Raw genomic sequence first — 576,716 nt, forward strand, 5'->3', positions numbered from 1 at the left:
CAGGGAAATGTTAACGATGCCGGAGTCCACGGCCGTTACAGATTCCACTCTCATCGGCATGGGAGTGGAACATAGACAAACTTAGAAGTCCTGATGGAAAACCTGCTCCTGGTCATTTTCTAGGACAAATAAATGAAGCATGTAAAGGTTTTAACTTAGAGGCATTTCTAAGCAATTTCCTCAGAATAATTTATAGTCTTTCAGCCATTTCACGTGTCGTTGCCAGTGCCAATCTACCCTGGAGAAAGAAAGATTGAAACAATAACGGCAGCTAGTCACTTTTTGTCAACAAGCTTTTCATAATGAAAGAAAAGGCTATTGTAATATCAGGAAGCTGCTCAAAAACCTGAGGTTATACCCAAATTGAGGATTTGCATAAATCACATGATACGATGTAGTCGGGTCCTTATTTTTACTTTCAGTGTGCAATGAGAGCATGCATGTTTTGGAAGATGATTTTATTACAAGACCTCAAAATATTGTATTTAGAAGGATTTTTCGCCAGATTCCTTTTTTTCATGACTTTTACTTCAAAGATTAAGTTGTAATGTTATTGTGAGTATGGTAATAATACCTACTTTGGAAATGATACGACTTGGTCGTTAGTTTGGTAATACATATAATACATTACACATCAATGTTACTGGTTTTAGTTGTGTGTGCAGTAGTTATTTGCCAAAAGTCTAGTACATTGTTTAATGAAGCTCATCTAAAGAAGAAAAAAAAACGTCTTGCTTTCGCACCCTCAAATTGTTCAAGAACTTGCAGTGTTGTTAATTTATGGCATAATATTAAAACAGTTAGAACAATGGTCATTTTGTTGACCTCTTTCCTTAGTTTCAGTGGTAGAATTGGCATAGTTACGATACAGTACGAGGTCTTCTTAAAAACAGTTCATTGGTTGACCAAAAATGGTTTATCTAGCATCATCAATGAGTTATAGCACATCTTCCGTACCGCTTAACCTCGAAAGGCAGGGGTGCTGTAGCCTACCCCATGGACACCAGGCGGGGGACACACTTTGTTTTCCAGCCAATCACAGGGCACAGAGTGAAACAAATAACCAGTCATGCTCACAATCACATCGCTTACTTAGTGGGAGTCAAAACCAGACTTCCCGCACCGAAGTCAGGCAGAAGAACCACTGCACCAGTGAGTGGACAACTTGTTATTTTTTTTTAGTGTGCTCTATTTAAATGTGCTTTTCTGGAGTTCTCTTTTTAAAGATACTTTAAATCCTTAATTTTCATAATGGTTTTAGACATTAAACCTTTAACAGGAGTAGCTAAGTCCAAAATTGAAACCACTGTGGTTAGCTCCTGATGATCCACCAGCAGTGTGTTCCAGCAGCACAAAAAGAAACCACATAAAGGTCGGTGTGGCTTGATCCCCCCCAAAAATGCCACCTCCTTTGATATTACATTCCCTGTGCAATCACTGACATGCTAATTATACTGTGAACACTGTTTTTCCCAAAACAGGATCGGGACCATGCCAGGTTGCTCAGGGGTGTAATATGTAAGCCTCTGTGAGATTTGGTTATGTTCCCTGTTGGAGTTATGATTGTCAAAACATGCTCACTTTTGGAAGAGGTGGGTAAAGTTATATTAAGCCATAAGTTCCTGCTGGGTGTTTATTTCATCCTTGCTCAATATTTCAAACACACCCTGAAAATTTCCTGACTTTACCAAGATGCATTTGTGATCTGAATTAATCCATTCACTCCCACTGACCACGATAAACCTTAAGTCTATTTGAACTGGGAAGATAGGGATTGAATAATCATTTTTGGGTGCCATTGCTAACCAATTTTGTTCCTTTTCCCCCACACCAATGTTGACTACTACTTATATTACTTATTTATCATATTATTTATCTATTACTATTTATTGATTATTTATTTATAATTACTATATATTGATTATCTATGTGTTTGTTTGTTTGTTGAGTCCATAGACTCAACAAGTGGTGCGCTCTCAAGAGGTTGGCGTTGAACGTCCCCATAACCTTGAAAACAATCCTGGACTTCAAACGGAACAAGCCCGCTCCACTCAGCTGATCTCACTTGGAATACTTTATTTATTATTTATTTGTCTGTTTGTTTGTTATTAATATTTGTGCAATACGTGGTGAGGATTTAAATCTCCCTATACTTGTATAATGAAAATAAAAGCATTCAATTAATCTCATCTCATTTTCTGAACCACTCTATCCTCATTTTGGTCGCGGGGAGTGCTGGAGACTATCCCAGGTGACTTTGAGCCAGAGGCGAAGGACACCCTGAATCAGTGGTCAGCCGATCACAGGGCACAAGGAGACGGACAACCATGCACACACATACACACACACACACACATATCTAGGGGCAATTTAGAGTGTCCAATCCGCTTACCCTGCATGTTCTTGGACTGTGGGAGGAGATTGGAGTACCCGGAGGAAACACTCGAAGGCCCGGGAAGAACATGCAAACTCCACAGAGGTGGACGTGACCTGGATGTCTCCTGTTTAACTCAATCATGGCATCGATTTCCGCTCAGTGGTGATATGATTGAGTAGTAATTACACATTATCAGAGTCAGTGGTGGGACGTCAGGGCCTTCAATGCCCTCTCTGCTGGCCTAAGAAATATCTGAATCATATATTATATTTTGTCCATCAATACTTATTCACTAAGTCCAAATTGTCTGTTACCTTCCATTCATTGCTTTAGCCGCTGGTTGCACTGCTTCCAGATGTGTTTTCATTTTCAAGCATTTAACCAATCACATTTCATCCATTATTTGTTGGCAGGGTCCGAAATCTGCCTCAAGGCGTTCAAAATCAGTTCTGCGGCCTCTGCTGCATTAAACAAGCGTCGATAATACTGTTGCTTTGACCAATCAGATTTCGAGTTGGCAACACCATAATGCATTGTCGTAGGCGTAGGGTTACGTCATTGCCTTGTCGCAGGCGTAGGGATACATCATTGCTTTCACCAACTATGATTGGACGTATATGGACGTATCGACGTTCATCGGTCTTTTTCCCGGGGAAATTCTACTCCGGGCCGGGTTCTGATGTTTAAAAAGCTCCAGTATCTGTATTTAATCAATAAATTCTGTTCTCGGCTGGACTTTACCCCATTTTCGGGCAATCTTTGCCGGTACGCCATTGTCGTTCATTGCTGTCTTTTCCCGGAAAAAACACACCCTGGCCCGGTTGTAATATCTGAAAAGCTCCAGTATTTGTATTTAATCATTAAATGCTGCTAGGAAGTGGATTTTACCCGTTGAAGGCGCTACGAGAAAATGCACAGACTGCCACTGATTAGAGTAAGGGTGTTCCTTTTAATGTAGTATGCCTAAAATAGAAAAGTGCAATCGGAACCCTAAAAAGTAGATTGATAAAATTCACTTTTGGAAGATGGTGTTGGACTGGACACATGATTCTGACCTTTGTTGGGGAAAATGATCATGTTTTAAAAATATTAATTGTCTAATGATGGTCAATGATGAAAACTACAATCGAAAGGGTTAAGCTGTGTCGGAAGATTAATGTTTTATATTCATCCATTCATACCAAGGCAAAATGGATTGGATAGCTATTACTGTAAATGCCAGCCATGGAGCCAATTCATTATATAACATTTTACCAGTTAAAAGAGACAGCAGGTTATTGATACGTTTCTTTAGTGTCAGTTTTGTTACAAAGATCCCAAACTGACTATGTAGTTAATATAAAAAATATAAAATTTTCAGGCCAAATCTTAGTATTAATCTCTCTCTCAATGACAATCCATCATTGCTCAACTTCAACAAGCAGAGGACATTAAAAACAACCATTTGAAGGAGGTGAAGGCAGTGTGAGAAACTGTGTGCTCCCATTCCTCTCTCCACTTCGCTCTCTCTGGCTATAAATCCAGTAACACATGATTATGTCAGTCATACTTTTGTCTTGCCTCTGGTTGAGACATGCACAAGCACCTGAGCACGGTGCAGAAAATTGCAGAGCACAACGTTGTCTTTATGTGATTCCAAAGATACTGTGAGGAGCTGCAGGAGCTCATTCATGCACTCTCTTAACAGCACGGTGTTTGAGGCTCGGAGATGGTAACCAGAGATAGTCCACAATCAGCACTCCCAACAAGAGAGATGTACAAGGCCATGCAAGGTCTATCTGACTTCCCATGCTCTATCTGATTTTCACATGTAAACACAGTGGTCAAATAGCTTCAAGGTATTGTCAGTGGCATTAAGGCAACTACAAAGAGCTCTGTGGGGGATTTTGCAGGAGCTTTTCCTAATGATTTGAAGCAACATACCAGTTCTCAAACACCGTATTTAATGACCTTTCCTGAAATGAGAAAGGTTTGGTTACAGTTCCCTCAATTGGTGAAAAAGAACAGTTTGAAGAAGAACAGGTTGAATAAGAACGGCCCAACCTGTACTCCCTCTCCACAGGACGTTACGTGAGCTAAGCTTACTGTAATCTTCCCATGTCTCCGGCGTCACGGCGCGGTATGTTTGGGATAAAAACAAGAAACTCACGTCAACCTCTGCATATGCTTAGGCAACATGACTGACCGCCATCGGGCATTGTAGCATTAAGCCACCTGCATTTCTATGCTTACTAGGCCAGTTTCCATTGATTTCTACATAATTACTCCTAAACTAGGTTTCTTGAGAAGTAAGGTCAGGAGAGCTTCTCAGTAAGTGCAAATCAAAATTATGTGTATACAAATACTGAAGCAGAACTTCCAAAGTTAAACATAATATGATGCAAGGGGATGTTGAATAACAATTTATCAAATTATCAAACATTTTGTACGCCCAGGAAGCCACAGTCAATAACGGAAAGCAAAATAAACACGTTATTGGGATGTAAACACATACTATTTGTATACTATTTTCCTGATGGCACGTAGCTTTCAGGCAGCAATTCAGAGGGAGTTGCAATGAATTTTCTCTTCTAGTATTTTATAACCTGTTCGGACATGCTCCAAATGTATCATTGCAGAAACCCATGAAACAATTTGAGCTGGTGCTCCCAGTTTAAATAACTAAACCATGTGGTCAGAGCTATTACATCATTAATCTTCTGTCTTTTCCCCACTCATGCCTTGCCAAGATGTGGGAACACCCTCACTTTCAACCCGAACATGTAAAAAGATACCTGAAAGTGCTTCTTTTGATATGTATCCCGTAATGCTGGCGACGACCAAAGTGTTTTGAAGTCACCACTAGAAACCTTTTCAAGCGTGTTATCACCCTATCATTTTCTGCCCCTGTATTGAGGTGCAACAATTTCTCTGTCTAGGAACTTGAGGACATCGGATGCATCAAATGTGGATGATGCAAATTTACACTGAAATTGTGACTGGAATTCTGCGGTCAGTGTTGTCTGTAAAGGAATACGTCTGGCAGGTAATATCTAAGGTCATGATTTGTTTCTCATAGGAATTGAATTAAGTGCCCTGAATGGCCTCAAGTCACTGAGGTCATCTGGTGACAGTTTCAGATGAAGCAGTGACAGTGCTAGATGGTTCTGAGGTTCAGCACCAGGGCAAAGGTTTGTCTGTAGGGCAGGGGCGCACAGCTGGATTCTCTGCTCCGAGGTCAGCTTCAGTGATGGTAATGCGTTAAACAATAGCACAAAAGGGAAATAGCATAAAGAAAGCGACACAGTCCAGAGACGCTCACTTTCACTCATCCTTTCATGATTTGAAATAGCCTCTATACCTAGAGTATGTTGATTTATGGTTATTGTTTGTTATTGTTATATTGCTGTCTCCCAGTCCTTCTACAATACCTTAGCATTAATGTAATGTGTGAGTACTGTAGACCGAAGACTGAGAGTGTTTTATTTATGTTTTAAACATAGCACTGGGTTAACCCCCTATAGGGGGCTCATTTAACTCATTAGTTGTCATTGATGACACTAGATGCCCATCCATTTAGCCCGGGAGATGAGTGCTGCCAATCCTGGACGTCTATAGCACTGAGATACAAACTAATATAAAAATTATTTTTAAATAATACGAAACATACTATTCGTAGTATATAGCCATTATGTAGAAATCCAAGGAAACTGGCCAGCGTGTGGTTACCTGGTTGGCCTCACAGCTATGGGGTTCTGGGTTCAAGTCCAGGTCGGTCCACCTGTGTGGAGTTTGCATACTTTCCCCCGGGACAGTGTGGGTTTCCTCTGGGTACTCTGGTTTCCTGCCATATTCCAAAAACATGCATTGTAGGTTGATTGGACATTCTAAATTGCCCATAGGTTTGGGTGTGAGTGTGCATGGTTGTCTGTCTGGCCCGGAGTCAGCTGGGATAGGCTCCAGCACCCTCCGCGACCCTAATAAGGATAAAGTGGTTGAGAAAATGAGATGAGATTAGTGTTACTTGCTCTAGGAAGGGTTAATAAAAGAATGATACGCATGCGACGACAAAAGTTAATTACATTTTAAGCATTTGCAAGTAACTCCTTCCTCTGGTGTTCGTTTAAAAATATTCTATACTCATAAAAAACGGCAGCAGACGTCAAACAATATATATAGAGAGAAAGTTTGATCTACTCTAAAACACCTCTAAAACACCTCATATTACTAAAAGGTAAAAGGTAATTTGCATTTTTTTAAATTAACATTTAGTAATATAATCGGTGGCCAGTCAATCACAGGGCACAAGAAGACAGACAATCATTCACGTTCATACTCATACCTAGGGGCATTTTAGATTGTTCAATCCGGATACCCTGCATGTTTTTAGGATGTGGAGAAAACCCACACAAACCTGGAGAAAACATACAACTCCACAAAGTGAGGGCCGGCCTGGGATTGAATCCTCGACACCAGAACTGTGAGGCTGACGTGTCAACCACTATCTGGTAACAAATCATTTTAAATTCAGAGCAGAAGCATGAAAAAAGCTACTACGTCTCCTGGATCTTGTGTCTCAAATTACAGGCCGCATATTGGACATTGATTATAGTCCCTTGCACTGAAAAGTTAACATGGGTTACGTGAGTTGCTCAATGATGAATAAAATGGAAAACTGTGTGAGAATGTGACAGGATTGTTGGTAGCCTAATGACAGGTTTATCTTGAAGGGTGAAAGAGACAAACATTACCTCAGAGCTGCTGCAGACTTGCTGTACACCCCAGAGACAGTGTCGGTTCACCAAGTCTGTACTGATCTGTCCTCGGGGAAATTCCTTTCTACTAATGTCCCTCTCTTAACAGGCTCTAGTTGTCAGTGTTGGGTCATTCCTTCATTATTTGTATTTGTGTGCTCTAATAATGGAAAGATTTTTGCACAAGATTATGGAGACATACACAAGGAAAAAAAGTGACTGAAAGTGACACGTGGTCACAATTGTACTGTACATTATAGAAAACTTGCCCCTCCTTACATTTGGTGTTTAGAGCCAGTCAGGCAGGTTTTTATTTTTTTATTTTTTTTACAGTTACCTGAAAAATGGCTTCAGCCGTTTAGGGGTTTAAGCCACATTTGTGTTTATGAGTGTGCAATGAAGGAAAGGCAGAACGAGTATTCTTCCTGTGGTATTGGGAAACTGCTAACAATTACCAGATAATTAACTCTTTTTTGAGTGTCAACATACTGAATTAGAGCTAGTATCCAGCTATTTCTATGGCATCTTTTCCATCACCATTGAGCAGCGTGGCGGCACGTTACAGTCCTTATGATGTCTTAAATTTTACGAGATTCCACCCTAAATCCTTTTGATCAATCAAAGGCTTTCAAAAATAAGCCCAAGGCGACACGCTTAGTAAAAACCCTGCTATTTTCACACTAAAGAGCAGATGTTCTATAGTCACCAATCCCTTTTCCCGAGATCCAAGTTTAGTCAACAACATCAATGGGTTGCCCGACACATCCAACAAACTAATTGGATACCGGAATATGCACAAAAATGGCATAGCAAGGCCTTGGCTGATGCAGTCGGGCCTTTGATAGACTCAGGTGAGTGTGGAATCTGTCGAGATCCCAGAGGCGTGCCAAATGCGGCTATATCAACACCTCTTTTATCACCTGAAAAGAGTCATCAAGGAAGCTATGACAGTAATTCAATCTAAGAGGGCCACATTGATTTAGAGGTATCATCCCAGCGTGGATTACTGTGAGGGAATCCACTCCAACCTCTCACAATTGTGCAGTTTTTTACCATTTTTTTTTTAGGTCTCCTCAATTGAAAGGCAAGCAGGACATTCCTTTATCAGTGTGTGCAACCTACGTAATTGTATTTGCACACAAAAGATTTGCGAGTTAGGTAAATAGCATTAAAGAGACTGCCGCAGTCCATGACGCTACCTGCTAACGCCCAGGCAGGTGATGATTTTACGTCAGAACTGCAGATGTGCACTCTCTGGCTGGCTTGGGTAAATAATAGTTCACTCTGATTAAACATGTCAAGAACAGTCAAGGGAATTTAATGATGTAATCATCTAATCAAGTGTGAACAGTCACAATGCCTGACATTCATGCCTAAATACAGCTTCTATAATTAAATAGTCTTATGGTGACTGTTAACTTTTGTATGGGGTATGGCGCTCATAATTTGCTAGACCAGACAAAAGCTTTTTATAAGAGCCTACTAATTAAATCTAGGTTTATCTATTTCTTATTGATTTTATAGGGTTACCTGTTATAATGTTCAAATCTAAGCACCACCACTTTTGTTTTCTATGACCAGTTAAAACGTGTGAAATTTTTTTTTCCACATGGTTACCATTCCAGATAAAAAAAGTTGTGTGATTTATACTTATAAGAAAAAAATAACAGCTAGAATTTCTTAGCGTGATCCTTCGGTTTATATTGCTGCAGATACATTCATGTATTAAATACCAGCGGCAGTCCGTGCATTTTCTAGCTACTCCTTCAGCGAATCAATCCAACCCTCAAAAACTATTTTATGGCTATAAAACCTCTACTGCAGCTACAGCTGCGACAAATAACAAATAATCAATAATAACCTCACACAATTGAAATATTATTTAGGAATATAGCTACTGGCACTGGCTTCCGTGTGACGGCGCCATCTTGTTTTTTCTCCCTGAGCTTAGGTGGCCTTTCTCTGGGTGCTTTGGTTTCCTCCCAAATCCCCTAAAGATGCATGGTAAGCTGGTTGGACACTAAATTGCCCATAGGCAAGAGTGTAAGCATGAATATAAAGCACAAATAGGACGCACAAAAGTTACTTTAAAATCAGTACGACAGTTAAAAACAAATACGATGAAAACAAGAATTAGAAATAAAACCATAAATGAGAGAGTTAAGGCAAAAGTCATACCAATGGATATTTTATACGGGCAGTTTTTACCAATAGCACTTTTAGCTGCGATTTAATGCCAGTTTGCATTTGAGCACACCTCAGGTCCTCAGGTAAATTCTTTTAGAGGTGAGGAGTATAACAGTTGAATGCTGCCTCACCCTGCTTGGTCCTTATTTTTCGAATACACGACAAACTGGTTCCAGATGACCTAGGTGGTCTAGACGCTTGGTAGGTGTCAAGCAAATCAAGCATGTATTTTGATCCAAGGCAATTTAGTGTTATGTAGACGAGCACAGAGATTTGATGGTCTGTCCTTGGACTCACAGGAGGTATTTATGTAAGGCCTCTGGGAGCATTATTCTCTATTAGCCGAATGTTTTTTTTTTGTTATGACTCGTCAACACGCCTTTGCAATAATCCAATCCAACATATAGTATTTAAAAATTACAATTAGGATTGACAAGTAGAAAATAAGTCTTTCAGAAATGTATTAACACATTGGAAACTTTAAACCAAGTTTGCCTTGTGCAACATGTTATCATTAATCTGATGTACGCATATATAGATTGATCATAAAGTTCCATTCACGTACACTTGCTCTATTTTAGGATTTTGTGCTTCTGGAAGCCTGGCAGCCTTTTGGGAATCCCTAGACAAATCCCAAACATGCCACAGCAGAGTCCGAAACCATTTCATGATCACACCGTGAAGAGGAAAAATGTGTTTTGAAATAACAAACACTTGAAGCCAACTCATTACTTGGATGACATTGTTTCTTCCATAGCAAGCCCCGACTCCTCATCCTGCAACTTATTGCTCACCCACAGAAGATTTATCACCCTAACTTACAAATACCTACTTTATGTAGACCGTAAGCATTATATCCCTGTTTAGTAGTAGTAGAATTCATGTTCTGAGGAAATAAAATTTAGAAAAATACTCGTAAGCATTTCAATACAATGTCATTATAGTACATTACGTACCATGATAACAATAGCCAAAGAGCTGTACTTACATCTGTTTTTACCAATCACTGTGCCGCGGCACACTGTTGTGCCTTGTTAAATGACCTAGCTAGAAGTCAAACATTGTAGTATTGAGTAAAATATGAATAATTCGAGATTAAAATTGATATATGACTAAAATGTAACCCCATATTATTCCATTACAAAATTTGTATCATAATATTATAAGATTAAAGAAGTTATTCTATTTATAATGAAAAATGAATCTTTTGTTGTTTGGTTTTGCGGGTGGCAACGTAAATTCTGTGTACCCACAAAACTGCATTTCGTGGAAGTAATGTTGGGAGAAAAAGTCATAAAATTACGAGAATATAATCGGTACATTAGCTTTTTTAGGCGGCTCGGAAGATTAGTGGTTTGCGCGTCGGACTCAGTGGGGGACCTGGGTTCAAATCCAGGTCGGTCCACCTGTGTGGAGTTTGGATGTTCTCCCCGGGCCTGCGTGGATTTGGTTTTCTCCAGGTACTATGATTTCCTCCCACATTTCAAAGACATGCATGGTAGGCTGATTGGACACTCTAAATTGCCCCCAGGCATGAGTGTGAGCGTGAATGGTTGTTTGTCTGTTTGTGCCCTACGATTGGCTGGACACCAATTCAGGGTGTCCCTACCTCTGGCAGGGATAGGATCCAGCACCCCCCATGACCCTAGTGAGGATAAAGCGGTTCAGAAAATGAGATGAGAGAGGTGACCTATTTGCACATAATGTGAACCACACTGAACCAAGGATAAGCAGTGAGTAAACAAAGGACCATTAAATACAAACAAAACTCCCATACCCTGAAAACATGGAATTTACACCACGAGAAGCTATTTCTTACTACCTAGCAATGAGTCGTCAAACAAGGAAGAAGCACACGTCAAGTAATAATACTACAATACACAGTAGTTAAAAGAGATACTAATTACTACATTTGACTGTCGAAGTGGTGTATTAATCATGCAAAATACACTGCCCTAAAAATGTTCTATCCTTAGTTTCCCTACTCATCATCAAACTTGAGTTACCTTTGTTTAATATTAGAATAACCATTTCGAACTTAGAATACAATGTTTTTAAATGAAGACTTATTGGGCGGCCCGGTGAATGAGTGGTTAGCATGCTGGCCTCTTTAGCTCTGGTGTGGTGGGTTCAAATCCAGTTCGGTCCACCTGTGTAGAGTGTGTAGAGTTTGCATGTTCTCCTTGGGCCTGTGTGGGTTTTGTCCAGGTCCTCCAGTTTTCTCCCACATTACAAAAATATGCATAGTGGGCTGATTGGACGCTCTCAATTGCCCCTAGGTATGGTTGTGAGTGGGCATGGTTGTCCGTCTCCTCGTGCCCTGCGTTCGGCCTCTGGTAGCTCGGACGCAGTTTATTTTGTGATATTGCACATTTTTTGTCCTAATTAAAAATAATTAATAGATGAAAACTCAATGGAACTACCTCCTAACTTCCACATACCAATAATTCTTACATATAAATATCACATGCACATTTTGCCGTAGAATATAGATCAACAAATGCCTCCTGCTCATCTCAGATCAACCAAATGCATGAAGAAAAAAGATGAGACCTTTTGATTAGACTCTTTTAAATCAGGCAGAAAGGAATGCACATTGACGATCAGCTCGCCTTGGGGCTTTGGCTCGCACCAAACATGTTTTTTAGAATGGTGAACAGAAACGCAACCCTCCTTGAGGTTCCAATGGTTCACTATAAACACCATTATGACATAATTCAAATTCTATATGAGGGTGTTTTTACTTTTTACAAAGACAGAGACACATTATCAACGGATTAATTAATTTGGTTTCTCGTATATAATAATAGTCTCAAATATTTTTGCCTACTTTTATGTTAAAAATGAAACGGCTTGTTGCGAATTAGGCTGCTTTTAGGTCCCGTTTGATCTTTGCACAATGAAGATCCTCTTATACCACATTTTAATTCCAAAATCTCATAAAAGAACCACAATCTCCATTTTGAAAAAAAACTACTGTCTCCCTTGTTGAGTTAATGAGAATACATGCTTGCAGGTGGAGGCATGAGTGTGTGTCTGCACACGTCCACAAACATATGAGTGAAAATCCAGCCACAATCATCATCTACGGAGAAGATAAAATAATATAGAATTTGTCCAACTTTTGTCCAAAATTTTATGAATCTATTGATTAAAAAATGTAAAACAGTTGTATGACTTAAAACCAAGAGAGTCACACACAAGGAGTGTGAGCACTTGGACCAAATTTAAACAAACAAACGAAAAACTAAAGACAAAATGAGTTTCCCACTTTAGCACATTGAGTGTCATCGATGGTGATTGATGGACGAAACATTTCTGCTGTGAAAATGAACTGTGTTTACATTGACCACAGTTTGTAAATATTACCACTCTACCATATTATATTGTATCTAAGTTTTATAATATCAAGAAAACAACTGCGATTGGCTAGAAACCAGTTGCCCATAATTAGCTGGGATGTCAGACTCCTGCAACCCCCATGAAGATAAGCAGTATAGAAGATGGTTGAATGGATAATGAAACTAGGAAAACAGATGAATAATCTTCCCACTTGTGTATGTTTTCATCGATAGCATGCCACCAGAAATAATCTTATTTTGCATTTTAAAAACAACAAACTGAATTTCATTTTTATGATGAATGGTGGAGAAAATTCCAATAAAAGTAAATATTTCCATGACACAGGCAACATTAAGGGAAGTGAGACATTTTTTATGCTACTACCAAGTTAGCTAATCAAATATGAGTATTTCAGATTGTTCTGTCAACTGATCACATATTGGCTGCCCACTGCAATTCCATGTTTCTATTGGAGAAACAAGTTTTAATAGCTTTTTTTATGGTATTCTTCATTATAGTTCTCAAAAAATTCATTATTGGCACATTGTGATTCTTTGATCGACTATATTTTATATGAAGGTAATGAATAGTTATTGAATTAAAGCCTAAGGATTCAAAGCCTGCTCAGTCCACCTGTGTGCAGTTTGCATGTTCTCCCCGGGCCTGCATGGGTTTTCTCTGGGTATTCCGGTTTATTCCGTCATTCCAAAGACATGCATAGTAAACTGGTTGGCCGCTCTAATTTGCCCCTAGGTTTGAGTGTGAGAAAGAATAGTTGTCTGTCTCCTCGTGCCCTGCCGGCCACCAAACAGGGTGTCTGACACCTTGTGCTGGAAGTCAGTCTATAATTATCCACGATATTCGAGGGATTAGTGTACTATGTGTTTTGCTAGAGCTACACCAATGACCTAAACGAGCCCAGTAGTTTCTGGACACTCGGGTTATACAAGCTTTTTTTTTCTTTTTAATTTTTAACAAAAATGTATTCGGAGAAAACAAACAACTTTACTTTTTCTTTAAAAGAGTTCCCTTCTCCAAAAAGAAAGCACAGTATTAAATACACATTAAAGCCAGTAATAATTGATATAAAACCATGCCAAATTAACAAAAAGGCCATTACAAATCAATTTAGAAATGGATCAATAATATCCTGTACTTACATCATAATATACTCGAATTATCATCTTCTCACTTTTATATATGCACTACCATGTCAATTGGGAAAGATTGGGAAACTTTGTTTTGTTAAGCTAAGAATTGATATTCTATAAAGTAACTAATGCTAGAATGAATAATCTAAGTGATGCTGGAAATTCAGGGTGCATTCCACAATCATTTATTATAATTTTTTTACTGTTGGTGGAGGGGCAGCCAGGTGAGTGGTTAGCAAATTGGCCTAACAGTGCTAGAATCCTGGGTTCAAATCCAGGTCGGCCCACCTGAGTGAAGTTTGTATTCTTTCCCCAGGCTTGTGTGTTATTTTATGAAACAGATATTTGGGTGATTCTTCCTGACATCACGGCTTCAACTTTTGTAACTTCACTACATCGAAGATTTTTTGTTCGTAAAAATGTGAAAATCCTCGCTGAAACTTGCAAGCTGAAGCCACTCCCCTGTCCTCCGCTTACCACTAGGAAAATGGTGAAAAGGGCTTCACACGGATCGCATGTGTGGGGATTCTGCCGGCTCCTTTCATGGAAAAGCCAAGCTTAATCAACAAGTTTCTAAAACAAGTAATTAAAACAATAACAAAGCTCATGTTTTAACAGATTCGTTTATAACAGGCATTGGTGTTTGTTTCAGTCGTTTGGTTACCTGACATGTTTAGTCAGGCAAGTACAGTAATTCCTCAAATATCGTTGACAATGAACCCATCCATGACCCACGAGAGGACAGAGAACATACTAAAACTCCCATTCACCTGTTTTTTTTATTTATTTATAACAAGCGTAGAGGAACTATTTTCACTGAGTACAATATTTAAAGTAGTTCCATTTTTAAACATATGTTATATTTAGATATGAATATATTAGAGTCTTTTGACATCAAAAATCAATCAAATCAAAAAATCTAAATCAAAAGCCTTTATTGTCATCATATACAGCTGCGTATAATGAAATTTGTGGTGCTACTCCAAGCTTTTCAAAGTGCGTTTTCCCATAAAAAAAAAAAGAAACATAAATAGTAGTTTAAAAATATAAAAAGTCACATCCCGGCTAGATGAATTCTAAAATATTGCACAGGCTAAGTAATTGCACATTGTTATTGCACGCCCCGAAGTTATTGCACCGCCATCTCGGACATGCTAATAGCTGTAATATTTAATAAATATTCACCTTTTGATAATTGTGCTTGTGTACTTGTATTTCTGTATAGGCACGAAAAGTAGCGAGGTAGTTATAATAGGGGTCGTCCTACATCCTGGTTTTTCGTTTATCGTGGCAATGTCTGGTCTACATTCACCGCAAAATTTGAGGGATTACTGTGTTCTGGGTTTGGTTTAAAAAAGGTGGATTTCTTTATAATCATTACTTTTTTGATGTGACCAAATGATGGTCAATGATACAGGATATCAAGGTTCTTAAAGTTATAAACCTAGTGGACACCTAACATGCAATTAAGGAAACATGTCTACAAATCTAACTAGTGTATGTGAAGGAGGTACTAGGCAGGCTTTGTTTTTAAACTGCACCAGGTGCCTTGAGGATACAGCACTTCTTTTCATATGGGCATCTGTTCGATCAAACACAAACTTAGAATAGCTGTAGGTCTGATCTCAAAGTTCTGGGTTGACTCAAAGGAGACAACCCACTCTGGGCTCTTTCCACAATCGCTTTTGAATGACTCCTTTGAGCTCAATTTTGAGCATTTTTTTTTTGAAAGCTTAACAAATGCTACTTTTGTTTTGCCTGTTTTGTATTTCTCACAGTCACGACTATTTTTGAGCTTGGTGTGAAATGTAACCGTGAAGATGTCTGATAATGTGTTCGCACATTGATTGTAACTGATAGTATTCAGTGTGTGCATTGTAGAGCAACCAGAAGGAGCGTATTCAGTGAAAGGAAATGTAGCCTTTGCACAGTTTTGTTGTGTGTTAAACCTCAATAGATAAACGATAATCGAGATGTGTTGTTTTGCATGTGTATGTGTGCGATCTGAATGACTGCACAAGAAAAAAGACGAATGAATTTCTTAGTTGAGGCTCAAATGGCGATGACGCTGCATTCCAGGAGCTTTATGATGTGAAACACCAAAGGAAAGGAAACAATGATGGCATTCATGGGATGTCATTTTCTTCAACTTTTATCTGAGGAATTTGTTGAGTATTACTCCTGTTTCTTTAACGTAATGTGTTCTTCTTGCCCAAAGTAGGCCTTGAAAGCTCGATGACCAGGTCAGCTGGCCGTCACATCTACACACATCATTAACCCAGAAGAAAAATACAGCATAATACGATAAGCTGTGAGTTTTGGCATCTGCTCAAAAATTATTTTGACTCAGAATGGGAAGGCCATAATGCGTGGAAAACACCTAAAGAGATTTACTCATTGATTGCTTCCAACTTTCCCAGTGGAATGCATTCAACGGCTATCACAGTCAAGGTCACCAAATGACTATATTTTCCACACTTTTTTTTATCGGAAGCCAGCCAATCGTAGGGCACGAGGAGATGGACAACCATTCACTCTCACACTCATACCTAGGGGCAATTTAGAGTGTCCAATCAGCCTACCATGCATCTCTTTGGAATGTGGGAGAAAACCGGAGTACTTAAAGAAAACCCACATAGGCCCGGGGAGAACATGGAAATTCCACACAGGTGGACCGACCTAGCTTTAAACGCAAGACCCCAGAGCTGTGAGGCCGACGTGCTAATCACTCAAGCCGCTGGGCCGCCTTATGTTAAAAGTTTTTTTTGTGTGTGTAATACCCCACTTTTGAGCTGGTCTTCTTTATCTGTGAAAAAAATTTGTACTGAAACTGAATACGCCGGAAATATTTTCTTTCTGAATATCATATCACCTGACCTCAGATCTGACAGAACTCACTGTCAAAACTTTCCAATGCCACTGTTCCAACATGATGAAAATTTCCCCCGGTGCCTTGACGCTTCATTCTGTGTCAGCCAGAAAAATGACTCCCGTGTCAGGTGCAGATGTTTTTCAAGAATGGATAAGGAAATTCCTTTGCACTGCCTTGAGTGCAAACGGTCATCCGTACACTTCTCAGGGCTACTTGTGAGTTATTGTGAAGAGCTGGGGAAAATTCCCGCTGGTTCGCTACACCATTATCTGATTAACTGGGCGTGTTGCTTGTGAGTCATAAGTGTGTGCATCAATGAGACATGAGAAAATTAGACAGAAAACAAATAAACGTGTTGTTAAAAATATCTTTACAACCTTATAAAGGCCTTTGGAATGACACAATGAATGCTGATTGCCCATTGTGTTTTAGGATAGGGATATTGAGCAGACAGATACACTTACTCATGTAACCAAGATGAGCCAACGAAACTCAACCAGCAGACCACAATATGCACATTACGTGGTATTCTCTGAATAATTCAAAGCATTATACCATGCCCTTCATAAACTTTCTTTGGGGATGCTCTAACTTTGCAAGGTGGGGCAAAGTCTTTGCTTTAGGGAATAACACAAATAAATGTATATATTCTGACAAGTTTTTCTATAGTAGGGATTTTTCCCTTTTTTTTGGATGGAGAACAGAGCATGTTTTAAACTGGTGCCGCAGGGTCCAAAGATAAAGAGACTAATAGTTAGACTGCGGTCACAATGGTATGCAAACAGTCATGAAAGCAAAGCAATACCTGTTCCATCTTGCAAATTCATTTGATGAATATTGTGAAATTTCACAGGTTAAATTGAGAAACCATTTTTTTTCATCACAGCTTCAGGGATTAGAAGCAAATGTATGAAGGAATCAACAAACAGGAAAGCATTTTAAACTGCAAAATTGACTGGATCTTTAAAGTGACATCAATGAGACTTTTTGTGACAAATCCTTGTTTTATCAAAAAAGCACACTATTACACCGTTTCTATTTTACAAAAACATTATTTGGGTGTGATGTGATAATCATTTGTATCCAATAAAAATGTAATTTAGAGCACTGTACTGTACTTGATGCCCTTCTAAATATATCAATGACTCTTGCACCTTGATGACCATCTTTTAATCACTGTGGTATATTGCAAGTTTCCTCTAACTACTAGTCATGATTTATCCATTCTCAATCTTGCTTGTTCTTGCAAACCTTTTCATTTGCAAAGTATGAGCTTTTTTTCACCCTTACAGGGCAATAAGTGAACTCACTGGCTGCCATTAACGAGACTTGACGCCCCAATGAATTTAGTCCAAGAGAGCTATTTAAACAAACAATTATTCCAGTCAAAATGGATTGGACATCAAGTGCAGTGGCACTAAAAGATATCGTTCATGGTGAGTCTTTCTTGTTTGAATTAAACGTCGTGGATTGCCTTCATGCTATCAATTAAAAAAAAACTCAATTTTATCTATGGCTGTAACAAGTGTGTATCTGTTTTTATTCTTTATATTTTCATGAAATTGGCGTTTGTTATAATTGTACTAATTTATAATGTTTTTATGAGTATATACAAAATATATAACTGGTGACTCATCACCTTATCGTGGTGGTGGGGTTTGTGTTTCCCAATGATTGTAGGAGCTATGTTGTCTGGGCCATATGCCCCTGGTCGGGTCACCATTGGCAAATGGGCTGAGGCATGATGGTAAGTGCCTTGTGGCTGGGTGTGCTCCTGTGGGGTCCAGTCGGGCACAGCCTGAAGAGACTATGTGGGTTCGCCTTCCCGTGGGCTCAGCACCTGTGGGGGAGACCAAATAGGTCAGGTGCGATGACAATTGAGGGCTCAGGTTTAGTGGCCTCAGCATTGCATAACTGCTTTTTGTAGATGTGATTCTGCTGGCTTCATCAGGCTACAATCTCCAACTCCCACTTGAACGATTCACAACTGAGTGTGAAAAGGTCGGGATGAGAATCAGCACCTCCAAATCTGAGATCATGGTCCCCAGTTGAAAAAGGTAGCATGCCCTCTCTGGGTCAGTGGGGGAGTTTAAGTATCCTGAGGCCTTGTTAATGAGTGAGGTGAAAAATTGATCGGGAGATCGACAGGCAGATAAGTTTGTGTCTGCAGTTATGCAGACTCTTCATTAGTCCATTGTGTTGAAGAAGGAGCTGACCCAATAGACAGAGCGCTTTATTTATCGGTTGATCTACTTTCCTACTCTCATTTATTATGTGACCTATGCGTCATCACCGAAAAGAAGTTTCCTCCGTCGGATGTCCGGACTCTCCCTTAAAGTTAAGCTGAGAATCTCGGCCCCAGACCTAAACCCAATAGAAAATCTTTGGAGGTTAGCTCAAACTCTGTTTCTTAGCAACAGCCCAGAAACCTGACTGGTCTAGAGAAGATTTATGTGGAGGAGTGGACCAAAATCCCACCTGCAGTATGTTCAAACAAGGTGAAAAAGTACAGGAAAAGTTTGACCTCTCAAATTCCAAACAAAGGCCAAATATTTACATGGTTTTCTCAAGTGTTAAAATACCACGGAAAATGTAGCCATCATGATTTCTAAGTGGGAGAACATGCAAAATAGCAGGGTGTTCAGATTTGTATACTACTACTTATCACTTACACTGATACTGAAACACACACACACACACACACACACACACACACACACACACACACACACACACACACACACACACACAATAGTCATTCAAACCTATAAAAACTTTGATCTTTGAGGTTTGTGGAGGAAGTCGTAGAATCAGTTTATCAATCTCTCAATACATTATCAGATTCAGACCAAAAGCAAAATTAGCAAAAACCTGAGCTGTTAGCATTTTTCATTTGAAAGAAATGCAATGAAATCACCAAGAATTGCTAGATCCTATATAGAGAAATGAAATTTGAATTGACCGCATTTTAGTGTGGATTAAACGACGACAACTCACTTTTGGCGAAATGAATACATCAAAATTGATTATAAAATCAAAAGTGCCTACCTCAGGCTGGTTGCAAAACACTTAAAGATCGAAACTATTAAAATTGTAACAGGTGGAACTCCAGTTAATCATTTTGTCTTCAATATTTAACATTATAAAAGGCATAACATACTGAGAATTTTGAATCCATTGATCAAATAAACCTTGCTGAATAATTTCAAGTGTCTGTTGGTGGCCCTGGGGGAAGATCAAGAGGTTAGCAACACCTCTGGGATGCAACTTCTTAACGCTACATGTCTTCACCAAACGGACAATCCATTATCTCCTTGTCAATGATATCCATAATCTGTCTCTGCACAATGAAATGACATCTACATGGATGGTAATAATATGGATTGTAAAATTCCAAAGTCATTGCTCTCAATTTGAATTCCTAATGAGAAACCTTCATTCTCAATAATATTTATTCCTTGTTGTCATGTTACAAAAGCATAAAATTCTACTGCCTTTTTTTCATTTAGAAATGCAAGCTCTTTTAATAACAATAATTTGACATCCTGATTAAGAAATAAAAGTCTGTTTAACTATAGAACTGGTCAAACATCAAAAATGAATTTGCTAATCCAATTTAATCCTAATGCAAATCACTGAACATTAATTTGAAAAAATCTCAACACTGTAAAAGTAAAATGTCTTTCATCAATTTGTTCTTGATTGTCTGTTTGTTTTTCCCTGACAAAGCACTCATTTCTTACGATTAAAATATGAGAGAAATTGTTTGTTTAATATTATTATTATGTTTTTGCAATATTTATGATATATCTAGTGTGCCTGTACTAAGAACATAGTTTCTTGATGTTATAGAGAAAAAAATACAATCAATTTTGTATAACGTACCCAAATACAAATTTAAAAACAGCTATCAGACCTACAACACCAGAACTACTCTTTTTCATTTGAGTTTTTATTTGAGTCAATACAATTTATTTAAATTTGAGCTGAGGTGGGGTGTCAGGGCCTTCTCTGCTGGCGTGAGAAATATCTGAATCACAGACTGATGTTAATTATATTTTTCCCATGAATATTTATGAAATAATTCCAAATTGTCTGTCAGCTTTCTTTCATTGCTTCCCTCCTGATTGCACTGCTTCCAGATGTGTGTTTTCATTTTGAAGCATTTAACCAATCACATTTTAGCTATTTTTTGTCAGAAATCTGCCTCAAGGCCTTCACAATCAGTTCTGCAGGCTCTGCTGCATAAAACAAGCGTCGATAAAACTGTTGCTTTAACCACTCAGACTTTGATTTATCGACACCAGGGTCTTCACGTAGGGATACGGTGTTCCCTCGCTTATCGCGGTTAATGGGGACCGGGACCACCCGCGATAAGTGCATTTCCGTGAAGTAGGGATTCCCTTTCAAAAATGCTTAATTTGAATTTACTCCCAATATTTTGTTTTTGTTTTTACCCCCTTGTATACAGTACACCATATAGAATACGGGTAGAGAGAGTGAAATTATAACAAAAAAAGCTGTAAAATATGTTGTTTCAATGTAATATTTGTATTATTATTTTTTTTCCTAAAAAAAATCTGCAAAGCTCTGAGTCCGCGATAGCTGAACCGCGAAGTAGCGGGGGAACACTGTACATCATTGCCTTCTCGCAGGCGTAGGGATACGTCATCGCTTTCACCAACTATGATTGACTAGTGATAGAGTAGGTGGTCCAAAGCCAGAGTGAGCCAGCCAGAGATCGCAAACTTCACCCACAGTGGCCGACGGAGGAAAACAAATGGATTTGGTTGCAGATTCGCTGACAAAGCCATTTTCCAGACTGACTTTTCCAGAAAAAAATGGACATCATTGGTCAAATCTGAAGCTTGCAAGGCTGTTACAACCGGGAAAAGGGTTTGTCCGGCACTTTCAGTTCGCTAACTACGAGCCCTACCCCTGGCTCACGGGATCCGAGGAACACAAATTGTATTGCTGGGAGTGCTTGTTATTTGCCACCGATCGACATGGTGTTTGGAGCAACACTCGATTTGCAAATTGGACTTGTTTACCCAAAGCTAGCAATGGTTCTCTCCAAAACTTTCGGGGAAACCCGAGTGAAGTTACAGTTCAGCAAGCAAGTGCGCAGGGAAACGGAGCGCCACAACAAATAAGGATAAGAAAAACAGGGAATTCTTAAAAAATGGATAGACCTTCATTTTGGGGGACACAATATGTCCCCAAATGTCATTGTTGAAAGAAACACGGATTTACATTACCAGCTGTCCACTAATAAAGTGTTTAGTGGCACGTCGGGCAAAATACAAAACAATCTGATCACTGCTATTGCTGAAGTAATGGAGGGAGAGATCAGAAGGGAAATAAAAGTACTCTTTGTCTTTGTAATAATGAATGAGTCTGATGGATTTATAGCACATCTGGATGATTTTAAATTTTGTTTTTTTGCTTCACATTTAATGGCACTTTTGATCATTCAGACATGCCTTTTTCAACACTACCCAACAATAGACTGGATGTACAGTTTTGTCTTGCAAGAGTAAAAGAGTTTTGTGACACAGTTGAGCGCGAGGGGAGCCGATATGAGAAAATCTTTGAGGCCACTGAACGCCATGTGGGTCCCCCAAGCGCACGGAGAGGTCAAGCGCAAGATTATCGCACGCACTACTACCAACTCTACGACAGGATTCTGGACAATATTATTTGCCAGACGCGGACCAGATTTTAAGAACACGAAAGGCTGATGTTTCTGAGAACACGAAAGACTGATGTTTCTTTCCCTCCTCGACCCGCAGAAGTTTCGGGAATCCTAGAAAACTCCCAAATGCAGCCTTCTCCATCTTAACGAAGCGCCACGGTACACTTTTGTGTACATGTATGCCACGGATTATTTTGCAGAAAATCTCCCACTGATATCCTCGACTTCCTTCAGCAGAAAAATGTGAGTGAGAGCATGAGGAGGCTGTAGACATTAGTGGGTTTGACAATGACCATGAGAATGACCATCTTCGTGTCCACTGCTTCTGTCGAACGGACATTTTCAGCCCGAATCAGAATCAAAAATAATGACAGAAATACAACAGGACAGACTCGACTGTCAGCATTAGCTTTGATGGTGATAGAAAAGAACTTCTTGATGGACCTGAACGCACGTGTATACTGTACAACAGAGTAATTGAAATCTTCTTGAGGAAAGAAAGGAAAATGGATTTTGTGTATAAATAAAAATAATTTTTGGTGAGTAAAATATGTCTATTTTCCTAAATAATATTTTTTTTTTTTTTAGGTTATTGGATTGGATAACTTTATTCATCCCGTATTCAGGAAATTTCATTGTGGCAGTAGCAAGAGGGTTATTAGTAAAAGAACAACAAAGCAAAAGCACAAAGTACAAATCAAAGTAAATGGGATGATTAAGAATCACCAAATCAAATCATTAGGACATAAAAGCAGCAATAACACAAAACGAGCAAGGGTGGATGGAGCTACTGCCGCCGGCTGCCACTTGAAAATGAACTGGAACCACACACAGGAAGTCTTCCACAAGATGGGGAACTTCTGCAGACTGTGACCGAGGTAGAGAATATGCAGAGGTTTCCATTGGTCAGCAAACAACCAGTCAAGGTGTCAACCAGTGATTAGGATTTCAGTAAATCTTGCCACCAATGCAGCCTTGGAGAGGTTCTTCTCCCTAGGTCACTGCACTAGTGCTGGGACGCGCTCCTCCCTTTCCTCCCAGTCTGTTCTTGGGGATAAATCTCATTCTTTGACCTGGATCTTGTCCACCTGTTTTCTTTGCAGGTCATGCCACAAGCAAAAAGTTTATTAAACATTCTCCATGACTTTCAAATATTCAAAACATGATATCATTTTCAAAAATTGGATAGAAGGAATAGTATATCGCAAATCATGGTGAAATGAGATTAATAAATGTAATAAGTTACAGACAAACCTGCTTACCTTTTTTTTTATTTTTCTCTCAGGCAAATTCCTCACTCACTATCTCACTTTCTGCGCTTGTTCTCTTTTTTTCCATTCATGCCAATCATTCTTATTAGTAAATAGGTTTCAAGTCAAATTTTTACAGATTGCAACCTTCTATTACTAGACATTAAAACAGTTTTTTAATAGTTGTGAAGTTGGAATCTTTAACACATTTTAACCCAAATTAACAATCTTTAGAAAATTTTAACTTTTTCAGAACATTTGCATGAAATGGGAAAACTCCTTTAGATCAAGTAAGAAAACAATTATAGGCCGTACTCAAATGAGGACAGTGGGTTAAAATTGATTAAGTTGCTATGAAATACTGTAGCAAGTGAACTTCTAATGATAGCAGGCAATGATTTGGAAAGAAATCCATCCCTACAAAAATGACAGAAATTGCTTAGAAATGAAATAAAATGCAAATTAGTCTTCCTTTCTCCACTGAAAAATATCCTAACAAAAGATGATGTCACACTCAGCATGAGCGAGAGATTTTTCTTGACATTGTATTGTGTTGCTGCTGTGTGGCAGTTCTCTTATTTTGTCGGCGTGTACAAGCTAGCACCACACTACAAAGCTAGTTATGATGATGATCCATGCTGGTTTTCATTGTTATTATAATAGTGGCCTTTCCCTAATGCATTGTATAAAAACAGCCAAGTTTTTAGTGCGAAATGTATTTATTTATTCATTTTTACATGTAAAATTACATCAGTGCAGTCTCGTTCTTTTTTTGACTTGGTGCCTATTGCATAGCAGTTTTAAAAATAAATGTTTCACAATCGAATTGTTCCAAAACTTCACTTGTCAAACTTGATGAAATCTGCTTTACGAAGAAGGCTGGTATAATAATGTTTGCTCTGGCCACCTCCATGTCAGTCAAAACACAGTTTTCCAAAAGGTGGGCATTACTATGGATAATGAATGTTCATTCCTTTCTTTATTTTCCGGACCGCTTATCCTCACAAGGGTCCTTGGAGCCTATCCCAGCTAACTAAGTGCACCAGGCAGAGGTCACCTTGAATCGGTGATCAGCCAATCAGAAGGCACAAGGGGGCGGACAATCATTCATGCTCACACTCATACCTAGGAGCAATTTAGAATGCTTAAACAGCCAACACTGCTTTGGGATGTGGGAGGAAACCAGAGTACCCGAAGAAAATCCACGCATACCCAGGGAGAACATGCAAACTCCACACAGGAATATCCGGACCTGGGATCCAACCCTCGGTCTCAGACTTGTGAGGCTGACGCGCTAACCACTTGACCGGTGGGCTGCTATAAATAAAAAATGTGTAAAGTTTCTATGTCTTGGAATAACTTAAAAACCAAAAATGGCCATTTCTACACAGTAGGGGATGTAGTGAATTGTTGGATTCAGTCAAACATTTGCAGAGGGTAACAGACCCTATGATGTTACTACTTGGACCCGGCCCAATGTACTCATACATACTTGCCACTGCAAAATGCAGACAAGGCTCTAGCCTGTGCTTGTCTGCTGCTCAGAATGCCCATTAACAGTCTCTTCCCCCCTCAGGTGATGACCACCTGAGCTATCAAAGACAAGCGTGCCTGTGATGATACCTCCTCGACACTCTCATCACAACATTTTATCCTCAAACCACCTCCACCTGCCGGCTGTTGGCCATTTTTTAGAGTTTTCTTTGCAGCTTTTTGCCATGTTCTATAAGTATCCTGACACCTTCCATGTGTCAAGAATACTTCTTAATCTCTGCGGGTTCATTTCCACTCTTCCTGTATGTGTCTTCAAGCATTTATGGATGGATGTATCGTCCTGACTAAGATGTACATTTCACTGTCCCTGGATCACAGCTCAACCTAATCCAGAAGACCAGATAAAGCTAATTAGGGGAAAGAGATGTCAGTCATCACAAGTGAGACTGGATATACATTCTACATACCAACAATAGAATCCCAGTTACTCAAAGCTACACTCAGTGGAGCACACATAGCTATTAGTGTGAGTTATGCCACGAAGAACATGTCAAAGACAAGAGCTGCATTGATTGCCTCTCAGCTACCAGTGAAACATAGCAGCTGTTACGCTTACCCAAACTAAAATTACTGCCAAAATGACAAAAATCTGTATTTTTTTGTAGGAATGACCTTCGTCATCATAATTCATCTGTGATAGCACAAAACTGGCAAGCAGATCTGTGCGGATGTGTTGTGTGCATCAATATTACTGTCACTGAGACATTCACACCCTTTCCGATGATTAGATGAGGTCCTCTGTGTTCAGTGACCCCATTGAGTGCACTTTAACCCTTTCGAGAGCAATTAAATGGTTTGGCTACTAAATTGAAAAATGCTCAACCTTATGAAGACCTGGTATCCCCAAACATGGAGATCACATTTTGGGTCATGTAGGGCATAATAATAACAGGCATAAAAGTGTGATCTACATGAACTAAAATTATAATTTAGACCTAGACACAAGTTACTTGGGATGGGCTCCATCACCCTCTTTACTTTCATAAAGATAAGCAATACAAAGAATAATGCTAAACTTTCATGATTTACTGTCATTAAGAAATATTATCTTGTATTTCGAATTGAATGTTTATTGTTATTATATGGTATAATGAGATTTAAATTGAATTTGATTTAATTCATTTAAATTGATTAAAAATGAATAACATTTCATTGTGACATGTCTTTTTTTATTTGATACAAAGAACATTCACATCAGAAAGGGACATTTTTTTAAAACTGAAATTACCGACACACATCTATTTCTGATTAATATTGGACTGTTAGATGCAAAATGTAGTGGTAGGTGATTTTAAGGGGTAAATGTCAGGTATTTCTTTATTTCATTTTACTATCTTTTTCTAGGCATAAGCGGTATGTATAATGGGTTGTGTTCCGGGTTTAAACGAGGCAGAGTTGGACTCAAATGCAGCGAAAAAGGAAGACACATGGGAGTGCGGGTGCACTAACGTAAAAGTTGATGACAAAGGGAGCTTACAAAATAATGCCTTAAATACAAAAAAACTGGGAAAAAATAAAGCAAAATACAAAATCATCACGCACCGGTCAGAAAAAGACGAAGAACACAAAGTGCCGAAATGATAAAACAAAATAGACCCATAAGAACAAAAAAGGGAGCAAAACATAAAAATCAATGCTCTGACAGGCATCCGATTGTGGCAGTTGTCCTTAAGTACTTTGTGTACAAATTCACTGCAGGTGTGATGCACCGCCCTCAACTTCATCAGCTTCTGGGAAGACGCCAGGTCATCGCAGACAACAGACTGTGACCGAATGAATGCTTTATATTTCATCTCATTTTCTGAACCACTTTATCCTAATTAGGGTCGCGGGGGACACTTTGAATCGGTCGCCAGCCAATCGCAGGACACAAGGAGAGGGACAACCATGCACACTCACACCCATATCTTGGGGCAATTTAGAGTGTCCAATCAGTGAATGCATTATATATTGTTAAATAATTATAAAAGTATCTGAAAATCATTAATGCTCTTGGTCCACTCACATTATTTTAAGGGATTATAACATACTGGTGGTTGTATTAATAGTGACGTAGAACTGCACTGATCTGTTATGAAAGCAGTGACTCTTACTCATTTGCCTTGTGTAGTGATGAAATTTGGTTACACATTCCTCACAAAAACAAACACATACTATTTACAAAACTATTTTATGGCTATAAAACCTCTATATCAGCCACAGCTGCAACATAAAAAAAATCATCAATAATAACCTCATACAATTGAAATATTATTTAGGAATATAGCCATATTTTACTCACCAAAATGCCTTTTTATCTGTACTCAAAATCCATCCTCCTTTCTTTCCTCCTTCTTTTCTATCGCCATTGAAGCTAATGCTGAAAGGCGAGCCTGTCCTGTCGTATTTCTGGCATACGTTTTTATTCGATTTAGTGCCGAAAATTTTTGTTCCCGGTTGTGATAGGCCTGCTTGCTTTGGAGTTGTCCGACCTTTCTTAAAGATGTCCAGATTTTTTTCTTGAAAAGTCCGTCTTAAAAATGGCTTCTTCTCCTCATTCAGCCATTGCGGGTTGATAAAACCGCTATTCAATCAACACAAAAATATATTTGCTTGTGCAGCTTGCTCCAGAGACAGATAGCTCTAGTTAGTCCACTCTATCACTGGCCAATCATAATTGGTGAAAGCGATGACGTAGCTCTACACCTAAGAGAAGGCAATGACGTATGCCTATGCTTGCAACAAGGCATTGTGGTGATGCCAACACAAAATCTGATTGGTTAAAGTAACAGTCATATCAGCAGAGGGCGCATAACTGATTGTGAAGGCCTTGAGGCAGATTTCTGACCCTGGCAACAAATAATACCTGAAATGTGATTGGTTAAATGCTTCAACAAGAAAACACACATCTGGAATCAGCGCAACCAGGGGTAAAAGCAATTAAAAGAAGCTAACAGACAATTTGGAATCATTTAATAAGTATTGATGGACAAAATATAATATATGATTCAGATATTTCTTAGGCCAGCAGAGAAGGCCTCGAAAGCCCTAATGGCCCGCCACTGAAACGTACTGTATATCATCACTTTCTAGTGCAAAAAGAAACAGAAAGGACCTCAGAGGCAGTGGGACACGACTTAAACCACATTCAAATAGCAAGAAAAATACAACACAGCGTTGTAATGCTTTGTCGTGAGCGGCATGCTGAATTTTCTCCATTTTTCAGAGCATTTCTTGGACGTCTTTTACAGTGGTGTCGGCTGCCTCAACTTGTCCCAGTTCCTGCCCCTGGGGGCTAATTCCACAGCATCAGTTTGTACTCAGGTAGGACGCAGGATTGCCTTTTATCCGCCCCCTAGCCCCCAACAGCAGCCCCTCTGATCTCCTGCCTGTGTGGCATTTAACCCCTGTGTCCCTGCCGTCTGCAACTCATTCACCGGAGCAACACACCATGCCGTCATCAATGGCTCGGAATCACCTGCCCGGAAACATTTTGGCCAAGATTTCACTAATTCAGAGCTGCCAACCTCTGTCGACGACCTTATTTCAGGAATACCCTTGTCCCACATAAGCGTAGGACAATTTAAATCAAACTTTTATTATCATGTTTTTACATTAATTGAAATATTGCGTTTTTGCGAACTATTGAAAAAAGTACAGCATCATGAAAATAAGTTTATTTTTGTGTTTGGTCCTTATACGTGCATTTCACAGTCAGTAATTCCAACATGCGTAACGCTGAAGTCACACTTGCATGTTGTGCAATGTGCAAATGTCGGTCCTATTGGAAGATGGGATATTTTATCAAAAACAATGCAATAAACTACTATGAGTGTCTGGATTTCTTAAAAGTTTCATCCAAATTGCAATCCATTTTGCGCTGATTCCGAGGAGGTATCTTGATAAGACATACCAGTGCTATGTAGTACTTTGACAACCTTTAGAACAACCCCGGAAATGATACGACTTGCTACAAAACAAAAGACTGGTGATTTAATCCTTAATAATTTTTACTTCCCTTGTGAAAAAAAATGAAAAGCAATATGCCATATTGACGTCGCACAAGACAAATCATTTGTCGGAACTTGTAACCTGGATTATTCACATTGCACTCGTGTTATCAAATTCTTGCAGTTTACAGTGCAGTTGAATCAAGATGGCGGAATCAGTAGCGATGGTGTAAATTTCGAGGGATTTAAATGGAAAATTTGGTACTGTTCCGAAATGGTTGCATAAAAATAAATTTAAGTGAAAATGTTGGCGGATTTACGGAGTCCAGGAGTTTGCGTTGCATTTCCGGAGAAACTCCAAAAATTCCAGAGTCGTTGGCAACCCTGCTAATTTGACTCATTTACATTTGACTTATCGTAATATCCTTCAATCCAAACTCCTAAATTTTGAGAATTTCACCCTTAGTGTGTTTTTTTGTTTTTGTACAACGCAGAAACCACATTTACAGATTAATTTTAGCTACAAAGTCATTTTGGAGCCTGAATTATAATTTTAAACTGGATATTTCACCATATATTAAACATAGTCATGCTGACACTGACCCAGCTTGCTTGAGAGGAAAATGGCCAGCATTCTAAAATACATTTGATCATTCTGCTCTGCACAGACACGTAAAATTAATCTGTGTTTAAAGCTTAACATGAAAAATAATCAATAATAAAAGATCTCTTCAACATCAAATTATTTATGTAACAATGGACTCATTGACTAATTCATTCATTTATTTCTGAACCGCTTTATCCTCATTAGGGTCACGGGGGGTGCTGGAGCTAATCCCAGCCGAATCCGAGCCTGAGGTGTTGGTCAGCCAATCGCAGGTCACAAGGAGACGGACAGCCATTCACTCTCACATTCACACCTGGACTTTAACCCAGGACCCAAGAGCTGTGAGGTCGACAGCCAAACGACTCAATCTCTGCGTCGCCACCAAAGTACTCAATTGACCCAAAAATAAAATCAATATTAATTCGGAAAACTCTTAAGAATATTTTTTCGGGAGTATCAAAAGGCACATAGGCACAATAAATCTGTATGATTATTAAAATATGCATTATTTTCGTGTGAAAATATTTTGGTTACTGTTGTTAAAACGTGTATTGGCGCATAAGACCACAAGATGGCAATATGGTTTTATGGTAGCGTTTATGTCTCATGTTAGGTAAGTTTTTCACCGCTGTTAAATTTTGAAAACTGAAAGATAATTGTACATTTAAAACTATTTTAAAAAATCCCCGATGACTAAATAAATGGTGCATTTTCATTTTAGCAATGAAAAGAAATCGCATTCCTCATGTCAACGCTGCATTGACAAAACTAGTATGAATTATTTCATTTTAATTGGAATGAATTCGCTTTTCCCCAGGAAATCGAAAGCGAATGCAAGAACATAACATTCAATTTAACCATCTGAAATGTTCAAGCACCCTCAAAGAAAATAATAATAATAATAATAAAATAAAATAAAACATTTTTGATCACGTGACACTCCCGTTTTCTATTTTTGTGGACTACATGCATCATGTCGCTAACAAGTGATCGGCCAATTATTTGCTAGGTAGTTGTATTTCTTCATTTATGGAATGAAAACACTTGATTGATATTTGAATTTCCAATAAATTAAAGAGTGGGTCAATTGTTTAGTTGATTAGTAGCAGAAATATCGGCTTGGATCAAATGAAATTATATATATTTTAACTCGTTTTATTCACAACCGTTGCCTACCATTGAGGTGAATACGTAATTTTCTTACTAGTGAGATCATACGTACGTAATGAATTCGACCTGGCCCACGTAGTCCATATGATGGATGCGCGTGATGACGTTTTGTGTCTTTACACGCGCCTAGTGTTCAAACAGTGTTCAAACTCACCGCTATGTCGATGCCTTTTTTCTTTTAAAGTTGAAGATGTTGCTTTTCTTCGTCTTTTTGTGGCAAAATATACCTATTTTTTCTTTCTTCCCCCAGGACCACCTTGATGTGTCTGACTCTTTTCAGAATGGAACTCATCAAAGAGTCAAAGATGGCGTTGTAGTCTTTGATGCATCTCTGGCTGTTGTTGAGGATGATGTTGAGGTTTGTCCAGCCTTTTAAAGATCAATATCATTGAAATGACAGCAAGATCAAACAGTGTCCCTGACCAGAATAACCAGTGTTGAAAATGAATGAATGCGTTTTTTTTCTTCATGCCATATGTATTAAAACCCCTTAATGGAATAGTATAGCATGTTATGAATCATAATGTGTATGGTTATGTTTGCACACTGCCTTTATATGAGTGTTTGAGCAATAACTAGAGATTTAGGAACACAAAAAAAGCTTTTCATGATGAACATTTTCAGCTTTGGTTTTCATGTAATTGATAAGTAAATTCTCATTAGAAATGTCTTGTTGCTGTGCAAATAAGAAATTATTTCATATTTCTAAAAAATACAAATGTTTCTTTTAGGTTTCATTTACCAAATTTAATCAAAAGTAAGGTTTTTTTTGTACAGTAAGGGTATGCATTTTGTGATAACCAATCACGTGTATCCATCTCATTTACATGGTAACCACACACAATAAATTACAATATATATATATATATATATATATATATATATATATATATATATATATATATATATATATATATATATATATATATATATATATATATATATATATATATATATATATAATATATATATATATATATATATATATATATATATATATATATATATATATATATATATATATATATATATATATATATATATATATATATATATATATATATATATATATATATATATATATATATATATATATATATATATATATATCATATTACACTTTATAAGCTGAGATCTGATGTTTTACTAGAGTTTAATGAATTGACAGTGGAAAAAATTGATTTTGTCATTTCCTTTAATCTTGTTTTATCATTTACTTAATGTGGTAGATTGGATTGATTCATGAGTCATTTCCTCTGTCTTCTGTTCTTTTTTAGAAAGGTGTGGTTCACTCACCTACCAACCCAGTTCAAAATGAACAGAATGTTGCAGGCCGTAACCTTATTTTACTTACACCTAGTATTCTCACGTTCCCATGGCAACCCAGGGTTGGCGCATATCAGTACACAATTAAGGTATAATTCATTAGTTTCATTGTGCTGATGACTGAGTTTTTCATCCTATTCTTTTACTTTTTTTATTATCAACGGGAGTTGTCACACTGACAGTTTGACCACAATGCTTTGGATAGGCAACAGGTGGCAGTGGAAAATATAAATGGACTTCCTCTAACACTCATGTGGCCACAGTGACTGTAAAAGGTGTTTTAATAACAGCCAGTGATATTGGTGTGAGCAAAATTTATGCTTATGATAAGCGTAACCCACTCAACGTCGGTGAAATGAAGGTATAGTAACTCACATTTCCATAATGAGAAAATTCAATGTATGACATGAAAATGTATCCAGGATTTGAAAAGAGTATATTCTATAGGTATATGTTCTTGAACCTGTGAAAATGGTCTTTGCTCCCTGCCCAGTGGAGGCACGAGTGGGCACAACTTTAGAAATACCGCTCCGGATGTTTGGACAACTGGAGGAAAAGATGCAGCGTGTCATGTTTATTGACTGCTCTCACTTTGACTTGCAGATTGATGAAGAACTCAAAGGCGAGTTTGCAAATATATATTTTGCCTTATAAATATATTCCTTTACTCACATAACATTTGCCATCAAGTGGATTTTTATTCATGAATTCTGCCAATTTACTAGTACAGAGGTTTGCCCGGAGGCGCGAGTGGTTAGCGCGTAGGTCTCACAGCTCTTGGATCCTGGGTTCAAATCCAGTTCATGTCCACCTGTGTGGAGTTCACATGCTCTCCCCTGTGTGAGTTTCCTCCAAGTACTCCAGTTTGCTCCCACGTTCCAAAAACATGCGTGAGAGTTGGCATCACGGCCTGATGGAGACAAACAGAAGCACATCATCTTCTCAGAAGATATATGCAATCCTGAGGTCACCAACTCGAACCCCCTCCAATGCCACAGCTGTGCCTAGATATTTTGTCCATAAAAGTTAGAAACAGAATCGGTCAAACAGGTTAGCCCTGGCAGAGTCCAACCTCCACTGGAAATGGATCCGACTATCTACGCGGACAAGACTCTGACATGGGACACCGCGTATTAAGATTCCCTGGGGTACATTGTCCAACGCCTTCTCCAAGTCCTCAGAGTACATGTAAACTGGTAGGGCGAACTACCATGCCATCCCTGATGAGGGTGTAGAGCTGATTCACTGTTTCACGGCCAGGATGAAAACCACATTGCTCCTCCTTTGGGTCTCTCAAACGGCACGGGCATCCGCCCCCATCATCGGAGCCAACTCACCACCAGGTGGTGATGAATTGAAAGCTCCACCCCTCCCTTTACCCGAGCGTCTAACTCAAAGACATGCGGCCGCAGGTCCGACGACACAACCACAAAGTCGATCATCGAACTACGGCCTAGGGCAGGCATAGGGAACCTATGGCTTGGGAGCCGTATGTGGCTCTTTTGGTCGTAGTATATGGCTCGGAAGCCATATGTGACTCACCTTTGAGTTGAAAATATGGTGATAGATGAGTCCCGAATGCACCAATAGGAGCGTTACGCCGGCACTGTGGTTTTGACACTACATCTAGCATTGCTAACCCTCTTCAGCATGCATACTCTCATTGATACTCATTGGGTGGGTACCCTGATCTCTTGTTTGGTGTAGTATATGCACAAAGAACTGTCTGGTCCCATCCCCCACTCGAAGATAGAGGGATGCTACCCTCTCGTCTACCGGGGTAAACCCCAACATAGGGCTAGGGAATACGTCATTCAAAGGTGTTTCTCATCATAAGAGGTCTTCTGAGCCATCCTTTGTCTGGTCCCTCACCTCAGACCAGTTTGCCATGGGTGATCCAACCGGGGGCACGAGACCGCAGACAACATAGCTCCAAGGATCACTGAGACACACAAATACCATCACCATGATAAGGTGATGGGGGTGACTTATAGTGCGAAAAATACAATAATACAATACATGATCATATTTATGATTTTGGAAGTATACATTTTGTGGGGCTTGTTTGACATTAAACCTATGCAAGTAGTTTTTATTTTTATTTTGTGTCAATTTTCATTTTTAGCATGTCTCACTATTGACTGAAGACCCGAGTACTTGCAGTAAAGAGCAGATGACTGTTCGTACTATTTTACCACTTTTGCATGTCCCTAACACTTGTCTTTCTGCATTGCAGATCGACTGGCTCCAGGCCAGGGATACTGCAGTGGAGTGAGAGCCAAAGCCTTGGCTCCAGGTCACGCCACACTCTCAGTCAGCTACAAGCAAGGAAATTTTCACCTCACAGCAAATACCACTATAGCAGCTTATCCTCCACTCATTGTGAGTCCTACAAATAATGTAACTTCAATGGCCTCAAATCGAATCATTTTCTGGTGGCCAGTTTTTGTTTATCAGCAATCCAGACCCATTCCTACTAAATGCTGCAAAGCACCCACATGGTCTAGAATATTCATTCATTCATTCATTTTCTGAACCACTTTTCCTTACATGGGTCGCGGAGGGTGCTGGAGCCAAACCCAGCTGACTTCAGCCCGGAGGCACCTGAATCGGTGGCCGTCTGATGACATTGCACAAATAGACGGAAAACCATTCACACTCACACTCATACCTAGGGTCTATTTTGAGTGTCCAATCAGCCTACCTTACATATTTTTAGGGTGAATGTGGGAGGAGAAAACCCATGCAGGAGAACATGCAAACTCCATAAAGTTGGAACAAAAGTTGAAATGAATACAGCAATGCACTGCAACATGCTGAAGGGTGTTTGGGAAAAAGTTTAATGTTGGCGTTTTGTGTTCTGTGCCCATGGTTATGGCCGCATTTGACCATGTGTAAAACAGAAAATAAAACTTTAAAACCATTTTTAAAACACCAGAAGTGTTTCACTTGCTTGACTTCATAGCTGGCAGGCGTGGGCTCGATTACTGGTGGTGGCGATATGATTGTGAGCACGAATGGCCGTCTGTCTCTCTGTGTGCCCTGCGGCTGACTGGCGACCAGTCTAAGATGTACTATGCCTTTTGGCCAGAGGCAGCTCAGATACCCCCTCATCCTTACGAGGATTTGCAGTACGGAAGATGAAGGAAAATTAATTTCAACACGTGCAAAGAATAGTTTTATAATGTTTTAATTGTATTAAAAATGACCTGTTCATTGTGGCAAGTTTGAATTATCTTAAATATTCTAACATGCAATCTCAGACTTTCGAGTAATCCTTTTCTCATCAGTGTGGTCATACATTTCAGGACACATCTTCAAATAAATACATGTTAAATTGTTTATTTAAAATAATGGCAGTACTGTAATTTTCTTTATTGTGTCAATTGACAGGCAATTGATCCCGTGTCTGTGGCTGTAGTGACTCTGGGTTCCTCTAAAAATATGCTGTTTGGAGGTGGCCCTCAACCTTGGGTTCGGGATCCCTCTAAATTTTTCTGTGACTTGAAAGCAGAGAATGAAAAAAACATGAGCTTCACACGGACCAGCCCATTATCCCAAAACTATAACCAGCATTTTGTCAGAGCAACTTGCAGGGAATTGGGAGAGCAGGTAATGTCTCACCCCTATTCACTAAATATTTTCTATTAAATTGCCACTTCATAGCCATAACTCCTATTTTTGGAAATACTCCTAACAAGTAGAGAAAAAATGTGCACTAGGAGAATGTCATTGTTTTATTGAGAAGACTCTCAAACTAACAAACATTCGTTGCAGGAGAGACTTCTATCCCTCAGTGATTGTGACCCTAGATTTGTGTTATCCATCCACCAATGTCATGACTCATTGCAATGATTTTTCTGTAGATGCTGGAGTTGATAGTGAGTAACAAGGACTGTGTGACCAACCCTTACCCCGCTGTGGAGCGTGTATCTGTAAAGTTTGTCTGCACTCCTCCGTCACGCCTCAAACTGGTTCCACTGAACACCATCCCAGAGCTGGAAAAACCTTGCCCCTTGATGCAGCCAAACAAAACTGTGGTAAATGTTACTTTTATTCTATTCTTCTAATGGTTTTTAAGTCACCTCCGTATAGTCTTCAAGGCATTGTAAAATGGTAATGTCTCAATCTTTTTTTTTGTTTTTTGTTTTGTTTACAAGGTGCCGGTTTCAAATTACCGCAACTCAATCTTGGACCTTGAAGCTTTTGATCAACAAGGGCGGAGATTTGACAACTTCAGCTCTTTGAACATTGTGTGGCTATCAAGCAAAGTGGAATTAGCTAGTTTTGACCCTATTCTACCGATGACACTTCAGCTTTTCGAGGATGAAAACAAACAAATGAAACTACACGGTAAACATTCTGGTTTAAAAATGGTTTGCTATATTTCAATTAATTCAGAACAAATTGTAAAGTTGGCGATTTATTCATTCATTTTCCATACTGCTTTTCCTCATCGGGGGTTTGGGAGGTCTATCTTTGCCTTGGTTGTCACGCAGAAGAACATTTTTGTAATAGTAAGATTAAAATAGTTTAATGTAAGATTAAAACTTATTTACAAGAGTGTGTATAGTAATCTCGGTTCATTCACGTCAAATTTAAAGTGTTATGTTACAAGCTCGTTGCCGTCCATCACGTCTCTTTCCGGTCCTTTCTCTTTCTCTCTGTCTCTCTCTTTCTCTCTCTCTCTCTCTTTATCTCTTTCAATGGGAAAATTTGATTTGAGAGTAAATTGACATACAAGCTCGGTCCGAACATATAAATTTCAGATCTCAAGATACTACTGTACTCCTATATTTATTTGTCAGAAAGCCCAGTAAATTACCTGGTAATGTTAGAGTATTATATTTTCTGACAGCCTCTTAACAGTATTGATATCTCTATTGAGCAATTCATTTTCTTTTTTTATCTGTAACAGGGTGGCAGACTGTTGTTGTACATCGTCAGTCAGGAATTGCACTCGTCACAGCAACTGTGCAGAATTACCATCTTCCGCATATGAAAGCAGCCAGTATATATGCTGGTGTAAGTGTCACATTTTACTTCTTATCAATGATGATATTTTCTTCACTCCTTGATGGTGGAGTGGGGGGCGGCAGCTTCAGCTGGTAAGCCCAGACTTCGATCTCCCCGACCATTCAGTTCTATTCAGTTCTTTGGACAACTTTGGATAACTTTATTCTTTATTCATCCCGTATTCGGGAAATTAAATTGTGGCAGTAGCAAGAGGGTGATTAGACAGAACAGCAAAGCAAAAGCACAAAGCAAATCAAAGTAAATGGAATCATCAAATCATTAAGACATAAAAGCGGCAAAAACACCAAACGAGCAAGAGTGGACGGAGCTACTGCGGCCGCTGGCTGCCGCTTAAACAGCTCCATTTTGGTTGCGGTAGCTAAAACGGACTCAAAAAGACGTTGTAAAGTTGGACAAAAACTGGAACCACACACAGGAAGTCTTCCACGAGATTGGGAACTTCTGCAGACTGTGACCAAGGTAGAGAATATTCAGAGTCGCTCCTCCAAGCTTATCCGCACAGTTCCTCAGTAGTTTAAAGCTGAAGAAAACAGCAGCAGGGCAGAACTCCTAGACTCCATTGTTGGTAAGTGCCGACAGCTCTTCCATCCTATCCCACGACGGAATGGTTGGTCAGAGGCGTTGCCTCTTCTATCGGCACTTTTGTCCGGCTCGGAAACTCCGGCGGCACCGAGGTGTTGCTCTTTCTGCTGCCTATTGCAAAAGCTAGTCCCATGTGTGTGACAGCGTAGGCATGGCTGAGTAGTTCCAAAAAAGAATTAGTCGAAAGAAGCCAGGCTAAGAGAACAAGGAAAGTTGTAAAAACATTAAAGTATAAAGTACAAAGTATAGTAAAAAAGAATGTATTAAGGAATATTAAAATGTAATTTAAAAAAATATAGCAGGGCTTTAAAACATGAAAAACATAAGAGTGTACAGAGCTACTGCCACTGGCTCCCGCTTGAACGGCACCTTCTTGGAAAAAAACTTCCAGGAGGATCCAATGGATTCCTGGGGCAGCCGGGAGAGATTGCCTTATCTGAGATGTGTCTGGAACACTTCACAAATTAGCTGTCCAGAAGGCGTCTTAATCAGATGCCCGAGCAAACTCATCTGGGTTCTCAATATGGAGGAGCAGCTCTACTTCGAGCCCCTCCTAGTGGAGCGAACTTCTCACCTTACCTCTACTGCAGTGTTTCCCAACCACTGTGCTGAGAGCAATGGTCAGGTGTGCCGCGAGAGAATTGCAAGAAGTCATTCAATGTTATATTCAGAGAAAAAATAACATGAATATAACGAGATTAAAATTGATCAATTACGAGGTTAAAATCAAAACATGATGAACGTTAAATTATAGATTATACTATTACGAGATTGAAATTGTGCATTGCAGATCTAGACTCTTCAATTTTTTTCTGTAGTTTTCCCTGCAATTCTATTTTACATACGATGTCAACTTTCTGGACTCTGGATAGATTATTCAAAAGACAAACGTATTAGGTCATTTTTGTTATACTTTTCTACAAACAGTTCTATCCTTTGTCTTGTGGCAATATGTACATAATTGCCTTATTCTGTTCTAACTCTTTTGGCTAGAATGAAGTGTTCGCTCCTGTTTCAGCGAGATTGGAGCTTATAATAATTGAGGAGGTGACTGTTTTTCCTGACACATTAACCCTGTTCAACCACCCAGATGTGCGGGTAAGAGATTAGTTTTCATTTATGCCAGATTCATATGACACAGTTTTAAGCCCGACACAGCGTGCAGACTCATTAACTGTCTTGGCTGACATTTTGAAACGAGGTGGGACAACGATGCCACGTAGTATGACATATCAACTGACTACAGTAATCCCTCGAATATTACGGCTTCAACTTTTGCGGAATCACTACATTGCAGCCTTTTTCTGGAAAAACATTTGAAACTTTGCGAGCTGAAATCACGCCCCTGTCTTCACCTTACAACTTGCAAAATGACGGAAGACAGAGGACTCAACACTGAAGAAAAACATTTTGTGCAATGGGCAGTAGCCATCATTTTCATCCAAAAATGGAGCTTTCTGAGAGGCTGGGCGCTGCTGTGAGGATTGATTTTTTATCAGAAATGTGCTACCTTACGCTGTGGCACTTATTTGAAAATAAAACTTGCTTGGCGAATTGGACGGCAGAGAGCATCAACGAAGGATGATTATTTTAGAAATGCGAGCCCCGTGTGACGGTGGACGCTATGAAAGAAGTTTAATTTACCGGCCAATCGGCCGACTATTCGACACTCCATACCCGCGGCGTCGGCGGCCCCTTACCCACGCCGTCGGGCGGGGCTTTGGCGGCCCGTGCCTGTGACATCGCCCGGTGATCCGGCGGCGACTGATGTCTGCCCCCTAACAGACAGCGACACGTTTTTTGGAAAAGGATGCCGGACATTTTTACTTAAAAAAAACTAACTGAAAATGCCAGGCTCACATGGTTCGCATGTATGCTGCTGGCTGGTTTCATGGAAAAGCCTGCCTTAATCAACAAGTGCGACTGTCTTCATGATTTAAAAAACAAGGACAAAGCCTGTGTTTTGACAGATTTGTTTATAAAAGACAATGGTGTTTTTTAAGTCATTTTGTTACCCGTCATGTGATAGATTCTCCAATAAGTAAGTTCAACTTTCAATAATGGAGGCATCTGAGATCATAGCTATTTATTCTTGCAAGAAGAGAATTCATCCACACGCGCCTCCGGTCAGATGATTCTGAAGACCCCAGTGTGTCTTTTGCTAATATATTTATCAGTGTTAAGTAACATACATAACAGAAGTCTAAACAGTACTTAGTGTTTCATAACAATTTGTCTCAGTTCTCAAAACTATTGTCGGTCTGTCGAATCTTCCCGAGAGAATGTCGTTGCGGACCATCTTAAGAAGCCACGTTTCCCAAAACAAGTCCACAGTTCCCAAGAGCTTGTTGTTGAACCATAGTCTCGAGAAGCGCAGGTGTGAAGGCCAAGTGACCTCCAAAGGTGTTTTGGTTAACTCTGGAGCGAGCATTTTCTTTTGCAAGAGATGTATTAAAACTCCATTGTATTAATGTCACCTTTATATATATATATATATATATATATATATATATATATATATATATATATATATATATATATATATATATATATATATATATATATATATATATATATATATATATATATATATATATATATATATATATATATATATATATATATATATATATATATATATATATATATATATATATATATATATATATATATATATATATATATATATATATATGTATATATATATGTATATATATATGTATATATATATATATATATATATATATATATATATATATATATATATATATATATATATATATATGTATATATGTATATATATATATATATATATATATATATATATGTATATATATATATATATATATATATATATATATGTATATATATATATATATATATATATATATATATATATATATATATATATATATATATATATATATATATATATATATATATATATATATATATATATATATATATATATATATATATATATATATATATATATATATATATATATATATATATATATATATATATATATATATATATATATATATATATATATATATATATATATATATATAGATATATATAGATATAGATATAGATATAGATATAGATATAGATATAGATATAGATATATATAGATATAGATATAGATATATATATAGATATATATATAGATATATATATAGATATATATATAGATATATATATAGATATATATATATATATATATATATATATATATATATATAGATATATATATAGATATATATATATATATATATATATATATATATATATATATATATATATATATATATATATATATATATATATATATATATATATATATATATATATATATATATATATATATATATATATATATATATATATATATATATATATATATATATATATATATATATATATATATATATATATATATATATATATATATATATATATATATATATATATATATATATATATATATATATATATATATATATATATATATATATATATATATATATATATATATATATATATGTGTGTGTGTGTGTGTGTGTGTGTGTGTGTGTGTGTGTGTGTGCTTGCAATGAAGAACGCTTTGCTTATTAGGAGTGTATATATAATGATTATATTACAAGCAAATATATTATAATGATAAACCTAACATAATGTTTAATCAGACGAGTATATAATCTCATGTACATCGCAGACAATGGACTCATGGCCACAAGAAGACAAATGACTTGGACTAAAACTCCCATTCACCTGTTTTGTTTTTATTTAAATGAAGCAGAGAGGACTAAAACTCCCATTTCCCTGTTTTATTAATTCATATCAAGCGGAGAGGAACTATTTTCACTGAGTTCAGCATTTGAAGTCAAATGTTTAAATATATAATATTATATTTAGATTTTAATGCATTACAGTCTTTTGACATGCTTAATAGACACAATATTTAATAAATATAAAGCTTTTGATAATTGCACTTGTGTACCTGTATTTCTGTAAAGGCGCAAATACATGTATTGTGGTAGTTATAATGGGGCGATCCTACTTCGCAATTTTTGTTTATCGTGGCCATCTCTATCTGCATTGACCAAGATATTTGAGGGATTACCACTGATCTGATACAAAGAAGTATCTGTTCCAATCACTATATCAGAGAAAAATCAGAGTTGTAGAAATAACTGGAAACTCAAGAGAACTATGACATTATCTTGTTAATGAGTGTATGTAAACTTTTGACCACAACTGTCCCAAACTATGTTACTACACCCCACACAGACAAAATGAACAATGAATCCCATTTTCTGTTTTGCTTATAGTGAATGTGTTTATCAAAACAGAGCAGAGAACAATTGCTATTATGATAGGAAGTGCGTCCTTTACTATTAACAGTTGACAGCAACATCACCTGTCATTTTAGAGCAGCGGTCACAAACTCTAGTCCTCGAGGGCACCTATCCAATTTTTCATATCTCGCTTCCCCAACTCAACTGAAGCAAATGACCAGTATCATTTTCTGTCATGCAAATATATTGCTGAGGAGTTGATTCGATTCAGGTGAGTTTGAGGAGGGAGAAATGGAAAACAAACTGGAAGGATGACCATGAGGGTCAAAATGTGTGACCCCTGATGTAATATTTTTGGTTTTACATGCAGGTCAACCTTACCCTGCGAGAAGGTTCAGGACACTTTTTTCTCAATACCAGCATCAAGGACATTGCAGATGTGGTATTAGAGGACACACAAAGAGCAGCTCAGGTATATGGGGGCATGTGGAATGTTATTGGAGTGACCGATATAAAAAATCATGATATACAAGAACTACCTGGTTGATGCCACTGCTAACTTGAATATATCCTCCGAATTCCCAGATTACCCCCATTCAGGCAGGTGTGGTGCAAGTGATGGTCAATGATCTGTGTTTGGCATTGCCGTCTACAGCCAAAGCCACAGTGCATGTTTCCGACATCCTGGCAGTGAATTTGAGCATGGCTGAAAAGGTCAGTTTAAAAAATAACTGATTTACTTCATTGTCAGTGGCAGCTGCTCGTTCAGAGCATGTTTTGTTCCATGTGTAAATTTGTCTATGTTGCAAACACATGTAATAAGAGCACTTCAAATGAACTAACTCACTTTGCAATACCATTCCTTCATTCATTTACTGAACTGTTTATCTTCACAATGGTTGTTGGGGTGCTGTAGTCTATCCCAGCTAACTACGGGCACCAGGCGGGGGACACCCTGAATGGGTGACCAGCCAATCCCAGATCCCAAGGAGACAGACAATTAATGACATAATACACAATAAAGTTGTCCAATCCACTTATACCTAGGGGCAATGTTAATAGTTTAACGAGCCTACCCTGCATGTTTTTGGGATATGGGAGGAAATCAGGGTACCCCAAAAACCAATGCAAGCCCGGGGTGAATGTGCAAACTCTACACAGTGAGGGCCGATCTTGGATCGAACCCTCGACAGCTGAAAAAAAATCCTAGATTTACCCACCTTTTGTACTAAATCAATTATGGGACTTCACTGATTCGGTCATGTTAACCATCGTCCAATCAGTCCACAGAAGTCGAGTATCTGGGCCTGCCCACTGTTGTATAGATACACAGTGAAACAGACTACATCTATGTATCTATAGAATTAATGTGTACTGCATGTTGTGAGGTAATTATGACTTTATACGTAACTTGTCAATCATTTTGTGTCAGTGTCATTCAATAAACAACAATGAAGTTATTGGAAACTTATATTGAAGTAGTTGTAAATTGCTCAATTTTGAACTGATTTTCAAATTGTTCTGGTTGTCATAAACGGCAGGGATGCAGAGCTGCTCATTATGTTTAATGCTGTGGAACCGCTCAAATTGATTTTCCTTATTAGAATAATGTTTTTTTTTACTGTTTAGGTGGTTATCTTCAAAGATTCATGGGCCTTCATCTTAACATATGTTGATTTACCTCTCCTGTGAACTGAACTGTTCATTTCCGTTCTGACCCAATTTGTCTCATTTACAGGTAGAAATGGGTAATTCTATAAAATTCTATGTCAGTGTGCTGGATGATAACAACAAGCCATTTCCGGCCAGCTATTTCCAATTCATGAAGTTGAAAGTGACAGCGACATCTTCAATAGTCTATATCATGTAAGCGATATGAAACTTCAAATATTTTTTTGTTGAAAAAAAACCCTCAATGTATAAATATCCATTTTTCTAGAGCACTTGCAAATTCCACAGAAAACGGCAGTGCAGTTTACCTGCTAAAAGGGGTTTCCAATGGCCAGACAACATTGTCTGCCTCTGTGGTGGATAGAAATGAGAAAATAATTTTATCTGCCCCTCATCCAATTGAGGTATTTTGTTGGTTAAGTCATTGTCTCCAACGCTAACACATTCAAACTATTTGTTGTCGGTTTCTTCATAGGTATTTCAACTCTTCAAACTCATCCCGAGGAAAATTACTTTGCTGGTTGGAGCAATGATGCAGGTGTGTGTGGACGTGCAGTGCTGATGTTAAGATAACAACAGGCAGCCACTGTCCAAACGCTGTAACTTCTCTTAACTACTTTGACCATTGTGTTCTCATTTCATCACATTTTCTGAACGGCTTTATCCTCATCAGGGTTGCGGGGGTGCTGGGACCAATCCCAGCTGTCTCCGGGCCACAGGCGGGGCACACCCTGAACCGGTGGCCAGCCGATCGCAGGGCACAAGGAGAGGGACAACCATGCACACTCACACCCATACCTAGGGGCAATTTAAGAGTCCAATCAGCCAAATATGCATGTTATTGGAATGTGGGAGAAAACCGGAGTACCCGGAGGAAACCCACACAGGCCCAAGAAGAACAAGCAAACTCCACACAGGTAGACGTGACCTGCATTTGAACCCAGGACCCCAGAGCTGTGAGGCCGACGCGCTAACCACGCGCCCCACTGGGCCCCCCGACCACAGTGTTACACTCTCTAATTAATGTTCAGTGGTACCTCCACATTCGAGCACCCTGACATACGAGCATTTGGAGATACGTGCAAAATGTCGATCAAATAATCATCTCTAGATACGAGAAAAAATTCGGGATACAAGAAAGCCAGGTTGCCAAGACATTGGAGGCTGTTTATCATTGTTAGCCCATTGTATTTTTTGCCGCATCTCATTGGTGTTAAACAGATATCTATGAGCACTGGGCGGAGCGTTGCATTTTTTTCAGTGTTTTTTTTCAGTCAGTCAGCGCGAATGGCGGACGCTGAGTATATATAACTTCTCGTTGGCTGCTCATAAGAACATCAAGGGCACTGTCTCGCAACTCCCTCGAGTAATGTCTCTGGTCGCAACTCCCTCATTGGAATGTCTCTGGTCACAACGAGCACTGGGCGGAGCGTTGCATTTTTTTCCCCCTGAGTTCCCGTTGTCGGAACGATCGCTAATTCAAGACTACTTTCCGTTCGCAAATGGTCGTGCGTTATTCTATTGTGAGGACATTTGTGTGCATCATTTTCGGAATATTTTGAAGGGAATACAAACTCAAACAACCCTCGATATTGACTGAAAGTCAGTGTGGAGGTGGGGCAAACAAGGTAAAACAAAATTAGAATTAAGTTTAGTGTAAGGTTTGATATATAGTTATTTTTTAGTGTGTCTGCATCTTAATCCAAGTTCATTTAAATTAGTTTGTTATTTTACGATTGACCTGTGCAAAATGGCTCCCCTAAGAGCCCCTCCCCCTCCCTTTCCTCTATGTCCCTCTCTACCCTCCACGAAATCCATCTAATATTAGTTCTATTAAACACATTTCAGCAATATTAAACCACTGGTTATGTGTTACTTTGATAATAGATGGCGAATTAGAAGAAATAAAACTTTTTTTTCCAATCCAATATCCGGTTTTAGTGTTTTTTTCAGAGGTTTGGAACAAATAAATTTGATCTTAGTTCACTTCAATGGGAAACGTTTGTTCGAGTTATGGGAATATCGACGTACAAGCTCAGTCCCGGAAACGAATTAGGCTTGTATCTCGAGGTACACTGTACATTATTAAATGACTTTGGGGAAAATCACATTTTAATTCAAATTTTGTTTTCCAGATAACATTTGATGGTGAGCCTCAGCCTCAGTCCAACATTATTTTTTCTGTCTCCAATGAAGCCATTGCTTCTATAAATGGCCTTGGGCACATTAAGGGTGTGGCCATCGGTAACGTCACAGTGACAGGACTCATCCAAAGTGTGGATGTAGAAAATGGACAGACAGTCAATGTGTGGAAGGTAACCTGTGTTCCATGTGAGTTTTCTTTAAACAGAGGCATGTGCAATTACAATTATTTTGTGTCTTTAGGACCAAATAGAAGTTGAAGTTGTGTGTTTGACTGCTCTTCAGATTAAGGCACCCATTACATGTATAAAGAAGGGAGCACAGGTATGGCAATGAGCTGGATTAATTCATTATGTGGTTGGTTTTTAATTTCTTAATTTCATCTCCTTGCTGCCTGAAGATGCCTGTGTATGTGATGGGTTTGACAAACAGTCAAACCCCTTTCAGCTTTGCTAATGCTGTGCCTGAACTTAGCTTCCATTGGTCCACCAACAAAAGAGACGTCATCGATGTTCAGTCAAGACACTCAGTGGTATATTTAATATCTTCTTCAACTTGGTTCATTTGTTTGGCTCTTATGGTCAGATTTTTTGCATCTGTTGTCTTTGCAAATCTAGCACTGGGCTAGCTACCCATCATCACTTTTATTTTTGCCTTTTCTTTTTTAAATGTTTAGGCTAATGTGGAGCTCAAGTCAGAACACAATTTTGGCATGAGTGTGACTGGTCGGACAAGAGGGCTGACTCGGCTCAAAGTTGTCATCAAGGTTGTCAACCCCAATAGGGGTCAATTTGCTGGTAATCTTCTAGAGCTCAAAGACGAGATCCAAATCGAGGTAAAACTTTACAATTCCATACATTATGAGCTAATACGTGGGACAAAACGTAACAGGCGATTTGTGCTTTAATTTGCAAAGATTGCTCATAATGTTATTTTCAAAATATGTATTTGATCAAGGTCTATGATAACCAATACATGATTAATCCTAATGTGGAAAGTGGAGAGATACTCATGGCTCCAAATTCAGTCCTAAAACTCCAAACAAGCAGGTGAGGTATACCTGTTTTTTTAACTAAGTACTGAAACAAACACACCTGTAACTTTATTTTATTTTTTTGTGAACTAGGGATGGCGTGGGTGTTTTTTCTTACCAGATACTGAATGGCACTAACCAGACTTCTGTTGCACAAGTTAACGATAAGGGCCACCTCTTTTCTGGCCCGCTCCCTGGCATTTCATCACTGCTTGTCACCTCGAAAGAGTCCTTTGGTGTTAACCAAACTCTCATCATTGCAGTAAAGGTCAGGAATTGTCTGCAATGTGTTTTTTTCATCAGATATTGTGAAATTTAGTTTTAAAAGAACGGAATTACAACATGCATTAAATAGGAGCAGTATAGGATTCGTAGATATATACCTGAATACAGACATCGAATATAACTTCAGTGCAATCTAGCTTTCATTAAATGTCTGTTTCTGTACTTAAGACTATTTTGGAGCTGGTGTGCTTAAATACTGTGTGTAAGTCCATATTTACAGTGCCATGAAAAAGTATTTGCCCCCTTTCCCGATTTCTGTGTTTTTTTGATATTTTAAGTTTCAGATCAGTAAACCAAATTGAGTATGACACAGTGACAACTCAAGGGAAATAGAACAGGCCGTTTCTACATGATTTTATTTACCAAGGCAGAAAAAAAAATCAAACTTGTCTGGCCCTCTGTGAAAAAGTACTTCACCCTGAACCTAATAACGGGTTGTGCGAACTTTGGCAGCAATAACTGAAATCAAGCGTTTACAATAATGTTTCTATCAGTACGCCTTGGAGGAATTTTGGCTCACCCCTCTGTGCAGAATTGCTTCAATTCTACAACATTATAGTTTTTTAGCATAAACAGGCCGTTTCAGATCGCATCAAAGCATTTCAATAGGATTTAAATCCGGACTTTTACTTGGCCACTCCAAAAATGTCCTGCTTTTCTTTCTCTTTGAGCCATTCAGAGTTGGACCTGGTCGTGTGCTTTAGATTGTTGTCATGCTGCATGCTCTAAGAGCCCTGGAGTTTGAGTGTACCTACTGAGTGCCGGATGTTCTCCTTCAAAATTTACTGTGAGACAGCAGAATTCATTCTGCCATCAATTACAGCAAGTCGTCCTGGTTATGAGGTAGCGAAGCAGCCCCAGACCATCACACTGCTACCAGCATGCTCCACTGTTAGTATAGTGTTCTTTTGATGGAACTATGTGCCAATTTTTTGCCAAATGTAACTGGCCCCTCATCTTCCAATATGTTCAATTTTTGACTCATCAGTCCACACAATGTTCTTCCAAAGGTGTGGAGGATCATGTTTTTGGGCAAACGTAAGACAAGCCTTTATGATTCTTTTTAGACAGCAATGGTTTTCGCCTTGGAACTCTGCCACGGACGCCAGTTTTAGTCAGTCTTTTTGTGATAGTAAAGTCATGAACATTGACCTTAACTGACTGAGGCCAGTGAGTCCTGCAGTTTTTTGTTATGTTTTTCTATGGTCTTTTGTGACCTCCTGGATGAGTTGTCATTGAACTCCTGGAGTAATTTTAGCTGGCCGATTACTCCGGGGAATGTTTACCACTGTTCCCAGTTCTCTCCGTTTGTGGATAATGGCTCTGACATTGGTTTGCTGGAGCCCCATAGCCTTGGCAATGCCTTTATAACCTTTTCCTCACTCATATAAGTGCATCACTTTTTTTCCCATTTCTTCTTGAATTTATTTGGATCGTGGCATGATGCTTGATCTTGTAGCCTACTTCACTTTGTCTGACACATTCTATTTAAGTGTTTTGTTTATTCAACACTTGTGGTGCTAATCAGGTGTGGGTTTGGCCTGTGAAATTGAACTCAGCTTTCCTTTGTGATTTAACAAAGGGGGCAATTACTTTTTCACAGAGGGCTGGAAAAGTTTGTAATTTTTTTCTGCCTTGGTGAATAAAACCATCATTTAGCAACTGCATTTTGTCTTTTCTTTGGGTTGACTCTGTGCCATATGAAAATTGATTTGATGGTCTGAAACCTGTGTGATGAATATGCAAAAAAACTGAAATCAGGAAGGGGGAAGATACTTTTTCACGGAACTGTAAGTTGACATAGGTGAATCTTTTTTGCCCATACACTCTCCATTCTAACTGAGATACTACATTCCCTACTGCCTGCTGTATCATGAATTGTCCCTGAATGCAACACTCCTCTTATCTTATCCTCAGGTGGTGCCTGTGTGTTATGTGCGCTTCAGTGCAAGTCCAGTGTTGCATACGTTCTCCATGGAGAGCCTGAAAGCCTTCCCTTTGGGCTTAGTGCTCACCTTGACAGTTCATTTTCACACAATGACTGGAGAGGCCCTGCACAGCACCAACAACCGGCTCACCGTCTCTACTAACAGGTCAGTCCATTCCACTTTCAGATCCTATTAAACACCCCAGTGGTAATCACTAAAAGTGATGCACCAAAGCAAAGACTAAAGATTCTTTAGTCCCTTTGAGACACGCAAAAATGTAGGATCAGTACTGGCATGCTCTTGGTAAAAAAGCAATTAGCTTGCTCAACTGACGTAAAAATTAGCTAGATGTTTACCAGCCACTACCTAGTCAGAAGGGCTATGGGTAAACACAAGTAGATTTTGTGACTTTGCCAGGACATTGTTACATTTCCTCTTTTTTCCTTCTTAAAAAAAATATTTGACAAGCAATGGACAACTTTTTAATTAAATAAAACTATTTCCGACTAGCGGTCCGGCGGCTTGAGTGGTTGGCACGTCGACTTCACGGCTCTGGGGTCCTGGGTTCAAATCGAGGTCGGTCCACCTGTGTGGAGTTTGCATGTTCTCCCCAAGGGGGTTTTCTCCGGGTACTCTGGTTTCCTCCCACATTCCAAATGCTGATTGGACACTCTAAATTGCCCCTAGGTATGAGTGTGAACCTGAATGGTATTTTGTCACCTTGTATGTATAAAAATAATAATAATAACCAGCTTTTTGCGTTTTACAAAATTTTAATATGTTCCTACATCATAATATATGCAAGCCATGTTTACGGACAGGGTTTTAAACTCATGGAGGTTTTAACCTCACTGCCAGTTATGGTGCTTTTTTTTTTGCTTAGTTTTAAAAGTCATAGGACAGTTGTTGTCTTTGCCATTCCGTGTCCGAATCCAAATTTTATTAAGATTTTATTTTGTTTGGGAAATTACAATAATAAGAATCAGTGGGAGCAGGCAGGTTTGGGAACTCATAAATGGATGATGATTTTCACCTTTGTTAAACAAGGACTGTAGTATCCATTTTTAGAGTTTGGTTTTCGTGGGCCAAAGTTTATTTAGACTTCCGTTGGCAGGTCAAAAGAATTACACATTCCTCATGGACACAAAATGGCAAACGGAGAAGTGAATGAGATATTAGCATAAAGAGAGCGCTATACATGAAACTGTGCAATAATGACCCGCCAGTGAAACTGGAGCAACTATTTGGAAGGTCACAGTTATTTGAAAATAGAACGATTGTGGAACGTGACGGTGCCACTACTTCAAACTTAGCATGTATATTATAATATTATCACCAATTTCTTTGCACTAGTTCTTATTAAAATGCAAAATTTTGGGGTTTATTATTCCAATCAATGCGTCCTGCAACCAATGATTCTTCTAGTTTCATTTACTTTCATGTATTCCAAACGGCTACAGGTTGTATTAAGCAGCTTGCCCGTTCTAAGAAAATTAGAATAAAAGTAAATGAGATTTTTGTTTCGGGTCTGTGTTTGAAAGGGATTATGGCAACAGTCAACATATTTCCAATTTTATAAATCTACAGATTATCATTTCACAATTGATGGTGTCAATTTGATTTTAAACTGGCTATAACATGGTAATCTATAACGCCAATGACTTTCCTAATTATCAATTTAAAAGGTGTAATTCAAAGAAAAAACTGTAGTGGTAGTAATTTGGACTGGGATCGGTAGTTATTCTACAGGAGTGGGGCTGGATGGCATTTACTTTTTGACTCAAACCTATAACGGGGATGGAATGAGAAATGTTCTCTGGGAATGAGTGTAAAAGAGAGTGAAAATCAACTCCCAATTCATGTTGTAGTATATTAGTCTTTGAAATTCACACTATTTTAAAACAAAAACACACCCAACCACCAAACCCCAACAGTCTCTGGAGGGGCAACAGCGATTTTGCAGGCCGCCTCACCACAGACGGCCTCTGGAAGGGATATGGCAATGGCGCAAACCTGGCCCAAAAACCACAATGGGTCGCAAGCCGCCTTGTGCGGGAATCACGATGGGCCGCCGACTGTCGGCAGGGGCCCTGTCGGCAGAGTCCCCGGCGCTCGTGCAGTCACCGATGGCCTCCTGTCAACTCCCTGGGAGGAGACCATTGGGGGATCCCACACTGGAACCAGTGAGATGATGCTAGTGTGCCAGTGTGGTGTGATTATTATGTTATGGTTCGCCTCGGTTGCGGAGCAAAGAGAGCCAAGCGCAGAAAAGCAGGCAGACAAAAGAAAATGCTATAAACATAAAGTTTAATACAAAAACGCTAACAGAATAAACCTTCCAAACAAAGAAACTAAGTGAACGGGGAAGCACACAGACGGGGAGATGCAACATAACCAGAGAAAGAAAATAATCGCACGACCGATAGATGAAGACACGCAAGGGCAAGACAGCCAGAAAGGACACAGCGAGTGACACTCATGGACAATCACGTGGATATGACACACAAGGAAAAAAACACTTAAAAGTGAAGTCACTCAGGGTTTTGACAATAAATTAATTGTATTTATGTTCGGTCTAGTTGCCCAAACCCAATTTATCGATTAATCGATCAAAAACGGAGTTAGACAGACCTATAGAAAATGGCTGTGCTTAAATTCTTCTAACAAGAAGATTTGACAGGTAAATTTTCTAGCTGTACTTTGTTCTGTATCGATGCAGGCAGAAAGTTAAATCCTCTAAGCGGAAGAATATGCACAAAATGCGCTACTGCTACTCTTTTGAGATCTTCTTTGGAAATACATGTCGAATGCTGTCCGGGTAAAAATGTATTTTTTTCAGGCATTTTAGCTGCTGAGGTGTTATTTTTCAAAGGTGCTAGTTTGTCTTGTCAGACAATGAAAGACAACAGCTGGTGTAAGCACAAAGCTGTAGCAGTTTATGATTAATGTTAAAATGAATTAAACTAATATTCAAAGATTTGCTTGTGGAGATCAAATTTTAAAAATGGTTTGCTTGTGCCTGTCAGGCAAGATCTGGTGCAGGTCAGCTCTGGCCCTGATCACCATACCTGGACAGTGAAGACAGTCAATATAGGCCTTACCCTGCTGTCTGTGCATGACAATGAAAACACAGTTGTGGCAGATTACATTCCACTTCCTGTGGAGTATGCCATCCAGCCAGAAGAAATTCAGACACTGGTGGTGGGCTTCGTCATTTGTTTTACGACTCAACTGGCCACTCAGCAAGGTGAGAGACTTGTGATAGCTGCTGAAATTGTATTAATCATCATCAAGTTTAGTCTAAGGTTTTGGTTAGTACATGATGTTTTAACAGAAACCTGGTTAAGTCAGGATAACATTATGGCAGTTATGAGTCTACCACCAAAAAACATTAGTTGCTTTAGTGCAACAAGATATGATTGGATTTCAATGCATGAATGTCATGTGACCAGTTTGACTCTTTGAATATATTGCCTTACGGCTAAAACTACTTATAGACCACCCAAATATGATGGGAGGTTTATAAATATAGTATATACCACAATTCTGGTTACCATAATGTCAATTCTATACGATGCTGGGTTTGGACAAAAGTAGCGTGAGCATGTTAAAATTAAACATCCACCCTTCCATAAATCACGCTTTATCTATTCCTTCCCCCTGAAACACTTTTTTTCTGTGTCGTGACGGAAAGACTCGGCGAGACACGATGATGCTGGACGTGATGACCCAAGACACCTTTCCACGTCATTTGCAAACGTAATATTATGAAAAACTTCCGCCAGCGATTTTCCAGGGGTGCACACACATCTATCCGTACATCACGCTTTATAAGGATTAGAGAATAGATAAAGCGTAATTCATGAATGGGTGGAGGTGAGAGAATCTTAACATACACACACTTACCCATAAATCACGCCTTATAAGGAGTATAGATTACAATTATACACATGAAAAAACTATATATTCCTATTGGTACGTGCTCTTTTCTTGAACCCCCTTTTACATCATGCCTTTTCTATGTACAAATAGCATGTTAGGAATTAATGTACCCTGACAGTCACGCTTTCAGGGTCATACACCGACATCTACAAAATTTTGAATTGAGTGCATACAAGAGGTGCACCAATTGATTGGGCGCCCGTTCATTGAGAGAATATTTTAGACTTTTAAGTGTGCCCTATAGAGGCAAAAATATGTTATGTCTATTGTTACACTAACTTCCTGTGATTCAAAAGACTATAAAATACTACTGGTGGTCAACAAAATACATAATGCCATTGGACCAAAATACATGCTTGATTTGTTTGACTCATATGGCTCAAACGAGTCTTCTGGTTGTCCCAAGAATAATGCGGATGAACAGAGCTATATGCCTTTTTTCTGCCTTTTTCTCCTCTTCTCTTTTTCATGTGTTATAATATCTGTGTGTGGGGATTTTTATGTGATATTTGAATTACCTTCGTTAGGTATGGGTTCTTTGGTGGTTTAGTTTGGTGTTTGTGCTACGTTAAGTGTGGAGTTAGGGGACGCAGTTGGACCCAAATGCAGGGAAGCAATTAAGGGACGAGGGCGTGGACTATATAACGAAATAAAACCTGACGTGGAAAGACATTGGGAACAAGGAACGAAGAACATGGCATGAAACCAAAAAAAAGGTAGACGATCCCATAGAGACTAATGAACACACTGGGTATAAATAGACATGAGGTAAGGGAAACCATGAGGGTCACAATTTGCAAAAAGTAAACAAACCAACCAAAACCACAACTAACCCCAACAGTTTGTTATTATTGGCGCTTTTCTTTTGTGACTTGCGCTTGTCATTACCTATTGATTACACCTGTTGTTTCCCGCTCCTGGTGCCTTTTCTGGTGTCATCCTGGTGTTTCTGATTGTTTTATCAATCCCAGCCACCAGTGCACAAGGCAGAGGTCACTCAGAATTGGTGGCCAGCCAATCGCAGGGCTAGTAGAGATAAACAACAATTCATGCTCACACTCATACCCTGGTGCAATTTAGAGTTTTCAACCAGGATACCAAGCATGGTTTTGGGATGTCAGAGAAAATTAAAGAATGTTAATTAAAGAAAACCTTCGATTACTTAACTCCACCTCTTTCCATGCATACGTCCTCACAACTTATTTTTGTTAATTTGTTCTAAATAAATTTGCCTTGCCTTGGTAGGAGACCATGGAACTTGGAGCTCCTCAGCTAATGCCACGCTCCAGGTAGATGCCAAAACTGGTGCAGCTGTAGCCAGAGACTATGGGACTGCTACCGTGTACTATGAGATACCTGGTGTTGTAAAATCATACAGAGAGGTACAGTATAATGTCAGAATTTAGCTACTAATGTAATTTATTATAATTTAGTAATTATAATTTTACCTAAAATTTAGTTTTTTATTCTACCTCTGACAGTCATGGTTTTGTTGAACAAGTGCAAACCACTGATTTTGAGCTGCTTTTCAATATTAACTTCTGGTTGCATTTCAGTATATCTTGATGTTGTATACTAATTTTGCTTGTAATTTCAAATCCAATAAAGTAATGTTTTGTACAAAAAAGGATAAGAATCAATGTCCCAATAATTTGAACCTTGGGTTTTACTTGTTTGTATCTCGTATGTGGAATAAGTTTTCATTGAGCGGGCCGGCGGCCAAGTGGTTACCGCGTCAGTCTTCATTGTGTGGAGTTGGCATTTTCTCGCGGGCTTGTGTGTGTTTTCTCTGTGTACTCAATTTTCCTCCCACATCCCCAAAAACATGCAAAGTAGGTTGGTTGAACATTCTAAATTGCCCCTAGGTATGAGTGTGAGCGCAATTTATTTACTGTCTCCTTGTGCCTTTCGATTGCGTGGTCACCGATTTAGGGTGTGCCCTGCCTGGTGCTATCTGGGATAAGATCTAGCATGCCCTATGACCCTTGTGAGGATAAGCGGTTCAGAAAATGGCCGAATGAGTTGTCATTCAGTTAGCTTCTGGTAGCACATGAATAGGGTTAGGGTTTTCTTTAATTGAATGTGTTTTTTTTCTTCTGTTGATTAGGTCAAAGTGGAATCATCTACAAAAACAGCTGCAATCGCAGAAGCCTTGCCAGTCAGAATTGGAAAGCAGACTAGAGTACTACTCATAACCAAAGGAGAAGGAACAAATCTAATCGGTGTGAAGCAGCTCATCACATGTTTATGTAAAAACTTGAACATTACCCTACCTCCCACTCCCTTGTTTGAACCTCATACCACTCAAAACTAATTGAAAAAGATTTCTCTCAGTTTAGCATGGCATTTGAATTCAGAATGTATCAATAGTGAGGAGTTTTGAATAACTCACTGAAATGCTTTCTGCATAGCTCATTTCACATTTCCATTCTATACATGTAATTTTGTAAAAAAAAAAAGTTTTTTTAACCCAATGCTCATACCAACAAATGATACCCTACAGGAATGTGCACCTCTACTCAGAAAGAAGCCATAGAACAACTGCAACCAGAAACTTCTGTCATCTGTCAACTCAGTTTTACCAGCCATGCTGTTAATTTCCCTGCTCGCAGCATCTTTAAAACACATACCAGCTTTGATCCAAACATTGGTATGTCTCGATGGATTTTCATTCCCGTGAGCAGTACGAATTTGATTAGGCCATGTAACCTTGCGTTTTTAGAAATATATACAAATCTGAGGATTTGTCTCCTTAGTCATTCTGTGTTTTGATATCTGTGACATAGATCTGTGGAACAAGGTTGTCTCAAAACTAACACGGGCACTGTAGTCATGGTCCATGACAAGAGGCTGGTGTATACTGTTTACAGGCTATAATCAATATCTGCACAGCCAGAGGAATGTACTTAACACCCCCCATAAAGAGTGGTCAGTAGATGAATTGAGCTGCTAAGGCAACCTAATGCCAAAAGCTTCTTGTGTTTAGGACTCATCTGAGGGATTTCACAACACAGTCAAGAATACTCCTAGTGAGGTTTTGATGGGGAAAATAGGAATTTGACAGAAATTCAGATATTAGAACGTTTGTTTGAGACACACTTGCTAAAATATTAGTTAAAACCAATGTTCCCACAATTAACTATCATCATCATCATCAATCTTCTTTTTGACTTGCCACAGGGTTTTACACATGTTCCATGACCTTACAGCCAATGGCAGACCAGCTGACCAGATTTATGAGCATGCCCATGCCCAACCTGGTAGTCAAAGCAGGCCTGAAGGATGGCTCCTTTTCGGGAGAGCAGATCAGCATCAGACTGCCTATTGAACTCGGCCTCTATTGTGACCTGCCTGAGCTAATCCTCTCCACCCTTCAGCCATCGGCAGAGCTTACAGTTTTTGGTCCTGCTGCTGCCCTAGCTGGCATGGAAGTCAGTGGCAATAGCCTTTCTCTCCTGTATAATAATACCTTGTTTTGTGTAAGGAAAACAAGTATAGAAAAGCAACCCTCTGTATTTTAGGTGGTCTCCAGTTCTCCTGACATTGGTATTCAAACAATCGAGACAAACAGCAGCCCTGCACCTCACTCAAAGTTAAGCATCCAGGCCTTGCATCTCCGAGCAACTGGCTCTGCTTCCGTCACCATTAACAGCACCTTCTTGGGCCAGAGTCTCATGATCCCAATCACCTTGATACACGTTGCTCAATTGAGAGCCTACACGCAAGGTCAGTGGTCCTCTTTGGGTTAATAGCTAGTCACAATGAGGCCGTCTCCTAAAAATGATTCAATCGGAGTAGTTCTTGAACACCTCACGTAGGCTAATTCTTCAACGCACTGTTTCGACGACATGGCTGTGCGCTAATGGCCGTTCATTAGGCTGGCTCTGACTGAATAAACAAAGTAATCCATTACAGTTTTCCGTACACACCACTGCGCTCTCCGTTCGGTCGATGCCAGAATTACACGTGAATGCATCATGCCCTACAGTTTTACCATTCCACACACATTTTTCTTAAAACATCTTAGCTCAGGTGGTGTGTACATGCAAATGTTTTACAACATTTCTGACCGCCAATTAGAAAATGCAGCCTGGCGGGTTTCTGAATGGATGGATGGTAAAATGGGACAAATGTGAAAATAAATACTTCCCGTACAAGGAAATATTAACGTAACGTCGACTGGGAGCCATGCTAATCTCACTCCACATAAGTGGTGTGAGGTTCATGTTTGGAGAGGCGGACAGATTTTCCTGGTCTCACAGTTGCCCCCTATGATGAGGCAAGAGGACTGCGTGCCTCATTATACATCTGTGCAAAGCAGTTAAATGATATTTAGCACAAGAATACATTAAACACTAATTATATTAATACAAAACAACGCAGACCAATGATGCAGGAGTAAAAGAGGGAGCTGATATTGACATTATGATGTCATTGGAACACGACAGTCTGCTGCCTTTATCATTCCGGCGGTGGCCTCGCTTTGCGTTTTTCTTTCTGTTTTCCACAATACAGTAAGAACGTGAGGCTTTCCTCAACACAATTGTTGTATTTTGGTGTCTAGGCATTAACGTGTAAATGGGGCCTGAGTGACAATTTGCTATTGTTGATGACTTTTGTAGTATCAGTATCATGTCAGATTATTTTTTTGTAATTGGATTGCTACTGCTTGCAGAATACCGGTTTAATTACATTACTGAAGCACTATACTGTGCTGTAGTTAATAAATTCTACTTTGCTGTTGGTATTCCCACCCATTTGAATAGAAAAGCCTTTAAAAAAATTGGCTTTGATTAAACCTGAACTCTTCTACAGCAACTGCCGCACCACTCGTAAACAAAAACAGGGAAATCCCACTAGATGACTCCTACCATCTGATGCTGATCACTTTGTTCACCACGGTAGCATGTGCCTCCATCATCTACATCGGTAGGGTGCCACTTACTATTATTATATATTTGTTTAATATAATAGATAAAGTTTCTAACTCATGTTAACACTATTTGAGATAAGATTTTTTCTTGAATTTGGGAGAATTTATTTTGCCCAGAACACAAAACAAAGAGCAAGTTGTAAAAATACAAATGTGTCATGTGGAGCGGCATAGGTCAGTTGTGCAGTGTTTCTCCTGATGCGAAATTATCAGTAGGAGGATAGGGAAATAATGTAAAGTGTTTTGAAATACCTTGAAGTTAGAAAAGTATAAACCACTTTACAATGATGCTCCAACTTAACCACTCACCTTCTTTTCCTCCCGCAGTCCTCCACTCATTGTTCCTTCGCACGCAGCAAACATACCCTCTAACCTTTGTCCTCAGGACACCTCTACCTGTTGCTGGTAGGACACCATTTTAGAGTTCTCAACTCATCTCATTTTCTGAACCCCTTTATTCTTACTAAGGTCATGGGGGGTGCTGGAGCCTATCCCAGCTGACTCTGGGCGAGAAGCAGGGGACACCCTGAATTGGTGGCCAGCCAGTCGCAGGGCACAAGGAGAAAAACAACCATGACAAGGGGCAATTTAGAATGTCCAATCAACATACCATGCATGTCTTCGGAATGTGGGAGGAAACCAGAGTACACAGAGAAAACCCATGCAAAACCAGGACTTTGAGGCCGATGCACTAACCACTTAAATTAAATCCAACCTTCTGTGGTTTTACATTTACAGTGTTCCCTCGCTTATCGCGGTTAATGGGGACCGGGACCCCCCGCAATAAGTGCATTTCCGCGAAGTAGGCGGGCCCCTTCAAAAATGCTTAAAGAAACGTGTAACACGTGCACAAAAGCACCACCAAGCAAAAACAGTAGTTCGTGTGGAGGATCTTCTGCAGTTTTTTGCACATAAGAAACATCGTTATTGGGAGTTGTGAACATTGTTTTTTTGGGCGGTGAAGATGCGCAATGACGTCATCACTGCGATTCCTGAACTCTCACCATGTTATTGACCATTTCTTTGATGCAATTACTAATTCTTATTGAATATTTTGTTTCCACCTCTTGTAAGATGATGTAATTTATAATTTTAACTTAATATCTTTACATTTTTTATTTTATTTTTTTCCTGAAAAAAATCCGCGAAGCTCTGAGTCCGCGATAGCTGAAGCGCGAAGTAGCGAGGGAACACTGTAGTAAATATTTCATATTTCAAGTTTGCCACGCATCACATTATACAATGTTAATAAATAATGACACCAACGTTCTACTCCAATAAAAATCATTTGATTTAGAGCAGGGGGGTTGTCGCATGCATTTTTTTCTGGGCGCCCCGGCGTATGAGTGGTTAGCGCATAGGCCTCACCGTAGGTACCCTGGGTTCAAATCCAGGTCGGTCCACCTGTGTGGAATTTGAATGTTCTCCCCCGGCCTGCGTGGGATTTCTCCCGGTATTCCGGTTTCCTCCCAAATTCCAAAGAAAAGCATGGCAGGCTGATTGGACACTCTAAATTGCACCTCAGTATGAGCGTGAATGGTTGTTTGTCTCCTTGTGCCCTGCGATTGGCTGCCCACCAAATCGGGGTGACCCCGCCTCTGGCCCGAAGTCAGCTGAGATAGGCTCCAGCACCTCCTGCGACCCTAGTGAGGATAAGCGGCTCAATGAGACATGACATGACTTTTTTTTCTTTGAGTTTCTCATCAATGGTCTCATTTGCATTTGAAAACCGTAGTCAGTGTATTGAAACATAGTTTTCTGGATTTTAGATCAAGATTCTATGAAAATTTTGATTTTTTTTTTCCAGCATCCGTAACATCTCTTTGTTAACAACATTTAAAAATAGTCTTAAGAAGAAGGCTTGAAATGGTTTCAAAAAACAATGCAATTATAGTTTCTTTCATAACCTGGTGTGAAGGTCTGATCGCATTTCATCATTAATGCACATAGGCATGTCGGTCATTCCAAATGTGCATGTTTTTTCGCAGTGTAGATTTTCTCAGCCAATGTTATAGGCTTGAATTGAACCAAACAGGTGTCTGTCAACAATCAGTCTAAGAAAATGTTCTGTTGAATTCAGAGCTTTCAATTATAAAAAGCAAAGTGTGCTGTGCAACTTTGACATAATAGCTGACTCTCCCTCTGTCTCTTCCTCACCCCCAGATTCCTCGGTGATTCCAGACAGAAGTCACAGGGTCCGCCTTTGGTCTGTGAACTACTAGTGTTGACCACTCCTTTTTTATGGTCTTTTCTGTCCCCCAGCGGGTTAATATTGAAACTACCTACACTTCCCCTCTGGGGCCTATCCCAGCTGATTTCGGGCCAGAGGCGGGGAACACCTAGAATTGGTGGCCAGCCAATCGTGGGGCACAAGAAGACAAACAACCAGAAATGCCCACACTCATACCTAAGGGCAATTTAGAGTGTCCAATCAGCCTACCATGCATGTCTTTGGAATGTGGAATGAAACAGGAGTATCCAGATAAAACCCACGCAGGCCTGAACTTACAAACTCCACACTGACCTGGATATGAATCCAGGACCCCAGAGGTGTGAGGCCGACACGCTAACCACTCAAGCCGCCGGGCCGCCACTATAAATTGTATTTTATTATTTATAAATAATGTGTATCTTGACTAACTTTCTTAATTTGTTCGACATATACTTGAAAGGTTTTAAAATCTTAACTCATTTACTGCCACTGCAAGTGATCGGCATTCACATTCTGTCCCATTCTGTCTGTTTCTTTTATTGTCATTCAATAAAAATTATGAAAGGTACTCATGCAATCATTTTTAATTTAATAGTAGCAGAGAATTAGATTTAAAAAAATAACCATAATAACGATGATAATGATAATAACGATAATGATAATAATGATGATGATGATGATGCATATATAGTACCTTGTTAGTTATTGTCTTACATTATTATATATTTGCTCGCAATGAAAAACACTGCTTTACTTAGCATATTAACATTAGAAAAGTCCTTTTAGCACATCTGCTTCCAACCATGTAAATGCTCGCTCCTGAGTTAGTAATGTGAAGGTCACTCTTGGACAGCTGGAATATGGAGAAGATCCAGCGGGCCTTCATCCGTTTTGAGAACTAAACATTCTATTGTAACTTGGGTCCTTGACTATCGACTTCTCACACTGCCATCACACCCCTCCCTTGAGAAGATCCGGTAGACCTTTAATTGTTTTGAGAACTGAGATGCCTTTTGTATATCTGATGTAATAAGCAACAAAAGAGATGCGTCTAACGGCAGGATGAACTTTGGCCGAAGACGCGTCAGGTTTGGATTTTCTCTTGCAAGAACACCTCAGATGAGTCTCCTGTCTCTATTATTTGTGCGTGCATTTGGGAATACCTATTTGTGAACCTATCATACCTCTTCATGCGTACTTGGTGTCCTCTAGTAATGAAGTCCGATAGTTCTCAAGTATGTAAAGTACAATATATTGGCAGTAACATTCAGCTGAAGATACAGATAAATATGCTATCCTTCTTTAAGTTTATAACTAGGTTCGCAAATGTGGAACAGAGACACATACTTCTTTTGGTTTATAACTTCTACAGTTCAAGGCCACACAAGGCAATGAAAAAGTGGATAAATGACTCATCTTGTAAAGGTCTTAAAAACTTTTAACTAGGGATACAATATAGACTCGGATTTCATGCAACCTTGTCATCCCAAGATGGGAAGACTTGGTCTCAACTCATATTTTGCACTTCAATTTTTCATTAAATAGCCATAATGGTTGATAAGACATTAATGAAGCACATATATTTTTTAAATAGTTCTAACAAAGCTCTAAATGTCAATGGTTAAGATGATTTTTTTTCATTTCAAAACTCCATTGTCGGCCTTTAAAGTTGATATCGTTTAGATTTTGTGCTTACAATGGATGTCTCTCTCTCCACCAATAAGACAGTTCCGAGATGAGTTTTTCTATTCCAGGCTGTCCCAGCCCTTTAGACTTTAAAATATAAGTTTGCATAAACACATATGCAGTAGTGTTAAGAAGAATAGAAATTCAATCTGACAAACCAGATTCACATTTTCAGTATATTATTGCAACATGCCAAACAACTTACCAGTAGGGGCAGTAGAAAACTAAATGGGCAATTTATGTTGAGCAGTATCAATAGCAATGTGGCATTAAATTAGCGAGGTCATCATTCTTTTGTAAAAAGGTAATTCAGATGACAACTATTTAAGGACCAGCACCTCTTTAACATGGACCTCTCCTTGAATGCATGCGGAATATGGGTTGTTCAACACATTGTTCAGAAAAAGTATTTTGATTAAAAGGTGAGGGAGGAAACTTACAAAGAGCTGCTAAAAGTTAGGCTTTTATTTTTATTGAGTTGAGTCTATCCCAGCCAACTATGAGCAAAAAGCGGGGGAGACACTGAGCACCAGCAGATGGCAGGGACAATTATTACCATGCGTGTTTATGGGAAGTGGGAGGAAACCATATTACCTGGCGAAAACCCACGCAGGCTTGGGGACAACATGCAAAATGCACATGGGAAGGTCCGAACCCACCGGGGATTCAACATCTCAGAACTGTGAGGCGAACGTGGTACCCACTTCGATAATCTTAATCTAATTTTGCATTAACATGCAAAACTTTAAACTTTGTAACCTAAGCAGCATCAGGCTGAACATGATAAATGTACTGAAACTATTCCATTTTTAAGTGTTTTGGCTCGAAATATGAACTTCACAAGGACAAAATGCATAAGACACCCAAAACAGTACACAAGCGAACTAAACTGAAAACGCAAAACAGTTCATTACATACATCCACACGTCGATTATTCGCCTGCTCATGCTGCCCGTGTTGAAGAGGAATAGTCTTCAGATGGGGGAAGTGCAACAGCAACCAGGCAAATTATTGAATCTCTGATCTCATCCCTCATTTTCTGAACTGCTTTATCCTCATTAGAGCCGCAGAGGGCGCTGGAGCCAATCACAGCTGTCTCCTGGCCAGAGGCGGGGGACACGCTGAATTAGTGACCAGGGTTGTTATCGCTGTCCGCTGTCACTCACTAATTTTCTTGAAAATTGGCTCTTTAGTCTGCCATCCCAAACACTCTTTCCATGCACTTTTTTTAGATTTATTATTTGTCACACTATGGTCTTAATATCGTTATATTATTATTTACTTAAGCATAGCAAGCCTGTCCACGTGTGTTTATTGATTAGCATGTTTGCAAAAATGCTATTTCCCTTTCACTACTACCTTCCCTGGCCTGCCTGCTTAAGTGCTTGGATCTCCTTGTTCCTTGCCTGCTTTGATACCTGACACAATTGTATCATTATAATGGACCTTAACTCCCCCAGTTTTCATTCTGAGGGGGATGAGGTACATTAAATGATGATCCACTGAGTGACAGGAGGGATCATAATTAGGGTTTTCTTAGCACTAGTAGTCCACAGACCAAAGATGCACCTTGCGACCTCTGTCTGGAATCATCCTGGAATCTAGGGTTGAGGAAGAGACAGAATCAGTGTCAGTATTGTTTTTATTTGTACAGGAATAATCATTAACATAGTCTCCTACCAATAAAAGGTGGATGTTTCCAGAGGCTGAAAGTTGATGGGTGGCTTGGTTCCAGGGGTGGGAACACCAAGCGAACCACTGTAAGAAATAAACCAGAGAATTAGAATCAGGACACCATCATACAGAGAATAACAGACAGACATGATTCCTACAATTGCTGGTTTCTTTGTGATATGCCTTCACTGATGAAAGGGCTTTTTTTCTTTGCACAAGAAGGGTGGTTCTTGACCAGGTGCAATTTAATACAAGATAATACCTTGGAATTTATTTGCTGTTTTCATTATGGTTGCTACGTTGGCACTTCCACATACGGGCACGTTGACAACATTTTCATTCCCGCCCCTTTAACCAGCAACTCCTGTGCTCTCTCACTGATGAAACTACTGTAGAGTGGTACCTCTACATACAAGCTTAATTCGTTCCGGGACTGAGCTCTAATAAAAAAAGTAACACATAACTAGTCGTTTAATAGTAATAAAATGTGTTCAATAGAACTAAAATTAGATGGATTTTGCATAGGGGAGAGAAAGGTACGCGCAGAGAGTGGAATGGGGGGTCGTTTACTTTCCACCGCAATGCATTCGTAACCGAACTAACATCTAAATTAACTTGGATTAATATATACGGACACATTCAAACATAATTTAACTTTACACAAAACTTAATTCTACTTTTGTTTTATTTTTTTACCTTTTTTCTCCGGGTTAGCTGTTTGCCACCCCTCCACCCTCACGTTCGCTATCGGGCTGTTTGTTCTAGTATTCCCTTCAAAATATTCCGAAAATGAGGCACACAAATGTCCTCACAATAAGATAACGCATGACCACTTGCCAACGAGAAGTAGTCTTGAATGAGCGATCGCTCCGCTACTGGGAGCTAACAGGCAAGGGTGGGGTGCGATGAGGGGAACCCTGAAAAAATGCAACAGCTCAGCCTTCCCATGTATATGATTGTGGGTAATGAAGTCTCATTCTGAGAAAGGGTGCCATTGGCTAACGAATGTTGTGTGCACGAGTACTTCATTGCCCAGAAAGCCCTCTTTTTGCCCGCGCATGCGCAATGTGCGTTTTCTGGTCCATGTTTAGGAGAATCGTGTGCTCATAGATATCTGTTATACATGAAAGAGATGCGGCAGTGAGCTACTATAATAAACTGCCTCTCATGTCATGGCCACCTGGCTTTCTATCATCTCAAATTTTTTCTCGTATCTAGAGAAAATTATTTGCTCAAAAATTTCCTCGTATCTCGAGCTGCTCGTAGGTAGCGCTGCTCGTATGTAGAGGTACCACTGTATTGTTGGTTGACAGACCCAGATTACCTCTTTAGGAATTTAAGTGTCCCCTTACATTTTTCCACTATGGATGCCACAACTTGTGTCCAATAAATATATTCTAATGGTATTAGTTAAAGGAGACTGGTTTTGTAGTATTGTGATGAGTTAGCTGAAGATTTCACTACATTCTTATATACCATTCATTCATAAAACCTGAACTTTTTACAAGTATAATAATTTTTGTCCTACCAGCATTGGGTGGAAGTGTCCTGAGGTTTGGTTGAATGGGAGGGAACACCAAACTAACAACTTCAGAAAACAAAGCAAAACAGTAAAATTATGACACCTGTATAGTGTTGTTTTTAACAATCAACAACAAGAAATAGTCGCATAAAACTAATATAATACTAATTAGAAAGCAGACTACCAATGTAGATGATGGATGTAAATGCTAGTATAGCAAACAGTATGAACTGCATCTTCAGGTTGATGTCAACGTGGGCGGGATCCTCCCCTGTATTAAGTGGCGCAGCAGGTACTAGGGAACAGAGTGAAATCATAGCCGATGAAAATGTCTTAAGCGCTAAGAATAGTGGTTCAACAAGGGGATGACGTTTGAATTCTGTTAGTTAAACATATCCATTTGGGAAAATCCTCAAATAGCAACATGTCACTCATAGGAATAACCATGTCTTCGATACAATGTGTTTTAAAATTATTGGATGTCAGGTGAGTAGGGATCAAAGCAAACTGAAGAAATGCTCTGCTTGAATTATTTTCAGAATACAAGCTTACTGTGACACACCATTAAACCAAAGAGAAGAACTGACCTTGTCTGCTTGCACCCGGCTCAGCCAGGTGTCTAAAAGTGACTGGGATGATAAAACTTTGACTCAAGGAGGCACTGCTAATGGTAATGGAAGTAGAGACAGCTGCCCGGAGGTCCAAAGACTTGATGGTGTACTTTGAGTGAGGCGCAAAGCCACTGACTGCCTCAATTATTTGAATATCAATGTCAGGAGAAGTGGAGACAACCTATCATAGAGACAGATGTTCTTCTATATTCTTTTTCTCATCTGGAGCAATGTCACATTCATTTTCCAAACTGCTCATTGTCATGGATTAGGGGTTAGGATTACTTGTTTGAGACTATCCTAGCTAACTTTGAGCACCGGGCAGGGGACACCCTGAATTGGTGGCCTGCACACTCATACCTAGGGGCAATTTAGAGTGTTTAATCAGCCTACCAAGCATGTTATTGGGATCTCAGAGTAAACTGCAGTACTAGGAGATAACCAACGCAAGTCCAAAGTGAGGACGCACCTGGAATTGAACCCTCAATACACGGAACTGTGAGGCTGCTGCATTAACCACTCGCTCATCGGGTTCCCCATGTTCACATTATATATGCAAATTGATATTGCCTCTGACCTCCATATCAGCTAGACCAGCAGCTGGACCAAAGACTGTAAACTCTGCCGATGGGTGTAGATTGGTGAGCATCAGTTCAGTCAGGTCGGAGTAAAGGCCGGGCTCTATGGGCAGTCTGGCGCTAACCTGCTCTCCAAAGAAGGCACTGCCATCCAGGTTGGCAGTCACTAGTAGGTTGGTCATAGACAGACTCAGAACTCTGGTAATCTGGTCTGCCATTGGTTGCAAGGTCATGTAACATGTGTACAAGCCTGGTGGTTAAGAGAAAAACAATATTGATGACAGAGCACGGCATTACAGTGTAAATCTAAATAATGAACGCTGGTTGCAAAATTATTCTTTAAAGGGCAACGTCATGTCTTGTTAGGGTTTTCGGTAGAGTTGTGTGTGTGTGTGTGTGTGTGTGTGCTTTTCGCCTCGTGTCCCTCCGGGCTTTCCTCTTGTAGCCAGCTGCGTGTGATTGATAATCAGCCCGTGTCTGTCTATATAAACCCTGTGTGTTTCTTAGTTATTGTCAAATTGTCTGCCTTGTTTGATTCATTCAGTTTCCATGCCAAGTTCCTCGTTACCCTATGTCTTTCCACATCAGGTTTGATTTTGTTATTTGATGCTAAGTCCTTGTTATTTTCGTGATACCTTTGCCACATTTTCCTAAAAGTTTTGTAAGAGCACTCCATTCCATGTCTCTTATTGCTTCCCTGTGTTTGGGTCCTACACTACGCCCCACGGCGTCGCCACACTTAACATAACGGGGAATCTCCAAAGTAGGAACATTGGCTTTGGCTAAGACTTAAGCTATTGCACGAAAAGTCATATTCAGTTCTAATCTGTTTCTCGTTCAGACTTTGCTTAGCACAATGTGCCTATTGTCGAGTTTATCAGGGTCCCAAATAAAATTTAACAAGCTTTCAGGCATTAATGAGCCTCTGCAGCTTGATTCACCAACCTGTCTCCTTTATGGGAGTGGTTAAATACACTATTCTGGCTGCAAAGGCATTGACTATAGCCTGTAAACAGTATACACCTGCCCCTTTTCATTGTCAGCCTTGTTTGATTGGTGCCCAAGTTTGGTTTTGAGACAACCTTGTTCTAAAATTACATGACATAAAAACTTTGAAAACACAGATTGACTAACAGAGGAATAAATCATCAGATTTATATATTTCTTAAAACAGAATGTTACATGGCCTAAGCAAATTCCTTTGTGCTCACAAGAATGAAAATCTATCAAGACATACCAATGTTAGGATCAAAGCTGGTGTGTGTTTTAAAGACGCTGCTCGCAGGGAAATTAACAGCATGGCTGGTAAAACTGAGTTGGCAGATGACAGAGGTTTCTGGTTGCATTTGTGCAATGGTTTCTTTCTGGATAGAAGAGCACACTCCTGTAGGGTACAGTACACAAATATACGCAACGTCACACATCTAAATAACACGGAACATTTAAATGAGCAAAGGTCTAGGCAGAAAGCATGTCAATGATTTATTGAAAATCCTTTCACTATTGATGTATTTCAAATGTAAAATTTTACACTACTGAGCAGTCTGTCAAATGCTTCAATTAATGTAGGAGTAATGAGGGTCTAAGTGCGGAGTAATGTTTCGCTGTTTTCACTGCAACATGTGATAATAGAACAGAAAAGTCTCTTTGTACCAATGAGATTGGTTCCTTGTTTTCTGGTTGTGAGTTGGACTTTAGTCTGCTTCCCAAATCTAACTGGTAAGGACTCTGCAATTGCACTTGTTTTTGTAGCTGATTCCACATTGACCTAATCAATGGAAAAAATTTATTCAATTAGCATTCTGAAAACAAAATTACTTCGATGAGCATGCTTTGAAAATAAATGCATCACATATTCATTCCTTTGTTGTCAGAAGAAATATTATTTTTATTATTCTAATTATTATAATATATTCATTCATTTCTGAACCGCTTATCCTCACAAGGGCTGCTGGGGGTGCAGCTAACTACGGGCACCAGGCAGGGGACACAGTGAACAGACAATCGCAGGGCACAATGACACGGACAACCATTCATGCCCAAACTCATACCTAGGGGCAATTTAAAGTGTTATTCCAGCCTACTCTGCCTGTTTTGGGATGTGGGAGTAAACCGGACTACCTGGTGAAAACCCAAGCAAACCCTGCAAGAACATGAAGCGGCACTCAGTGATGACCGACCTGGGATCGAACCCCAAACCCAGAACTGAGGCCAATGCGCTAGCCACTCGGCTCTATTATTCTATAATATTATTTACTTTGATTTATGTACAAATACATAAAAGTTCATGAATATTGAAACAATAACCCATGTCTCATCATTCTTTTTCTCGACAGTTCATCTTCGCAAGGGTCACAAGCTTTGCTGGAGTCGATCCCAGCCACCTATGGGCAGCAGGCCGGAGACACCCTGAATTGGTTGCCAGCCAATCACAGGCCACAAGGAGAGGCACAACCACTCACGCTTGCACTTATACCTAGGGGAAATTTAGAGTGACAGATAAAACACTAATCAAAATGTATTTTGACGTCTATGAATGAAATTCAAGAAAAATCTTGCATAAAACGTGAAAAAACTCACTTATGCCTGCCCTTGCTCACTCAGGGCACCGCCATTTTACCATACTTAGACGTGCTCTGATTAGCTAAATGCGAGAAGCTTGGATAAATGTGTTCATAGTGTATACCATGTCAACACATCCCAATAGTTGTTAAAGCTGGGTTTTGCAGTCAATCATTAAAATATCAGCCTTGATGCTATTATCGTAACCAGAGACTTGGTGAAAGCTAGACCGCTAAGGACACACTTCCTGGTTCTAATAGTCAAGTGATTTCCTTTTTTAACCTTTTGGAAATCCAGAAGACGATTATTTCGATTCATAAAGTATCTCAGAAATAACACGTGATGATTTTTCTTAAAATGTTCCCTTCAAAGTAACACATTTGTACTCCCTATTAAATCCATGAATATGGAGGTGAAAATTGTGAATCAGTGGGCATCTTAGACGGGAGAAATTTTAAAATTCAACGATTTTAAGGCAATTTTAAAGACTTATAAAATAGGCACATGGTCGATTTGCCTAAAAAAGTTTAGCCGACTGACATTCTGGGCGAGGGCCAACTCGCCGAGGGGACATCGGGCCAAACGTAAGGTTAGCCGAAAGACTAGTTAGCCGACCGGATAGCCAGCCGAAGAACATTGCGCCGATGCGTTCGCCCCACTCCGGTCGTGTGTGTGTGTGTACATGTTTTCCAACCTCCGCCTGGGGGCCATATACGGCCCGTTACATATAACAACATTCATTTAGAATAACAAAGGCATTTATTCGCAGCCAAACACCTAGAACAGTACGTGACAGAAGAAAAAAAGTAGTTATAACAGTAAGTACTATAATGACAGAAGAAAAAAAGTAGTTATAACAGTAAGTACTATAATGACAGAAGAAAAAAAGTAGTTATAATAGTAAGTACTATAATGACAGAAGAAAAAAGTAGTTATAACAGTAGGTACTGTAATGTAAATCCAGGAATCCTACTCCAAAAAATTTACACCAGCATAGAAAACACTGAGATCAATCTTTGAATATACTGGTGGCAGTATGATTGTGAGTGCAAATGTTATGTCTTTGAATATACTGGTGGCAGTATGATTGTGAGTGCAAATGGTCGTCTGTCTGTAGGCCCTATGGATGACTGGGGACCAAACAAGGGCGTAATCGACCTTTTGCCCTAAGTTGGCTGTGATTGGGTCCAGCAACTCTTAAGAGGATGCGTGGTACGAAGATGAATGAATGAATAGCAAGATAGATTATCTGAATTCAGATATTGTACTGTACCTCTCTGTATGTTTTCAAAACACCAGGTATCTCATAGTACACAGTGGCAGTCCCATAGTCTCTGGCTACAGCTGCACCCGTTTTTGAGTCTACCTGGAGCACGTTATTGGCTGAGGAGGTCCAAGAACCATGGCCTCGTACCAAGAAAAATAGGGAGAAAAACATGGCCAAGGTGTTAGTCTGAAATTGTTGGAGTTTATGCATGTCTATACTTTGGATCAGGGGTCTGCAAACTGTAACTGCTTTTTGTTCCAATATCAATACAGATTGTTGGACCTATACTGTTATTGAATTTTTTTTTAAAGCAACACCTGACTGATATTATCTGGTTACAGTTTTAAGAGACCAGATTGGCGTCTGCTGCGGCACTTTGTGGAATAGTTTAGAGACCCCTGCTCTAAATCCCTCACCATCTTGAGCAGCCAGTTGAGCAGTAAAGCAAATGACATCACCCACCACCAGCTTCTTGGGTTCTTCTGGCTGGATGGTATGCTCAACTGGCAGTGGAATGTAGTCTGCCACTTCAGTGTTTTCCCTGTCATGCACGGACAGCAGGGTGAGGCCTGCCTTGACTGTCCTTACTGTCAAGACATGGTTTTCTGGCCCAAATTCGATCTGAACCAGATCATTCCTGTCATTCACGAGCAAAACAAAAAATTGTCTCAACAAAAAGACATTTAAAACATCTAATCTAATTTTCTGAACATCTGTATCCTCATTAGGGTCCCAGGTGTCCTGGAGCCTATCCCAGCTGACTCCGGGCCAGAGGCGGGGGACACCCTGAATCGGTGGCCAGCCGATCGCAGGGCACAACCATGCACACCTATACCTATGGGCAATTTAGAGTGTCCAATAAGCTTACCATGCATGTTTTTGGAATGTGGCAGAGAACATGCAAACTCCACACAGATTGACATGACCCGGATTTGAACCCAGGACCCAAGAGCTGTGAGGCCAATGTGGCAACCACTCGCCCCACCCGGCCACACTTTAAAACATTTACTTGCAAATTTGTTGCTTTGCCATGGCATTTTATTTCAACATAATTGAGACAGCCATGGGATTAAAATAGATGTTGTGTTTGGTCTGATTTGAGAAAATAATTCATCTGTGAAACATAAAATGCCTGAAAAAAAATAAGATCCAACTTTGGTCAAAATACATCAGACATACAGTATATCCACAGTATAATTCATTTTGGCTTGACTTTGGGACTGGAGGTCCGAGTTTTAAAGCCTAGTGCATAATGAAATACCCAGAACCGCAAACCCCACCCATTTTTTTCATTTATCAAAAAATAAATTATTAGCGGGATCGGGAACTGGAGTGGACACTGACCTGTTAGTGGAGAAGTTGAGATGGTTGTTGGAACTGTGCAGGGCCTCTCCAGTAATGGCGTGGAAATGAATAGTGAAAGTGAGCACTATTCCTAAGGGAAGGGCTTTCAGGCTCTCCTTGGAGAATGTATGCAACACTGTACTGGTAGTGAAACGCACATAGTACACGGGCAACACCTGAGGGATAAAGATGTTAGATGTGAGAAAAAAAAATTATGGTGGTGATCGTTCAGGGAAAAAAATGACCCACAGGTCAACACAAATATGAAAGAAATCACACAGAACCAAGTATTTAGAAAAGCTAGATTTCTTGGAAATTCTATTCTCAAGTATTGTTGAGTAGAGGTACTATTTTTCCAATCATCTTAGTGCACTTTTGCATGTCTATCAAGTTTTATTGTTGAATGCATGTTTACTTTCTTTTAACCAAAGAGTAGTTAAGTGAGTGTGTGATGACGACACTAATACAATTAATTGATTAATAGCGGAGAAGAGGGACCTCAAAGTAAGTAACCACAAAAAAAGACTAAATCAATGGCGAAGTCACAGGCCAGCAAACCCACAAGAACCACTATAGTACATAAATGTCAACTTGACAGTCTGACCTTTATTGTAATGATGAGAGTTTGATTGACACCAATGAACTCTTGTGAGTGGACAAGCAATGATGAAATGCCAGTGTGTGGGCCAGAGAAGACAAGACCATTCTGATCAACTTGCACGACAGCAGCCTGGTCAATACCATCCATTATCTTGTATGAAAATACACTGGTGCCATCCCTTATTCACACAAAAAAATAGGTTTCCAGGTATCTTTCAGTATTTAAATAGAAAACAAAACTGATCCTGAAAATAAAACTCACCTCCTCGTTTGCAGTTGTAGGACTGAGTTTGGAGCCATGAGTATCTCTCCGGTTTCAAGGGTGGGACTAAGTATGTGTAAGTTATCAAAAACCTTTATCAAAATAGACATTTTGTAAATATTATTAACCAACTTTATCCTTTCAAATGTTTGCACAGGTCATCCATTGCCTTTCTTTCACAAAGCGTATTTCAGATATTCCGATATTTTATAAAGATGTTACATTACTGTTATGCAGCCATTCATTTTTGTTTTAATTCACAGATTTGCGGCAATTCGCTCACAGTGCAGTGAGTAACATTTCCAAGTTTCAAGTTTTAAAATTTTACCTCGATTTGGATCTCATCTTTAAGCTCTGTAAGATGACCAGCAAGTTGACCGGCATTGGCATCATCAACTTTGACAACGACAGTCAGCCCAGTCCGCCCTCTATTCTGACCAATCACTCTCATGCTGAAATTGTGTTCTGAGTTGAGCTCCACATTAGCCTTAATATCAGTTTAAAAAAGCAAAATGAAAAGGTGAATGATGAATAGGTAGATACTGTACAGCCACATAGATAAGCGCCGCAGCATGTCAAAAAACCTTTGCTAGAATGGAAATACTCGGTGTAAATATATTTTGCAGAGGCATACCATTGAGTGTCTTGACTGAACATCGACTATGTCCGTTTTAGTGGTGGACCAATGGAAACTAAGTTGAGGAACAGCATTGGCAAAAGTGAAAGGCGTCTGACTGTTGGTCAAACCCATAACATACACAGGCATCTACAGAAAGTAATCAGATCAAATTAAGATTAAATTTATATATAATATAATATGTATATAGGCATTGCAGTGGAAAGATGTTTTATAATTAGCATTCCCGTTGTACCTGCGCTCCCTTCTTTATACATGTAATGGGTCCCCTGATTCGAATTGCTGTCAAACGTACAACTTCAACTTCTATTTGATCCTGAAGACACAGACCAATTATAATTTGAAGTTGCATCTGTTCAAAGAAAAACTCACCTGCAACTCTTAATTGTGTTATTTACCTCCCACACAACAACTAGCTTTCCAGTTTCTGTATCCACAGCTTGAATGAATCCCGTTACTCTCACATTACCAATGCTCAGAGCCTTTACCTGACCAATGCCATTTACAGAAGCAATGGCTTCATTGGCTATAGAAAAGAGAATATTGGAATGAGGCTGAGGGGCACCATCAACTGTTATCTGGAAAATAAAAGATTGACCAAAAAATAAGTTCTTTCTATTTTATAATATATTTTAGAAGTTAACTGCTGTTAAAGCAGGTAAGTTACCATCATAGTATAATTTGAAACACAAATCAAGAGATTAAGCTTCCCATAAACCTGAGACAGGTCCTTTTCCAAATATTTTATTTGAGCTGATTTTTAGCCACTAATGGGGGATATAGGGCTTCACTCACCTGACTTCGGTGCGGGCAAGCGTAGGATCGATTCCGGCTTTGTGGTGGTATGGTTGGGTGTGCAAATGGCTGGCTGTCTCCTATGGATTATCATTATTAATTATGCTATTATTATTACCAATTAGCAATATTATTATTATTATCAATTAAAATTATTATTATTATTAATTAACATTATTATTATTTATTAACATTATTATTATTATTATTATTATTCAACATCATTATTATTATTATTCAACATCATTATTATTATTTATTAACATTATTATTACTATTATTTATTAACATTATTATTATTTATTAACATTATTATTATTATTGCTGTTTTTATTATTATTATCATTGTTATTATTATTAGTAGTAGTGGTGGTGGCAATAGTATAATTATTAGTAGTAGTGGTAGTAGTATTAATATTTTATTAATATTAATACTTGGTTTTGTAAATAATTTTCTTTCTAGCATATGAGCGACAATTGCAACAAAAAAATTACGTAAATATTTTAATATGTGCGACTTATATGTGTCTATGAATGAAAATACAAGAAGAAAAAAACGTACGTCAGTCACTTGTGCCTGCCATTGGTGACTCAGGGCGCCACCATTTTACTTTTTACCGGTAGTTAAACGTGCCCTGACTAACCAGACGCGAGTAGCCTTAATACATGTGTTCAAGGTGTTTACTATGTCAACACATCCCAATAGTTGTTAAGGCTGATTGAAGGTCTTGCGGTCTATCTTTTAAATGTTGGCTTTGGTACCTGCCTGATGTGGATCTCATGCTATTATTGCATCCAGAGACTAGGGATGGTGTATCAAAACTGGACCGCTTACGGACACTTCCTGGTTGTACTGGTCACGTAACTTTTGTAATTCGTTCTTATGCAGGCAACACCCTTTCAGAAAAACGATCATTTTGATTCATACAGTTTCAGAAAATACCACTTGGGATGATTTTTGGAAAGATTTTACCTTCAAAGTAACACATTTGTACTCCCTATTAAAACCATGAATATGGAGGTGAAAATTGTGAATCAGGTGGGTCTTTTACGAAAAGAATCGGAAAATTCAGCAATTTTTAAACGCAATTCATGCGGAGGTGGTAAATATGCAAAAAATATGGTAATTGTTTATTTTGCCAAGATTCCAATGGATATTTTTTTTAATATTTTTAAAGAAACAGGATTTGCAAAGGACTACAATTTGGCCATTGCTGTTTGCATAAGAAAGTCTGGCAGAACTCCCTTTTCGAAACCAGCCAGTAAAAATAATTGCACTCTTTTGGCAGGTTGACCATAGGCTTTCTGATAAGGTGACCATAATTATCAATAAACACACACCTGCATCATTGCTCCAATTAGCAAAGTCATTTTCCTGGGCATGAGTTGGAAGGGTAGGAATACCTGTGAAGGAACAATTTGAATGGTTTAGTTGTGGTGATCAAGATTAACGTCACAAACAAACAAACCTCAATTTGTTGAGGGGCAGATGAAAATGTTCTCCCCTTTTTATCCACCACAACAGCTGACAAAGTTGTCTGGCCAACAGAAACACCTTTTATTTTAAAAACTGCACTATGTTCAGTCTGATCTGGTATTGGCCTGAAAATTGAGTATGCAAACTGTTAAGGGATGAATATATTCAACAACAGCATATTCAGTTTCAAATCACTTACATTATAGAGACTATTGAAGATGCTGCCTTCAACTTCAACTTCATGAATTGGAAATAGCTGACTGGGAAGGGCTTCTTGTTATCAGCCAACACGCTGGCATAACATATTACATATTTATCAATTTCCAGCTAAAAATGAAACAAATTAACTCGGTCATTTGAGAATTCAACACTTCAGTACACAGTAAGGGAAAACCTTAGAAACCGTAAAAATGCTAAGACCAAATTCCATGAATAGTAGAAGATAAGCACCAAGACAGAAAATTAAGGTGCCTGTCCTGGTGTCCTTAGAGCTTTACTTTTCCTCTCCCGTGTCAAAATGTTGGCTCTTCGTGTCTAACTTGCTCACCACCCCTGCCAAATGCCAATGTCTGATTTTCATTTTCAAAAGACAGTCATTGGGCTCACTTTAACTTTTACACCAGATCAACAACTCTAATCAGTGTTTGTAAAACCAACCAATTTTCCACATATTGCTCAACACTGCTTTACCAAGGTCACTATTCTATTTTGTTCTCCAGATTCTTCAATGTGTGCCTGCCTGTCTGCCTGCCTTCCCACTGGTGATATTATTTGTCTGCTTGTTTGCTTCTATGCCAACCCTTTTGTTGGCATGTTACTTTGACTCTCTGAGCAATTCACTCCTGATCAGAACACCAGGTTGTAAACTTGTGGTGACAACTGCTAATCTCACTCCCATCTTGCATTTGCACCCCATTGCACATCTCAGAACTTCTTAACTTGATTTTAAGCCTGATAATGGACTTAGACAGAGTACAGATATTACAGTGATAAAGGTTCATGGATTCACGGAAATCCTTGCCAGTCGCCAGGGTAAGTTTTCCTTTCTTTAGGCCTACAAGCGCACTCCAACTGCCCTTTAGCCGTTTGTTTTTCAAGAGAATATTCCTCTTCCTGGAGCTCCCATTTTGCATTGTCCAAAGAGTAAGCACATAACATAGTGCAAAGCGCTTCCTCAGGTTTGTCCCCCTTCAAATCCCCCTCGTTTCCATCACAGAAAAACAAATGTCTTGACTCGTCAGCCCTAGAGGATTTGGATGACATCTCGCACACAAGCAAATGCCAATCATCTTCTTATCCAGTTGGGTAGAAAGTCTTGCACAATATTCAAAACCTTCCCTTCAAAACAGCTCTTGCCATGTTTCGTCGGTTCATTCAAGTGGCTACTTTTTACGCCCTCTTTTCGTGTCCACCCTACCCTCCATGAGTCAAAAATCAAAGCTGTCTAATCAGTTCTAATCAGCACTAATCAAAATGACTACAGTGATTATCAGATTTGTAAACTGACCTTGTCGACCACTCTCAAATTAACCTCCAAGATGTCAGAAATATGTACTGTTGCTTTGGCTATAGATGGTAATGCCAAACACAACTCATGAACCATCACTTGTACCACCCCTGCCTGAACAGGGACAATCTAGAGTTTCAGAAAAGATATTCAAATTAGCAGGGGAATCATAATTAAATTTATCTTGTATTTCAACCACAAATTTCTATCACAGCCACTCAAATGTATTCCTCAGTACCTGGGCTTCTCTTTTTGTGTCCTCCAGTACTACATTTACAATGTCTTTGACACTGGTATTGACAAAAAAGAAGCCTGAACCTTCTTTCAGAGAGAGGGTAACCTGCAAGGAAAACAAGTTAAAAATGTTTTTCAGATCAACTACTACAAATTATAATTTGTTAAACAATACACTTTCACTTGTATGATTAAGCATGTTGTGCTGAGCACTTCAAAGGGCTGACCACAATAGCATGCTAAAATCATTTTACGAACTTTAATGCTGTTATTTATTATGCACTAGATGTCAGAAATATCTTGGTCATGAACAAGAATTCGGGAAGTTGATTCTCACTTATAAAGTGAGCATTAAAATGTAAACTAATCTCTTACCCTCACGTCTGGGTGGTTGTATATTGTTAATGTGTCAGGAAGAATATTCACATCTTCAATTAATATGAGCTCCAATGTCACTGAGACAGGAGAGAATTCTTCATTCTAGCGGAAAGAACAGTTAGAAAAGTAAAACGGACAGGACCGCACATATCGTTGGTTCCGGTCCCCTACAATCCTGGAGCTCCCCACAAAGGGCTTCGACACCGTTAACAGCTTCCTCAAGTCCACAAAAGAAGTACAGTAGTTGGGCTAATTTTCATGACCTTTTCATGACCCCAGAAGTAAATAAAGTTGATCCACTGGCTCATGGCCATGACAAAAATGACACCATTCCTCGTGGATCAAACACACATACACACACACACACACACACACACACACACACACACACACACTTTCAGAATCATGGAATAAACCTTACCAGGGAGGTTAAGAAATGTGATCTCTCTACTTGGAATACACCCTTCGCTCCCCCTGTTCAAAAAGTTCTGCCAATCCATAGGTACTGACCCAATGTCGGCGCAATGTTGAAGAGATATATCAACCAAAATCACAACATCTGGAGCCTATAAAAGTTAGTTTTAATTTACTTGTCAGCTTTTGCCATCAGTTAGCTTATTAACCACTTCACCTGGCTTGTACTCCAGTGATCAAAAAATGGCCTCAGAGTCCACAGATTCTGCTTCCTCATAGGAAGGTGTAACAGTGGAGTTAAGGGTGTCTTTAAATTAAACGACCCACTGAGTGACAACATCCCAAGTCAAGGTCAGCAGCCTTCCATCTCCACTATTGACAGTATTGGCAGTGCACTCCTTTCCCCCTTAAAACGCTGGATGGTGGAACAAAATTTCCCTAAATTTTCTGGAAGTCGTTCTCCAATAACTAACCGACCTGACAATGTCAGAGTCGCATGTTGGATGGCCAGCCTCCCGTGTCCCTCACTCCCAACGAAGGTGTTTTGTCACAAAAATATCAAATATGTAATTTAACCGGCTCCAGCACACCACACGACCCTAATGAGCATAAAGTGGAACAGAAAAATGAATGAATGAAGAAACGTGACTTTTATTTTCCATCTGGTGATTAGCTTGCATTAAATGGGGGCTTGATAATAAAAGTCTAGTTTAAAATGGAAATACAACCGCTATAAATTTTACATATAGTAGATATGAAATGAAAAGAGTTATATGATCCTTCACTACCCCACAGACCAATGAGTTCCCGTCACAATAAGGAGTGAAAAATATCATACATTTTCAGACAGAAGGTAAATGTATGTGTCACTTACACGACGAATAACTTTGGCTGCTTTGATACGTGAAAACTGGTTATCCTGCACTGTTGCGGTAATGAGTGCATTCCCACTTTGTTGATGCACAACAATGGTCTTCTGACCTGTCAGAGAAGACAAAGACAACAAATTGTTTGTCAAAAAATGATTGCGTCTCAGCTTCTTCTACATACCCAGTTGGATTGTAGGAGGCAGCAGCTAAGGCAGGGAAACCCAGACTTTCCTCTCCCCAGCCACAACATTCAGCTCTTCTGGGAGGATCCCAAAGCCTTCCCGGCCAGCTGGGAGGCCTAGTCTACCCAGCACAGTCTGGATCGGACCCATGACCTCCCCCTGGTGGATTGTGCCAGGAATACCTCATCAGAGCCCGAGCCAACTCATCTGGCTCTTCTCTTCGGAGGTGTATCAGCTTTACTCCAAGCTCCTACCGAATGACCGAGCTTCTCACCTTATCTCTAATGGAGATTCCGGGTACCCTGCTGAGCTAACTGATTTCAGCCGCTTGTATCCGGGATCAAGTTCTTTCGATCATAACTCATAACTTGACCATAGATGAGGGTGGGAATTTAATTTCACCAATAAGTAGAGAGCTTCGCCATTCGCCTTAGCTCCTTTTTCACAATGACAGACCGATGCAGAGTCCACATCACTGCACCAATCCATCTGTCTATCTCCTGCTCCTCACTAGTGAACAAGACCCCAAGATACCTAAACTCCTCCACTTGGCAAAGGACTTCCTCTCAGAACCGGAGCGGGCATGCCACCTTTTTCCAACTGAGGAACATGGTCTCAGATGTGGAGGTGTTGATTCTCATCCCAACTGTTTCTCACACGGTTGCAAATTTTTCCAGTGAGATTTGGAGATCACAGCCTGGTGGAGCCAGCAGAACCATATCATGTGCAAAAAGCAGGGACGCAACACTGGGGCCACCAAACTGGACTGTCTTAACGCCATGGACGTGTCTAGATATTCTGTCCATAAAAGTTATGAACAGGATGGGTGATATAGGGCAGCCTTGGCGGAGTTCAAACCCCACTGGAAGCGGATCCGACATGCTGCCGGCTACGGTGACCAGATTCTGACACCGGTCATACAGGGAACCGATCCCATATATCAGGGATTCCACGTGCTGCTAGGCCACCCGGTATCCATCAGCTGCCTCCAAGTCCTGTGGGCCAAAAGTGACTCCTTTTTCAGTCTGACAGCAACCTTTGCCGCAGATGTCCACCAGCGAGTTCTGGGATTCCCGCCATGACAGGCACCAACCACCTAGCGGCCAAAGCTTTGGTGTGCCGCTTGAGCAATAGAGGGTCCACATGGACTAGAGTCCCCCACCTCTCCCTGGACATGAGAGAAGCTCTGTTGAAGGTGGGAGTTGACAATTCTTCTGCCGTTTGAGTCTGCCAGACCACACCGACATCCTCCCCCACCAACAGAGCGAACTCCGCACCAAGTGGTGATCGGTTGACAGCTCATCCCCTCTCTTTACCCGAGTGTCCAAGACACGCAGCACAAGTTCAATGACACGACCACAAAGTCAATCTTCAAAGCCTATGGGTGTCTTGGTGCCAAGTGCACATATAGACACCCTTATGCTGGAACATGGTATTCATTATTGTCAAACATTAGAACACCACTCGGGTTCTGGTCCGGAGAGCCGTATTTCCCAATCACCCCGCTCCAAGTCTCACTATCATTACCCAAGTATGTATTGAAGTGCCCCAGCTGAACGAAGGGAGCCCCCCGAAAGAGCACCCTCCCGCACCGCTGCTAGGGACTCCAAAAAGGGAGGTTACTCCGAGTGTAAACACAAAGAACACTCAGGTCCTGGATAGATGCTAATTTGTTGTCTGCCGGGGTGAACCCCAATGTACACCTGCTCGGTGACTCTCACTGAGAGTGACTCCAGAGTGGAAGAATGCCCAACCACTCTTGAGAGGAGTGGTACCAGAACCTGTGCATAGCGGTGCACCTGACTACATTGAGCCAGGACTTCTCAACCTCACGCACTAGCTAAGGCTCTTTTCCAACCACATGTACCAAGAGCTACTTTCTGCAGCCAGGGATTGGTCTGCCAAGGATCCCTCCTTTGGCTGCTGCCCAACTGTAATTCCCCCTCCCGGGCCCCATGGGTGCAGGGCCAGCCACCAGGTGCTCGCTATCGTGGCCCTCCTCCAGGCCTAACTCCAGAGTGGGCCCCCAGTGACCCGTCAAAGATATAAAGAAATGATCTTCAAATTGGACAAAGTAGTAAAATACTGGAGAAAGAAGTTTTCTCTTTTAAGTCTTTTGCTGCATTTGTTAGGACATTAAATATAATCTAGTTTAAATGTAAACTTAAACCTTTCCAGGGGGAATGACTAAAAATAGAATAAATGCCACATTTAAACCATGTTTACCATGTACTTTCATCTGTTTGTTTTCATCCTCAAAAAGTTGAAGGGTCATTGGTAGAGTAGGCTCAAAACTGGCCAAGGAAACATTAGATGATTTCCACAATATGCTCAGAGAGCTGAAATTGTCAAACTTTCGCCCTTGTTGATCAAAAGCTGCAAGGACCAAGACTGAATTCCGGTGATTTGAAACTGGCATCTTAAAAACAAAAGGAAAAGATCATCAAAACATGAATACTTTTGCATTACATTATAATCGTAGTGAGCTTATGTCAAACTAACTGAAAAGGCAATAATATACTCACTACATTCCTTTTTGGCTGCAGAAAGGGGCATGGTAGATTCAGCTTTGGGATGGTGTACAGTGGAACCAGGGTAAGGCGTCTTGGAGGAGTGCAAACAAACTTTACAGATACACGCTCCACGGCGGGATAAAGGTTGCTCACACTGGCTTTGTTACTCACTATCACTTCGAGCATCTGCAAAACAATGATGGATAACTGCAAAGCTCATAATTCCTTAGCATGGCATGGATTATTTGTATATATATTTTTTTAAAGACCAGAATTGCGCTACTAAGATGTAATTTAATATATGATTTATTCTAAGTGGCTCGGCGGATGAGTGGTTCACGCGTCGGCCTCACAGCTGAGGGGTCCTGAGTTAAAATCCAGGTTGGTCCACTTGTGTGGAGTTTGCATGTTTTTCGTAGTTCTTCGTGGGATTTGTCTGTCTACTCCGATTTCCTCCCACATTTCAAAGACATGCATGGTAGGCTGATTTGACACTCTAAATTGCCCCCTGGTATGATTGTGGGAGAGAATGGCTGTCCCTCTCCAATTCAGGGTGTTGTCCCCCACCTCTGGCCCAGAATCAGCTGGGATAGGCTCCAGCACCCCTCACGACCCTAATGAAGATAAACCGGTTCAGAAAACGAATTAATGTATAATGATTTATCACAAAAATCCATTGTCCTGAATTGTACAGTGCTGACACTTCACAAATTAATGATGCAGAAGGGCTATTAAAGGTGCCTGTACATGCAAACCATGGGGTTGACATATCACCACACAACATAAAACAAGATGGTGCATAAATACATCAAATAGTTATACAGAATATAGATGGAAATATTACCTGCTCTCCCAATGTCCTGCATGCTGCTCTCACAAAGTGCTGGTCATAATTACGGGATGATGGGCTGATCAGAGTAAGACTTATGCTTTCTTCATTTTCCGCTTTGAAGTCCCATAAAGTTTTTGAGGGTTCTGCAACCCAAGGCAGAGGCCCCCCCTCAAACAGCATGTCTTTTGAGGAACCCAAAGTCACTACAGCCACAGATACAGGGTCAATTGCCTGCCAAATAAGACAACTACTGAACTACTTATCTTTGGTTGTTGTTTTTTTAGTGATATACAGACAATGCATACTAGGGAGTTAAACAAAACAAAAAATGTTCCTGACATATATGGTCGCATCGAGTTGGGATAATATCTGCAGAACTGATCAGAGCAGAATCACTCGAAAATCTCTGATAGTTTAAAGAAACAAATGCTACTGGAGCCAGTCCCAGTTAATGTTGGTCAGAAGGTGGATATCCCTTCAAGTGGTTGCCAGCCAATTGCAGTGAGTAGAATATTGTAATAGATTGTAGGATGTGTGATACAGTTGAATTTTCTCTACCACTAATACTGTTTGAGCCCGTCTCATTGATATGTACCAGTAGAGAAATGTACTTCTGTAGATCAAGCGTATAATACTTAATTATAATGCATAGAGTTTGAAAGAAACCCAAGAATTGAGCATCAGAAATGTTATTCTATTTTTGAATTAATTGTAAGGATAAGGCTCTGTGTCTGAATGCTCAAGTAGATCTACAAATGGCTTTGCCAGTTGGGAGGGAAAAGGCTAATTGGCCTTTGGGGCTAAAATAAGAGTGAATCAAAACAAAACCTCCAGTTAATGTTTACAATATAACTTTTCTAGCCCCTGTACACACAGATGTCCTGCAGCACTCAGCATTGCTAGTAATTAACATAAAGTGGCCACAAGAAATTTATCAGATTTGAGGCCATTGAACATGGATTAATTATAAAACTCACAATAAGTGGAGGATAAGCTGCAATAATGATCTTTGCACTCAGGTGAATACTGCCTTGGATGTAGCTGACTGAGAGTGTGGTGTAACCTGGAGCCAAGGCTTTGGCTCTCACTCCACTGCAGTACCCGTGGCCTGGAGCAAGTCTATCTGTAACAAAGAAACATAAGTGTTATAGAACACGCAGAAGTGATAAAACAGTACAAAAGAATTGCAATTGATCAGACAGATGAATTATTCTATCCCCTATTGATAAAAGTGCTAATTCTCCCAATTGTTATTAAAACAAACAGGAAAATTGAATGTAAAAAAATTAAAAGACCACTTTAAAATATTCAATGTCAAAAAAGTGTCAAAAACCACAAATATAATGAAGATGGACTGCTCTTTGGATTTGGTAATATTAAAAATGTATCCTGAAAGACACTTAAAAGCAAATTAAATTGCACTTAGATAAAGTGGTTGATCCCAAGTGCTAATTCTCCCAATTGTTATTAAAACAAACAGGAAAATTGAATGTAAAAAAATTAAAAGACCACTTTAAAATATTCAATGTCAAAAAAGTGTCAAAAACCACAAATATAATGAAGATGGACTGCTCTTTGGATTTGGTAATATTAAAAATTTATCCTGAAAGACACTTAAAAGCAAATTAAATTGCACTTAGATAAAGTGGTTGTCAGCCTACCAGTTCTGAGATCAAGGTTTAAATGATCTACGACCTTCCTGTGTGGAATTTGTATGTTCTTACTGCACCTGTGGGGGGGTTTCACGTTTCTTCCCACATCCAAAAATCGTGTATGGTAGGCTGACTGAACTGTCCATAGGTATGAGTGTGTGTGTGTGAATGGTTGTCACATTGTGCTGTGCAATTGCGTGTCAATCAATACAGGATAGGCTACAGCTACACAGTGACCCTCGTAAGGATAAGAGAAACAGAAGATGCATTTATGAATGAAATAGCATCTGTACCCTAAAATCAATCTGCTAAGGACCCCTGTCTAATGGAGATTTAAAGCTTTTTCCAAGTTTAGCTCACACTGGCGTTTTGTACTAAATGATATGATCCACTCCATAAGATTTGTTCGTGACCGTCACCTTATGGAACATTTCATGTGACCGAAGGAATTGAGAACATAAGAATACATTTGCACACTTGCCTTCAAGTAATTCATTAACCTGCAAGTCAAAGTGGGAGCAGTCACTCAACAGGACTTGCTCCATTCTGTTTCCCAATCGTCCAAACATCCTTAGCGGTAGTTCTAGAGTCGTGCCCACTCGTGCTTCCACTTGGCAGGGAGCAAAGACCATAGCCACAGGTTCAACAACGTAGACCTGAAGAATATGTTCATTTAAACTACTTGATTTTGCTACATTGAAATGTCATACAGTGGTTCTTAACGGAAATATTAGAAGCAGCGTCATGATACCATCATCTCTCCGAAGTAGAGTGGGCTATGCATATCATGGGCATGAATTATGCTGACACCAATGTCACTGGCTGTCGTCATTACACCTTTGTCAGTCACTGTGGCCACACTAGTGTTGGAGGAAGACCAGCTGAAATTCCCACTGCCGCCTGAGGCCTATTCAAAACATTTGAGGACAAGATGTCAGATACAGAGGAGAGTGATACCTCTTGATGATACTAAAAATACATGTAAAAGGATGGAAAGAGAGCTTAATGCCAAACTTGGTCAATTGCTAATGACACTAGTGAATCATACCTTAATTATGTACTCATGTGGCTCGACCTTGGGTTGCCATGGAAATGTGAGATTACTAGGAGTAAGTACAATAGGGCTAAAGCTTTCGATATCCTGCTCATCGTAGACTGGGTTGGTGAGAGGTTCCCCATTGTTCTACAAAACAAAATACAGGAAACAGCAAATGACTAATGAATCGATATTACCTAGCAAATTTGATGCGGCACTGCAAAAACAACGTTGCAATTGACAAGGTCACTTAATTGGCTGTAGTATGTAAGATAAAACATGTATAAGAAAATGAGTAGAGAGCTCAGCAATACAACATAATGTACATTGCAATGCATGTTACCGTAATAACTTGAGACACGGGTCACCCAAAAGTTCAGTTTTTGTTCATATTGTTGGATAAAATTAAAAAGAAACAAACACTATATTATAGTAAATGTAAGGTTACTTCTTGTATCCATGGCAACCAGGTGTCAATAACTTGACAACGAAAACTCATGGTTTCAAATAGCGGAAATTAATTAGCATGTCCTTTATATGTTTAAGTGAAATGTATTTCAGTACTCTGATCTTATAGCAGAAATTGTAAAATAAAACGTAAAAAATAGTAGTGTTAAAAACGTAAGCATAAACACAGTACTGCATAATACATTATTACAATTAAGATATACCAAAGTAAAATGGGATTTTAATAAATGGGTAAAAAATGAAATTATTGTGTCCCATATGGATGCACAAAACTTACGTCATCCTCAAAAGCGGCTAGGGTAGCATAAAAAACAATAGAGTCATTTCTTTTAGCTTTGACTATATTATGACTCTTAATTAGGGAAGAGTTCAAGACTTCAACGTATTCCTCTGGGAAAACAGAATCGATATAGATAGTCTGACTAAAAAAGAGGAGGTAAAGCCACAGCATCAGCTTTTCTTTAGGAGGCATCGCAAGACAGGACAAAAGCAAAGCGGGGATTTTCAATAATAATATAACATTGAGTAATTAGAATTGTGACGTTCACAAACGACTTGGACTCTCCCTCTCTCGTGAACGGAGAAATACTAGGCAACGGTTGTCAATAAAACACGTCAGTGCACTTAAAATATATTTTACTCGCACATTAATAATAAAAAAAAACATACGGGGAAACTTCCCAAGACTTGAGAGTTGCCATCCTACATTTATACATGCAGCGCTCCTTTGCCGGGCCGTCTTCAAATCTGTCACGTTTCTTTCTAGGTGGCCGATATCATCCGACCAGTAGACAGCTATTGAAACCACTTTTAGTATTTAGACTATTGAAAATAGATGGAAATGTTGGTCAATGCATTTAGTATCGTTAAGGAGGGTCCCTCATCTCATTTTCTGAACCGCTTTTTAATCATTTGGGTCGCGGGGGGTGCTGGATCCTATCGCAGCTGACTCCAGGCGACAGGTGGCCAGCCGATCACAACGCACAAGGAGACGGACAACCATGCACACCCACACCCATACATACACATATAGGGGCAATTTAGAGTGACCAATCAGCCTACCATGCATGTCTTTGGCATGTGGGAGGACACCAGCGCATACCTGTCAACTTGTACATTTTATACGTATTTTATACGTTATTTTTTTACCATTTCAAATCGTGTACGTCGTACACCGACTTTTGTACGGGAAAAAAACAATTAAAAAAATCGCCAATATTTATGAAAACCGATCTCAACAAGACCGTTTTGGCTAAAATCCAGATAGTCTCATAGGCTGGTAGCCAACGACGCTACTGTCATGGATCGTTACTATTGTCACGGTATACCAGCAAAAATTATCCTCAATCATATGTATTTTTTTTAGCGGTGCGTACGGCAATATCGATAAAGGATGACATGCGCATGCGTAGATATACATAGAGTAAATATCGTGGAAGCAAGCATGGAGGAGGCACCTAGTAAGAAACGAGTTACCGCGAGTAAACATGCATCATACGATGTTTGTACGTTTTTTTTTTTTTTTGGGGGGGTTCCGGGGAATCATAATCATTGATAAGGGCAATTATTGGCAGAGGTTGACAGGCATGCCAGAGTACAAGGAGGAAAACCAAACCACACAGGCCCGGACAACATGCGAACACATGGACATGATCAGGGTTTGATCGCAAGACCCCATAGTTGAGAGGCCGATGCACTAACCACTGACCTGCTGTGTCACCCTCATGGAAAAATATTTCAATCATTTCCATCCAATCCAATTATTTACTGCCGAGCGCTAGTGAGTATTGCTGCAATGGCAACGTGTACAGCTTGCGAATGGAGAACAGCTGCCCGGAGAAGCGCTACCCCCGGCACCTGGCGAACTGCATTTGTTCATGGCCATCTAGGTAGGCACTTGGACAAAAAAAAACTGGTACTCATTGTTTTCAGATTTTTTTTAAACCATTGATACCACCTTCCTTTGTTTCATTTATATCAACAATTCCAAATAGAACAGAAATTAAAGGGGGAATATATGAACGATTACCATTACACCATCGACAAAATGAAGCCCATTGATTTTTGTGCTTCAAATTAGGATCAATTATATTCTATTCTAAATGCTTTATATCACATCTCAGTCATTTTGATTTATTTATTGATTTTCTGGACCGCTAATCCTCACAAGGGTCATGGTAGGTCCGGGAGCCTATCCCAGCTGATTTTGGGCATCAGGCAGTGGACACCCTGAATCTGTGGCCAGCCAATTACAGGGCAAAAGGAGACAGACAATCATTTATGCTCAAACACATACCTAGGAGTAACTTAAAGAGTTCCACCAGCCTACCCTGCTTGTTTTGGGGATGTGGGGGGAAATCAGAGTACCCAGAGAGAGAGCATGCAAAATCCACAGAATGGGGCTCAACCTGGCATTGAGCCAATAAGGTTTACTCCTGGTGCTAAAATGGCAGCGTGTGTGCTTGTTAGGCATGTTTTAAGCTTGGCATGTCGAAATGTATCTCATCTAGATTGGTACCATTAGGTTTCTCAGCTGGTAAAGTAAAACAAAACAAAATGAAAGAGATGGATTTTTTTCCCTCAAAAAATGTAAATCACAAACAACTTAATTAAAAATGCCAAAATAAGAACCACAGTTAACTTGATATTTAGATTTTTTTTAGAAAGACAAAAACATTTTTCATTCATTTTCTGAACCGCTTTTCCTCACAAAGGTGGCAAGGGGTACTTTAATTTTTGTTTATGCATTTCGAGGGCGGCTCGGCGGCTGAATGATTAGCGCGTCAGCCTCGCCAGTTCTGGTGTCTTGGGTTCGAATCCAGGTCAGTGCACCTGTGTGGAGTTTGCATGTTTTTACCAGGCCAGCGCAGGTTTTCCCCGGGTTCCTCCCACATTCCAAACACATGCATGGTAGGCTGAATGGACACTTTAAATTGCCCCTAAATATGAGTGAGAGTGTCAATGTTTGTCTGTTGTCTTGTGGCCTGCGATTGGGTGAAAAATTCAGGGTGCCAGCCTAGAGAGGGTCCAGCACCCCCCGCGACCCATGTGTGGTTAAGCAGTTTAGAAAATGAATGAATGAATCACGTGTAAAATTATAATACATCCATTGTTATACATAAAATCTAATTAAAAGATACAAAAAATCCATTTGGGGTCAAGAAAAACAAACAAATGCATAAAAAATTAGTCATGGGTGTTCGTTATGGCATGGAAACACTAATGTTACTATCGATATACTGTTATTGATCAAACAAAACATTAATTTGATAAATTGGTAACATAGGGGAAAATATCTGGATGAATCAATTGTTATGATAATTGAAGCACTGACAAAGTTTTTCATTTTAATGGCTTTGTGCATACTTTGGTTTGAAATGTAATATTCCAGCCTAGGTGGGTGTTGAGCATTCTCGATGAAGCTACATGATTTGATAGTAGAAAATATTACATGTTATGTGATAAAATAGTCTGATATTAATTGAAAAATTCTCTTTAGTAATTTGAGGTAAAGAATATTATTCCTAGATAGTAACTTGTTTTGGAAATTACATTGATGTATTCGAGGTCCTTGTTAGCCTGCAAAAAATCTCCAGCTGTTACAGTGAGTTGGCTGTGATGAACACATAAATCCTGGCGTGGAAGGTGGTGAAAGTACCCTGTCTCCAAAGCTTCATCTCCACATTAACGAGGAAATCTCTGGGTCCCTCGACGTGTTGGTGTAAGTATAGGGCGCCCGTGTAGGCGTTAAGCTTTCTGGTACTAAAGTATCCTTCCTCGTTTCCCTTTGTGATGCTGACAATGACGTTGTCTCCAGAGTAGGCCGGTGACGGTCCGATGCGAAAGATCTGAGCTGGGACGACGATATTGGATTGGAAACTGAGGTAGTAGTAGGTGATTCTAAGGGGGGAGTTCTGGCACTCCAGGTAGTTGGGACAGCTGATTCGCTCACAGCGTCTAAAAAGGATTACAAAGTCCAAGAGTCACACAAAATGGTTAAAAAAAAGCCCTAGCTTTTTAATTCAATCGCCACCTAGACGTGATAAATAAAGAAACCAGATCTGCTCTGAAAATGAACTGTTTTGACATTTAATACACACTAACTTTGGAATATTATCACTTATGACAGTAAAACTAAGGAAACAGATCAAGAAACATCCTATCGTTTACTATTATTGCCTAATTAGCACACATTAAGATGGCGGCGCGCTCGGGCGCAGCGGCTCATTGCTCTCCAGTTAGTTCGTTGAAAGGCAATACACCCAATTTCACAACTTACTACGGACTGACTGTTGATATCCCCAAGAACATCCGGAGACCTCCGGGATCTCCCAGGATATCCAACCCACCCAAAGTACGCCGTAGACAGCGAAGAGAAAGGAGGCAGGGGAGCGGATGTCGGGCGGCCATTGCGGTCGGGCTACGACAACAACCACTCCGAGCCCCGCTTCCTAGTATCTTTTTGACAAACGCCCGATCCATTACCCACAATTTTTGGCGTGGATCTGCCTTCTACAGGCGAACTGAGGGAGGGTAAGTAAGAAGACAGTGAGAGGTAAGTGATACATTTTACTCTTGTTAGCATCGGTGAGGCAACAAGAGGTGATGCGATGTTTCCATCGTGGCGGAGTGCTAACAAGTCTTAATATGTCAGTTAAGGGGTCTTGCCTGGGATGGCGGACCAGTGGAGAAGCACTATACAATTTTGTCACACGCAGCTGAGGGTATGATGACTACTAGGCTTTTTGTCAAGTCAATGATGACGACAATGCCTATGTCTGATATTTACTTTTTTTTTTTTAATTTTACTCATTAGCTGCAACTGATAACGATCACTGTCTATGAGGGGTACAGAAACATGATCAAAAATAAAAGTTACTTAAATATTGTAATGCCAGTCACCCCATTTCAAATGCTTTTGGCCTATATTGCTCTACATAACAGTAAATAATTCGAAGAATTAATAAGATTGGTATATCATCATCTTATATGATTACATTTTTTATGGCTACTGACCAGCCACGTAAGAACCGCTTGCAAAATGTTAAAAGAAAATAGATACGTTGTGATAATACATGATCAGAAAGCTCATTCTCTATTGAGATAAGACAAAGTATTGCCTTATTGATTTTATCTTCAACCTGTACAAGAAATTAAGGATCGAAATTAGACTGGCTATAATCATACATATGTACATATACAGTAATACCTTGACATACGAGTGTCCCAACATACGAGAAAGTTGAGATACGATGAAAATTCAGAGCAAAGTTTTGCCTTGAGATACGAGTATACGAAATGGTTCCCGATGCGGCCGCCCGGGTAGCCGAGTATGCGAGAGGCTGCAAATGAGAATAGCATTTTTACATTGAGATTTCAATGTAAAAAAATATCGTCTTATACGGTATTTTCTGGACTATAAGTCACTTTTCTCATACTTTGGCTGAGCCTGCAATTTACACTCAGGTATGACTTAGTAAAGAATAGAATTTTACATCTTTTAAATTGACTGTCTGACTGGATGGAGTAAGTGTGACATGAGCGGGTTGCTTAAATGCAGGTTATAACATAAACAATACTCTGCCATCAGCCATCACTTAGAAACCATGAAAGTTACTGCACTTATTGTATTGATTACATTTATATCTAATAAATGAGTGTAATAATGTCTACAAACAGGATTATTGATTTTGATTTGATTCAATTTCCAGTTGCCAGGCTGGCTCTAGTGTCTGGCTACAGCATGCTGTTCTCGGTACCAGGATCATAGAAACACAGCTTCCCTCTAGTTAATGGGAGGCCAGCAAGATGTTGGGAGTTAGCCAATGTGAAAGCATCTCTACCACTGGAATACAAAAAAAGTACCAGATACATACCTGTCAACTGGTACGTTCTCGCCGTAATTGGTACAACTGAAAGCCCATTTTTATATTGGTACGCTGTACACATGAAAATGGTACGCTAAACGGTGATTTTGAGAAAAAAAAATAAATTAAGGCACTTTCTAGCCATTTTTCACCATCCGCCATTGTTTCTTCCCGGAAACGCATGTCTGCCAAGTGATATATGTACCGGCGCCTCTGATTGGCTAAAAAAAAAAGATCATGATAAACATTTCGTTTTGTAACACTTTCACCATGTGATTTCCGTTTCCTGTTCCCTTGTTTATGTTTACTTTCATTTGATCAGCTGTTTCTGGTCTGTTTACAAGTCAAGAATACACTCTTACACGTGGTACAAGTTGATTTATCTGACAATGGCTTCAATGAAAAGGACTTTGAAATTGGCTGAACCAGCACCAAAGAAAAAGAGAGAACAGCATGGAAGACACAGAAAAGAGTGGGAAACAAGAACAGATGAATTTGCAGGTTTGATTCAATCTTCAAAAAAAGGACCTGAATTTTCATACTGTGTGGCTTGTAAGACTGATATCAAGGTTGCTGCCTCTGGATTTTATGATGTCCGGAGGCACTTTAGCACAGATGGCCACATAACATACATTTTCTACTTGTTGTTCGTGATTTTTTACAAAAAAGTAAAGTGGTAAGATTTTCCATGTATTTATACATATATGTAAGGGCGAAAACAAAATTTGGTAAGATCACAAATGGTTCGAGGTTGACAGGTATGCAGATACAGGAAGTGTATATATGTTTTTTTGAGGATGTTTCAATTTTATTTGATGTTTCATAACTAGGATTGTTTTCATAACTTGGAACAAAAGGTTTCCCCATTGAGACTTTTCATAACCTGAATTTTTCTGTAGAGGTGCCACTATATATTTAAGTGGTCATAATCTTGTAGATTCCCTGTGTATATTGACCCCATTTATTATTCATTTACCAACATTCACTTGCTATTGTATTCCACAATTAAGCATTCTGCATGTTAGTCACATCATTGTTAAAAACTGTATTGGACTTGTTTGAGCCTAATGTTTAGCATACTTACGTGTCAGACACTTTGCGGTAGTTTGGCGGGCAGTTCAACGAAAGGCAGCGGAAGCTTCCTTGAATGTTGTAGCAGTTGTCAGCTAGAGAGCAGTTATGAGCCCCTGTGGTGCACTCATCAACATCTACAAAACATGGGTGGTTGAAAGTACAGAAAATGGGACATAAATGTTAATCAAGAAAGGGGAAAAAACACACATAAAGTGATACATTTAAGCTCAATGTTTCATTCTCTATTTTATTTGCATTGCATGTTCTTTCACCTCTGCAGGAACGTCCATTTGGAGACAAAGTGTATCCAGACTCCGGACAAGCGCACTTGTAACTGCCAGGAACGTTGACACACTTGTAAGTGCAAAGATGGCTGAGGCTTTGAGAACACTCATCGATATCTAACAGGATGTAGATGAAATCCAAATCATAAAATTAAATATATTACACTGACATGGTAGAATTATGCGACTTGTGAAGATGAGCTTAGTGCACCTTCACACGTGTGTCCATCCTCCTGCAGAAAGTAGCCTTTCCTGCAGTAGCACTGATAAGAGCCGTAGATGTTGGCACACTCCTGACTGCAAGGACTAGACAAACACTCGTTCATATCTGAAAATGAAAGTAACAGCTAATTATTGTCAGAATCCATGTGACCAACGCCAGTATCACTAACCTCAAGGTAAAATTACCAAGGCAATTATGCTTTCATTCGCACACGCTTGAAGGCATTAACCCTTACGGTCAACTCTAACACAGTTGTCAATAATGCACTAATCATTGGACTTAGAGTAGGAATATGAAAGATCCAGCCCACAAACACAGACATGTTGGTGCACTTTAAACCAATAACAAAAAAATAGTGATATGCACCAAATTGCACAAATGAATGCACACATTCCCTGTGATTATCTGGAAATCGGTTCAGGGTGCACTCCTGCTTCCAGCCCATAATTAGCTGGGATAGCCTCCAGCAACCCTCGTGAGGACATACAGTACAGAAAATGAATGAATAATACACACACACCTTCACAGTTGTTGCCATCGCTGGAAAGGCGAAAGCCAGTGGTGCACGAGCACAGATAGGACCCCGGTGTATTCTCGCAAGTCTGAGCACACACACGGCTTGGGTAGTGCCTGCACTCATTTACATCTAAAAAGAAGAAGTTAGGGGAATCATGTTTTTGAATTTACAATCATTTTATGCATCCATCTATTTATAAATACATTTTATTCCAATAAAACCAACAGTGATTTTCGATATTTTTTAATTGATTGAAACAAGATCGACGGCTTAATGGTTAGCGCGTCAGCCTCAAAGTTTCGGGGTCAAGGGTTTTGCTAGGTCGGTTCGTACTCTGGAGTTTGCATGTTCTCCCCGGGTTTTCTCCAGTTTCCTCCCTTATCCCAAAACCTTGTAGGGTAGGCTAATTAAACATTGTAAATTTCCACTAGATATGCGTATGAGCGTAAAGGGTTGTTCGTCTCCTTGTGCTGTGCAATTGGCTGGCCACCAAATCATGGTGTCCCCCACCTGGTGCCTGTAGTTAGCTGGGATAAGCTCCAGCACCCGCCGTGACCCTTGTGAAGACAAGTGGTTCAGAAAATTAATTAATGAAACGGTGCCACCCATTTAAATATGTCTCCAGTCACCAGCCTATTGGTGACTAAGGGACTACAGCATACCCATACTTGGGGGCAATTTAGAGTGTCCAATATGCCTACCATGCATCATTCTGGAATGTGGGAGAAAACCAGTGTACCGAAAGGAAACCCACGCAGGCCCGGGGAGAACATGCAAATTCCCCACAGGTGGATGTGACCTGGATTTGGACCCAAGACCCCAAAGCTTTGAGGCCGATGCACTAACCAATTGCTCCACCGTCTCCTCAATCACTCATTTGGTTTTATTCCGTTGGAAAAAAAATACAAAGGGTAAATTACCAATATATAATAGAGATATAGTACAGTAAGCAAGAAAGAGGAGTGTGACATAAAGTACACCAAAAAAGTTATTAATTGAAAAGATCTCCAGATTGATTACAGCATTACATTTTTAAGCATTATGTTACTACGCATTAAGTTTTAATACAGCACTCCTTTCCAAGTCTTTGACTGCTTCCCTACATTTGGGTCCAACCACGTTCTACGACCAAGCTACGCTTAACATCCAGACTGTTGCTGCTCTTAACCACTCAGAGCAATGTGTCCATAGGTTACTGGAAACACATTTATCATGCCCCAACAATTTTGTCCTTAACAAGAACGGACGAGCTACTCATTACTGATTCCTATTCTCAAGAGTCCTAGTTTGAAGAGGTTTTTGTTTGTTTTTGTTTTCCTGAACGATGGTTTTAAACCTTAGATCAGCTGATATACAGACAATTACAAATTCATTGTTATTTTCAAAAAATTTAAATTTTTAAGTGTTTTTTGTCACATTCCCCCTTCTTGCTTTTGATGGCTTTACTCAACAATTCATGAAGATCCAAATGTACAAGATGTAAATTCTAGCTGATCAGATCAATCGTGTGTAGGTTTGTGTGTGTGTATGTGTTTGTCTGTGTGTGTGCATGTGCATGTGTGTGTGAGACAAACCTACCAACACACGTGCGACCGAATGAGTCATACCGATAACCATTCTGACACCTGCAGCGATAAGACCCTGGAAGGTTGAGGCACAGCTGGCCATCTCCACATCGATGGGCGCCATTTTGGCACTCATCTGAATCTACAAGACAACAGGGATGTTCAAGGAAGGGACTCATAACCTGAAAATTCCCCACATAGAGGCATTCGTGAGTAGTGACATGACTGAAATTTAATGAATGAAGGGATAAGAAAATCCTGGATATACATGGTTAAGTTATTTCAGTCCTGTTCCCAAAAAGGGCTTGTTTTCACCATATGGCTTCATAAGGGTGTACAAAATTTAATATGTCTACTTTAAATCTTACCAATACATCTGGTCCCATCAGTACTGACGTGATAGCCACGGCCGCATAGCAGCCTCTTTTGGCACGTGTAGGATCCCACTGTGTTGATACAATCATAGCCAGAACTACACCGTGCAGTTTGACACTCATTAGTGTCTTGTGGAAGAAAAATAGGTGAGCAGTTAGGAACAGAGTGTGACATGATTTGAAGTACAAACAGATATCAAGAAAAACACTTCACAGTTTTAATGCTTTGAAGACAGCAGTGTTGTATTATCTCAATTTTTCAGAGCATTTCTTGAACCTTTTTTACAATGGAATGACAGCCTCAACTTGTCCCATTTCTTGCACCTGAGAACTAAATCCGCTGCATCAGTTTGTACTCGGGCAGGACGCAGGATTTCTTTATCCGCCACCTGATGCCCTCAACGATAGCCTCTCTGAAATCCTGCCTGCCTCTATTGCATTTAACCCCTGTGTACTGAGTTTCAGAACTGTTAATGTTGAGGCGCTAACCTCTTCACTAGCAGCTAGTGCAATGCAAAATATGAATAAATCAAAGTTACGAAACAACTTCTTCTTGAAACAATTCATTTCTTAAGTAGGGGTACAACTGTACTTGTATTTACGCTACTGAAAATATTCTATATTTGTTTCAACATGTTGCTAGGTTTTGACTATGCAGCTAATGGATAGGTTTTTTTAACTAACTAATCACATCTCATTTTCTGAACCGCTTTATCCTCACTGGGATCACGGGGGGTGCTGGAGCCCATCTCAGCTGACTTTGGGCCACTGAATTGGTGGCCAGCCAATCGCAGTGCACAAGGAGACAAAGAACGATTCACGCTCACACTCATACCTAGGGGGTAAAAAGTGTTTCATCAGCCTACCATGCATGTTTTTGGATTGTGGGAAGAGACCAGAGTACCCAGAGACAACTCAAGTAGACCCGGGGAGAACATGCAAGTTCCACTGACTTGGATTTGAACCCAGTTCCCCGACTGTGAGGCCACGCACTAACCACTCAGCAAATCAACTATCCACTTTCTGTCTGTCTCGGTAGCATTATTTTGAATTATTCCTTACACTAAAATCCACAACCAAAAAGGGTCACTGGAAAAAAAGAATCCTACCTATACAGTTGCCATGCGCATCCCGTTCAAATCCAAGAGGGCAGCTTGATTTAAGGTTGCACATGAACGAGCCTTCAGTATTCACACACTCATATCCGTACATACAGTCATGGCTTCCTTCAGTGCACTCATTAATATCTGTGGGAAAAGCATGGGAAAAAAGAGTCACAATGATTTCCTGTAAATAGAAAATCGGTTAATAACGCATTTCAGTCAAGTCATGAGTAATCATCTAGTAGGCCGTTCTACTCCATCAATATGAAAATCCGTACTTTCACCAAAAAAATAATAATAATTGGTTGTTTTAATGTGAATGAAAGTTTGGAAAAATATGAAAATCTATTTTTTTGGTGTGAATGCTATTAGGACATTCGGACCTGTAACACCGCCTCAAACCACCAGACGACACTATGGTAAAATTGTAGTATAAACCCGTGTTCGGCACACTCATCGTTCATGTTATATGCTCAAAACTGGGAGATAATTACAGTTATTTTGGGAACCTCGTGCTCATCATCCATATTTTGCGAAAATATTGTGAATTTAATGAGTGAAATTATCCACAAGTTGGATGCCCTCTGTAAAGTCTTTTAATGCACTCCTATCGACTGGAGCAGAAATAGGTGTTATTCTTCAATTTTCTCAACACCTGCTTTCTCAGGGATTTCCCTCATGTCATTCAAACAGCATCTGTTGACACAGTGAGACCCAATGCACAAGGAGAAATACTATCTCAAAGAATGATCAATCGTGGTGCATATGCGCAGGAGTGAATAATGCATCGGTGGCGAATAGTTGCAGGCAACGACAGATGGAGTTTGTAGCTTTAATTGCATCACTGAGACTAAAGCGGCTCTGGCAGGCCGCCTTGTGGATATAGAGTTAGTTGGAATGTCTTTATAGTCCATAGTACACAAAAAACTTGGAATCTGATGCTGACTGAAACCGGGTAGAAATAAGAGCATAAGTATGTGAGAGTGGCAAAAACCTAAAAAAAAAATGGCTTCAGGATTTTCTTAATTAAATTCCACTTAATTACTTTAAGTCTTGAGCTTTTGGGACTTAATGCAGATGACTATTGTGTCATTTATCTTTAGCAAACCATTCCAAACAATACTTGAGAGTGAGGTTACATCTGTCTAGCCTGTAACCATGCATGTTTTTGGAATGTGGAGGAAACTGCGAAATCCGTCTAAATTTTGAACTATTAAACATCATAACCATTAGTTAATTGTTACGCTATTAATAGAGGGCGAATTTCAACAAATATTTTTTTTACAATCCAATATCCTGTTTTTGGTGTTTTTTCAGAGGGTTCGAACAAATTTATTAGTTTTTAAATCATTTCTATGGAAAACGTTCATTTGAGATACAAGTATATCAACATACGACTTCAGATCCGGAACGCATTAAGCTCGTATCTCGAGGTGCCATTGTACTTGGAGAAAGCTCTTGCGAGTCCAGGAAGAACATGCAAACTCCATACAGGACGTTGCGAAACTGGGATTGAACCTTTGATTTCAGAACTATGAGATCAGCGCTAATCACTCGACCATATTTCAATATATTTGGAATGGAATAATAAGGCTTGATTTAGTTGGTGTTTTTAGTTCCTACGTTAAAAAACAATAGATGCAATTCTCTAGGGTACTACAAGAGCAAGTACCAATACCAATCTTAAACACGCGATTGTATGTTATTATGCGAGAGTTACACTTCCTTTCTATTAACATTGTTATTTGTGTGCCAGGAAATCAAATTATCTCTTCAATTACATTTTGTTGGCAAGCTATCAACATGAAGCATCAACAGAGTTAATGGACTACTCTATGGTGTGGCTGTGTTGAGCCTCAGTATTTAATTTAGTTTATTTTTAAATGATTAGTGCTTGATTGAACATTCTTTTCATTAACAAGGGGCAGCATATTAGAAGAGTATTTTACAGAATACACAGAAAACCTGCAGAGACAAGCAGGACTTCCACCACATATAATAATCAAATCTACCAAAGTAATGTAGCTGCTTTATAAATGAGACCTCTGCACAGGACAAATTTATGCTGCATGGAACTAATGAGACATATTGCTCCCGCTAACAATTGGGCACATCCCCACGAAAAATGTGGACCGTGATCTTTACGCTGAGATGTAACTGCTAGTGAATTCTATAAAAGTTGGAATCATGCACTTTTTATTTCAATTTAGGTCTCTAAGGCAGCAGAATTAGTGGTAACCTCACAAATGTTGCGGGAGTTGCTGGAGCCTCTCAGCTGACGATGGACACCAGTAAGGGGAAATGTTGACGTGGTGGCCACTCAATCACAGAGCACAAAGAGATGGACAATCAGTCACACTCACACTCATAACTAGGGGCAATTTAGATTGTCCAATCAGCCTACCATTCCTGTCTTAAAGAAGGGGGAAGAAAGTGGAGTACCCGGAGAAAACCCACGCAAGCCTGGGGAGAATATGCAAAATCGAGACAGGAAGATCCAAACCTGGGATTGAAACCTCAATCTCAAAACTTTAAAGTCAGCGCTAAACCACAGGTGTCAAAGTGGCGGCCCGGGGGCCAAATCTGGCCCTCCGCATCATTTTGTGCAGCCCGATTAAGTAAATCTTGAGTGCCGACTTTCTGTTTTAGAAGAAATGAAACAATTCTTTTATCCATTTTTTTTCTTTTTTACAATCCAATATCCTGTTTTTGGTGTTTTTTCAGAGGGTTGGAAAAAATTAATATGTTTTCAATTCATTTCAATGGGAAACGTCCACTTGAGTTACGAAAAGCTTGTCATACGATCCCATTCTCGGAACGGATTACGATCGTATGTCAAGGTACCACTGTATAAAAAAAAATATTCAGGGCTTTTTATCCAGTTCTTTTAATCCATTTATTAAAAAAAATCTAAATATTATATCTAAAATGGTACGGCCCACATTCGAAACCAAGTTTATGTTAATGCGGCCCACGAACCAAGCCGAGTCTGACACCCTTGCGCTAAACAATCGCCCAACAAGGCACCTAGTAGTCGATAATGTATAATTTAAATACACAATATAATTTTAATCTGTATTAGTTCATTTCACACTGTTGCAGAGAGTGAAGGTAACACACAGCACATCCTGAGGTGCTGATGAGATAAAGAGATAAATCAGCGAGAGGCATCCTAAGAATCTCACCTTAACTGGAACCAAACTGCTCCTAAATTGAGAGGTGAAATTGCACACCACATTGTGTTGTGATTGTATCCAACATTGATACTCCACCCTGGTAAAATGTCCCTAAATATTTCCAGTGTTATATGTGGCTTACCTTGACAGGAATGTTTATCGGCCATGAGGGAGAAGCCTGAGAAACAAGAGCAATGTGGCCTACCACCCTCTGAGATGCATGTTTGGTCGCAAGGGCCGTTTCCTGCAAGATCACATGAAATCTGGAATGAAACATGATAAAACCCTTCAGCAGATAGAGGCCTCCTGTAGCTAACAGCAGGGCTAACCTCAAACACATTTTCACATTAATATGAAACAAATTTCCTCCTCATCATGTGGCAAAGTTAGAATCAAACAATAATCCACCTAGGGCTTGGAAATCTACCATAAAATATTTGATGTCATACAAATCAGGATTCCAAATCCATATTTTTAAATTCTTATCTGAAGACTAATTTTTACTGATCAAATGTATTGTAGTTGCATGAGGCATAGTTAGTCATTCAATAAAGGCAACTATATACACATATCGACATACACCCATACATATACATATCTATACATATGTGTATATAGATATGTATGTGTGTGTGTATACACACACACACATATATATATATATATATATATATATATATATATATATATATATATATATATATATATATATATATATATATATATATATATATATATATATATATATATATATATATATATATATATATATATATATATATTCATTCACAATTCTGTCTAACCTTCACAGGGGTTGAGTGGCAGCAAAGCGGGGGGTGTAATTAATACGGTGGGCTCCATCTTCTGTGTGTCATCCTCCTTCAGTATGTTCTCTTCATCCACAGTCTCTGCGGAAACATATACAATTTTATCACAGGCACAAGGGATTACACTATAATCAAGAAGTCTGCCTTGCCTAGCTATGCCTTAGTTGAATGCTTACACCAATTTCTGCTTTTACATTTGAAGCCATTTTAAAATATGTAATAGCAGTGAAGGTGCGGCACGAAAAAGCATTGCCTACAGACAAACATTTGAATGTGTTTCCCCGACTGTAATTTTGCATCCTGTTGAGACAGGTATGTGTTGGTGAAAGTGTTTGTTGATGAATTCTGGTATGCTAAGGTGAAGCCACGCAGTGTTATCTACAAATAACTTTCTTAGTGGACATGAGAGTAGGACTCCTATTTACAGAGTATGCATGACTTTGCAACAAGTGAAAATATTTTTTCATCTGAGACTGTAAAGCTTTTCGTCAGCCAGAGAATCATGTGAAGGACTCTCCATGCAGGAAAGGGATGTTAGCATGTGATTTGACTAGATATTATTAGGTGCTATGGGGGCTTAGAGACAGGAAGGAACTCAAGCCCCCACGAAAATAATATACTGTAAACGAAAGGATATATTTCAGCAAATGACCGTAAATCAGACAAAAGAATGCTATTTGTGCACATTTTCTTGACTGGAAATGTCTGCTAGCGTCACATAAAGTTTTACCACGTGCACAAGTGGAAGTGTCTTCTTGCAGCACGTATCCTGGGAAACACTCGCAGCGGAAAGAGCCTGGTGTGTTTACGCATCTGTGGTGGCAGATGTTGCCCTCATGAATCCGGCACTCGTCCATGTCCTCCACTTCAACTGGCCCCTCTGCCGCATTTTCCCCGAGTCGCTCTTCTCCAATGGAGAAGGCCTCGTTTGGGTAGAAGCTTTCAGAAACTGTGGCACAAGGTTTTTATTCACAAATAGCGGCATTAAAGCAAATTTACATTACATTACATAAATTAGCTGCCAAGACACCCACTTCAAAATGTAGTGGACGTCTATAGTCATACTCATTTATATGAAAAGAGCCACATAATTTGATGGCTATAATCACCAATCGTGCTGAAATAGTTCACAATCCTTTACAGCTATGTAAATTAAGTTTTAAAACTCAAAGCAATAAAAAACATGAGGGCTAAACATTTGCATAGCAAAGTAGTGAACCAAGGCTGTACAATCCAGTACTCAATCTTTTCAAAATAACCAAACACACAGAACATGACCCTTACACTTCGTTCTTGGAGGCTATAACACAATTTTTTTACTTGCTTCTTTTAAATGCCAAGAAAACACATTACCGTTGGTTTGAAGTACTAGTATATATTCCCGGGAGTGAATCGGTTGAATGCTTCCACCTCTTGGCAAATACAATTCGACATTAATTTGTGTATGATTGTTTTTGCCTGCATTTTCAATTCATACCTTTTTTGGGGGGAGAAGTGGCATTGAGAGCAGGCTTCTCTTTGACGGCATGTGAGCTCTCTAGACCCTCGTCCCATGTCTCCATCCCCTCACAGCATAAAAAGAATGCGTGACTGCAGTGAAGGCCCATGTGTCGGTAGGCTTTGCATTCCTGACCCTGACTCCGGAACGTCAGACCCAGGGAACAGCAGTCACAGCACTCCTGAAGATCACAATAGATTTGTATATTGAAATATGCTTGTAAAATTGTTCACCTTATTGATCTTTTTACCCAATTCATCAAATACAGTGGTACTTCCACTTAGAAATCCTTTTAAATACGAAATTTTCAGGTTACGAAAACACATAGATGTGCAAATTACTCTTCCAAGATATGGAAATCCCCCCAATGAGTCATGATTTTATCATGGTGGTGAGGTTTGGTTGTCCCAATGATCCTTGGAGCTATGTTATCTGAGGTCTTGTGTCCCTGTTAGGGTCACCCATGGCAAACTTGTCTGACCAGATAAGGAATGGCTCAAAAGACCTCTTATGATGAGAAACACCGTTGAACTACGTAGTCCCGCGCCCAGATGCGGGTCACTGGGGCCCCAGTTTGGCAGTAGCCAAAGGATGAATCCTTGGCGGTTCGATCCTTGTCTGGAAATACTTGGGAGTGAAATGTCACTTCTCTGGTTGGGAAAGAGCCTGAGCTAGTGCGCAAGGTTGAGAAGTTCCGGCTCCATGTAATTGGGCTCACTTCTACGCACAGCTTGGTTTTAGGTATCACTCCTCTTGAAGGGGGCTGGACACTTCCATTCTGTAGTTGCTAACGGTGAGAGACGCCCAGCTGGTGTCGGCATACTTATTGCCCCCCGGCTCAGCGCTTGTACGTTGGGGTTTACCCCAATAGACGAGGGGATAGCATCCTTCCCTCTTTGGGTGGGGGCACGGGACCTAACTGTTGTTTATGCGTATGCACAAAACAACAGTCCAGAGTTCCCACACTTTTTGGAGCCCTTGGAAGGGGTACTGGAGAGTGTTTCTCCAGGGGACACCCTCGTTCTGCAAGGGGGACTTCAACTCTCACGTAAGCAATGACAGTGAGACATAGAGAGGAGTGATTGGGAAGAACGTCCCCCCCTGATTGGAACCAGAGTGGTTTTCTATTGTTGGATTTCTGCGCTTGTTGTGGATAGGCAATAATGAACACCATGTTCAAGCATAAGGGTGTCCATATGTGCAGTTCAAGCAGAAGGGTGACCATATGTGCACTTGCATAAAATGTGAAAAATCTCCCTGACTTGTGCCTGCCATCTCTCGCTCAGGGCGCTACCATCTTCGTGATGACAAACCAGACCACTACGCACACAGTTCCTGGTTGTACTGCTTACGTGTCTTCCTTTTTGAATGTGTCTACGTGCAGGCATCACCCTTTAGGAATGTGCAATCCAGGAATCGATTCATACAGTATCTCAGAAATACCACGTGCAATGATTTTCCGGAGATTTTCCCTTCGAAGTAACACATTTGTACTCCCTACTAAAACCATTAATCTGGAGGTGATAATTGTGAATCAAGGGGGTTTTATATGAGAGAAATTATGAAATGCAACCATTTAAGGCAATTTTAAGGATACGGCTAATACGCAGAGGCGGCTAAAATGTAAAAAAATCTTGGGGTCTTGTTCAAGAGTGAGGGAAGAATGGGGCGGGAGATCGACAGGTGGGTCCTCACAATAAGATAACACACGACCACTTGCCAACGAGAAGTAATATATACTCCTAGTCTTGGCGATCACTCTGCCATTCGCGCTGAGTGATGGAAAAAAACACTGAAAAAAATGCAAGCTCCGCCCAGTGCTCGTAGATATCTGTTATACACGAAAGAGATGTGGCAAAAAAGACAGTGTGCTAAAATCATAAATAGTTTCTCATGTCTCGGCCACCTGGCTTTCTCGTATCTCGAAATGTGTCTCGTATCTAGAGATAATTATTTGCTCAAAATTTTACTCGTATCTCAAAATGCTCGTATGTCGAGGAACCGCTGTATACCTTTATCATTTTTAAAAGGATGCATAGCGTCCAGCAGTCTCTGGGCCAGAGGCGGGGGACACCCTGAATCGCAGGGCTCAACGAGATGGACACTCACACACATACCTAGGGGCAATTTAGAGGTTCCATTCAGCCAACCATGCATCTTCTTTTGGAATGTGGGAGCGAACCGGAACACTCGGAGGAAACCCACGCAAGCCCGGGGAGAAGACAGATGGACATGACCTGGAATTGAACCCTGAACCTCACTCGTGCCACCGGGCTGCCCTTACTGATGAATCAATTGTTAGTTATTTATTCGTTGCGGAAACCACTCAATTTATGATAATAATTTGGAAATACGGTCTTTACCGATATTACATATTTTGCAACAACCTTATTCAATCCGATTCAAAGATTGTTGATAAATTTACCCATTTATCACAATTAGTTCAATTTCACCCAGAGCAAAAATAACACAAGGAAAATTTGGTATTTTGGACAATTTCTTTGCTGAGATATTTGACTCCTTTCAGTGAAAATAATGTATTTACTAACAAAACAAAGAACACAATAACTAAAGTTTGATGTTTTGCGTTTTGATCTTCAAGTGTGCTTAGCAGATCAAAATATCGATCAGATTAATTTATTGTTTCGCCCCTTGTGACACCAACAATTGTTTTTGGTAAGGAAAATACTGTAATTTATGTGATTGGGCATAATGTATGTACAAACAATGGGTGTATGTCAATCTAATGAAACTGTCAGGAGTGGCTGGATTGCCCCTCCTGGCATGACGTCACGATTATTATCAGCTGTGGCTAATCACGTGATTAGATTATTTTTGGTATTTAAGCATTATGGTTTTCTGTGGACGCCGTCGGATCGTCTGGTTCATTTCATGTTTTTCCTCATAGTCATTGCCGTTCCCATTGACGCCACGCCACACTGCATGTTCTTTTCGTTTGTAATGAGTGATCAAGCTAAGTTGTTTATGTTATGTTACCCCGTTTATTAAATCTAGCTACAAGAGCAACAGATCTGCCTCTCCTTTTCCATTTACTTCGGCGACTCTGCATCTGGGTTCACTTTCCCCACCGATCGCGTCACACTAAGCGGCGCGATCATAACAGAAACTCTTTTTCTATTAAGAGTTTGTGTGAAAGAGGTGAAACTGTTTGCAAACGAACAATAACGCAGAGCTAAACATTTCACTGAAGAAGTTCTTGACCCGATTCAAGCATTACACCAAGACATGAGAATGTAGTTACTTCCCTACAGATATGATGTTGAATTAAACAGTAATAAAAAGTAACATCAAGCCTAAATGTTAAATGTTCTCGGAGTCGTCCATGTATTACTTCAACCATTTCTTCAGAAGTCAAGCAATTATTTCAAAGTGTCATTTGAAGATAGCTAAGCTCACAGGGCAGAGAAAATCTTCAGCTGTAATTGACTCTCCATCATTTGTCTATCTAAATTAAATAAAGCAATTAACCAAGAACTCTCTCTGATGGCGCAATCATCAGAGGAGACATTGACTTTTAACTATGGCTTCAACTCTTTCTTCTGTTACTAATACAATTGTCAATTTCTAATTTGGACAGAATTGACCCCGACTTGTATATATATTTTGACTTTGAACCCAATGAACTGTGTTTGCCCTTTGCTGCCACATCTGGACACTGCTACTTGCCTTGTAGGAATTAAGACCGCACGTATCACTGGCATCCACCTGGCACTGCTTGCTGCCTCTAGCTGAGATGATTCCAGCCAGACATTGTCTTTCCCTCGTGGAACCAAGGCAGCACAGTTGTTGAGACCTCCTGGAAAAGACAAAAAAAGGACAGGAGAAAAGACGTTCTCAGACATACAGTGTAAGACAGGCCCTCTGGCAATTGAGCTAGATTTATTTAATAAAGGGACAATACACATTAATGAACATATATGTAAGATTATATATAGCCAAAGGCTAATTTCCATCTTAAGTCCCTTGTTAGGTTGAAGATAAAATCAACAAGACAATACAATACAATAGACTAAAAAGCAGCATAGAAAGGATAAGACATACACAAGTATTCTTTTCACAGGCACTGAAAAAATAGAGTTGAGTGAGGGGATTTATAAGATTTCTTAAGGGAAAATTGGAACCCTAGACGTAAAAAGGGGTGCAAATCACAATTTTGATCAAAAACACAAAGTAACTAAATCACTTATTTATTGCTTCAAGGGTCATAATCAAGCATCACTTAATTTGAGTTGTGAGGTAATGTTTTGCTGTTTAAAAACAATTCTAAATATGCAACAAATAGCATACAAATTGGGAATTGTAAGCATGGGAGTTGGCACAGCTGAAGTTCAAATTAAGTAAAAACAATTGGGGTTTCTAACACTAAAATAGACTCACCAGCAAATGGAACTTGTGTCTTTAGTGGGTGGCTCCATGTTATTACAGTGACCATTAATTGCCCATTTTGCCCCAGTCTCACAACAGGCTTCCACAAGCTCCAACACGGACACTACAAAAAATAAACATGCAGTTCAATATATTTTTGAAACAGTGCTTCAAATCTTATCCCATATACAATTCAGCTGAAACAAGGTATATTGCACAATAAATGGCATGCTTAAATTCATCAGGTAGCTTTGATGGCAGCAAATATCATGTTTGCCAAAAAAATTAGAGTCAGGAGTATCGTATTTGGCAAAGATAGACTGAGAGAAGCAGGCACATTTTGTTCTCACATTTCCCAAACCTCACCTTCACTTGGCAGGAAGAAACTTGAAAGCCGGTGAAATTACTTTCAAAGTAAAATTGGACTTATTTTACAACATCTGGGCTAATCAGCACAGGAGCAGAATAAAGAGTAACACATTACACTTCCTTTTGAACTGGGTCAAGGAGCATACAGAGCAAAAACACATCTAGTAAAATATGTTTTCAATTTTCAGTGCATTCCAACTTAGAGCCAAACCTATATAAAATAAAAAAAAAATAAAAAAAAAAATAATAATAAAAAAAAAAAAATATATATATATATATATATATATATATATATATATATATATATATATATATATATATATATATATATATATATATATATATATATATATATATATATATATATATATATATATATATATATATATATATATATATATATATATATATATATATATATATATATATATATATATATATATATATATATATATATATATATATATATATATATATATATATATATATATGTTCCCTCGCTACTTCGCGGTTCAGCTGTCGGATTTTTTTGGAAAACCCTTGTATTGCAATTGGAGTTATCATTTACAAACACACCTTGTGTGATAAAATGAGAAATTGTAAAATTCAACAATTTTAAAGCTATTTTAATGGGGCGGCTCGTACGCGGGGCAGCTTAAATGCGACTAAATACTGGGAAATATATTACAATCATTTTCTACCAATGAGTTTTTTTGTATCCTTGTGCCCTGCGATTGGCTGGCTACCAATTCAGGGTGTCCCTTGCCTCTGGCCTGAAGTCAGCTGGGATAGGCTTCAGAAACCCCCACGACCCTGGTGAGGATAAAGCGGTTCAGAAAATGAAATTAAACGAAATAAATGACCGAATCATCCACATTATCTCACGTAATGGCGTTCTGCCTTTGGCACTTTGCAGTTTCGTGCATGACGTCTTATGCAGTACCCTCGATTCAGTCAGAATTTTTTTGAGCAACAAATACGGCTTTAATGCGAGAAAACACGTTAAGCTTTTGCAATATCAATATATTTATTTTTCTGCTGAAAAATAAAACAAATATTGGTCATCGGTTCTTATTTCAGCATAAACCTCATTGGTTAAACTCTGTCTTGGATCGGTTGGAACAAAAACCTGCACCCACAGTGGCCCTCTAGGAACAGTTTGGCTACCTCAGTGGTACGGGAATCATTTAATGGTAAATAGGTAGACTATGGCTTATAATCTGATGTGGATTTTTCTAAATTTTCACCGATTGTAAATGATGCAAAAGGAGCTTACACGTGCATCTTATTACAAAAAGACTTTTTAATAGCGGGAGTTGAAATATGGACAAAATGAAATAATTTTCATTAATTATTTTTTATGGCCAGAATTTATAACATTTTTGTGGCCATAATTAAAATTGATTTACTTGGTAAGACAAATTAATTTTTGGCGCATTTTTTTTCCAAGCCCTGCTAGCAGTCGTGGGAAGCGGCGCACCAGTGGCTCATGATCTCCATACTGGAGTGTTGATGGTGCTTTGAGTATGAGATTTAAAACTGTAATATTTATTTCTTTTATGATTTGAGGGTTTGATCAAATGTGGGTCGCCACGGTGTGGAGTTTACATGCTTGCGTGGATTTTCTCAAGGTACTTTTTCCTCCCGCATCCCAAAAACATGTTTGGTAGGCTTTTTGTATACTCTATATTCGTCCGAGGTATGGGTGAGAGCATGAATTATAGTCCGTCTACTTGTGCCATGCGTTGTGGCCATGAATTCAGTGTGTCGCGCACTCGGTGTCAAAAGTTAGACTGATAGGCTCCAGCCACCCACCATTTCTATGAGGATCAGCGGTTTGTAAAATGACTGAAAACAAAACAAATCTATCACTTGAGAAAATAATTCTGTCACTGATAAGTCTAGTACATGAAGTAACTGAGCCTTCTGATTTTTTCCACATTGTGGCCAGAGTTTTCCTTTCTTGTTTAAAATAAATATTGGTATTTGTTCATAATGAAAGACAAAATCACAACACTAACAAGATTTTAGCTTGCCAAGAGGCACTTCAGCTTTCATCAGTGAGTCATTTCAGTGGTTAGGGTTAGGTTTTTTTCATTCTTTAACAGAGCGGTGAGTGAAGTGCATCTTTCTTGTCCAGTACTGTCATCATGTTTGTCTATTAGTGAAAAGAACACCACATACTTGTCTCTTTTCCAAATTCAAACAAATGACATCAGCCTCGTGGAAAATATGTAGGGATAAAACCAAGCAATAGGTACAGCTCTCAACATGTCAGGGGTATCATAAACCCAGCCACATGTTGCTACTAATAAAGGCTTGTGTTTTACGGACCTGATGGTAATTTATCATCCAGTTGGATTGGGCAGCTCAAATACAGCATTTTAAGAAACGAGAAAAAACAACATAGCATCTCCCAGGTGGATATTTGTGAAATGCAAAAAGTCCTTTTGCATTGTCTAACTAAATAGCACCGTATGTGTATAGGTTAAAAGGGTGACAACAAATTCTTCTCACCTTCAACATTTGTATCTAGAGATATTTTGCCTTCTGTTAGCGCTGACATAACATGGAGGATTCCTCTGTCGTCAAATGACTTCATTTTCACTAAAGCCACTTTGGGTTTTGTTCGACAGGGTCAAAGTAAGTTGATGCTACCTGTCAGGAGTTGCCTTAGGCACTGACGGTTACACACAGTAACCCCAAATCCAATTATACCTCCTTGCGGTACGTTACCTTTCACCCAACTACAGCCTAAAGAAAAAAAAACAACACTGGGTTTTTATGATTTTTTTTCAACTGGCAAAAACCCGTGTAACAATAGTACTGTCAACTGACAATCACTGAAACCGCTGTAAAATGAATTACCGTATTATGCTGTCTATTATACCCGGGTATATTAAATGATTTTTGCTTTTTTGAGCCTCCTGTTTGTGCGCCATTTAATATACCCCTGCCGTTTAATATATCTGGGTATATTAAACCACAAATCAGCTTTTTTGGCAAAATTTGTATGGTGTTCATGGGGGCATAATGATAGATACTTAGGTTCATTAAAATTCCAAGTCAGACTTTATTCACTTTATTCAGCAGTGATTAGTTACTAGTCGGACAAAGACTCCGAATCGCTGTCAGCAACACACTTCTCTTCAATGACGACTTCATCTTCATCCTAATTTTCAGCTTCCTCCTCGAGTCCAAAATTTGGCAAGGGATCTTTGGTTTTCTTTTTCAGCTCCAGTTAGGCGCCTTCAATTGTGATGAGTGGACGATTGAATCAGGTTTTGCTCTTGCTTTACGCAATTTCGGATCTTTCGGATTCTTTACTAATGACACCGATTAAGGCTAATCCTGTTACATTACCTACTTAAATCTTCAAGGCCTTCTCTGCTGGCCTAATAAATATCTGAATAATATATTATATTTTGTCCATCAATACTTATTAAATAATTCCAAAGTGTCTGTGAGCTTCCTTTCATTGCATTGCTTCCAGGTGTGTGTTTTCATATTGAAGCATTTACGAATCACATTTCAGCCATTATTTGTTGCCAGGATCAGACCCCTGCCTCAAGGCCTTCACAATAAGTTCTGCAGGCCCTGCTGCATTAAACAAGCGTCGATAAGACTGTTGCATTAACCAGTCAAAATTTGACACCAAGGCCTTCTTGCAGGCATAGGGATACATCATTTCCTTCTCGCAGGCATAGGGATACGTCATTACCTTCTTGCAGGCGTAGGGAAACGTTATCACTTTCACCAACTATGATTGGCTAGTGATAGAGTAGGTGGACCAAAGCCAAAGTGAGGCAGCCAGAGTTCGCAAACTCCACCCACAATGGCCAACGGGGGAAAACAAACAGATATGAGGAAATCTACGAGGCCACTGAATGCAGTGTAGGTGCTCCAAACGCACAAAGAGGCCGAGCGCAAGATTCTTGCGCGCATTACCACCAACTCCATGACATGATTCTGGACAATATCACTTGCCAGACACGGACCAGATTTCAAGAACACGAAAAACTGAAGTTTCTCTCCCTCCTCGTCCCGCAGAAGTTTTGGGAATACCAGAAAACTTTCCCACATGCAGCCTTCTCCATCTTAACGCAGAGCCACGGTACACTTTTTCGATCTGCCTCGGCTAAGAACAGAACTGAGTGTAATGTATGACATGGATGATTTTACAGATCTCCCACTGTGAGGCCGACATACTAACCACTCATTCACTAGGCTGTCAAAATACATATTAACACAATATGTTTAAAATTCTTAAAACACTCACCACAATGCTGATTCAGGCTGTTTTTTACCCATTTCATACGCAACGATTGGAGACAACATTTCCTCACCTATCATTCCTGCTTGCTAATGCGAAGTTGGTGCAATTAAAGCACTTTGCTGTCATCCAATTTTTTACAAATGTTGTCATAAGAATGAAATGACATTGCCACATGTAAAACTGGTTTTCGAATGTTGCCAGATTGAATCCATATACTCAGTTATTACACTTGTGGATTCAGAGTTTTTACATTCCTTATAAAGCACCATACTGTTGAGCACAAATCCATTAACAGTTACGGTAACTCTGGGTCTGAAGGTAAAGTGAATTTTCCGAGTATAGGATGAAAGAAGTTTTCTCTACTCTATTCTAATTTAAATCAACTGGTAGCCAATACACCCATACAGCTAAATTATAGATCTTTCCATTTTCAACATCACTTATACTTGTCAGGATCTTGGGGAGCTGTAGCCTATTCCAGCTGACTTCAGGCAAAAGGAAAGCTACACAGTAGACTGATCAATAGTCAATTGTATGGCACACAGAGACAAACAACGATTCACACTCAAAATCATAACACCACCGAGTGGGAATCGATGCAACGCTGTCTTTTCAGGACAAACACATTCACCTTACAGAAATTCTCGAATGAGCCAAAATGTCTTATTAGGGGTGGACTCTAAAACAATACTGAACGTTTTCAGGAAAAGGGAATAAACATTCCAAATACCCAAAAATGCTAACACATTGACACCAGTACAATTGCAACTGTTATACGGTTCAGAAAAAGGCGAACAAATTGCAAACAGATGTTAGTGCATTGCTACGAGATGCTTAAATTGCCAGGAACCAACATTCTAACACAAAAGCTAGATGAAAACCTGTTCCACAGTGTCAGAAAGGATGGTGTGTTGAATACTTCTCGCTTGTTCTTTGATACATTTCTCATAAATGCAGCTCAACATCTGCTTAGAAAATGAATTCTTGATTGGATCAAGATTTTCCAACAAAAAAAAAAATCTTGTAGTTATTTTCTAGTTTCGCTTCATACTTGATCCAAGACCAAGGTCAGTTTCAAAACCTTAAGGAAGGAAAGGCTCATTTAAAACTGCAGATGTCTCAATTTTAGTTTGTGGACCCTAGTTAAACTGGGTTCAGGATTATTTTATTCATGTAACAAATACTATATGAGTATCATGAGTCTTCTAAGAAGTACATATGCGTAGTCGCTGCCCTAGCATTGTGTCTACTTTATGAATGGTTTTCTATGTCTGGCTGATGTAATTTTCCTTAGCAGTATCATGCAGCACATGACAAGAGCATAGGGCTTCCTTTCACTGAAGACATTTTGTGGATGGGAGATTCAGTGGAATTCTTGTAAACTATCTGGTGGAAGATACTCTCGCTCAAACTAAGATTGACCTCATAGATATTCCTGGCAATGACACATTGGCAAAGGTCGACTCTGGAATTCACTTTGCGTTTCAGAAAATACATCTGTTGAGGTCACTCTCACATGCTGCATGTTGTGACAATGCTAACAACTTATTATTTTTTTTCCACCTGATACTTACACTTAAACAACAGTTAAGTGGTGGGTTGGTGTAGCAGAGTGATCTGGTCTAATTTAAGGTGATGGTTGGTACCTGCATGAAAATGAAATCAGCATATGTGGAGGTATTTCAGATGAACTGATTAAGGACAAGATTGGGAACTTAGTAGCCTCACGGGAAACAAGTAATCACGGCATCTCTGGGGGAACAGTGAGTTGCGTCTAGCAATCAATTGACAACATTAGCTTTATTCATAACACCAGTCTTATAACACTTGCAGGTACAAGCCCCAAGAAACCCTACACTTAAAGTAGAGCTAGGCGATAAAACCATCACAATAATTTCCATAAAACATTTTTTGTCAACGACAATAATAAAACTATTGATAAAAAATTGATAATTTTAAAACTGTAATTACACTACCCAACTACCGTGGAGAACATGGACACTGTTGCGAGACGAATGCTAGTTCCAGACCGACGCACAGGAGAAGAAGAGGATGACGTGTTTTAGCACGTAGGCAATAGAGGCAAATTTGAATGCATGGACGCACAAGGACAATAAGCAATTCCGAGTTTCACTGCAACACCGAGCCGACCCACTGAAAGTGAATTCTTCCTAGCGTTTTCTTTTCATTCATAGATGTCAAAATACATTTTGTTAGGTGTTTTATCTGTTTATCTTTTCTCTATTTTGAAGTATCACCCACCATCGCTTGTGTCATGACTTCACGGCGCCATTTTGTCATGACGTCAATGTGCCACGGTGGCATCAACTTGCAGTTTCGTGAATGCCATGTTTATATGCGCATATAAGCTGTACCCTCAATTCAGTCATCATTTTTTTGTCTGACAAATGCGGCTTATATGCGAGTGAATATGGTAAATGTTCTGTAAACATTACAAAGATCTAAAACTTGTTATCTTGGGTTAAAATGGGTTAAGTTCATCCCATCTCATCTCATTTTATGAACATCTTTATCCTCACTAGGGTCATGAGGGTTGGTGCTGGAGCCTATCCCAGCTGTCTCAGGGCCAGAGGCGGGGGACACCCTGAATTGGTGGCCAGCCAATCGCAGGGCACAATGAGACAAACAACCATTGACGCTCACACTCATATCTAGAGGCAATTTAGAGTGTCCAATCAGCCTACAACGTCTTTGGAATGTGGGAGGAAACCAGACTACCCCGGAGAAAAACCCTGCAGGCCCGGGGAGAACATGCAAACTGCACACAGGTGGACCGAGCTCGATTTGAGCCCAGGTCCCCCTGTGAGGCCGACGCGCTAACCAATCAGCCGCCCCGTTAAGTTCGTCCAACTATTTTATTTCATTTTTTTATAAATGGCCAGATGTGAGGTACATTTACTGTTTCTTTTTGTGAGGCTGAAAATAGTCCGCTTACCAATGGTGTTGGTGTCTTCAGTTGATTATTCTATTTATTTCATATTGCACAGCATCTTTTGGTTTGAAGGAAAATTATATAAAAACCAAAATTCAAAAGTCAAAATTTCTACCGATTTTATTCTTTACTTTTCATAGTTGTTAGGAGAGACTTATCTTTATCAACAAAAAATCCTATTTCATATTCTATAATGTTATAAAGTAAGGTAACAGAGTTACTTTCATATTCGAATACAAAAGAAAGTAATTTATTTACTTATTCACAGAATTTTCAAATTTGAAACAAAAAAGATTTGATAGTTATCATGATAATTAACAATATCGAATGATAATTTTTTTCTAATCGTAACAATTTTGTCATATCGCCCAGCTCTAACTTAAAGGTTAGCCAAGTAAAAGAAGACATGAACAATCTCAACCCACTCACCTCTTGAGCACAAGCTGAATCTGTTTGGACAGAGAGAAAAAAATGGGCTGGATTCCCTAGCTGAAATATTAACATTTATTTAATAGTAAAGGTAGGCAAATAAGAAAAAAAGGTGGCCTAACAATGCTGATCATTAATTGCAGCTAAAGTCCCTAAATGAACTGTTCCATGCTTGCCAATCTACACTTTAAATAAGCTAAATATAAAGAACTGAAATACCATGATTCTCCTCTCAACAGACATGAAAGCCTTTAAAGTTCTTTAATTAATCGTTAACCCACATCCTTTTCAAAAGCCGAATTCCTTCCTGCACTCGTTTAATATGGAAAGATCAAATTTGAGTCAGTCGTGACACGGCCTGTAAAAATTCCCTAAGAGAGCTTAAATTAAATTGAACATTTTTGACTCTGTCCCTCACTTCATTTTTCTTGTATATAAATCTTTTCATGACTACTATGGTCAAGCTTTAAATCTCATTGTACCTGTATAGTAACAATAAAAACATTCAATTTAATTCAATCAGGTTAATAACTCAGGACCAACTTGACATAGCTTGTTCATAGACATAGTATATAGTTTACACTCATATAACTCATAAGACACATATACACATATAGTGCTGTGAAAAAGTATTTGCCCCCTTCCTGATTTCTGTGTTTTTTGCGTATTTATCACACAAAGACCATCAAACTAATTTTAGTATTACAAAGAGACAACCCAGGGAAATAGAAAACGCAGTTTCGAAATGATGATTTTACTTACCAAGGCAGAACAAAAAATCACAATTTTTTCTGGCCCGCCGTGAAAAAGTAGGTTCTAAACGTTTTGAGTTATTTAGGGTGTATGTAAAAATGCAAGGTAAAACGAGCGTTCATGTTTCGTTGAAGTTTTTGCACGCTGCAACTTATTTACATGGCAATATTTTCATCCATTAAAATTGTGAAGACTGGCCAACAATGCTCTTCTGTGTCATCATTAGTATTTAAGTTCTATACAAAAATGCGGGCTCCTTGTGTAACCAGGAACTATTATATTGCACTAAAAATGAAATCTAAGAAAAATACACACTGTGTACGATTGCATTGATTTTTACTGGACCATTGTGAGTTTGAATAGTGTCATGTAGAGTTACTTTTCAAAAGACCGAATGTGGAACAGCACTGTTTTATGTGAATATGACACAATAGTTGCACAGCCTCTTTGTCCCTGCGGGGCTACAAATGAGTGCAGTGAATAAGTGGTAAATCATAAACAAGTCAAATTTTGTAACAGATAAAGACAAGAAAAAACACTAACCTTCTAGTTCTCTCTCAACTTTCTGGGGCGGATAGTTGTCTTGAGGTTTTTTTTGGAGCAGCTCTCCATCCTCCCTTATCCTGACAGTGGGCTCTGAGTCCGAATCCATCACATTGGGAGTTGGCATGGGCACAACTGAGACTCGTTGACCATTTTGCCTGTCAGAGGTGGTTAAGTCACGATTCCTGTCATGATTATCAGGAGTCTGACTATGCTGGTATAAGTGCCCCACATCTCTGGTAGTACTGCTTTCATCACTTTTCGGCTGCTGTGTGTGATTTTCAAAAGTCATTGTATGTGCAGTTGTTGCTGAATGAGTTGATGGTTCATTTTCAGTTGTTGTGTGTGTTGGTTCTTTATTGCGCAAGTCCACATTCTCAGAGTGCTTCTCTGCCTCACCTTTTTGGGGAAAATCCCTCAGTCCGCTTCTTCTCTCATCAATTAAGATGGAGCTTGACTCTGTATAAGCTGGAGGAAATGTAGTTAGTTGGGGAAGATTTTGAACTGAGGAAGATGTTGGCTCAGCCTGTGTGTAGTCATTATCTTCTGTGCCAAAACTGGGTGGATCTGACGTATACAGTGGGAGAGTGTTTCGTTGAAATACCCAGTTTTCAGAGGGAAGGGTGACAGTGTCTTTCGGAAATTTGGTTTGCTCAGTGGTAGCATTCTGTTTGGTTCTATCAATACTATGGAGAACACAATCAGGGATAGGAGAGCACATTAGCTTGCCTCCATCATTTGGACAGTGGCAAATTTGACACTGATCTATCTGAAACGTGTGCCCTGCCTCAAATTTCTGGTTGCCATGGGTGCAACCAATTTGCCCACATTGTGGGCATCCCTCAGGAGATGGCAAAATATCTATGCAGTTTGGGGAAATTTCAGGGCACTCAATATAATGGCAACTTATCTTCCCTCCACCTTCAGGACAAGAACATTCAGTGCTTCCAAAATCCACAAAATAAGATTTTTTCTCTGGAACTTTCCCTTTGCGGAAGCCTTCTTGGACACAGTCGTAGAACTGGTAACCTTCACAAGAGCAGCCTTTTTGTGTACAGGTGGGACAGCAGGTACCTGTGTCCAGGACGGATTCAATACAGTTCTGCAAAACTGGGCAGTCTACACCTGTGCAGTCCTTCTGGCTCAGGCACATGTGCATGAAGAGCACCACCCAACAACAACACAAAACAACTTTCTGTGCATTCATTTTGCACGTAGAGGTCGAAGAGCAAGTTGGTTTTCCAGTTGTATTAGTGAAAAAAGATTTCCCTGTGGAAATATAAAAGGAACATAGTCATAGTTCAAAAGATATTTTTACATAATCATCATTAATTCTGACAGCCTGCCAAGTATTGCTTTCTTTTAGTCTGTTTTTTTATATACCTTGGGGGTTATAACACATGGTTCATATTTAATTCTGAGTCCTATTGATACAAATGGGAAGTATGTACAACAATAACAGATAAAATACGTCAGTTGCTTTTGAAACAGTACAAAAACAGAAAAATATGATATAACAAATTATTAGACTTGACTCTCACAGAAACCACTCACATCTTGAACGCAATAAACGTTCAAATGAGCAACCTGAGTGTTTAGCGCTTCGGCCTCACAGTTCTGGGGTCTTGGGTTCGAAACCAGGTCAATCATCCTGTGTGGAGTTTGCATGTTATCCCCAGGCATGAATGGGTTTTCTCCAGGTACTCTGGTTTCCTCCCACATTTAAAAAAAAACATGTCTGGTAGGCAGGTTGGACACTCTAAATTGCCCCTAGGTATGGGTGTGAGCGTGCACGGTTGTCCCTAATGAGGATAAAGCGGTTCAGAAAATGCTCCCCTCCTCCGACCCAAGTCACCTGGGATAGGCTCCAGCACCCCCCGCGACCCAAGTGAGGATAAAGCCATTCAAAAAATGAATGAATGCTCAGCATGCATACAGGTTGACCTCTTGTAGCAAAAGACAAAAATAATGGAGGCCTTTGTTGTTTTTAGATGGGAAATGTCTGCAGGTAGGCATGTGGTAAAATGTTTAGAATGTGAGACTTAGGCCATGTGCACATGGAGTGGAGCCTCTAAAATAATAGTACTATTTTCCCCCTGCTATAAAGAAAACAAATCAATAATATATAGACGGGCTGATTTGGAAAATATCATCCACACTCAATTGCATAAATCTGGGATTATAGCTATTCACAAATGTGCCAGAGCTTTTAGAATGTTTAGCTTATTATATACCTTGGGTTTTGAGAGGTGCCCACCAAATTTGGTGATTATGCTGTTGAAGTACCAGTAGTGAAAAAGTGTAACAATTGACTTCTTATATTCGAGCAATGGTTATGATTTGTTTCAGCCGATCGGAAATAGCAGGCAAACAGCTGTGATTCACATCTGTATTAAAAACGTCAACAAACAGTAGAGCATAGGGCATTGTAAAAGAATCTGCAGAGAGAGGTAATATGCCATGGGAGAACTTAAGTTGGGCGTGGGCTTGCAATGATAATATGATCAGCCTTCACGTCGCCCTCTATCTGTGTGCTAGAATACAGAGCACTATCTGGAATTTTAAAAGCAACCAAGAAAAAAAGCACCTTACGTAGATGCAGTGTCAATGCTTTTGAGCATTAAAGCACTGTCTCTGATTTTATGCATTGGGCATATATAATTTATGCCCTTAGTTTGTTGCAGGCAGAAACATTTCAATTGTGAAAAAAAACGTATTGTATAAATGTTGGCGCATAAAGCATGAAACGCATAATTTGCTAATTGTCACTTTCTTTGGTCAGTGTATTTCAAAACTTTTATTTCTTAAAGTTTAATTGGGGGTGGGGCGGAGTGTGTGTGTGTGTGTGTGTGGGGGGGGGGGGGGGGGGGGGGGTGTTGTAGACCGAAATTCCCTGGTATGCTGACAAGCCCGTGGTGACATGACAACAATTCAGAATGCCATCTGAAGACCAGGTGTTGTATATTTTGCTTTTTCTGTTGGCGCTTTTTAAGTAGGATTTCATCTGCATTGTTGTGGCAAAATAAAATGAATACTATATTAGTGTGACCAAGAAGCTGTTGATAACCATTCCTTAAATATTTCAAGCAGTTTTATTTCACAGGTCGGCGGCCGGGCGGAGTGGTTAGCATGTCGAAATCACAAGTGGGGAGGGGGACCTGAGTTAAAATCCAGTCGGTCCGCCTGTATGGAGTTTGCATGTTCTCCCTGGGGCTACTTGGGTTTTCTATGGGTAAACTGGTTTCCTCCCACATTCCAAAGACATGCATGGTAGGCAGGTTGGACAGTCTAAAATCTCTAAATTGCCCCTAGATATGGGTGTGAGTGTGCATAGTTGTCCGTCTACCTGTGCCATGCGATTGGCTGGCCACCGATTCAGGGCGTCCCCTGCCTTAGGCCCGAAGTCAGCTGGGATAGGCTCCAGCACCCCCCACGACCCTAGTGAGGATGAAACAGGTTCAGAAAATAAGATATTTAACAGGTTCTTTGTTCTCATTGAAACCAGGGCTGTATCCGAGGTAGCAGATAGTTGTGACAAAGGTTAGAAACAGCTTTGTCTATTGATCTTGGAAACACGGAGAGAGGGACTCAAGTTTTAAAAGCGTGGACACACACTAAAGTGTGTTTCCTGATTATTGAAAAGTGAGGGCTGGGGCAACAACAGATGTGGTTGATTTGATTTTCACATCAAATGTCAAGGTGAATTACTGCGTTTGACCATTTTTAAAGATTAATATGCGGTCACCGAACTAATTTTCATGTCAGAAAAGTCTATGAAACATCTGCCACACCGCGTTTAGCCACTGTGCAACACAAAAGGCACAACTGCAGAACTATTTTGGGAGAATCAATGACGTCTTTGTGTGCAGTGGGTACAAAATCATTTTACCAGATCTGCAGCCTTTAAAAATATTATGACTCTTTGCCGTGGCGCCTATTTTGAAACATCTAAATGTAAAAGAAAATATCCAAACAATTGTTAAAACAATTAAATGTAATTAACTTTTTCGGTACCATTGGCGACAAATGACGTCCAATTATGTGTCTTTTTTTTTCATTCTTACGCTGCTAATTTGAATTAGTTTGTCACATGTAGACGTCCAATCTATTTGAATTGGGATAAACTCCCAATTAAATTGATTGAACGACTATCGCCGCCCGCGGTTTTATGCGAGTAAAATTCTTCATAAAATGCAGAACATGTATGTTTGGGCACGCATGTAGAACGACACGTGCAAGCTTTGTTTTGGCGTTTCAATCGATGAATTTTTTTTACGAAGTCCTTTCTAAAAAGGCTGGCAAACAATTATCTACAGCAGATAATGACAAAACTATCATTTCAACACAACTGTAAAAATGAAGTTGAGTTCAACCACATACACTGTGAAGAGAACCCGTTACATCGTGAGTTAATTGGGCGACATCAAAGCGTGCAAAAACAACAAAAAAACAGTAGGAAAACATAATTCAACGTTTTGCTTACAAGACGGTGTTCTGGAGAGTTGAACGTGTTTCGTCCTATCTTGATCGCGATGCTGCAGAAGTGTTGGCTTTCCAGAAGAAACTTGTGCGCAAGATCGTGAGCGAGCTCCACTTCCGAATGGGGTCGGAGCGCTTTTGCTATTTTCCTCCTTTTTAAGGGCGGGGAGGGAGGTACACAGTTCGAGAACCAGTATTGCCACTCGCAACCCTCTGCTTTGATTTATGACACCCCTCTCCACGAAACACAAAATAGACCAGGTTTGATTCAAATAAGGCATCCAAGTGAGACAGCTCTTTTAACCCTATTGATGGTCAGATGTGCCAAGAAGCAATAGATTGTGAATTACAGTCTTAAAATTCAAATATGACAAACAATAGGTTCTTGTTGGGGGCCCAGGCGGATGAGTGGTTAGCGGGTCGGCCTCACACTGGGTGACCTGGGTTCAAGTCCAGGTCAGTTTACCTGTGTGGAGTTAGCATGTTATCCCTGGGCCTGTGTGCATTTTCTCCGGGTAGTCTGGTTTTCTCCCACATTCCAAAGACATGCATGGTATGCTGATTGGACACTCCAAATTGCCCCTAGGTATGAGTGTGGGCGTGAATGGTTGTTTGTCTCCTTATGCCATGTGATTGGCTGGCCACCAATTCATGGTGTCCCCCGCCTCTGGCCCGAAGTCAGCTGGGATAGGATAGCGTGGATTGGTGGCCAGCCAATCGCAGGGAATAAGGAAACAAACAACCATGCACACTCACACTCATACATAGATACCTAGGGGCGATTCAGAGTGTCCAATCAGCCTACCATGCATGTCTTTGGAGGAAACCGGAGTAGCCGAAGAAAACCCACGCAGGACCAGGGAGAACATGCAAAATCCACACACGTGGACCGGCTTGGATTTGAACCCAAGATCCCCACACTGAGGCCAACGTGCTAACAACTCACCCGCCGGGACGCCCCGCTGTAACATTGCACGATTCAAATCGTAATATTATAAGATTATAATCATTTGGATGCTTATTTATAATTTACTGTGAACCAGATGTTGTTTGGTTTTACTGGTATAATTTCTTGGTAACGTAAAGTGTGCATCACCATAAAACTGCTTTTTGCGTAATATTAGAAGATTTAAGTAAACCTGGGAGAAAATTCATAAATTCACGAGAATAAAATGTTACGTTAATTATTTTTACATCCCTCATTTTTACATCAGAACCAAAAATTGTTTGCGGTCTGCAGTGTGAAAAATTGGATACAGTTGGACTAAAGCTCCCATTTTTTTAGTTAAAGTATTTACAATGTTTTATTTATAGATTATATTTAAATATGAATATGCTTGTAGCTATTATATTGAATAAATACACTTTTTGATAATTGCACTTTTGTACTTGTATTTTTGTGTAGGCACGAAAACATGTAGTATGGTAGTAATAATAGCAGTGATCTTATTTCAGAGTTTTTCAATTATCATAGCCATGTCAGGTCTACATTATCCACGATATTTGAGGGATGTATAAGAGTCCTGGTTGCAACCTCCAACTGACTTTTTACGGTGTTGTCATGGCAAAATGTTAGCTAAATTCAGCAGATGGCACTATATTTATGGATTAGTGATGCAACTAATGTGCGTTTTATGTATTCATAAAAGTCAAAATTCTCAGTGGAGTTTGACTTGATTGGGATTTTGGTGGGCATAAGATATTTTAAAATGTTTATAACATTTATAATAAGCTTTAAAATGTGTTTTTTTCTAGAAAGACACCTTTATGCAACGTAAGGACAAAAACAAGAACACCGATATTTAAAGCTATTTTTAAAATAAGAAGATGGAAAACCAATTTCAGCTATTGAACTAACTCCGTCCATAGCAAATGCAACCATTTGGAATGCAGTAAAATACGCAAACTACTTATGGACTCAGACAGTCGTCAAAAAAAAAAACAACAGCTGTTTAAACCTGAAACACAGAGCGTTCAGAAAAAAAGCACAACGCACAATTGTTGGAAAAAATAGTAAAAAACCTTAGAATGCATCATTGAAAGTCATGGACAAGACCAAAAGTACACTAGAGCAGCAGATGGAAAACCCATAATCCGCAAGAAAAATAGACAGAGCTGATGGGAAACTGGAATGTTCAAAAACATCTTCAAACAGAGCAAATTACTTGAAATCGATTAAATGCACAGAATATGTATAGACCTTCCTACAATCACTCCAATTATCTTTTCTGTATAAAATACCACAGATTTTCACACAATTGGAGGCAGATGTATGACGTAGATCTGTTCACATGCTCTACCGATTTGTACAATTACTGGTAATAAGTCCCAAGAAGCTCTGGAGGTGGCTAATCCCTGGGGAAAACTGTTATTGTGAAATGTAACTAGTCGAAAAAAAATAGATAGATGATCTCAAAAGAGAGAAAAAAAGTTTTTAAAAAAATCAACATATGAAATGAAAAGAATGAAAAAGACTGAAGAGTAAAGGGATACTTGAAGTGAAGGTTAAGACCATTTGTGACGGGGAAATGAAACTAATCACCCTCCTACAGCTGTTGACCTCACATTTGTGTTTTGGAGTGAGAAAACCTTTATTGCTGTAGCAGCTCTGATTCCATGAGACAACATCATCTGACACAGATCTAATTCCACACTGATCTTTGATAATTTCTCTCACATGCATGCTTGAATAGTTACCCGAACTGATTCTTGAATAATTCTTCCTTGTAATAATTATGCTAATAGATTCTGCTTCTAATTTGTATATTGAAATCAATTGTACATTCAAGCCACTCAGTGTATTATTGTCATTTTGTTTTGTTGGGGTTTTTGTGGTTGGGTGTGTTTCCTTGTGTGCACTATTTGCCTGTTGTATATGAGTTTCACCTGCTGTGACAGTCTTTTCTGGCTTTCCTTCCCTTGTGTGACCTAGATGTTCGTTATTTTCATCAACCGCTGTCTGTGTATTTAAAACCTGTGTTTGTAGGCGTCGATGTGGAAGTATTTTCTGTCTTTCGTGATGTCGCCCTTTGTTGGTGTGCATCTCCCGTATTTTGGTCCTTCTCAGTTATACTTTGTTTTTTTTGTCAAGTTTTCCCCCCCCAGTTTTATTGTTTGTAAGATTATTTTGTAGTTATTGTTTCCATTAAAAAACATTAAGTTGTGCGCCAACTCTTATTACTTCCTAGTAACCTGGGTTCCCCAGCTGCTCGCTAGCCGAGGTGAACATAACAATTGTTTAAAATGTCACCAAAAGGAAACTTGCCTCAAGTCCTCAGGGAAAAAAAGTTTTAAAAGTTGCAGGGTTTTCATTAAAGCTGATGTCATTGGTGCTGACATCATTGTCTATTAACCCCAACAAGCCCAACCCACCTCTCCAAAAATGTAGCAGGCGTGGTTGATGTTATCTTTTCATTTTAAGGCTCATTGTTCTGATCTTCTGTATTTCTTTAAAATGGTGTACGGTATTATTTATATTTGCTTTGGGACAAATTGGAGGATGTGAGTTAATCAAAACGTGCTACTTGATTTTTTGAACGCACTTCTGAGCCAAATTACATTGTTACTGTAAAAAAAAAAATACTGCTGCCATGGTGTGAACCCTTTACTAATTAATATATAGATTGGGGAGATGGGATAGATAACAAAGGTTTCATTTCAGATGGAGCATGTCCAAGTATAATTTTGTCAGGGATTGATAAATATGCAATATTAGTGAACACATCAAATTTATTTCCATTTTAATACAAATATTACTTTATTTTTATTTATTGTTGTTTCTGAGCTCTGGATCATGACGGAAATTACAAGACCCCCGATAAATCACCGGAATTGGTTTTCCCCACATGGTTTCCATACTTAAAATTTTCTCCTCCTCTTATCCGTCAGATTAGGTTGTGTGAGTATCTTATCAGGATGCATCCATGGTGAGGTGTCAGGTGAGTTGATGAGGCACAACCCTGAACATATGATATTGACCCTATGACTCAAGGCAAGCCTGGTGCTCCTCCACAACTACTGTTCACAGATGGTGAAAGGGCACATTATGCACGTTCAATATTGTTGTTCTTTTATCGAATCCTCAAAATAAAAATGACATCAAAAATCTGATTTCTTTTTATTGCATTTGTTTATGGCCATCTGATGCTGCAGTGGTTCCTCCACCTGACTTTGGCATGGGCAGTCTGGGTTCGATTCCCACTCGGTAGCAGTGTGAGTGGTCTCCAGTCTAGGGTGTAGTCTGCCTTTCCCGAAATACAGTTGGGTTAAGCTCCAGCAACCCCAGCATACCCTTTTGAGGATGGGCCGTATGGAAGATAGATAAATCACCCAGAATGAATGAAATAACGATGAATGAATGCATTTCTTTACTTTCATCAAAGCAATGAAACATCATTTAATAATTTGATGGCCTGACAGATGAGTGATTAGCACATTGGCCTCATAGCCTCAGGTGGTCCTCCTGTGGGGGGTTTGCATGGTCTCCTCGCGCTTGTGTGGGTTTTCTCTGGGTTTCCTCCCACATTCCAAAAACATGCATGGTGGACTGGTTGACCATTCTAAATTGGTCCTAGGCATGAATGTGAGCATGAATGGTTGTCCGTTTCTTCGTGCCCTGCGATTGGCTGGCTACCAATCCAGGTTGTCCCCCAGCTTTTGCCCGAAGTCAGCCGGGATAGGCTCCAGCACCCTCACGACCCTCATGAGGATATGCAGTTCAGAAAATGAATGAATTCATTAATATTGTAATCTATCAATAGAGCAGTCACATGGTGCATCATTCTCTACAGTATACACTGCATATGCTTATGATGTATTTGTACCCAACTGAGTCATTTTAATAGCAGTCTAATGTAGATACACACATATAGCATGAGTTGCCTTCAGTAAAAAGCTTTTATTTTTTTGCAGGTCCAGACATATTTGTTTTTTTCCGTCCAAATGGATCTTTCAACATTTTGGGTTGCCGATCCCTGGGCTCGGGAATTGGAATGTATGCATTTTTCTCCTGCCTCCGCGCCCTGATCTTGGATAAGCAGAGGAAGATAGATAAGTTGATATTGTTTTGGTGAGCTTATTTTGTAACCTTTTGCTTCTGTCAATATATTTTCACAGCTTGTGTTTTATCTGTAACATAATAACCAGTAATACATTTGCATCTTGTATTATTCAGAAGACATGATGACGACTGCAGAAGGCAACTAAGGCTGAGCGCAGTTTTAAAGGGGTGAGTGTCACCACAACAAATTAGCCAACATATGCTTTTGGTAAAAATGGCTCTCCAGCCCTGTCTATTTTTTCAGGTTGCGATTAAATGTCAGGCCTGACAAATCACTATGAAATACCATTCACGCAATAACCACTCGTGCCACCGAGCCACCTAAACTCGAGATGTTGAATTAAAATTTGGCAACACAATAATGTTTCATTTACGGCCAACATTGAATGCCATAGAAAATGATGTGTACTTTGCCTTCAGCTTCACATTTTTTGCAATGATATAAATCTGCAACCCTCCTATTTCTGATACAGGTATACTTGCTCACTAGAGACTGTCATGACACTTGGCAATGCAACACTGTTGAGAAAAAGAGAGTACCATGTTAAATACATTCATAATAATCTCGTCAAGACTGTTTCAGTTTACATAGCTTCTGTGGTAAATATATTTGACCATATATGTATTACTTCACTGGTCATATGTTCTTCCCCCTAGTGGGAAAACTAATTCAAAAACAAAGTTTCACTGCTTCCTTCACAAGTATTCATTCACTCATTTTCCCTAGTTTATCCTCACAATGGTCGTGGGGTGTGCTGGAGCCTATCCCAGCCAACTACAGCAAGGGACACCCCGAATTGGTCGCCAGCCAATCACAGGGCACAAGGATACAAACAACCACTGATACTTAGGGGCAATTCATAGTGTTTTACCAGCCTACCCTGCAAGTTTTGAGGACATTGGAGGAAAAGATAGTACCCAGAGAAAACCCACACAAGCCTGCGGAGAATATCTAAACACCACAAAGGAAGGTCCGAACCGGGGATTGAACCCTTGATCTCTCATTCAGATCAACCTCTGAAACTGTTCTTTACTCACACTTTAATCCGGGTTTGGGAATTTATGATCCACGTAAAATCACTTCAGTAATTAAACCCGCCGCACCATTTTGAAAACAAAACAAAACACAGCCTACTTCCCTACTGGTCAGCCTGGTAATCAATTTCCTTATCCAAAAAATCCAAATCAAAAGCCTTTATTGTCATCATAGACAGCTGCGGATAACGATATATTTTTTTTCATTTTCTGAACTGCTTTATCCTCATCAGGGTTGCAGGGATGAGGGGTGCCTACCACAGCTGACTTCGGGCAAGAGGGGCGCGGGGTGTTTGTGGGGGGCAGACTGAATTAGTGTCCAGCCGATCACAGGGCACAAGGAGAGGGACAGCCATTCACTCTCACACTCATACCTAGGGTCAATTTAGAGTGTCCAATCAGCTTACCATGCACATCTTTGGAATGTGGGAGGAAATCGTAGTACCTTGAGAAAACCCATGCAGGACCGAAGAGAAAACGCAAACTCCACACAGTTTGACCGACGTGGATTTGAACCCAGGACTCCTAGTGTGAGGCCGCTCTCCATTTCATTCTATTTTGGATTATTTTATTTTAACTTTAACCAGATATGTAAATTAAAAAATCAAATTAAGTTGACTTGTTTTGTATATTTTAGAGTAATTTTAAAAATATGTGATTTTTTTAGTCGTTGGAATCAATTTAAGAATAGATTCCTCTATTAATTAAACCGCGTTGTTAAATGCAACGGAAATATTACTGTTACTGTACCTTTAAGAAAGGTCTACATTGTTGGATAGTGACGTCGACCTCCTTCCGCCATGCTCTCAAGTCCAATAGTTGATAATGGCCGGTTCTCGGCTTATAATACGGCACGTTTGCATTTTATGTTTTCGAGTTGACAAACAGTAAAAAAATATATATATTTTAATGTGGTTGAAGGAGTTTTTTTGCGATTTCTATTAATTCTATTGTAGATACCACGAAGTCTCATTGAGCGGAAATGCATACAGTGAAAGAGTTCGTGTTAGTTTTGCTCTCATTCATTGGGATTCTTCACATCAGTAACTGCTCCAAGCTAAATATGCCCAAAGTCCTGCTGCCGCTTGCAAGAGGTACACGAATTAACTTCACACTGGAAACCACTGAGGGTTGTTACAGATGGTAAGTACAGAGACAAGGGTGACCATACCCGCAGAAGTGTCATTTTACCCTCTGCCTGCACGTGGCCTCAGCATCCGTGGGGTGTTACCTTATTTGTGAGTGCATGCATGCTTTTAAGTCAGGGAGACTGTGTGACCGATATAGATCGAAAAACTTTTTGTCCTGTCGTCGGCATAGTTTTCTTTTTACACCTGAAGGTACGGTTTGTCACTTTTTTCTTCTTCTGTACTTTAGTTACAAGCTGCTGCTGCATCCTCCTTGAGAAATGCTCATGAGGACTGCATTTTTTTCAAATATATCTATAAGACGAATGTTTGATTACAGAAGCGTATCGCACTCATTTAAAAAAACGGACCATTTTTCAAATGAATTTTTTTTTAAATTAAAATAATAACAACAACAACAATAATAATAATAATAATATCAATAATAATAATACCAATAATTATTAAAGTAGAAATAATAATAATGATAATATTGATAAAATTGATAATATTGATGATGCTGCTGCTGATGATGCTGCTGATGATGATGCTGCTGATGATGATGCTGCTGATGATGAAGATGATGATGATGATGATGACAATGTTGTGATATGATAATAATGATGAGAATGACAATGATAACGATAATCATTGCTATTATTAATGTTTTTCTGATTAATTTATTTAAAAGTTTTTTTTAACGTTTTTCATTTTTCATTTTTTTTACCCTGAGTTTTCCTGCCAGTGGAAAAAAGATTACCGTATTTTCTCGCATGTAAGGCCATATTTGTAACAAAAAAATCGACTGAATCACGGGTACAGCTTATCTGCGCACTAGTCTTTTAAGCTTTTTCCTTCAAAGTAACACATTTGTACTACCGCGGGCGGCTTATTCGTGAGAAATTGTAAAATTCAACGATTTTGCGCAATTTTAATAATAACAATCGGACATAGACTTTGTCATCATCATTGACTCGACAAAAGCCTAATTGTCATCATACCCAGAAACTGCGTATGACAAAATTGGTAGTGCTTCTCCATAAGGTGCGTTTTCCTGACAAAAGACCCAAATAAGTGATAATTTCAGACTCATAATTTAGCATTCTGCCGTGATGGACACATCGCATTACCCCCTGAGCCGATGGATCACTTACCTCTCACTGTCTTCCAGTTACCTTCAGTCAGCCAGTAGGACGCAGATCACCGCCCAACGTCTTTTCATGTTACCTCACCCCAAAGTTATTACACAGAAAAGATTGTGTGTCGTGCTACCACAAGTTTAGAGTCCTGATGGATGTGGGGATAAAACAGTCCTTAAGACTATTTGTCCGTACTTTGTGAGACCTATAGCGTCTGCCAGAGGGCAGCAGCTGGAACAGATTGTGACCAGGGTATTATGGGTCCCCGATGGTGTTCCTGGCTCTGCTGAGGTAACGATGGCTGGCAATGTCTTCCAGTGAGGGCAGAGAGCAGTCGACGATCTTCCGGGCAGTGTTAATCACTTTCTGCATGGCATTTTTGTCGGCTGCTGTGCTTTCAGCCTGTATGCCAGGATGCTCTCCACAGCGGCTCTATAAGGGTATATATAAGGGTGCAGTTGATACACAGGGTGACTTATATGCAAGTAAATACGGTAATTCAAAGAACAAGCCAAGCAGCAGTTATTGAGAAACTTGGAAGTTTCGCAGGAACTCTATTCTGAATACAGTTATCCCTCGCTACTTCGCGTTCCACTTATTGCGCCTGCAGAGCTTCACGGATTTTTTTCAGGATTTTTTTTTTTTTTTTTAAGATATTAAATTAAAATTATAAATTACATCGTCCTACAGGGTGTGGAAACAAAATATTCAATTAGAATTAGTAATTTGATCATTTTATAAATTTTAAAACACAAAAAATGCACGTATGCGCAAAGCATCATGGGGGATCACGGCCGCGTCACGGCCGCGTCACTTCCGCATCACGGGCATAAACGCAAGCTGATTGGCCAGCTGAATGCTCACTGAATATACTCGACTCCCCATTGGCCCATTCACCACGGATGCCCATTCTCAGTCCACGCCTATCTCGTGCTATACTTTACGCTTCTCGCCAAGTTAAGCGTAAAAGTTTTGTGAAGCCCTTCGTGATGCCTCCCAAACACTCTCCATGCACTGGTTATATGGATCCGTGATTGTATGGCGAAGCAAATCAGCCTGGACGGAAACTTAATCCGAAGTAAGGGCTGGCTCGAGAGGTTTAAGCGGCGAGTCGGACTAAGGAATGTGTCGCTGCATGGAGATGCAGCCTCTGCAGACGGAGCAGCAGCGAGGCGCTATGTTGAGGATGTGTTTCCGGGAATGATAGAAGAAAATGGCTATGTCCCGGAGCAAGTTTTCAACATGGATGAAACTGGACTCTACTGGAAGAGGATGCCGTCCCGAACATTTCTTTTCAAGGACGAACTTCAGAAGACAGGTTTCAAAGCCCACAAGGATTGAGTGACTCTGCTATGATGCAAGGATCGAGTGACTCTGCTATGATGTTTTTGAATTTCTGAGTTTTCTGAATAAAAGTTTACATTTATTACATTTGCAGTTTTTAACTCTATATATATATACTATATTTGATTTGTTTGTATGCACCAACATAACACCTGCATTCTAATGTGGAATAAAACACCTGAATGAACAGCATATTAGCCTGGTGGTGGTTTTGGTCATGTGTTATACGTTTCTACAAGCGTTTTTTAATGGCGCCCGGCTACTTCGCGGTTTCACCCTTCTGCGGGGGTGTCCCGGTCCCCATTAACGGCGATAAGCGAGGGTTCACTCTATTCTAGACCAGGGCTGGCGAACACACTGCTGAACAATTGCATACGATTCACAGCCAAAATGAATGTGGCTCTTTCCTTGTCCTATATTGTATATACTTTTGCCCTTTACCTTGTTTCATGTTTCTCTTATTTTTATTCTTGCATAAAAGAACCCCAAATTCTTCAAGACCCATTAAAGAAAAATAATAAATTACATTTTAAAAATAGGTTGGCAAATTGGATTTTTTTATACTGCTTCTGACGTATGGGACCGCCATTCATATCCGCGTCGTGTGGCTCTTTGACTCTCATAGTTTTGAATGTTTGCTCTTTGTGTCTAACTTGTTAGCCACCCCTGTTCTGGAATTTTCGTCCCTGAAAATAAATTACTCAGAAAAAAACAAAGTTAAAAAAAATATTCCGAAAACAACTCTTAAAATAAATTAATCATAAAATGGAGTTGGGGAAAAGATAATTTAAAAAAACAACAAAAAATGCCACAGAACATTAATCTTATACTGAGACAAAGTTTTTGTTGTTGATACTTAATAAGAAATTAATGTATCTGTTGTGTCATTTTGTATGGTGATTCTGTAATCATATAATTGGGGTAGGTTGATTGCCACCTTGGAGGGTTCAGATAGATACCTGCTCGATGGAGAGGTGGCTTAAAAAGTTCATGTAAAACCCTGAAATAATTGCCTGAATATTTTTTACTGAAATGTTCAAAATTGTAATTTTTGAGTGTGTGTCTGTTGTGTTATTTTTGGTAGAAATATTGAGAGCTACAGAGAAGTCACATCCTTCATGTTTGAAATGTTTATTTTAAGTGTGACAAGAAAAGCTGCTTAATTTAATTCCTGCATCCTTGAATATTACACTGATTATAGTCATGTTCTTCTTCCAGGACGTCAACACGGCCAGAAGTAGCCAGTGTTCAGCCCATAAATGAAGAGGTTGGTCGTGGGTGCTCAAGGAAAGCAGTTCTTCAAGCCCTCTCCACGCAGGCCTCCAGATTGACCAGCATCATTCTTGCTGAAGATGTTGGTAAATATCTTGGGGGGAAAAAGAGAAGTATTTGTGCTGCACACGGCAGAGAAATTATACACTGTCATCAAATTAGTCTTGAATTGCACAAAGCACCAGTCCTTCTCTCTTTAGGATTGTGAAATTATGTTTGCATTTTTTTCCACTCAGAACCAGACATTTCTCTCAGTGTAATGCCAGCTATTTTTCTCGCATACTTGTGTGTGCACTTGAGTTTCAAAGGTCTTTTTGAAAAACATACCATATTTTCCGGACTATAAGTCTCACCAGCCAAAGAGTACGCAATAAATATGTCGTATTGGAGAGTAATTTTTTGGGGGGGGATCAGAACCAAAGAACAAACAAATATGAAAGTAACAGTACTAAAATGAATAACATTCATTAATTCATTTTCCCAACCACTTATCCTCACAAGAGATGTGGGGGTTCTGGAACCTATCCCAGCTGACTTTGGGCACCAGACAGGGGACACCATGAATTGGTGGCCTGCCAATCGCAGGGCACGAGAAGACAATAATTCATGCTCACACTCATACTCAGGGGCAATTTAGAGTTTTCAACCAGCCTACCTCGTTTTTGTAATTTGGTAGGAAACCGGAGTCGCCGGAGAACCCCCACGGAAGCTCTGGGAGATCACTCAAACTCCACACAGAAGGACCGACCTGGGATCGAACCCAGGACCCCGTAACTGTGAGGCTGACACACTAACCCCAGCTGGGGGGGGCAAACTTTTAAAATTTGACAGACTGGCCGGGTCAGCACAAAATACGATACATATTAAAAAAACGTGTACGTTAACAGTACATATGCAACATAAACAGAAAAAAAGCATTAAAGTATTAACAAACCCTATAATAAGAACAGTGTTGTTGATCACTCATTTTAGCCAGTGCATCAAAGTCTGGATCAGAACAGATCTGAGGCGTTCATCACTCATCTGGAATCTGTGAGATGCTGTTGGTGTTCATCACACTAAAAGTCTGTTTTCACACACATGTAGAGCTCAATAACAGCAGAATCTTCTGTGCCATCTTCTGCGATGTCCTTTATATCATTGCTTTCGTACAGTGCCGAGAACATCATGATTCCACTTTTTTGTGTAGCTTACTAGTTAAGTGTTCGTCAATTAGTTCAATACAATGAGTCACTGACCTGCGGGATAAGCAAATGTTTTCAAATTTGTTCTTGCTCTCAGGACATGAAATACTTGCTGTCCCTTCCATGCACTCTTTAAGAAACTCCCTTTCGGAGAAAGGCTTGCTGGCTTTTGCTAGTTTGAATGCCAGTAAATAACTTGTCTTTGGCATGCTCTTTAGATGGAAGTTGCTCGAATAAAGATGTTTTGTTGAGACTGCAAGCCAGCAACCAACTTGTCTGAGGTAGCCACTAATTCTTGTGTTGAAAGGTTGCTGTTGTAATTAGAATGATTGGTGGAAAGATAATGGCTGATGTTGTATTCTTTTAAAACCGCAACGGTATCTTTGCAAATAAGACAAACAGCCCCGGACCAGATTTCAGTAAAAAAATGTATTTTGGCGTCTATTCTTTGGTAAACACTCACTGTCAACTTTTCTTTTCTGTGACATTGCCCCGGATAGGTTCTGATCTGACCAATAAAAGAAGAGCGGTAATTGGAAATTATGCTCTCAAGTCAGTGAACATACGTTCCACCTGGTATTGAAATGCCATCATTACAATTCAAAATGAAATGAATGCAATCATTTACATCAAATCATAAATATGTATCAATCTTCCGCGGGACAGATTTAAAAGAGAACGGTCCGCATATAGCCCGCGGACAATAGTTTTCCCACCTTTGCACTAACCACTCAACTGCTGGGCCACCGAAATGGAGAATAGGCATCTGTTAACATACGTTTTTCAGATAATTATAGCCTAAAGAAATAACATAATTGGCGGTGTGGGGTCGGAGAGCAAAACAAATTTCAGTTGAGTATTAGGCACAGATCCGTCCAAAACTATGGAGAAAAAAATGGGAGACTTGTAGTCCGTAAAATACGGCACATTTCTAGCTTTTGATCAAATTACAGCCACACTGTATGCAATATGCGCTTTTATTCTTGAACTGTGTATACAAAATGTGTTGCCCTCCTCCTATTACAGTGACCGGACAGGTACTTCGCTGTGATGCAATCGTTGACGTGATCTCTGGCGTCACCATTGTGTCCACCACCAGAGAGCTGCATCTGGAGGATTCTCCCCTTGCGCTCGAAATTAATGCACTGGATTCCGAAGGTACATATGAGATAAGATGACTTTCATTATTGCCTGCTAGTGCTTTGTCAAATAATCCGATAATTAAGCAAATCCAGCCTGGCCCTGAAGAACCTTTATATACAGTTCTCATCCGTGTGTTCATTAAACTTGTAATTGCCCTTTTGCAACTTTAACGATTTATCAAAACACTATTGGATCCCATTTGGTGTTTTTGACCCACCCCCCGCCAAACCCACACAAACACGTATTTCTTGGCTGTTTAAATTTAAGAAAACAAATATGCCCTGAATGACCTCTGGCTACAGTCTGGTGCTTCCTGATTAAGTCTCTAGTGCATCATGTTTTATGTTGGCTGACTGGGCTTCAGATTCATTATTTTGAGTTGGTTAGATGAATATAGCCGATCCTGTTTTGGTTTCAAAACAGCTAATTGAGCTCTAACGAGCTTTCAGCCAGATGTGCACAACATCCATTATATTTAGCCATATGTTGATCCAAGCAAGATTTATATGCAAATATTTTTAATTATAATGGTTTCATACTTATGCAACTTGTTTAAAACTCAGTTACTTGTTTGAGAACAAGATATAACAATAATTCTCTAATTTGTTCTATGGTTCTCACACAACTACCAACTAAACCATTTAAAATTGGTCAGTGTCCCAATTTTGTATGAAAGATGTGAGGAAACACAAAAATGATAGAAAATGATAAAGAGATTATTTATTAATGTCTTAAAATACAGAGAAGGTGAAAATGTGCCCTGCACCGCTGAAATACTTCCGTCTGCGGCCATTTTAATGGGACGTGATACCCGCGTTTGTTCGCCAAATAGCAGCAAGAGGCCGTTCTATCATGGCCCAAAGCCGTCCACTTTGTAGTACTACCTTTTCGATTTTTACGTGTGCCCTAAGTGTGCATGTGAGTACGTGAAATATGTGCCGCCTAGCATTTGTTCGGCGTTTTAATTGCTTAATGAGCGCAATTGCAATCATTAGTAAGGGGTGCATTTAGCTGAGGCGGACAGGTATGTAAGAGAGAATCTTGAAACATGGATAGTGGTTGTTGTGACACAGCCAATTGAATTGAATGCTTTTATTGTTATAGTATGAGATATAACAAGAACAATGAAATGAGAGCCCAGTAAAGGGTAGCGGTGTTCTCAAGTGAGAATCAATGCATCCACGACAATATTTTCAAAATAAAATAACGAATGAGGAAATGCATTTACTTTTTGGGGGATTTCGTAACTTGGATCTTTTTCGTATCTCTAGTCACTCATTTGCATATACAGTGTTCCCTCGGTTATCGCGGTTAACGGGGACCGGGACCACCCGCAATAAGTGAATTTCCACAAAGTAGGGATGCTCCTTCAAAAATGCTTAATTTGAATTTAATTTTTTTTTTAATTTAAAAAACAAATGTTTATACCCCCCCCCCCCGTATACAGTACGCCACATACAATACGGATAGAAAGAGTGAAATTCATGTTATAACAAAAAACTAAAATATTTTGTCTCAATGTAATATTTGTATTTTTTATTTTTTCCCCCCCAAAAAACGCAAAGCTCTGAATCCGCGGTGGCCGAACACTGTAAAACATTTCAGAACCTGAAAATTTCGTACCTAGAGCCATTCGTAAGTAGATGTCTGACTCTAATCAAGCTTGACTCTAGCATTTTCTCTCCCTTCACAGGAAACACCTTCAGCACTCTTGCAGGTCTGGTTTTTGACTGGAGTTTAGTGAAAGATGTGGATGTAAACGGATTCCCTGATTCATATAATTCATTACGGTAGATCTTCCTTTTCTATCTGAATCATCTCAAAAGCAAAGCACCCACACAATTTAACCATTTATTTTAGTTTAATACCTATATACATAATCTAGTGATGCCTTGAGAATTTTATGTGCAATATATTTTGAAATATGAGATGTCTCTTGACCGATATATAAAACAACATTTGACGTTAAAATGTGTAAGTTTGCGGAAAGAAAGGAAAAGAGCAATACAGTTGTTTTGTGCTCATGGTTTCTCATTTTTGCGAAATATTGGGATAACACCAATTATGACTTTGTGTACTATTCTATTTTTTTAAATGGAAAAAAATCTACAAATAAATGAGGTATTTGTTGCAGTGAGGCTGCAACAGAATCTTTTTCATTCATTTCCAAACAGAAAGTTAATTTGGATTCAAGCACTAGTACAATTAAACTCGTATCTCAAAGCGCCACTGATGCTTTCAATTTTACGTTTTACTTCGATGCGTGAAATGGAGACGACCATAAAATTAACATTGCCCTTTCCTCTGTCTTCAAGGTTTCTGAAGTTTTCTGAGTCCACATACACACCTCCTGAATATATATCCGAAATGGAGCGTGTTGGCAAACAGGGCAATATCATTTTGGTATCAGGCCTGAAAACAGGACACGCTACAATAAAGGCCAAAATCCAGGAATCACTGTATCATGTAAGCTAAAAATACTTTCCCAGCACAAATATTAAAATTGCCTGACAAACAGGCTTCATGATTCCCTGCTATTAGAAGACGAGCAGAATTTAAATTGTGGATTCTGTGTGACCACAAACCTTCAGTGATGTAGGGATCTTTAAAAAGCAAGGTGGCATAATCGTTTATCCTTGCACAAATTGTACTTTCAGAAGTTCATTGCCACTATAAAACAATCACAAGAGTTAACTGGAACTTGCAAATTCACTTCTCCACAATTTTTTCCCTGCTGTTATTTATTTATTTTTTATTATCATATTTCATTTCATATAAATGTAAAAATTCATGCTGAAACTTGCAAGTGGTAGTCACTCTTGCTAATAGGATTCTGCACTGAAGGAAAAAAAAGGTAGTTATAGTAGGGGGGACCCTACTTAGCGATTTTTCAATTATCACGTCCATAGCCGGTCTACATTAACCACAATATTTGAGGAATTACTGTAAATTTGACATAGTAAGACAGATTGATAGTGTGGAAATTCACACATTTTAGAAAGTAGTATTTTTTGTCAATTACATTAAATATTAAAGGCTCATAGTACATGTTGTTTTGATTTGCCTGCTTGAATGTCAAATAGTGGTCATGACATTCATGTTTTTATATTGTCAGCAAGCCATATTCATGATATCTTTAAAAAATACTGTTTTTTGACATTGAGTCCCAAAGCATAAAATAAATAAGTGTACATATTTCTCATCCTCTTAGAACAAAAATAAATTCAAAGTCAAAAGTACAACACACATTAATGACTTACCTTGATGCTTTGGTGATCCTCCTTTTCACTATTTTACATACTACATAAATAATTGAATAGGTCATTTTTGCAATGTCACCCACAACTGGAATTGCAAAGCAAAAGTTAGACAACACTTGAATAAAACAAAAATACATTTAAATATCAACAATTTTATCAGTCCCCCAGGCGCCAGTGGAAGAAAAATGAACTCGCCCGGAGTTATGTTTTAAGGACAGATTGCTCCCATTTGGGCAGTCTGGATGGAGCTTTGGCTTTCGGCGAACAATCGTGTTTGTTTTGCTCCTGAAAATGAGGCAGTTACTTAACTGTGATATCTGCTTCAGGGAGTCGATGCAGCTGAGGTGAAACTGCTGATTTTAGAGAACATTTTGTTGAGCCCTGCTTATGATATCTACCTGTTGGCCGGAACATCAATCCGATACCAAGTCCTGAAGATAAGACAGGGCTCAATAACTGGTAAGACTGTTGAATGGAGCTTCTTTTTGATTGTCAGGTGAATTTCCACAGTTTTTGTCACTTTTACTTAATCTTTTTCAAGAGCTTGCAATGCCATGTGATCATTACGAACTACACCTTCAGAATGGCGAGGTCGACCCAAACGGAGATCCAGACGTGGCGGTCGCACGTCTGGATCAAAAAACCTCCACGGTCACAGCTATTCAACTGGGACACATCAATGTCGTGCTCGACCATAAAAGTATCCTTTTAAAATGCTCTGGCCTCCAATCAGCTTTAATCCTAATAATGCCCAGAACTATAGAGGCCTCTTCTGTTTAGCCTCACTTGTGTTATTGCAATGCATGGTTTAAGCTGCTATAACACCAGTAGCCTGAGGTAGCTGCTAGTAGAGTTGTAATAGTGTGTAGGAGGTCAAAAATAAATTAGGTTTTGCATTGTGGAGCAGGGAAGTGAAGTAGGGTTGTCATTGGATGCTGGAGCACGTATCCATTTCCCCCTTGATGCTTGGAGTGACCTTCTGTCAATTTGTATTGATTTTTCAAGCAAACGTGTCATTGTGGACAATAGAATTTGAAGTTACTTAGTTCTAAAAATTGGAAGTAATGAGTAAAACTTTAAGCGCCTGAATTGATAAGTCTTGAAAGAGAATGGGAAGGAGCTATGGCAACAGGATGATGTCAAGTCTGCCTGCGTTCTTCCAAGAGGTGTGCTTCTAGGCGTACCATTTGATTTGAGTCTACACTTAATTAGAAACTCGGACATAAATATTGAAAAAGTTGTTTAATGTCTGAAAATGTTTGTTCAACTAAAGTGACGGACAGCAAGGGGTATAATACCTATGGGTGTTCATTCTGGATTGGTAAACTGACGCATTTGTGTCTTTTGCTGTTGTTATAAATTTGCACAGACTAATGATAAAAGGAGACTTATTTTGTTGATTTCGTATTGAATGTTTCTGTAAAATATTTTTAATTAAGAACAAAAAATGGTCAGGTAACCATAAAATTCATCCTCGTGCTACTCTGAAATTGCATGCGTTGAAATGAACGTTAATTAAGAATAAAATGAGTGAAAACTAAATTAACTAACATGGATTGGTGAAATCCCTCGACCCATGTAAGCGGTTTGAAAAATGAATGAATGTAAGGATTGGTGAAATATTCCTCATACTGAAAATGTAATAACACACTAAGGAAATCCCAAAGGCCAAGCACAAAGAACCAGGTCTTCTGTCCCCCTCCGGATCAGCTCCTGCTATCTATTTCAAGTAGTTTTATGACACATTGCATTACTATGCTATACAACTGAAGCAGTTCATCATGAAATAGGTTTATTCTTTTTGAACATCAGCGCATAGCAATGCTTTTCAAATAGTGGGTCGCAACCCCCTAGTGCAGGGGTGGCCAACCAGTCAGAGACCAAGAGCCACATTTTTTACTGTTTTACCGCAAAGAGCCACATTTTTTACTGTGTTACCGCAAAGAGCCACATCACACACATACCTTTGCTCAGCCAGATTTATTGTAAATGTCGCACACCAGCATAGTAATGACATAAATTGACTCCTACAGTACTAACAGCACAGGCCAGTCATTATCAACAATGAACATTGTGTGCACTGTCTCACACAGACAAACTCTCAGTTCAACCAAGTCCACAAACAAAAATATAATAATTTACAATAGCGTTTTTCTTTTACTATGCATGTTACTTAGTGGGACTTCTGGCATAAAATCAGAGCCTATTTTTGCGCAACATTTGCTCCTTGTGAGCTGTCATTTATTATGAATGGCTTTTAACTAGCGCGCCCACCACGTGGGTGTACACCTCGCTCTCCTATTGGCTGCTCCCGGCTGAGCACTCTCGCCTTGGTCTGCCTCGCAGGGGGTGTGGCTTTTTCAGCCGACGCTCGATCTTTGGGATACTTTTTGTGTGCGCGACGCCGTTCATTGTCGCTTCTGGTTCACGGGAGCTCTCCCACTCTGTTAAAAACGTTTACTCAAAAGACCTTGCTCCTGCTGGGAAACTTTGAGGTATTTTCATCACAAGCACATGCGCATTGGACGAAAATACCGTATTGAACTCAAGCGAAGCGCACACGCAAATAAAAATAAAACACAATTACAAACTTTGATATGGACGTAAGAGCCGCATGAAACCGGGCAAAGAGCCGCATGCGGCTCGGGAGCCGCGGGTTGGCCACCCCTGCCCTAGTGGGCACGCAAAGCGATGCCCAGGAGGATCTGGCTATTGCTGTCAGCGACATTGAGTGACTAACTTTTGGCTTTTACACTCAGGAATCGCCACAGGATAACACCATAGAAAAGTATTTGACTGGAATAGAAAAAGCCAGAGAGCAACACAGATTAAGTCAAACATAAGTCCCCTGAAAGCCAAGAGGAGGAAATATGACAGAGCACATGAAGCACCAAATCACTCGTACCTCTATTTACGAAATTAACTGTATTCAGAACTTTTTTCTTAAATTCGATTTTTCGTAAGTAGAGCTAAATTTTATATGTAAATTCTCAAATTCATTTTACGATCCTCTAAAAAACTTCCACTAAACCCTTTAAAAATGATCAGAGGGTCCCAATTTTGTATGAAAGATGTGAGAAAACCACAAATATGAGAGAAAATGAAACTATTAATGTCTTAAAATGAACAAGCATTCAAAAACTTCTATTCATGGAGGAGTACAGTGCAGTATAAAGAGCAATCTACCGTTACCACAGGAACCCATGCACATAAACACATTTAAACTTCAAACCATGAATTCACTACCATTAAATAGTAACAGTCTCTGCATCTTGTCATTCAGTACAGAGAGGTCATGCCAAGGAGTCGTTGCTTTTAATGCCTCCTGCTTCATTGGTGTAACTATGCTAGTAGGTGTGTCACGGCCGGCCTGTATTGCCTTGCAATATCATTCACCCGCACACCCTTTTCTTATCTTCTGTTTTTTCTGACGGGTTATAGGGGCTGCTTATTCATTAAATGAGGAACTCTGTGGCAACAAATGGCGGTCAAAAGAGAGTTGCTGTTGTGAGGCAGTAGGAAGTCACTGGAATGTGAAAGAGGACCCAGGACAATTTCAAAATAATATATTGGACACGGGAAATGTAAATGTATGTATAAATGTAGATACTAATTGAAAAGACATCAAGTATACTAAAGTATTCGTAAGTTGTTTCAGACACTTTTATGCAGTTCCTTTTTCATTGCCTTCTATGAGAGTCTCGGACTGTCTTGGTCCAAGTATAGCATCAGGTATACTTTTCCTTACATGTATTATTTAGGTCTTCGAATGCAAGGAGTGTTTCGCCTTCCCAACAGCACTCTCTTTGTGGTGGAAGCTGGCTACCTAGGTTTGTTTTGGAACCCCCCTTTACATTTTACAAAGACAATATATTTTTTGTGTAATTTTTTTCATTTCATTTTTGAACATTTGTATTTGGTTCAGGTTTTAAAATTCACCCAGGAGACAGTTGGGTTCTGGAAACGGGTCGAGAATATGATATCCTGATTGAAATATTTGATAAATCTGGCCACAAACTTTTCCTGTCTGATGTAAGTAAATCCTACTAAAATGATCACTTTCATCACATGGTTACATTTTTGTAATGCAAGATAAGCATGTCACAAAAAAATAAATGGTGGTAATGGAGTACGTGCAAGAGGTCACGCCATTGATTTGTTGCTGAGTAACCATTAACCATTGTGAAAATGTATCAAATGAAAAATAGATATTTTAAGTTCCAATCCATAAAAGAAGTTGTTGAGTAGAAATGTGACACTTTGCACCTTCCCTTACGTGAATCAGAAAAAAATTAGGTGATTCGTAGCAGGTGTATCGGCATGGATACAATCATTTCTCTCCAGACCAGTTTTATTGACGACTGTTAACGTAACATCGAAGCGCTCAAGTTTAAGTACATCTGTTTAATTTCATTCCTACTAGCAATATAATAAATACATGGCTTCGACCTAGTGCACGTACTCTATAAAATGGATGCCTTCACAAAAGCCCATGTGATGATGGGTTCTTCTACAAACCAAGTATTGAAACACTTCTTTGCTGTTGTTCTGTTGTCATTAGTGCTTACGAAAGCAATGCTGATTCTGTTGCTCTTCATCTTTTTGGGGCAGAATATCCGTATTGATACAATTTTCCCTCTGGAATACTTTGACGTTTTGAACTCTTCGCTCAATGGAACTCATCATAGAGTCAGAGCGATAAAAGCTGGCCTCAGTGGTATTCATGCTACCCTACCTGCTGTTGCAGATGATGTGAGTATACAACCTGTCCTCATTCCCTTCCCGCCCCCACACACATCCCTCTGTCCGTCTAGAGCACAGGTATCAAAGTGGAGCCCCTGGGGCCAAATCTGGCCTGCCATATCATTTTTTTTGCGGCCTGAGAAAGTAAATCATGAGTGCTGATGTTCTGTTTGTGGATCACATTCAAATGAAGATAATCGATAAATCTTTTTAAATAAATAGTTGCCTTTTATCAATCCACATTTTTTACTCTTTTTTTTGTTTGTTAATAAAGCATTTTTTAATATCTAACAATAAATATATAGAAATATTTTCTATTTTCCACTTTATTAATTTAAAAATATTTTGTTTCCTTTTGAAATGGAAAAACAAATGATTTAAGGATGATTTTTCTTACTAAGAAAAAAGAGAGCTCTTCACAAGTGTATGTAAACTTTTGACCACAACTGTACGTCAATAACCATATAACTTTCCTCAACAGTGTAAAACTAATGTAAAATAATATAATGGTACTGTGATCCTCCTTCACTTCACACTTGTTAAAGCAACAACAACAATTTCTTTATTTTTTCAAAATATGGATCTGGTGTACATGCTAACCAAACATTACAATGTTTATACTACTATCTTTGGAATCTTAGGGTTTTATGAATTGTTCATGAAAGTATTGTGATATTGTCGTTTTCCAGTGCTCTTGTTTTAGTGCCCTCTTAAATTCAGTAGATTTGATTGATTCATTAGTCATTTCTTGTGTCCAATGTTCTGTTTTTAGAAAGGTAGGGTCCACCCACTCACCATCCCAGTCCACAATGAACAAGATGCCGAAATCTATAACCCCATTGTACTTACTCCAAGTATTCTCACATTTCCATGGCAACCCAAGGTCGGCGCATATCAGTACACAATTAAGGTATAGTTAACTAATTTAAGCAGGTTGATGATTGAGCATTTATCTTTCATCAGAGCTGCCACTCTGTACGTGACACTTTGTTTAATGCATTGGATAGGCAAGGGGCGGCAGTGGAAATTTCAGCTGGTCTTCCTCTACAAGTGGTGTGGCCACAGTGACTGTCAAAGGCGTTATGACAACAGCCAGTGACATTGGTGTCAGCATAATTTTTGCTCATGATATGCGTAATGCACTCCACGTCGGCGAGATGAAGGTATGGAAAGATTTTGTGTTTCACGTGTGAATGCACCCAGTCATGATTTTAATGAATATATTCTGTAGGTGTATTTAGTTGAACCTGTGGCAATGGACTTTGCTCCCTGTCAAGTGGAGGCACGAGTGGGCACGACTCTAGAACTACCACTCAGAATATTTGGACTACTGGAGAATGAGATGAAGCAAGTCATGTTGAGTGACTGCTCCCATTTTGACCTGCAGGTTGAAGAGGAAAGCCAAGGCATCTTTGAGCAGCTTCAGGGTAAGTTTGCAAATGCTTTCCGATTATGGTTATCGCCGCACTCACACAAAACCTGCCATCAAGTAACATTAACTAACAGATGTCTTCATCCATTGATCATCCAATTTCTTATGGATTGCTAGTTCAAGCTAGACTGGGCAAAATTTTTCCATCTGGATCAGGACTAGGTCCTTAATAAATTACATTTTTAAGGATATAGGCACCATTTTGGTTTAGAATTTTTATTGTTGTGTTAATGTGTTAATATTGTAAGTACGATAACAAAAGATACATTAAATACATCATATTTATCGACTCCTGCTTATAATAATCACTAGTCGTCTTTCTTTCTCCGTATTTCTGATATGAAAAAGTAACCATTTGAGGATTTTTCTGCACTTACGAACACCCTTTTGTTTATGGACTTCACTCATTTATTTATTTTTTGTTATTTATTTCTCTGCATTTATTTTTTAGTTTCAGCATACATTTATTTACATTTTTTACCCCCCTTACCCCAATTTCTGATATTGGCTACGCCAATTTTCTTTGTAGAAGTAGAAGTATATCTGTCTGGGTGTCTCCTCTAACACTTGTTTTTTAACCATTTTGCAGGTCGACTGGCTCCAGGCCAGGGCTACTGCAGTGGAGTGAGAGTCAAAGCCTTGGCTCCAGGTTACACCACACTTTCAGTCAGCTACACCCACGTAAATGTTCACCTTAGTGCAAAGATCACTATTGCAGCTTATCTTCCGCTCATTGTGAGTATTATAATTAATTTATTTTCAATGCCCTGAATCTTTCCATTACTTGTGGCCAGTTTTTGTACTTAAGAAATTTTGACTCTTTCTACTTGAAAGCTGCAAGGCATCTATCTACAGGTGCTAAATTAGGTGGGTAGGAATCATTCCCTCAAGCCATTGTTTTGAGTGTCTTTTTTATCCTCAAAGGCCAATTAGCCTTTGTCCTCCACAGCAGCAAAGCTACTTGTGTACTCACATGCACATTCATACACAGTCTGCCCTTGCAATCAAGGAAGAAATGCGATGATCAGTGACTGTTCAAATGCCCCACACTTGGGCTTCACCCAGGCTCTATGCCAGGGGTGGCCAACCAGTCAGAGACCAAGAGCCACATTTTTTACTGTGTTGCCGCAAAGAGCCACATTTTTTACTGTGTTACCGCAAAGAGCCACATCACACACATACCTTTGCTCAGCCAGATTTATTGTAAATGTCACACACCAGCATAGTAATGAAATAAATTGACTCCTACAGTACTAACTGCACAGGCCAGTCATTATCAACAATGAACATTGTGTGCACTGTCTCACAGACAAAATCTCAGTTCAACCAAGTCCACAAACAAAAATATAATAATTTAAAATAGTGTTTTTCTTTTACTATGCATGTTACTTAGTGGGACTTCTGTCATAAAATCAGAGCCTATTTTTGCGCAACATTCGCTCCTTGTGAGCTGTCATTTATTATGAATGGCTTTTATAGCGCGCCCACCACGTGGGTGTACACCTCGCTCTCCTATTGGCTGCTCCCGGCTGAGCACTCTCGCCTTGGTTTGCCTCGCAGGGGGTGTGGCTTTTTCAGCCGACGCTCGATCTTTGGGATACTTTTTGTGTGCGCGACGCTGTTCATTGTTGCTTCTGGTTCACGGGAGCTCTCCCACTCTGTTAAAAACGTTTACTCAAATGACCTTGCTCCTACTGGGAAACTTTGAGGTATTTTCATCCCAAGCACATGCGCATTGGACGAAAATACCGTATTAAACTCAAGCGAAGCGCACACGCAAATAAAAATAAAACACAAATACAAACTTTGATATGGACGTAAGAGCCGCATGAAACCGGGCAAAGAGCCGCATGCGGCTCGCGAGCCGCGGGTTGGCCACCCCTGCTCTATGCAATTTAATTATGCATTATATCCTTGCTCGTCTGTTTTACTCTTCCCAGCTGCGTAGGAATGAGACCAGTTCAAACTGTTGTAGTGGAATATAAAATTTAATAGTATGACATGTTGTGACAAGGTGGGAAATGTTAAATTTTAATTTTTTAATTTTAAAAATGACTGAAATACTTTTTTTATAGCCCGTTCACAAGATATTTGATTTGACACACGTGTTGCATTTTTGTTTAACTTTGCTTGGTTTAATAACTAATATTTTTTTTGTATAATGTCATAACCCATTTGATCCCAAGTTTTCCCCCAGACATTTCAAGATCCAAATGAGGTGTAATTGGTTGCCTCCTTTATGGTGATCAATAATAACAGTATTTAAAAACATAAATAGATGTTTTAAAATGGATTAAGAAAAACAACCAAAGAGATATAATTTATTAGAAGAATTGTCTTATGTGATTTGGCAGGCAATTGACCCTGTAGCCGTGGCTGTAGTGACTCTGGGTTCCTCCAAAGAGATGCTGTTTGAAGGGGGACCCCGGCCTTGGGTTGTGGAGCCCTCTAAATTTTTCTGGGACTTGAACGCAGAAAATAATGAATATGTGAGCCTTACTCTGACCAGCCCATTGTCCCGTAATTACGACCAGCACTTTGTCAGAGCAACCTGCAGGGCATTGGGAGAGCAGGTAATGTTTTCACCCATATTCACAAAATAAAGTACCGTGCAATGTAATTTTTTTTCTTCCTTTGTTTGTTCATTTTTATTATCTTTTTCATTGCACCTTGTTTATGTTGTTTGGTTATATTTTATATCACTTTCCTGATTTGCTGGTTTAAGCATAATAATGGCTGTTCAGTATCTTTAATTTATGTCGTATTAGCTTTGCAGAGTGGAGTACAATGTATTTTTAAAATATAATGGTATTATTAGAATTTAGTATAGTAGGAATATTTGACAATGTATAATTTATCGTTTTGCGAGATATATTTTCATATCTCCCATCACTAACATGCTGAAATTCATTAGCAGTATTGTGTTTATAATATTGTGCCTATTTCATTTGAAAGAGCTGGCTGAACCATTCTCCTAACGTATGAGCTTAATAATGAGTTATCATTGTTCTGCAGATCCTTGAGTTGGTGGTCAGTAACAGGGCCAGTGTGACCAACCCTTACCCTGCTGTGGAGCGTGTCTCTCTAGAATTTGTTTGTGCTGCTCCATCTCGTCTCACCCTGGTTCCTGTGTACACCATCCCAGAGCTGGAAATGCCATGCCCCTTGCTGCAGTTGAACAAAAATGTGGTACGCATTATTTCCTCCTCATTTATTTTAAATGACCTAAGTATTGCTATGATGCTAGAGCTGGGCAATAAAACGATAACGATAGTTTTTGTCAACGATAACAATAATAATGAAAACTTTTGAATAAAACAGATCATTTTAAAAACTAAAACAACCAAAATGAGCAATGATGAAATACAACACCGAGCCGACTGACTAAAAGATCCAAGTGAATTCTTCCTGACGTTTTCTTTCTTCCTTTCTATCTTTTTTTTTTTTAAATGCCCTGTAAATACCGATGCATAAAGAGTAGCCTTATTGAAAATTTCCTGAACCCACTGTCCTCATTTGTGGGCAGCCTGTAATATTTGTCTTATTTGATATCACGGTGTTTCCCCATTTTATGTAAATGTTTTGAAAATTTTGCAATAATCAAAAACTTGTTAACTTGGGTTAAAATTAATAAGTTCATCCAACTTTTTTTACTTAATTTAAATTTGCACTATTTCTATTTGTAAGGCTGAATATAGTCTGCTTACCAATGGGGATGTCTTCAGTTGATTATCTTATTTGATATTGTTTGAATGCAAATTTATGAAAAAAGACGCCAGTCAAAGTTTCTGCAGCTTTTATTCTTTAATTTTCATAATGTAAGGAGGGAGTTGTCTTATCTTTATTGCACAACAGAACAACAAAATACTTTTCAAAAAATAATCATATTTTACATTCTCTTTACTTATCACGATAACTATCACATCTTTTTTCTTTCAATTTTCATTTCAAACTTCTGTGAATACTTAAATAAATTGCATTCCTCATTATTCAATCATGAAATGTTATGTTAACTACCTTTAAAATTATCGATATTGACTGAAGTTTTTTATCGTGATAACAATTTTTGTCCTATCACCCAGGTCTACATGATGATATTGTGAAATTGTTATGTTCTGATTCTTTCTTTTTTATATATGTTTTTGTAAGGTACCAGTTTCAAATTACCGCAACTCAGTCTTGGACCTTGCAGCTTTTGATCAACAAGGGCGGAAGTTTGACAATTTCAGCTCTCTGAGCATATTGTGGGAATCAACCAAAGTGGAGTTGGCTAGTTTCGAGCCTATTTTCCCCATGACCCTTCAACTTTTTGAGGATGAAAACAAACAGATGAAACTACATGGTAAACATTGTACATTAAATAGATAGATACGTAAATCTGCTCTTTTCCAATAAGTATGAGGATCCAAAAGAGGTTCAATATGATTACAGGTCAATCGGACCATAACCTCATCATATTCTCCAGAAAGCTTTTTAAAAATAGATATACATGCACCCAAAAAAATATCAGAGACGAGAGCACCAAAAGGTGAGATCCCAAATCTGACACGGGTGTTAAACTAAATCAATTGGGACAATTATCTCTACCATAACCATAATGACATCAGCAACACTTTCATGGACATTATCCAAGGCACAGTCTACATTCATAAGAAAAATTAAAAGAAAACCATCTAAAAAGAATCACGTCCCATCGTTCAATGAAGACATACAGGCATTGATGAAAAAATGAGACCATGCTCTCAAAACATCACTTAAAACAAAAAAAGGATTAATGACAGACATTTACTTCCATAAGAAACAAAGTAATAAAAGAAATTCAAACTGAAAAATCAAATTTCTTTATAAAGAAAATTAACACCGCAAAAGGGAACACAAAAGAGATCTGGAAAAATATTTAAAAACTGGCAGGAAACACTTCAAAGCACAAACAAACTAAGGAGCTAAAATTGAAAGAGAAAACAATCCGTGATCCAAAGGACATGGCCACTACTGTAAATGATTAATTTATACACTCCATTAAAAACACCTAGCACCCCTCAAATAGAATATCACCCACCACAACCACTAAATACCAATGAACCAATTCCAAATCTTAAACACTTTCACTGTCAAGTTAAAAAAGCAATATCTGGCCTAGAAAGCTCCAAAACAAAAGAGTCGTTTAACATGGATGTAACATTTCTGAAATACCACAAAGAATCTCTCATAGCTCCAATAACCAATTTTGTAAACAAATCCATAAACAAGTCTCTTTTCTGAACCCTGGAAGTGCTCAATTATCACACCAGTCCTCGAATCAGGGAACCACAAATTAAAAAAAAAAAACTACAGACCAATAAACATCCTTCTGGTCGTCTCAAAAGTCTTGGAAGCTATAAAAGCGGAGCAAATTGTGGATAACATTAACAGCAGTCCATACACCCTGAACAAGCTGCAAAACATTCTAACAAAATGGCGGTTTGTTTCTTTCTAGAAAACATCTAATCAAAACTAGATAAATAAATCATTGGTGCGGTCTTTATTGATTTTTAAAGGCATTTGACACAATCAACCACGAGATACTGCTGACTAAACTGTCTACTTTTAATTAATCTAATCTAAATTGGAGTGAATCATACTTATCTTTAAGATCACAGTGCGTCAGGATACAAAACACAAAATCTACTTTGCGGCATAACAGTCTTGGGGTACAGTAGGGATCAGCGCTAGGCCCACTGCTCTTCAGTCTACATAAATCATTCTGCTGTCCTTCAACTTTCCCGTCAAATGTATGCCGATAATACCGTCCTATATGTTCATGGTAAAGACAAAAAACATGCTGCACGGGAACTCACATATGCAATGACTAGTCAATAACTGTCTTGAAAAATCTCAACAACATTTAAACATATTGAAGACTGTCTGTATGTACTTCTCAAAAAGAGCGACAGACTACAGCACCCTGAGATTTTTGTCCAAGGAAAAACAATCAGTGTAGTCCAAGAATTTAAATACCTAGGAATCACTCTAGACTCTCAACTAGCCTTCAAACGACACATAAAAAACACAGGATACAGTTTTATTCAATTTGTCTGATTTTAGGTTCTTTAGAAACAATCTAACACCTGAGTAGGCAAAATTATATTTTGATACAATGGTCATATCACACGAGTTACTGCCTAACAAGTTGGTCATCGGCCTGCAAAACAACACTAAAACCAATTGAAACCATTTTATAAGCAGACTCTGAAAGTATTGGACAGAAAGACAAAAACATACCACCACTGTCAGATATTAAAGAATCACCAACCCCTGAACTGGAACAATACTGTTAAATATGCAGATGGCACCTTAGTTTACAAAATCTTCCAACACAAAGCCCCTCCTCCGCTGTAAGATTTTGTACAAAACAAATTTAACGCATCAACAAGGGCTGGTTCTAGAGGTGACTGTGTATTTCCCTTCAAAGCACCTTGTACCAATGTACCTGGAACTTAACAGCCTGGCGACTAGGCGAACAAAATTGCGATCGCGATGCTGTCTAAAATTGTGCTACGTGTATTGATCTAGTGTGTGTGTTATTGTTTATCTTGTATCACCCACTTAAGGGAGTAAAAATGGAAATTAGCCGGTGGCTACAATCTTTTATATATACATATTTACCAATTTTGTTATACACTGCTGTGTATAATGACAATAAAGGCTTTTTTTAACTTTGATATATATATTAACATGAATATAAATATGTTCATTAATATGTGCTGTCCCTTATCCAATCAATCAATAAATGTGGTTTTTCCTATATATTTAGTCATTAACCTAGTTTAGGCCAGCAGTTGGCATTTAAAATGGATTTGACATCTATCACCGGCAAATGCAGTGGACATGTTGATAGACTGAAATCTGGTTTCTCCAGTTGTTCGTAGTTGAATGCTATAATTTCATTTCTCTCACTACATGATTAGCTGTATTGATTGCTTTTATGTAGCAATCTCTTTGTCATCTGTGACAGGACGGCAGACTGTTGTTGTGCATCGTCAGTCAGGGATTGCTGTCATCACTGTGACAGTGCAGGATTACCAGCTTTCACATATCAAAGCAGCCAAAATTATTCGTCAAGTAAGTTAAACATTTTTCTTTAAATCTGATAGATGATGTTATTTTTTCCACTATATTTTTACATACAGTCACACACCTACTTACGAAATTAAATGGTTCCAGAACTTTGTTCGTAACTTGATAATTTTGTAAGTAGTGCCATACTTTAAATGTAAATTCTCTAATTCGTTCCATGGTCCTCACACAACTTCCAACTAAACCCTTTAAAATTGGTCAAAGTGTCCCAATTTTGAATGAAAGATGTGAGGCAACACACAAAATGATAGAAAATTGAAGGAAAATGATTTATTAATGTCTTAAAATTAATAAAGCATATGAATATGTGCCCCGCATTTCGTCAAAGGCAATCGTCTAGGTATAGAGATATTGATGCCCGATACGACAATTTTGGGAGTATAGGACATTTTTGGATTTTGTCACAATATCGTGCAAATCCAGTAGTAGTATGTGTTTTTAGTACCATCGAGCTTTTCGACTGGCAAAATCCTTTAAACCAATGATGGTAAAGGCGCATTTTGTAAAAAGAGCATTTCTTGGGGAGAATTCACCAGGGCTTCACTTACTAAAAATATTGTTTATCACTTAATTGTTGCAATAATTTTTCTAGATAATACATTCTGGTATCAGTATCGGCAAACCATATTTTTAAAAAATCAGGTCAGATCGGAAGGCAAAAAACATCAACCTCAAGCGATAGTGAATAAAATCTTAGCGACATCTTGGCTCCTGGCTGAAATACGCCTCTTTGTCCAAGTGTGCTCGGCACTCCGCTGAAGCGGGAGTGTGAAGTTGTTGGGTTAAATTTAAAGGTCATCATTCAAAAATTATTGTAGTCTGCATCTCTATGAAGTCTTAGTCATTTCAGTAATTCCTTGAATATCGCGGTTAATGTAGAGATAATCCAAAAATCCCTAAGTAGGGTCACCCCGATTACAAGTTTCAGCGTGGATTTTCACATTTTTCTGAACTTAAAATATTAAATGTAATAATTAATAGCGGAAAACAATCGTAAAGGGGTGAATTCGCGATAAGTGAAGACGCGATAATTGAGGGAAAACTACATGCTTTACCAATTTCCACCACCTTCCCACGATAAATCTACTTCACGAATGGCCAATCAGAGCAAAGATTATTTAAATCAGATTCAGTCACCCGCATATTGATGAGATACCCAACATGTGCAGTAGATCCCCCAAGGACCAACTATAGTAACTTGAAAAATAACATTCTGGGCACTTTCAATGCAAATGATTGTGTGATCCTGGCAAAGTGTAATTAAAGGTAATAAATAAACTACGCGCTCTTTAATTTCTTTGCATTAATTTATTTTTCATTAATTTTCCATAACGATTGTCCTTACAAAGGTTAGAGGGGTGCTGGAGCCTATTCCAGTCATCTATGGGTACCAGGTTGGTGGACACTGAATTGGTGGCCAGGCAATCATAGGGCACAAGGAAACAGAAAACCATTCACACTCATGCTTAGAGGGAATTTAGACTGTACAACCAGGCTATAATGGATGTTTTGGGAATGTGGGAAACTGGAGCACCCAGAGAAACCCTGGAAGCTCTGAACCTGTGATTAAATACTTGAAAAACTTTTGCAATAATATAAATTATTTTTGTTTTTGCTTTTCTGCATTTGGCCTACTGCCCGCAGTTGGCTGGGATAGGTTCATACACCCAAAACAACCCCAACCCAACCCCCTGAGGCCCTTGTGAGGAGGATAGGCTGTACAAAAAATGAATCTTTTTTTTTTTATATTCATGTTTTATTATTTATGTTTGATATACTGTATTAGCATGAATCAGTTGAGATATTTAAATGTCTGCTGTATATGTATCCTATTGTTGCTGTTTGTTTTGGCTAGGACGACCTGTTCACCCCTGTTTCAGCGACTTTGGAACTCATATTAGTAGAAGATGTGAATGTTTTTCCTGATGTATTAACCATATACAACCACCCAGACGTGCGGGTAAGTAAATTAATTTTCACTTTAGAGCCCTTTGCTGGGTTATTGATACTTTGCGGGAAACATTGTTTCATCCTAACTTGTTTAACCCAGCTCACTCTTCTCTTTGAGGACCCCTTTGCTTCATCCTTGCTCATGATGGAGATGTTGTTCACACATCGAGTGGATATATCACAACTAATTTACTACATGAAATATGTTTTATGTGTTTATTGTGGTATGGTTTGGATTAAGTGAAAGTGTTTGGAATAAATCTGTTTTAAACCACATTAATTTGAAGCTGAGCTGTAAAACTTTACTTGTGGTTTCTTTTTCCAGGTTAACATTGCCGTGCAAGATGGGTCAGGCCACTTTTTTGTCAACACCAGTGTCAAAGACATTGCGAATGTGGTATTGCAGGACGCTCAAGGAGCAGCTCAGGTATGTAGGGACACGTGAAATGTTATTTGAGTGCCTGATGAAAAGAAAATAGAAATTTTGTGCGTAGAAGGCACAAGGGATTAAAGAAGGATTCCCCTGCCAAGTTGAATATCTCTCCCGAATTCCCAGATTAACCCGATCCAGGCAGGTGTGGTGAAAGTGATTGTTCATGATCTCTGTTTGGCGTTACCATCCACTGCCAATGCCATGGTCCATGTTTCAGACATCCTGGAGGTGAATTTAAGGGTTGTCGACAAGGTCAGTTTTGAGTCTAATAATAATTATTGTACTCATCGTGGTTATTACTGGAACCACTGTATTTAATGATCCTTATGGAAGTTTGAATAACACATTCGATTTGTACCACGGTCACACTTTATCACCTAAGTAAGAAACACAAAAACGGAAGTATTGTTGAACATTTGGTATTTACTTATATAATAAATCATTTTTATAAAACTCAGGCATTTCATGATGGTGATATGTTTATTCTGTCTTAACGGGTAATATTTATGGATTTGGTCTTATGATACAGGGTGTCCATAAAATCCCTTAACCATTTCAAAAAATGTATTAAAAATGAAATTGATTAGACTTTTTAATTCAGATGTGTTCAATTGTATTCGGTGTTTATTAAAGTTTTAATCACACTGCATATGTGTGTTTCAGGGATTCAGTTTGTGAAAGAGGTGATGAACACCTCCAAAATGGCTTCCTCGCAAGAGAAGGCACAATCTGTCACATGGTTCATTGAAACAAAATTGGATAGGCAGACTCAACAAAACTACAGGACTAAATATGGAAGAGATCCACTATCACGTCTGTCAATTTGTGTATGGCAGAAGAAATTTATGGAGAAAGGGACAGTGTTAAATAAAGAAAGACGGCCAAGAACATTGTCTTTACCAGATCGATGTTCTTGGTCGCCCACTCCTTCCTTTATCTAACACTTTCCCAGTCTACATAAATTTCTTTTCATGCTCAAATTGACGGATGTGATGGTGGATCTCTTCCATACATTGTTCAGTAGTTTCGTTGAGTCTGCCTATCCGATTTTGTTTCAATAAACCATGGGACAGATTGTTCTACTGTGGGGTAGCCATTTTGTAGGGGTTCATTCAACATCACCTCTTTCACTAACAGATTTCCTTAAACACACACATGCAGTGTGATTTAAAAATAATAATAATCATTAAAGATAATAGAAAAAATCTGAATGAAATATCTCATCAATTGCACTTTAAATTAATTTTCGATGTGGTAAAGACACTTTATGGACCCCCTGTGTAACATCATATAACATCCTTTGGTTTGCCCCTCTTGGCAGTTGAATCAGTGATTTCCTGAATTTGTTTCATTATTAGGTAGAGATTGGTAAATCCGTAAAATGTTATGTCAGAGTGTTGGATGATAACAAGAAGCCATTCCCAGTCAGCTATTTTCAATTCATGAAGTTAAAAGTGAAGGCAGCATCTTCAATTGTCTACTTAATGTAAGTACTATGAAATTGATATTTTGTTGTTGAAAATATGAAAAGCTTCAGTCTAGATATCCTTTTTTTCAGACCACTCGCAGATTCCACAGAACAGGACAGTGCAGTTTTCCTAGTGAAAGGGGTATCTATTGGACAGACGACGTTGTCAGCTGTGATAATGGATAAAAATGAGAGAACATTTTCATCAGTCCCTCAACAAATTGAGGTATTTTTTTGTCTTGTAATTCATCATCACCACTCCCAATTCAGCAATACCTTGAGATACGAGCTTAATGCGTTCCGGGACTGAGCTCATATCTCAAGTTACTCGTATCTCAAATCAAGTTTTCACATAGAAATTAACTAAATACAGTGGTACCTTGAGATACAAACTTAATTAGTTCCGGGACTAAGCTCGTATGTCGATTTTCTCATAACCCAAACGAACGTTTCCCCATTGAAATTAACTAAAAACGAATTAATTTGTTCCTACCCTCTGAAAAAATACCAATAACAGGATATTAGATTAAATTTTTTTTAATCTTACGTTTCACTAAATTTAAACCTTCTTGTGCAATAACCGAGGCAAAGATGTTAATGTATTCCACCAAGGCTTTCGGGGCAGAACTTCCTGTTCCTCCATGCCTCAGAACCGAGTGATTGTTACGTCCAGTTAGTTTTTTAAAATTATTGAACCACCCACAACTTGCTGTGAAGGGTTTTGCCGGTGTCATTTTCAGATGCTTGTTTAACTTTCAAGTCCATCTAGATTCCACTGGATTTTTCGCATATTATTGACTCGATCTCGCTATCTCCCGCTATCTCTCTATCCTTTATCCATATTAAAATAAGGCTCTTCATTTCGTTATGAATATCACTGTTCAGCTTGGAAATTATGGTTAGTCCTTTAGAAGGCTTGATATGCTTTATACCACTGGTAGTCAACTCCTTGAGAGCCGCTTTCCGGTCTGCTTTCCATAACACCCTCCACCAACACACCTGAATCAAATAATCGAGATCGGTATCAAGATTCTGGAAAGCTTGATGATGAACTGATTATTTGATTCAGGTATGGTAAAGGCTGAAGCTATAGAAAACTGACCGGAAATGTCTCTCGAGGACCAGAGTTGCCCAACCCTGCTTTATACTATCTTTCTGCTTAAGCATGGTACATATTGTCGAAGTACTCCTCTTGTATTGGGAAGCCAGCTCAGCCACGCGTCCACCACTCATGTTTTTCAATGATTTTGTGCTTAATATCGATTGTCATCATACACTTTTACATTTCACTACCCTTCATTGCACCGGCTTGCTTAAGGTCCATTGTTTTTCCCTTAATTTTCATTATCGGACATAGGCTTTGTCATCATCATCGACAAAAGCCTAATTGTCATCATACCCAGCTGCGTATGACGACTTTGGTAGTGCTTCTCCATAAAGTATGTTTTCCCGGCATAGACGCAAACATGATAATTTCAGACTCGCTGGCATTCTGCCATGATGGATACATCGCATCACCCCGTGAGCGGATCTCCCCTTACCTTCAGTCAGCCAGTAGGAGGCAGATCACCACCCAACATCTTTTCATGTTACCTCACCCCGAAGTTCTTACACGGAAAGAATTAGGTGTCGTGTTACGGCAAATTTAGAGTCCTGGAGGATGTGGGGAAAAAACTGTCCTTAAGCCTATGGGGTAGCAGCTGGAACAGGTTGTGACCAGGGTGGTATGGGTCCCCGATAATGTTCCCGGCCGGCTCTGCTGAGGTAACGAGGGCTGGCAATGTCTTCCAGTGAGGGCAGAGAGCAGCCGGTGATCTTCTGGGCAGTGTTAATCACTCTCTGCATGGCCTTTTTGTCTGCTGTGCTTACAGCGTACCACACTGTGATGCAGTATTCCAGGATGCTCTCCACAGGGGCTCTATAGAATGTTACCAGAAACTTAGTGTCCAGGAAGGAAGAGAGGTGGGGACCGAGTATAACAGTTTGTGGTCAGTTGGTTGAGAAGTTCTTTATCCAGCAGCAATTGGAAAAGGATAGTCCAAGGAGGGAGAGCTTGTCAGTCAGAATGTCTGGTATTATAGTGTTAAAGGCTGAGCCATACTCGAAGAAAAGCATCTTCACGTAATTCCCATGGTGCTCCAGGTGAGAGAGAGTTTAATATCTAAATATCTACTGTTCATTCATGAGTGAGAGGTTAATATCTAAGTACTTTAGATGGTCATTTTTATCAAACAACTAAAAGTCTTAGTATATATATATATATATATATATATATATATATATATATATATATATATATATATATATATATATATATATATATACATATATATATATATATATATATATATATATATATATATATATATATATATATATATATATATATATATATATATATATATATATATATATATATATATATATATATATATATATATATATATATATATATATATAGTATATTTTGATAAAGATTGCCATCTAAAGTATTAGTAGTAGATATTTAGATATTAAACTCTTGCGAATATAACTTTGAGAGCTGGTTTCAACAGTACTTAGATATTAACGTCTCCTTTCATGAATCACCAGTAGATAATTAGATATCAAACTCTTGTGAATATAGGTTTGAGAGCTGGTTTCTACAGGACTTAGATATTAAACTGTACTTAGATATTAAACTCTCTCTCATGAATTAACAGTAGATATTTAGATATTTAACTCTTATGAATATAATTTTGGGAGCTGGTTTCAACAGTCCTTAGGTATTTACCTCTCTCTAATGAAGCAACAGTAGATATTTAGATATTAAACTCTTGTTGACAGCTGTTTTCAACAGTACTTACTCTCTGTCACCATTTGACTGGTGACCAAAAGACCGGGGACCAACAGGGACCAAACGTCAGGCTACCAAAAGACCGGGCGACCAAATGTCCGGGCAACCAAATGTCCGGGGGACCAAACGTCCAGCGATCAAATGTCCGAGTACCCTCCGTCGGGGCCAGTAGCCTTCCCGGTGTTCACAGACCGCATTATCAATCTCACTTCATGTTCCTGAAACTTCAGTGTACTGCTGCAGGGTGGTGGTGGGGGTGTTGAGAAGGGGTCTGATTTTTCAGTCTCAGAGCGGGCAAAGAAACGGTTCAGTTCCTCAGCTAGAGTCAACTGTGTTAACAGACATATTATTGTCCTTGTAATTGGTAATATGTTGTATTTGCTGCCACTTTTGGTTATTTCCTGTGAATTGCTCCTCAATTTTCTTTGTATATGCTGCCTTGGCCTTTTTAATGCCTCTCTAGCTCTGCTCTGGCAGCGCTGTATTGTACCTTGTCTCCTGAACTAAGGCGGTGTTACGGCATTTGATGAGTGCCTGTGTTTGGGTAGGGAAAACCTGTATCCGTTTATTAGCAGTGACGTTGTCCGTGCAGTTTTTGATGTAGGAAAGTGTCCGTGTAGTCCTAGAGGTTGTAGTGTTTGAAAAGTGCCCAGTTGGTGCGGGAAAAACAGTCTTGCTCCTGAGAAAGGACGTCCTCGGGCCAAGTTTTTATTATATATTTGTGGCGTCTTTAGCCTCCAGAGTGGAGTGTATGCAGGGGTTAGGGACAGGCAGAGATGATCTAATCCCGCCAGGTGAGGGAGGGAAGTGGCTTTATAAGCATGTTTGATATTAGAATAAACATGGTTTAGAGTTTTATCTTTTCTGGTGTGACACTTCACGTACTGAATAAACTTTGGCAGAAGTGTCTTTAAACACGCTTTGTTGGAAGTCACCAGCGAAAATAAAGACTCCATCTGGGTGGTCAAGCTGCTGTTGGTTTACAGCCGTTAGCAGGAGGTTAACTGCCATGCTAATGTAAGCATCCTGTGGAATATAGATGGCCAGTACAACGATAACCGTTAGCTCTCCAGGTAGATAGAATGGCCTGCACCGTATCGCCAATATCTAAATCCGGGGAGCAGTGAGTGTTAATGATCATACTATCGCAACACCATTCATTGTGTTGGAACACGCAAAGTCCCCCTCCTTTGATTTTCCCCGTTAATTATATTCAACGATCGCTTCAAAAAAGCGTTTGGCTAGCTAGCGATACCGCGGCGTTGAGGATTTGCGGGTGTAGCCACGTCTCCGTGATAAGAATAATGTTGCAGTTCCTAACAAAGCTGTTGTTAGCAATCTGAAGTTCCAACTCATCCATTTTGTGGGTGATGGATCTGGCGTTGGTCAAAAAGATACTCGGAAGCGGTGCCCGGTGTGGTTGCTACCTTAGTTTATCAGGTAGGCCCGCCCGGCATCCGCGCATTTGCTTTCTTTCTCCTCGCCGCCTCTGTCGTACTCCGGGTGGGCTGACTATCTACGGAGATCCCGGAGGTCTCAAGATGTCCTCGGGGATATCGTAGGTCCGTTGGTAGTCTGTTGTGATGGATATATCGCATCTCCTTCTGAGAGTAATTAAATGCTGGCGACTGTAGAAAAAGTTTGCCTTGCAGATGTTAGTAAATAATGAACAACACCAAACTGGAAAGCATTGAGTCGCTGCACCCGTGCGCGCCGCCATCTTTTCCCTGCACTGAGTAACGCAAAAAAAACACGTAAAAAATTCAACCTGTACGCCCAGTGCTTGTGGATATCTTTCGCGAGGGAGATATGGTGAGAAAAACAGTGCGCTGTAATCATAAGCAGCCTTTCGCGGACTCCAGGTTGTCTCTTATGCTTGTTTCTCAAATTCGTCTCTTAAGGCAAATATTTGTTCAGAATTTCCTTCGTATCTCAAATTTCTTGTATGATCGGGCACTCGTATGTCTAGGTGTGAAGTATAGAATGTATTCTTTATACTTTTATGCTGTATAGTCACTTGGATAGAATTTTGCGGAGCCTAGTGGTAAGTTTCCTTCATAACACCTATGAGTTAGGGGCATGTAATTTACTAAGACACGCCCATTTCTTTGTGTCACTTCGTCCCGCCTTAAATTTGTACCTAGGTCACATGACCCTTTGTTAATAAAAGGGGCTACTCTGTTGGAGGTCGGTAGGGATTGGAACTGGTCAGGCAAGGAGATGGACTCATCTCCAAGCGCTGGCACCTCCCGACCCCTCCCTCAGCTGATGTCTTTGAAAATCTCATCAAGCCGACTCTGCGTGTGCTACCTCTGATCCGAATTATTGAATGTATATGGTTCTAAACCTGACACTAGGTATTACTGTACATTAAAACTGTAAACTTTTTGTTGATAGGTATTTCCACCCTTCAAACTCCTCCCCAGGAAAATGACTCTGCTAATTGGAGCAATGATGCAGGTGCGTTTGTGTGTGTGTATGTGTGTGTGCGTGTGTGTGTGCGTGCGTGCGTGCGCGCGTGTCTCAATGTGCAGTACTAGTGCTTTTTTAGTAATTAATCCTCTACTAATGTTTGAAGTGACAACAGGAATTTATTTCGTTCACTGTTCATCATCCAAATGGAAGCATTGCTAGGCTTTCTCTTTAAAACAACATTGCCCTCATTGACGTCCACCCAGGTCGTCTTTCAGTGCACTGTTATGCTCATTAAAAAGCATTTCTACCTAATCGTGGTGCCATCTAATTACCCAATATTACATAGTGTGCTAAAGTGATGTACAACTTCAGAAAGTTTAGGACGAAATCTATTGATTTTCGGTTCCAATTATATCATTTAAAGTTACCAGCCTTAATATCTCAGAATATCTTTGCCACACCATTACGCTTTTATTATTCTTACATAACAAAATGTCTATAGAGTTAAACTAATTTTTCTGTCCAAACCTTTTTTTCTAGATCACATCTGAGGGTGGCCCTCAGCCTCAGTCCAATATTCTATTTTCAATTTCTAGTGAGGCCATTGCTTCTGTAAATGGGATTGGCCATGTCAAGGGTATGACCATTGGTAATGTAACTGTGATAGGATTCATACAAGCTGTCGATGCAGAAACTGGAAAGATGGTTGTTGTGTCGAAGGTAAATAACATGCTCTGAGTTTTCTTTGAAAAGATACAATTTCTAATTACAAATCTACTGTCTTTAGGACCAAGTAGAAGTTGAGGTTGTGCGTTTGACTGGCATTCGAATTCGGGCACCCATTACACGAATGAAGACAGGAGCGCAGGTACAATATTTGCTTTTTTTGTTTAAAATATTTTTTTTATTTACATTTTTAAGTAATCCTAGTTTCACTGAAAAAAACATTTTACAATATAGTTGGTTTTGACCTTAAATTATATCTTGTTACCTCCTGTAGATGCCTGTGTATGTAATGGGTTTGACAAACAGTCGAACTCCCTTCACCTTTGCTAATGCTGTGCCTGAACTTAGCTTCCATTGGTCCACCACCAAAAGGGACATCATCGATGTTCAGTCGAGACACTCAATGGTATGTAAATTACATTGAGTTGTAAATTGTTTGGGAATCTTTGAGTACTTGAAATGCTTTGCTGCATGCTGTGTTACAAGAAATCATACATCGTAATAATCCAAGAGAGTTAGGATTAGGTTCATATTGTTATTTCCTCCGTGCCTGCTTATGTTTGGTTCCCTACTCTTGTTTGTCCCTCCTGTCTTGCCGTTTCCTAATGTGCAGGTGCGCAAGAGGAACGGCAAGACAGGAGGGACAAAAAAGAGTAGGGAAACGAACATCAGCAGACACGGAGGAAACTTAAATAATAATGTGAACTCAATCCTAACAGAGAGAAATCTCAATAGTAAGATATTAAAATTGAACTATTACGAGGTTAAAATTGAAATATGAAATCATAGATTGTACCTTGACAAGATTCAAATCGTAATATTATGAATTTGAAGTTTTGTTGTCTATTTATATGTAAAGTAAACTGGAAATGCTTTGGTTTTCCAGGCATCAACTTTTGTCGACGTTAAATCAGTGTGAGCTCTTCTCGTACTGTTAGATGGTCAAAGTAATATTGGGAGGAAAAAAGTTGTAATATTACGTACGACATTTAAGTCGTTTTCCTGTTTTCACAGTACGTGAACCGGAAGTTGTTTGGTTTCAGGGGCATTAACTTTTGCCGACGTAAAGTCTCTGAGTTGATGACTTTTGCGTAATATTGGAAGGAAAAAGTAAAATATTCAAAAAAGATTTAAAAAGGTTGCATTCATTATTTTAATATCAGTCAAACTGAAAGCTGTTAGGGGTTTGCAGACATCAACTTTGATGACGTTAGATCGGTGTGAAATTTTTTTATTTGGGAGTAATTTGGGTGGGATTATTTAATTCCTGATAATATTTTTTTTAATGAGAACAAGTTTATAATGTTAATATAGGTGACATTGTTTTAAATTTTATAAATAATAATAAACAAAATTAAAAAAATATATAAATAATATATTAAAGAGAAATAAATTTTAAAAAATAATATAAAGAAGATTTTCTGGAGTGGCTTTCCTTGATATTTTTTCAATGCAAAAAGGGTGCCGCAGTTAAAAAAAGGTTGAGAAACACTGGTCTAGATATATATTTGGTCACGATGAAGCTTTTTTTTAATTTTGCCTTTTGGAACTCTTAGGCTAATGTGGAGCTCAACTCGGAACACAATTTCGGCATGAGTGTGACTGGTCGGACAAGAGGGCGGACTGGGCTCAAAGTTGTGCTCAAAGTTGTTGAATCTGCCGCTGGTCAACTTGCTGGTAATCTTCTAGAACTCAAAGATGAAATCCAAATCCAGGTAAATCTGGTTTTAGATGTATTATTCAATACCATCTGAGCTCATTATTATGAAGACAAGATTTAAACCTGAGAGGCTGCCTAGCTGTAACAATATTATTCTTTGCAGAATAGCTGAAGTTAGCTTTGTGAGAAAAAGGAAAATGCACCAAGCTTGCATGACACACATGTGATGTGCTAACCATTACATAATGCTAATCATAGAGCATTGCTAATAATTTGTATTTCAATCAAGGTCTACGACAAGCTTCACATGCTTAATCCCTTAGTCGAGGCTGGAGATATACTCATGGCTCCAAACTCAGCCCTAAAACTCGAAACAAGCAGGTGATTCCTTATTCAGATTTTATCTTATTTCTTAATCACATACTGAAATAAAAAAAATGCTCTAAATTTTTCAATTTTTTATGTGAACAAGGGATGGCGTGGGTGTGCTATCATACAAGATCCTGGATGCCGCTAACCGAGTTGCTGTAGCTCAAGTTGACAATAAGGGCCTCCTCTCCTCTGGTCCACTCACAGGCATTTCGTCATTGCTTGTCACCTCACAAGAGTCCTTTGGTGTCAATCAAACTCTCATCATTGCAGTGAAGGTCAGTCATCTTTTTTATACTTCATGGGGGAGGGCTCCAGAGCTCATTCACTTTGTTTTCAGTGATTTTTTTTCACTAGAATTACTACTGTGACCAAATTTGGTAGGTGTATTCAGGGGATGTGTACCTCATCAAAGCCCAATTTTTATTTTCTTATGATGGCTGATTAATCCGATTAATTGAAGAATTGAAATGAAATTAAATCTAAAATACTCCTGGATTTAATACAATAAAGGTTGGTAGGTATACTATAGAAATATGTACTCCTTGATTGTCAGACTGATTGAATTATTTTCTTTCAGAAAAATTATTTTGATTCATCCATTGCGGATTTATTGTTGCCTGTATGTTCCGAGTTAGTCATCTAGTCATGCTTATTCGTCTCTTGTGCTTATCATTTCTCTGGGATGATGAGACATTTAAGGACTAAACCGGGTGGCCGTGATTCATTTTGAACTTGAGTTTTCCAATGCCAGCAATTAGTGTCATCATGAAATATCCTGTTCATCTACTTTTTTTTATTCCAAAAGAACTGTATTATAAGATGCATTTAATCATACTAGTGATGGATTGGTACATACATACATGCGTGCGTACGTACGTACGTACAAACGCACGCACGCACGCACTCACTCATTCACTCATTCATTTATTCATTTATTTTGGCTTATCAACTTGCTGAAAACATTAGGAACAGTCATACAAGGTCTTATGGTGGCAATGTCCCTGAGCTTAACACCTACCCTTCATCCCTCAGGTGGTGCCTGTGTTTTATGTACGCTTCAGTACCAGCCCAGAGCTGCATACGTACTCCAGGGAGAGCCTGAAAGCCTTTCCTTTAGGCATAGTGCTCACCTTCATTGTTCATTTTCATGCTAGCACTGGAGAGGCCTTGCACAGCTACAACAGCCATCTCACATTTTCCACTAACAGGTCAGTCGCCACTCCACATCCCAATTCTTTTAAGTATCTTGGTGGTATTCACAGAGGAGGTTTGTGCCAAACCCATTGATGCATTTTTAAATGAAGAGTATTACTAGGCGCCAACTCCGAACAACCATGGACAATAAAAATAATAGGGTCATGTTGACTGTCATTGATTCATTCATTCATCTACCATACCTCGCATCCTCGAAAGGAACGTTGTTTTGACATACAAAATGGTGTACTGTATAAAGGGGGGTAAAAAAAAAAAATATATATATATATATATATATATATATATATATATATATATTGATATATTTTAAATTAAATTCAAATTAAGCATTTTTGAAGGGGAATCCCTACTTCGCGGAAATTCACGTATCGCGGGTGGTCCCGGTCCCCATTAACCGCGATGACCAAGGGAACACTGTACTCGTTGCCAAGTGGTCGTGCGTGATCCTATTGTGAGGACACGTGTCATTTTGGGAATATTTTGAAGGGAATACAAACTCAAACAACCCTCGATATTGACTGAAAGTCAGTGTGAAGGCGGGGCGAAAAGAGTGAACCCGGGAAAAGAAAGATATCAAAATGTCAAACAAAATTAGAGTTAAGTTTTGTGTTTGGTTTGATTAAACTTATTTTTGAGTGTGTCTCCATCGTAATGCAAGTTCATTTTACCAGCGCATAGCCGTGCGACTCATTCACAACACGAAATAACAATTGTTCCCGATTTTTTTGCTCGGAGAAAAAAAATGAAACGCTGGCAAACTACTTGGATGAAAAAGCTTCTCATTTCAAACATCACTTTGTTTCCTTACACTGGCATTATGGCTAACCGTGGAAGATTTCAATTGGGATACGTTTTTGTTTCTTCGGTTTAACAATAGAAGTACTATGGGTTGTGGGCCAGTGCAGTCCAATCTATCAAAATACTCGAGATACTTTTAATGCCTTTTTCTGCTTTATCAAACCCTGCACATGCAGGTAATGGAGAGATAATGAAAGGAAAATAGCACCCCTCAACTGGTTTTATTTTTGCAGCAGGTTTTATACCCTGTGAGGGAAGTACTAATGAATTGAGCTGCTCTTACCTCACTTGAGAAAAAGTTAAAATATACATTCTAATTTAATAAAATTCTTTTGGCATATTGAGTTTGTGTCGCCGTGTGGTGGCGCTTTGCTACCTATTATAATTGAGTACAAATGGATAGAAATGAGAGCCCAAGCATCTAACAGCCAGTTGAAAGCATTTAATCAAAACACTATAAGCTGGAACAAGCTAGTGGTTTGGCGTGACTTCGTGGTAGAGCTGTTTTTCCCCAACCTAGTGGTTGTAGATGCATTTACCCACCCTGGCTGCCTTCCCTAAGTATTTTTGAACAAGATACTGAACCCAACGTTGCTCCTGATGCTGCATTTTGAGTAGGTAAATGAGTACAGTGTTCCCTCGCTACTTCGCGCTTCAGCTATCGCGGACTCAAAGCTTCGCAGATTTTTTTCTTGAAAAAATATATAAAAAATTTAAAGATATTAAGTTAAAATTATAAATTACATCATTTTACAAGAGGTGGGAACAAAATATTCAATAAGAATTAGTAATTGCATCAAAAAAAGGCCAAAGAAATGGTCAATAACATGGTGAGAGTTCAGGAATTGCATTGATGACGTCATGGCTGTTTACAGGCGCATCTTCACCGCCCAAAAAAACAATGCTCACAACTCCCAATAAGGATGTTTCTTACGTGCAAAAAAACTGCAGAAGATCTTCCATCCGGACTACTATGATATTTTTGCTTGGTGGTGCTTTTGTGCACGTGTTATACATTTCTTTAAGCATTTTTGAAGGGGCACGCCTACTTCGCTGAAATGCACCTATTGCGGGGGGTCCGGTCCCCATTAACACCGATAACCGAGGGAACACTGTATATCATATTAATGCACTTTGAGATGCCTTCATAGTAGAAGAGCCAATGTTTCATAACGTGGTATTCACTTAATATTGCATTTGACAGAATTAAAAAAAATGTTCTACAAGAGCTACTTTGTAGTGTTACATTTTACACTATGGTTTTTGAGGTCGGCACGCCACTATTTTAACCCTACAATGGTACAACCTTGACAGACACTCCATATAATACAGTCAATTTACTTGGGTTTTTCTGCAACATGGATTCACTAAGAGTGGTTTCCACCTCAGTTACAGATTGAGTGACTTGAATGAATAGAAGTATTTGGTAGGGAAGTGAAGTCTGTGACGGCATCTTCTTCACACTTCACCATAATTTGATTCTATTTCAATGCACTCAGGGTGCTGACATTCACTTTTAGGAGAAAACAATCAAAATCAGAGTAAAACAAGGTGGATACTCGAGAGACTAAATAAAAACATACCCTCTGATTAAATTCTTTCAAAATCCGCTACGAGACAATAGCATTTGACAGGTATTTAATCTGGTTGTAGTTATAGCTAGACACTTTTAGCAGAAGAGCTGCAAAATTGATACAATTGATTGTTTTTTTTCTTTTTTGACCACAGCATTTGCCACCTGACTGAATTTATTTGTTTCAGGCAATAGTACATACAATCTATATTGTATGTCTGAAGTGAGTTATTGTTTTTAGTCAGACGATCAATGACAACACCTCGTGCAATCATACACCTATATCAATAAATGATTCATATGTTAAAATGAATCTCCCGGGCACTGCAACACATTTGCAACAAGTGTACTTATGTTTTAAATATTTATTTATTGAAGTAAATTCATCATTTTGCTTGTGTTTGTCAGGGATGATGTGGTGCAGGTTGGATCTGGCCATGATAACAATACCTTGACAGTAAGAACAGTCAATGCAGGCCTCACGTTGCTGTCTGTGCATGACAGTGAAAACACTGTTGTGGCGGACTACATTCCGCTTCCCGTTGAGCATGCCATCCAGCCAGGAGAGCCCCAGACGCTGGTAGTAGGTGACGTCATTTGCTTTACTGCTCAGCTGGCCACTCAAGATGGTAAGAGACTTAAATTATATTTAATTAATTGTAGAAGCTCAAATTCAGTCTGACATCTTGGCAATGTTTTTCCATTAACTACTCTTTTCGGTAGGAGGCCATGGTACTTGGAGTTCCTCAGCCAATGGCATCCTTCAGATTGACTCTAAAACTGGTGCAGCCGTAGCCAGAGATGATGGGACTGCTACTGTGTACTATGAGATACCTGGTGTTTTAAAAACATACAGAGAGGTACAGAATAATATTGTGACGTTACCTACTAACTTAGGTTGTTAAAATTCACAGAGATATGTATTTCTTAATTATTTTTATTAACCCCTGGCTCTCATGGTTTTCCTGATTTGGTTCTAATCATCCTTCTTAAAATTCTAGTTAGATTATTCTTGTAATCTCTCCTTCCGTCTCCAGAAATTTGAATCACGTGTTATTATTTTCCCTTAGAATCAACTACAAGCTATATGGCACTGTGAGATAAAAATATGAATAAACCAGTGTGCCTATCATGACCTACCAGAAATAGATTGTGTAAATGCCTGACAGGTTGCTCACACGAAAAAAGATTACTTCCTGCTTTCAGTGCAGGCAGCAGACAAAAAATGATGAGGCTACGGCTTAAATGCGCATAAAAGCACGACTTGCAAAAAAACTGCAATTTGACGGCGTCGTGACACGCTGACGTGAATTCTAAATGGCCTCCATGTGTGCGCTGTGACGTCACGGCGTAAGTGAATGCCGTTACGGTCATTTATTACCAAATAGAGAAAATATAAACAGAAGAAATGCTAAACAAAATTTATTTTTTTACGTTTATGAATGAAATTCAGGAAAAAAAATTTGATCTTGCATAAAACGTAAAATGTTCCCATCACTGCTTGCTTGGGGCACGGGCCTTTTAGTGAGGTCGGGCGCACCCATCTTAGAGAGATCTGGGACATGTCCATCTTAGGGAGGTTCGGAGCACGGCCATCTTAGGGTGGTCGGGGTGCAGCCATCTTAGTGAGGTGGGGCACTGCCGTCTAATTTTTTTCGCTAAGCGCGATCTGCCTTGATTTTGACCTTAAATCAAAAGCCTTTATTGTCATCATACACAGCTGCGTAGAACAAAATTGGTGGTTCGACACCACAAAGTGCGTTTTCCCGGTTAAAAAAAAATCAAGTAATATAAAGATATAAAAAGTCACTTCCCGGCTAGGTAAATTCTAAAATATTGCACAATCTAAGATATTGTACATTGATATTGCACAGAAGGGATTGTGTGTCGTGCTAATGCAAGTTCAGAGTCCTAATGGCTGTGGGAAAAAAATTGTCCATTAGTCTATTTGTCCGTGCTTTGTGAGACCTGTAGCATCTGCTAGAGGGCAGCAGCTGGAACAGTTTGTGACCAGGGTGGTATTGGTCCCTGACAATGTTCCTGGCTCTGCTGCTGTAGCGAGGGCTGGCAAAGTCATCCAGTGAGGGCAGAGAGCAGCCAATGATCTTTTGGGTAGTGTATATCACTCCTGCATGGCCTTTCTGTCTGCTGCCATGCTTCCAGCGAACCATGTACACTGTAATACAATATGCCTGGATACTCTCCACAGTGGCTCTATAGAAGGTTACCAGAAGCTTAGTGTCCAAGTTGTTCCTTCTGAGTACCCTCAGGAAATGGAGTCGTTTCTGGGCTTTCTTCACCACTGCGGTGGTGTTGGTAGACCAGGAGAGCTTGTCCGTGACGTGGACAACCAAGGAATTACGCATACTCCATTTATGAGCAATGGGGGCAGATCTGTACTGCGTTTGTGAAAGTCCAGGGTTAGTTCTTTAGTTTTCGTGGTGTTTAGTGTGAGATTCTTCACCAAACACCACAAAGACAGTTTGTTGACCTCACCTCTGTAAGCAAACTCATCCCCCCTGAGATGAGTCCGACCACAGTGGTGTCATCGGCAAATTTGATGATGGAGTTAGACTGGTATGTCGGTGTACAGTTGTATGTGTACAGGGAGTACAGAAGAGGACTCCGTACACAGCCTTGAGGGGAGCCACTGCTCAGTGTAATGGAGGAAAAGAGGTGGGGACCAAGTCTAACAGTTTGTGGATGGTTGGTTAAGAAGTTCTTAATCCAGTAGCAGATGGAAGAAGATAGTCCAAGGTGGGAGAGTTAGTCAGCTAGAATATCCGGTATTATAGTGTTGAAGGCTGAGCTATAGTCAATGAAAAGCATCCTCACGTAATACCCAAAGTGCTCCAGGTGGGTCAGTGCTGTGTGTAGAGCTATGGCGTCCTCAGTTTGCTCTATAGGGAAACTGGTGAGGGTCACTGAGTGAAGGATTGTATCCCTGATATGGCGGGCGACCAACTTTTCAAAGCACTTCATGATCACAGGTGTGAGTGCAACAGGCCTATAATCATTCAGGCTGTCAATGGTTGGATTTTTAGGGACAGGGATAATGGTGGCAGATTTCAGGCAGGGTGGGATGATGGATTGTTGCTGGGAACAATTGAAAGTCTTTGTGAAAACACCAGTCAGCTGGTCAGCTCAGGCTTTGAGCACCTCCCCAGGTACTCTGTCAGGGCCAGCAGCCTTCCTGGTGTTCACAGTCCGTACCTGTATCACTTCATGTTCCTGAAGCTCCAGCGTACTGCTGCAGGGTGGTGGTGGAAATGTTGAGACTGGGTCTGATTTTTCAGTCTCAAAGCGGGCAAAGAAACAATTCAGTTCCTCTGCTAGTGAGGCATCTGCATTAACAGATACATTATTGTCATTGTAACTGGTAATATGTCATATTCGTTGCCACATCTTCGTTTGTTTTTTTCCTGTGAAGTGCTCCTCAATTTTCCTTGGATATGCTGCCTTGGCCTTATTAATGCCTCTCTTTCGCTCTGCTCACGCAGTGCTGTATTGTACCTTGTCCCCTGACCTGAAGGCGGTGTTACAGCATTTGATGTGTGCCTGTGTCTCACTGGTCATCCAGGGTATTTGGTTAGGAAAGACCTGTATCCGTTTATTAACAGTGACGTTGTCCGTGCAGTTTTTGATGTAGGAAAGTACAGTGTCCGTGTAGTCCTGGAGGTAGTGGTGTTCGAAAAGTTCCCAAATGGTGCGGGGAAAAACAGTCCTGCAGCTGAGAAAGGGCGTCCTCGGACCATGTTTTTATTATCTTTATTTGTGGCCTTGTTAGCCTCCGGAGTGGGGTGTATGTGGGGGTGAGGGACAGGGGAGCATTTAGTGTTAATGTTACTACTGTTGCAGCACCATTGGTTTTGTATGTACACGCGAAGTCCCCCCTCCCCTTGCTTTCCCTGGTAATTCTTTTGAACGATCATTTCGGAATAGCGTCCGGCTAGCTAGCGATACTGTGGCGTCGGGGATTTGTGGGTGTAGCCACGTTTCCGTGATGAAAATAATGTTGCAGTTCCTGACAAAGCTGTTGGTAGCAAGCTGAAGTTCCAAATCGTCCAATTTGTGGGTGATGGATCTGGCGTTGGTCAGAAGATACTCTGAAGCGGTGCTCGGTGTGATTGCTTCCTTAGCTTAGCAGTTAGACACGCCCCACTTTTGCTTTCTTTCCCTTCGCTGCCTCCATTGTACTCCGAGTGGGCTGACCATCCACAGAGATTCCAGTAGTCTGGAGATGTCCTCGGGGATATTGTAGGTCCGTTGGTAATCTGTTGTGATGGATATATCGCATTTCCTCCCGAGAGTAATTAAATTCTGGCGACTCTAGAAAAGGTTTACCTCGCAGATGTTGTAAACAACGATAAGATTGAGAAAACAAAACACCAAACTGGAGAGCAAAGAGCCGCTGCACCCGTGCGCGCCGCCATCTTGTATTTCTGAAAGAAACAGTTGCAAAATTCCACCTTGATTTTTGTATTTGTTTTATTTCTTGTTAGAAAGTGACCCATTGGAGTAATAATACATGCGAGAAATTGTAAAATTAAAACATTTCAAGGCAGCTTTCAGGGTGCCTATATGAGAAGCTAATTGTCACAATATTTATGGTTTCCAAAACAAACGACAGCTTTTAACTGTTGTCATTCCTACATTGTTTGGCTGGCTTACTAAATGGAAGTATTGTAAAAGAATGCTGTCCCAATAATCATGGACCTTTTTGTATATCTGCATGTTTCTATCGCTTATTTGGGATTAATCTTCTAAATTGTCATTTAATTGGTTTCTGGAAGAACTAAAATGGAAATGTTCTTATTTTATGTTTTCCTGCATGTTACTGGAATTTTCTTTGTTTCCTGAATCTTAGGTTAAAGTGGAATTTTCTACAAAAACAGCTGCAATTGCGCAGTCCTTACCAGTTCGAATTGGAAAAGAGACTGAGGTCCTACTCACTACCAGAGAACAAGGAACCAATCTCATTGGTATAAAGTTACTCATAAGCATGGCTAACTATTGACATGGACACCTAGACAATGTTACTCCTTGCTTTGACCCTTGTGGCACTCACTAATTGAAGTCAATAACCGAATTTGCTAATTTCTCTGCGACATTTTGAATTCAGAATACATTAATCGTAACCTATTTAAAATAACTCGCCTATTTACGCTTTTTGCATTGCTCCTACCACCTTTCCATTTTTTCTGTAATTTAGTTAACACAGCATCTACATGTGTTCTATATCCTGTAGGAACCTGCTCATCTATCCAGACAGAAGCCATTACACAGTTGCAACCAGAAACCTCTGTCACCTGCGACCTCAGCTTTACCAGTGACGTTGTTGATTTCCCTGCTAGCAGCGTCTTCAAAACACATACAAGCTTTGATCCCAACATAGGTATGTCTTGATAGATTTTCATTCCTATGAGCACTAGGGAATTGGGCTTTAAACATGCTTTTTTGAAGTCACCAGCGACAATAAAGACCCCATCAGGGTGGTCAAACTGCAGTTTGTTTACAGTCGCTAGGAGGAGGCTACGTGCCGTGCTACCGTTTACATCCGCGAATTTGGCTAGGCCATGTATCATAATTCTATTCTTAGAAGTATGTATATCTGTCTTTTCACTGCATCTCAGATATTGGATTGGATTGGATAACTGTAATCATCATGTACTCAGGAAATTTCATTGTGACAGTAGCAAAAGGGTGAGAATGCAGATACAGGAAAGGCATTGTTTCAAATAGTTACAAGTTAGACAATACACAAAGTCACAAAGGCTGCAGAACTACAAGGCAAAATCACAAAGTACAAAGCAAAGCAAAGTATATGAGATCCTTAAGAATCACCAAATTAAATCATTAAGACAGAAAAGCAGCAAAAACACAAAACGAGCAAGAGCGGACAGAGCTACCGCCACTGGCTGCCAATTTAGCGCCGCCATCTTGGTTGCGGTAGCAAAAACGGATACGGACTAGAGAAAAAGACGTTGTAGAGTTGGATAAAGCTGGAACCACATACAGGAAGTCTCAAGATGGGGAACTTCTGCCGGCTGTAACCGAGGTAGAGAATATGCAGAGTCACTCTTCCAAGCTTTTCCGCACAGTTCCCCAGTAGAGCTGAAGAATCAACAGTAGCAGAGTAGAACCCCCTCAACTGCGTTTCCGGCCCGGTAAGCGCTGACAGCTCTACCATGATGGATAGTTTTATCCCATGATGCAATGGTTGTTCTTCTTCTCCCGGCCCTTTTGTCCGGCTCCAAATTTCCAGCGGCATTGAGGTGTTGCTCCTTCTGCTGCGTATAGCAAAAACAAGTCCCATGTGAAGGACCGTGTAGGTATGGCTGAATGGTTCCCAAAAACAAGTAGCAGAAAGAAACCAGGCTAACAGAACAAAGAAAGTTGTAAAAACATTCAAGTCAAACGTATAAAGTACAAACTAAAGTAAAAAAGAATGTATTAAGAAATATTAAAATGTAATTTAAAAAAAGATAGAAAGGCTATAAAACACAAAAATCAAATAGGAGTGGACACTGGCTGCCGTGTGACGGCGTCATCTTGGGAAAAAGATTTATAATGTGTTTTGATAGATTTAATATCATTAATTTGCAGAACAAGATTGTTTTAAAACTAAACTTGGACGCCGTGGTCATTTGCCATGACAAGGGGCAGGTGTATACTGTTTACAGCTTATAATCAATATCTGCGTGGCCACAGGAGTGTATTAAACAGCTCCCATAAAACGGTGCCAGGTTGATGAATTGAGCTGCAGAGGCTCCCTAATGCTAAAAAACTTGTCCGTGTTTGGGACTCCTTTGAGGGAATCCACAACATAGTCAAGTTGCACACATTCTACTAATTCCAACTGAGGTCTTACCAAGAATGTGTAACAGAAATGACTTTTCACCTACAATTTCAGAGATTAGAGCTGAGTTCGATTTGACACTCACTTGCTAATGTATGGGTAAAAACAATGATCTCTCTTTGAAGATGATACTTTCGCTTTTTGATTACCAACTCATCTCATCACATTTTCGGAACCGCTATATCCTCATTAGGGTCGCGGTGGGTGCTGAAGCCTATCCCAGTTGACTCCGGGCCAGAGGCGAGAGTGTGAGCCTACCATTAATGTTTTTGGAATGTGGGAGGAAACCGGAGTACCCGGAGGAAACCGGAGTACCCGGAGGAAACCTACGCAGAAAAACATGCAAACTCCACACAGATGGACATGTCTTGGATTTGAACCCAGGACCCCAGAGCTGTGAGGCCGACGTGCTAACCACTCGCCCCACAATCATTTTTTTTATTTGAAGAGCAGTATTTTTGACCCAAATGAGTTGGTTCTCATCAGTCTGTCATGGTCAACGTATTGTTTACATTTTGTCTTTTGCACAGGCCTGTACACGTGTTCCATGACCTTGGAGCCAATGGCAGACCATCTGACCCGAGTTTTGAGTATGTCCATGACCAAACTGCTAGTGAAGGCCGGCCTGCAGGGCAGCGTCTTCTCTGGGGCACAGGTCAATGCCACACTGCCCATAGAGCCCGGCCTCTTCTCCGACTTGACTGAGCTGATGCTTTCCAACCTGCACCCATCTGCAGAGCTCACAATCTTTGGTCCAGCTGCTGCCCTAGCTGACATGGAGGTCAGAGCCTTTTCTATATATTTATAACTTCCTCTGTATAAAAAAAAAAGAATATAGAAACACATACAGTATTTCTGTGTGCCAGGTGGTCTGTAGTTCTCCCAACATTGGTATTCAACGAATTGAGGCATACAGTGCCTTCCCACCTCACTCGAAGTACACCATACAGGCTTTGGACCTTGGAGCAGCTGGCTCTACTTCAATTACTATCAGGAGCGCATCCTCGAGTCAGAATCTCATCATCCCAATCACTTTGATACACGACGCTGAGCCTGGTGCAATCATGCAAGGTCAGTTCTCCTCTAAGGGTTAATGGCAAGTTACAACGAGGCCTTCTGAAAATGATACAAGTTATTCCATAATTTTTTAGAATTTATAAACCTAGTATACTAATTGTGAAACGCATTGTAAAGATGACTTAGCTGTGAATCTGAGTGACACAGTTAAAGCCTCTTGTAGCAGCAGAATAATGTCAGATCAAATTCTATATCTATTTAGGGAGGATTTTACCAAATTGGTGGGTACAGCAGGCAGAATTCCAGTTTCATGGCCTTATTGATGCACTACATTGTTCTGTTATTGATCAGTAGTATTTTGTTGTTGATATTCCCAGCTAGCGTGTGTAAAGATCTAAACTGACGGCGTTGGTTTTCCCGTGGGCTCTGACAGAGTTAATCCGTCACACTTTGAAAGACATTTTGATAGGCTGCGGTTTCACCCAGTTCTCTTCCATAGCAGCTGCTGCACCGCTCGGGAACTCAGAGGGAGGCCTTCCGCTAAACGACTTTAAAAACTCCTACCATATGATGCTGTTCACCCTGTTCGCAATGTTAGCTGGCACATCCATCGTCGTCATCGGTAGGTTGTCTCTTACTTTAGTTTTATGTGACATTTTCTGTATTCTTGTTGTGTAACACCTGTACGTACAGGTGTACACATTTCTTTATGGAGTCTAGTTTAGTTCACACACATTAACAATTCTTGACATCTCAACTTTTTCTTCAATTTGGGTGTGCAACAAGTTGTTATGAATTTCCATAACTGCCTAGAAAACAAAACAGACAGCCAATTGTGAGAATCATGTCAGTCTGGTTGCCTCTGTTCATGATGGTGTGATGTTGCCATTCTATTACCTGCCTTCCTGCTCTGTCTCCCCCAGTCCTTCACTCTGTGTTCTCCCCCAAGCAACAAACATACCCTCCATCTCTGGTCCTCAGGACACCTCCACCCGTTGCCGGTAAGACCCTATTACAATAATGATTCCTGTACAAAGGAAAAAAAAAACACAAACCGTTGCAAGAAAAAGTAAAGCAATTGGAATTGCCTTTATTTCTATGGGAATTGGTCATAAAATTTGGTGTATTCGTCATCCAACAGCCTCCTTGACATTTTTTTTCTTCGTGATATCGCAATATTTACATGAAATGAAATAAAATGAAAATATTTTTCATCAGATTACTTAAACAGTTTAATTTGGAAGGATTTCAGTTTACTCCCAATCACCCTATTGTATTCATATAGTACAGTTTCATCCAGGCAAAGGTCTAGAAGTGGGCAATATGGCAAAATGGTCACATAACTATTTTTATTTTAAATCAAATCACATTCTTGATTTTATCACAATTCTTCTCTTTGAATGTTTATTTAAGTCCTTCCCAACCCCTGTGAGAGATGATCTGGTGTGCAGGAAATTATCTCTCTAGATACCATAATATTTCCAGAATTTTTTTTTTAAGTCAAAACATTACAAGAATTACGTCATTGTAAAATTACTGTGCTGCGTTTGTATGTTCTTGACTGGGGTTTCTCTGGGTACTCCAATTTCTTTCCACATTCCAAATTCATGCTTGGCAGGTTGGTTGAACCCTCTAAATTGCCCCTAGTTGTGAAAGGTTGTCCATGTTCTCGTGCCTTGTGATTGGCTGGCCAATTCAGGATGTTTCCCGCCTTGTGCCCGACGTCAGCTGGGATAGGCTCCAGCATCCCCCAAAATCCTTGTGAAGATTCAGAAAATGAATGAATGAATTTATTTCCTGTTGATAGAGCTTAATTGAGAATAGCTTTATATTGTTATGACTTTTTAAGGTTCAAACTTTTAAGATTTTCAGATTGTGGTGTGCCTTGAGGTTTTTTATGCTGAGGGATACTAGAAAAGGGTTGGGACACACTTCTTCATTTAGACTATTTTAGCCTAAATGTTTGTCATAAAACCATTAAACATCTGACATGAGTAGCCTTGATACATGTGTTTGTAATGTTTACCATGTCAGCACATCCCAATAGATGTTTAGACTGATCAAAGGTGTTGCGATCAATCTTTAAAATATCAGCATTGATACCTGCATAACGTGTATCTCATGCTATTATTGCACCCAGAGACTTCATGAAAACTAGGCAGCTACGGACACACTTCCCGGCTGTAATGATCACTTGACTTCCTTTTTGATTTTGTCTACGTGCAGGCAAAATCCATTCGGAATGTGCAATCCAGCAGATGGTCCTTTCGATTCATACTGTATCTCAGAAATACCATGTGCGATGATTTTTCTTAAGGTTTTTTTCTTCCAAGTAACACAATTTGTACTCCCTACTAAACCCATGAATACGGAGGTGAACATTGTGAACCAGGGGGCGTCTTATACAGGAGAAATTGTACAATTCAACAATTTTAAGGCATTCGTAAGGGTACGCTTATATGCGGGAAAATACGGTAACTGGTTCCCTTCAAAGTACAACAATTGAAAACAATTATCTAACTTACTGTTTGAAGGTTTTATCTTTTAAAGAAATACAGTGTCTTAATATTGTTAAATTGAAGCATATTTTACAGCACAGTTTGAAGTGTCAAAGATCAATCTACTTCCACTTAAACATTTTTCATGTCAGGCAAGGCAACCATAATTGCAGAGAGCCTGATACACATTAAAAGAGCCAGATTTGTCTCACGAATAATGACCTCTAATAATAAAAGTATCGCACATCCTGCGATATGCATATTACCTATCTGCACATCACAATGTTGCGGTACAAAGGAGGCATCTTTCAAGGCCTCACTCAGCATGAAAAAAAGTGGTTTCATGTTTTTTTTTATTGGACACTTGAGTTGCTCAATAAAGGAGTGCACATATATGGAAGTGCTGGTGTAGCAAAGTACCAGGAGGTAAACAGCAAGTTTTTTTTGTAGAAGTAGACTGCACCTGGACAAGATGCACTTTTTCTTTGTTGCACAAAAAAGCCATTTAAGCACTAAGAGGAGATAACACCAGCATGGAATAACTGCCCTGCTAGGTTCAGTGGGAACTTGGAGAAGTTAATCTCATTTGCAAGATGCAATTTCACCAAAACTGCTTCCAGATATAATTTAGGCAGAGCAGGGATTCATTTGATAGCCAACTCTCATGTCACAAAGCTTGGGAAACAGAGACAAGGCATTTATCAAGGCTTCCTTCAGTGTAATAATGCTGTTACTTGAAATTTTAGTGGCATGAAAAAAAATTGTCCTTACCCAGGGTGCCCGTTTTGCTTAATTTGCACACCTAAACATGTGCTAACCACTCTCCCATGGGGCCGCCATTATTAACTTGTATATGTATCACAAAACAGGCAGCAAGGGCGGGGAAACGACAAGTGAACTCAATGGGCAATCACATGGAAATGTCACACAGAAAAAAACATAACAAAACTCATCCTTAACACTTATACAGTCATACGTCTATTTACAAAATGAATTGGTTCCAGAACTTATTTTGTAAGTTGACATTTTCGTAAGTAACACAGGACTTAATGTAAATTCTCTAATTCGTTCCACAATCCTCACAATTACCAACTAAACCCTTTTAAATTGGTCAAAATGTCCAAATTTTGTAAGAAAGATGTGAGAGACACACACGGAAAAAAATGATCATAAAATTCTTTATTATTGTCTTAAAATGAGTAACAACGATATACAAAATCTACCTGTGTTGAAATGCAGGGAAACAAGAGGAAGCTAATGGTAGGCAACAGTAGAGAGACCACACAAACACATGAACACACATCTAATAAACACCACATTAAGAATTCAAACATCAATATTAACAACATTATTCATTCATTCATCTTCCATACCTTTCATCCGCGAAAAGGGTCGCGGGGAGCCTAACCCAGCTGACTTTGGGCGAAAGGTAAACTACATCCTAGACTGGGCCCCAGTCAGCTGTAAGGCACACTGATGGACAAACTACCATATGCATTCACAACCATACCGCCACCAGAGGGGATCGAACCCACGCCTGCCCACACCAAAGTCAGGGGAGTGAACCAACACAAACATTAATGTTTTATGATTTTTTTGGAATGTAATTTTATTAAGCATTACTGGTTCTTATCTGCTTGGATTTAATTTCCCCTTCTGCAATCCTGGTTGGCGGACATTTTGGGCAAAAAAAACTATCCAAAGACGATGACTTTTAAGAATGTTTCTATAGTGCAACAAAGAAACCTTGTCAAAATTGTCGATCGCACAGCCCGTGAAGACTTTCGAGATGTTTTTTTTTTTTGACAAAAATAGAAAGTTCTGTAAATTTCTCCACCATTTCTTTTTTTTTTTGTCGTTGGATGCTCGCTTCTCCCTCCTCGTCTGCCTTCTCGTTATATTGCTCCTGAATTGCAGAGTTCGATTTTATGCTCCTCGCTGACCACTTCTTTTCATTCGTGCTGGTAATTTTCTTGGGAGACATCATGATAAAAACATAGGCATCTTCTTTATCCACACTTGGAAAAACTCAACAAAAAAACATGTCAGTCAAAAGTACAGAATAGAATCTTGAAACATGGAGAGTGATTGTTGTGAGACAGTCACTGAGAGCCTAGTAGAGTGTAGCGAGGTTATAAAGTGGGAATCAATGCATCCGCAACAATTTCAAATTAAAATAACGGATACAGGAAATTCGTTTAATTTTGGGGGGATTTCTTAACTTGGATCTCTTTTTTTATCTCGAGGGACTCATTTGCTTTTGTAACCTGAAAATGTCATACCTAGAGACATTTGTAAATAGAGGTATGACTGTACTACTTATAATGCTTAAGTATCTCCTTACAAAAAGCCACAGTTTTAACAAGCAAACAAAAATACAATACATGTCAGTACAATGATAGAGCTAGAGATAATATAAAAATCGCAGCACGTCAGGTTTATAAGACTGGGCAAAACTCTGGAACTTTTAAAACAACTTAATGAAGATCAATGTTTATGATCAATGTATGTAGGAACCTGGATCACTCCAAATTGTCATACTTTTCATGCAAGGGTGCTAATGAGTGAACAGAACATGAGCCTTTCATCAAGGAGTGTGACAAAATGTGTTTAAGAAATGTGCACTCTATTTACCTAAACCCGAAGCACTATGCAACTATTTGTCATATGATAATTAAAAGTGAATGACTGACATTCCTTCTGGTTCTTCCTCAGCCCAAGAGTCCTTCAACCACTCTATACCCAATGTGCATCCAAACAGCAGCCCCAGGTTGCGTCTCTATTCTGTGGGCTACCAGTCCTGACAAAACACTTATTATGGTCCCTCCTGTCCCACAGTAGAGTATCATTGAATGTATTTCATCCATCTCAGAATGAAAGCTGTGGGACTCAAGTACAAAACCATCGCATTTTGATATTGTACAAAGGCCTTGAAATGTTCTGTGTATTTGTGCGCATGTTTGCGCCCGCATTAGTGTGAAACAAGGTAAATTTCCTTGTGCTTTTGTTTGCTGTGTTCTGTTTTTTAAAAAAATCACTTGTTAAAAGAATATTGTAGCATGCTCTTTGCTGTGATTCTTGTTTGTGCTCTTTACGTTTATGCTATAATTGTTTTTATTTTATAATTTCCTTGTAATTTTGCAGAAACCACATTATTTTTTGACAAAAATCAGACTTGAATATCAGAGGGAGGATTATACTTTGTTGTTGTAGATTAAGCACGTTACTGTATTTTGAACTGCCCACACTGAAAACAAACCAACCTGTGACAAATCCTTCAAATGTGCATCATCAGTTCCTTTTTAGTGTTTTGGCATTTTGGGTATCTGAGTCATGATGCGTGCAGCTTCTCCTTGATTCATTAATGTGAAATGGTTAATGGATGTCAAGCATCCTTGAGTTTCTTTGATACAAGAGAACAAAATGTGACAGTCTTTATTTTTTGGTACTGGAGATTTAAGACTTTCTTTTTGAACGCTGATAATATACTGACTTGACTGAAAGTGTTTTGACTTTGTGGGCAAAACTTTGCCCCTGAATTACTCTTAGTTCAATTTCAATTTTGCCATAGCCAGACGACTGTATTTACGATGCCTAAGGACCTCCTACAAAAGAAGAATGCCTTTTCCCCTCTGCATCACTTGTTTGCTTGTGTCAATATGCCTCTTCAAAAAAAAAGGGAAAAAAAGAATGTTTAGCTTTTGATTTATCGAGGCACATCCACCATTAAGCAGAAATATGTGGGGCAAATTCAGTATGTTATACTACAGTACAAGTTGTATTCTATTGACAGGTCATTCACACATTTGGGGAATTGATGACCTGAATGAGCATTCTTTCAATAAAGATACAGAAAAAGGGGAGCCTGACATTTCCTATTTATTAAAGGCAAGCTGAGTTCCTTTGTTAAATCTCGAAAGCACCACCACAGTACATTTGAATCAAATCCTGTTGTTACTGTTCATTTTTAAAAACAGATCCACATCAAAAGCATCAAAGTCCACTAATCACGCTTCAGTGTTTACTGCATGAGACATTTGATGTTTATTTTTGCAATTTTTTCTTGTCAACATGCATGCATGCATGCATGCATGCATGCATGCATGCATGCATGCATGCACAGCCGGCATAACATATATGTGACTCCGCAAAATAATTCCCTCTTCCCCAGGGAAGGTGCATCAACTCATGCATGAGATGGCCATTTATATGAAAGTTCACCATGTATTGTTTGTATTTGTATAGCCATAACAGAGACCCAAGTGTATTCATGGTGGAGTATTATTACGTAATCTGACTGACACATATAAAGCCCCACCACCCCTAAGGAGTTACATGCATGATAGTATTGGTTATGATTGAAAAGTTTAGAGAAAATTAGAAAAACAACAATGTGGGAGTGACTATTTCACAGCGTACAATAAAGCTAGGATTTATGATGGAGGTCATCTCAGGAATACTAAAATGACATTCAGTTTACTCAATTATTTCCGTTTGCATAAAACCTACCTAGGTGGCCCAGGGATCCTGGGTTTGAATCCAGGTCGATTCACAGGTCAGAGAAGTGTTTTTGACTCCAGAGTTGACTAAATATGTATCTTAAATAATCACGAGAACATGTTTCTTCGGACTAGAACCAAATGAAGTGAAGACAACCTAAGATTCCAAATCGTATGTTCCTCTTCTGATTTTTGATTGAGAAATTGATTCAATTTTGGGGCCAGATAACATCAACAAGAGGAATTGAAAATGGTGAAAGGAGATACTACACAGTTTGAGAAACGAGTTGCTATTTTCTGAGCTACTCTGTAGTTGATTTGAGGGTCACAAAAATGGATTGCTGTTATACGGTCTCTTTTTCAGTTTAAACATATTCTCTTCTCACAATAAAATCATTTGCATATTCAGAGTCTTTGAGCAGCTATCTTTTGCAGGAAGGCCAATTATATGTATTTTAATTCTCCACAGGTTTAGTCAGATGTGGAACATTTAACCCTAATATTTGAATATTTTTGGTCATTTTGGAAACCCATTGAGGAAAAAAGCCTTTGCTTTGCTAAGTCGGCCTAAAAAAAAAAGAATGACTGTTGTCCAGATTTGTGATTCTATCTCCTTCAACTTTGTCTGCCTTGCTCTCTCTTTATAAGGTTGCTTAATTCGCCCCATTTTCTAAAGTACAGTTTACTGACAATGTGGACATCCGCCAAGGGATTAAGGTAACAATTTTGGTGGTTTTCTGACGCTTGAGAAAATGTCCCATGCAGACACTTTATGACAACTGTTGATCTTGGAGAATGTGAGGAAAAATAATTTATACAGATCTTTGAAACATTTCTATTCACAGAACTTTGAATTTCATGCTACCTTGTCATCACAAAAAGTTCTGCGTCTCCTCTGTCAATGAGATGTTTTACTGTAGTTGAAAGGACAATATTTTCCCTTTATGTTCATTACTCAAATGTCATACTTGAAAACTTCAAAACTCCAGGCATTACTAGTACACATTACTAATTCGGTTCTATCCTATAAAGAAGGGTTCGCCAACCTTTTTGACAGAGACAGCCAAAAACAATAACATTGTCAAATGTTATTCCTTGAGAGCCATATTCAGAATTTAAAAGAAAAAGTATACATGAAAATATGTGCCCTTATAGTAATTTCACCTCTTTTAAAGCACACAAAGTTACTGAATTCTTTTGACAACATTGTTATGGTGTTGCTAATCAATGACGATCAATGAGAGTATGCACAAAGAAGGGTAATGTAAAAAGATGATTACAGTGGCGTGAGAGGTGGCGTCGGCGCTACATTGCTCCTATTGGTGCGTTCAGAATTCGGCTCTCTCACCAGCAGGTTCCTTATTTTAGCATACAAGGATTTAGATGCATCCATCTAAAGAGCCACATGTGTTTCCAAAACCATTGCTTCCCTACTCCTGCTACATAGGATCTTGCTATCTAGTGTCCACAGCCTTTCCTCCTTGAGGCGCCCTTGCATTGCTTTATGTGTCCACTCTTTAGAGTCAGTCGTCTTAATAGATCTGATACAAAAAATAGAACCTGTAAATAATTGCATGCACTGGATAGCATATTAAACAGAATGCCATATATGCAAATCCTGTGTTTATTTCAATTATCTCAGAAATCTCATTATCACTTGTCAATTACTATTTATTTTAAAACCAAATCACAAACCTATAATCCCAGGGTGCAGACGTTGAGATTAAAATGTTGACCTATGAAATTTGGCTGTTTATATCCCTTACTATGCAGCTGTTTGCTATCAACAATCTCAGTGAGAGATTGAGAGACTGCAGGCTTTGGCCTTACACGTGCTGACAAACGTCAAATTTCTCAAGTCGTTATTTTCTGTGTTAGTGTTGAACTGTACAAGGCCCAAACTTAGTTTTTATTGGACGTTTTATGGTCTTTTACGCCTTTGGAGAAGCACTAAGCAATATTCCGGTCCATCAGAAAAAGTATTAAACATAAAACTTAAATTATGACATTAAAATGTCAATTTTATAATAATAAGGAATTTTCTTCATGATACTTTTCATAATAAAATCCAAAAGATAAAAACAAGAATAACAGAAGTGTAAATCAAGGCCATAAAACATTTACTCTAACAGTTAAAAGCCTTTTTAAATAAAGACGTTTTAAGGTCTGCTTAAAAAGAGCCCTAAAGTTTTTTCCAGCCCTCAGCTGGGAAATGAGACGCCTAATACAGCTCAGCTAAAGGTTCGGTAACCCGTGGATGAACGTTTGGTCCTTGGAAGAGGACAGATCTGAGTGAGCGGCTAGATAGAATCCTATTTCTCTAGATATGCTGGTCGTTGTTCGGTTATGCCTTTTTGAATAAATAGGAGGCCTTCGTCGTGAATCAGACTGAGTATGGAAGCCCTCGTACTTCTTGGCCCTCATCAAGACCCTACCAACGATTATCTGGACATGCTGAAGCTTCTAGATCAAGGGTGTCAGACTCGGGTTGGCTCGCGGGCCGCAGTATCGTCAACTCGATTTGATGTGAGCCGGACCATTTTAGATATAATATTTAGATTTATTTTATTTTTGTAAATGGATCAAAAGAACTGGATCAAAAGCCCTAACTATTTCATTTTTATAGATCTAAAACAATGTTTATTTGAGCTTTTTTTTCTTAGTAAAGGAAAATCTCTTTTAATCATTATGTTCCATATTATAGTGAAAAACAGAAATATTTTTATATATTTTTCGATTTTACGAAATGATTTTTGAACTAAAAACACAAAAAAATGATTAAAAATTTATAATTATTGAAATCTTGAACTATAATGTACATCTCCGATCGTCATTTTAATTTGATCCTATAGCAGAACTTCGACACTCATGATTTACTTTCTCCGGCTGCACAAAATGATGCGGCAGGCCAGATTTGGCCCGCGGGCCACCATTTTGACACTGTTGTTCTATATGCTCTTGCCGAGAATCCCGAAAACTATCTGTTGTTGTGGTCCAGACTTGATGTGAATAAAGGCATGGCCTGGCACAGGGCTCGGCAACCAATAATGTTGAAAGAACCATATTGGATGGAAAATATATATATATATATATATTTATATATGTCTGTAGCCACAAAAAAATAATAGCTTTATAAGGAAGCAAAACACATGCTGTAGGTATCTTTATTAGATTACCATCAAAATGACTAAATTGGCTTCAAATACATCATGAGCATTCATGGTTAAATGTTTAGTTTCCCTGCAGTGGATTCTGTAAAGAATGACGCACCACGTGTCTTGTACGATGCATCTCAAGTTTATCTTCATTACAATATTAATAAATTATTTTATGGGTTTGATGAAATGCCATGAAGAAAACTGATGATCGCTGTCATTTTGATTTTGAAGATTTGACAAAACATCAACAAAATGGAATGTGCATATAGTGCCTTTTCACCAGTTGTGATCGGTTGTGTTAGAATTTGGAGATGCAATTAACTTTTAATATAAATGTTGGCGGTTTTCTCTTTTCTCCAGAATTAATGCAATCAAACTCCTTTTTTTCCCAAATGGTAGTCAGTAGCAATGCCTTATGTCTTTCCAGATGAGTCTTTTTGTTATTTGACAACTTCTCGCTACAAAGCAAACATTCCGGCAATCCTTCCCCATTGGCAATGAATGCAAATGATTCAGTCCAAGAAACATTGAATTCTCTATTTTCCTCAGTTATTTTTCTATTTTCCTCTTGGGATCCATTGCCCATCACACAATCGCTGGTTTGTTTACAACAGCGACTAAGACATTTTCTTATAGTGTTGTAAAAGTTTAAGAATGTTTGTGTCATATTTGTCCTCCTACAGAAACCACATTCAAACAAAAAATAAATTTTTCTCCCCCATTTTCTAGAATTTTTGAAAAAGCTCCAGGGAGCCTCTCGGTAAGTGCTAAAGGGCCCCGAGAACCTAAAATCTGGCAAAACGTGAACATTTTCTTAAGGGGTTTGAATGATATTTTGCATTTCAATACTGTTTGTCACTTTTGGTTTTAATGGTTAAAATTGGGTACTTTAAGGAAGCTAGAACCCACCTGGCCACACAGTGTGATCCATTATGGTCATTTTGCAGGATTTTTGGATTAAATACACACCCGGGCCTTCAGATAATACACCCCAATCTTGTGGCCACGGTCGAGCGGGTGATCAGTTTCAAATCCGGTTCTCCGGGGTTATGATCCTCTCGATGTCACGCTCTGAGGCCAAAATGTAGCTCTTTCAGGAAGATTGACTGGCGCGAAGACCCTTGAGTGCTTGGCATGGCCTAATCGTGATATTGATTGCCATTTATCTTGCTAAAATATACTTATAAACTACAACTCAACAAGTCATTCGAGTCTTCTTCAATTTCATCTTATAAATCTAAATAAATTTTATAACCCTCATCTCATGAGTGGGGAATGAGAGAGAGAGAGAGAGAGAGAGAGAGAGAGAGAGAGAGAGAGAGAGAGAGAGAGAGAGAGAGAGAGAGAGAGAGAGAGAGAGAGAGAGAGAGAGAGAGAGAGAGAGAGAGAGAGAGAGAGAAAGAGAGAGAGAGAGAGAGAGAGAGACAGAGCATGAGAGAGAGACAGAGAGAGAAAGAGAGAGAAAGACAGAGAAAGAGAGAGAGAAATAGAGAGAGAGAGAAATAGAGAGAAAAAGAGAGAGAGAAATAGAGAGAAAAAGAGAGAGAGAAATAGAGAGAAATAGAGAGAAATAGAGAGAGAGAAATAGAGAGAAATAGAGAGAGAGAAATAGAGAGAGAGAAATAGAGAGAAATAGAGAGAGAGAAATAGAGAGAGAGAAATAGAGAGAAATAGAGAGAGAGAAATAGAGAGAAATAGAGAGAGAGAGAGAAATAGAGAGAGATAACATTGGCGGGTTGCATGTATGATAAAGAGGGCTAAATGTGGGTCACCGTGTAGTAATCTGTTTTGAGCCATAATGCGCTCAACGCGACCTGCTGTCAAATTCATAAAACTTGTAAACTCCGCCCACTTGACAGCCGGCGTCTGTTTACAGAAAGTCGCGGCGGCGGTGGCGTCGGCGGCGTGGTGGACATGTCAGCCTCGGGGAGCTAGATCATCGTGTCCATGTTAAAGCTGTCACATGTGGCCGCGCGTTTAATGTGACGTCGAGGCTTCCTCCGTGACCGACACCCGAGCGTAGCGTCCGGGCAAGCTGAGGAGAACGCCTTTCTTCGGGTTTCCGCTTGTCACACGCAATGGCGAGGCGTAAAAGGCGCAACAATCCGCTCGAGCATTGTGCTTGAATCCCCAGCCGGGGGAGCGAGCCGCTTCCTGCGCCACGACGCCACGACGCGACGACATGGACAGCCCGGCCACCGAGAACCCAGGGAGGGCTGCGGAGTATTTACAAGAGCTCAACAAGATCATCGAGACTCAGCAAGAGTTGCTGGAGAGGCAGCGGGCGCGAATCGAGGAGCTGGAACGGCAAGTGTGCGACTTGTGTACGGAGAACGGCTGCCTGAAGGAGCGCTACCAGCGGCACCTGGTGAGCTGCAGGCTGCTGCAGGGCGCCGACAGCCCGCACTCACTCGGGGCCATCCAGGAGCATATCACCCACGACAAGTAAGCCCTAAGCCTCTTTGCTTCCTGGCTCAACATTCACCGCAGCCAATGAAGTTTGGTCTCGGTGTTAAAATGGGAGCGTTTGTGTGCGTGTTAGTGTGTGTTAAAGTGTACGTGTGTGCGTGTGTGTGCGCGTGTGGCCGCCCGTTAGTGGACATTTGTGGTTTTAGGCTTGGCACGGACAAACTTTTTCGTTTGCTTTTCTATTTGGATTGGTCCAGGTTGGAGCGCCTCTAAGATATATTTTAATGGTCCACAATAGAGCCATATCTTAATTATAATATGCTATCTGATAAAATGATTAAAACCCCATATGACCTGGAATCCATATGTGTGGACATTATATTTTTGGTTGTCAGACTACAGGTACTACTAAGTTTTGGACTACAAAGGCCTGGCGTCCACTTATTATGTGGACATCATTTTTCTTAGGAATTACATCATGTAAAAAGATAATTCTTTGTTTTGAGGTCCCAATTAGCCTAAATATCAAAGAGAAAATAAAAATGAATGACTTGCAAGAATTTGGGTCTTAGGATGTTAAATCTGAAAAGTCCAAACTTGCCTAAAACAGTCAAAGTAAAACATGGATGTCGATAAATTAACAAGTTCCAACACCTGTTACATATCTTCATTGCATTTTCAATTGATCTCTCAATTGCAGATTTTCACTTTTGCAAATAGTATAGCCCAGGGGTGGCTAAACTTCCACAGAGGTGGGTCCGGGTTTTCATTCCAACCCATAAAGAGGACACCTTTCCACCAATATGGTGTCTAACAAGTGCAATCAGTGTCAGTACTGGATCGGTTGGAACAGCAACCTGCACCCACAGCAGCCCTCAAGGACCGGTTTGCCCACCCCTATTATAGCCACTATGGCTATGTCCAAGGACATTCAGACATATCTTGTGATGAATATCAGTGGAGCTATGGTTAGCCTCTCCTGGCCCAAGTCCTGTCATTGTTCTATCTTCAGTCGAATTACCAATTGTTTCGTTAATCCTCCAATATATTGGCCATTTCTAGGGCCCCCATACTTACTGCTCGCAAGCAACAGTTAGTAAGGAGTCCTGTTCACATTCTCATTGTGGTGTCCAAAACAATGGCACAGATATATCAGCTTTTTTCCAGTGGTGTGCCATCAGGGCCTTGAATGCCTTCTCTGCTGGCCTAAAAAATATCTGAATCACAGACTGATGTTAATTATATTTTGTCCATGAATCCTTATTAAATAATTCCAAATTGTCTTTCAGCTTCCTTTCATTGTTTTCCCCCTGGTTGCACTGCTTCCAGATGTGTTTTCATATTGAAGTATTTAAACAATCACATTTCAGCCATTATTTGTTGCCAGGGTCAGAAATCTGCCTCATGGTCTTCACAATCAGTTCGGAAGGCTCTCCTGCATTAAACAAGCGTCGATAAGACTGTTGCTTTAACCATTCAGACGTTGGGTTATGTCATTGCTTTCCCCATGAAATCCTCGTATGTTAGGTGCTCTTATGTAGAGGTACCACCGTATTTTCCGAAATAATATTTAATTTTTTTAGGTTGTTATTGATTATTTTTGTGTAACAGCTGTAGCTACAATAAAGGTTTTATAGCCATAAAATACTGAGGGTTGGATTGATTCACACAGCACTACTGAAGGTCTAAGTGTGAAATGCACGGCCCGCCACTGGCTTTTTCTTAAGGGGTCTGTTATCTTAGGGGCAGCTTTACAATTGCACACACATCTGGTTATAGTAGATACTGTTAGAAAAAAATCGGATTGTCCAATTGTTCTCAGACATTCTGAACCCTAAAAAGTGCTATTTGTTCTGTAATTATTAAAATAATAAATAATAAATCCCATTCATCAGGTTTCCCAGCCTAACAGAAGGAAATCAAAGTCATGAAGCAAAGAGTTTCTCATACTCCAATTTACATGCATGGTCAGTCACATTAATCCATGATATATGGAATGCAAAGGCTGCAACCTCAGGGGAAAAAGGCACATTCTCAGTGAAGATTTGTTACGTAACCAGCAGGGCATTAGAAGAGTGCAAATCTCTCTGCCAAGGTCCATGTAATAGTCTGACAAACACTAATGAAATTGTCCTGAATTGACCACAAAACACAACAATAAAGGATAAATAAAAGTGTTCAACAGATTCAGTAGTTTTCAATGTTTTGAATGTTGTTATAATCGGCAAACCATGTGTTATCTGTACCGTTTGCCTCATCAGCCTCTTCCAGCTGACTTTGGGTGGGCTATCGAAGGAAATGCTTCTTCAGAGTTTGAATAATTCTTTCTGATACTCAGGATAAGGCATGTGTTTGTAGCAACGAGCTAGAGATGCCCATATATTCTTTGTTGTTAGATTTACACGTACTCTGAGACTAGGAAAAGCCTTTTGGTCATCTAATATTCCTTGCAAATGTCTTACCACAAATTTTATATATATATCTGGAACATTATCTTATTGATTGCTAGTTTGAGAATAGTTTTAAGTGCATGACTATTTAAGTTATCTATATGGTGGTGGTTTTGCAACATCATCAGTTCAATTTGTGTTCCTTGTTTAAACGGTGGATTATATAACATGAAAAAAATAAAATTTACATTAAAATTGTTTTATATGTTATGTTTTATAAACTAGGACTTCACTAAAAGAGACTGCATTGCTTTTTACTTTTGAAGTAGTATATAATGCCTGATGAAGTTGAATATTTACAGGGACAGAGGAAGAGCTTGGAATGTAAATCATGCTCGGTGATATAAATGATAGAAAATATTTATAATATATTCTAATGTTTTCTTTGGTGTGGCCTAGCCTAGGACAACTGTTGGTTAGATATGTGGTGTATTTTTTGTCTACATATCTATCAATCCCTTGAAACTTGCTGGTTTACAGCTTGCTCACCCTGGAATTGTAGGACATTTTGTTACATTAGTTGAATTGCTTTCAATCCAATATCGAAATGAATCAATATGACTATCATGTCTGTAACCTAATTATCGAGACTGCCGATGGGAGATGGATAGCTTTGCTTAAAATTGAGGCTCTCCAGCATTAATGGTAGTCAGATCTACTTCCACCTTTAAATCCTTTTAATTAAAAAATGTATATCACATTTCTCCTTCTTAGAATGGGTTTATGAATGTTCCCCTCTTTGTAGATCCTGAAGGGAAATTAGAAATTATGCATTTTGCTTTGAGGGATCAAAATGTTAAGCTCAAGCAGGTTGTTTTATTTGATAAGCAGTGGCTTTAGTACAGTCATACCTCTACTTACGAATGCCTCTAGGTACGGAGCTTTCAGATTACTATTTTTTAGATATGCAAATGAGTGACTCGAGATAAGAACAAGATCCAAATTACGAAATCTCCCAAAAAGTAAATGCATTTCCTTATTCGTTATTTTATTTAGAATTCCCCTTATTTAGCAACAAGCAAGGAGCCCGGCTTTGCTGGCTCCACCTGCTTGTTTAAAACGGAAGGACAGTTGTTGCGCTATAAAAAAATGCACTTTTGAAAAAGGAACATTTTAGTTGCATACATAGCACAGTAAATTTCTATACAATTATGTACTGGTATCTTGAGCTGGAACCATTGCGTGTCCAAGCATAATTGCTACCTCGGACCATTTTTCAAAAAATCTGTTTTTTTTTTTATTATCGGTTTTGATACTTATTGGAAGACTTTCGATACCAAATACTCACTGATGTTTAAAGTACAACCATGTGAATTTTTAGGAAAATTGGTACAGCCATTCCGGAGAACGGAGTGTACGGACAATCCTACACTGACACACACAAACTTAGATTTATATACAGTGGTACCTTGACATACAAGCACCCTGACATCCGAGCAATTCGAAATATGAGTAACATTTTGAGCAAATAATTATCCCTAGATGCGAGACAAATTTCGATATACGAGAAAGCCAGGTCGCCAAGACATGAGAGGCTGTTTATGATTTTCCTTTTTCTTCTTTGCCGCATCTCTTTCATGTATGACAGATATCTATAAGCACTGGGCGGAGCATTGCATTTTTTTCCAGTATTTTTTTCCCCGTTACTCAACGCGAATGGCGGTGCGATCGTTAATACGTATATATTACTTCTGGTTGGCAAGTGGCCGTGCGTTATTCTATTGTGAGGACATTTATGTGCATCATTTTCGGAATATTTTGAAGGGAATATAAAAGCAAACACCCCAGCCATAGTGAAAGTCCGGGTGGAGGCGGGGCAAACAGCCAACCCGCCCGGGAGAAGAAAGGTATAAAAATGTAAAACAAAATTAGAATTAAGGTTAAAATTATTTTTGAGTGTGTCTGCATCGTAATCTAAATTCATTTAAATTTGTTTGTTAGATTACAATTCACCGATGCAAAAAGTCTCCCCCGCTCGCCTCTATGTCCCTCTTCCTCTACCTTGTGCGAAATCCATCTTATTTTAGTTCTATTAAACACATTTTAGTAATATTAAACAAGTAGTTATGTGTTACTTTGTTAATAGATGGCAAATTAGAAGAAATAAAACATTTTTTCCAATCCAATATCCTGTTTTTGGTGTTTTTTCAGAGGGTTGGAATGAATTAATTAGTTTTTAGTTCATTTCAATGGGAAACTTCATTCGATTTACGAGAATATCAACATACGAGCTCAGTCCCGGAACGATTTAAACTCGTATCTCGAGGTACCACTGTATAAGTTTAGATTACATTTTACAAATACAACCTGGCACATATTTTCACTCGCAGACATAGGGCAGACATAAACGTAAAAGTTTAAAATGTACGACAAAGTGGACGGCTTTCAGTCATCTGGCGGACAAACACGGGTATTACAATGGTTGCGGTGGGGGGGGGGGGCTATTTCAGTGACGCTGGGCATATTTTTCCATGCTTTATTTTTTTCAAGACATTAATAAATAATTTCCTTATAATTTTTTATTTTTTTTTGTTTCCTCACATTTTGCATATACAATTGGAACACTTTGACCAATTTTAAAGAGTTTACCTGGTAGTTGTGTGTGGACCGTGGAACAATCTAGAGTATTTACATATAAAGTACATCTCTATTTACGAAATTTTGAAGAAATCTGGATTACCAAATCATTGGAATAATAAATTGTACACTGTTCGCAGATATTCTTGCATTGGAGTAGTGTTAAGTGGAAAATGCTGCTTTTAAGACTTCTAAATAAAGCACATGTAAACAGTACGTTGGTCATATACACAGGGAAGGGTTTGAGTTCCCACACCTACCTGGTTTGCTTACAGTTGAGTGCTTTGATCATCAGCTCTAGCGTGAACGAATTAATGCTGACCCTATGCAGGTTTCACTTATAATGGTGTTTACTTTATCAGCCTGCTACTGTTTGTTGCCTTACCAGCACTCGCATGGAATTAGCTGACAGGCACAACGAGATAGGCCCCCACATTCCTGCTCTTAACTTTGGTGATAAATGGCATTTTGTTGCAGCCTGCCACCTCCACATGGGGTCTTTTCTATTGTAGCCACTGTAAAGTGATCATAGGTCAAAATTGAATTGGTGGATGAAGCATTTGTTTTGATAAATTTGTTATTTTGTATTATTCTGATGAGAAAGTTGCATTAATCAGAGTAGCACCAAAGCTATCCTTTGGGATTTGGAGCAGAATAATGTCTGTTTATTATGCATGTTTCACATTCAAACCTTATCACAGGTATGGGAAGGCAGCAATGGGAAACTATTTGGAATGTGAAGGTGCTGACTACACCACTAATAATGACAAGAGATGTGACAATTTCCACTTTGCTCTCATTTACTAACTTATTGTAAGATATAAAACTCTATTACATCCTAATGACTAAGAACTAGGTCTGATACATTGCTGAACTTAAATAGTTACAAAGTCAAACACAGGCACATTTCTGAGTATGATCCCATGTAGGGAGGAGCCAGCTCAATTCATGCCCCAACCTTTAGTTTATATAGATTACTAGATTTATATCTTTATCAAGAACCTTAGCAACATTTGCCCTCAATAGCTGACAAATCCAGACCATCCAACTGAGCTTGGGGGGTTGACAGTGAAAGTGATCCTGTGGTTCAATAATCTAGACTTTGTAGCAATGTCTGCATTAGCCTTGGTGAAACTCCAGTTGGCAAGTTGGGTGCGATTCAAGGCAAAGCAAAGGAAGGCCTCGGCATATTTTGGTTCCTTGTGGCAATGAAGGGAAAGACTGTTTATTGTGTCCAGTTGAACCCACTTATTTTGCCTATAATCTGCTGAACAATCAGTGCGTCAACCCATTTTTACGAGCCCATTAACTGCTTCTTGCCACAGTTGCGCCCTTTAATGAAATATCCCTTCTAGATTAATGTCTACGCTGGGATAATTTGCATTCGTGCCCAACCAATAAATCTCAAGCAATGGACAAAGACAATTTTTAACCTGCATTTCAAAACATACGACCTGCCTCTGTACTGCAAATGTCCTCCTGACCTCTTCCTATTTTAATCAAGCCTATTATGAGGCCTTCTGGTGGGTCTTCATTAATGTGGCCGGTTGTCCCCCCGAAGAGGATAGTCAGGATTTTAATGAGGACTGTTAACCCTCTATAATGGCTCTACTTGTAAAGAGCACAACACTGAGGGAGGTTGGACCCGGGAAGCGTACGCCACTGACCTCACATTAGTTCATGTCACTTTACTCAAGGTAGAGACATTGTCTTTGCTTTAATTATAATAAATGGGAGGGGAAGAAGAGTACTGTCAGTATTAACAGTCTCTTGGAAACCATAAGCTTTACAATTTGTCTTCAGTCCACCAAAGTGTATTTTGGTGGGCTACGACCATTCGCTCTGTCAATGTGCTGAACATGCCCGTTGGTAGAATTTATGTCAGGCAACTATGGGAAAATGATCCAGATTGTAATGAATAGGTTGTCTTTTTTCATTGTACTTATGGGAATATCAGTCACAAATTTCATGACAATACAATACGAAATAAATTCTTTGGAAAATGTTACTTACGTTCCCGTCACTGCTCGCTCGGGGCACGGGCATTTTACTGTAGTCAAACGCGCTCAGACTGGCCAGACGCGAGTACACCTCCTTGTGTCTGCTGTTGCTCGCTCGGGGCGCCTCCATCTTACCGTGGGTATGTGCTCTGACCATAGCGTTTACCATGTTAGCACACTACAATAGTTAAGGCCGATGGAATGCCCTGCGGTCGATCGTTAAAATATATACCTTGATAATTACGTAGTGTATGCTATTATTTTAGAGACTTGGTGCACACTACTTATTGCGCTACAGGCATGTTTCCTGGTTGTGCTTACGTTGCTTACTTTTTGAATTTGTCTACGTGCAAACACCGCCTTGGAACACAGAAAGGAAACAATTGTACGTCTGTACGTCTGGATGTCTGATTATGAAATAAAACGAAAATTCAGCTTAGATTTTTTTTCTTTTTATTTCTTGTTCAAAAGTGACAACTATTGCATTAAGATGAAACAATAAAAAAAAATGGACATTTTATTATTATAAGCAATTTGGCCGCCACATCTTAAACTTCTGGTAAGAAAATTATAATTTATGTCATTAAAAAGCATTAGGTTCTCATCAAGATGGACATTTCTTTTTTCAAATTGAGTAATATGATGTTTCGCATTTACAAAGACAGGCAAATTAACTTATGATATTGACCCTAATACTATGCTTTTGATTCTTATCTCAGAAATACCACCACATGTGATGATTTTTCTTAAGATTTTCCCTTCAAAGTAAATTTGTGCTCCTATTAAAACCATAAATATGGAGGTGAAAATTGATCATCAGGGGGCAGCTTATACAGGAGATAGGCAATTTTTGGGGTGTGGCTCGTAAGCGCCGGCGGCTTATATGCGAGTAAATACGGTAAATGGATGAGGGCGCTGTGCGCAAAAAAATCCTGCCTTTGTTCATTCACCACTTCCTTTTACTGTCCAATATTTCAACTTGCATCCAACAAACTGAGCTGATGGTCTATTTAAGTTAGACACAACCTGTCAGGCGCTACCTACGGAAACGCTTGAGAAGCGGTCACTTGTTGACTGCCAGGTGGGAGTGGAGTGTGTTTATGTGGACTGCTGATGATGAGCCGGAGGCAGTCGACAGCTGAACACACAAACACAGATGTGGTCACACATCTTGGTCAGCAGAGACGGATGTCCAACAAACCTCCCCTTGAGACAGTGTGGCTTGTGACAACCAATATTTGGTGGCTTTGGCATTTCTGAGATGCAGATTAACTGTGGGCTGTAGTTTGCTGAGTAAACATTTCACATAAGTGACTCGCATGAACGGCTGGTGGTTTCTTTTTCATATTCACTATGAGCCAGAAATGGGAAGTGGAACTGCAGTAAAATGTGCAGTTTGAGTTAGAAGATATTTTTGCAAGCTGTGTAGATGAGCAAGGGCTGAGTTGAGCATATGTTGATGAAACTAGATCAAGATGTTGAATAAAAAACGTGTTGCCAATGTGGAAATCTATTGGTATTCTTTTAAGTAATACTCTTGATCACATATTGACCACGTATATATATCATTTCTATTATTATAATAAAATGCCCCCAACTTTGTCACATCTTTTAGTTCAGCTCGTCGTTTAGCTGTGTCATGGATCTATGGTGACTCCATAGTGTTGTTTTGGTTTTGCAGTAGGAAGCAGGTGCTGTAAGTGACCTGCTGCTGAACACTTCACTTTTCAACAGGAAATAGCAATGTGAACTAAAAACAACAATAATCATGTACTGTAGTTGAGATAAAGAGAACACAATTTCATTGCTTTCAGCCAAATTAATGGGCATCCTTTTTTTCTTAAGATATGTTTAATTTTTTTAACCATAAACCTAAAATGTGTCAATGTTTGTTACATTGGCATTTAACATTATTTATGAGAAAGCATACACAGTTTACATTTTTTTCTTTTTAGCACTAAGTGATTATTGCAGAAACAGCGTGTGACTTTTATGCTGCCAGCCCAAAGTGTTTCAACAAATGGTTGTCATTCAGAACATACCCTATTACTGTTTGGCAAGTAGTCCTGGCCTTTGTCTGCCTTTCGTCCTAAATTAGTTGAAGTCAGCTGTGGTTATTGTGCCCCAAACTGTAACAGAGAACTTGACTAAATCATTTGAGCTCCTTATGCATCTATCCTTCAAACTAGTTAAAATTCATTAATAAAGATCATGTTCATATCTGGAAGCCTTTTTTCATAATGGATCTACTCTAGTGATGTACAGTGGTACCTTGAAATACGAGCTTAATTCGTTCCGGAACTGAGCTCGTATGTCGAAATCCTCGTAACTTGGACGAACGCTCCCCATTGAATAGAACTAAAAACAAATTAATTTGTTCTGACCCTCTGAAAAAACACCAAAAACAGGATACTGGATTGGAAAAATGTTTTATTTCTTCTAATTCGCCATCTATTAACAAAGTAACACATAACTAGTATTTAATATTACTAAAATTAACTTAATTTTAGTTCTAATTTTGAATTTAAGTTTGACACCTTTCTTCTCCAGAGTCCACTCTGACTTTCACTATCGATGGGCTGTTTGCTTTTGTATTCCCTTCAAAATATTCTGAAAATGATGCAAACAAATGTCATCACAATAGACCACTCGCCAGCGAGAGTAATAGATACTCCTCGTATTAAGGATCGCTCCGCCATTCGCGCTGAGTAACGGGGAAAAAATACTGAAAAAAATGCAACGCTCCGCCGAGTGCTCGTAGATATCTGTCATACACAAAAGAGATGCGGCAAAGAAGACAGTGAGCTAAAATCATCAACCGCCTCTCATGTCTTGGCCACCTGGCTTTCTTGTCTCTCAAAATTTGTCTCATATCTAGAGATAATCATTTGCTCAAAATGTTACTCGTATCTTGAAATGCTCGTATGTCGGCGTGCTCATATGTCGAGGTACCACTGTAATGTATCAGGGTGTACAGAACAAGTTGAGAAGAATTTATGTTTCTCTTTGTGGAGTGGGGTTTAGTAATATGTTAGATGTGGGGCTCAAGGAATGTCCAAGCTTGGCCTAGTATGGGAAGCGGTATCATCACATGACATTCCCAGGATAGAGGGAAGAACAAAGCTTTTAACACGGGTTCATAAATGATCAAGCTTTCTCGCATCTTGAAATTTGTCTCGTATCTAGAGATAATTATTTGCTTGAAAATTTTACTCATCTCGAATGATTTGTATGTTGGAGTGCTCGTATGTCGAGGTACCACTGTATTGGGCTGAGAAACGCATACGGAAGCACACATGCATATCCCTCATCAAAAGGCAAGGGTCGAAATTACATACTGAAGTGTTTTATCCTGTCCGCAGCCCTCTGGTTCCTATTAAATACTGACAATAAACATGAAGTATGCCTCCAGAATGTTGAGCTTCACACTCCTCCTAAATGATGCTGTCAGTGTGAGTGAGCTGTTATAGCTGACCAGAGCTTCAAGTCATTGATTGTTTAGTGACACTCTTGTGGTGGCAGGACCGAATGAGGCACCGAAGTTTTGGCTCAGATTTATTCATTCCCATCACAGTTTAAATCTTAAAGCATTTCATAGCTGTCACTCACACGGAACAAATGTTTTCTTGCTCGGGTAAGTTGGAAAACCATGCATGGGGCTGAAGTGTTTGGTGAGGACCAAAGTCTTGTTGTATTTATTTATCTTAATTGTAATAAATTAAGACCTCACATATCATTATATTTTAAATAGATATTGCACATGTTCATTGATTTTGCAAGACAGTATTTAGCTAATGGTTTTTAAGTATGTAAAACCTGTGTTATGTGGAGAGACTTTTAGTCCCAGTTTCAACAACCAGGCCGCCTCCTTCCATCCCTCGTATTAAAGATATATTTCTTTTGATAAAACTGTAATGGGGTCATTGGATTGGATTGGATTGGATAACTTTATTCATTCCGTATTCGAGACATTTCGTTGTCACAGTAGCAAGAGGGTGAGGATGCAGTAATACCATCATTTATGTATTTGCATTCACATTTTCTTGTTCCATATGTATTGTAATTAAAGATTATCTTTGATATTTGAGACACAGATGATAAATTGAACATTTCTCATAATGTCACAGCCTGTGTAGTGTAAGTGCTGTAAATCACAATGGACTCATTGTTTAAAGATTTGTATTTAAAAAAAAAGTCACTCTAGTGTTTTGTAACTGAATCTATTTTTGTTTTTGTTCAATTTCTCCTGCTTTTGAGAAGACGTGTTCTGAAAGCACAGAAAATGCTGGTATGCATAGGAACTGGTTCACTAATGAAAATGTACGTTTACTATGTAGGTCCACCATCTTTGATTGCAATATTCACCAAGGAATGAACACGCCAATAACTCGATGCCTGTTTTGCGTCTCCATCAACTTGATAGATGTGTTTCTTTATAAACACTTTGGCATGTGACTGCTTTGTTCCAGCATTGGTCACCTGGCTATCTTAAAGCGGTACGCGTACCGACATTGGGTTTGCCGAAGGAGCTTGATGTACGCATCGGAACATTTGTGTCGCTGGAGCCATCACTACTACATCCATATTCATACTATGTATCAGTGGCTGTCCGTGCAGTTTCTAGCCACGCCTAACAATCGAACACTTAAACTATTTTATAGCTATAAAACCTCTACTGCATCTACAGCTGCGACACATAAAAATAATCAATAATAACCTTATACTATTAAAATATGATTTAGGAATAAAGCCATATTTTACTCACCAAAAATCCTTTTTTACTGTACACAATATCCATCCTCCTTTCTTTCTTCCTTCTTTTCTATCGCCATCGAAGCCCATGCTGAAAGTCGAGCCTGTCCTTTTGTATTTCTGGCATACGCTTTTATTCGATTTAGTGCTAAAAATGTCCGTTTCCCGTTGTGACAGATTTGCTTGCTTTGGAGTTGTCCGACCTTTCTTAATGATGTCCAGCTTTTTTCTCTTGAAAAGTCCGTCTTGAAAATTACTTTAAATCAACACATTAATATATTTGTTTGTGCAGCTCGCTCCAGATACAGTTTGGTAGCTTCGGCCCACCTACACCATCACCAGCCAATCAAAGTTGGTGAAAGCGATGACTTATCCATATGCTACTGAGAAGGCCATGACGTATTCCGACGCTTGCGACAAGGCATTGTGGTGTTGCAAACTCGAAATTTGATTGGTTAAAGCAACAGTCTTATCAACGCTTGTTTAATGCAGCTGATTCTGAAGACCTTGAGGCAGATTCCTGATCCTGGCAACAAATAATGTCTGAAATGTAATTGGTTAAATGCTTTAATATGAAAACACACATCTGGAAGCAGTGGAACCAGGGGGAAAAGCAATTAAAGGAAGCTAACAGACAATTTGGAATTATTTAATAAGTATTGATGGACAAAATATAATATATGATTCAGATATTTCTTAGGCCAACAGAAAAGTTCTTGAAGGCCCTGACGGCCCACCACTGCTATGTATATTGTACTTTGTACAACGAGATGCATTTCCGGTACAACCCAGCAGGACAGTAAAGACATACAGTTGTGGTCAAAAGTTTACATACACTTGTGAAGAAGACAATGTCGTGGCTCTCTTGAGTTTCCAGTTATTTCTACAACTATGATTTTCTCTGATAGTGATTGGAACAGATACCTCTTTGTCACAAAAAACATTAATGAAGTTTGGTTCTTTTTTGACTTTATTATGGGTGAACAGAAAATGTGATCAAATCTGCTGGGTCAAAAACATACATACAGCAACACGAATTAGCAATTTTGGTGACTTAGAAAGTTGTCAGTGAAATGAGCTTCATAGCATGGCCTCTTATCTTCTTCTGAGTGATAATGAGGGACTATGGCTGGTGAGTTCTCTGAGGCCATTTAAATAGGGCTCATTGGATGCAAACGCCCACAAATGCTACAATGGGAAAGTCAAAGGAGCTCAGCATGGATCTGTAAAGGCGAATCCTTGACTTAAACAAGTCAGGAAAGTTACTTGAAGCCGTTTCAAAGCATCTGCAGGTCCCAAGAGCAACAGTGCAAACAATTGTTTGTAAGTATTAAGTGCATGGCACCATTTTGTCACTGCCACGACCAGAAAGAAAACACAATCTATCACCTGCTGCTGAGCAATGTTCCCTCTAATTTTTTGTTTGTCTGGGCAGAAAGACAACCTCCCTTAGCACACTGAGTACCAGTGTGAGCAACATCATCATTGCTCGCTATGAGTTTAAAGCGTCAAATTTGAAACAAAAAAGTTATCGTGATAATTATCTATCGACTGATCAGTTTTTTTTTTGTTATCGTGATAACAATTTTTGGCATATCGGCCAGTTCTACATAAAAGGTATAAACAGGGTTAGATGTGGGGATCCCTCCCCAAAGATAAAGCCAGTCGTGGCAACATGGGTCATTCACTCCTGGGAGATTTCGCCAAGACTGCTGGAAGAGCATCCAGTTTCTTTTTCTTGACAACTTTGAAATGAATGGAACTACATTTTATTTGAATAGGGATACCACACCAGCCTCTTAACCTAGTTCAAGTCGTCATAACACCAGACTATGCCTGCTATTCAACTTTGAAAGTTGTGACTATTGTTATCTTTGAGATATTGCAAGTACAGGACACTCCTGGGTCCAGGTTCGCAAAAATTGCACCCACGCTCCTCTAAGTGCATCATTTTTTTGGGAATCCATATGTTGATGTTCCTGTATCTTTGTTTCAAAAATTCCTGCATCCATCGACAGCGTATTAGGTTGGTATTTTGTGGTTGAAAGTTCAAACTGCGTTTCACTTACGAGATGGCAGTTTCAACATGCGCCCCCTGAAACATAAATAAATCTTCGAGTACCTGAATCCGGCAATTGATTTTTTTTTCATTGGTTGCTGGCGACCCGTGAGACTGATTAAAAAACAACAAAAAAAGCCTATTAAACACAATGCCACTGATTTATTCCATAACCGGTTTGAATAGAGAAAAATGGTTTTGTATATTTTTAATATCTGGGTGTTGTTTCCTCTTCACAAGTGCTTTATCAGTAAAAAAAAAAACAGTGTATTGTTATAAGAATTTCCTCTTGGGTCAACAAAGCAAAGAGTAGCACATGCATTTAATTTAATGTCTGGGCTTTCTTCTTTTCTCTCTGTACTATTAAGATGGAAAGTGACTCCTCAAGGCCCACCATTGCTCATAAACAGTGGGTGTATACTTACTACCATGAACCAGGCCTTCCCTGGTGATAAACACACTTGAGGGGAAAACGCCTGCGCCTTGGGCATTGAATTGTTGCACAATAAGTGTGGTTCTAGTTCATTTGAAACAAGGTAGGCTGGTATGATTAAATGAACAGTCTTGTGCGTTAAGGCAATTGTGTCCAGTTGCACTTACTCTTGCAGAAATGCAGATTGATAAACTCTGAGTCAGCATCTTTCAGGATTTTGCGTGTTCCCTTTCCGTTTCCTCCCCCCTCAACAGGAAACAGACAGTCATCCCGGTAATGTACTCGAGGCGGGCAGTTCCATCAAATATCCAACAAAATTGAGCTTGACATGTCGCTGAAAAATTTCTTTTTAGGAAGCAACTGAGATGCAAATGTGGCATAAAAATGCTGTCTTTTAAACTGGGCCTTCCTGTGGAGTGATACCTCCCTGGGATTTGGCATTTGCTGTATTATTAAAAACTTTTTGGGAATGTGATAGATTTGAACTCTGTAGCCAGTACTTCTTTCTAAAAAAAAATTAAAAAGTTGTTCGTACAAATCCATTATCTTTGAGATTCTGCTTTGATAAATCTGTGAAATAAGGGAATCATTTATTTTATGGCTGGACAAATGAGCTTTATCCTCTCCACGAGAATGCTTTACAAATATGTGATTAACCTTTAGGAAGAACTTTTCTATCTTCGTGACCATTCATAGAAAATTACTGACTTGGTCAGGCAGCTATATTGATTCAGTTTCATGTATAAATTCTATTTCAAGACTTAGTACTTTTGCGTGTAGTTAACGGCGTATCCCGATGACCTATGACATTTTGGCTAACATGAGGCTAAGCTTGCAAGGTCGTAAAAGGGATACAGACAACATTAGCATAAAGAATCTATACAATTAATCTTTTTTTTAAATGTAATGATAGAGAAAACTCTAAAATAACTCGTATTTCCATATCAGCGGCCCGGCGGGTTGAGTGGTTGGCGCGTCAACCTCACAGTTCTGGGGTCCCGGGTCTGTCCACCTGTGTGGAGTTTGCATGTTCTCCCAGGGCCTGGATCTGTTTTCTCTGGGTATGCTGGTTTCCTCCCACATTCCAAAAGACATGCATGGTAGGCTGGTTGGACACTCAAAATCCACCGATTCAGGGATCATCTTGAATTTATCAGTTTGTGTGTGTGTGTAGCCCTTCTATCTTTTTTAATTACATTTTAATATTTCTTAATATATTTCATTTTACTTTACTTTGTACTTTACTGTCTAACTTATAACTATGCCTTTTCTTACTACTGTCACAATGAAATTTCCCGAATACGGGATGAAAAAAGTTATCCAATCCAATCCAATAACAGATATAGGCGCAGACTGGTCAAAGGAAGCGTGTGGAGAATTGGGCAAATAATTGGCTCACTTTCAAAGAAAAACAATGGCCATTTGCTTTATTAAAGGCGCTATATCTAAAATTGGTGGCCAAACCAGTGGTGAGGCAATGGATAGAAGAGTTAAGTCAAGACCTCGAAGTTGGAGGTGGTAGCTTAGTTAGGGAACTGTGAAACCACTCACTCCTTTTATCCTAGTTTTTGAAAATGTGTCAAACATATCTGGACCAACTTCTGTGTGTGTTTTTTTTTTGTTCTGAAGGGTTGCCATCCTTTGTTGCCGAATATATAGATTATATATAGAGAAAATTATTTTTACCAACCTTCTTTCACATGATCATTTATCATACATCATAGATAAGTCATTCCCTGCCATTGAAGACGATAGGACATTCAATTAAATTGGTAGGACTGGCTCTGAACGCAGAACTGTTTTAACTGTGTGGGGCAAATGAATGAATGTTCATTCGCCCCTCCCATTTTAAATGGATTGGACATCTTGCATCGTCAACGACAGCCAATGCGTTAAATGTAAATATAGATGGGTTAACCCTAACCCTGTCCTAGCATAACAAAAAATTGTGTTGTGGATTACCAAGGCTTAAATTCTACTTAACCATTTCAACATTGGTGAGCAGTAAACATTCCAAATGATGGACATGTGTCATTAGGGAAAAAACAGGAAAGATTTGATCTGGCCATTCATTCATTACAGTGATGCATTGTATACACAGCAATCGATAGCTTCAGTAATTGGCATTGGCTCTGGATTCTCTGGCTTGTATGTCAATGAATCTCATTGCATTCTATTGACCTAGCTCCAGTTTTCAGCATCAGCTTGACTGCGCACTAGTAATGGGACGCGCTCTGATGAGACTGCCAAAGTGTGATCTCCGTCTTTATGTTATAATTAGGACATCTTTGTTCATATTTGCTGGACCGACAGTCACGGGGGGATCATTTGCCGCTGTGAAGTTCCGTGTCGGTAGGAGGGTCACAAAGGCAGGCATAGCATGTAGTAATATAACAAAGGCAAAAATCTTTAAGCCAACAGAAAGAGGCGGTGCTTTATTAAGTGGAGAAAACGAGGAGCAGCTGCCCGCGCTAAAGGCAAACAGAGAATATCTTTATGTTTCTTAGATGTATAGTGTCCCACATGCTTTCACTTGTCTTTTAAACGTACTGAAATGTTTGGGTCAGAAAAAATTCTGTGCACCTTCAATATGTTGTTTATGCCTTTGAGCTACCTTACTCATAGCAAGCATGGAGCACAGCCATGTTGGCAGTGGCGCCTTTGTTTCACTCTATCGCTTAATGGTCTCCCATGTTAAATGCTGCTGCTGGGCGACTGAAGCCTGTGAGCCTTGTCAGCAGTTGCCATGGAGAAGAAGCAGGTCATTCGATGATTGCACACATCCAGTACGTTGTATGCAGGGTTATTCTGGAATATCTCCAGTTATGATTATGTTGTGGGCTTTTTAATGCCCAGTATTTAGTCCTTATTTTTATATATTATTAATGTAATGAGTAATGATTTTCATCTAGATTTGTGGGGCTCATTGTTATGAAATAAGTTGGTATTTCAGTGATAACATGAAATAGAGAGAGGATGACATCCGAAGGTAGAAATGGCTTTTTGTTTTGTAGGGTTGACTTCAAAAACCAAATCTAACATTCATTTGGCACCTTAAAGGTCATTTTAAACAGCAATCTATCTTTTGTTGTATCAACAGAAGCCATTTAGTCTTAAAACTAAAGGTCTTCACATTGAGCAGTGCTCTGTGTCAATAGCTTTGGCCCCTGAGTGCTACATTTGCCTGTATGTGTGCCAGTAGAGCGACACATTATAGAAGTAGTAACTCTGATTCTGGATTGATTTCCCCCATAGTGCTGTCTTCCACCAATCAGCTAAACCTGGCTGCTTTTGTGCAGCAGATTCAAATGATGTGGTTATATAAGGCATTTTATGATACTAGGCGTAGTTGGCTCTGGTTGTTTTGCTGTGTCATCTTGATTTCCACATACAAGACAAAATCCCTTAATCCTATATTTTGTTCCTATCTTTCAGGTCCGACAGTGACACATCCAAGATAGTCAGGTACGTTCAGTAGATTCGACATTACATACATTAACCTTTTGATGAATAAGAATTTTCTTTTGTTTGTTTTTATTAAGTTCATATTTAACTATGGATTCAGAAAGTTGGCCGTCTAGGAGAATCATTTGCGGCACCACCTGACAGCCAATTGTAGTACTTGTGTTGACACAGAAATTTTTAATAAACGGAATGAAAAATATTGAATTAGAACATGTAAAGCATGATTAAAAATAGTAAGAGTAAAAAGTAAATTTAATATTCCTTTTAAAAATGAAGAAAAAATACACAAACTATTTTTAATATATCAAAAAAACAAAACAAGACATTCAAATAAGTTTTGCATCAGTGTATTTTGCTGTGGTATTTTTTTTTCTGTCTTGTGACATTAACACCCTCAATTCTTTGAAGGAAACTCATGTGCAATCTGTTTTAACTGCCAATCGAATTCTCGTGTCCAGCCCCTCCCACTTGGGATTTTACATGAATTCTGTGTTTCGGACATTTCCAGGGGGGAGAAATATAAATGTTGAAAAAGCCATTTAAAAGAAAAAAGACAAAAACAATGAGACACTTACCAAAACAACAACGCTCCAAGACAAACATAATAACAGAATTTACTCTGGATGTTCAGATAGTGGTAGGATGAAGCATAATGTTATTTAACCCTTCCACTACTCCGTTCACTATCAGCCTGTAATGTTGCTAGTCCCTTATTGAGAATAAAAGTAGAAGAAAAGTAGATAACCATATACTTAAGTCAAATTGAAAGATGGACTCAAAATAAAAAGAAATTGGCGAATACACAGATCATTTAAGAACCAGCATTGAAGGCTTTGTGCTTCCCGCTATCCTGTGAATGCCCTGTGATGATACTGCTTCACATACTAGGCCATGCTTGGACATTGCTTGATCCCCACATCTAACATATTACTAAACCTCACTCCATAAAGAGAAACATAAATTCTTCTCAACCTGTTCTGTACACCCTGATACATTAAAGTGGTACCTTGACATATGAGCACCCCGACTTATGAGCATTTGAAGATACGTGTAAAATTTCGAGCAAATAATTATCTCTAGATACGAGAAAACTTTGAGGTATGAGAAAGACAGGTGGCCAAGACATGAGAGGCTATTTATCATTGTAGCACACTGTCTTTTTTGCCCCATCTCTTTCGTGTATAACAGATATCTACGACCACTTGGTGCAGTGTTGCATTTTTTTCAGTGTTTTTTTTCTGTCACTCAGCGCAAATGGCATAGCTATCGCTAGTAAGAGTATATATTACTTCTCGTTGGCAAGTGGCATTTGCGTGCATCATTTTGGGAATATTTTGAAGGGAATACAAAAGCAAACAGCCCAGCGATAGTAAAAGTCAGGGTAGAGGCGGGGCAAACAGCCAACCCGGCCGGGAGAAGAAAGGTATAAAAATGTAAAACTAAATTAGAATTAAGGTTAGATTAAAATAATTTGAGTGTGTCTGCATCGTAATCCGAGTTCATTTTAATTTGTTTATGCTATATTACAATTCACCGGTGCAAAAAGTCTCCCCTGATCTCCTCCATGTCCCTCTTCCTCTACCCTGCGCAAAATCCGTCTACTTTTAGTTCTATTAAACACATTTTAGTAATATTAAACCACTAGTTATGTGATACTTTGTTAATGCTGTTTGAAAATAATCCAGTTCAGTGAGTTTTAATGTTTTGGATTTTAAAAATTATGTATGTGTGATTCCTATAGCCAGTCCATTATATGGACTGACTTCGTTCTATGTATTTACAAGTATGGTATCCAAGAACTCTGTACAGTCATTTAGATATGGCAGGATTAGAAAATGTTTGCTTTATTTAGGACTGAAACCCTTGTTGATAATTTACGTATAACACATTTTATGAGCGTTACAATTCACCATTCATCATAATCACCCCAAGAAACTTACCATAGATTCATGCACCTCATCCATCAGTATTTGTGCCTGACTAATTCTTACTTTATTCTTACTTAATATCAGGAATTTGCCAGATGTTTAATGCTCATTTGGTTCTATCAAAACACGATTTTCAATTACAATTTTAATCATAGACCATTCCCTTTTTGTTTTTTATGTAAATCCCTTCCAAAGGGAAAAAATGCTCTGGAAACAAAGCACATTTTACATTCATGAAATTTTGTATATGTCATTTATATAAAGAATAAATAGATTTGGACATACCACTGACTCCTGTGGGATGCCAGAAGCAAGCATAAAGATGAATGGTCTGCCAACACAAATTATTTTCTGTTACTGAAATACCTCTCATAATACAGTTCTACCTCTTGATCCGACACCATTCAAATGTATTCAAATTATTTGGCATTAAAATGTCATGATTGAGAGTGTTGAATGCTTTTTTTGTAGTATCTGAATATTCCAACTGAATGTAGTTTGTGATCAATTACTGCTCCCCTCAAGTGATCCTAAGAAATATTTATTAATGAACTATTATTATTCTGTTGATGAATACTTTTTCTAGAATTTTGGAGAAGTGTAGAATTAAAGAAACTGGCCTGTAATTTGACATGGATGGGACATCTATTGCTGTCATGAGGGTGTTTTTAATGTTAAGTTCCGTCTTTTACGAGCCACCACAACACAGTCTGTGACCTGGCGTGGCACCGGATGACTCAAAAGATCATTTTACTATCACTTTGAGGGTTTCTTGCAGCCACTATTAACAATTTTCTCGATATATTTACATTCCATATTCCTCAGCCTTAGTCGCAATATTAATTTCCAACAGTATTAATTGCGATATCAAAGTTAGGCTTAGTTTTTGAAAGAGGTTTGACCAGTATGGATTTGAGAAGTGAAATGTCTCTCTTTTCCTTACTGGCTGGGTCCTTTTGGATTGTATTAAGTAGTTTTGACGGGTTTAACTTTAAAAAATGACTTTCATGCCATTTATCTGGAACTGATGTGGCAGGCTCCAAGCAGAAAATGCATTTATAATACAGAAAGGAAAAACTGTAAATCCTTACCTCCAATTCCAACTAGAAATGTCAACTAAATTCAGTATCCTTTCAATAATTGTTTGTCTGTTCGTTGAATAGGTTATTGTTTGGGGAAGGTTCCCTCAAGCAGTATCCCACAAGAAGAACTCCCATGCAAACTATATTAGTATTTTATCTAAAAGCTCTACAATGAGAATAGATACAAATGGTGTGTAGTTTCTGTAAAGCACGTTGGAATTGCATTGTATTCAAATGTTGCTAGACAAAAAAAAAACTTCCAATATGTTTGTCAATCTTAACTGAAACAGATGTGGTTTTATGATCAAAACCTCCTGCTTTCTTTTCATATTCTTCTGACTGTCAGGTGTTTTCTGTTTAATGACTTTAATATCCAAGTTGCTTGGGGAAACCACTTTGATATATCATGCGGGTTGTGTTTTGTTCCAGGGCTGAACTCTCAATTATATTCAGAGTAGGTATACCAATTTTGCAACCAGTGATGAAAACTGGCCAAACCTGTAATCACTGCTATGGGAGTTGAACCAAAGGTGCAGTGCAAGAAAGGGACAAAAAAAAAACCCAAAGAGAATTGGCTCTGATTTTCATGGACTCTCATTTAACTTTGTTTCCTTTCATGACATACTGCCTTGATTAAAAGGGAGGAAATTACTGACCTATTTTATGATGCTCTTGTTATTAATGGGTAAGAGATTTTTTTTCAATGGAATAAAATGAAAATATTATTGGGTTGAAACAAGTTTTTTATCATCATATTCATGTCCAATTCCTTGTTGGTTTTAATACTACTTTGGTACTAATGAATGAACAAATAGAACAAGAAAACATGGAAGACCTAAAAGCGCTTTGGGCAGTACAGTAACAGTCATTTATATATATAAAAAAATTAGTAGGGGTATAAATAAAAACCTCAGGGTGTCCAATTGGCATATTTTTTTCACGAGTTGAGTTCAAGTCACCTTATTTGGTGGATTTGCCTATTCTGAGTCCTGATCTGATACTTTGGAAATGTCTTAGGGCAGGGAAAAAGCCCATCAAATCATCCGTTCATCATTTCTTCCAATTTGAACAAAATTATCCAACATTAAAGCAATGTAAGGGCGTTATTATAGCGAATATCATTTTTTAAATTATTATTATTATTTTCTATCTTTGCAACTTAGTTGCACAGCACAAATTATGATTGTGAACAAATTACCCTTTAAAGATACTGTAGGGTGATTTTGATAATTTTTCTCCTAAATACATGAAATCTGTTTAAAATCAAGTGTTGAGTGAGTTTTGAATCTCTGAGTTATAGGCAGAAACTATTTTGGTCAATTTTTTTTTCATTTTTGTTTTAGCTGTATTTAAAACATTCATTGTTGTGATCACAATGCTTAAGCTGAGTGTTGTCACTGCTTCTCACGATACAAGTCAGTGACTGCTGGGATATATAGTTATTTTGTCAATACATCCAGTATGACGGCGAGCACACTAATCAATCAATGGCTTAATAAAGTAGAACCAAATTCAGTTTTGCTTTTGTTGCCTTTTCAAAAACGTGTTTTTAGCGTGTTGGTGTAGCGTGTATGTTTAAGCTAATGTATATTTTCCCATGCCTGGCTGTGTCCTTTGTGTGTGTCAAATACAGAAATAGCAATCGTTACTGACACCGGCTTAAAATGTGATGTGTCGTATTTTCGTGAAATTACGGTAGTATAGCACTATGTATTTTTCTGTATAGCTCTGGATTAGTTTGTTTAGGGCCTTTAAGTCTTTTACTGCCATTGACAATTATAGACTTCAAATCCATTTCAATTTTAACGGCTCACCTTGAGTGATAATGTCGATGGCTATCAGCTCATCCAGTCAAAATGGGCTAGATGTATATCGCTGTCGATGGTAGCATACATTTTAAAATCCCATTCTTCTCTACCCAATTCCGATCCCGTGATCAGGCATGATTTCTGAGAACATGATTGGATCTGGACCATTGCTGATAAAACCGGTTTCAAATTGACCAGAAGTCAGTTTCAAATCACTGCAAAGTTAATTTCTTATTTCAGGCCTTTTGTCCTCGTTATCTTTCAACAGAGCTCACCAGCTATGTACCTTTCTACCACCTTGCACACCTGTTGTCATGACATCCATCAACCTGCCACAGTGTGACACAAGTCAGACTGCCTGGTTTAACATTTTGTGTGTTACATGCCTCGCCAGCTTTCATTTTCCTGAATAATGAAAAAGCCACTGAACTTGGCACAGACGCCATAATTAAATAAACTTGCTCCCTTAAGTGTAGTTGTGCACTGGTTTCGTTGGAGTGCGTCTGTGGGGAGAGCATGGAATTCACGTAAATGGTGGATTGTTCTTATTTTCACACTGTGCCTAATGATAGAGGAATAACAACAAGACAGTGTTTAATTGGTGTGCTGTTCTGTAATTAGGAAGGATGGCTTCATTTAGATGTGATTAGAACCTAGGCGAGGGCGGGAGGCAGGCTCTCAACATCGACACCCTCCCTAGCTGACTCGGCTGTATTGGATTGTTCTTCACAGAACATCAGGCAATAAAGATGCTCTCTCTCATCTGTTTTTCAGTGGTTTTATCTTAAAGTCAGAAGGGAAAACTGATCACAAAGTAACCTATTGGAATTGACACCTTTTTAGCAGTTATACCTCTTGCTTGTTTGTCTTTCATTTCTGCCTTAGTCTTGTGTGGCAGCTTCATTCATTTGTGGCAGCAAAAACTAAAATTTTCCGACAGATTTGTCCATTATTTAGTTTTTTCCAAATCTGAGTAGTGTAAACTATGTCATTAAGATCTCACACTAGATTGAATATTACCTAAAATATCGCACAAAAAAATGTCTACTTTTTTTATTCTTCTGCCTCAAAACGTATTCTCTAGTTTGGAAAAAGCCTAATTGCCATGCTCAGAAAGTAAAGGCAACATGTTATTTAATTGAAACAATGACAGGGCAATATGCATCTTTGTCGACGTTTTGCTCTTTTTTTTCTTGAAAACGATTGACTGGACAATGCCGTTTTTTTAAACTACCTGAAAGCAGAAACCAGGTGTCTATGGCTTCATTGTTGTCCTTATTAATTTCAGCCGTTATTTGGTGGCCGTGTCTACATGAACCACAAGTGGCAATGGCCAATGTTAAAATTCTAAATGTCTAAAATTCTGAAGCTGAATTGCTTATTATGAATAGCTGATGGGGAACAAAATTTGAATTACCGGTATATCATTTGAAATTCTATTTTATAGCTAGAGATCTGAGTTAGTGGTCTTCTCTGATCACTGCTCGGTAGCATTTCCTGCTGCTCCTATTTTGTTGGAAGAAACTGGTTTTCCTTCACACATTGCTTGCCATTGACAACAATAGACATTTAATTTATTCAGATTGGGAAGACTGGCTGTGAATGCTCATGTTTCAATTCCAATGACTGCTCAAGATGTCCAGTCCATTTTGACCGAGAGACGTGGGAGTGAATGACGATCAATGAGTTTAGTACCCTGGCGTGTGTCAGTGGAAAAATAAAATAGAATTCAGCCATCTGCATTATACTGATGAGAAATTTAATTTTCAAATGACACAATTTGGATTCAGTTACACAATGCAATGATTCAAATAACATAACAAAATTGATTTTAACTGAGTTTTCCAATGTAATGCCTTGTCTGTATCTAGTGGCACAGATTTCAGTCCGATTTATATATATTTAAATAGCGGTTCTGTGTTGTTTCTCTCAGTTCTCTTGGTTGCCATAGAGAGCAATGCTCTTCCTAACTATGGTACCAGACCTGTCTTCCTTTGGTTCCCTTTGACCCACTGAAATGGAATTCTGGTCTCTCTAATCAGGCAGCTGTCTGCAGACGCAGACAGATTAAACAGCACATCACATGAGCCTGAAACAAATGAATGAACAATAGAAACGACTGGTGCTTGGGTGTCATTGTTAATTGAAAACAACGATTGAGTGTTTCTCTCTGCTGGCCTTGGTTGACGTCAGAGTGATTTAGTTATTGAGATCCTGGTCCTTAGTGTGATTCAACCATATGGAATGAATCTAAGCATGTAGCAGTGTATGAACTCCCCCTCATTTATTAAAGTTAGATGGAAGAGTGTACTATTTAGTCGTGGCACTTATTAGAACAAAAACACTACAAGAAATGGATGGGTGAATTAAGCAAGGGAGTCCAGAAGGGTTTTACTGCTGTAGACTTTATAAAGAATTTGTCATTCATATAAAATGTCATACGCAGTTTCTGGGTATGATGACAATTAGGCATTTGTCGAGTCAATGATGATGACAAACCCTATGTCCGATTATTATTAGGAATCATTTGCAAGAGTTATAATATTTGGCTAGAAAATACCATAAGTGCCTTTTATTCTAGCCGAGAGGGTCATTAGCAGTTGTGAAATGAAAAATTAATTTGGTCGTAACAATACCTAATAGCAGCAGCTGTAAATTTGGTTTAGCATTCATGAAATAGCAAAAGATTGCAATACAGTAATACCTCGACATACGAGTGCCCCCGACATATGAGTCAAATTTTGAGCAAATATTTTTCTTGAGATACGAGAGAAATTTTGATACATAAGCAGACAGCGGACGCGAGAGGCTGCTCAAAAGAACATCATGAGCACTGTCTCTCTGATCGCAACTCCCTCCCTACGAGCACTGGGCGGAGCAATGCATTTTTTCAGTTAGTCAGTGCGAATGGCAGAGCCTGTTCGCTATTACGAGAGGAGTACTACTTCCCGGGCAAGTTGGCAGTGGCCGTGCATTATCCTATTGTGAGGACATTTGTATGCATCATTTTCGGAATATTTTGAAGGGAATACAAAAGCAAACAGCCCATCGATTGTGAAAGTGAGAGTGGAGGCGGGGCAAATACAGCCAACCTGGTACAAGAAAGGTATAAAAATGTAACACAAAAATAGAATTAAGTTTAGTGTAAGGTCTAGAAACACCTCTTGATTACTCATTGGCTGGCAATCAGTCTCAAGGTGTAACTCACTCTCAACGCTTTGCGATAACCTTAAGGTCACCTGCAACCATGATTATGACAACTTGTACTGTAGTTTGATTGATTGGATGGTTATTTGATTTATAAATCCAGATGATGCAATCTTTTAGTTTTGGAAAGAAAGACCCCGATATGCGACTGCATGTAATTGTGATGTGTGTGTATATGATTGCATGTTGCCAGTTTGAGAAACATCCCTAGTTTGTGTCTGATTGGGAGCACAACTCAGTGCTGTCTCAGTGGGAGAGTTGTCCTGTGAAACAAGATGAAAAATGTCACAGCTACCAATAGGAGGGGACAGAACTGCTAATGTTGCATCACACTAAAAATAAACTGTATTACTAAAAAAAAAATAGATTAGTTTGTTTGACAGCACTGTCCCTTCTGTCACATAATTCGGATTGAATTGGAATTGAATTTGTCACACTATTAGACATAAGTAAATTGAAATTAATTGATCAGCTGAGAAAAAAAACATGGGTTTCAATCACTGATGTGTGTACAACCCATAAATATTGATCAGTAGCAATTTTAGTTAGTCTTGGATAAAAGAGTAAACCCGATGTGAGCAGTCTAAAAAGGTAGCAAACACCAAATGAAACAAGGTGGAAATAATTAGCCAAATAATTGAATTAATAGAACAAATAAAAACAACAGACTCATCAATACATTCTTTAGTGGTATTTTAAAATGAGAAAATCTCAAAGTATTGACAATGTTAGAATTTTTCCCACAAATGTTTTTTTTTAAATGTCTGATAAAAATGTAGGGCCGTTTAATCAATAATTAGAGTGCAAATCTTACATAATGCTCCATTCAAACAGTTTTATAGTTCCTTTAAATGTTCCTTGTTGTTCTATGTTGCCTTATTTAAAATTAAATTTTCCTCAAATATGTATTTTTAAATACATCAATTATTTTTACAAGTAAATGATGTTTATATGCTATGTATTTTGCACAAATATTATTTATGCTATCTCAACACAAAATATTGTATTAACTCCCATAGAAGCTGCATTTGTCGGACAAATTCGGGGTTCGGAGGGACTTTCCTCGAGAACGCACTCGTAACGCAACAAACAAATTTTTTATTAACTTGTATTAATATATACAGACACGCTCAAACATATGTGACTTTACACAAAACTGAATTCTAATTTTATTTTAATCTGTTTTTTCGTTCTGGCCGGGTTAGCTGTTTGCCACGCCTCTACCCTGACGCTCGCTATCGATGGACTTGTTGCTGCTGTATTCCCTTCAAAATATTCCGAAAATTATGCACACAAATAGTAGTCTTGAAAGAGTGATCGCGGCAGCTAAAAGGCTAAGGAAGGAATAACAGAAAATGCAACAGCTGAGCGTACCCACGTATTAATTGTGGGTAATGTAGTTTTATTCTGAGAAAGGGTGCCGTTGGCTATCAGTGTTGTGTGCACGAGTATACTTCATTACCCAGAAAGTCCTCTTTTTGCCCATGCATGCGCGTTGTGCGTTTTCTGGTTGATGCGTAGGAGAAACAAGTCTGAATAAATCGTTGCGTGCTTGTAGATATCTGTTATAGACAAAAGAGATGCAGCAAAAAAAAAAGACTACAATGATAAAAAGCCTCATGTCATGGCCACCTGGCTTGCTCGCATCACGAAATTTTGATCGTATCTCGGCGAATTATTCGATCGAAATTTGCATCGTACGTCGAGCATGTCGAAGATAGAGCTGATCGAGTTATCACTGTATTTAAGAATGATAGCAGGTCTTGCGGTCGATCGTTAAAATATCAGCTTTGATACCTGCGCAATGTTTATCTTATGCCTTTATTGCACTCAGAGACTAGGTGAACACAACACGGACACACTACCTGGTTACGTTACGTCCTTTTTGAAAGTAAATTGTACATTTGTGATTATGAAATTAAAAAAAAATCCCACTTTGATGTTTTTTTTGTTTCTTTTTCCAAAGTGACATCTATTGCAGTAATATAAAAAATCTAGATATTTCAACATTAGAAGCAATTTGACTTAAACTTCTAGTAAGAAAATTGTAATTCATGCCATTAAAAGCATCGGGTTCTCATCAAGATAGACTTATTTATTTTTTCAAATTGAATAATTTGATATTTTGCATTTGCAAAGACCGGCATATTAACTTTCTTATGACATTGAGCCTAATAATGTGCTTTTGATTCATACAGTATCAGAGATACCACGTGATTATTCTTCTTCAGATTCTTCCTTTAAAGTAACACATTTGTACTCCCTATTAGAACCACCAATATGGGTGTGAAAATGTTTAATCAGGGAGCAGGTTATACACAAGAAATTATAAAATTCAACAATTTTAATCATGTGGCTTATACCTGGAGGAGGCTTATGTGCGAGTAAATACAGTATTTTTTTCAGACTTCAGGAAAATCGGATTGGCACAGTAAATGACACAATTTAAAAAAACATGTTTTTGCAACTTGATTTATTTTCATTTATTGCATTTTTATAATAGTTACCCTAACCCAGCAGTGGGCAAACCGGTCCTGCAGGTGGCTGCAGGTTTTTGTTCTAACCGATCTGACAGTTTAAACAAAGGGGTTTCTACTGAAATAAGAATCACCTGACTGCAATCCACTGATTGCACTTGCAGGACTTCAGATTGGGTAAAAGGTGTCCTCTTTATCAATTGGAATGAAAACCTCCGCCCACTGCGGCTCTCTGAGAAATAGTTTGTCCACACCTGCCCTAACCCTACTGTTTTTTTGTTTATTTTTCCTACCCGTGTTATGTTTGTCTATGGCGTTTAAATGTTCAGCTGTCTAAAACAAGCTTTACAACAGCATCACAACCATTGTTATTCAGCCCACTGGGCACAGGTGTGCAACAAACCCTCCCTTGAGGGAAATGCATCGAATTAAGTTTTCCAAATTTAAAATGACAGTTTTTTTAAAGTTGTCAATTTGTTTATTAATGTGCTCAGTAAACAGTGTTGACTTTTTTATAGGCCTGTCAAATGCTCTCATGGTTAAAAAATCTGAATTCCAACTATAGACTTCAGACTTATTTTCCCTTTATTAATGAAATAAATCAAAGGATAGGACATCTTGTGCCCTAAACAGCCTCAATAAAACGTTAATGCTGCACTGTCCTATAAGAAATGGTGTCTCTGTCGTTACCATGGCTACCCCAGATCAAATATTTCAATAACTTAAATATTGGTGGAAAACATTCAGTAAGCATTACTGATTAGTAGTGTATGCAAGTCTTTTAAAAAAAAAATCAAGATTCAAAGAATCTTTGATATCAAATTTCGCGTATGTTGGGACACTCGTATGTAAAATTTTTACTGTATGTATAAAATTCATTTAATATGGGTGGGTATGGAATGGATTAACCACCAGAATCAAGGGAATATTACGATGTTAGCTTTAAAAGGAACATTGATTGTGTAGGTGAGGCAGTAATTGAAGGGTTTTTCTGGTTGCCTTTACTTGCTGACTGTTTAGCAGTTTCGTTGGCTTTAATGCTATATCCTTCTGCAGGAGACATGCCTCCTTGCCTGTCCAAGTCACTGTCCAAGAGACTCCTGGGAGCATTGTGTCCTCTGGCAGCATCCCATGTCGCAGGTGGAAGTCTGCTTCTTTCGGGTAATGTGATATTTTACCTAAACTTTTACTTAAACTGATTTCTAAAGAAAATATGCATAATTGCTGAAATACATTTGTGCATTAATGTTAATTACTGGGGGATAGTGTTGAATGAACTGGAACAATTTTAAATTATAATGAATGACTTTGAATAAGACAAATAGATATTGATTGTTGTGGAATATGGCATTTTGTTGGGTAAGTGAATGCAATATTTAGTGGTTTGAATGTCTTTTACAGTGATTTTTTTGGTGGGTCTGATCTAAAAATCAAATGAGTAAACGGGGAGTATTTTTGTGGTTTCAGGCTGAACGCGAATGGGGGTGAATGTGCATTTTTGTAGACGCAAGTTTAAAGTGAATCTTAAATTCTTAGTGATTTGGTGGTTTTAGTGGATCTGACTTGAGTCTTAAGGCTGGAGTGTGGATTTTTTTTGTAGGTCTGAATTTTTGAAATGTAATATTTCTGATGGGTGTACATTTTTTACGTGAAAAATTTCCAGCAATGTGTATTAAATGTGCTGAACAATTAAAATTTAGAATCGTGATGATGCGAAACTGGAAGTTTAAGAATTTTAGAAATACTAGAACTACTGTAATATTTGTTATTGTTGGAAAAAAAAACTAATTTATCATTTTGTGTACCTGGGCTTATTGAATTTTATCTCAGATACAAATATACTGCTTTGATCTACTGTATATGCTTTGGTTCACTTCCTTCTTTTTCCCCAAGCTGAGCTGAGTTGTTAGCAATGCACCGAGTGCTGAGAGGAAGGTGCTAAGTGGAGGCGGCAACATTAGCAGGACAGACTTAGGGGGCTTCAAAAGGCTGGAGATGGTTTTCAAAGACGCGTCTCAAGGCTGTGTGCTTCGTCATCAAACAGCCAGCGACTAATCCATAACCCACTTTTGGCTCATGCACAGTGCACAAATAAATCCCAGTGTATAATAGAAGATTGTTCTATTTTTAACTAGCAGTGTTCAGAAGTTTCTGACATGTAAGATCATGGGTGGCTTGTTTTTGGTAACAGCTGCAGCAATGAGGGCTGCTATTTTTGGAATTTACCTCACTCATACGCCTTACTTCAATTTTTATAGCTTTTTATTTGTGACTATTTATAAGTATTCAATTTATGTGTATATTGTTCGACTGTATTGGTCCCCCTCTTCCTTTGAAGTTGACAAAAACCTACATATATATTTCATTCATTCATTTTCTAAACTGCATTATCGTCACTATAGTTGCGGGGGTACTGGAGCCTATCCCAGCTGACTTGGGGCTAGAGGCCATCTGATCACAGGGCACAAGCAGATGGACAAGAATTCACACTCACCCATACTTATGGGCAATTTATAGTGTCCAATCAGCCTACCATGCATGTATTTGGAATGTGGGAGGAAACTGGAGTACCTGGAGAAAACCCATGCATGCCCTGTAAGAACTCCACCTAGGTACACCGATCTGGATTTAAACCCAGGACTCCAGAGCTGTGAGGCCGACATGCTAACCATTCAAGTTGCCCCGCCGCCCCCGCTATGTACAGTGGTACGACATTGGAGCACCCCGACATACGAGCAATTTAAAACACGAGTACAATTTTGAGCAAATAATTATCTCTAGATACGAGACAAATTTCGAGATACGAGAAAGCCAGGTGGCCAAGACATGAGGCTGTTTATGATTTTAGGACACTTTTTTGCCGCATCTCTTTCCAGTATAACAGATATCTACGAGCACTGGGCGGAGCGTTGCATTTTTTTCCCAGTGATTCTCGTGGTACCACTGTTTATAACATTTTGGATTTTTTTTTTTTTAATCCTGCAAAATATTTAAATAAAATAAGCAATAGGTTTTGTTTCACAAACAGTGTCTGAAGTTGTTTTAATAGTAGTGCAAAAATGGTAATGAAACCATAAACTACAGATCGTTACTCATTTATCATTTTAACCTCTGAAAGGCAAAGCCCCTAACCAAAACAATAAACCACATAATTAATAACGTCTTGCAAAAAGCCACCGCTAGGCATATTGGGAATTCCATTGTCCATTCCATCATATCCCATCTGTCAATACCCCTCTCATCTAGTGAGGGATACATCCAAAACAACTGGAAATACATAGTTGTGTTAAAAAAAAAACACCAGAACATGTAAACCCGCAGAGAATACAAGCAACCCAATTTGTTAATTTTATTGATATTAAGTTTAAAAATTATACTATATTTTGCGTCAAATATACAGGAGTAACTTAATGTACAAAAAACAGTCCCCTGTTATGTAATCTTGCAGCAGAAGGGAACATATTACAAATAGAAGTTTCTGCTGACAAGTCCAATAGACCCCCCCCCCCCCCTTTACATTCAGGATTGATTTCAGATGCCTGTTTTATCATTATAGCCCATGGATATTTTCTCCAATACAGAATTCTCTTGGGATTCAATAGAAACCAAAGTTAAATCAATTTGTGCTATGTCAGTAATTTTTATCTAAAACTTGTGTGACATGTGGCAAAGGGCCTGTGCCATATTTAACCTTTTCATGTGTTTCATGAAATGCTGCTAAGCAAAAGGAAGATGTGGAGTAAAGAAAATGTGTTTTTTAACCTGCGTTAGATGCCACCAGGCAGTTTCTCACAACATAAAGCATAAGGTTGCCTCATTGAAAACTACTGGGAACCTTAAGGAACAAAATGTTTTCTGGTGTGTATGTTTTCATGTTGTTATTGGATTGGATTGGATAACTTTATTCATCCCATATTCGGGAAATTTCGTTGTCACAGTAGCAAGAGGGTGAGGATGTAGAAATAGGAAATCCATATATATATATATATTCATACACATACATACACATACATATATAAGCACATATTGCAAGCTACAAACATATTTAAAGTAGCGTTGATTAGATCCGATAGATTCTACCGTCTAATACAGCGGTGACAAACTCATTTTTTTCACGGGCCACGTCGTAGCTTATTGTTCTGTAGTATTGAAAAAAGCACGTCTGAATGCTCAAAAATGCCATTAAATATGTGAAGCAAAAAAAACAAAATTCAAAATCCTCCAGATGTGCTTTAAATACATCAGCACACCGCAGAGAATCATTCACCATTACAGAGACATACAGTACTTTTATTTCCTTTCTCATCAGGTTGTTTTGTATTTTGCCCGACGTGCCACTAAACACTTTATTAGTGGACAGGTGGTAATGTAAATCTGTGTTTCTCTCAGCGATGAGAGAAAGAAGTTCCACATAATTTCCTTAGTTCGGGGATGCAGCGCTTTCATCATGTCTCCGATATGAAAGTTTACAGTTTATCAAACTTTTTAAGATTTCCCTATTTTTCTTTACCTTTTTGTTGTTTTCCTGCGCTCGCTGAACTGTAACTTCACTCGGGTTTCGCATTTTTTTTTAGAGAGCACCGTTTTTTTGTAAGTGTCCGGCAGTGCGTTGGTTTCTTGTTACTGCTTTGGTTTAACAAGTCAAATTTGCCAATCCAGTGTTGCTCCAAACACCATGTCGATCGGTGGCAAATAACAAGCACTCCCAGCAATACAATTTGCAGTGTTCCTCTGAGCCTGTGAGCCAACAGTAACACTCGTAGTTAGCGAACTGAAAATGGCGGGCACACGCTTTTAACAGGCTTGCTAGCTTCGAAGTTGACCACCCTTAATTAATGATGTCCATCTATTTCTGGAAAATGGCTTTGTCAACAAATCTGCAACCAAATCTATTTGTTTTCCTCCGTCGGCCATCGTGGGTGGGGGTTGCGATCTCTGGCTGGCTCACTATGGCTTTGGTCTGCCTACTCTATCACTAGCCAACTATAGTTGGTGAACGCGATGACGTTTCCCTTCGCCTGCGAGAAGGCAATGATGTATCTCTACGCCTGCGAGAAGTCCTTAGTGTCACCGAATCAAATTCTGATTGGTTAAAGCAACAGCCATATTGACGCTTGTTTAATGCAGCAGAGCCTGCAGAACTGATTGTGAAGGCCTTGAGGCAGATTTCTGACCCTGGCAACAAATAATGGCTTAAATCTAATTGGTTAAATGCTTCAAAATAAAAACACACATCTGGAAGCAGTGCAATCAGGGGGAAAGCAATGAAAGGAAGCTAGCAGACAATTTGGAATTATTTAATAAGTATTGACCGACAAAATATGATATATAATTCAGATATTTCTTAGGCCACCAAAGAAGGCCTTGAAGGCCCTGACGGCACACCACTGCTACCAGTTATGCTCTCACACCTGCTTAGTGGCAATTAAGAGTGTTCAAGTAGCGTAGCATGCATACTGTTGCGATGTGTGAAGGAACCAGAGTACTGGGGGAAATTCTACACTGGCTATGCAAACTCCACCGAGGAAGATTGGAATACACCTAGGATTGAACTCTCGGTCTCAAAAGTGTAAGGATGAAGGACTAACCCCTCGGTGGCTAGGCTGCCTTAATTTTCATAACGTCATAAAAGAAAAAAAATCTATTCTCAACAAATACTTGGTTTCTTTCTTGGTCCCTTGAAGTTCAGAGAAATTGGCATTTTTTTTGCTATTATATAACTTTTTTCTGAATGTATCATAATAAGTAATGTGCAGGATCACAGAGGGACCAAACCACAAATTTCTTCCACAAGCTTCTCCTGTACTCTATCTTTCTGTACAGAAAGACAATTTGGAGGAAATGCATTAAAATGATCGCCTCTAAAGGGGATGTAAAGTGTCTGATACTGTATGCGGGATGGATGCAGACATTGTTTACTAGTTCTAAACAGCCCCCTGCAGTCTCTGTTACTCTGAAAGGCTTGGTTGCAAAGTGCTAAAATGAATTACAACCTAGAGTTGCAGCATTGCTGTGTTGATTGTAGTTGATGCAATCTCAAGGGGCCAGCTATCACATTCATAGGTAGCAGTGCAGCTGCAAAACTGAAATAGTAGAACATTTCCCACAGGGCTGAATGACATCGTTCTGTTTTTTTCTTCCATTTCACCCACGCTGTTTCACTTACTTGTTCCTCTTTTTTCATTTCTGTTCTCCTGTATCATAATAGTTGCATTTGATACACGATTGAACTACTTAAACACTGTAGTAGCTGTAGAATGCCGGCTCATTTTTGGTGCCTGAATGTGAATTGAAGTTTGCTAAAAAACATCTCAATCCACTGATCCTCTCCGGTGTTGAACCCAGTGATACATTTAAATTCTTTCATAACCTGAAGTTTGATCAATGCCCTCATCTGAAGCTCTTAAGAGTCTGGATTTATCCAGAAGCAATTAGTATGCTTAACCCCATCTGCTTGAGCCATCTATCATTTTAACATAGCAAACAGCCTTTACACATGTTTTCTATTTCACTACCGTTTGCTCATGTAAGAACATAATTTTTGCATTCTCGCACTTCTCTCCAAAGAAAAATGTAAGTGAACGTCGATGCAAGTGTAATGTATTTAGCTGAGGTTGTTTTGTTGACCCAGTAGTGCTAGAGGTGAAACCGCTGCAAGATAAATGTCAAAGACAATTACCTGGTAATCCAGTATGGATGGGCATTGTTCCAATGTGGATTGGAGACCAGCTATAGTACTTTTCAAGGATTATTTCCGTACAAGTACCTAGATATGTTTAATGAAATGATTTTTTTTTTTAATTTCTTAGTTCACTACCCCAATATGCTATTAGAATCTTTTTATCCTTAAAGCTTGGAAAATCTAAAACACCAAAACTGTTTTTTTGCCAAAATTAAAATCATCTTCCAGATTCGAGAGTTTTTCGTAGTAACCATATTCTAACTGGGTTGGATTTTTTTTTGGCCTTCAACAGAGCTATTCTATGTTACTTCAAAGTTCCGTCTCACAGAGTTCCAAATGGACTATATAAGTGCATAGTTAATGATTAGACAATTTAACAAAGTTTGCTGATCTAAAAATGAACTGCATTTTTGTTTTTATTCCTAATTACCTCAAAACCCCAGACATGAAGTACACGTTGCATCAAACTGTCGTGTGGAAGAGTTCAAAAGGAAAATCTAAGCCTTTTGGTTCAATTCTTGCCTTTTTTGGTGCTGTTCGTATTGTTTTGACTCCTGATAGGAACTTCCAAAGGGGTTTAGAGGGCAGTAAAAGAGGATCACTGCCATAATGTGTTGAAGTCTTTTCAAAAGACTTCAGTTGCTGTGTCTGTTTCATCATTTTCTCTGAGTTGATTATAAGACCCGCTGAAACAGTTTTGATTGCAATGTAGAAATAGTAATGTGAAAACTTGCTTTGGCTCAGTAAACAAGATGAATTAGATTCTCTCTGCCATTTCCTTTTCTGAGTTTTGCTGCTGAGCCTTTCCTTTGGCCAAGGGACAAAGGCAGGGATGTGCTTCCTGTCTGCCCTTCCTGTGCCTCCATTGTTTTGCATACAGAAAGCTACTGCACACATTAATAGTTTTTAAAGACTTGTGATATCACTATGTAAAGTGCCTTGCTTAGGGCTGGATTTAGTGCAATTTCTGCCTTCACTTTTTTTTTATCCGTAGCTAAACTGCGATGTTTTTTTATTGAAATTGTGAATATGTTGAAAGTATGCTAAGAAAATTAAAATTTGATTGATCACTAATTTATCGAGGTATTTTTTTCTCCTCTCTTTTCATTATAATAATAGTTTCTAAAGTATTTTTAATTATCCATCTAACAATCCCTATTCTATAACTGCAGTTTGACTACACCTTATCAAATCACAGGGCAGATATACATTCAGACAACCATTCACACTCAGTTTCACACGGTCATTGAGAGGGAACTGATTCTAAACTGCCTGCATGCACAGAGGTTAGGCGAGTCAAACACTACACCAGCAATGATGTAATGACCTATATTCTCGTTTTCTATTCAAAGAAATCTGCCACCCTTTCGTTTCATTGTATGTGTAAGTTTGGATTTGCTAAACATTTTTAATTTGTGAAGTAAACTTCGAGTGGGGAGTTTACAAATGGATAAATGACCGGATATGTCTGAGTAACAGAAGAAGATGATATCCTCCTCTTAGTCATGTCTACCCATCAAACATCAAAATAAAAACATTAACTTTTGCAGGCATCATCGACTTTTTAAATGAGAAAATCTACAGCAGTATTTTCCAATGGAAATCACTTTAAAGATAGTTGCAAATAATGTTTTTCAATGCCTATTAAATTACTATTTGGGCCATTAATTCCTTTGTTTTCTGTTCTGGAGCTAACTCCACTAACTCTGGGCAGTAGACATGGTTCACCCTGAATTGCTTGAAAGTTAATAGTAGGGCAAAAGGAGTGTGACAATCAATTATGCACACACTCATACCTGGGGGACAAAAAGTGCTCAATCTGCTTACCATGCATGATTTTGAGAAGTGGGAGGAATTGGATTAGATTGGATAACTTTATTCATCCCGTATTCGGGAAATTTCATTGTGACAGTAGCAAGAGGGTGATTAGACAGAACAACAAAGCAAAAGCTCAAAGTACAAAGCAAGTCAAAGTAAATGGGATCATTAAGAATCACCAAATAAAATAATTAAGACAGAAAAGCAGCAGACCGGAGTAGACAGAGTTAATGCCACCGACTGCCACGTGAACGGTGCCATCTTGGTTGCGGTAGCAAAAAACGGATACAGATTCAAAAAGACGGAAGTTGTAAAGTTGGACAAAAACTGGAACCACACATGGGAAGTCTTCCACGAGATGGGGAAATTCTGCGGACTGTGAACAAGGTAGAGAATATGCATAGTCACTCTTCCAAGCGTAATCGCACAGTTCCTCAGTAGTCTGGAGATGAAGAAAACAGTCGCAGAGTAGAACTCCTCAACTCCGGCCCAGTAAGCACCGACAGCTCTTCCATCTTATCCCATGATGGAATGGTTGGTCGGAAGCGTTGCTTCTTCTCCCGGAACTTTTGTCCAGCTCTGAATTTTCAGCGGCATTCAGGTGTTGCTCCTTCTGCTGCGTATTGTAACAGCTAGTCCAATGTGTATGACTGCATAGGCTTGGCTCAATGGTTCCAAAAAAGAAGTAGCAGAAATAAGCCAGTCTAACAGAACAAGGAAAGTTGTAAAAACATTAAAGTAAAAAGTATAAAGTACAAAGTAAAGTAAAAAGAAATGCTAGTACCTACAGAAAACCCAGATAGGCAGAGGGGAGAACATGCAAACTGCACACAAGAAGGCTCAAGGCCGGAATTAAACCATTGTTCTCAGAACTGTGAGGCAGAAATGACAACACCTAATACGAGTGCCACATACGATGTCCATGATAAGAATTTCATAGGAATTTTAATATGATCTATTAATGGTTGATTATTCAATCCCATTAGATAAAAATAGATAACAACAAATGTGAAATTAGATTATGTATTTAATCCGGCTGCAATACTCATCTCATTATTTCCCACAATCGAACTGCAATGAATATTCTTACAACAAACAGTACACCAGGGTTGCAAAATGTATCAGTCAATAGGCATTTCAGATTATATGGTCAAGATTTGCAGCTTCCCAATCCTCAGTTTGCGGTCACCAAAGAGCTCTTTGCCAAGGTTGAAGTCTCCGTTTGTTTCTGTCACGGTTGGACAAGTGCAATTTAGCCTTAGTACATTTTGGCCGCCGACAGTAATGTAAGACACGCAGATGCCTGGCAGCCGAGCACAGGTGTTATATATCCACACAAAATCGGGTATGACATCAGTGTTTCTTGAGCCTTCAGGGAATGCATACATACAGTAACCATCCATCAGAAACATGTCAAAGTATTTCTTTCTCCGCTTGGTCTTGTTTTCACTCCACTGTGCCGTAATACTTTCCCGGGTAAATTAGATAATAGTGAGAGATTAGTGATGTTGCGTGACTTTCACATATCTTTTGCTTTCATCAGCTCTCTGACCCAGTATTATCAGGCAACCAGGCCTTGAGCGCTTCAAATCTATCCCCCTGTCTGATGGGGGTACATTTGCAATTCCATAGCTATGCATCAGGCCTCGGATCAAATCAAGGGGGATTGATGGGGGCTGCTTTTCCAGGAGCTGGGAGGTGATGGAGCAAGGATTTCTGCTCATTTCTCCTGTAGGAAAAAAAGATTAGAGTTGTTTTTTTCTTTTCCACAGCTCATTTGTACAACTCAAGTGGAGGGTTTTGGCCACGTTTGACCACAAGATCCACTGATCCACTTCTTTGTAGAGGTGAACTGAACAAATCTGTAATGATCTAGTCAGATAAGTGAATGTTAACGGAATGGGGCCTAATGTAGGCAGTAAGGTACAGGCAAACATTTATTTCCGGGCATACATACTTAAGTGACCCAGTGCTCTTGTTTTTGCCTGCTTCCCCTGTGCATGATTTTAGGCGCATATTTTCAAACCAACATGGATGGGTCCATCGAACGCAAGGGTTTTTTTTCCAAATCAAATATTTATCGTCTATATAGATTTGACAACTGTGTCTGCCATTGTTGTTTTGATCTCGCAGGTCTCGTGATCTTGTCGTCTGCACAAACTCGTCTCTTACGGCATTTTATGAGTGTTGTCCTAAGTAGAGAACAATGAACTTGAAAGAAAATGCCTCCCAAAAAATGCTTGTGTTAGGTTTGAAATAACATCAAATCATTTTTTATCATCTGTGACAAGTCAGATAATACGTGTTTCATCATGTCATGATGAGCAAGGAAGTCAATAGCGATAATGCCACCTTTCGTAAGATCGGGAAGTTAAACAACAAAAAAAGCATATTGTATCGAATTGAATGACTCTATTGTTTATCATCATAAAATTTAACACTTTTCACAATCTGATTGATCATCATCAAATTCACCAAACAATTGATTCCATTCTTCTTGAGCAAGGATAGCAGGTAAACGACCAGAGAATCCCAATTAAAAGGGCTTTTATGCCAAACTGGATGGAATATATATCTGATATAAACATAAAGAATGGAATGCAGACATCTGCAAATTCTTTCTTTGTTTCACTAAAATGTGCTGCAACATTTTTCTTTTTTCTGATGATGATACTTATTTTTCATTGTCTTTTAAATGTAGTTTGACCCTTCAAATTGTTTATCATCATAAAATTTAACATTTTTCAAAATCGGATTGATCATCATCAGATTCACCAAACAATTGATTCCATTCTTCTTGAGCAAGGATAGCAGGTAAACGACCAGAAAATCCCAATTAAAAGGGCTTTTATGCCAAACTGGATGGAATATATATCTGATATAAACATAAAGAATGGAATGCAGACATCTGCAAATTCTTTCTTTGTTTCACTAAAATGTGCTGCAACATTTTTCTTTTTTCTGATGATGATACTTATTTTTCATTGTCTTTTAAATGTAGTTTGACCCTTCAACTCACATTGTCCTTGCATAATCTTGGGGACTCTTTTCTGTTGGGACCTATACCTTTTCAATATTGTAGTCCTGGGGATTTAACAGTTTTCATAGGTAAAATGATGACCGCGAGATACTTAATCCACAATTCCATAACGTCTAGTAAAGCAGAGATGGAGAAGAAAGTTGATGCTGTTTTCCTGCTGACAATGTTTTTCAATAATCTGCTGCTGTAATTTTCATTAGTTTGCTTCATATTTTCTTACAAAGTTGAATTTGAACGATTTTAGTCCATAACAAAAAAAGCTTCCATCTACGTTTATTTGCTTTTATGACTTCCATTTCAGGCGGCTGTTCTACTTGAATGCCCTAATTTCCCTCATCCTAATGCCAGAGTGGCAGTTAAGGGAAGAAAGTAAAACAGTGTAAATCCACTTTAGATTATCCTTTAAGTACTATGCTAACAAGAAGAAGCCAATGAATGGTTTGACAGTGTCGATGATCACTGGTAAGATGATGAACATTGCAACCATTAATGGTGACAAATGACACACACGCATGATTTGACCTTTGAGCTTGGATTCTTGAACCCCAATGGTCAGATTTCTTTTTAATCCTGCATGGATCTTTTAAAAATTCTGCCAAGATGTCTTTCTCTCTCTAGCAGTTCAGGAGTTTTGAGACAGCTCGTAGTTTAGCTTCCTTTGAATGACTAGTGTTACCTACTGAACTGTATAAACTCACTAGCCTATGGCCGTTTTGGCTCACGTTGATCTAGTGTCTTGTTTGTATTGTCACTCAAATGGCATAGGAATTCACACTCATGCCCTACTTCCTTACTTAGTCCTTGTGTTTGTTTATCAAAATAAATTTCCCTTTTTTCTGCAAGTTGTAATAGACATTTCAAACTCTTGTCTGTCTTTATATTGCTACACAATTTTCTAGTTTATTAAAATAAAAATATTTTGATCAAATCATGGGTGGTAAATGGTCTACTCCAGCCATTTTGATAAATTAGGATTTTTAATTTGGTAATTTACCCTTCAAAAATTAATGATATGTAATGATATTTGTATTCAATTTACACCCACCAAACTCATGAATATTGGCAACGTTCAGTACATTGCCAATGATTCTGCAGAGGTATGCACTGCCACCTTGTGGTCAGTTTCAATTCGAACTCGAACCCTAGGAACCCGTTTTACCTTAGAATATCTTAATTGTACACATTCTTAGCAACAAACGTTCCAGACACTTTGGCTTATTCTGTTTACTACAAGTAGATGCGTAGGTTTATTGTACCATCTGCCATCTTATGTAAGAGTATTTACTTGTTCTGGCATTCTCAAGAAATGTGAGAATACAATTATTAAATCCTATTTGGGGAAAAAAAGTGAAAAGGTACAACTGAATATTCTCTCATTGCACTGATCTGTATTGTGGGTGCAGCAGCACTACACTTGGGAATTACATCTCGAGTCTCTCAAGTGTCAGCCAGCCCCCTGTAAAGCATCCAAAGCGAGGCTATGATGTGTGAATCAACTTATTCCGGCAGGACTCTTCATTTACATTGAGGATAGAAGTGAACGCCATTCTGCAGTGTTTGTCTCAGCTTGATGAAAGTATTCTTGTGGTCTGGACTAGCCTTAAAAACGACAGTTGTTCTATTTTGAGGTATACATTGTAAATAACTATGATTCAAGTCAAGCTGTAGCATGTTCTTTGTGAATATTGACAGAATCTGGAACACCACATGGACAGTCTAGCAATCAATCACAGGAAATTTAACAGTAAATAATGCACTCGGTGGGAATTTATCCTATACAAGCTACACAAATGGGAATTATGTGAACCATTTAACTGCTAAAATTTTTCTCATCTTTTTATTTTATCAGAAGCTTTTATAAGCATTCACAAATTTGTTCTTGGTTTTTAGCCCATCACAGCTCAGTCGACAATGAAGCAGCCAGCAACTATAGTGTGACAGGGTTTTTAAAACAGTATCTATGACCCTACCACATGTATATTGAGTTGAAAACATATTAGTACTCCATCAGTGAAGTGTGCATCTGTTTGGGTGGGGTGGGTGGGGGGGGGGGGGGGGAGTTTGTGTGTGTGTGTGTGGGGGGGGGGGGGGGGTATGTGATATTTCCATTTTCACCCAAATCCCTCCAAACCCTAATGTGCAGATGGACAATGAAATGCTGTATAGAAGAATAGCAAACAACAGCAAAGTGGTAGGATGTAGTGGCCAATCACTGTGTCAATTATCTGACCTAAATCCAATTGAGCATACATTTTTCTAAAGGAAAACTCAAGTAGAAATGCTGAAAGAAAAAGCAAAATGTGTAGACGGTTGTAGTCTTCTGCTTGGTAACTCCTCACTAAGGAGTCAATATCGTGTCATATAATCTCTATGTATTATATTGACTGCAAAGAACTATTAAAATGTAATACTTTGATGTACAATTGTTAATTTATCCCATTACTTTTAGATGGGTTGAATACATACTGCCTTAAGAATTCGCACTGCAGTATAAGTCGCATTTTTGGGAAGACATTTTTTTTTATTTCATCAGAAACCAAGAACTAACATATTTTAAAGTAACATGAGTAAAATTGAGAATAACAGGCTAAAAAGGCAACTGTTAACATAAGCTTATCAGGTAACTATTGCCTAAAAAAAACAACATAACAGGATGGTGAGAGAGAAAAATAAACATATAAAAGTCACACATGAGTATTAGTCACAGACCCAGCAAAACTATTTAAAAAAAAAAAAAGTGTAACTATTAATCAGGGCTCAGTTAGGCACTTCCCAGTTAAAATAACACTCACCCCAATTGGTCAACCGCATTAAAAAATACATATTCTGAGTTGCCCACTCAAATTATTCTAATATGCATAGTAATAAGAGTAATTTAACCACCACAATACTTATTATTATTATTATTCTTTTATTTAATAGTTTCTTTAGATATTTTTTCCAAATACTTATCTAAGTTTTCAGTTCTTTGCATAATTTAATAAATTTTTCTACCATTATCTCATCATAGTTGACTAAGTTTCACATAACGAGCAACTATCTGCAATTGTATAACTGTTACTTTGTGGCTATATTATAAGTACTAGTTGTACACCAACTATACTCCAAAACTCTCTCTGCAATATTTGTGTCTTGCACAATTAAAACAAAAATATAGTTCGTTGAAAACAAAAATGAAATAAAGAGATAAAAATGGCAGATTTGGAATGAACACTAAAGTTAAAACCAATAAGTGATTGGTATCAATGTAACATTTTTCTCTGCTATGTAAAAAAAAAAAATGGTGCACTTGGCCAAAGGAAGCAAACCTCAAGGTTTGCCACGGATAAATAAGGAAACAAAGTTCATTTTTAGCCTTGTGCAATACCTTTACAGGTCGCCTGAATTGAACATTTATAGTACTATCAAACTGAAGCTGAAAGTCTGCAGTTAAAGCTTGTCTTATTTATAACGGTTCAATACTATTCTGGTGTTGTTTAGACCTACAAACAATGAAAATTGGGTCGATTTCTCAATATTTATTAACTTGACTGTTTGTCACTGAACAAGAGAAATGTGTGTAAATAATACATTAACTGCTGTTACATTATATAGTTTATTTTAACCTTCAAGGGAGAGAAAGTGCTCTTTCGCTGTTGTCTCATGCACACAATAACATGGATAAGTCGCAATTGGAGATTTTACTTTAAAGGATTAAGGGGTTAGTGATTATCACTCATGTTAGATTTATATCACCCGTTGAGACTCCATAGCGTGGTGTGGTGCAGTCAGGCTTTTTCAACTTTTAAGTATTGTCTCTATAATTTATACCCCAAATTATGTTTGTATGACTTTTACGGCTAGTTATTGTCCACACATATCAGACTGACTTCATCAATATATAGATACATTCACCCTCAGTTTTCCCAAGCAAAGTTACATTCTATCACTCTGTAGCATTGTAATTGTGGCAACACATTGGAGTTTTTGCTAAGTAAACGCTGAAATGATTCAATTATTTCAATGCATTTTTATTTTAAATTTGGTACGCGTGTACGTTTCATGTCAAGATATTTACGAGGGATATTCTCGATTAGTTTGCGAAGTGGGAAATAGTGTTATTTAATGGACTCGCATCAGTGTTTAATTTTGTAGGGCTACAAAATAATTAATCAAGATGTAAAAGCATAACGTGGGAAAAGCAAACAAGAAAATAGGTTTTGTCAGCAACATAGCAGAATCGGAAATTAAAATGGCCTGTAGGAGAATGTTTTTCTAAATGTCCTAGGAGGCTAACGGTGAGATAGCATTATTCACGAGTGATAATGGCTGTAATAGGGTTAAGAAACTACATTACCCCCAGACACACACACACACACACACACACTTAAGGAATACCCGAGGTATCAGATCGATACTCCATATCAGCAGACCATGAAAAATCAGGTGACTCCCAAGTCGACTTCAGGTGCAAAAATATGTTATCAGGATGGACTACAGTAGGTAAATCCTAATTTATTCATATACTGCACACAGCTGTATGGCATAACATTAGGCGGATGGCCTTCATGTTAGGTGGGCAATGGAATTTAAGTAAACATATGGTGGCAGGGGAAAGTGAGGGAGGGCGCTGCACATGAGGCCAGTGTCTGTGAGACTTGTATGGAAAGTCGATACTTCTTCAGGTGTATAATCCCGGGAAATGTGAGGACATGATGAATTGCGCGCCTCTAAGTGTCTTCTGTAAGTGTGTACCCAGCTGTGGATGCCTCAAAGCCTGAGATTTTGTGTTGAATGGTGTGTGATTTAAACCATAAATGTATGGTTCTTTGTGGATTCGAAACAGCATCTTAGCTCCTTGCTCTTCTGTGAGTGCCTTGACTGCTAAGTCATCCAGCTCACGATGTCCTGAGTGAGCCCCTCCTCTATAGGACCATCGACCAATGCAATATATATGTGTGTGAGTGTGTGTGTGTATATATTTACACATATATACACACGGTTGTGGTCAAAAGTTTACATAGATCGTATGTCGAGGTACCGCTGTACATAGACGTGTAAGCAAAGCAAGCATCTGAAAAAGACACCACCCTTCAAAGTAAGTCGTGGCTGGTTTGATAAATTTAAAAAACGAACTGGGATACACTCCGGTCTGAGGCATGGGCAAGCAGCAAATTCCGACTTGAAAGCCGCAGTGGAATACATTATCATCTTTGCCTCGGTTATCGCACAAGAAGGTTTAAGTTTAGTGTAACCTTAGATTAAAACATTTTAAGTGTGTGTATAGTCATATAAATTCATTTAGGTTAAATTTAAAGTAAACCGCTACCGTCTGTCTCAAGAGAAATGTCACATTTTAGTATTGAAGATCATAACCACTTGATAGGTGTTTGTTACTTTGTGAGTAGGTGGTGAATTAGAACAATTAAATCGTTTTCCAAATAATTTTACCTTTGTAATATCCTGTTTTTGGGTTTGGGAATGGGTGCACACAAATGGATTAATTTGGGAGGGTGGGAATGGATTAATTTGTATTTATTTTCTTTGGGAAAATTTGATTTGAGATATGAGTAAATTGACCTACGATCTTGGTGCCGGAACGCATTAAGCTCTTATGTTAAGGTATTACTGGATAAATTGCCATATAATAAATGCATTTAGACGGTTAGGGATGGACTAATTGGTCTAATTTACTTGACTGTTATTATTTAAAAATAAGAAAAAGAAAAAGATGAAAGACGCTCTGCCTGGCTGATGTGAATTTCTTTTTTCATGCCAGTCTTTTATTGATCACAGTGCTGCTTGAGTATTTGCCATTGTGTGAATGAAGTTCAACTTTCTCATGCTATTTGAGATTGAATTTAAAGCACAATTCTTGGCTTCAGTCACTGTTGCCCTAGATTTTTGCCTCCATTGCTCCCAATCTAAATGCTCATCAATTCCACACGATGAACAGAATTGTGAACGATCACTCATTTGATTATCGTGCAGGCAACACTGACGGATAACACCATTTCAGCTGACTTTGTGTGAATGTGATCGAGCGGCTGTTATTTTATTTAGGATCCAAAGTGACTGCGCTTTCAATGACATTAACTTGATTTATTCTTGTAGGTATATCTCAAAAGGCATGTTTATACAAAAAAAGAAAGCATCGTTTAATATTAATATATTTAATGTTTATGTATTCAGCCCTTTGCCAAATGTACTGATAGGTTGAAAATGGGGTTTTCATCTCAACATAATCTGCCAACTATCAGCCCAGAGATGAACGAATGGGGAATGAGGTAAATAGTGTCGGTAATAAGGTTTAAATGTAGTCTTGTTGTCAAACAGGTGTGAAAGATAAGCGAACAGCATGTAGCACACTTTCCAATGTGCACACACAGCTCATCCGAGAATGTCAAACCTGGCCGGATCAGCAGTCTTTCTTGATAATTATATGGAGTGCATGCAGTGCAATTGCGCTCTGGTGACGTACATGTACAATTAGCCACTGCACAGGTTCATTAAGAAAACAGCAAAGGTCTGACAATGTGAGTCGTTGCCTTGCCTTCAACCCACTAAAATACTGACAGGGCAAACTGACTCTAAACCCGCCATTAATGAAATCTATAAATATATGAATGCATTTTTTATATATATGTGTAATTACTTTCTCTGTAGAAACATTGGGGTCTTAAATAGGCATTGTCTGTCCCTTCAAGTATCTAAAACTTCCATCCATTCATTCATATTCCGTACCAGTTGAGGGGGCTGGAGCTTATCCCAAGGCAGCCGGCAGGGGAAACCCTGAATTGGTTTGCAGCTAATCACAGTACATAAAATTTTTAATTTTGCAATCTCTTCCATTATCGGTGTTATATTGCCTGCCTTCATAAAATTCATATTTACGGTGATTAATTTGTCTTTTCTTTTTATGTTTTAAATTATTGTTATGTGTTGTGGATATCATTAATTGCATCTGCAAAGAATTTCACATCTGATCGTAATTGTGTGGACAGCACCTGTGTGCTTTGGATGACACTCCAGAGAAAATGCACCGAGAACTGACAAGAATGGATTAGGAAAATAGGAAAATTGGACGTGGAGGGATATGATAAGACGAAAAATGGGGAAAGTGGCAGAAATAAGGAGAACACAGAAGAGTGAAAACAAAATGGTATTGCGGAGAGAGAAGGCAGGATAATGAGCCCTACCTCTGACACATCCTCCTGTTTCTATGGAAACCAAGGAACCAATCCGGTGGCCTTGAGGAGGACTGTACTACTGAGAGTACGCAAGAGGGTGGAGAGGGGCGTACGATGATGCGTAAAGAGGTAATACATCTTCCTGTAGCTCTCCCGCAGATTTTCAAGAGGCAGCCTCCCTTGGTCTTGTCTGGCATCACCCAGTATGCTTTAAAGTCGTTCATTAGACCATGTCGGTCCACCGCGCCCCACTCCACTAGCATCACTAGATCCTTAGCAGCCCGCCCCCCAGCCGTCTCTTGGATGCTTCTTGTTACATCACACACACCCCTTGCACCCTGTGTTTGTAAGCGGACGAGTGAGAGTGAACGTGAGTGAGCACCGTGCACGCACGCCGTTCCGCCGTAAAGTCCCGTTGACCAGCATTAAGGCAGGATGGACAAACCAAGCGTGTGGCGTGCAGTGGTTAGCAGCACGGACCCCCGGCGAATTCGAGACCCGGGGTCCCATCCCAGCAGACCAGGCTCCGCCATCGGATATCGGCTGTATGATATGTGAGTAGTGTATTTAGCGGTCTGCGCGGCTAGACATTTCTCATTCATGGGGCCACCAGGCAAATCTAAGGAAGTGGAAGCTGTCCTCTGAGTGTAATGTCAGTGCTGAGTCACGTATGGCATCCAGACCTTCCACTGTCCTCTCACGTTCCCTCTTGGTGCCTGGTAAACAATGTTGGTCTTCCTGGGGAGGGGCTGTAAAATAGAACATTTGCTTTGGGAAACGGAGATTGAAGATTAAATTACCCCCACACATGCCGATTCTAGTGTTGTCCTGAAGTCTGTTTTGAGAGTCCTGCGGACGATTGTTTTTTGAGTGTCTCATTCTTGCGGAATATTGGTCATTTGTGATTTGACGTCTGTTCTGTGCGCATCGGTTCTTTGCGCCTATAATATATATGTATATACATGATATATATATATATATATATATATATATATATATATATATATATATATATATATATATATATATATATATATATATATATATATATATATATATATATATATATATATATATATATATATATATATATATATATATATATATATATATATATATATATATATATATATATATATATATATATATATATATATATATATATATATATATATATATATATATATATTTTATATATATATTTTATATATATATATATATATATATATATATATATATATATATATATATATATATATATATATATATATATATATATATTCTTTGCACCTAAAAAAAATATATATATATATTTTTTTTTTTAGGTGCAAAGAATGTATATCTGTATCTATGTATATATATATATATATATATATATATATATATCTATGTTTGTGTGTGTGTGCCTCTGTGATTTTGTTTTCTGTTGCTTATTGGCCAACGTGTTATCGAAGTGAAATCCCTGTATCACAAAAATCTTATGGCCTCAATTGGATGGTTTTAAACAAAGTGAAAAGATCTGACTCTTATCCATATATAACCGCCATTTGCTTTTTTTTATGTGAAAAGGGAAGAAAATGCTTGACATGCAGGGTTCACTTACATCTATGTAAACATGTGGTCCCTCAACAATCATGTAACATGGACCGGGGTATGAGTGTTTGTAAATGTTCACACTCTTGCTTTCCATCTTGTGCATAATGTTAAGCTAAATTACCCGCTCATGTCGCAATATAACAGCATAGATCAGTCATCTAAATAAAATTGGGACCTTCATGGGTCTCCACCAAGTCCTTCACAGTTAATGTCATTTGCAGTTTTTTTTTCATGCGTGCAGTCGTTCAAGTTCCCTCTGTTTGCTTAATAAGCACTACCATTCCACTTTTTTTCTCATCCACAAACTGTTATGAGTTTTATTTCTTTCATTTATTAGCTATTATTTTTCACCATAGGTTATGGGAGGACTAGGGCATGTCCATTAGTGATTTTTTTAAATTTTATTACATAATTAGTTTCGGTCTGCAACTGCAATCAATTCATTACACTTGTACGACACAAGATTGGTAAAAAGTGTGCTTGTTTGGTTGGAAAGAAATCCTGCGGCCCCTTGTGGAATAGTTTGGAGACCCTTGTTTCAAGGGCTTGAACCCTGTTTTATTACCAAAAATGTAATGTGCTGAGGCAAAGTTTCGAGGACACAGAACATGGTAACGTGTTGGCTTTGCTTCCAGTGAAATAGATTGAGGCTCTGTGTCTTGCAAGAAGGAGTCTTTTAATCAAGGACAGAAGCAAGAAGAGCCTCTTCTATTGGAAATGTCATTTCATATTCTCTGGCCGACTCCTGTGGAATTCTAATGTCGAGCCTCAAACACTGGGAGGCTAAGAGCACAAGTCTAGGGCTTAGTAGTTGGTTATCTCAACCTTAAAGCATGCTTCACTAGTCCATCCTAATGAGAGACCAACATTTTCCTGGCTTAAAAATATCTGAGTGTTTGTATATAATTGGCCAGATATCATGGAACCAGGCAAGCAAGATGGAAAAAAAAACCCTCACCAGTACGTTTGGATGTACTATTTCAGTCTACTCTTATCAACTTGGCAAATTGTGATTACCATCCTGATGAGCATGACGATGCTGAAGGAGAAATTAGGAAAAATATTGTTTGTTCTCTGAGGCCTTAATGCAAAATGTATTGGAATTTAATGTAATCCTGGTTGGAAATTGCAAATGTGTTTTTGTATTGCAATTGCAAAAACATGCATGTCCATCCATCATGCCATGATCCATTGCAGGAGGTTCTCCGTACAAATACGAACGGTGGTCCACACCATACAAATAGTTTTGAACATCCTAATCTAAGATCAAATTCTATTATCTAGCCCTTGACAACAAGAAGTTTGGATTTAATTGTACGATAAACTTGACTGAGCTTGATATTCTTATTCATTTTTTAGCAATCGGAAAAGGTTCAATTAGTACATTTAATCTTTTGGAACCATTATTAAAAGGAGATTCCAAATTCCTGGTATTTGAATTGTCTTTCTGTAACTAACATTCCAAAATCGAAACGTAATAAATTGAATAAGGAACACAATTATCCTGTGATTGGGACTATTTTACTAGTGTTGGTCATTGCAGAGTCTCCACTTTAATAGGACATCATAGGTATCTCTCCGCAATTATAAAGTGTTTGTCTTTATGTATACAGTGATTCATATTCAATCCAGTTCAAAGTGCAGCCACCTCTGTCTTGCTTAATGTGTGAAATCATTGTGATGACAATCGATCACTGTCAATGGGAGTTAATGAGTTAATAATGGAAATGTAATATGAGGATTTGACTGTCATTGTTGTGACATTGCTGGCAAGGTTTAATTTTCATCCCTGATTGCTAAACTCAAATGAATATAATAATTTAGTACATGATGCGGTTTTTGAACATTTGTGAGCTTCAATTACATTCTCCGAGTGTGTTCATGTCAAGAGAATCCAGCGATCGGAATGCTGATTTTCTATGATTGGCTGAGAGCGACATAATTCATTGCTTCTGTTCAAATGACGCCAGCGCTGATGAAAATGCGTGCGTCACCACACCTAACAGACATTCTCCCTTTTTTTATCCAAGAGCCTTAATGTAGCAAATACTAAGCAGAATCGGTACAAATATGCTCCAAATAAACCTCCCTAATACTGAGTACCCTTGTATAAGGCAGCGGCTGCATTGCGCTGCACCGCATTGCTTTCCCAGCACATGGGCGGCACAGAGCCCGCTCTCAACACACATGGCATCAGTGCATGTGGGCAAAATGCTGCAGAGCTGGAAATGAATCATTTGTGGAAACACGTAACATGCTGTGTGTATGTACGGCTCTGTCATCATTATAACCCTTTGATTCCCCCGCCCCTCCTCATCTGGCAGTTGCTCGGAGTGCTGGCTGCCAAACGTGACTACAGCTGACATGTCTGCTGACATATAGTCATTATTAGAACAACTCGCCATAATCATTATTCATTCAAAATTTACATTGTTGAATGAATATTTGTGAGGATATGTCACTCAATTCAGAATTGACTAATACAGTCTTGTAAATTCAGCTCATTCCTTTAAACCAATGGAATTCCCCAAGACAAGTTTTTGTTAATTTTCCTGAAACTCAAACATGGCACGTATTACTAGCACTCTTTTTTTTTTTTTGCTCATTTTAATCTACTTCTGATTGCTAGGAAATAGTGCAACGTGAATTTAAGGCTTCAGGGATTTCACTGGATGTTTTCACATCTCCATTAATTACGTTCATTCATTTTCGATTCTACATTCAATTAATTCATCACAATTACCACAGCTCCTTTATATTATTATAACATAGAACTAATTTGTTTTTATTGATTGTAAAATGAGTGTCCATTTAACAACAATATTTTAAGTGAAAAACTTGCGGTGAACAAAGAATGGGCAAAAAAAAACTTTAAGTATAATCTATTTTTTCCTTCTCTTAACTGCTTTGAAGGATGCAAGGAAAGCGTCTCCTGCAGATGATTGATATTCATGCATTCATTTTCTGAACCGCTTTATCCTCATTAGGGTCGTGGGGGGTGCTGGAGCCTATCCCAGCTGACTCCAGTCCAGAAGCGGGGGACAACACCCTGAGTCGGCGGCCAGCCGATCGCAGGACAGACAACCCCCTATACCTAGGGGCAATTTAGAGTGTTCAATCAGCCTACCATGCATGTTTTTGGAACGTGGGAGGAAACCGGAGTAACCGGAGAAAACCCACATAGGTCTGGGGAGCGCATGTAAACTCCACACAGGTGGACTGAGATGGATTTGAACCCAGGACCCCAGAGCAGTGAGGCGGCCGTACTAACCACTCAAGCCGCTGGGTCACCTTTTTTCCTAATATCCAGGTTAAATCTTTGTGCAAATTAGTTTGTATTTTTTAAATCACTACCGTCTATAGCAGGGGTCGGGAACCTTCTGACAGAGAGAGCCATGAACAATTAACATTTTGCCTCAGAGCCATAATCAGAATTTAAATGGATAAAATACAGGAAAATGTGTCCATTAAGAAAAAGTCTCTGAATTATTTTGAGAGCATTGGTATGTTGTTGCTAATCAATGGGTATCAATGAGTAAATGCATGCAGAAGAATCTAATGAAAAGTTGAATAATGATTTAATAATAATAATGTTTAAGCGGCGCTAGCGTTATATTCAGCACCTCAGTGCTCACGCTCCTATTGGTGCATATGGAACTCTGCTCTCTAACCAATGGTTTCCATATTTTAGCTCACAGGTTAGTGGAGAGCCATATGCACCCATCAAAAAGCCATATACAGCTCCCCAACCATAGGTTCCCTACCCCTGGTTAAGAGTGTTGTGTCAGGTACGAACAGTTCATTAAAAGAAATGTTTTCAGAATGAGATCGAACCTTTCACTTAATGCCTTAAATGGCTCCTGGGGAAGTGGTAATGTGGGTAGGAGAGCGTTGGGATGTAACTGCTGTTGCGTCTGACATCGCACACGACCAATCAGATGCCTGTTTATTTACAAACAAATTGATCCTTTGTCAATGACTCTGTGATTTATTTTGAGAAGTCACTTCCCATTCACCCACAGAACGAACGAAGAAACAAAAGAATAATCAATTGAATTAATCTTTTTACTCAACTGTTTCTAATGATTCAGTACACTCAAGTGAACTAGTCAATCGTGAGTAGAGAAAAAACTTGCATCGTTCAAGCTATCATTTAGAAGTTTGGATAATTTGTACTTTTAATATTTGAAACATAGTTTGTAGAAAATTTGATGTGTCCCACACTCTTATCTCATGCGGCCCCTTGTATACATTTGAATTTGTGATCCCTGATTTGGGGCAATCGGCAGATGACACCCATAAACACTGGTTACACACCAGATTGAGTAGGAAAACATGAAAAGGCAAAACCTAACAACCACCAGGCCACTGTAAGCAGGTTAGAGAGGATCAAGAGGCTTTTTACTTAGAAGTAAAGCTAGTGTCATCAAGTCGACCTAAACAGAGGACCACCCCCACACCCCATACTAACATGACAGTGCCTTTTTGACATTTGCTGAAATAGCTGGGGCTCTGGCTAATGCTTTACTCAGTTAGTTCACTCGGCGTGTCGTCTGCACACTGAAACATCAACAGCTGGGATTTTGTGGCGTTTCCCTTAGTGAAATTTTCAGCCATGTTCAAAGATGATCAAGCAGACTGGATGTGCTGCGCTCTCGGGTGCACGTCTCAGTGAGTTAAATTTACCTCGGGGGACCTGCTAGTGCTGATGCATCAGAGGCTTGAAACAGACCATAATAAGGCGCTCGCTGCCTTTGCCAACAGCAGATGCAAAGAGGAAAGCTTCAGAAGCAGATGCAGCTCCAGAACATTCTGTTCCCCCAGCAGAAGAAGCCGATACACTGTATTTATCAGGAGGCTGTGCATTATCTAGTGCAATGATACATCATTGAATTATCCCCTGTCTTGAGTGCAACACTATTTTAGAGGTCGTTCGGTCTGCATGTGCGGAATTTGTTCAGTCCACGCTAGACATACTAATTTACCCCATACTGCAATATGAAGAAAAATATACTGATTGAGTGGTAAAATAGTGTTACAAGTGGTCTTTGACAGAGAACACATTACTCTCCCACAGTTGTCATGGTCAGCCTCAGGGTGTGAAAGTTCTTCAAACAAATATTTTGCAGAAACTCCACAGCCGGGTGCCCACTTCCACCCTGTGAGATGTGTTTTTTTTTCAAGCTTAAATCTGATTTTTTTTTTTTATATCCTGGACAAAATTCACCTTAACATCTTAATTTCACATTGCTATTTTCTTTCCCTTCACTTACCATCTGCATGGCTGCTTTTATGCTAGCGGCCAAACAGCTGTACTACCATGTGGAGGATGTATTAGTATGTAAATTGGAGCACTAGCTTCAGTGCTGGATTATATCCTAAAAAATAAATCAGTTTCTCTCTATATATGATAACATTCTAATCTGGGTATCCTTTTTAACAACCTCATTCACATGGCAAAAACAAATATATAAATGTTAGATAGAAGTAACATAATATAATCCCTATATTAACTTTTAATCATATGCTCTATGGTTTACAGAGGTGAGTGTCATTCGTTAAATAGAACTTAAAAATAAGATTCAGTTGTTTGTACTGATATGTGCCACCAGGGGGAGAACATTTTCCAAGCATGCCTGGTTGTCTTTCATCTAGTTCATGGTTGAATGACTATTTAAGGATTTGTTACGTCGTTTAATTTTTTTTAATATTATTATTGCATTTGTGCATTTTTTAAATGATATATTCATATTTGTTTATGCAATACTTTATACTCTACCTTCATGCACACACAAATATGAATGACTGGGATCTTTGGTCTGGTACTACATTTTATGAGTACATTGACTTAAGAACCCTTTGTAATCTGCTGGTAACGCTAGAAAAAAAATATAGCACACTTGGTCTGACCCATGTTGCCCTATCATCTCTTTGGTGTACAAGCTGAGTGCTCCTAAAACCTTGCAATGACAAGATGATCTTCTGCAGCTGGCCATTTTCTACTGAAATGTTTATGGACTGCGCATCACTCGGCAAAGGTCACGGCAAGATCTTTTAGGGCACGTTATCTGTGATTGACTGGGTCAATCCTGGAGAGGATTGGGGTCCTGCTGCTGCAATGCTCAATATCAGCCAGCCCATGTTAGAATGCTGCAGTTTAATGCATCAGCGGTAGCATTAGTCTGTCAAGAGGTTCTTCACTTGAGGTCATTCACTAGGAATTACTGAAGGGCCAAAGCCCTTTTATGGCCCATAAATTGATGGTACCTTTAGGACAATATATATTAACACCACATTAAGCAGGAGTGATTGTTATTATTTACCTTTTAGAGGTTTAGCATGAACAACAAATACAATGACTTTCAATGACTTACAAACTCACATTCCAAAGATGGGAAGCATTAATTAAAAACATCATCAGGCCAACATTCTGAAGTCCGCATTTCTAAATCTTGCATTTTCAATGGGAGACCGGCTGACAGGCGAGGCTAATACTTGCACGGAAGCCGCACTATAGTAACATGCAAAATATGGCATGGGTAAAATGGGTTGGACAAGAGTCTAAAGCAGTGGTCTCAAACCGGTTCCACATAGGGCCGCAGTGGGTCCTGGTTTTTGTTCCAACCGATCCAATGCCGACATTTTAACCAATCAGGTGTCTTTAAAATAAGTAGCACCTGACTCCAATTAACTGATTGCACTTGCAAAAGGTATCCTTGTTAAGTTGGAATGAAAACCTGCACCCACTGCGGCCCTTTGAGGACCGGTTTGAGACCACTGGTCTAAAGTATTTTATATTCATTGTGACTCATATACTGAACCTGGATATAGTCATTTGCTTTTTGAGAATGAGAAAAGACTGAGTATGTCAAGTACTGCTCGGATACTAGTGGCAATTGGAAAGAGTGTAGTAGGATGTTGTCATTGTTACAAGAGAATTTTTGCCAACTCACCGTTAGAATGGACCTGCATGATATTGAGTAAATTACATCCTTTCTGTTTCTGTCCTTCTGCCTCATCTTTATGAAGACCTAATAAAAACATGTTAGTTATGTTTGAGGGCCATTTGCATTTCATCCCACCTAATGCTGCACTAATCGCTCTTTCTGACAGGCTCTTTTATTTCCCAAACAAGAACAGAACTGCTGCCACCCACACTTACCACTTAATGCTATTTTACATTCATTAAAAACAAACAAAAGTTTTTTATTTTATTTTAATGTGGTGGTTTCTTTTGTCATTTAAAAAAATGCATACAGGATACCACAATCCCATAACAAGCTCCTTTGAACTAAGGCTCATTTAAATTAGGATGTGTGAATGGTGTGTTGATTAATTTATTCCTTTGTGTCCCCCCCCTACTGCCATTCAGTCTTTCTGCGCCGCCTTTGTGACAGCCAAGCTCCTTCTATATTTTGCGTGTGGCCAAATCGGAACCAGGGGTCAGGGACAAGTCCCGTGGAGAGCTATTGACACAAAACTGATCCATCCACAATTAGTGTGTTAATATTTACATCGTCATGTTTATTTTCATTTGGTGACTGGAGTATTATGCTACGCTTGCTTGCAGAACTGCATTATTGTCATTTGCTTTCCTTGCCGCGACTGGGGGATGAATATTGATGAGAGTTCTGAAATCACCTCTTTTCCATATTGGCAGTGGGCTGAACTGCAGCCAAGAAAGAACAACGCTGCATTTGTGTTCAATGGAAAACAATTTGCTCAGGATGTGTTTTGGTGGTATTCTGTTGCGATGGCTCTTTTGAGCACGGCAGCACACAGATGGAAGCCTTGTGGAAGATACATTAACATTGTTCCCAGTCTAATTAGGCCTCAACAATTCATCAATTTTATATTGAAATTGTGAATTTAAATGTTCTAATTTGGGAAATCACCAAGATACGACTTATTTATTGTGCACTTGACTAACCCATAATCTTATGCTTTGAATTGTTTATTTCTTTAAAAGCATCTATTTACATTTTGTATTTTAAACAAATCATGCAGATTTAAAAATATATATATAACCATGAACATTATCACAAATATTAAGAGGTGTTTGATTAAAAATCTACTTTTCATACCATATACATTAACATTTATGGCAGCAAGAATCACTGTAAAACTTAGACTGCATATCACTTTAGTATCCTAGCAATATTAGTTATAGCTATAATGTTTTGATATTATGATGCAATTATTTGTGGTCATTGTAAATATGAGTTTTTATACTGAAGCTTAATTTGAAGAAAAATGTGAATTTTATCAAAATTGCAGTTTCGGCCAAAAAACTTTAAATTGTATGTTTATTTTTTTTATTTCAGCCCAATGGTTAATGATATTCCTCCCATCTTTACTCTCTACATTCATGTCATTTCTCTATTGCCACTTCATCGCAACAACTGACTGGCAACCAATCTAGAGGGTAGTCCACCTTTTGCCCTGACAAGGACAAGAAGTGTTGAAAATGAATACAATTTCTGGACCACTTGCTTGTTGTAGCAAAGCTACCATTCTTTATGAATAGGTTCCAAAGAGGTTGCCTGCTTGACACATCCATGAACACATGTGGATCACATAACATTGCCGCAGATCCACCCATCTGTTATCCAGCCAATCAAATGCGCTCTCGCTCTGCTTCCTTTTGAAGCTTCACTAGTACGCTAGTGTTGCCCAGCAACCGCGATCGGCACATTTCTGGGAGGTCCTGAGCGAATGGCAGTGCCTGTCAGAAAGAAACTGATCGAGCAAGGGCGAGAGGATAAAGAGAAGGCATTCAGAATTTAGCAGGACAAGACAGAACAGTGAAAAGTTTGACCCAGACACTGATTATTAAGACTCTTCCGTCTCACATTTTCTGGATGAAATCACGTTGGGCTGGAGCCGTGGAGTCTCAAAGGAACCTGTGCTGATGCACAGTGTGGAGCCACAATCAGAGGACACGCTGACTGACCTGGATTTCTGCTAAATGCTGTCAAAAACAGCCAATACTAAGCTTCTTTTAGAGTCTGGCACCCGGATGTAAACACTGGGTTCAAATAAGTCCGTAAGGGGTCCCAGTGTGCTCGTTGTTAAAGGTTTTTTTTTGTCCAGGAGTGGTGCAGTCGTTCCTGGCAGGTGAAAACTGCCACGGCTATCATCTAGTAGCTGAGGTTGAGTCCCGGTAGGAGGATACATCTACGATTTCCACACTAGGATTTCATTGGCTCAAGAAATGAGCAAGATCCTGTTTATTTGCTTCCATGTTGTCTGTTAATGTTGTCGGGATACGCTGCCGACTTGCCTCTGTCTAAGTCCGGGATGTGGAAGTTTAAAGCGTTTTGCCTGGATTACTGGCATGTGCTGTGCTTGAACCCCCACAACAACTTTTATAAAAGGTATGTTTTAAAACAAACAGATTTGGATATCATATTTGTAAGACGCTTATCAAGACTGGCTTGTGCGAGAACATGCTGCGTCAATATAGTTTGGTGAAATGCTAACCGGATTAACAATTGTGGCTTTTCTTGAGTAATGTGTATTTGTCATTTTACAGAATTTATAATTTTATTGATTTATTAGAAACTTATTCAGTGCTGCGTGGAAAGCAAAAATATGGATAGATTTTACCCCCATCTCAGTCCCACTTGGTAACTTCTCTATACCGCTCACCTTTTGCATAATCTTTGCCTCATCTGTTTGTTTTTGCTGCTTATGTCTATCATTTTACAGGATTCCACTTTCTTTTTTAATGTGTCTTCAGTGCATTTTAGGATTCTCATGCCTTTCACCGCAACATAACTAATGGCAGCATAAAATGTAGGGAACAAACTCAATATTGTTGTTTACCACATTTGAGATTATTTTAACTAGTGCTCTTTATGTGTGTGGGTTTTTGCATATTTGCAATGAAGGGCAAGTTCCGACTTTGTAAAAATGGTTGACTATTGCCCTGTAATGCTCTGTAAATGAGACATCCCATCCCCCTGCTGGTGTTTGGGGACTATAAACAAGCCCTAATGTCATCCTATAATGACAGAGGCCTCAGATGCTCTTTTTATCTAACAATCAAACTCCAGCAGCTGAAACTGAAATGCAGCTGAGACAATTAGTGAAAGTCAATCCTTTTCTGTCACTCCTGATTAATACCTCTTCACCCACTGTCTTGTTTTGTGACACAGGGGTCAGAAAGGAACTACCAATCTTATTGCTTCATGTATTTATGAACTGAGATCAGGCCATCTTTGTTGGCCTCAGCTCGGTTAATAAATATTTAAAATTGAATAAATTAAACGATTAAATTTGCCAATTAGTATTAAAAAGAATGGGTTGGGGCAACTTTAACTATGTGATAATGTGTTCATAAAAAATATTTGACCCATGCTAGTTAATAATTCATCACAGATTTGAATAGCACCATCTTTGAATGAAGGCTGAGATATTCCCAAAGCAGGTTCAAAAGGAGTCACTGTAGTCCTTTGTTTGATTTTGGCATAACTATCATCCGACCAGGCAACACTTGATTAGCATAACCACCTTATGGTTTTGAGGTTGGGGAGTTGAATCCCACCTCTGGCATCACATGCACTCTGGCTTCCTCGCACATTCTTAAAATATGCACATTTGGTTCATGTTAGATGAAGACTCTTAATATTTCCTCAGATCTGAATGTGAGTATGAATGTGATTGTTTGTAAGTGCCCTGCTATTGTCCAAACAAGCAGCCTTAATGAGGATAAGTGGTTCTGAAAATGAATGGATAGCACTTGGGCCATCCATGATGCCCTTTAAATGTTGCAGTGTTGTCAACAATTCAGATTTTCTCCATCTACAATATATGTACCGTTGATGTATAATTGTGGACGTATCCACACTTTTCACCTGTATAGTTGTGCTAATGTTCACATCCACTTATACGAACCTGGTGGTTTATATAGAGTTTCAATTTGTAATTTTTGGTGGTAGTTTGTTGACATTATTAATTTGATTTGTGATGTGAAGTATTCTTATTGACTAACAATGTGGAGAGCGACTTGTTTTATTTGTTCATTTATCCCATCTCAAATATTTTTAGGTGTACCTTTATAATTATTTTTAGCAATTCCGACACCTTGACGTACCAATACAACTTTTTTTTATATAAATGTATACATTTTCCCCCTTTGCTTTTTATACTAAATCACTACATACTCATGCAAAGTAATTGCTATTAAGGACTGGTCTGCCATTGATGGTGCAACAATGATGGTAATTGGAAACTGCATTTCGAAGAGTCCATATCGCACAGCAGTGACGCGATAGTACTGATGACACCTTTTAAGTGCTATTTTGGTACCGATACTACTACTGGTATCGTTGCGACACTAAGGTTTTTTTTGTTTGTTAATTATTTAACATCTAACAAATGTAAAATATCCTCCAGCACAAAATGATAATTTAAATAAACATAAAATTAAAAGCTACCTGGTCTTGTGTGGAAAAGCAATTGCCTCCCTTGTTAAATCATAAATTAAGTGTTGCTAATGATGTTTTTTGGGATAGATAATTCATTTTCGCTGACCCTGATTTCCTCCAAACATGTTCAATGATTTATCAACTCTACTTTGATTTGTCACATCAACTAACTTATTGATAGCAAGAGACATCAATCCATTTGAAGTAGAAGGGCTTACTTTAAATGCTCATCATTCAATGCCATTGACAAAGCTAGACGTTCAATCCAGTTTTCCCTGAAGGGGCGAATGAACATTCATTCAACCCTACATGCCAAAACGGATTGGCCATGGTGTGCCCACATGGCAGGCAAAGAGTTAAGAGCGGAATATTCCGTAAAATACTCTTGTGGACGTCATAATGTAATGTGCCCTTACCATATTTCCCTAAGGAATATGTAATATAAAAAGGATGTTTTCTGTTAGCCATGTGACCGGTCATTAGTCAGGAGTGTACCCCACCCAAAGTTGACAGAATTTGAGGATGGTTGGACGGACGGATGGAAAGGCAGATGGATGGACTTAAAGACATCTATTCACAGTTGGACAGACTACATGTGTCCATAAAGTATACCCCCCCCCCCCCCCCCTGTCATTCCAGAAATATCTCGTATCACAAATTCATCGGAATAATCCTATCATGGGCGTAGAACTCATTACCGCTCTCAAACCTTGTATGTCGTCATAGTATATTGCAGAGTGTTTGGATAAAATCTGTATTTTTACTGAAAACAGCCTCTCCCAGCTGCTGAACTGGCATTCAACCTCCCCTGAGCATGGCCTTCCCATTGCAAACTGTGTTTTTCTTGGACATAAGCCCACCTATTACTAAGGCCGTATCTCTAACACAACCCCCTTTTTTGTTTTGTTTTGTTCTAGTTTAAGCTCACAGCACAGACCCTGCCCTTGACTGTCAGGCAGCACACATGCATGCTTGGAGAAATGTTGCTCCCCATAGGTTTAGAAGGAACTAAACTGGGTTTCTGAAAACTAAGAGTTATGGTGGGTGGAGAGTTTTTGTCTCCAGCTATACATACTAGTTATTTACTTTACTTGCTCATCTGTAATCAGCTGGTAAGGACAGCAAGTTAAAGTTGGGATTCGGCTTTGTGACTTTAAGCAGGGTAAGAATATGTAGAAATTTGCATGGAAAGGGAAGAATGAGGGCTGCAATTTGCGGTGGAAGGGAGTCAACGCAGAATTTATTTCCGTCGGTCAGTTCTTTACCAGATAGGCTTTTGAAACTCCTGGCTTTGCACATTTTTTTCGGGCATGTCTGAGGTCTACAGTGATGTCACTACTGTGTGGAATGCCATGTGGAAGTACTGCATTTCCAGCCGAACTATAAGGTAAGACACCATCTGATGTGTGGGCCCATGTGGATTGACAGTGGTACCAGTTCTGTTTTTTTTCTGACTGACTGCAGCAATCTGTAAGCTTTTGCTGAAGTCAAAGATAAAATGACACATCCTGTTTGTGCAACACACTATTATGTGTTCCTATGGGATATCTCATATCATGTCTTATAAGGAAACAGGAACAGTTTGTCTTTGGAACAGTTTATCTAATTAGAGCCTCTTGGAATACTTATTTTGCATCAGCCTGAATTTGTTTTATCTTGAACGTATCATCACACTGTTTAATCAGCTAAATGTTTATATTTGAAAAAAAGGTCAGACGTTACTCTAAATCATTGACCAATTTATCTGATGTATTATGTACAATGTTGTTTTTCAAGGTACATTTAATAAATTCACTGCAATTGACAGTGAGCACATCCAAGAGCAAATAGAGGAAAGATTTGGGTATGACTTGGCAAGGGCTGTGCGCCGTTTCAATTTATTGGCTAGGAGGGCTGACAGCGATCATTTGCTGCAAAGAAGACAAAAAGGATGGGATGTCAGGGCAGTGGTTCTTAACCTTGGTATGATCAAACCCTAGGGGTTCGGTGGAGCCTCTTCCGGGGACATCGAGACACATTGACTCCTCATGTCTATACATGATAACATGCCCTGCTTGACCATCACTGGCTGCAGATGATCACATGACATTGCTTGGCCGATCAGTGCTGCGAGGAATTTATATATCTAGAATTTCAAACAAAATTATATATCATTTTACACTAAAGTAGGGTTCGGTGAATGCACATATGAAGCAGGTTGGGTTCGCTAGCTCCAACAAGGTTAAGGATTAAGGACTACTGATGTAGGGTTATCAAAGGCAGTGAATAAGGAACATTTCTTATTTGTTTTTACAGGGATTGTCATCATTTTTTTAATTAATATACTTATGGCACTTCTCTTTTGCTCCATATGAAGTGTGACCGACGCACGAACCACTCATCCGCCGGGCCGCCCCTTTTTAGCAAGTGTCGAGCAATAAAAAATACACAAGTATTAATGGTGCACTGTCACATGGGTTAGGGGGGCAATGGTCATAATCTACCATAAATGATGACAGGTGAGGGGGATAATTCTGCAGTAATATACCCTTTAAAGCTTCAATACAGAGCAATGATTATTGTTCTATGGTTGTGTAGTGTTAGCTAAGTAACTTTCTAATACAGGTTGACCCAAAAAGATGCGTAGCAATGGAAACGTTTTCAAAACTGATGGGTACGCATCTTTTTGGGTCACCCTGTATATGTTTTAATACTGAAATTTAGCTATTTTGTGTTGCACTACAATCAACAATGGCTTATGTCGGTGTTGCCCCATAGGATTGTTGGTAGTATAGTGCTTTTCTTCGACACTATAATCAGCATATTTACCTTGTCGTAGCAAAACAGTCCAATGTTGTTTCTGCTGTAAATATTGGTACCACATTTTTATTCATTTATTTTTTAAATGGCTTGGTAACATAATTAAAATATTTTTGTCTTTTCCTAAATTATTTAAGAAAGCATCAATACGGACTAAGAGGAGTTAAGTCATGAATAAAACTGCTGCCTTTATTCTACTTTGGGTGGAGTATTAGTTGAAAAGAAGGAATATAATAGCAAAGGAATGCTGTCTCGGGTATTTAGCCATCAGGACAGGGATTTTGCTCTTTCGTTAAAAACAAGCAAGTGTCACTTTTGACCTGGACATAACTCCATAGAAACGGCACAACATCTGATAGGTGTCTTATTCTAGTTTCTCAGAGAACATTATTTATTTATTGTGTAGGGACACCAATGCTACCTTACCCCACTGCAAGCATATCAGAGGACGAGTGAATACTCAGTGTGTTAAGTAAATTCTCCTTCGAAGGATTAAACTGACCTGTCAACACTGCTTCATAGGTAAATGGCTTACAAGAGAGAGCTCTAGGGACTCTAATACTGGGGGAGTAGTTCATCAATGAGAGCTAGCGGCAATGTTGTAGATCTTTTGCTTAGTTACTCTGACTCGAATAGACTTTTGGGAAGAAGCAAGGGAGGGGGCCATGAAGAGGAACTACTTGTAATGGAAATGCAGTGATCTGCCAAAGCGAGCCTGCAGTTCCACTGTGGTGAGTGAAAAATACTCTCCGTGGTGGAAAAGATTAGACATGTCCCGGATGCCAGCCGTATTCTGTTCAGAAATGTCCGATCAACTCTGACATGGAGCGTTCGTAATGGTGTTTCTTACGTACGCCATTTTTGCAAGTTCTTAGATTTTTTAGTGTATTTTTCTTTATAATTATATAGTATTTATGTTTTGAGGTAACCACAGCAGGAAACCACCATTGGTATTTCGAAAAGAGTTTTTGTTACTTTTTTTATAAACTTTTAATCAAATCCTTACCTTGTGTAAAACAGATCCAATTAAAAATCATCTAGTCATTACTGAATGCTTTCAACTGCCGATTGCATGCATTAATGCCAATGTCTACAATTATTTGTGTTAGTAATAAGCGTAACCAAATGTAACCACTATAGCTTAATCATACAGTCCATGCCAAGAGCCCTCTTCATTTTTGCACTCTGTATATAAAGTGATAATGACCAATTTTGGCCACCTTGAAACCCAGCGGTCAGTTTTCTACTGATGCAGTCTTGCTGTCTTAAGGATCCCTACTGCAGTATCTGTAGCGTTCTCATTAGGCTGAAAACTTTGAAATGTTAATCAACTGAGTTTGTCAGTTTGTTTACTCTAATGTTCAATAATAATACCACAAGAGACATTACTTTTTATGTCACCTTTATTTATGGTGGGAAATAATTTACACTAGGTCAGCAACTGATAATTATTCTAGTAATTGTTGAATCGGTGGATCACTAAGAGATTTTTTTTCAAGTTGACTGTATAAAATGCACAAAACATGAATTATGCTGAAGTTAGTGTTTTGCGTTATATAAAATGTAAATATATAATGCAGGACAACATTTAGCATTGAATCCCAAAGTAAACACAGATGTTTGATAGTCTTATTCCAATTTAATACAAAGTTAAAAGAAGCCACATATTGGAAAATTATTTACTACATGGCTCTTATTGATTATCAAAAATAATGGTTGTAATGTTAATCTAATTCATCGATTACTTGGCAAATTAATCACCATATTTTCTTGCATTTATGCCGTATTTGTTACTCTAAAAACGATGACTGAATCAAGAGTACGGCTTCAAATTAGAATTAACATGCACAAAATTGCAAGGAGGCAAAAAAGAAACACCATAACGCAAGACAATTCAGCCGATACGGTCATTTATTTCAAATTAGAAAAAAGATAAACAGATCAAATGCTAAACAACATTTATTTAGATTTTTAGGAGTGAAATTCGAGAAAAAAACTATCTTGCATAAAACGAGGAAAAACTCACTTATACCTGCCACTGCTTGCTCAGGGGCCCGTCATCTTACCGTAGTGTGAGTGCCGACTGGATTATTATTATTAGAGTTGACCATCTTTCGGCTGGTACACTACTTGTGTTCGTAGTCTTTACCATGTCAGCACATCGCAATAGTTGTTAAGGCTGATCGAAGGTCTTACAATCGATCATTAAAATATTGGCCTTGATACCTGCACAATGTGTATCTCATGCGATTATTGCACTCAGAGACTTGGTGAAAACTACACTGCTACAGACACACTTCCTGGTTGTACTGCTCATGAATTTTTGAATTCGTCCACTTGCAGGCACCACCCTCGCGGAATGCGCAATCCAGCAGACGATCCTTCCGATTTCTACAGTATTTTAGAAATATCATGATTTTCCCTTCAAAGTAACACATTTGTACTCTCTATTAAAACCAGGAATATGAAGGTGAAAATTGTGAATCAGGGTGCATCTTACATGAGAGAAATTGTAAAAATCAAACAATTTTAAGACAATTTTAAGGGCTTATACACGTAGGTGGTCAATATGCGATTAAATCAGGCTTCTTACAATGCTGAATCTATCAAATGGCAGTGGCAGGTCGTCAGGGCCTTTGAGGCCTTCTCTGCTGGCCTAAGAAATATCTGAGTCGTATATTATATTTTGTCCATCAATGTTTATTATATAACTCCAAATTGTCTGTTAGCTTCATTTCATTGCTTTTCCCCCTGGTTGCACTGCTTCCAGATGTGTGTTTTCATATTGAAGCATTTAACCAATCACATTTCAACCATTATTTGTTGCCAGGGTCAGAAATCTGCCTCAAGGCTTTCACTGTCAGTTCTGTGGGCTCTGCAGCATTAAACAAGTGTCAATAAGAATGTTGCTTTAACCAATCAGATTTTTAGTTGGCAACACCACAATGCATTGTCGCAGGCATAGGGATACGTCATTCCCTTGTCACAGGCCAAGGGATACGTCATCGCTTTCACCAACTATGATGGGTTAGTGATTAGCCAGAGCTACCAAACTGTATTTGGAGCGAGCTGTGTTTGGCTCGACTTTCAGCACCCCTGGGCCCAGTTGTAATGTCTGAAAAGCTCTAATATTTGTATTTAATCAATAAATGCTGCTAGGAAGTGGATTTTACCCCATTTTAGTGCAATTTTTGCCATTTCGCATATTGACGTATCGACGTTCATTGCTGTCTTTTTCCCGGGGAAATGATGCTCTGGGCCCGGTTCTGATGTCTAAAAAGCTCCAGTATTTGTATTTCATCAATAAATGCTGTTTCTTGGCTGGATTTTACCCCATTTTCAGGCTATGTTTGCTAGTACACCATTGACGTTCATCACTGTCTTTTACTGGGAAAATCACCCCCCGGCCCGGTTGTAGAGTCTGAAAAGCTCCAGTATTTGTATTTAATCATTAAATGCTGCTAGGAACTGGATTATACCCGTTGAAGGAGCTATGAGAGAATGCACGGACCGCCACTGTCAAATAGAATTGATATATCGATTACCAGTAATGGTACTTTCCTACTGCTTATCCTGATGGAAAGAAACTTTTTCTATCTGATGTTTATATAAAAAGCTTATTTAACCCCAAATGTAGTAAAAAGTGTTGCACCAAGATAAGGTCTAAAGTTTTTTCGCCTCAAATGAAAAATAATGTATTGGGACATAAGAAAGTCTTAATTTTTCATTTGATAGTCTCCATATTTACATTGACTAGCACCCCAAAGATAAAAAGTATTAATAACACATAAAGTAATACTCATGTCACATTTGCAGCATTTCTAAATGTTTTCTTTTTTGCTATTGGTGGTCAGAACCTGACTTCAGAAACAGTATGAACCATAATGCGCTAGCTGTTTGTGTGAACCTTTTGGCTTTCATTTGACTTGATGGCATACTGTATTTCTTTGCTTCTCCCCATAGTGGCTGCTCGCGGAATAATGAGGGTGTGTGCTGCATTATCTTATGTAATGGAGGATGAGGGGGTTAGTGAGATGGTGAGGGGCGGTTTGGGGATTACAGAGGGAGGAGTGAGAGAGAAGAGTGATGAGCTCATGCTGGTGCACTGCAGCTCTTATGTGCATTGCTGCCCCCCGTGGTCTTGTTGTCACAATGCAGCACTGAGCACTGATTCATGAATCATTAACTCTTGGCTGTGCTTTTTCCAATTTATCGCTTTGGCACGTGTGTTCATTGCGCGTGTGTTAAGACGGGACAACAATACAATACTGTTGTGTCATGCAAGTATTGAGTATCATAATCACCTGCTTAATAAGAAACCAAAGTTCCAAGAAGCATTTCTTATGACAGCAATATGGATTTTAAATTATTTTGGATGAACAATTGCAGACAAAGTCTCATATTGGGAATTATCACACACATAACTGAAAACATTTGAAGTAGAGAGGGATTCCCATAAGCTCTGTCATTATACTACTCACTGTTATGACTACTTTGTTTGGCCGTGAATAAATGTCCTTGTTATTCTAAGTGAATTTTGTTATCAGTAAGGGCCGTATATGGCCCGCGGGCTGAGGTTGAAAAACTTGTACACACACATGATCGGGGGCGGGGCGAGCGCATCGGCGAAATGTTCTTTGGCTAGATAGTCGGTCGGCCAAATAGTCGTTCAGCCTTCATGGTCTTTCGGCGAGTTGGCTGTCGGCCAGATGTCAGTCGGCTAAAAAAATTTTCGGCAAGTAGACTGGCCACGACAGAATACGGTCACTTTCTGCTGCAGATGCGTAGTCTTTTTCAGAATTGCATAGTGGCTTGGATGGATCAAATATGCACCATTGTGTTCACATGGTACTTGTTAACTAAAATCGCATCAACGTGAGTAAGTGCCAGTAGTATTATGCACAGTCAGTTGGCACAGACGCACTTACAGATTCCTAGCAGTATCAGGGCAAGCCATTTTCTCCCTTTTTAAAATTCTTATTACATGTACTCATGTCATTCAAATTTGACTGGGTTGTAATCAACATGATTTATTTCAGCCCAAAACAACATTTTTTCTTGTTAATATTTGTTTTTACATAAAGTTTACAGCACCTTTACTTAAACCGATGGCCTTTAGTAAGCTTAAGATTCTGTACGCTATCACCATCTATTGGTGGGTTGTGGGCAAAGTGCAGCCACATAGTGTTAAAAATCTTCTGAGCTTGCCTCAACATCCGCGGGTTAGGTCTTTTTCCACAGTGATACGAATCTGACTTTCTTTTAAAAGAGTTTGTAAAGTTTGTCATCAAACTTGCGTTGACTGCTAATCACGACCAAGTCAATGGATATCAAGGGTTACATTGTGAGGAAGTCAAGGGCGGAGAGCTAAGAAATTAAACAGTCCCATAAATGAGAAGACTGAGAGTAAGCAAATTGATGCTGATTGGAGTTGTGTTAGAGGAAGCTCAGAAACTCATGAAGCCTTCTAAAAGCCATTTTAAAGATTTGAAATCTCACCATGATTCCAACACAGCACTTAAACTTGGGATGGACCTCATTTTAACCATTTAAAAAAAAAAAGTCGTACTCAATAAGATTCTTAGAACAAGTTATCCAGATTATATAAGAGGAATTGACATTATTAAAGTCAGATATGTTGAGTGCAGCTGACTAGACCTCTCTGGTGGGAGCCAGTCAAAAAGGAAAGGATTTAGTATCAAGGATCAGAATTTCATCCACATTATTTTGATAGCATTCTAAAGCTTTGATGTTATTTGACCACGTCAAGTGCTCTTTTTTTGTCTGCTGTTGGAGATGGATTGTGGTTGAGAGCTCAGATTTCTGCCCCCTGGCACCATGTGTCCTGAAGAGCGTGGAAAAATAACACAAAATTGTTGACCTTGCAGTGCTGTTGCTGCATGGCGCCTCTGTGTGGATGTGTCCAACACTGAAGCAAATAAATCAAGGCAGCAGCTGAATAAATGAGCAGGAAGTTTTAAAGAATGGAAACTAATTTCCGAGAGACACAGCTGAGCCATAACGGCGAGTGAGGACACTGTATGACGGGTGTGTTTGGGAGGTTGGTTGGGTGCACTCCTCTTTTCATTGACGTTTAGGAGAATGTGCTGATTAGCACATTACAAATCAGTCAAACGCGGCTGCTTGCGGGTGCACACTTTGTGTAGCTCTTCAGTAGCAACGGTCACCTTGGTTTATTCTTCGACGGGTGGCAATTTGTCATCGTAGCTTGGATCAGGTTGCATGTACTTTATGGTTCCACCAAGAGACGGAATACAGGTAGGATGTGTGTGTGTGTGTGTTCTTTGCAAGGGGTGGGGACTTCTGAAGCAGTTCATTATATTGTCTCACTGCTGTGCATGCATAATTGGCAAGTTCGTTTGTCTCTTGATATTAGCGTGATAATGTATATAAATAAAAAAAACTTTCCTACAGAATATACTAAGATTTTTTTTAAAAGAGGTGCAATTGAAAATGTGGCTTATATGCAGGAAAATACTGTAATATAAATTGTGAATGTGAATCCATTTGGAATATGAAAAAAAAGAAAACTAATTTAATTCATCTTTAAATGCAAGATTATGTTTGAACTACCGTATTTACTCGCATAAAAAACGAAGGTCAAGGGTACGGCATTTATGCACATAAAAAACAAGACATGGACGAAATAAAGAAACTATAAACTGATAAAACGCTAAACAAAATGTATTTCAACGTCTATGAATATAATTCAAGGAAAAAATACACCGTATGTTGCATAGAATTTGAAAAAGCTAATTTTCCCGTCACTCGTCGCTCGGGGCACGGCCATCTTACTATAGTTAAACGTGCTCAGACTGGCCAGACGTGAGTACGGTTACTTGTGTCTGCTGTTGTCCGCTCGGGGCGCCTCCATCTTACCGTAGGTACATGCTCTGACCACAGCATTTACCTTGACAGTACATCACAATACTAGTTAAGGCTGATCGAAGGTCTTACGGTCGATCGTTAAAATATAAACCTTGATACCTGCGTAATGTGCATGCTATTCGTGCACCCAGAGACATGGTGAACATTACGTACAGCCCTATGGGCATATTTCCTGTTTGTGCTTACATTACTTCCTTTTTTAATTTGTCGACATTAGAAGTAATTTGGCCGCCACATCTTAAACTTATGGTAAGAAAATTGTAATTTATGTCACTAAAAAGCATCGGGTTCTCATCAAGATAGACTTATTTCTTTTTTCCAATTGAATAATTAGATATTTTGCATTTAAAAAGACAGGCATATTAACTTATGATATTGACCTTTGTAATATGCTTTTGATTCATAAGGTATCTAAGAGATACCACATGTGATTATTTTTCTTAAGATTTTCCCATCAAAGTAACACATTTGTACTCTCTGTTAAAACATTGAACATGGAAGGGGAAATTGAGAATCAGGGGGCAGCTTATACGTGAGAAATTATAAAATTCAACAATTTTAGGAGTGCGGTTTATACGCGCATGTGGCTTATATGCGAGTAAATACGGTAAATACAAAGGTTTATCCTTTAACACAAATAACATTTAACATGCTTTGAGTGACGTCTTCTTAGTCCTTTGTCTATGAACTGTCCTCATTTGCCACAGCACATTCCTGCTGATTGTCCTCCTCCTGCGAAGCATCCTGTCAATGTATTTATAATGATAACTTTAGCATGACCTATGATGACCACAGATCTCTTTGCACTGATTGTTTACCAGTCTTGGTCCAACTGGACGTGTTCTCATTAGACCTGTTAAAAGAATGGAGGGCCCAGCAAGGCAGTCATTAGAGCCAATTAGATGTATAAAGCGTGAGACTGACTGTGTGCTGTGTGCATGCGTGCGTACCAGCCTGACCGACCCTCCTTTGGCTCTTCTCTGCTCTATGTTGACACCACATTCAACTCAGTTTTTTAACTTTCCTGATTACCAAAATGTAGGTAATGTGGAGAGATTCAACAAAGGTAGTGGTCTTTAGATCTTCCATTTATTTGACATTGAATTTCTCAGAACTCAGTGAAATCTCATCTGCATTGGTAGTGGAGAATTACCCTCTTTAAATCTTCCATTTATTTGACATTGAATTTCTCAGAACTCATTGAAATCTCATCTGAATTGGTTGTGTGCAACAATTGAGCTATCTCTGTACGATCAAGTGGGCACATTCTACAAGAACAAATAATGCATCTTACCTAGTCAGGATGATGAAAAATTTCTGAAAAAAACATAAGCAGTATGAATACGGGTCAATTTTATTTATTGGGAAACTTGTGAAGGAACATCACTTGAATTGCTTACAATGACTCTTCAGTTGCCTGAAAAGTGAATTGTTCTAACTCAGCACATTTTTGGTCCAGCTACTCATTTTTCTATACTATCTTAACTCATACACTGCCATTCACAGCGTTAAAGGTCCAATCAAATTTGACTGCTGGGTTGGCAGCGATCGTTCAATCCCGACAGTGAAACATGATCACTCAATGGCAAGCTATCCCCGTTGAAATGGATTTGATGATTATCAATAGAAGTGAATTAGTTAAGCCTTTCACGCTCAATTATGACTATTTTTCACCCTTACAGGTCACTCATTTAACTCATTAGCTCGCATTGATGGCCGTTTTGGTTGCCAGTGAATCGCAAGGCACAATGAGACAAACACACTCATACCTAATGACAATACGGAGTGCGCAACCACCAAAGGATGTTTGTTTTCGAGTGTTCTGGCGTATCCTCGGACGTATCGGGCAATACACACGAAGCTGAAAATGAAAAACAGAAAAGGTTTCCTGGCCATGTCTCATTGGTTGTTTTTTGGACATTGTTTTAGTTAGTCCAATGAAATATCTCAGTGCTGGGCTCGGACAAATGAGATGGAAATGAATGCTGTAGTGTACAAAAAATAAAATGAGTAGAAACTGTTTGAAAGAAAGGTAGCCTGTGCGACAAGCAGCTGAAAAGCCTGGTAGATGTGGGGAAATGTAGCATAATAACTGGCATGTTCAACACAAAAATCGAAAGATTATGAGCAAGACTGGGTACATTGCAGGCGGTGTCACCGTGTTTCTTCTATTCAGAATAGACAGAAAATCAGGAGGAGGGGTGCGAATGGCGGCAATCAGAAATCTGATTTTGAATAGCTGTCTGCTATAGAGACCCCTCTCAACAAAAGGATTAGTATAAATGTGTGACATCTCGGAATTATGTCTGAAACAGTTCATGAATATGCAATTTGTTTCTCATTTATGAACATACGGTACAAGAGATTTAAGCTGCCACTTGTGAAAACGGGAGCGTTAGAGAAAAATAGAAAACACTTACCGTATTTATGTGATAAATGGTGACATGGGTGCGAAAGATAGTGTCCAACCTTTTGACTGGCAGCTGCTGAGTTTTGGCATGACAGTTTAAGGCCAATCGTCTCCCAGGTTGCTCTCCTTGTCGAGTGTGAGTGATTCATTCTTCATCTCTGAGAATGAGCACACATTTTCTTCCACTTGTAATATTTGTTACATTGTTGGAATTGAACTTAAAATATGTTTCTATCATAAAAAGAGCTTTCCTTTAGAAACTCTTGGGGATGGTGACAGGACAGGCACTATAATAAGTAACTGAAGTTTCTACTAGTCGATGGGACAGAAGGTGCTTGGACTCCACTTCCAGTCAATAATACAGAAAGTTTTGTTGAGGCAAGCAAAGGGACCCCTTATCTACAGGAGTCTGAAATCTCTGTCATTCGGTAAAATCTATCCTAACATCCTTCCTTTTTATATATGTTGAACTATAAGAGTTGCTGACTTGCACATACCAGGTATTGGGGAAATGTGGTATGAAAGGAACTTGCACACTCAGGGTGTGTCACTGAACTGGAATATGTGTCTAAATCAATTTCTCAGTGCTTAGCTCATGACATGCACTAAAGAAGGAGTTCTGCCTTTTCCTGCTTTGTTTCTATTCAAGAAGATGAAGTAGGATGAATGCCCTCTGGCCCCATTCAAATGGGTAGGGTTGGGACTTATTATCTCTTCTTTTTAGTATTTTTTTAACCTTCACTTTTTATGATTGTAATTCAAGATGTAACATTTTTTTAGGAAAGAATCCAGTTCACTTACCACTGCTGACGTCCCCTCAACAATTGTTTCCCTAACATACAGTTGCACAGGCGCCACATACAGGAGCGAATATACCTCATCTTACATGAATTACAGAGACCAAACTTCTATTTTGTCAATACATAAACTGGAGCTCCACATCATTTATAATTTCCTCATCAACTGCTTCTTTGTGAAGTTACTGTCAGGCATGCCATGTCTTTCAAATCCAATTATTAAATATAGCTGATTGAGTCTCTAGTTCAGCAGTTGATATAAAATGTCAACTGATCTTCTGTTGATATTTGGCTGCTTGTTAAGTGAAAAAATCCTGACACAACAAATTAAATTGACAACCAATAACTGTGTTTTCCCGAGACCCCCATGAGCACAAGCGCTACAGATAATGAATGAATGAATAATTGTATTGCACCAGCGAAATCCCAACGGGTACGTTTGAATTCACAGTTAATTGTCCATCCACGGACAATCACATTATTTTTTGTGACAGCACCAGTCATGGTTAAAATACAGTGACATATTTACCTTGAACTTTCATTGTATCGATATGTATATACTAACTGAGGTCTATTTATCTTCTAATTTCTTATTGCATTTACTACAAATTATAGCCCAGTATAAAACATCTAATGTTCTTTTGTTTATGTGTGCCATTTGGCTTCGCAATGTTTTCTGCTTTTCCAGAAAAGAAAAGAAAAATGGAAAAAAAAAAGATTTTCATCTGAGGCCAGCGACAGAGCATGTACTAAATAAATGGATGTGTCCAGTGGCCATTTATATGGTACATAACAGTGATTTATACATATTTTATATGGGGGTTTCAGGCCACAAATATTTTGTGTGGGTCTATCTTGCCTTACTTGTACAATTATACCAGAAAAATACTGGCCATAGCAGCTTAACAGGGGGAAAAAAGAAAAAAAACTGGACGAGATGTTGTGAGGAGGAAGGAATAGATGGATTGCATATAATGGAAATAGATATATTTTGAATTCTAAACATCCTTTTACAAAAAATACCTCCCATCACTTGCCTTACATTTAAAAAACAAGTTCACAGCAGCATCATGCCATATCCCCCAGTTTTTCCATGATTTAAAGGAGAAAAATAAATTACTAAGGGCCATCTAATGTGGGATTTGATGGCAATCACAGACATGTCACTCCATTCCTCCACTAAAATTTGACCTTACAGCCTTAACATATTTTTATTTTGACTGACATGTAATTCCTGTCATTTTAACAAGGCAATTGGGTGTCATTCAGAAACTATGACACATAAAGAGCAATAGCTCTTTAGCAGATCGTAATTCAAACAGGTTGTTAGAAACCTCCACTAACGTGCATGTTTTGCTGATCAGAGTAGAGATGTGATGGTACAGTTGTGAGAAAGGCTGCCTTTATTTGCCGTGCCCATCGAAACAATGACTTCTGCCAGTGTAGAGAAACAAGGCCACAGGGTTCTGCCCTGAGCTCAACGGACCTACTGTTTTCCTTGTGGACTTAGGATGCCAGGGAAAGAAGCACAATTGGAGGAAAAGTTGAAAGCAGCTGGTATTATATTGAAAAAACAACAAACCGTTTAAAGCCAGAGCTGTCCAATTTATTCCACAAAAGGCAACAGTGAGTGCAGGTTTTTGCTCCAACTGATTCAAAGCAGACAGCTGAATCAATGGGGTTTCTTCTGAAACCAGACGCACCTAACGGCAATCAACTGATTACACTTTTAAGACACCAGATTGGTAAAAATGGATCCTCTTCATCAGTTTGAAAGAAAACCTGCACCCACTCCGCCCTTGATGACCATTTTGGACACCGTTGATTTAAGCAGAGGGGACTGACTACATCAAGGTTATGATGGCTAATTGGCCACAGCGGTGCTATTAGTTTTGGAGAGCTGATGGTGTTTTTTTCTGCCTGTGGAGCATCACAGTGCTTTACACCTAATGTAAAAAGATCATTATATTATATTTTGTCAAACATTGTGGATATCACTATTCTATTGTGCAGACCTCTTTCGATGTTTGCGTTACCCTGGCCAGTTGTGCAGGAAAAAGCATGATACTTTCTGTATATTAATAAAGTACTAAATTGTGCAGTAAATGTAATACTGTAATACCTTGAAATGTGATTGCCCCAACATGCGAGAAAATTTGAGATACGAGTACAATTACGAGCAAATATTTTAGATTAAATTTCAAGATACGAGCATACGAGACAGCCAAGTGGCCGAGAAGCGAGAAACTGCTTGTGATTACAGCGCACTGTCTATCTCGCTGCATCTCCCTCGTCTAAATATATCTACGAATAGTGGGCGGAATGTCGCATTTTTTCTGTGTTTTTATGCTATATTACTCGGTTAAGCTCGTATCTCAAGGTATTACTGTTGTTTCATAGTTTCACATATCCTCATTTACAGTTATCCCAGAAGAAGGATTTTCCATTTGTCCATTTTGTTAATATTTTCCATAAAATCGCTGCTAATCTGATTAGCATGTCAAGGCAGCTCCCTCTGCTACTTTCTTATTCACTTACAGTTGATTCATTTCATATCAATACACTAGGTCCCTGTGATTTGTCTATAAACAATGTGTGTGTGTAGTGCAGCTGTAGTATGTCACTGTAAATCAGCAAGTTCCCATAAAGATGAGATGTTTTTTTATTATTATTTAAGTTGATAAACCCAATGGATCCAGCTGTGATTAGAATTGATTTTTTTTCCATCTTTTAAAGGGTTCTTCCTGAACTGGACTTTGTGTAGTGAGTGTGTTGTCAATGCCTTTGTGTTGTGGCACATAGCAAATGTGGGTTTTTTGTAGAGCTGCACCGGTCACAATTTTCTGACGAACTCATTTATTTTTGAAAACTTTGACCTGCCATGCAAGATTTTCTTCCCTGCTAAATAATAGGAAACACAATTTAAATCATTACACATCTTGTTTTATTGTTATTGTGTATATATTTTTAACCAAAATTATTTTTTGATTGCGCATGGAGTTCTCCTAAAAATTTTTTTAAAAAGAAACAATCTCCACACGAGTGACTGACTATATGGAAAGTCAATACAAATTCCACTCCTTCACGCATTAAAGTACCACATATCAGTGGACTTTACAATTATAAACATTATGTTGATGCCAGAAAGAAAATACCCAGCAAGTGCATTTGCAATAATTCATATTAACCCATTTTGTCCCAATGACAGCAATTGTCATTATTATTGTATTTTTTTACTTTAAAAATTCTAAAACAAATGTAACTTTCTCCAACAACATAGTAGAAAACAACTTCGAGAACATTTTTACTTGAAAAAAAAACAAAATTCCAATATGGATAAAATGATTACTTGGAATATGATATAAAATGATACAAATGAAAAGAATTTGGATTCAAACAGCTGACCATGAATGTGTGCATGCAAATGGCAGTGGGCTAATTAGGCAAACTGACTCGGCGGACAAGAGGACTTATCAACTGAAACCTGATCCTGCCAAATTTATATAAAAAAAACTCAAGATGCAACTTTATTTTTTGTCCTGTTCTAGGGTTCTCCCAAGCACCATATCCTAATTCACCTATGGTAATTGACTGGTCGCAGGCTTTATTGACTGACAGACTGAGCTATTACTAATTTATGATCACAAATAGCAAACTGCGTGAACAGTATTTCTCTTTGAGGGCATGCTACAACTATAGCTTTTGTGACTGAAATTGACTCCTTAATTATGGTAAGGACGTACCAAGAGATGTGGTTCCTCTCTTAGTTTGAGTGTGCATTATGGTAAATGGGCTTTTACAAATGTTATGTTGTGGTGTAGTATATTTTTGAGATGGCATTCATTTCTCCTTGTGCTTTCAGTCACTGCTCATTCACTTGATTTCTTTCATGGTCTTATGACCCACTTTTCTCGCTGTGCATGCTGAATAAAATCAACGGATCTCTGCTCAACCATTTTCCTTGACCAATATCGTTGATATCACTTTTAGACTGCTGCTAGCTTTCTGTGCACACACACCCTGCACACAACAGCACACATTTTTTGGTGTCTTTTCACTGTCAAACCAAATCAAATATGCAATCATTGCATTGTGAGTGGTGTACAGACACCATTGGTGAGCTTGTCTGTTGCCTTTGGAGGGGGAGGGGGGGTAGGGCCTTTTTGAAAATGATAGGGGTGGGCGGGGCTTGTGTATCATATCACTATGTTGGCAGCAAGCACTATTGTTAAAGGAATTTCTCACTTCTGTTGCTGTCAATGTCATTTGAGATTTTTAATATGAAACGGCCGGCCCCAAACCCAAGTGTTGCTTTAAGAAAGTGACGAAAGAAGATGGAGGAAAAACAAGTCCAGGGTAGAGATATGTCGATCAGTCTCAAATAAGAGTTAAACATGAAAATAGCATTGGCTTCATTCATAAACAGTGATTGATTAACAATTTGTGAAAATATTGTGATATTCTCAAGTTACTAGAATTGAATTAAATAAAGGTCATTTTGTGGGGAGGAGCTCCTAGGTTACTCTTTCGCATTGGGCATGTAGTCACCCAGGGCCGGCCTGGCTGCACTCCCTTACTTGCATAAGAGTTTCCATGTACATGTTGGTTATGGGGCAGTGAACTCCCAGAATAGCCATACAACTGAATAAATAGGCTTAAAAATGAACCATTACTGTGCTGTATATTCTATACATATGATTGAAAAATCTGAGTAAAACAGGTAGAAGTATTGCAAGGCAACAAATAAATCTTTGTACCCAACTTGTTGTTTTCTATTCTGCTTCTTTGACTAACCCAGCCACCCTCTGAGTCTGCAGATATTATAAACATCCCTGACCTCAGTGCAACCAGATGACAGCATTGCACATTTTTTCACCGCCCGTGTCTACCTAGAGCTTGTTGTGTAATTTTCTGACCAATGCGTAGCATTGTGACTCCGAAAAGAACCCATATGACTGCTAGTCATGGTCTGTTTTGTGAGCTAGCAGTGCCAGTGCCATACTCTTATAACCACCTCAGTTATTTATACCTACTGCGGTCTTTATCACATTTACAGACAAGGCTGCTCTGACCAAAAACCACAGTAGATTCTTGTATTGTTACTGTAGAAGCAACTCGGTAATATGCTGATTTACTATAATTTCAGACTCAAGATTTTTTAATGCTGTCTTTTGTTCCTCGCTGCATTGTTAATCTCACTCTGTGTTTACCAGTGTGGGTCACCTCACATGGGTATATTTTTAGATCAGACAATTGTGCTGTAGTGTGTGTCTGTGTCAGAGCAAGGCTTTGGGTAATAAGCTTCAGATTAATTTGCTCGCTCTCCAGTAAACAAACTCAGAGGAAATTGATGCAAAAAGACAAACAGCCCCAGCTCCTAATAATGGTAAAAGTACACCATATATGACCTCTGTGTGTATTTTATAGAATGAGATATATCACATATGCATGCAATCAAGAGCACCGCTTTGCCAGAGTTCCATAAAATAAATTTTAACAGATTTCGGAAACAAGAACACAAACGTGTTTACCTGTCCCACACAGGACAGGTCAATGGATGTCTGGGTGCATATTCTGAACAGTTAACTATTCTTCAGCCCACTTGGCAGGCATCTGGTTTTGGAATGTGAGAAAAGCCCAGAACAAACCCACACCATCTTTCACTGAACATTAATGTTTGGTTGGATGAAATCATGCGTGTGTAAAGTTAGATGTTGAACCGAAGTCGCACTCTGTACAGTACATCGATTTAAAGAAACATTAGCACACTAGAAATGTGGAAAATAGAAGTATGCACATTAAAAGTGTTCATGAGTTGCTTCTGACGTGTCCTGGAAACAATTTTACAGTTCATCAATGAGGTTTGAAGTGTCCCTTAGAAAGGTTAGGAGAGTCAATGTGAACGTCAATATGTACTTTATCTGTTGTGTTGCTTTTATAGCAAACTTAGGTGCTAGGTGCTTTTAGGAAGAAAAAAAACAGTCCAAAGGAATAGAATGATCTTTTCTTCTCTCTTTTATACTAAGTCGCTCATAAACTGTATGCTTTTGTCAATACTTAACTTCCGGCTGATGTAATTGTTTCCAGGATAGGCAAGGTTTGGCTTTTCCTTTCATATTTTCTTTCTCTCAAAAGAACATGCAGATAATGTAAATGCCACATAGGCAGTAGGTGTACTAGGCTACATACCAAAATCTCGTGACCCAAGTTTCCAGGAAGCTGGCCATTTCCCTTGTCATTTCATGTCTTTTTTTCCTCTACCGTCCTTTTTAATGCATGTATGGCAAAATCTTTATTTTTCTTTCTTTCTCTTGATAATGCAACATCTCTTTGTTTATAGCTGACCTCCATGTGCTTCTTTGACCTTGTACCAAAGGTAATGCATCTAACTCAGAAGAGAAATGGCTTGTAGTGGGTGATGGAATAGAAGCAGAAAAGTAGGACGACCAGATGTATAGAGTTGAAGAAATTGCATTTTATGAGTGGTGAGAGGGCCTCTGCACGGAATTTTCAATGACATCATTCCAGAGCGGATAAGTATTCAGACTGAACCTAGGAGTTGGAGTGGGCTATGACTTAGGGGCAACATAACACAAGAGATGCAGCAGAAGCTAGACAGCAAATTCCACTGGATTGAGTAGTCATTTTTTGTTAGCCATTCATTACACCAATTTTCCCCTTGTTTTTTTCGGCCATGTTCTTTTTTATTTTATTTAATTGGATCATTTTGTCCGGGCTCTCCAGAGAGAATTTTGCTAATCTCACTCGTATGCTTTGTTGAAACATTTAACGAAGGCTTATAAATCTCAAAATGAGGCTGTGATAGTTCTTATCTTTTTCCCCAACAAATAAACGTTACGGCAGCTCTGTTGCCAGCGGTCTTTCCGGAAAGTAACAACCCTAATCACACACATATTTGGAAATTGTTACTGAAAAGCCTATTCTCATGAAGCATCTTACAAACTGTGGCTACCCATTTGTTCAGTTTTGTGTACTGGCACTCAGCAGAGAAGACGTTTTTCTTGTGAGAGTTGAAGAGTTGCGTGATAAGTGAGATCTGTAAGTTGACGCTTAGGGGCTTTAGTGTTAGCAGCTGTAAAGAGCAATGAGCATGGCTGAGATCCTAAGCCAAAATAGATTTGGTCATCCAGTAGTGCACATCACTGTTCTGCATGGCTTGCAAGTTCAGGATTGCAGTACCTTGCAAAAGTAATTTTCCCCTTCTCCATTCATTTTTATAAAATGTGTTTTGCATTGTCAAATGTCCAAAAGTCATTCAGATTTTGTTTTGTCTGTTCACAATTAAAAATGTGATTTGTGTGTTATCCTTTTCTGTTATTTAAATTGTTTTTATGAACAATAACTTTATAGTGAGGATACGAATATAAAAAAAGGAAACAATGTTAGAAGAAGGCAATTTTTTTTAAACAACCTCTATGTGTCAAGCTTGCCTGTCTCTAATTAAGGAACACTGGAATCTTTCAGTTTAGACTGTTCCTATAAAAGTCTCCTTCCAGTTTCCTGTGTCTGTTGTCATTAGAGAGAAAATACCTTTAACGGAGGATAGTTTACCCTGCCCCCCACCCCCGCCTCAGATGGGTGATTAATCTTCATCTTTCTCCAAAACAGACTCTGTTTAGGGGTCAGCCGCAAGTGTGAATGTGGATGGAAATTATTGGGATCTGCAGGGATGCCTCAGTTTGTTTGCCGGGTAATGTAATCTGCAAAATTGGTGAACGAATGATCAAAGAAAGTGATATGTTGGAGATGCTATTATATTTATTGCTTTACAGATGAAAGACATCGAATACACTCCAGTTCTTTTCTTAGTTCATGTCACTCCACAGTCTTGAGAGTGTCTATTTATAGAACTTCTCTCTTCAATCTAGACTGACTAAAAGAGCAGCTAACAGAACATTTGTCGCAGTATCTCTTCATACTATTTCCTGTCTATCTGCTGCACTCATCAGTGTATTTTCCTTTTTCGGTTTTCGATCCTCTGATAACATGCCGGAAAAAAGTGATTTTCTGACATCCTCTGCCTAGGGGTCATTTGTGTATCCCTTCCCTACAGGATGAGCGTCTCACAAGGGTTTTTTTTTTGTTTTTTTTCCATCCTCTACTTTTCTTGCTTAAGCCTGCTGTAATAACTACTCCACTCCCCGCCCGCCGCCCCCTTGTTCCCCTCGCCACGCTCCACCCTCTTTCATAGCGCGTAGGGTCTGGCAAAAACCCACACTCCCCCGTATCCAAGCCTCCGCCCCCCTCACACTCTTTGCTGCCGGCACAACTACGAGACAAGAGGAAGAACAAGCTAACAAAAAAGCTCAGCTTGTCTGTCAGAGAATATAGAAGCTGCCACTTAGAGTTGACCATGTTCGCCTGCTTTTCACTGGAAGTATTTTTTGCCAGACCAAGTGATGGCTCTGACTCCACGCACTGTGGCGATAAAACTAACAACAGCAGATGGACCTCTGGAATTGAGATTGTCCATTAGGAAACGCTTCTAGGTGTCAGTGAGGACACATGAGACCAGGGGAACCGCTGATGTTCGATGGTGCGCCTTTCTAGAGTTTGTCAGCATGTGGTGCTTGCAGTGTAACTCTGAGAAAACTCAGTCCCTCCTGGAGCTGGAGCTTAATGGCTGGTAAGAGAAATAGGAGTTTCAAATGGGAGTGTTTGTTTTTAGTGCCTCTCTCACGAGTGTTTGTGCATGTGTGTCTAAGGGGAGGATAAAATGTATGAGTGTTTTGTCATTGGATGAGGTTGAGCTCACAAGCTGTTTATTAAACAGTATTGAAACGGCCTCTGTGTGTCCACTCATACTAAGCAGTCATTTCCCGCAAATCCTCGTTTCAGGTTTAGCAGTCTGCGGATTTTGTTCGAATGGAACGCTCTGCACTTTATTTTAAATGGTCCCTCTGCGTCACTTGGTGTCATCTGGGTGTTTCTTCTCACTGTACTGACTCCATCTGTGAGTTTTGGATTGTTCTCCCTGCTTGAAGGGCATTCCTGTGGTGTGGCGCGGCCTCCCTGCTTCCTGGACATGACGGAGTGTTTTTTTCTTTTGGTAGGTTTTGTCTTAAAAGATGGATGAAGGATATTTTTGCAGTGCACGCTGGAGGATGGTTAGCTCATTTCACATGGGAAAATAACATTGTACAATCTGCTTTGTTGTTGCTGATGCTGAGATTTGACATGAGGGATGATGTGAGGGATGCCTTGATTCAGACAAAATTAGGTCTGGAAATTAACAAGGGAGAAATACTGATTTGTGCTGAGTTTCAGCACTGAGCATAAGGAGTGCAATGCACACTGTCGCAAGCATATTTGCTTCAAGCCACCTTGAAATGCCCTAAAAACTAAAACAATTCTCTGTCAGTTTTGTCAACATGTCCAATGGCCACAATTGCAGTTCATCCTTCAAAACCTCACTTGCTTATTAACAATGATGATTTTCATATTCCGTCATGTGTTGTTACCACAAAAACCTTCCACTCAGCATCCTGGTTTTAATTGAGCAGAAATTTTGGCACTGTCGGATTGTCTAGGATGATACAGCTGCAAGAAGCTGCTGTAAAAACATGTTCTGAAGAGGGATTACAATTGCAGTGATAAAGGGCAGTAAGTGTTGTTTCAGCAGCCAGCCAATTTAGCTTTAGTCTTGCAAGAGCTATTCATGGGTGTCTAGAAGGTTAACAGCAAGATATACAATGCTGTTATTTTAAATTAATTTAAAGTTCCTACAGCTTTTCCGGTGTCCAAATTAAAACATGCTTTACTATCGTATGTTATTTTTCTATGTGTAATGTAGTGCCACTTTCACTAGCTACAGAATATTTTAAACTTATATAGAGTTGTGTTACGACGTGGAATAAAAGTCAGTGCTGGATTTTACTCCTTCACATTGAATGCGACTGTAAGCATGATTTTATAATTTAGAGACATGGTTGACTGAAAAAGAAAATCTAATAATCTCCCTAGCCTAAACCTTTTTCATTTATTTATTCATTCATTTAAATATTTATACATTTAAAAACTAACAAAAATATAGCAAATATTCAAATGTATTCATTTAATTTTTCATTTCTATTGAAAACTATCTACGTTCGATTTTAAATAAAGAGCAAAAGAGGGAATACATATCTTTAAATATTCTGTTTTTCAATTTTTAAATTGGTATTTGAATTTTTTTACACAAAAGAACAATAAAGAAAAAGTAAATATTCTCTCATTTCTGGAGTCCTGCTTATCTTGCTAATGGATCAATATAATAAATATAATACAATATTAGCAAACATCTGCTCTTGGAAAGCAGTGATACAATTACATAGTTAGATGATAATTATTATACTTTTCTTAGTGCATAGTTTTACGTTCCAATTCAATTTATAGCTCAACTGCATAGACTATCGTAATATGAGTTAATATATGTGATTTATATCTGAGCCAATTACTAGGCTCATCCAAAAATTAAGCTTCAATTAATCTAGTATATAAACCCCCTTTTGAACTGTTATAGAGCAAGAACAGTCTACAGTAATCCATCAAATATTGCGACTTCAACTTTCGCAGATTCACTACATTGCGGTAAGTATAAAAAAAAGTTGATCAAAATGATAAAATCCACGCTGAAACTCGCAAGTGGAAGCCACTCCCGTGTCTTCCACTTGCAACTAGGAAATTTGCAGAAGACAGACGACTCAGTCCCTTTCCATTGCCAATAGCTGCGATACAATGCAGTTTTTCCAATTACATTGCTGAACTAGGTCTTTGGCTTTAACAGTATTGAGGTTTAGCAGCATATTTGTCTTCTGTATATTTGGAGCTTCAGTACCTGTTTTGTGGGAGATTAACAGAGAGGGGTAAGTTTAAAAGTTATATTTTTTCAAATTTGAGGCATCCACTGTAGTTCTGTTAATTACAGGAAAGGCCTAAGCAAAGTTCTGACCATATGCCAATGGAAAAGGCATCTTATTTGGGGCAGATTGCTTAGAGAAGTGATTTTGGGGACTCAAAGACTTGCCACCTGAGGAATCCATTTCCCTCAATGTGTGCTTTTGATGGCTGCTGTTTGCATCTGTGTTCATGAGCTCCTCGCAGAGCAAAAACATCTGCTTTTGTTGTTTTTGGACGAGTACCCGTCGTCTGCGTGTGTGCTTCGAGAATTGTGAAACGGGGGTGTTGCCAAAACTCATGGAAAAAATGTCTCGGGTGACTAGACAGATGAGGGCAGGGGAGACTGGAATATATTTGTATACTGCGTGCTCCTTTTGGGGTATTACTCATACGCTACTTTAAAGTAGAGCCATTTGTACTCACTCCAGGAAACCATGATGCACTTCCTTAGCAAGACATATGCCATTGAAAATGGTTCTTTTTGCCTACGTCATTAGAGGAGGAAGAAATGGTGAAACTAATTGCTGATACTGATTACTTAAACAGCTTATTTGTATATTTTTTCATTCTAGATTTCCTTTCACAAAACTGTTCCTAGAGAAGTTCAATTAAAACAGCTTACTGCTTCTTCATTTGAGAGGCAGCAAGTCACACTTTCTCTATGCCGGCAGCCTGCTCTTCATTAACCTTCCTCTATTCCCAGACCTCCTGTAGATGTGACTGCTTTTCCGGCCGGGATGGTGGAATGTTTCCCCCTCAGGTCCGGCTGAGGGAATGGGCTGAGGCCTGGGCAGTTTTTTTCGGACTGGGAGAAAAAAAATGCCCTCCCTCAGTCCCGTGGATGCAAATCACTGCCAGCTGAGCTCCTTATCCATGCCGACATTGGAGCTGGAGCTCCTATTAGACAATAGCCAGCAGAGAGACCGGCCACTGTGTGGCTATTTGTTGCCTCAGCTTAGTAGAAGAAGACTGCCCATTTCTTCATATTTATATCTTGTTTACTGTGATCCAGTTTTTCCCCAAACACAGAGGGGATAGGGGTTTCTAGAATAACTCCATTACTGCTAGTTCAAATGTTTTCATTTTTTCCCCCTCTCAGTTTTTCACCAAACTGACTTTTTCGGCTCGGCTGCGACTGCCGAGCCCCCAAATGGCCATACACAAAATGGAAGGACAGTTGCTCGGTTTGGTGTCACCAACGGAATACAAACTATCAAAATGAACAAATTAATTTCAATTTTATCCATCTTTAATGTCATAAAAATGAAAATAATTACCCATAGCCCTCTGGTCACACAGCCCAGGCTAGCCAATTATTAAAATTGAAAACCAAAACATGTAAGTTGACCTTGAAAATAGCACCTACTTAATAGTGTCTAAACCACAAATGACCTGTGTTATGTTGTATTAAGTTGTAAATTACAAGTTTATTGCTAATTGACTTTTATCATTTCTGATTATGTTTTGATACATCATCTCTGCCTGATTATTTAACATTATATGTTAGACATTGGCTGCCTGGTGGAAGAGTGGTTAGCACCTCACAGCTTTGGGGTCCCGGGTTCAAATCCAGCTTGGTCCACCTGTGTGGAGTTTGCATGTTCTCCCTGGGCTTCTGTGGGTTTCCTCCAGCTACTCCAGTTTCCTCCCACATTACAAAAACATACATGGCAGGCTGATTGGACACTAAATTGCCCCTAAGTATGGGTGTCAGTGTGCATGGTTGTCCATCTCATTGTGCCCTGCAAACGGCCACCGATTCAGGGTGTACCCCCGCCTCTGTCCCTCTAACCCTAACCCAATTATATCAGCAGCCACAGCAAACAGAGCGCTTCCCCCTGAAGTCGGCGCATTATTTGGCAGGTCTAGAGTATTATAAAAAAAACGCAGGTTGGCAACCGTGCAAAAAATTTAATTGGCCGTTTAGATTTTTTTTCATCTTTTAACCACCATATTCCCGCTAACGGACGGGATCAAAGCCAGGCCAAGCTGCAATAGGTCATCTCGAAGCAAAGTTGCGAGCGGCAAGGAAACAATGGATGATAGGTGGCAGGCAGCGCCAGGCTAGTTACGCGACTATTTGCGAATGGATAATAATAATTAATAATAATTTCTGTGTAGCCACATGGCAATGTGAGTGACTCCAACAACAAAGAGAGGGAACCGGCATTTTTGATGAATCATTTGAACAATTGTTCAATTCGGACAAGGAAAATGAGGGCTTTGATTTTTGAATTTGTGGGTGATTGATTGATCAAAAAACGTGAGTACATTGTAAAATTGCTAAATAACATACAACCGAACTCAATTTTGCTTCCATTGTCTTTTTAAAAACGTGTTTTTAGCGTGTACCCGTATGTTTAAGCTGGTGTATGTTTTGCCGTGCCTGGCTTTGTGTATTGGTGCAGTGTGTCTTGTGTGTGTGTTAAATACAGAAATAGCACTCGTTACTGAGACTGCGCCTTTAAATGCGGTGCACCATATAGTTGTGAAATCACGGGAAATAGTTAGTATTTTGAGTTGCCCGACAGCTGTGCATGGTGCGAGCAATAGAAGGTTGCTCAGAAGATGAGCACGTCATTGTGAGGATTTATATTGGGATAAGGGTTAGAAGCCTTACTAGTTTGCCAATTTTAGAATAACTTTTCTTTTCTTTACATTAATCACGCAAATAAATTGAAGGGAATGTGGAGTCATAATCATCGAAAGCACCCAAGATTCCTGAAGGCAACAACATTTGGGGACGCATTGGCAGGCTGTCTTTCACAAACCCATGGTCACGTCTCCCATGCCAAAGCAGGGCCAAAAAATTTAAAGTGGAAAAAAAGATTTGTAAGCGAAAAAAAAATGGTTGAAAAAAATTGAATTAAAAAAAGAGACTGAAACCAGAAATACATTTTAAAAAAAACTAAAAGCATAAAAAAATTGAATGTTGGGAAAAAATAAATTGGAAAAAATAAGATTAGAAACTCATATTTTTTCGTGGTGCAATTTTTTTTTAATTTAATTAATTTATTTTTTAAATCAAGAACAACCATCCCGTTTCCTTGATTCAGCTTTGTAGCTTTTACTACTAGAAATTGTGGCATTTCTATAAATCTAATATTGTGTCTGTAAATTTTGTGATTTACTTTGCCACACTATTGTTCAATGGTGTAGTATTTCTTATTCTAGCATAGTGGTTGTTTGATAGCAGGCTCTTGCTTGTGGTGGTATTTTGAAGTCAGGCCGACTAAGAAAGTGGATTGAGTACACTTTGTGGGTGTGTCAAGTCGCAGCTCTAACACATCATCCTACCAATGAACAGGGGCCTTTCTGTGCCATACAGGAAAAGAAATGCAAAGTGTCACTGTTCAGGACACACTTTCTTTCAGTGTCTTTAAGACCGCGCAGAAGTCATATTTACTCGGCTGTTTTATACAAAAGTGGACTTTGAAACAAGTACCTAAACAGTGTGACGTTGCTCCAGCAAACATCACGCAACTCCCCGTGGTTACTGATTGGTCCTTTGGGTGGCATAAAGGGAAGTTTCCTGGAGGAGTCTGTACTCTGAACCCAAGTATGCTGAAAGAATGGTGATCAAAATATGGAGGCAAAGAAAATAGGTCCTTTGCATTAATCTTTTAGCCTGTTATTCAGATGTGTGAAAGAGTCAGTGAGTAATTACCTAATTTTCTTCATTACCTGTAAATACATTAAATGAGCAAGTCAGCTGGCTCTAATGTAAATGCTGTATTTGATTGTTTTTTGTATATTGGTGCAGATATTAAGCAGTTGTCCTATTCCTGCCTTACAAAGAAAAAAAATGCAACCAGAATTGTGCCTCACCATTTAAAATTAGAATTATACTTGCAAATGTGTTCATGCAAAGTAAAAGGAAGTTAAATGCTGTTCCTTCTTTTCTAGCATAACACTTGTATATGATTTGTAACCATCTACAGTACACTTGTTTGAATTCTGTTGATTAAAGTCCCACCATTCTTTTTTGCAGTGTGGAAGGAGATGGACGGTCCAACGAGAGTGGCCCTTCTCTAGATGAAGGAGCAGGTTATGGACCGGGTCCGGTGACTCACGGGTCAGTCATCAGCCCGGATCGCTTTGATAGCGCCCTCTACAGCCACGGCATTCAGCCTGGGCCTCAGAGACCTCGGCGACCGAAGCTCCAACACTCCCAGTCCATCCTTCGCAAACAAGCTGAGGAGGAGGCCATCAAGCGCTCCCGCTCGCTATCAGAGAGCTATGAGCTCTCTGCTGATCTGCAGGATAAGCAGGTATTTATTAAATCACCTTGGACTTTAAAGAGCATCCATCACTAAGACGTAATAAATCCTCCTTTCCCCAATTTAACCATGTTTTCAGGTGGAAATGCTGGAGCGCAAATATGGAGGACGATTCATAACTCGCCATGCGGCTCGTACGATCCAAACTGCCTTTCGCCAGTATCAAATGAACAAGAATTTTGAACGTCTCAGGAGCTCTATGTCCGAGAATCGCATGTCCAGACGCATCGTTCTCTCCAACATGAGGATGCAGCTGTCATTTGAGGGTGCCGAGAAAGTGCACAGCTCCTACTTTGAAGGAAGACAGGTGTCCATGACGGAGGATGGCACTCCATTGTCCATGTTGCAGACTGAATGTGGGGATATTCAGGTCCATCAGGCTAATATGGCCTCTCATGCACCCACACAGGGTGATTTGACGGATGCCATCACGGAACTAGAGGACGCTTTCTCCAGGCAGGTCAAATCCCTGGCCGAGTCCATCGATGATGCACTGAACTGCCGCAGCCTTCAGGGAGATGATGGTCCAGACCCTGAGGTGGGAAGGGAGGTCCCATATCAAGTGAAGCCTCATCGAAGGTCAGCTGGACACCATCAAGATGACTCCATGGCATCTTATAGCGACGTCACACTCTTCATCGACGAGGATGACATGTCACCTCCCATTGCACTGTCGAGGTCGGGAGAACACCCCCCTGGTATTGAATCAGACATGCGCTTGCGATCATTCAACTCCTCCCAAGACTACTGGCCTATTGACCCTAAAGATGAAGGTCGCGATACAGATACAAGCTGCCGCAGCACTCCTTCTCTTGAGTGCCAAGAGCAACGTCTGAGAATGGACCATCTTCCTTTGCTGACTATAGAACCTCCTAGCGACAGTTCTGCGGATCTAAGCGATCGTTCTGAGCGGGGCTCGGTCAAAAGACCACCTGTTTATGAAACGCATGGCCACATTGTAACATCCTCCCAAGCAAGCCCCAAACATATATCCCACGGACCCCCGCCGCGAGCACAGTCCCGCGACGAAGACGCCCCGCTACGTCACCGACACCGCCAGCTGGAGAGCCACCTAGCTATCAATGGCTCGGCTAACCGTCAGAGCAAGTCGGAGTCTGACTTTTCTGATGGTGACAACGACAGCGTCAACAGCACATCAAATTCAAATGACACTATCAACTGTAGTTCTGAGTCCTCGTCAAGGGACAGCCTACGAGAGCAGACGCTGAGCAAGCAAACTTACCACAAAGAGACACGAAACAGCTGGGATTCGCCCATCTTTAGCAACGACGTGATTCGTAAGAGACATTACCGCATCGGCTTGAATCTCTTCAACAAGTAAGCGCTAATAAGCAATATCTGATATTTTAGAATCAGTGCATACACATTTGAACTGATTGGAAGAATTATATTTCTCTCTTGAATTCTTGGGGAATTGCCAGGAAGCCAGAGAAGGGCATCCAGTACTTGACTGAGAGGGGCTTCATTCCTGACACACCAGTTGGTGTTGCTCACTTCTTGCTGCAAAGGAAAGGCCTGAGCCGGCAGATGATTGGAGAATTCCTAGGAAATCGACAGAAACAGTTCAACAGGGATGTTTTGGAGTGAGTATGACAAATGACAAACTTGGAGAGACAACCCCATAGAATTTAACTGAAGTAGATATACAGCTATGACCCGAGGGTGGTGCCATTGTGTTGGCCCTACATGGGAATCCAACTGGAAATTGTATGGTTTTGTCATGGTGACCCCTGGCAGGATAAGCTTAAAGTCTACCACTACCACCAGACATACTTCTATGATGCTGTGTACTTGGTTGTTGAGTATAGTTGGTATGGGTGAAGCTGTTTTGCCCATGAAGAAACAATGCAACCCTAGTTAATAGAAGGCTGGAAGATGACCTGGAAACAAACGCTAAATGCAATGCATACCATGTTCCTTGGTCTTTGGTTTGCTTACTGTTGCAAACTACAGGAACCCACCAGAGGCCAGTGTAAGCTTCTACTTCAAGTTTTTGGCCCATTAGATTGTAGTTTCCTATATATAATAGTTATCTTTGCAACTAAGGGTTTTAAGATTGCACCTCTCTGATACACAACTAGCACTGGCAAGGCAAAAATGACACCTTCTGATTATATAATGATATAAAAATAAGACAATGGTGTGGAAATGGGATTCAAAAATATGTTCACATGTTCAAGTGCGAGTCTCCAAAATTATGTGACCTCTGTGACTAATTAATAGTGATATCAATTGACCTAGGACTCCAGCCAGGCCAACTTAAAAGGCTCTTTAACAAGCACCAAAATATATACACATGAGCCTAATAGAGTACATTTGAATGTAGTATGCATAAGCAAGCATATTTTTGTTTATCATTCTCTGTTTGTCTACATGTGTAGCTGTGTGGTAGATGAAATGGACTTCCAGAGCATGGAGTTGGATGAAGCCCTCAGAAAATTTCAAAACCACATCCGTGTCCAGGGAGAAGCCCAGAAGGTGGAGCGTCTCATTGAAGCTTTCAGGTGCACTTCCTCACTGACTGACACGCACACATTGATGCCGTACAGCACTCTGAATGTGCACACGGGGCCAAACGGACTATATAAAAGAGACACAAAATCTACCTGCGAATTATTTTAATCTAGATGTGAAATCGCATGTTTCAAAGAACGTTCGTTTTCATAAATGTGTCCCAATTGCTTATTAATACTTTTCTCACTTGTTCCTCCTTTGGATGAAAATATTGCAGCAAAAAAGGAACCATTTGTACTTCCCATTTTATTGAAGCAATAATAGGCACATTTACTCCCTATCCCCCCAAATGTACCGTAATCTCATACTGTGCTATTTCTTCTATCCAGCCAGCGTTACTGCATCTGCAACCCTACTGTGGTGCGGCAATTTCGAAATCCTGACACGATCTTTATCCTGGCTTTCGCCATTATCCTCCTCAACACAGACATGTACAGCCCGAACGTCAAACCTGAGAGAAAGATGAAGCTGGAAGACTTCATCAAGAATTTAAGAGGTTAAAAAACACAAAATTGCATATTTCTATACTGAACTTAGATGTCAATTAATTATCTCCACCCTACTTTCCCGAATTTTTCAGAGATATTTTCCTGCATTTGAAAGCATCACTTTTACTGTATCAATGATATGCAAAACGCAGTGGCTGACTTAGCTGGGGTGAAATTCAAATCACCACATATTCATATAGATTTCTTGCTTATTACATGCTCATCAAACAATACCTTTGTTGAACTTGGCTCGTGAGCTTTTCTTAATGAGTGGCACATACAATGGGAAGGTCAAGATTCAATTTGGAAGTACAGTGGGTCCTCGACATACGAGATTAATTTGTTCCGGGACTGAACTCGTATGTCGATATTCTCGTAACTCGAACAAACGTTTCCCATTGAAATGAATTAATTCTTTCTTACCCCCTTAAAAAACACCAAAAAAAGGGATATTGGTTGGTAAAAAAATAAAAAAAGACTGAAAAAATGCAACGTTCCACCCAGTGCTCGCAGACACATTACAAAAAGGAAGTTTGGACTAGAGACATTACACGAGAGAGTTTCGGGAAAGAGACTGTGCCCCTGATGTTCTAATGAACAGCCAACGAGAAGTGATATATACTCCTCGTATTAGCGATCGCTCCGTATTTCGCGCTGTGACGGAAAAAAACACTGAAAAAAAAACGCTCCGCTCCGTGCTTGTAGATATCTGTTATACACGAAAGAGATGCGGCAAAAAATACGCTAAAATCCTAATTAGCCTCCCATGTCTTGGCCACCTGACTTCCTCATATCTCAAAATTTGTCTCTTGTCTAGAGATAATTATTTTCTTGAAATTTTACTAATACAGTGGTACCTCGACTTAGGATCGTAGTGGGGAGCCAATTCCACCTGTCTCCTGCCTCTGGCCCGGAGACAGGTGGAATTGGCTCCAGCACCTCCCACGAGCCTAATGAGGATAAAGCGGTTCAAAAAATGAGATGCAATGCGTGTTATTTAATTTAACACAATCATTCCTCGATTTTATAACTCTGGGGTTTTTGTGGCAGGTGTGGATGATGGTGAGGATATTCCCAGGGAGACTCTTGTTGGCATCTATGAGAGGATCCGTAAGCGGGAGCTGAAGACCAACGAAGACCATGTGTCGCAGGTCCAGAAGGTTGAGAAGCTCATTGTTGGAAAGAAGCCAGTGAGTAGCATCTTCATCAGTTCAACAGTTTACATTTAAAATAAGTCCCACAACTTTTTTGTGGCCAATTCTTTTTGTCCCAAAAATTAAAGAATATTTTTCATCACAAGGGGATATGTAAAAGTATGTGATGGTGCCACTTCCAGAGCAAATTCCTTCCGATGTGTCACCTAGTGCTTTTTTAAAATTAAATATTCTTTAACCCCGGCAAAGAATGGCTGTAAAAAGTAAAAGTGCTATCCCGGCAGTAAATAACTGACTCACCAGCCATTTGTCATCTCATTTTGCTGTATTAATTATCACAGCTCTAGGCCTTGGGTTGCATTGACTGTGCAGACGATGGCATTTCTGGCATGCATCAAAATTAACAGTGTGAATAAATAATGCACCCTCCGGGAGTCTTTTGTCTTTTAGTGAGTATGTAGTTTGTTTCCAGTAGGATCAAATCAGCTGCACCAGTAACAACTGGATGAGCAGAAACTAATCATTCATCGCACTTATGACGTAGTCGTCCCACAAGGACAATAGCATACAAATCTCTTTTGGAATGTTTTGCAATTATATAATTTTACTATTGGGAGAAGATTTCTGTGGGTTTTTTTTTGTATCCAACCTTATGGTCTGCCTTGTGCTGCTACAAATGATGTTAACAAAAAATAATGAGTTACACATTGGCCCATAGCGAAGCAAAGTAGCAGGTTTTAGAAATGAGCATGCAAGTGGATTTTGCTTTGATGATATTAAAATTTGAATCTGCTTTGCTTTTAGATCGGATCACTCCATCATGGCCTTGGATGTGTAAGTTGACCAAATTAAATCTACACAAACTAATGCAGGGGTAGCCTAACCGGTCCTCAAGGGATGCTGTGGTTGCAGGTTTTTGTTCCAACCGATCCAGCATAGTTTAACCAATGGGGTTTCTGCTGAAACAAGAAGCACCTGACTGCAATCCACTGATTATACTTCTAAAATTCCAGATTGGTGGAGCTTTGCTCTTTAGAGTTTGGAACGAAATCCCGGACCCACGGCCCTTTGTGGAATAGTATGACCACCCCTGATCTAAACAATCATATACCTCACTTCCATCGTTCAACTAAATTCTAACAGAAACATTAAACCATTTTATCAGATTGGTTCTACAGTGCTCTTCGAGTATAATTTGATTTTATATCATATTACAAGATGTTTTTTTCCTTTTCCTTTTAAAACTCATTCACAACCAATCATCATGTCACAAGACATCCCCCTTTCAAGTACCACAGAATATTGTATTCTATCTACTTGTTAGACCTCTTTGGTGGTAAATGAGTTAATATTCTTTTCTCCTCTCCAAGGGCAAAAAATAATTGACAACTAATCATCAAACTGATATAGAACAATTTTCTCATCTCATTTCCTGAACTGCTTTATCCACATTAGTGTCGCGGGGGGTGCTGGAGCCAATCCCAGTGGTCTCCGGGCCAGTGGTGGGGACACCCTGAGTCGGTGGCGAGCCGATCGCATGGCAAACACATTTTGATCATTGATAATTAATTAATGCCTGACTCTGACTACGCGATTTTGGCCCAGTTTTAGCCCGATAGAAACACAGTGGAGAATTACTCACTGGCTGTCAAAGTCAACATTTTGAAGTGCCCGTGACTCCTCATGGAGGGTGCCAATCCTTCAGACGCCTCACGACCACGTCGCATGAACTCTGGCATGTGTGAATTAGGCCTGCCGTGCCACATACACGTCCTACGTCTTCCTACCATTTGTTGATGTATATTGACTAATAGTGTAATAATGCCATCGGTGTGTGCTTTCACTTGTGCACACTCTCACTTTTGGTTATTTTTTTGCCTGAAATTGAGGACACAAATTTTATGTCGATTTGGGCTCCCTTGTCGAAGTAAGCTCTCCACGTAACACAAGTGATCAGGCGGGCTGTGACAACTCGGCATTTCTAGGATACACTACAGTATCATGTCACACACACTGCCACATAATCTGACACTGCTATCGTCGGTAGCAAATAAATAGTGTTTTCTGAGTCAGGCATTACAGTGACCAGCGATGTATTGATTTATGTTTTTTTTACCGGAAGGTTCTATCGCTGCCCCATCGCCGTTTGGTGTGTTACTGCCGCCTCTTTGAAGTGCCAGATCCAAACAAGCTTCAAAAACTGGGCCTGCATCAGAGGGAGATCTTCCTGTTCAATGACCTCCTTGTGGTAAATGTCTCCAACATCTGTTTCCTAATTACCCTTTCATACCTTCTTTCCTGGTGATGAATTATCATCTGATTGATTCTTTGTATGCTAAGGTCACGAAGATATTCCAGAAAAAGAAGAATTCGGTGACTTACAGCTTCAGACAGTCCTTCTCTCTCTATGGAATGCAAGTAATGCTGTTTGAAAACCAGTGTAAGTCCTTTTCATTAGGAGTCCCCCCCCCCCCCCCCCCCCCCCCAAGGTTTTTACATATTAGGGACACAACTTGCAAGGAAATAAAATAATCACTGAAAGGCCAAGCATTTTCAATACCTTCGGAATGTAAGTATAGAAAATGCATAACTCTAATTTGACATTCAATCCTAAAATGTATTGATATTTATTTGTTTTTCCACTACCAAAGGTCAGCAAAACAATATTGAAAAGGGGTTAAAATGATTTTTCACTACTCATCATACTAATGTTAATGGAATAAGGTTAAAAATAATATAGTTCCGTGTATCAGAGGCTTACTTGGAAGTTCTGATACGGTATTGATATTGTATACAATTAAAATGAATAAAAACACTCGAGGGTTGATTCTTTTTCATACCAATTATCTCATGCTTGTCATGACAGTGTTAGACCCCTAATTCAAACTGGGAAGACTGGCTTTTTCAGGATTTAGAGAATGAAGGTTCATCTGCACCTCAGTCAACATGAATCGGACGTCTACCGCCATCAATGGTAACTGATGGGTTAAATGAGTGCGCTCTATAAGGGTTTAAAATAATATAATTCAGTGTGTTTGATGGTTGGATTGATTCAAACATAGCTGAAGGCGTCGCTAGAAAATTCACTGACCGCCACTGATATTTACTAGTGACAAACTTATTTCAGTTTATAGCAGATGGAAGTTTGGATGCCAGATGATTGCATATTTATCATTGTCAAAGACTAAAAGATGTCATTAGAGCATTTAATTTGGGTTTTTATTTTCTAAAATAGTGTTGAATAATTTTTGAGTATCAATAGAGTGCCAAAGGTGAGCATTTGGAAAACAATCAATTTGTCTATAGTTTCTCAAAAGTGATCTTCCATTATTTTTATAATATTCGATGCCAGGTTTCCTAGACACTTTGGATTGAAAATGTCCAGATATGTATACAAACAAAAAAAACACACATTCCAAACTTCTGTGAACTTGGAGTAAACTCAGTTTCAATGGTGTTCATGAGTCTCTCTCTCTGTAGATTACCCAAATGGAATCAGACTTACGTCAGCCATCCCAGGTGCGGACATCAAAGTCCTTATCAACTTTAATGCGCCCAACCCCCAGGACCGCAAGAAGTTCACAGATGACCTGCGAGAGTCTATCGCTGAGGTTCAGGAAATGGAAAAATACAGGATAGAGTGTGAGTTTTCTCCCACTACTTTCTTTTGTCTTGCCTGGCATGCTCCTCATTATTCATCTGAGCTTGTGATAACAAGCACCAGCTGCTTCAATATGGCGAGCAGGTTTCTTCTTTGGACATTAAGTCAGCTCACGTGTTCCATGGATTCTTTTCACAGCTGAGCTTGAGAAGCAGAAAGGGGTTGTAAGACCCAGCATGTCGCAGAGCTCCGGCCTGAAAAAAGAGGCTGGTAATGGTAGCATGAACCGTGCTAGTCTGGATGACACTTATGCCATGGGTGAAGGTCTGAAGAGGAGTGCCCTCAGCAGCTCTCTGCGGGATCTCTCCGAAGCAGGTACCACCACAGTAGCACTATCTTCTCGTTATTTTTTATTTATTTATTTATTTTAGTAAAAGAGCTCCTCTGTCGTCCACTTATTCGTGATTGCAAAATGTTCTTTCACTGCACGCTACACTAACTTTAGACCGCCTTCGCCCACTCTTCCTTCCATTAGATGTTTTTGTTTCCAAAGTGTATTGTGTGACCTATGTGGCCACAAACTATTCTTTACATAGTGAATTCAAAATCCGGTATGTTTTTAAGGTTGAAAATAGCATCACTAGACATTAAAGAAAGACCATTCATCCAATGCCATACGTGAATTTTTGAGCTTGAATACAATGTATATAGTATAGATAGATAGTACTTTAGAATTTAATATTTCAGTACATAAACTCAAGAAAGAATATTATGAGTTCCTCATTGTACGCCACAAGCTAGTTTGCATAGGTATTGATATAAAATCAATCCATATCAAATTTATTTTGAAGAGAAGCAGGTGTTACCCACCTCACACTCACCCACACATGGTTTTCAATGACTGTGCTTTTCTTTTTTTTTCTCTTTTTTTTCTTTTACGCATATTTGTCTTTTTTTGCCAAAATTTAAGTCTGGTCTTTGCAGTGTTGATTTTGGAGTTGAAGTTCATTTAACTGCACCAGAGATTGCATGCAACTAACTTGGTCTGCTTGTTTGGTGTGGATGAGCCTTGGAGCATACCAAACGGACAACACTAGTAGAGAAAGTCTACTCAGATATTTAATACAATACATGTTATCATTGTTAATACACTTCAATAGTTTATCTACAAAGGTTTGAACTCGGCAAACTGTCTTTTTTAGGCCCGCTGCACACCGAGTGACATAGAAAAAAATTTATATTTTGAAAAAATGCATTTGTTATCGCTACGGATATGGTGTCATCGGTGTCGAGGAGTACTAACAAAACAACAAACCGATTATGTACTTTTTAAATCTAGATACCAACCAGGATGATTGTAAATTTCAATATGTTTTTACTAATAGAGATTCAATCCATATGAAATGGGAAGGTATCAGCAATTGAACGTTCATTTATCCACAGACACCCTTTTCACTCCTAATGGATCGGATGCCTAGCCCCATCAGTGGCAGCCAATGAGTTAAAAAAATTGTGTACGTATTCCTCTTGTGACCATGGTGCACCCTCCCACCAATTAGTTAATGACCAGTAGAAGTGGGACTGTGGCGGCGAATGCTAAACCCTCCTTCTTCAAATGGATTGGACATCTAGCGCCATCAATGACAGACAATGACTTAAGCAGTGTCTGACGACATTATGATAACAATTATTTCAACATTCAAGGGAGTATGCAGTAATGGCTACACTGATTCCACTGATCCATTTCTTGACTTGTTCCCCCAAAAGTCATAAAGGTGCAATATTCAGCCCAAATGAATGAAGTGTGAATGAGATCAAATAAACTATACTAGCTTAGAAGTCCAAGCCCATGGACAATAGTTTTCATCTTCAATTCTTCAATAGATGTTCATGGCCTAGGATAGTGTTACTTTGTTCCAAACCACCGTTACTAGTTACTTTGATCCCTCCCTTGTGGTCCTGTTAGTGAATTTTGTGTTTCTGGCTTTCATATTAAACCTTAACATAATCTTTATTGCTTCCTAAGACAGTCCGAGCAGGGCCGCTCATACTGCAGGTTGCATCTAATTTCGTCAGTGCTTTCCTTTTTACTGTAAGCATACTTTACATTTTGATGATGCGCTGCAATTGCCAAACACAGGCATTTATCTACCCATAAATTAAAATATATTCACGGTGTGTGTGAGGTGGGATTGGAGTCTAAACGAAGCCTTGCACTCTTCATACAAAATGAACTGCCTTTCAAAATCTGTTCAATGGTGCCACAAAGACAAAACATTCTAAGCTGAGTGCACATTCCCTGCTACAACACTGGGTATATTTGATGCAGAGCCTCAAAATCAAATACAGGGTCACAGATTTTCAGTCTTTGCACACAAGCAGTCTTTAAATGCTTTGTGTGCAGTGAATCATTTTTTGGGGCAATTGTCCACTTCACTTGGTATCAATCGCTTCCCTTGGCGTGCGGCAGGCTTTAGAAATACTTTGATCGAAAGCTTAAACCAGGCAATCGGTTCTGCAGTGAAATTTTCATAGTGGCAGCAAACAGCCATATTTTTTGTAGTTCATCTCTTTTTTCAGAAACTTGTCAAGAATGACATTAGAAGAGCTTAAAATATGTGAAAATAGGGTAATGTTATATGGTAAATGTTTTCTCATTTTTTTAAATCTGTTCTCTGGCAAAGAATGAAGTTGACAGCAGAGGATTGACCATGAAATGAGGAGCAAGTCCATTCATGTTTGCTTTTAATTTTTCCTTATTTGCATCCCTACATTTCCATCATCTAAGCACACAGTCGTGATAGTTTTGTTAGCAAATGTGTCCCATTTTCTCTCATGAGTATTTCTCACACAAACAAAACATTCCTGAGGGCTACTGATCTAACACAGTAACATAATCTAGTCAAGGCTTGTTACTTGAATATGATTAACGGTAATTGTTGACCACTGTATAAGGCATTTAAAGTTATCAGGGGACTCTCGTGATAACCAAATGAAATTCAATCAAGGGTCTGGCTCACTTTTGCTTAGTTGTACTGGAAAATGACAGATAGTTCAGTCAATATGTCTGTCCGTTTGTTACATTTGCACTTATTTTTCATGCAGGATGTTGCTTCTTGGGGGTTTATTTTCTTTTTCTAACATATTCCATTCCATGTGTATTTACCGTTCCATACACATCAGGTATTTTCCTGTTTATGTGTAATTACTGGTCATGTATCATTTGGCTGAGTGTGCCTCACAACAGCCCTCAGACCTGTTTATATGCTTGTACATCCCATGGGCAACAGCCACTGTACTGCTTTTGATGTGTCCCCTCCTTTTAGACTATCACTGAGGCTCTTTTGGTCTTTCACGAGTGAAAGATTGTCAAAATGTAATCGATAGACTAGGGGGGAGGATTTTGCTAACCTGCAAAAAACTCTTATTTTTGGGTGGGCGTATTTGACTTGATTTGTTGGGGCTGGAATTCAAATTGTTTGCCGTTAGGAAATCGCTTTAATTTCTTTCTCGTGCAAGGGAACAAGCGGCTCAGGATGTGGTGGTTATGGCTGTTTCTCAATAGTTAAAAAAGTTGAAAAGTACTCGTAGGCTAGAAGGATTATCTCAGGGAACCGCAAAGACAAGGAGAAACATAATAAAGCTTGGGATAGCTAGCAAGCTGAAGTCACCCCTGCAGGAATCAGCGGAAAAAGCATCTTAAATCGATTGACATAGATTTCAAAATGGAACTTTATGTCGTTTTTGGTCCAAAGTTTCTCAAGTACACAAGATTACATATTGAGAAACAGCCAGTGTAACAACTATCCAGCCAATTCCCACCCATATTTGGGTTTGAACTGCAGTCACAATACATTGCGCTACCCCGCTTTGGAGCGGCGGGCATCTTAAAAGTCTGTAGTTGCTGCAGCAGTTGCTGTCGATCTCTAATCTGTGGTATTGCATGTCTCGGGCAGGCAAGCGGGGGCGTCGCAGCAGTGCAGGATCACTAGACAGCAATATGGAAGTAAGTTGGAAGCGGCTGGTCTCCAAGCTACTCTTCATGTGATGATGTGCACTGTGAAAACACACCATTTATTTTTGGTCTGACACCTTATTTTCTTTATAGACTCAGTCTATATGTTGGATCATGTATTTTTTCCTTCCTGGGATGCCTCATATTGACCTGCTTGCCTCCATTTAGTGTGCATGCATGGGTTGCCTGCCTCTGATCCCGGCCCCCCCTTTTGTTTTTTTTGTTTTGTTTTTGGAAGCCAAACAGTTCCTGTTTTGGTCAAGCCCTTTGACCAAAATGAATATCCTAAAAAAAAAAAAAGCATGACTAATTCCTTCCTCGTCGCTTGTCTCGTCTTTCATTCATTCCCATCCAAGCTGTTTTTATTTGGTCACTCTTTTCTCGGGCAGTAGCTAAGTAAGACCCCAACTCTTATTTGGTAGACTCTCTCTCTCTCTCTGTCCACAACTCTTTTTACCCCTTCTCAAAACACGAGGAAGGTTGGAATAATGAGTCTTGCCGTAGACAGACTGATAATGACGTGGATTTCATTCACTGATCTCTCACTCATGCCATTTACCCACCAGTTAATGTGTCGCTTTCAAGTCTGGGACCTTGAAAAAAAATGTCATTCTGCTTTCAAAGGCATCATACGGTCTCCTCGAGTTTGAGCCTAAGCATGAGTCAGGGGGGTGAGAGTTCATGCGCGCGTATTAACAATAGGGTTGGCCTCGGAACAGAAGTCAATATCACAACGTTTATTATCCAAATGCTAAACTGTGGATGACGTGTTCGCCTTTCACATCCTCTGCATGTGTACGAGCGATGACCTCTGTTTTACTTGAACAACTTGCATGTGTGCCTTTGCCACACGCCTTCTCCACCCACTCAAGTCTGCTTTGACATACTTATCCAAGATTCCTGCCAGTTTTACAGCTGCAAACTCAGGACATTTTAGTTCTCATTTGCATGCTCGAAAACATTTTGCTACTTGAAATAAGAAAAATATATATATCCGGAAGAGCAAATAATGTCCGTTATGTCTAACAGTTCTAAAAGTTCCTTTTTTCTTCCACAGGGGTCCATCATTAACAGCCCGCACACACGCCGAAGAGCTGCCACGCCGCGTGAGGGCGCATCCCGCGAGCATCCCTCCCTTCCCAACTCTGCATCCACTTCGATCCTCGGGTCACTGTTTGGCAGCAAGAAAGGCAAACCGTCCACACAGAGCCACAGTCCTTACCCCTCGCCGGGCCAGCCCACACTCATATCCCACAAGCCCCACCCAACCAACCTGCACCACACAGCGCAGGTGGTGCACAGCGGGCAGACGCCGCATCACGCCCACCACCCACAGTACTGTCAGGTCCCTCAGAACCCGCCACCGTACCACCACCATCACCACTACCACCCGCCGCCCCACACGCAGTACCACAAGCACCCCGCCTACTCCTCACACGCGCATCAGCACAGCCATTACAGCCAGCATTCCCACCACGCCCAGCACACTTCGCATCCCCATAGTAGCCAGCAAGCAGGCACGGCGCCCGGAGGGCCGAAAAGTAAACACAGTGGCATCAGCACCGTAGTGTGATGACGTGATGGTGAGGAGGGACTCTATCTGACACCAAAGGGACTGACTGACTGACTTACAGCGGGACTCTATGGCCTGTCCACTGTGTTTTACTGCTGCCGTCATGGAATCCAAATCCGGCTAATAAGCAGGATGGACATTTGGACCACAATTTCCCACCAGGGGCCTTTAATCACGCGCTTGTTGAAATCCGGGTCTGAGCCCTCTTCCCTCCCCCTCAGTGGTGGCGGGTGGATTTGTACAGGAAGACACATTCTTGTTCCCAGTCCACAAACAAGGCCAGGCTCTTCCGTATATAATCAGGAGGACGAAACACCTCGGCACGTCAACGACAGATGTTGTCGTGCGCCACTTCTTGGTTTTGCAAGCCCCGCCGATGCTATTTGTCCTTCGCCTCCCTGACAGCTCACATGTAGTAATTAAAATATAATCATTTGAATTCAAACCGGAGGACAGGTGAGAAACGTTGTTAGTCCTATTAGTTCTAGTGCTGTATTTACTGTAGATGACAGCTGTATGTGTTGTCTCCTAGCACTCATACATAAATGTGCCAATTATTGATGCATATTCTATTTAGTGAAGACTTCCTGTACAGTATAATGTTGTGCGTCATTTGTAAGATTATACTTACAATTATTATTATCAGCTAAACTATCAGTATTATACTGACTCTCTGGTAGCGGAAGCAGTGAAATCAGCCTATAATCTTGGAAGTTTGGCCTTTCCAAAGGAAGAGAATGAGCTTTGAGGTGGCAGCTGTTGCATGTGTTACAAAATCAACTCTTCTTGTCGACAGCCACTTTGAAGAGTGAATTTGTCACTGCAAATGGCAAAATTGTATTTTAACGCTCACATTTACGCAACAGCTGCCCTCTCCACTCGTAACATCCAGCTAGAAACACTTACTAGAATATTTTGTTTAGCTTATGCTTTTTTTTTCCAAAACATGTTATAGTGAGTAACTTTTTTTAAACTATTATTTCATGTGCAATATCTTTGTACTGATTAGGAACAAGCAATGTGTTCCTAAGATTTGTTCAGTTTGTTTGTTTGTTTTGCCTCATTATTTATTTCTGTTTTTCTGCCCCTCTCGATCTAAATTAATACTCGCTGCAGGCTCGGAGCCCGGTGATATGTCTAGTGATTTTTGCATGTACTGTTATTGATGTGAGGCTGTTCTGCACATTTTATAACGAATCAGTGTTACCTTTGCAAGTTAAGTGCAATCATGGTTTCAAATGCAGACTTGTACTGAGAGTGGAAGTCTTCTGTTGTCCAGGATGAGATTCAGGTGATAAGCTCCCCCCTCATTTAGGTATCTATAAATAACTACAAGGGAAAGAAAGCGAGGGAGGAATGTGTGTATATATTTTATTAAGGGAATTTACTTCTTGGTCTGAGCAGATATATTTTGCTGGATAAGCACATATGATAACTTTTGTTTCAACAAATGCAGTTCTACCGCAGAAATGTAAACTGAAAAAAAGTAAACTTGGAGTATGTAAAGAATAAATTTATACATTCAACAAATAAGTCTATTCTAGTGTACACATTGGTAACAGTAGACAATGTGTTCTAATATATTCAGGTTTTACATGTGCGTATTTCAAAGATTCACAAAGAAATCCATGGCCATCGATCAGGCTTCCACCTTCCAGGTTCTTGCATATCGAGCAGGAGCGATCAGCTGAATGTGCCCTTCTATTATGAGTTATGTTTTGCTACGATTTGGACCTTTTGAGTCCCCTTCATATTTGGTGCGTTTTTTTTCTACAGTCGACCCAAATAATGCACTGCATAGATCTGACGCATCACAATCTCATTGACTGTGAGCTGAGAGGGGAGTAAAAAAAATCATCTTATTGTAGAATCTGTTTTTTTCAGTTTTTTTCTGTTTCGTTTTTTTTTTTTTTTAATTGTTTGAAGTTTGCCGATGTTGGTGTGTTCTTGCTGTTTTTGGTGTTCGGCTGATGATTAATAATGAACCTCGGCATGCATTTCATCAACAAAGCCATTCTGTACATTATAAACATGAAGTACATTGCACTTCCTTCACTGAGGGCTTTCATTGTGTAAATATGAGATTGGGATGTGCAAACAGGTAGGAGGAGTTATCTTGATGAAGGTGTAAAGGGACCAAGTTAGTGGTTATATGATACTGTACATAGTGTGTATATGATCCATACCATATTCTGATATCCGCAGTTTGATCAGGATGTACAAACATCACCTCATGAGTGACAGCTGAACATATCGATTGTCTCGGGAAAGGACATTTGCTGTAAAAATCCAACGCAGACCGCTAAAAGAGTTCGCTGCCATTGACATTGACCTCCTTCTGTATAAACACACACTTGTACACACGCACCAAACAAACTTGCAAAGGTGTTTAGTCTGCTGTGAGACTCATTAAAAGAAAAAAATACAAAGGAAAACACAAGAATGGCCTCATTTGTGTGCATTCTGTTTGTACAGTGAGTAGTGAGTCAGTAAGACCCCAGTTATTGTAAAACTTCAACTGTGACAATGTTGAGAACTCAAAATAAACAAATATATGAATTATGGTCTGGGTTTTGTCATTTTGTTCCTGCCTCCCATGACTGATTCCATTTTATTTTATCAGTTCAACAGTTTTGAAGGAATGCAGTGCAGCACTTTTACTCTAGCGGTGTCAGTACGCCACCTATTGATGAAGTATACAGCTATACACATGAATGTAATTGAACTTTAACATGAAATACTACTACTTCTCTTGTATTTTTTACATGTTACTTCTGTGTTTTGTAGTTCGGCTTGTAGTATGTCAATTTGAAACCCACATAAAAATGTGCTGTAATTCCAGAATTGGAGTACATGTACATTTTGGTATATATCACTGACCAATAATAATTATCTTTATCAAGGAAAAAAAATCCACCAGTTACCAGAGAGAAAAACACACGTACACGCGTGCACACGCACACAAACTTTAACGGTTTAATTTGAAATTTAATTTGGTCTCTATGCAAACTGCATTTTAGGGGTACCACAAACATTTATCTTCCCAACTATTTTCAAGCATTATATTTTTTTCCAACTTATCCTCAATTACATTTCCCCAGAAATGCAGGGTTTTTTGTTTTTGGCATGTGGATTATTTTAAAACCCAATAGAGTGGATTTAACATTTCATCTAATTCTAAAATAACCCAGTAGTGAATATTGTTAGTGCTCCCACAACAAGTATAGTTAGGTTAGCACTGTAGTAGTAAACTGTGTGGGAGCGCATCATTACTTTCTCTCTTTTGGAGATAAAGGTTATCTTTTGTAAACAGGAGGTTTTACTGAATAGTTCAACGCTGCTGCACCAGTCATTACAACACTTCTTCAGTAAATAACATGCATCGGAATGGAAAACTGCACATCTCAATAGAACACAGAACTAGTAAATGCAACTAGAATAGTAAATGTTTTTAGTTTCTTTTTTTAAATCAAGGATGACAACAGAGAAAAGAAGTAACTTCGCTGGGGGTTTGACCGCAAAAGGTTGGTTTTCAAAATGTGTGTGTGTTTGTTTTACTTTTGATTTTAACAATGAAGATTTCAGACATCCTCCAACAAAACCTCTCAATTTGTAATTTCAACATGATGGATACCCAAAATATTTCAATTTTAAAATGGACTGCCATGAGGTAGTAGTGCTTTAAAACTCTCTGGACCAAAAATTCTAACCCTAACCCAAAAGCACTCATACATTAATAAAAAAAAATATGAAACATGATTATACAATGCAAGCCATTCGAGTTGAAATTGATTAGATATCAATGGTAGTGAATAAGTTAAGGGCGACCAGCAACAAAATAACACTTAGATGGAAGGATATTGCAATAAATTTAATCATATTTGCATGTTAAAGATAAAAGACTCAATTAATCATGAGTTATCTGTTAACTTTTCAGACTAGAGAGTTGTCAAACAACCACAGAAATAAAAATAAAAAATCTCAACCAAGATAGCTCAATTTTTCACATTACATTTATTTTTAACACATAAATTCTATTTTTGTTGTTTTTCTATTTTTATTTCCTCGTTTTTTTTTCCTTCGGTTTTTTTTTCTTCGTTTTTCATTTTTCTTTTTTATTTCTGTGCCTAGAAACCAGGGGGGAAAAAAAGTTCAAAACACAGCGCCAGAAATAAATTATTCCGAAAAATTTAGTTTTCTAAAATAATTAAATAAAACAACAACCCCGAAAACAAATTACTGTCTCTTCTTGCATATACGCCATATTTGACACCCAAAAAAGTTGACTGAAACAAGGATACGGCTTATATGCGCACAAATTGGACTTGATAGGCACAAAACTGCAAGGTGACAAAGACGAAACGCTATAATGCAAGACAAAACAGCAGAAATGGTAATAGATTTAAAAATAGAGAAAAGAGATAAAACGCTAAACTACATTTATTTTGACGTCTATGAATGAAATTCAAGAAAAAAAAATTATCTTGCATAAAATGTGAAAAAATTCACTTGTCCCTGCCATTGCTTGCTCAGGGCGCCGCCATCTTTCCATAGTTAAACGTGCTCTGACTGGCCAGATGCTATATATATATATATATATATATATATATATATATATATATATATATATATATATATATATATATATATATATATATATATATATATATATATATATATATATATATATATATATATATATATATATATATATATATATATATATATATATATATATATATATATATATATATATATATATATATATATATATATATATATATATATATATATATATATATATATATATATATATATATATATATATATATATATATATAATATATATATATATATATATATATATATATATATATATATATATATATATATATATATATATATATATATATATATATATATATATATATATATATATATATATATATATATATATATATATATATATATATATATATATATATATATATATATATATATATATATATATATATATATATATATATATATATATATATATATATATATATATATATATATATATATATATATATATATATATATATATATATATATATATATATATATATATATATATATATATATATATATATATATATATATATATATATATATATATATATATATATATATATATATATATATATATATATATATATATATATATATATATATATATATATATATATATATATATATATATATATATATATATATATATATATATATATATATATATATATATATATATATATATATATATATATATATATATATATATATATATATATATATTCATATATATATATATATATATATATATATATTCATATTCATTTGTGGCTTAGAGGTTTGTTCCCCAGACTCCCATGTGGGAGACTGGGGTTCAAATCCTGGTTGGGAAACATTTTGCCTTAGTTATTTCTATGTATTTGTAGTCAAGACCTTCCAATGATAACAAAGGAGAATGTAGCCAAGTTGTGGTGTAGTGGTTAACTCACCTGTCTCTTGTCTGGGAGACCTGGGTTCAATTCCCGGTTGGGACACTTTTTCACTTAGTTGTTTCTGTGTAGTTCTTGTGAAGACACTCAAATGATTACAAAAGTAGTTGTAGACACTTGGTGGGGTAGTGGTTAACTCACCTGTCTCTTGTCCAGGAGACCTGGGTTCAAGTCCCGGTTGGGACACTTTTTCAGTTAGTTGTTTCTGTGTACTTCTTGTCAAGACACTCAAATGATTACAAAGGAAATTGTAACCACTTGGTGGCGTAGTGGTTAACTCACCTGTCTCTTGTCCGGGAGACCTGGATTCAAGTCCCAATGGGGGCACTTTTTCACTTAGTTGTTTCTGTGTACTTCTTATCAAGACACCCAAATGTTGACAAAGGAAAGTGTAGTCACTTGGTGACGTAGTGGGTAACTCACCTATCTCTCGTATGGGAGACCTGGCTTCAATTCCCGGTTGTGACACTTTTTCACTTAATTGTTTCTGTGGACTTCTTCTCAAGACACTCAAATGATTACAAAGAAAAGTGTAGCAAAATTGTGGCCTAGTGGTTAACTCACTTGTCCCTTGTCGGGGAGACCTGGGTTTGAATCCCGGTTGTGACACATTTTCACTTAGTTCTTTCTGTGTACTTCTTGGAAAGACACTCAAATGATTACTAAGGAGAGTGTAGTCACTTGGTTGGCGCAGCGGTTAGATCACTGGACTCCCGTCTCGGAGACCTGGGTTTGATTCCCGCTGTTGTCGTTTGGCTGATCACTACACCATGTAGTCTGGAAAATGGAACAAGACAAAAAACTTTTTAATTTATATTAAACACTTAGTCATATTTTTCAGTAAAACAATTTATTCCGAAATGCCTTTGGCAGTTCGGAAGACAGTTGGAGGGGCCACTTTATGTCGCGTTCTCGAGTCGGCCTTCGGCCGACTCTCGACCGCTTGTCAGTAGTCAACCGGCGACACCGGGGATGGATCCCAGGTCTCCCTGGCTGAAGGCGAGTGAGCAACCCACTACACCAACTCGTGCCCCGCTTATACATGGGTGTTGAAATGTTTTATCCAAGGAAATGGGTGAAACACTTAGTCATTTTTTTCACAAAATGCTTCATCCACCACTTAAGACTTAGACACTTAGGCATTAGAACTTATTCTTTTAACTGAATAATATTGGGAAAATCTTTGCTTGCACTTGGATTTGAACCCAGGACCACAGAGGTGAGAGACTGATGATTTATCCACTGGGCCACCACCCTGTGAGAGATAGCAGTAGTACTTGTAAATTTATCTCATTTATTTACCTGAGTAATATTGGGAAAATTTTTGCAGGTGCTTGGATTTGAACCCAAGACCAAAGAAGCAGGAAACTAATGACTTATCCACTCCACCACTCTCCAATATTAGACAGTAGTATTTGTTATTTTGTCTCTTTTCACACCAAGATCATACTTAGTCCTTTATTGTACCTTCAAGTGGGAAAAGTTAGGTCAAATTACAAAAATTAAAAAAATAATAATAATAAAAATACAAAATATATATATTTTTTAAATTAAATTCAAATTAAGCATTTTTGAAGGGGAATCCCTACTTTGCGGGAGTTCACTTATCGCGGGTGGTCCCGGTCCCCATTAACCGCGATGACCGAGGGAACACTGTATCTCAGAAATACCACATCCGATGATTTTTCTTAAGATTTTCCCTTCAAAGTAACACACGTACTCCCTATTAAAACCATGAATATGGAGGTGAAAATTATGAATCACGGAGGCAGCTAATATGCGAGAAAATACGGTAATTTCAAAACCATCAAGGTATAAGCAAATCTTCCATAGGAGGAACTGTTTAAGTGACTAACAACAGTTAAATCAGATAAATGCATCAGAGCGAAGCCTAAATTTAACATTATTTTTCTTAGTATTCAATGATATTTTCATCATTTGCCAATAAGAACTAAGGTGACCCCCGCCTTGTACCCAAAACTCAGTTGGGATGCACATCCTGCAACCCTTGTGAGGATAAAGGGGTAAAGAAAATGAATGAAAAATGCCAATCAAAACTCGGTACCGGGCCATAGGTTACCTTCATGTCCTAATTTGGACACCCCTGCCGTATAAGGAGTAAGTTTTTGACAACAAATCGATCTTTAATGGTCATAACACCCACATTTATCAACTGTGTGACCTGTTTCATAATTTAAAAACATCTAAATTCCATTGAGTTACATCTTTCTCCTTACTATTGTGCATTCACAGCAAATTGCTTTTCTCACTCTCATTTTGAATGTACTCAACCCACTTTAAATTGTTGAAGAGCGCACTCCAGCTGGTCTGATTGGGTTGAACAAACTGCAATTTGCATTCACCTGCTGCACTTTCACGATTTCTGCCATCCTTCACAAAAATGAGTTCCCTCAAAAGCTCTGCTTCTGCATAAGATTGTGCAGCTGTGACTGACTGACTGTCACGTTCCATTTAATAGCTGGAATAGATTCAAACATCACTGCTTATGTTGGAGTGATGTATCATCCATGACATACTGTGTGACAATGCAAAAATGTAGAAACAATTCTGGATGAAATTCAAGCAGTGGAAAGCAGTAAATAAAAGTAGAGCTGTTTATGAAAATTATTCAAAATAGCATTGAAATTACCTTGACAAGTTAAAAAAAACAAAACAAAAAAAACAAAGAGCATCCAACTTGATATTTAAAAAGTTAAAGGCATTGTCCAAAGTACAGTGGTACCTCTATTTAGGAATACTTTTACATACATTTTCAGGTTTACAAAATCCATTAATGAATTATTGTTCCAATGTACAAAAACAAGGTTAAAGTTATGACATCTCCAAAATGTAAATGCAGCACTTGTTTTATAGCTTGGATTTTCCTAAAAGAAAGCAAATTCTCATTTGTTCCACAGTCCTCCCAAAAAACAATAAACCCTTGAAGATTAAAAAAATGTCCCAATTTTGTATTTAAGATGTGATAAACAGACAACAGAGATTAAATGATTTGAATTTATTGAAATGAATAATAAGCATGCAAAAACATGTTCTATTAGTACAAGTGCATAAGTGTAAGGAGGAAGCTAACGTTAGGCAACAGACACAGAAACATGCACATACACATTTAAACAAGTTCAAAATATGAATTCAAAACAGGTTAGCATTAAATAGCATCTTTTTTGCAGAAAAAAACGACTGTCACTGAATGTCATGCAATTCCTTCCTCTATCCAAAGAAGTAACAGTCTCTCGATCTCATTGTTCAGTGACGACTTCCTTTTGAAATAACAGAGGCCATGCCAAGGAGTAGTCACTTTTACTGCTTTCTTCTGCTTCACTATCATTGTAATAGAAGATGGGTTACGACAGTATTGCCTTGTTATGTCAGTCATGGATGGATAACAGGGCCCGCTTCATTTCATTCTCACCAGTAATTGTAAATAAAGGACAAAGTTGCTTCCACTACTCTCGAAGGACAAAAACAACAACAAATAATACATAAAAACAGACAGTTGTTGTTGGCTGAACCGTAGGTCAGCCGAGTGTAGGAATATTGTCAAGCAGGGCCCAATGCTACCGCGACAATTTAAAAATGATATAATTGGATAACTAGGATCTTGTTTTTGTATATGGGAACAATAATTTGCATATCAAAGGGTTTCGTAACCTTAAAACTTTGTATGTGGAAGCATTCTTAAGTAGAGGCATCACTGTACACAGTCAGTTCAATAAGTACATGAACACCCTCCTATATTGCAAGTTCCCCAAATTATAAATCATGGCGGGATCTGAAATATTCATCATAGCTGCATGTCTTTTAGAGATATCATCTAAAAAGAAAACTCAAGAAATTACAATCTATGTTATTTAATGATTTATTTTGTGTGATACAGGTGCAAATGAGTATTTGAACACCCGTCTATAAGCTACAATTATGATCAATCAAAGAGGTGTTAGTCTGCCTTTAAAGGTCCAATCAGTAAGCCTCAAACTTGTCATATGGCTAAGATCAAAGAGCTGTCCAAAGACCCCAGAGACAAAATCGTACACCCCACAAGGTTGGCAAGGACTAGGGAGAAATTTTCAAACAGTTTGGTTAAAAAAGATCCACTGTTGGACTGGCTCCATACAAGGCATATCTAGGTTCTGGCATGGCCTGGTCAGCCTCTAGACCCAAACCCAATTGAAAATCTTTGAGATCTCAAACTCTTATTTTCTCAGAGACAGCCCAGAGACCTGACTGATCTAGAGAAAATCTGTGTAAAGTGGGACAAAATCTCTCCTTCAGTGTGTGAAAACCTGGTGAAAAACTACAGAAAATGTTTGACCTGTGTTGTAAACATAGGCTACTGTACCAAACATTAACAATGGTTTTCTCAGGTGTTTGAATGCCTAGTTGCAGCTGTATAACACAAATAAACCATTTTAAAAAAAATATTCATTATGATTTCTGGAATTTTCTTTCTAAATTATCTCTAGATAGGCATAATTTATAGTTGCTTGTATTATTTAGTGGTCAAAAGGCACTATAAAATCAATACACTTTCCAAATATTTCTAATGAGTATGTCAGTGGTGAAACTGAGTTGGACCAAGATGGAGGAAAATAGAAGTGCACAAATGTAAGGTTTTAATGACAAAAAGGCACTACAAAATAAAACCTTCAACACAAAAAGCAGGGAATAAGTAACAAACCAAAACTTATGAGGTGAAAAACCACAGTGAGAACTTAAACAAGACATAGACAGGGATTTGAAAAGACAATTAGACACCTGGGACACACGAGGGAAGACAAGCAGGAAAGACATAGAAAGGTGAAACTAATGGGTAATCACATGGACACTAAAAAGGTAAATGCCCAACCCACCAAAAATACAATATTACTCACTAGCACCAACGACAAGAGCAACGATGTTGATGTCAAAATGAAAGTTCATATTTTTTCAAAAGAAATCATCTGAATGAATAATCAGTATGTAGAGTAAGAGTAGCAATCACTTCTTCCTAATACATGATATCGTTCACTCTCGCCACTAATAATTAAAATGTCTGAATGATATCTTCACTAAATTGAAAAAATGTTGTCAATGTTTTTTTTGTCATCTTCCAGGATGCTCTCTGGTCCAAGACTAGTACTCCCTCTGCTCTGGGCCACTCTGGACACAGCATCCTCTCTTGGGCAGGCATGCCTGTGCACCATCCTTCAGCCTGCTGGTCTGCTAGTCAACTGCACCTCTAATGACCTTTTGGAGTTGCCTCCTCTTCCATCAGACACCACTGAGCTCCTAGTGCAGGGCAATGGCATCACCACTATCCCTTCTGGTCTATTTGACAATCTACTAAGCCTTCACAGTATCTCCCTTGCTGGTAATCCTTTCCACTGTGATTGCAGCATTGAATACCTCAGGAACTGGCTGGTGAGAAACAGGGCGGCAGTCTCCCAGGAGCCCACCTGCTTTAGTCCCAGCTCTGTGACTCAGAAGCCCATCACAGAACTCACCAATGATTACTTTATTCAGTGTGGCCCAAGAGGCTTCAGTAGTAGCACCTCTGTTATTGTGATGATTCTAATCCTCTGCTGCATCATTATTCTGCTTCTGTGGAGCCTGAGTCTGGCCAAAAATTGTAGCTTCACTCTTAAAATTGAAGAAAAACACATGGGACTCAAGGCCAACTCTCTAAGCCCATTGAGAAGGAGACATAGAACAAGACTTACTTCTCTCAATGACAATTTTTATCTTCACACAGAGGGACAAAATAGGCATTCTGCCAACTTGGCAGAAAAGAAACAATACTAAGATCAAGGCTACCCGAGAAGCTGAGCTGGACACATTTCAAGAAAACACTACAAAGGTCAACAAGAAAAGTCTTGACTGAGGATATGTATATTAAAAACACATCTATTGCTTCGGGTGCCAGTACAGTGTTATATGGAACTACAACTATCAGTTATTGAAGTAATAGATGGATCTAGCCATGAATTATTTTGTTGTTGTGTTGCAGAATAACCTAAATGAACTGAATGATCAAAAACTAATTTGACATTCTGTATTAATGAACAAATTACATTGACTATTCCCAATTTCATACAAATTTTAACCTTTTTTCACTGATGCATATGGAAGTGTTTCGTACAAACTCAATCAATGTAATGTACCGTAGGTACATTTAGCATTCGCAATGTATACCGACATTAAGTAGTACTTGAACTATATCGGCTAATATAGCGATTAGCCACCCGTAAATAGCCTCGTGCTGATTGCTATTTAGGATATTTACACTCAAACAATAGTGTAACCGCTATAATAATATTCAACTTCCAGGACTATATTTCTTCAGAATTCTCCAATCAGACATGGTTTAGTAAAATAATATCTTAGAGGGGCGGCTTGGCAGGTGAATGGTTAGCGCTCTGGGGTCCTGGGTTTGAATCCAGGTCCGTCCACCTGTGTGGAGTTTACATGTTTTGCCTAGGTCTGCATGGGTTTTCTCTGGGTACTGCGGTTTACTCCCACATTACAAAAGCCATGCGTAGTAGGCTGGTTGGGCACTCTAAACTAGGGCTAAGGAACCTATGGCTCTAGAGCAGGGGTGGGCAAACTTTTCGGCCTGGGGGCCACATTGACTTTAAAAATTACCATAAAGATACCATACATATAAAAAAACTGCATCCGTTAACAGTACATATGAAACATAAACAGAAAAAAAGGACTAAAGTATTAACATACTCGTCACTCATCATTAAAGTAAAAAGTATAAAGTACAAAGTAAAGTAAAAAGGAATGTATTAAGAAATATTAAAATGTGATTTAAAAAAGGTAGAGGTGCTGTAAAACATATAAAACAAATAAGAGTGGACAGAGCTACTGCCACTGGCTTCTGGGTAACGGCACCATGTTGGGGGAAAAATAAATCATTATTTGGACGTCAGCGGGCCGGATTAAAAGGCCTAGCGGGCCGGATGTGGCCCGCCGGCCGTATTTTGCCTATGTCTGCCCTAGAGCAGTTTACTTTTGTTTAATTTTTTTTTTTTTTTCAAATTCAAGATATATAAATTCCTTGCAGCTTTGATTGGCCAAGCAATGTCCTGTGATAATATGCAACCAGTGATGGTCAAGCGGGGTATTTTATCGTGAATGGACATGAGTCGGTCTCTTGACCTCTGTGCCAGAGCCTCCACCGAACCCGACTCATCGAACCCAGGTAAAGAACCACTGCCTTAGAGCCGAATATGGCGCTCTATCCTCAAAGGGTCGCAGGAGGTACTGGAGCCTATCCCCTGCTGACTTTCGGGCAGGAGGCGGGGGACATCCTGAATTGATGTCCAGGCAATTGCAGGGCACGGGGAGAAAGACAACCATTCAGTCACACTCATACCTCGGGGCAATTTAGTGTGTCCAACCAGCTTACCATGCATGTTTTTAGAATGCGGGAAAAAAAACCCACACAGGCTTGAGAGAACATGCAAACTCCACACAAGTGGACCGACCTGGATTTTGAACCCAGGACCCCAGAACTGTGACGTGCTAACCACTCATCCACCGGGCTACTGTCTTATGATTTTTGTATAATATTTTGTGTTAGAAGCCTGCTATGCTTGTTCACAATGTTCACGGGAGGAGTTTCAATGTGGCCATGGTAGACGAGAATTGTCACATTCACTCTTATCATCTGAGGTGGTTCTATGGTCATAAATCAATAAAACTAAACATTAAAACCCACTGTTATTATGCAGCTCTAATTTAACAAATGATAGAAACAGCAAAATTGTAATGCAAAGCTTATTTCGAATCATTACTTGAGTTAATGTAGTAATCGTTTCAGCACTGATATTTTGTTTAATAGGCATTCCAGTGGAAGGAATACATAATTGTAAATGCCAACTTGACCCAATATTATAATCTCCATTCCTGTTGAAAACTAATGTCTGAAAAGGTTACATTGATTTTGTTATCCAGTATCACAAAATGATTATATAATGAAACATACAAAATAAATAATGAGAGCTTCATATGATTGCTGTTTAAAAACAAGAGTAGACAGGCTTGCAGTGATTCAGTCTATTTTCTGGAGTTGACAGTATTTATAATGGATGAAACACGACAAAAGGTGAAATAAGGACTACAAGAAAATATTTTTGAGAATAGCTTGTTATATGTAACTGAACAGATTTAGATAATAAGATGAAAACACTGGCCAAATCTCTCACAACTATGCACGATGCAGAACTACTCAGGGAGAATATTGCACATACAACAGTTTGTTCTTTCAGAACAGGTTTCTCAGTCATGCATAGATTTTTAAGGGCTACAATATGTAAACGATTGAAACCCTAAAAGGTGGCTTCAACAAAAAAAAAACGTCCTTCATGTGGTACTCAGTAAAATTTTCAAATAAATAATGTGGTTATCTTGTGTTATGTAATCATGAAGTTGAAACAAATATTTAGCAGTCTAAAACAATGCTGTAGTAAAATTTTCAAATAAATAATGTGGTTATCTTGTGTTATGTAATCATGAAGTTGAAACAAATATTTAGCAGTCTAAAACAATGCTGTTCCACAAAAAAGAACAGGGCAGTCTAAAACAAGGCAATTTCACACACAAAAAAAAAAGAACAAGGCAGTCTAAAACATGGCAATTTCACAAAAAAAACAACAGGGCAGTAAATGTAACCCCCGCTCGTTCCCCCACAAAAAAAGAACAGGCAACTAGCCTTAGCTTACCCCAACAGAAGATTACCTTTTTCTAATATCTGTCCTACTACTGAGTGTGTGACAAATATTTCAAAGACCTGTGTGATTGTTAAACAACGTACACTGTAACAGGTAGGAGTCCACAAACCATCATTCCTTACTTGGGTACAAACTTTTCTTTCTCAAAAATGAGCTCAACAGCTTCGGCCACATCCTGCACAATGTAACCTGGCTCAACCAGTGCTGGGTCAAAGCGAAAGTCTCGGTGACCGTGAAACACAGTCTCTTTGATACAGCGACTCGCGTCAGATGGCACCTCTGCTGTAGGGTTGTAGACACCAGTGCAGACCAAGACAGACTTGCAGGAAGTGGCGGCAGGTATTGCAAACTCACTCTCCCACATGTTGTCAACAAAATCCTCCGTGGGCACCGTGGTGGCAGAGCCTGTGGCAGTAGCCATCTTGGAAATCGCTTTTGGGCCCTTCCTTGAAACTCCTACTTCCAGGGAGCGGTTGTACAAATTAGCGCCATAGATGTCAGTCATTAGATTATCCCTATAAATAACAGGGGATTATTCAGTACCTTTGGAAGTGGTAAATCATTTGTTAGTTTTGATATGCAAGAACAAGGAGAAAGTAATCATTATTACTTAATACCGTATATATTCGAGAATAACGGCACCATAATTTGTGACCAAAAAATGGTATAACATTTTAGTTTTTTGTTTTTTTCAAATCACACCAAGGATTGCACCAGTACTGGTAACTGGCAAATGGTGAACACGTGTCACCATGACAAAACATTTATTCACAACCAATGTTCACTCTAAGCTGCACGCATGCGCAATTGCGTACTACTCTCGCGTTCTCTGCGAAATTAATTCGATAACTGTTTATTAAAAAATGACATCAAAGGGAAATTGCAATGTTGACGTTATTGTCGTGCAGTGTTGTAACTAGACATAATTAGGGGTCACACCGGCCCCCAACTCTGAAAAGGGGGGAGTAAGAGTTGGAGGGGCGGATTTCGTAATTTGCTATAAACTGGTGTAGTAAACTATATATATAAATGCATGAATAATTGTAAACAAAAAAAGATTTTCAGCACCATTGGTTTCAAATTGATGTTATTTCGTTCAATGAATATTTTGTTTTTATAAAATTAAATAATGACAATAAGAATAACAAATGGCTCCTTATTTACTTCAAAGTGACATTAAGTCTTGTGAACATTCACTCCATGTTTTGAGGAGGAAGACTTCCCATACATAACAAATGGCTCCTTATTTACTTCAAAGTGACATTAAGTCTTGTGAACATTCACTCCATGTTTTGAGGAGGAAGACTTCCCATACATAAATGCCTCAGAGAGGATTCCACCTTCTTTAAATTGTGAGATTAGTGAGCTCCAATGTATTGCTTGAAGTCGTTATCAACCATAACAATTTTCATTCCAGGGCGGCCATCTAGTGCCTTTGTCACTTTTTATTAGGGGAAAAGGTGACATTTTTAGATTTCTCTCTATAAAATGGTGGCCACTTCCGTAAGTAATACTGTGGTGTGTTTTTTTTTCTTTTAATATTACACTTTTTTGTATGTCTTACCCTATAGCATAGAGGGACGTGATGGGATGCTTCCACTGCCTCTGCATAGCCAGCCCTCGGATAAGAAACTCTGCAAAATGGTAGGTCAGCTCACTTGGTTTCCCCATCAGAGCCTCATACTTGAGGTCTTTGCCTGTGATCTTCTTATATATATTCTCTAAGCACACGAGAAATGTGCCATGGCCAAATCTTGATCCAGAATAAGGGGAGAAAAACAGATTAACATTCTTTGAAACAATTAATCCTAATCGATGAAATTTGCTGAACGGAGACATTTATTTACCTTGGAGACTGTGCCTCGGCCATCCACATCAAATCCATGTTGCAAGCCAACAGCGGCAGGTGAGGTATATTTTGGGCTTGATGAAGGCTGCCGAGATTGCCGTTAGTGAGCAAAACATCAATGATGAGCTGTAGATTGGTCTCCCATCGAATTGGCTCCCCAAATAGAACCACCGCTGCATGGAAGGAATTAGATCAACAAAAGAAATCTTGACAACCTGGTATGATGAATAAATTATGAAAATGTGACATCAAAATTCCGTAGGATGATCTTTTTAGGCCTTTTAGAGAAAAAACACTCACCCTCAACCTTAGGTAGGTTACCTACAGGATTAGACTGCAAAGAAAGAAAATTGACTCAATGAACATCATTCAATTTTTTTTCTAGATACCCATTTAATGACTAGGATTCTGAAACGAACAACAAAAACAAAGTGCTGTATGTCATGCACACCACCCGTCTTAAAATATTATTAGAATAACAAATTAAAACATTTAAAGCCTATTTTACTGTACTTTACCGTTTTGTCAATATAATGACGCATAGAAAACAGTACTTTTTAGGTGATTGCTCTCAAAGGTTTGAGAACCACTTTTATAGAATAAACTAATAATACAAGTGATAGAGGGTCACCAAGGCAACAATTGATAAGGGCCTATCTTACTGTCAAAGACCTCACAGAAACTGCCACAGTTGATCAGTGTTTGTGACCGCAGGAGGAATTCAGGAGACCAAAATGTAGGTTTTGCTCTTATCAGGGTTTTGCAAAGAGCAATTTACACAGAAGTCACTGTTATGTCTTCATGGTGCACAGGGTCTGCCATACAGTCCCTCAGTTATCTAAAATAGTGGGTCAAATGCTGTTATGCAATCATTGTGATCATCTCACCGGTAGTTTCGGTCTCCTGTTGTGGTCCACCATGTCTAAAAGTGGGAATGATTCTCTCAGCATGTCAATACTGACGACGTTATTGAAACCAAGACTGGGGAAAGAATAATCAGGGTACACAGCAATAAAGCTACCCTTATTTAAACACTTTAAAAGCCCACAAATATATGATTGTTACTTTTTTGCAATTTCCAGAACAGGTCCTTGACCGGAAACCAGCACACACTTGTCATGGAATTTCTTGAACATCCTCAATGGACTGTGAGACATAATGACTTGATCTTGTGTGATCTGTGCCATGGATAAAGATTCAAAGGTTAATTGTGTGGGCAATAATAAATTACACAATTATCACAGCACCATGTTTGGATGAACAATCAACATACTTGTACTCCAAGAATGTGTGAAAGCTGGTCTGCTTTTGTTTGCCTTAGACAATTCCCTGCATTTGTCACGAAAACCAGTGGCACCACAAACTGTCCTCGTGAATCCACCAACTTCTCAAATGCATTTTTAGCAGCAGGGATCAGCCTTCTTCCCCGAAGCAGCACGCCATCAATGTCAAACAATACACCAAAGCTTGGCTGCGGCTATGAAAAAAATAACATACTAAGAATCACATTGTATGAAGTCGTGAAAACAATTGCCCTTTATTCAAAATACATCACATTATCTTTATTAAGAAATGAAGTGTGATCTATAACAAATTGCTGACAAATATTGGTAGGCTTTTTCAGTATTTTGAGATGACCAAAAAATTATATGTACACTTCATTTATGAAAAGTATTTAATATATATAGTATAGCATGTAAGTTATTCTTATAATGAACTTGTATACACAGTGACAAAATTGTGCAGTTGGTTGTAAAGAGAAACTAGTGTGATAACAGTACAGATCTGAGTCCTAGATTCACCACCTGCTATTACTACTAGGCTGATGTCCCATTTTCCACGCAACAGGTCATGTGTTAAGTATTTTAATCAGGCACGGGAAATTCAGATGCTGGCTTGCAATTTTTGTAATATGGTCCCATTTCGTGTCACAGTACTATGGAACTGCTTTTATGCATTATAACAGCACCCTTGCCTTAAAAATTTGTGCTTCACTGATGGTAAACAAATGGAAATATAAGTGAAGCAAACATACTGCTTCCAGAATTACGTTTTTCCCGCGCAATCTCTTGACTTCTTCATGGCACTACTCTGAGAAAGGAGGAACAATGTGGCCCGGCGGACGGCCCAGCGGATGATTGGTTAGCGCGTGGCCTCACAGAGGGGGGGACATGAGTTCAAATCCAGTTCGTTCCAGCTGTGTGGAGTTTGCATGTTCTCCCCGGGCCTGCGTGGGTTTTCTTCAGGTACTCCAGTTTCCTCCTACATTCCAAGGACATGCACGGTGGGCTGATTGGACACTCGTGACCGGACGTTTGGTCGCTGGTCTTTTGGGCGCCGGTCAAATGTACTTGGATATTAAACAGTACTTAGATATTAAACTCTCAATCATGAATATAATTTTGAGAGCTGGCTTCAACAGTTAACTCTCCGTCACCATTTTACCGGCGACCAAAAGACCAGCAACCAAACGTCCGAGCACCGGACACTCGAAATTGCCTCTAGGTATGAGTGTGAATGGTTGTTTGTCTCCTTGTGCCCTGCGGTTGATTGGCTCGCCACCAATTCAGGGTGTCCCCTGCCTCTGGCCCAAAGTCAGCTGGCATAGGCTCCAGCACCCCCCATTACTCTAGTGATGATAACGCGGTTCAGAAAATGAGATGAGAACTAATCAGTGCATTCTGCATCCCAAGCAGGTTGATATATTGATAGACCTAACAGCCTACAGCATATTAGATATACATCTCTTCAATTTAGCACCGAATATTAAGTGAAAATAAAATAAGGGTGTAAAAATGTGTCAATACGGTAATGCATCACAATACTTTGACTCGCAGGACGATATCGATATGCTCCCGCCAATAATCGATAGTTTAAAAATATATGTAAAGGAATCAACCTACAATCTATATCACCATTACGAACAATGATTGGCTGTTTGTATTGCAAATGTGTAATACTGGTTGTAGGAAGCAACAGAATCCGCATCCTTAGACTGAAACGCTTGAGTGACATGATGGAACACATTGCTGCGCTGCGCCAAAATAACTTTGCCGTCAGTGTCGCTTGTTTTGGGGTAGAGTGACATGTCCTCTAATTCTGGTCCCCGCCAGGGAACATGCCAAAATGTTTAAGCGTAAATTTAAACGAAACATCGGCTAAATACGGACGAAAATTGAATGGGCATTTGAACAAACCCAGAATCGCCTTGTCAAAAGCGTATTGTTATTAGGCAGAGACCGAACTCAGTAACGGCTCCAACCGTACCTTGTTGCTATTGGTTCCGCAAAACCCGCAGCGAGAACCGACAACCGCAGCAATTGGTCTCGCGTGACGGCTGCCCCGGGAGCACAGGCCCCGGTACAACGGCAGGAGTGCCCTCATTGTACTATCGTCTAGCTGACCTAGAAGAACGACTGAGCGTGGAAGAGACAGCTAGCTCCAGTCGCTTGTTTTCGCATCTGACGTTCTCTCCTCTGATGCGACTCGGCGAGGCCCTGTACTGTCACGTGACGTCGAGTGATCCAACCAGAAGGGGGGGCGGAACCCATGCTAGCCCCAACCCTGGTTTGAACAAACAGCTCATATGTAGAGCTCTGCAGCCATTTTAGAGATAGGACAATACACACAGGTCTTCGTGATATAATGTGTGTTAATCTTAATGTGTTGTTTAATCATCAGACGTGACCAAAAGGCTACCTTTGTGTCGAATCACTCCCTCCACTCGGGTTCTTCATTTTGGTGCATGGAATGTGCTGCTTGCTTCTCGTTTGTGGCAGTGGAAAGAATTTGACTAGGAAACCTGAGAAGTCTTAATGTCTATAACATGTCCGAATGTCTTAACGCTATGAGGTTCATTAACAAGTTCTATTGAGCAATGTGTGTGAAAATGTTTTGGCCAATAGCACAGACCAACCAACACCCGCCCGAAATTATTTATAGTTTTTGGAAAGAAAATGGCGACTCATCTGGCTTCCTAATGCACTGATGCAGCTGATAACAGGCTAACCATCGAGTCTGTCATAGTGCTGCTAGTGAACCACTATATTCACACTATACAAGTAAAGGTGAACTTATTTTACTAATTTAAGTTTCCTCCAACTTCATTAGAAAACTACTGGGCATTTATTTCTAGTCTAAAAAATGCCCACTACTTGAGTATTTAACAAGCTCCAAAAATTAACTAGCTGGTCCTTATGTTCATTGCACTAGTAAACAAGTGGAATTAAAAAGTTCAACTAGGGTGCACGTTGCAGCTTGCTTAGAAACTAGTGTACTAGTAGTCATGATACTAGTGAACTAATCCAGAGATTACCAACCGCTGTGCCGGTGATGAGTGATGGTCAAGTGTGCCTCAAGAATTTACAAGGATTGTAATATTCCGAGAGAAAAATCTTAATATTACCTGATTTAAATCAAACTATGAGGAGATTCAAATAAAAAAGGACAAACATTAAATCACATATTGTATGATTACAAGATTCAAATCGTAAAATGTTGAAATTTAAGTGTATTTTGTTGCTTATTTCTACATAACGTGAAATGGAACTTTCAGAGTCCCACTTTTGTTGACATTGTACGACCACAAAACTTCTCTTTGCTTAATGTTAGGAGATTGAAGTAATATTGGGAGTAAAAGAAGTCGTAATGTTATGAGATTAAAGTTGTTCTCGTCTTTACATAACTTGAATCGGAAGTTGTTTGGTTTCAAGGCATCAACTTTTGGCAAAGTAAAGTCAGTGGTAGCACAACATTCTTTTTCACACCGTATTAGATAATTTAAGAAATATTGGGAGTAAATCAATAACTTGTGAAATAAAATATGATACATTACCTATTTTTACATTGGGTTGTGTAAAAATGTTGGAAGTTTTTGGGATTCATATAATTCCCGTTGATAAAACTTTGATGAGAACAAGTTTATATTAGGCGATAGTTTTAAATGAGAAGATTCTCAGACAGTGGTGTGCCTTGAGATTTTTTCAATGCAAAGTGGACTGCAGCCCAAAAAAGGTTGGGAAACTCTGAAGTAATTGACGCTTTTAAGATTGCTAACAAGTGGAGTGTAAATCTACTGGTAAACAAGAAGGTATTTTGTATGTGTAGTGTCTACTAGTTGGACTGTTTAAAGCCAGCATTGACATCAACGTGGGATAATAGGTCAGAGGTTTTACCATTGACTAATAACTTATTGGCATCTATCAAGAGAAGTTGCTCTGTCGTGTTTGACAGTGAAAGGACACTATGAGCTCAAATTGAATACAATTCAGACAGGTATCTCCGTGCTCCTCCAGCTTTATTGATAGTTTAAAATTACATTGCTATTTTCTAGGACTTCAGTTGCACTTTCCTTCCGACTTAAAAACTGAGTACAAGCAAATGGTCTTTATACAGTAGTCTAAGTGATATTGTACAAAAATAACATTTTTGATTTCTGTGAAAACATCCCACTCCGAAATAACTCCAAATTACCTTTTCTGTCAACTGCTCATTGTGTTTCAAATTTACTTTGATAAAAAGAACATAATTCCGAGGCCATTTTAAAAGAAATATCTACCTTGGCCTTGCAAGTTGTTTTTAAATTGTAAACAGATTTCTGTAATAGAACTTGCTCCTTTGATACCTTCAAAATGCTTTTTTCCTTTGGAAGAAAATATTGTCAGTGCCTACTTAGCTGCGTGTAGTGCTGAAATGCATCATGATATGAAATGTTTCCATGTCATTCTCCCTTGGCCAACTCAACCCACTAAAACAAACCAAAATATAGCCATACATTGGAAGTTCAGTTTCCATTTACTCCCTTTTATCTCGACATGTTCTTCACTCCAACGAGCTCAGAGGTCCTACAGATTCCCATGTTTAGTCCCATTGATTCATCTCTGATCGCCAGTGGCTTGGAAAGGGGAGGGGATCCTTTAAGAAAGCATTAGACATAACACCGCTACCAAACTAAAACATTTTTGTGTTGAATGCAGAAAGATTTTGTTTTACCCCTTTCATTACATATCGAGAGGCTCACTGGCCTGGGACTAGCCTCTATTGGCCAACCTTTTGGCCAGTGAAGAGGATTCAGAGAAAAATAATACAACCAACCATCAATCTGAAAAAAAGGAGGGGCAACAGAGGGCACTGATTACGCGGTGTCTTCGCAGGTGCACTCTTTTGCCAGGTGGCCCGCCTTTCCACATTTGTAGCAGTTGGTCTCGCTGGATTTAGTGCAATGCACTGCGACGTGACCAATTTCTCCACACCTGCAAGAGACAAACAGCTTAGTTAGAATCGAGTACAAGACCAGTGGTCCACAACAATCCCTCGCAGGACACATGCGCCTCGCTCTTACTTGCTACCTGTGGATATCGAGTTCAATTCAATCATATTTGGCTAGTGGCCCTTTGCATGTCCATTTGTCAATGAATGACACTGGAAATTGCATTGAGCCAGGCAATATTTACCTATAGAATTTAAGGCAATTTTCCACTGACCCGGCCGGGCCAGTTTATACACAATTTCCAGAAACATCTGAACACGATGGAAAGGTGATTGAGCATGCCCGCCTCAGAGTTCTAAGAGCGTGGCTTCAATCCCTGGTGGGTTTTGGCTTTCCTATGTGGAGTTATCGTGTTGTCCCCATGCCTGTGTGTTTTATCTTTGAGTACTCCAGTTTACCCGCAGATCCCGAAAACATGAATGGTCGGCTGGATGAACATTCTACATTGTTCCTAGCTTTGAGTGTGAACGTGCATGCTTTTTTTATCTCTCATTGTGCCCTACGATTGGCAAGAAAGCCCACGACCCTCGTGTTGATAAGTGATACCGAAAAGGAATGTAAAGAATTTCAGAAGAGGGGGAGATCAAAGATGTGCAGCATCTTGCAACTGGCACTGTCTATTTACTTGCCAATGACAGGGAGATAGACAAAGATACTCCGATACAAAATGAACATGGGATTGAAAATTAATCTGGAATTAGTCCATTCAATTCTCAACAGATTTGCAGATTTAAATTTTTGGAACGCCAAAAGTGTGTATCATCAATTGTAGTGTAAATGTATGTTTTGTCAAATGTAAACTCTTAAGAAAGCATGCTGTTTACTTGGGGAAAAAAAATATTTAGTCTGGAAGGGGGAAAAAAATATCATGGTCAATAGTATTATATAGACACATACAAACATACTTAAATTTGTCCCAGCAAGATTTTTTTTTGTTATGCCAAAACTAATGCGCGATAGGGAAGAATTGTTAACACTCACCTGTAACATTTCACTTTGTCACAAAGCTTTTGGATGTGGCCAAAACCTCCGCAGGAGTAGCACTTCTGTTCGTTAGCGTCGCAGTCACGGGCCATGTGACCAGACTTTCCGCAGGTGTAGCAGAGTTGCTCCCTCTCCTTTTTGGGCTCCTTGCAATCGCGAGAAATGTGGCCAGTCCTATGGCAGTTGTAGCACGCTAGGAAAGCAAGGAGGGAGGGAGTGAAAGTGTCAACATATTACAGGCACAAACTGATGTATTCCACTTTTATGGTGTAATAGAAATGCCAGTTGCCATCTCAACTAAGCAGAGTGCATTGCTCACCATCTTCAGTATGGTCACAGTCCCTTGCTATGTGGCCTAAGTCACCACACCGATAGCAGGTCATATCTGTTGACATCCAAAGGCAGTTTAGATGTTAAAACAGTCGAAACTTCAAAGAGTAAACCGTTAACTTCTTGCATGTAAAGCATAAAAACAGTTTTTTTCAATGTATTGCTGGTCTGGCCTAAATAAAATAGTACCCTTGCATCTTCCCCTGCCCCTTCCACGTCCTCGTGAACCGCTACCGCACACATTGGGGCAATGTTTGATCCAGTGCCCTGAGCGGCCACATCCAAAACACTCGCTGCTGCAGTTCATCTCCATAGCCTAAGCAGAAAAACATGTGAATACGAGCCCCGGCATTCACAAAGATGCCACTTGGAAAACAATTGCATTTAACTGCTGGGAATCCACCTTATGGCTTAAGCTTTTGAATTTGGTAGAAAAAAAAAAAAGATTGATGCGTCTGGGATGGAAACAAAACATCTAGGATTCTACATCCTAGTATTGGGTTTTCTAATCTACAGCCACCAAGGGTGTTTATTCAAGTGAGGATTTTGCCTTGATCTACAGCTATCCAACTAACTTACAGGATGGAATCATGTTGTGATTGCCATTTGACGACCTTCGCTTTGCTGATGGTGCTGAAGACATGATGTCAGGAAAGCACGAGGGTTAATCTGTCAATCAAGCACCCCATTTTAAGTAACTAGACTTCTTCAAAGTGAACGTAAAAAATGCTATTTTTGGCAGGCATCTTTTTGACCTTTGTCGCAAACAAAAAACGTGTTGCGTCAAACTCAGGTTAAAGTATGCTTGCATACCAAGTGAGTAGAGCCCCTAAAACTGTTTAGATACAATACACACGCGTTTTACACTCAGCGCGTTCAACTGAAAGCATCATTCTAGGCTGAGAGCACGTAGTGTTATTTTAATATGCGGCAAACTATTGATTAGAACTTTGATTACAACTAATATAACAGGAGTAGTTCGATTTTAAGAATTGTTAGAGCATGAATTCTAGAAATAAGGGTCTTCGACGATGCTGGAAAACAATGCTAATGGGTGAAGCTATGCTAAAGTGGGCCTGGTCACGCTGATGTTGCTGCGTAGCAGCGAGACACCAGAGCATCCTGCTAACAAGGCTAGCAGTCAGCGCAGTATCATGACCAAAGAGCCACGCTTTAGTCGACGATATAGGTTCCGTCTTGAACAAGTAAAATGTATAAACGCCATGAAGCCAAGCACGTGACTTCCACGCTTGATTTCTGTTTAGTTATATCGGTAATATACCTATAAAAAGCAAAATTTCCCGCGCAGAAAAAGCACGCCAAAGTCGTTGTGATGGCCTGCTATTAGCAGGTTCAACTAAGGTCCCGATGTTCCGCAAATGAGCTCAAACCGAAAAAGAAAGCACACAAGTGCAACATTCCCTAGGCAAATTACATCATGCTCGTTATAACTTTAATATCGATATATAATAAAACATATCCAGTCGGCTGTTTGGGTGTATTTTCTTACCTCGCTAGCTGTAAAGCTCTGTCAGTGTTTACGCCACCTTCTTTGCACTACATGCGGTGTGAGCATGAGCAGGAGTTCCTGAATTGTCATTCACGGAAACCAGTGAAAATCTACGCAATGATTGGTGGAGCGCTGTCTAAACAGCCAATCAAACACGAGGATGACTGGACACCGCCTCTATGAACGAACCAATCGTTTAGTCAGAACTACCCTTTCTTCCCTAAATTGCGAGACTCGTATGTAAATTTACTGACCTGAATAATAACCATTTTCACTTTAACAGTTAAAACCGTTCATGAACTAATTGTATTCTTTTGAAAGAGGGCCACATCACAGTGGAAATACTTTTAACCTTACGTGACTACAAACAATGCTTTACATTGTTTAATCGAAGCATAAATAAACTGGATCATGCGATTTGTATCAAAAGTCATCACAAGAGACAAAAGCCATTTATTTTCAGTTTTAAATCATTTCCACAAAGACAAATATTTACATGTTTATTGTGGAGTTGCTTTGCTGTTCACCTTTAAAGCACAAAGCACGGGATTACAAACATGTGAACAAGAGTTTTGACCTGTTCTCGATAATCCAACTTCATTCATTTCATTGGCAATAAAATCAAATTCAGACATGCAAAAAACAGCAAATCAAGAATACACAAGTTTAGTACATTTGTTTTTCTAAAAACAGTAATCACTGTGTGGGTGGCCCAGTAGAGCGAGTGGTTAGTGCCTTGGCCTCACAGCTCTGGGGTCCTGGGTTCAAATCCAGGTCACGTCCACCTGTGTGGAGTATGCACTTCTCCCTGAGTCTGCATGGGTTTCCCCTGGGTGCTCCGGTTTCCTCCCACATTCTCAAGACATGCATGTAGGCGGGTTGAACTAACTTGACCCTAGATATGAGTGTGAGCATGAATGGTTTTCCATCTCCTTGTGCCCTGCGATCGCCTGGCCACCGATTCAGTGTCCCCTGCCTCTGACCGGAAATCAGCCGGGATAGGCTCCAGCACTCCCTACGACCCTCGTGAGGATAACGCGGTTCAGAGAATGAATGAAGTTAGTTGGGATTGGCCCCAGCACCCCCCGTGACACTTGTGAGGATAAACGATTCTGAAAATTAATGAATGATTGAATTAATTATTTTTTAACATCCAAAAATAGTCAATTGCACTATATAGGGTTATAGGTCACCAGTTTAGTTGAATAGACTAAATAGATAAAGCTCTTAAGTGTCTACTTTTGAATAGCTCTCCACTGTAGTGAGCACTGTGACTTAAAAGGGGCAAGTAATGATTTCCCTTGAAAAAAATAAACCATAATTCTATATAAGACATAGGTTGCATATCCACCAGCATCCACACGGAGGCGCACCTACGCTATTAAGGCTATCGCAGTTCTCCAAACCGCTAGTTGGTTGGTTGATCATTGTTGATGTGTAAAATACACCATACCGTATTATTTAAACTGTTTATAATTAGTGTAATATACAACAGATTGTAAATAAAACGCCACCTCCCAAGTCTGGCACGCAATTCCTTATAATATTTAGTTCTATTATGATAGCACGATCAAGTTGTGTTTCCATCGTCTCAAGTGGAAAGACATCATGGGTGTCGTGGGAGGGCTTACAGAAGTGGGACTGATGCTAGTCTCTCGTTGTGTTTGCGAGATCCTGTTTCAATCGCTCTCGTCGGACGGGCGCACGACCCCGCGAGTCCCATCTTTTACTCTGCATTAAATTATTGATAGTCGTTCGAAAGTAGGAATTAAAATTTAAGCGACCGAGCAGACCAACAAAATAACTATTCGTGTCGCTTTTCAATCCCGTGCAAACGGGGGCAATCAAATTGATCATAGCTTTTGAAGCGATCAGCCCGTGACCTTCACGTCGGCTACTATCGCGACGTTTTACGGGATATGCGTTTTTTTTGTCAAGTGACAAAGTCACTTGGCTGTTTTCCTTGACTGCTTTGCAAATATGATGATGTCACCGTCGCCACTTTTTCCTGAAGTTATGGCGGAGCACAACTTTCCCAAGTTCTCTTGGTAAGTAAGCTCTCTCCTTCTTTCTCGCGCATGTAAGTACAACACCGCTTGCTACATGACGAGCAGCCCTCTTGTAGCTACGTGGAACGAGCTAACCACAAAATGTTTTACGTGTGTCTCCAGAAGAAGAAAAAAAACATTCCGAAACGTGGGAAAGAAGCTTTTTTTACTTGTTGGGGGGCCTACATTTGCTCATACGGTGGAAGCGTCATTTTAGTTACGATTCATTTCACTTAAGTAGTAGCCCTTCCTCCTTTTGTTGTAATGTAATGTTACACGATGGAACACAATGGTGACGAATGTCATTGATTTTTCGGATTTCTGACTTGGCAGTTTGCGTGGTGTGAATAGCTGTAAAGTGAATAAGCGCTAAAGGAGAAAGAAAAATCTCGTTAAAGTCCAGTGAACACAGTAACAAAAACGTCGGTCTTTTATTTTATAGTAGTAGTAGTCGTAGAAGTAATATGTATCTGTTTATACGACGAATCCTCCTTTTGGAAACATCCCGAGAGAAGTTTTAATGATAGGCATCTGGCTGTCTGTAATTTTAAGTTTCTTTTTGAGTAATCTAGTTATTCCCGTAAAGAGTAGTTAAACAATTATGAGGGCCAGTCACTATTTTTGGCCAATAATAATAATAGTCATTCATTCCTTTTCTGAACCGCTTTAGCCTCACTAGGGTTGCGGGGGGTGCTGGAGCCTATCCCAGCTGACTCTGGGTCAGAGGCGGCGGTTGGGGGGCGTGGTCTTGGTGGCCAGCCCGGAGGGCACAAGGAGACAGATAACCATGTACCCGCAGACTCATACCAAGGGGCAATTTAGAGCGTTCAACCTCCCTACCTTGCATGTTTTTGGGATCTGGGAGGAAACCAGAGTGCCCGGAGAAAACCCACGCAAGCCCGGGGAGAACAGGCAAACTCCACACCGCTGGACTGACCTGAATTTGAACCCAGGACCCTCACTGTGAGGCTGAGGCGTGAACCACACATTCGCCAAGCCGCTTGGTAACATTAATAATCAAATAAAAAAACATTTAAAGACATGGTTTATGCATATGAAGACAATGTTTTAGCTCATGTAGACTACAATATTTAGATTTGGTATGTAAGTGTGCCCTTACATGATCTAAAATGTAATGTCCTATTTACACATGGATGCCACCTCCCAATTTTGTATTATTTTAATATTAATTCATTATTTGTTGTTGTTTTTAATTAACAGATGGATGTATAAACCAATATAATAATAATCGAAATGACAATGATTAAACCTTTTTTAAATATTATTTTATTCATTGGCTGCAATTGACAGTGATAAACGTCCAATTCCTTTAAACTGGAAAGACAATTATTGAATATTCATGTTCCTATGCAGTTGACAGAGCAAGACATCCAATCAATTTGGACTGGGAGGCCTCTACTGGTCTCAATGGGTTACATTCCAGTACATTCACAGGCAGCTAATAACTCACTATTGTGGACTTTTTTTTTCAAAGAAAATCACATGCAACAATTTCTTTGCAGAAATGCTGAAAAGTGCACCGTAATAATCCAATTCCACACCCCTTAACACTTACAAAAAAGATCAAGTTAGCATGGGGCACACCCCTTGCGTCACTTACTGTGGTCAGCCGCAGCAAGAGCTTTTAGTCTGCTCACTCACAGCAACCTACACGTTAGCAAAATATTTGGTTTCTTTGAGACAGGTCACGTTACATACATGCAAACACAGCACTTTTTATTACAGCATAACTGCATACATGATTTTTTTCCGTGCTAAGCAGACATTTTAAGTCACTTGAAAGATATGCAGGTAGATAAAAGATAAGCAGTTTGCTGTTATGTTACACGTGGATGTAATCATTTGTCAATAAGGTACTAATTTGTGGCTGAAAAACCTTTATTGTGGGCGCCCCGGTCTAGCGAGTGGTTAGCGCATCGGCCTCACAGCTCTGGGGTCCTGGGTTTAAATCCAGGTCATGTCCATCTGTATAGAGTTTGCATTTTGTTGGTGGGCCTGCGTGTGTTTACTTCGGGTACTCCGGTTTCCTCCCACATTCCAAAAACATGCATGGTAGGCTAATTGGACACTCAAAATTGTTCATAGGCATGGGTGTGAGTGTACATGGTTGTCCGTCTCCCTGCGATCGGCTGGCCACCGATTCAGGGTGTCCCCCACCTCTGGCCCGGAGTCAGCTGGGATATGCTCCAGCACCCTGCGCGGCTGAGGGTAAAGCAGTTCAGAAAATGAGATGAGAAAACCTTTATTATATTACATACATCACTTGTCTGTACTTTAATCCATTGATGTGAGTAGCATAAAGTCATAAGTACAGACAGTGGCTTGATTGATCAATTGTGCTTATTGCATTTTGTTTCCCTGGCACACACAAGGAAATGTTTTTGCATGTGACATCTTAGGGGTTATATCAAGACAAATATTGCTCCTTTTCCCATTAGAAACAGTACTATAACCATTGAGACATAATCGGTGATGTGTTGTCATCTTATTGTTTACATATTGAATAGGGTAATGTGATGAATCAACAATTTTGAAAAAAAATCAACATTAAATAATGAATGTGCTTATCTCTATTTTGGCACTGTCATCAGTCTAACCAATGAGTTTTATATTTATATAAATTTAATATTTAAACAAAAGATAAAAATATATTATTGGTGCTGATTTTTTATGCTTTTTGAATGTTGTTTTGCTATCTGGGAAACGTTTTAAAATATTTGGTAATGGTCTTAAGGGCTCGTAACACAGTCAACATTGAAGTGGTGTGTTTAGCATTAGTAAAAAAAACTGAAATAAAAAAAGAATGAATTGACAAGGTTTTTATCACTGCACATGCATTTTACTAGTTCTTTTGGGAAATTTGACCCTGCGAACCTCATCCACAGCTGCTAACCTCCGTCGACCCCAATTCAGGAGTACCCTTGTCCCTTTTGCAGAGTTTTCCGATATGAATGCGATTCACGCAAAATTGATAAGAATTGTTTACGCAAAATTGATAAGAATTGTTTAAAAAAAACAATTGGACAATTTTAATCAAACTGTTATTGTCATGGTTTTACATTAATTGAAATACTGTGTTTTTGCAAACTATTGAAAAAGTACAGCATAATGAAAATAAATGTATCTTTGTGTTTGGGTCCTTCTGCGTGCATTTTACAGTCAGTAATTCCAACATGCGTCACGCTGAAGTCGCACTTGCATGTTGTGCAATGTGCAAATGTCAGTCCTTTTGGAGACGACTTCAACATGTTTTGTGGAATACAAACCAATAAACATTTGAGAGTGTCCAGGTTTCTTTTAGAAGTTTCTTCCAAATGGTCATTTATTTTGCGTTTCTCTGGAGCAGGCATATTGCTAAGACATACCAGTGCTGTGTACTCCACTTCGTTTAGAAAAAAACCCGAAATTACATCAAAACGAAAGACTGGTGGTTTAGTCAGCCTTAATAATACTTCCCATATGAAAAAAAAAAAAAAACCATAAATGTTATAGCGATAGGGGCTACTTATACAATGGATTCCAAATCGATTGCCACTCTAGTCGCACAAGACGAATCACTTGTCAGAACCTGTAACTCGGATGATTCACAATGCACTCGTGTTACCGAATTCGTCCAGTTTACAGTGCAGTTGAATCAAATACAGGAGTAAAATGCGTAATCCGTAGAGATGATGTGAATTTTGAAGCATTTAAATTGGAAATGTACTTTTCTTAAATTATTGCTTCAAAAAAAGTGTAAGTGAACATTTACTTGGATTTCAGGAGTTTAGGAAGGTTTTCACGGGTCCTGAAGTTGCCGTTACTTGTCCGGGTAAACTCCGGAAATTCCGGGGAAGTTGACAGCTCTGCTTATCCATGAGCAGACAGTTTAGCACATGTTAGAAAAATACCAACCAGCCAACTATTTAATTAGCATTAGCCAATGCACTGTTTCAGAGACCGAATATCAGCACCACTACTCGTCTAAACCAGACCTTGGAACTTTCCTCCAACTGTCATGTCTTTGCTTTTTTCCTTAATTTACAATGCTCTCCAGAATGGCCTGGGAAATCTTCAAGCAAAATAGATACCTTGTTTCAGGGTTGCTGCCAGTTACTTTCACTCAATTTGACATTGTCTCCACACTGCTCCCTTCTCATTTAGAAAGCTGGCGACTAATGCACTATTGATTTTGTCAGCTGATGATGTAAGCTTTTAAGACATTTATAGTTTGCGCATGGTTCATTTTTCCAGACCATTGAAAGCACTTGGCTTTACTGATGGAGCACTTGCAGGGAGCATGGAAGACCCTGAGCAATGGCTTTGGAATGAAGGACTCTGCCTTTGAGGGCCCGTGCCTATCACCAACTATGGTCCAGGGATTTCCCTGTCAGCGTCGGTCCTCAGATGACATCAAGATACCTGACTCAAAGACTAGCAGCACCATCCGTGTCTACCTCCCAAACCAGCAACGCACTGTGGTGAGCGAATTTTTCATTTATTATTGGTGAAATACAGCCACCCAAAACTTTTGAAGGCATAATTAGTCGTGCTTACAGATTATGTCAGTTATATTGTAATGTGTTGTCTCCCTTAGGTAAATGTACGGCCAGGTATGACATTGCAGAGTTGCCTGATTAAAGCCTTAATGGTGCGAGGCCTACAGCCTCAGTGTTGTGCTGTTTTCAGGCTCCATCCGGGGCAACGAAGGCGAGCATTTTATTTCTGGGTTTAAAAACGTCCAATTAGTTGATTATTACCTTTGCATTCTTTAAAGTTAATTAAGTCTTCTTGTATTCTATAATAGTAAAAAACTGCGGATGGACTGGAATACAGACTCAACCTCGCTGATTGGTGAAGAGTTGCTGGTGGAAGTTTTAGATCATGTTCCTCTTACCACACATAATTTTGTAAGTGCATGATGTGTCCTATAGCTAACACACATTTGCTTCTCTGTCTAGAAAATTAATGTTTTGTCATGTTTTAGGTCCGGAAAACATATCTGAAGCTAGCGTTCTGTGACATTTGCCAGAAGTTTCTATTGAATGGCTTTCGTTGCCAAACATGTGGTTACAAGTTCCATGAGCATTGCAGTACCAAAGTACCCACAATGTGTGTAGATTGGAGCAATATTCGACAACTCTTGTAAGTCTCTTCACTAAATAAAGTCATTAGAGTACAATACTTTTACACATGGAAGCAAGTTCAGGATTTTTAGGTTGACGTCTCCTTTTTATTTTTTTTCATTTTTTTTTAGATTGTGTCCAAATCCTGGTGAGAGTGGTGCCCCGTCCCTCCCCCCGTTAACATCTCGGCGAATGAGAGAATCATTAACTCGCTTTCCGAGGTATATCTTGATAGCCCTACGTATGGCATTCTTAAAAACAGCTTGAAATTATGATTTTGCAGTTTCCTAGATTGTTTCCAGTCTTTGCATCAATTTTACTGTTTTGTGGGCTCTCAGCTTGACATAAGTCTACAGGAATTTAAAACTGGCAGTGACAAACTGTTTTTGAAATGTGGGAGGAAACTGGAGTACCCAGAGAAAGCCCACGCCGACATTAGGAGAACCTGCAAACTCTTAAAAGCCAGCCCAAATTTTCAAAATCAACCGTGAGCTCGGTATGGTATACATTTGTGCACCATGTTGCCTATACAGTATGTTTATATGTTTTCACTGCAAGCTGAACTATATGTACAGTATTCGAAGAATATATGTTGTGGCATTTGGTAAAAGAAAAAAAAATGTATATCAATGACACTCATTGGCAGCAAGGAGTAGGTGTCCATGCCTTTTTAACTGGATTTTAACTTGCAGTTAAAATCAATGAATTGGACGTCATTGGCAGCAAAAGAGTAAATAACAGTGATTGGAAATTTTAGCGATGCAAGTGAATGACCCAAGAAGTAATAAAGGGCATCTTTTAACCCGCATGTCAAATATCGTGAGACTGCAAAACCGAGCGGTAAAAACATGCAGTCGCGCAGGTTCGACCAGATTGAATTTCTACTCGTGCTGAGAAAGTACTCCCATTATGTAAACAATTTACTTGCAGCCTCAAACCCCATAAAGTCATAGTCAGTCCATTTGTCGGTAGAAGGTCAGAAGTTGCTTTTCACTTCTCAGTATTTAGCTTTTTCCATTTCTTTTTCTTTTAGGTGTTAATGTATCATTGACGTTTTTGAAGTATTTAGTTTTATACATTTCATGGCTTCGGAGTATCTCACTATTGATGCGTCAGTTCAGCACCAGTATGCTCAAATGGTTATGTTTTCGTCACAGTTAAGAGTTGTGTTGTAATTTACAAAGAGCCTAAGTAGGAATTTTGAATGGCGTGCTCAGCTTTGCAAGGTTTTACTAGTCCAAAGGCTTTATGGCATGAGATGTGAAAAGAGCTTGTTGTTTCAGTAACACTCTAAACTCTTCAAAATCACCGTGAGCTGCCAAATTAGCAGACTCACAGCTCATGGTGTTCTGTGTAGATTCAGGGGACAAATACACTCTCAAAATAATGCATGGCACTGCTGCATTGCTCTGTATTGTTCAAAATAAGCACCACTGCAGTACCAATGCTTAAATGTCAACTTCTCTACACTGCTCTTTTTTTCTTCATTCAACTGTATTTATTTTTTGGTTGCGATGAATGGCATTTATTAATTTCACTGGTACATTCTATTTAACATACAAAGAAATTGAGTCATAATGTCCATCGTCATAATGTATTTCGTTCACTTTTTTACTAAGCGAACCGATTTGAACTATTCATCAAGATAAATTGCTTAGATAGTATAAACTAACGTGCCATTTAATAATCAAAGATTTTCCAGTCACCTATGATTATCTCAAGAAAAACTTACTGCCAGTAACCCATCTAAAATGGTAAAGTCCAGATGCGGCACACAAAATACCGCTAAAAACAGTGCGTTCCCACACTGGAGTGGCACAGAGTCAAGACTGCCTTACAAAATAAATCTGATACCAGAACATGCAACAACCTCTGAATCTTACTATTGCATTCTCTTGTCCTCATAGCTCTGCCCACCGATATTCAACGCCACATGCCTTCAACTATGCCGCACCCTACTCACCCACAGGCGGTGGTCTGTCCCAGAGACAACGCTCCACTTCTACACCAAACGTCCACATGGTTAGCACAGCCCTGCCTGTAGACGGAAATATAATTGAGGTAATGATAAAACATGAGCCTCTTGATGTACCTCGACAGCAGGGGGTCGGCAACCTTAGATTCTTGAGCCACATGCAACTCTTTATTGTTTGAAAATGGCAAATGAGGGAGAGAAATATATTTTTTGTTTTAATATTTGTCTTGGAGGACAAGCATTCTTAATGTTTTCCAACGCTGTAAGTAGAGCTGGGCGATATGACAAAAATATGATGAAAAAATTATCAGTCTATTGATAATTATCACGATTACTACCACAACTTTGTTCTTTCAAATTTGAAACTTCTGTGAATATATTCATTAATTTCCTCCTTATTCAATTATGAGTTTAGGAGAGCACATATTAATGAACATATTCATCTTAATGAACATATGTAAATAAGTAAGATCGTAGCCGAGGGCTAATTTCCATCTTTAGTACCTTGTGCAGGTTCAAGGTAAATGATGATACATACATACTACCCACACCCTTACTTTATAAGAGAAGAGAATATAAAATGATGATTTTAGAATTTTTTTTTATTGTTCGGTTAATATAAGACATCTCCTTACACTATGAAAAGTAATTAATAAAACCTGCAGAAATTTTGATAGGCATCTTTGGGGTGAACTTAACTCATTTTTACCAATTATAATTTCTTTAGATTTTTGCAACGTTTTCATTTACATACAATGTGGAAAATATTGCAGACTGTCCCCAAATGAGGACAGTGGGTTAAGGACATTTTCAATAATGCTTCTCTTTGCACATTTATGAGGCATTTAAAAAAAAGTAACAAAACGCCAGAGAAAATTCACATGGATCAGATCTGTGGTGTCCTGCATATCATAATCGCTCATTTCGGCCGCGTTATTGTCCTTTCGCATCTATGCTCTGTTTTAGTCTCTATTGCTAACATGCAAAAAACGCATTTCCTCATCTTGCAACCGCGCTCCCGCTCTTTGTTGTGGCCGGGTATTGTAATTGCGGTTTAAAATGATCACATTTTTATCGTTTTTTAATCTTATTGACAAAAATTATTTAACTATAATTAGCGGTATTGTGTTATCACCCAGGTCTAGCTGTGATAATGTGTAGAATAAATATCTCATTTTCTGAACCACTTTATCCTCATTAGGGTCGTGGGGGGTGCTGGAGCCTATCCCACCCCGAATCGGTGGCCAGCCGACCTTAGGGCACAAGGAGATGGACAACCATGCTCACTCACACGCATACCTTGGGGCAATTTAGAGTGTCCAATCAGCCTTGCAGGTTTTTGGAATGTGGGAGGAAACCGGAGTACCCGGAGAAAATCCACGCGGGCCTGGATAGAACATGCAAACTCCATACAGATGGACATGACCTGGATTTGAACCCAGGAACCCAGAGCTGTGAGGCTGACGTGCTAAGCACTCGCTCCACCGGGCTAGAATAAAAATCAAATTTCAATATTTTTCTGTTATTGTAGAATTGGTTCTGGCAGGGTGGGATGCTAGGCAGGACGCTGTTGTAAAAAAAACGGCGACTGTGTGATGGGCCATGAAGCCTAATTGGAAAAACGAAAAATAACTAGGGAAAACAGATGATTCACCGTTTCCTGTTCCAATTCATTTGCTTTTATTGCCATTGGATCGCCTGATCGTGTAGAGCCGGGGTGGTCGAGATCCTCGAGATTCCGTATCCAGTCTGTTATCCATGTCTCCCTTCACTAACAGACCTGAATCAAATAACTGGGACCGTTATGAAACTTCTGGACGACTTGCTGAGGAGTTGATCATTTTATTCAGGTGTGTAGAGGAGGAAGTTATGGAAAACAGACTGGATAGGGTCTGGACTTGCCCACCTATGGTATAGCCCAGGGGCCACATTGACTTTAAGAATTTGACGGATGGGCCGGGTCACTGCCACAAAAACATTATTTGGACAAAGTTGGCGGGCCGGATAAAAACGCCTCGCGGGCCGTAGTTTGCCCATGTCTGGTATAGGGGTTCACGCGCCTGACTTTGGTGTGAGCAAGCACAGGCTCGATGATTTATGAGTGCGTATGGTCGTTTGTCTCTGTGTACCCTACAGCTGACAGGCGACCAGTCTAGGGTGTAGTCTGCCTTTTACCCGAAATTAGCCGGGATACGGCAACCTTTACAAGGATGTGTGTCATGGAAGCTCATTGCCAATGCGGAATGATTGCCTGAATGTTCACTTTGTTGTGAGAAGTTGTCAAATAACAACAAAACTCATGTGGAAAGACATTTCCATGTAAGGCATGCTACATTTGCAGCCGTGTACCAAGTTGGGAATGAGAGAAAAAAGTGCGATTGCATTTTTCTTCTTTTACATACCTTCGGTGAGGTGAACGTAGTTGGCCTCAAATGCAGGTACACAAGAGTGTGCGGGATGATAGTTTCACAAAAAATGTCTTAGATACATTAGGCAGAGAATAAGTAATAAAACAAAAGTTACTGGGGAAAACAGGACGGAACACAAAACACACTAACATGACACCAGGTAAATGCAAACAATGCTTCGACACAGGTTGACGAAGATACAGGGTTTAAATACACCGACGGGTTGACGAGACAATCCGAGACACCTGGATCAAACAAGGGAAGGTTGATAGTTTTTTTTTTATTGTCTCTTTCAACATTTTGGCTTGCCGACCCCTGCTCTAGGGAAAGTCCAGGGTCTTGAAAAATATCTCCTAGCCCTATACATGTCCGGTTTTCTTATGAATCTCATGTGCTATATCTTTTCTACAAATTCCGCTTCAGTGTTTAAAAAAACAAAACAACAACTGAATGAGAAAAATCCACAATTCCCCTTTAGGCCGTCTTTGTTTACACACCCTTGTTCCTGCAAATATTTAACTATTCTCTTCAATCACATCTGGCATTCATTCCTGTTGTCTATTCCGCTTCATTTTCCTACCTTTTGTTTCTTTTCATTTTCTCTCCCACCCTCACTTTTGTTGTCATACCCTGCTGGGGAGTAGCTAGACTGCCTGAATACCTTCCCCACTTCCTGGTGCCATAGATTCTGGCTGAAGAGGAAAGTAGGTATTGTCCACTTCTCCCAGTCTTTTGTTGAGACCTCATCCGAGAGTCCAGAAAAGGTTAGAAAGCAGAGCATTGTGTGCTGTGCTGGTCTGTATGACCTGAATTCCTAACATGTTACCTGCCTTTACATCTGGGTTGTTAAGGTGAACCTTGTGTGACGGGATCTCTTTTTGTTGTCTCTCCAGGATGCAATGCGAGATCATGACTCTGGTAAGGGTATTTTTTTTCCTTCGTCATGAGATTGTCCGTATTTTTGTTGTCTTTGGATTGATGTGGGACTTCGGACCGCGTTAAAAAACCTGCACACCTAATTTACCTCAATCCTTTGTTCAGCTATGAGTTCACCCAGCCAGAGTCCAACAGGCTGGACCCAATTGCAAGCCAAACCTCCTGCACCTGCCCACCGAGAGAGAGCCACATCTCTCAATAATCAGGAGAAGCATAAAATTGTAATTTCTTCGACCTTTTTTGTGCATGTTTTGTCAATGGCTTTAAGTAACATTTGCTCTAAAATTTTGTAAACATACAGAGACCCCGGGAGAAGCGAGATTCTAGTTACTATTGGGAGATTGAAGCCAGTGAGGTTTACCTTCATTCTCGCATTGGTTCAGGCTCCTTTGGAACTGTTTACAAAGGGAAATGGCATGGTAGGAATGATGGGGGCAGAAAAGGCCTGACACAAATGATCCCATTTTCCCCAGTCACTATATATGTCAGAGCATGTGCAAATATATATATTTTGTTTTTTTGTTTGTTTGTTTTCAAACAGGAGATGTAGCAGTAAAGATTTTAAAGGTAACCAACCCAACTCCAGAGCAGTTACAGGCATTTAGAAATGAAGTAGCTGTTCTACGGTAAGAGAAATCGAGCACTATTTAGAGCCTTTAACTCATTCGTTCCCATTGACACTAATAAATGTTTGTCAATACACATTATACTAACTACTACACCTAGTTTGTGAATACCACACGTATACTGGCGCTGGCAATACAAGAATTAGAATTAAACTGAAATTTTGGTTCAGATAATTGTGACTAAACTCTTTAAGCTTATCTTTTTCTAATTTTGCTTACAGAAAAACAAGACATGTCAACATCTTATTGTTTATGGGCTATATGACAAAGGAGAAACTGGCCATTGTGGCGCAGTGGTGTGAAGGCAGCAGCCTCTACAAACACATTCACGTTCTGGAGACCAACTTCAAGATGATCCAGCTTATAGACATCTCCAGACAGACGGCACAGGGCATGGAGTAGGTCATAAAAAAATTGCTTTTGTCTGATTCGAGCTCAAAATGGTTGATTTCATTGGACTTCATCCTTTTCAGCTATCTACATGCAAAGAACATCATTCATCGTGACATGAAGTCCAACAGTATCCTTATGACCAGCTCTGCCCGTGTACCAATAGAATTAACTACTGCTCAAGATGTGCATTTTCTCATTAGTCATGAATCCTTGATGGAAGGGAAGACATTTTTTTGCATGAAGGGCTGACGGTGAAAATTGGCGACTTTGGTCTCGCAACGGTAAAGGCCAGGTGGAGCGGCTCGCATCAGGTGGAGCAACCTTCTGGGTCTATTCTGTGGATGGTCAGTAAATAAGATCATTTTTAAAGAAATGCATGATATTAACTACATATTTCTTACAAGAAATGTGTTGTCTCTTGAAAGGCTCCTGAAGTCATACGGATGCAGGATAATAACCCCTACAGTTTCCAGTCTGATGTCTATTCCTATGGAATTGTACTTTTCGAGCTCATGACAGGAGAGCTTCCTTACTCCCAGACAGCTAATAGAGATCAGGTAACATTAGACATAGGCACATGCTGTTTGTAATTGTATTTTGTTCTAATCCTTTTGGAAGTACAGTGGTACTTTGAGATATGAGCTTAATGCGTTCCGGGACTGTGCAAGTATGTCGATTTTCTCGTACCTCAAACGAACGTTTCCAATAGAAATAAACTGAAAACAAATTATTTCGACAGAGAAAGAGGCAGGCGGGTGGCAGCGCTCGTAACATAATAATAAACAAATTTAAATGAACTTGGATTACGATGCACACACAAATGCGAATAATTGGACAGAACAGACCTCGACTTGGTTTTTCTCTTGATGCTTTTTGAACTTGTCCAAGAATGTTTGATGTGGTATTTACATAGATAATTTAATCTGGAAAATGCTGTAGTCTTCTCCTGACTTTATCCAGGTGTCATGGGGAAGGAAAATCATGGGGGAAACTTGCATGCTGTCCAAAAAGGTCTTGTTTCTGGCTTTGCGCTCTGTAGCCATTGACCTAACTTTAGAATCAGTAATACAACTCCAGGCGCGTGTGGGTTTATATCCCTTCTCACTCTTGTCTGGCTGCTTGTTTTTGCTTGGTGGTGCTTTTGTGCACGTGTTACACGTTTTTATGAAGCATTTTTGAAGTGGCACCCCTACTTTGCGGAAATGCACTTATTGCGGGTGTTCCCGGTCCCCATTAACCGCGATAACCGAGGGAACACTGTATATTTATTGGGCCTTTTTTACTTAATTTAAATGCGCACTCATGCGAGATTGATGCCCAAATCTGTGATTCATAAATATTGAATGTCTAATTTGCTACCAAAATATAGAATTCTACAGTCAGACCATTTTAGATTTGTTTTTGTAATATTTACCAAATTCACATCTTTCACAACATTGAAATCTAGGCAATTTATAAAATTACATTTAATTTTAATGACTCATTTTTTTCTTTTTGCGAATGCAGCAGTAAGCCACAATTAATCATCTAGTCTAGTTTGTCATGTTTGGGTTCATAATTGAGTTATGTTATAACATCCTTCATGTTTAATATTAGGTTTGCCAAGTTGCATTTTGGGATTATAAGCATTAAACCAGTTTTGTTATGGATTTTAACATAAACCTTAGTGTTGTGACTTCGTCAGTGTTTACTTTTTTCACCTTTTCAGATCATCTTCATGGTGGGGCGGGGCTACCTGTCCCCTGACCTCAGTAAACTTTACAAGAACTGCCCCAAAGCCATGAAAAGGTTGGTCGCTGACTGCATCAAGAAGTTAAAGGATGAAAGGCCGCTCTTCCCGCAGGTGAGTTAAGCTTCTTTCTTTTTTTCCCCTCTCCAAATACTTGCGAATAACTTGTTAAAACTTTTTTTGGTCATGTATATGTACATAAGATCCTGTCCTCGATTGAGCTTCTTCAGCACGCCTTGCCTAAGATAAACCACAGTGCCTCAGAACCTTCTCTGCACAGAGCCTCTCACACTGAAGATATCAACGTGTGTACTCTGACCTCCACCAGACTGCCTTTTTTTTAAAAACAAAAACAAAGCTAAAACAGTTCTATAGATCCCCGTCCGTTACTGTCTCCTCAATACCCTTCTCTTTGGAACCCAGAATTCCAATGATCACTACGCTTAATACCACAACATGGACAATTCAACATTGTTAGTCAGTATCATGGGATAGCAATGCAGGAGAATTTCCAAAGGAAAAGTGTAGAAGCACAGCCTACATACTCTTTTGCTGCACATTAGATGTATGCAAGTGCCTCTTTGTAAATATGCACGCAAATATATGCATAAAATAACAAATGGAATTTGAAGGAATCTCAAGATCATTGCATTGTCACCTGCTATATATTTTTTTTTTGTAATTTGTTTTTTTGTGTTCAAATTGTGTTTAAAAGATAGTGGAGCAGTTATGAGAGGTCTTTTTGTCATATTTTGTTTGCATTCTTTCTGCTTTTAAGTCACATTGGTGCAACTAAAGCAATGAGCACAGGTAAATGGACGGTGTTAAATTTGCACATTATGGCAAAAGCAGCAGCTTCCTTTGACAAGCCCCATAACAGTATCTGATCTGTCCATCTCTCGCTTGAAGAGTTGGGCATTTTAGTTGTTTTGAAGATTTGAAGTAATTTTGGAAACTAATTTGTATTGTTAATTGTCTCATTCAGCAGGTCAAATGTTTTAATGTCAACTTGGAGATAAACATGTCTTCACTACCTTAATAAAATTAATTTAAATTCTTAACCAATTTTTATTTTTTTCAATCACTAAAGTTTTCGATCTCAAAAGGTAATGTATTCAGGAGTTTTATTGTTCACCAAAGTTAAGATCCCACATGCTCTCGTTAAGTCTTAGAGGGTCATGGTTATGTTTACTCTGGCACTAGCAAAGTGGTATAACCTACGTGGAATCCAATTCAGACACAAGGGATTCAACATGATGGAACAACATTAAACCCACCAGAGAGACTCGTGGTGGAAAAAAATAGTTTTGTTTTAATGTAAACATCCAATGCTAGACACCTCATTGATTGCTACTTTTACTGTCATTAAGTAACTACATTAATTGTCTGGAATGTGAATGGATAACCACTTGAAAAGAAGGATTTGAACCTTCAGTATAACTGGTGGCATTATTAAACGTCAAGAAAATAAACTTTAAGATCTGATTGGCTCCAGTTGATCAAAATTTTATAAAGCACCTGATAAATCAATTTGTGGTGACATACTGATGACAGTGCTGTTGAGTAACCATTAAGGTGTGAATCTATCCTTTTTGATGGTAGGGTTATTGTATTTTTGGAAATAGATGTCATCCTCTGACTTAAACTGTTTTTAGCTCAAATCTAATGGTGATCTAATTTGAACCTTGTTTACTTAAAGGCACTGCCTGATGTCATTCTAGTTTGTGTGGTCTAACTAACTGGCCCACAGCCACACCGTCTGCCGTTTTAGTTATGTTCAATTTCTTCACATTGACGAGCCACGTTTAATAGCCATAAAGAAAAATGTTAGACTTGGTGTGGCTTTCATAACTCACTAATGCAACACGATCAGAGATTGCAGATGCTCATGGCTTATGGTAAGTATATCTGTGATTGTATCCTGGACATTTCAGTGTCTTTACTTTTGACAATCTTTACACACCATACTTAAAAAATAGCTTTGTGTAGCAAATATTGTTGCTGTACAGTGATTGAATACAAATGCACATAAAAAAAAACTACTCTAGTGCTGTAGAAAAACTAGAATGCTATTTAGATGATTTGGTGACACCCAATATTTCTGTTTGCTATTTTCACTGTTCAAGCTCTAGGGGGATTACTTGACCACCAGGCCGATTGGTCATCAGATTCTTGGGAACTTCAACATGATGTGATTTTAAAGATTTGACAGTACCTTATTGAACGGTAGAACGACTATTATACAGCCATTTTATTGAGCTTCACTATGTAAGCAGGCTGATAAAGTTCATTTTGTTTGTCTTTTACCAGCAGGTGGCAGCAAGTTTCTATATTTTTCCAAAGGCTGCTGAATGTATTTAAGTCACTAATACACGACTCCCTAACACAGGAAGTGCTTGCTGCCAATTTCAATTAATGGTCAGACCAATTTAACGTGTTATTGGATCATTCGCAGTGATTGACAGCTGGTCCATGTGATCTGCAATAAACTAGACTGTAGTTAGAACACTTTTGAGCCTTTTCATTGAGAAAAGTGCATTGCCGTGTTTAAAATCGTTTCTTTCGTCTGAAAAACATGACACAAATTATAATTACCCAGGGGGATTCCAGTACAAGAAAAATAAAATAATTGTTGGTTTAAAATGTCAACTCTAGAATGTATTGCTAGATGATTAATGCGGATCATAATCTAATTATTGCCTGTGTTTTATTGAGAATATATAGTGTGAAAATAATCCACCATCACAAACTATTAAGGTATATAATATACCGCGTTCTGTGCAAAGGTTTGGGTGCTATGCGAAGCATTAATCATGTGTTAAAGATAACATTCCATTTTCTAAACATATTTCATACCTTTTGATTTAAGTCTCAGCTGTTTTTTTTTTACTATTCTATTCTGTTTCTAGGGCTGCCCGAGTGGTGAGTGGTTAGTGCGTTGGGCTCACAATGGGATATCTGGGTTCAAATCCAGGTCGGTCCACCTTTGCAGTGTTCTCCCTGGGCCTGTGTGGATTTTCTCTGGGTACTCTGGTTTCCTCTCACATTGCAAATACATGTATGGTAGGCTGATTGGACACTCTAAAAATGCCACTATTAGTCGGAGCACAAATGGTTGGATGTCTACTTGTGCCCTGCGATTGGCTAGCCACCAATTCAAGGTGTCCCCCGCCTCTGGCCCAGAGTCAGCAGGGATATGCTCCAGCACCCCTGTGACCCTAGTGAGGATAAAGCGGTTCAGAAAAAGATTTTTTCCCCCTCCAAACAGCTCAATTGTCAATAATACTGTACATGGCTGACAGGATCTTTTTTTTAATGTAAACTCTTCAGGCTATACTTTACCTTATAGGAAGAATAAGACCTTACGTTATCATTTTCCTACTACCCTGTTATGGACTGGTACTCAATCAATAGTATTACACACTTTTCCCCTAAAGAAAACACTGGCTCCAAGTCTAATTTCAGTCATGTGGACAAGTGTATAAATTATAATCAATTTAGGTTTTCCTATTATGCCGTTTCACATCAGCCAAGGACACTAAGGCCAAGTGTATATTGCAAAGGAAGCTTTATTGCCATTGACAGAGGGCATTGACCTTCATTGATCTTTCCACGACATACTGTATTCTATTCAAGGTTTAAACAGTCGTACATAAATTCACCTACTAGTGTGACCATTAATAATTATAGCGCAGAACAGGTTGTATCAGAACATCCAAGGCAAAAATATCTACGCTTAACACTCTTGTTACAGTAGTGTGAACTTCCTTAGAAATTAATGTCATGGCATATTTCCTAGTAAACAGTACGGCACATCCATAAAGCCTCAGGCATGGCTTGTACAAGGATACACTAACAGATACACTTGATACAACTTGGAAAACAACTGCACATGGAGTTTGCAAAGTAGATTTCCTTTACACATTGTATTGTGTGCAAATAATTTTTTACAGATGTTTTGGTTTGCTATTTTGGTGGTATGACCATTTAGCGTCAAACAGAATGGGTCACGGGTAAAGATGCATGTTGCAATTTGAATCACAATGGAAGAGCTGATTTCAAATGAATTATGTAGTGATAAAAAATAACACCTTTCTATCCACTCTTCGGAAGTACCGTGCCAGACTGAGCTGGAACAAGTTGATGCTAACGCTGAGCACTTGCACTGTTGTCATAGCAACACCATTCATTGGTCCCCATAGTCTAGTCAAAGATGGGATATATTTTCCTTTGGATGTAGTCTACTAAGATAGGCAACATGTATTCAATATAGCATTAGTTCCCTGACCGGTGATTTGGTACAAACGTTGTTATTATCAGGAGTGTTGTTGTTATGAACTTCAGGATTAAATGGAAGATTGTAGATATATTTATGGCATGGGTCATATAAATTAGGATTCTAATATCTGTATCTTTGGTTAAAATCATAAAAATATATTTAAAATGTGGTCAACAATGGCTGCACAGCATCTTTCATAAAATATTCTGATGTTAGACTTTTAATTACACATTTGGACTAAATCAGTATTTCCGACAAGAAAAAAACCATGCAAGTGTCAATATACAGTATATGACGGAGATCACTCTCTGGATCATTAGTAATGAACACGTATGTTTTGGTTATGACAAATTTTCAATGCATGTATTACAGGAAACATTTACATCCCTCTTCAGTGTCAGTCATGCAAAACAAAAATAAATATATAATATATATATCATATGTATGAAAATAATCACCGAAGCATACACACCCAGGTACAGTAGACATATTAAGGACTGCACTCCACAGTTTGAACACTATTGAAAAATACACAGCCAAGTATAAAACAGAAAAGGTGGAAGTAAAAAGGCTCACAGCTGGTCAAACAAGTCGCACAGAGCGGCACTAAACTCAGAATAGGCACAATCTGCTTCTTACGTCATCCACAGCAGCTCTAAAGAAAATCCACAGCTACTGAACATGTGACTGATACAAGCACACAAATCAACAAGAAGACAGTACATGGCACTCTGCATAGAGTTAAATTTTTACACAGTCCAGGGCGTAGTCAGCTTCAGTAAACTGAGCACCTGGTCTTTCAATTGAAATCCTAGCTATCGTCATTTCCACACACTTGTGTTCATCTTTAGGTACACCATTGAGTCTGAGACCTGTTTCTTTCTTCTTCAGTTAGCCTGGACAGGTTTCGGTCCCACAGCCACGCCGTTGCAGTCAAGGATGTACTGAAGACAACCTTGAGGAGGGTGGCCGCTACCATTTTTCCCATTCTCGCCTATCTTTTCCCCTTTCTGGCCCATACCCTGATAAGAACAAAAACATGGTGTCATTACAGGAAATTATACTGCATATAACTGGTGTTTACCTGCAATGGTTGCACGGTTGTGGGTTTTTGGGGTGTGTTTGCTTCCTTCTCTGCAATCAGATTAATTTTAGCCAGCACCATGTCAGAAATGAGCTGCCTGTCCTCGGCTTGGTGCTCCCCAACCAATGGCATGGATGAGCCTACCACCTGCATCACATTGATATGAAAGAGAAGAGAGTGCAGTTTGTGCACACAACAGGTATTACATCATGCAGATTGGTCAGTATAATTCAGGGCTAGGAAACCTATGGCCCGGGAGCCATATTTATATGTATATATCTATGAGTGCATATGGCTCTCCACCAACCTGTGAGGTAAAATATGTAAATCACCGGGGAGAGAGCTGAGTCCCAAACGCACTAATAGTAGCGTCACTGTGGCCTTGGCACTACTTCTACCACCACTTCAATCATAATGTGTTTTAATTACTCTTCTGCATGCATGATATCATTGCTCCTGATTTATTAACAACAGCATAACAATTATCAAAATAATTCAGTACTTTTTGTACTTTAAAAATTGTGAAATGACAAAAAAATACTGTCATATATATTTTTAGTTTTTAATTCTGAGAATGGCTCTCAAGAAATAACATTAGAAAATATGAATTCTTTATCTTTCATTCTGTCAAAAAGGTTCCCGGCGCACTGAATTGCATTAGTTATCAAATCTAGAAAGTTCTGCTTCATTATTCTTACGAAACGGCTTCTAGGACCTGGTGGTGGGGTGTTTACCCGATTTGTCTCACGGTACTAAGTCTGGGTAGGCTCCAGCACCCCTGAGACCCGATTGAGGATAAACGGTGTCAAATTTTTGGGTGTAACAATTGATTTGAAACAGTATATGAATTTGTTAGGCACAAATGAATTGAAATTGAAATGCTATTTGGTGAAATAACGCTTTTAATTTTAATGTTTGAAATGTTTCATCAACTAAATTCTCCAAACTTTTTTATTGTGTTAGTTGAAATGTAACTTAAATATATACATATTGTTGTATACTATTGTAATCAATCAAAGGCGCTTGATTCAAATCATGGTTGACAAATAATTGTTTAAAGAATCAATTTCGTGTCCTATGACAATGACATTAGTGATGAAACTGTTTTAAATATCTTGATAGACAATATGCTTCCTCATTGCCAGTTTGGAGTTGGTTCATTTTTAAAGATAGCCAATTAAATGTGTTGTGTAATTTGGGTGTGGTACCCCATGTTTGAAATGAATGTTTTTGTGTTCAGTGGTTGATGAATGTGTTAATTTGTTTTCTATACCCATAATTTGTTGTCAAGTGTGAGATTCCTACCTCTGTGATGTAATCTTTCCCATCTTTCCCATGAATGGCCTTGACAGCGCAAATATCCAGACCTCCAAAAATCTCTGAGCAAGTGTCAACCCACAGCTTGTATCTGAAAAGAGTGAAGAAGATGCCACTGAAGACTTCACAACATTTGAAGGCAGGGCTATTGATCATACTTTAGCTTCATTTTCTCATCTCATCTCATCTCATCACATTTGCTGAACCACTTTATCCTAACTAGGGTCACGATGGATGATGGAGCCTATCCCAGCTGACTTTGGGACAGAGGCGGGGGACACTGAATTTGTGGCCAGCCAAACGCAGGGCACAAGGAGACATACAACCATTCACGCCCACACTCATACTTAAGGGCAATTTAAAGTGTCCAATCACCTTACCATGCATGACTTCAGAATACGGGAGGAAACCGGAGTACCTGGAGAAAACCCACGCAGCCCTGGGGATTACATGCAAACTCCACACCACAGGTGAAGCGTCCTGGATTTGAACCCAGGTCCCCCACTGTCAGGCCGATTCACTAACCACTCATCTGCCGGGCCGCCCGCTTCATTTTTTTATGAGTTAGAAAATATATTATCATTATAAAAGTTTGCATAATTTCCCAATCACCTACCTTTCAGTCATAGCCACTTGTTCCAGCATTGCCGAGCCAGTGTTGGTTTTCCAGTTGCCTGACATAGATGTTCTCCTAGGATGTAAAGGCCTAAACATTAGAACAATTCCTGTACCCTTCATTTAATTTCAGCCATAGATGAATGTAATCAAACTGACATGTAGGCTTTGTAGTCTACTCCAATCTTCTGGATTCTGATATCATACTTGGACTCAATGAGAGGCTCAGTGGTGGTGTATGTCTGGGTGAGTGCCACAACACTGGCTATGTCCTGGAACTTACTGTGTGTTTCAACCTTCACCTAAAAAAACCAAATGCAACTTTATTTAGTGGTTCCTTAAAATAAAAGCAAAAGTAAGGTAACATCTTAAAATTATGACCCCCAAACCTTTCCGATGCCAGAGTGCGCATGTCCAATCTTGACAACTACAGGAAAGGATGGCATGCTGGCCTAGAAGGTATGAAAGTTGCAAAATCACATAAGAAAATGTCACTGTTACATCTTAATTATAGAAAAGAAAATTGAATGCCCATTTCACCATCTCCTTGTAGTTTGGATAAAACGTTTGCTCAATCAGTGGAAACTTATCAGCGCCCAGCTTCCTGAATGTGTTGATAAGTTGGGCGAACTAGATACAGAGAAGTACATAGAATGGATATTTAAAATGAAACAAATGACTGCCAAGTACAGTAATCCCTAGATTATCGCGGCTTCACTACATTGCGTTTTTTTTCTTGGGGGAAATTTTTTTTGTTGATATTTTTTTTTCTAAATTCATAAAAATGTATAATCCACGCTGAAATTCGCGAGCGGAACCCATTTCCCTGTCCAAAATATATTTTTCAAATAGGGGTGACCCTGCTTTGCGTTTTTTCGTTTATTGCAACCATGTCTGGTCTACATTGACTGTTATAATCGAGGGATTGCTGTACATCATGATTTTACTGCTGCTCTTATATGATAATATCATGCTTTTGTGCTGTTGGCCTTACCGCCCAGGGCTTGTCACATAGGTTGTAGATGGACTCCAATGAGTTAATGCTTGGAACACCCCCGTACTGCAGACCAATTATGAGGTTGCGGAAATCTTCATTCTGGATCATGCTGAAAGCATGCTGGCGAATAAGCACAAAGTCTGGCTTAAAAGACCTAAAATAAAAAATGAGAAAGATGTTTGTGATGACAAGTTGTAAACACTAACAAAATAAAGTAATCGCAGTGTATTTCGGCACCTAAATCAGTTACCTGACAAGCTTAGTGCCATTTCTGTAAACCTGCATCGTAACACTGCATGTTCCATTGGCTTGGGCCATGACGTTGATCTCACTAAACTCCGCCTGAAGAATAAATACGATTGCATTGATAATTGAAGACCACTTCTCAACAACAGGAACCCTTAAAATTGATATACATAACCTGACCTGCTCCACTTTGATTTCATAATCTCCATGTATTTTCTTCCCTCGGAATAACTTTGTCCTGAGTGGCAAAGAATGAGGAAAAACAGCAATTTACTTCGAGTGAATTGAGTATTATGACTTTTTTTTTTACGTCTCATGTCGGTATACGTATGTAGAAGCTGTTCATCATTTTCTAGAAAGCTATACATGTTCTCTAGCCATATTCCTACTGTGGACTGTTATGTAACTTCAACAAGTGCTTTATCTTTCAGAATTTGTGTGTTGGATGACTGTATTTAGTTAAAAAATCTTTAGGAATTTGGGTGTACATACAGATCAGAATACATCAATATATGAAGACTCATGAGGAAAGAATGTATCTTTGGCTTTTATGTGGCATTGATCCGCTGACAATACAAGAGGCTCTTGTCTTACAATGTACAGTACATTGACATGACTAAAAGAAAATATTCGTATTTAATGCACTTCTGATGTGGGTGAGATTTTCCCGAATTGTCTATCTTAATGAATAGGATGAAATTCTGATCCATTGCATGCATTAGAAAACCTTTTCTGGCAACGTTCACTATCTCCTGCAATGCGCCTTGCTTTCCTGAAAATGTATTGTGACAGTAGTGCTCAATAAGTAACTGAAAAACTAATTGCAGATGGATTTTCTAGACAGTGAGTGAAAACGTATTTTAAAAAAGGATACATTCTGGGTGAATTCAAAGCTTTGGGATATAGGGAATGAAATGAATGAGACAGTCAGTGTTTCCAAAACACAAAATCATAGGGCGAATGCATCATGGAGCCAAAGGGGTTATTCAAGAGGGCATATTGGGTGATATTCATTTTAAAGAGGTTAAAGCCACAAGTTTTGAGCACACTTGCAATCCAGTTATTTTGAATGAGAATACAATCAATCTTATGGCTTGTTCATAGTTGACTCCATTCACATACAGTCAAAGTGGTTCCTATCATTCTCTTTATTGTGGCAGACTCACACCTCACATCTAGACATCTCTGGTTGACACACAATACATGTATGACTGCAGCATTGCAACTACTCTGGAAACAACAGTGAATCCAATTAGTGAAGAAAAAAACAATGATTGTAAATCAAAATGGCAAATGTTAGATTTACTTCTTACTTTCTTCAGCTTACCAACGGACCTACAATATCCCGAGGACATCTCGAGCCCACCGGGATCTCCATGGATAGTCAGCCCACTCAGAGAAAGACGGAGGCGGCAAAGGGAGAGAAAGCAAAAGCGCGGATGGCGGGCGGGCCTAACTGCTAGGCTAAGGAAGCAACCACACCGAGCACCGCTTCCGGGTATCTTTTTGACCAACGCCAGATCCATCACCCACAAAATGGATGATTTGGAACTTCAGATTGCTACCAACAGCTTTGTCAGGATCTGCAACATTATTCTCAATATGGCTACACCCGTAAATCCCTGACGCCGCGGTATCGCTAGCTAACCGGACGCTATTCCGAAATGATTGTTCGGAAGAATTAACAGGGAAAAGCAAAATAGGGGGATTTTGCGTGTTCACACACAATGAATGGTGTTGCAACAGTAGGATCATTAAAACTCACTGCTCCCCGGATTTAGAGGGCGGTACGGTGCAGGTCCTTCTATCTACCTAAGAAGGTAACGGTTGTCATTATAATGGCTGTCTACATACCACCAGATGCTAACATTAGCACGGCACATAGCCTCCTTACCCTGACTTCAAGAAAGCGTGTTTAAAGACTGTTCTGCCTAAGTTTATCAAGTATGTGAAGTGTCAGACCAGAGGAGAAACCTCATGTTTATTCTAATATCAAACATGCTTATGGAGCCACATCCCTCTGTCACCTGGCTGTCCCTCACCCTCGCATACACTCCACTCCGGAGGCTAACAAGGTCACAAATAAAGATAATAAAAACTTGGCCCGAGGACGCCCTTTTTCAGCTGCAGGACTGTTTTTCCCCCACCAACTGGGAACTTTTTGAACACCACAACCTCCAGGACGACACGGACACTGTACTTTCCTACATCAAAAACTGCACGGACAACGTCACTGTTAATGAACGGATACAGGTTTTTCCTAACCAAAAACCCTGGATGACCAATGAGACAAAGGCACTCATCAAATGCCGTAACACCGCCTTCAGGTCAGGGGACAAGGTACACTACAGCGCTGCCAGAGCAGAACTGGAGAGTGGCATTAAAAAGGCCAAGGCAGCATATACAAGGAAAATTGAGGAGCACTTCACGGGAAATAACCCAAAGAATATGTGCTAGGGAAAACGACATATTACCAATTACAATAATGTGTCTGTTAACGCAGATGCTTCAATAGCTGAGGAACTGAACCGTTTCTTTGCCCGCTTTGAGACTGACAAATCAGACCCAGTCTCAACACCCCCAGCATCATCCTGCAGCAGTACACTGAAATTTCAGGAACATGAAGTGAGACTTGTAATGCGGTCTGTGAACACCAGGAAGGCTGCTGGACCCGTCGGAGTACCTGCGAAGGTGCTCAAAGCCTGTGCTGACCAGCTGGCTGGTGTTTTCACAAAAATTCTCAATTGTTCCCTGCAACAATCCATCATTCCATTCTGCCTGAAATCTTCCACCATTATCTCTGTCCTTAAAAAGCCAACCATTGACGGCCTGAATGACTATAGGCCTGTTGCACTCACGCCTGTGATCATGAGGTGCTTTGAAAAGTTAGTCGCCCGCCATATCAGGAATACAATCCCTCCCTCAGTTGACCCTCACCAGTTTGCTTATAGAGCAAACAGGTCCACTGAGGACGCTATCGCCATAGCTCTACACACAGCACTGAGCCACCTGGAACACTATGGGAATTACGCGAGGATGCTTTTCATTGACTATACCTCAGCCTTCAACAGTATAATACCGGATATGCTGGCTGACAAACTCTATGAAGATATAGAACTTCATAACCAACCGACCACAAAATGTTAGACTTGGTCCCCACCTCTCTTCCTCCATTAGACTGAGCACTGGCTACCCTCAAAGCTGTGCACTGAGCCATCTTCTGTACTCCCTGTACACATACGTCTGTACACCAACCCACCAGTCTAACTCCATCTGTTACGGTCGCGTCGTGTTAGCGTGGCGCAACCGGGGGAAGTTAAACCCATTCGCGGGAACGTAGGAAGAAACGGGAAGGGCTGATCTTATGCTGGTAGCTTTTAATAACTCAAACAAAGTTTACAAAACAACAAGGGCTTGAATATCCCAAAAGTAACAGAACCGAAGAAAGGAGAATTATACAATGTAACGCCGTATGCTATGTCACGGCGTGACGCGCAGGAGGTTACGTCATGGACGTGCGCAGTCGATCCGACAGTGACTAACACTTCTGTCGCACTTAAATATTTCATCAGTGACATAATCAAGGAATTGACCACTGCTGCTATGAAATGAAGTCAGGCCAGGAGGGACAAACGAGCCGCTCCTGACACCATCATCAAATTTGCCGATGACACCACTGTGGTTGGACTCATCTCAGGAGGGCATGAGTCGGCCTACAAAGATGAGGTCAACAAACTCTTCGTGGTGCTCGGTGAACAACCTGACACTGAACACCTCAAAAACTAAAGAAATAATCGTGGACTTTCGCAAACACGGCACAGATCTGGCCCCACACCTCATAAATGGAGTATGTGTAAACAGGGTCCAGTCCTTTAAATTCCTGAGTGTCCACGTCACGGATGAGCTCTCCTGGTCTACAAACACCACGTCAGTAGTGAAGAAGGCCCAGACACGACCATTTCTTCAGGGTACTAAGGAGGAACAACTTAGACACTAAGATTCTGGTTCCTTCTATAGAGCCACTGTGTAGAGCATCTTGGCATACTGCATTACAGTGTGGTACACTTGAAACACGGCAGCAGACAAAAAGGCCATGCAGAGAGTGATTAACACTGCCCAGAAGATCGCCGGCTGCTCTCTGCCCTCACTGGAAGACATTGCCAGCCTTCGTTACCTCAGCAGAGCCGGGAACATTGTCGGGGACTCATACCACCTTGGTCACAACCCTGTTCCAGCTGAAGCCTTCTGGCAGACGCTACAGGTCTCACAAATTACGGAAAAAATAGGCTTACGTATATTTTTTTCCCGACGACACACAATCCCTTCTGTATAATAACTTTGGGGTGAGGTAACATGAAGGATGTTGAGCGGTGATCTGCCTCTTACTGGCTTACTGAAGGTAAGTGAGGAGACAGTGAGAGGTAAGTAATCCGTTTTTTTTTCTTTGTTGGCATCAGCGAGGCAAACTTTTTCTGCAATCACCGGGATTTGGTTGCGCTCGGGGCGTGATGCCATGTATCCATCATGGAAGAATGCCAATGTGTCTGAAATTTTCACTTATTTGAGCCTTTTGCTGGGAAAGCGCACCTTGTGGAGGACTACCAATTTCGTCATACGCAGTTATCTGGGTATGATGTCAATTAGGCTTTGTCGAGTCAATGATGATGACAAAGCCTATGTCCGATCATTATTATTGAAACTTTGGAAAAGATGTATTAAACCTCTTCTTAAACTAAACTAAATCTTTGGTCGAAAGGCAGACAACACCCTAGACTGGTCGCCAGTCAGTTGTAGGACACACAGAGAGAAACGGCGATCCGCACTCCCAATCCTACTGCCACCAGTGGTAATTGAGCCCGTACCTGCCCACAACAAAGCCATCATTAAAAATAATAATAACATATTGTTGTGATTTAATGAGTATGTTTAATATTACAGAGAATCAAATGAAGGGATTTGTTTAAAGGCTAGTATTCATTCATTTGTTCCTGAACCGCTTTATCCTCACTAGGGTTGTGCGAGGTGCTGGAACCTATCCCAGTTGACTTCAGGCCACAGGCGGGGGACACCCTGTATCAGTGACCGGCCAGGTGGACCAAACTGCATTTGAACCCATGACCTCAGAGCCGTGAGGCAGACGTGCTAACCATTTAATTTCAAAAAAACATGCATTGTAGGCTGATTGAACACTAAATTGCCTTTAGGTATGGGTGTGAGTGTGCATGGTTGTCCGTCTCCTTGTGACCTGCGATTGGCTTGCCACCAATTCAGGGTGTCCCCCGCCTCTGACCCACTGGGATAGGCTCCAGCACCCGCCGCAGCCCTAGTGAGGATAAAGCGTTTTAGAAAACGAATGAATGAATGAATGACTTGCAGAATATTCTGAGCTAATGATTGGATCAACAATTGATCTGGTAACCAAAAGTAATAGTTATGTACTTTTCCGAACAATGTGACTAGCTCCAAAACAGCAAATATTGAATCGCCTGTTAATATTTACAATTACTATACTGTGGCATAATGTATAATTTATAGCATTTTCAATTAAACATACTTAATTTCATAAAACCTTTTGAAAACCCTGATCTAGCTGAAAGGAATCTTAGGGTTGATCCTGCTGCTTTATTCGATTCTAGTCTGAGCAGGTCTTATTTTATGCCACTACAATGACTCTGCACAAGTGTGCCAACATTACTGAGGACACAAGCCACTCAGTAATAAAAATAGATTTCATCTTCCTAATGCATTTAGCAGCAGCTGTATGTTCTGCCTTTCCATCTTGTTGCTATATGACCAGAATACAAAGTACATTTTTTTTCAAATTCCTTATTAGGCCAGTTCACATACTTTTTTTCTTCTTTTTTTTCTTTCTCAAAAGCAATGCATGCTCAATCATATTGAGGTCAGGGGATTGACTTGGTTATTGCATAATGTTTATTTGCCTTTAAAACGTTTTTGGTAGCTAAAGTATGTATTCTTTGGGCCATGGTCCAGTTGCACTTTGAAGAGCTGTTCAATTAGTGTTGAACTATTTGACTACACAGGCGGCCCGGCGGATGAGTGGTTAGCACAGACGCGGGAAAACTACGGCCCGCGGTCCACATCCGGCCCACCGACGATGTTCAAATAATGTTTTTTTTTTCCCAAGATGGCGCCGTCACGCGGAAACAAGTGACAGTAGCTCTGTCCACTTTTATTGGTTTTTCGTGTTTTACAGCCCCTCTATCTTTTTTAAATTACATTTTAATATTTCTTAATACATTCCTTTTTACTTGACTTTGTACTTTATAATTTTCACTTTAATGATGAGTGATGAGTATCTTAATACTTTAGTCCTTTTTTGTTTATGTTTCATATGTACTGTTAACAGATGCAGTTTTGTGTATGTATCGTATCTTGTGCTGACCTGGCCCATCTGTCAAATTTTTGAAGTCAATGTGGCCCCCGGGCCGAAAAGTTTGCCCACCCCTGGGTTAGCATGTCGGCCTCACAGTTCTATGGTCTGGGATTTGAATCCAGGTTAGTCCACCTGTGTGGATTTTGCATGTTCTCCCTGAGCCTGCGCGGCATTTCTTTGGGTACTTCGATTTTCTGCCCCGTAACAAAGACATGCATGATTGGCTGATTAGACGCTCTAAATTGCCCCTAAGTATGAGTGTGAGCATGAATGGTTGTCTGTCCCCTTGTGCCCTGCAATTGGCTGGCCACTGATTCAGGGTGTCCCCCGCCTCCGGCCCAAATTCAGTTGGGATAGGCTCCAGAACCCCCTTGCCACCTAAGTGAGGATAAAGAGGTTCAGAAAATGGTTGAATTAATTAATTTGGGAACACATTCTCATGATGTTAAGTAGAATCAATATAAACGTACTCATATTGCATCTCAATTAAAGCACATTTTCCTTGTTTTGTTTTTAACACCATAGCAGTGGTCATAGAGCCAAAAATATGACAATTATGTTGATGTCTCAATATTTATAGTCCTGATTGTAGTTTACAAATGTACAAGGTTGACATCCCTCTTGATGTTATTAACATTGATCCAGCTATACTCGAGACAAATGGTCATCCTGCATAGCGGACACTGCACACACGACTTAAACCAAACTGATATCCTATCATCTTAACATATATGAAATAGATGATTCCCATTACTTAACGTGTTAATTCATATTCAACAATACAGGGAACATCTTATGAGATATGGTATGATGTGGACTTATATGTGTTCCATTTGGGCTTTTAAAAAATAAAAAGACAGACATAAGAATCCAAAAAGGAACCTCGTGCTCTTAGTGCTGCATTGTAGTCAGTGAATTGTGTATGTTAATGCAGAGTAGGTCATGTGATTTGTATGGAGGGAAATCCCATTTTTGCGTGTGAAGGGGTATGTGGGGAGGGGGGTACCAGTCAGTACTGCAGTGTTTCGTCTTTGCAAGCTCTGATGCAACCTGTGGAGCATCCATTTTAAAAAGACAACTATGAAATTAACCCGAATGCTAAAAACAAAAAGTACCTCAATCTTGATGTCATTTGTGGTGAGATGAGAATTCAATGTGTATTAGTTTTAGCACCTAATAAAGCAGGAAAGCATCTGCAGTCTGCAGAGACCGTAGAAATATTCCAGAATTTTGAAAAATCAAGAAAGCTCACAGAGACCCATAATAAATCCCATCTCAATGGAGGAATGCAATTGTCTCACCACTCTTGCTGCTGTTCATCGATGATCAAGAGAATCTTGAACTTCTTGGGTGTCGTGACTGAGGTTTGCTCTACTAGCCCTGCTGAGGCAGCTGTCTGCTTGACGACGTTGGTGATTGAGCTGAAAAAACCTGCTCCGGTGGATTGAGCTGGTTGGGGTTTTTTCTCTGGAACAGGGGAAGTGGCTAAAGGCGTCGGCCCGGCTGTAGGCGACTTGGCTGGAGTGGTGCTGGCAGCTGGGGGAGGCTGAGCAGTGTCAGGCCGCTGAAGGTCTGTTATGTAGCCATTTGGTAGGTTGGAGATAAAGGTACTGTCTGAAAGACGACGTCGCAAATAATTCATGGCTAGAGCTGGCGGTGAGCGTAGCGGAGGGTTGTGGAAAAGCTCTCAGCTGAGGACTCCCTGTTCTTAGCACACGGATGACGACTCCTGAGCTCTGAGCATAAATTCCAAGTCAACGTACTCTCTCCGAGCTTCTGGAGCATCCTCAGAGCTCCCCCTCACTGGTGATGACGTCTCACCCTCCCTCAGCCAATCCCCTCACGCTAAGCTCTCTCATCCATTGCAAAGGATACTGAGGCTGTGCCACTCATCTTCCACTCCTCCTCTTACTTACTGCAAGCTATTCTTCTTTGCTACCCCTCCCCCCAACACTGCTGCCTAATAGGCATGTTTTTTTTTAATTTGACACCGCTGTGGTGAATGGTTTTCCAGAGGAAGTGTGCAGGGTTTTGTATAATGTGCCGTTTCATGTCTCATACATCTTTGTGTTATTGTGTGACATATGTGTATCTGTGGAAATCTCAGCCAGAAAATCTAAAATGGCTGGCAGGACAATTGGTCACTGCCACGTGCCGTAGCAGTCCACTGAGACACCAATGCAATAACTGTTCATTCTAAGCTATTTACATTTACATTCTCATGTAGTTTTCATCATTTTCAAATGGAATATGTTTTAACCTCCTTGATCTACTTTTTGCTGTTTTAGTGTGTTTACAATGTCTTTATTTTCTTAAACAGAAATTCTTCAGGGAAAAACAACAGCAAATTAAATTATGCAACTGTTTTTTTCCACACAGCCATCAGGACTCCGAACATGCATTAGCACGACACACAATCCCTTCTGTGCAATAACTTTGGGGTGTGCAATAACAATGTGCAATATCTTAGATTGTACAATATTTTATAATTTACCTTGCGAGGATGTGACTTGTCATATTTTTATATTACTTATTTATTTTTATTTTTTTACTGGGAAAATGCACTTTGTGGCGTAGCACCACCAATTTTGTTATACACAGCTGTGTATGATGACAATCAAGGCTTTTGATTGATTTGACGTTCTCCTCCTCTTGTTAGAACTTTTTAATGATTTTACGCTGTTGTTATATGATTTTGAATAATTTTATACAACATATGCCCCAACAAGCATTTACACATTTTTCTTTAGACTTTTTCTTTTATTAAACAGCTATCCGAATTAAACATTTGCTCCCCATGTTAAAACAAAGACCATTAATAGACTTTAACCCTCACAAATAATTAGAAAAATTAAAAACAGGTGAAGTGATGATAGTGATGATGATTTATGATGCATGATAATGTTATGATTTATCATTTCAATGTAAGGGTTTGGGTCAACCACTCAAATAAATTATCCTAAAATGTGATCTAAAAGAGCGACCTGGTAATGTTATGAGTTACTTTATTTGAATATTTAAAAAAAAAAACAATAGACTGTAACTCTCATGTCTGGTTACATTTTGAACCAATTAAATACACTTCCTGACTCCAACCACACTTCACTCATAGAAAAAAGCCACATATGGCTCCCGAGCCATAGGTTTACCACCCCTATGCCAAGCATTGCACTGGATTGATGATGGTAGAGCCAGGTCACTGCGCAAAGGATACCTATCAACTCATACGTTTTCCTCGTATTTTATACGGTTTTTTGCTCATTTAAAATTGTGTACGCCGCATAACAACTTTTAGATGGGATATTTTTTTTAAACTTAAAAAAAAAAAAAAAAAAAAAAAAAAAAAAAACTCTCGTTTTACACATTCAGGCTGTAATTCGGATTGTCTCCTTCACTGGTAGCAGACTTTTAAGTGTACCCTTTCGGATTGTCTCCTTCACTGGTAGCAGACTTTTAAGTGTACCCTACGTGATTTATACGGTTTATTATCACTTAATAAGGGGAAATAAAGGGAGCAATTGGCCGAGGTTGCCGTCTGCCGGTGAAAAAGTCCCCTTCGCAGCCGTTATGTATATAAGGAGACCTCAAACCTGTCTTTGTCCGCCAGAGGGCAATAATATACCTTCTTTTACAAAAGCCAGCCCTCTCCAAATAGCCTTCGGCAAGTTTACAGGGTAAGTCTCATCTCTCACTTTCTCATCTCATTTTCTGAACCGCTTTATCCTCATTGGAGTCGCGGGGGGTGCTGGAGCACATCCCAGCTGTTTCTGGGCCTGAATTGGTGGCCAGCTGATCGCAGGGTACAAGGAGACGGACAACCATGCTGTCACACCCATACCTAGGGACAATTTAGAGTGTCCAATCAGCCTACCATGCATGTTTTTAGAATGTGGGAGGAAACCAGAGTACCCAGAGAAAACCCACACAGATCCAGAGAGAACTTGCATATTCCACACAGATGGACATGGCCTGGATTTGAACCCAGGACCCCAAAGCTGTGAGGCCGACGCGCTAACCACTCGCATCACCGGGCCGACCCAGGACAATAGTGATAAAAACTTTTAAAAGTTGCCAGGGAAATGAGTTCTTTCAGGGAGTGCTGTTCTTGGAACCAATTGTTTGGTGAATTTGATGATGATCAATCAGCCTTTGAACATTTTTAAATATTATGATGATGAATTAGACTGTAAGGATTTAAAATAGGAAATTTCATTTGAGAATGGTGTTCATATTGGTAGTAGTTTGTTTAACCAGGTTTCCGTAACATATGTTGTGGATAAATGTTTTGTCATTGTGACAATCCTATGTGTGAGCTCAGAAAATACCAATTTTTAGTCACAAATTATGGGTGCGGTGTGGATTATACACGGGTGCGCGTTATACTTAAATAAATATACTAATGCACACTCAGACCCATACCGAGGGGTAATTTTAGAGTGTCCAATCAGCCTACAATGGATCTTTTTGGGATGTAGGAGGATAACAGAGTACTCAGAGAAAACCCACGCATGCCCAGAGAGAATATGCAAATTTAACACAGGTGGACCGACCTGGATTTGAACGCAGGACCCCAGAGCAGTGAGGCCCACGCACAAACCACTCATCTACCGAGCAGCCCATTCATATGTATTAATCATTACATTTTTTTTATTACTAAATAATTTATCTGTAGTAGACATGCACCTGCTTATGGCAGGTGTGATACTGGTGTGTGCCCATAGCGAGCAATGAAAAAAAAATTGAGGGAACATTGGTGAGCCGTTAGCGCGTCGGCGTCACAGTGGGGGATCTGGGTTCAAATCCAGGTTGGTCCACCTGTGTAGAATTTGCATGTTCTCCCCAGGCCTGTGTGGGTTTTCTCAATGTAGTCTAGTTTCCTCCTACATTCCAAAGAAATACAGCTGGTTGGACACTACATTGCCCTTGGGTATGAGTTCGAGCATCAATGGTTGTTTGTTTCCTCGTGCCCTGCGATTGGCTGGCTGTCCCCCGTCTCTGGGATAGGCTCCAGCGCCCCCTGCGACCCTAGTGAGGATAAAGTGGTTCAGCAAATTAGATGAGTAGTATTTTACGGAAGAGGATTAAAGGCAGTGAAAAAGAAAAAAAAGTCACTTTAAATTCCGAATTTTGTAGTTACATCATAAATACGATAGTACTAATTTTGATTTGTGTACGCATGTAGTACATAAACACACACAAAAAAAATGCGAGGAAACTGGTGCGTTTCCTCTCCAGTAGGGCGCCATCGAGCTCTTTGTCCACATATTAAGTCTGAGACGAGACAAGACAGCGTACGCAAGTTTGGCTAATGTTGTTGTTGTGCCTGGGAACCAGGAGGCTTTTGTAAAAGACGGCCGACGCTACTACTGCTGGATACAGTGAGCACAACGCAGTTTTCATGTAAGTCGTCGTCTGTATTTCGAGAGAATAACCAAGACAATGACAAAGTTGGCGACGAGTTTGCGGCTAATTGGTGCGTTTGCTAAAGTTAGCTACCAAGTTTCCCAACTCTGCAAGCTTGATCGTCATCCACCATCTGTAAAATAATGTCCAACTCCTAAAATGGCATCGAGTGTAATACCAAGTTGACCTAATTTTACAAGTTAAACTCGCGAGCCACTGTTTATTAGTTGTTAGCTTATGGCTGTTTAGTCGGATGCCTTGTAAAACATGTATAGAATCTTAATAGTGATCAGTATGAACAAACCACCGACACTGAGAGTGCTTCAAATGTAATTCCAACAATATTCACCACTAACTCATTTGTAAAACTTCAATTCCTCAGGAAACAAGTTTATCGTGTTCGCCGGTGTTGTCTGCTAGCGTCGATGTTAGCAGCTAGCCAGTTCGCGTAAATGCTGTTGCCTGGAATGGACCTGTTGAACCTTCAGTACCTGGACAAGATGAATAACAACATCGGGAGACTGCACTACGGAGGTGACTTTCTCGTCCTGCTTTAGGGGGGTCTCGCCACAACTCGCCCTAATAACACGGCTAAATGGACTGTTGACATTTTTGCAACGTTGGTTTCATGTACTACTCTCGAGCATTATGCGATATAGTTATGTATTTGCAGAAATTTTAACACACACACACAGCGTGCTTGTCTCTACAAGTTTCCATCATATTTCCGTATGACTTTGCCACTGTGTATTCTAATCGTCCGATTGTGCTATTAATATGTTGTCATAATATTCACAATAATTTATTGTTCTACCCTTTTCTGATTGTGCAGTGATAACAGACATTTTTAGGCCCATTTTTTTAAACTTCCAAAAGACTCTTCAGCTCTGCACGAGTGGGCAAACTGGCCAAGGGCCGCTGCGGGTGCAGGCTATTGTTCCAAACCGTTCTATCATAGGCACTTTAACCAATGAGGTTTATGTGGAAACAGGAAGCACCTGACTGCAATTCACTTGTAGGGCAGCAGATTGGTATTTTTTTTACTCTTGATGGGTTAGAATGGGGGTGTTAATCTGCCACGATTTACCTTTTCTCCAGGCCACCGACTAGGCTCAACAATTATTTATGTTGAAATACTTCGCATTAGACTATCAACATGTATGGGAGTGGTAGAGAACGGGGATAAAAATCCACTCTCGATTCATGCTAAACCTTACAGCGGACGGCAAATTCATTGGAGCCTAGCTAAGGAAACCGACAGAGGGAAGGGATCAAAACTGAATTGAATTGAATGCTTTTTATTGTCATATACAAGTATCATGAAAATTAATGCTCTCACCACAAGTGCACAAATAACAACAACAAACAGACAACTAAATAATAAATAAATAAGTAGTCCAAATGTGATCAGCAGAGCGAGCGGAGGTCTTGTTCCGTCTGAAGTCGAGAATGAGTTCCATTGTCTCGGAGACATACAGCACCAAGTTGTTGAGAGCGCACCACTAACAAACACAATCAGTATATAGTAATGATAAATAAATAGTAGATCAATAGTTATAGATAAATAAGTGGTAATCATAATAAATAAGTAGTATAAGTAGTAGTAATAGGTCTTGATTATGTCCAGAAGTGCAGAACTCAGGTTGAGTATGGTGACAGCCTTTGGAAAAAAACTTTCTTTGAGTCTGTTTGTCTTTGTGTTTATGGCTCTGTAGCACCTTCCAGAGGGCAGCAGGTTGAAGTGGTATTGTTATTATCGTGCAATCTACCAATAGTACCATCTAGGTAATGGGCACCCCTGGGTTAGAATAAAAAACTGCACCCTTTGTGGAATCGTTTGCCCACCTCTTCATCTATTGCATACAGTCCGATTCACCACTGAACTAATTGGCTACCATTCTAGCTGGGAATGCTTGCTGTTAATGCCTGTGAATAATTGAAAGATTAAAATCAGACATCTGACAATCCTGCTCATGATGTAATGATATTGTTTTGCTAGGCAGAAATGTTACGTGAGCATATGTAATAAGGATAAGACGCAGAAGTGTTGTTGAACGGTGATGTCATAAATACAAATTTGCTTTGGAAAATGTCTCAATAGCTGAGGAATCAACTTACACATCACATATGGGACATACAGTTGTGGCAAAGGTTTACATACACTTATGAAGAACATAGTATCATGGCTCTCGAGTTCCCATTTATTACTGCAACTCAGATTTTTCTCTGATGGAGTGTTTGGAACAGATATTTCTTTGTCACAAAAAACATTCAAGAAGTTTGTCTCTTTTATGACTTTATTATGGGTTAACAGAAAAAAATATCAAATCTGCTGGGTCAAAAATATACATACAGCTGCACAAATTAGCAATTTTGGTGACTTAGAAAGTTGTGTCAGTGAAATGAGCTTCATAGCATGGCCTCTTAACTTCTTGTGAGTGATTACGAGTTAGTACAGCTGATGACTTCTCGAAGCCCATATAGATAGGACTAATTGGATGCAAACGCTACAATGGTAAAGTCAAAGGAGCACAGCTTGGATCTGAAAAAGTGAATCCTTGACTTGAACAAGTCAGGAAAGTCACTTGGAGCCATTTCAAAGCAGCTGCAGGTCCCTAGAGCAACAGTGCAAACAATTGTTTATAAGTATAAAGTGCTTGGCACTGTTTTGTCACTGCCACGATCAGGAAGAAAACGCAAGCTATCACCTGCTGCTGAGAGAAAATTGGTCGGGAGGGTGAAGATTCAACCGAGAATCACCAAAAAGCACATCTGCCAAGAATTAGAAGCTGCTGGAACACAGGTGTCAGTGTCCACAGTCTAGTGTGTTTTGCATCTCCATGGACCGAGAGGTTGCAGTGCAAGAAGGAAGCCCTTGCTCCAAAAGCGGCACCTTAAGGCTCGACTGAGGCTTGCTGCTGATCACATTGACAAAGATAAGACATGGAGGAAAGTTCTGTGGTCAGACGAAACAAAAATTGAGCTGTTTGGCCACAATGCCCAGCAATATGTTTGGAGGAGAAAAGTTGAGGGCTTTAACCCACACCATGCCTACCGTCAAGCACGGTGGTGGTAGTATTATGCTGTGGGGCTGTTTCGCTACCAATGGAACTGGTGCTTTACAAAGAGTAAATAGGAGCATGGAGGATTACCTTAAAATTCTTCAAGATAACCTAAAGTCATCAGCCCGAATATCGAGTCTCGGGGCAGTTGGGTGTTCCAACAGCACAATGTCCCCAAACACACATCAAAAGTGGTAATGAAATGGCTAAATCAGGCTAGAATTAAGTTTTTCCAATACTTTTCCCAAAGTACTGACTTAAACCCCATTGAGAAATTGTGGACAACGCTGAAGAAACAAGTTAATGTCAGAAAGCCATCAAATTGAACTGAACTGCACCAATTCTGTTAAGAGGAGTGGTCAAAGATTCAACCAGAGACTTGCCAGAAGGTTGTGGATGGCTATCAAAAGTGCCTAATTGGAGAGAAATTGGCCAAGAGACATGTTACCAAATATTAGATTATGTAATAGAGATCTGGTTTTCCTCACACGCCTAAAAATATTTGGTTGGGAATATTGAACATAATATTTATCCCCAAATATTATTATTTAAAAAAAACCAATGTCATTATATTTGTGTGTTCAAGGCCCCAGTGCCACATTGCGTAATATACTATTTGTTAATTGCGTTGTGGGGTAGACCTGTCCTTAGTAGACTTACCTAGTTAAGCTTTTTTTTTTTAAATGCAACAATACCTTACTGTTTTAAACTTCAACAGATGAAACCAGGACACCCTCGCTGCCTTCTGCTATATTATCAAACATAACTGGTCCACCTCCACTCTGCCCAAGCAAAAGGAAGTATGACGATGAACAGAAGGACCAAATGAATTGGGAGGAGGACCCCATGACCAAAATGAGCCGATTGTTTGCAACTCACCTGTAAGTTCCTTTTGTGAAAATGCTGAACCCTCTGCTTGCTTATCTCTACTGGCCACCACCAATTTGAAGCTTTTGTTCTTTCCCATTACAAAAATATGCTTGACAGGTCATTTGAGTAAGCTAATCTGTCCTGAGATTTGATTGTGCATGTGAATGGCTGTGCGCCTATCTCAATTATACAGTCGTACCTCTACTTATGAAATTAATTGGTTTCAGAATTCTTTTCATTACTTGAAAATTTCACAAGTAGATGTGTTATAACAAGAGCCTGTTGTACCAGGGCCGAAAGCCGTCCACTGTGTACTACATTTTAGACTTGACATGTGCCCATGTGTGTGTGTGTAAAAATATGTATTTATATGTTTGTATGGTTTTTAGTCGCTTAATAAGGAAAATTGCAATCATAAATAAGGAGAGCATTTAGGCGAGGTGAATAGGTACGTAAGAGAATCTTGAACCTGAACATTTCTTACCTAGAGGCATACGTTACTAGAGGTATGACTATACTTTTTGCATCTTAGGGCTACTAGTTACATTGACATCTCTTGTAATTAATATTTCTTGTCTTGGCAAGGGCTCGTAACTCTCCTGGAGACAATCACAATGAACACTGGAGCCACAGCCCTATGGAGCACATCAGCTCTTCCTCCAATGGTCTCCATGGGAACCATCTGTATGCTTCCATTTCTGGCTTTGCTGTGGAAGAGCCGCTGGCTCTGACCAAAAGTAGCCTTGACAACGCTGTCGGGGGCAAGGAGATGTCTGTAATCAGTACAGCAGTTGAGCGGCAGCAGGTACGATGTTCAAAACAGTTCTGCTTGTTCCCAAGGGCATAAACACCTGATTTAGAGTGGTTTGCAAAAGTGGTAGAGCATTACTCATTTATTATACCCGATTTGAATTTTTCTAGGCCAGATACTACCAATGTTTCCTCTAATTTTTCATATGTCTGGGCATGCAGACAACATACCTGAGCACACTGAGGACGAGTGTGAGCAACATAAATGCTCACTGTGGGCACTCACCAGTATCACACCTGGCATTAGCAGGTGCATGTCTACTACCCATAAATGATCTAGTCATAATTAAATGTAATGATTAATATCTATGTTTAAAACATCTGAATAAATGACACTAGAATATGTACATATCTGACTTAATTTTACCTTATTTCTCATGTTGGCACTTCTCATTCTCGTTCAAATGGCTTTTCTGCTGAATCTGTCACTTGAGAAAATCGATCTTCCATTTATATGCAATATTTTTCTGTCGGAAAACTTAACCTTCGCTAAATGTTTATCAGAGGAGACTTTTCTCACCCAATATCACCAATTGTTCTTGTTTTTGCACACACTCCAATAGCCATTCCATCTCAACAGAACCACACTTATTTTTCACTTTGGCTTGTTTCGCATTAAAGGTTGGCAGGAGCTTCACCGAACAGTTAGCTATATGCTAACCTGCAAAACAGGCACCTGTGCATAATGCGTAACTAATGCAGCCAATCAATGTCGTTAACATTTACTCATGCCGTGGAAGTAAACACGTGTCGTGAACCGCATGATATCATTGGCTGCACACAGTGTTAGTCATACTTTTATCCGTAATTACCATTTCTTGTCGTTTGTCCGTCACAGGGTGCCACTCTCTGAGTTGTGTTACAAAATGACTCAGAAAAAACTGTAATGTGTTTATTTTTTTTTACAATTCAAATTGGATTTTATTTTGTGCGCTGGCTGCATATGTTTGCTGTCCACGGAGAAACCGCGAGTAGTGCGCGGTTGCGCGCGCACGCATCTTAGAGGGAACATTGGATACTATCCTAACTGTTTCCAAAAGAAATCAATAATACTGTCCTGTATTTAAATGACTTTGAATACAATAGTGTGACAGAAATACAAAAAAAGAGCAATTATGAATAGGATAAACACATTCATTTCCTAAACATATTTATATGCTCACCCACAGAATCGCCCCTCTGTTATTACCTGTGCTCCTGCAAGCAATCGCAATTGTAAACTCTCTCACTGTCACATGAACGGCTGCTCTCCGAGTTCAAACTCTGAAGAGAGGAAGATCAATGGTAAGCGCTTTCCTTCGTTACTATTATTTATCAATACAATATCATTTTTCGTGTAACGGAAACATGGGTGTTGTTGGTTTAACCTGAAGACGCGCTATACCTTGAAGTGAAACTATCTTCAATTTGTATGTTATAGTAATGCAATGCAACAAAGTGCAAATCAAACTATGGATTATAATTTCATTGGCCGCTTTTCAAGTTATTTATTGTGCTGCCAGTGAATTGGTTTGATTTGGATGAAGTAAAGAGTGCCATTTTACCACCAGGTGTCACACATGTCCTGGCTTAGTTCTTCAACTGTCAACTCTGTTGGCAATTATCTTTAGCCACAGCCAAAATTATATTAATGATTTTTTTGCCCATATAATCTACTCTCTCTATGTATGTGTGTTCAATTTATGCATATATAGAGTGCCACTAAAATCACATTTTTTAAACATAGTTTTCCCATTTGTGTTTACGCTCCAAAATATTAGAAAAATAATTGAACTAAACATTGTTACTTTTTAATTGTAATATTAGTAAAGGAAAAAAAATAGACAATTATTACTTTTGCCCTGTGTATATACAATTGAGATAGCCAGATAGATATGAGAAAACCAGGTGGCCAAGACATGAGAGGCTGTTTATGATTTTAGCACACTGTCTTTTTTGCCGCATCTCTTTCATGTATAACAGATATCTACGAGCACTGGGCGGAGCGTTGCATTTTCCCATGTTTTCCCCGTTAGTCAATGCATAATACAAAGTGAACAACAATGGATCCTAAGCAAACAGGTGGAATGGAGAGTTGTGCAAAGAAAAGGCGAACGTTGACAATCAATATTAAGAGGGAAATAATTGAAAAATATGAGAGTGGTGCGTGGTACGTGTCACGGAGCTTGATCGGCAATACGAGAGGTATATTTCAAAGATATGCACCATCTGAAGCAGGAGAATGCAATTAAGGATAAGAGACCTTCCAAAGGACTAACTATAATTTTTTTGCCCCCGGTGCATTCACATTCATGACGAGCTGGAGAGCCTTCTTTTATTATGGATGAAAGATAAACAGTTAGCAGGGAATAGCGTGATCGAGTCAACTATATGTGAAAAAAGCCAGCAGAATTTACATGGATTTAATAACCCAAAAAAATGATCTGAAAATGGGGAGCCTTCAACACCCTCAGAATCCTTCAAATTAAGACATGGCTGGTTCGAATACACTCGGTTATTAGACACGGGGAAGCAGTAAATTCCAATTCGAAAGCCCCGGTGGAATTCAGGGTGGAGCCAGCCTGGAGAAGAAAGGTAAAAAAATTAAAACAAAATTAGAATTCAGTTTTGTGTAAAGTTAGATTAAACGTATGTTTGAGTGTGTCTGTTTATATTAATCCAAGTTAATTTAAATTTGTTTGTTCTGTTACGAGTGCGTTGCCGTGGAAAGTCCCCTCCGTGAAATCCATCCAATTTTAATATACTATTAAACACATTTTACTTTGTTAAAAGATGGCAAGCTAGAAGAAAAAAAACCATTCAAATCCAATGTCCTGTTTTTGGTGTTTTTTCAGAGGGTTGGAACAAATTAATTTGTATTTAGTTCATTTCAATGGGAAACATTCGTTCGAGTTACGGGAAAATCAACGTACGAGCTCAGTCCTGGAACGAATTAAACTCGTATCTCGAGGTACCACTGTACAGTTGTATATTTTAACACTCACATTTTTGTTTCAGCTAACACAATTTGCGATCCTGTGATTGAGGAACACTTCCGCCGTAGCCTGGGGAAAAACTACAAAGAAGCAGAACTGGCAACCAACTCGGCGTCCAACTCTGTCTCTATCACTGGCTCTGTGGATGACCACTTTGCCAAAGCACTTGGAGATGCTTGGATCCAAATCAAGGCCAAAGGTGGGGGTCATCAGGCCCCACAAGCAGATTCATGAATAGGTTAAAAAAGGCTTCCAATCAAAAGGTCAGCTTCACTATCATATCTTGCTCAGTATCAAATCCTTGAAGCCACGAACAATGGAAGACACGTTTATTTCGTCTTAATGAATTTAAGGTCCACTGTTTATTTTACTTCTTGCCTTAAAAACGGAAAAATTAACCAGAAAAGAAATGTCTGAATTTGTTCCTGTTTTACCTATAAAACTCATAAATGGGAGGATTTTTGTAGCGCTAATGAGAAAAGCAGAAGAAACAAATGTCACTTTTTTCATTGCTAATGCTCTTTGTTTATTCATTTTCTGATCCGCTCGTACTAACGAAAGTTGGGGGGGGGGGTGCTGGAGCCTATCCCAGCTGACTTTGGGACGGAGGCGAGGGACACCCTGAATCGGTGGCTAGCCAATTGTTTACTTGTAGCCAAAGAAATTTCTTCCTGCCTACAAGGCTTCATGATTATAGGATAGAATCTTTAATCTACATTGTTTCATATTCAATTCTACACTTTCACATTTTTTATCGTGTAAGATTTAGCAGCTTCTCATTGGTTGTTTTATTTTAAGCTTTTCTTTTCCTACTCTTCTTTTTATTATTCAATTGACAATTCTTTCCCTAGCTTTCTTAATATATTATATCAGTGTTTCCCAACCCGTTTGGAGCTGTGGCAAACTTTTTGCATTGAAAAAAATCTCAACATACACCATCTGAAAATCTTCAAATCTAAAACTATCTCACCTAGTATATTAACAATATAAAGTCGTTCTCATCAAGGTTAATCACCAGGAATCAAAAAAGCTCCAAAAACTATTCCAAAATCAAAAATATTTTTCCACACTGACCTAATGTCACCAAAAGTTAATCTCAGCAGACTCAGAACAACTTTCGTCCGACTGATGTAAAAAAAAAAAAAAGTGATGTAACATTTTTAAATCTCATAATTTCATGACTTTGCATCCAATATTAGTTAAATCTCCTAATATTAGGTGAAAAGCAATGTTTACTATCACACCAAAAGCTAATGCCCTTGAAATCAAACGACCTCCGGTTCACATCAAGTAAAACCTAGAAAATGACTTAAATCTCCTAAAATTACAACTTTTTACCCAATTATTACTTAATTCTCCTAACATTACGCGAAGAGCAGTTTTGTGCTCACATTGACTCAACATCGACAAAAGTTGAAGCCCCTGAAACCAAACAACTTCCGGTTCACATTACATAGAAATAAACAACAAAATGACTTTAATCTCATAATAACACAATTTGAATCTTGTAATAGTACAATCTCTGATTTAACGCTCGTCATATTTCAATTTTGATCTCGTAATATTTAGTTTTTCTCTTGGTCTATTACAATTTATGACTTTCCACACCACACCTGACCATCGCTCAAGCCACACCACTGTATTAGATCAATTGAATCTCTTTCCCTGAAAAGGACTTCAACAACCCCCACCCTCACCCCATTGTGGTCTATGATGTAGTAATCTAATCCTAATAGATTTTTATAATTCAAAAGCATGTTTCAAATAGCTGGATTCTATCACAAACCTTGGTAAATATTTACTCAGAATTTATTTTTTAATCTAACATTTTAGAAAATACTTACTGCTGGTACAGTTGTACTCAATATATATATTTTTTTGTATCTATTTCACATGGCAAGGAGGTGTGTGCATCTTTGAATCAATTCACAGCCTCTGGAAAGGTTGTCTGAATGCAGTTTGCTAGACAACATTTTGTCATGACTCTGTGTAGCTGGATGCTACACCTTCGTATGAGACTGAACGTAAATAGGGGCTTCTGTTAGCTTTGAGTATTTATTCTGAGCACATTGGTTCCTTGGACATTAGTTAAACTAAATTCTTCTCAATGTTTGTGTTCACATGGAGGCATAAATGCATTTATTGTGTGGTGGGTTTAACTCACTATTTGGCATCAGAACTGACAGAATTGTCACCCCTTGCTCTCAGTGACTAATCATAATTTTTGGGTGTTTTGTGGGACTAAACTGACTAAAACAGTCCTTGTGTGACTAGTAAAAATGTATCTTACATGTAGATTTAGCTTGTTTAGTCAAACAATTTTCTTTTGGACATGATCACAGACTCGATGTGCTTTCCAACACTGATTGACTGGGGATTGTAATAAATAAATAAATAAATTCTATAGATGAAACAAATATATATGTATATTTTATATATATATATATATATATATATATATATATATATATATATATATATATATATATATATATATATATATATATATATATATATATATATATATATATATATATATATATATATATATATATATATATATATATATATATATATATATATATATATATATATATATATATATATATATATATATATATATATATATATATATATATATATATATATATATATATATATATATATATATATATATATATATATATATATATATATATATATATATATATATATTATATTATATTATATTATTAATGGTAGTTGAATCCCCATGCATTTGTATTATCAAAATTTTTGTGGCTGTTACATGCTTCCTTATTGATAATATTTGACCATCATTGCGCAGTGCGGAATGATCTTGTATATTTTATTTGTGTGAGGCATATTCTTATGTTACTTGGAAGTTCCCTATTCACTTGCCATGCATTTCATCTTTTGTATCACTTTTCCCTCAGTTATGAAATGTTGAACGTGCAGGAACACATAATATTGCTCGAGGAGCTCAGCAAAGTGTCAGATGTCTGCGAGAACAGTGGATTGGAGGAAGGGATAATCACCAATTTGACTTGATTGACACAAGTAGATTTTTTTAGTCTGATGTTTAGGGTATCCACCTATTGTTTAACTTTATTTAGACAAACCAACACAAAGACTTTTTTTTTTTGCAAAATGCACCTGTGTCATGTCTCTAGTACAGAGGTCGGGAACCTTTGGGACAGAGAGAGCCTAAAATCATTCAAATGTTATTCATTGAGAGCCATAATCAAAATTGAAAAGAAAACACTTAAAAAAATGGGGTCATTTTGCCCCATTTTAAAGTACAAAAAGTCTTAATTCCTTTGACAACATTGTTATACTGTTGCTAATCAATGTGGATCAATGTATGCATGACTAAGAGGGTAATGAAAACAAAAAATGATTACAGTGGCGCTAGACATAGTGTCATGCTACAATGCTGACGTGATGCTTCCTATTGGTACTTTTGGGACTCAGCGCTCTCACCAGTGATTTCCATATTTTACATCACAGATTGGCAGAGAGCCTTATGCACCCATCAAAAGAGCCACATGTGGCTCTCGAGCCATAGGTTCCCTACCCCTGCTCTAGTACATGTAGTAGATAGAGGGAGGGGTAATCGATGCATTTAGGGGCTTGGTTCCATATTTCTCTGGAAGAAAATACCACTGTTTTGTAATTAATGTCTTCCAAATAAAAAGTGTAAAAAAAAAGGAACTTTGTGTTTTTCTTATTTCTTTAATGCACCTGTTCTGAGTATTGTAAAACATTCACTTCTCATTCAAGGTCAAACTATTTTTGCCCTTTTACATGCTTCTGATGAAGAGCAGGCTTTTACTTTTGTGCCACAGCAATTTAGCACAGGAAATATGTCCGGTCATTTATTTTGATGTTTCTGCTTATTGAGGTAAAACACAAACAACTGGACTGTTAAAAGCACTTGTCAAACCCAGTTAGGTTTGTTCTCGGGCAAAGCTATTGCTCTTTTAGAGTCTATAAAGTTGTTCTATGAATTTGACTCTACGTCACCTTGATTAGTATTTTTTTTTGTGTTGTGGGATTATACCCGTTGTAGCGAAATTGTTGACGTTAACGACGTTCTTTTTGCTACCAGCAGAGGGCAGCGTCCAATCACTATCCAAGGGTCTCTGGCAATTGGCTCTATAACAAAGATTAGCGTGATCTTTAAGGTGATATAGGCATGGATGCAGTATATTTTAACTGTGCCTGCTAATTATGAGTAAAGTGCTTGTTGCATGCCAACTAATGAAGTAAAAGTAACCAAGACAGACCTATCAGGGCTCAGAAAAAATGTATTGTTCCGGTTTATGTGAACAAGGTTTGGGGAATTTTGTTTGCATACAAATATACAAAATTTAAGGAGAAATTGAGATGTCTATTTCTCAACCGCTATAATCCGATTTAAATTGTTCAGCAACCTTTGTTATTATTCACAGCAAAAAAACATCAAATGAAAAATCAATCTTTTCAACCTTTTGACACACAAACCCTTCCAAGGAGACCTACGGCGAGTTTTTGGATTATCGATGCAACATCCACATTTTGCTGTATATGTGAACCCATCCCTTTAACAAACCTACAAAGACATCAGATTTTATTGGCAGTCTGGCATGAAAATAGTGTCTAAATCAAGGTGACACATCAGAGTCAAGCCAATTTCATCTTGGCCTCTTTCAGTGCACAGCGGCCACCAAGAGCGTGACATCTTGAGGACGGGTGGGCTAGTCGCCCTTTCCTGTTGTAACAGGGTTGACCGTGCCACATTGAAACACGATCACGGCACGGGTCTCTCGATTTTCTCTTCACTGTTATATAAAAGGCAAGGCCTAGGCTCCTTGCAGCACATTGTCACTTTGCATGTGCTACTAAGTTCTAATTTATCCAATTGGATGAATGTGTGATTTTACAATAGGCGAAGAAGAAAATCGTGGCCCATGTTGCATCATACATGTTAGTTTGAATAATAGTCACAAGCGTCTGATGGAATGTGGCTGTTCCTATAATTCCACATTCGTTGTGCCTGAGTAGAACGCACCCCCATCTGCAAGCATCCGTGAGCGCTCAACGACTGGGGAGTTTGCATGATTGCCTGTAGATTACTGGAACATTATCTGTTCCTCCTCTTCACCATCTTATTTCAGTCGTTTCTCTGCTGATGATAGGATGCGTACACATCCTTCGGCCAGAGAATCTAAAATAGATTATACAAGCAACTGGAGTAGATGCACAGGGGGAGGAAGTGGCTCACGGGCAGATTTGAGTCATGCTGGCAAGATCATGCACCCTGAGATGACAGCCTAACACACAAGATCAGAGTACGCCATTTGTAAAATGCTGCCTCAGCCTCTCAATAGCTTACATACATACATACAGATCGACATTTATATTTATCCACACATTCTTCTTTAATATAGCTTGATGTATAGACCAGATGAACGTGTTGATCTTGAACCATTGTAGATTTGTTATGTCACCTGGACTGCTGGCAATGACATAACCTTTGTGAAGGGAAGGCAAGATGCGGTCACAGTGGATCACAGTCTTCCAATGAACAGAAACAGACCCTGTCAAGCCATCTTAACATCAGCTTTCAGCAGCACACCACAACCATCGCACGACTAGTCATCGCTTTTTCCCCTCACATCCTTCCTCCAATAGCTCAGACAGCTCCTACTTGACGGATCTTTTTGTACACGTTAGGTGAATGCGGCAGTACATTTTTCCTAATTGTTCAATAATGTTTCGCCTGCCACTTTGACCTCTTTAGTTGTGCTCATTTGGATCAAGTTTTGGTCGTATGGCACTGTACTGTATTTCATTCCAATGTGTATTGGTTATGAGTCCATTATTCATTATTGACTAATTTGTCAATAATTGATTTGCAAGCCATCTGCTACTCGGTAACATTGCAGCCAATAACCCCAAGCTATGCTGTGTCTTTGGGTCAGAACACACAGCAAATAAATGCTGATTTTCAGGAATTTTATTCTGCCAACAATCACATAAACTCATAATTTTACAGCTAGTCGTCCTGAGCAATAAGCACTACTCTCGTGTTCTCTGCGCACCGCAAACTAAAATGCACAAAATAAAACTCAACCTGAATTGTAAAAAAAATAAGCACATTACAAAGCCGCCTCGTGGAGTAGAGGTTCACCCGCCTGACTTTGATGTGGGCAAGGGTGGGCTCAATTCCCACTGGTGGTGGTATGATTGGGAGTGTGGATGGTCATTTGTCTCTCTGTGCCATATGACTGGCTGGCAACCAATTTAGGGTATTGTCTGCCTTTCGCCCAAAGACAGCTGGTTTAGGTTCCGGCAACCCCCGCAACCCGTTCGAGCATGGGCGGTATGGAAGATGACTGAATAAATGAATAAATATATAACATTTTTTTTTTCTGTGCCATTTTTGCAACGCAACTCAGAGAGGCGGAGCCCGTCACTTATAAACGACAACAAACGATAGTTACGGATTAAAGTTTGACTAACACTATGTCCAACCAATGTTATAATGTGGTTCACATCATGTGTGTTTACTTACGCGGCATGAGTAAATGTTAACGAGATTGATTGGCTGTTAATATGTGATGCCTAGGTAAAAATAAGGTAAACTTTATGTCGATTTTGTGCATATTTTAGTGACAGTTACTATGATGATTTAGTCAGATTGTGTTCTCTTTGCAAAAGCTAATGCTGGATCATTGACAACATTTTACATCTAACATTGTACTTATACTTGAATCACAAACGAATTTACAGTCAATAGCTGTAGCATGTAACTGATGCTAACGGCACAAATTCTATTAGCTGTGAGCTTGTATGGGCAAATACTATATCAACACTGCACTTATATTTTCTTACATATCTCTTCAACGGGCGGCGCAGCGAAGGAGTGGTTAGCGCTTCGGCCTCACAGTTCTGGGGTCTTGGGTTCGATTCTAGGGTGCAAATGGTTACCTGTCTGCTTGTGCCTTGCGATTGGCTGGCGACCGATTCAGGGTGTCCCTCGCTACTTGCCCAAAGTCAGCAGAGATAGGCTCTAGCACCCCCAGTCACCCTAGTGAGAATAAATCGGTTCAAAAAATGAGATAATAGGAGAGATGAGAAAATTGATATTGGCAGTTTAGAAAAAAAAGGGCAAAAATTATTGTATTAGTACTTAATAGTTTCCAACTTATCATTTTTTAAGTTTTTTGCCTCGAAATTTTGAGCACACCCAACTCTTTTTTATTAGTGTACATCAGAGGGATCTTTATTTTGTACTCCCTGTTTTGCAAATGAATCAATGTACTTAATAATAAAGTAACAATAAGTAAAAATAAAGTAAATTTCACACATGACAATCCATTTGATAGATCTGGCGGGCCACTGCCCCACTTGCCCCTATACTGCTAAATATCCAATGATGGGCATGAACATGCACTAAATGTCGGCATCGGTGCTCAAGGGCATTTTCATGTCTCATTATGTGGTCTGTTAAGGCCGATGTTATTGCTGCTTCACTGAACTGCTTTAATAAGGAAAGTGAGCCAACACCAATTTGAGCATCAATATTTTCCTCTCCTACTTTCAATACGCTACTACTTCTGTCCACGCTCACATTTTCTTCCCCCTTGCCAATCTTGCCTTAAAGCCCTGCTCTCATTTCCCATTTAACCATAGCACCCCCTAACTACAACTCCCCACCCCCTTCTGGGTGTTTGGCAGTCACACAGTCAGCCATGTGTACGCCCAAGACCTTACATAATGCTCGCTTTCCTGCACTATGGATCAAAGAGAACAATCTTGCACAGGATTGCTCCTTGCGAGCTTTCCTTACACAGCCCCCCCCCCCCCCCCAACACCACCACCACCATCCCCACCACCACCATCATCCCATTGTTATATCTCATCTTCTTGTTCAGAGCTGTTAAAGTCTAAGGCAACCTTCAAATCTGCTTGGCGTTTCTACTTCAATTTGGAAGCCTAATGCAAATAATCACAGGTTCAGTGGAAACTATTTGATGCCTCAAGTGCAGCGATTTTAGCCTTCACTTTTGATGTGCTCTGCTTCTTTTATTTGTGTCAAAACATCAAATATATGACAAGCCAGTCTTGTGAGGAATGGAGCAGGTGGTGGGCAGAAGCTGATTTTAATAAATGAATATCATTTTCTCCCCCCTGAGTAAAACGACAATCTTAACTTTGATTTTTCATCTTTGATGTGCTCTCTGTCTTGAAACCGCTATTGAAAAAAACTGACGCAACTATGACAAAATATTTCATTTTTCTCCACAGGGTTTCTGCGCAGCATTTTTTTGGCCAAAAGATTGCGTGAAAACATTAGAACTGAAAGCTTTTTTTTTCTTTAGGCCAAGACAAAGTCTCCATAAGTGGGAGAATAGTGACATAGAGATAGAAGGAAGGGTTTATAAAAAGAGAGGTAGAGCATAAAATGCTGTCAGAGGGGCAGGGCCTGTCGACTGCAGAGTGAGGATTGAAATAACGAGTTTGTGCTGGAGGAAAATGTACCTTCAATGTCAAACGCACAGCAGAGGACCAAAGGGTATGGATGACAAAATAAAGAGCAGGAAATTATTCAATCCTCTCGTGTGCAAATGTGTACAACAGCTAGGGAAAGAATAAAAACATTTGTGGTATTGTGAAGTTACCATTCAATGTGCCATTGCCTATTTTATATATGGCGCACTTAAGGCTAAGCACCACAATGCCTTGGTCTGTAAAATTGCACTCGCAGGGGGAGATGTCTTTGATTCTCTTGAACAAGCAGTTCTTTTGTCTCTGTTCACTGCTCAATGATAATGATCACTTCACTGCTCCAAGGTAACAAGTGGCTGTGGTATCAGTACTGCCCAGTTTGGGTGAGTGCAGGTAAACCAGAAGGAAAACACAGCTCACGTCAATGGTGCACAACCAAAGTGAAACTGTGGGATCAGAGTCATTGTTTACTTTAGTGCAGTGTTTCTCACCATTTTTCGAGCTGCGGCACACTTTTTGCATTGAAAAAAATCTCACATCAGCTGGAAATTTGTTTTTATGTATTGACAATACATACAATAATGTCGTCTATATTAACAATATAAAGTTATTGCCATCTAGCTTCATCACCAGGAATCAAATAAACTCCCAAAATTATTCCAAAAGCTAATGTTTCACACCGATCTAAAGAAACCAAAATTTAATGTCTGCGGACTCAGAAAAACTTTCATCCAAGTGATGTAGAAATAAGTGATGTAACATTTTTAAATCTTTTTTTAAATAATTTTATGACTTTTTCTCCCAATATTTATCTCCCAATATCTCCCAATATCATTGTTTACTTTAGTTCAGTGTTTCTCACCATTTTTCGAGCTGCGGCACACTTTTTGCATTGAAAAAAATCTCATCAGCAAATTTGTCTTTATGTATTGACAATACATACAATAATGTCGTCTATATTAACAATATAAAGTCATTGCCATCAAGATTCATCACCAGGAATCAAATAAACTCCCAAAATTATTCCAAAAGCTAATGTTTCACACCGATCTAAAGAAACCAAAAATTAATGTCTGCGGACTTAGAAAAACTTTCGTCCAAGTGATGTAGAAATTAGTGATGTATCATATTTATATATATATATATATATATATATATATATATATATATATATATATATATATATATATATATATATATATATATATATATATATATATATATATATATATATATATATATATATATATATATATATTTTTTTTTTTTTTAAATAATTGTATGACTTTTTCTCCCAATATTACTCCAATCACATAATAGGTGAAATGTTGCACACCTGTCAACCTCGGCCAAGTTCTCCCCTTATTAATGATCGCAATTCTCCTTATCAAGCGAAAATAATCCACGCAAATGCATCGTGGCACATATTTACTCACATAGGGCTCAGCGATTCAGAAAATGTATTCGGGTGAGATAAGATGAGATCTTTTTTCATTTTAAAATAAGCGCCAGGAAGTGTATATACATATTTCAGGAACACGCTTATTTATTTATATATTTATTGATGTATTTATTGCATTTATTAACTTACTTATTACCTATCTATATATGTCTAAAATGCCTTTCCTATGTAACTGCATTCTCACCCTCTTGCTACTGTAACAACAAAATTTCCCGAATACGGGATGAATAAAGTTCTCCAATCCAATCCAAATGTATATTTTGTTTCTGTGAGCATCTAGCTATGTGCCCAGTGTCAGAACCCATTGAGTCTCTCACCTGTAAGCCATGGTTAATGGGGGCAGTTTGTAGTGCCTGTTGTGGTCCTAATTAGCCCTGCTCACTCATAAGTGAAAACCGAATCCAGTTCCCAAACTTCCCTGACAGATCCGAATAGAAAGCATGCACCACATCACAACCATGATTCACAGCAGCCTGGAGTCGAAGTTTTCCCCAGGGGCTTTTATACATCTTAATCATCATATGCATGTTTTTGCGCCGTTCAAGGAAGAGTGAGCCAGACGCAGAAATGAATGGGCTTGTTTGCATATGACAGTCTCTAACTGTGTGCGTACCATGTGTCAGACAGTGTAAACTCTATGTTGTAAGAGATTCTGAATATTTTCCAGAGTGCAGTGCTACATCACGGAATGCTTCAATGTCGACCCCCTCCCCTTCTGTGTTTGTGCCATAATATATCAACAAAATGATTTATTAGTAATGAAAGTACTACACAGTTGGAAATTCCAACTTACAAATTCTCACGATTGCCAAGGAATTCATTGGTAGATGTTGCTTTATAGTCAAGTTAAAGTACATTTGTTTACACCCACTACATTTCTTCTTGTTTTTTTTCTATCTGATAGAACATAGAGATTTGAGACACTTGGGCAGCGTATACCATAGGAGGACATTAAAAGAGGGCCACTACAGACTTTAGTTCTGCTTACGGACTTGATGAAAAACACACTGTGCTTGACATTGATCCTGAATTTTTAAGCTGAGACAGACAATTTGGCCCTGATTTACCTACTCGATCAAAAGGGGTTGCGAATCTGCTACGTGGGCACACCAAGGCTTATGTCTGCCAAACACGTACAATTGTATAGCATGTTCTAAGAAGACTATGTGACAAGGTTTTTTAGAATACCCAATTTACTAGACCAAGGGTGTCAGACTCGGGTTGGTTCGCAGGCCGCATTAACGTCAACTCGATTTCATGTGGGTTGGGCCATTTAAGATATAATTTAGATTTTTCTTTTAGAACTGGATCAAAAGTCCTGAATATTCTGTTTTTTTTTTATAGATATAAAACGGTGGTTATTTTAGCTTTTTTACCCTGATGAAGTGACAAAAATGACCAATCATCAATGAAAGATTTGTGTCATAATTAGTCATGGTGCTAAAAAACACAAAAAAACGTTTTCCTTCTGAGAGGCTGTCTTGATACTTAAGTTCATCACACAATGTAAAATTTAATACAATAGCACCTGTAACACAATTCCAACCAGTTCTGCATTCGATGTGTTTTTCTTTTTGATTCCAGGTGACAATTGGTGCTGACCAAAGCAGATTTTGAAATTGGGTGACAATATGTAAACGCAATCCTTTGCTGGTTTGAGTCATAAATCCAATTTCCATGCATTTAGGACAACTTATAACAAACAAGAGCAATACTTTTTTTCCACCAGAAAATGTACTTTTCTCACATCAAACCTTTGTGCTTGGAATTTTTCTCCCAAATATACAGTGAAAGAAAAACCTCTGTGCTACTTAAAGTGTAAAGCCCTCCAAGCAAGTAGCCCAATGTTGGAGCTTACACTGTAACATTTGTTACGTCACATAACCAAACCTTTATGACATAACTTCTAATGCAGAGGTGGGCAATCCGGTCCTTGCAACAAAAACCTGCACCCACTGCGGTCATTTGTGGAATTAATTGCCCACATCTGTTCTGATGTAATGCCTTATATTTTCTCTATCTGTAACAGTCTCATTGTTACTGTACGACCGTTACTTATGTTATAAGTTCTCCCTGTGGTGTACTTAATCTGTACTTTTGAATGCACATGAGACACACACTGAGCAAACATGATTGACTTTTATTCAACGGTGCCTCGGTGGCGCTCTCACTTCACACAACTCATCATTCCCAAACTTCATTGGTCCCAATTCCCTAGCCTGCAGGTAATGTTCAAGATCACAGGAATAAAGTGAACCTGTTGCCATTTTACGGATGTCCCAGCTACTCTCTGTATCCGAGGTGTTCTCCGTTGACAGCTTTGTGTTCTTAAACTTGAGTCCACATGCACAGAAGTTGACAGGTAAAGTCTGCAGAGGGTGATCAACACAGTCCAAAAGACCGTCAATTGCCCTCTACCTCCCATGTCCACCACAGAGCTGCCAACCTTCGTCAACCCAATTTCAGGATAACCCTTGTCCCATTTCCAGAGTTTTGTGTTGTCATCAGGAGTCAATCCGATTCAACTATTGGGACGCATTAACAGGGTAAACACTACGAAAACATCTATCAAGGCTACTCACATCTGGACAGTCAATGGCAGGCACAAGGAAGTTTTTTCACATTTTATGCAACATCTTTTTCTTGGATTTCATTCATAGACGTCAAAATTAATTCTGTCTAGCGTTTTATCTGTTTATCTTTTCTGTATTTTGAAATAAAGGACCATTTTGTCTTTGTCACTTTGCAGTTATGTGCATGTCAAGTCTAATTTCTGCACATATAAGCCATACCCTGTACTCATTTCTCATCTCATTTATTGAACCACTTTGTCCTCATTAGGGTCGTGGGGGGTGTGGGGGGGGGGGGGGGGGCGTACAGGAGCCAATCCCAGCTGTCTCTAGGTCAAAGAACGGGGACACCCTGAATCGTTGGCCAGCCGAACGCATAGCACAAGGAGACGGACAACCATGTACTCTCACGCGAATACCTAGGGGCAATTTAGAGTGTCCAATCAGCCTACCATGCATGGTTTTGAAATGTGGGAGGAAAACAGAATACTCGGAGAAAACCCACACGGCCCTGGGAGAACATGCAAACTCCACCCTGGATTCAGTCATAATTTTTTTAGTGGCAAATTCGGTTTATATGCGAGAAAATATGTTATTTGACCACGTATTAATGTTGACTACTTATCTATGTTCATTACGACTTATTTATTATGTTGACAACTATTTATTTACTATGTTGACAACAATTTATTTATTATGCTAACATATCTATTTATTATGCTAACATGTCTATTTATTATGCTAACATATCTATTTATTATGCTAACATATCTACAATAACTCCCCATACCAGAGCTTTTGGGAGATGTAAGAAGAAGTGACATAAGTCAAACAATTCATATTTAACTCAAGTTTTAGGGGGCAACCTCCCGATCTTATATTTGTTGGGCCTCACAATATGTTTACATGTGCATAGAGCGAATAATGGCAAATTTGTACCCCTTTTTTATCGCCAGTTGCTTCCTTTATTAAAAATGTACAATCAGGTTGCATATTGAGTTGCTCTATTATGTTTTACCTCACAGCTTTCGAAGGTGTTGTATATTGAAGACTACCAGGATAGATGCTTTGGCGTCATAATCTGATGTTACCACCTGCACATGAGAATCCACTCAGCCCTTTGGCCAGAGTAAAAGCAACATTTGCTGTGTCACAAAATCCAAATATAAAACAAACTGACAGGGGGTTGTCTGTGGTTTATTCTTACACGCACCCATTCTTTTAGGGGTGCATATGTGTGCATATGACAAAAATTAAACCATAAAATTCATTTGAGCAAATTTTATATTCACAACATTAGAAAATTCTGTCCCATTAGCATGTATGCAGAGGTTTTGCATGCTTGACATCTCAGCCCTTCTTCTGGAAATAGCCACGCACATAACCTCCTCTGATTGCATATATATGGAGATTCATGCATCTGCACAGATTAGTTATTCATTAATGTTTAATGCTTTGAATACTCGATTGAACCTAGCTCAGACAGAATTCTAGGCCAAACTGAACGCATGAGAGGAAAAATGCCACAAATGATCACACACAAAGATATTATGCAGATTTATCGACTCAGCGTGGCACCAAAAAAGATATAAAATGAAGGAGACAAAACCAGTTGGCGTTGCTGCAAAATATGACATAGAAACCAGAAATGCTTATTTATCTTTAAACTTTGTAACTCAATGTGTTCCTCTTTCTCAAAGTGGGCTAGCAGGATTAACCACTGCAGCCTGTGTGACTTCATAAGCGTTGCTGTTCTGTCATCCTTTCATAAAGGCATCATGGATCATCAGTTTGTCTCCTCAGTATCCTTTCTTACGGCCACACTGTGAGCACTTTTTAAATTTAAAAATAGGGTTGCTGCACAGTGCCAAGAAATTTCAAACAATGTCCCCTCACTGGGATCTGGAAACAAAACGGACCTACCCAGCCCAGGAAAAATTAAAAAAAAACATTCACACATTCACATTCATTTTGTGTCAATTAACCAGTCAAACTGTCTTTTCCGCTCAGTGAATGTTTTTTTGTTTTTTTAATGCGGTTCATCAGGGACAAACCCAATTATCTAATATATGAAAGAGAATGTTTATTTAATCATGATAAATATAACAAAGAATCTGCAAATAGGTTTTTTGTCAATATTAAAATGAAAAATTAAGGGCTTTTTTTGCAGTAGTGCCCAACCACATGTCCGCAAGCTACTTGGAGCTGGTCAGCGAGAAAAATATTTATGAAGATGTTAAACCTCACAGACACGAGGCACCGTAGTTGCTCCAGTTTAGGTATCATGAGTAAATGGTTCGCTACACCTTAAGGTTCCAAAATGAGGAGACAGTCTCCAACCCGATCATACTGTGCATGTAACAAACCAAATTCTGTGGGAACCCACCCAATCTTTCAACACTGCCACACTTACGGTCGTACACACTCACTCAAGCTCTCTCCATGTAGCCAAAATGGCTGACTGTGCACTGTGGACCACCACTTTCAGAGCTTCTCTAGGTCACGTCCAAGTCGGAGGGTTTTTTCTTTGCCGAGGCCAGGTTGGGCGAGCCGCTGAACTTCAGCGGCTCCGAGCTTCTCTTAAAGAAATTGGCCAGGGCATTGCGGTCACTGTTCCCCAGGTGGCAACGTGTGCGGCCTTGTCGTCGCCCGAGTTCAAGAAGCCCCATGTTGTTGCTTGGTGTCCCCCTCCACTTTTGGTCTGCACCAGGGCAGCTTGTATTACAGAACCTGTTATGAATTATTATCTGTAAAAATTACCTTAAAAGTATAGGTACTAAAGTCATGGCCATTAATTTGATCATTGTATCTGGGCAGAGTCTTCACAACAATGTGTGAAAAAAAGCAGGTAGCTTGGGTGTTTGGTGTATAAACAATTTCCCTTCATTTTTCTCTTAAATTGTCATCAACTAATCTGAACAGATTGACCATTGACTCTTCAAACCTAATAAGCTTCAATTTTGCTACCTGTGGGTTAATTTTGGACAATTTAAGGGGTTTCACTCACTATGTTGTAAGCAGCATTCAAACAACTGAAGTCAAAAATTAAAATTGAATGTTCCGTCTCAACCAAAATTGTCTTTCATGTCCATCAAGATCATCTATGTTACCTTTATTCTTGTCAAAGACAGACAACTGACTCATGATAGACTTCTCACATTAGTTTGGACAATATGATTGAAACCTGGTGAAGACTATGAATGATATGACTGTGACTAAATGTAGCAAACTAGTCCTCCCTCAGATGCGAATCCGGACGAGTTGCCTTTAGGGACTTTATTCAAACCCAGGACATCATAAACTCAGCATTATTTTCCTCTCTAGCTTCAACTCACCCATGCACACAGAATTTGCCACAAGCAAATTGAGGGGACAACTCATTCTTTGATCCATGGCGAGTCATTGTGGCGGTGTCAGCTAGTAGCATCTCTTTTGTTACACTGGAAGCTAATGGAAGACGCAACTGCATGAGTTGGGGGAGAAGACTTAGGTGCATGTACGTACACACAAATGCACATTAGCATTGGTGAGCTTACCAGGGCCTAGGGGCAAGACCTATTTGCTGGTCATTTTTTACTTGTTTATCCAGGTCTCCATCAGACTTACTGCTTTACCAAAGCACAGATTTTTCTCCTTTTGATCTTTATATTTCTTTCATTGCCTTAGTTACTACAGAGATTAAGCTTGATTGTAATTTGGGACACAATTTGGATGTTTCTGAAAAAAAAAAATAGAATAACACACCCAACAGATTTTGTATTCGTTTAATACCTTATTGTGCTTTTTTTCTCTCACATTTCCTCAAATGTGATCACCAATTGAATAAAAATACTTTGAACCTTACGAGGTGAAACATCGGCCAATTACTGCAGGATTCAGAAGTCGATTTGGCTTCCTCAAAGCAGTGTTGAGAAATCACAAGACTGCTACTTAGCACACATTGTTCATCTATTTTCTATAGCTCTTTATTTTTTCATTCTTTTTCTGTTGGTAGAACATAACAATCGTGCTTTTCATTTGACACCATTTAAATACATATCATGTCTATATAATGTTTTACATTAGGCAGTGAGACAGTTAAAAATATACAAAACAATATTGTTTTACTAGACATAGTTTCTATTTTTTTTATATAATCATCAATATCTTCATTGTCATCTCGTCATTTCCTATAATTCTGTCAAATATGTGCTTTAGCTTCTGTGACCAAAATATTATTGCAGAAAACAGCAACTCCATCTTTTTTTTTCAACATTTAGACAATTTCCAATGTATTACAGACATTCACAGTTACATGTTTACACAGTACGGATTTACAACAAAGATCCAGAGAAAACTGCGGTAGAGTAACTTTTTACAAATAAATAAAATCCACAGGACATGAATTGTAGCCATTTCATCTTTTCGTTCAGTTGTTTTGCTTTTCACTGTAAACCTGTTTCAGACCCGATACTTTTATCTTCGTAGCAGCCACAGAAGCTAACTAGCATTGTGATAATGCGCTATTGTAAAAGTCTGGGCAAATTAAAGCTTTGTGCTTTTCACAAAGAGAGCAAAGACAACAAATACAGATACAGACCACTTGCTTACTGGCCTGTACTTATACATCCACATATGTATTGCTGAATACATATTAATCAAACTAAATTTATTCAATACACGTACAGAAAAGTCATGACTCAAACACAGAGTTGGTCCAGGTTTTTGTGCTAGTGCACAGTGTGGTCATTTTTTTAGTTGTTGTTGCGCCAAGTCATGTAAGCAGACTATGGCATGGTTGAAATTGATGTTTTGGCTTAAATCATCTTTTTTTTTGTCAGGAATTTCAGGAAATTTTAAAAGATTTTCCTGAGGAAAGCATGCAAATTGTAAACAGGACTGATTTAGGGGTATTCAATGTTCGTCAATAACTTTCTCGAACCCTGTGCTTCTAGATATATTGTACGTTTTCGTACCCTGTGCTTTTGCCAACCAGATGCTTAAATTGCATTTTCTCTTTGTTTTTTTTTTGCTTGTGTCTGCCTATTGATTTTGGTCCTCCATCACATCAACAACATAGAGTATAAAACCTCCTAAAAATAATTCTAAAAATGTTTCCATCACATAAAAGATTTTTTTTCTTTTTTTTCACTGAAAAAAAGGAAGGAAAAAATAACAGTCTCCTTCACACAAGACATGACTGGATTGATCCAGCGGACTTCTAAACATTAACTTCTTATTGGCATTGTGCTTTCTCACAAACTCCTCAACTGCGCTCTGGCCTTCAGTTTGCCTTACAGAGTGCAACGTTTTGGAAAAGACACAACTGTGTGAGATTTAGTAAACATCCACGATAAAATTGACATGCTTGCCTTGCTGCTCTTGGCGATGTCAATTTTGTTCACTACTTCATCTACTATATTCACACAGGTATTTACTCGATTCATGAAGATAATCAACAAATTTCTAGTCTAAATCTCTATTGAGTTATTTTATTTTCTCACAGTATTACACAGTATGTTCCTCTTTTTTTTTTTTTTTTTTAAATACTCGGATTCAGAGTTGGGTCAGTGCACACTAACAGTCTTTGATATTTTGGGAATGCAAACCAACAGATCGTCGGCTTGAGAATGCAAGAAAATGAAATGGTTGGAAAATCTGTTTCGATCAGGTATTGCCCTCGGAGGTAGGTGAATCAATTAAAATCTTGGAAGTCCTTTGTATAATGTTCTCTTTTTTTTCTACATGCTCCAAGAGGGTTTCTTTGTTGTCTACACATTGGCTTCGGCAGTGGTCAGGTTAGAGGTCACACCTGCCGTGTTTGGAGGGTTTACAGGCTCCGTCGGAATAGGCGGGTTTGGCGGAGGGCTCGTTAGACTGACTGTTGTTGTGGCAGGGTTGGCCAGACTGGCCACGGCGGTGGTGGTTGTGGTGATGGTGGTCACGATGGTGGGACTTGTTGCTGGCTTCACGGGGCTAACGGCAGCAGCGGGATGGTTGGCGGTCGGAGGAGCCGGGTTAGTGGGTGCTACGGGGCTGGTGGCATTGACTGGGGCCGGGTTGATGCCGACCGGATCGTTGGGGCTGGCGGGATTTGCTGGGCTGGAAAGGTTAGCAGTGTTTGTTTCCACCTGCTGCTCAGGTCCGTTTTCCTGTGGTCGCCTGACAACTGCTGGAGGCTGAAGCATTATCCGAAGTCGCTGGCAGAGAAATGTACGCAAGTTATTAACGGGAGTCGAAACGTTAGATAAGTTAACCCCCAAAACATTATACCTCTTTGTAGGTGCCCTTGAGGCCGAGATACATATACAACATGTATCCTGGTATCAGAACCATTGACGACAGTGCCATGAGCCAGCCTACTCCCTGACCCCAGGCCGGGAACACATAGTCTCCCATTGTGAGAGGAACCATTTGTACAGCGCTGAATAAGAACACCCCCTGTAGGAGACACGAGACGCTTTATGCATCACACACCAATGGCCGGTGATGGCAGGCAGCTAATATTGACTTTTTAGGTTGTTTCATTTGTCACATCAAGTGTATGGATCTCACGCACACCAACGATGAGGGGGGTGAACACCACCCAGCAAAGCTTCCACCATATGCAAGGCTTGTAGCCAATCATCTCCTGGATGTTGTCATAGAACTTGTTCACACCTGCCAGACAAATTATTGGACAGTGAAAAGTAGTTTGCTGTAAATGATGATGAAGAAGACAAGTTGACAAATGAGCGCTTATGACCTAGACCTATAATGGTGATTTTATTGGGGGGGTCAAATGAATCGCTTTTCACGTGAACAAATTAATAATTGCTATAATTTAGGGACTTGAGAGTGATACACACCGTAGCACCAGGATATGGAAATGCATTCAAAAAAGACCAAGAAGAGCAGACACATTCCACTGGCAGAATAGTAGTCAAACAGTTTGAACACATAAATCCCACCCTGGTGACAGAAAAATGCAGTTTTACGATTTCAGTGTGATATCACATGATAACAGTTTAGAAAAAAAGCCTTCAGCAGCACCTGTGTGATGTTTGAAAGGCCGATGATATAAGATACCAGGCAGACGACTGCGATGAAAATCTCTCGTCTACCTCGAAGCGCTCTGGGAAATTCATCCACCAAAGCAGTAATGAAGCCTTCAACAGTGCAGAACTGAAAGACAAGAATACAAGGCACAGAGATGAATCTGAAAAGCCATCATGTGCAACAATTCAACTTTTCTATCTATTTGTACTTTGTTGCTATTTGAGATTTGATTACGCTTTGCATCTATTAACTCTCCTGTGTTTGCAATCGAATTATAACATGGAACTTTCTCAAAATGTTGCTGATTCAGTGTCAGTTCATGTTAGTGAAGATGACAAATGACAAGCACAGCGTGCCGTAAACTGTTTCAAAGAAACACGATCTCAATTTTCTAGATGAGCTAAAAATTAATTTTAGATCAGGTTTTTAGAGTAAGCTTCCATATACAAATGTCCATGTCTTATAAATGCCATTCCGTTGCCTCATTTGAACTGTCAGATGGAAAAATGTGGAGCAAAAAAATGAACGAAACCAAAAAAGAAACGGCAGGCCGTGAAACGTGAAAGCTTTCTGAGTTTGGAAAGTTCAACAAAAAATGACCTTGACAACTGAGGTTAAAAAAAATAAATAAAAAAAACCTCTATTCTATCCACGGAGAAGCAAATGACAAGCTTATCATGTGGCAAGCAGGAGGGTGCTGCCATGCAATATTGTACCTCCATTTGACTATTTAGGTCAGTCCATGAGCAGCTTGCTGCTGAGCACACTTACCTGGCTGTCTATCCCCAGCATGAGCAGCATGGAGAAGAACAGAATAGCCCACAGTGGAGATACAGGCAACTGGGTTACAGCCTCTGGGTATGCCAGAAAAGCTAAGCCTGGACCTGGACAGCAAAATGGCATAGTCGCAACTCATCAATTCTCATGCAAAAAGTGACGATTAAAAAAAAAACCTTTTAATTGAGTGGCACCATTGATGGTGTACCTTTCCAACATGTTAGGTTAGTTACCTGACGCTGCTACATCGGCAATATCCCTCTTAGTCACGTTTGCCATAAAGCCAACAATGGAAAAGATTACAAAGCCAGCAAACATGCTGGTGCATGAGTTGATGCAGCACACAATAATGGAGTCTCTAGAGAAAGCAAGTAGAGAAAATTCACGTTTTGTATGTGGACTCCGGAAATTCCGCATGTAAAACATTCAAAACGTGAAGCATCTATTTAAAACAAACAAAATTGATTATTATTGTGAAAAAACTGTCATGCTGTTCAGGAAAAGCATATGTAGCAGTCCATTTAAAAAAAATTCTACTCGAGTACACAAACTAACAGCAGGGAACCGTCTTAAAGTGTTCTTATCTGTTGATATCAAACCACTTGTAGGTATTTTCTTTTGCCAGTGTTGCCAGTCTCACCTGTAAACATTATTATTGAAAGGATTGTAGCTTCCAAGGGCTATAAGTGACCCCAATCCTAATCCGTACGAAAAAAATATTTGAGTTGCCGCGTCCAGCCATACCTGACAAGAAGAGCATAAATATTAAAAACCAATAGCCACGTCTATTTACCCAGTAATAGACATGTCGAGCTTGTCATTACCTCAGATTCTTTGAGCTTTTCAAAATCAGGGGTAATGTAGAATCGAATTCCATCTATTGCTCCAGGAAGGGTCACTCCACGAATGAAGAGAATGAAAAGCATAAAGTAGGGATATGTAGCTGAGAAGTAAACAACCTGCAAAGAGTGAAGCAGCAATTAGTAGGACTGGCCACATTACTATTTCATCTCATCTATGACGACTCAGAATTAGGTATATCATTTCAGTCAAAGATCAATTAATCCCTTTTCCTTTTCAATTTGATTTAATAACTGATGTGTGAGCCATTTGATGGTGTGGAGGTTTACTCGCCTGACTTCTGTGTGGGCAAGCACGGGCTCGGTTCCCGCTGGTAGTAGTATGTTGTGAGTGCAAATGATCATTTGTCTCTCTATGTGCCTTACGGTTGACTGACAACCAACCCCTGCCTTTCACCCAAAGTCAGCTGAAATAACAACTTACAAAGGATGCACGGTATGGAAGATGAATGAATGAACTGATTGGCGATTGATGGGAATTTGCAAAAATATTTCTTGATGGAGTTTAAATAGGTTTTACCTCCGAAGGTGTATCAACTATATTGCGACTAATGGGTGCAAAGCAATTTTGATCACCACACAGAACAACAAAAGTCTGTAAAACACAAATTCCTGCCAGAAATCTTATTGGACAGAAAATGAAATTCCAAATCTTTTGATTTCAGACTCTTTGATTTCCTTGTACTGCGATCGGCTGGCCACTGATTCAGGATATCCCCAGCCTCCGATCCAAAGTCAGCTGAGACTCCAGCACCCCCCACAACTCTTGTGAGGATAAGCAGTTCAGATAATGAATTTCCTTGTACTTTATTAAGGCTGACAAACTAGATATCTATATATTTACCAATTTCGTCATACGCAGTTTCTGGGTATGATGACAATTAGGCTTTTGTCGGGTCAATGACAAAGAGTATGTCCGTTTATTATTATTATTAATCAAAAGACAAAATTAATGGACATCAGCAAAAATTTAAGAGGTTAAACCTGTTCACTCTTTTTTAAAAAAAAATTAAAAAGCTACCCAAGTCTGTCCCAATACCTAAGGTGCACACACCCACAATTACAATTAACAATCATTGGTTATAGAAAGTATTTAAACCCCTGACATTTTCACTCTCGGTGGCTTAGCAGCTATTTGCCAAAATAAAACATTTAAAAAAGAAACTTCATTATTGTATACTCAGCACCCTGTCTTTACAAAAAAATGTGTATAATATAATATATAAAATATATGTAAAAATATGTGCAAATTTGTTGAAAATTACCTGAAATATCATATGTTTTAAATCCCTATTGTTTTTGCTGTTGTTTTACTGATTTTATCGTCAATCTAATAGAAGGAATAAAGATGGAAATAGCCACTCGCTATAATCTTGCGTATTTGCACGTATATGTTCATTATTGTACTGAATGTTGTATTTATCTTAATGAAATACTCAACTCAAAATGTGTTCTTATCCATCAACACGAATATGTTTATAATTTGTGAAAATACACTTTTAAAATCTCATCTCATCTCATTTCTCAACCACTTTATCCTCATTGCTGGAGCCAATCCCAGCTGTCTCCGGGCCAGAATCGGTGGCTAGCCATACGGACAACCATGCCCACTCACACCCATACCAATGGCCAATTTAGAGTGTCCAATCAGCCTACCATGCATGTTTTTGGAATGTGGGAGGTAACCGGAGTACCTGGAGGAAACCCACGCAGGACCGGGAGAACGTGAAAATTCCACATAGGTTTAGCATTTTTAAATTGGAAATTTGTGCAAATTGAAAATGTTCTTTAAAATGTTGTAAAGAATAGCTGAGAATATAAATAAATAAATTATAAACAGATACATTTTGAAGTGAGTATTGACATCCGGACTCCCGGGGCTTTAGACACAAGTGAGCGCCTAGCAAGGTGATTTCAACATTACCAGAATTGGAAGTGTGCACATAGCAGCATTTCAGGATGAAAAGAGGGCGGTTTTCTGTCTATAGTCCGCCTTTACAAAGAGACGAATTTTCTTATTGCTACACAAGCAGCCTGCGGCTTTGCTCATTTCAAGAAGGAAGGGGAGATGATAGCAGCAATAAAAAGAAGGTTCTTTTGGTGATTTACAAATTTCACCTAAGCCATTTTGGGTCACAGGGTATGTGATTTGGTAGTTAATTTGAATAAAAAAAGGAGAAATTAAGATTGGAATATTACAAGCGCTCATTAACGGCAAGAGAGGTAAAACCTGTTTGGAAAGGGACTCTCAGTCCAATTGGTTTTGACCTAAGATGATCTGGAAGGGTTGACTGAAAATAACTATGACATCAAGGTCAAGACTCATTGTTTGTTAAATCTTGGTTCGGCGCAAATTGTTACATAATTCCTAATGCTTATATTGCTTGTTCAGAAGAAGCATCGCAGTGTTGTTTGCCCCTCAAAGGCTGGTTTGTACAAAATTTAAAGGGTTATTACTTGTTTGAAGGGCAAATGTTAAAAATGATTTAAATTGTTTTAATGGTTGGAAAAGTGTGCGGAAGGGGACAAATCAAGGGGGAGGTTTCGCTACAAAGTCACCATTGCCTTTTGGCAACAATTTTCTAGTCTAAATGTCAGAAAATGTTCAGAACTCATGTTTGATATGAGAGATTCCAGCATCTCTTTGAAAAAATAACTTAATGCAACCATTTTTTTATCTCACCATTAATATTATACAGTAAATCTGGTCTCATAATCATTCAGCAAGCATTCAGCAAACAAAGCTGCTGCCGTTTCACTGCTCATCTCGTCCTCTCCATGTGAGTTCAAGATAGTGTGCGAACTATTTATTTGTTAAACATGCAGAGGAAATGCGACGTTTTGCGACCAAGGCTAATTTGACTTGCCATAGTCATGTGACATTGGCTTAGTAGGCCCATGAGGGGAGGAAAATCGCTTTGAGAGAGAGAGGGGGCACAAAAACCCCAGAATGTGGCCAATGGCTGTTTCCTACCCCTCCTATCATGGATCCACACGCACTGCTAATTATGACAGGAGGATTGGAATTAGTCAAGACTCCGTAGGGCATATATGAGTGTGAATGTGTTTATTTTCTCTTATTTTGAAAGCCATCCAGACGATGCTGACTAAATTCTAAATCATTTATGAAGGCAATATTAAACGGATTAATAATGCATTCCGGTCACGTATACCTCTTTATTGAAACTTGGCACGGAGCAAAAGCTCGTGATAGCCCCATTTTCCAACAGCTTACCTTCCCTGTCCAGCCGACTCCTTTCCAGATGCAGAAATAGACCAGCACCCAAGCAATGGCCAGCGTTATGGCGAGTGGCACTCGAAGCTGACCTGGTTTTTCTAAGCCATCGGTCATTTCATGCACATTGCGTCTATAAATCAAAATGGGCGACAGGAATATTGTTAGACAAACCCTGTCATCCTATTGTTTGTGTCAGGGATTGGTAGGAAGTTACAAAAATATGCTATCTTACTCCCAAAACTCCACCACAGCACTGGTGAGATTGGTAGTGTCTGCAATGGAGTAGTTTGTATAACACTTCTCTGTGTTCCACGGATTATTGCATGAGCTCCACGGTAAATCCTAGAAAACAAACATGCAAAATTGTGCCTGGGATGTGTCAGGCTTTCACAACCTGATATGATGTTTTCCTCATCTTGTGTACTTACAGCGGTAAATGAGTTATACAGGTAATATATAGCCCAGGATATGATTACAATGTAGTAAATGTTAAGCCAGAAGGAAAGGACGGCTGCAGCAAGGCCCACACCTACCACACACACACACCATAGCCACAATTGAATATGCTATTCATGAAGCTTTAATTGGAAATCTTTATCGAGTGCTGTGCACACATGCACATGTACTAGAAAAGGAGCAATACCTTTAAACATAGGAGCCAGTTTCCACACACCAAGCCCCCCAATTGAGGTGTATTGACCCAGGGAGCATTCCAGTAGAAACAATGGCATTCCAGCAAATATGAGAGTCAAAAAATATGGAATCAAGAAGGCCCCTGGATGGAAATGGAAGAGTGCATTAGGTTAGACATCAGCTGCATGTCAGCAGAAGAGGTAGAAGTTTTCTAGTAGAATCACAAGAAATGTATGATTTACCTCCACCATTTTTGCCACAGAGATATGGAAACCTCCACACGTTGCCCAGTCCAATTGCATAACCAACACATGACAAGAGGAAATCAAATTTCCCCCCCCATGTTTCTCTATCTGGCAGCTCCTTTTTCTTAGTTTCAGGTTTGACATCCAGCGATTTGGGCTTGTCGTTATTAGCGGCCACCTCATTTAGTTCTGTCACTTGGCCATCCGTTTTTGTGCCGTTTGTCGCCATGTCTCTTTTTTTGGCACAGGCCCTGGCAGTCGGACGGGACGCTTCGGCACCGGTCCACGTAGACAACAGCTTCGCGGTTTTTGCACCAAATCTTTGGAGGGAGCGTGTGGTGAAGAAGCCCGCGCACACACACGGATCGTCAGTCGGCGTTCACCTGCGGGTATGGTATAGAGCAGTTGGTCTAATTTCACTGGCGGCCCCAAGCCACTCTATGTGTAGGCCGTTTAGACTGCCAGAGGCACATTTTGCACCCGCATTAACCATTTACAGGACAAGACACTATTTTTGGTACATAATAATAAAAAAAAAAATAGAAACTGGTCGTGTCGGCCAAAATGTTTACATTTGGTATACAAGTGTGGACTACATGTGATGTGCACATATGCGGATGCCAGATCTAAATTATTATTTTTAATTATTTTTCATCATAGTTTTTAATTGGTACTGATTTAATAATATTAATGCATACATTTTTATAGGAATATAATGTTAATAAAATAAGGGGGAAACCTTTTTAGCTTTGGTTGTAACAACCAATATTCTCAAGTAACTTTCAGGTCATTTATAACGATAGACAATATTTCATTTAAACTGAGAGGTCTGGCTGGGAATGCTAATTTTTTTCTGTGCCATTGACGGCGCTAGGCAGCCAATACATTTCGACTGCCAACCTCTCCCAATCAAAATGAATTGGACGGCTACCGCCTTCAAAGGCAGCCGTCGAGTTCCAACGAATGTGCTATGAAGGGTTAATTCACTTTTGCCTTGGCGCAATCAACCCAATTAATTAATCCAACCTGTTTGCCTTGATGTGCGCATTTCAAACACACATTAAACAAGCCGGCTGGAATTAAAGCCACGACAAGAAATTCTACACAAATCGAACCCGAGCACTGAAAATGCAGTCCGTCAACGCCAATTTTTTTTTTACAGTACACAACAAATATACTAAGATCAAATAGAGAAAATGATGTGGAGGGGGGAAAACTTTGACGAGAATAATTGCATGCGCAACGCGCTGAATCAACCCCCCTATGATAAAACTAAGACTACGTGGGAATGAATCATAAAAAAGACTCGACCAATTATACTACCTGCAGATTCATCTGTCCCTTCTGTCGAAAGTGTCCACGCAAAGAGGACTCACAACAGCTGGGAGACAAAAGGATGTCCAATGCGTAAAAGACTTACGCATCGGCCAAATTCGTCCAATTCGACTTATTACCACAAAAATGATATCGTCCATTAGCCAAAATTTCGTCTAAACATTTGCAACAAACAAAAAAACGGGGCAAACTACTCCCCCGCCCCCCTTTCCTATTTTTTTAATTATTTTTTTGCAATTATAGCGTGGAGGCGCACAGTAGGCTACTCACATGCACGCGCACAGACGCACACACGCACACAACCACTAAAGAATATGCAATTTTGCAACCCAATTGCGCAAATGCAAGATAAGAATCTTACATTGAGACAGTTGACGTTTCAAAATAGCGCACGCACGGAGACATGCACGCGCACGCACGCACACGCACGCACACGCACACACCCCAGCACCTGGCGAATACGTATATACTCACAGTGGACGTGGTGTGAATGTGCAGAAGGGTGCGCAGTCTGCCCCGAATCTGCGTGGATATCTCCTTCTGTGGATCAAGTTGTAAACTCCCAATATGCCTTGGAACATCAATTGGTTTTACTTCCATTAAAAGCCTTAAAGGGACCATGCAGCGTCCAAGGGGTCCAAAGCGCAAGAGCTGTCCAGTCGGAAAGTGGTGCTGAAAAACCAAGAGGAGGGAGAAAAAGAAGAAGAGGAGGATGATGAAGAAGAGGAGGTTGAATCAATACGGCCAACAGCCGCCTTGCCTTCTTGTGCGACTGTCTAACATCAACAAGCAGAGACTCAACTCCCATCTACACAGCCTCAATGTCATCTCAAAGTCGACCCCCCCTTCCTCTTCATCTTCATCTGTAGGCTGCACTGACGTCAAACTTGCACCCTTTATATTTGTCTTGTTGTATTGCTAATTCCATTCACAATAGGGCTCTCAGCATTTAACATTATTTTCAACATTATGTGAAGAGAGGATTTTTTTTAAAAAAAAAGCAGTCATAATAGACATGCTCTGATATTGCAGGGATTTTGCCTTAATATACATTTTGCATTTTACATGTGCATTATCACAAAATATGCATCCAGCAGAAAATGGACTTTGTCCAGGTGCAAATGGCCCCAACCCACCCGTCCCCAAAATGGTAGCTCGTGGCGGCAACACAAGCCCCGTTATTTGGACAGGGAGGCTACTTTGCAGCTGTCTGGAAATTGAGATAAAGGCAGCAGGTCAATAAAAAGGAGTAGACACAACAAAACACCACCCTCCACAAACAAGGTGGTAATGAGGAATAAAGTCCTGAATCGCTCTTTAGATTTTTGATTTAAGCTACATTTAAGAAAAACAAAACTAATCCATAACAGTTTCAAGGAAAAATACATTAAATCGGACCAAACTAGGTAAAAAATATATAGCTGTTCGTGAAGTAGTTTACCTCATTTTGTAATTTTCCTCCATACTTGTCATCCTGGCAGCCCGGCGGATTGAGTGGTTAGCACGTCGGCCTCACAGCTCTTGGGTCCCGGGTTCGAATCCAGGTCGGTCCACTTGTGTGGAGTTTGCATGTTCTCTCCGGGTCTCTGTGGGTTTTCTCCGGGTATTCTGGTTTCCTCCACATTTCGAAAAAAACATGCACGATAGGTTGATTGGACACTTTAAATTACCCCTAGATCCAAGTGTGAGAGTGAATGGTTGTCTGTCTCCTCGTGCCCTGCGATTGGCTGGCCAGCAGTTCAGGGTGTTTGACCCAAAGTCAGCTGGGATGGGCTCCAGCACCCTCCGCGACCCTCGTGAGGATAATCTGGTTAAAAAAATGAATGAATTAACTAATTTGTGGTCCTGTTTTCCACAAACCTTTTGCCCGATTTCACAATTTCTTGCTAATTGTCTGAGTTGAGGTGTCAATGTTGACTGAGCTGCAAAGATTTTGGCAGTGAGATCTCGAGTGTTTCCTTGCATCAGAAGCTGAGGGGAGCAGCAGATGGTGAAAGCAATGAGGGATGAACTAACCTACTAAATGATACCACAGGAAATGCAGCATTTAAAAGCCCATCTGGGGTGTTCGGCGGCCCCACGGACACGCAGTGTGAGAAACATGACACAAATTTACACACCTGCTGATGAAGCCCAGAGACATGTCCAATAGGCTGGTGACATGTGATCTCCTCAGCCCACAGTCCGCTGCCCTTCCCACCGGCTGCTCTGGTGCTCTACCGAGTGGGAAATGTTCAGTTAACTTCCATGGTGTAAACTTCAATTACCAAGTTGGCTTTTTGGGACCATAAATTTTCATCTGCTGTTTATCTAAGCCTTTTTTTTCTACATCCTCCCTTCTACCATCAGGTCCTCTCTCACTATATCTTTTAACTTTCTCATTGAGAGCTCAAAAAGATAAATTGTACTATCAGAAGCATCTCTAACTGTTGTCAAAAGCCATTCTACACCTCTGTAAACTACAAGCCCAATAATATACTGTATTTCTTTTTTTACTATAAGGCGCACCAGATAATAATGCGTAATACACACATCAGTGTACAAGTTTATTTTCATTCTTAAGGTGCAACTGATTACAAGGCATCAATATACTGTATTTGTCATTTCTTCTTTATTTATTAATCTATTAATAATTACTAATGTATTTTTTTGAGTTATTGTTTCATTCATGGGGCTGCCTTGTGTTGTAGAGGTTCACTCGCCTGACATCGGTGCGGGCAAGCGGGGGCTCGATTCCCACTGGTAGCCATATATGGTCGATCGTCTCTCTGTGTGCCCTACGACTGACTGGCGACCAGTCTAGGGTGCAGTCTGCCTTTCCCCTGAAAGTCAGCTGGGTTAGGCTCCAGCAACAACAGCAACCCTTTCAAGGATGCACGGAATGGAAGATGAATGGATGCTTCGATTATGGTTTTGATGAATCACCAGGGTCATTAGGGTCGTTGGCCTCACAGTTCTGGGATCGAGGGTTCAATTTCACGTCACTTCAGACCTGCCTGTCTCTAGTTTGCATGTTCTCGCCGGCCTTGCAGACACAAGGAGAACATGTACATTCCGCACAGTGAACCCTTGATCTACTAACTGTAAGGCGAACATAATAACCACTTTTTAAAAAAAACTTTATTTGCACTCCTGGTACATACAATAATCCTCTGGAGTTTATATAAGAATAAACAGTTTTCTTGTACTTTTTTCTTATGGTAAAAAAATATGGTTATTAGTATATGGATAATGAATCTCACACAAGCATCACATTACAAAGTATCGTGAAATACACTACTTTCATCACTGTACAATATGAAACATTTTACAGTTCATACAACAGCTTTTAAACAATTTGTTTTTTACAGATTTTGTAGTATAACTATATATTGAATGCAACTACAGTTACTGGCAATAGACCTAAATGGTTCTGTAAATGCACCTGATAATCAGATGGGAGACAGCTTTAGAGTCATTAAGCTATGCTGTTTTTTTTAACTAAAATTACCAATATACTAAGCTTGGTTTATAAGAACAACAGTATAAAAACAAAAATGAATAAGATGGGAGAAAAATTAAAATGTAAGGGAAAAAATACAAATGACAGGTTTTACTTTCAATTCGATCAACCCTGTGGCACACAGTCAACTTTTAAAAACCTCCAATACTGAATATTTTTGTTCAGTTCTTCATTATTATCTTCTCCACAAGCATAAATGGATTTTCTATGATGAAAGGTACACATTTATTTCAAACATGATTTTCCATGCAGCCAGTGCTCCATAATGCGATGAATTTGGGTTGAGTAAATCTCTGAATGACACCGTGCCATTTGAGGCCAAAGATGAGCTAATTAGCATGATGATGATCCATTAGTGTGCTAATCAAAAGCAATTCGCATATTTTATTCATATTGTCATAATGTTGTTTTCCTCTTGCCCAAAAATGTGCACATTTCTCTTTATTTTTCTCCTTCTGTTCATGCAAAACGAACATGTAAAAACAAGTAAATGTTCAACATTACTTTCACCCTTTCACACAGATTAGGCCTTGTTAGAGCAATTCATTTAAAAAAAGGATTTCATACAAAATAACATCAACTAATTACAAAGGCATACCCGCCAGTAGGGTATTGAGACTAAATATAAGAATGATAATGTGATCCCACGTAGAGTAATGTCAGTTGATGTGTGGCCCCTTTTTCTTGTTCCCATCTACCAAAAACCGCCATTGCTGCCATGCATGAGCGTATAATAACAGCAAAATGCCCCACTTGCATTTTACAAAGACACATTTTTTCTTAAAGGAAACGATGCATAGCTGACACTTGCGTGTGCTTAAATGGCAAGTCCTGGCATGGTTGCAACGTACGTGATTGGTTGGGATTCAAATCGTCATATGCACATTGTATAGCTTGCTCTTTCGTGCTTGCTCTTCTTTGGTGTAGCATTTGTTTAGCATGACCTAAATTGCTGTGAAGTGAGTGTCCCAGCAGCTCTGTCTCGCCTTTTTCCTTGTACGCCTCCTCCTTTTGCTTGTGCACCCCCCCACGCCCTCAACACCCACCATGCACACACAATTTGCAAGTAAAGCAAACAACAGGACAGTTTTAGTTTTTAATAACGAAAAATCAGATATTATTGCGGGATTCATTTAGGAATCATTAATGAAACACCATCCAAATTAGTATCATTGCTCTGCTTTTTAAACTCAAAATTTACTTCCCTCATATACAAAGGACCTAAAACTAAGTGATAAAAAATACTAAGTTCTTCCTTTCCTGCAATTGAGCATTGGCTGATGAATGAGCATACACAAAAATATAGAAATATGGGGTATCAATTTCAGTGTTTACATGTTTTTGTTATAACGATTCAACTATGACACACTTGCTTACCCAAAATCACAACCAGTATACAACAACTAGGACACAGTGTGCGTTTAGGAAACATAAACATGACCTCAATGATGAACAGTATGGGAGCACTAAATTGCTTCAAATTTTGTGCATGGGTTGCTAGGCAACAGTTTAAACCGGTCTCCAGCTCTTTGCCTGTCCCCTCAACCCCCCACCCTCCAACGTGGTGCTCCTCTGGGATCGCTCCACTGCTATCATTGAAAATGGTAATTAACTCCTACAAAAAGTCTATTAACGATGCAAATTAGCTTCCTAGGGGTTAAAAGGCAAAGTGAAAGACTTAGAAGCACATGGCGAGCTATGGCTGCATGTCGGAATCTGAAGGGTTCATTGTCATAAGTTGTTTTTATCTCAACTACCTGTCATTCATGATTATTATGTATACGACAAATTATTATCTTTATTCAATTTCCTACTTATATGAACAAAAATGTACTGAGGCGTTCTTTTTTGATTGGATTGGATTGGATAACTTTATTCATCCCATATTCGGGAAATTTCGTTTTCACAGTAGCAATAGGGTGAGGATGCAGAAATAGGAAATGCATTTTAGACCTAAACAGATAGGTAATAAGTAAGTAAATGAAATGCATGAATACATACAAATATGTGTACATATATGCATACGGTAGGTCTTAACACTCAGCCATTTGTTTTGTTAAAGAGCCTGACAGCTGATGGGAGGCAGGATCTGCGGAAGCACTCCTTCCTGCAATGAGGGTAGAGGGTGCATTTTGCCTGACTTTGTCGTGTTTATAAAGGGGTCAGGGATAAATCACGTCAAAAGCACTTCCTGGAGCATGCCAGTGCAAAGACATTCAGCAAAACTCAACTCTCAAACATGGGCTGTTGAAGCAGAAATTGAACTCAGTTGCATTACACAACTATGCCAGATGCCTCAATGGATACCTGTCTCACATTTTTCACACTGGACCGTGAATTACAGCTCCCATTAGGCAACCTACATCCTCCAACTGGGGTCACTCTACGGTCAAGGCAAGGTGCTAGTGGAGCAACAACGTTTTAAGTATCGTTATATAGTATAAGGCCATAAACTAACGCTAATTCTATTGCATAACTGTAAAATGACAATGACATCACTTCCTCTGATTTTGAGTGTTTTTAAGTATATAAACACATTATTTGGCTGCACATTTTTTGCTATAATTGAGCCGTCATAAAGTGCTCAAATGAAGCTGCCATTTGGAAAAATTACATAGAAAAAGATATAGCATCACTTGATGAAAATTTAAGAGATATCCTTTTCGTTCAAGGCCAGATGAAATATTATTTGTAACATGAAACATTTGAAAATAATGTGTGGTGGCAGGGTTAGGGTTTGACAGTCTTGGGCTGAAGCACCTGGAAAGAATGCTGAATGTACTCTTATGACTACACGCTGCAGTCAAAGTGGAAGAAATAATTGTAATAAAAATGTACTGAATTAAAAACTAAAACTGCAAATATACTTACTGAAGAAATAGCAAAAACACTCAATGTAAGGGTAAATGTGTCTTTCTCTATCCTCTGCGAAATCCTTCAAATTTTAGTTCGATTAAAAACATTTTAGTAATATTAAATTACTAGTTATGTATTACTTTGTTAATAGATGGAGATTAGAAGAAATAAAACATTTTTTCCATTCCAATATCCTGCTTTTGGTGTTTTTTCAGACGGTTGGAACAAATTAATTTGTTTTTAGTTCATTTCAATGAGAAACGTTCATTCGAGTTACGAGAATATTGACATACGAGCTCAGTGCCGGAACGAATTAAGCTCGTATCTCGAGGTACCACTGTACCGTATTTTCACGACTATAAGGCACACAAAAAAGTCTTAAATTTTCTTCAAAATAGACAAGGCGCCTTATAATGCGTTGCATCGTGTGTATGCTCCAAAGCCTGACTGAGAGCACTTCTTGCCGACATGCTTCTTATATAGAGAGAAGCGGACGTGGGTGGAGTCAGACGCTAAAGGCACGCCCCTACCAGGTACCCGTATATAGTGTGGGCATGTGCTTATTGCAAAACAATTTCGGTTTGGTTTCTAAGGCCCTCCGAAAATGAATAATCCAAATAGACACGCTTACGAAACTCAGTTCAAACTTCAAGCCATCAATTATGCAGGGGAACATGGGAATAGAGCAGCCGCAAGGGAATTTTAGATCAACGACTCCATGGTTAGCAAATGGAAGAAGCAGGAGAACGAGCTTTGCCAAATCAAGAAGAAGAAGCTGAGTTGATTTTCGACTCCATGCGTACCCCTTGACCATCTCACAGCAGCGGTGAAAAACCAAGTCACGAAAATGAACTCTGAACTTGCTGTCATTCCCAGAGGCTTAACTAAAGAACTCCAACCGCTGGACATCGGCATCAACCGGGCGTCCAAAGCAAAGTTGCGAGCGGCGTGGAAACAATGGGTCATAGGTGGCGAACACAGCTTTACGAAGAGGTGGGAGGCAGCGCCGGGATAGTTACGCCACTATTTGCCAATGGATTGTGGCCGTTTGGACTAACATGTCTGCTTGCACTGTTGTTCGAGCTTTTGCCAAAGCCGGCATTATTTCTGTCAAGACACATGGCAATGAGAGTGACTCTGGCAACGAAGAGAGAGAAGCTGACGTTTTTGATGAATCATTTGGACAATTGTTCAATTTGGACACAGAAAATGAAGACTTTGATGGATTTGTGGGTGATAATTGGTCAAAAAACGTGAGTATGTAAATGTATTGTAAAATGGCTAAATAAAGTACAACCCAACTCAGTTTTCTTCCGTTGCCTTTTAAAAAACATGTTTTTAGCGTGTGTCCGTATGCTTAAAATGGTGTATGTTTAAGCTGGTGTATGTTTAAACTGGTGTATGTTTAAGCTGGTGTATGTTTTGCCATGTCTAGCTGCGAGTTTTGGAGCGGTGCAGTGGGCTGGTTGGACAATCTAAATTGCCCCTAGCTATGAGTGTGAGCGTGAATGTCTCCTGGTGCCCTGCGATTCGCTGTCCATCGATTCAGGGTCAGCTGAAAGTCAGCTGGGATATACTCCTGTAGCCTCCGTGGATCTTGTGAGGACAAAGCCGTTCACAAAATGAATGAATGAATGAATTTCAATGCAGTGATTTTTGTTGGACACATTGCATTTGAATGGAAATCAAATACATATCACATGAAATATAATGTGTTTCATATGAAAAAGAAGGATTTGCAGGTGCATATGCACTGGGGAGCAGGAAGTGAAGTGAGGGGTCCGTCATTACTCTCACCAAAATATAAGGAGACGAAATACGAATCCCTTTAAGTGCTAGCAGCAATCCTTTCTCAACACACTGGCCCTGCTAATCCCCTCCATTCTACCACATCACTATGGAAACTGACTGGGTGTCTCACCCTTGCAGCCTATCCGTGCCACGCAGCCCCGTCTGCCACTGACATGGACATTGTGCTCCAAAATGCTCGGCCAGACATGTCTCCATATTGTCACATGCTGATGTAAAAGCCTTGGTCTTCATGAGGACTAAAACAGCACAAGCGCTCAATGTTGTTCCAGCTACCTGGCAAGTCAAGTCTTTGCACTCCTCTGGCAAAACTGCACTAGAAAACTTGTCACGGTTTTCAACAGCTTATCTTCAAAGCGCCCCTCCCATCCAGTACTGAAAAGAATGAGCAGCAGCGTGTGGACAAAATTCACATGGTCATCTTCCAATCCAGATTTTTTTAGATAAAAGTTTGAAAACAAGCATTGGCAATAACATCATTTTTTAATCCACCCAAACGAGCCCAACGGCAAGACAGGAAGGACAAACAAGAGTGGGGAAATGAACATCAGAATACAGGGAGAACGCAATGGAAAAACAACAAGTTCTAACACTTTTTGGATTTTGTAACTCATGTGGGTGTGTCTTCTACATCCCTAATCCATCATAAAAGGTAACGACATGCTGTTTCTTAATCCATCTGCTCACTTTTTTAGGTCGCAACGATCCTGTAGCCAATCCCAAATAGTTGGCAGTCAATCGCGGGACACATGTAGACCGATATAATTTCCAGGAAAGGACTATTTTAGACCCTACAGTTCATGTTTTGGAATGTGGGAGTAAACTGAAGCTCCCGGCGAAATCTACACAGGGATGAGGAAGGCCAGAGCCCCAATTTGAACCCATGCTCTCTGAACCATGAGGTGGGCATCACTAGCAATGAACACAGTACTTGGTTTATATAAAGTCTATAGGGATAGGGTGAGAAACTCATTCCTTTTGAAAAGGATCAAAGAACAGCCACTGCCGTTCGAGCATCTGACTCAGGAACCTTTGATAAGGTGTTCAGTACACATCCCACAGGATGGGAGCACCAGGATCAAGCCAAAATACAAGATTTTTTTTCCTGGTTAGCCTAGACATGCCTTGGGCGGCAACCGAAAAGCTACAGCATCACCTGGGGAAAGGAATGTGTCAAAACCCTTTGAATGTCTGGCTATAATGCTATAATACTTTTTACCTTTTTAAATTATTTTTTCAAAGCCCATCGTAGAAAATTTGGGGGAAAAAAGTACATTTTTGGAAAGGTTTTAGAGAATTAGTGTCATCGTACAGTCCCAGCCCCCCCAAAATCCGTCCTCCCTTGTTACTTCAATATGCTGAGAAAATACAACACATTTGAATGCTTCATTTTAGGAGATCAATTTTCTTTTCCCTTTTTTCTATTTCCTCCCATAATATCATTTGAACTCTGAAATGAATAAATTATGTTCCTAATAAAGGATTCACAAGTCATTTGTTTTTACAAATCCGCATTCAGCAGTGCCACGATCAACAGTTTGGAAGATTTATGAGCAATGCTCCCTGTAAGCAGCACACGTGCGTAATTGCGCACTACTCTCATGCTCTATGCGCAAGTAAACATATGCAGCACCTAAAATAAAATACAACCTGAATTGACAAAAATAAACACATTACATTTTTTTTCTGCGCCATTTTGCAAGGCAAATTAGAGAGTGACAGCCTGTCACAGACAAACGACAAGAAACGGTAATTTCAGATAAACCTATGACTAACACTGTCTAGTCAATGACATGATTTGCTGGCACACGGTCTCCCCCTCGGCAAGTTGGCCCTCGGCCAGACGTCAGTCGGCTAAATGTCTTTCGGCAAGTAGACCGGCCACGGATTTGGTTCACGTGTGTTTTTTTTTGTGGTATAAGTAAATGTTAACAAAAATAATTGGCTGTGTTAGTTACGCCTTATACCTGTATTGCAGGTTAGTATAAAGCTAACCTTTTTTCCGAGCTGCTGCCCAGCCTTTATCACGGCGAAATTACAGGGCTGCGGCAGAACCACTCAACGAGGCAAAGTAAGAAAAGAAGTCCGGTTCTTTTAAAATGGAATGGCTTTCAAAGTGTGTGCACATAGAGGGAACAAACGGTGAAATTGGATGAGAAAGGTCTCCTCTGCAAAACATGCAGCGAAGCTAAAGTTGTTAGCAAGTTTTCCTACTGAAAAATATTGCAATATAGATGCGAGTTTAACTATCAAGTGACATTCAGCAGAAAAGTCGTTTGAATGAGAAGTGAGAAGGGCAGACGTGAAAAATATGGTAAAATTTAAGTAAGATTTGTGGATATTCTAGTGTCATTTAATCAGTAGTGGGCCGCCATGGCCTTCCAGGCCTTCTCTGTTGGCCTAAGAAATATCTGAATCATATATTATATTTTGTCCATCAATACTTATTAAATAATTCCAAATTGTTAGTTTGCTTTCATTGCTTTTCCCCCTCATTGCACTGCTTCCAGGTGTGTTTTCATATTGAAACATTTAACCAATCACATTTCAGCCATTATTTGTTGCCAGGGTCCGAAATCTGCCTCAAGGCCTTCATAACCAATTCTGCGGGCTCTGCTGCATTAAAGAAGCGTCGATAAGACTGTTGTAATTTTAAGCCTGCATTTTGTTAAGGTCAGGTTCTTTGCAGGAAAGCCAAGAATTCAAACGCCTCGTCCGGTTTCATCAGGACATCTATTTGCCCTCCCCTTTTGTGGTACTTGAATCCAACAAACACCCTGAATTGATTGCCAGTAAATTGCAGGGAACACTGAGACAAACAACTATTAACGCTCTTACCTCGTACGTTCAAAACGAAATGTCACAAAGTGTCCCCCTATTGGGTGCTGTGGAAATCGCCACCCTACTTGTATAATGTGTCCTTTTTGTAACTACTGGCCATACATCATTCTGATTCCCCCCATGAGTGGTGCTTGAAAGACGTGTTAGCACACGTTGTCGCTGTTAGAAGCCATGTACGGGGACAGACCCAAAGGTTGTCAGTACACTACATGCCCAAGGGTTAACTTGGCAGACGACAGATATCCGTATACATGAAAAGATGCCGCACAACCTTGTGTAACAAACGACATAAATTTCCTGTTTGTATGCATGCTCGTAATGGTACAAGATGTAGGCGCACTGAAACAACACCTCCAATGTGTCCAACTCTTTAAATCCGCACAACCAAGAGATGAAATGACTTCATTTACGTAGTTGTTGGTAATGGCATCACGAAACATTGACCTTTAGTAGGCTCCTTGAGGCCATGAAGTGAGTCACATGATGGGGGAGGGGTGGTTGTGCCTATTCACAGTCCTTCTCATCACTGGCTCTGTCAAATCAGCGCACACTTCAGTGCAGCCCAGCAGGCCCAGGGCTGGACCTGGGCTTCACAGACTGATGCAAAGGTGGATTTTTTTTTTTTTTGGTGCATCTTTTTTTTCTTTTGAGCTGGACTCTGTGCAACCCTGCATGGCAGACAACAACACGAGGGCATGGAACGTGTGTATGTTTGTGACAGCTCGTGTAAGTGTTTGCACATGAGAGCAGGCGAGTGACACATTGTCTGTACAACCAATGATTTTAGGCCAATTTGTTTTGTGAACAAGCCCCTGGCATTCATTCCCAGAATGGTATAGCAAAATTAATGAGACTTCTGGGCGCGTGTCTTTATGTCAGCTGTATGAAGGTCAAAATCCTTGTTACAGATCCTTTTTGTGGTTCACTTTTTAATATCTGAAATTGCTATTAAAACTTCCAAGCAAATACATGTTCCAATATTTGTTTTGTTTTATCGTTTATAATCCTTATGAGCGTGATTTTTTTGATTGATGTGTGTGTATGTATGTTAAGATTCTCTGGCTACGTTTGTCCAAACCATGCAATGTAGAGAGTTGATTTTTTTTTACGGTGGCCAGAAACTGCTGATTGAATTTCTTCACCTTCTGTGTGCAAAGTCAATCTTTTATTTGTTCAAGCTGAAAAAAGAGTTAATGCATGAATTGTTGTTTTTACATGATGTGCCCTAAATGCACCGCGTGGCTGATTGGTCGTAAGGTAGGACGCCTTTCCACATAATTTACAAACGGCATTTTTGAAAGAATTTCTGGCAGCGAGTTTCCAGGTGCTCCCCAAAACACTTTTTTTCTGTCATGACATCCACCCATACATAAATCACGCTTTATATATTTATAAAGCATGATTTATGGATGGATGTGTGTGGAAACTCACTGGCAGAATTTTTTCTGAAAATGAGGTTTGTAAATGACGTGGAAAGTACCTTACAACTACATTGAGTTAGCACGTCCAGTACCATCGTGTCTTGCCGAGTCCTTCCTTCACAACAGGGAAAATAAGATTTTCGGGGAGCATAGAATGGATAAATCGTTATTAATGGATCAATGGATGGGTGGATGTTTTATGTTAACATTCTCATGCTACGTTTGTCCAAACCGTGCATCGTAGAGAGTTTACAGAAACGGCTGTCGGATTGTAATGGACGAGTGATTGAAGATCTCGCCCCGATTAAATGGAAGAGCTGTTGGCGCTTACCAGGCCGGAAACGGAATCGAGGGGTTATGCTCTGCTACTGTTGATTCTTCAGCTCCCGACTACTGAGGGACTGTGCAGATAAGCTTGGAACCTCGGTCACTGTCTGCAGAAGTTCCCCATCTTGTGCAACACTTCCTGTGTGTGGTTCCAGTTTGATCCAACTCTACAACATCTTTTTCTTGTGTTTGTATCCGTTTTTGCTACTGCAACCAAGATGGCGCCGCTCAAGTGTCAGCCGATAGCGGTGACTCCGACCGGTCTTGCTCGCTTTCTGTTTTTGCTGCTTTTCTGTCTTTTTTATTGCATTTTGGTTATTTCTTAATGATTTCCCATATACTTTGCTTTGTTTTGTACTTTGTGCTTATTGCTTTGTTTTTCTGCGGCCTTTGCGACTTGGTCCCACCAGTCGAGTGGCTTGGTTTCTTTGTGCTAGTCCTAGGAGCCATTCAGCCATGCCGCCGCTGTCATGCATGCAGGATCAGCTGTAAGCAGTGGATGATAGTGTCGGGAGAGGAGGCAACGCTCCAGACTGAGCATTCCATTATTGTTATGGGAACGTGAGATCTCTCCCCAGTCAGATGGAGGAGCTGCCGGTGCTTGCTGGGCTGCTTCTATGCTTTGAAGCCCCTCACTGGCCTCTCCACTGCTGCTGATTAGGTTATAGGACAGCTTCGGAGCGTGACCGGAAATTTCGTCGACAGACACCTGGTCGACGTACACCTCGTACCCGGACGTTTCGTCGAACGGACGTTTGGTCGACGAACAATTCGTCGCCAGGGTCTACCGTCTATGAATGTACTTTAAAAAGAGGTTTAATATTAAAGCAGCGGTGGGCAATTGTTTATTCATTTGTATAGTCTCTTTATCCAATAAATCTAACTCAAACTCAAGTGCAGTTCAAATGCAGTTGCCAGGCGACCAATCCATTTAAAGGGCTCTTTAACTGCCAATCGCCCAATGAAAATCGATTGGACGCCTATTGCCGTCAAAGGCAGAATATGAGTTAACGTCACACACTAACTTGTCTCAGCCTTTCAGTGGAATTTTGTCTATTCAATTCTGGCAGATTCTTCAATGGACAGCACAACAAACTGACCAGAGGTGCTACTACAACATGAAGGCCATGTGTTTATCACCATTGGTTTGTTGTTTGAATATGAAATATTCATTGGAGAAAAGCCGACATTAAACAACATTCATTAATCAGAATTACATAGGAAATAGACAGAATTATTGCTCCCTTAAATCATTGTTTTACTGGTTAGTCAGCACCATGGACAGATCTCACATCTTTCACTTAAATTTCTGGGATCGGACGAACTTAACGTACTGCTTTATTGTTTGCAGAGAACGCACAATAGCACCCTTGGCAACTTTTGTACTGAAGTTTTTGTAGCAGCATCAGGGCTACGGTGGTCATCTTTTCAATTTGAATAGATGTGACCTCTGTCCATGGAGCTGACTGACCAGTAAAACAATGATTTAAGGAAGCAATAATTCTGTCTATTTCCTATGTAAGGCTGATTAATTAATGTTGTTTAATGTCGGCTTTTCTCGAATGAACGTAAATTCCTATTCAAACAACAATAAATGAACAAATCAATGGTGATAAACACATGGCCTTCATGTTGTAGTAACACCTGTGGTCAGTTTGTTGTGCTGTCCATTGAACAATCTGCCAGTATTGAATAGACAAAATTCCACAGAAAGGCTTAAACAAGTCAATGTGTGAGGTTAACTCATATTCTGCCTTTGACAGCAATAGGCGTCCAATCCATTTTCATTGGGCCATTGGGAGTTCAAAAGCCTATTCACTCACTTGTCGCATTCGCTTCTCGACAGTACATTTCAACCAGAGGTTCCACTTTGAATGGATTTGTCGTCTGGCAACTGCATTTGAACTGCACTTGAGTTTGAGATAGATTTATTGGATATACAAATTAATGAATGAACATATACATGTAAATATGTATGATTATAGCCACAGGTTAATTCCCTTCGTGAAATTAATTGCCCACCCCTGCTTCACTATTAAACCTATTTTTTCAAGTACATTCTTAGACCACAAAATTTTGAGAACGAGCGAATCTGGCGACAAATTGTCAGTTTGACGAAATGTCCGGTGGCGAACTCGGCGACAAATTGTCCGTTGAAACAAATCAAATTCGTCCAACGAAACGTCCATCCGCCAAATTGCCCGTCGACCAAACGTCCGTTCGACGAACTGCCCGTCGACCAAACGTCCGTTCGACAAAACATCCGGGGACGAAATGTCCGTCGACCAAGTGTCCGTTGACGAAACATCCGGGTACCGCTTTGGTGGATCTAGGCAAGTAAAATGATCTTTGAAGCCTCCAGATTACTGAGGGACTCTGTGGTAATCTCAGTCTCAGTCTGCAGATGTACACCACCTTGTGGACTTCCTGTGTGTGGCTCCAGTTTCTTACCCAGGTCTACAATGTCTTGTGTGTCTTGTGTCTGTCTTGCCACTGATACCAAGAAATTTGCAGAATATGGGATGAAATAAAGTTCTTACCTAACCTAACTGCTATACTGTGAGTTTTTATTTTCATATTTTCACTTTGGTTTCCAATGTTTTAACAAAAATAACACTCAAACATTGCTTAAATAGGTAAAATTTTTCATGCTTTCTTTTGAAATTGACTTCAGGTTTCCTTACTTTTTTCCTAAAAGGCATACTAGTACTCCTGCCTTTGTATACCTGTACATAATTGTATACACGTTTGCTGTGCTATGCGCGTCTTTGGAATTTTTCTTTCTCATCTAACCCATTTTTCAAAAGAGAATTTTTTTATATTGGAACAACTGTCTTCTGGTTCTAAACAAGCAGGTGGGAACTGCTTGTGTCAACATAAGTCTAATTGGGACATTTCCACATTTTTTTATTTTATTTGTGTCATCAACCTTCTTACTGCTGGGATTGATTCAGTATTTTTGGCCTCTGTCTTATCTCCCAGTTTTTAAATCTCTTTTAAATACAATTGACTTTTCTCTTGCTATGAAATGGCAAGGCATTAAAAATGGATCTGAACACAAACTCAGAAGGAATACAAAGGCAAAAGGATTTTATTTAAACACAAGGAGCATGCCAAAAGTACAAGTATGACAAAGTACAACAACGGTAACACAACCGTGTCAGCAATAATACTAAGAATAAAACACCAATGGCCAGAAAAGTAAAAACTAAGATGTTGCGAAATCTATACGGATAATAGGGCACAACAAATAAAGCATGACAAAGAATCAATATAATAACCACATGAAATATAACCGTATAAAGGCAAGAGAACTGGGGAGGAATGTCAGACAAACACAGTGGTTAGCAAGGCAATAGTCCGACAGCCACTGCATCTGTCAGGAGCCATGAGTACTCCCAGGCAATGTTCCCTCCAAGCTCCGCGCGTGCGCAATTGCGCACTACTCTCGTCTTCTCCACGCACAGCAATCATGGAGCACACGGAATAAAATCCAATCTTTTTTTCCCCCATGATGGCGCCGTTCATGCGGCAGCCAGTGGCAGTAGCTCTGTTCACTCTTATGTTTTTCGTGTTTTACAGCCCTATTACATTTTAATATTTCCTAATACATTCCTTTTTACTTTACTATGTACTTTATACTTTCTTTTTAATTTATTTTCTGTACCGCTTTATCCACTTTATCACTCGCTGGAGGGGGGTGCTGGAGCCTATCCCTGCTGACTTTGGGCCAGGGGCGGGGGACACCCTGTATCGGTGGTCAGCCGATCGCAGGGCACAAGGAGATGGAAAACCATGCACACTCAGACCCATACCTAGGGGCAATTTTATAGTGTCCAATCAGCCTACAGTGCATCTTTTTGGGATGTGGGACGAAAAGGGAGTACTCAGAGAAAACCCACACAGGCCCAGGAGGAATATGCAAATTCAACACAGCTGGACGGACCTGAATTTAAACCCAGGACCCCACAGCGGTGAGGCCCACGCGCGAACCACTCACCCACCGGGCCGCCCATTCATAGATATTAATCATAACATTTTATTATCACTAAATCATTTATGTGTAGTAGACATGCACCTGCTTATGGCAGGTGTGATACTGGTGTGTGCGCATAGCGAGTAATGATGATGTTGCTCACACTGGTACTCAATGTGCCCAGGGAGGTTGTCTTTCTGCCCAACAAAAAAATAGAGGAAACATTGCTCCCAGGGGTCACCAAACTAAAAAGGGCTACAGGGGGTGCAGGTTTTCGTTCCAATCTTCATTCATTCATTCATTCATCTTTCATTCCGCCCATCCTCGGAAGGGTTGTGTCGGTTTCTGGAGCCTAACTTTGGTGTCTTTGGGCGACAGGCAGACTACACCCTAGACTGGTCACTAGTCAGTCGCAGGGCACAAAGAGAGACAAATGACCATCCGCACTCCCAATCATACCACCACCAACGGAAATTGAGCCCACACCTGCCCGCACCGAAGTCAGATGAGTGAACCTCTACACCACGAGGCGGCTTGTTCCAACCTGTAATAGGAAACCTTTCCACCAATCTGGTATCCTAGAAGTGTAAATCAGTGGATTGCAGTCAGGTGCTTCTTTTTTCAGCAGAAATCTCATTGGTTAAACTGTTTGTGTTGGATCGGTTGGAACAAAAACCTGCACCCACAATGGCCCTCGAGGACCAGTTTTGAGACCTCTGAACGTTATTCCTGATGCACAAGAAGTGTGAATATCAGGGCCGCCCACTCATCCAAACAAGGCGCTGGAAAAGAGGAACAAAACTACAAGCAAAACAAATATATGGCATCTCAGCCATTCAACAAATTACAGTTATCCCTCAAATATCGCAGATAATGTAGACCAGACATTAATAAAGGAACCAGAAGTATAAAATATAGTGTATTCATAGCGACAAAACAGCTACTTTCCATTAAACTAAGGAAAGCTAAAGAAGCAACATTGTGAAGTGACAGTGAATATTTAATCCAGGAGTGTAAGAGCAAGCAGATGAAATGTTATATTGAAAATATTTGATTGTAGAGGATTAAGGAACAAAGTTGCTGTATAGATGTGCGTGAGGAATATTTTGTTGAAAATTAGATGTAACAGCGAACATGCACATTTGAGAAAATAAGGATATGAAGCAACTATTATCCTGACAACAAAAGTGGAAGAAAATTGTTTGAACAGTTAATTCGGCTGTTATATTTATACTAGATTGAAACAAACGCTGCAGTAGACATCAAATTGAGTATAAAGCATTTGACTGGTATTACAAATTTGCAGCTACTCAAAAATGAAAAATAAACAGTTATATACAAGTTTAGATTTGATTCGACAAAAAAATCCACAAAATGTATTAAATTCAAGGTACTATGCTGAAAATTGTGACAGCCAAGAGGCGAGATACAGTATAATATAATTGTTCTAACTCTAAAAAATTTAAGACAACAGGAAAATAAAAAATTAAAAGAGGAAACAAAAGTTATGGTTTGCTGTCATGAATTGGACAAATTTAAATTGCTACATTAAAAAGTTATAATAGAGTTGATAAAGATTTAAAATATGGATAATTAATTAATCTAATTTAATAAACGTATATATGCCACATGTTTAGAAACTGGTATAAATTTCAGATTAGGCAAATATTTCTTAATTATAGTTTCAGACTTGAAGGAATAATGGAAGACTTTTTAAGCCTGCATAAAATGTGAAAATGTATTCAATAGTTCGCTAACTCACAAAATTATAACAGGAATAAATGAGACCTGATATCGGGAGACCTTGACTAAAGGCCTATAGCAGATGTAGGGAACCTATGGCTCAGGGGCCACATGTGGCTCTTTTGATGGGTGCATATGGCTCTCCGCCAACCTGTGATGTAAAATATGGAAATCGCTGGTAACTATGGCGTTGATATATATCTCTAGCGCCACTTTAATCATATTTTTGTCCATTATATTCTTCTTCATGCATACTCACATTCATATTCTATGATTACCAACAGTGCAACAATGTTGTCCAAAGAATGCAAAGACATTAAAAGCGGTGAAATTACTAAAAGATTATATATTCTCATTTATGTCTTCTTTTAAATTGTGGCTTTTAATCAATAATATTTGAAAATATGACTTATTTAAAGCTCTCTCCGTCAAAAAGTTTCCTGACCCGAGATCTGTTTTTCTCTGCCTGGCTTTTTATTTTAGATGATTTTTTTGTCTTTCTTTTAAAAAATCATTCTATGGTCTTGGAATCAAGTCTATATTTTGTTTACTGGTGAGAAGTAGGTAGTTTTCAACCAAATCGTCCACTATGGATAATTCTCTGCACACCTCTCATGGGAATCACCAAGATTGACCATTTGACTTCTCCGTGGATTCTTTTTACACATACTGCAAAAGATTGCCTTTTGATTGTGAGGTACTGGTCCTATGCTGTTCTTTAGAATAAGACATTGATTGAGAATGTAAGATATACTGTGCTAAAGTGATTAAAAAACACACTCAACACAAAGACCTGCAAAATGGTCCCATTCAACAAGAGAGGGGACTCTATTCCAATAAAGGAATACAATGTGTAGAGTCCATTCAAATAAACGCAAAGGGAAACATAGCCAAAGGCAGTACAAGGACACTGGGGAGCTTCTGTTTGTTTGTGCAAATGTGTGTTTATTCCCCCAGTTCTTTTCTGGTGCATGTTTTTATGCACCTGGACTGTCAGATGTAATCGGTCCCTGTTGGACATGACTTTATGCAAGTGACCAGCTCATGTCTTCTGATGACGAAACACAACATCACAACAACATACAGTGAGGATAAAAAAATAACAGTTTCTTAGTGTGATATCATATAAATAATGTTGAAGCCTACATAATGCAATACTAATTGTAATTATGACTTTAAAAAAATGAGGCGTTAATAAGATATTTCTTTTTCCTCAGTGTTTCCTATTTTTTATGATGGGAGCCTTTTGAACTTTTAAGTTAGTTCATTCATATCACATTTCATCTGTTATTAAACCTTCAGTACATTGTCTTTGTGTGATAATTATTGTTGTCTGAGCATCTTGATAATGAATATATCATTCATTCCCGACAACAACCTTTAATTAGTGTTACAATTTTTGATGTTACGGTAGGGTTTTACATTTGAAAAGTAGGGTTTAGTTAACTAGTTCTACTATGCTTGTACTAATTGGACCTACAGTTGGGATAAGTGTGCATGTGTGTAAAGTGTGTGTGTGTGTGTGTGTGTGTGTGAGAGAGAGAGAGAGAGAGAGAGAGAGAGAGAGAGAGAGAGAGAGAGAGAGAGAGAGAGAGAGAGAGAGAGAGGGAGACAGAGAGAGAGAGAGAGAAAGAGAGAGAGTTTTCTGAAAAAGAGAAACAAAACGTCAACCTTCATGACAATGTCATAAGATGTGGAATAAACACTTTTTTTGGTTTATGAGTCGGCAGCACAAAATTATGAATAATTCATAAGTGATTCATATTTTTGAATGTTTGTAAACAATAATGTACTTGTACGGGGAAGAATGTGATTGACTGAACTTGTCTTGAGCTGAAATGATGAAAAAGCTTTTTCTCGTTTTTATTTTCTATTTTCCAAACCTGGTTTGCCTGAGTGGTTAGCGCAACGGCCACACAGTAGGCGACCTGAGTTCGATTCCAGCTCAGTCCACCTGTGTGGAGTTTGCATGTTCTGCCCAAGCCTGCGTGGGTTTCCTTCGACATTCCAAAGACGTGCATGGTAGGCGGATTGGACACTGTAAATTGCAGCTCGGTATGAGTGTGAACGTGAATGGTTGTTTGTCTCCTTGTGCACTGCGATTTGCTGGCCACCAATTCAGGGTGTCCCCCTTCTCTGTCCCAAAGTCAGCTGAGATAGGCTCCAGCAGCCCCCATGACCCTAGTGAGTATAAAGCGGTTTGGAAAATGAAATGAGATCAGAGAAAATTTCCAAATTTATACTCAGGTGAGATTTAGATAATCCGAAAAACAGTAATATTTAAAAAAACTCTACGGATATGCTTGTTTAAATTTTCTTTGGTATCTTGTTATTATGAGAATTGCTAACTCATTGGCTCAGGTTAATTGTTGTAAGTTGATTAAAGCTAATTTTACTTAAAGCAATTACTAGTTCTGCCTCCTAATGGAAGTCCAGTTTATGCAAGAAGAATGTATTTAACACAAGTCCAACTTCCTTGAAATGTTGAATTTCTGGCATTAACTTGACTTTATACGTTTTCCATTAAACCTTGAGAATCCGAATGAAAAATGTACATAAGTTGACATGAATTTTCAAGTACAGTAATACCCCTAGGGCGGCTCGCTAGAGCGAGTGGTTAGTGCGTCGGCCTCACAGCTCTGGGGTCCTGGGCTAGAATCCAGCTCATGTCCACCTGTGTGGAGTTTGCTTGTTCTAACCGAGCCTGCGTGGATTTCCTCCAGGTACTCCGGTTTCCTCCCACGTTCCAAAAACATGCGTGGTAGGCTGATTGGACATTCTAAATTGGCCCTAGGTATGGGTGTGAGTGTGAATGGTTGTCTGTCTCCTTGTGCATGCCTGCGATCGGCTGGTCAACGGTTCAGGGTGTTCCTTGCCTCTGACCTGGAGACAGCTGGGATTGGCTCCAGCACCCACCGCGATCCTAATAAGGATAAAGCGGTTCAGAAAATGAGATGAGATGAGTAATACCCTGAGATATGAGCTTAATGCGTTCTGGGACCGAGCTTGTATATCAATTTACTTGTTTCCCATAGAAATGAAATAAATACAAAGTAAATTGTCTCTGAATAAAAAGATCAAAAATCAACTTGTCTGGGTGCCTCTTTTCCATAAAATCCGAAACACTTTGGTAACATGTCTTTGATTTCCTTTGTAGCAAGACGGTCCCCTCTTCCAACTCCTCCTCGCCCCTGAGCTCCCACGACGCTCTGACCATTGTTTGAAGGTATCTTTACACAAGGGAGTTGCGGTGAGAAAGACAGTTTCGGCCACCTGGCTGTCCCCTTTGCTCGTATGTCAAATATTTGCACGGAATTTTACTCGTACCTCAAATTCCTCGTATGTCGGGGAACTCGTATGTCAAGGTATTACTGTAGAGCAAGGGTGTCAGACTCGGGTTGGTTAGCAGGCCGCTTTAACGTCAACTTGATTTCACATGGGCCGGTGCATTTTAAATGTAATATTTAGATTTTTTTTTTATAAATGGATTAAAAGAACTGGATTAAAAGCTCTGAATACTAATTTTTAATAGATCGAAAATAATGTTTATTTGAGCTTTTTTAAAGTATGTTTTTAGATTTTACAAAATGATTTTTGAACTAAAAACACTGAAAAAAATTGATGAAAAAAATACAATTATTGATTTAAAAGGGGGAAAATGAGGAAATTTAATATACATCCATACTCTTCATTTTAATTTGATCCTAAAACAGAAAGTCAGCACTCAGTCGGCCATACAAAATGATGCGGCGGGCCAGATTTGGCCCCAGGGCCTCCACTTTGACACATGTGCAGTAGAGTGTATGCTTCAAACAGCAGCATGAATTACGACTGTCTTAAGGTTACTAGAAAATGTCTGTCTACAACATGATCGCCTAGTGAAGTGGAAAATATACGCCATTAGTGAATTTATAAGCACTAGAGCTAACGTAGTGCGCAGATGTCAGCGAGCAAAGTAAAGCCCACCCTCAATTTGAGATGGCCTCATGGCCTCTAGCCAGTAAAGTTTTTGTCACAGCTCACCTGGACATGGGATGTTCCTAGCTTCCATCCCAGTAAGAGGAGGGAGAAAACATGGGGAAAATAGACGGAGTTGAAATGAAGAACACAAAGAGAAAGAGGCAAACAGGCTCGCTCCCTTCACTCTTTCCGCAATCAAGGAGGTGAGGACACAAGAAGGAGGAAGTAAAAGACTTCTACCCAGAGCTCAGCTGCATGTCAAAGCTGATCATTATGTCAAATGAGTGTTTCAGTTAGTACGGTTGCTGTTTATAGCGGTAGATGTTGACAAATGGCAGCCAGCTGATTCGCTACTGCTTGCATGAAGATACGTTGACACACGTTGGAGATGTTTCTTCACTTGATGATGGCAAATTGTCCTTATGACAGGTGCATTGTGTTACGCATTGTAAAGGCATGGTTGTGCAACTACGACATACTACAGTGGTTGCATTGAAAGAAAGCATGGTTGTGCAAGTACCACATACTATAGTGGTTGCATTGAAAGAAACTGCACATGTATCAACCATGATTAGGGGCCCCAACTACAACCCCCCCCCCCTACCCCCTGTGGATCTGATTGGTGGAGGAGACAAAGAATAGAAAATGATACAGTCACTCCAAGGAGCAAATGTGGCATGCGGAGGGAAAGCAGGGAGGGAGGTGGAGTTGAGTTGTGAGTGTGTGGTGGTGGGGGAAATAGCCCGCTCATCTCTCATTTTCTCCCCGCTACTACCCAGCAGAGTTTCTATGGCAACCCCTCAAAAACGGTGTGCGGTGAATTGTGTGCGGTGAATTGTGAATTTGAGATGCGGCGTCTGATTGCGCCATGTTGAAGAAATGGCCGCCACATTCGGTAGTCTTTCCCGCCTTGTAAGAGGAAATTGATGGAGAGAGCCAATAAACGGCGCATGGCATATGCTTACTTGCACCCGTGTGGCGATTTCTGTAGATAAATACAAACAAATAGACGCTTTCTATGAGACACCGGGGCCTCCTTTTCTTGGCAGTTTAATTGCCCTGAGATGCACACTCAGCCTTTTGCTTTTACCTTGCAACTGATTACACTTTATTTACACTGATCTCCAATACGTGGGCCCTTTTGATTATTATTATAATGGCCAACAGAGACACACAAATGTGCCAATCATGCTGCAGCACCTTTCCTCCCTTCCTCCCCCGTGCTACTACCTGCGTGTCAACTATATGAGGTCTTTGTCAAGGCATCGTGTGTGAACAAGACATGTATATTGCGTGTGTATATTCAATGGCAGCTCTCTGAGTGGCAGAACGACGCTTGTAAGCTGTGCCAGTCTCCATTAGCATCCCATTACAAACCAGCATGATCATTCGTCACTTTGAATGCCTGCTACAGTGTGTGTGTGTGTGTGTGTGTGTGTGTGTGTGTGTGTGTGTGTGTGTGTGTGTGTGTGTGTGTGTGTGTGTGTGTGTGTGTGTGTGTGTGTGTGTGTGTGTGTGTGTGTGTGTGTGTGTGTGTGTGTGTGTGTGTGTGTGTGTGTATGTGTGGAGGTTGGGAGAGGGGCATTTGAGGCAGAGAGAATCACACAGTCAAATGATTGAGATGGCCTCGTTTCAAAAGAGCTAGAAAAACAGCAATGTTTTTTTGTACTGTGTATTATTCAATTTCAATGTGTTTGCAAGTGTTTTGGTTGGTTTGTTTGACCCAGATTTCGCACCTACCCCACTGTTGGTAAATTGGATTTCCGGAGGCAGCCTTGCGCAACTCTTTCGTTCTGGGGACATTAGATGAACACCGCCATCTGCTGAGCTAAGAGGGAAGTATTTTTGATTTTGCGATGTAGCGATTTATTTGTGCACAAGCTTGAAATCTCATTATACTCGTATAAAGACAATATGCGCATTCAATTCAATTCAATATTAGTAGCTGTACTGAGGAGGATAAGCGGTGCCGAAAATGAGTGAACGGATGAATGAATTAACCCTTTATAGAGCAAGTACATATTTTTGGTAATGTAAAAAAAGTAAAATGTAATAATAACCCAATAAAAAAGCTGTTGTCTTCATACATCACATTTTGAGACATGTTGGCCACCATGTTAACAATTCTAGCCTCCTTCTAGGCTCAGGGTTAGTGGACACCCGGTCTCAAAAACTAATACCTTATTTTACCTGTATATTATGAAAAAATATTTTATGAATCATTCAATACCAATTCAGAAAAATAATAAGATAAAAATTAATTTGTAAAAATGAGATTCACTGTGTATGGACTTTTCAAGTTGATTTCTTTTGATCAAATTAACATATTTATTTAAATGTCACAGTATTTAATTAATTTCCTACCATTGAAGGCATAGGGAATCCAATCTATTTTGAGTGGGACGAATGGCAATGATCATTTGCTGCTAGTCTCTCCTGGTAAACCTTTGATGGCTAATAGTGTCAGTGACAGGCAATGAGTTAAATTACTGCCCTATGAAAGATTATTGGTGAGTTTAAATTGCATGCATTGTTTTTAAAGAATGGTTTACTCAAATCTGTCTGTTTCATACCATACATAACAACGCACATATATTGTAGGTAGGACAAGAAAAAATAGAAAAAGTTCCCTCTGTCACTACGTCTCCCTTGCTTCCAGATAATCCCTATTACACTGTCAAACACTATCAAGTTTCAGAGAGAAGCTGGCATAGATCATCCACAGAAACGGATACATGAATGGAGGTGGTGAAGGGGGTAGCGATTTTAATGCAAGGATGTGTTTGCACCTCTTTGTGACTATAAATACAAATTCATAAAATGTTCTGCACCAAAATATGTGAGAGTGGTGACTAGTCCAACCACTACTACCATTACTATGTGGAGTTTTCATTTTCTCCCAGGGCCTGCGTGGATTTTCTTTGGGTACTCCAGTTTCCTCATACATCCCAAAAACATGCAACATCCCAAAAACATGCAGAGTAGGCTGGTTAAACACTTGTATATGGGGGTATATCCCATACGGATGAGAAATATAATAATTTTCCACATGGCTTATCATACTGAGAGTCGTTAAGGTGCTGGATCTCATCCCAGCTTACTATGGGCAATAGGAGGGGTACACCTTGAATTGGTTGCCAGTATAAATAACTCAGGAATATGAGGAGGAGGTACTAACCACTCTACCGGCTTAAAACATTTGACTTTAAAATGCATTGTGTGGAAATGTAATCCACCAGGATAGTCAAATTGATTGCAAGTTTAAAAGTCATACCACTAAGTCCGTTGGACATGCTTTTCCTGTCTTAACACTTTCAGTGGGTAATTTTTCTCTTTTTGACAAAACACATCAATTATGCTTTAACGTCACTGACGTACTTGCCTCTGTTCTTAACAGGCTTCACTTTGCACTTCCAATACCGTGGTACCTCTACTTGCGAACATTTCTACATATGAAATATTCAGGTTATGAAACCCTTGAATTAGCTAATTCTGTTCTAAGTTACCAAAATAAGATCCAGGTCACGAAATTCCCCCAAAGTGTGAATATAGGGATTCTACTCAATATCCATTGAAACAATTTTATGTGAAGTTGCAGCTTCTTAACTTTTTTTGTGTTCACTTTCTGTGCTCTTACGTGATATTGTATTGTAAAATTTTATCACAGAAATGTTGCCTACAGCTATTTTATTTTAGTTTTTTGAGTGTCATTAAAGCAACTTTGTTGTGTATTTCAAATTTGCGGTGTGAATGAAATGAAAAAGCGGGGCGTGCTTCTCTCAATGCCTGACATTGCAAGGCAATCCGGTCATTACCCATTTACCATCGCTATCATATTGACGTTCAATTTAATGTTAGGTTGTTTTGAATCTATAATTCCAAGTTGTTTTTGACGTGTGGTTGTGTGCATGTGGCCGTGTGCTTTGTCTATTGCTTAACGTTAGCTTCCTCCTTATAGTTATGCACCTGCACGAATAAGGAATGTTTCTGCATGGTTTTTATTCTTATCTCACCTCACCGACAAGCGCTCCACAGAGTGTGCCTCTGGTCCGGTTCTAGAGGAATGTTGAGTGTCTCTTTAGCCCCCTCCCCAAAGATTAAGCTTTAACACACTCCCCCCCTCACTCCCTTCATTCCATTCCCAAGTATGCCCCCGAAGAGTTGCTGCATTTTTATCTGAGCCTAGTGATTGTGACGGATTGTCCGCATGACACACAGACACAGACACACATTTGAGGACGCATATGAGGGGAGGCTGCCCTGGCTGGGGAGGGACCAGACAGGCAGCCCCTTGCTATAAAACCTTGCCATGATGAGGCCAGCGTCCTGCCCGGAGCCGGACGGTACCCACCTTCTTTTTGGCTACAGGACCCCTTTAAGACAGGCAGAAGGCCAACGTCCAACATGAACGACATCTATAAGGCAGCGGTATGTTCTTATTCAATCTTGCTCTCATTTGGTTGCAATATTTTCATTGGGCTTGCTAGTCCCGGCGAATTCATCATCAGTTTAACTCCAGTATGTAATCTATATATTGTCTATGGATTTTTTTTTAATGTTGACATTTTTTTGCCATTTGATTTGAGTGGTCTCCATCAGCAGCTGCTATCGAAGGAGCTTATATATGACCTCTAGATTTGGTCCCACTTCGCTGCTGCTGCTCTTAATAGGAAAACCCCCAGGAGGTCTCTGTCAACTCCATTCATGACTCCAAATGGAATAGTCCAACTTGTGCTAAATTGGTCTGGTGCTTGTAGTCCTCTGGTGCCAGAGAGGGGCTTGAGGTTTAGATAAAGCCAATCCCACCCACCCCCAACCGCATCAACACATGGATAAATTCCAGCATTATCTATGAGCCACCTAACTGTGAGGTTGTCTGCATAGACCAACAGCTGGCTTTCTTGTCTTCTTACATCCCAGTGCAGCAGAGATAGGAGAAGCATACAGGAATGTTTATTACACGTTTATGTGGGTGGATGCTTCTACATACTATAATGTCCCGTAGGAGAGGGCTGAAATGTAATTCACCGTGGACAGAGATAAAGTGACGGACAGAAAGAGTGTAACTACTTACAAATGCAGCTGTCTCTTTCTCTCATTGGTGGTAGCTTTTCCAGGATTACTGTTCTATTGTTGCGTTACAGACTCAAGTTGTGCTCATTTAAAACACTGTGTATTATGCCCTTATCTACAATTCCTGAAGCTCTGGTTTGTTTGATTTAAACCTCGTCTCTTACTAGCTAAAACCTGACATGTAAGATTTTGTGTTTGGTCAGGTTGACTGACTAAAAATATCCCTTTTAGTTGGCAGAAAAGTCACTAGCAAGTAAAATCAAGTGGGAAAGATTTAAAAAGTAACTCTCGCAACATGTGTCATAAATTGACACATATATCTAGGGATTGTTTCATTTCATAATTTTCAGAACCGCTTATCCTCACAAGGGTGGCGGAGGTTGCCGGAGCCTATCACAGCTAACTACGGGGACCACTGAATTGGTTGCCAGCCAATAGAAGGGCACAAGGAGACAGACAACCATTCATACATTCATACCTAGGGGCAATTTAGAGTGTTCAAGCAGCCTACCGACCCTGCATCCTTTTGGTATGTGGGGGGAAACCAGAGTACCCGGAGAAAATCCATGCAGCCCTTGAAGAACATGCAAACTCTACACACCTCTACAACCCTATATATATATATATATTTATATATATATATATATATATATATATATATATATATATATATATATATATATATATATATATATATATATATATATATATATATATATATATATATATATATATATATATATATATATATATATATATATATATATATATATATATATATATATATATATATATATATATATATATATATATATATATATATATATATATATATATATATATATATATATATATATATATATATATATATATATATATATATATATATATATATATATATATATATATATATATATATATATATATATATATATATATATATATATATATATATATATATATATATATATATATCTATATCTATATCTATATATATCTATATATATATATATATATATATATATATATATATATATATATATATATATATATATATATATATATATATATATATATATATATATATATATATATATATATATATATATATATATATATATATATATATATATATATATATATATATATATATATATATATATATATATATATATATATATATATATATATATATATATATATATATATAATTCACGTTTCTATACTTTTTCAGGTTGAGCAGCTGACTGACGAACAGAAAAATGGTAAGTAATCTAATTTCATAAAAACAGAAGCAACATTCATGAAAATATTTATTTGATAATGAATATGCTTTAATTTAAATGACCTATTACTTTTATGTATTTGCTCTTATAGAGTTCAAGGCTGCCTTTGATATTTTCGTACAAGATGCAGAGGATGGCTGCATCAGCACCAAGGAACTGGGGAAGGTGATGAGGATGTTAGGCCAGAACCCCACACCAGAGGAGCTCCAGGAGATGATTGATGAGGTGGATGAAGACGGTAAAGCTGACAGTGGCTGTTTTAAACTGAGGGTGGACAAATTTAGTAGGGTGGATTACATAAGAGTGCCTCATGCTTGACAAAGTATTCCTATAAACTCTATTACAATAAGTTATACATGATTTAAAAACATGAAGGAAATAAATCCACAATAAAATAATGAGACAAATGTACAACAATACCCCGCCCCCAAGCCCCCCGACACACATGTATTCATACACACTCGTCCATCCATGTTTGTTTAAATAATTACCATTAAATTTTCTTATAGTACTGAAGTATACCATTACTTCCAATTTATATTATTGAACTAAAATTAAAATTACCTCGTCATCTAAATCATGTATTCATTTAAGTATTTGGTTAAGAGCATACTCAAGTTCTGAGTAACGTGTTTTCTAAACAATTTAATCAGACAGAAAAAAAGATAAAATGATATCAACATTCTAGAATCTCTAAATGATAAACAACAGAAAACATTAAGGAACAACAAATTCAAGTCTTTAGAAATGTCCTGTTTTGGCAAACACCGAAGCCAATGGATTATGTAGCTCCTCTCAAGAACAAGGTGTGAGCGAAACATGATTTGTTTATAAGACCACAGATGTTCATAATTTTTATTTCAACACCAGAGACACCACAGCCATTTTCCAAATTATTAATAACCTTTAAGTTCACGAGCCATGTCTGACTTTCTTTGGCCCGCATTTCTTTTGGGCCGTCTTTTTCCTCTGTAAATACTATGTATAATCGTCCTAGTCCCAAGAGCATGAGCGCCCTCTTGTGTACACTCATAATAAGCATATTTTATACCTTATCTATACCGCGGTCTGTATGAAATAATGTATTTTATTAGTAACTGCCAGGGACTGAATATTGTTATGCCTGATTGGGGTCAGGAATCATGTGATTAGTGTTACGACGTCTTGGTGAAACTGCAGCAACTGATGTTGAATACTTTTTTTGTCATTATACAAGTGTAATTAGATTTATATCTTTCACCACATAGTGCACAAATAACAACAACAACAAACTGACAAATAAATAATCATTAAGTAAGAAATAAATTAATAAGAAGTCCAAGCAAGATCAGCGGAGCGGGCTTGTTGCGTCTGAAGTGCAGGATGAGTTCCATGGTTTTGGAGACGTTCAGCGCCAAGTTGTTGAGAGTGCACCACTTGCCGAGTCTATGGACTCAACAACAAACGCACGAACACATAATAATCAATAAATAGTAATAGATGAATAAGGGGTCAACATAATAAGTAAATAGTATAAGTACACGTCAAAGTGACCAGGGTGGATAGCAAAATGTCTTGGTTAGGTCCTGGGTGCAGAACCCGAGTTGAGTTTGTTGACCGCTCTTGAGCAGAAACTGTCCTTGGCTGTTATGGCTCGGCGGCGCCTTCCAGAAGGCAGCAGCCTTAAGCATTGGAAGGGGATGTGTATTCTTTTATGATGGTCTCTGTCCTTTTAAGGCACCAGGATTTGTAGATGCTGGACAGGGTAGGTGGGGAGCAGTTGAGGATCTTTGTTGATCACCCTCTGCAGGTTGTTGTTTATTTGCTCCTTCCCGAGTACTCTCAGGAAATGTAGCCTCTGCTGCACCTTCTTGACGAGTGCTGTAGTGTTTGCCACCCAAGTGAGATCAACAGAGATGTGGACCCCTGGTAATTTTAATGAAAAAAGTCAATCAAATCAAATCAAAAGCCTTTATTGTCATCATACACAGCTGCATATAACGAAAGTGGTAGTGCTACTCCACAAACTGTTTTCCCAGTATAAAAAAACATAAATAAGAAATATAAAAATATAAAAAGTCACATCCTGGCAAGGTAAATTCAAAAAATATTGCACAATTTGAGATATTGCACATTGTTATTGCACCCCGAAGTTACTGCACAGAAGGGATTGTGTCTTGCTAACGCAAGTTCAGAGTCCTGATGGCTATGGGGAAAAAACTGTCCTTGAGTATATTTGTCCATGCTTTGTGAGACCTGTGTAGCGTCTGCCAGAGGGAAGCAGCTGGAACAGGTTGTGACCAGGGTGGTATGGGTCCCTAACAATGTTCCTGGCTCTGTGATGTAGCGAAGGCTGACAATGTCCTCCAGTGAGGGCAGAGAGCAGCTGATGATCTTCTGGGCGGTGTTGATCACTCTCTGCATGGCCTTTCTGTCTGCTGCGCTGCTTCCAGCGTACCACACTGTAATGCAGTATGCCATGATGCTCTCCACGGTGGCTCTATAGAAGAATACCAGAAGCTTAATGTCCAAGTTGTTCCTCCTGAGTACCCTCAGGAAATGGAGTCGTTTCTGGGCCTTCTTCACCACTGCTGTGGTGTTGGTAGACCAGCAGAGATTGTCCATGGCGTGGATCTCCAAGAATTTGAAGGACTGGACTGTCTACACATACTCCATTTATGAGAAGTGGGGCCAGATCTGTCCTGCGTTTGTGAAAGTCGAGGATAATTTCTTTAGTTTTCGTGTTGCTTAGTGTGAGGTTGTTCATCAAACACCACGAAGACAGTTTGTTGACCTCATCTCTCGCCTATAATCATTCAGGCTGTCAATGGTTGGCTTTTTAGGGACAGGGATAATGGTGGAAGATTTCAGGCAGGATGGGGTGATTGATTGTTGCAGGGAACAATTGAAAATCTTTGTGAAAACCCCAGTCAGCTGGTCAGCACAGGCTTTGAGCACCTTCCCAGGTACTCCGTCAAGGCTGGCAACCTTCCTGGTGTTCACAGTCCGCAGTACATGTCCCACTTCGTGTTCCTGAAGCTTCAGTGCTCTGCTGCAGGGTGGTGGTGGATGTGTTGAGACTGGGTGTGCTTTGTCAGTCTCAAATGGGGCAAAGAAAGTTCAGTTCCTTTGCTAGTGAGGCATCTGCATTAACTGACACATTATTGTCATTGTAATTGGTAATGTGTCATATTCCCTGCCATATCTTCTCTGGGTTATTTTCTGTGAAGTGCTCCTCAATTTTCCTTATATATACAACCTTGGCATTTTTCATGCCTCTGTTTAGGTCTGCTCTGGCAGCGCTGTATTGTAACTTGTCCGCTGAACTGAAGGCAATGTTGTGGCATTTGATGAGTGTCTCACTGGTCATCCAGGGTTTTTTTGGTCAGGAAAGACCAGGATACATTTATTAACAGTGACAATGTCTGTACAGTTTTTGATGTAGGAAAGTACAGTGTCTGTCTGTGTAGTGCTGGAGGTTGTGGTGTTCAAAAAGTTCCCAAATGGTGCAAGAAAAACAGTCCTGCAGCTGAGAAAGGGCGTCCTCGAGCCATGTTCGTATTATCTTTATTTGTGGCCTTGTCAGCCTCCAGAGTGGGGTGTATGAGGGGGCGAGGGACAGGCAGAGATGGTCGAATCCAGCAAGGTGAGGGAGGGGTGTGGCTCTATAAGCATGTTTGATATTAGAATAAACATGGTCTAGAGTTGTATCTCCTCTGGTGTGACACTTCACGTAATGGATAAACTTAGGCAGAACAGTATTTAAACATGCTTTGTTGAAGTCTCCGGCGACAATAAAGACTCCATCAGGGTGGTCAAGCTGCTGACACGCCATGGGTAGCTGAAAATAATTGTAAGAGTAGTGTTTCTTTTTCACACATCTACTTAAGTAAAAGTATAAGGATGTCGTGATAGAACTATTCATAAATGTGCAGTTTTTTCCCCCCAAAAGTTACGTAAATATGACATGTGACTACCAGCCTCTTGAAGTTGCAGTACTAATGTATGAAGCTAGCTCAGCGGGATCATTAGTGATCATAAAACAATGATAGGTGTTAAAGAAGAGCACTGGTGTTAATCTCAAGATCCGGCGCACCACATCATTTTGTGTATTTCATGCTCAAATGTCGAGAGCAGGGCGAATATAAAATGTTTGTAATGCCAATATCAAGGTAAATCTTACGAGTAATATCACAAAAAATAGGTCACTTAATTTCATGTAATGAAGTGCAATACTAACAAAATTCAAGGGATTTGCAACCTACCAAATGAAGTTCATACTTTTAAGACACAATATCAAGTTGAGGAAATTTGAGATTTTTTATGACCGCGTGGGAACCTTGAAAATGGCTGATTGTCACTTAGAGAAAAGAAAAAGTTAATGAAAAGTAACACATAAAATTGAGATTTATCCTTAAATGTGTCTCAATGCAGGTAGCGGAACAGTGGATTTTGATGAATTCCTGGTCATGATGGTGAGGTGCATGAAGGATGACAGCAAAGGGAAATCAGAGGAGGAACTGGCAGAGTTGTTTCGCATGTTTGACAAGTAAGTTGTATCTTTACCACTTCTGACTTCGTATGAACATAGCCTATACCAAAATAAGATGGAATGAACATGACTGGTAATCACGGCCTACGGCTGACTGGTGACCAGTCTCGGATGCAGTCTGCCTCTTGCATGGGTCCAGCAATCCCAGCAACCCTTTTGAAGATGCGTGGTATGGAAGATGAATGAATGCAACTTTTTCATGCTATATGCAGTGAGCCCTGAGCAAACTATTGCAAACCCCAGAAATTACGTATACTCCATAATCTGATATTCAATCAGCCCCACAATATGAGTCAGACAGTTAATGTGTGTTTTTCTCTTGCTTTGTGAAGTGCCATAAGCAATTAAGTGGACATTGAAATCAAATGCATACACAGTCGCACTAGATTTGTATCAAGATGTACACTCAGTATAACTCTATAAACACATGTAACTAGAAACGCCGATGGTTATATCGACCTGGACGAGTTGAAGATGATGCTGGAATCAACAGGAGAAGCAATTACAGAGGATGACATCGAGGAACTGATGAAAGACGGGGACAAGAACAACGATGGCAAAATTGACTATGACGGTAAGGAGTTTGAAGCGGCGGCTTTGTTCTGTTGTTCATGGAAAGATCACATATTCATGGAAATTGGAACAAATCTTGCTCGTGAGTCCAGTGTGTTGAAAAAGGTAATCCTTGGATTGAAATATTGTATAGTTCAGTCATGTTTGCGTACCAAAACCTGTACTTGGAAATCAACAAAAGATTAGCTGTTTACTAATTGGGCCTATTCATTCTTGCAGAGTTCTTGGAGTTCATGAAAGGAGTGGAGTAATTCAGCCCATGAGAACGTTATTTTTTTTATTCCTCTGTCACATCTGGACAACTGGAAGCTGACTTGGGATGGAATTTTGGAACGACTTTGCAAGATTTACAGTGTCTGGCTCTTTCTGTTATATTTTTCTTACCACCTCCTCTTGCATCGTTGTAAATACAATTTGAAACTATTTTTGTGCCAATGTATACTGAATTTGTGTAAATTATGTACAGTAATACCTCATTTATCGTGGTGAATAGGTTCCAAGACCTGCCCCAATAGGTGATAAACCAGAAGGTCGACACCTTTCCCTGAAATTCTCTGCAATTGTGGCTTGCCTTTTTTTCCATTTCATTTTTGGATTATTGTTCCTACTCAATAAATTTTGCATATACGTAAATGTGTTGGAGCCCAGCCACGATGTGGTGAATCCACTATAGCCGATCCGTAAAGTGGCGAGGTATTACTGTATTATCTTTTCATTTTATTTAAATGTCCGAACTTCGATTTACAGGTGTTTTCACTGAGCAGTTGGTGTTTAATAGCTGTGTGGACAAAGCAGTTATTACAGCAAGTTTAATACCAATTGCCAGTTTCAACATATTTTGTGATGCGCAGTACAATTTTTTTTGTATGATTGAGAAACCCTCAGGACTTTTTTTTTCTCTCTCTCATAACCTTTGTAAGCATTCATTTTGCCACGTGCTCAAAAAGTGAGGTCAAAAAATAAACTAAATGCGTTTAGCAGAGCAGCTGTTAATGTTGCCTCATCCAGTATGATTTCTTCATGAATGATCTCTCCCAAAAATCCTGTGAAGTGACTTTTGGGCCTACTCTCCCTTTATGAATTTTCTCAATCAGATGTGAACGTCAAGAGTGGTTTTATCTTTCATAGCCACTTGTCCTCTGCTAATACTTGTCTGAGGCATGCAAGCTATCCACATGGTCGATGTATCACTCCCTAGTTGTGCAGTCTATTGAGACAGCGCCTATTTATGTCTAATCATGTTAGTGCCCATGTTAGGGGATCTGGAGTGACTGTCTTGGTGTTGACAATCCCTTGCCTTTGTCCTTATAAAGAACTAGAATAGTATTGCAGACCGTAGTGTGCTGTCTGCACGAAGGACTGGATGGCAAAACGGAAGAGTGTCAATCGTGGCACGCATTTAACAACTTGAGCAGGCATTCAAACAGGTTTTAAATAGGATGAAGGGAATGATTAATTTTTATAAACTGTAACTCTGTTTTCAACAGTAGAACTTTTGAGCTTGTAAGCTATAATTAATTGCCTGGCAACCGATCGCTAGACAGGAACTGAGATGGGCGAACTAATAACACCACTGGATAAGTGCTATGAAGAGTGTTATGATACTTTATCTTAGAGAATGCCACACGATGTATTCACTCTGTATTAAGATCAGTACATAAAATCTATTTATTACTATATCTATAACATTTAAACTATTGCAATTGACAAGCAAACAATGAAATATGGGCGGCCCAGCGGCTTACGTGGTTACTGTCTCGGCCTCACAGTGGGGATCCTAAGTTCATATCCGGGTTGGTCCACCTGTGTGGAGTTTGCATGTTCTCCTCGGACCAGTGTGTGTTTTCTCTGAGAACTCCCACATTACAAAGACATGCATGGTAGGCTGATTGGACACTCTAAATTGCCCCCAGTTATGAGTGTGAGAGTGAAGGGTTGACTGTCTCCTTGTCCCCTGCGATCGGCTGGCCACAGATTCAGGGTGTTCCCCCTCTCTGGCCCGAAGTCAGCTGGGATAGGCTCCAGAACACCCGTCGCGACCCAAATGAGAAGAAAGCGGTTGAGTAAATGAGTTGTGAACAATGAAACATTGGCTGTGTGAATGTGTCGCAGGAAGTAGGAATTTCAATCAAAACCTGCTAATTACCCTTTTTGTGGTTTCACATTCATTATCTAGGCAATGCTGAATTTAATATTTTCTCAATTATTTATTCTAAATTCGAATGCAAGAAAAGCAGTAGTAGTACATAGATATCTTTGCTTTCATCTCATAAATGGTAGGTGAGTCCCACAGTAACTGTTTATGCAGTTACAGAGGACTCTCCACTTGATGTCAGCAGTCAACTGACATCAACCCAAGTGTTCAGGAATGTGCTGTGTTGTGCTGGTAGAGATTTAATGTAATCTGAGCAGGATTGCAATTTCCCTCTGCAGTCACTGTGGTAAGTAAGAAATATTTTTCAAAGAGGAGAAAGGTTAAATTCAACAAAATAGGAAAAAATATATTTAGAAAGGGAGATCCACATCAGGTGGCCCAGCGACTGAGTGGTTAGCGCATTGGCCTCACAGTGGGAGACCTGGATTCAAATCCAGGTCGGTCCACCTGTGTGAAGTGTGTTTGTTCTCCCTGGGCCTGCGTGCGTTTTTTTCTGGTACATTGATTTCCTCCCACATCCCAAAGACATGCATGATAGGCTGAATTACCCGTAGGTATGAGTGTGAGCATGAATGGTTGTTTGTCTCCTTGTGCTCGGCGATTGCCTGAACACCAATCCAGGGTGTCCCCCGCCTCTGGCCCGAAGACAGCTGGGCTGGGCTCCAGTACCCCCCACGACCCTAGTGAGGATAAAGCGGTTCAGAAAGTTAGATGAGATACGAATTATGAATGGTATTATTCCCAGATGCAACACATTTTTCCAAATGTACCTTCGTGGAATGCATCAATCATGAATGATTTCTAAAGCTCTTTTTCCCATGATATTTCTTTTTAAGAGTTTTAAAGTGTTCCCTTGCGCCAACTCAGTTGGTTAATAGCAGTAGTGCTATTAGCTGCTTGTTTTCATCAGTCTTACTAGTGATATTTGCCCGCCTCTGTCCATCATTTTTGCTCTCTGGACAGTACCGTCACCGCCATTCAGCCCCAAGTCTTGAGTGGCACAGCTGTACTGTTGATGGCCTGGATTATACACAACACCCATTGACTGTAAAAAGAACTGGAAGAAGCAATGATGACCTCACACATAACCTTAGCTCCATGCCATACTGTTAATATTGCTGTCATAACAGACTCCGTGTTTTACATCCCCATTGGTGACGCCCATATACTGCATTGTCAAAATTCAACTCTATGTCCAAGTTTCAATAAAAAATAAATGACTAAAGTATAATGCATTTTCAAGAGAGAGAGTATAATTTAAAGATTGTGCTACAGAAAATTGTCCAATCCATTTTGTTTGATAGGATAAAAATGACCAGATCATCTATCGCCGTCGCTTGGAGCTGTGAGTAAAGCAGTGTGTAAGAGATGGAGTGGTGCTCTCACTGTCATCAATGGGAGGCCAGCTGGGTTGCAGCAGCAGAGGAGTATGTGAATGAATCTGGGGTGTGGTGCCACAAGCTGCAGCCTCTTACATAAGCTCAGCCTGATGATGACTCACACAGGATGTTATGATCACACATTGCAGTTTTAAAGGCACCTCGCTATCCTGGATTCCGGTGACACAAAAGGCAGCATGAGAGCGGTGTAGCAGGGGAGGATTGACGCCTATGGAATAGAAGGGATTTGCATAGATAAGAAGGGCATTATACAGTACAATATTATGATTATGTAACTGTTTTCATTCATCTTTATCTACACGGTGTGTGTGATTAGTGGCTCAGGTTCAGTCACACACAAAATTTTACATACTGAAGCACCTCTGTGAAAGGTTTTTATACAGATCATGCATTCACGAACCATGGAATTGGGCTACAATCGTGTCACTGAACTGTGCCAACAATGTGATGCTTTCATAACCTCTTCCCAGCATTGTATAATTTATAGCACTATAATAGGGTCACAAAATCCTCAGTGGAGTGAGGAGGGTGTGAACCTCGCAGACCATTCTGCGCCACCCACGCAGGAAGGCCTCTATTGAAGGATTCCTGTCTTTCTGGCTTCTCAAATCACACACTGTTTGAATATGTTTAATGTTGACAAATTACTACATGATTGCATATTTGTAAGAGTCTGTAATAAATACAAAAATGCAGTGCTAGTTCTTGCCAAAATATTGCTCTTTTGAAGCAATGCATTTCTATTTTTATACCAAAAGTTGGTTAAGTTCCGCGGGATGAATGGTTAGTGCACCAGCCTCACAACCGGTCCTCGGTTCGATTCCAGATCGGTCCACCGGTATGGAATTTGGACGTTATCCCTAGGCCTGCATGGAATTTCTGCGGGTACTCCAGTTTCCTCCCACATTCCAAAAACATGCATGGTATGCTGATTGGACACTCTAAATTGCCCCTAGGTATGAGTGTGAATGGTTGTTAGTCTCCTTGTCGGCTGGCTGGCCACCGATTCAGGGGGTCCACTACGTAGAGCCCTAAGTCAGCTGGAATAGGCTAGAGAAAATGAATGAATAAATGAATGAATGAATGAATGGTGAAGTTCCCGCTTGAGTTGAGAAGTTGTTTTCGTTGACCTAAATACGCAACCAGGAAGTGGAAGATTACACAAAGAGAGTTTGCCTGTGAAGGCCTGTGAATCCAGTTTGAACAGACAGAATATTGTATGGTGACGCGCCTTCCCACTTCTGGTGCTGAGAACACTGAAGTACTGTGTCTACACTGGCTGGACATAATTACCCACACAACGGCGAGCCCGAAAGACACAGAATTTGCCAATTCCACGATAACTATTCATTCATCCAAATGAATGACGATGATTGTTTTAGCTTTATCGTACCACTGGAGGGTTTACTACTCTATTTTTACGTCTTTCCAAAGGGTAATAGTGTGATATATGAGGAAAGAAATACAACAGGCCGATCAGGCGCATCAGTGCATATCCCCGACAATATGGAAGGCCGGCAGGGGACACCCTGAACTAGTTGCCAGCCAATCACCAGGCACGTAGATTCAAATGTTGCCTGAAACGTAACATTTCACACTTTCAGAGTAATATCACAGATATTTAAAAATGATTTTCTTCGAAATTCACAAAGATGTCATTTTTGCCAGCATCCATTAAACCTAGTCCTACTTGAATTTTCTGTTCTCATTCATTCCCTCTGTACAGGAAGCAGCATGCATGTAGCCCTGTGTAAAGACACCAACAAAGCAGATGGCATGGTACTGCCCAGCACTGTTTCCTGTGTTGATCACAAGCTAAGAACACATGAGAAACAGATGACCTTTGTGGCGCGTAGGATCATCCCATACCATGCTTGGCAACACCAATGTATCCCTTTCATTCACTTGGCCAATGACTCAAGTGCATGCACATAAATTCATTCCGTGAGCTCAGTCTGCTGGAAAGCGGTGGCGGAATTGGCCCTGAATGGAAACTTCTGCTAGTAACAGATGGGCAGATCACTCCACCGCTAGGATTCAATGTGGCTTTGCTTCACACATGACCCGTATTCTCTTGGACAAAAGTGACACTGAACATGACCATCCAACAACATTTCATTGGGGTTTGTTGATGTCTTGATGCAATGTGGTGACACAAGCAATGTTTAATATACCCGGGTATATTAAACGGCAACTCAGCTTTTTTGGCAGGATTTGTATGGTGTTCATGGGGGCATAATTCTAGATACTTAAGTTCATTAAAATGCCTGCAAGAAGGCCTTGGTGTCAGCAAATCGAATTCTGATTGGTTAAAGCAACAGTCTTATCGACGCTTGTTTAATGCAGCAAAGCCTGCAGAAGTGATTGTGAAGGCATCAAGGCAGATTTCTGACCCTGGCAACAAATAATGGCTGAAATGTGATTGGTTATATGCTTCAATATGAAAACATACACCTGGAAGCAGTGCAACCATGGACAAAATATAATTAACATCAGTCTGTGATTCAGACATTTCTTAGGCCAGCAGAGAAGGCCGTAAAGCCTAGATTAGGATTATTCTGCAGTACTCTGAAAACCCACTCCACAAATGAAGGTGTCTACAGAGAAATGGAGTTTTAAATTAAAAAAAATATATTTTTGCCAAACAACCTTACTTCCATTCCTTTTAACTTGTCACAAATTAACTTTTTCTATTCATGAATTTCAACAAACAGATTTGTATTTCAAGTATTGTGCAATCCATTAGGGAGCAGCTGTGAGCAAACAGTATTCTCTTACAACCACAGCAGATGTGAACCCACTCTGACTGGCTTCTATAATACATAAATGAATACCTGTCAACTTGTACGTTTTATATGTATTTTATACGTTTTTTTTACCATTTCAAATCATGTACGCCGTACACCGATTTTTGTACAGGGAAAAAAATAATTTAAAAAGTGCACAAAGGTGAGTCAGATGACCATTCGTACCGCCCCCAGCAAGAATAGAGCCTGCGCCTCCCTGCACCAAAGTCAGGCAAGTGAACCCCTATGGCCTACACTAACACACAGCGATTTGGTTTTTGATTTATTTTTCTCCATCAGGCGACCTTCTAAACAACTTCAAATTATGAATTCAAAACAACGAAGCATTTGTTATGTACTCAAATGTATCACTCACCAGCCAATGGCCCATTTGCCTTCACTCATACTGACCAAGTGTCTGTTTGTATTGTCACTAAAATAACGTATGAACTCACACGTATGTCTTACTTCCCGACGTGGTTCTTGTGTTTGCATTCAAAACAGATCCTTTGTTCTGCAAGTTTCAATAAACATTTCAAAGTTTGCAGTTGTTCTCTGGCCCCTGAGTGGAAGTAATGGGGGCGATTTAATTGCAAACACTGGCTGGCCATAGGAAACCACTCAGCCACTTTTTTCTAAACTGAAACACGCCAACTAATATTCAAATTAACGCCCACTTTACCTGGTGGAAAGGATATATGACCTGGAGTCAGATATCGAAGTGTGTGCTCCTTGTAATAAAGCCCAGCTGATTTTTGAAAACACAGCTTGAAATTTCAGTCTGTCTTTTGTCTCTCTGTCTGTCTTTCAACCCCTCCAGAACAGAAAACTAGCACGTGGCGTTGCAGGAACAAAGTTGAGAGACAACGCTAATCCCTTAAATCAACGGTCCCCAATCTTTTTCTCACCTCGGACTGGTAAAGCTCTTTCGATTTTCCCGTGGACTGGCTAATGGTGAGGGTGATACCTTAAGACAAGTTGAGTGGGGGTGGGGTAGATTCATGAATAACACCCTCAACGGAAAAAAAACTAGTCCTAAGCATAATAGGATTTTTTTAATTATAATTATAACAACTTTTCGTGTTTCAAGTAGGAGGGCAAGATTGAAAACGTTAATATATAATACTCTGACGGACCGGCATCAGGTGGCTCGCGGATCGGTGGTTGGGGACCACTGCATTTGTGACATGCTAATGCAGGAGTAGGGAACCTATGGCTCGGGAGCCATATATGGCTCTTTTGATGGGTGTATATGGCTCTCCGCTAACCTGTGTGGTAAGATATGGGTATCGTGGGTGAGAGACCTAAGTCCCGAACGCACCAATGGGAGCGTCACGCTGGAACTGTGGCGCCGACATGATCTCTAGCACTTTTTAAATCATACATTTTCTTCATTAGAGTCTTCTGCTTGCATACTCTCATTGATACTCATTTTTAGCAACAGTTAAATATGTTCTCAAAAGAATTCAGTCCCTTTTTTTATTTTCAAAGTGGTGAAATGATTAATAAATACGCACATTTTCTAGTATTTTTTTTTTATTCTTAGTATGACTGTCAAGGAATAATGTTTGAAAATATGAATTGTTTATGGCTCTTGCCCTAATAATCTCTCTATGTCGTCGTGTAGTACAGTAACGCCTTGCTAAAGAGTCGTCACTTTTAATTCTTCCTTCTGCTTCAATATGATAGCGATGGTAGGGTGGGTTACAGCCATATTGCCTTGCAATGTATGTCTTGGTTGGATGACATGGCCTGCTTCTTTATTTAATTTGCACCAATAATATTAAACTACTTGGATGTGGGGTCAACGTGTGGACATCACATTTTTGATTTGCCACAAGTCTACAATGTTAAATTTTGGACTAGTGCCTAGCATCCAAATAAGATGTGGAAATCATTTTTCTCAGAAACTACATCATGTAAAAACATACTTATTTGTTTTTAAATTCATCAGGGCCGTATTAGCCTAAAAATCAAAGAGAAAATAAAAATGCATTCCTTGCTGGGTCTTGGGAGGTTAAATAAAGAACAGAGTTGCTTTTACCATAAACTAAAACTTACTACAAAACTAAAATAGAAAAGAATAACCATTTTAGAACGACATCACAATGAACGGCAGCCAAGAGAGTTGTTGTTAGACAGCAAACTGGAGAGTCAAGCATTACACTTACAATTTTGAAATAAAATAACAGATACAGGAAATATATTTAGGCTTTGGGTAATTTCGTAATTTGGACCTATTTCTCTATACTGGAACAGTAATTTGCATGTCAAAGGGTTCAACAACCTGAAAATTTTGTATGTAAAAGCATTCGTAAGTAAAGGTACCACTGAAGTAATAGAAAGTGAGAACTGAAGGCACAATGCCTCCACAGAAGACAGGCAAGCACTAGCTTATGTCAACCATTTTGTTTTTATAATGCATCTAAGGGGAGGCCAGCGGGAGATTGTCAAGCAGAATGCAACGTTACCAGGTCAATTTCAAAATAAAATGATGGATACAGAAAATCACTGACCGAGTGGTTAGTGAGTGGGATCAAGGGTTCGATCCCTCTCACTGTGTGGAGTTTGGATGTTCTGCCCAGTCTTAAGTGGGTTTTCTCTGGATAATTCGGTTTCCTCCGGGTACTTCGGTTTCCTCTGACATAAAAAAACATGCAGGGTAGACTGGTTCTTTAAGTTACCCCTGAGGCTGAGCCCTGCCCAGGATAACACATCAGTGATGACTTCCCACTCATCCCTCCTCCAATCAAGGTCCACATCCTGCCCTTATATGAACCCACCTATTTTGCAGTTCTGGACTGGACTGTCTGGCATGCAAGTGCTAAGGCAGTGGAGTCCTTACTGGCTTTAGAAGGCACCAATTGTCTAAAGTTAAGTAAGTTTTGTTTGCCCCATCTTCACCTGATTTGTGTGTATGATATTCATTGTTATATTGAGTATTTGTGTTTTTTTCTACCTTTTTCATTTAAGGGTGCCACTTACAGCCATACAGAGAGTGATAAACACTGCCCAGAAGATCGTCGGCTGCTCTCTGCCATCGCTAGAAGACATTGCCAACCCCCGTACCCATACCACCCTGGACACGGCCTGTTCCAGTTGCTTCCATCTGGCAGAGACGCTACAGGTCCTACAAAGCACGGACAAACAGGCTCAAGGACAGCTTCTTCCCAACAGCCATCAGGTCTCTGAACCTGCAGCAACACGTGACGTGACGACTACACATATCCCTACTATGAAATTAAGTCAAGTCGAATTGAAGTAACAGGAAGGTCGTTTGGTGCAGATCTACCTTCCACAGGATGACTGAGGGAGGGTAAGTATAAAGACTGAGAGGTAAGTGATCCATCTTATTCTTGTTGGCATCGGTGAGGCAACTTGTAGTCGCCGGAAAATGGCGCTCAAGGCGGAGAGCTAACAAGTATGAATATGTCATAAATAAATGTCATAAATGTGTCTGGCCTGGGAAGACGAACTTGTGGAGAAGCACTATACAATTTCGTCATACGCTGCTGAGGGTATGATGACTACTAGGCTTTTTGTCAAGTCAATGATGACGACAATGCCTATGTCTGATTTTCATTTTTTTTTCATTTTTTAAGTATCTTTTACTTCCCTTATGTTGTCCCATAGTCCCAGTTTTCTGTGGACTTTGTTGTCAATAAATTATCAATTAACATTAATTGCCTTGTGTCTGTCACCTCATTGACCGGGTTTTTCTGCAATGGGAGTTGCGACTCCCTGGTACATCTTAACACCACGGGGAGGAGTAACATACAGGAAATGTATTTATGTTTTGGGGAATTTGGTAACTTGGATCTTGTGCAGTTATATTGAAACAGGAATATGTTGCCCATCATGGCCCTTCATACACCGCAAAAGTCAACTCGCTATACACCGCAAATGTCAACTCGCTGTACACCGCAAAAGTCAACTCACTGTACACTGCAAAAGTCAACTCACTGTACACCGCAAAAGTCAACTCTCTGTACACCGCAAAAGTCAACTCGCTAGAATACTCGCAAAGCATAGTCTCAAAGAAGGAATTAATATAACATTAACCAAGTCATTAAATCTGATGAAGGGAGTGGTTAGAAAATAAATGTGGTCATCCATCATTCCTTTGTCTGCATAACTTGTCATTGAAGGGAATTTATTGTACGTTGTTTGACTTAACTCTACGCTTAAATCACACTTACTAGACAGAGAAAACACTGCATTGAGATGAGAAAGAAGCCCATTATTCGAATACATTAGTCACATCTGAAGTGACTTATGAACAACCAGTTTAAAATGTTTTTAGATAAACTTGGTTTTACTAGAGAGAATAATGGAAATACTGTTTTAAAGATGCTGTATGGTTATTTTGATGATTTGCTTCTAGATACATGACATCTGTTTGAAAATGTGTGCTGAAAAAAATGGCGAAAGACGAGAACAAGTTCTGCATCTCTGCGTTAGAAGCAGAAACTCTTATGTTCTGTTATTGGCGTTTTCATTTTAGACACATTTAAAACAAGGCGATTGTTGTCACTTCCATTTGGCTCACTCCATCCACTAAGTCAGACGATTTTTCATTTTAGAAAGCATCAATACCACAAAACGGTGCCTTTAATTCAAACAATTCCTGGATCCTACAATTTCCTAAACATGGGGACGTTACTTAATCTAGCAAAAAATCAGGAAGATGATTAAGACGTCATTAAAAAATACACATAAGGAGTATGACACACGGCTTTCTCCATCTGTATTGTATTCTGGCTCAGATGTTCAAACATTTACGATTCTGCTGACAGAGGAAATATGCCAAATGCTTTCGCATCAACACTAGCAAGGGCCAGGAGTTATTGACAGTCGACACAGACAGGCCTAGAGAATCCTTACCTGACCGTTTTTATCTTTTTTGAAAATCTTATCACGTTACATCATTATTTTTTATAAACATTCAAATTTATCAAGATTGTTTTTACATTTGCCAAGTCCAACAATATATTTATTTTAATTTAACTTTACAGGACCTTTAAGGAAACCTAATTTTCCCTATTAAATTTCTATTCGAATTGCGGTTTGTAAAAATAACAAAAAACAAAACTTGTTTTTTTTTTTACCAGAATTTAAATTTGAAAGCAGACATTTTCAATTCTGACTAAAAACTATTGAAAAATGTTCAACTTCATATAATGCCCACAGGATAAATGCAATAATCAGATACGTGACACAAACAGCGTATCAAAGTTTAATTGCTGACTTGCAATAACAACAAACACAAAGACGTAAGAGCAGATTGAAGTAAAAATATACAATATATTTGATTTGTTATATAAACTTGAACAGAATACTTGGGACAATGTAGTTAAACAATGACTATGTATATTTTTTTCCATATATTTATATATATATATTTTTTAGGGGTCAAAATAAGGTAACAATTTGATCCTTCATTATTTTTTAGAAAAGGTCCCCGATGAACAATTTATGTACATCTTTACAAACTAAGCAAGTAAAAAAAAAAGCCCTTTGATGCACTTGAAGAGACAATGACATGATAGAGAGGTCTACAAAATCCCTGAATTTTTTTTCAGTGAGGTAAGAACAACACTAGTCTAAACTTGGACACATTCTCGTGTATGTCTCCCATGTTAGCTCAGTGAGCCAAGAGGCAAAGAGGTGGCTAATTCTACGCAATTGCAGTTCCTTTAAACATCACTGCACCGCGCTCTGGACTGAATACTGTCATGACTACAAAACAAGGTGCACATCTGTCTGTTATGTTTACTGAAAGTAATCAAGTCACAGTGGTCTTGCTGAAAGTTGTGATAAGAGTCCATTCTTGATCCAGTTTCCTGGGCTCAAATTTGTGACTGAAAATATCTCATCTCATTTTCTGAACCGTTTTATCCTCACTAGGGTCACGGGGGATGCTGGAGCTTATCCGTGCTGACTTTGAGCCAGGATTGGGGGGGGACACCCTGAATTGGTGGCCAGCCAATCGCAGGGTACAAGGAGCAAACAACAATTCACGCTCCCTCATACCTAAGGGCAATTTAGAGTGTACAATCAGCCTACCATGCATGTGTTTGGAAAGTGGGAGGGAAGTACCCGGAAAAAATCCACGCAGGCCCAAGGGGAACATGCAAACTCCACATAGGAGGACATGTCCTGAATTTGAACCCAGGATTCCAGAGCTGTGAGTGCTAACCACTCATCTGCCGGGCCGCCCTGAAAATATATATATTTTAAATAATCAGAAAAAGGCTGTGTTAACTGTATGTTGCACCATTTTCATGCAACTACGAGAATGAGTAGCGTTGTTATTACATGGATTTAATGCTCCACCTTGTGCCCAAAATCAGACGAGATAGACTCCGTCACCCCACGACCCATGTTTGGATAAGCAGTTCAGAAAATGAGCCATATACATTTACCCTTTTTTTTTTTAAACGAGAGAAAACATTCTGATACAATCCACTAACTTGTGTGGTGGTTTGTTCTAATTGCACAACAGTTTTAGAGCTGCCACAATTAAGAACTTGGAAAGAAATTCAAGGCCAGTTGTATGTAGTAGCTTAATTTCCCTCAGTTTTGAAACATTCTGATTTGAATACTATTAAGACCATTGAAGCAGAAGTCATTGCGTGGTTGAAAGCTGGTATAAAAAACAGTTAACAGTCAAAGAGCGATCACAATAGAAACATCTGAACATGTACTGCTATTGACGGTACATGAGCTCCTTGTGTGACAATATAAGGCATAGACAGAAATATGGCTGACAAGCTAACCCAACCACCACCTATCTCCATAAGCGCCTTATGATGAGTTCAGTGTGTCCAGCTGAAAGACGTTATGATTGGTTGGTGTAGTGAAGAAGAGCTGCTCTTCGCTGGTGGAGCGGTTGTCACAGGGACTGTGCAATCCCAGTGTCCGCTCAAAGTCCAACAGCTGACCCATGAAATTAAAATTTGGGGATATATTTGACTTCTTTCTTTTGACAAAGTCATAGGCGTCATTGAGCGACAGGTTGAGCCTTTGCATCAAGTAAGCCACGGTGACGGTCACAGAGCGGCTGATGCCGGCTAGACAGTGAACCAGAATGCTGCACTGCTTGGATCGAGCTTCATCTGGGAGAGGAAAAGAAAGCCTTGGTTAGAAATGTTTAGAGCAGTCTTTAGACTAAACGTTCATTTGTCAATCGGACTTAAGTAGAGGAAAAACAATCTGCTTGGCGGGACAATGACACCATTATAACCCTCTAGAAAAGACAAAAAACACTTGGGGCTTGTTCTGGGAATTCATGGGCCATGAAAAAAACATACACTTGGTTCCAGACTAACTTGTGACCCGGCAATCAGACACAGCACCGAGAGTGGAAGTGCCACTTCCTTCCTGGTTCTACCCCAAAACCTCTTGTGAAACTGTCAGACAAGCTGTGGTTTCAGGCGCAGGCAATGTTAGACTGCTAGTCAAACTGAAAGCGGCAAAGAAAGACCATTTTCTCCATCACACTAGCACTTTAAAATTTTAGTTTGAAATGTTAAATAATAGTTGGCAGATTTCACATCAGCAGAGAGTAAACCACCACTTACTGAAGATTATTATACACCACTTTCTAATACAAGAGCAATTATCACTAAACACAGGTGCAACAAGTTGTTTAACATGCCTGAAATTTTCTCACTCCGAAAATAAGGTGTAATTGGTAATGACATCACAGGTTAACTTGTGGTTTTCATCTCTTTACATGAAACATTAACTTACATTAACTAATGTTTATCATGAAATAGATTAATTTTGATTGTTTATCTATAACTGCATGTAAGATTGGGTTCCTTGTATTATCCATTTTTAGATTTTAGGTTTTTCCCGTTTCTCTATATAATTTTATCTTTATTCTCCCAATAAACTATGACCTTGTGTAATTCAAAGATTTCCTGAAAATTTTGGACTTTATACCAGGAAAAATATTTTCTTGTACCATTGCAACCTTCAGTCTCATTTATAATCACCTAACAGTTAGGTGAGGTTAGGTCCTAACCCATGATTCTTTGTTTTAATCTTGGTCATAAGTAGGCCTTGGCGATATGACAAAATTAAAAAAAATAATAATAATTGGTGTTTATCAATAACCATTACAATAACTATCACATCTTTTGGCTTTCAAATTTTAAATTCCAAAGTTCTGTGAATAAGTTAATAAATGACTTTAGTCATTATTCAATTATAAATGTGACCTTACTTTAAAAAAAAAGAATAAAATATGATAATTTAAAAAAGAGATGAAAAATCCCTCCAAACACTTTAAAAAGTTATGAATAATAAAACCTGCTGAAATTTAAACTGGTACCTTTTATTTTTCTAATTTTGCTTTCAAAACTGCTGTGCAAAATGAAATAACAAAAATAACAATACGGAACAACTAAAAACATCCCTAGTGGCAAGGAAACTAGACTAAAATGGGGGTAACTTTTTATATCAGGTAAAAAAGAATTACAGGCTTCCCTTGACATTTTTCCCTATGTTAGCCAATCAATAACCTTTTCTGGGACGAGATGTATTCACGTTAAGAGACAATTAAGAGTCATGTGGACTGATGTCTTGAACATTAACTGCACTGCTGAGGTTCAGTCCATCACGTTTGCTTTTGCTCTGTGTGCCTGAAGTTCATTCATACGTACAGATAAAGTACACTACAGGGAGACTTCACTAGGATCTTTTAGTAGGTAGGCTTGGTGTTGTCCTGCCATCTCATAATCGCTCATTTTGGCTGTGTTATAGTCCTTTCACCTTCATCAACTGTGCACCGCTCTATTGCCATCAATGTTAATTTAGTTTGAGTTTAATTTATTTATCATTTAGCAGTGCAAAATGATTAGCTGTTCATCACCCCTTCTTCTTGGTATCATGAACGTTGGTCTGGAACTAGGGTTCACAACACATCAACGCCCCCGTTCTTTTTGGTATATATACACAATTCATTGTGTATTTTTTGGCTGGAGCAAATTATACTCAGGTGCCACTACCAGCATGAAAAATACGGTAAACCATTAGCTCCAAAACGATATCCTTGCAATAAGAAGGGATCATCTCTACCTAAATTAAAGCATTTCTGTATAATATTTCAGTACATTATTCATAGACAAAACATTAGTAGACAAAAATGAAACAGATAACTTTTTTTAATAAAAAGTGTGAATATGCTCACCAATAAATGATATGGCCTCTGGGAAGAACTGAGAGAGATTTTGACTCCAGTGGTCCGAAATAGGGATCTGTTTATACCTGAAATGTCCGTCATGTTCAAACATGTTGGGGAGATTGGGTGTGACGTTCAGGATGTACTTGATGTTGTGTTGGCCCAGAACATCTAGGTTAGTTGAGTCTTTGGCACAGCCTAGGTAAAGGTAAGGTAAGATCTGGACAGGGAAGGAGGGCTGATTGCTGAGGAGTGGGCTCTCGTCCAAGTCTGTGGCACTGATGGGTTCTCGGTCGGATTCGCCATCCGAACAGTCTGAGCTTAGCCGTAAATTTCCAAATCCAAGAAAGGAGAGCGGAGGAGAAGAGCTTGGACAGGAGCTGTCGAGGAGGGTCTCACAGTGTTCTGGGTAGTCCGTGTGGAATTTGACAAACCCACCTGTAGAAAAACCAAAAAAATGGTTCTCGTGTTACAAAATGCAGTTAAAAACTTTCAAAGGTTTTTCTAGTGGCAAATGATTATAGTGAATTGGCGTAGTACATTAAGTAGATCCGGTTCCCTTAACAGACTATTCATGAAATTTATGCCTCCTCCAACACAGCCAAACACTGCGTAGCCATTTTGGAATTTTAATTGAGCATCTCAGTGCGGTATATATACTGCAATTTCTTTTGGAGATTACAAACTATTTCGAGGAGACACCAGATAAATATTACTAGTATTCACATTTTTAAAAGTTGTCAAACAATTGGGGTTCGGTTTGCCTTCGCATTAATAATAGTACGACCACTTTGACCATTAGTTGGTCTCGAAATTGCTTCTTTTTTTAACTAGTCAACTTTGTGCTTCCCTTTTAAAGGCTACCTAACCAGCAAGAATAATCAACTTGTTAGCTGACACTCCAACTAACTTATTTGGGCACATACCTTCCAGGTAGTAGGCTTTACAGCCATCCTCCCAGAGTTTTTGAAGAAGCAAACCCAAAACGGACGACGGGGTTCCACTGTCCGGCCAGCTGACGGTGCTCTCGTCGTATAGGACCACCGTATCCGTTTGACATCGGCGCGTGAAATTCTCTTTGTCCTCGAGGTTGGGAATGATGGTCCGTATGGGAATGTTACCCTTCTTGAACCTTCGGAGCATCAGAGCCGGAATGACCACGCTGATGGCTCCCTCGATGTGAGAAGACTCGTAGAGCTCGTGTGCGCGGCAGTCTAGGAGTACAGAAGTGCCCCCCGATTCCAACTCTACTTGCAGCCATTCCACGGTCTTACTCGGCGCCACATTAGACATGTCGCGCTTGGTCTCGAGTTGGGGTCGCGGCGGTGGAGTTCTTTCTACATGCTCACATTTCCCGTGGCGACTCGCTACATGCTAGCCGAATGTAAAGGAGCCTTCGGACGAGCACTCGGCATGTGGCTAAAGCTCGAGCGGAGTGGGTTTGTCCTTTTTCCGCTACGCTCTTCCCATCAAGCGGGGAAAATAATGTCTCCTCTACTAATGCGTCGACGGCGAGGCCAATCCGCGTTAATGAGCAGTATCGACTTGGAAACGCAAGTTGGTGTTTTTTTTTTTTGAAAGCCCAAACTATATTTGACAACTTCAGCTCCTCTGCATCGTAACGCGTTCGGGTTTTGTCATTCCAATGCGTGACAGCGGAGGATCTCCGGGGGGAGGAGTTTGCCTGATTTAAAGTCGCAGGACAAACAAGTTTGTCAATAAAACTACGTAGTAGTACCAGTGGCGGTCCGTGCATTTTCTCGTAGCGCCTTCAACGAACCAATCCAACCCTCAAAATTATTTTATGGATATAAAACCTCTACTGTAGTTACAGCTGCGACATATAAAAATAATTAATAAATCAATGCACAAAAATGGGGTAAAATCCACTTCCTAGAAGCATTTAACAATTAAATACAAATACTGGAGCTTATCAGCTATTACCGGGCCAGGGGGTGATTTTCACGGGAAAAGACAGCGATGAACGTCAGTGGCATACAGGCACTCATTGCCCAAAAATGGGGTAAAAGCCAGCCGAAAACAGCAATTATTGATTAAATACAAATACTTGAGCTTTTTATAAATCATAACCAGGCTTGGAGGATCATTTCCCAGGGAAAAAGACAGCGATGAACAATGTTGATATGTCCATATACGTCCATACGCAAAATGGCCAAAAACTGAAATGGGGTAAAATCCACTTTCTAGTAGCATTTATTGATTGAATACAAATAATGGAGCTTTCAAGACATTACTAGCAGGCCAGGGGGTGATTTCCCCGGGAAAAGACAGCAACGGACGTCAATGGCGAAACGGCAAAAATTGCACTAAAATAGTGTAAAATCCACTTCCGAGCAGCATTTAGTGATTAAATACAAACACTGGAGCTTTTCAGATATCAGAACCGGGCCAACAATTGCAATATTATTTAGGAATATAGCCATATTTTACTCACCCAAAAATATTTTTAACTGTACACAATATCCATCCTCCTTTCTTTCTTCCTTCTTTTCTATCACCATCGAAGCTAATGATGAAAGTCGAGCCTGTTTTGTCGTATTTCTGGCATAGTTCGTCTTGAAAATGGCTTTAAATCAACACAACACAATATTTGCTTGGTCAACTCGCTCCAAATACAGTTTGGTAGCTTTCTGTTAGCGCACTGAAAGTAGCGGACACCCTTTTCCCGGCTGTAACCGGCTTGCTAGCTTCGGAGTTGACCGCCCTTTCTCAATGATGTCCATTTTTTTCTGGAAAAATCAGTCTGTAAAATAGCTTTGTGAGCAAATCTGCAACCAAATCCATTTGTTTTCCTCCGTCGGCAATTGTGGGAGGAGTTTGCGATCTCTGGCTTGCTCACTTTGGCCCGCCTATTAGCCAATCATAGTTGGTGAAAGCAATGACATATCCCTATGCCTGCGAAATGGCCTAGGTGTCACCAAACCAAATTCTGATTGGTTAAAACAACAGTCTTATCGACGCTTGTTTAATGGAGAATAGCCCGCAGAAATGATTGTGAAGTGGTTGAAAATCACTGTAATATATGATTCAGATATTTCTTAGGCCAGCAGAGAAGGCCTTGAAGGACCTGGCGGCCCACCACCGAGTAGTACTAGTATTTTAATTTCTTCACTTTACTTGTAAACATTTTTAAGATTGTCTCAGTCAATAAACATTTACACACAGGACAAATATTGCGTCTTCATTTACCACTCCAGACGAAAGGCAATAGAGAACAAATAACGACATTTATGGGATGCTGCTAGTCGGAAGCGTCCCAATTTGATGCCTCCCCCAAAACGACCCCCGGACCACCGGACCAGATAAAAAAAATACTGACTTAATCTGGTTTTATTTTCAGTGAATAACTAAGTTAAAAATCTGAAATAACACACATACACATATACATCCAGCCATTTTCCAGTTTTAAACAAAAAATATATATATACCTGAAGAGAAAACAGATTCAAATACCATACATCATTGATGAAACCCCCCAAAAATGGATAAAGGGTGCAAGAGTTTAGGACGTCAGCCTCGCAACTCTGGGGTCCTGGGTTCAAATCCAGGCCAGTCCACCTGTGTGCCGTTTGCATATTTTCCCTTGGCCTCCCGGTTTCCTCCCACAGTCCAAAAACATGCATGCTAGGCTGATTGGACACACTAAATTTCCTCCAGGTATGAGTGTGATTGGTCATCCGTCTCCTTGTGCCCTGCGATCGGCTGGCCACCGATTAAGGGTCCCCGGCCTCTGGCAGTCAACTGTCATCATGTACTATATGATGAGGGGTTCTTAAACAATAGGTTAATGTGGATGACAGGGGGTACTCTCTACATAACCCTACGTGCAAGCATTTATCCATCCTAATATGGACGTAGTTTAATAATGCATGGAGACTTTGACTTGATAAAATTAGGAGGAATAAAAGTAAAATGGCAGGAGGCGCTTAGATGCGTGCAGAGGAAATGCAAGCATGAAAGCTCCTCTGGTCCCACACGTGAGTGGGGGAAGGGGGGGGGGGGATCAGATGCGCACAGCATCTGGATTATCACAGAATGAGGAATACAGGAAAACGTGCACACACGCACACAATGTAATCACTGTACACCCCCCTAGCCTAGAGACAAGCAAATTTGTTTTCACATCCGACCTACACCGCGCATGCAGCTACCTCCATCACCTAAGCACCACGTGCTAAAGTTACACATGCAAGTGTCTTTCATTGCAGCTAAATATGGCGAAATAGAGAGTGATGAAATAGTCGGTTAGTTTTTCTTCCTGTAGGTGATAGGACAGTATATGCAAAGTGGCGAATTGCAACTAGTCATTAAACGATTAGTCTATCGAGCATTAAATATGCATAGGGGTTGAGACCAAAGTAGTAGCCTAATAGCTCGGTCACCTAACGGCCCCACCAGCAGTTTGGTTACATAATGCGCTTCTAAAACGTGACCGTATGATAATTCTCTTCGTGTGAGGGAGGAGGCGTCTTTGCTGCACAGAATTTTGCATGCATGAGTATGAGTCATCAGGAGAGAGGCGTTTATGTCATGACACAGTTCGCCCCCGTGTGGTGAAAAGTATAATGCGTTTATGAATGGCCATGTTTTGTAGACGATATCGTGCAGGATGTTTTGCTATCCCCAAGGTGCTATACTAGTCAACGTTGTTTTTTTGCCGAGAAATACTTCCTGATGTATACTTTGGTAGTCTGAGTTAAATGCAGCGGAACTCTACTTCTTGTTTCATACTACATTCAAAATGAAGCTTAGAGATATAGAGAGGATAGTGTTCCTTCAATTTTGGCGACTTCACTTTGTCATTTTTTTTCTGCTATTAATTATTTAACAAAAAATTAAAGTTAATAAAAATGTGAAAATCTTCGCTAAAACTCGTAAGCGGAAGCCATTCTTGCTACTAGACTCAGCACTGAAAAAAAAGTATAGTTATAGTCAATGTTCCCTCTAATTTTTTGTTTGTCTGGGCATAAAGACAACCTCCCTGAACACACCGAGTACCATTGTGAGCAACATCATCATTCCTCGTTATGGGTACACACCAGTATCACACCTGCCATAAGCAGGTGCATGTCTGCAACACATAAATGATTTAGTAATAATAAAATGTAATGATTAATATCTATCAATGGGTGGCCCGGCGGATGAGGGGTTCGCACGTCGGCCTCACAGCTCTGGGGTCCAGGGGTTCAAATCCAGGTCTGTCCACCTGTGTTGAATTTGCATATTCCTCTTGGGCCTGCATGGGTTTTCTCTGAGTACGCCGTTTTCCTCCCATTCCCAAAACGATGCATTGTAGGCTGATTGGACACTCTAAAATTGTCCCAAGATATGGGTCTGAGTGTGCATGGCTGTCCGTCTCCTTGTGCTGAATATTTCCCATTTTAAAATTGTATTTGTAATGTAACTAAAGCTAATATCAATTTGCTAAAGTGTCTTTTTAAAATGAAAAACAAACGATTAAAAGATAAAAAAAGCAATGTTTTTTTTTTTTTAGAAAAAGATAAAAGTAAAAAAAAGAATAAGTAAAGAGTGGACTTTGTGGATGTAGTCAAGGGAAACCGTATTAGTCATATTATAGGTAAATGTACAGGATGAAACAATGCTTTATTTTATGAAATAATACAATTTGAAAACAAATGGACATGGGTTCCTGCACTTTCAATGAATTATGAAATGTGGGTAAAGCTTTTAAATATGTAATTTGTAAATGATAACTATCTGTAAGATTACGTTTGATGTTAACACAGTTTCTCTCCGCACCAAAGTAGTGGTTTTGTTTTTGTATTCAAGTCAGTGCACGTGAAATGAACAATTTCTACTTTATCAGTAAAGGTCAAACAGATCGGGTACACATTTCCAAATCCATTTTTTTGTCTCTAAGTATTGCTGGCAGAATTTTACTCATAGCCAGCCCCCATAGCGTAGCTTGTTGGGCAGGTAGACACTGGTGAGAAAATCTGGACCAATAGCTGCGAGTGACTGTATTTCTGCTTTGAATTTATTCTTCTGCATTAACTCCATCTATGATAAAAGAAAACAGGCTTGGTTCAAAGTCTTGGTGTACTTCAGTCACGGGTAACAAAAAATATATAAAAGTACATATAACAGCAACGATAAATGTGCTGAATAATATTAACACAATTACAAAGGATGGAAGGTTAATGATCTATATATTTCCTAAGTTTAAGTGATATATGCAGTAATGTACAGTGCAAATGTGAAAACATTTATTTTATTATCATTTCTTTTGAAGTAGACCTGTTTTGCTGTTTTGTCTATCCCATATAGGTCACCACGGACATAATATAGTGGATAAGTTCACTTAAAATTGATGAAAAGAAAAAATAATACATTTACTTTTACATTTAGTTGTAGGTTTTCTCAGATTGAAATGATTTTTTTTTTCAACTCATGCATGGCTTTATTTTACCTTTTTTCTCACTATTTTGTCTTTTTCTTTCTCACCTCTTTAAGCCACTCTGGTTGTTCCAATACATAGGGCCTTTTAAGCAGGCTCTTGAGTTTGTTTTCATCAGCCTTGGTAAGGGGGATCAGAGCATTCCTGGGAACCTGCAGCCTATAAAATACGTTGTTTTACCCATAGCTTGTTTTGAAAGGTTGATAAGAAAATATGATGGCTATTTAAGTGTCGACAAAAAACACAGATTACATTAAATGAATGGTATTTCAACAAAATCACCACGAACTGGGCATATGTGTGTATTTGTGTGTATATAAATTGGTCGGTATCCCAATTTTGAATGAAAGACATGAGAACACACACACACAAATATGTCTTAAAATAAATGAAGCATTACAAAATGTGCCTTGCACCACCTAAAACCTCTGTGGCCGTTTTTATGGAAGCCGCAATACCCGTGTTTATCCGCCAGATGGCGAAAAACAGCCCTTTCTACCAGGGCAAAAAGTCATCTACTTGGTAGGACATTTTAGACTTCTACCTTTGCCCTATGTGTGTTTGTGTGTGTGAAAATATTTGCCACGTTGCATTTGCACGGTTAATAGGAAGAATTGCAATCATTAATAAGGGGAACATTTGGTCGAGGTGGACAGGTAAGAGAAAATCTTGAAACTGGGATAGTGGTTGTTGTGAGACAGTCAATTGAATTGAATGCTTTTATTGTCATTATATGAGATAGAATGAGAGCGATGAAATGAGAGCTCAGCAGAGGGTAGTGATGTTCTAAAGTGAGAATCCGTGAATACGGTCAATATTATCAAAATAAAATAATGGATGAGGAAATGTATCTACACACACACAATATTTATACATATATAAAATGAGATAGTCACAAAAACCTGGCATGAGAAGTGACTTGAGTCCATACCTCTCCAGGTCTGAGGGGAGGAGGCCTAACCACATGACACTGGGGATAGTCAGGTTTTGGGCCTCAAATGACATGGCCTATCAAAAACAGGAACAAATGAATCCATACATGGGATTAACAGTTGAAACATGTTACTTCATTCTGTATTCCCTCAGTCTATGCATTTATCACTTGAAATTTTATAGTGTGGACGATTGGTCCATTACATACATCAACAAAATTTGGGGTATTACAGTTGATTGGTGTCATAGCTCACTTGTGATGAGACAGTTGTTTTGTAGGACTGTTGCTCAAGTGATTTTTTGGAAAATGTAAAAGAAAGAGGTTTATGGAAATAAACGTTTTCACATTGATATTTATGTCTTGTACAACATACAACATTGGTTTATAATTACTGTGAGAAACATAATTGGTTTACATAGAAGAAAATAATTATTCTGCTGTATACTCAATGTCGCATGACCACACCTGAAAACAGGTTAGTATTTAGGAGCAAACAAAATAAATGTGAATCTGGCGTGACGTTTTATTGGATTTTTTTTTTTTTTTGCTTTTTGGCTTGTATACTTGCACAAATTCAATAAAAGAACAACACCTTGTTGGCTTTGTGATTTTTTTTCTATTTTTCTATCCATTATGGTGGAATGTTAGACTTGGCGAGTAAGCGTTGCAATTGAGATTTTAAGAATTTGGTGAACACATTCAGGCAAACTAAATTTGTAGGGTTAAACAAGTTTTGTTTTGTTGTGCACCCTTTAAGCATTCTGCATTATATTCCCTGTAGTAGCTCATTGCGTGTCATTGACATGTGCAAAATGAAACAAAGTGGGTAAAGAGGCCATAGGACTGAGCCAGAATGGCAGTGTATTTAGAGAAATGAGACTCACCATTGATCCATACTTGTATATGCACATGATCTCAATGCCTGGGAAAATCAGAGACAACATACCATGTTAAGTAACATACCAGATCAATTACCTTGAAAGATTGAAGCGGAGCTAAGAGCAATGTAAAGCATTAAATACATATGGTCAGGATTAGACCAAGTGGACTCTTAGTCAGAAAAGAGTCCCCAAGGCAGCTAAAAAACAGGTGCTTTGAGTCGCAAACTGTTTTGTGGTTTAATAGTATGAGATTTAAAATTGGGTTGTACTCAAGCAGATGTACCATGTGGGTCCGCATCTACCAGAGTGAATACTGGGATTTCCAGCACATCCCAGAGCTTTCTCACCATCAACCTGCTGTTCACATCTGGAAAGCCTTTACCCTTAAATTAAAAAATAAAATAAAAAATAATTAAGAAAACAACACGTGCCTCAGGAAAACAAGAACACCCGTGCTTTAAAGACATTTTAAGATGAGGTTATTATTTAAGTGAGGTTGAACATAAAAAACAAACGGTGACACACTGTGATCATGATACATGGAGAAAGACGGGTGCATAAGCCATCTTGAAGAAGTCGCTGAAATGTAGCATCCTTCTCAACTATTAGGATGAACCTAGCAGATGATACAATATCTGTACATAGCTAAGGCAAAACAGAGCCTGGAGTAAATTAGAACAACTCCCATATAGTCAAATACAAACAGGAAGAGAACAAACTCAAAGGATACTTTGGATGCCTTCAATATTTGACGAAACCGCAACAGCCTAAAACAGAAACACGTAACTTTAGCATCGAAAATTAATGTGTCCCACGAGTAAAATTATACTTTTGTCTTACACAACCAAAGTTATGGTTTCTTTATGTACTGGCTTGCAATACAGCAACCTTGCTTTTTTTGAGGCGTGCACATAGCATTGTTACGGTATGGATTGAAAATACTCATTTCAATCTAAGATGATTCCATTTTGGACGCATATCATGCTTCTGCATAACAATAATGAATAATGTCAAAATATACGTACAGCGGAACTGGAATTGCAGTTGATCCTTGTACCATCCTCCTCCATGTAACAAAGATCACCTGAAATTAAACCTTTTGACGATGCCAACTGTTGATGTGAGAATTAAAAGTTTTAGAACTCAAGAGATCAATAGAGGGCAATAAAAGACAATTGCTGAGGAAACTTTTTTTTTAGTTAAGAAAAATATAAAGTGCAAAAATATGAATTGATGTCGCTGAAAAAAGGGAGTTAAATAATGTGTGCAATAAAAACAGTTTTTCTGAGTCAGCCATGTCGTACTGTGCAAAATGTACAGTATTTTCCCATTACTATTGTTGCAAGATACATTTGAGGTAAATTGGCACTATTGTAACAGGTGTAACGTGAATGGTTCTATTTCCTTCAGCTTGGACAAGTATGCACTTACCACATGTAGTGCTCTTCGGGGCATCTTTAGCATGCAGGACACATCATCAACTATTTGATCAACTGTTTTCTGTGAGCCAAACAGCTGTGTGTAATTGTAATAGATGTCTCTTTGGAGGGAAATCGAGAGAAATCAAAATCAGAAGTTGTTTTGAGGACCTGGAGCCAATTATAAAATCATGCTGAAATGATTACCTTTTTGTGGCATATGAGTTGCTCTGCACAAGTGTATAAATGACAGAGAGGATCTTGACAATTTGGGCTACAAACAGGAGAGTTCAGTATGGGGAAAAATATATGAATGAATTTGATAAGAATGTAAGTCGTCTTACAAAAGTATTGTGAACTTTTTGGGCAGTCACTTCTGATTGTCTTGACAACATTTGTTGAACTCATCTGAAGTCCGATGGCGCTGTCAAAACTTAAAAGAGGAGAGAAACAGAGAGAATTCAAGTTATCAAGAATAGAATTATGTCCAAAAACACCCACTTCCTAAAATACACAGACACATTCAGTGTGCATTTCTCATCAGTTTTGATAAATTAGACTCTGTGTTTTTTTTTTATTTTTTTTATTACTCAGTCATCTTTTAAGAGGCAAGAAGTTATTTTAGCCTCAGGCGCTGCGGTCCAAAGTACATTTTCTCGCTGCTAACGCTTTAATTCAAAACTTTTTGTATAAATTCCGACGAAGCAGCTTTTTCCTCTTACATCGTGTGTGGCCCAATGGCCTAAGGGGAAAAAAACATGAGGTAAATATTGATTCCTTAACAAAACATCATTGTTATCTTTTCATGTTCAGTCCTTTTACATGGAATACACAGTTTGTTGTGCGTGCCAGGTGCAGGAGGGCAATCCATTAAAATGAGGTCACCTGACATTGTCCCAGGTGGATCTATTTGGCAGCACTAGAGTTGGTGGTTCATTCTTCGACAGACAAGTCACTATTTCCAGGATCACATTTTCAATAATGTTCAAAACCTCCCTAGAAAACAAAACACAAATGCAGTAAAGAAAATTAATACTTTTTTGTTCATAATTGTTTATAATTACTTCTGGGAATTCAATTAAAGATTAAGAATGTTTTTCAACCATCAGATAAACTCATTGCTTTACAACAACAACGATGAAGATCAAATCCATTGCAACTGGAATGACTAGTATTGAATGATCATGTTTCGATCGGTGACACTAGCCGACGTCTACGACGGCAAAACAAAACAACAACAAAAAACTAGCATAATTGAATAATAATAAAGTCTAAGCATAACAAGAATAATAGCAATTATTCATTATTATTATTACAATTTTTCTCATTTCAAGTAGGTGTAACATTAATATTTATTAATCTGACAGAGGTGGTTATCTATATCTATATATACATATTTGTGTGTGTGCGTATACACATAAATATATGCACATACATATACACATATACATATCACAAATATATATAATAACTGTAATAATGCAATAGCATTATAGCGTCAAGCTCAGCGACATCAAAAAGACAGATATGCACACATTATTTACAATATGATTTACTTTACAATGCTAATATTCCCCGGTTTTGTATTAATTATAACGCTGAGCGTACGTGTGAACATATTTATCTTACAAATTACTTTCGTAATCTCCACGACGGTGGGTCATGGCGTTGCTTTGCATGCCGAATATGCGCTAAATTGGATAGGTTTCGTTCAAGTAATTCGCCCTCAATGCTGCCTCCCAGGTATGGCCTCACAATCATTGTATTTCCGGTGCATTTTACCCGAGTGTGCATATTCGAAGTGGATATACACTTCCGGTACGAAACTGTGGACATTGAAAATGGTGTAAACTCAAACCAAAATGTAGTGTACAGGCTGCTATTCATGTCAGGCGACGATATTCGAGACTTTCTTGGTTAATACCGCAAAAGGCAGTCCTGCCATTGGATTTTTTTCAAATCAACATTGCCAAACTCGTCTGAATAATTGTTGAGGGTCATTGTGGTCTACATGTCAAAATAAAACGAAACAATATGTTGCAAACTTTTGTTGAGATTAAGAAGAGAATTGAATACTACTACTACAAATGGGGATAAGTGATCAGATCTATATATTAATGTATATATATTAATGAATTCAGGAATTATTAAATGAATTAGATGCACACCACCGACTGTTCACATTTTTAATCGCAGCCTGGAAGCAACAATTAGTTGCATACTGCCACCTGCTGTAGAAAGGTGTACCACCCATTCCTCCACTTGCTCCCATACACTTGAGATTATATCGATTACATATAGTTGTCGACAATAATCAAAAATCCAAATCGCTGACGACGAATTTAATTATAGTTCTCTATTAATTGTATGAATCAGTCGTTCCAGCCTTGGTATATAGTATTGCTGAAAACGCACTTACGAGTCGCTTTGTGTCGAACCATTTCTGTTTGCAGATTTTTCTTTGCATGAACCTGAATATTAAGTCTCCTTCAATACCCACCATATTTATCTTCTTTCTTCGCATTCGCATAGCCACTGCAGTCCAGCTTTCAAAGTGTGAAGGCTTCGACAGTGTGTGAGGGCCTCCAAAGAGAAAAGTGCCTGTGTCCCTGACCTGACCCTGCATATCTCCTAATGTGCCCCTTTACAAATAGAACCCGTTTACTCAGAGTGCCTTTGACAAGCAGCTTCCGTAGTAATGGTTCTTAATTTCGGAGTAATTGCTATCTCAAAGTGATGAGGGACAACCTCCTCACCCATGGTGGAAAAAAATTGTGAATGTGATCGACCTCAGGTTGTGGGGGTTCTTTTTCATGTGCTACAGAAAGACGGAGCCCCCTGCTGTTTCCTTTGCCCAGGAGAGATTTGTGTCGAGTGCTAGGCTCTAACCTGAGGAGACAGAGTGCAACGAGTCATGTGCTTGTCTAGGGATGTGTGTTTGTACTGGGCAGGAGTGAGAGGGGCACAAGGGAAGTGAAGGGGGAATTTGGGGGGGGGGGGTGCAGGGTCAGAGGAAAAGAGAAAAAGGAGGGGGTGAACTCACTGCAGGTGAGGGGGATTAACTGCAGCTTGGCCTGGAGAAACTAAATACAAATCTGTCAACCTAATCCTCACAAATAGAAAACAGAGCTGCCCTCCATTCACAACCTCCACAGTTCAGCAAATCTACATCCCTCTCCCCCATCTAGCCCCCTACCTTTCTCCTGCAAGTTCCCTGCATTCTCTGTTTCTCATCATTCTTTGGCCCGTCTGACGATGCCGCCTCAACTCAAATGCCTTCTCGGTCTTATTTTCCCTAAAGAGGGTCTGACTGATCACCTGAGGTTCTCTGATTGACAGATCATGGCAAGCTTAGGAAGTGTTAAAAGAAATGGTGCACATTCTTCCTGGGAAGAGAAAAGAATCTAAATGAGGCCACTGCCCATTGACATCCCTGTGAATGGACAAACCCTTATCAGGAACTGACACCTAAGTAAAGCCTGCCGATAAGCATGAGGCTGCGTATGGAGATCAGCCTAGTGTCAAATTGATGACATGGGTGCCTGAATGATAACATCCTGTTATGGCTAAAAGCTAAGCCCGGCATTAAGAAGAATACCACAGACTCTCAGTGACACAATACATTAAAAAGCCATGTATCAGGTAACTGTGGTGCTGCTGCATGAAAAATAAATGATACTGTCAAAACGGACTAAATTGGCAACTTTTCTAACAAGATAATAATTATGCTTTCATGGAACGTGTTTGTTACGGTGATGCAAATTCAGCCATTGTGGAAATCCTATGAAGAAGGCGATAATAGCTCAGATTGTTTCCAAAACCAAAAATGAGAATTCTCTTACACTATTAACAATTTGTTTTTCCATTCCATCCCGTTTAGTTGAGCCATTCTTCTTTGAACCATTGGAGGCAAATATTAAAGTTTGATAACTTCTGGATTTTAAATCCTTGCTAATATATATGGAATACCAGGACCAGGGTGCATGTAACCTTACACCTAAATGAATATTAAAAATGTTCTATATTCCCACCCCCTATCGTTTGACTCCATAACAGCTGTGTTTCATATGTTCATAGGGCCTCTGGAAGTGCAACATACTAGTGGAAACATTCACTGCTGCAGAGTATTGTTACAGTTAAGGAGTTACGGGAACAGAGAAAAAACAACAGATTGGTTCATTGTCAAAAACCTTGTTTCCCTCTATTCTGTCCTTGCACTGATACCCCTGGATTAGGCTCGTATTAAGGGGTTCAGTTTAGCATGAACTGTTTGACTTTTTTTTTACTGTATTGACAGCGGGTCTACTTGCTTGAACCCCACCCCGCCTTCTTCCACCCACATAAATGGACCTCATCCACCTCCCTCGGTCCACAGGTCTTCAAAGGACTCCCGCCTGCTGTTCTCTAAGGCAACACATTAAATAAATATTAATCTTGCCTCTGATCATACACTCCAAGGCCCTCAATGGGAGCAATACACAAATGTCTGGTGTATCATCAGGGCTTGGAATTTTTTTTCATTTGTTTGCTGCACCCGCTGTCCTTGAATATTTGTTCCTCAAACTGAAACCATTGATAATTTATGACAGAAAGGACACCATCATCTAACATTTTATCTATCCACAAGTGAGATCAGAGACCACATATTTTGTACACACAACCATCCCACATTTTTCTCAGTGACTACACAGTAGTGGCTTTGAAGGGAGTGGCATTACTGGTTTAATTGCATGTATTATTAGCTTTTAGATCAGTCAACTTTTGTTTATGACCACAAAATACTGTAGCATCCATAGAAGCCCAAACTACTCAAAATGTGCCTCTTTCATTTATTATTGGGGTAAGACAAGATGTCAACATATGTAATCAAGAAAAGAAAAATACTTAATTATTAAACAAGAATTACAGAACACATGTGAGAGCCTGCAAAAGACAGTGTGTTTCAAGTCTATCGTGGCCAATGAAAGATTAAACAAGTAAATCCAAACCGGAAAAAAACACTCACAGTTACTGTACACATTCTTGTTACATGAGCATGTATACAACACCCAGCCGACAGCATATCCGTTCTGTACACCTCTGCGCTAATGAACAATATGAGATAACATCAGTCAGCTCTGTGAGTAAAAACAAGACTGGCTGAAAATAAACATGTCTGTTGTCAATTTGTGTTCTGTCTTGCCAAATAGTCTGCCCAAAGCTGAAAAGATAATTTCTGACAGAGGAAAGTCCAGTCTTTTCTGCAGCTGTACGCAGTGTTTTGAGGGTTGTCTATTGATGCATCAAATGCAGTTTCCTTTGCTTTTCTGCTTTCTGTCCCCCTGTCAAGGACCTCTGAGAGAGCCTCACTCCCTCTAGCCTGAGCCTTGTGCCCACTGTTTACTGTGAATGTCACCAGATGCAAACAAAGGGAGGTCTGTTCTTTTTGTCCTGTCCATGATTGTCATCGCCTGGCTTGGATAAAACTAAGCCAGAGCCTGGAGTGGTGAGAGGTTTGCTCTCAACAAGCCAACACGAATAGGGATATGCAAGAATAAATGAGAAATTTATTGAACCTAAGACATATAACAGACCCTTGTAGTGCTTTGTCTACTCTATAAACATCTTTTAGTTGTAATTGACAAAACTGTTTATCTGCAGCATGCTACATTTGAATAGCTGTTTGAATAAAATTGAAAATCCATTATATAAACGCACAATGAGGAGGGGAATTCTACAACACAGACATTCGGAGTTGTAGATTGAAAAGGATATGGAATAGTTTTCCAAAGAAAACCAACAGACCCATTTGGAAATGTTGGGAAGGTGGGCCAAGTGGACAGGACTGCAAGACCCTCTTTGCCCACCCCCTCTGTTTACAATCATAGCTAAAGCTGTCTGGCAGCCTCGCTTGCTGTGCGATTGAAGTTCTAATTTTATTGTCATAAAAATCTTCTGGCGAGCAGCAGCCCTAAAACATCTCTAGCGCAGCCTTTGAAAGTCCACTCTCAAATCTTCTAGGAGTTTAGTCCTGTAAGAGCCATCTGAAATACATTCAACTGTGTCGGTGAGAACAGAACTCATGAGAGGTTGAGTAGTGTCCCTTAAAGTTTGGTGTTTAAGAGGTGCTGGGGCACTGGGGGGAACTGGAGCGTCAACGCAGCTGCCAAACATCTGCAACCCTCCTTTGTAATCTGTGGCTGTTCGCTACTCCCTTTGTCACTAACTTTCTGCCACAGTTTAGAAAAAAGAGTGGAAATGGTCAGAAAAATGGTCAAAGGTTGTTTTTTTTGCCATAGAGCGAAAAAAAGAAAAAGACAAGAAAACCCACAACATATTTTCATTGCTCAAGTGGGCTATCTTAATTATCATTAAGATTAAACACAATAACTTCCATCTGCAGGGGCGGGCCGGTGGAGCGAGTGGTTAGCGCAACGGCCTCAAAGCCCTGGGGTCCTGGGTTCAAATCCAGTACACGTACATCTGTGTGGAGTTTGCATGTTCTACCTGGGCCTGCGTGGGTTTCCTCTGGGTACTCTGATTTCCACCCACATTCCAAAAAAATGCACGGTAGGCTGATTGGACACTGTAAATTGCCTCTAGGTATATATGTATGGGTGTGTGTGTCCATGGTTGTCTCCTTGTGCCCTGCGATTGGCCAATTCAGGGTGTCACCCGCTTATGGGCCTAATGAGCAATAATAAAGCAGTTCAGAAAATGAGACTTCCATCAGCAGTGATAGAGGCTGGCATTGAAAAATGTTTGCAAGCTCTCCCAATTAAAGTAAATCATCAATGGCAGCCAACGAGTTAAAAAGGGACTAACCTTGATTGCTGGGCCGCATGTGGCATCTAGGTTGCACCTCTGGCTAAGTTGTGACAAGGCAAGATGCGTGTGGGCCATATCATGGCCATATTGGTTCGGCCATAATTTCATTGTTTGAGGGAATTTCTCCTCTGGCACAACTGGTTTATTAGAGCACTTGGCCCAGAAAATACATTTTTCTTTTGAGCCCCACTTGGTTCTTGACTGGCAAACGTAGAATAGCAAAACAAATGAGGGCCACGTCGTAACCACAACGGTTGGGCTAGAAATGGGAAGTGCAACATTGATGCCTAGGTCCATGTGCCCGGCTCATTAGGCAAAATCTCACCTTGGCTCTCGTGTTGCTTAAAGAAAAAGTAATGTGACCCAGTGGATTCCGACTTTTCTGTGGGCACATCCCCAAATGATGCAATATTGGCTGGTTGAACCCTCTTAATTGTAGTATGAGTGTGAATGGTTGTCTGAGTTTGGTTGGAATTGACCCCCATGACCCTACTGAGGACAAGCGGTACAGAAAATTAATGAATAAATGAATCATTGGTCGCCACTGACGGAGTTGGACATTCTTTCCATTTTGCATGAAATTAAAAAAATAGAACTGTGTAATTAAATAAAGTTCACTCAAGGTATATTGATGAATAAATATGTTTTTTTCCATTCATTCATCTTCCAGACCGCACATTCTCGCAAGGTTTGCGGGGGTTGCTGGATCCTATCCCTGCCAAATTTGGTCGAAAGGCTGACTACACCATATGCCAGGGATGGGAAAACTATCTCACAAAGGGCCACATTGGGTGCAGGTTTTCATTCCAACTCATAAAGAGGACACCTTTTCGCTAATCTAGTGTCCTACAATTGAAATCATTGGATTGCAGTCGGGTGCTTCGTGTTTTCTGAAGAAATCTCATTGATTAAAATGTCTCTGCTGGATCGGTTGCTACAAAAACCTCCTCCCAGAGCGATCCCCGAGGACCGGTTTGCCCACTCCTGCCATGGAGTGTTCGCCAGTCAGCCATGGGGCACACAGAGAGAAAGACAACCATTTGCAATCAAAATCATACCTACATGTTTATCATTATATTTACATCTCCTCTCATTTTCTGAACTGCTTCATCCTCATTAGGGTCGTGGGGGTGCTGGAGCCTATCCCAGCTGACTCCGGGCCAGTGGCGGGGCACACCCTGAATCGGTGGCCAGCCGATCGCAGGCATGCACAAGGAGACAGACAACCATGCACAGTCACTCTCATACCTAGGTGCAAGTTAGAGTGTCCAATCAGCCTACAATGTATGTTTTTAGAATGTGGGAGGAACTCGGAATACCTGAAGGAAACCTACGCAGGCCCGGGGAGAACAGGGCTAGGAAACTTTTTCTTTGTTAAAACATAATTTGTAAGTAATTGGAAGCCATTGCTGGCCACTGCGGCTTGGCGGCTGAGTGCCTCAATGGGGGACAAGGGTTCAAATCCAGGTCGGTCCACCTGTGTGGTGTTAGGATGTTCTCACGCATGATGTGGGTTTTCTCCAGATACTCTGGTTTCCTCTCACATTCCAAAGACATGCACGCTAGGCTGATTGGACACTAAATTTCCCCTGGGCATGAGTGTGAGTGTGAATTGTTGTTTGTCCCCCATTTGGCTTGCGATTGGCTGGCCACCAATTCAGGATGTCCCCCACCTCTGGCCCAAAGTCAGCTGGGATAGGCTCCAGCACCCCCCCCCCCCTCCCCCCACGACCCAAATGAGGATGAAGTGATTAAAAAAATCAGATGAGAGATGAGATGGTGGCCACTGAAGGTTGAATGATTGCTGCCATGCCTCCCAGTTTAAATGCATTAGACGTCTAACACCGTCAATGGCAGCCAATGAGAAAAATGAACGCATCATTATGGGTTAACGTCAGGACTCTTTCCCTCAACTTTTACTGGGGTGCAACGACCAGACCATTGCGTGAATGGACTGAGAATAGAAATCCCACGTCTCGATTCAACCGCCACTCTCATGATCTCTTTCTCCTGCTCCTCCCATCTCGATGTGTTTTCTCCTGCTTAAAGGCGTCAGCTTCCACTTTGCACTTGTATAGTCAGCGGCAAAACTAGTCGTCCCAACGGCGGTGTGCAGCCCCTCAGGTTGTGAGGAAGACCAGCGACAGATGACCGCACGCCCATAGTGGAAACCTCAAAAAAAGGACTTCGAGTCGAACGGTGACGATCAGAAGAATTTCCCCAACGTAATGGCGGCAGATTCGGGATATTGAACGCGGTTGCTAAAGGTGCTTTCACCATTTTTGCGCCGCTTGACAACAGCGTCGAAGACTTTTACGCGCGGCATGTTTGCGATGGCAGCGCTTTTGGATGGACGCGCTCCTGCCTTGCTTTTAATCTGCAGTTACTGCGTCGTCGCCGACACAACTTTTACAAACTTTTCCGTGGACAGCGAGTTTCATTCCAGTTTTATTCATCGCCGCTTGAGGAGCCAAGAGCGCAGAGAGATGCAGCGGGAGATTCTATCCATCTTGGGGTTGCCACACCGGCCGCGACCGCACCTTCACGGCAAGCACAATTCTGCACCCATGTTTATGTTGGACCTGTACAATGCCATGTCAACAGAGGGGGACGACGACAGGTATTCCTATCCATACAAGCCCATCTTCACCACGCAGGCACCACCCATCGCCAGCCTACAGGACAACAACTTCCTGAATGATGCAGACATGGTCATGAGCTTTGTAAATCTAGGTAGGATGCATTTTGCTTCATTTAGAACACTATGTATGTATATGCATGCTGTGTTTTATACACTGTCCAGTCATGGTCAAATTCGAGGCCACAAATCGTGTCATTTCTGAGTCCACACGCACATGACCCACAAGTTGGGTGGTCAGCAAAAAAGGGAATTGAAGGAAAAGATATTGCAACATCCCATTCGAGTATATTCCCTAAAGAAACCTTTTTTGCAGGTTAACAACATTTATTATTCCATTTGACAATGATCACAAGGATGATGGAGCCTTTCCATAATGTCTGGAGTACTCCTATTGCAGTTCGCACTTCACAAGTATGATGTATGTTGTTTTCAGGTGCAAAAAACAACAACAACCTAACGCTGACCAGGATGAGGCATTTAAATAAAGCAAGGCGTGTGGCCATCCTACTAGAAAGTCTGCATGGAGCTTGCAAACTGACTTTCTTCGTGCAAACATTCCTACTTATTTTTGAGTGGCGTAGACTAGTGACTGACCGATGTGGAGTTTTCAGGATCGATACCGATTATGATACCGATCGTGTTAAAAAAATGCCCATTTAAACTCATTGTAGAACTTTATTAAACCACAAAGTCAAAATGATCTATTCTACCCCTAATATATCTAGAATTTGTACAACTTACATTGATATAAGTCAGGGGTCGGGAACCTTTTTGACGAAGAGAGCCATAAACAATTCATATCTTCAAACATTATTCCTTGAGAGCCAGACTCATAATTTGAAGGTAAAAATACATGAAAATGTGTGCATTTATTAATCAATTCAGCTCCTTGAAGGTAAAAAAGAGAATCTTTTTTTCACTGTTGCTAATCAATGAGGATCCATGAGAGTATGCAAACAGAAGAGTCTAATGAAGAAAAATTATGATTAAAAAGGCGCTAGAGATAGTGTCGGCGCTACAGTGACGCTCCCATTGGTGCGTTTGGGACTTAGGTCTCTAACCAGCAGTTCTAATATTTTACCACAAAAGTTAGCGGGAAGCCATATACACCCAACAAAAGAACCACACATGTCTCCCGAGCCATAGGTTGTCTACCTCTGATGTAAGTTATTGAATGTACAATTCAACTTGTTTACAGAAGGGTAAGGGGTCAAATATCCATTTGTGCTGGTGTGTCTGTGTGCGTCTTTATTACCAATAAAGGTTGCCGCGAATGGAAGTATAGCAGACGCAACAACATCAAAGTTCTCGATTTAACGAGCAGCTGGTCGTTTATGTTAGAGCCGGTGAAAACAGGCAGGAGAGAAAGAGCGCAGCTGCACCTGAGCCAAAATAATCCAGTTTTAAATTGATTTCTTTATATCGGCTGGCCTGGTTTAAAAAAAAAATGGCCGATACCGATATAAGTCAAATGCACAAATATTGGCCCTGATAATTAGCCTGAATGATTATTGGTTGATCCCCAGCATAGACGGGAAAAGAGCAGAATCACTGTCACAAAATGGATTTGGTAACTTTTGCTCCATCAGCTACTCCTTGTTGCTGTCGCTATGGATGTTGAAGCAGGTCTCTTCTATGTCCAGCATGGATTTTCAGATTAATGAGGGAGTCAGTAGCAAAATGTGATCAAAATGCAGTGGGTGATCCCTTCAAAATTCAATTCAGAGGCGCTCCGATGAGTGCCCAAGCAGGAGAACAAAGGGCATTCAGTTATGAGCCATGCTTAATTGAGTCAGATGCAGTTGCTTACACAATGAGTCTGTATGCTCAGAGGATATGTTTCTAACTCAAATAGGAGTTCAGTGCATTTCTTGTACATTTTTAAGTCAACATAAACTTACTGAAGAGGAATTGAGAGCTCGGGTTTTGCACACTTGGAAAGAATCATTGTTGGAGTGTCTTGGCAGGAAATAGGGAGGTGACAGTGGCTCCTCTGCTGCACTGTGTAATTACTGTGGTAGCTGCTGCATTGTGACTATTTTCGACAGGCTGCAACACAGATGGATTTGACCACAAAGACTCTGAAAGTCAAAAGTCTTCGCAAAGTGTGCAACCAACGGTGAATGCAGCAAGATGACAAACGGGGAAGAAGGAAAGCTTTTCTTGGCGAAAAAATGAGCAACATGCATTGGTTACTTTCCATTCAGATGTTAGGGAGTTTTGGAGTAAACAAAAGTCCTTCAGACTTCCTAATCATCATTTAGGAACAAATTATGTACTCCCTAATATATAACATCTGCCAATAGAGCTCTGTTGCCACTTGTGATACCATCAGTTTCCTAACAGCTTGATTAGAAGCAGCAGATACAGTTTGTTTCTTTGCCTTCCCAAAAGCTTGGAGGAGAATCAGATGGATTGTCCATTTACTCTCCAAATTCCTTCCTTTCAACATTTGCTCATTGTGGTTTTTATTTTTATTTAGGCTGCCTGAAGTAAATTTTGTGTGGCCTTTGTTTAAAAACAGTGCATTGGTTCTCTGAAAGTCTCTGGGACCTGAGTGACAAGGTGCATTAACCTACCATTTCCTTCAAGGCCTTTTTTTTTAAATCCACTGGTTTATGACAATTTTTTTTATTATTAATTTTACACTACGATGAAATTCAAAATCCCACTCATTCTGCCTTGTCACCCATAAGAATTAGAATTCTTTTTTAGTCTACTTGCGTGAGAGGCCAACTAGGGTTGGTGCGGATTTTGGGACAGACCCCCCCATCCAGGGACGTCTTCTCGCTGAGTCACCCTCTTTTGAAAGGCCAGCTGTGTAAATGGCTTACAGCATACGTTTAGAATGCACTCTGCGATGCACGCAGCCTGGGCCACCCCAAACACGTCATGCATATTGCATATGAAGCCAAAAGGGGGCACTTTGAAATGTATATGTGTGCTGTGCCAGGTAGAGACATCATTTCAGCTGTTAAAAGTAGTAACATGTTTACTTTGACAAAATGTCTTTAAACTGATTTACGTTCGGATTAAAATTATTATCGGATAGTCTCTTTTCATGGACACTCAGGCATCACACTTTTGGTCAGAACAAATTATTTTGACATGAGCAGACAGACCAAAAAAAATAGAAATAAAAGCAAAATGAGCCAGCACAACTTCCACTTCATCAAGGCATACTCCAACTTTAAAAATTAGTTTTAGGAAGATGTACACTAACTCCTCCACCACATGTAACAATAGAGTACTGAAATAGTATTTCCTCCATTAAAAAAACTCAGCTTTGACTTGTGCCGTTTATAAAGTTCTTTGACTGGAGTTTGGCTTTCTCAATTATACACAGCTCAAATTAAAATTTATATGCACAGTTACAGTAAAAGTTGTATGTGCAGAGTTACAAACTTGTAATGTAACTTTGGTGTCTGCATTCTGCATGACTTTTTGTCATTAATATCTTGCCTATGAAATAGTTATTTTTCAGGAGTTACGCACAACTAACCACAAATTGGTCTTTTTATTATAAACAACTCTAAATTTAAGCAGAATTGTATTCATTAATGTATAAATGTAGGATTATTTTGTAAAGGGGGAGGCCTATTGGTTCGTGCATCTCCCTCACACTTCTGGGGTCGAGGGTTTGATTCCAGTTTGGTTCTCGTTGAGTAGAGTTTGCATGTTCTCCTCGGGCTTGTGTGGGTTTTCTCTGGGTACTCCTACATCCACAAAACATGCACGGTAGGCTGTTTGGCCCATAGGTAGGAGTGTGAGCGTGAATGGTTGTCCGTCTCCTCGTGCCCTGCAATTGGATGGCCACCAATTCAGAGTGTCCCCTGCCGGGTGCTCATAATTAGCTGGGATAGGCTCCAGGACCCCAAGTGACCCCTGTGAGTACGGTTCAGTAAATGAATGAATGAATATTTTGTAAAGGCCGCTATGTTTTTTAGTGAGACAGTTCTCAGTGCGTTTGGGATTGAGACAAAGAAAGCAGCGTGGGATTCTGCACACTCAGCGGGTGGTTTTTTTTCCAGTACAAGCTTTAAAAAAGTTCCTCATCATTTATCATGTCTTCACACAATAAACAGGAACAAGTGGTATTTCTATGTTGTATTGCTGTAATCAGTGCCAGGTGTGATTTTTTTCCACAAATAAGCAGTTTAAAAAATAATTTAAATGTACTTCTGTGTTGTTATTTCAAAGATTTCATTTGGAAAGCTGAATTTTTCACCAATTGATGTTAGTGTGATGTGACAGGAATTGAGTGACTTCTGCTCACCTGGAAATTATTTTTTGCCTTACCTTGGTGACCCAATAGGGCGCCACATGGCAATGCTATAACACTCCCTTGGTTGTTTGCCTGTTATTCCTTTAGCATGAAACTACTAAGAACCATAGAAGAAGATAATTCATAACTAGTGACTTTGTTGAGATTAGATCACGGTTTTGGGCCTTCCGTCAGCATTGTGTCACCAGCTCTAAGAGCTGTACACTCCGATCATACCAGAGGCATGTATTCATCCACTCTCTCCCCACCTATGTGCCTATTTCTCCTTGTGTTCCTCTGCAGTGGACGGCACGTGGAACAGAGGTTAATATAGATGTTTCCAGCTGTCTGCAGGCCAGAGCAGCTGTGCAGGGAAACGTGATATTTTCTGAGCCCCTTACTGAAACCTCCGTCCGGCATAATGCTTTGCCCTGTTTCCAATTCATCTTGCAGGCAAAACAATACGACATTGTGTGTCCCTTGTTTTCTTGCCCAAAACATATTATTGATTATCAGCACTGGCTCAGTCACTTTATGTAGATCCCCAATGGGATTTGTTGTGTTTAGCCTCCAAGCACCACCTCTGGACCTCATCAGGTTTAGGTCTACGCTCAAAAATTTCAAGACTTTCTTTTGTGTTTTTCCACTCCCCACTTTTTTTCCGGATACATCAACATACCTTCTCGGAACCCAAACATACACACTCTTGATTTTTCACTATCCCACCCTCATGAACACAAACATATTTTAGTCAATCTGGTCATCAGGATTTTCAAATGTAGATTGATTCTCCAAGTATTGAGTGGTGTGGGTCAGTATTTGTTTCTTAATCCATAGTTTTTGGGCTGATTCCTCAGCCTGGTGACCTCATCCCTGTGTTCTTAAGCAAGATACTGAATTTCATGTTGCCCTGACGCTGTGTTATCGGTAGATGAATCCGCATCTAATGTTGAAACACTTTTAGCGGTATGAACGTGGAAAGGTCATTCACTACTCACCACTTCGCGGCTTCAGTCTGTCGCTGTATTTTTCACAACTGTCCAAATTAAAAAAAATGTTCCTAGAAAATTCAAAATTCATGTTGAAAAATGGTGCTTCCTTGAAGAGTGCCCAATGAGGATGAGGTCTTGCTTCAGGAAATTAGCTAGAAATCTAGAATAAGCATGCAGTTTGCAACAAGGGGTCCAGGAGATTGATGACAATGTGGTCATAGCCATTGAATTTGGCAATTGTCTTAATGGTGTCATGTCATTGTACAAAACAGAACAGTAGTCACAACTCCCCTTCATGTTCCTTTTTCCTTGGATCCTTCTCGGCTAGTGTGTCAGCCTTACAGCTCTGGGTGTGTTCAATTCCAGGTCAGTCCTGATTGTGTGGAGTATGCATGTTCTTCCTGGCTTGCGTGGGTTTTCTCCTACTTCCCAAAAATTGCACAATAGGTGGTTGAGGGTTAAGAGCACTCTAAATTGCCCCTTGGTATGGGTGTCTGTCTCCTTGTGCGCTTTGATTGGCTAGCTACCAATTCAGTGTGTCCCCCACCTAGTGCTCGAAGGTAGTGGTTCAGAAAATGAATGAATGATATCAGGGTTCTCCAAACTGGCTGAATTGATGAAAAGGTATCATCTTGTTTGGTTGCAATGAAATGCTGAACTCCCTAAGGCTCTTTCTGCCCTGCATTTGGTTGATAAACACCACCTCACCGTTCTGAGTGACTCCATCTCCGGGTTACCTGATCAGCTGCTCCAGGAAGTACCAAGGTCAAAGCATGAGCTCAGGGAATAGGGCTTTACTTTTGCTGCCCCCAAATTGTATATCTTTTGCCATTACGCCACAGACAAAGGCCTTTAATGTCTGTTTTAAAACGGGTTAAATCCCTGTTCTTCTTGTTTCTTTGTTTTTTATTGATTTTCATATTTTTTGTATGTACTGTTGTTTTTGTTTGAGTTTCGATCTCTTGCTTTTGTGTTTAGGTAAATCACTTCGAATTCAACTGATGGTTTTAAGTAGTTTATAAATCAAATTAGTTGAGGATACCAAAATCTACCTCTGTCATTTTGGCCATTAGTTACTACAGCCAGGAAAATGATGTAAGAAGGAATACAACAAACACAATTGTTAGCAAGGCCAGAAGTGACAGGCCAAGAAAATTTTCATCAATACCAAAGAGAAGTTTGGTGTGAATGGCAAAAGACAAACCACAGACCACCACCACCACCACCGAACTACAATATAATTTGCTGCAGATGGTGTGAATGTACTTTGTTCAACAATTTACCGCACTTTACACAAAGAATCAGCTGTAAGAGAGAGAGAGGGATGCATAATAAGCATTTTCTAGAACACGTCACAAACACCTTTATTTTGGAACAAGGTTTTGTGGTGTAGATGTTTATTCGCCTGACTTTGGTGCGGGCTACTCAACCCTGCTGGTGGCGATATGATTGGGAGTGCGGATGGTTGTTTGTCTCTCAGTGTGCCCTTTGGCTGATTGGCGATCAGTCTAGGGTGTAGTCTGCCATTTGCCTGAAGACAGCTGGATTAGGCTCCAGCAACCCCGAATCCCTTTCGAGGATGGGCGGTATGGAAGATGAATGAAAGAAAAGTTTGTGGAACGATAAAACAAATACATAGAGTTATATTGTGAAAACCAGGGGTGTTATGAATGAACGAACACCACGAAGAAAAGCACTTGCAACTTACAGTAAAATTTGATAGCAGAGTCCTCATGCTGTGGAGTTAGTCCTGGTTCCGGCAATTTGATTCAAAATTGGGTTGAGTGGATTTCACTCAATTAATGGCTTCTTGAGAATAATGTTCAACAAAGTCTCAATGTTAAAGTTACATCAGGGCTAGGTAGAATTTCAACAAAACAATGATACACAAAATTTCTAGAAACATACTCTTGTATTCATACAAAGGAGCAAGTACAATGTTGTAGATGGGCCATACCAGTTCCTATAGGCATTGAAATTGTTGGGATGATCTGAGGTGGGCTGTTAATTGAAAGTTTTTTTTTTACATTAACTGAGACCTATTTAGCCTGTTATCGAGTTTGCAATTTCTATCATGTATTTATTCTTGATCTCTTACAGCAGGGGTGGCCAACCAGTCAGAGACCAAGAGCCACATTTTTTACCGTGTTACCGCAAAGAGCCACATCACACAGATTTATTGTAAATGTCACACACCAGCATAGTAATGACATAAATTGACTCCTACAGTACTAACAGCACAGGCCAGTCATTATCAACAATGAACATTGTGTGCACTGTCTCACACAGACAAACTCTCAGTTCAACCAAGTCCGCAAACAAAAATATTATAATTTACAATAGCGTTTTTCTTTTTCTATGCATGTTACTTAGTGGGACTTCTGTCATAAAATCAGAGCCTATTTTTGCGCAACGTTCGCTCCTTGTGAGCTGTCATTTATTATGAATGGCTTTTAACTAGCGCGCCCACCACCTGGGTGTCCACCTCGCTCTCCTATTGGCTGCTCCCGGCTGAGCACTCTCGCCTTGGTCTGCCTCGCAGGGGGTGTGGCTTTTTCAGCCGACGCTCGATCTTTGGGATACTTTTTGTGTGCGCGACGCTGTTCATTGTCGCTTCTGGTTCACGGGAGCTCTCCCACTCTGTTAAAAACGTTTACTCAAATGACCTTGCTCCTACTGGGAAACTTTGAGGTATTTTCATCCCAAGCACATGCGCATTGGACGAAAATACCGTATTGAACTCAAGCGAAGCGCACACGCAAATAAAAATAAAACACAAATACAAACTTTGATATGGACGTAAGAGCCACATGAAACCGGGCAAAGAGCCGCATGCGGCTCGCGAGCCGCGGGTTGGCCACCCCTGTCTTACAGCATCATAATAGTCCGAAAAATCACAATTTTTTTTCTGGTGCGACTTTATCCTTCTTTCTTTGTTGTGCATATTTTAGCTTATGATCTATACTCATGTGGAGTTATATTCCGAAAAAACTGTGTACAAGTCAAAGTTTGAGCTCAGGGGAAAAAAACATGCTTGCACTTTTCAGATGCCCAAAAGGAATGTTCCTGGAGCTAATTAGTGTTATTCAGTCCATGTTTTACTGCCCTGTGAAGAGCAGGGAGTGAACAGATGCAGAGGAATGTTACAGTTGGTAGAGATAGCATGCCTTCCTGTCAGGTCATTCTTTTTTAATGCCCGCCATGATTTGATGTATTATATAGTGGGCTGGAGGATAAATGAATACCAGAAACAAAGAGAAATAATTTTGCATCTCTGACAGCTACCCAAAGAGTTCCAGGAAAAAAACTGCACGGGATATCTGAGATTCACCTGTTGAACTCAGGAGTCTGAAATAACATCTGGAAGGAAGCAGCAGCTTCTATGCACTCTTGGTCATGATATGGCACTCGCTAAGAGGAATGACACTTGGGTAGGTGGGAGTTTACAAAAAGGTGAATTTTCCAAAAGCCTATATTCACAAAGCAGTGGGTGTTCTAGCTTTACCACAGTGATGGCCAGTGCTTGTTCTTTGCCAGGAATGTTGTGTTCATTTGGATTAAACTATTGGAGTAGTCACTTTGCACTAAACTGGCATAGTTTGTATTTACAGAACTTGCAATAAATATTTATTTGGAGCGTTTTTGCCACTTTCCTTTCATCTGGGTTACTCTGGCCTTGGCTTATCAGTGACCAACAGCATATCAAACTCCTCTGCACTTTAATTAGTACTAAAACTGATAAAGCGGTTCTTCTTAGGCGGGAACAAGAATTGGGGTGAATAAAAATAAGCAAGCAGTAGTATCAGAAAAGAATATGAATTGTGTTCATATTCGATTTTTATCCCCATTCCTTGTGGGAACTAGATGTGCTTTTGCATTTATGTGCTTGTGCATAATGCAATGCTATTTCAGAGCCACTTTCCCTCCCCAGTTACTGGCATTGTATGATGTGTGTTTGAGCTCCTAGCAGAGCACTGCCTAAGCGGAAACCCTATAATACCGACCAGACTCTGTGAGACAGATCAAAGCTAGCAAAAGCAGCAGCAAGTATTTTTATCGTAAGGTGAGGAAACGTTTGGTTTGGTGGAGTTGGCCCCCTATTACTATAGAAAACAACTAAAAATGTACCACATTGACCCTTATTTCAATGTCTCTTGATGTGGAACTGACAAGAGGTTGTTGGGCTGTTGGATTCTTTTTTTTAAAATTTTTTTTTACAAAATCATTATTCTTTTGCAAGGGAGAATGCAGTTTATATTTCAACACAGGAGAGGGAGCGAGGGAAGTGCGAATGGCAACATGTTGAAGAGATAGCAAAGAAGGATGAAGCTGCTATCGATCAGAGTTTAGGTCAGTTCTTACTTTGAGTTAAATTTAAGGCGAAAGGATGACAGTAATGCACCATCAACTGTAATATGTACATTGAATTTAGACTGTGGTACATCTATGGTAAAAATCACATTGACTCTTGAATCGCAACACCTGGCTGACCTCTAATAGGGTTTTTCCTAATACCCCGCTAACGTCCCGTTGTCTATAACGGGGCTGCGTCTCCATAATGCCTTTCCTTGTGCCTTAGACCTATGTTTGTCACAGAGCTCTAACTCACTGGGCTGTTTCAGGTGTTTTCCCCAGTGTGTTTAATGTTCTTTGTCATCATGGGAACCAAGAAAGTTATTCTCAGTGTGAGTGAAAAGAAGAGGTATCTGTTATCAAAGTGTCTCCAATTTTATTCTCAGTGGCTACTTGCTACTTGAGTCACAAGCAGCCTCATGACTTCCTGTCAGAGCTGCGAATTCACCTTCCTAAGCAATGTTACCTCTAATTTTTTATACATCTGGGCATACTGACAACCTCCTTGAGCACACTGAGGACCACTAGGCAGAATCACAAGTGCTCGCTATGGCCATACACCATTATCACACCTGCCTTCAGCAGGTGCATTTCTACTACCCATAAATGAGCTAGTCATAATAAAATGTAATGATTAATATTTATGAATAAAACATCAAAATACATTTCAGTAGATTATGCACAAAACTGACTTAAATGTTATCTTATTTTTCACTTCTATCCTTCTTAGTCAAATAACCTATTTGATAAATGTAGCGCTTGAGCCCATGACCCTAGTGAGGATAAAGCGGTTCAGAAAATTAGATGATATGAGGTGTCGCTTGAGCTGTTTCAGCTTCCAATTGGTCCATCTGGCTACCATGCCTGCTCAGCCTATGGTTCTTCAGACTTTCCCTGTTTTGTTTTATGGGTTTTTCATGTGCTGCATGATCTGTAACACATGCAGTTTGCCTGCCTTGTCACCAAGTATTACTGCTTACGGTGCATGGTGCTCTTCTTTAGACTCTTCCTCTCTTCTGGGAAATTTTCACTATTTCACATTTCATAAGGGCTGCTCAGGCTTGCCCGTATTGTCGGGCTAACGAGACTTTTATGACCATCCTTGCCAAATAGAAGCTCAACATATGTGCTTGGGGATCTGAGGTTGCCTTTTCGCATTTCAGTTTGGAGAGGTCCCCTCTGGTCCCTTTCAGACTTGATGATTTTGGGGCATGGTATGGTGCTGTTGGATTGCCCTCCCGATGTCCACTCTGTCGCCCACCAGTTGGGCACAGTGTCTGCCCAGCTGTTGGTAATCATCCTAGTATGGGTGGTCCCTTGTCTGATCGGTCTGCTTGACAGTCTTGTGAATGTCCTGTCCCATCATCCGTTCAGAGGAGTTCATCTGCCCCATGACCGGTAGAGCGTTCAGTCACTCAAATTCCTTGTGCTCTCGCGAGAAGGTTTTGTAGGGACTGAAACTGACCTAGTTGTTATTGGTATTCACAGTCTGCATGTGCAAAGGGATTATTCAGTGCATTCAGCACCCCTGTGGCGGTCATCCGGGATTTATAGAACTGTAGTTGCACATACATAACTTTCGCTTTCCATCCAGATTACCTTATAAGTGAAATGGATAGCGGGGGCTACTTCCCCTCCAATGATTGATCTTTGCTCTTTTCTTCAAGCTTTGACTGAGTTGAATATGACCATTCATTTTCTATGCCTCTATCCTGTTTTGGTTACGGAAATCTGGGACCAATCCCGGCTGACTTGAAGGACACCTGCACCAAGACCTAGTGAGCAAGAAATTAAAAGTACAAACTGTATAAAGCCAGACAATTTATTACAATGCATTTAAGTGCTGCCTACAGGGATGTCAAGTGATTAATTCCACTGCACCACCAGTCACTCAATAGAGGAAATTGACATATCGATCTATTTTTTTTTATCGCAACAAATATGTATGTGCCATTATGTCATAAAGTTTGTAGATTGTTCTGTTTTATATTGGACCATTTACAGCTTTGCTCACATTTTATGGCGTAGAACCCAGCTTTGAAAGTAAGGCCATTACATGTTATCTTACATAACAAAACTACTTTTTTGATGTAATTTCTAACGTAACGCCTTACATTTTCAATCTATAACGGTACTATAGTTACAGTATAAGCATTACCCACGTTACTGCATTGCCAATGAAACGACTTTATCTGTTCAAGAGCATGTCTGCACCGACACAGTAAGTCTATTTGTCATTTATAGACGTCTCTAGTGCTCTCTCTTTCCATAGAGTTCTTGAACAATCCTCTTGACTCCACATGGCTTTTCTCTAATGTGAATAAAGCACATCACAAAAGAGGCTATTGATAAGGCTAACATAGGGCAAGGTGTCAGGATTAGCCAATCTTGGAAAGTTTCACATTATAGGGCGGATCTTTCTAGTATGGCTGACTAACTGCCCCCCCCCCCCCCCAACTCCCACCAAAAGCATACTGTTGTGATAAGTGGGGATTCCACTGAGAGTGGAGGCTTTTCAAGATGGAAATACAAACATTACTGAGGTTTTTGGGTTGGCACCCGGCAGAGGGCACCCTGAATTGGAGGCCAGCCAAATAATATTTTATACTCATTACTTAGTAATAATTACTTAGTAATAATAGCTATCGCTCTTTTACTCTTAGTAACTTGGACAACACTGGTAGAACCACAAATTATATGCTTTGTAATGTTGCATTACCCATCTTTATGTTTATGTGTAATTGAAAATATTGCGTGCAATCGGTTGAAAGGCTTTGTTTGCTCACATACATCGCCTGGAATTTTCCAAAAACAATAAAGGATGAAGCTTACCAACAACTTGATGGTGATGATTGTATGCCGAGAGCTGGTGGTGGTTGAACAGGTGGTGGGTGATGTTGTTCTACCAGTGTCACATTATGTTGGAAGTGTGTCTTCCTTGTATGTGTACTGTCTGGGTGTGTATGTGTGTACGTGTATCCCCCCTCCTCTTATAGCCAGCTGTTTTGAGTTTATTTTGATTAGCCTTTTGTGTGTATATAAGGTGAGGTTTTCTTGCATCCTGGGTTCAACTTCGCCGTAGCTGACATCAGTTAAACTGAGAATGGTGTTTTGTTCTACTTTTAAGGAAATTGGTTTATTGTTTATCACCTTTGCAGGACAGTCCTGTCTAATTGGAGGTGCTGTAAAGAGAATGTTATTAGGTAACTTTTTAATCACTTTCTTGTAGATCTTAGTCAAGCATTTCATTCTCACTCTAAAATAATTTTAAATAGCTTTTCACTTTATATTTTATCCCATAATGTCAAGATTACTTTTGAATGAAGCATGCCCATATCACAATTAAATGCTCATTTCAAAGGTGGTATCCCGATAATGTACTTGGGATATAAAGTATGTATACATAGCATTAATCCAGGTCACAAATATAAAAAAACAGAATAGGATTGTGTTCAGGGTGGCCCGGTGGAGCGAGTGGTTAGTGTATTGCCCTCACAGTTCTAGGGTCTTGGGTTTGAATCCAGCTGACGTCCACCAGTATGGAGTTCTCTCTGGGTGTGTGTGGGCTTCTTCCTGGTACTCTGGTTTCCTTCCACATTCCAAAAACATGTATGGCACCATATCTAGTGACACTCTAATTGTCACTAGGTATGGGTGTGAGTGTGCATGGTTGTCCGTCTCCTCGTGCCCTGCATCGGCTGGCCACTGATCCCCTGCCTCTGGCCCGTTGTCAGTTGGGATAGGTTCCAGCAACCCTGCGGATAATGAGGATAAAGTGGTCCAGAAAATGAGATATGAAATGATCATTTTCTTATTTTTGGACGTTTTACTTTGCTATTCATTATTAAAAGTTTATTGGCAGCAAGTAAACATTCATTGATTCATTCATTTACTATTGCGATTTTCCTCACGAGGGTTGTGGGGGTGTCGGACCCTATCCCAGCTATCCTTGGGTAGTAATCCAGGTTGCAAATATAATAAACAAAAAAGTTCTAGTTCAGGCGTTTGTGTTTTTAAATATCACATATTAACATGTATGACAGTGAAGCAATGTTTTTGGTTTTCTGTCCAATACTTACAGTACTTGGTTTTAGTATTGTCTTTCAGACCAATGACCAACTTGTTAAACAGTAAGTCATGTGTGACAGGATCACTGTGTTATAATACAGTTTTACTGACTAAGGAGTTAGATTGTTTCTAATGAACCTAAAATTGGACAAATTGAATTTAATTCTATTCAGAGTGTTTTTATCTGTTGTTTAAACCCAAGTAGTGAATCAAGAGTGATTCCTATGTATTTAAATTCTTGGATTACATTGATTGTTTTACCTTTGACAAAAATGTTGGGATCATTGCCAAGTGTCACTCTTTTTGAGAAGAACATGCAGGGAGTCTTAGATATGTTTAAATGTTAAATTTGTCAAGCCAGTTATACACACTTGTCATTGGATGTTTCCGTTCCCGTGCACCAAGTTTTTGTCTCTCGCAGGCACATATAGAACGGCATCATCAGCATACATTTGGCAGGTGATAATTGAAGGACAACAGCTTGGCAGAACATTTATGAAAAGACTCAAGAGCAATGGACCTAACACTGACCCCTGCACAACCCCAAGACCATTATTCCGTGAAGTAGATTTTATATGTTGTATCCTGAGACACTGTGATCAAACTGATATGTATGATTTAATCCAATTTAGCATGCTTAATGAAAAATTAAAACTAGACAGTTAAGTTAGCAGTAGCTGGTGGTTGATGGTGTCAAATTATTTTTTGAGATCAATGAAAAGCGCATACATCTATTCATCTGGTTTTTATTTTTGTTTTCTAGACTGAAGATAGCCATTGTCTCTAAATTCTAGCTTGTTCAATGTATATGGATTGCTGTTAATGTGATCCACAATTTCCTTCTCTACTATCTTTTGCAAGACTTTTAAGATGGCTGGAAAGATGCTTATAGGTCGGTAGTTGATGGTTATTGAAGGGTTCCTTCATTTAAGGACTGGTGTTAGGACTAAGCACTTCCAAGGTTCAGGGAACAGACTCTCCTTCAGGGATTTGTTCATAATTGTAGTTGATGGTGCTATCAGAGAGTCTTTGTGGTGTTTTAGAAATGTTTCATCCATATTAAGCACATCTTTTGCTTCAGAGATTTTGAGACAAGACAGCTTACTCATCTTGTGACTGCGAGATTAAGCCTGAAATTAGGTTCATGTACCTTGGGATATCAGTCCGAATAATTTAAACGTCATAGTACTTAGCTGTCTTTGAACAAGCAAGTGTGCAACACTGTCTTGGTGTTCCAGGCTGGGGCATTTGGAGTATACTGTAAATGTTTATTGAATGATGCCCTGTGAATCATAAAGTGGAATTAAGCACCATGCTTTATGGCTGCAGAGAGAAAAGCTGTTTTAACTGGACTGACAGAAAGGAAATGCCAAGATCTGTGATCTACAGACAGCCTGCAGGCTCAAGAACTTGTAAAGGTTTGGTTTGACCACAAGTAAAAGACTCTTCTTTCTGTGGTTACTGCTTCAACTTGTACACATGCAGTCTGAGGGCCACATGCACACCCTTAGGCAGGCAACCACTCACTCACTCACATACACACACACACACACACACACACACACACACACACACACACACACACACACACACACACACACACACACACACACACACACACACACACACACACACACACACACACACACACACACACACACACACACACACACACACACACACACACACACACACACACGTGTGTGTGTGGATCTGCTTGTGTCGGCAAGTTATTTAATAATTGTCAAGCGTGACCAAGTTTTAATGTGAAACTGTTGACCTTTTTCAAGTATAAATACATCAGATGGGCATGATGTCATCAGTAGACAGCAGTAGGCAGGAAGTTTCTTGACATAGTAATCACAATTCTGTGGTTAGCTAAGAAAAAGTAAACCCTCTTTAAGCTTTATGGGATAAACATCTTGAGTGACTTGTCCCTTCTTTGATTCCTATTTCTTCCCCAAGCTCTTGGAAACTATTACTACTACTTGTTCCCCAGGCTGTAATTAAAACATTGTCAAAGCAACTGGGCGGAAGAAAGAAAGAGGTGGATCATTATATTGTGTATCAAAAGCCCATGGCTTGTGAACTTTGCAGATCCTGTCGGAAAAAAAATGTACTGTTAACATTTATCATGGGAATCGGTTCTTTTTTTTGATTTAATAAACTCTTCAGGGATGCTGTGGAACAGATATGTCAAGAAATCGGAAGGCATCAAAAGTGTGGGGTGAACGTTAAGCCAAAGTGTTGGAGTTGCCAGGGGTGAGATCCACCGCCCTCCTGCCGTGCAGCGGAAGTGTTCAAGGTGCTACTGAGAGGTGCGATGGTGCTGAGCAGACACTTGCGCTAATGTGAGCCGTCAGATCTGTCTGCTCTTGCTCCGGCAGCGGAGGTGTTTTGGATTCTTCTTGGGTCTGAAAGGTTGCTGGAGCTTAATCCAGTTTTCTTCAGGCGAAAGGCAGACTACACCCTAGACCAGGGGTGGGCAAACTATTCCAACCGAGAAAGAAGACACCTTTTCACCAATCGGATGTCATACAATTGCAATCTGTGGATTGCAGTCAGATGCTTCTTGTTTTCTACAGAAATCGTATTTTCGGTTCCTGATCGGTTGGATCAAAAACCTGCACACACAGCGGCTCTCGAGGACCGGTTTGCCCACCCCTGCCCTAGACTAATCACCAGTCAGTCGTAGGGCACTCAGAGAGACAAACGACCATCTGTACTACTAGTCATTCGGCCACCAGCGGGAATCGAGCCCTTGCCTCCCCGCACTTAAGTCAGTCAAGTGAACTTCTACATCACGAGGCATCCTTACTTTTATATTTATGTACATATATTTTTGTAATATAATTGCTACGGTGAGCACACATCCGTGTGGATTATTTTATCCTTCATCTTGATATAAATTGCAATTTTTGTTCAACTTTTTGAGTCTGTATCCGTTTTAGTTACCGCAACCAAGATGGCGCTGTTCAAGTGGTAGCCGGCGGCGGGAGCTTTGTCCACTTTTGCTCGTTTTTTTCTTTTTGCTGCTTTTCTGTCCTTATGATTTGATTTGGTGATTTGTGCCTTTGCTATGTTGTTCTGTCCAATCACCCTCTTGCTACGGCCACAATTAAATTTCCCGAATACGGGATAAATAAAGTTATCAAATCCAATTTAAAAGGTAGATTTTTTTAGATTCTGGTTGATCTAGGGTTGATGCAATATTTGTAGTCTTCAGTCTTTTGTGAACATAAATAAAATATACACAAAATAAAAAGTTTCAAGATAAGATTTAAGTGAAATGCACAGTGGATGTATAAGAAGTACTCAAAAAGTATTAATTCCCTTCTTCCATTCTTAATGGACACATTTTTTAAATTAATCTTTATCCAATTTGGATTACTTCATTGAAGGTGTGGATTTTGTAGATTTAGTGGATTTCAACTGGAATGGGTAATTAAGTTCACTGTGAGGGAGACATGATTTAATAAGTATCTTTTGGAACTGGTAAAAACGGCAGGAAAACCTGTAATTATCAACGAAAGTTCAAGGTTTGGCTTTGTATCTTGACATTAGTTCAGATTGATTTCAGAGGGAAAAGCAATAGGTTTCATAAGAGATTTGCTGTTCAAAGACCTAAAAAGTGCATTGGGATCGGAAACTCTCAATTGGCTTCTTCTCAAAGAACTACCCCTGTGCTGAGAACCATAAAAAGTAAGGTTTGAGCTTTGTAAAGTTGCCAGGTACTTTTCTGCTTCACCTTTACATATTACATCACTTCATATGCAATCAATTACGTAAGCTATATTTAGAATGTTAGTGTTTTTCTTTTAAATTTTAGTGGTTCATTTCTTTGGGCGAAAGGTGCACATTGAAACTTTATTTTATTGATTTTCCAGACATCTTATCTTCACGCTCACACTTATATCTTGGAGCAATTCAGTGTGTTCAACCAGCCTACTATGCATGTTTTCGGGGTGAGAGCAAACCAAAGCACCAGGAGAAAACACACGGAGCCATGGGGAGAACATGAAAATTTCACACAGGAAGGTCAGAACCCACTGTAGACCAAACCCACGATCTCAAAACTCTGAAGCTGACGTGCTACCAAGTTCTATTTGATTTATTTTATGGTCAACCAATATAGGGAAACTAAAATGGGTATTTTTCTCACTGATGATAACTGTCAAACTGATTGGTAAAATCCAACAAGAATACCTAGGCCACTGATCTCTTCACAAAATGGGTCCAAGAGAATCACTGCACTACATGACATATATAGATATAGTAGTATTTACTACACTTACATATTGCATAATCAATCATCCTGTGATTGGCTGGAAACCAATTCTGGGTATCCCCTGCCAGCAATCCATAATAGTCTGGGATAGGCTCCAGCGTCCCCCACGATCCTTGTGATGATAAGTGAAAATATTAAAAATCGGAGGGGCCAGAGAAAACCCTCATAAGCACAGGGCGAACATGCTCCACTCAGTGAAGATCAACCTGGGATCGAATCCTCATCTCCCGAACTGTGAGGCTGACGTGCTAACCACTCGGCCGCCGAGCAGCCATTCTAATATATTATATTTATTATGTTACACTTATGAAGTTGGTAAGTGCGGACATTATTTATGTTTAATTACATTTTGAATCAAACCAAAGTTGACTGAGTTGACAAAACAAGCAGCAGGTCTACAAAAAGTAGTGCACACAAACTAAAAGTAGTGCACACAGAGTAAAACATTGAAGGCATGTGTAGTGGAACATGCATAATAATGACATCATTCCACCTACTCATGGCCAACAGCTACTTTTGAACACGTGTGCTGTCATCAGAAAAACTCATTAAAAGTGGGACGTGTATGTGCCTTTGCATGAGTATGATGTCGGTTAGAAAAAATAAACTGCCCTGTATTTTTTTTCTCATCATTTTTCATTTTCTGAACCGCTTTATCCTCATTGGGGCCACGAGGGGTGCTGGAGCCTATCCCAGCCGACTTTTTCAGGGTCAATTCAGAGTGTTCAATCATCCTACCATGCATGTCTTCGGAATGTGGAAGGAAACCAGAGTTCCCGGAGAAAACCCACGTAGGCCCGGGAAGAACATGCAAACCCTACTACCGACCTGGATTTGAGCTCCCACTGTGAAGCCGGGGGGCGCCCCAATATTTTTTTCCTCCGTGTTTTTTGTAGAGCAAGTCATTGACTAGTATGGAACTTTCAATGGGTGGAGCTAAAACCTTGTTCGGCAATAGATTATTGGTGGGAAATGATTGCAATACATTCCCATGAATATATTTTCAGTTGATCTTATGCAATAGAAATACTTTTATTTTTATTGCTGAAAAATGGGTGGCCGCTGAACTGAAATGATTAACTATAATTTTCCTCAGCCATTCTCAGTGGCATGTGAGAAATTTGCAAATGCACGTGTGCAGAAAAACATGCAAGACATGCACCTGCACGCTTGCACGTACATTGTGAGCATTTCTCCATGCGTTTGAGGTCAAATGTTGTGTGTGTGCATGGAAATGCAAGTTTTTGTTCCACACTGATCACTGTTTTGGGGATCGTGAGTTTGTCTCCTGTATCGTTTCATCAAATGCTCTTTCGCAATGTCCCCCATAGTTTTTTTTCTTTTAAAAGCAAATTGATTTAAATCCAAGCTCGATGGGACTGAAAACACTACACGATTATATCAGATGTTGTGACAAAATGCATTTGTTAGATAGGGGTTCCTTTGTGGGTTATTTTGCATTTTTTTGTATTGTTTTGTCCTTGTGATCACCCAACTATCTCCCCTGTTATTCCCCATCCCTGGTGCCCTTATTTGCTTCCTCTCCTGTCACCCAGCTGGTTCTTATTGTCTCGTCAACCCCTGTCTGTGCAATTATAATATAAATGCACAGACACGGGTTAACAAGGTTATACATTTTATACCCTTTGTCTTTGTCAGATCCTTGTCGCATCGTCAGTTCCTGTTCACCTTTGCTGAGTTCTCGTGTTTTTCCTTTTGGTTTTGCTTTTGGTTCTAACTTTTTCCCGTTTGTCTTAAGCTTTGTTTTTAGAAAGTAAATGGATGTTGATTAGAGAACACTTTTAATGGACCCCAGTGCTTCATGTCTGTCTGATTACCTGCTGTTTGGTCCATTCCTCCACTTACTCTTCCAGAAACCTAACACAAATAATCCCTGAAACTCCAAAAATAGGGTGCGGATACTGAACATCTGATCGCTTTTCTACATTGTGTAAACATATTGTTTCAGCTGCACACCCTTGTACACAAATGACTAAAGATGCCTTCTTTGACTCTTCCCAATTGTCACAACACACAAGCTCTGGCTAACTCCTGACCCTAATTAGTGGAAGCTTTAAAGAGACTGACAGTTGGACACCTAATGAAAAAGAGCTGGGAACCATGATTTTGGAAGGAGTTGATTCTAAGCGTTTCCGTGGTTGCGTGAGATCTGCCTGCCAAATAATCACAAAGGTAAATTTGATGGAGATGTTGAGATTTGAGGCCTCATTCCCTGGGACATCCTGCAGGGACACAAAGGGAACATGCCAAGGGGTGATCGCGGTCATTTTGGTGTTCACTACCCAGAGGGGCTACAATGGAGTTGTTACTGTTGAAGAGATGATATTTACTCCAAACGCTGAGTTTTGACTCACGAGAACCAGATGAATGGTGGACTGGATGACTCTCTGGGGCTGAGGATGAAGAAATTCTCGTAAACTTTTTATAGTGTACCCGCGTCTTTATCTTCGTTTTAACCACGAGCGCTTCTACTCCCTCATCAAAACAATATCATTTTGCATGTGCTGTTAATATGGCACTCACAAGCTCCCAAACGGCAGCTATTTACAGCGTCATTTGAAACGACATTTCATGACAAATATTTTCACAAGGATGGCTCACATAACAACTACCACTGAATCCATCTTTATTTCTTTTTCACAGTGGAGCATGACAAGGAATTCCTGCCAGTGCGACGGCATCATCGAGAATTCCGATTTGACCTGTCCCAGATACCTGATGGCGAGGCGGTCACTGCTGCTGAGTTTCGGATTTATAAAGACTTCATCCATGAACGTTTCGATAATGAAACTTTTCGCATTAGCATATATCAAGTGCTGGAGGAGCATTCTGACAGGTGAATAATTCTGGATTTTTGTTTAAAAATATGTTAGTTGGATTGGATAACTTTATTCATCCCGTATTCGGGAAATTTCATTGTGACAGTAGCAAGAAGGTGAGAATGCAGATACAGGAAAAGGCATAGTTATAAGTTTGTACTCATTAAAACAACCATTGGATTGTGTAACATTTAGATAAACCCATGTGTTGTTGCTTGCTGGATTTGGGATCCTAGCTTCTTCATCAAAGAAACCATTCACCGAGCCAACAGAAAATATGAAGGTTGTGGTTCAACAATCTGCTTTACTCCACGCCATTTTGCATGCTCCTATTCTCATAGATTTGTACAATTTTCATCCTTCTGACTTTTTCTATCCTTCATTTCATGAGTCAGTTAACAAACATACCCAATGATGCAGAACTCTGAGATAAAAATATGGTTTAAAAAAAACTTTTGTCAATATCTCAGTAATTTTATGGTGAGTACGTGGCGACAAACAGTACTAAAATACAAACACTGAACACGAACAAGGACAGACTGGAAGACAGACAGAACATTACAGATGCGATACTGTATCTTAACACTTTTTTTTTACTTTTTGAGTCTTGTTGCTGCAAAACATCAGCCCCCGGTGAAATTTGTAGAGTGTGAACTCGTCATTAACTTGTCTCCCATAAATCTATTATTGTCAATTAAGGAAATGAATTGTTTCCTTGGGTCTTTCCATTTGTAAGCAGCCCCCAACTAATGTTCCTGACCTTCGATTTTGCCAGAAATTCATTTAAATATCTGTGCTGTTCCTTGTGATCGTTTGGTTGTCACAATTTTATCTTCTACACAGAGAGTCTGACCTTTTTCTTCTGGACTCACGAGTCATCTGGGCTGCAGAGGAGGGCTGGCTGGTTTTCGATGTGACAGCCACCAGCAACCACTGGGTCCTCAACCCAAGAAGAAATTTGGGTTTGCAATTGGCTCTGGAGGGCACAAACGGTCAGTATCAAAATCATTCAGAACTGAGGCATTAAGTTCAATAAATATATATTCAATATCCGAGTTGTATATTTATGTCCAATCATTTGAAATGATGTGCTTTTTTCTCTCCAAATAGAGTTTTATGTGTTCTAGGTGGAAAACATATGTTTTATTTAACTTTATTGGCATTTAAACAGTTCTTATATGAAATCATTCATTTTCCAAACCGTGTAAACCTCACAAGTGTCATGGGCGATTCATACTCATACCTAGGAGCAATTTAGACTGTTCAAACAGCCTATCATGCAGTTTTTGGGAGGTGGAAGGAAACCGGAGTACCCGGAGAAAACCCACGCAAGCCCATAAAGTAGATGCAAACCCCACACAGAAAGGCCAGAACTCACTGGGAATTCGACCCGCATTATCAGAAATTTGAGGCGTCTAACTACTTCACACTATTTTAGTTTTACTGAAGGTGAATCATTATCAAGAAATCTGCATCATACCCCGCCACTGTCGGTGATACCACCAACACAGTTCACAGAAAGTCGGTCCTTTTATCAGATTTTTCAGAATCACTGCTCGAGGTTGTCATTGCCAGACTTTTACGTTAGTCTTTGGAAGACATTGTCAACAAAAAGTGTTGATTACAAGAGCGTGATTGACAACATGATCTCTCAAGATGGAACATGCTTTGCAAGAAAAAAAGAAGCTTTCATGTAAAAGGATGGAATGAGGAAACTCAGAATGTGCGTTGAAGTGCTCATGACGGTTATGGGTGAGCATGTGCAGACAGGCACAAAGGACGGTCTGCTGGCAGCGACAACCAGGAGCCTTGATTTACCACCAAATGGTGATCAAATGCACATTCTTCTGTGCAAGCACAGGGCCACACGCACATGTGCCACACAAAGCACACAGACAAAAAAAAATTGAGGCCTTCATGTTGTTCACTGCCTCCTCTTGACATGGGAGTGAGGGAGAGTGAGGTCAAGGGCCAATTTTAGCATGAGAACTTTAGGTGATGCTTATATACCAGGCAGAAAAGAGAACATTCACTGTTGTGTTTCATTTTAACATGTATTTATTCCTTTATGACATAAAACCTAAACATGTAATAAAAGGTATTTACTATATAATTTTAATAAAAGTTAAGTCAATGTGAAGGAACTGGCCCCAGTAATTTATCTGGGGAAAAACAACTCATTTTAATACAGCTGCTCATGCAGTTCATTCATTCATTTTCTGAACTGCTTATTCTCACAAGAGTCACGGGAGGTGCTATCTAAGCCAACTATGGGTAGCAGGCGGGGAACACCTTGAATCGGTGGACAACCAATCACAGCGCACGAGGAAACAACCATAATGTTCTAAATAATTCGGATCTAAACATATTAAACTCTCTCTTTGTCTTAATAAGAGTCACGCCTAATAAGGTACAACTAGTATTTTAACCTGAACTCGTTCACTACCACTAAAAGATAGACGTTCAATTCATTCGAATTTGGGCTCGCTGGCATTAAATGTGTGTTTCACTAGTGTTGACAAGAATTTGACTATGAAAAGTGGCAGCGATCATTCAGTAACTGCCAGCCCTCGCAGTCAAAATGGATGTCTAGCGTCATCATTTGTAGCCAATGAATTAACAATTGTAGCATGTACAAAAAATCATCAACAACTAGCTGCTCTCTAACCAATTTAAACATTTTATATCAGAATGATGGTTATTTAATGATAGAAGTTCATTGAATTTTCACTAAGCCGATTGCAGGGTACGAGGAGATAGACAACCGTTTACGCACACACTCATATCGAGGGGTAATTTGGAGTATCCAATCAGCCTACCATGCATGTTTTTGGAATGTGGGAGAAACCTGAGTACCAGGAAAAATCCTGCGCAGGGCAGGGGAGAACATGCAAACTCCACACAAGTGGACCGAGCTGGATTTGAACCCAGAAACCAGGAGCTGTAAAGCTGGCCACTCGACCTGCCGGGTCGCCCTAACTGTTGTTTGAAAATATATATACAATGACATACCATGTGGCATAATGCAATACAATGTCATGTACAGTAATCCCTCGATCATCGTGACGTCACTTATCGCAACATTTTCTCAAGATTGGCTATTAGAAAACTTTGAATTTCCCCAAAGCCATATGCCCCTTCCACCCTTCTCCGCTAAATGCCACCCGAGGCAAGCACCAAGCTCGCCTATGCCTGTGTTAATTCATTTCTAATTACATTACATACGTTAATTTAAAATAAATCTAATTTACGATCTGACTCTTTTGCACTCTTCTCTGTGTAATCCCCTGTAGGAGACAGCATAAACCCACGTGCAGCAGGGCTGATTGGTCGGAGCGGACCGCAAAACAAACAGCCATTCATGGTGGCCTTTTTCAAAGCCACTGAGATACACTTGCGAAGCATTCGCTCAGCACAAGGAGGTTCCAAGCAGCGTAACCCGAATCGCTCTAAAGGGGCCAAGAGCCAAGAAGCCCTGCGAATGGCCAACATTGCAGGTAATACATTTGTTTTTGAAATTGTTCAAGGCGAAGGAGCAAAATAACACAGCAACTGTTGTTGCTTGATAGAATAAAAAACCTTTTTTTGCTTATTGTAAATTCTTAACGAATCTCTTTGCAAGCAACAGTCAACTTTAATTGTATCACATTCAAATTAAGATTTAAAAATTAAAAGGACGCCGAGTGGATAAACTATTCAATAGGGCCTATTGTTTGTCTTGCTCCCAGTTGAAGCTAGGAGAGGTGAATTGGGATATTACGAACTGTTCCATTTTTTTAAATTTAGCACTATTATGTTTTCCAATGTATCCGTGAGGAAGCCTGCCAGTTTACCCATTTTTTCAATCAAATTATCTAAAATTTTGACTATATCAAATCATAATTAAGCATTAGAAACATTAGTGATATTTAAACCTGGTAAAACATGCAGTCTATATTACATGACCTTTCATTGGAGGTGCGAGAGGATTATGTGAACTGCTGAAACATTAGAACGTAATGCCAGAGCTTTAAGACTCCCTTGGCTATCTTTGTTTATTTACACAAGCATTACAAGAGCAGTTGGGCCCATGTTCCCTATGAGGAGGTGAAAGGCTTTTATGGTGGAGCACATCTGGGGTGTGCTGTGGGGCAACCGGGGCCACAAACACATGAGCCTACTTTTTTCAAGCAGCTTCCCGAGGTGGATGATGAGAACCAGTCGTTCGTGATCACTCTCAACTGGAATCCTTATGGGGCAGAAATGCAGCAGAATCAGTGCAGCAGTGTTTGCCAGATTATGAAAAGGAGAGGGTTGACATTTTAAAAGGTAGCTGTAATTTCCTGATTCCTAAAACCGAGCTGGTAGGCAAAGAATCTGGGGGGTGATTTAGGATTGTGACTTTTGAAAGGCTTGTGCTAGATTTTGGACTTGTATGTCCATTTGGCCTAATTGTTGTTTGAGGATGTCAAATGGCTCCATCTCTTCTTCATCCTTAGAGAACAGCAGCACTGATCAGAAGCAGGCATGCAAAAAGCACGAGCTGTACGTCAGCTTCCGAGATCTCGGGTGGCAGGTACAAACTCTTCACACCAATTGTCATGTCTCAATCTTCCTCTGTTTCTACTTTGTAAATGAAACTTGTTCCTTACGCCCAGGACTGGATTATCGCCCCTGAAGGATACGCAGCATACTACTGTGAGGGCGAGTGCGCCTTCCCACTCAATTCCTACATGAACGCCACCAATCACGCCATTGTGCAAACACTTGTGAGTTATTATGGTTTACTAATCAAATTTGTCACAGGTAGTGCAAATGGTTAGCGCGTCGGCCTCACAGCTCTGGGGTCCTGGGTGCAAATCCAGGTCTTGTCCATCTGTGTGGAGTTTGCATGTTCTCCCCGGATCTGCGTGGGTTTCCTCTTGGTACTCCGATTTCCTCTGGGTACTCCTGTTTCCTCTGAGTACTCCGGTTTCCTCCGACATTTCCAAAACATGCATGGTAGGCTGGTTGGACACTCCAAATTGCCCCTAGGTATGGGTGTGAATGTGGATGGATGTCCAACTCCTTGTGCCCTGTGATCGTCTGGCTACTGATTCTGAGTGTCTCCCTCCTCTGCCCCGGAGACATCTGGGATTAGCTCCAGCACCCCGGCGTCCCTAATGAGGATAAAGCGGTTCACAAGATGAGATGAGATGAAAAAAGCATCATCATAATGTTTCTTTCACTGAAATGACACATGAAGAAAAAAACAACAACAACCAACATATAGAGGAGTTTGAGACTTCAGATTTGTGAACAGTGAACAGCATGTTGAATTCTCCACTTCTGAAGGTGACCTCTTAATTTCTGTTATTTCTTTTCACAGGTTCACTTCATCAACCCAGAGACAGTTCCTAAGCCTTGTTGTGCGCCCACGCAGCTCCATGCCATCTCAGTGCTGTACTTTGACGACAGCTCCAATGTCATCCTCAAAAAGTACCGCAACATGGTGGTCAGAGCTTGTGGTTGTCACTAGAAGCTGTCACATTTTCACATGTGAGAACTCGCAAAGCACACACTTGCACTAACTCACAAGTAATCAGGTGCAATGCTGACAATTCCCTGTGTGTAAAAAGCTCTTGTTCTTCTTCAGACTTGTCTCCAAGTAAACACTGCTGTGTGCCTGAAATGGAATTTTTGATTACATGCACACACACACACATGCGCACACACGCACATTTGTGCTTTCTACTGTGTATATAAGACATTTTAAGCGGTGTAATCATTTGCCATCAACAATCTGGTTTGTTTTCGGTTTTTAGTTTCTTCTTTTGATACATATAGTTAAAGATTTCTTACGACAGAACCTGGATGCCAGTTAGGACTTATAACTATAAGAATAATATGTAAATAATGTTGTCAAACAAAGCAAAGACTATTTATTTCCTTAGGTGTCAATCAAATGGGAGTTTTTGTGACTCTCCCTGCTTTCTCTTTTCACATAAAAATTTTTGAGCTGAAAGTAAACTTCATTGTGACTGACCTACCAAGGTGTAGCTCTTTTCTCGTCTGGATCCTTAAGCATAAAATGAATAAGGCGTGAATATATGCACACTTCTCATGGAAATGTAGTGCAATGAAAGGTGCTATGATATTAGCATGAAAAATGTTTTCACATTGTGTCTAAAGAAGAAGTGGGGATTTTTCAAGCAGCGTTTTGTGCTCCTGACATTGTCAGGTTTTCTGTTGTAATAAAGCTGTTATATTCATGATGTTGTGTTTTTGGGGGAGTCGTCAAAGATTGCAAATCAATTTGCATTACATTCGTCACAGCAGGCCGTTTATTTACTTATTTATTTTAATTCAATTGTTATTTATGGACTTTGCTGACTTACAAATTATGTGTGTCTGAGGGATATTTGTTTATTAAAAGTACAATTATTATTTTGCAGTGCCATGGCCTAGAATGATTTATATTTATATCTATATATTTTTTGATGGACAAAAGATAACAGACAATCTTTGCATAACATCTTTAATATTATTTCTTAATATAGTTTATCTTTAACGGCATATTTGATACCAATGAAGGATTAAATAGGTTTGGTACAGAAACAGTTAACGGAAACTTAACAATCCATAAAATGTAAAGTGATGGAGAAAAAATATATAGCGGCCTGGCAGATGAGTGGTTAGCGTGTCGGCCTCACAGCTCTGTGGTCCTGGGTTCAAATCCAGGTTACATCCACCTGTGTGGAGTTTGCATATTCTCCCTGGACCGGCGTGGGTTTCCTCAGCGTATTCCGGTTTCCTCCGACATTCCCAAAACATGCATGGTAGTCTGATTAAACACTCTAAAATTGCCCCTAGGTATGGGTGTGAATGTGCATGGATGTCCTTCTCCTTGTGCCCTGCCATTGGTTGGCCACAAATTCGGGGTGTCCCCTGCCTCTGGCCCGGAGTGAGCTGGGATAGGCTCCAGCACCCCTCATTGCCCTAATGAGGATGAAGCCGTTCTGAAAATTAGATACGATGAGAGATGATTTACACCACCACCATACCTGAACGTTTGGTTAGAAGGGCACTTGTCTTTTCTCTTTGCACGGAGTAAATGGGATCGACACTGCTCTCTTATGGCCAAACCACAGAGTGTGTCTGTCTAAATCCTGTTCACGTATGTCTTTTTCCAATTTGTAGCAGTGGCGGGCCGTCGTGGACTTAAAGGCCTTCCTTGCTGGCCTAAGAAATATCTGAATGATATATTATATTTTGTGCATCAATACTTAATAATTCCAAATTGTTTGTTAGCTAACTCTGATTGATTTTCATCCCTGGTTGCACTGTTTCCAGATGTGTGTTTTCATATTGAAACATTTAACCAATCACATTTCAGCCATTATTTGTTGCCAGGGTCAGAAATCTGCCTCACGGCCTTAACAGTCAGTTCTGCAAGCTCTGCTGCATTAAACAAGCGGCGATACGACTGTTGCTTTAACCAATCAGATTTTGAGTTGGCATCACCACAATGCCTTGTTGCAGGCATAGGGAAACGTCATTGCCTTCTTGCAGGCGTAGGGATACGTCATCCCTTTCACCAACTATGATTGGCTAGTGATAAAGTGGATTAGACAGAGATACCAAACTTTTTGGAGTGAGCTCCACAAGCAAATATTTTGTTGTGTTGATTTAAAGTCATTTTCAAGACAGACTTTTCAAGAGAAAAAAGGTGGACATCATTAAAAAAGGTCGGACTACTCCAAAGCAAGCAAATCTGTCACAACGGGAAACGAACATTTTCAGCACTAAATCGAATAAAAATGTATGCCAGAAATACGACAGGACAGGCTCAACTTTCAGCATTGGCGAAAGAAAAGAAGGAAGAAAGAAAGGTGGGTGGATATTGTGTACAGTTAAAAATGATTTTTGGTGAGTGAAATATGGTTATATTACTAAATAATATTTAAATTATATGAGGTTATTATTGATGATTTTTTTTTTTTTTTTTTTTGCAGCTGCAGCTGCAGTAGAGGTTTTATAGTCATAAAATAGTTTTTGAGGGTTGGATTGATTCGGTGAAGGCGCTGCAAGACAATGCATGGACCGCCACTGTATTTTGTAGTTATGGTATCTGAATGTGAAACCTAGTAAACAGTAATCTATATTTTCTTTTCTCAATTATTATAAATTAAATTATTATTTTAAAATTATCGGGCGTCTTTGGGGTGGTTGTTTCTTCCAAATAACAGACCCCCACCCCGCGGAATGGGCACTTTTTAATGTGTAATAATCTGAAGTTATATGATATCATATTGTCAAATGGCTGATGTTATCTCCTTGTTGTGGTGCAAAAACACTTTTGCTTATAGTACTCATCTTCTATCTGCTAAATTCGTTTGGAAATGTTAAAGGTCGTTTCTGTGAATGAGAAACCGAAAGTCATTCCTCGAAAGAGCTTTCGCTTTCTGTTCGTGCGCATAGCTGCACTGCTCTTGAAGTCTTGATTACTCTGTCATCTTCATTTATTTTCTTTTGTCAACTTGAACTTGTTATCTTGTTTTACATCTGGCTTCTTCATTTACCACTACGTTGGAATGTGGTTCTTCTAGAAGGACGCTTTTTTAAAAACGGAATTGGAACGAGAAACGTGGCTACGAGAGGAGCGTGATGAAGAACAAGGAAGAGCCGAAGTTGAAAGAGTGGCTTATTGCCCAGGTAGACAGCGGCGCGTATGGGGGTCTTTTTTGGGAGGACAAGGCAAAAACCATGTTCAGAATTCCCTGGAAACACGCAGCCAAGAAGGACTACAAAGAGACGGATGATGCTGCTCTCTTCAAGGTCATTCGCTTTATTACACAACTAGTATATTAGCATGCCACCTTACTTTAATTTAACTACTTCAGTGATAAATAGAAAACAACAGTTGGTGGAGCGTTGTGTTGTGCATAATTCTGGATTACCTACCACACATGAGTCAAACGCATTCACACTAGTCAAAAACTTCATTTTCTGAAAAAGATTTATCCTCATTAGGGTCGCGGGGGGTGCTGGAGTCTATCCCAGCTGATGTCAGCCCAGAGACGGGGTCCACCCTGGTGGCCAGCCGATCGCAAGGCACAAGGAGACGGCCAACCATGCACACTCACACCCATACCTTAGGGCACTTAAGATGTTTTTGGAATGTGGGAGGAAACCACAGTACCCAGTGGAAACCCACACAGACCTGGAGAGCAAACTCCACATAGGTGGACCGGGCAGGACTTGAACCCAGGACTTTCATCCGCTGGGCAGCCCTTAGTCAAAAGCTGTTTCATTTAATTCTGAATTTTCACACCTATAAAGTGGACCGTGTGATAGGACGCAGTCTCATTTGTGGGTATATTTTCAGTTTTTGTCAATACATACATTGGACGCTTTGTCCGATTAGGCGCTAGCATGACACAAGGCTAGCGGATGTTATGCTACCCGCTAGTGTACCTATGTTATGCTATCCGATAGGGTCTGTTATGCTAGCTGCTAGCATATGTTAGGCTAGGCACTAGTTGTTTTAAAGACAGCACAAGCAAAACTAAGTTTGATAATGGTTTATTGAGGTCAATGGTACACTGATTTAAAGAGTTTGGTGTTTAACATGCTAGGCTGCACTGTGAGTCAGAGTTGTGAATTTTAGGAATTTGATTCCAGCTTTGGCGAAAGCTCGAACAGTGCTGGCCAACACGTTCGCAATCCGTTAGCAATCTGTTACCAATCCGTGAGTAAAGCTGTTAAATTGTGTTCGTTCCATGGCGCTCACAGCCTCATTGTGTTGTCATTTACGTCAGGCATTTCCTTGGTATAGCTCTAATATGCTGTTTCTCTGAGTATTAAGAGTGTTTTTGAGGGTTAAAAGTGCTGCAAGCACACGGAAGTCAAATACCTTGCCAATCCCCTCAGACGTTTTGAATGGATTTACCGTAATTCTTGAAATGCGCGGGGAGGCCATTTTTAGGGTAAACGTCGGCTGGGTTGATCGCAATAAGTAGCGTGCTGGTAAGAAATAAAAGCAGTCACTGAAATGGTTTAAAATGGAATTTAGTGCACAGACAAGAAGCACCGACCGATTCGGTGCATCAAGCATTTTAGAGAAAATGTTAGTCTTTTAAGTGCCCCTTATAGGTGTGAAAATACGGTAGTCAAAGATGCCCACATTTATTAGCAGTCAACTGCTCTCACACAATAGTTAAATACTTATACATGCCACTCAAACCATATTTATCGAGTTTTTACGCACGCTGGGGACCTTTAGCTCACTGGTTGCCATAGCTAGAGCTAAACGTATAATCAATTTTAACTGGGAGAGACTGTCCATGGGTGATCAGACATCCAGTACCGTTTTGTCAGGAGTTGAAGCAGTTAAGGCTCTCATGCATATACTTAGAACATCTTCAAAACGCGAATCAAACACTATACTGTGGGTCACATGGGTGCTGGAGCCTACCCAATGGCCATTAATTAAGGGCAGGCCACTCCCTTAATTGGTTCCCAGCCATTCGCAGGGAGCAAGAAGACGATCAAACATTCATGCTCCACTCACAGGTAAGGATATTGGCGTGTTCAATCAGAATACAATGCATGATTTTGGAATATGGCAGGAAACTGGATAAGCCACGGAAAACCCACACCATCACCTGCAAACTCCATATAGGGAAGCCTGGGCCCAAGGAGGAACCTGTGATCTCACAAATGTGAGGCAAATGTGCCAACCACTTGTTCTCCATACCCAAACAGCAATACTGTATTTATTTTAAAAAAAAACATTAAGCCCTTTTAGCAGCGACCCGGTGGATGAGTGGTGTGGGTGTCGGCTTCATAGTTCCGGGGTCGAGGAGTGAATCCCAGGTTGATCCTCACTATGTTGTATGTTCTACCCAAGCTTGCACGGGTTTCCTCCCACATCCCATAAACATGCAAGGTTGGCTGGTTGATCAATCTAAATTGCCCCTCGGGTCAGTGTGAGTGTAAATAGTTCTTGAGTCAGAGTGTCCCATGTCTTATACCCATAGTTGGCCGGGATAGGCTCCAACACTCCCTGTGACCCTAGTAAAGATTAGCAGTTTGGAAAATGAAATTAAAAAAGCCGTTTGAAAGATAAAGCCCCTATTGCAAGGGGGGCTGTTATTGTCTGGGAAATGATATCTTATAAAACGCTGTATTAGCAGACCCAATTAATGCGGTATAAGTTTATATATACACTGAAAAATAAAGCAAATCCCTCGGTCTTTTGGACTAAATATGTCTCTTCTTGAATAAAATATGCGACCAATTGCAACAATTGCATATTGTCAAACATTTTTTGATTTAGTCAACACTATACATTAACTAATTAACGCTGTATTACTGTATTATCATGTCTCTCTCTGTGTTCAGGCCTGGACTTTGCACAAAAACAAAGACAGGGTGAGGCTGGACAGGGACAACCCTACTGTGTGGAAGACCCGTCTGCGATGCGCATTAAACAAGAGCACAGACTTTCAAGTCGTCCATGAACGCTGCGAGCTGGATATCCCAGCACCTTACAAAGTTTATCGCATCCGTCGCGACGATACAGAAGCCTCTTTACTTGGTAAGCAGAATATTACTCAATGTGCAATATTTGAAATTCTATGTGAGTATAGCAGGGTCTCTTACTTGGTAATTTTGCAGAGCGACCACAGAAAAAGAGCCACATGAGCATCAAAGTTAAGACATCACCAAGTAGCCCTGGTTTCAAAGGCAAACAGGTGAAAACTAACCAAACAAACAAACATCTTATACCATTTCATAAAAATGACAAACAACCCTGAACGTTCCCAGCCCAAACTTTACACAAACTCTAAGTAAGATGTCCATTGGAATGATGTGTAATTATTTGTCGGGGATAATTCTCACAGGAAGAATGTGTCTGAAAAAATACAAAAGTACATTGAAAATATTTGTGTCTTTGCCCAATGATGTAGCTATGGTCACATTGTAAGGCAAATGATCGCTATTGCTTGTTGAAGTTATCTTTTTGGTTTCACAATTTATACCAATTTTTTGTTGTTTCTTAAAAGGAAGTGGCTCAAGCTTGCGAAGAAGAACACAAAAAAGAAGAAAAACAAAAACAATACCGTAAGAGCATCACTATACAATCACATCTACAGAAACACACATATCTTAAGGTGGAAAGGTGTCCATTACTGCATTGTAAAAATAAGTATTCCGAAACTGTCAATGAACTAGTAAGTGAACATTTGGGGGCCAAAAGTAAACTGAGTTGGCCCACATGATATTTGGTGTTTTTGAATGTGGCCTGCTAACCAAATGGAGTTTGAAACCCCTGTCCTATGGAAAATAATAATATTTTGCTATGATTGTAGACCAATGCCACCGTCAACAGGTCAGTTGTACACAATTGAGAGTTGTGCAAAAGCTTTTAAATAGGGATAAATAAATACAACTGAAAACATATAGCAATGCACATTTAGATGAGATTAAACTTTATTCAGCCCAAACTCAGCGAATCAATCCAACCCTCAAAAACTATTTTATGGCTATAAAACTGAGTTGGCCCACATGATATTTGGTATTTTTGAATGTGGCCTGCTAACCAAATGGAGTTTGAAACCCCTGTCCTTTGGAAAATAATAATATTTTGCTATGATTGTAGGCCAATGCCACCGTCAACAGGTCAGTTGTACACAATTGAGAGTTGTGCAAAAGCTTTTAAATAGGGATAAATAAATACAACTGAAAACATATAGCAATGCACATTTAGATGAGATTAAACTTTATTCAGCCCAAACTCAGCGAATCAATCCAACCCTCAAAAACGATTTTATGGCTATAAAACTTCTACTGCAGCTACAGCTTGCGACACATAAAAAAATCATCAATCAGAACCTCATACAACTGAAATATTATTTAGGAATATAACCATATTCTATTCACCAAAAATCCTTTTTATTTGTAAACAATATCCATCCTCCTTTCTTTCCTCCTATTTTTCTATCGTCATCGAAGCTAATGGTGAAACTTTTTATATAGATATACTGTCATTGCCATTTTCAAGATGGACTTTTCAAGAAAAAAAAAGCTGGACATCATTAAGACTGGTCGGACACCTCCAAAGCAAGCGCGCAGGCCAACTGGGAACTAACATTTTCAGCACTAAATCGAATAAAAACGTATCCCAGGAATACGACAAAACAGGCTTGACTTTAAGCATTAGCTTCGATACTGATAGAAAAGAAGGAGGAAATAAAGGACGATGGATATTGTGTACAGTTAAAAAGGATTTTTGGTGAGTAAAATATGGCTATATTCCTAAATAACATTTCAATTGTAGGAGGTTATTATTGATGTTTTTTTTAATGTGTCGCAGCCGTAGCAGTAGTAGAAGTTTTATAGCCATAAAATAGTTTTTGAGGGTTGGATTGATTCCGATAGCTGAAGGCGCTACTAGAAAATACACAGACCGCCACTGGTTAAATTTATGGACAGCAATAGGATCTTTTGTATCTATTGCACCATATAAAGGTATTGGCCTACTCTTTTTCTCTTTTTAGGGTTTATATTGGTTTAAAAGCTGTAGTCCTGAAAAAAATAGAGGAACAAAGTGGAGTAAAGCAACAGAAACTAGGAAATTTTAGTGAAGCCTTCAACCTCACCTTTTGCTCATCAACTTAAGGATACACAGCTTTCTAGTTCATTGGGCACTGAGAGAGAATAAAAGACAAGGAGCTGAATATGATATTCATTATTTCCACCTTACCTAAAATGATCTAATGATGGAACATATGTGTTCAGAGATGATAGAGAAAAGAAGTGACTCTCCACATCATGCCTTATTGACTTTTTGCACCTCTGTACAAATATCAGGTAAGGTTGGTGAAGGGGAAATTGCAAGAATTGAAAAGCCTGCTAATTTGAATGTTGTGCTGACAGATTTTCGAATGAAGGTGACTATGTTGTACAGTGGCCAAAGTGTGGTCAAGTGCACCACCAAGAGTCCAGAAGGGTGCTTCATCCTTCAGGGATGTTTATCTCTAGGCAGTGAGAGTATATATGGGCCGTGCTCTGCACAACAGCTCTCTTTCCCATACCCAAATAGCCCTCACATGCCACCATGCCTGGTGGAAGCTACAAACCAACTTCTCAGCCATCTGGGAAGGGGTGTACTCTTATGGGTTGCCTCTGATGGGGTGTTCATCAAACGGTTCTGCCAGGGAAGAGTGTATTGGAGTGGCCCCTTGGCCCCACACACTGACAGGCCTAACAAATTGGAGAGAGAGAAGACATTCAAATTGCTTGATACATCAGCATTTCTCTACGGTAGGTGAACTTTATTTTTCCTTTTAAAATCTACGTTGAACATCACATTGGTTTGAAGAAAAGCCACAGAAAGACATGATGTTGTACATTTTATACATGGCCTTTTTTCCCTCAGATCTTCAGAGTAGTATACAAAGAAAGGGAACAACTCCGAGTTATAAGATTGAACTGTGCTTTGGAGAGGAGTACCCAGACCCAACTACGCCCAAAACCAAAAAACTTGTCATGCTACAGGTAAGACAAAACTCTGGCATCTTATTGTGTCTAATACAAAATTGCAGTGGTGTTAATTTACTGAATAAATGACATCTTTGCAATTTCCATACTATATATATATTTTTAAAGGAAGCAAACAACCGCCATACCTCGATATTTGTTGTTGTACCTACAGATACAAGTAGAGGTCGTTGCAGAGCTGATTGTGGAAATCACTAACCTTATGCTTTGCGCAGGTGGTGCCCATGTTTGCAGTGGATCTGCTGCAGAAATTCCATTTACTGATAAAAGATTAAGGAGCAGAAAAATGACAGTCCTGCCATATGTCTTGAAAGTCATACAATCAGTTATGCTGCTGGAAGCAAACATAACCTAAAGTCTAGATGTCCTTATTCAATGTCACGCAAAATATGTCCCATCAAAGTTTGGTAAGGATAATTAATGTTAGACAATTTTTTCACCCTAAATTGAGTTCAGTTTTTTGTCGTTGTTTAAAATATATTCTTTTGTTGTGTGCCTATTTGACTTTTGTGTTATACGAAATATGAATGAAACCACAGAATGGAAAGTAAATCCAGGTTGGTACACCTCTGTGGAGTTTGCATTTTCTGCCGGGTCTGCGTGGGTTTCCTCTGGTACTCCGGTTTCCTCCCACATTCCAAAAACCTTCCACGGTAGGCTGATTTGACACTCTAAATTGCCCCTAGGTATGGGTGTGCATGGTTGTCCGTCTCCTCGTGCCCTGCCATTGGTTGGCCATAAATTCAGGGTGTCCCCTGCTCCTGGCCTGAAGACAACTGGGATTGGCTCTAGCCCCCATCACGACCCTAATGAGGGTAAAGCGGTTCAGAAAATGAGATAAGATCAGATGAGAATGCAAAGTGTAATGAAAAATAGAACTGGAATTCAGAAACTCCTCATTTCAAAATCAAAATGTACCTGTTGAGATGCAATATGTATTAAGTGAGGTGACTCACCTTGAAGAGGAAATCATCCACTGCATTTCATGACTGTCTAAAAAAAGGGGTCATAAAATTCAATTTTTTTCTTGTGAAAAGAGCAAGAACATTCTGAAACGGAATAATCATTGGTCAAAAAGTTGTCCTTGACTGTGGTGTGCTGGTACAATCCAGCAAAACTCAGATGATTAGAATAAATTACCATTGTAGATAAATTCTCTGAAGCTTTTTTCCATTTATTTCTAGCGAACATCATATAACAGATTCACAATTTTAAAAAATATACATTTGTAGCTATGACATTTATTAACAGGGATTTTGTCACAAGAACTAAAGTGAAAGACTGTGCTGAATCAGAGATACCCGTATAAGAGTTGAAAATAGTTTCATAATTTTCCGTGCTTTCATACATACATATATACACACATTCATACCTACATACACACACATACATACACACACATTCAAACAAACATACACACACACACACACATACATGCATGCACGCACACACATACTACATACATTTTATATACTACATACTACAAACATACATACATACCCACGCGTACACACACACAGAGACATACATATACATACATACAGACATCATTAAATGATAACACTGGTATACAGTAGACAGGGGTCAAGCATGGCCAAAAAGCATCATTTTCCAATGTGTTATTAGCACCTTTACTCTTCTACCTCACTGCATCTTTTCCACTATTCAGCTTTTAATGCAAAAACAGTGTGTAGGCTGTGGTACACATCTGTCCGCCTGGACATGATTGTCAGATACGCATCTTTCATTAGTGTTCTCGCATCTATTCTCAGAGATCCTGTTGAGAACATATTGAAGAGTAATGCCTTGACAAACAACTTGTTGAAGGTGAAACGATTCAAAGAAGGCAAAGAGTTGCTCGTGCTCTTACATTCGTTTTGCCCGCCTAGCCCGATGCTTACAAAATGGTTGAGAAGCGAGGAAAAAAAATAAGTCAAACACAAAATACCTGGACAAAATTGCATTATATATGCTTAGCATACATGTAAGATATTTTACATGTATATTAAATATATATATATATATATATATATATATATATATATATATATATATATATATATATATATATATATATATATATATATATATATATATATATATATATATATATATATATATATATATATATATATATATATATATATATATATATATATATATATATATATATATATATATATATATATATATATATATATATATATATATATATATATATATATATATATAATTATATTACTTTCATAGGAAACTGATACCCTGCAGTACAAATGGTTGGTAAATACTCGTATGGGACGACTATTACATAAACAGAGTGAACACATGAATGCTTGATTGTCTCACTGTCTTCAGTGTGCAGTCTGTATGCAATGAGCTACTCAGATATTTTCAGTGGCTGCTCCTTCCGGTGCAAAATACATTTTAACAAAAAAAAAGGGAGAATGAGGCGTACCACAAGTCGACGTGTTTAAGCATTGGGGTACCAGTGCAAACACTGATGATTTTTGATTGTTCTACTTTTCCATACCTGCAACCCTAGTGAGAGCAACATTTACATGGCGCATATACATTGATTTACTGTAGGTGAATGTGTGCATGTGCAAGTTTCTACTGCCACTTCATCAGCTTGGAGCCTTGAGGTAAATCTGACAGGCTTTCACCAGTTCTTGTTGAGGGAAAGACATCAGGGGCTGACCAACGCCGTTTCCGAGGGGGCCCAAGTTCCCGAGGGGGCCCAAGTTCCCGAGTTTGAGGTTTTGCAGCCGGAGTGTGCCGAGGAGGCCCACTTAGAGGCGGATGATGAGGAAAGGGGGGAGGTGGTGGCGGAGGGGGCATTTGTTCCCTGTGTGAGCTGCTAGGTCCTCCTGCTGCCACCCTGGAAAGGTGATGTGTGCGTTGGACCCTGGAGGAAATACGCACGTTTGTCCGCTGGAGTTGCTTGGGTGTTGGGGTCAGAGCAAGGCAGACGTCTCCCTCTGTGAGCTGGCGACAGGGAAGGCCATAGACTTGTGTTGTTTTTTGAGGGCTGCAAGAAGACCAGCCATGGTCCTGGACAAAGAACGGATACTCCACCAAGACCTTCAGTATCTCCTTGGAAAATAAATAGGCATCATAAATTCAAGCTAACGTTGGGAAACATTAAAAAGACTCATAACATATCTATCATGTGCATGCCAGTAGAAAGAATGTTCTTCCAACATTGGAAAATTAAATATCAATATGCATATTAGTGAAGAAGAATATATATCCAGGAAGTGCCAGTTTGTCATGGGGGCCGGAACTTTATCAATGGTGATACAATTTTTGCTTAAGTAATGCAAGTATAACAGATAACCTTCAGTAATGCCCATTATCACATGCACGTGTGCATGGGTACAACCAACATCACCAAATGGTTTATATTCTCAATTAGTAGACAAAATGCACGCTTTGTATATTTAAATACATTGAGCCAAAGTCATTTCCAAGAAAGTCATTTAATTGTTGTCTGTACTTTTAAAGCAGGGTTTTCCAAACTGGTACTCAATAGAGATGTTGCAATAATGGCTTTTTGATATCTGATGCAATCCGATTTTAACCAAGATATGTTTTGCCAATACCAATTTGATTCACATATTTTGAATCAGTAAAAATAATGCAAAATAAAATATAAGCAGTAAATGATGCATCACATTGTAAAATAAAGTCAAGAAATGCTATTGTTGAGGATATTACATCTATTTCTGTCATTAGTTTCTAGAGATTTTGTGAGCTGTTTAATAAATATCAGTTTATTAAGCAGCTGAAAAGCACAATACAGTGGTATTGAATTCAGTGTTTTTTCTTCCCGTTAGTGCAAATGGCGTATGTATATACTACTTCTCGTTGGCTATTGGTCGTGCGTTATCCTATTGTGAGGACATTTGTATGCATCATTTTGGGAATATTTTGAAGGGAATACAAACTTAAACAACCCTCGATATTGACTGAAAGTCAGTGTGGGGGCGGGGCAAAAAGAGCCAACTTGGAAAATGAAAGGTATCAAAATGTCAAACAAAATTAGAATGGAGTTTATTGTTAGGTTAGATTAAATTTATTTTTTGAGGGTTAGGGTTATGGTTAGGGTTGTAATCTGCATTGTAATCCAAGTTCATTTAAATGTGTTTATCTTATGTTTAGAGCATGTTGCCGTGCAAAAAGAACCCCCCCCCCCTCTGTCCGTCTCTCTCTAGCCCGTTCGAAATCCGTATAATTTTGGCACTAGTCATTTGTTACTTTGTTAATTGATGGCGAATTAGAAAAAATAAATGTTTTTCCAATCCAATATCCTGTGTTCTACGTTTTTTCAGAGGGTTGCAACAAATTAATTAGTTTTTAGTTCTTTTCTATGGGAAACCAGTGAGTTTTTTGCTAAACCAAGCAGCATCAGACTGCAATCAACTGATTGCATTTGTTAGACACTTGTGTGGTTGGAGTGTAATGTGGCACCCACTGTTGCACTTTGTGGAATAGTTTGGAGACCCCTGCTTTAAAATATTTCAATTAAACAAGAGAAGTTTGAGCTATTTTGCTTGTATCTGCAATTTTAATGAGATTGCTTGCCTGGGTGTTGCGATCTGTGAGGTGGACCTGCAAATGCCTGACACCCTGTGAGCTGCTGGGTGAAATAAGTAAGACCGTGCAGGTGCTCAGATGGAACTCTGGGGATGTTTCAGCGCTCTTCAAGAAGTCGTCTGTCTGCAGCTTCTCCACTTGTTTCAACTGCCCACTAGCTAGCTCAATGAGCGAACCCTTGGTGAAGTGAGGTAGGAGTGGAGGGGTAGATGGATTAAGAGCAGAGAGCGAACTTTGAAGATGGTCCCTGTTATGTTTCAGGTGCTTTTCTTTCTCTCTTTCTCGCTCCCTGTCCCTATGGAGAGTCTTTTCTCGCTCTTTGTCTTGGTGTCTGGTATAACCTTTTAGGGACCTGTCATGGCAGTTCAACGGACCTGGTGGTGAGTTGGAGCAGCTCCTTTGATTGTGCTTCTTTGGGCCTGGCTCTACATGCACGTTATACAGTGGTGTTTCTGAGGGACTGTAGGCTGGGTAAGACTGAGAGGTCTGAGGGCTTGGCTGGCAGACAGGTCCCAAAGAGTAGTAGATGTGAGCTTCAGGTGCTGGGGCCATTCCAGCATCCAATATTCTCTCTCTATCTACACTGGGTTCGTGCCCCAGAGGATGGGGACTGGTCGGTATTGTTCGCCGATGCAGTAAGGAATGTTGCTCGTGGCCCTCCTGAGCTTTAGAGTCTGAAAAAAATGGGCCCCCTGATTGAGCATGAGGTGTCAGATCTTCCTGCTGTCTACGTCCACCATTAGTATGAGAGTTGTGCTGACTTGCATCAAGTCTTGTTCTGAAAATATCATAGTCCCCTGTGAGTAAAGGCCGAGTAGTAGAGACATTCCTGCTGGCCGGCCCATCCAGTCCATTCGGCCTCTTTCCCAGGTATCTGTTTCTGGCTTCGACTAAACTTGGCTGTTGAGTGTATAGGGAAGTATGGCCAAGCAAGTAGGACGGCGAGAAGAGAGAGGTGCTGTAATCTTGTCGTCCACTGTTCATATAAGACCACATCTCTCTCGAATCAGATGGGAAGGGAGTCTTAAAGGAGGATGGGGAGGAAAGAGGCCCTTCAGCTCGAAGCCACCTGGAGTGGTGAGGCAGTGGTGTTGAAAAAGGATCCTCCCTCCAGGCGGGAGAGCCGGAACCCCTTCTATCCACAACATGTCCTTGAAAAAATGGAAGGGGCACAGAGGAAGGGTAGCTCAAAGGCCATGGCAAGGGTGCAGGAGCAGGTACAGGTGGAGGAGTGTGTTGAATATGAGGGTTGAGGGTATTCGTTTGAGCCCTTTCCTCAACCTCCCTGCTGCTCTCCCCTCGTCCCGTGTTGGATCTGTTCCGAAACGGCACAGGGGGTTTAAATTCATCTGGAGGGGGAAAGTAGGGTTCAGATGACCCTTGTCGAGATTCCCTCTTCTTGGGAGGGAGGCACTCTTTGCCGCGGTCAGGGCTGGGATTCATGGGTGGGCTCCAGCGGCAGTGGGTCCCCCCTGTGTGTGGGCGTAAGCTAGGTCACATGGGCCTCACGAGAAAATGAGGGGCACAGGCAAAGGCTGTGGCACAGCATCGCTGTTAGATCACTGGAGATTTTTCAGGACTGAAGACACTCACCTATAGAAGAGATACAAAGAAGTAACCAAGTGTCCAAAATGATTTGCATGTCAAATTTAAACTGAATAGTAAAATGCAAATCGAAATACAAAAAGTTTATAATCAGTATTCAAAAAACCTATTGAGTGATTTTTTTTTACAGCATCCGTCATCAAATGGACAAAAATTGAAAACAGAAAAAATAAAGATATTGCCCATTAAATAGACAAAAAATAATACATTAAAATATAGCCACTTTCTCATAAAATGGCACAAATTAAAATTTGAGTTCTTCTATATCGGAAATTTCTGGCAGATACCTATAGCAGAGAAGATAGCTTTACCTTTTATTAGTGAGTAAGGTAAACAGATGAAATGTTATGTGTTATGCCTCTCGTTTTCACCGTATAATGCTTTACATAATGAATCACTTTGAAAACTTTGCTTGAGTGTAGACGACCACAATGGCTTTATGGGTGTACAATTGCCCGACTTCACTTGAATGGTGAAATGGAGTCAAATTTCACCAGAGGTTATTACGGTGGCTTGCTGAAACAAATTCATGGAACACTGCTCGAAGCAGTAGTCTCTGACATAACAGAATAAATAGATTGAATAATAAGTTGTTAAGGCTGTACAAGATAGACACAATACATGTAGGGAGTGAACTTAAGTAAAGGAGTGAACTCGGCATTTTATCTATCATATAAAACGAAACATTCATTCATTTATCCATTTTCTATTCCACTTATCCTTGGAGGGTGCTGGAGTCTAACCCAGCTATAACTGTGAGTACTAGCTACCCTACATCCTGACTCAGTTGCCAGTCATACCTAGAGACAATTTGTGTTCAATCTTCTGGTAGCAATGGGTAGTCATTACCTGAGTGTTTTGTGGTCGGACTGGAACAACCTAACTCATTTCATTCAAGCACATTGCACCCACACAAAGGTTAAAAATACACCTACGAACTAATGAAGGCGATTCATTCCTTTGTGAGTTAAACACACACAGGCAGGCACACACCACTGGATTGTTTTCATCTCTAACACTGTTGAGGATTGGAATATCTTTTTCATTTATTACCCACTCTATACCCGTTGGCATTTTACACAAGCGTCCTATCAGTACTTTCCCTTTGCCTCAAACCAAGTACTCCCCTAACATACACCCCCCGGCTCTTCGCTTTCACACACACAGACAGCAACAAACACGCAAATACTCCCACAGCCCGCAGTGCTCGCTCCCCTAGTGACAGTCAAAGCTGGTCGCCACCCACCCAAAAGCTGACAGAGAGAGCACCAGTTGTTGTAGATAGTGAGTATCTGTCCGTGCCAACTAAATATTTGTCAAAAGAGGCGAGAACTGTGTGAATGCATGCCATGTTGCACGGAATACGGGAGAATGTGTGAATGTGTTTATTTGTTTAGGTTTTTGTGTGTGTTTGAGACATCCAAGGTGTCACAGATTTTGCAAGCTTGTTTCATTCAGTGAGAAATGAAAGGGAGCTGTTCTATTTCTCTTTCATCCCAAAAAATAACTCCAAATGAGGCCTTTCAACCACCGTCTTGTCATCCCAGCTGTTCCTTGCTTCACCACAGCCACAACGCCATGCTGCCTCTTGGCCCCACGCTCACCCGAAACCAACTAGCAGTAGCGCCATCTCAACAGCCGCCACGCTTGTCCCCATAGCAACTGTGCCCGCACACACATCTTGTCAGTTATAGAAATGAGATGGGGATTGGATTGGACAACTTTATTCATCCCGTATTCGGAAAATGTCATTGTCACGGTACATGACTAAATATATAAATAAATGAGCATGTTACTGAAATTATATATATATATATATATATATATATATATATATATATATATATATATATATATATATATATATATATATATATATATATATATATATATATATATATATATATATATATATATATATATATATATATATATATATATATATATATATATATATATATATATATATATATATATATATATATATATATACACACACACATACACACACATAGATGTACGTGCATGCATACGGAAATTCCACGGAATGGCAGTTAAACTATCTCCCAACAAGTTGGACGCTCCAAAAACAGATTAAGTGTTAGAGACAAGCAAGCTGTTTATACATCTGAGTGGAAAACTGAAAAATTGGCAGTTTCTTTTGAGTGTGAGAGTCAGAGTCTCAGATCCATGTAGATATTTTGCGCCAAAGAAATATCAACAACACAAGAAATTTAACTCCACACTCTAATGTGTATTATTTCTTTTTTGATGTGATTTTATGGTTCAGAGTTCAAACACATTAGAAGCAAAAATTTCCAAAATGATTCATCAATAGGGTCGCAGGGGGTGCTGGAGCCAATCCCAGCTGTCTCCGGGCCAGAGGCGGGGGGCACCCTGAATCGGTGGCCAGCCGATCGCAGGGCAGAAAGAGACTGACATCAATGCACACTCACCCCCATACCTATGGGCAATTTAGAGTGTCCAATCAGCCTACCATGCATGCTTTTGGAATGTGGGAGGAAACCGGAGTACCCAGTGGAAACCCACGCAGGCCTGGAAGAACACGCAAACTCCACACAGATGGATATGACCTGCATTTGAACCCAGGACGCCAGCGCTGTGAGGCCGACACGCTAACGACTCGCCCCACCAGGCCGCCCTGACAACATTCGTTCTCATTCATTTCATGGTATGTACCGAGTATATTCACAAGGGTTGCGGAGGTTTGCTGAAGGCTATCCCAGGTGACTTAGGGCAAAAAGGCAGACTACAACTTAGACCGTTTGCCAGTCAGTCACAGACCACTCAGAGAGACAACCAACCACCTGCCCTCACAATCATACTGCCACCGAGCGGGAATCGATCCCACACTTGCCCGCACCATAGTCAGGCGCGTGAACCACTACAAAATCAGGCGTCCCTGTTCACAACAATAGAATTCCAATTAATTTAAACTGGAAAGACTATATATAAATGATCTTTCAGTCTTTATGACAGTGCCAGAGCATAATTATGTAATATAATTATTAATCTGATTTTTTTTTTTTAAATAGAAAATCCTTGTCCGTTTGATAACCCTGATTAAAAAAAGTTTCTCAAAAACCTGCTGGAAACCTGCCAAATAGTATGTTTAAAAAAGGCAAGAAATTCTATGCATGTGGGGGTGTTTGCAAAGAAATTCCTTCTAAAAGAAGACTCCTACACGGTGCACACATGCATATAGAGTGGCTTTTTTGGTGCAGTCAATTTGCTGTGGGAGTATTAACAACATCCATTCCAGTTCATGGAAAATGTTGTATACTCATTTACATTACATTTTAAATCCCCTCTGTGAACATCAGTTTTATTTTCTATGAATGGTCCTTGGAAGAAAAATTCATGAACCCTATTTAATGTCTAGACTCTGGTAAGAAAGATTAAATGTTTGTATTTAATCATGCCGCATCATCACGCCTTTTCTGTAGAGCTGTTTTTCTGACGCCTCCATCGAGCGCGCAAACTTGATGTGGATGCAGACAGCCGGCCGAATGAAGCTTTGACGAAAGACTGACCTGAGAGCAGGTCGAGCAGCCATCCCAGGGTAGTGTGCCATTCATATCCCAAACGTCCGAGATGATCAAACCCACTATTCGGTACCACTGCCACTTTCAACACCTGGATATTTCAACAGTTATGTGTACACCTACCCACCTTATGATCTTTCTTTGTGAAGTCTTAAAAGCGAGACAGTAAAATTAGGGGAAATAACTGAGTCTTGTTCGTCTCTGTTATGCGTGGCGAATGGTATGTGTGTGCGCGTTAGTGTGTGCAAATGACTGAGGAAATGAGTAATATCTAACAGTGAGAAACATGTCTGCTATGCAGAGCCGCACAGGCAGACCAGTTGCTGCTGCCGCCCACTTGCTTTAATCACTCTGAGAGATACGAATGCTCACACACAAACAACCCAAGATGCTGCACAGCCACAGTGTTGGGTACACTAATCTGATATTATTGTATCCATTAGTTTTTGAGGCCTGAGATTCAAACACACCAACTGAGTTGATGTCGTCTATCGGTTCATTCATTAAATTTGTGCTAGTTTTTTCAGTTTTGATTATTATTTACTTGGCATCTGCATCGCTGAGTCATATGATCCACTCCAGTTACAATGCAATAATTAGTCTGATTAATTAATTAAATGTTATTATAATGCATCGCTGTATGAATCCATTTGAATGTATTAGAGAAAAATACAAAAACCTAAATCTGGTAGTAACAAGCTGCAAATAAAGTGAAACACCAAAAATGTCTTGCTTGTTTGCTGGGAAGAGGCATACTGACAGCATCAAAATTTAGTAGCTTCACAAAATGCAGATCTCTGATCAATCCTAAAAGTTTAGTTAATCATGTAAATCAGCTGCATGGATTAAGGCAATACGTACAAAAGGGTGAAAAGTGGTAAACTAACTTTGCAGAAATATTAAAAAAGTATCTTCTATGTATCTTACCTTAGTTTTACATGGTGAGCTTAGACTGTACAGTAGAGCCAAATGTGACACAAAAAAATTAAAATAAATTATATATATATATATATATATATATATATATATATATATATATATATATATATATATATATATATATATATATATATATATATATATATGTATATATATATATATATATATATATATATATATATATATATATATATATATATATATATATATATATATATATATATATATATATATATATATATATATATATATATATATATATATATATATATATATATATATATATATATATATATATATATATATATATATATATATATATATATATATATATATATATATATATATATATATATATATATATATATATGCAGATGCCAACTCAAACAGCATAGCGCTACTGAGGCTTTAGCTGTATTATAAAAAAGCATTGCAATGTGTGACTTTTTGATATTGAAAATGAGCAAAGGTAGAGATGTACACATGCACACAATTAGACAATTTCATTATATGACAAATTTAATAAAACACAATACATAAAAAGTTTGATTTGATATACTACTTGCTGGATCGTGGTTGGTGATTTGTGGTCAAAAATGTAATTTTTCTCTGCCTTATGGCATGGCATTTTTGGGTACGTAAACACTTTGATTTGATAAATTTGCTGCATCGTGGGTAGTGATTTGTGATCAAAAATGTATTTTTTCTCTGCCATATGGCGTGGCAATTCTGATTGGTTGGAACCTGTGCGACATCATGGCCAAATTTTGGCTGCCCATCATCCACCCTTGAAGACTTGCAGGGTATCAGATATTGCACCACAATTTAGCTATGTTTGGTCACTTTGCTCTTTAGGTCCAATTAAAAAATAATTCACTTAGTTTGAGGACAGCGTGACATGCACAGAAGATAAATGAGAAGCATGAAGTGTTTCATCCTACACACATTTTCTTGCTTCTTGTGACTCAAAAGAAAACTCGCCAGCAATAATGCTTTTGCAAGCTTTTGCTCTTTCTCTGAAGTGTTGATTTTAATAACGATATGACAAACACGCTTGCTCGCGCACCAACAAAGGTGCCGTAGGAAAGCTTTCAATTAATTTCTTCTGTGATTTCCAGTGCACTAGCTGCGGGGTTTTATTATTATTATTTTTAAAATACATAAAATAAATAGGCTCCAGGTTTCTCCCACATTCCAAAGGCAATGCATAGTAGGCTGATTGGACACTAAACTCGCCCTAGGTATGAGTGTGAGCGTGAATGTTTTTTCCGTCTCATCGTGCACTGCGATCGGCTGGCCACCGATTCAGGGTGTCCCTTGCCTCTGGCCCAAAGTCAGCTGGGATAAGCTCCAGTATCCCCCGTTACCCTAGTGAGGATAAAGCGGTTCAGAAAATGAATGAATGAATAAACTAAATATTAAACTAAAATCCTTTGATTAATGGATGTTAGAACTTGTCCAATAAAGAAATCAAATGCAAGGAGCTAAGGAAAACACAAACAAGTGGTATGTGGAATGATTTTCAAGAAGGGTCCCTTCAACATAATTAGCAGGTTTAATACTGCAATATTATTATACTCATTCAACATCATATCCAGACAGCTTAAGTGCACTTAGGAGGATGATGTATTTCAGCTAATTAGTCCACACAAACATACTTATGGCATTTTCTGTGTTGGCTGATAAACATTTTGTTGAACATTTATTGCAAGCATTACTTTTATCCTTTGAAAAAAATTGCATCTTGAATATTATGTACTTTGAATCTGTGTGAACCCATTTGCAAACCGCCATTAATGTTGTCAAAATTGCAGTCATTCAATATTTTTCATATTGTGGTTATTATTTATGGAGAATTTGTGGAAAGTAATTTTAAACAAAACCATACATCACATTATCTTTCTTGCCACATAAAGCCCAGGGAAGATTTAAAAATTCAAGCACTAAAACAAGTACCAAAACAACAACTGACATTTAACTAATTGGGGTACTTATAGTGCAGGTAAAAGTGCTCTATAAATTGTCTCAATTTGATATTTACGATGATTGTTAATTATTGAACAATCGTGAAAAAGATTGAAGAGTCCCAATCCAAATTATGTCTGCTTTTGAAAAGGGGTGAAAGAACATTCATAACCCAGATGTCATCTATTTATTGTCAGAACTGGACTTTGATTTAAAAGCAAATGCAGTATACAAAAGTCAAACATGCATCCATCCGTCCTTCCTCATTAATTACACACACTCACGCACACAAGCAACGTTCACACACACTGAGTCAGAGCAAGTCCGCAAGGGGGGGGGTACGTCCTTCATGATGCAGGCCGCACTAAATTCAAATGTGCCGCCCTGCATCCTGAGCAGCCTCAAGCAGGACAGCGATTTGTCCTCCTTTCCGGAAATTGGACCGGAATGCAACACACTCCAATGTGTTTGTGACTGGTCGTTGAATTGAAGTGCAAGAATAGGTAGGCATTGTTAAGCTCTCAAAAACATCTGATATGCCTTAATATTGTAGGCACAACTGCCACAGATGAGTCATTTTCTGTTGTCAACGCAACAGTTAGCAAGAGTATATATAGATGAGTTTGAATTACCATATTCTCTTGAATATTAGCCACCTCCGTGTATAAGCCGTAACCTTAAGAATGCCTTAAAATCGTTGAATTGTACAATTTCTCTTGTATAAGACGCCCCCGATTCACAATTTTCACCTCCACACTCATGATTTTAATAGGTACAAATGTGTTACTTTGAATGGAAAATCTTAAGAAAAGTCATCGCACGTGATATTTCTGATATTCTATATGAATCGAAAGGATAGTCTTTTGGATTTCTGAAAGGCTGTTGCCTGCCTGTGGATGAATTCAAAGAGGAAGAGGGCAATTTTAGGTGTTGGGGCAATGGCCACCCTACAAATGAGTAACATGACACCAGTCAACTATCGAGGCTGTACCTCAGAAATGTATTCTTATGACTCAAGACAAGTCCACAAGTAATGGAACTAGCTTCTGTAAATAAATGATTTGAGAGCTGTCAACCTTAACCAACATTTGACTGTAATTTAAATGGGCAATGCTCATGCCACAATCGCCTCACAGAACAGAGGATGTTAATTTCATGTGTACAAAATTGTACAACCTGGCTAATGAATTACATGAGCAGACAATTGACTAAAAATGTACCAGTGAGAGCATTATACCTATATTTTTGGATTGGATTGGATTGGATAACTTTATTCATCCCGTATTCAGGAAATTTCATTGTGACAGTAGCAAAGGGTGAGAATGCAGATACAGCAAAGGCATAGTTACACAAGTTACAAGTTAGACAGTACAGTCGCAAAGGCCGCAGAACAACAAAGCAAAAGCACAAGGTACAAAGCAAAGTAAAGAAAAGAACATGGGATCATTAAGAATCACCAAATCAAATCATTAAGACAGAAAAGCAGCGAAAGCACAAAATGAGCAAGTGTGGACGGAGCCACCGCCACCGGCTGCCACTTGAACGACGCCATCTTGGTTGCGGTAGCAAAAACGGAGACTTAAGACTCAAGAAAAAGACATAAAGTTGGATAAAACTGGAACCACACACAGGAAGTCTTTCACAAGTTAGGGAACTTCTGCAGACTGTACCCAAGGTAGAGAAATATGCAGAGTCACTCTTCCAAGCTCATCTGCACAGTTCCTCAGTATTCTAAATAAGCAGAAAGCAGCCAGGCTAACAAAACAAAGAAAGATGTAAAAACTTTTAAGTAAAAAGTATAAAGTTCAAAGTAAAGTAAATAGGAATGTATATGGAAATATGAAAATGTAATTTAAAAAAAAGACAGAAGGGCTGTAAAACACGAAAAACAAATAAGAAATGACCGAGCTACTGCCACTAGCTGCCCCGTGACGGCGCCATCTTAGAAAAACCAAAATAAAAATGAATGCATATGCTTACTTAAAATTGAATTTGAACACTATGATAAATTAACGTTTGTCTAATCGTTTTTTGAGTGTCTTTTCTTGTTGACGTTCCTCAGCTACTTTCTTCCAAATTAATCCATGTCAATTTAATTGAAGACTAAATTATCCAATGGTGCTTGTATTGTAGATTGGCCTCGCGTTTTGACAGTGATGGTGAATCCTGAGAGGAAAGACATAAGATTCTGAATGTGGGCGCCACTATTGTGTTGTGGATTGGCCTCGGATTTTTACAATGATAATGAATCCGGAGATCAAAAAAGACAACAATCATTGAGACGGAAAGTTTTGCTTGCACGACAACAGCATGTGACAAGTTGTCATTATCATTTCTCTTCTAATGTTATTAAAATGTAATGCAGACAACATAAGATAAAAACGTTATCAAAGAAGTGCGTGTATGGTCTAGTATGTTGGAAAATTTCACTGCTCTTAGTGCATGGCATGGATACTACATCGTATTCACACCGACCTGCGGGGCCGTTGGATTGGAGATCAAACTCGAGCTCTGATTGTGTGGATGAACATCTGTAATGAGGTGTTTTCTGTAGATTTGTTTGGAGCATTTCAGTGAACACATCCCATAAATCAGCTGTTTTAGGCACCAGTTTAGTGGAGAAAATTGGTGAATTTCTTATTGCGTCTTGCTCTCATAGTCTGTATCAAGGATATAATCCCATTTTGAGGTTGCACATGGGATCTCTTGTGATGGACATCTGATGCAGCAAAAAATGTGTTGCTGAATATAACAAAGCAGAAAAGAAAGCAGAGGGACAAGACAGATCTGACCCATTCTTCAACAGGATGTCCAACCCGTAGCCGCCTCATCCACAATGAGGTTGGGCTTATTGCTCAAGAGTTACTATAGTTACTATAAACACATTAACGCACATGCGCGTGCACACATCCCCACGCACCTTAATCTGTATGTTGCCAGGGACACGTAGAAAAATGAGTCATTCATGTACCTTCTTTTTTTGTGTTTATGAACATATTGATTCCAGATCCCTTCATAAAATTATCAGGACATACAAGTGGTCCAAAATTCCTCTAAAATCAACTATAATACAACATATTGCCTGGAAATGTGCATCATCTTGTGAATTGATTGGCTTTGCCTACAAGTATCCTTGTGTGAAACCAATTATGAATAACTGAATTATCAGTTTAAATTATTACAATATTCTTGTAATGTAAAGAATAATAAATTGGTTAAAAACAAAGTGCATTTACTAGAATACTACTTGTCATACTGTTATTAAATTATAATTTCAACATTAATTCATTCATTCATTCATTCATTCAAATCGGTGGCCCGCCAATCTCAGGGCACAAGGAAACGGACAGCCTTTCACATTCACACTCCTAAGAGCAATTTTGTGTGTCCAATCAGCCTACCATGCATAATTTTGGAATGTGGGAGGGAGAACCTGGAGAAAACCCACACAAGCCCGGGGAGAACATGCAAACTCCATAGAGGTGGACCGACCTGGATTTGGACCAAGGATCTCAGAGCTGTGAGGCTGATGCGCTAATTACTCATCTGTCAAGCCGCCTTAATTTCAACATTTGGAATATTAGTGGACTGTGAAAAGGTTTAAAATAAATAATATAACAAAATAATAGAAATAATAAAACATTCTATATTCAATAAAACATTGTGTCACTTCTAGTGGATCTAGTCAAAGAGTGTGTGCGTGTATGACATTGCAAGTGGGGACCATTTTGAGTGATGCAGATGACCGAGTGAAGCTTGTAATGTATAGCTGGGTTAATCCTAGACAATCCTAACAGGTACGCCCAAGGGAGGCTTAATTTGGTTCTAGGAGGAAATCCCAGCTTGTGGTAGTACTGGTTTGCAGCCCCTTGCTTATAAATAGGGCCACAATCACACTTTAAGATGGCTTTTATGCAATACATGCCTCATACAAAATGTACAACTGTTAATTAACTACAGAAAACGGTGACTATATATACATGTAGGCACAAACTTCTTGCAGAAGTCAAGAAGATGGTTAAAAAGTGTTTTGCAAACATGTAAGTTTGACATTTTCTTAAGTGGGTGTTAAGATAGTTGTCTTTCACTGACATTTAAATGTCTGCCAAGAGTGGCTTTCATTCTAATGCATTTTGAGTCTTTTTGAAGATTTTTCCTTTCATGACATTTTTAACATCGTCTCATAATTTCTAAAAAGCTCTTTTTCCTATGTAGCATATAGAGTACTTAGCCTATGACTTGACTGACGCTCTACCAAGAGATTGATATAATTATCCATACACTGTCCATTCATTCATTTATTCATTCATTCATTTTCCAAACCACTTTTCCTCACAAGATTTTCCCGGAGTGCTGGAGCTTATCCCAGCTAACAATGGGCACCAGGCAGGGGACAGCCAATCGCAGCGCACAAGGAGACAGACATCTATTCTCACTCATATGTAGAGGTAATTTAATGTGTTCAGCCAGCCTACCCAGCATGTTTTGGGGATATGGGAGGAAGCCGCAATACCTGGAGAAAACCCATGTAAGCCCGGGGAGAACATGCAAACTACAAACAGTGATGATTAATGTGGGATTGAACACTTGACCCCAGAACTGTGAAGCCGACGTGCTCATCTGTCCCCCCACCGGGCCACCCAATATAATAATCATAATAATAATTAGGCTCCAGCACCCCCGTGAATCCAGTGAGGACAAAGCGGCTCAGAAAACGGAGGAATGATTGATAATAATAATAATAATAATGGGTGCCCTGGCTGCTGAGTGGTTAGCGTGTCAGTCTCACAGTTCTAGGATCCTGGGTTCGAGTCCAGGTCAGTCCTCCATGTGGAGTTTCCATGTTCTCCTTGGGCTTGTGTGAGTTTGCTCCGGGTACTCCGGTTTCCTCCCACATTCCAAAAAAATGCAGGGTGGGCTGATTGAACACTCAACATTGCTTCAATGGTTGTTCCTCTCCTTGTGCCCTGCACAAGGACCCCGCTTAACGCCCGAATTCAGCTGAGCTGGGCTTGAGCACCCTCGCGATCTGAATAAGTAATAATCATAACAATAATAATGATGATTATAAATATAATAATAACAATAAATATAAAATAAATAAATAATGATACTAATATAATAATAATATAACATTGTTAATAATAGTAAAGATCATAATAAATTATAATGATAATATTAATGAATCTCAAAGTCTCCACTCTAGAGAGTTCATACTTCCTGAATTAGTGAGGAGGATGAGCTCTTTTCAATTCAGACACATAATCCTAGTGGGTGTGTGTGTTTTTTTGTTTCTTTCAGAAAGTGGGAATACATTAGTTGTCTGGTTTAGAAGCAAAGTTACAGCATGCTATAAGCAAATGCATTGATGGTAACTCTATGGAGGGACAACAGCCAGGTCTCTTGTCTGTAGCTGGAGTGTCAGTCAAAAAAATCTGTCTAGACTGTCTGCACAGAGGCTGTCTGGAATTACTTTGTCACTGCTCATATTTATTGCCTGTACCATAATAGGCAGCCTTGAATATCAAATCAGACACGTTTGGAAGTTGTTTTTAACAAACAGTAGACACTCTTTATTGAATCATTTGAGCATCTGTGCTGATCATTCCCAACTAAGAGAGTCGTGATTGAACTAGCTAAAGGTCAAAGTGAATGTTTGATCGAGTGGCATTCAAAAAGGTATTAAAAGAAAAAGAAAATGAAAAGCATTTCAAGGGTATAAAAGGCAAGAACATCTTTTATTGACGCTATAGGAGCTACAGGATGTCTCGGATGTTGCTTCCTCATACAGTGACACCAAAACCAATAATGTGCAATATATTGTGTCAAGCATGTCTGTATTGTCTGTACAGGAGAACATCCACACAGAGGCCACGGCATGCACATAAACTCTGTGTAGGTGTAAGATGTGAGTGACAAGGTTGAAAGGGCCCTAACCCTTATTGCGGATAAGGACCAGAGGAGAAAGCAAGTGGCTTGATGATGCACAAGGGGAGGAAGCCGAGGTTAAAAAAAAATAATAATAAAATAAAAAATGGAAAGAGAGTGCTACTTCACTTCATGCACTCAAAGACCTTCCCGCCATACGCAGATTTGTGTGAACTAAGCTGCCTACTTGTGTATTGTTCAGCCAATTTGTGAAAAACCTTCAATCTTGGAGACTGCTAACAGCGAAAGAGTGACCCACCCACTCCCCACAACATATGTAGGTGTGGGATAACATTTTTCACTCCAGCTAACCCCCTTCAAAATAAACGGGCAGTTTAAAAATGGATGAGGACTAATTTTAGGATGGGAAATGCTAAAGGGCCCTTGATGGCATCAAGGTTCAGACACAGGCGCGGGCTCAATTCTCGCTGGTGGCGGTATGATTCTGAGTGCGTATGGTTGTTTGTCTCTTTGTGTGCCCTATGGCTGACTGGCTATCAGTCTACGGTGTAGTCTACCTTTTGCCCGATGTCAGCTGGGACAAGCTCCGGCAACCCTCAAACCCTTATGAGGATGCGCAGTACGGAAGATCTATGGAAAAAATGCTATAGGGATTGAGCCAAGGGTGTGACTGTGAGCAACAATCATCCTCCTGCGATTGGCTGGTATTCAATTCTAGGTGTTGTCCCCCGCCTACTACCAAAAATTGGCTGAGATAATCTCCAGCAACCCCCCAACTCTGGTGAGAATAAGTGGATTGGAACATGAATGAATACATTTCTAACAATTATCCCGCACACTTGAGATAAGCCAGAAAGCCCTTGAAGCAGTGAACACCAACATATTTTCCATGTTTTTAAATGCACAATTTATATAATACTTTTGTGATTGTTTGGCTGAGTTTGTTCCCAGAATTTGCAGAGTTGTTCAGGGTACACGGACCTTTGGTCGACGGACAGTTCGTCGACCAAACGTCCGTTCGACAAAACGTCCGGTCACGGAATAACTATTATGTTGACAGACACCTACTTCTCCTGCTTTTCTCAGTTTTATTGTTATTACCTTAATGTAAAATGTTTGTTGTTGGTTTCTGATGACATAAAATTCCTCCCAAAAAGCCGAGTGATATATATACCCAGTGTATCCTTTGTCTATTAGTCTAATTGGGGAAAAGAAACAAGAGAGGTTGATACTGTTAAAAAAAATCATCCTTTTTACAGTCAAATCACCTAGCCTTAGTAGCATGTAGTATTTACAATTGTTCGGTAGTCTTTTTCACCTTCTTTCGTTTTCATTCATCTGCAAGGCTCTGGGTGAGCACACATTACAAGTGGGTTAGAATTCTGGAGTAAAGCACATGACTGTCAACATCAAGTGTTATGTGTATGTATGGGTTTTGACTGTCTGTGTGTAGGTATCGGAGGTGGAGAAGCAAAGCAGGGTGTGAAGGAGCCCTGTGATAATGACAGGCCATGCATTATATAACATGCAGATTGCATAAGGAGATGATTATTTTAAGTTCACATTTCGACAAAGTGTAAGTATTTTTGCACGTGGGCGTACAGCAATGTATGCACTTGTAACTGTATGAAATATTCCGAGATGCGCCCTTTTTTTATGGAGAGAGTGGGTGCAAGTACACTTGAGTGAATAATGTGATTTCAAGAAGGGTGCATGGATGTTTCAGATTTCTTTTGGTTTTATGTGCATATCAAAATAAGAATGTGGGAATGTTGGCACACGTGCGCTGTAGATAAACGCTGTCTTATTATTATTATTATTATTTTTTTTTTTTAAATCACAGGTTCCTACTCATGACCACTTTGAGGCTTCAGAGAAATACACTAGAAAAAGGGCAGGCACTTGTTACTTGCAAAACCTGTAGCACTGACTTTAAATCTTTTGTGTGTTTGATTTTTTGCTGAGAAAGCACATGCTCAGACTTTTATCACTCACTTTCACAGTCACTTAGTCACAAGGTTAGGGGCTACTGGGATGTGAGGTGTGGAGTCACACAAGTGAGCCAATCGGCCCGTCCACTACTTTCTGTGTAGGCCTCATGTGGGCCTCTGCAAAAATAGACCTCTTAAAGTGCCAGCAGCCATTCATGTCGACCCGTTTCCTTAGGAGACATGTAAAGAATTCTTTTTTTTCAAATGTCTTATTCAGACTGCACATCATTCCATCATTTGAGTGGACACATTTGAACAATGGGACATGATCTAGTACATCATGCACCTTCAAAAATATTGACTATGCTTCATCATGTAAAATGAAACAGAGAATGCTCATAAATGGAACAAGTGAAGTATTTAAGTGCCGTCAATTATTAAAGCTAACAAAGATCCATAGCAACAGTCATTTTAGACTGGGTCTTCTACAGAAAAAAACACTGTATGAGTTGGAAAGAGATTTCTTCTTTTTGTATTTTATATTCCACCACAATCTTTTCTCACCCCACTATTTTGAGTTCAATGTACTGTTTGTACACATTCTCGGTAATGTTGTTCTCCCAACCAACTTTATGTATTAAACACGTCTTTCTTTCTCTCACTTACCTCTTTTTCAAATTGCTTCCGAGTGCCAATTGTCCCACCTTGCCCAATCTAATTTGTTCTTTGCCTGTTTGAACACACCTCCTCTAGGGCCCCTTGCTATCTCTGGACCAGGGCTATTTAAGCCCACTGCTCTAATTCTGAAAGTCCTGATCAGGCTGAGTGATGCACCTCCACCTCCTTCTCTCTTTCCCTCTCTCTTGCTCACTCACACTCTCTCTGGATCAGTCACACTCACCAGCTTGTTCACACTCTCTCGGTTATTCCCCACCACGCGCCTACACACACACACACACACACACACACACACACACACACACACACACACACACACACACACACACACACACACACACACACACACACACACACACACACACACACACACACACAGACAAACACACACACACACACACACGTATAGAAACGCACACGCATTCCTGCATACGCGTGAACACACACCCAGGTGCTGGCTTGCATTTCTGAATAGCATACATTCATACACACTGGGACGCATGCATGTAGGTGCCATCTTTTTTGTGTGAATAGTGAACATTAATCCTTTCACGCAAGCAGACAATTGGGACATGCTTGGAGGTACTTACTTCATCAACACTCTGAAGGTAACAGTGTCTCTCATTCATAGTCACAGTTTCAGTCACCAAGTACTTCACAAAGATACAATAGAAGAAGAGGGGTGGTGACATACCTCGATGAGTGCCTGAGGACATCTGCTACCGGAGAGTTCACTCATTGGATCTGGTTGACAAGGGCAGCAGCATGCCTGAAAACATATCCACTTTGCTCTTCGCTACTGCTCAGCCTTTCCTCTCTTCATCGTGTCTCTTCCTCTCCTTCTTTTCACTCTCTAAACGCCTCTTTGCTCCCTCCCTCGCACCCTTCCTTTTTCTCCCTCTCTCACTTTCTATCTCCCTGTCAGAGTATTCTCTCTCCACAGCTCTCTTGATCTCACAACCCCTCCCCTCACATCACTCTTCCCTTATTCCTTTACAAGTGCTTGCTGACACTTGCTAACTTTTCCCCCTAACTGCAATGGAGTGTATAATTAGGCAGAGCTCAGTGGTAATACAGTCAGTCTCATTGTGAGAGCTTTGGCATTGACGCTCATGTTTGGCAGACAGCCCGATGCCTTGGCTTATTAACCTCCTTTTAGCAGAAGGCAGAATGAACCGTCCCTGTGGCTTTTGCTATTTGTTGCAACACAACAGCTTCTTAACCTCATCGGCCAATCCCAGGCCAGGACGGATGAAGGCAAAGGTGCACCTGCTGAGACCAGAGTGTATGTACTGGATGTGAGGAAGCGCTGGCTGACAAGTTGCAGTAGGTGTAAAGCACCACCAGCTGTAATTAAGTTTATGATTCCTCACTGCCATGACAGAGGCGACACTTCTTTTTCTTGGGTTACCCGCCGTGTGTGCAGTGGCACTACACAGTTCTATTCCAGGGGTAGGCAAACCGGGACATTACGGGGGCAGTTTTTGCTCAACCCAATTTACGCGGTTTCTGGGGGAAAAAATTAACACCTGCCTATAATCCACCAATTGCACTCATAAAACAGCATATTGATGAAAGGATATCCTTTAGATGGATTGGAACGAAAACCTGCAACCACTGCAGCTCTTTGTGAAATATGGTTCTCAAACTAGGTAAATAGGATGTTTTTTTTAGTACTATTACCTCTCATTTACTAAACATGGAAAGCGCACAAAAAAATCAATATAAAGAATGCGATCTTTCTTCAGATATATATTTTTAGATGCTATATTTCATCTTAATAAAACCCTGCTGCTTTCATCTTGAGCAGCTTTTTTGGGGATTTTTATATGGTGACAAGTTTTCTTGTTGCTTACGGCAGACAGCTTCACATTGACATAACTACCTTGGGTGTTTTCAAAATGTTGTGTTCCATTATCCAACAACACAATGTGTTTTCAAGTGTGTGCAAAAAAATCTACATTTAGCTTGGATGCTAGCATATCATTAATGGGGCTACATTTGTGTTAACCTCCTGACTACCAGTAGTTCAAATTTGTTCTCTTTAGAGGGCATTTGTAAACCTAAATATCTCCCGCCCAGTGCATTCAATCGCATTAACTCACTTTGTGTTTTATAAAGGAGATTCAGAGCATTCCAATGGTACCCAATTTATTTTGCAGTATTCCAATTACTTCACACAGATTTGGGAATTTCAAAATAAATAGGATTGGTCAATTTTTTTCCCCCTAGGAGTTAGGAGGTTATGGCGAGTGACTTGCTGACTCAATGTCAAGAGAAGAAGGCTGGAACCACTACAGAAAAACAATTAATAGACAACCACGGGATGTTATATGTGTCTAAAATAATGGATATCCACATTTTGCAAGCATCCTTGTTGGACTCATCAAACACTGGATATTTTTATGATCAAAAGGCCATTGAGGTGCTTGTATAGAAAAGCAAGTCAAAACGAGCCATGAGCGCAACACAATTTACACAGACTACGTTTAACACACATAACCGAGGCATTTTGTTTTCTCACATGTTTCCCAAACGCTTTTTATGATCAATATTTTTTTTTAAATTTCTACTTGAGTGAGTTGGATTGGAAAGCAGCAAGGAAATTGTGATCCAACAAGAGAGTGGGAGGGTGTGACTATAGCACTCATCGACAGATTACATCGTGTGTCATTTATATGTGTGTGTTCGCGCCTTTATTTACGTTCACAAGCAGCATTTGCTCTCGTGATGATTAGGCGCCTCATCGGACAACCATTTTGGTATCATTTCCTCTCATTTTTCTCTCTGCCAGTTTCACTTCTGTATTTCACATTATAAGGCCATTCATCTCAGAGATGTCAAATTGCAAACCAGAGATGCTTGTATATTTCAGTTTTTTAAATACAAAATGAAACGGTTCTTAATGTTCATAAGATGATAATGACTACATAAATTGTTTTTATAGGGCGGAAGTAAAGACTGTTGTTAACAAGTCTGCCAAATCTGCATGCATAATAAAAGAAATGTATACAGTTGTGATCAAAAGTTTACATACACTTGTGAAGAACATAATGCCATGGCTATTGTCTATTGTGCCCATGTTTTCAGCCCTTATGTTCAAACATTAATTTGTCTTCCTGACCGCGTCTCACTATCTTTGAAAGGGTCACCAGGGTGCTCAAGCCTATCCCAGCTAACTGTGAGCAGTTGGTGGGGGACACCCTGAATTATTCACCAGTCAATCGTAGGGCATAATGAGACAACAACCCTTCAAAGGTCACACCCATATCTGGAGAAAATTTAGATTGTACAATTGGAGTACCTGGATAAAACCCATACAGGCACAAGGAGAACAAGCAAAAGAGACACAAGAATGTTGGAACCCACCGTGTTGAACCCCCGATCTCAGCACCGTGAGATGAAACTGCTAACCACTTGACCCTGTGCCGCCATTTTCAAACATATTTCATGCATTTAGAAGATAATTATTACAATAAGTGGACTACCTCTTTTTGCAAAATTACTCAAAAAAAAACAGTGCGTGAATTGGGACAATACTGTCAAATATACAGATGCCATCTTAGTTTAAAAAATCTTACATCACAAAGCTCCTCCTCCGCTACAACATTTTGTACAACAAAATTTCAACACATAAAGAAGGGCTGGCTCTAGAGGCGACTATGCAGAGTGCATTCAACCAAAGCACCTGCTCTGTCCGTGCCTCCCATCCCTGGGACTCACTACCAATTTCCATATGTGAACTACTGTCTCTGAACCTCTTCGCCTTAAAGCCTGGTTGTTAAACGAACAAAATCGGGACCACAACGTTGTATAAAACTGTGCTACTTGTGTGTGTCATTTTCCGCTACCTACATTGACATGTGTTTTTTTTCCACAGTTGATTAAACCAATGAGAGGGGGGCGGTATCAACACAGTGGTAGTAGATTTAGGCATCCGATATATAAGAACTCTGGCCACAACCGGCAGATTGTCGGAGTATTACATGCCTTGCTCTTACTTAGCACCCTGGCCAAGTGGACCGTTGAAAAGACTCATAACATAAGAAGTGCAGGCGCGATCACTTGAAAAGATTGTTGGTCCAATAAGGAACACTGGTGCAAGAACTGTCTAAAATTACCGGGCTCTCCATAACAGCGGAGATGCGGTAAGGTTGGCTCCCGAAAAAAAACACCTGTATGCTCAGACGAGCTTTCATGGGCTGGTTGGGTGCCGCGTAGCAAAGTAGAACCCAGGATGCAAGAAGCAGGAAAAGGCAAGGGAATTGCTGGAATTGCTGGTGCACAACTTCAGATTTTAATGAAAAATAGATAATACAACAACAGGGACAAAGTCCACAAAATAAAAACTAAATGGGGAAGACGCACGCCAACGAAGAGGCAAAACATGGCTTACCTGAACAAGAGACACGAAGCACGTAACACAAGGAAACACTCACACATTGTGTCTCAAAATGCTCGTGTTTAAATACATAGACAACGGCTGATTACAAAATACACGCAGCTGGTTGCAATAGGAAAGGGTAGCCCGGGGGGAGACAAGAGAAAAAACGCACACAACAATCACCCACATAGCCCACATTGCACTCGGGAGGGCCCCATGTTCCCAGGCCTGGCCACCAGGCACTCGCCATCATGCCCCACCTCCAGGCCTGGCTACATAATGGAGCCCGGGTTACCTGCGGCCAGGTGCGGGGAAAAAAATCGTACAATATTGTTGTTCACCATAAGAGGTCTTCTGAGTCATTCTTTGCTTGGTCCTTCACTTCAGTCCAGTAGGCCAAGGGTGACCTTACCAGGGTCACGAGGCCCCAGACGACATAGCTCCTGGATCAATGGGAAGGACAATCCCCATCAACACGATAAGTTGATGACTCATCGTGGAGCCAGTGATATTCCATTGAATAAAATATCTATTCCTTTGCTTTTAGTGGGAGAATCATTTGCATTATATTCATATAACGTTGTAAGGGAGCATCCGGAGACCACCAGCTTGTTTCTGTGTGGAATTAAATTTGCATTAAGGACTTTGGGAAATAGTTCTTCAGCAGCATTGAAAGGTTGAATGTTGCTCACGTTTAGGAAGTATGAGCGTGAGAGTATGAGTTGATGTGTCTGAGTGAGTCTATGTGTGTGTAGCTTGGGCGTGAGATAGGGCCACTTGCGGCTTTTGTATTTGCATCCTGTTACCTCTCATGGTAATGAAGCGACTGCGGCAAATCAGCGACTGTCCTTGACCAAATCCAGTGCATTTACAGTAATGTATGAGTCAGATAAACTGATATGTGATCAACAGGAAGGGCAGATGGGACCAGAATAATAAATCTCAGTCAAACATTGCTTGACAAGTACATGTTGCGAGCACTATAGGAAAAACTAACACTCATTGTCAAGTTTCATTACCACTAAGAAGAAACAACAGTGTGGAGGTCAAAAAATGCTGGGTGAGAATCATGCAGCTCTTCAAGCCAAGAATTGGGTATTGTTTGTTGGTATAAACAGAATGAAAAAGTGAGAAACCCTAGAGCCAAAATCTGAAAGTAGGAGCCAGAAAACACACTCTTGTGTGACAAAGATCAATTCACAACTCTTGGTGATCCACATACAGCACACCTCCTCAGTGTGATAACATGTATTTCTACTCTGTAAAAAAATAAAAATGAAAAAATAAATGAAAAAAGTGCCTCAGATATTTTTGAACTGAACTTAATCTTATTTGTTGACATTGTGAATGTAATAAAATTGGTGTTAAAATTACAGAGGTTACAGTACCTTCTTGTGTATGAGAAGGTGGAGGTGTATGGATATGAGATGGGGTGCGTGTGTGTGTGTGTGTGTGTGTGTGTGTGTGTGTGTGTGTGTGTGTGTGTGTGTGTGTGTGTGTGTGTGTGTGTGTGTGCGTGCGCGTGTGTGTGAGTGTGTGACTCAACCCGTGTCAGTTACTCCTCTGCTAAAACGTCCTTTCCTTTTTATACTTCAAACCTCTTGAGTTTGCTATTTTGGCTGCTACGTGATTGCAGAACTAGTAGTAGCCAATGCATCACACACACTATTACAAGCAAAACCCATTGGGAGCTATGTGGCAGTGCTTGGGCCGACTTGCATTTTTTATGGCGCACTGGTAAAAATGAGCACAGGAGAACGGCCAGGGTTATCTGCAAAGTGAAAAATATCATATTGCATAAGATGGTGAAAGGACCTGACCATGTAAATAAATGCAACAGAAGCTTTTTACCACAAAAGGTACACACATACACATGCACTGGTTTGTTCCCTGAGTCAGCATTCTGCCTTAGCTCCAGTTTCTATACCCTTGCCCGACACGATTAGGACATCACTGTGTGTGAGTGTATTGGGTTCGTGTGGAGAGTGGGGGTTGGAGGGTGGGTGCGTGGGTGATGTAATGGATCAAGAGAGAGCAAGAGCAACAACATTCAACTCATGAAGGCCTTTTGACTTGAGCAAGAAAACTTCAGTTCCCTGAACGCCCACTTTTGATCTCATGTTGTTTCCCAATTTGAGAATCAAAATGTTCCATTATTTACTTGAAAAAGTGATTATTAACATTAAAGTCTAAAATGTAGTACAGACGCTCCCCTACTTACGAACATTAAACATACGAAACAAATGGTACAAACGAACATGTCTGCAAATTGTGTTTGTGTCGAAAAATGTTCATAAGTTCGATTTTGTATTGCGCGCCTTTTTCCGAGTAGTGCTTCTTTCCGACGCAAATACCGACGCTTGGCGCTGTGAGAGCTCAGCTCACCCAGCATCTACCTTCCTCTGCAGTGTGGAGGTGTGTGACGTATCTCCAGTGCGCAAAGAACCTTTTTCATTTCTATCATTAAATATCTTGTGCATCCATTATTCAATATGGTTGGTGAAAAGCGAAAAGCTTCTAGTGAGGGAGGTGCAAGGAAGAGGCAAGCCATTTCATTTGAAACCAAAGTGGCAATAATAAAGAAGTTTGATGCGTGTGAGAAAGTGGTGAGCGTTGCACGGGAATACAACTTGAATCGTTCCACTGTCAGTACCATTTAGAAACACAAAGATCGAGCAGCAGGACCCAAATATTGAACGTTGCACAAAGGTTGAAAATCAATTGAATGATGCCATACAGTGGTGCCACCGAATCATTTATGAGGGGAAAAAGAAGAAAACTGCAATCGTCATTAGATAGCTTCTTTCGGCCAGTTTCTCTTTCTCCATCTCTCTAATGTACAGTGGTACCTCGACTTACGATCGTAATCCATTCCGAGACTGTGATCGTATGACAAGCATATTGTAACTCAAGTGGACATGAACTCATGTCCATTGTCAACGCCTTTTCTTTGCAGAACTCTGCCGATCCATAGTAATATTGTTTACCTGTAAATGTACCCAACGCGGGGGAAAAAGCTGGCAGGTGGGGAAATGCAAAGTCCGCCCAGTGGTCGTAAAAATATTTTATACACAAAAGAGATGCAAAAAAGAAAGTGCCATGGCCCCCTGGCTTGGTTGCATCACAAAATTTTGATCGTATCTCGGGCGAATTATTCAATCGAAATTTTCGTCGTAAGACAAGAATTTCGTATGGCGAAGCGGTCGTAACACAAGGTTCGACTGTATGTATACAGTACTGTATGTATTCTCTCCATTTTATTAAATGTTTTTTTCAGTACAAACCAATTCTGGTTATTTGTACAAGCCTTAAACATACAAATGCACTTATATAAACCTTCAATATACTTATAAAGGCCTTAAACATAAATTAGAATACAAAATATAGCACTGAATCAACTTCAATTTGAACAATTTCAACTTATGAACACTTTCAACCTATGAACAAGTGCTCGGAACCTAACTCGTTCGTAAGTAGGGGAGCGTCTGTACTACAAAGTGGACGGCTTTCGGCCATGGTAGAACGGGCTTTTGCCGCCATCTGGCGGACAAATGCGTGTATCATATCTCCCATTATAACGGCCGCGGACAGAACTATTTCAGCGGCACACTGAACATTTTCATACTCTTTATTTATTTTAAGACATTGATATATCATTTCTTTATAGTTTGCTCTCATTTTTGTGTTTTCTCACATCTCTCATACAAAACTGGGACACATTGACCATATTTTAAGAGTTTACTTAGTAGTTGTATGAGGACCATGGAACAAATAAGACAATTTACATATAAAGTGCGGTTCTACACACAAAATTTTCATGTTACGAAACAAAGGTCTGGGACCAATTAATTTCACAAGTAGAGGTATGATTGTATACAAAAGCAGGCATGGTATATTAATTGGACATTTCAAATTTAATAAAAGTGTCTAAGTGGTATTTGTCCTCTTGTGCCGTGTGATTGGCTGGCAACCAAACAGGGTATAGGACGCCTACTGCCAGTAGTAAGCTGGGATAGGTACAAGCACCCCCGGGACCCTCGTGACAATAAGGGGTGCAGTAAATGAATTTATCGGAGATTTTAGGATTTATCTTCATAGGAAGAAAAGGAATTATGCATTTTTAATGTTTTACATTTGCGTTTTATAAAGTGGGAGCTATGCATGAACATTCTGGGATGAGACAAAGTGTGGGATACTAACATCATTTAAATGTTATAAAAGACATAAGTGAGTACATGCTCGTAAACAACAAGCACTAATGTTTGCACAACAGTGACCCAACAAAAGAACCTCAAGTCAGCAAGATTTAAGTGGTTTTAATTTCTGCCTTTTCCTCTCACTTCCTTGTTGCCATTTATTTCCCTCATCATTACTTTCACACACTCTCTTGCTAAAAATACTCTGTGATCACCTCAAAGTAAGGCAGTCGCAAGCAATGTTCATAGTTTGATAGGGAAACACTCCTAAACTTGGCAGAGGTACACACAGATCCCATTTTCCTTTTGGTAATATTTTTGTCAATTTTGCCTCATTAAAGTGCGGCAGTGTAACAAATAAAGCTTATTTAAGTTCATCACTTGTAGTCGTTCAATCCATTTGAACTTGGAGGGTTGAAACTAGAGTTGCCAACTCCCTAAAATAAATAAGGGACACCTCACTGGTAGAGTTGGCCGGCCACATAACCATCTACCTTAAAGTTCTTTTTTTGTAATTGTTTTACTCAAACCTGATTTTATCAGGTGCATATTTGAGTCATATGGACATGTGAAAACAATAATTATCAGCAATAAGTACCAGCATTTTAATACAAAATTTGCAAACTATATAACTGTCATGCTTAAATTCGAAATGTATAGGAATTAAACCAGTAGTTCTTAACCTTGTTGGACCTACCGAACACCACCAGTTTATATGTGCATTCACCGAACCCCATCTTCATGCAGCTGCTCGAAGTGTTCAATTAGTTTTGCCAATCAGAGGCTATAGTTTCTCAACTTGGCTTGCAAATTGCTGACTCCCATCATGTTCCGTAATACAAGAGAATCCATATTGTACATATTCGTCCACCCACTTTCTTTTTATGTTTGACATAGAATGGATTAAAATATGAAGAAAGAAATTAGGTACACTAAGAAATTCACACGTTGGATCACAATTGAGGGCGCAAAATTCCTCGCAGCACTGATTGGCCAACCAATGTCTGAAAGGCCAAAAAGAATAAAACGCAAAAATACGTATTTATTAAGTGAAGCGGTCAGTCCCAAGAGCATGAAGAAGGCCCAGTGTTTGGTCCCCTCACATGCATGGATAAAAACACAATTTACTATCAAATTAAAATGATCGTATCTCTAGTTTTTCTGAGGTCAAATCAAAAGTCTTTGTATTGGCTTGTCATGTCAGGTATGTCGGTGCCAAATAAAAACTAATACAAAGTTCCAAAGGCCCCACTTTCGATTCCTGTTTTCTGCAGTGCTCTGTATGTAATATATATATATATATATATATATATATATATATATATATATATATATATATATATATATATATATATATATATATATATATATATATATATATATATATATATATATATATATATATATATATATATATATATATATATATATATATTTTTTTTTTTAGTGTTTTAACGACTCCGCATGATTGATCATACAGACTTGATTTTAGGACGCCTGTGGGTTTCATATAAAAAGTACAACAATTTGCTCAGTAAGAAAAGTGCACACCCAAACTCTGAGGTGAATTTGTAAAGAATTAAAATGTATTTAAAGCAACTGCATTATAATTTGGTCAAACTTGGTGCAATGATCTTCTCCTTTATCTTTATCACAAGTTATAGTACCACGACCAATGAGATGAGCTTGATTTTGTATTGCTACTGTCCTATAAATGAATGCTCATTGGTCAAAAAAGGGAGCGGGCAGGGCAACACCTTTACCTGCATATTCTTAAAGGGCACCGCACCAGTATTTGTTCACTCTACAAATCGGACACTATTTTCCAATTCCATGAGAATACGGAACATTGTAAGCTCAACACGGGATGCATACTTTTCTTTCTGAAGACATGATGATTCAGTTTTCCAAGGAACAGTTGGTAAACCTAGTGGCAGCGAACAAGCAAATCACTGCCATCCCTTCTACTTTCAATGAACTGGATGTCTAGCATGGTCAGTAGCAGCCTATGAGCTAAGTATGCCTTTAATACTGTAACAGAAGATAAAGTGCAGCCATATGAGGCTAGCAAACCTACTGAAAAGCCAACAGTATTGGTGTAATAATTGCAGGAGGCCCGAATATTACGCACATACATATTGGCCAACATAGCAGCTATACCTACATGCAAATGTGTTAAATGTCTTTATATGCAAGTGGGAGTTAGAAGAATAGAGGGGGTTGACCGGGCACTCTGGTGACTGCATGGGAAATTAAATAAAAAACAACTTCTCACTCTTGCTTTCACACTTGATGTGCCTCTCAAGTGAGCCTCGCGGTGACAGCGTAAGGTGTCACTGTTTGATCCCTTTGTGATATTTTTTTATTTATTTGGTAACTGTTCCTATAGTTACGGTGACCGGCAATGACCTACAAAGGCTGGAGGTGAAGTTCTCATTTAGCAAAGGCCAGTGAATGAATTTTGTTAAATGTAATGCTATGGTTTGGTCAGTCTTCTGATTAGTTTGCTTTGAAATAGGAATGAGTTGTGTTAGTTTGCTTTGAAATGGGAATTGGATTGGATAACTTTATTCATCGCGTATTCGGGAAATTACATTGTGGCAGTAGCCAGCTGGTGATTAGACAGAACAGCAAAGCAAAAGCACAAAGTTCAAAGCAAATCAAAGTAAATGAAATCATCAAAACATTAAGACATAAAAGCAGCAAAAACACAGAACGAGCAAGCGTGGAGCTACTGCGGCCGCCGGCTGCCGCTTAAACACCACCATTTTGGTTACGGTAGCTAAATCACACTCAAAAGGACGTTTTACAGTTGTAGAAAAACTGGAACCACACAGAAAGTCTTCCACTAGTTGGGGAACTTCTGCAGACTGTGACCGAGGTGGAGTGATGAATGGGTGAATGAGTTTTGTCATTAAATATAAGAGGTCCATGAACCTTTATACTACTTGTAATTGATGCAATCCTGCATGACTTTGTCACATGTCTGCACAAAGTAAAACATAAACAGGGAACGATAAACAGAGCACTTTTTGCTCACTACTATCCTGGCTTTTGGTTGTTGAATTAATTTGTCTCCTGCTACTGTAGCTGTTTTTTGTCTATCGGAAATGAATGTTTCTAATGCTAAACCTTTGGTTCCAGTTCTTTAAGAAGTTTTGATTTGCACTGCTTGTTTTGTTAAATCAAAGCAACTCCAATTAAAGTCTAAAAAAATGCTCGACCCTAACTATGTGGAGTTTGGTTGTTTTTCCTGGGCAACTTTCTCCAAGTACTCCGAATTAATGTCTGTCTCCTTGTGTCCTGTGATTGGCTGGCCACCAATTCAGGGTGTCTCCCACCTGGTGCCCATAGTTAGCTGGGATACATTCCAGCACCCCATGATACTTGTGCGATAAGGAAAATGAATGACTAGAAATAGGCTAGGACTCAAACAGAATAAAATACAGTGGTTACCTAATGTTTATTTAAGAGTAATATAAAAGACTTTTGTTTCTATTAATGGTCACTGATGCATTTTGGGACTACAACTTAATGGGAACAACATAGAAATGTTGAACTATCGGCATGTGCTTCAAATGTGTTTTTCTATGTTGCCCAAGCTCACAATTTAGCACAGCTACCTGTGTTTTCTGACGTCTTAATTTCAGAGTGACATTTGTGCAATCCTGCCAAGCCATCTGGATGCGCCCCACACATGTGAGAGAAACCAGCCTGGGTTAAGATCTGACTCACATCAAACAGCCTCTCTGCCCACACACTCCTGTATGCATGGGTCCACGCGCATACGTGAGCAAAAACAAACGTCTATTACAGATGGCCCAGAAAGAGTTGTTTCCAATATATGACATTTAGAAAATAGACAGGTGGTGAATAGAATGAGGGAATGATGTTGACAGGAGCTTTAATATTCTCCAATAATGGCAACTGATTGAAAACTGTCAATGTAGAACCCACACGTCTTGCGGTGACTTCCTATAGACAAGTTAAAATACCATTATGCTAGTCTGGGAAAGCCCCCAAAATGAGTTGAGAGATGAAAAATATTGTTAGCTTTTGTCTATAAAATGCAAAACAGTGGTTCATTCCTTGATTCACTGCAATACTAAAGCTGCATATGAACAAATATTACTTAAAAGATAATTTAAAAAAAAGCAAGACCAATGAGTTCTTAATATACACGCTCTGCTGTTAATAAATACAGAAGTGTTGACACAAGTACCATTCATAGAATATTGCCAACAACACCTCCTAATCTGTTCAAGATTTGCCTAATAAATTGAAATTAATAGAAGCAGCATAAACGAGCAACAGTTAGTGAATTTAAGCTTCATGGTTAGCAGGTTCGAACCTCGATTTGGGCCATCCCATAGAAAGGCTAGAATAGCTACAATATAAAAAAACAGCATTACTATAGTAATTTCTTTTCTCTGGGATAATTTGCATCTGTGTACTGCACCAGCAAATTTGCCCTTTAAAATCAGGTTTGCCTTTCTACATCAGTCAGAATGTAGCTCAAAAGTGTTGGTTCTAATTCCCAATCCGCAATCACATTTGTCTTCAAACGGGCAATACACCGTTCTATTTCAAAGGGGAGACAAGTGCATATATGACCTTCATTCCCAAAGTATTTAAGTGGACTATTTTTTTATGAATTTAATATCCATGTGGTGATATTAAATTTTGTGATATCTGTTATACCCAATCAAAGTGTAATAACCAAAGATTTGAAGTAGATTATAAATATTAACATACCTGTCAACCTTGGCCAATCGCTCCCCTTACATAACAATAACTAAATTGTGTGGTGCACAAAAAAATAGCACCGATCTCAGAGATCATTTTTGTGTAATTTTTATAAAATAATCTCTGAGTTAGGTGAATTTATAACATGATACAGTGCAGTGGTTTTATGTGAGCTCTCAAAAATGGTTTTATGTGAGCTCTCAAAAAAATCCATCATGCATCAATGCTGCACATGCATTTTTGAAACGCACCAAAAGCAAGGGTAAAATTTGCCAGATTTTCTATTTGTATGTTGCGTGGTGAGCGCCTCATCCTCAACATTGGGACATCTGGGTTCAAATCCAAGTCGGTCCACCTTTGTAGAGTTTGCATGTTCTCCCCACGCTGTCTGGCTTCCTATTACATTCCAAAGACATGCATGGTAGGCAAGATGGATGCCCTTTTTTGGTGCTGAGATGTTTCCTAAACTCCCAATAATTTAGAAAAGTTCAGAAAAATTATATTTTGAAGCCTTACCTGCCTCGTAGCTCACTGAAAAAAAATCTTGTTATAATCCTTGATTTCATTCATCTTTGCTGCGTGTGACTCATAATATTTAAGATATATTGTAAATATGAGGTACTGCATCAATGAAAATGTAAAACATCAAAATAGCCTCTTTTGTTATGACATGCAAATTTTAATCATCTGTTCTCATGCAGGTAGAATGGACTACAGCAGGAAGAAGGCCTCAATGAGCCACACAGAAAAATATGAAAGAGTAAGAAATGTTGCTTCTGAAACAATTGCATCTACCGGTTTCAAAGTAGCAGGAACATACCAATAGGATGCTCAAAATGTTTCGACATTTGTGAGAAGACCAAATTTAGTTTCGCTATGAGCGAGTCTGTGTAGTAAGCCATCGAGGACAAAAAATACTTCAGTGTAAAACGTGGGGGAACTGAGGGATTGCAACATCACCAAATTGAAAGAAATTCTGCTGGTGTGGTGCTTGATGGCGACATCTATGTTAACCATGTTGTTGCTGTTGGTCTGGCCTTGACAGCCTAATATCTCTACTCACGTAGATAACATAAAATGACAGTTTTTCTGCATGCAAGGTGAGTTTCTTTTTATTCTCCTTCATCTTCCTTCTCTCTCTTTCCCCACCACCTTCTTTCATCTATATTTGATTGCTCCCACTGAACCAACTTCATTTGCTTCCTGTGAATTATGAATGAGGTACGGAGCGGAGGCGCCTTTTCCTCTATGCTAGTATGATCCCCGATTAGCCACAAATGGTCTTATCTGCCTTGTAGAAGGCCTGCAATGTGTGCTACTCAAAGAACAAAGCATACTATCAATGCATGGGCAATGTGACAACAATTGTTATCCCGATAAATAAAAAAAAACACCAATCCATATCGATAATTATCATGATAACTACACATATTTGTTCTTTCAAATTTGAAATTTCAAACTTGTGTGAATTAGTAAATAAAATACTTTTTGAATTATGAAAGTCACTACATTACCTTACTTTATAAGAAAACAGAATATAAAATACGATAGTTTAAAAAAGTATTTTTGTTGTTCTGTTGTGCATTAAAGTTAAGAAAACTCTCTCTTGAGACTATGAAAAGTAATGAATAATAAAACCAATTTTTACAGGCCGCCTCATTGTGTCCTTGGTGCGGGCAGGCGCAGACTCGATTCTCGGTGTCGGGCGGTATGATTGTGAGTGCATAGGGTTGTTTGTCTCTGTGTGCCCTCCGGCTGACTGACGACCAGTCTAGGGTGTATTCTGCCTTTTGGCCGGAGTCAGGAGGGTTAGGCTCCAGCATCCCCCGCAACCCTTTCGAGGTTGCATAGTATAGAAAATGAATGAATGAAAACCAACCAAAGGTTGCTGTGCAATATGAAATAAATAAAATAATGAAGTGAACATTTCATCACCATTGGCAAGCAGACTGGCCATTTAAAAACATTCTTTCAAAAATTTGGATGAACTTAACCCATTTTAACCCAACTTAAATTGTTTTATATTTTTGCAACATTTACGTCATGCATTTGCTTGATATCAAGTAGGAAAAAAATTACAGGGTTTTGTCAAATGAGAAGAGTGGGTTAAAATGGGTTAAGGCAATTTTTAATCAGGCTGCTGTTAGTGTTATTTTAAGAGCTATTACAAAAAAAAAAACCGACAAGCAGACTTCACTTTGATCTTTTAGTGGGTCGGCTCGATGTTGTCCTGCATCTCATAATCGCTCATTTTGGCTGTGTTGTAGTTCTTTTGCTTTCATGCTTTGTGTTGGCTGCTCTATTGCTGATCATGCTAAAAATAGCTGTTTGTTCCTTACCCTCTTCTTCTTCTACTGAACGTTGGCCTTAAACTAGCATTCACTTCGCCTCAGCGCAACCTGCTATGCTGTGTTAGGGTGGTGTAATTGCAGTTTAAAGTTATTGAAAGTTTTACCATTATTGTTGACAAAAATTATTTGATGATAATTATCGCTATCTTTTTATCGCCCAGGTCTACTATCAATGTAGGTCTGCTTTAGTGAAAGGGCGTATGCATGGTGGCATGGAAATATAAATGGATTCATGAGTGTTCTTGAAGCAAAGACAATCAATCCTTTGTGACCGGACAGGAAAGAGCGACATATGGTGTTACACGGCAATAAACCATGTGACCGCTCATGAGTGCACAGATCATGCATCCACACATAAAAGGGTTGAAACAATGTCTCCGACCCACATGAACAGAGACAAAATACCCTTTTCCAGGGCTGAATGCACTTTTTGATGTGCATGCCATGTGAAGCACTTTACCTCCTCGTACACAGCTCAATGGACTTTCATGCCAACACACACTTGCTCACACCCGGCTAAGATTATTAATAGCATGTTGCCGTCCCACAATGCTCTGAGAAGTGCAAGGCAAGCAGTTCAAAACTCAAAAGATGACGTTACTGTTTTTAGGATGGAGGCAAGGTTACGTTACATCATCACGTGTCACAATTCCTGGAAGAGCGTAGAAGCTGACACGAGGGTCGTTCTCTATTACGATGTCAACCTGACACGCACAGATGAACACACGCACTAACGCATGCACCACATACTCACAAACTACTCACACACGGACTCACATACGAGCAGGGTACTCCATTCATGAAAACACTAAGATTCACTGACACAGTTATGCACACAAACAAATAAAAGAGACACATTGTTACCAGTCTTATTTGGACGATGTTGTATCTAGCAGAAGGGTCTCGGTGTGGGCAACAGAGTGCTGATGACACAAAAGCTGTTCAACTTTTTTTTTCTGCCTAATTGTGCGTGTGCCTGTGTGTGTTTTGTGTGACTGTTTGGAGACTATTGTAGCATTGGCAACCACGCTAGTGAGAATTCGGGGGATGTGAAGTGAGGATGCGGGTGTGAAAAGCGCTAACATCCTCTTTCTTTTCGTTCTTTCGAACCACCTCCTTCTCTTGTCTATCTCTTCTGCTGGCCTCCTCTAACAGCTAAACGAGAGGGCCAAATACAGATAAAGTCCCCGAGCATCTAAAATGTTTGCGTTATAGCTCGTCTGAGTCAGAACATGTCCTGAACTGCAGAGGTAGTGGTTCTAAAGAGAGACAGAGAAAAGTCTTAGAACACAAGAGAGTGTGATTGCATTAAAATGAACGTTGTGCAGGAGGGAGTTGGAGGGAGATGGAGAAAGCTGCAGAGAACAGACGATCACGAATGAATGTGTGAGAGAAATAGAGTGGGATGGAGGAGGGGGACTGTAAACAGCGGAGGGTTCACTGAGTTCAGTATGCAGTAGAGCTAGGAGATGGGCATCAGAATTGGAAGCCCAGGAGGCTGTATAGTGGTGCGTGACTCACATCCTTAAGCATACATTCACATGTACAGTATATATGCATCCATCTGCTTTTGCAGTGGAAACGTCCAAATACCTCTGAAACATGAACAATTAACACATAAAATTCCAGGTGAATATCAACGTAGTAATCATTTTAACAACATTTCATTCTGTAAAAGGACAATCTAAAAATATATAATGTGACAAAGATCAATCATTTTTGATTGGTTTTAAATATCTGCCAAGTGTTTGGACGCAGGCTTCTTAAAGTAGTAGTGCTTTAACCAATCAGATTATGAGTTGGCAACACCAATACCTTCTCGCAGGCGTAGGGATACGTCATTGCCTTCTTACAAGCGTAGGGATACGTCATCGCTTTCACCAACTATGCTAGTGATAGAGTGGACTAGCCAGAGCTACCAAACTGTATCTGTAGTGAGCTGCACAAGCAAATATATTGTTGTCTTGATTTAATAGTTGTTTGGCAATGGCTGAAGGAGGAGAAGAAATTGATTTGTTTGCAGATATACTGTCAAAGCCATTTTCAAGACGGACGTTTCAAGAAAAGCTGGACATCATTAAGTAAGGTCGGAGAACTACAAAGCAAGCCAGCCTGTCACAACCGGGAACGAACATTTTCAGCACTAAATCGGATGCCAGAAATACGTCAGGACAGGCTCGACTTTCAGCATTAGTATCGATGGCGATAGAAAAGGGGGAATGAAAGTACAATGGATTTTGGGTACAAAAAAAAAGATTTTGGGTAAGTAAAATATGGCTATAAACCTAAATAATATTTCAATTGTACGAGATTATAATTGACGATTTTTGTGTGTGTCACAACTGTAGCTGCAGTAAAAGTTTTATAGCCATAAAATATTTTTGGAGGGCTGGATTGATTATATATATATAGAATTGCAGGCTTTGCTTAGAAATTCACGGCCCACCGCTGTAGTAGTCAACGTGGGTAAGTTGTACAAAGTGAAAATTGGCTAGCAATGAGTCTTGATCTGGTCCTAGGTCCAGAACTCGAGTATGGTGAAAGCTCTTGGGAACAAACTGTCCTTCAGTGTGATTGTCTTGGCTGTTATAGCTCTGTAGCACCTTCCAGAGGGCAGCAGGTTGAATTGGTGGAAGCCGGGATGTGTTGTGTTCCAGGCCCTTCCCACTGGTAGGCCACAGGGCCCAGGATACATTGAGGAGACTACGTCTCCCTACTGGCCCGAGAACACATCGGGATCATCCCAGAAGAGCTGGATGAAGTAGCTGAGAGAGGGACATCTGGGCTTCCCTGCTAAACCTGCTTCCCCCGTGACCCGACCTCGCATAAGCGGAGAAAGATGAGTAAAGATGAGAAAGGGAATGTAACTCAATATACATGTTTCAGTGCCATAGATTGTGCTTGCTTTCAAACCATTTTGACCAGGAGGGAGAGAGAGAGAATGATTGTTGCTAACCGCTCTTGGTCAAAACGAAGTGCACGTCTAGCGCCATCTATGGCAGCCATTGAGTTAATGTTTTATTTTTATTGTAATTTTGGTTATTTTCGCTTTAAAACACCTAATCTGCATTGCACTATTAAATCGTTAGGTGTTGAATTGTTATGAGTTATTTTTGAGAAGATAAGTTTACTGTTGAGATGAGTTCAGCCTGGTCTCTCATAATGAGTCACATGTCGACACTTTGACCTTGATGGAAAAACTTACATGACAAATACACCTTCTGTAAACTGTCTTTCACAAAATTCCCAATGCTTCTTTCCGGTTTACCAATGTGAGTCACAGACTATTGTGTTTTATATACTGTAATCAGAAAATGTCTGAAAATTTACTGATTTCTCTTAAAGGAACTTCTACTATTTGTAACAACACTGGCTACGGAACTGAGTAAGAAAGAATGCTTCACAAAGAGGAGTGTATACATCAGAGCTGAACTCAACAAGGCACCAAGCCAGACAGTTTTTCATTTCTCACAATGTCTAATTAACACCTTGTTAGTGCAGCATGCTCTTCTTCTTGAGAACAAATTTTCACTCCAATCATAATATCTGAGGGCAGATATAGCCCCACACACACCGGAACACGAAGGCAGGTATGCATTTTCTTGCAAGTGCACTGGGATGTCTGTTTCCATGGTGATCCCCAGAATATCCCCACACAAACACTGATATTTTTTAAAAAAAGTTCCAATGCTTTGACCTGACTTTCACAAAAGCATGTCAGTGAAGAGTCGTCCGGGACATGACTCAGAATACTACATGAGAAAAAAACTCAAGTAGCATAATCCACACAGGCTAAAACTGAATGAACTATGGGTTGCCTTACCTATAAATTAATTAACTGTAAACTTAGAGTAGCACTTGAATTCCTGGCATTTCATACACACTAAAAAAGAAAACGAGACCACCTGTCTAGGATATTCTCTGACAGGATGCTTGGTATGCACCAGATTTCACTGGTGTGCATTTACATCGGCCCAAGAAGTTGCGCACTAGACTTTTTAGGTTTGGGCAGGTCCAAACAAGGCAGGGGTGAATACGCCATTTGTTTTCTTTGAAGAAGTACAAGCTACTTTTGCCTGTGATTATTTCCAAGCTTTTTTTTAAAAATATGATTTGTTTGCGCTGGTCTTTGTTGGTAAAATACTCTGTAAACTGAATTTAAGTCATCATATCTTGTTTCCTTTTCCATTCATTGATTCGTCCTCCATGCCCTAACCCTCTATTTGGTTGGAAGCCAGTGATTGGGTACAACTTCAGGACAACCAAGGATTGTTTAATTAATCTACTATGTATGGGATTTGGGAGGAAGCTGGAATACCTGAATCGGCAGGGCACAAGGAGACGGACAACCATTCATGCTCACACATATATCTAAGAGTAATTTGGAGTGTCCAATCGGCCCACAATGCATGTTCTAGGAATGTGGGAGGAAACCAGAGTACCCGGAGGAAACCCATGCAGGCCTCCAAGAAGGTCCGTTGTTTCTCCAACAGTAAGCCGTGGATCACCTGAACAAGAAGAAGAGGGCTTTTAGGTCTGGGGAGAAAGAGAATCTCAAAATGGTCCATAAGTAGCTGAAGAGAGAGAGAGAGATAAGGAAGGGAAAGATCATCTACAGGAGGAAGCTAGAGAACCAACTCCAGACAGGCAACCACAAAGAGGTCTGGAGGAGCTTGAGGACCATTTCGGGCAATAGGAGGCAACAGTGAGAGAAACCCGGAATCGGGAGACAGGGAGTGGGCCAATGAAATGAATCAGTTCTATAACAGTTTCAGTTCTGCCCCCACTGCCCTGACTCACCAGACCAGAAGTAACTCTCCTCCCTTTTTCTCTTACCCCTCTTCATCCTACTCTTCCACCGGTTTCTGTATTACTGTCGATCAGGTGATAAAACAGCAAAAGAAGATCGAGGCAAGGAAGGCTACTGGTCCAGACGGCCTCAGCTCCAGACTACTGAGAGACTGTGCGGATCATCTTGGCAAAGTGATTCTGCATATTTTTAACCTCAGTCTCAGTCTGCAGAAGGTCCCCACCTTGTGGGATAATTCCTGTGTGGTCCCAGCTCCAAAAACTGCGAACCCCAGGGAGCCAAACCACTTCTGGCCAGTAGCATTAATCTTTCACCTGATCAGGACATTGGAGAGAATCATCCTCAATCACCTCAGCCCCCTGATAAATGCAGAGCTGGACCCTCTGCAGTTTGCCTATCGTCCTGGTGTGGAAGATGCTACCACCTACCTGATGCACAGGTCTCTTTCACACCTGGAGATCACGGGAAGCACGGTGACAATGATGTTTTTTGACCTCTCCAGTGCGTTCTCACCATTCAGCCGCTCCTACTGAGAGGGAAACTGGAGGAGGCTGGAGTAAGGAACCACCCAGCCACATGGATCATAGACTTCCTCACTGACAGACCACAATATGTGAGACTCCAGGACTGTACATCCGATGTGGTAGCGTGCATTAGGGGGCCCCACAAGGCACAGCGCTCTCCCCACTCCTCTTCTCCCTCTACACATCAGACTTCAAACATAATACAGACACCTGCCCCCTCCAGAAGTTCTCTGACGACACCGCTATTGTTGGATAGGGTACAGGGGAGTCATCACAGCCTTTGTTGAATGGTGTAGGCAAAAGCACCTATACATCAACACCAGTAAGACAAAGGAAATGGTCATGAATTTTTGGAGGAATCCTTAACAGACCACTCAGGTGAACATCCAGGGTACAGACATTGAAATCGTGGAGAATTTGAAGTACCTGGGTGTTCATCTCAACAACGAACTAGACTGGCCCACAAACATAGATTCCCTGTATAAAAGGGGCCAGAGCCGCCTCTACCTACTGAGGAGACTACGGCCATTTGGAGTGTGCAGGACACTGCTGAGGACTTCTTACAACACTGTGGTGGCATCTACAGTGTTTTATGCAGTGGTCTGTTGGGGATGCGGAAGCACGGAGAGGGACAGGAACAGAAAAAAAACATTCAAAAAAATGTTCATGAAGTTTGGTTCTTTTCTGACTTTATTATGGGTGATCAGAAAAAAAGTGATCAAATCTGCTGGGCCAAAAACATACATACAGCAGCGCTAATATTTGGTAACATGTCCCTTGACCATTTTCACTTCAATTAGGCGCTTTTGGTAGCCATCCACAAGCTTCTGGGGGGCTTCTGATTGAATCTTTGACCACTCCTCTTGACAGAATTGGTGCAGTTAGGAAGAAGGGATGCGTATGGTCTTTTATAATGCCCTCTGTTCTTCTAAGTCAAGGATATTTGTATATCCTGGCCAGGGTAGATTGGGGGCTGTTGGTGATCTTTTGGGCTGTGTTCATCACCCTCTGCAGTCTTTTTCGGTCGGCTTCTGTGCTTCAATGGCTCGCAAGTATATATGGCTAACCTGTAAACTAAAATCTGAAAACCGCTGGTGAAAGAGTTGAGTCCCTTAGACACCAATAGGAGCATTGCATTGGCACACCACTGTGATGCCGAGACTACCTCGAGTGGAGCTTTAACCATTTTTCTCCCAACTTGACTCTTTTGTTCATGCGCTTTCTCATTGATACTCTTTTATTAACAACAGCATAAGATTTTTGTTAAAATGTTATTGTTGAAATTACAAAATAATTCACACATTTTCATGTATTTTTACTTTTGGATTCTGAGTATGGCTCCCAAGGAATAACATTTAAAAATGTAAATTGTTTGTGAGACTCTCAAAAATGTTCCCAACTCCTGTTATAGTGGATGAAAAATCCACACCCGCACAAAAATGGGGGAAAAAAAAGTTTGCAGAAATTTGCCATAACATCCTGGCCAGTAGATGTCACTAATGTCTAATACAAACTCTTGTTGGATGACTATCATGTGTTACTGTGAATTAATTAATATCTCTATTTTATTTTATTTGGTATCCATCCCGTTTTTGTTTTATCAGGAATATGTGTTTATTTTTTAATTGTATTTGTTTTCATTGTTTCTCATGAAAACTTTGGCCCAGAGAGACAGATTTTTTTCAGAGTCAAGACTGCTAATTCTTATATTTGGGCTAAGGTTGCGATTTGCCCTTAACATCATCAGAATCTTTTTTAGAAAAAAAATAGTTACAGTGTACTAATAGCTTGGACTGCTAAAGATGTTTCAGACTATGCACAGCTTTGCACTTCCAGCCTAAGAGTATCATAATTGGCTGTTAGAGGCCTCTTATCACGGCATAGAACTATATCGGGTCCACAATGAGAAGTGCCTATTAACGCGCCATGTGTCACGGTTACTTTGTATTTTTGCACGAGTGGATTAATTGAGATTGTATTGTTTTCTTTATGGAGCAGACAGCATTGTGGAAGAATGGTTAGCTATAGGGTGTTCAGTTAAAATGATCTCAAATGGCAGAAAATGGAGAGCAAAACTAGTGACGATGGAGAAAATGGAAAACAACCATTCAGATGGACCTGCAGAAAAATGGCTAAATATATATGCCTCCCCTAAAATCTGAATTCAACCATACTGGTGCAAACATCATGATGTCGGCATGTTGGTGTCGAGCCTATTTATCGTAAGCCGGGGATCATAAATTGATTTGCATATGTCAAAATGCTTTAAGAATTCATGTTGTCTTATGCTGAAGAGGCAATGCCCGTGAAAAGTGTCTTCGTCACGTCAGAAGAAAATCGTTTTTTTTCCCTTTTTGAGAGTTTTTTTTTCCCTTTTTGAGAGTGCATATTTGTGAGAATGTGACCTCTATCAATACATTTATGCCCACATTATTTTATCAGACATGCCGTTAGACAAAAAATTGCAAGAAACAGCATTGGGGACATATTGGAGACAGGGGGAAAAATTACATCACAAGATAATCAGTCAGGATTAATTTCAAAATATATGGGAATTGGGTTTTTGATTACTTTTACCCTTTTTTGTGCAAATTAGGATTTCATTTTAACCTTAATGGTGCTCTCATTTAACTGGATGGATGGATGGGTAGATAGATGGATAGATGGATGGATGGATGGATGGATGGATGGATGGATGGATGGATGGATGGATGGATGGATGGATGGATGGATGGATGGATGGATGGATGGATGGATGGATGGATGGACAGATGGATAGATAGATGGATGGATGGATGGACAGATGGATAGATAGATGGATGGATGGATGGTGGGATGGGTGGGTGGATTGGTGGGTGGATTGGTGGATTGGTGGATTGATGGATGGGTGGACGGGTGGATGGGTGGATGAAGGAAGGAAGAAAGGAACAAATGAACGAATAACACATGAATGGATGAACGAATGAATGAATGCATTGCAAATAACTAAGTGAAAATGGTTCTCTTCCTAAATAATTTATTCATTGATTTTCACCAATGTCACAAGGATTGCTGGACGGGATCCAGGTGGGGAGACCCTGAATCAGTGGCCAGGGCATGTTTTCCGGCAAACACCATTTGAATGCTGACGCCATTGGTATATATTCCAGAGCTTCCCAAAGTATTGCAGTTCCTAGCATGTGCCCAATGTTACATAAAAAGCCTCCTGATCCTTTAGCCCCCTCGTTATTACTAGTTAGTATGGGCCACAAAGTCTACAATCACTTACCCTCTCTCCGAGCTGCACAGTATGCAAGCTAGTGGTTGTAATGGTGTGTGTGTGGTGGAGAGAGAGAGCGAGAGAGAGAGAGGGAGAGAGAGAGCGAGAGCGAGAGAGAAAGGGGGAGAGAGAGAGAGAGGGAGAGAGAGAGAGAGAGGGAGAGAGAGCGAGAGAGAGAGAGGGAGAGAGAGAGCGAGAGAGAGAGGGAGGGAGAGAGAGAGAGAGAGAGAGAGAGAGAGAGAGAGAGAGAGAGAGAGAGAGAGAGAGAGAGAGAGAGAGAGAGAGAGAGAGAGAGAGAGAGAGAGAGTAGGGAGGGGGGAAAAGCAGTGTGAGGGGTGCCTAGAAAGGACAACTGGGGAAAGCACAAAGGGGAAAGAGGAAAAAGCGTGGGTTGAAATAGCCTGGTGCTAAAGTGTAGCAATGAAATGACTAAATGATCTACTACAACGTGCCGTAGCATCCTGTCATGAAGCCTTGAGAAGAGGTGACAAGACAAATTGATACACACACTGCTACATCAGAGCATCATGTCATCTTCAGGGTCCACCAAACACAACAAACGGCTGGCGTGTAAGTAACCAACTCATAATATTTGATTTGAACGTGGGATGCTGCACAATTTAGCGGTAATTTCAACTAACATAACTCATTTTTCACTTGAGATATAGGGAACTGTTTATTGTTATTGAGTCTGCTAAACTTAGTCCTCTTTATTTAATACAACCTTTATTCAATAAATTATTTTTAAAAAAACTAATTAGGTGGAAATAATTAACAAATATTTTACTCTGTACATGTATTGTTCTTTCGGTAATGACAATTTTTCCAAATACGTTTCTCTTCACAGTTGTGCAACAGTATTTCTGCAGGTAAAGACTAAAACTATTTCCTATAGTGTGAATTAGTGGTGCCGAAGAGGCATGACCATGGTCTTTTATTAAAACTAATGTCACCAATGTCTTTTTGTCAAAAGGTAAAGTTCTCCATCTTAGCCCTTTAAAGAATATTTCGGTGTACTGGTGCAATATAATTCACGTGGATGATGAGGCAACACCAAAGCCAATGGGAGCCTGCCAAAATCCCTCTTTTTTTCCACATGGAAAACAATGGGGGGAATTGTAGGTAATTGTTGAATTTCGTTGGAGTGATGATCTTAATGACTTTGGATTAAAGTAGCATGGGAATACCACAATATGATCAAAAGATATAATCATAGCTTGGCGATGGTGGGGTGCTGTAGATGGAAACAAAGAATGGTGGAAGTATTTATTCCCTTGTTTACATTCATCATATGATTATGAATATGTAGGTGTCAATTCTCATATATGCGCCATGCGAAATTTCTCTATCATGATACTCCTTAAAAATGACATTTAAGTGATTTTACACAGTGTTTACACCCAAAACTGTATGGTGCATGTTGGTGGGGGTATCATTTGGGGAGTTGAATTCTGTGATGCACTGATCTCACCCATAAATGATTTAGGCTTGATGGACTGGAATGACTGTTCTGACAGGAGAAAGAATGACTGCCTAATAGCTCTAATGCACTTTGACCTAAAGATGAGGAGGCCGTATACTGCAGAGAACTCAGTTACATTCTTACTAATCAATTTTGGGAGAAATAAAAGCGGTGGGTTACTTCAGCAACATGATGTTGGAGATGGATGAGCGCTCAGATGTGAACATATTGAGTGAAGGTGCAATCTTTGAGCCAAACATAAACACATTCACTTTTCCAGGAGACACTAAAGCGATCATGAGATTTCTCCCCACTCGTCACAAGGGGATTGAAAGCTTTACCATGTGACTGCTTAGTTCAATAGGACCATTTGTTTTATGCTTGTTGTGCACTTTCCTGGGTCTCTTGAGCTATGACTGCCCAATTAAAACGACACAGAGCAGTCAATGACATGTGAATAGCTAATATTTCAGTACTGAGACACAACGGAAACATGAATACACGTTGAAAATTGCAGACATTAAAATCAACGATGAAGGGAAGGCTTTACATCTTGAGTCTTATTCCTTTGCAATGTGAATAGTGACAGCCCGAAAATGAAAGGTTTTACATTTGGCATCATTATGTTTATAATCCTGTGAATTTTGAAAAGAAAAAAAAAAAACGATTCATCCAATATCTCTGAATTGACGTTATCTGAGGGCTGCAGCAGTCAAGCATTGACATCAAATGTTTGACATTGCATTATATTGACATCAGGACAGGTTGCATAATACTCTATATCATTGTCTTTCAATTTCTATTCCTCGGCAAGTGCGTGTGTAGAAGGCAATAGGTCTTGCACAGCAATGCACTATTGGGAGAATGCAGCTGAGGAACTGTACGCTCATTACATAAGACCAAGCCTAAGGCTATTATGATTCATTGTGGGCTTAGAAAGAGAGGGACTTTAGAAGCCTTTGGTTTTGTCGCAGATCATAAGTACCATGGAATTTGTGTGTTTTCTTGAGGTAGATCAATACATTGGGTACATTTACGCTATACATATACTATAAATATTGTTGTATGTTTGATGAATATAATATACCCCCTCCCCCCTACTTCTCGACACTGGTCTGACATGAAAGAACTTTGCACCCTTTAGTACGTCAGGTATTTTTATATACTGAGGGACATCGACAGCAGCCAGCCTAGCTGTTCTCTCTTCCTTCACCAGCCAATAAGAAATCTCTTTTATGTGACTTTTGTTTCATAGCCAGATCAGGATAAAGCAATAGCCTAACAAGGAATTGAAAGACCCAGAGTGCATTCCAAAGCAACCAATCCATCTGTTCAAAAACATTTATTTCAAATAGAATTGCACTTAGTGTAACAACTGTGATTTAAAAACATAAAAAAAATAAAAATAATAATTTAAAGAGCTAGCCCCGACTGGGGAAAAGAAAGAATTCATAGGAAGAAATTCAAAACAATTTTAGATTCCCTTTAGAAAGTTAATTTGTCTATTTTTCTCGTAGTTTGGTTGTAGATATATGTAATACACGAAAGAGTTGCGGCAAAAAAGACTCTCTTGCATCTCGAAATTTTCCTCGTACTTCAAAATGCTCGTATGTAGAGGTGCTCGCATGTAGAGGTACCACTATATTTTCCTAAATAATATTTAATTTTTTTTAGGTTGTTATTGATTTTTTTTTGTGTCACAGCTGTAGCTGCATTAAAGGTTTTATAGCCATAAAATACTTGGGTTGGATTGATTCAGACACAGCACTACAGAAGGCCCATAAAGAAATACATTGAATGAATTAGTTCTTTACTTTTCAACAAACACACGTTTTTTCCTAATTATTATTATTATTTTTTTAATCACACTCAAATTTATAATATCACGTAACTTAATGATTTCACGGAATCACATAAGGCTTGCAGAATAACCTCTGTCGAGAATATGCGTAATCCCCAAAAAAGGGTATGAACGGCAAGCAAGGTAACCTTGGCTAAATTGAGACGCACATAATTCCTGCACACAATTACTGGAAGACCAAATAGCAACAAGAAATTCTTATTTTAATATTAATATTCTGCTGCATGCATCTTTATTTCCATGCCAATGCAATTGGAGTAGCTAAAGCTACGAGCCATAAAGTTGGCATGTAAAAGCAATAAATCTAATTAAAGGTAACCCTATCCCTGATTCCACATTTAAGTTTGCAGTTAGTACGTGGCAAAGTGCACAACATTTTATCGAGAGGTATTGGAAACATTTTGGTTCCCACTCATGAAAGAGCTCATGCCTCTATGTCAAAGGTTCTTGACCTGGGTTCGATAAAACCCTCGAGGTTCGATGAGTCGGTCTCAGGGTGATAGTGTAGCCTATGCCACAGAGGTCAAGACACATCGACTCATCATATCTATTCACGATAGCATGCACCGCTTGACCATCACTGGCTGCAGATGATCACGTGACATTGCTTGGCGAATCAGTGCTGAAGGGAATTTATATATATCTTAAATTTGAGGAAAAAAATGATATTTTATTTTACACTAAAGTAGGGTTTGGTGAATGCGCATACGAAACTGGTGGGGTTCGGGAAGCTCCAACAAGGTTAATAACCTTGTGGTACAACATATGTAAAACAAGCACACAATAATTTAAAACTAATATAAAACATTAACAAGATATAAAATGCAATATATCCAGAAATGGGGATAGCTTGGTCTTCCTTAAGTCAGCTTCTTTACATATTGATTGTACTGTTGATTTTAATGCTTTTGTTACATTGATTGGTCACTTCCTACATAATTTCAAACTTTACAAGGTCACTTCCTTTTCATATTTGTTCCTATTTCCCATGAAAATTTAACATGCATGTTTTTTATTATTATGTCAAACTGTGTTCTTGGTGTAATTGTGTTCAATTTCATGTCAATTATGTGAATCATATAAAAAATGAAGGATGAGACACATTTTCACATTTGATATTTTATGTTATCGCCATTTTAAATTAACTGGGATTTATTGTAAATAACTGTGTTTTTTATGTGTTAGGTGATGTGATCAAAAAAGTATTTTTTTTTTTAAAAACATTTTGAAGTTGGACCACTAAGAAGTGAGACAAGTGCATGGGCTGTGCATAGTGGCAAAAAAAAAGAACGCGGGAAAAAAACAGAATTTTTTATAAGCTTTTCTTTGAAAACAATCCCCAAAGATTAATGTTATTTGTGAGGCTTGTGCTGTGGTCATGAAGAAATATAGAATATTATGACCACAGAACAATAATCACATCATGGTAAATATGGACCTTAGGAGAAATATTCAATATGTAAAGTGAATATAAAATGTCTTATTGCCACTATTCAAATGTTGGGTGTTTTAGAAATATGAAACAAAACTTCTCCAAAATTAACACTTACCAGCTCAGCTTGTTCTCATTCAGCGGAGACAGACAACTCGCAGAGAGTGTTCGACAACGATTCTGCACAACATTTGAAGCTGAGGGAGCGACAACGCTTTTTTGAGGAGGTCTACCAGCAAGATGTTGACAACTACCTTCCCTCAGCCCACCTACAGATTGACAGCAGGAAGCGTAAGCAACAAGCTTGGATTCGATTTCATAGGAATTTTATATATATATATATATATATATATATATATATATATATATATATATATATATATATATATATATATATATATATATATATATATATATATATATATATATATATATATATATATATATATATATATATATATATATATATATATATATATATATATATATATATATATATATATATATATATATATATATATATATATATATATATATATATATATATATATATATATATATATATATATATATATATATATATATATATATATATATATATATATATATATATATATATATATATATATATATATATATATATATATATATATATATATATATATATATATATATATATATATATATATATATATATATATATATATATATATATATATATATATATATATATATATATATATATATATATATATATATATATATATATATATATATATATATATATATATATATATATATATATATATATATATATATATATATATATATATATATATATATATATATATATATATATATATATAGTTCCCCTCTCATTCTTCACAGACACTTTCACAACACTAACTGTTTTTGCAGCTCCCATGGGAAGTATCTCATCAATGGAAGTAAATGTGGATGTCTTGGAGCAAATGGACCTGATGGACATATCTGATCAAGAAGCCCTTGACGTATTCCTCAATGCTGAAACTGTAGGAGATGAGGGAGACCTTGCATCACCACTACCAGGTGCACACAGTCATTTTAAATTTTGAATCATTTCGCATACTTGCATACCGGGTGGCCTGGGAAGAGTGGTTAGCATGCCTGTCTTACAGTTCTGGGGTCGAGGGTTCAATCTCAGGTAGGTACTCACTGTTTGGAGTTTGCATGGTTTTTCTCCAGGTAATCCCCAAAATGTGCAGGGTAGCCTGGTTGATAAATCTAAATAACCCCTAGGTATGATAGTGAGCATGAATGGTTATTGTTATAAAATGTTATACTTTTTGGCTTTGGCAAAAAAAGCACAAAAATACAACATTTATTAGTCAATTTATTATGACCGAATCAAGCCTTTAAATGACAATTAAAAAATAATTTGCCATTGTTTGGCTTTAAATGCTGTATAATGTTCTCAGAATCAGGTTACCAGTGACCATTGAGTTTGCAAGGGTGGTCATACCAAGGCCAGCGATCAGTTTGCAGAAAAATTGGTGATCATATCTTAAAAATGACCTACTCCTGTAATGCCTGACATTCCACCAGGTGGCACATTAGATTATATAATGTCAGTACTGATTTGATATTGCAGAGCAGTGGTGTATGTTTCAACCCTGCCACTGCCCTGAACTGCAACACTGAGTGAGTAAAAGAAAACAAATACTGCCGTTGAATACTGAGGTATTTAAAAGGAATGGAAAACTAAGTACTTTTGCTCGTGGGCCTAGGCAAAGGCTACTTGTACTATTATAAACCATTACAGTTTTCAAGTACGTAATACAAAATAGGTTTCACTTTTCCACAGCAAATGCCAAGTTAGCAGCTAAATATGGCAATAATTAGAAATTGAAGATAACATTCATACCTATGGACAAATTAGAGAGTCCAATCAGCCTACCATGCATATTTTTGGGAGGTGGGAGAAAACCTGGAAACATGGAGCACCTGGAGAATACCCACACAAGCTCAGGATGAACATGTAAACTCCACACAGAGACGACATACCTGGGTTTGAACCCTAAACCCCAGAATTGTGAGAACAACTCACCAACCACTCCTCAAATGGGTCTTGTTTATTGTTGTTATGAGAGGGATTAATTACCATTTGGAAAGCCAGATACATTTTATTGTCAACTTTATTCAAGGGAGAGGACATTCTACGATGGAGTATTAGGACTTAAGAAAAAGACGCACAAGAAAATGTTAAGACATAGAGTAATTTCCGGCGGCCCACTGGAGCTCTGGGGTCCTGGGATCAAATCCAGGTCACGTCCCACCTGTGTGGAGTTTGCATGTTCTCCCTGGGCCGCCGCGGGTTTCCTCTGGGTACTCTGGTTTCCTCCCACATTGCAAAAACATACATGGTAGGCCTATAGGACACTTTAAATTGCTCCAGGTTATAGTACTCCAGGTATTTGTGTTTCTAGTCATTTTAATTAATATAGCTTTTAGGAATGAAGTATTAATTCATACATTTATTTATATAAAAATATTAACGTGACATAAGAAATACCAAAACGATTGATATTTTTAACAATAATAAAATCATTGGGAATATATAAGTTTATCTAAAAAATAGTTATGTGAATGGCTGGCCACCGATTCAGGTTACCAGTAGTTAGCTCGCATAGGCTCAGGCACTAGTGACCCATGTGAGGATAAGTTCATTCATTCATTTTCTGAACCGCTTATCCTTACTAGGGTCACGGGGGGTGCTGGACCCTATCCCAGTTGACTTCGGGACAGAGGTGGGGTACACGAGGAGACGGACAACCATTCACTCTCAGACTCAAACCAAGGGGAAAATTAGAGTGTCCAATCAGCCTACCATGCATGTTTTTTGGAATGTGAGAGGAAACCGGAGTCCACGGAGAAAACCCTTGCATGAGAGCATACTAACAACTCATTCCACTGGGCCGCCTCATGAGGATAAGTGGTTCAGAAAATGAATGAACGTATAAAAGATAGTCAAATCCCAATTTTTCTATAATTATTCACTGACCATGTTCCATGAAGCGGTCCATCTTAAGTGCTAGAAAATAATAAGGGGCACTGAACTGAAACAAGACTCAACAGACTTCTGCTTCTGTTTTCAGATGGAGAGGATGAAGACGATGATGAGGCAAATGAAGAAGCCGAGGTTATCTATAGGGTTTGTCCACCATTGCAACGGCAGAATGAAGTCAATGCTTCAAAGTCTCGCATTTCTTCGACATCATCAGGCTCCAGTGATACTAGTGGTGGCAGAGCAGACACACCAGTAATTCAGTCAGATGACGAGGAAATCCATGCTGATACCCAACTGCTGACCTCTGTTCCTCATCCTGGTGATGATGAAACAGAGGATGAAGAAGAGGAGCAAAGATGCCTTCTGACAAAATCACAAAGACTAAAATAACGACAAAGCAGGCAGGATTGAAAGCATTTTTGTTTCTGTCTACATACATTTCTATTGAAACCCAAGCATGAGTCACTTGCTGTGATTATTCCTTTGAATATTTGTGTGGATAATGTAAAGATTGTTCCCTTCTTCACAATTTAAAATGTACATTTTCCCCTCTTTGTTAAATGGAAAAACATTTCTGTGGAGATTCCTGCTGAGACATTTAACACAAATTATACTGTACAAGTGATTCAACGCCCACATACTTAAATGTCGCTTGCTTGCTTCCTTTGTGTTGAATAGTACTTTAAAGCAGTGATCAAGCAGCCATGTTTTAAAAAGTAATTGGTCATGAAACTTCACTTTTCAGATTTTCATTTTATGTTTAACCAGAATAATCTGCAATTCATTGTTCTTTAGACGCATGTGAAGTCAATTACCTTAGTCATACACTTCCCAGGTCTTAAAAGTTAATAGCTTTATCCTTATGCCTTATACGCTTGCATTGTAGGGCTTACGTTGAAAATTTAACAGCAGAAAAAGCATCAGTTTGGAAAACATGATTTTGATGGACGTGTTGAATTAACAGCAGTGTTATGAATGATCCTCACTCTTCGATTTGTTTTAGCTAGCGATTTTAATCTCTCACTCACTCGGCTACTTCATGACTGTTGTAAAGAGGTATTTTTCTACTCAACCCCACATTCGTATGGAATCATGAAATTCTGTGGAAGAGATTTTCTCATCTCATCGCATTTTCGGAACCCCTTTGTCCCCATTAGGGTCGCGGGGGGTGCTGGAGCCAATCCCAGTTGTCTCTGCGTCAGAGGCGGGGAACACCCTGAACCGGTGGCCATCCGATAGCAGGGCACAAGAAGGACAACCATACATACTCACACGCATACTTAGGGGCAATTTAGAGTCTCCAATCAGCCTACAATCCCTGTTTTTGGAATGTGGGAGGAAAATGGGATACCTGGAGGAAACCCACACTGGCCAAGGGAGAACGTGCAAACTACCTAGAGGTGGATGTGACTTGGATTTGAACCCAGGACCCAAGAGCTGTGAGGCCGACATGCTAACCACTCGCCCCACCGGTCTGCCGTGGGAGAGATTAACATTGTAAATATAGATTTTTACACGAAATATTTTTTTAAAATGCCTCAACATTTGAAAATAAAAAGCGATGTGTTGAGTAAAATTTAATTGTAATATAATTCTTCAGTAAATCTTTGTTCTGAAATTCACACTCAGATAGATGTAATCCAATAACGAGAAATGACTGGAATGATGTAAAGCTGATTAATTGCAGTAGTTTAACATAAATATCCCTCATTCTTACATGTAGGTGTGCACTAAATTAAAATGTAAAAGACTGCATTACCTGTTTATAGTAAAGCCCAATGAAGGGCTCCTATTGAAACCTCAGAAAAAATATTTAATGAGCATATCATGGCATTATGTCATCCTCTACTCCGGATAAAAAATATTTCCGCTGCTGTGTGCCAGCCACCAAAAGTGCACAAAACATTTTATTTTCCTGTGCAAATGTTGTGCATCTGTTTAATGTGTAAAACCTCCCACGTATCCAACCTTTTGCATCAAAGGAAGTACCCCAAAACAACAAAATAAGTGTTTTTGACTCTTTACATAATTATACTGTCTGCATATGAACATTTAAAAATGAACTGAAGTCGTGAATGCAACTTTTTGTGACTAGTTGTACATCTAAGTTGTGTAACATCATTGTGATGCATGAATGTCTCAACTTAAATCTTTTGTAATGGCTACATACTTAACCACACAAGTTTGCTCGCTTTCCAGTGTGAAATAACTTTCCATGCCCGTTATATCAAATTGTGTATTAATTGGAGTGGGTGTGAGAGAATATCGAACTGAGAAGTTCAACAACCACAAGGTCAACTTAGGTCAATATCTATTGATTGCCACACATCGATATAATGAAGGAACATGGGGAAAAAACTTCAAATATAAATTTCTCATCTATGCGGGTACAATTTGGTAAATGATGTGCCTTAATTGAAGGTAGCCTTTATCTTGTGTAAAGTGGCTTACTGTATACTAGGGGCGTTAAAACATTTTGCTCCAAATCTACTTTTCAGGGAGTCAATATCACGTGACTTACCTTTTTTTCCTAGGCAACTGATAAAGCTCAGCAGTTTTGTATGTTGATATACCTCACATTAGACTTTATCGCAAGGTAATTCAATGTGTATGGAACCAGAAGGTAATGGAATTGATTAAAAACCCACTGCCGATTCAGGCTCTATCTTACGCCAGACATCAGGTTCAAATCTTATTGTCGTGTGATCTACCAATAGTACCTTATCGATGTGCTTGCTGGTAGATCGCTGTTTGAGTAGTTAGTTTCAAAGATGCTTACAATTAAACTGGGTGTTCAACAAATATGTTTGGCCATTTTGCAGTCTTTCACAATCCAACCAATTGTGTATGTTGATTCCAATTTGAAACCTGTACTCTCATATTAATAAAAGTGAAAATTACAGCTGGTCAAAAGCTTTCTTGCACACAATTACAAAATAAAATGAATGGCTTGAATTTTTTTTTTTACAATTATGTTAAATAAGGCCCAGCACTATAGGTATATGGGTGTACTCTTTAATAATAATTAAATTTCCGCTCATTTTCATATTAGTCCTTACTGCTTGAAGAGCTACTCAAGTAGTGAAAAATGCAGGTAAAGGGCTTATTTCCTCACTACATACAGTCATGGCTCAAAATCAGGAATGTCCTTTTGTTTACTTAGCGTTCCAGTTAAACAGGTTTGTAAGGCTTTAGTTTTGTTATCATAGCATTAACGGCACCACTACAGCCTTTGAAATGGTCACTTTCATTCTGTGGAAAAACAAGTAGAACAAACAGTTCTCAACATGTTTAACTATTTTCAAAACAGGAAAAGCATATATGTACCAGAAAGTAATCTGGAATAATAGTAGGTGCAAAGTTTTGTAGTTAAACCTATGGTTCAGCAAGGTAGTGATTTAAGTTTTTTTTTTTAAATGACAAAAATTATAATATAGACTCTATATTATAATTTTTGTTTATTTTTTCTTTTTTTTCTCTATATAATAGAGGGGGGAAAAGAAAAAATAAACAAATAAACACTCTTTCTGTATTTCCTGATTTTGCTCATTCCAAAAATATTATGAGCCCCAGATCACTTTTCTTATCAGATTTCATTTTTACTTTGTCCTACAAAGAATGTGACCTGAAGGCAGTAAGCTCCATGCTTACATAAAAATGTAGTTTGTTAAAAAGTTGAAGCTAAGTATGGTTGGGAATCAGCCGTAGGGGAAGGGGGTTAGTTTTGTTGTTGTTGTGTCAGTTAATGAATTGGAGTGACTGCAACACTCTAATTACATAGTCACAGTAAACTTCACTATTACTACGGTTGAAAGCTAGGTGGAGCAACTTACTGCCTGTGGGCATAGTATACTGCTTCTTATCAAGGCAAATAAGGGCACAGCAACATAAGATATCAAGTAGGTAGGAGCAGAATGAGGACCATCTCCATACCACTGCTGGTAGGCATGAATACTTGTTTGTATAATTAAATCTTAACATTTACACAACACTTCTCTATAAAGTCAAACTTAGTTTTATCCATGTGTTGCTTGGGTTGCTAATGAAGTATAATGCAATTTGTTTGCATCCCTTTATGCCAAATTATTCCTATATTGAGTTTGTTTTGCCATTAATGCTTTGGTGTTTGAAGAGAGCAGGCGAATTTAATTGAATGCAACTGTAAAAATCAGATTGATTTCCATGTCAATAATTTAATAATATTGTTACCTGCATTTGAATTCAAACTAATAAAGTTTAAATATATTGTCACTTGAACAATTCAGAATAATAGCAAACAGTACATTTCCGTACACACTAGCTTTTTCATGTAGAATATATTTGTCAAAGTAAATGTCGCTATTACATAAAAAACAACAATAACAATGATTTGTTTTGAACAGAAAACACATTTAAATGTTTAACACATTCAAATGATCTACTGTACTGAGGTACCTCGACATACGAGCACCCTGATATGAGCAATTATGAGTAAAATTTTGAGCAAATAATTATCCCCAGATACGAGACAAATTTTGAGATACGAGAAAGCCAGCTGGCCAAGACATGAGAGGCTGTTTATCATTGGAGCGCACTGTGCTTTTTGGCGTATTTCTTTCATGTATAACAGATATCTACGAGCACTGGGTGGAGCGTTGCATTTTTTCAGTGTTTTTTTTCCGTCACTCAGCGCGAATAGCGTAGCAATCGATAGTACGTGGGGTACCCGGACATTTCATCAACGGACAATTCGTCACCGGACATTTGGTTGCCAGACAGGTTCACCTAACCTTAACCACTAACCTTAACCACTATTTAAGAAGATAAAGGGAATTCACATATTTTTTATTAAAGAAAGTAAAACAGCAAAAACTCGCTTGACAACACAAACATTAATATTTGGGCATGTGCTTTACTAAATGTGCTTGTCTCTAAACACACTATGCACAAACGAGTGCTCCACGTTTGGTAAGACCTCAAAAAGAATCAACGTGTTATAACATCTCAGATGTCACATTGATTCTTTCTGGGGTAATTTCCAAACGTTTTGAGGTATTTCCAAACGTTGTTTATGTTATATTATGATTCACCGGTGCAAAAAATCTCTTGTTCATTAGCATTATATTTGCTTCGCTTTTTCTTCAGCGCTGAATTAGGAGGCACTCAGCGCTGATGAAGAAGCAATATTTCACTGTAGAAGAAAAAGCAATATTTCACCGTAGAAGAAGAATGATACGCTGAATAACATAAAAGACCGAGAAGGACGACTTGGCATTTCCTGGTTTCTTTGGATTACATTTCGAATCGCGCACATAAATAGAACCAGTACCGCCAGGCCTATTCCAGCTTTTTTTAATAATCCTTGTAAATGCCTCCTAAACACAAATATCCCTAGAAAGAACGAGACATGATGACAGCGACCAAAAAAAGTGGCATTGGTATGCTAGAGGTGTGGATAAAGACAAATTATATATATTTGTTGCTCACATAATAATTTTTTAAAAACCAAATCATTGTTCTTGGAGGTGGTGCGGTTTATTTAATCTATTCACTGAGCTGAATTTGTATTAAGTCATGATCAAGTCTCCAGAAGAGTAACAGTGGTGTGTGTGCTTGGATTGATCTCTTTTGTGAATTGAGTGCTCTACTTTACCAGAAATGGTGAAATCTCTTGTTTGTAATGGTTCTGTAGGTTATAGGTGTTGTAGTCACTTCGACACTCACCTTACAGAAAGGACACAATATCCGACTTGCCAAGCAGGTAATTTTACATTTTTTTGCAACCGTGCTGAAACAAAATAATGTAATACTGTAGGAATTGATATCAATTGATGTATGTACATGTTTTTATTTGCTTATTTTGTGGTCAACAGGACATTTTGATACGTACCAAAAGGAGGTGGTCTTTGACTACGATTCAAGTAGTTGAAGAGGATCCGGGGCCTTTCCCCAAATTCATATCTCAGGTTAAAATCGTATTGAGAGAGCAAGACCAAAAACTAGCCAACGCTATTTTTTATTTACTTTTTTTTTTTTTTAGATATTCAATGACAAGTCAAATCAGTACAAACATCACAAATATGTACTACGAGGAATGGGCATAGATGATTATCCCACTGGCGTCTTCTCTCTTGATGAACGAACCGGGAAGCTTTACGCCCACAAATCCATTGACAGAGAGAAGCACAACTTCTTTCACGTGAGCTCAAGTTGCATCGTAAATTTACCTCCATCTCTTACAACAGTACAAGTACAACACCTCCTGTATTTATTCACAGATCAAGTTTGACATTTTGGACATGACAACGGGTGGGGCTTTAGACATGGAATTAGCATTTGATGTTGAAATACAAGACATCAATGACAATGCACCAAGATTTGTCCAACCAAAAATGAACGCTGAAGTCAGGGAAAATATAGACGAGGGTGAGTTTGTGCTTCCAGAACTTGTAAATTAAGGGTAATTTGTATCATATGTATAAATAGTAGTTTATCTTCTATTCTTGTGTTTCACCCTTAAAATCACATGTCAAGGGTACTTGCCAGTGACGATAGAGGTTATTGACCTTGATCAACAGAACACCCCAAATTCTACAGTGACTCTGAGTATCATATCACAGTCGCCACAGGAGCCAAAATTTGATTTACACCAGATTGATGAACGATCAGCTAATCTTACTTTTAAAGGGTGTTTCGACTACGACGTAAGTACCAATGACTTCGGCTGCATTTTAAGACACACTGTTATCTATGCTAACTGTACAGGATAAAACTGTCTTTATATTCCTTATTCAGAAAGTTAAAATGTATGAAATAATACTTCAAGCAAAAGATCATGGAAATCCACCCCTCTCATCCACTGCTGTTGTGACTCTCAACATTACTGATGCCAACAGTCATCCACCAATGTTCAAAGCGAAGACGGTAATAACACGACTACTGATTAGGTCACTAATTAGTTATGCATGATGCTGGAAATGTTTCACTGCTCTAGTATCACGGTGAAGTTCCAGAAATGATCCGAAAGGAAAATGTTTTAAGACTTGAAGTAGAAGACAAAGACACACCGAAAACACCAGGCTGGCGGGCCAAGTACTTCATCATCAATGGAAATGAGGAAAAAAATTACAAAATTGAAACAGACCCTGATACTAATGAGGGCATTCTGAGTGTTGTGAAGGTATTTTCTTTCTCCTCAGATCTCACCATTCTTTATTGAACTTATGTTGAACCCTAACTGTCTTTGTCTGTGTGTCATGAAGGGAAAAGATTTTGAGAAAACAGCTATCAAAAAGCTGTACATCAGAGTAGAAAATGAAGAGCCCTTATTTGTATGTAAAGATGCATCATCAACCCGCAATGGCATGTCCTTCTCTGATTCAATTAATGTCACAGTAAAAGTCATAGATGTCAATGACCCACCTCAATTTGAGAAAGAGTCAGTTGAAATCTATGAAGATGAAGAGGGCGAACCAGGAAAGTTGCTGTACACTCCAAAAGTTCATGATGTCGATTCTGATATCTCCAAAATTAGGTTGGTGTTTATATTTATTCATCATTTTGCAAAAGAAATCACATTTTTAAAACTTAGCGTCCCTAACCCGGACACATTTTTAGGCCGCCCTGTATAAATGCAGTTAAGGTTAAATAAATTTTGTTTCATAGGTTTGTCTTGTTAGATGATCCCGCAAAATGGGTACGCATTGATGAAAAAACTGGACAAATTACAACAACTAAGAAGATGGATAGAGAATCACCCTTTGTCCATGACGACATTTATAAAATCCTGATCGCTGCAATAGATGATGGTACGCAAACCACTGTTAATTGGTATAAATAACAAAACAGAAAGTCTTAAACTAACTGCTTCCTTCTTTGCTGTGGCTACTAAGGTCAACCTCCAGGCACAAGTACAAGCACTATCTTGATTCACCTTGAGGATATCAATGATAACCACCCCAAACTAAAAAACAACATTGTCTCCATGTGTGGAAACAAGGTCAAACTTTACCTAAAGGATATTGACTTGCATCCTTATAGTGGCCCCTTCAAAGTCTCGTTAAAGACTGATGATGCAGCCCAACTAAAGCAATGGAAACTGGATCCAGCCACGGGTAAACACATAAATGAATGAAGTTTGAGATTATGTATTGACTCATACCTCTACTTACGAATGTCTCTAGGTGCAAAATTTTCAGGTCACGAATGTCTCTAGGTGCGAAATTTTCAGGTTACGAATGTCGGTAGGTGCAAAATTTTCAGGTTACGAATGTCTCTAGGTGCAAAATTTTCAGGTTACGAAAGCAAATGAATGCCACAAGAAATGAAAAAGATCCACGTTATGAAATCCTCCAAGAATTAAATGCATATTCCTGTCTAAATTGTGGCGGCTGCATTGATTCTCACTTTCTAACCTCGCTACACTCTACTGGGCTCTCATTGGCTGTCTCACAACCACTACATATTCTCTTTTGTACTTTTGACCACCCTTCGTCGGCACAGAGTTCTGACAGTGTTTTTTGTTGAGTTTTTTGAGTATGGATAAAGCAACTTCTTTCTCCCATGAAAATGATGAGCACGAAAGAAAAGAAGAAGCGTCCACCGTGATTGAAGAAAAATTGAAGGTGTTGAAAAAATATGAAGGTGACATGCGGTTGATTGAAATTGCCAGGCAATATGGCCGAAACCCATCCGCAATCGCTACAATATTGAAACAGAAGGAAGCATTAATTGATTATTGAGCATTATTGAGTGGGTCAATTTAGTGTTTGATCCTGCCGTAAAGATGTTTTTTAAAAATAATAACCTCCCCCTCAAGTGTTTAATGATTTTCGAAATCGCAGCAGCCCACCTACCACCACCTAGATGAGGAAACTTTGGAGGAGTTCTCCTTTATAAAGGTGTTTTAGTACCTTCCTCTGAACACAACGCCTCTCCTCCAGCCCATGGACCAGCAGGTCATTAAAAAAAAAAACTTTACACGAAATTTCTTTTCAAAAGATGTTTAGAGATCACGGAAAAAGTCACTTTACCCTTTGAGATTTTTGGAAGCACAGCCTCGACCTTGTGTGCTTGAACTAAATTGACATGGCTTGGTAGGGGGTAACCAGACATACCCTTAATTCTGGAAGCTGTGGCCGATTGCCTTCGACGGACTTGAAGTCGAGCCTCAACAGGAAACTCAGCCTGGGGTAGCCGAAAATGTGTTGCTACCTGCTTCTACAATGCTGGTTGACGAACATCTTTAAAAGAAAAAAACTATTTAAAGACGATTGCCTTTGACAACGTTTAATAATGTTTCTAAAATGCCCAAGAAAAATTTCTGATTTGTGCTGTTGTGATGGTGGCTCCTTTCTCCACGGTGCCTTGTCGTTGAATTCCTCGTGCATTGCCGTGCCTTGCATTTACTTCATTTTTTTGGTGCACATTGACTAACTAACTCGTCAACGTCCTTATTACTTACCACACGGCCCATCGCCTGCCCATACGACACAATTTTGCCCACCAAAGGCTACAGTTCAGGTCGAGGCCTCTGCCACAGCTTCCCCAAGCATAAATAAGTTTAAGCAAACAATGGGTTAAAGAAAAGGAATGGTTGTTGTTAGACAGTCAAAGAGAGCCAAGTATATGGTGGAGTGAGCTTCTATTGCGAGAATCAATGCATCTGCAACAATATTTTCACAATAGAATAACGGATAAGGACTTTTTGGTATTGAGGCACTCATTTGCAAATTTAACACCAAGAGGAATTTGTAAGTAGAGGTATGTCTCACTGTGTATGTATGTATTTTTATATATATATATATATATATATATATATATATATATATATATATATATATATATATATATATATATATATATATATATATATATATATATATATATATATATATATATATATATATATATATATATATATATATATATATATATATATATATATATATATATATATATATATATATATATATATATATATATATATATATATATATATATATATATATATATATATATATATATATATATATATATATATATATATATATATATATATATATATATATATATATATATATATATATATATATATATATATATATATATACATTTTTTTCTTATTCATTTTATTTTTAAATGAAAATTGGTCAATTTGAGAAACAACGAAATATTTTCCTTTACATTTACAAACAGGTGAGGAAATTGGGCTTTTTAGTTTGAAGACACTCCCTTATGGCACATACTCAGTGCCCCTCTTGATTAAGGACCAACAGGGCATGACAGGAGAGGATATTGTGGTCGTGAATGTGTGTAATTGTGAAGGCGGACAAGTGTGTCGCCATAAACAGACGCTCTCAACAACTCTTGGTCCAAGTGGCATTGGACTGATTGTGGCAGCTCTGCTGTTATTTTTGCGTGAGTATTATCATTTCTTAATAGCTAAACCAAGAAATTTATTTTCAGGGAAACATCAAGTACATTTGAATTCTTTGTCAGTTCTTCACTTCTGCTTGACTGGTTTAACTTTGGAATCCTCAGTTAAATGTCATTACTCTATCTTTTGGCAAGAAAAAAATACTCTAAAAACAATTTTGCAGTATCAGTGTGCTCCCTCTCTGAGGTAATCCCTTAGTATGGCCCTGCACAGATTCATATCAGTAAACCACAAAACACACCCATCCAGTGTTGGTTTGTGGGTCATTGGTAATACCAATGAACATATCCCAAAAATACATAAAGATTGGACTATTTGTTGTTTGTGTTTGCAGTAATCTTATTCATCTTGACATGTAAGTGTAAAAAAAAGTTCCAGAACCTCTCAGAAGTACAAGATGCAGGTTATCAGACCTTAAAGAAGTACAATGAAGAAGGAGGTGGCGCAATATGCAAGGTGGGCTGGCAGTTTTCTGCATTTAGTCTTCAACGTCATTGGAACCTGCCAAATTTCATTTGAGGCAACTGACTGGGTTCCTATTTATTGAAAACTACAATATTTTAATGTTCTTCAATTTATATATGTCACAACATAAGAAGGATGTATATTTAACAGTTTGTTTGCATCTCAAAATTAGTAATTTATTTGAGGACAAAAGTAGGAAATGTGTTTGAGGACAAAAGTAGGAAATTGTCGGCATGGGAATAGGAACTTCAAAGCTAGTTCAAGCCCAACAGTGCTATTCATGAAAAAAAAAGTCCTAAGTGAGGATGGATGGGCAAACTGAGTGTGACAATAACTCTAGAACTATGTTTTACGTTTCTGATAGATCGAGCCAACTTTGCTACGGAGGCCAAAGGATTTTTCGACAACTGAAATAAATGTTCTAAAGCAAGAACCAATGCAGGTACTTTAATTTCACAACTCTGTGAATTTTACAATCTATTTTCTATCAGGGTCCTAAAATAGTGAGCCTGTTTTACTGAGCAGTTTTCATTTCGATATTATCTGTATTCAGGGGTAGGCAAACGGGTCCTCATGGGCCGCTATGCAGTGCAAGTTTTTGTTTCAACCAAATCAGCACAGTCAGTTTAAGCCGTGGGGAAAACGAGCAGCACCGTACCACAGTCCACTGATTAGACTTGGGGGACAGCATATTGATGATTGGTGGCAGAATTGCGTCTTCTTTATGGGTTGGAACAAAAACCCAGTACTGTCATCTTTCACAACTTCGTGGCTTCAGTAGATCGCATTTTTTATATTACGTTTCCAAATCAAAACTGGTCATTAAAATGTCAACATTCACCCTGATACCCGCAGGCGGAAGACAAGAGATGCAAAATGGCGGAAGTCAGGGCACTCCTTGTGGGTTGTTTTTGAAACCCTTTTCCCCCAGATGCCATCTGATGGTTAATGGATTGGATAACTTTATTCATCCCGTATTTGGAAAATTTCATTGTGACAGTAGCAAGAAAAGGCATTGTTATAAGTTAGACAGTATAGTCGCAAGGCCCCAGAACGACAAAGCAAAAGCACAACGTACAAAGCAAATCAAAGTCAATGGGATCATTAAGAATCACCGAATCAAATCATTACGACAGAAAAGCAGAAAAAAGACGAAACGAGCTTCAAAACTCCGGCGGCACTGGGTTGCTCCTTCTACTGCGTATTGTAACAGCTAATCCAATATGTGTGACAGCGTAGACATGGCTGCAGCGTAGACATGGCTGAATGGTTTCAAAGAAGTGTACAAAGCTACTGCCACTGGCTCTCGCGTGAACGGTGCCATCTTGGCAATTGCACCTTAGTTAGCCTTAGTAAGGGTTAGTTTAGACAAGTCCTGTGCCATGACCGACAGCCGATCGGATCCCCCGGCTCAGCGCAGGGTTAATTTTACAGTGCCACATCACTTTTGTCTTCCATAATGCTCAAGATCTTTCAAATACTTAGGAATGAGTGTCAAGGTGCATCCAACCTCAGCATCAAGGCCACGCGACAAGAGATCTCTCTTATGCAGTGCAACAATCCGACCACGTTAAAAAAGAAAACGTCTTTGCTTTAAGCCATCAGGAGGACATGACCATGTTTGGCTTTTATAGCCTGGTTTCTTAAATGTTTGATCAGATGATCAACAGCGTCAATAAAATGTACATGATGAATGTATTTTTTTGAAATGAAAAGTTCCAAATGAGAGGCCCATGCCTGACTGTTCGAGGGTTCGATTCGAGGTGGGTCTACCTCACTGAGTGGAGTTTGCATGTTCTTCCTGGGCTTGCAGTGTTTGTTTTTCTGGAAACTCCAGTTTCCTCCCACATCCACCAATTCCGGGTGGCCTTGCATATTGTAGCTCTACTTCAAACCTCATTAAGGTCCAAATATCCAAAATGCATTTTGTAGCAAATATTCAACTAGTTTTGAAATTTTCTATATCTGTATCCTTCGATAGTATTATTTCTTAAAACTACATAAAATGAACACACATTTTTCATGAAACAAATCTTTCATGTAGAATACAGTCAATACATGTTTACTGAATAAAATATTACTCAGGACCTCATCTCATCTCATTTTCTGAACCACTTTATCCTCATCAGGGTTACGGGGTGTGCTGGAGCCAATCCCAGCTATCTCAGGGCCAAAGACGGGGGACACCCTGAATTGGTGGCCAGCCAATCGCAGGGCACAAGGAGACGGACAACCAGGCAAACTCAAACTCAGATAGAGGGGCAATTAAAGTGTCCAATCAGGCTACCATGCACGTTTTTAGAATGTGGGAGGAAACTGGAATACCCGGAGAAAACCCACACAGCCTCGGTGAGAACAAACAAAATCCACACAGGTGGACCGACCTGGATTTGAACCCAGGACCCCAGAGCTGTGATGCCGACGCGCCTACCACCCGTTACTCAAGATAAAAATAAAATTAAAGAATTAAATCATTCCCAACTAAATATCTGATTGTAAAGCATTTATTAAAATATCATTTTAGTGCATTACTAATGCATTCGATCGATTGAAGGCGAGCAGACTGAATGAATATTATATAATTTATATATTTCACAACTAGCTCAACTGAGCAATAATTTTCATTTTTCATGCAGACATCTAAGAGGGCCTCTGCAATGATCAAAGACTTTAATAATTGCAACAATCGGATGATGGTGAGTAACAAGGCTATACAATGTTTTGGTTTTCAAAATAGTGTACAATAACCTAACCAGGATTAGCTGGTAGCAATTAAAGTATAATTTTATGATACTTTCCCAACAGGTTAACTCAAACATGGCATCAGTGGGTCACCATTATCACACACCTTCTTCCTTGGGCAATATAGTAAGTATTTACAGCCACATTTAAATGGTCCCAAATCAGGTGGGGGATTTAAATATATACCGTTCAGTACATATAATCCTACAAAAATTGGGATTATGTATAGTCAAATTACAGTGTTCCCCCGCTACTTCGCGGTTCAGCTATCGCGGACTCAGAGCTTCGCAGATTTTTTTTGGAAAAAAAAAAATACAAATATTACATTGAATGAAACAACATATTTTTCAGTTTTTTTGTTATAACATGAATTTCACTCTCTATCTGTATTCTATATGGTGTACTGTATACAGGGGGGTAAAAAAAAAAACTTTTTTTTTTTGGAATTAAATTCAAATTAAGCATTTTTGAAGGGGAATCCCTACTTCGCGGAAATGCACTTATCACGGATAGTCCCGGTCCCTATTAACCGCAATAAGCGAGGGAACATTGTACTTTTATTTGTCTTCATTTCAGAACTTTACAAGGTTGGCAAGCAAGAATACGTTCCAGGTAAGAGTGGGAAAAAATATATATGTATATGTGTATATATATATATGTATATATATATATATATATATATATATATATATATATATATATATATATATATATATATATATATATATATATATATATATATATATATATATATATATATATATATATATATATATATATATATATATATATATATATATATATATATATATATATATATATATATATATATATATATATATATATATATGCACATATATATATATATATATATATAAATATATATAAAAATATATATATATATATATATATATATATATATATATATATATATATATATATATATATATATATATATATATATATATATATATATATATATATATATATATATATATATATATATATATATATATATATATATATATATATATATATATATATATATATATATATATATATATATATATATATATATGTATATATATATATATATACACATATACATATATATATACATACATACATACTATATAATTCTTTGAATAGCGGGGCTCATTCCAGTCTCAACAGATCAAACCCTGGCTGATCATTTCAGAGCGCCTCAACAAGGTAAGAGAGACGTTTGCATTACATGCTCTAAATCAGGACTACAGTAATTCTGCTCACCCACAGAACCTGCCAATGATTGACAGCAAGGTTGATGAAAACCACCCAGAATACCGACCGCATCAGTACGTCTATGAGGGAGATGAAAGCAGACTGTCACTAGATGAACTGTCCTTTAGCAACTTTGGAGATAGTTTTCTGTTTTTGAATGATTTGGGACCCAACTTTGAACAATTTGGGAGAATTTGCAACCAGTTAAACCAGGAAAAAAGCATACAAATTTAAAACGGCAAATGTGGCCATTGCTATATTTTTGTTTAACAGCAATTGCTGTCAGCGTTGTCTGTTTTGTTGCATATAATGGAAAGTAATAGTAACAATTGAATTTATTTTCATTACCAGCTATCGTATGCCAAAGATATAACACATTGATTGTTAAAAAAAATATAGAAATAAAATTGCCTGAGAATTAATTTTGTATTTTTATTTAGAATATATATCTGAACTTGTATTGGAATCTCATGAGAAAAGTTCGAATTGCTTGTCTTATTTGAATTTGTGTGCCGGTCATTCTGTATAATTCTTACTCCTAAGTTAACCAAAACACCTTTGGAGGTCACTTCTCCTTCACACCTGGACTTCTCGAGACTATGGTTCACAGCAAGAGAACGGTAAATTGTTTTGGGAAGCATCAAACTCTGAAGACGGTTAACAACAAGCACTTGGGAACTGTGGATTTGTTTTGGGAAACGTGGCTTCTCAAGATGGTCCACATCAATTTTCTCTCGGGAAGATGCGACAGACCAACAAAATTTTGAGAACTGAGACAAATTCTTATGAGACTCTAAATAATGTTTAGACCTCTGTGATGTATGTTGTTAAATCTTATGAATATATTAGCAAAAGGGACACCGGGGTCTTCAGAATCATCTGACCTGAGGCGCGTGTGGATTGATTCTCCTCTTGTAAGAATAAAATGATATGATTTCAGATGCCTCCTTTATTGAAAGGTAAATAGCGGGAATACTTATTGGTGAACCTATCAAAACTCCACATGGTAACTCTCAGAACTGTGAGGGTGACATCCTAAACACCTTCATGATAATAATACAATTTATTTCAAAACGCCTTTCAAGACAGCCAAGGACACTTTACATCCGGAAAACTCAAATGCATCAATAAAATAGGATAAAAAAAGCAGAGATTAAAAATAATTTAAAAAAACAGGGAGAGATTGACACGCAAACAAACAGTGGATCATGCTGGGTAATTGAAACATGTTTTGAGACAGTGGCCCAGTGGGCCGAGTGGTTAGCACAGTGACCTCAAAGTTCTATCGAGGGTTAATCCCAGGATTGTACAGTCTTGTGTGGAGTTCTCCACGGGCTTGAAAGGCTCTTCTCCAGTTTCCTCCCACATTCCAAAAATATGCATCGATACTCTCAAGGTATGAATTAACTGAATGACTGCTCGTCTCCTTGTGCCTTGTGACTGGCTGACCCCTAATTCAGGGTATTCCCCGCCTAGTGCCTGAAGTTAGCTGGAATAGTCTCCAACACCCTTTAGTGGATCAGCAGTTCAGAAAATGAATTAACAAAACATTAGATAAGAAGTAGACTATAGAGCATAGTATTTAATTCATAGCATTTCTTGACGATGACAGATATCCATTTCATTTAAATTGGGAGGGAGGACTTTTGGTGAATGCTGTTTGCTAGGATAGGCTCTTGCACCACCTGTGACTTTGTGTGGATAAGCGATATGGAAAAAGGAACAAATTAAGGATTGTTTTAAGACTGGATTAGAAGAATGAGAAGGGAGTATTGAGATCTTCACAATCAGTGTTGCAGGGTCTGCTGCATAAAACAAGCGTCAATAAAACTGTTGCTTTAACCAACCACATTTTGAATTGGCGACACCAAGGCCTTCTCACAAGCGTAGGGATACGTCATCACTTTCAACAACTATGATTGGATAGTGATAGACTGGACTAGCCAGAGCTACCAAACTGTTTCTGGAGCGAGCTGCACAAGCAAATATATTGTTGTGTTGATTTAACAGCGGTTGTGTCAACCCGAAATGGCTGAAGAAGGAAAATAAATAGATTTTTTTGCAGATTCACTGTCAAAGCCATTTTCAAGACGGACTTTTCAAGAAAAGCTGAACATCATTAAGACAGGTCGGACAACTCCGAAGCAAGCTAGCCTGTCACAACTGGGAACGAACATTTTCAGCACTAAATCGAATAAAAACTTGTGCCAGAAATACGAAAGGACAGGCTTGACTTTAGGCATTAGCTTCAATGGCGATAGAAAAGAAGGGGGTAAGAAAGGAGGATGGATTTTGAGTACAGATAAAAAGCAATTTTGGTGATTAAAATATGGCTATATTCCTAAATAATATTTCAATTGTATGACATTATTATTGATGTTTTTAACGTGTCACAGCTGCAGCTGCAGTAAAGGTTTTGTAGCCATAAAATAGTTTTTGAGGGTTAGATTGATTCAGACAGCACTGAAGGCGTCAGATTGAAACTCACGACCCGCCACTGTAAAATGGGTTTGGGGAATAACAAGGTGGATGGTATAAGAGGCATGCCACCGTCTTTGGGAGTGCTAGTGTTAATCAGGTCAGAAATATAGGATGGGACCAGATCATGGATAGCCTTGAAGGTAATGGGGATCTTGTACTGGAGAAAGTATACATTAAAATTTGAAAATCTAGGCACATTTAATTTTGGAATTACATCAGAAATTATTCTATAAAACATAACTTACATTGTCGGAGCCCTTTATTGATTCGGTGACGCAGAGTTGTTCAGTCATGTTAACCACTTGCCACTCCTGTCAGTGATACATATTTGCTCAGTTGATCAGCATAGATAAAACCAAATGTTTTATTAACATTAAATCCTTTTGACAATGGCTTGCAACAAGCACAACCAAAGGATTATGAAAGCTATTGCACAACTGGGTGAGGTCCTGGAAATTCCAGTTCCCATTATAAACATAGCCTGGAAAAAAACAGAAAAGTTGGAATTATATTATCTCACTCTACATTCATTCAGTACTAAATCCAGAATAGTAATAAAAAAAATAACAAAAATGGTTGTCTAATGATATTCAAAGGGTAGAACGATTGGCCACATGCTGCAACAACACATTTAATGATCTTCATTTCTTTACTGTGTACAGTACTTGATTTATTTTGTTACTTTTACATTTATTGCTCCTTTTTTGTTTGACTGGTTGTAAAGAGGCCGGCCCGGCGGCTTGAGTGGTTAGCACGTCGGCCTCACAGCTCTGGGATCAGCTCTCGCTCACTCTCTCGCTTGCTCTCTCGCTCTCCCGCTCTCTCTCTCTCTCTCTCTCTCTCTCTCTCTCTCTCTCTCTCTCTCTCTCTCTCTCTCTCTCTCGCTCTCTCGCACGTTCTCTCTCTTGCTTGCTCTCTCGCACATTCTCTCTCTTGCTTGCTCTCTCTTTCTCGATCTCTCGCTCATTCTCTCTCTTGCTTGCTCTCTGTTTCTCTCTCTCTCTCTCTCTCTCTCTCTCTCTCTCTCTCTCTCTCTCTCTCTCTCTCTCTCTCTCTCTCTCTCTCTCTCTCTCTCTCTCTCTCTTCTCTCTCACTCTCTCGCTCTCTTGCTCGCTCTCTCTCTCTCACTCTCTCGCCCTCTCTCGCCCTCTCTCTCTCTCTCTCTCTCTCTCTCTCTCTCTCTCTCTCTCTCTCTCTCTCTCTCTCTCTCTCTCTCTCTCTCGCTCTTCGCTGTGTGAAGAGGTTCAGAGACGGGAGTTCACGTATGGTAATTGGTATTGAGTTCTAGGTATGTGAGGCATGGACAGAAAAGGTACTTTGGCTGATTGTACTCTTTTTGAAGGGAACTATAGAGTCACCTCTAGAGCCAGCCCGTGCTGGTGTGTTGGATTTTTTCTGTACAAAATCTTGCGGTGGAGGAGGAGCTGTGATGGAAGATTTTGTAAACAAAGTTGCCACTTTCATATATAACAGTATTGTCCCAGTTCAGGCCTTTTTGTTTATTAATATCTGACGGTTTTTGGTGTTCTGTCCAATACGTTCAGATCTTACTTGTAAATGGTTTCAATTGGTTTTAGTCTTGTTTTGCAGGCCAATGACCAACTTTTTAGGCAATAAGTCATGTGTGTTATGATCATTGTGTCAAGGTATAGTTTGGCTGACTAGATTGTTTCTAATGGACCTAAAATATGAAAAATGTTATTCAATTTTATTCTGGGTGTTTTTATCCACCGTTCACAGAGAGGTTGAGAATAAATAGTAATTCTTAGGTATTTAAATCTTGGACTATATTGATTGTTTTACCTTGGACAAAAACAATGGGGTCACTGTATCCACGGCAATGCACTTGTAACCGAAAAAACAAATTTAAATTACCTTGGATTAATATATACAGACACACTCAAACATACGTTTAATGTAACTTTACACAAAACTGAATTCTAATTTTGATTTAATCTTTTTTACCTTCATTCTGCAGGTTAGCTGTTTGGCACGCCTCCACCCTCACGTTCGCTATCAATGGGCTGTTTGCTGTTGTATTCCTTTCAAAATATTCCGAAAATGATGCACACAATCTTCACAATAAGATAATGCACGACCAGTTGCCAATGAGAAGTAGTCTTGAATGAGGGATCGCAGGAGCTAACAAGCTAAGGAAGGGATAACAGGAAATGCAACAGCTCAGCTTACCTACGAATTGATTGTGGGTAATGAACTTGTATTTTGAAAAAGGGTGCCATTGGCTGGCTATCAGTGTTGTGTGCACGAGTATAATTAATTGTGCATTTTCTGGTCTATGTGTAGCGGAAACTAGTCTGAATAAATTGTTCAGTGCTCGTAGATATCTGTTATACAAAAAAGAGATGCAGCAAAAAAAAGACAGTGCGCTACAATGATAAACAGCCTCTCATGTCATGGCCACCCGGCTTTCTCGCATCCCGAAGTTTTTCTCGTATCTAGGAGGAATTATTTCATCAACATTTTCCTCGTATCTCGTAGATCTGATAGATAGAGCTGCTCATGTGTCAAGGTACCACTATTTTTTTGGTATCGCGCATGCAATAGAAGTCGTTAAAAATGTTTAATAAATCCATGCCGTTATAGTTGATGTTAAAGCCTGGTATTGATAAACAGTTTGCAAGAAGACACACGGAAAACACAAAAAGAGTAGAAAAGTATAGAGTTTAAGGCTGCATACATTGGGGCCGCCATCTTCGCTGCCTCTTCGTCTCCCGATGAGGTTTATTCATACAGCAAAACACTTTGGAGACCACACGTCTTCTTAAACTTTTCCAACCAGCCCTTGCTTGCAATGAAACTACGAGCCTCACTCATGGCACTGGAATGAGGCTGAGGTTCATCTTCATTGTCTTTGTCAGTAGCTATGTAAGCCATGGTAAAAGGTCTTGGCTTTGTTTCTAATGATGTTGGTATCCAAAGGAATCTTCTTCTCCCTACAGTCCGAGATCCAGACCGATGGGACATTCTCCATTTTAACGATGATTTTATTCCTCATGGTTTCCACTCGCTTGGTGTCCTTGGAACAAGATATTGTGGCCCTCTTCTGAATGTTCGCTGATTCTTTTTTAATGTAAAACACAGTAGATTCATCTTTGATTTCTTAGATCAGGGGCGTCAAACCCATTTTTCGTTGCAAAACACAATGCAGCTGATTCCAGGCAAAGGGCAGGGGACGCCCTGAATTGGTGCCTAGCCAGTTGCAGGACACAAGGAGTCAAATGCCAACCATACACACTCACACCCATACTTAGGGGCAATTTAGAGCTTCCAATCTGCCGACCATGCATGTTTTTGGAATGTGGGAGGAAACTGGAGTACCCGGAGGAAACCTGCGCAGGCCCAGGGAGACAATGCAAACTCCACACAGGTGGGAATGTGACCTGGATTTGATCCCAGGATCCCAGAGCTATGAGGCCGACACACTGACCACTAGCACTACCGGGCCGCTGGAAATTAGTGTCTTAACATTTTCTTTTTATTTCTCTGCATTTGTCAAGTTGTATCTTAAAGTCTGATTCCTTCAAATGTTGAGCATTTGCAAGGATTATCGATGAGTATGCCTGACCAGAAATATATTAACTTGTCATTCTATTGAGGTAGTTTTATGTATAACACTGATTTCACTGATTAGAAAAACCCATACCTTCGTCAGTGCACACTGCAGTGTTTCCGCTTAGCCATTTCAACTTTGGGTTAGTTGCTTTAACAGCACGGCTATTTTGTAAGTTTTCATTTTCGTCATATTTTCAATAAAGTTTACAATGTGTTACAAAAATAAGACCCAAACATTGCTTACATAGGTACATTTGTCATCCATTTTTTTTAAATTGACCATCAGTTTTCCTAACGTTTTCCGAAAAGGCATAATCCTGCTTCTGTATACCTGTACATAGATGTATACACATTTGCTGTGCTATGCGTGAAACTGAAAACTGAAAACAATCTAACCAATTTTTCAGAATAGATTTTTTTAATAGCACAACAACTGTCTTTTGGTTCTAATAAAAGAAAACAAAACAATAAAAACAAAGAGGGAAGATTTGAATCACTGAAGCACAATGTCCCTGAGCCCACTTTTCCACTCGGCTAAATAGTATGCTATGATTAACCATGTCAAATGTGGCTCAGAGGAACTGATTTAATAGAAGAGATAATTAGCTTGCATTATTGTTCCAATGAAAACTATTTTAGACTTGGTGATCACAGTATCATTAGATGGGTGTGGCCGAAATCCAGATGAAAAAAATTAAAGAGATTGTTTGGCATCAAGAAAGCATAAATCTATTGAATTGAATCACATTTTCCCCAAGAATGGCACATTATGAATTGGTTAGTAGTTACTAATTGTCATGTATCAAGAGTTGAATTTTTTATTTTTATTTATTTATTTTATTAGAAAAGTTTTCCTTGCGTCAGCTTTCAGATTCTTTGGAAGCTCTCCTATTTGGAGAGAAGTATTTATGACAAGGGTGTAGCTCACTTTTCCACTCGGATAAATAGTATGCTACGATTAACCTTGTCAATCGTGGCTTCGAGGAACTGATTTAATAGAAGAGATAATTTACCTGCATCATTGTTCCACTGAAAACTATTTTAGACTTGGCGATCACAGTCTAATCAGAAGGGTGTACCAAAATCCAGATGAAATAAATTAAAGAGATTGCTTGGCATCAGGAAAGCATAAACCTATTGAATTGAATCGCATTTTCCCCAAGAATGGCACATTATGAATTAGTTAGTAGTTACTAATTGTCATGCATCCAGAGTTGATTTATTATTATTATTTTTTAGAAAAGGTTTTCTTACGACAGTTTTCAGATTCTTTGGAAGCTCTCCTATTTGGAGAGAAGTGTTTATGACAAGGGTGCTCAAACTTTTTTTGCTCAATATTTACTTTTCAACAAGCCTACCTACCAAAATCTATCCTTTTTTCCGGGCGACTGGCAAACTGAACAGCATGGGACCTGTTAAAGAAATCATCAAGTCAAAAGATCTACCCATATATAAATATAAATAAATAAATAAATAAATAAATAAATAAATAAATAAATAAATAAATATATATATATATATATATATATATATATATATATATATATATATATATATATATATATATATATATATATATATATATATATATATATATATATATATATATATATATATATATATATATATATATATATATATATATATATATATATATATATATATATATATATATATTCATACCTTGCAACTTATATATAAAAACAGTGGTACCTCGAAATACGAGCTTAATTCATTATACGCTGGTCAAAGAGACTAAACCAGGGGTGGGCAAACTGGTCCTCGTGGTTCGCTGTGGATGCAGGTTTTTGTTCCAACCGATCCAGCACAGACAGTTTAACCAATGAGATTTCTGCAGAAAACAAGAAGCACCTGACTGCAATCCCCTGATAGCACTTGTAGAACACCAGATTGATGAAAAGATGCCCTCTCTATGGGTTGGAATAAAAACCCATACCCACTACGGCCCCTTTGTGGAATAGTTTGCCCACCTCTGAGCTAAACTCTCAAAGATTGACTGGGGGAACAGCAGAGAAAGACAGGTGTTTTAATTGTTGAGCTAAAACCGCACACAGCTTATTATAGAAAATACTGCCTTTATTCATCTCACATATTATCTATGGAAAATATGTTTCTCTTATATTATTCAGTTCCCAGTTATATAGTTGTCAGGACTATTTATATATGTGAAAATTTGTTTTTTTTGGCTACATTTAGTCTGTTCGCTTGTTTTTGAACCATTGGCATTCATTCATGGTCATAAAGGTGCCAATAAAAGTCATTACACTGGAACTGATACGTTTAATGAAGAAATAGTCATAACACTAGAATGACACTAATAACTAGTTAGGCTGAAGGCAGGGTTAGTATACCCTGAAGCAAAATGTGAACATTGCACATTGTTTCTGTACTTCACACTCCCTTAATCGTCTGTATGGGGGAAGGCGGCCTGGTGGCGTGCGAGTAGTTAGCGTGTCGGCCTCACAACGCCTTTGAGGAGTTTGCATGTACTCCGGTTTCTTCCCACATTACAAAAACATGCTTGGTAGGCTGAATATATTAGACTGAAAATTGCCCCTAGGTATGGGTGTGAGTGTGCATGGTTGTCCTTCTCCTGGTTCTTTGCTATCAGCTGGCCACCAATTCAGGGTGTCCCCCGCCTCTGGCCCGGGGTCAGAAGGGATAGGCTCCAGCACCCTAATGAGGATAAAGCTGTTGAGAAAATGAGATGAGACAAACACGTACACACACACACAGGAGGCAAAGGTACAACTCTAAATTACAAAGTGGCCCTGGTAGAACGGGCTCTGTCCGCTATCTGGCGGACAAATATGGTAATACATCTCCCAAAATAACGGCCCTGGAGGGAATATTTCAGCGGTCCGGGGCACGTTTTCGTATGCTTTATTTATTTTAAGACATCAATAAATAATTATATTATAATTTTCTCTAATCTTTGTGTGTTTTCTCACCTCCAAATTGGTACACTTTGACCTATTTTAAAGGGTTTAGTTGTGTGAGGACCATGGAAGGAATTACAGAAGTAAAAGACACACATTTATTGGTACCTCTACCTACGAGAAGTCTATACATATATGTAGTATCTCTCTCTCTCTCTCTCTCTCTCTCTCTCTCTCTCTCTCTCTCTCTCTCTCTCTCTCTCTCTCTCTCTCTCTCTCTCTCTCTCTCTCTCTCTCTCTCTCTCTCTCTCTCTCTCTCTCTCTCTCTCTCTCTTTCTCTTTCTCTCTCTCTCTCTGCCTATTTCTGGATGATGGAGAGAAACTGAAAATTAAAATGTGGAATGTGTTGCATTCTAAAGTACAGAAATTTACACAACGAAAATCAACATAATTGTATACATTTATTGAACATTATTTGCATAAACATTCGAGTACATTTTTAGGGCTAGTCACACAAAATAATTCAAACACAGAATCAAACAAACTATGAGTTGGACAACTAATGTCAATCTTGGTTTGACATCGACATATCTTCAGTGACATCAATGCAAGACCCTTTCTGGCAAAACCTTATTACCACCTAGTAGCATTTGCTTTCTCTATGCTACTATCGCCCTGAAGATAGCCATCATAAAGCTCTCTAAGGTGAAGGATAAGTTCCTCTGTGTTCTGGCCTGTCATGGCTGACACAGGGATGATTCTTTTAGTAACATAGCGTTTTAAAGACTCTAAGTTCTCCTGGGCTTGGGGTAGGTCTATTTTGTTGGCTACAATGGCATGCGGCCGCTGTGACAGACAAGGGTCATACTGATCTAGTTCATGGTGCAGATTTTGAAGCTGGGTCCAGGGCTCTGGAGACGACAAGTCCAATACAAAGAGAAGGAATCGGCAACGCTCAATGTGCCGCAGAAAAGACAGGCCCAGCCCCCGATTTAGGTGTGCCCCTTGAATGATCCCTGGGATGTCAGCAACTGTAAACAGTTAATACAGTTTAAAAAATAATTACAAGTAAACAGCACCGTTATTTTTTTAAAAACGGGGTATGTAGTTACATTATGTAGTGCATTTGTGGTACAAAAAATAATATAAGTACTGAAAAACCAGAGGTTACTTGCAGTAAATAGTATATATAGATTTTTTCCCCTTGAAGGCTATTGAAAGCTAGGGTTCCCCCACAAAACTTGTAAAGCCTGACAATAAAGAAGTAAAAAAAACTCTTAATACAGTTTAAAAAATAATTACAAGTAAATATGTTTTTACTTGAATCTTAAAAAAAAAAATCCTGTCACTTTTAAAACTAAAATAAACAAAATGCAAAAAAACCTGCCATAAGAGCTGGAGTTGTCCCCAGCACTTATGTCAGTGACACCCTGTACAATTATTATTAGTGGTAACATAACAAATGGGCAAATTCTTGATTCGGCATCCACAAAGTGGTAAAAAATATATATTGAATTACAAACAATGCAAGCATTTTCGCCACCAAAAAGCCATCAAAATTTAAATAATCATGCTATCTCATCTACCTGCAACTTGTTCATGGTCTCTGTATTTTACAATTCCGACATGAGGATTGAGAGTTGTGAAAGGGTAAGCAGCCACAGCAGGCCTAGCATTGGAGATGGCTCTCAAAAGAGAAGATTTGCCAGCATTTGGAAAACCAACCTGATAAATACAAGATGTGTTTATATTAGAGCTCAACTAGTATACTTTTTTACAAATTAAACTGATTTTAATAATGTTAGCTATATGTAACCTAGTATGTTCTCCAAACCAGGTATTTAAATTCCCAGGTTAACCACAAAATGATAGAATGCTGTCAAAGAGTCTTCAAAATAAATTATCAAGACTCACACAGATCAATACCAATTGAAAATGTACAATAAAAGGTAATGTATTACAGGTTTGCCCTGTTTGCTTGCTGGTTGGTCCATTTTATGTGCTCAATCCACACAGTTGACTATATGGTCAACAATGAAATTTACAAAGTGAAGTGGAGTGACGCCATTCGCAGACTGTTTAATCCATTCGGGATCAATATTTTTCTAGTCAATCTCTTGGGGTACGTCGTGTCAAAATTTACATACGCCATAGGCACATTGTTTCACCATTTTGGATGCTGGCTGGTTGTCGATTGCCCCCAAGACTTGTGTAAATTTGTATGGCAGTTGGCAATCAGGTAATGCTTACAGTAATCACAGAAATAAGCAGAGAAACAATAGGGAAATTGTGAATCTTGGCGCATGTCGTCACTAAACGGTTGCTAAGACATTTGATTAGTCCAGTGCTTTTCAATTATTTTCTGTTAGGCCCCCCCTAGCAAGAAGAAAACTATTCGCCCCCCCCCCCCCCCCCACCGTGACTATAAATAAAATCATTTTATAAAAGTGTTATAGGTACATGTGAAATGTTGCACTCTCACAAACATGACAGAAGTAACAATGAGAGCGCCACTGCCAGCTACTGTTGTGGATGCGCAATTACACTTTATACTAGTACGGCCAAATAAAATCCTGTTCCCCAGGGTTACACGCGCCCCCCCCCCAGGGGGGCGCGCCCCACTATTTGAGAAGCACTGGATTAGTCCATGGTCACTTTTGGGTTGGAGTTGGTGAAAGGTCAATTGAACGGAAAGCAATTACAAAGTGGTTTGCTGAATTATTATAGAACCTTTGGGATTTTTGCTCTTTATCAAACAACTATATAAATGTCCACTCTTTGGAACTACTCTTTAAAAGAATATAATAAGAGAGTATTAAAAAGACAAAAAAAATACAGATAAATATTGATAGTTTTATACCTTGTTTTACCTAGTCTAAATCAATATATGGTTACCGGTCAACAATGGATTGTTATCAGCTGAATATAGCTTGACAAAACTCTGTTCAGATCGGAAAAATCCGGATCAGGACATCCTTACTTAAGATACCCTTTTTTTGTGTGTTTTTGGCTTCTAAAATAATTTCCTCTGTTAGCTATATCAAGTAAATTATTTAAGTAGAGTGACAATTATAAAACTCCACCTTTAGAAAATTGCAGACATGTTCCATTGACAAAAACCATCAGACTGAACAAGACTCTTACCAGTCCAGCATGGGCCATAGTACGCAGCTCCAAATGAACAACTCTCTCTTGACCCTCAATTCCACGGGTTGCGGTCAATGGTGCACGATTTTCATTGGAGAGAAAAAACCTGTTCCCTTTACCTCCTTCTCCTCCAAATACTGCCTGAAAAACTTGGCCATTCTCAGAAAGATCCACAAGGGTCCTGCCGTACTCCTTCACCACAGTGCCTATTGGAACCTTAAAGGGGGGGGGGGGGGGGGGGGGGTGATAGTAATTTTTCAGACCTAAGTTGGATTGTAGAAAATTGAAAGCTACAGTCTAGGCTCACAGAAATAGTGGTTGGGCGGCCATTCCGACCGTAGCAGTTCTTGTTGCCTCCAGGTTGTCCATGTTCTGCCCTGTAAACTGATATTACTTCAGCCAGAGACTTGACCATCCGATCAGCTGAGAGAAAAAAGAAATAAAACACTCAACTAAAAAACATCTGGCATTCACGATTTTGAAACTTTTTTCTCACCCTTGAAGGAGATGCTTCCTCCATCACCCCCATTTCCTCCATCCGGTCCACCCCACTCTTTTCGAGGCTCGCTGTGAAAGCAGCAGGCCCCTTTTCCACCTGACCCAGCAACAAGGCGCACGCTTTTGTAGTCTACAAAGTAGCGAGTCTGTGGATACAACAAAACTCCCACATCACAATATCAAACCTTTGCTATTTGATTTCTTCTGCTCCAATAGTAACGTAGCAAGAAAACAAAAGCCTCTGTCATGTAAATTGCATATGGAAACAACAGAGGTTGAGGATAATAGCTCCAGAAAACAAGAGAGAAAGGCATTGTCATATTTTACTCTTTCAAGACTTCCAATTAACATATCTAAGAATAGCCATTCATTTACTACAACAAAAGTTTAATATCTTGGCTTGGATTTCAAATCAATTATGTTTTTCAGCTTTTTAAATTTTTTTTTGTCTCGTCATATTTGACTGTTTCTTGGCTTCGAATAAACATATCTTAGAATAGCCATTCATTAATTACAAAAAAAGTTGAATATTTTGTCTTGGATTTCAAATTTTTCTACTTTTTTTACAGTGACTTAATCAAAGACAGTCGGGTAATATAATGGGGATGGCCGTCACTTAAATGGGATACAGACACTCCCCTGGTTACGAACATTTAAGTTACGAACAACGGTACGTAAATAAATTCGATTTTGTACTGCCCACCTTTTTCCAAGTAGTGCTTCTTTCCGCCGCTAATACCGACACCTGGCGCTGTGAGAACTCAGCTCTCCCAGCATCCACCTTCCTCTGCCTAGTTCGTTGCAATGAGGAAGAGCGTGACGTATCTCCAGTGCGCAAAGAACCTTTCTCATTTCTATCATTAAATATCTTGTGCATCCATCATTCAATATGGTTGGTGAAAAGCGAAAGGCTTCTACTGAGGGAGGTGCAAGGAAGAGGCAAGCCATTTCATTTGAAACCAAAGTGGCAATAATAAAGACGCTTGATGTGCGTGAGAAAGTGGTGAGCGTTGCAAGGGAATACTACAACTTGAATAGTTCGACCGTCAGTACCATTTCTAAACAGAAACATCGAGCAGCAGGGCCCAAATATTGAACGTTGCACAAAGGTTGCAAATTAATTCAATGATGCCCTACAGTGCTACTGCATCATTTATGATGAAAAAAAGAAGAAAACTGTGCAATCGTCATTAAATTAGCCTCTTTCGGCCAGTTTCTAGTAAATCTCTCTCTCCATCTATCTAATGTATGTATACAGTACTGTATGTATTCTCTCCATTTTATTAAAAAAAAAATTCAGTTCAAACCAATGCTGGTTACTTATACAAGCCTTACCCATACAAATGCACATATATAAACCTTCATTATACTAATATAGGCCTTAAACAAATTATAATATAAAATATAGCAATGGATAATTTTACGAACAAATTCAACTTATGAACAAGCGCCCGAAACTCAACTTGTTCGTAAGTAGGGGAGCGTCTGTACTTGGAAAAATAAATGACTTTTTTTTAAATGACATTGATCTCAATAAAATTTAAGTGTGTTATATTAATATACAGGGGGCATTAATAACAGTTTATAATAGTACTATTATCGCAGTTACAGTGGTACCTCGATATACATCGTTGCCGTGAAATAACCCCCCCCCCCTCCCATTTTGCCAAATCACGACAAGTAGTAGTAGTTCTGTAGTGACAAAGTCATTTTTGCGACATTGTTTGGTGGTTCGCGAGACTTCCCCAATAGCATCTGACAAACATACCAATTTCTTTTCGGATACTATCCTCTTCTGCCGAGTTCGGGATTTAGACTGCAGTGGAGTTGCAGTGCTTATAACTCTGCTGGAGACTTTGTGTCCCCATGCCACAGGAAAAAGACTGCAAGCTGTCAAGGGGAGTCTCTTCCCAGCCAAAAGGCACACCAACTCATGGCTGCGTTTAATTATTTTAGTCATAATACAGCATTTGCCCTACCGCTTGTCAAATCAATAATATGACTTTGACGGAAATAACGTCAACTAAAAGGCTACGGTAAAAGCAGAGGGCCAAAATTAATCGTAAGGACTAAAGATACTTTATTCTTTACTGCCACTCTCAGGCTGGTGGGAGGTAATACAGTGAAAGAACAGTTTAGTTCAGTGATTTTCAAACTTTTTTGGCCACCGCCCCCTTCACCGCCGGGCCAAAATGCCAACGCCCCCCTCTCGAACGAAGCTTAAATAAATAGAAGACAGGCGCCTCAGATATTATTCGCTAATTTCGTTTCTTTTAATAGACCAATGCGCAGTTCACCTCGAATCATAAAAATTGATAGCTGATGCATTAAGCCGGTCGCTGTGCGCATACGTCTGTGGTTAAGCGTTGCCGGCGCGCTATTGTGTGCTCCTCTGCGGCTGACCGGATGGTGGTGGTTTCCCCAGTCGCCTGCATCGACGATAAACTCGCGACAATTAGTGATATACGGTATATGCGCGCTGCTCGTGAGCGCTCGAGCAGACAACGTTTCTTGTTTCAATAAAGCTTGTTTTTTGTCGACTTTTTATTACAGACAATCAATTTTTCCGGTCTTTCTACAAACACCAACGTCACATTTTACTGTAATTGCTCCATCGCCCCCTTCACTATTTCAACGCCCCCCATTCGCCTGTTTATTCGTCAGCGCCCCCCTGAAAGTTCACACCACCGCCCGGGGGGCGGTACCGCCCACTTTGAAAACCACTGGTTTAGTTCACTGGGTGTCCAATTTAGTTTTCTCCGAGGACGCCTACAGAAATCCCAAAGGCTGTAAGAGCAATTTAAAATAATGAAACTACATTTACATTTATAAAAGTGATTTATTTTTAAAAGGTCCTGTGAAATTGCAGTGATGTTGAATTGGTGCCCAATTTAAAAAAAAAAAATATATATATATATATATATATATATATATATATATATATATATATATATATATATATATATATATATATATATATATATATATATATATATATATATATATATATATATATATATATATATATATATATATATATATATATATATATATATATATATATATATATATATATATATATATATATATATATATATATATATATATATATATATATATATATATATATATTAATTGAATTTTTGTATGGTCTTGAGACTATCTCTGCTTGTCTCAACTGTCAAAAGTTATCCCATCTTTTCTCATTCTTCAAAATGTTGTCCTAAATATATTCACTATTAGAGTATACCAAATAAAAGCCCTTCGCATTACTGCCTTTTCTGTTTGATCAGAATTCATGCTTCATTGGGTGAAAAGCACAACACAATTAAACTGTTGGCATGTTAAAGAATTTTTACGTAAATTTGTTGGCATCCCTATGTCAAAATGTCTTTGATACAATTCCTTTTTATTCACATACATTTTACACATGGCCTCCGCAAAGCAAAACAATACAATTCCATTAGCCTCAAAGTCAGGTTATCCTCTATCTGATTGGGGAAAAATATCCTATGTGACTGCAGGTGATTAAACTGCACTCCATTTGATTCTCAAAGTCCCAGAAAACATAAGAACAAAAATTTACCTTGGGCAATTAGGGTTGGAAAAAAAAGATATTCTTACATATGTTAACAATTTACTAAGCTGATGCAGTCACATGCAATGTGCAAATGAAAATTAAAAACAGTGGTGCAGAAATTGTCAGAAATAGCAATCAGAACATACCAGCTAGTCTAGTCCATTCCCCCAGAAGATAATCATAGAGGGAAATTTCAAAAATATAACCATCACATAACATACTATTATCCCTGGCCTTTACAGCTATCTATTATTCTTGTTCAAGGAATTTGACTACGGTTGGTGCCTCGACCCCTTCTTCCATCATGTCCCCCTCTGTTGCCTTGCCCCTTGCGAAACCATCCAGGGACCCCAAATGTCTCCTGATTGCGTTTGCGTTCTTCTGCCCAGGTTAATCTGAAATATAGCAAAACAAAACATCACAACATGAACAAGTCAGTAATAAAAATTGAGCTGGATGTGTGCATATCTAAAACAGAATACCTTAGCTTGTTATCAGAAGATATATTATCGAAGAAGGATTTTGCTTTGTCATAGTAGCATTTTGGTCCAAAATCGTCTGGATTCAGGTGTGCTTCATTATTTTGTTTTTCATCTGTTTTATCATTTCCATCTGCGGAAAATGCGTAGAGAGGTAATTTACTCTAGCAATGTCACTTTTTTGTTTTACAGAAATACACATCGAAGGAAAAAGCATATCATTAATTGAATGACTATATAATATAAATTACATAACCATAGTTGCAATTTATGCTGAATGGACCAACCTTTCATATTCATCCTATCCTGTACCTCCTGGTCCAACTCCTTATTAAACTGTGCATTCGAGTAGTCAAAATCAAAATCTGTGTCAAATTTCAGGGTGGCCAAGGGACCCTTTGCAACCATCAGCGGATCCCTACTACTGGTCTTCCGTCTTCGAGCACCTATGTACGTACAGACCAATCATTGAAAAAATATTGCCAAAAACCAATTATCTGGCATTTATGAATATTTACCTTGCCGTCTCATAGAACGTCCATTGCCAATTTGTTGCTGAGAGGATTCACGTGGATTGGAAACAACTGGGGATGACCTCACTTCAAATAACATACATGTTCAATACATTAATTTGACAACAGCACCTTCTTTTCATTCATGACCACTAAAAACAATTAAACTATCCATCTCCTTCACAGATTTAAAAAGCAATGCACTCCACACTCACTGCTGTAATCAATGACCCTTGTAGTTTCTCTTCTAACTCTTTGGGGCCTTCTCTTCTCCCAGTGCTGATCCAGTTCTTGAGGTTCAGTCACAACCCTCAAATTTCTAAATTCTTCCACACACAGAGTTTGAACTGCCTTTTCCACCATAATGCCTTTTCGAACATGCAAACCAGGAAGGGTTGACCCTGAAGTAGAAATGAATGGGTGGGTGGGGGTTTCCCATTTTAGCACACATTTCAAATACACAGTGGTAAAATTTGCATACCAAGGCCAAGAGCTGCAGCATACTGAGGATTAAGAAGTGAAGTGGGAGGCAGCTGGCTGTAGGGAGGAATCGGATTTCCACTAAATGGTCCAAGTGATGGGTAGACACCTGATTGTCCTATGCTTGATGACTGTTGAATATAAAAAAAAAATCATCATCATCATCTCACAACTTCCTACAAAAGCTTCAATCTGCCGAATCCTCCAACTACTAATGATGAAATAAAGTATGCCTGAGGGTTAAGATCACATGTGTACGCGTGTGTCTAGAATGTGCTAACGTTTATCTTCAACCTACACAAGGGACTAAAAATGGAAATTAGCCCTCGGCTACAATCTTAAAAAAATAATTAAAAAATAAATAAATAAAATCTAATGCTACGCTAATGTGCCACATTTATTTTTAATATTTGATTAATTTCTCCATTAATATGAGCTGTCCCTTATTAAATAAATTAAATTCAAATTCAAGATTATCTGTGTTAAATAATCGTGGGGGGAGGGTTGGGTGACTCACCTGTACTATTGCTGGATCTACAGGTAGGCCATGGAGCCTTGGAACTTCACACAATGTAATATCTTTGATATCACTTCCCTGGAACGTGATGTACTCATAAATGTCCTCTTTAGGAGAAGTGGGTCTATCGGTTGGTCGTCCTTCCGTTCCAAAACATTTTACTAGGTGATAAGTATCAGTTAGACTGAATTGTTGGAAAGTTCCTGCTTCAGTTGCTGCTGTTTTCACTCACCTTTTGCAAGCACAACTGTGGAGTTGACTTTGTCAATTGTGTACAAAATCCCCTCATATCGATATTGGGCTTTTGAAAGTAGCCCTATTTTGCAGCCGACGTATGGCTTTACAGAAGTCATAATAATTTCTCTAAGTCCTCACGAGTGGCTCAGACGCCTGGATTAGGCAGAGTCAGCAACACATTGACATTTGAAAGGTCTGCTCAGAGAACACCTTAAGCCACACCCACCAATGCTTTATCACACCTGGTCATGATGACCAGCATTGAGTTTTTCATCAATAATATAATTGCTTGGCATTAATCCATTCTAATTTGTAAAATAAACCTGATATTTGAAATCAATGTTTCTTCATTCAACACTTTTAGGCATAAATTACAAGGTTTTTTTTTTAAACCCTTTCAAGCCACTTATTTAACTCAATGCTGCCATTGACAGTGCAGGGGATCGGGAATGAACCTTCCTTCATTTGTACCTTTCTGTTAAAATAAACTGAATGTCAAGTGCCAGCATTGACACCGAAATAGGAATATTCACGGACAGTCCTCACAGTTTAAACACATTTGACGTCTGTTGTCATCAAGGACATGCTGTTAATTAAAGACTATAAATATTCTACATCTAATTGAATTATGTTTTTTTCAATAATTTTCTGAACCGCTTATCCTCTTCCAGCCAATTGCAGGACACAAGGAGATGGACAACCATACACACTTGTATTCATTCCAGGAGGCAATTTAGACTGTCCAACAACCTTAGAATCCATATTTTTGGGATGTGGGAGAAAACCCAGGCATTGCCAGAGAGAACATGTAAACGCCACACAATGAGGCCCCACCTGGGATGAAACCCTTGACTCCAGAACTGTGAGGCCCATTCGCCGGACCACTCCCATAGTAATAATAAATAAACAAACAAATATTTGGTCAAATATTGTGTAGCAAGTAAGGAAACAACAGTGTGTTTATTACATTGATGAATTCAGGCAGATAATTCAAAATTTAAAAAATCACACATGTACAGTCCTCCGCATTGTTTGTGGCACCCATGAATTTCAGTGAATGGTGAGCAGGACTGCATGTTATACATTAACCCATTCTCTTCCATTGTGAGTATTTTTGTTGATGCTGGAACAGGTGTTGCATATATACATATCAAACCTAAATATGTTAAGAGAGAGTTGAGGGCATTTTATTGATTTATTTTCATACTGCTATTTTCGTCATCGTTCACATGCCCTAACAATTAGCAATGAGGTCACATTGAAGCAGTAGCGTCTGTTCTAAAACAAGTACCTTGACAACCCGACAAACACCCTGATGTTACAGTACAGAACTATTAGAAATTGAATATAAACTATATAAATATTAAAAATAAATCTGGGACTTTAGCGCAACATTTGATTACATTTTTCAATTAGCCAATCAAGTCTTTTCAGTGCTATGCCATTGACAGAGCATCCAATCGGCACATGCATCTTATAATGCTCTGTGGCTAGGCAAAGATGGTGGCGGTTCTGATTAGAGAGGTGTTTTTATTTACTTCAAAAACAGGTGAAAAGAAGTAGTGATTAATGTGGTTGAGTAATATTTTACTTTGACCTGTCCTTCCAGAATTACACCGCTATATGACATTCACACCGCAAATTTAGCTGTCATTGGTATTTCAAATGTTGCTTCAAAATGGGAATTTATGAAATACATGAGTGCAAGGACATGCTTTGACAGCACAGAATTCTACAGTGTAAGAAAAAAAAAGCCACCACCCACACCCATTGATGTGAATAATGGACCGATAAAAGACCAAATTCCAACCATATCCGCTTCAACCGGTGCAATCATTGGAAATTAAAATAATCCGGTTATTGCGGCGCTTGTGAAGCCATCTTTGCGATAACCCATCACCCCACAACATCCTGCACTCACAAAACACATCACAACAAGCATTGATTTTTTTTTCTTAACTCTGACGACTATATTTGTCTCTCAGGAAAATCGTCATGAGTGGGTTAGCAATATATGATCTCGGCTTAAATTCATGGAGAAGCTCAATCAGATAGAAAGGCGGAAGGAAGAGGTTGAAAGGGAAATCCTTCTCAAGACTGCCCAAAGTAACACTCTTAAGCTATTTTTATATTTTGTATAGTCTTTACCGTGGTTAGAAAAGACAGAAACAGTCCCAAAATTAAAATTTGTCCTTTATTTTCCTCAAATCATGACTAGAGAAACCCCTAGTAGTTCACATTGAAACAGAGACCAAAGAGGTTTGTCCTATTCGTTGCCATACCCGTATAACATTCATTTTGTAACGTGGTGATGAATCTTTTCTCTGCCCGTTTAATTGCTTGTAATCCAGGAAGCACCAGAAGGAACTGGCACAGATCAAGCAGCAAAGTTAACAGCACTATACAGTAACCAGTCCCAGGAAAAAGTGGAAGATGGATTCACCCCTCTAGGGTTGCAGTCCGAAGGTAGGCAAATGTTTTTGATGTGTTCTATTGGGAATGAGAAAAAAAGGGACTGTCAAGTTTTTGTGTAATTCCCTCAATTTTTGCCCCAACTTGAAAAAGTCCGCTGTCGTTTCAACATATGACCAACTCAAATTATTTCTCAATTTTTACAGTTTATTGTAGTTTAGTGTGATAGACCGTGATTAGGTTGAAAACCTTAAGGAAGGGGAAAGAAGTAAGCATGTTACAACATTCTAAATTCAAGTTACTAAGTAGAACAAAGCATTGCTCTTGAGTTTACTATTCACATCTTAAATTTACTACAGAAATGCAGTAGAGTGTTCAAAGTAATAGAGTAGAAGTGAATGAGTACATTCGCTAATTGAGTAAACCAAACACGAATATTCACTTTACTGAGATTGGTGAGTAATCCAAAATTAAAGGAAAACACAAAGAATACAATTCATACAATTTATGGTTGAATTAAACAAACTGAGCATTAATCAAGTGGAATCCTAGTAATACTCAAGTCTAATCCTACCTCCCCACCTTAGTTACCTGCCTTGTCTTGTTTTGTTTATTTTTGGTGAGTGCTCGACTCTTGATCCTATATACTCTCTGTGACTTCAGGCAGGAAGTGTGGAGAGTTTAGCCTGATTTGTTTTTTTTTTCTGCCCTGTGTTGGTTTGGAAGGGGGCAGACGTTATCTTCCGCTTAGTTGACTTACAGTGACAGACAATGCTTTTGTTTCAGTGCGCACGGGCAGTTTCGACCCAATCCGAGGGCTCCAGATGGGTCAGATCCGGACAGCTAACGCGGCAACAAATTACCAGCGTTTACCTTAAAGGACCTCTTCTTTTGCCTGGAGAAGGAAAGGGGCGATGGTCAGTCCTGCCTGTCCTGCAAAAGCTTCCTGAAGTAGCCCATTAAGCAAAATGACTAACCTCATATAGTCAGCTTTGTGACATAGAGTTGAATGACTTTCTCTGATTGTGTTTGATCCCTAACTGTGTTGATGACACATCCTTGAGTGGGATTATCTGGAACATTGAAGCGACGGCACATTTATAAAGCGTCCTCTGGGCTCAGGCCTTTTGTATTTTCAGAGATGTTGCCAATATCAGAGCAGTGTCCTGATTCCAGCACTCCCGTGTGACTGAAACCACAAAAGGAAAAAGTAGTCGGCAAAAAATGAGCACTTAAGAATCTTAAGGCCATTAGAACGCAAATTCCCATTTTCTGCAGCATTGCTAATGTTAAAGCTTTTATCTACCATCATAAAATAAGCCTATTTTGGATGAATTTTAAAGTGAACCCTCCTTTACCAGAGTTGGGTACCTGGACGTTTTGTTGACAGACACTTGGTCGACGGACTCTTCGTCCCCGGATGTTATATTATTTTTTAGCCATTATAGAGCACTCATTTAGTTAAAAATAATATAATTCAGTGTATCAACGGCTTACGTGGAAGTTCTGATCTAA

General features: G+C 39.3%; 22 protein-coding genes and 1 long non-coding RNA gene across 32 annotated transcripts; 12 read left to right on the forward strand and 11 right to left on the reverse strand.

Annotated features, from left to right (window-relative positions):
- Nucleotides 1-30,943: 30,943 nt before the first annotated feature.
- On the forward strand, nt 30,944-60,676 carry LOC144205069 (nuclear pore membrane glycoprotein 210-like). 2 transcript variants are annotated; one of them, XM_077729136.1, is made up of 31 exons: nt 30,945-31,225; nt 32,145-32,282; nt 32,399-32,554; nt 32,641-32,815; nt 34,430-34,575; nt 35,587-35,805; nt 36,060-36,233; nt 36,354-36,546; nt 37,112-37,218; nt 38,806-38,910; nt 42,487-42,588; nt 42,702-42,830; nt 43,855-43,982; nt 44,056-44,191; nt 44,263-44,325; nt 45,923-46,102; nt 46,173-46,253; nt 46,330-46,461; nt 46,606-46,764; nt 46,887-46,978; nt 47,056-47,230; nt 49,165-49,340; nt 52,202-52,422; nt 54,363-54,499; nt 55,225-55,339; nt 55,621-55,767; nt 56,298-56,548; nt 56,639-56,843; nt 57,933-58,046; nt 58,378-58,455; nt 60,214-60,676. In XM_077729136.1, the coding sequence occupies exons 1-31, from the start codon at nt 31,058-31,060 to the stop codon at nt 60,270-60,272; spliced, it is 4,461 nt and encodes a 1,486-aa protein (XP_077585262.1). In that variant the 5' UTR covers nt 30,945-31,057; the 3' UTR covers nt 60,273-60,676. The 2 variants fall into 2 exon arrangements, with proteins under 2 accessions (XP_077585270.1, XP_077585262.1); XM_077729144.1 differs by lacking the exon at nt 46,330-46,461 and having other exon boundaries at nt 30,944-31,225.
- A 1,434-nt stretch (nt 60,677-62,110) lies between these two features.
- Nucleotides 62,111-86,357, reverse strand: LOC144204298 (nuclear pore membrane glycoprotein 210-like). The gene is made up of 32 exons (XM_077728210.1): nt 85,640-86,357; nt 84,907-85,041; nt 84,610-84,765; nt 84,340-84,514; nt 83,184-83,329; nt 82,219-82,437; nt 81,387-81,560; nt 81,088-81,280; nt 78,685-78,791; nt 77,394-77,498; nt 77,023-77,124; nt 76,785-76,913; nt 75,477-75,604; nt 75,270-75,402; nt 75,142-75,204; nt 73,404-73,583; nt 73,241-73,321; nt 73,003-73,134; nt 72,697-72,855; nt 72,369-72,460; nt 72,111-72,285; nt 71,507-71,682; nt 70,579-70,799; nt 70,169-70,302; nt 67,987-68,101; nt 67,571-67,717; nt 66,333-66,583; nt 65,732-65,936; nt 65,329-65,439; nt 65,151-65,210; nt 63,629-63,706; nt 62,111-63,549 (listed from the first exon to the last, which is right to left on the reverse strand). Exons 1-32 carry the CDS (start codon nt 85,832-85,834, stop codon nt 63,491-63,493), a joined length of 4,536 nt encoding a protein of 1,511 aa, XP_077584336.1. The 5' UTR covers nt 85,835-86,357; the 3' UTR covers nt 62,111-63,490.
- A 217-nt stretch (nt 86,358-86,574) lies between these two features.
- On the reverse strand, nt 86,575-116,842 carry fbln2 (fibulin 2). The gene is made up of 15 exons (XM_077726123.1): nt 115,580-116,842; nt 106,269-106,380; nt 105,558-105,687; nt 101,850-102,051; nt 101,103-101,321; nt 100,349-100,453; nt 99,688-99,789; nt 96,376-96,513; nt 95,261-95,395; nt 94,906-95,034; nt 93,331-93,456; nt 92,799-92,915; nt 92,576-92,704; nt 92,314-92,437; nt 86,575-89,319 (listed from the first exon to the last, which is right to left on the reverse strand). The coding sequence occupies exons 1-15, from the start codon at nt 116,784-116,786 to the stop codon at nt 88,962-88,964; spliced, it is 3,333 nt and encodes a 1,110-aa protein (XP_077582249.1). The 5' UTR covers nt 116,787-116,842; the 3' UTR covers nt 86,575-88,961.
- Nucleotides 116,843-124,864: 8,022 nt separating this feature from the next.
- Nucleotides 124,865-125,878, forward strand: LOC144199943 (uncharacterized). Its single transcript, XR_013327011.1, has 3 exons — nt 124,865-125,126; nt 125,232-125,285; nt 125,362-125,878. It is a non-coding gene; the product is annotated as an uncharacterized LOC144199943 (long non-coding RNA).
- Nucleotides 125,879-126,937: 1,059 nt separating this feature from the next.
- Nucleotides 126,938-179,595, forward strand: nup210 (nucleoporin 210). 2 transcript variants are annotated; one of them, XM_077721831.1, is made up of 40 exons: nt 126,938-127,295; nt 130,981-131,120; nt 133,245-133,376; nt 135,055-135,151; nt 135,677-135,827; nt 136,948-137,080; nt 137,163-137,321; nt 140,383-140,451; nt 140,547-140,653; nt 141,233-141,373; nt 142,137-142,274; nt 142,372-142,527; nt 142,596-142,791; nt 143,386-143,531; nt 145,151-145,369; nt 145,812-145,985; nt 146,946-147,138; nt 149,791-149,897; nt 151,768-151,872; nt 152,188-152,289; nt 152,419-152,547; nt 153,654-153,781; nt 153,854-153,989; nt 158,997-159,059; nt 159,555-159,734; nt 159,802-159,882; nt 160,015-160,146; nt 161,297-161,455; nt 161,690-161,781; nt 161,873-162,047; nt 162,805-162,980; nt 165,767-165,987; nt 166,082-166,218; nt 170,226-170,340; nt 170,607-170,753; nt 172,748-172,998; nt 173,084-173,288; nt 173,734-173,856; nt 174,158-174,235; nt 178,448-179,595. In XM_077721831.1, exons 1-40 carry the CDS (start codon nt 127,135-127,137, stop codon nt 178,534-178,536), a joined length of 5,643 nt encoding a protein of 1,880 aa, XP_077577957.1. In that variant the 5' UTR covers nt 126,938-127,134; the 3' UTR covers nt 178,537-179,595. The 2 variants fall into 2 exon arrangements, with proteins under 2 accessions (XP_077577957.1, XP_077577964.1); XM_077721838.1 differs by having other exon boundaries at nt 173,737-173,856.
- A 5,625-nt stretch (nt 179,596-185,220) lies between these two features.
- On the forward strand, nt 185,221-288,192 carry iqsec1b (IQ motif and Sec7 domain ArfGEF 1b). Of its 6 annotated transcripts, XM_077720810.1 has the most exons (16): nt 185,222-185,834; nt 203,505-203,534; nt 215,093-215,197; nt 273,579-273,858; nt 273,947-275,205; nt 275,310-275,471; nt 276,270-276,392; nt 276,732-276,898; nt 277,941-278,080; nt 278,849-278,878; nt 280,167-280,292; nt 280,385-280,484; nt 281,525-281,686; nt 281,844-282,020; nt 285,602-285,651; nt 286,718-288,192. In XM_077720810.1, exons 1-16 carry the CDS (start codon nt 185,572-185,574, stop codon nt 287,231-287,233), a joined length of 3,690 nt encoding a protein of 1,229 aa, XP_077576936.1. In that variant the 5' UTR covers nt 185,222-185,571; the 3' UTR covers nt 287,234-288,192. The 6 variants fall into 6 exon arrangements, with proteins under 6 accessions (XP_077577344.1, XP_077576936.1, XP_077577022.1 ...); XM_077721218.1 differs by lacking the exon at nt 285,602-285,651 and having other exon boundaries at nt 185,221-185,834; nt 286,718-286,885; XM_077720896.1 differs by lacking the exon at nt 203,505-203,534.
- Nucleotides 288,193-290,615: 2,423 nt separating this feature from the next.
- Nucleotides 290,616-298,840, forward strand: gp9 (glycoprotein IX platelet). Its single transcript, XM_077723490.1, has 2 exons — nt 290,616-290,757; nt 297,888-298,840. The coding sequence occupies exon 2, from the start codon at nt 297,889-297,891 to the stop codon at nt 298,573-298,575; it is 687 nt and encodes a 228-aa protein (XP_077579616.1). The 5' UTR covers nt 290,616-290,757; nt 297,888; the 3' UTR covers nt 298,576-298,840.
- Nucleotides 298,841-301,380: 2,540 nt separating this feature from the next.
- LOC144205527 (haloacid dehalogenase-like hydrolase domain-containing 5) lies at nt 301,381-306,861 on the reverse strand. The gene is made up of 8 exons (XM_077729947.1): nt 306,628-306,861; nt 304,634-304,837; nt 304,426-304,538; nt 304,248-304,341; nt 303,661-303,694; nt 303,359-303,533; nt 303,076-303,264; nt 301,381-302,026 (listed from the first exon to the last, which is right to left on the reverse strand). The coding sequence occupies exons 1-8, from the start codon at nt 306,742-306,744 to the stop codon at nt 301,630-301,632; spliced, it is 1,323 nt and encodes a 440-aa protein (XP_077586073.1). The 5' UTR covers nt 306,745-306,861; the 3' UTR covers nt 301,381-301,629.
- Nucleotides 306,862-308,639: 1,778 nt separating this feature from the next.
- Nucleotides 308,640-312,613, reverse strand: cnbpa (CCHC-type zinc finger, nucleic acid binding protein a). The gene is made up of 5 exons (XM_077725617.1): nt 312,453-312,613; nt 311,132-311,258; nt 310,932-310,997; nt 310,610-310,805; nt 308,640-309,611 (listed from the first exon to the last, which is right to left on the reverse strand). Exons 2-5 carry the CDS (start codon nt 311,253-311,255, stop codon nt 309,494-309,496), a joined length of 504 nt encoding a protein of 167 aa, XP_077581743.1. The 5' UTR covers nt 311,256-311,258; nt 312,453-312,613; the 3' UTR covers nt 308,640-309,493.
- A 1,439-nt stretch (nt 312,614-314,052) lies between these two features.
- Nucleotides 314,053-328,754, forward strand: raf1a (Raf-1 proto-oncogene, serine/threonine kinase a). Of its 2 annotated transcripts, XM_077717275.1 has the most exons (18): nt 314,053-314,500; nt 318,755-318,981; nt 319,098-319,210; nt 319,308-319,410; nt 319,488-319,645; nt 319,758-319,847; nt 321,534-321,687; nt 324,654-324,773; nt 324,903-324,927; nt 325,051-325,166; nt 325,247-325,364; nt 325,487-325,571; nt 325,793-325,969; nt 326,045-326,091; nt 326,190-326,308; nt 326,390-326,521; nt 327,673-327,807; nt 327,897-328,754. In XM_077717275.1, the coding sequence occupies exons 2-18, from the start codon at nt 318,781-318,783 to the stop codon at nt 328,035-328,037; spliced, it is 2,034 nt and encodes a 677-aa protein (XP_077573401.1). In that variant the 5' UTR covers nt 314,053-314,500; nt 318,755-318,780; the 3' UTR covers nt 328,038-328,754. The 2 variants fall into 2 exon arrangements, with proteins under 2 accessions (XP_077573401.1, XP_077573409.1); XM_077717283.1 differs by lacking the exon at nt 324,654-324,773 and having other exon boundaries at nt 314,057-314,500.
- A 2,490-nt stretch (nt 328,755-331,244) lies between these two features.
- syn2a (synapsin IIa) lies at nt 331,245-344,443 on the reverse strand. Its single transcript, XM_077725161.1, has 11 exons — nt 343,930-344,443; nt 336,412-336,469; nt 336,236-336,327; nt 335,983-336,139; nt 335,529-335,618; nt 335,378-335,440; nt 335,148-335,290; nt 334,990-335,064; nt 334,362-334,464; nt 333,057-333,203; nt 331,245-332,994 (listed from the first exon to the last, which is right to left on the reverse strand). Exons 1-11 carry the CDS (start codon nt 344,268-344,270, stop codon nt 332,860-332,862), a joined length of 1,404 nt encoding a protein of 467 aa, XP_077581287.1. The 5' UTR covers nt 344,271-344,443; the 3' UTR covers nt 331,245-332,859.
- A 3,400-nt stretch (nt 344,444-347,843) lies between these two features.
- LOC144204045 (transcription cofactor vestigial-like protein 4) lies at nt 347,844-358,148 on the forward strand. The gene is made up of 6 exons (XM_077727774.1): nt 347,844-348,028; nt 348,414-348,565; nt 351,812-351,974; nt 352,549-352,768; nt 353,943-354,057; nt 355,771-358,148. Exons 2-6 carry the CDS (start codon nt 348,484-348,486, stop codon nt 355,980-355,982), a joined length of 792 nt encoding a protein of 263 aa, XP_077583900.1. The 5' UTR covers nt 347,844-348,028; nt 348,414-348,483; the 3' UTR covers nt 355,983-358,148.
- A 14,077-nt stretch (nt 358,149-372,225) lies between these two features.
- LOC144207052 (sodium- and chloride-dependent GABA transporter 1-like) lies at nt 372,226-383,216 on the reverse strand. Its single transcript, XM_077732288.1, has 15 exons — nt 382,856-383,216; nt 381,044-381,429; nt 380,812-380,943; nt 380,597-380,697; nt 380,401-380,510; nt 380,166-380,298; nt 376,895-377,029; nt 376,711-376,814; nt 376,304-376,428; nt 376,065-376,177; nt 375,288-375,419; nt 375,104-375,206; nt 374,815-374,915; nt 374,529-374,696; nt 372,226-374,455 (listed from the first exon to the last, which is right to left on the reverse strand). The coding sequence occupies exons 2-15, from the start codon at nt 381,273-381,275 to the stop codon at nt 374,027-374,029; spliced, it is 2,118 nt and encodes a 705-aa protein (XP_077588414.1). The 5' UTR covers nt 381,276-381,429; nt 382,856-383,216; the 3' UTR covers nt 372,226-374,026.
- A 25,738-nt stretch (nt 383,217-408,954) lies between these two features.
- Nucleotides 408,955-417,261, forward strand: tnnc1a (troponin C type 1a (slow)). Its single transcript, XM_077728992.1, has 6 exons — nt 408,955-409,244; nt 411,124-411,154; nt 411,267-411,413; nt 415,589-415,703; nt 416,144-416,280; nt 416,499-417,261. The coding sequence occupies exons 1-6, from the start codon at nt 409,221-409,223 to the stop codon at nt 416,528-416,530; spliced, it is 486 nt and encodes a 161-aa protein (XP_077585118.1). The 5' UTR covers nt 408,955-409,220; the 3' UTR covers nt 416,531-417,261.
- A 10,766-nt stretch (nt 417,262-428,027) lies between these two features.
- On the reverse strand, nt 428,028-433,485 carry LOC144205234 (dual specificity protein phosphatase 7-like). The gene is made up of 3 exons (XM_077729453.1): nt 432,737-433,485; nt 431,820-432,248; nt 428,028-429,738 (listed from the first exon to the last, which is right to left on the reverse strand). Exons 1-3 carry the CDS (start codon nt 433,101-433,103, stop codon nt 429,428-429,430), a joined length of 1,107 nt encoding a protein of 368 aa, XP_077585579.1. The 5' UTR covers nt 433,104-433,485; the 3' UTR covers nt 428,028-429,427.
- A 3,918-nt stretch (nt 433,486-437,403) lies between these two features.
- spo11 (SPO11 initiator of meiotic double stranded breaks) lies at nt 437,404-443,161 on the reverse strand. The gene is made up of 13 exons (XM_077712373.1): nt 443,112-443,161; nt 442,368-442,478; nt 441,827-441,915; nt 441,690-441,756; nt 441,496-441,604; nt 441,090-441,176; nt 440,795-440,831; nt 440,590-440,699; nt 440,348-440,447; nt 440,068-440,105; nt 439,181-439,257; nt 438,297-438,408; nt 437,404-437,852 (listed from the first exon to the last, which is right to left on the reverse strand). The coding sequence occupies exons 1-13, from the start codon at nt 443,159-443,161 to the stop codon at nt 437,733-437,735; spliced, it is 1,107 nt and encodes a 368-aa protein (XP_077568499.1). The 3' UTR covers nt 437,404-437,732.
- A 7,064-nt stretch (nt 443,162-450,225) lies between these two features.
- On the forward strand, nt 450,226-477,742 carry bmp7b (bone morphogenetic protein 7b). The gene is made up of 7 exons (XM_077728542.1): nt 450,226-451,022; nt 471,560-471,752; nt 472,579-472,727; nt 475,029-475,232; nt 476,214-476,290; nt 476,373-476,483; nt 477,083-477,742. Exons 1-7 carry the CDS (start codon nt 450,614-450,616, stop codon nt 477,230-477,232), a joined length of 1,293 nt encoding a protein of 430 aa, XP_077584668.1. The 5' UTR covers nt 450,226-450,613; the 3' UTR covers nt 477,233-477,742.
- Nucleotides 477,743-480,152: 2,410 nt separating this feature from the next.
- irf10 (interferon regulatory factor 10) lies at nt 480,153-486,825 on the forward strand. The gene is made up of 8 exons (XM_077724776.1): nt 480,153-480,531; nt 483,100-483,295; nt 483,376-483,452; nt 483,765-483,822; nt 485,500-485,571; nt 485,638-486,024; nt 486,140-486,258; nt 486,477-486,825. The coding sequence occupies exons 1-8, from the start codon at nt 480,361-480,363 to the stop codon at nt 486,534-486,536; spliced, it is 1,140 nt and encodes a 379-aa protein (XP_077580902.1). The 5' UTR covers nt 480,153-480,360; the 3' UTR covers nt 486,537-486,825.
- Nucleotides 486,826-488,480: 1,655 nt separating this feature from the next.
- On the reverse strand, nt 488,481-508,474 carry LOC144201918 (uncharacterized). Its single transcript, XM_077724763.1, has 3 exons — nt 508,125-508,474; nt 490,846-492,450; nt 488,481-489,354 (listed from the first exon to the last, which is right to left on the reverse strand). Exons 2-3 carry the CDS (start codon nt 492,298-492,300, stop codon nt 488,872-488,874), a joined length of 1,938 nt encoding a protein of 645 aa, XP_077580889.1. The 5' UTR covers nt 492,301-492,450; nt 508,125-508,474; the 3' UTR covers nt 488,481-488,871.
- Nucleotides 508,475-532,045: 23,571 nt separating this feature from the next.
- LOC144201165 (dysbindin-like) lies at nt 532,046-542,403 on the forward strand. The gene is made up of 4 exons (XM_077723579.1): nt 532,046-532,270; nt 536,597-536,746; nt 537,374-537,523; nt 539,590-542,403. Exons 1-4 carry the CDS (start codon nt 532,228-532,230, stop codon nt 539,889-539,891), a joined length of 645 nt encoding a protein of 214 aa, XP_077579705.1. The 5' UTR covers nt 532,046-532,227; the 3' UTR covers nt 539,892-542,403.
- An 879-nt stretch (nt 542,404-543,282) lies between these two features.
- On the forward strand, nt 543,283-555,324 carry cdh26.1 (cadherin 26, tandem duplicate 1). Of its 2 annotated transcripts, XM_077723559.1 has the most exons (19): nt 543,283-543,442; nt 545,173-545,241; nt 545,354-545,446; nt 545,521-545,679; nt 545,759-545,906; nt 546,015-546,184; nt 546,276-546,404; nt 546,475-546,660; nt 546,743-547,014; nt 547,146-547,288; nt 547,373-547,594; nt 549,678-549,899; nt 550,253-550,374; nt 550,748-550,825; nt 553,020-553,079; nt 553,189-553,251; nt 553,702-553,737; nt 554,275-554,337; nt 554,401-555,324. In XM_077723559.1, the coding sequence occupies exons 1-19, from the start codon at nt 543,416-543,418 to the stop codon at nt 554,617-554,619; spliced, it is 2,481 nt and encodes an 826-aa protein (XP_077579685.1). In that variant the 5' UTR covers nt 543,283-543,415; the 3' UTR covers nt 554,620-555,324. The 2 variants fall into 2 exon arrangements, with proteins under 2 accessions (XP_077579685.1, XP_077579693.1); XM_077723567.1 differs by lacking the exon at nt 553,702-553,737.
- Nucleotides 555,325-563,781: 8,457 nt separating this feature from the next.
- On the reverse strand, nt 563,782-569,022 carry mtg2 (mitochondrial ribosome-associated GTPase 2). Its single transcript, XM_077731818.1, has 6 exons — nt 568,753-569,022; nt 566,983-567,130; nt 566,794-566,909; nt 566,484-566,702; nt 564,926-565,064; nt 563,782-564,370 (listed from the first exon to the last, which is right to left on the reverse strand). The coding sequence occupies exons 1-6, from the start codon at nt 568,942-568,944 to the stop codon at nt 563,973-563,975; spliced, it is 1,212 nt and encodes a 403-aa protein (XP_077587944.1). The 5' UTR covers nt 568,945-569,022; the 3' UTR covers nt 563,782-563,972.
- Nucleotides 569,023-570,372: 1,350 nt separating this feature from the next.
- lsm14b (LSM family member 14B) lies at nt 570,373-573,009 on the reverse strand. Its single transcript, XM_077721205.1, has 8 exons — nt 572,785-573,009; nt 572,553-572,713; nt 572,037-572,166; nt 571,771-571,956; nt 571,562-571,642; nt 571,331-571,489; nt 571,047-571,176; nt 570,373-570,959 (listed from the first exon to the last, which is right to left on the reverse strand). Exons 1-8 carry the CDS (start codon nt 572,903-572,905, stop codon nt 570,824-570,826), a joined length of 1,104 nt encoding a protein of 367 aa, XP_077577331.1. The 5' UTR covers nt 572,906-573,009; the 3' UTR covers nt 570,373-570,823.
- Nucleotides 573,010-576,716: the final 3,707 nt, after the last annotated feature.

Source organism: Stigmatopora nigra, chromosome 1, assembly GCF_051989575.1.
Source record: "Stigmatopora nigra isolate UIUO_SnigA chromosome 1, RoL_Snig_1.1, whole genome shotgun sequence".
NCBI classification, from domain to species: domain Eukaryota; kingdom Metazoa; phylum Chordata; class Actinopteri; order Syngnathiformes; family Syngnathidae; genus Stigmatopora; species Stigmatopora nigra.

Bases quoted from the DNA above. Each gene is read 5' to 3' on its own strand.
- LOC144207052 (XM_077732288.1), bottom strand. From the start codon at position 381,275: ATGGCGACAAACGGCACAAAAACGGATGGCCAAGTGACAGAACTAAAT. The intron at 376,178-376,303 runs GTAACTAACCTA...TTTGCTGTCCAG, and splicing joins TGCCGATGTAGCAGCGTCAG to GTCCAGGCTTAGCTTTTCTG. The intron at 374,456-374,528 runs GTATAATGTTTT...TTTCTCTGCCAG, and splicing joins TCAAGGGCACCTACAAAGAG to CGACTTCGGATAATGCTTCA.
- bmp7b (XM_077728542.1), top strand. From the start codon at position 450,614: ATGTTTGCGATGGCAGCGCTTTTGGATGGACGCGCTCCTGCCTTGCTT. The intron at 451,023-471,559 runs GTAGGATGCATT...TCTTTTTCACAG, and splicing joins CATGAGCTTTGTAAATCTAG to TGGAGCATGACAAGGAATTC. The intron at 476,291-476,372 runs GTACAAACTCTT...CCTTACGCCCAG, and splicing joins TCCGAGATCTCGGGTGGCAG to GACTGGATTATCGCCCCTGA.
- cnbpa (XM_077725617.1), bottom strand. From the start codon at position 311,255: ATGGAGATGAACTGCAGCAGCGAGTGTTTTGGATGTGGCCGCTCAGGG. The intron at 310,806-310,931 runs GTGAGCAATGCA...TTGCTTTCCTAG, and splicing joins CTGTGACCATACTGAAGATG to CGTGCTACAACTGCCATAGG. The intron at 309,612-310,609 runs GTGAGTGTTAAC...TGTCTCTTGCAG, and splicing joins GACAAAGTGAAATGTTACAG to GTGTGGAGAAATTGGTCACG.
- nup210 (XM_077721831.1), top strand. From the start codon at position 127,135: ATGCATACAGTGAAAGAGTTCGTGTTAGTTTTGCTCTCATTCATTGGG. The intron at 140,452-140,546 runs GTTTGTTTTGGA...TATTTGGTTCAG, and splicing joins GGTGGAAGCTGGCTACCTAG to GTTTTAAAATTCACCCAGGA. The intron at 145,986-146,945 runs GTACGCATTATT...TGTTTTTGTAAG, and splicing joins TGCAGTTGAACAAAAATGTG to GTACCAGTTTCAAATTACCG.
- fbln2 (XM_077726123.1), bottom strand. From the start codon at position 116,786: ATGAATGCACAGAAAGTTGTTTTGTGTTGTTGTTGGGTGGTGCTCTTC. The intron at 93,457-94,905 runs GTAGGTTTGTCT...TCTTCTTTTTAG, and splicing joins ATTCGGTCGCACGTGTGTTG to ATGTAAATGAGTGCAGGCAC. The intron at 92,705-92,798 runs GTGCACTAAGCT...ACATCCTGTTAG, and splicing joins GGATGGACACACGTGTGAAG to ATATCGATGAGTGTTCTCAA.
- lsm14b (XM_077721205.1), bottom strand. From the start codon at position 572,905: ATGACTTCTGTAAAGCCATACGTCGGCTGCAAAATAGGGCTACTTTCA. The intron at 571,957-572,036 runs GTATGCAAATTT...TTTCTACTTCAG, and splicing joins TGCTGCAGCTCTTGGCCTTG to GGTCAACCCTTCCTGGTTTG. The intron at 571,490-571,561 runs GTAAATATTCAT...GTACGTACATAG, and splicing joins ACGTTCTATGAGACGGCAAG to GTGCTCGAAGACGGAAGACC.
- LOC144205527 (XM_077729947.1), bottom strand. From the start codon at position 306,744: ATGAGGGCACTCCTGCCGTTGTACCGGGGCCTGTGCTCCCGGGGCAGC. The intron at 304,838-306,627 runs GTACGGTTGGAG...TTTTTTTCATAG, and splicing joins GCGGAACCAATAGCAACAAG to CCGCAGCCAAGCTTTGGTGT. The intron at 304,539-304,633 runs GTATGTTGATTG...TCCATGGCACAG, and splicing joins CACACATTCTTGGAGTACAA to ATCACACAAGATCAAGTCAT.
- irf10 (XM_077724776.1), top strand. From the start codon at position 480,361: ATGAAGAACAAGGAAGAGCCGAAGTTGAAAGAGTGGCTTATTGCCCAG. The intron at 483,296-483,375 runs GTAAGCAGAATA...GTAATTTTGCAG, and splicing joins TACAGAAGCCTCTTTACTTG to AGCGACCACAGAAAAAGAGC. The intron at 483,823-485,499 runs GTAAGAGCATCA...ATATGTGTTCAG, and splicing joins AGAAAAACAAAAACAATACC to AGATGATAGAGAAAAGAAGT.
- mtg2 (XM_077731818.1), bottom strand. From the start codon at position 568,944: ATGACTAAAATAATTAAACGCAGCCATGAGTTGGTGTGCCTTTTGGCT. The intron at 567,131-568,752 runs GTATGTTTGTCA...TTGTATCCACAG, and splicing joins TAGTATCCGAAAAGAAATTG to ACTCGCTACTTTGTAGACTA. The intron at 565,065-566,483 runs GTAAGAGTCTTG...TGTATTTATCAG, and splicing joins CTATGGCCCATGCTGGACTG to GTTGGTTTTCCAAATGCTGG.
- gp9 (XM_077723490.1), top strand. From the start codon at position 297,889: ATGCTCTCTGGTCCAAGACTAGTACTCCCTCTGCTCTGGGCCACTCTG.
- LOC144205069 (XM_077729136.1), top strand. From the start codon at position 31,058: ATGTTGCTTTTCTTCGTCTTTTTGTGGCAAAATATACCTATTTTTTCT. The intron at 36,234-36,353 runs GTAAATGTTACT...TTTGTTTACAAG, and splicing joins TGCAGCCAAACAAAACTGTG to GTGCCGGTTTCAAATTACCG. The intron at 43,983-44,055 runs GTAAGCGATATG...CCATTTTTCTAG, and splicing joins TCTTCAATAGTCTATATCAT to AGCACTTGCAAATTCCACAG.
- raf1a (XM_077717275.1), top strand. From the start codon at position 318,781: ATGGAGCACTTGCAGGGAGCATGGAAGACCCTGAGCAATGGCTTTGGA. The intron at 319,411-319,487 runs GTAAGTGCATGA...GTCATGTTTTAG, and splicing joins CTCTTACCACACATAATTTT to GTCCGGAAAACATATCTGAA. The intron at 319,646-319,757 runs GTAAGTCTCTTC...ATTTTTTTTTAG, and splicing joins AGCAATATTCGACAACTCTT to ATTGTGTCCAAATCCTGGTG.
- tnnc1a (XM_077728992.1), top strand. From the start codon at position 409,221: ATGAACGACATCTATAAGGCAGCG. The intron at 409,245-411,123 runs GTATGTTCTTAT...ATACTTTTTCAG, and splicing joins ACGACATCTATAAGGCAGCG to GTTGAGCAGCTGACTGACGA. The intron at 411,155-411,266 runs GTAAGTAATCTA...TTGCTCTTATAG, and splicing joins GACTGACGAACAGAAAAATG to AGTTCAAGGCTGCCTTTGAT.
- syn2a (XM_077725161.1), bottom strand. From the start codon at position 344,270: ATGAATTATTTGCGACGTCGTCTTTCAGACAGTACCTTTATCTCCAAC. The intron at 336,328-336,411 runs GTCAGGTTATGT...TTTATTCTTCAG, and splicing joins ATGAAATCAAAGTGGAGCAG to GCGGAGTTTAGTGAGATCAA. The intron at 335,619-335,982 runs GTAAGGCCAACA...CTCTGTATCTAG, and splicing joins TATGTGACAAGCCCTGGGCG to TTCGCCCAACTTATCAACAC.
- LOC144204045 (XM_077727774.1), top strand. From the start codon at position 348,484: ATGCTGTTGCCTGGAATGGACCTGTTGAACCTTCAGTACCTGGACAAG. The intron at 348,566-351,811 runs GTGACTTTCTCG...AAACTTCAACAG, and splicing joins CGGGAGACTGCACTACGGAG to ATGAAACCAGGACACCCTCG. The intron at 354,058-355,770 runs GTAAGCGCTTTC...TTTTTGTTTCAG, and splicing joins TGAAGAGAGGAAGATCAATG to CTAACACAATTTGCGATCCT.
- LOC144205234 (XM_077729453.1), bottom strand. From the start codon at position 433,103: ATGTCTAATGTGGCGCCGAGTAAGACCGTGGAATGGCTGCAAGTAGAG. The intron at 432,249-432,736 runs GTATGTGCCCAA...GTTTTTCTACAG, and splicing joins TAAAGCCTACTACCTGGAAG to GTGGGTTTGTCAAATTCCAC. The intron at 429,739-431,819 runs GTGAGCATATTC...TTCCTCTCCCAG, and splicing joins AGAGGCCATATCATTTATTG to ATGAAGCTCGATCCAAGCAG.
- LOC144201165 (XM_077723579.1), top strand. From the start codon at position 532,228: ATGTCATCTTCAGGGTCCACCAAACACAACAAACGGCTGGCGT. The intron at 532,271-536,596 runs GTAAGTAACCAA...GTTCTCATTCAG, and splicing joins ACACAACAAACGGCTGGCGT to CGGAGACAGACAACTCGCAG. The intron at 536,747-537,373 runs GTAAGCAACAAG...CTGTTTTTGCAG, and splicing joins ACAGATTGACAGCAGGAAGC to CTCCCATGGGAAGTATCTCA.
- spo11 (XM_077712373.1), bottom strand. From the start codon at position 443,161: ATGCAAAGCAACGCCATGACCCACCGTCGTGGAGATTACGAAAGTAAT. The intron at 440,832-441,089 runs GTACGTATATTT...TTTCTGTTTTAG, and splicing joins ACTGCAATTCCAGTTCCGCT to GCTGTTGCGGTTTCGTCAAA. The intron at 438,409-439,180 runs GTATGGACTCAA...CGTATTTTATAG, and splicing joins CTCCCCTCAGACCTGGAGAG to GCTGCAGGTTCCCAGGAATG.
- LOC144204298 (XM_077728210.1), bottom strand. From the start codon at position 85,834: ATGCCTCCTAAAGAAAAGCTGATGCTGTGGCTTTACCTCCTCTTTTTT. The intron at 83,330-84,339 runs GCAAGTGTGCAA...TCTTTGTTACAG, and splicing joins GGTTAATGAATTACTTGAAG to ATAGACTTGCTCCAGGCCAC. The intron at 65,937-66,332 runs GTCAGAGGCAAT...TCTCTATGATAG, and splicing joins CTGGTCTAGCTGATATGGAG to GTTGTCTCCACTTCTCCTGA.
- iqsec1b (XM_077720810.1), top strand. From the start codon at position 185,572: ATGGACAGCCCGGCCACCGAGAACCCAGGGAGGGCTGCGGAGTATTTA. The intron at 203,535-215,092 runs GTACGTTCAGTA...ATCCTTCTGCAG, and splicing joins GACACATCCAAGATAGTCAG to GAGACATGCCTCCTTGCCTG. The intron at 282,021-285,601 runs GTACCACCACAG...TGTCTCGGGCAG, and splicing joins GCGGGATCTCTCCGAAGCAG to GCAAGCGGGGGCGTCGCAGC.
- LOC144201918 (XM_077724763.1), bottom strand. From the start codon at position 492,300: ATGAATCCCAGCCCTGACCGCGGCAAAGAGTGCCTCCCTCCCAAGAAG. The intron at 489,355-490,845 runs GCAAGCAATCTC...TTATTTTCCAAG, and splicing joins TCACAGATCGCAACACCCAG to GAGATACTGAAGGTCTTGGT.
- cdh26.1 (XM_077723559.1), top strand. From the start codon at position 543,416: ATGAGGACCATCTCCATACCACTGCTG. The intron at 543,443-545,172 runs GTAGGCATGAAT...ATGGTTCTGTAG, and splicing joins CCATCTCCATACCACTGCTG to GTTATAGGTGTTGTAGTCAC. The intron at 545,447-545,520 runs GTTAAAATCGTA...TTTTTTTTTTAG, and splicing joins TCCCCAAATTCATATCTCAG to ATATTCAATGACAAGTCAAA.